Source organism: Rhipicephalus microplus, chromosome 3, assembly GCF_043290135.1.
Source record: "Rhipicephalus microplus isolate Deutch F79 chromosome 3, USDA_Rmic, whole genome shotgun sequence".
Taxonomy (NCBI): Eukaryota; Metazoa; Arthropoda; class Arachnida; order Ixodida; family Ixodidae; genus Rhipicephalus; species Rhipicephalus microplus.
Genome location: NC_134702.1, coordinates 44,985,026 through 45,400,416, shown reverse-complemented (window position 1 = coordinate 45,400,416; position 415,391 = coordinate 44,985,026). Strand labels below are relative to the sequence as shown.

The 415,391-nt window shown below is 46.9% G+C and overlaps 8 protein-coding genes and 2 non-coding genes across 18 annotated transcripts; 5 read left to right on the top strand and 5 right to left on the bottom strand.

Annotated features, from left to right (window-relative positions):
* Positions 1–894: 894 nt before the first annotated feature.
* Positions 895–8,000, top strand: LOC142802790 (uncharacterized). Its single transcript, XM_075887833.1, has 3 exons — positions 895–1,433; positions 1,533–2,622; positions 7,961–8,000. Exons 1-3 carry the CDS (start codon positions 1,235–1,237, stop codon positions 7,998–8,000), a joined length of 1,329 nt encoding a protein of 442 aa, XP_075743948.1. The 5' UTR covers positions 895–1,234.
* Positions 8,001–19,441: 11,441 nt separating this feature from the next.
* LOC142802965 (membrane metallo-endopeptidase-like 1) lies at positions 19,442–24,501 on the top strand. Its single transcript, XM_075888050.1, has 2 exons — positions 19,442–19,718; positions 21,893–24,501. The coding sequence occupies exons 1-2, from the start codon at positions 19,473–19,475 to the stop codon at positions 23,978–23,980; spliced, it is 2,334 nt and encodes a 777-aa protein (XP_075744165.1). The 5' UTR covers positions 19,442–19,472; the 3' UTR covers positions 23,981–24,501.
* Positions 24,502–64,430: 39,929 nt separating this feature from the next.
* Positions 64,431–68,549, top strand: LOC142802963 (uncharacterized). Of its 3 annotated transcripts, none has more exons than XM_075888047.1 (4): positions 64,431–64,792; positions 65,162–65,627; positions 66,300–67,464; positions 68,231–68,549. In XM_075888047.1, the coding sequence occupies exons 1-3, from the start codon at positions 64,767–64,769 to the stop codon at positions 66,357–66,359; spliced, it is 552 nt and encodes a 183-aa protein (XP_075744162.1). In that variant the 5' UTR covers positions 64,431–64,766; the 3' UTR covers positions 66,360–67,464; positions 68,231–68,549. The 3 variants fall into 3 exon arrangements, with proteins under 3 accessions (XP_075744162.1, XP_075744161.1, XP_075744163.1); XM_075888046.1 differs by having other exon boundaries at positions 64,431–64,822; XM_075888048.1 differs by lacking the exon at positions 66,300–67,464 and having other exon boundaries at positions 64,431–64,822.
* A 6,721-nt stretch (positions 68,550–75,270) lies between these two features.
* Positions 75,271–138,124, bottom strand: Pgd (phosphogluconate dehydrogenase). 2 transcript variants are annotated; one of them, XM_075889399.1, is made up of 12 exons: positions 137,982–138,124; positions 94,180–94,255; positions 93,253–93,397; positions 92,078–92,297; positions 91,058–91,124; positions 90,134–90,268; positions 85,557–85,682; positions 84,909–84,972; positions 82,944–83,071; positions 81,236–81,369; positions 76,871–77,093; positions 75,271–75,547 (listed from the first exon to the last, which is right to left on the bottom strand). In XM_075889399.1, exons 1-12 carry the CDS (start codon positions 137,999–138,001, stop codon positions 75,428–75,430), a joined length of 1,458 nt encoding a protein of 485 aa, XP_075745514.1. In that variant the 5' UTR covers positions 138,002–138,124; the 3' UTR covers positions 75,271–75,427. The 2 variants fall into 2 exon arrangements, with proteins under 2 accessions (XP_075745514.1, XP_037282406.2); XM_037426509.2 differs by lacking the exon at positions 137,982–138,124 and adding an exon at positions 114,316–114,928.
* A 2,381-nt stretch (positions 138,125–140,505) lies between these two features.
* Mi-2 (chromodomain-helicase-DNA-binding protein Mi-2 homolog) lies at positions 140,506–222,090 on the bottom strand. Of its 5 annotated transcripts, none has more exons than XM_075889394.1 (33): positions 221,894–222,090; positions 216,870–217,480; positions 213,705–213,873; positions 208,926–209,026; positions 205,507–205,707; positions 204,779–204,922; positions 200,280–200,456; positions 190,447–190,725; positions 189,445–189,860; positions 188,571–188,865; positions 180,224–180,424; positions 179,632–179,769; positions 178,822–178,943; positions 177,683–177,800; positions 175,157–175,212; positions 173,928–174,069; positions 173,577–173,708; positions 171,060–171,177; positions 170,318–170,442; positions 169,143–169,377; positions 165,784–166,164; positions 164,527–164,568; positions 163,162–163,262; positions 161,707–161,798; positions 160,315–160,501; positions 159,504–159,686; positions 155,769–155,976; positions 154,761–155,379; positions 151,303–151,397; positions 150,336–150,680; positions 145,897–145,971; positions 143,766–143,860; positions 140,506–140,764 (listed from the first exon to the last, which is right to left on the bottom strand). In XM_075889394.1, the coding sequence occupies exons 1-32, from the start codon at positions 221,967–221,969 to the stop codon at positions 143,790–143,792; spliced, it is 6,255 nt and encodes a 2,084-aa protein (XP_075745509.1). In that variant the 5' UTR covers positions 221,970–222,090; the 3' UTR covers positions 140,506–140,764; positions 143,766–143,789. The 5 variants fall into 5 exon arrangements, with proteins under 5 accessions (XP_075745509.1, XP_075745510.1, XP_075745511.1 ...); XM_075889395.1 differs by having other exon boundaries at positions 164,527–164,559; XM_075889396.1 differs by having other exon boundaries at positions 164,527–164,556.
* Positions 222,091–229,856: 7,766 nt separating this feature from the next.
* On the top strand, positions 229,857–229,928 carry TRNAE-CUC (transfer RNA glutamic acid (anticodon CUC)). The gene has a single exon. It is a non-coding gene; the product is annotated as a tRNA-Glu (tRNA).
* Positions 229,929–239,527: 9,599 nt separating this feature from the next.
* TRNAE-CUC (transfer RNA glutamic acid (anticodon CUC)) lies at positions 239,528–239,599 on the bottom strand. Its single transcript has one exon. It is a non-coding gene; the product is annotated as a tRNA-Glu (tRNA).
* Positions 239,600–241,129: 1,530 nt separating this feature from the next.
* LOC119175632 (calmodulin) lies at positions 241,130–351,531 on the top strand. Its single transcript, XM_037426543.2, has 5 exons — positions 241,130–241,463; positions 337,202–337,235; positions 347,903–348,046; positions 350,265–350,507; positions 351,252–351,531. The coding sequence occupies exons 1-5, from the start codon at positions 241,461–241,463 to the stop codon at positions 351,281–351,283; spliced, it is 456 nt and encodes a 151-aa protein (XP_037282440.1). The 5' UTR covers positions 241,130–241,460; the 3' UTR covers positions 351,284–351,531.
* A 9,639-nt stretch (positions 351,532–361,170) lies between these two features.
* On the bottom strand, positions 361,171–364,113 carry LOC119175624 (SUZ RNA-binding domain-containing-like). 2 transcript variants are annotated; one of them, XM_037426532.2, is made up of 4 exons: positions 363,964–364,113; positions 363,567–363,619; positions 362,796–363,086; positions 361,171–361,601 (listed from the first exon to the last, which is right to left on the bottom strand). In XM_037426532.2, the coding sequence occupies exons 1-4, from the start codon at positions 364,021–364,023 to the stop codon at positions 361,487–361,489; spliced, it is 519 nt and encodes a 172-aa protein (XP_037282429.2). In that variant the 5' UTR covers positions 364,024–364,113; the 3' UTR covers positions 361,171–361,486. The 2 variants fall into 2 exon arrangements, with proteins under 2 accessions (XP_037282429.2, XP_075745508.1); XM_075889393.1 differs by lacking the exon at positions 363,964–364,113 and adding an exon at positions 363,839–363,954.
* Positions 364,114–367,483: 3,370 nt separating this feature from the next.
* Positions 367,484–413,763, bottom strand: Dp1 (satellite-binding protein 1 Dp1). The gene is made up of 16 exons (XM_037426554.2): positions 413,630–413,763; positions 413,415–413,489; positions 404,326–405,034; positions 403,485–403,721; positions 400,353–400,821; positions 398,676–398,920; positions 397,620–397,793; positions 393,215–393,592; positions 391,624–391,710; positions 390,903–391,037; positions 386,513–386,806; positions 376,667–376,894; positions 372,226–372,441; positions 370,877–371,089; positions 370,133–370,351; positions 367,484–367,946 (listed from the first exon to the last, which is right to left on the bottom strand). Exons 3-16 carry the CDS (start codon positions 404,995–404,997, stop codon positions 367,689–367,691), a joined length of 3,825 nt encoding a protein of 1,274 aa, XP_037282451.1. The 5' UTR covers positions 404,998–405,034; positions 413,415–413,489; positions 413,630–413,763; the 3' UTR covers positions 367,484–367,688.
* Positions 413,764–415,391: the final 1,628 nt, after the last annotated feature.

Sequence of the window (415,391 nt, the reverse complement as noted above, 5' to 3'; positions counted from 1 at the left end):
CCTCTTGCAGTGGCATCTGAAATGCTGTTATTCTATTATTTATAACATTATCAGACTTACTCGCGAGTATGCATGCATCATTTGATTGATTGATATGTGGGGTTTAACATCCCAAAACCACCATATGATTATGAGAGACGCCGTAGTGAAGGGCTCCGGAAATTTAGACCACCTGGGGTTCTTTAACGTGCACCCAAATCTGAGCATACGGGCTGTTATGCCAGCGAGTCTTCGTCAAACGTCCGTGCCTCTGAAAAAGGCAATCTGGGTCAAGGCCAGCCCGCAGTCTGCCTGACGCGAACATCTCAACGGCGTGAACACGCGCGGCGCCTCTCTCGCCCACGTGCATTGAGTCAGCGGCGCACGTGACAGCGAGCTGGCGTTCTCGTGTCTGGTGGTCTGACGCATGGCGCGGCAACCCCATTGGAAGAATCTGCGCTGACGACCAGCGGCGCTTCTGATTGGACATTTTGGTTGGACCCGGTGTAAATAAAAGAAGCCCTGCGGCGCGTCGCGATCGGCGGTCCTACGAGAAGGGAGTCCCCTTGTCGGAGAGCCGACATGTGTGTGAGTCAGCGGTCTTAGGCGAAAGGCTGATCTATGTGTTAGAGAGGGGAGCTCGGCTCTTCGAGTCTCTGTCGGCCGCAGTGCCGAAATTGTAACGCCTCTGTAAATATGCTGTACATAAACCTTGTTTAACTCACCGTCGTCTCGTCCGCTCGTCTTATCAGCTCTGCGCAGAAGCAGTCGCGAGCTGATAAACATACGCTACCAAACGGCTGGTGACCTTCCCGGCGGAGTTGAAAGCAGTGGCGCCTTCGAGGCCGTGTTGGCGTCCCCGTCTTTCGCAACAGTGGTGGCTTCGGTGGGATCGGTCCGTCGTTCGCAACAGTGGAGGTCAGCGGCGGGATAGGTCCGCCTACGCAACAGTGGTTGGCAGCTGCGGGATCGGCCGGCGTCAGCGACATCGATGCGGTGAGTGCCTGATGTTTTCCCCTCAGTTCACTAGACTACTCTAGCTCAGGTTGTAGTAGTTTAGAGAAGGGCTGTGTGAAGCATTAGAGTGAGCTTTGATCGTTTCAAGCCAAGTCGAAGCGCTTTGAAACCAAAGTTAATGCGGAGGGGGTAAACACGGGAGTGTGAAAAATTGCTTGCGCGTCTAGCTAGTAGGCTTGTAGTGGGTACGGCAAGTAAATTCTTAACAGGGGCAAACAGCAAGAGGCTAGTGTGAACGATGGAGAACCTTAAAGTGAAGGAACTCATCGAAATTTGTGAGGAACTCGGCATTACTTTGGGCCGTGCGAAACGAAAGCAAGCGATCCTTGCGATCATGAAGGATGAGGGAGTGTCGGCTGAGGAAGTCGATGAGGCCTGGGTGGATATTAAAGCACGCCGTGAGGAGGCTGAAAGGCGAGAAGTAGAAGCTCGCGAACGTGAGGAGGCTGAAAGGCGCGAAGCTCGCGAAGAAGCTGAAAGGCGCGAAGCTCGCGAACGTGAAGAAGCTGAAAGGCGCGAAGCTCACGAACGTGAAGAAGCTGAAAGGCGCGAACGTCGCGAGGAGGCCGAGAGACAGGAGCGTCTCGAGTTGAAACGACTAGAATTGGCAACCCTACAGTGTTCGCAGGCGCCTAGCGTAGCTTCTTCAACAGTTCAGGTCAGCGGTTTTAGAATTCGGGACCAACTGCCACCGTTCGTAGTAGGCGAGGACATGGCGAAGTATCTCGTCAAGTTTGAACACGTCTGTGAGCGAAACGCTTTGGAGCGGTCTCTTTGGGCGCAGAACCTGTTAGCTCTTCTTCCCGGCGAAGTGTCCGACGCATTAACTTGCTTGTCTAGGGAAGCGTTTGAGAGCTATGACGAGGTTAAGGAAGTGCTCTTGAGACGTTATAAGTTGTCACCCGAGGCTTTCAGGCAAAGGTTCCGGTATGCTAAAAAGGGGACTGAGTCACACGTTGACTTCACGTTTCGTCTTAAAGCCGATTTGATTGAATGGCTCAAGGGCGAAGGTGTTTATGACGACCGCGATAAAGTGGTGGAATGCGTTGCATTGGAGCAATTCTACCGCTGCATCCAGGAGGATGTCAAACTGTGGCTGCAGGACAAACTTGGTGAAGTACAGCTAAACAAGGCAGCAGAGTTAGCTGAGGAGTATTATACTCGCCGAAAGTTGCATAGCAGGGCAGTGCGCGTTGAAAAGGATGAAAGAAAAGAGGGCTTTTCAAAGAAACCTGATCAACGGAAACCCGCTCCGCACCGTAATTTCAAAAAGGACCCGTCTCTTACGAAGGACACTGTAGAGGAAGGGAAAACAGAAGCGGAAAAATCGAGTGAGGTTTCTAAACAACGCACTGATACCCCACGGGCGTTTGAATCACGGAAGCCACTAATCTGCTACAACTGCAAAAAGGAAGGGCACATCGCTAGAAACTGTCAGGAAAAATTTGCCTTCGCAACAATCCGAGAATCAGGAAAAAACATGCGGTTGTTGGAGCCGTATCTCCAAGAAATTAGGGTCAATGAGAAAACGTGCCGAGCACTTAGAGACTCAGCGGCAACCATGGACGTTGTCCATCCTTCATTGGTGTCTCCGGACGACTTCACAGGAGAATGCGCGTGGATCAGGCAAGTCGCCGAGGTGCAGAGCGTTCTCTTACCAATCGCCACGGTGGTTATTGAAGGCCCGTTCGGTAAGCTTCGCACCGAAGCAGCTGTGTCTGCCGCGCTAAATGATCGTTTTCCATATCTTTTCTCCAACAACTCAGAGCAGCTTCTCAAAGAGCAGGGCAAATCGTTCTTCCCCAACTTAGCGTGCATGGCCCTCACGCGATCGCAAGCGCGAAAGCTTTCGCAGGAGCTTGATCTGGTTCAATGCGGTGAACGCTCAGGTGACCTTGTCGGCGGGTCGACGGAACCTCAGAGAGGAAATTTTTCCGCGTGAGTCATGTGAGCAGTCACGCGAGCGGCCCGTCGCGGAAGCGGCCGTATGCGTTGGGGGAGACGACATGGCGCCATTGAATCAGAGCGAGAGGGCTGCAACGCTCTCGCCTGTAGCGGAAAGTTGGAGCGAGCTGCCGAGAGTTGATCGAGAGACGCTCATTCGAGAGCAGAGTGAGGATCTCTCGATTGAAGGGCTAGTGGAAAGCCAAATTGAAGCGCTAGTGGAAAGCCAGATTGAAGCGCTAGTGGAAAGCCAAATTGAAGCGCTAGTGGAAAGCCAAATTGAAGCGCTAGTGGAAAGCCAAATTGAAGCGCGAGTGGAAAGCCAGGAAAACGCGGCAAAAGTGCTGTCGAAGGAGCACTACGAGAAATCGGGGAAGAAGCGCGCTTTTGAAGTTGATAATCAGGTAATGCGGCTGCAGCCATCCAAAAGGAACAAGCTTGAGGTTGATTGGGAAGGGCCCGCCAAAGTATTATCGAAGCCTTGCGATACAAATTATGAGGTGCAAGTAGGAAGGCGGCAGAACAAAATTTACAACTTGATGAAACCCAATGTTCAACATCAAGCGGTCGTAAATCAGCTGTTGAAGGTTTCAGAGGAAGAGGAAGCAGAAAATTTGAGTTCTAGTGAGGTGATCGAAGGGGGATCGAAAGTAATCCGGGAGCAGATAAACCTAGAGCCTAGCTTAAGTGAAGGAGGACCTGAGAAAGAGGACCTGAGAAAGATTGGTCCCGAGTTTGAAGACGTGTTTTCGGACTGCCCCGGAAACATGAGGGTGATCGAACACGATATCGAGCTAAGCGGTGAGGAGTCAATCCGTAGCAAGCCGTATCGTTGTTCCCCTGTGCAACGTCGCAAGTGTGAGCCGCTCTTGGTGCCGCATAGGTATCGTCGCCTAAAAGTGGCCGGTTACTGGAGTGGAGCATGTTGCTCCACAGCGCAACTTTGACGTTCGCTAAAGAAAAAAAGGAAAGGTATACGCTAATGCAGGTGCATTGAGCAGTGCGTCCCAGCTAGTAACTTCTCAACCTTTCGGTTTCTCGCTGGCGATTCGGGGCAAAATTTTGACCTCATCACGACCGGGGCTGAGCGCTCTCGTTCAGAGTGATCTCAAGGGGTCACCTTTGTGGTATTCTAATTCGTTACGTTGTTGTACGTGGGAAAAAAATTGAGTTGTCATTTTAAGAGTCTTTTGTCCCACATGTGCCTCTTGATGTAGAGGGAACAAAATTCCGATTAACACGTAGATAGGTATATGTTGTACTATACTTTGTCTGGTGTTCTGTCGGGTGACCGAGGGCACTTGCTTGTGTCGTGTGTTGTCTGTTGTCGAACCGTTCTTAGCAAGTTGCAGAACCATCGACAAGTGCTGAAACCGAAGATGGTCAGAAGAGACGAGCGAAGTTGGCCAGCAAGTTGTGGCGACAAGCCAGTGGAGCTAGGATCCGTCGTCAAAAATGGGATGTGTTCCCGGAACAGTCTGGAGCTGTATTCTCCCCATGGCCCTGGAGGCGAACCTGGAGGGACCTGGCGAACGAGCGCACCTGACATCCGAGCCCCGTGGAAGCAGCTCGTCTTTCCGGTGCATTGTCTGGCGGCGGGGGTGCTGTTATGCCAGCGAGTCTTCGTCAAACGTCCGTGCCTCTGAAAAAGGCAATCTGGGTCAAGGCCAGCCCGCAGTCTGCCTGACGCGAACATCTCAACGGCGTGAACACGCGCGGCGCCTCTCTCGCCCACGTGCATTGAGTCAGCGGCGCACGTGACAGCGAGCCGGCGTTCTCGTGTCTGGTGGTCTGACGCATGACGCGGCAACCCCATTGGAAGAATCTGCGCTGACGACCAGCGGCGCTTCTGATTGGACATTTTGGTTGGACCCGGTGTAAATAAAAGAAGCCCTGCGGCGCGTCGCGATCGGCGGTCCTACGAGAAGGGAGTCCCCTTGTCGGAGAGCCGACATGTGTGTGAGTCAGCGGTCTTAGGCGAAAGGCTGATCTATGTGTTAGAGAGGGGAGCTCGGCTCTTCGAGTCTCTGTCGGCCGCAGTGCCGAAATTGTAACGCCTCTGTAAATATGCTGTACATAAACCTTGTTTAACTCACCGTCGTCTCGTCCGCTCGTCTTATCAGCTCTGCGCAGAAGCAGTCGCGAGCTGATAAACATACGCTACCAAACGGCTGGTGACCTTCCCGGCGGAGTTGAAAGCAGTGGCGCCTTCGAGGCCGTGTTGGCGTCCCCGTCTTTCGCAACAGTGGTGGCTTCGGTGGGATCGGTCCGTCGTTCGCAACAGTGGAGGTCAGCGGCGGGATAGGCCCGTCCTACGCAACAGGGCCTACAACATTTCCGCCTCCATAAGAAATGCAGCCGCCGCAGTCGGGATTCGATCCCGCGACCTGCGGGTTATCAGCTGATTACCTTAGCCACTAGACCACCGCGGCGGGGCATGCATCATTTGAGACCTATGCGTTAAAAAAGTATTTATAACACACAAATGATTCAACGTAAATACATTCACTTCACCTTCTCTAAGTACGGCATAACACACTACCCAACAGCTACCATGCAAGAAAATGATATGCAGGAACTACAGATACGTCGCCTTATTCTGATAATAAACTTCCTTTTTTTATTATAAACAAATATCTTGAAGATGGGTATCCATTGGGGCTTATTGGTTACGAGTTAAGAAGTATTTATCACTGGAATATTATCCATTCATCCAACTTCTGATGTCTCGGCTGACTGTATAAATTGACATGCTGAATCGTTAACACCGTTTCAAGCACGTACCAACACAGCTAATTAATTCTGCTCAAACGATTACACACTGCGACGCTCCGCCGGTTGAGCCACTACATGGTCACTACAAAACATTGACTTACTCAACTGAATCATGATAAAGAAAATTTTTCCTTTTCGGTGTCTAATTAGAGCCATCTTTTTAACATTTTTTATGCCAGCGACTTGCACTCATCGGTTAGCGTAAATATGCGCTTATTGATGTGTCATGTAGTATATGTGTGCATGCAGGTATAAGTGTAGACAGTTATATACTTCATAGACTTCATATGCCTATTTTGATCATGAATTGTTATATGTATGTGCATATTGTTATGCCAGCGAGTCCTCGTCAAACGACCGTGCCTCTGAAGAAGGCAATCTGGGTCAAGGCCAGCCCGCAGTCGGCCTGGCGCGATCACCTCGACGGCGTGAACACGCGCGGCGCCCCTCTGGCCCACGTGCAGTGAGTCAGCTGCGCGCGTGACAGCGAGCCGGCGTCCGCGTGTCTGGTGGTCTGACGCATGGCGCGGCGACCCCCATTGGCGGAATCTGCCCTGACGACCAGCGGCGCTTCTGATTGGACATTTTGGTTGGACCCGGTGTAAATAAAAGAAGCCCTGCGGCGCGTCGCGATCGGAGGTCCTAGGAGAGGAGTCCCCGTGTCGGAGAGCCGACATGTGTGTGAGTCAGCGGTCTTAGGCGAAAGGCTGACCTATGTGTTAGAGAAGAGAGCTCGGCTCTTCGAGTCTCTGTCGGCCCCAGTGCCGAAATTGTAACGCCTCTGTAAATATGCTGCACATAAACCTTGTTCAACTCACCGTCGTCTCGTCCGCTCGTCTTATCAGCTCTGCGCAGAAGCAGTCGCGAGCTGATAAACATACGCTACCAAACGGCTGGTGACCTTCCCGGCGGAGTTGGAAGCAGTGGCGCCATCGGGACCGTGTTGGCGTCGCCGTCTTTCTCAACAGAGGTGGCTTCGGCGGGATCGGTCCGTCGTTCGCAACAATATGTATCATCGTAGTATATATGTGTGCGTATGTGTGCGTAGCCTCTGTTTATGTCAGTGATCGTTAAAAAGACACTAAAGAGCACAACGAATACCTAAAACACCACTTCTACCTCGACACGATCCTTGGTAAGCAAGAAAACGAGGGAAAACAAAATACGAGTGGAGATGCCACCTCCAAATTCACGCAACAAACACCCCGTGACGTCACAAATTTTGAAGATGTAACCTGGCTTCTACGTGGCTTATAATCGATAATACTGGAGTACGTGGTCATCTTTGGCTAACACAGACCTAGCATACAATGCTTCAGAAAATTTCATCGAGCCAATGTTGCAAAAACACCACAAATTATTTTGTGGTGTTTTCGTGACGTTCTGGCACGAAAACACCACAAAATTTCGTGACGTTCCGGCACAAAATTTAACCTGGTTTTGTCAGCTAATAAGGAACTTATGGCCACGAAACTTATGGCATTAGAGTTCTTAGAGTGCCTTTTTTTTTTAATCTCAACATGTGATTCTTCCTCTTTAGTGTCCATTTAAAGAACGCCAGATGGTGAAAATTTCCGCAGCCCTTCAGTGTGGCATCTCACATAATCAAGCCAAGTTCCTTGAAGATGTGGCCATGGCGTGGTTTCAGCAAGTGAAACCCTATTTTTTCTTCTCCTTCTTCTTTTCCTTCTTTTTGTTGTTGTTGTTGTTGTTGTTGTTGTTGTTGTTGTTGTTGTTGTTGTTGTTGTTGTTGTTGTCGTCGTCGTTGTCGTCGTCGTCGTCGTCATCATTTTATGATGACGATGATAAGGATGGTGATTAATAGGAGTTAAGATCATGATCGTTATTGCCTATATTGATTATGAATTTCTATGTTTCTGTTTGTACAAGGGCTTGCGCTTAAAAGTGTGGCAGCTTGGGCTAGTTGGTATGGCATGACGATAGTTATAGCACGAGAACAAAACGATGACACAGAGACAAGAAGGACACGAAGGACACGAGCGCTAACTCCCAACTGAGTTTATTGCGCAGAGCGCGAACATATATAGAGGAGAGTGACCATGTGAAAAAAAACCATATGCCATGAAGAGCAGAACATGGGTAAGAAAAAAAAACAAAACAAAAAACAAAAGCACAGAAAAAAGGCAAAGAAAAATCTATAAGGAAACAAGACAGAAAAGTAAATATAGTATAACTACTTGCGCGCACCGAAACCTTCGAGGAACCTTAGTTCCTTCTCGGACAGGGACACGGAGGACGAGCAGGAGGAGGAGGAGGAGGATTGAAAGAGGAAGAACGGGGAGGTTAGCTAGTTCTCAGACCAGCTGGCTACCCAGCCAGGGAAACGGAGGGCTTGCTAATGCAAGGCACCTGTTCGCGTGCCATCTGCGCAGCCTCGACAATGACTCGGGTGCGCTCATCTTTGTGCTTCTACAGCGTCGCTGTGTCCTTGAAAAGGGGCGCACAATTGCACTCAGTGCAGTGCTGAGCAAGAAAACCATCTTTCCAGTTTCTAACATTGTTAGCGTGTTCTCTCAGCCGATCGTTCAGACACCTTCCGGTCGTTCCGACATAACAAGCACCGCATGAAAGGGGGGTCCTAAGACAACTTCCCGAGAGCATGCCGCATACCTGTTTCTATGTTGAACTCTGCATTCGGTTGATGACTGCATTTTCAGGGGGTTTGTAGATTTGGTGAGGGTGATTAATTTGAACGGTGCTGAGAACAGGACACGAACTCCAACTCGTTTTCCGATTTTCTTGAGCCTGTGTGATATCTGGTGTTTGTATGGAATCACGGCTATCATTTCACGCTCTGTATCCGCGTTGCTCGGATTTGGTCGCTGCCTCTGCTCTGCCTTATTAGTCCGCAGGATAGTCCCAGCAACGGAAGCGATAAAACGCCTCGGGGAAACCCGAAGCCTTAAGCCGGGAAACTTGAGCTTTGAAGCTCGCAGAGATATTGTGGGCGCACGATCTATTTAAGGCATTCTCAAGACAGGTTCGTGCTATGCATTGCTTAACTAACTTGCTGTGAGCGGAAGAAAAGGGAAGTAGAGGTTTCTGCACTTTAATCTGCAGGGTTTCAATTTTAATACAAACCTCTTATTTTACCGTCTAAGGATCTGGCCACTTGTTTTTTCAAAATTTTAACTTCTTTTACGTCTTATTTATCTTCGAAATTTCTAGTTTCTCAAACCTTTACAGATCATCACATCATGCCACCTATTTGGTAATTGGAACAACTACTATTGTGGATTAATGCGATCGGAAAAATCATCATCATCTTAACAATTTTGCATGCACTTGCCACTTTTCATTGATTAACATCATCATCAGAATGGCAAAACGGATACAAAGAGGAAGAAGAAGAGGCGGGGAATTGCGAGAAGACGCATCAGAATAGTGCGCAGCCGGAATTCTCCCAATGTCCACTGACCAGAACAAGCCTTCCGATTCCAAGTGAGTCTGCTACACAGTAATGTGCCATTCGACACGAGGCGCCATAGATGTCTCCATCAAGCACCCGCATTTCCTGAATTATGGGTACGTCGTATGTTCCGATGGCAGTAATGAACGTCTATGTACGGTCATGAACTCTAATGAGAAGGAACACTGCGATCGTGGTTAACCAACGATCACCTGGAATGTACTGATATGCAAGTTGGTTGACAAAACTTTATTGTTAGTCTTGAGAGACGCCACCAGCACGCAGTGGTCTCGACCCACCTTAGGACAGGCAAACTAAACCTTAATGCCTCATCGTGGGCTCTCTGGACGGCCCGTAGCTGATGCCCGTTGTTGGGGCTTCCGCTGGCGGAGAATCACTTGACTTGGCTGGCGTGATCGATGCCCAGTAACGAGGGACATCGCCAGAACATGCGATCTAAATTAGCCACCCCCCCCCCGCCATGGGAGCACGAGCTTCTCGTACTGGTGTCCGAATAAATTTTGTGCTAATAAGGTCAAATATGGGTATGACGGAACAGTTCAGTGTAATGGTCATAAAGCTTTAGTCACTTCGTATAATCAAAATTAAGACGTCTTATGTGGTCTCCACTTCGAGGTCGACCAAGCGGATGAGTAGATGATCTACTTAAAAAGCTGGAAGAATTTAGGTTATGACAATCTTTTTTATAGATTCAGCCTTGCACATGTTATAAGCTGACCCAATTATTTTACATGCAAAGAAGCTGCTGCATAGCGTCCCCCGCATGAAACGCGTGACAGTCACTCCGGTGCCATCTCAGTCGCGAGTTCGACTGGGGCCTTCTGAGAATGAACGAGTTGGTATCTGAGTTCACGCGTCAATCAGTTTGATTGACAGACGACCGTGGCGAAGATCGCGTACACCCATCACGTTTACTCTTGCCGAGGAGTAGTATATACTCACGTCGAGCGGCACGATTAATCAATCTATCAGCTTTATCGCGCAGACTATGCACACATGCACGCAGAATTAAAAGTGATGTCACGTGACTACGATGTCTCGCGTTCAATTTCTCCACGCCCACAACGTGTTCACTCACAGCCGCGTGGCCGCCAGGATGGGAGCTCCCTTGGTGAACACCTCTCTTTTTATTTACCTACAATATTTGATAGAAGCGACACGAGCAGCACGGAAGCAGCAAGGGTGCTGCGTGTGCACTCTTGCTGCCTTCGAGAGTGGATATTTCTATGCTACAAGTGTAACGGAAGCACCTGTCCGAAATAGGACGAACTCCCACGAACACGCCTACGGGAGGCGCGTGTTGAGTCGGCAAGAAGATAGCGCGACAATCCCGCTGACGTCGCTGCGGCACTGTTCTAATGTTGACTGAGGGTGACGCGTTCGCACGAGGTGTTTCTTTAATAACCGCCGCAAATGTCCCACATGTATTTCTAACGCCACGCGCGTTCTTGTGGCCATTTTTATGAACGCTGCTATCACGCACTCCGCACTGTTTCCTGCCATGGCCACCCTGGAGCGAGCTCGGAGCAAACTCGTCTGCTCGAGAAGCTCGGATCATCCTGCATAGCACGCCTGATGTCCGTCTATAGAAATATCAACTATCGAAATATTCGGTATGCCTATAATAGCTTCTTTTTTCCTAAACATACTTCGTAATACTTCGTTGGCGCTATCAGTTGTTGCTATACGCTAATGACGCTCTAGTCTATGCACTCGTAATAGGCGGTCCACCTGAAAATTTCTTTTTACTTTTGGACTTGCTCATTTATTATTATATGTGTTAGCCCAGTCATATAAGTACGATAACGGTGGTAAATCGGTTTGATTCGCGTTTATCTCCTTGCATTTGGCCTTCGTACCATTTGATTATGCCAAACCGTCCCCCTTTAGAGGGCCGCTAAGAAACCTTTACAAATCCGAAGAACACACGTAACCCCCCCACGGTGGTCTAGCGGCTAAGATACTCGGCTGCTGACTCGCAGGTCGTGGGATCAAATTCTGGCTGCTGCGGCTGCATTTTCGATGGGGACGAAAATGCTGTAGGCCCGTGTGCTCAGATTCGGGTGCCCGTTAAAGAACCCCAGGTGGTATAAATTTCCGGAGCCCTCCACTATACGGCGTCTCACATAATCATATCATGGTTTTGAAACGTTAAATCTCACATATCAATCAAAAACGAATGCGTTATACTCTCCCGGCATTGTCCGTCTTTTGTGGGCACAATTCATGGCGCAGCAGTCTGTTGGAGTCGCATCACGAGGAAACGAACTCTCGATTGGTCTATAGGCGAGAAATATCAGTTGTGAATTGTCTCCTATATATACCTTGCTCTGACATGCCGTCACACGCCCTTTCTGCCTTATTCCGCATAGCTATCATGTGCGATCATTCGTACTCGGCTGCTGACCCGCAGGTCACGGGATCAAATCCCGGCGGTGGCGGCTGCATTTCTGATGAAGGTGGAAATGTTGTAGGCCCGTGTGTTCAGATTTTGGCGCACGTTAAAGAACCCTAGGTGGTCGAATTTCCCGGAGCCCTCCACTACGGCGTCTTTCATAATCATATTGGTTTTGGGACGTTAAACCCCACATGTCAATGTCAATGTGCGAACATTTGATTTCAGCTTGTCTTGTGCGTTTTAGACTCCGCAACTAAGATACTCGCGCGCGCAGCCGAAAAGCCTGGAATCCTTTTACTCTCAACGCATAGTGCCATGGCATTGTTTGAGGAAGATATAGGTGAAGGAAGTGGCGCTTGTGGGAATTGTAGCCAAGGCTAGAGAAAAGAACCATTCTCTCGTATTCGAAGACGGAGTTGTTTAGATGCCCTTCAGCAGGGAGATTCCTTATTGTGATGTAGTTGCGCTGAGCATAATGCCCGAACGAGTCACTAAACAAAAGGACCGGGCAAGTTATGCGCAAACTTTCCACACTTTGCCCAGCGCAACTACAAATTGCGATTCCGTACCAACTAGACCGAATTGAAGGTTTGCTAAGGAATATAACTCTGTAGAAAATTTTTGGCTAGTTGATTTTGCATGATGAAGTACGAACGGCACGCTATTCTACACGGCGACCCAAAAGAAGAGACTCAGACAAGCGCTGACTAGAAACTGAATCTTTATTTCACATGAAAAGAAAATATATATGAAAAAACATTGAGAAAAAAAATAAAGCATGACAAGACTTTTTTCAAGGTATGATTACACGCGCATTTCCTAAAAAAGATAATTATTTCGTCAATTAACAGACAGATACCATGCTGATGCTTAATAAACCTTCTTGCGCAATATGGGCGGCTTCGATGATTTTGCCAGTGCACTGGTCGTGACGTCTGCCGATGGTTGGGGTCTCTTCAAACAGGGAGGTGCATCCGCAGGAACGGCAATGAATGACCCTAAAATCTTCTTTAGCATTGCGTACATTATTGTTGTGCTCACGAAGGTGGTCATTTAGACACCTTCCTGTTTGGTCTACACAGAATCCCCTGCTTGAAAGTGGAATCTGATAGGCGACATTGTTGGTGCATTCTACGTATCGTACGGTTTGCGATGCTTTATAGTTAAGTTTGTTAAAACTTCCGTATGCTTTCACCTACAAGGCCATTTTCTTCTTTTATACTAATCGACGTATCGATCCTGCCCCACCTCCATTCAAAAGTTTTCTAGACGTAACGTGGTTTCGTACTGTCACCGGGATTGGAAGCTTTGCGAGGTTTCTGCAGTTTATGTGGTCTTGCGCTGCCTGCACGATCGGCCCACCATTGATCAATAGACGACGGCATGTGATGACGTCATCATTTGACGTCGCTTTGTGAGACGTCATGACGACGTTACAATGACATCATTATGTAACACATTTATTTGTGACGTCATCATGGCATGACACAGGGACGTCACCCCGTGATTATTTTTTGCATCACTCGTGTTGACGCTGGTGACGCCAACGGTCAATGTGTGCGTTTGATGATGCATGTGAGGCTTCTTCCCAAAAATGCAAAGACACTTTGTAAGTTACAAAGTGTGTTCTGCGAAAGTCCGTTCAACTGGCTATACCGTATCCTTTTTTTTTTTCATGAGATTGCAAAGAGGGTGTGATGGGGCATGGACAGACAGACGGTTTGACGCCTCCGCCACTGTACCATCACGTAATTGGTGAGATCATATAAGGGGTAGAGGCCACAGCTGTGGTGGCGCAACTGTTAGTGTGCCCTGCTGTGGCATCGCGTGATTTCTTATAGAGAGAAAGAGAGTGATGAGGAGATGCCACAGCGAGCACCATTCCAAAGCACGGATAGATAGGCGGTCGGATGCCGCGGGTATTATGAGTCATTAAGGGCTTTCGCTTTAATAACTGCGCGCTTGTTCGCAGCAATGACACGACGGCCATGACGCGACAAAAAGAACCGAAGAGCGAGAGCCAGGAGAAGCAGAAGAAGCGCAAGAAACGGAAGAAGTCCTCACGGCACCGCAGTACCGACGAAAAGTCTGACGTCAGCGCGCTGACGCACGATTCGACGACATCGCGAACGTCGGCCACGTTGACGCCCACGAGTACCTTCGTGACACCGTCCGCCACTTCGACGTCGTGGAGGGCATCATCTGTCTCGACTTTGCCCGTCTTCGAAAGTAGCGCTGTGCCGATACACAGCTCTGAAGCCCCGGTGTTTCCTTTACGCAAGGATAGCATTGTCTGCGGTGGCAAACTACCCCAGGGAGCAGGGACAACCACCCCCGGCAGCGAAGGACCGCGACAACTCTCAGAGGCTCTGACGAGGACGACGTTGGGTGAGCCACTGCCGTCAGATGGCTCTGGCGTTCCGACGTCTTCAGAAGCTATTCTTCCGGGAAAGTGAGTGGGTTACGTCTTCTTACAAAATCTAGCATTCAGCGAACATAGGCCGTATAACGGAATGCGGAATACAACTTATTCCAGGTTGGTTCTCTCTAACTTGTTGTCAATTACGAATGTCAGTCAACAAAGCGAGCGCCCATGCAGGCACTACCACACTGCGGGTGCTTTTCGCTGTCTTTTTCCAAATACTTCGGTACTTCGCACATGGGCGGCGTCCATCATGACACTTGAGAACGAATAAGTATTACATATACCGTTGTGCGCTATAGGCGCCTAAAACCGGTTGCCCGTGACTTCATGTTGTCGTCATTCGTTAACCATTACCGAAAACAACTCCACCGTAGTGCCACAGCTTCGTAGCTACAAATTCAGGTGCCATGTTTAGACGACGTCTTATGTTGACGTCATCTTTTCGCATCACTGACGCCGGGAGACGCCGACGCTGCCGGTGGTCAATTTTCGTGTTTGCTGTGGCATATAACGCTTCGGCCTTAACAGTGAGTGCTGTGAAATCGACGTTCTTCAATGCCGCAGGCAATCGTCGTCTCGCCAATGGGGCGGCAGCCTGTTCGACCTGTCCCCGAGCACCAGAATCGACGACACAACGACGGCGGTCGCGGGTTTGCGCCCCAAGAGCGTGTTCCAGCTGTTCGGACAGTGGGCGCAGCCGGTATTGCCACAGCGCACAGGCGTTGCCTCCAACGCGGCGATTCCGCAAAACCAGTGCGACCACGGGCTCGCGCCGCCGAATTCAGGGGGTAGCGGTGCACCTACACCGGCCGTTGCAGGTATGCATCTTCTTGCGCGGATTCAAACGGAATATCCTCCTTACTCAGGTGGCAGAACGACCTCTCCCGAAAGGCGTTAAAGGGGTGGTGGCACCATATTTGCGGCTAGCGTGTTCTTTGCCGAAAGCGTTTCTTACAGTTCCAAGGAGCATGATGCAGGCAGTGAAGGTAATCGCTGCGCAATCGATCGGGCGAACGCAAGAAAAGGACAGAGTAAACGGAAAGAGCACAAACTCGCGACTGATTTTATTCATTTGGTCGCCATTTGTACATGCACTATTTTTATACGTCCCAAATTAATCGAAAGAAGAAAAGGGGGAAGGAGGAGGAAACACGTGTCAAGATCACCTCACGTCAACTAAATCCACTCAAAAAATTGATTTTTTTGTTATACAGAGCAACAGAAGTGTCACGCATGGTTGTCGGCTATTTCCGTACTATAAAATGCTTATAGTCTCTCTTTGCTTTCGTCTAAAATTCTCGAATATAGGCTCGTACTCTATGCATGAGCTGATGCACGGGCATGTTCGCCCCTCCTCTTTGGGAATTGATGTGGCATGCTCACCAACTCGTTAATTAATGCAGCACGCCCTGTTTGTCCCACGGTACGTACGACTGCACGGGAGCGGTATTTGGTACGCAACCCCTGTGGCACCTTCATGCTTTTTACCGCAGTCGCTTCACTGTTGTCAGTTCCTACACACCCTTAGGAAAAAACCGCCGAGTTTTTTCGGTGCCGGAAAAAACACTTGGACATGCCTTTCTGCCACTTTCTTCGAGTTATGCTTGACTATATGGCACAACTCTGACATTATTCCTGCGCAGTCGCACTGTCACTGCCACGATTTTCTTTCTTTTGACTTCTTTCAGAAGTTTCTCAGCCACAGGCGTGATGATTGCGGGTGGGAAGCCCGCTGAAAGCAGCCTATTGATTTGATTCTGGGAACTATATCATGCATGGCGTGTGGGCATGACTTGATACGAGCCGATTCCAGTAAAGAGCTTACAGTTACCCTCTTAACTATTTTCGGATGCACACACTCAAAAGGCAAGAGCTCTTGCTGTGCTTTTGGGGCGTATCATGTGGTGCTGAGTAACATTCAACTTAATATCTAAAAACTGTGCACTCAGATTTGGGTGCACGTTAAAGAACCCCAGATGGTCAAAATTTCTGGAGCCCTCCACTACGGCGTCTCTCATAATCAAATAGTGGTGTTGAGACGTTAAACCCCACAAATCAATCAATATCCAAAAACTGCAGTGAGTCTTTGCCGCATTGTCTGAAGCTGGTTAAAATTCTACTCATTTAATTATGGGGTGGGGGGGGGGGGGGTTTAGTTAGTTGTTTGAACAAAACAATTAAAAAGTCGTCTACATACTGGAAGGCCTTGAGAACGCTAGCTCCCGACTCGGAGAGCGGTCCACTGTGGCTAAAAATATATTACGTAGGACCAGGACTACACATGATCCAATACATATGCCCTGCCGTTGAATGTAGAAGTCATCGCTAAAGGAGATAAATGTGGCATGTAAATAAATATCTAGAAGGAACGCAAAACTGTCGACTGTCACTATGGTAGAATTTCGAAAGCTGATCTCGCCATTTTCCTGAATGCACTCCCTCACCGTCAAGAACAAATCATCATGAGCCGCTGAATAAAACAACTCCTCTATATCCACAGAAAAGGCATAGCCTGCATGGGCACCTGCCTTGCATAAACTAACAACATCCCAAGAGTTTTTTTGTGTTTTTTTTGTGACAGAAGGGTCTTCAACATGTAGGGCACTGTAATGTTTTTTGCAGAAATCGGCTGATCAGGGGCTCACCCAACAAGAAGGTATTCTAAAATGATACACGCACTAAAATTCATTTTTTTTTCTTACTAAGTAAGTTTATATCGCATTTTTTTTCCTGTAGACAATTTAGGTTTCGGTTTATGGGTGCCGATTCGGGCTTTGACGTGGCAGTGTAGGGTGGCTTGGTCACGTGATCACACAAGGACGTGACGCACATCGTGTTGATTATCGTCTGCTTTCGCACACACGTGCCACACAAGCACCTGCAAAACAAACGTGCAGCAGCTGCGATGCTTCGCGGGTACGTACGTTGGGCGTCTCTTGAGGTCATTCGCCTCACTACAATAGGTGGGCGCACAGCAAGGGAGTAAAAGGGCGCCCACTTCTGTAGTCACCTGCGAAGGGGGGGTGCAAACACAGCCCCACGCATCAACATAATCGGGAGGGGCGCGCTGAATTAGAGGGGGGCAAAGTCAGCCCCATATATTGACAGAACAGGGAGCAGGAGTGCTGCGATAACCCCCACCCCACCCCTGAATGGGAAACCTGCGCACGCCTAGGCTTACTACAGATTTCGGCGTGATGCCGCTACAACTTTCGTTGCCCTTGCTACAGAGCTACGACTGTACTGGACGGGCTTCGGATGGACTTTGGTCAAAAAAGTGAGCACCTACGTACAGCTTGAAAACGAAATAAAGTATAGTCTCTACGTTTTCCGCGTCCGACCATTCGTGCAGGGTGTCCTAGCATGCAGAAGAAACCCACGAGAGGCTTGTTTTTGCCTCGAAATGTGATGGCACCCCCCCCCCCCCTTTAACCCAAGGCTCCATCCTAACCAAATGTTCTAACTCTGTCTTTTTTAACAGTCACCTATCTAAACCCCTATCAATTAACTCGGACGTCCCATTAGGGCTTGTCCTTGGTCATCTCATTCCTAAGATAGATAGCCACCCGTATTTTATTTTGGTAAATTCGGCTTTTATCCGCAAAGACCGTAAGCAACACTCGGCGCTGATCTAGCAGCAGTGGTTGAAAAGCATTGCGATAACTTGAGATCATTCTGCTAAGACTTCGCATATGGTTCCCAGCTTACGCAACCTCGAGAGATAACGCTGGAATTTTCAAAACCGCATAAAAACCGAAGACGCCCTTCACTGGTTGTCAGATTATTGACGGCCAACTCGCACTGTTCGCTACTATCTGTATTGCTTGTGGTTATGATTTGTGGGGTTTAACGTCCCAAAACCACCATATGATTATGAGAGACGCCGTAGTGGAGGGCTCCGGAAATTTCGACCACCTGGGGTTCTTTAACGTGCGCCCAAATCTCAGCACACGGGCCTACAACATTTCCGCCTCCATCGGAAATGCAGCCGCCGCAGCCGGGAATCGAACCCGCGACCTGCGGGTCAGCAGCCGAGTACCTTAGCCACTAGACCACCGCGGCGGGGCTTGCTTGTGGTTAGAATTTCCGTTTCTCGGGGGGACTTGCCCATTTTGGAAGTTTCGTCTCAAACCACCCGACTGAGGTCGTCGTCGACGTTACGACTACGTAATGACATTAACGACTCACTCTTGCATGTTTAATGTAGCACAGGAATGTCTACTGATTATTTTGTATTACAGACAACTGACGAAAGCGACTCGCAGTTATGCCAGAAAACCACAGGGGACATTTGTGGTTTCTTAACCGTACGGTAATGATTGTCACCTAAATTGACACAAGTTAAAGCGGACGAAAGCTCACTCTTCCCATCCGTGTAGTCCTATCACGAACCTTTCCAAATTACGCCTTCTATTCCCTGCCACTTGATCTGCAACGGAGGGCCACACTCGCTGCCTGGGCTAGAAGTGGTGATGTCTAACATCCCCAGGTATCAAGCACACATAAATACCACGTAAAGAAAGTGAACGAGGCAGCGCTTTTTGCTGTAGCTCAAATGGCAGAGCATCAAGCACCTAATTTGGAGGTTGTGGGCTCGAATCCCACCTACGGAATGGGTTGTTCTATGCCCCCATTGATGGCATGCACTTTAAGGGAGGAGCATTACAGTATACACTTCAGACACCACAAATAAATGCCCACTACGCTTTACTGGCTCTCTTGTCAGCGGGATTCATTATCTGCGTATATTACAGAAAGACGACGCCCTCGAAGACATCCCCGCTTTTGTACTAATGATTGTGTAGTCTGCTGACCAATTACTCATTCTCGTAATCAACGCATCCTTCAGATGCGTACAAAATTGGTGTCATGTTTGGCTGATTTTGCTCAATCCAACTCACTCAATGTAAACGCGTCTTTCTCTCACCTTCCCAGCGGCCTCCCTTTGATCCTTAGCTTACAACAGATGAAGGGCTGGGGTAGTAAAGAGCTCTCCGAATGGAACATCAGAACCGTCCACCGCCATTATCGCCAAAAACGTGCATGGTCGTAAGCCTGAATTCCAATCAGTAACTAATTACGAAAAGGATCTCACTGAGTGAGGCTATGGGACGATCTCTGTGAACATCTTTGACGATTAGGGGGTGGGGGGTAGCGCCCCCCTATGTTTTACCCTCAATCTGGGCTCCTGCTTATTCTAACGGTATATATGTAGTGGAGCAAGTTTGATTCGTGATTCATCATAGGCACTTCATCCTGGCTTCACCGCTTTGAGCTCACGCTGCTTATTTCTCGTACTTAATTTTAGCATCAGCCGTTGGGCTGATGACGGGTACACTAATTTGCTACTTCAAACGGTCCTGCACAGCAGGTATCATTTCTTTCAAAATGACACAGCCATGACTGCAAAGCCACACGCATACATATTGCATACCACCACAGGTCAAGGTAAATCTGGGGCCTCGGGAAGCCGTTTGCCGTTGATGCCAGCCGTACGAGGGCACTCTGCTGCAGCATCGCAGCCAGATGGGCGTGGCCTGATGGACCCACTGAGGGCGCCGCAAAAGGGGCAGCCTTCGAGTGGTGTCGGCGGTGCACGCAAGTGCAGGTCTTGTAAAAGCCGCGAGATGGGCTACAGTTACTTCACGTCGGAGACGCAGTGCAATCGGGAGTCGAAGAAAGCCAGGACCACTTTCAACTGGTCCGGTCTGGAGAGCATGCAGAACTTGGTGAGTGCCCCGCCAGCACTTGATTTCGGCGAATGAGTGACTGAATGAATGAATGAGTGTTTGAATGAATGAATGAATGAATGAATGAATGAATGAATGAATGAATGAATGAATGGTTTGTCTTGATCCTGGGTGCATGTAAAAAAATTACCGCCTTATCCACAAAGGAAATGATGTTAGAGGAGCCTGCTCGGAGATGATCGGGTAACCCGCGAATCCTCCATACACATCTCCTACCATCATATATAAACGTGGCAATATTGTTATATATACATTGCATATACAATATTTATTGATTTACATTTGAATGCACCGTAAATATTTTGACGAAGTATGTACATTTTATAGACTGTGTTCTTTTGCAAAGTACAAAAAGGGCATCGCTCGATGAGCTCAGGGGTGTGTTTCTCTTGAGAGATGATTACTTTATGATGCAAGCAGTATGTACAATATATATATACAAAGGTCATAGCTCATGTGCCATAAAACCCCACTATTCATTATCATTAAGTACAAGAAGGGCATTCCTCCATGAGCTCGGGGACTTGTTTCCCTTTAGAGATATTACTTTATGATCACTAAAGTATGTTCCCAAGAGATTATCGGTTGTGGGACGCAGTGGAAAGTTCGCAAAAGCCACATCGATGCAGGTGCCCCTAAAGGGGGTGGGACGTTTGCAGTTGTACGACACCCATTGGAGAGCGTAACGTGACATCGTGTTGAACTATCCAATTACTTGGCATGATGCCAACGTTCATATCTCCGACGACTACAAAAGGACCGTCTTTGAACTCGGTCCTGTAACGATGCATTGTTTTCTCAATGTACTTGGTGACGTCATCTTCTGGCAAGTTCGGTGCCAAGTACGTGGTCATTATTATTGCTACCCCGGATGAGAGTTTTGCAGCGGCGTGCTCCCCGTTATTCCTGTGGCTGGTTATTGGCAACGCGATATCTTCAATTGCATCAGGTAGCTTCTCGTAGATCCTGACACCACCCGCAGGACGCTCCGCCTCTTTGGTGCCGGCGACTGGAACGAACATGTTAATGTGCATGTTTCCACCGTTCCATGTCATCGTGAAGCAGAGCACGTCAGCTGGTGTTAGGACGGCATCATGTTCGATGTCATGAACGTGTGCGTTGTGGGACCACACGTTCTGAGGAGCAAGTGTGAACTCGATAGAGCGGAAAATTGACGATGGATGGATGGATGGATGGATTGATGCTATGAGCGTCCCCTCTATAACGGGATGGTGACATGTGTGCCACCAGGCTCGCAAGAAAAAAAACGAAATCTTTTTTTGTATGTTGGCCTAATGCTTTATGTATTTCGAATAAATCGATCTTATCAGAAGCCCCGCCGCGGTGGTCTAGTGGCTAAGGTACTCGGCTGCTGACCCGCAGGGCGCGGGTTCGAATCCCGGCTGCGGCGGCTGCATTTCTGATGGAGGCGGAAATGTTGTAGGCCCGTGTGCTCAGATTTGGGTGCACGTTAAAGAACCCCAGGCGGTCTAAATTTCCGGAGCCCTCCACTACAGCGTCTCTCATAATCATATAGTGGTTTTGGGACGTTAAACCCCACATATCAATCAATCAATCTTATCAGAACAAAGAAAAATATAACCTTGGGTGGTGGTGCGCCATTTAGTGAGCATTGTTGAAATCACCGGAGATGATGCCATCAGCGGCGACCGGAGAATGGTACACTGGCAACACTGGTGTACACGGTGGCGGCCACCAGACAAGGCGCAAGCATAAGACGCTTGTCGAGCAATCTCCTAAAGAAAGCATGACAGGGACCCCTGCAGGGTACCTGACACATATTACACCAACATTTGCATGATTTATCGGCAGTTCGTTAGCTTACCACAGCTTGTGCCTCTCTAATATTTTCTTTATCTGTAATGTATGTTGTGGTGAGTCAACTTAAAAGCATTCGTGAGCAACCACAGGCATTGCAGTGAATCGAACAGCTTAAACTGTAGGCCGCTAGGATGCTCCAAGAAACTTCAGTTACTAGATCGCTTCGGTTTGTCGTTCTCTGTGTACATCACTGCCTTTGTTTTTCTAACGCATCCAAAAACACAACATGCTATTTCAACTATCCCCCCCCCCAAAAAAAAAAAACAGTATTTGTCAAGTATATCGCGTCATTCGCATATCTTTGCTTTCAGCAATGCCGCCTTCCAGACTCAACCGCTACATCTCCGAGGTCCAGGGCTGCGTTCTGCGAGACCACATTGATAGCCGCCGGGTTTTGTCTATTTTGGGCTGCGTTCGCCATCATCATGATCCTCATGCGAGAGCGTCGTGGTGCGTCTGACGATAATGGGAACCCTTTGTGCCAGACGTATGACTGCATTCAACATGCCATGCTTCTCGCCAACATCACGTCGGCTTCAACCGTGGACCCCTGCGACGACTTCTCCAAGTATGTCTGCTCCGTCTTGTCTCCTTCTGACAGATTTCAGAAGAGCGGGGGTCACTACGCGTCCTCCTCAGCCATGGACGCCATCATCTACGGCTGGTACGAGGGCCTCGAGGAGACCCTTAACGCCGGGGTTAGCCATGTACCCATCGGTATCAAGGCTCTGGAGATGTACGCTGCCTGCATCGCCGAGCCTTCGAGGTACCGCACGAACCCGGCCGAGTTTCTGCGTTTCTTGAAGCATATTGGACTGAGCTGGCCCGAGCCCCCTCCAGAAGACGTCGATGCCCTCTCTGTGTTCGTGTCACTCACATTCGACTTCGAAGCTCCGGCCTGGTTTTCGGTTGACATCAGTGAGTCCAGAGACCAGAAGCACTGGCGGCTCGTCATCTCCCCGGACGGTTACCTGCCCATACTACTGGTGCAGCAACGGGGCATATTGAAAAGTGGTGGGTTCACGTCCTACTGGAGAAGAATTTGGAACGCGTTGGTGCCGGACGTCGCCCCTCCCGGTGAGTACGAGCTCGAAGCCGACCGCCGCGCGATGGAGGATATCTTGGGCAAACTCCGCGGAGCAGCCTCGAGTCCTCAGAAGGAAACCACACCGTTGAGCCTCGGAGATATAGGCGGGTATACAAACCCCGTGTCGTCCTCTGGATGGCTTGATGCTCTCAACAAAACCTTACCTCTACCCGTAACGACGGCCACGGAGGTGTACATTACCGACGTAGGGTACGTGAGGACGGTCGGCAGCCTCTTCGCCAAGTACAACGACAGGCAGCTCGTCCGGCATCTCTCATGGCTATTCGTGCAGCTGTACGGCCCCGTGGCGGATCCCCACCTTCTCGTCGACCGACACGGTAGCGACGAAGTCGCGAACGCGTCCCGCGCCCTGTTCTGTGGCTCGAACGTCGAGATCTCCTACAAGCTGCTCGTCTCGATGCTGTTCTTCGTCTCGAGCATTTCCGTCCCCGACCGGACTTTGGTCGACGCCTGTTTCGAATCGTTGATCGTAACGGGGGCGGACAAGGTTGCCAACTCCAGCTGGCTGGACGTGGATAGCAAACTTCTCGCTGGAGACAAGATCAAGGCTGTCGAGGCTCGTGTCTGGCCCGATGAGATCCTCGTGAAGACTAACTTTCTGGAACGGATATACGAGGAGTTTCCGGAAGGCCGGACGTCGTTCGCCACTTACTGGGTCGAGTCTCGGCGAAACATCCGCAACCTCAAACGGAGGAAGCTGTACCGGCTATTGTCCACTCAACCTCCTAGTTTCCGAGAACCGTACCTAAGCTACGATGCCACTCTTAATCGTGTACTATTTGCTATGAGCGCCCTGGTAAGACCTCTGCTCTATAGGAACGGCACAAAAGGCATGTTGTACGGAGGCATCGGTTTCCTGATGGCGCTCGAAATCGTCAGGTCATTGGACGTCGCTGGCTTGCGATGGGACCCCAACGGCAACCTCGCCGCCGATTTCATCCTCTCGAAGTCGTCCATGGAGGAGTACGGTGAGCGCGCCACGTGCTACGGCCCCGAAAGGAACGTGAGTGCCTTTCCAGAAGTTCCAGCGTTGGAAGTTGCGTACGCTGCGTTTCAACAGGAGCTGAAAACGGATGGACGCCGGTACAGGATTGGCTACAATTTTACCGAAGAGCAAGTGTTCTTCTTGACCTTCTGCTTGACGATGTGCCTACGACGCTACGCCGTCATGAGCCCCGTCGGCACCGACTGCAACAAGGCGGTGCAGAATTTCCCCCCCTTTGCGAAGACGTTCTCTTGTCCCGAAAGTTCCAACATGAACCCGAACGTCCGGTGCAGGTTTTTTGACTGAACGTACAAAATGCAAACCTGACATGAAGAAAAATGACAAGCTCGATGGTATCTCGGTGCTCTTCTTCAGCAAGTATCAGGTTTGCACTGCGCTCTTTAAAGTGACAACGAGAAAGCGACGAGGCAAATTTCCTGCGTGCACTTTCACACGCACCTTCGTGTCATATAGCTGACTTCCGAATAGAACTGCAAGTAAGGTACGAATGCACGTGTTGTCGACCATCGATTTCATTTGCCGTTCAGTGCCCAAGCAAAGGCTGATCATTTTCACTCGGGCAACTTATTTGTGCAGAATATTTTGGTTTATTTTTCTAAGCTCTTTTTCTGAACGTATATTTCATATTTGATTGCCTTAGTCATTAAAGAACTCTTGAACTTTATAGCTTCTGGAACTCTATAACTCTATAGAAACTCTATAGGAACTTTCGAACTCTGTTATCACCCAAGACACCAAGAACTCGATAGCTCTGTCTACGCTTGGTTGAATTGTATAACTTTATGATGTAATGAAGCTCAATTGAATGCTGCTATCAGGACTAAATTTACAGTAGTCTATTTTTGCTTTCGTTGTTGATGTACGAGAAAAGCTTTCACCGTTTCGGCAATAAAACGTTAAGATTCAAAGCATGCTGAAGTGACCTCACAACAGTCTACAGGTAATGTTCACATCGCTAAAACACTTCTATATAGACCAGCATGGGTTTCAGCAACAAGCGTTAAGTGACGAACACTTGTGTCACTATACTGTCAAAAAAAGTGTAAGTTCTGGCATAAATTTACTGCGTTGGGGCAGGAAATATATGCAAAAGAAAAAAATTGTCTCGACAGCAAAAATACTTGTGTAGCAAAACTAGTTGTTTCTGATTTACTAATTTACTAACGCAACCGGCATTGTAGCCCTGGGCTTTCTCTTTTGTCTGGCTTGGTTAACCTTCCTGACTTTCCTCTCCATCTCTCTCTGTCAGTTATCTGGTGTGCAATGGGCAGTATATCATTCGGTGGCCGAGTCGCATCTATCACAGAATAGAGCTTGGCCGCAGGGATCATAAGCGGGCGCATGGTTCCCCTTCAGGGGGGCGAAGGTTCGTCGAAGCACTTCCCACCCCCTCTCAGGGGGCTGCCACTCCATCGGCCCCCTCGTGCGTATGCTTATGACAGTGATGGCTCCCAAAAAGCAAAAAAAAAATCACTGAAATATATATATATATATATTTAGAAATGTATAAGATCTTATTGATGGACGTTATGGAATACCACTGCTGAAAGTAACATGTCAAACTTTTTTTTTTAGAAATGTACGAGATCTTATTGATAGACGTAATAGAATACGACTGCTGAACGTAACATTCAACTCTTATTTTGACAAGCAATGAAATCAATTTACTGAACTAACAACATTTTTACAAATGTACGAGACGTTATTGATAGACGTTATAGAATACAACTGCTGAAAGTAACATTCCGTTCCTATTTTAGCAAGAAAAGAAATCAGTTTACTACAAAATGCTTTTTCTAAAGCTAAGTTCAAGACGATAGTTATAGCGCGAGAACAAAACGACGACACAGAGACAAGAAGGACCTCACGCTATAACTATCGTCATGCCGTACTAACTAGCCCAAGCTGCCACACTTCTAAGTTCAAGGTTTCAATATGTTACGCAGTTTTTCTGTACGTATGCTTCGTTCCCACGCTTGCGGATTTCACGCCACAAGGGAAGCGTACATTTTATAGTTTTTGTAAAGCAATTGCGAAATTATTTAGCTATTTTTCTTGAAATTACTGGACATTGGGGGTATGTACTATTGGAATACAACCGCAGAACACTGAAACATCAACGCCCCGCCGTGGTGATCTAGTGGCCAAGGTACTCGGCTGCTGACCCGCAAGTCGCGGGATCGAATCTTAGCTGCAGCGGCTGCATCTCTGATGGAGGCGGAAATGTTGTAGGCCCGGGTGCTCAGATTTGGGTGCACGTTAAAGAACCCCATGGTGGTCGAAATTTCCGGAGCCCTCCACTACGGCATCTCTCCTAATCATATGGTGGTTTTGGGACGTTAAACACCAAAAATCCAAAAAATCACTGAAACATCAACAAAGAGATTTGTTTCACACTTTAGTCTACACACGTTTCACCCGTTTAGTCTGTGAACACTGAGCTCCATTAATTGACAAGACCCCGAAAACGTCTTGTACTAAGCGACATATTTAATGACGAAAAAATACTTACGCAATCAACAGAACGAAGGTGCAAGCGCTCAGTTTAATGGCGAGCGCTTTTCGCTTCTGTCATGTAGTGCGAACACGCTATCAGAGTATTTCAACTCTACTAAACATCCTTGTCCAACGAATGCCTTTGGGCCGCATATAAGGTGATAGAGACAGCGATTTATTAAGGGATAGCTACAAGTGTTGTTCTGACTTTTGTCAGTCAAAAAACAAGCACTTGCTGCGTGGGTTCATTTTGGAACCCTGGGTACAAGAAAAGGTTCTCGCGAACTCGGGAAAGTTCTTCAAGGCCTTGTTGCAGTTGTCTCCGACGTGGTGAATGCCAACGTGGCCACGCACACACGTCATGTAGCAGAGAGTGATGAAGAAAACTTGCTCTTCACTGAGGTTCTTGGCAATTCTGTAGCGACGACCGTCTTTTCTGAGAGCCGCTTTCAGAGCGGCGTAGGCGACTTCTACAGCCGGAATTTCCGGAAAAGCAGTCATCTGCCGTCCCCGACCGGGACACAAGTCCAACATGACGAACTCTTCTAGAGACGCCTGCGACAGGAACGAGTCGACGAAGTTGCCGTTGGGGTCCCATCGCAGGCCCTCTCGGTCTATGGACTTGATGATGTGGAGTGCCATGAGAAACCCGATGCCCCCGTACATAGCGCCTTTAGTGGCGTTCTGGTAGTACAATGGAGGGACTAGGGCGCCCAAGGCCACATGTACGCTATTTGCGATGGCGTCGTACATCAGGTATGGTTCTTGCGAATTTATCGGTCCCGTCGAGAGGCGACGGTAAAGCTGGTAGCGACTCTTGGACCGACGGATTGCCCTCCGAGAGTCGACCCAGTAGAGGGAGAATGACGTCTTATTTTCCGGAAACCCCTCGTACATGGACTCAAGGAGCCTAGTCTTCAAGAGCGCTTCGTCAGGCCAGATGCTTGCATTGACAGCCTTCACCTTGGCGTCGGTCAGGTACTTGCCATCGGCGTCTAGCCAACTACAGTTTGATACCTTTTCGACAGCTGTGGCAACCAAGTTGTCGAAAGCGGCGTTTATGGATGCCCTGTCGTAGTCGGAGACTCTAGCGACATAGTACAACGTCGAAAGAAGCAGCTTGTATGGAATTTCGACGTTGAGGCCGCAAAACAAAGGGCGGTAGACCAATGTGATGTTGGCATCCTCCAGTTGATCTGAGAATAGTTGAGGATTCACGACTGGTCCATACACCTGCACGAAAGTCCAGGACAGATGGCGTACCAGCTTTTGGTCATCGTACGCGGCGAACAGGTCACCAATGGTTCTTACGTAGGCTATGTTAGTTAGGAAGACCTCGGTGGCGAGCGTAGGGCGCAGCGGCAGGCACCCCGCCAGCGCCCTGAACCAGCTCGCAGGTGTAATTGAGGTCGTGTAGTTCGCCATGTCTGCGATTGATGATAGCGCCGTCCTTTTCAGCGGCTTCGTGAGCGCTGCGTACAGCTTGGACAGAATGTCGTCATTCATCTTGGCCGTCTCCTCTATCGCTTTTTCGTCGACGGAAGTGCTAGAGTCACTAACGAGCGATCGTTGCATAGCCTTCCAAAACGAGACGTATTCCTCAGAGCGCATCGTGTTCTCATGACGCACCCACAGCGAGGACGTGTAACGGTCGGGAGAGATGACCAGTCGCCATTCCTGAGAAGCCGACGATGACTCGGCGATTGCCACCGAGAACCAAGCCGGCGCTTCGTAGAGAAACGCGAGCGAAACAAAGACGCAGATGGCGTCAACACCTTTCGGAGGGTCCTCGGGCCAGCTGAGCCCGACCTCTTTCAAGAGCCGCAAGAACTCGGTCGGGTCGGTGCCATAGCCACGCGAGCCGTCGACTCCCATGCACGAATCGTACATCTCCAAGGGCTTGCGACCGGTGCGGAGTGTCACGCTGCCATCGCGAAGTGTTTCTCCCAAACCGTCCAACCAGGTGGGAATGGCGGTGTCCATGGCAGAGGGCACCACACTGTTGCCTTTGGGGTGGGCCTCGCCTATATATGACGACACGGCTGAGCATACGTACGCACCGAAGTCCTCACAGGGGTCCACGCCCGTGGCGCTGGTGATGTTGGCGATTAGCTCGGCGAGTCTGACACAGTCGTCCGTCGTGCACATTGGATCTTCCCGGTCTTCCCGCGTCTGCTGCCCCCACATGAGCAGTAGAATGCCCAGCGTCGTTAACCAGAACGTGCAGCAGAGAGAGCCGGCAACCATTATCTGTCCACTATCCACTCGGCCGACTCGTGTACCCCTGACGGTGGCATGTGGAGCTTGAGCCTGAAAAGATAGCCAAATGACAGGTAGAGCATTGTGGCCGATCATCGCAAAAAAGAGGGGGTAAAAGACTGACTCCGTGTGAATGTGGTTTGCGAGCATTATACTGGCGGGTGTCAAGAGGTGCAATTACGATAGTGATCCAGCTCGATCAAGATCAGATCTTTCGTTCACGATTTGTTAATCTGCGCAAGCAACGAAACAAGAAAGTCAATTATTGTTGCCGGAAAATTTGACCTGGATCAAGCTCGATGCTCGATCAAGATTAAATCTCTCGTTCACGATTTGTTAATCTCAGCAAGCAACGACAGAAGAGGGTCAATTGTTGCAGAAAAATTTGACCTGGATCGAGCTCAATCAAGATCAAAAGTGGCCGTGTCGCATTGCTGCAGGGTTGTCAGCAAACTTATTGCAGCTGGAGATGTACGGCAGTCACAAGGCTAGAGAGTTTCATGATGAGCGGTGTTATAGCTGAGCCTGTTTACCTTGCGGTGAGCACGCAAGTACCACACTGTCGCGGTCGGCACGTAGCTTTTTCGATGGCCAAGACGGGGCCATGCTATTTCAGACCTGCATCAGCCACTTTGACACGTTTTACCGTATGCCGTGAGCAACTCGCGTGGCTATAAAACTTTAACGAAATCTATTTCCTTACTATATGGTAAGCCAGCACGGAAAAATACTTGAGTATACCACGTAGCAAGCCTCCACTATTTTTCAAACTTTGTGTGAGAGTCATGAACGCTGGCGAAAGCTCTTCAACGTGAAAACATGGTGCGCGTGCGTCTCTGTGGGCACGTGTGCGTGCGTGGGAGAGAGTTAGAGACAGTGAGAAACGGGTGCTGCATGAGCTATGAGCCACTCCCACTGGTTACGAGATGGCTGAGGACAGACTAAGCGATTTCTTGCAGGGCGTTCTTCGTAAATTATAATGCACAAAGGAACACGGGACAGAAAGAAATCAGAAGTGTCCCTTGTTTCTTTGTTAGCTCTGTTTTATGAAGAACAATGAATAACCAACACGCCTAACCTTCTTTCTTTTGTTGACAGCGTCCTGGTTGAGAAATTAGTTATGTTTCCAGGCTACGTTATAAATCTCGGTATCGCCACTAGGTCGAAGCACTGAATGTTGTTGCAATTTGAATGTAACACGAAGCAAGGCTAGCAGCTCACTTCATCAGCAAACGCGGCCGCTTCATCGGGCGAAGCCACCTTCTTGCTGTCTATGTCTTCAACGCAGACTTTGCGATGAAAGCACAACACCTACAAAGCTATGATCCATCTACTGATCATCTCTAAAACTACCGGACACGGCGTGCTCGACCACGCGTGACCACGCCGCACAGCCGTCCCTCTTTCGGCCGCAATCTTCGCGCACCTTTCGCGCGACGGAGACAGCCGGCTCGTTTCATCTCTGCTGAAGCCAACGTTCGTTCTAATAAAAGCGTTGGCTTGAGCTTCGTTCGTTCGCAGCGTTACCGCACTAACAGTCACACGCTTAGCATGCGATGCGCGGAGTGATGTTATCGATTTATAAGTAATACAGAACATGACGGCGCCAGCGATGACGACGCCAAAACTGCGCCTGTAGTGCCCATGGCAATAAATGTGTATCGAGCACGCGTATAGAATCACTTTTAAGAGAAATGAGATCATTCATACGATACGCTAGATGCCATACCTCAGACTCACTCCGAGAGATTTTCGCCGACTGTCCTGATACTGCCGTTCCCGAAGTGCCAACCATGGAGAGCCTATCCGGCGTTCGCACGTAACCGGACGACCAGTGCACAACGGAAGGTCGTCTTTGTCCTTCGAAAGGTCGTAACTGCGCATCCTTAGATGTAGCGGCATGTTGGAGCGACCTTTCTGTCATGCTTCCCGGCGGTAGACTTGACCCATCAAGTCCCACGGCAACTTGACATTCCGGCGACGTCTTGTCCGGGCACCAGCGCCCAAAGACCTCGGGCATGCTGGCGCGTGATCCGAGAACCAGCGTCGTTTCGTCGAACTTGGTGCTGGGCGACATGTCGAACAGGCTGCCGCCCCAGTGACGAGACGATGCCCGCCTGCTTGGAACAAGCGTGCCCGGAGACGCAGCGACGAGCGAGGCTTCTGACAACTGCCGCTGCCGGCCAGCTAGTGTGCTTGGTTCTGGTACTTCCTCGGCGGGGCTTTGTGTCGACTGCTGCGGTAACCTAGCAGACGATTCTCGTTCGATTACGGACGTCTGCGGCGGTTGGTGAGGAACAGGCGCCTTTCCCTCGGAGATGGTCTGCTGCGGCCCGCTGTCGCCTTTAGGTCGTAGCCATCCTATCTCAGGGGCCGCTGCACTTCCAGCCGATTGGTCTTCCGGTTCCGGGACTAACTTTGGAGCTTCGCTACTACTCCGGAAGGGCAAGGCGTCGCTGGACTCCGGCTCATCCACGGTCGCAAGAGTAGTGCTGCTCCAGGCCGCCGACGCTTGCGAAAGGTTCGCCGACGCCAGCAAAGTAGAGCCTTCGTTCGACTTCCTAGAGCTTTTCTGGTGACGTTTCTTCCTTTTCTTCCGCTTCTTCCTGCCGCCATCTTGTTGCTTTCGCGGCTCTGGTATTGCCTCGGGGTTTCTGCGCATGGAATGTCAGCTTAGGTTTAGCTTAAACGGACTTTAACATTGGTAAACTGCTCACTCTAAAAAAAGAGCGAGTAAAAAGGGTGTCTTTTTGTCCCACAACAATAATCGTCATCTATATTGCGTTCCATCCTTGCGCTATCGCCCCGCGCCCGGTACATTCCAGTCACGATCGACATGCCCATTATCCGGGTTACATTGCATTCTCGGTAGGAAAGTGGCCAGCGCCGACTTTTCAAGAAAGGAAGCGCACGCAAGCCTGACGACGATTATTGTTGGGGGACAAAAAGACACCCTTTTTACTCGATATTTTTTTAGAGTGCTCTTTCACAAGTCCGAATTCTCCCCCTTTCCGCGATAAAATTTTTTGTAAGCCAGCAAACGCGTAAAAAGAAAATGTGAGGGGCGATGCCGCTTTGAAATTTCCGCGCCATGACGTCATGACGTCATAAATTTTGACGGCATCTATGGGATCCTACGTGGTTCCTATTCGCTAAAGAAGTAAGTTGTCTTATGAGGAAACTGTAGACCTAAGATACCATGTTGCAGAAAGTTTCGTTGAAACAACCTCGCCGAAATTAAAATATCACGCTATGATCCCCATGACGTCACTTGCGGCAATTTCGGTGCGATACTTCATTATTAAACCTCAATTTTCTCATCTATTAGTACATCCATTGTACAAAGATTAATGACTTTCGCATTTTCTTGGTGCAGTAATCAATCTAAACCAATTCGTTGTTTTGTTTTATTCTCCACTTAACATTAATCAAGCTTACTTTTCTTATTGGAATTAAAAACCAAATTCTCAAACATCGCGAATTCGCTTTGCCAGGGGTCAGCTGACTTCTCTAATGAGTATGTCCCGCATTGTTCTTGGCTGAAATATTCTCATACAGAAATTGCAAGTGGAATACGCTTATGTTAACACGAGTGCTGAAGCATGCTCTGCGGTCCCACTTCTGGCCAATTCTAGTTGTCGAATCCACGCCCTGCTCCAAATATTCGTCAAGTCGACTTTAAAAGCTACACAACTCAACTGGCAACAGTAACCAATTTGTATAAATCAAGTAGTCTTACTCTAAATCGGGCAGCCCGGTGTTCCGCGTGGCCATGACGAGATTTCTTCTTCTTCTTCTTCTGGCCTCTCGGTGTCAAACCGGCTCGTGGCGCACGCAGCACTGCACTTTTTCGTTCTCAATTCAATTTATTTAATAATAATTGTCATAAAAGTTATTATTATTATTATTATTATTATTATTATTATTATTATTATTATTATTATTATTATTATTAATATTATTATTATTATTATTATTATTATTATTATTATTATTATTATTATTATTATTATTATTATTATTATTATTATTATTATTATTATTATTATTATTATTATTATTATTATTATTATTATTATTATTATTATTATATCTGAAGTTTTACGTTTCCACGCATCAGTATTACGAGTGACACTGTAGTGGAGGGCTCCGGAAAATTTGACCATTTGGTGTTATTATTTAACGATACCAGGCGGGTGCTCCAGAAAACAAGACACAGCCAAACTCCAATATTGGGTGAATATACATAAAATATATCATGACCAGCACATCACAACGCAAACCAGAACGTTTATTGCTGAGCCTACGAAGCATCCTAAGTGCCCGTGCTGTTTTAGCTGCCATCTTTTCTGTATGTGTACTCCAATTTAAGTTTTCAGTATAATTCAGTCCTAAGTGTTTAATTGATTTCACCTGCGGGATAAAGTCCTATCTGTAAAGTACGGAAGTCTGCACTGGAACGCTTATTGGAAAAACTACGATTGCACATTTCATGATGTTTAATGATAGATTAATGTCGTCTAACCGTGTGTCCAGAGCGTTCATAAGAAACTGTAACATCTGATATAGTGTACGTATATCTGCAGCTGTATTAAATATTCGATTTCGTCAGCGTATACATACACCTGTGCATCATGTTGTCCTGAAATTGCGCGCAATAAAACATTAAATAATAATGGTGACCATACCAAACCTTGGGGGAGATCTCTAGTTTATTTTTACTTTGAAGACGACACACCAGCTTGAGAACAACAGAATTTTCCATCTTTTAGAAAGGAGTAAACCCATGCCACGAAGTAATTTGGTAAACCGACGTGCATTAGTGAATTTATTAGTTTAATGTGTTCCACACTGTCATAAGCTTTTGCAATAGTAAAGTTACTAAAGCACTAACCTGTTTCTTAGAACGAGCTAGTTCTATCCTGCTTTTCAAATCGACACGGGCACACCAAATGGAGCAGCCACGCCTTAATCCGATTTGGCATGGGCGTAAAATTGTGTTTTCATCCAACCAGTTGTCTATCCTGTTGTGTAGAATTCTTTCGGTTAGCTTTACCAGATTAGATGTGAGTGAACTAGACCTAATGTTATCCAAAGTGAACCCAGCTTCATGTTTCTTTGATAAAGAAATTATTTTCGCGATTCTCCACTCAGGCGGAATCCACGAATGTCTAATGGAGTGGTTAACTATTGCAAGTAAATCTTGAGGTGATACTTTATGGATTATTTTTATTACCAATGCAGTTATTTCATCAGGACCTAGAGCAGAATTGGGCAACATTTTCACTACTTGTGCTATTTCCGATGCTGTAACCCTTTCGAAGTCATCGCTGTTAACAGGGCACGGAGAGTGGTAAAAGCAAGCAGCCGTGAAGCGGCTTTCAAGCCCTTGAGCAATATTTTCTAGAAAAGTAGGCAACTCACTTGGTGTTCAGCCTATCGATTCGAGGTTTGTTGGTGGTGGGATTACTTTTTTTGCTTCATAGATTGATTGATTGATTGATTGACTGACTGACTGACTGATTAATTGATTGATTGATTGATTGATTGATTGATTGATTGATTGATTGATTGATTGATTGATTGATTGATTGATTGATTGATTGAAACATTATTTTGGTCCTGAGAAGACGCAGGGGAGACCCCGCGCCACCCAGCTAATCCCACGTAGGGACCGTCAAGCCGAGCTCGGCGGCCCGTTCACGGGCACTGTGGGCGGCCAGGGTTTGATCCTCAAGTTCGGGGCTGCGTAAGAGCGCAGCCCACCTGTCCTCGCTTAGGGTGGGGCCGATGGCTTCACATTCCCGGAACACATGGTAGGGAAGTTGCAAAATAATTTCCTGGGGCCTTGCGTTTAAACGAACTCAGAACGTTGGCTATCATAGTTATCCTTCGCAGCGGCAACTGTTGGCAACTGTTCATTTAAAAACTGCAGCTGCGTATTTATAATCACTCCACTTTCTACTGCATTGATTATTGAGCATGAAGTTTTCGCCACACCGCTTTTCTTAGCCTGTAATGACGTGAACAATCAGAGTTCCACCAATGATTCAAACGACGTTGTTTAGAGACCTGAACTGTGAATTTAGCTTTATTTAAAGATTGTTTTAGAACATCATTGAAGTTGATAACATTCCGCTCTTCATTTTCCTCGGTTAGTTTTGACAAAGCCACATGTAGTGTCTGTTCAAATGTATTGAATTTGATGTGAGAAGTGGGCTGCCTGATTACTGAAGTCACGGGGCATACATGCTCAAATAATATGGGAAAATGGTCGCTATTTGTACTCGAGTTCAAAGTAGACCATGTAGAAATACAGAGGCTAGGACTACAGAAAGTGAGATCAATCGCAGCATGAAACTTATTGCACACAAACGTGGGGGTTTGCTGGTTAATGCATGTTAAATTATTTTTAGCAACAAACTCGCACACACGCTTGTATACTCATATCTGTTCTGAATCCCCACGAAGTGTTAAGAATTGAAGTCTCCTACCACTAATATGTCTTTTCTGCAAGACGAAATTGCGGTATCTAAAACACTAGAATTTTGAACACCTGGCAGAAAACGAGCGTTTACTAACGAAAAGGGAAGGTGTCCCTGAAGAGAGATACCTAATGTTAAAATTTAACTTTCTAAATCATTACTTGACCTGTAACTTTTACCCGCTGCACAATTTTCTAAAAGATTAACACTGCTAAACCACCACCTTGAGAGCGGCGGTTTAAGCGAAATGTTCGGTGGTTTTTAAGATGAAAGATTTTATCTTTAGAGAGCCAAGTTTCTTGCAACACTATAACATCTGGGGAATGCTGATTAAGCAGGTAAAACAAATCAGTAGTTGCGGAAAAAAATTGACCGACAATTTTACTGCATAATTGTTAATCTACCTATTTTGAGGATATAAAAAATCTTCTTTTGATGCTATTTCTTTCTGATATTTTTTTTTTACTTTTTCCTTTAGGACTCACTCGAGATCCATGTTCTCGTGGCGACGCCCGCCGTTTAAGTTTTTTTTTTTTCAAATTCAATTTGTGAGTCCTGCGAACCTGAATCAGAGTTCCAATCTAAATGTTCAACGGGAATTATTTTATGGCCACAGTCCGACGGACCAGCTCTCGATGAATATAACTCTTCAACAGGTGTTGCTATTCTGTGGCTGGATTTAGAAGGCCCTGTTTATAGAGATCATGTATTCACCTCTTTAGCTGAAGAAAGCATAGAAGCTGCATCTGGATGATTAACATTCTTGAGGTCTTGAGCGATTTGTGCATTATTTGAGCAAATGACAACGTCAGCGTCACGAAAAGGTTCTCCAATAGCTTTGTCATTGTTTTCCCAACGGTCGAGGCTATCACTTCTGAGAGTGACGAGTCCGTGACATGGTTATTACGGATCGCAGCAACAACGTACCGAGAGCGCTCTGCGATGGCGATTCGAGTTTCGCGTCTCGAACAGCGTTTTTGCTCAAATATTTCCATAAACTGAATCTACTGAGCTCTCGCAGGGCATGTGCCATCATTAAATGGATGAAGGCCACCGCAGAGACAGCAATACATTTCCTGAGCTGTGCATTCTTTAGAGTTGTGTCGTCCTGCACACATTTGACACTGCTCTAGTGATCGACAAGCCTTTATTCTATGCCCAAAACGTCAGCATTTATAGCCCTGCCGTGGACGAGGAGATAGCGTTTCGACCCGATATATCAGTGGCCACGCCTTGATCTCTGTTGGACTAGTAGTTCCAGCAAAGGTAACTATCACCGACTCTGCTGGGGTCTTATTTCTGTCAGCGCTACGTGAAAAGCGAAAGACTGCCACCAAGCCTGCTGCAGAAAACATCTCTAGAATTTCAAGCGGAGACAGGCTCAAGTTCACTCTACGAAGCCTTTCACACGGGCCAAGTGAGAAGGAACAAAAAAGTTCACTGGGCGAAAGGCAAACGATGTGCATTTTAGCAGATCTGATACGCAGGCCTGATCTGGAGAACATCCCAGAATACCTCCACAACCAAACTGTCGCACCTCGGTGATGAGTTAGAAGTGTTCGGTCACCTTCCATAGCTCCTCCTGGATGCTTTTTGGGTTTTTCGTGTGAATAGAAGCCCCATTTGTTGGGACCAGACCCACCGGAACGCTGCTGAGACCACTGCACAAGAAAAGATCAATGGGTAAATTATGATTAGCGAGGGATGCCGACCAGGCGGAGCTTTACCTGGCCGGGAGACGCGACAGACATCAGTCAGCTGAGCTCAAGTCAGCTGAGCTCAAGTCAGCATCTCCCGCAATGGCCGCACACCCCAGGAGGATGCCCCCAGATGCCGAAGACAGCCACACAGGAACTCGAAGAGGCACCCAGGCCAGGCAAGCAAGGTCCGTCAGACAAGAAAACGTGAAGAGCAGCTGCCTCCGTTGTTGTTGTTCGCCTGTAGTCAGCTTGAAAAAAAAATTTTACTGAGCCCAAGTATGAGCAAGCCCTCAGGCCAAATATATTTTATGTGCTAGAATGAATGAGCTCCACATTTTTTTGCAGACCATATTACAGATTTATTTTTCTGCGTCAGTGAGTACCACAGGGATATTTCATCATTTCTGGGTACGCGATTCAAATCATTTCATTTATTTCTTCGTTCAAGAATTATCTTTCTTAACTACAATCTCGAGTCGTGGGGTTGAAACATTTTGAGAAGCCAGCAACAACGACAACATAAAAAAAAATTGGCAGATCCCACGTACAGTGGGAGTCAATTATATGCGAGGCCTGAATGAGGAAGGTTGATTTGTCACTTAATAATCAGCGCAATGTTACGAGGTGGAGGCAAATGATGCCATACATGACTTACGTGTTATTATTATCATGTTTGGATGTGTCGTTTACCTTCGTCATCTATTTACATCACGTGATACCAAATTTAGTATATGTAGAGCTAGCGAAGAGGCCGCGAGCACGCTATGAACGTGGTATGTTGTCACTTTCTTAAAGGCACGCTTGTCAGCATTATCATGTTTGCACCAGCCATACTTCTGTCGTCCATTGACGTCACGTAACGCCAAATTTGCTATATGTGGAGTTAGCAAAACAGCTGCGAGCGTATGACGAGGGGCCCAATATATTCCGATTTAGCTTTGACGCGCGTACACTGGGCACAGCGACACCACGTTAGCAAAACGTGAGCACTCTATAGTCTGGAGCGCTCGATGGTGACGGACGCACTCCACATCGCCTCCGTAGATTTTCTGCTATTTCTGCGGACATCCACCTTGGTACCCCTGAAACTTGGATTTATCGTCACCGCCAAGTTCTCCGCTTCGCCTAGACAACACCTTCGTCCAGGTGGGTCCAGTTTTGACAACTTGAGGGACGTCCTTCACTCCCGGCTACAACGCCGCCTCGCTAAGGGCTCTCAGCCCGGCGATGGCGGCCGCTAACGTGGTTACGGGCTATGATCCTACCTCAAGCCAAATGCTGTCCATGGAGATTTCATCCTCCGAAAACACTATGCCATCAGAAGATGAATACCTCGACGACATGGTGAAACTGTGGCAACGCAAGCAAGCGAAATCGAAGTCTGCGTCTCAACAACAACGAGACGCCACGGCGGGCCACCATTCCCCAGCCTTGCAAGGAACGCCGGCGCGCCATCCCTCCGGCGGTGTGCCTACCTCTGCTCCGTCCTCGCAGCCAGCGAAGCAACGCAAGTGGCGTCCGCGTCAAACTCCTCGCCTCTCTCGCGACGACTACATCGTAGTGCTGAAACCTCGCGTTCCCTGCGAGCTACGCACATTTGTCCCGGCCGATCGCGCGGGCGACGCCATCCGCAGCTACCTCGGCGACCGGACTACCACGCAAATTCAAGTGTGGCCAATCTGGGAACAGAACATCTTGGTCTGTAGCACCACCATTTTGCCTATGGCACAGCGACTCCTCGGGGACTTCCAGCTGCAAGTGGGGGATCAGCAGCTGCCCGTTCGAGGCCACGCCAAGGCACCAGGGGATACATGCAAGGGCGTCATCAATGTAAACCCTGCTGAAAGCCCGGAAAAGATAAAGTCTGAACTGTATTGGCCTCAAGGTACTATCCTTGCGGTCCGCAAACTCGGAGATTCCGCGGCGGCGGTGGTGACTTTCGAGGGCACGAAGTTACCCCGCTTCCTCTTCTACCACTGCGTGGCGACGTATATCCGCGCCTATAAGAAAACGGTCCCTGTATGCACCAAGTGCGGTACCATCGGTCATCGACCACCTCAGTGCCCTCACGCCGCTCCAACCCAGTGTGCCAAATGTGGAACCCCCGCACCTGCAGGTCTCAATGCCCACGACTGCCACCCCAAGTGCCTCCTCTGCCACGGCGCCCATGAGACTGGGACCAGTGGCTGCACGGCAAAATACCGAAAATATCGGAAACGCAAGCAGCCCTCAACATCTCCTCGAGGGACCACCTCATGTTCGTCACAGCCAGACAGCAGCACAAACCTGCATCATTCGGCTCCACCACTCCACGCCGACTCTCAAGCATTCCCACCGCTCGAAGCACCAGCGGCGGTACCTCAGGTGAGCAGTTGGGCAGGGAAAGCTGCTTCTAAGCCTCTCTCACCCCCTTCTGTCGATCCTCCTTCTCCCGAACTTGCGGCCCTTCGCCAGCAAGTTGCGGCACTTCAAAAGCAAAATTCTCTTTTAACTAAACAACTCGAACTCTTAAATAAGCGACTTCAACCCCAACAACAGTGTACTGCAAGGCCATCCGGTATTGCCTCCTCTGTCCAGGCGGCTACGCCAGCTATGTCCAAGCTTAGTCCTCGCGCTAAGTCCACTCCCATTAAACCGCCGGTTCAAGCAGCCATGTGTACTCCAGCACTCGGAACCGGTGCTACATCTACTCCAGAAGCTCTTGAGGCTCCTGGGGCACCTCAGGTTCTCTTGCCCGCTAACGAAACTCTCCCTAGCGAAGAGTACACCCCGCGCGTAGAGGAACGCCTCACGCGCGTCGAAGCTTCGATTAATCACCTCCTCACCAGCTTCTCGGTCCAACGCATAGTAGTAGAGGTTACCCAGGCTATTCAAGCTTGGGCAATCACCCAGTTTCAACCCAAGGCATCGCGTTCCCGCTCCTGCTCGGTGAGCAGTGAGGGTACAGCTCCACGGCGTCGTCGTAAGGTGGCTACCACCACCCCGCCGTCGGACAATCCGGCCTCCGTGCCCCTCCCTGCCTCTGAGGATTCCGAGCGGGACATGGAGGACCAAATATAAAACCTAGGACAGTCACGATGGCTACCAATCGTACGTCCCGTTCAAACATTGCGTCTAAATTCGAGATCATACAGTGGAATCCTGGAGGCTTCGGGAACAGGCGAAAGCGTTCACATCTTTCCCTTTTCCTCAGCTCACTTGGCTCTCAGCCGGCCGTCTTGGCGCTCCAAGAATCTGGCCCTGCTCCATCCCTTTCTGGATACTGCTCCTATGTAGGCGGCACCACCACATGCCTCCTCGTGCATAAAGCTTACACGGCGATACAGATCGACCTCGATCTGGATCTTCCTTACGACTACTGCATGATATCAGTGCTGTCTCAGCGGAGGGGCCAACCATCAATACATATCTTAAACGTGTACTGTCCCCCTCGCCTTGCGAGGGCTTCGTTTGCGCATCTCTTCCATCGGGCACTGCGTATAGCGGCCCGACAACCACTGGTGATTGTCGGGGACTTTAATGCCCCCAGCCCTCACTGGGGTTACCACTACGAGAAGGCCCGGGGCAGAGAGCTCAAGGAGCTCATTTCCTCGCTGAGCCTGACGCTTCTTACCGATCCGGCACAACCCACACGTTCCGGCAACTCGGTCACGCGAGACACATGCCCCGACCTCTCCCTCACCCGTCACATCCGCGATGCTACATGGGAAAATTTAGGCGAAAACCTAGGCAGCGATCACTTTTTACTCCGCATTTCGTTCACACCGCGGCATAAAATGCGCCAACACTGGGGCCAAGCCCGTCTCACCGATTGGACTCAGTTCAGAATGCAACCATTCCCCGCCGGCCTCTCCTCGACCGAATATGCAGCGTGGGCATCATACGCTCTTCATATGAAACAAGCGAACACTCGCACCCTTGCAACCTCTAATTTGACTCCTGCAATCGATCCACACCTCCTACATCTTGGCACGCTCGCCGCGGGCTCATAAGGCGCTGGAAACGCAACAAACTTAATCGGAAACTTCGCGCTCGCATTGAGGCGCTCACTGCAGAGGCGGCCGCATACTCCGCACAACTTTCCGATGCTAACTGGGCAGACACCTGTTCGAAGGCTGCAAAACAGATGAGCTCTAAGAGTGCGTGGCGACTCTTTAGAAGCCTTCTCGATCCCTCCACCACCAGGGGAGAAACGCAACGCCAGCTCCACCGTGTTCTGCATGCATTTCAGGGCACTACGGATGAACTCGCGCGAGAACTTTGTGACCGCTACATCTGCCGCACAATTGATCCCGCAGGCCCAGCATATACGTATTCCGGCGCCCCTAACACCGACCTTGACGCCCCATACACGCTTTCTGATTTACGATTTGCACTCACGAAAATGCGACGGGGCACGGCCCCTGGACGCGACGGAATCACAGTATCGCTCCTGGCAAATCTTCCCGACCAAGCACACCTCTCGCTACTCCAGCTTATAAATTCGATATGGGACGGTTCTCCGCTTCCAACGGAATGGACCACATCGGTCGTGACATTCATTCCCAAATCGGCAAAGTCCGTTAGTATTGAGGCACTGAGACCCATCTCACTTACGTCTTGCGCAGGCAAACTCATGGAAACCATGGTTCGCGAACGCCTTTCAGCCTACTTGGAGGCCAGGAGCACCTTTGCCGACACGATGTTTGGCTTTCGCCCGCATCTGTCGGCGCAGGACGTCCTGCTCCAGCTTCAACACGATATCATAGAGCCGACTACTATGCGCCATAACGATAAAGCCGTGCTCGCTCTCGATCTCCGCGGGGCGTTCGACAACTTCAAACACAGCACTATACTCACTAACCTGTCTACCACAAACTGCGGGCAGAAGACTTTCAACTACATTCGCGCCTTTCTATCACATCGCACCGCCTTCATTCGCCTTAATTCTACCGAACACGGCCCGTACTTATTAGGCACGCGGGGTACACCTCAAGGGGCAGTTCTGTCTCCTCTGCTTTTTAACCTGGCGATGATGAACATCCCCTCTCTTCTAAGCGAGGTCGAGGGAATACAACACGCATTATATGCGGACGATATCACAATCTGGACCAACACCGGCTCCTTAGCGCAAATCGAAGAACGCCTGCAAAAGGCTGCCCTTCTGGTGGACACCTACGCAGGTTCATGCGGCCTGGAGTGCTCTCCAGCTAAATCGGCTCTTCTTTCAGTCTCTCCGCTACCGCCGCCTCAAATTTTTCTTCCGTCCGGGCCCGTCCCGTCAGTGCAAAATATTCGGGTTCTTGGCCTTCACCTCACATCGTCCTTGGATCCAAAGGGCACAATAGCAGGCCTCAGACGCACTAGCGAACAGGTGAGCCGCATGATACGGCGAGTTTCTACCAAGCGCGGCGGCCTCCGCGGGTCTCAGTCCCTCCGATTGGCCCACGCGTTTGTCACCAGTCGCGTCCTCTACGCCTTGCCTTACCTTCGCCTGCGTCGTCGACACGAGCACCAGCTGGACGTCCTTCTTCGTTCAGTATACAAACGCGCTCTGGACCTACCTATTGCAACTTCCAACAGCCGATTCACGGCTCTGGGGGTACACAACACCTTTGCAGAGATGCGCGAAGCTCATCGCGTTAACCAAATCAATCGACTGTCGCAGACGCCTTCAGGGCGCCGTCTTCTACACAGACTTGGCCTTAACCCGATATCTGACCAAGACCCTCTGCAGCCGGTACCAGAGCTCTGGCGTCAAAAGCTATGGGTGGAACCTCTACCCCGTAATATGAACCCTGACCTCCATCCTGGCCGTAGACTAGCACGCGCCGCGGCCCTTCATACGCGACACTCCGATCGTCCTGGTGTTTTCTACGTGGACGTCTCGGGTCCCTCCCCCTCGGGTCACTTCACGGCTGCCGTGATTACAGAGGGCAAACACGTAGATGGCCTCTCCTTTCGAGCAGACACAGTAACGCACGCTGAAGAGGTTGCCATAGCTTTGGCCGCCTCTCACCCTGCCTCACGCACCATCCTGACGGACTCGCGCTCGGCCTGTTCTCAGTACCTTCAGGGTTCCATTGCTCCGCTGGCGGCTAGCCTACTACAGGCAGCCTCTTGGCGCTTTAACCCTCATCCCATTCGTATAGTGTGGACCCCAACAACGAGGCGGCAAATGCCGCTGCCCGCGCTTCTCCTATCCGGGCCGTTGCCCCTCCATGTCCCGAGACGGAATCTGGCAATACCAACCTGACGCGCTTTCGCGAAATTTTGGCTTATTACCGGGCTTCGCGCCGCCTCTACCCGGACCCCGCACGCGGTTTGGAGAAAGCGGACGAACGACTGCTACGCCGCCTGCAGACGAACACCTTTATAAGTCCGGCGGTCGCCAGGCACTTTTTGCCGGAAATCAATGGCACCTGCTCGACCTGTCATGTGCTCGCCGACACATATCACGTCGTAGCATCGTGCCCAGTTAATCCCGTCCCTTTCTCATCCCCTTTTCCTATCCCAACTAGAGAGGCTTGGGAGGAGCACCTGCTCGGCTGCTCTACCTTGGCTGCACAACGCTCCTTGGTGGAGCGCGCACGGGCAGCTTCCAGCTCCACTGGCGTCCCGGAATAGGGTCTTGCCACTCTAGCACGCCGATGGGCCACGTCGGCACTCTCTAGTAAACTTTTTCTGAAATAAATGTTTTTACCACCACCACCACCATCTATAGTCTGACGCTAGGTGCAACCGGCACGACCAGCGTCCGTCGGCGCGGCCCGACGGCAACCAGCGCGAAATGCGACATGCTGCGTTTAGCGCCAATGCCTTAACCAGAACACACTGCGTCTCCCTCTTTTCGTGACGGAGGGACGCCGGACGCGCTGAAACGCGCATGCGTCACAGCAACGCAGCGTGAACCGGTGCCTAGCATGGCAACGCCGGCATGACGCGACTGAATGAACGCCAGCGAGCACGCGCACCGCGTCACGTCGAAGTTTATTGGAGCCTTGACTGTGGTATGTAGTCATGTTCTGACATCACACGCATCTGATAACTATCATGTTTGCACCAGTCAGATACCTTCGTCATCTATTGACGCCACGTAGAACAAAGCTTGGCATATGTGAAGCTCGCGAAATGGCCGCGAGCGCATCATGAGTGTGGCATGTAGTCATGTTGCTACATGACACGTAGATAGATAGATAGATAGATAGATAGATAGATAGATAGATAGATAGATAGATAGATAGATAGATAGATAGATAGATAGATAGATAGATAGATAGATAGATAGATAGATAGATAGATAGATAGATAGATAGATAGATAGATAGATAGATAGATAGATAGATAGATAGATAGATAGATAGATAGATAGATAGATAGATAGATAGATAGATAGATAGATAGATAGATAGATAGATAGATAGATGAAATACCAGAAAACTCGGTTACTTATATTTAAAAGCACTTAAACAACCTTAGGGTGCAAAAAAATTAATCCAAAGTCCCCTATTGAGTTGAGAGATGTGTTTTAATATCATTATGATTTTGGCACATGGAGCCACTCAACTTATAATATTAGACATTTTCTTCCTTGTTCCTTTGAGCCCCACCTTCTGCCTACATCCCCCCCTACCTATTCCGCCCTTGTCCTTGTTAATACAATAATAAACTGTGAACGTCTCGCCCGAATTGCTACTCAGAGTTCTGATGTTAACTAATACAAAGCCTGAGCGAGACAAAGTTTTACAGCTGTTTTGCGAATAACCGCTCTTCAAACATTCTGTTTACCATTTAACGCTACCCGTCTCTTTCTTGGCCTACGTTAGTACCTTTCCTAAACAAATTCAATTTTTCTTCCTTGCTTAGTACGCTCCGAACTGCAAGCTAGTAACGAGAAGAATGTGGCGTCCTCCTTGAGTATACGGGACAGACCGGCAGCGTGCGTTTACCGCTCTCAGTTCTCTCGACTCCAAATCTAACTCGACCCTCCAGATTTCTTAGTCGGAATTGTAAATTTAGTTGTCCCTTTTCTCTAGCTTAGTTCATTCCACAACTTCGTTTTGGGGGGAGAACCTCCCTATGCCGTGGATCATGCGTCCACGATGTATGTAGTAGTAGTAGCAGCAGGTATCCATACCTTCACGGCCGGTCTGTAGAGGAGCGGCACGCGCGTACCCTTTTCAATTGAGGAGAAAACCCGCGCACGTTAATCATAAATAAAAAGATAGTTGTTTCTGATTAAATAACTTACGGAGACGAGTATTGCTGACTTAACCTCCAATAAGATTTCCCTTGCATTTGATGCTTACAAAAAAAATAGTATCAGAAGGACGCACTTAGAGCACTACCTGACCAGAAAGAGTTGCCACGTTAAACTAGCTGGGCACAACCTCTTTGGTTTTAGCAAGGTTTAACGACGCTTGGGCCTAAGCACCATCAATACAGTGAACTAGTATATAGCCGTGAACTAGAGGCGGTGAAAGGTGGGAAGTAGACTCAAAGCGCTGGCCGTAATAAAGTGCGCGAGTGTTCCACCTCTCGTTTAGTCCTTGGAATGTCCGCTGGATGGCGGTACATGCTGAATAAATGATGAAAAGATGCTAGGTGGTGGTACTTGGAGTGTTCACTAGACGGACGGTTGGATGGACGGACGGATGGACAGACAGATGCACGGACGGACACATGAATGGATGGACTAATAGATTGGCGCATGGAAAGACGGACGCACAGACTGACGCACGGACGGAATGAACGCATGGGCGTATGGACGGACAAATGGATGCACAGACGGATGCACGAACGAACGGAAGCAAGAACGAATGGACGAACAGACTCTTCGCCCCAATCATGATCATGAACTCCGTGGATATGCTGTGATTTTTTTTATGTTGTAACGATGGAATAAATTTATTTACAAGATGAAAAGTGAGAGATTCGTTCCGCATCGCAAGGAACAGGATGGTCAGCCGCACAAGGGCTCACTGCTCACGCACGCTTCTTCCGCCTTTTCTTCACTTCAGTGGACTCCTGTCACGTGAAAATATTTTTATATGCCAATTCACTCTGGCGAAGAAAGGGACTTTTGGAGAGACAAGAGAGAAAGAGATAATAAAATGAGGGAAAGGTCGGGAGGTTAGCCACAAAATGGAGCATCCGGTTTGCTACCCTGCACTAAGGGAAGGGGGAATGGGGAAGAATGATGAGAAAGAAAGTGAAGATGGAAATAGACGCGTGCCAAAATAGGGGGGGGGGGGGGCTGGGGTGCTATAGTCTATACAATAGGCCACTGCCACGCAAAAAGTTCAGTAAGGTCTTCAGTGTTTTCTGTGAGCACACAAATCATGTCGCCTTTCAAGCAATGATTGTTCAGACAAAGGTCTGTCGTCTAGGCGAGCTAACGCAGCAGCTAGTTGCCGTCTTTGCACGCTGTAACGAGAGCAGTGACAGAGAACGTGCTCTATAGTTTCATCGCTGCCGCAATGACCACAAGCAGCACTGTCTTCCATGCCGATTCGGAAGGCGAAAGCTTTGGTGAAGACGACACCAAGCCATAGTCGGCAAAGCACCGTTGTCTCTAGTCGAGAGAATCCAGGCGGAGGCCGGAGTCGACGAGGCGTGTCCAGTCTATGCAGTCACGTGTGCCGTAAGCACTCGGCGTTCGACAGGGATTTTAATTCGGCATTAGCCATTTTCCGGATTGTCATTGCAGCATCAGTCCTTGAAAATGGTATAGATTCTTCTTCACCATCTTCGTGTGCTGATCGAGCAGCTGCATTGGCATGTTCGTTGCCCAATATGCCGCAGTGACTTGGAAGCCACTGAAACATGATTCTGTGTCCTTCGTCGAAGAGGTGGTGAAGCAGCTCTCTAATTTCCAGCACTAGTTGTTCGTGAGGTCCCCGGCGTAAGGCGAATATCAAACACATTAGTGCTGCCTTAGAGTACGTGAACACGCTCCATTTCTTGGCTTCTTGGTGTTTAATGATTTTAACTGCGCTACGTAGAGCAGCAAGTTCCGCAGCTGTCGATGATGTCTGGTGGGATAACCGAAACTTCACCGTTGTCACTGTTGCAGGAAAGATCACCGACCCTGCAGACCCATCCACTTTAGTTGAAGCGTCAGTTTATAGATGAGTATGCTCACTGTACATCTTATATAACAAGAGAAGGGAAAGCTGCTTTAGCGCTGAAGACGAGAGCCGGGATTTTGACCCTACGCCTTGAACCGTGAGTTCAGCATGTGCATAAGTCATGTATACTCCATGGGGGAGTGGAAATTCTGAATGGAGTTGTATATCCCGTAAGAATGCGTGTGCGATATGACAAGACTGTCTGGCAAAATGAGGCATGAGGTCGGTCTTCTGGCAGTGAAGCTAGATGATGGGCAGGGGCGCGAGTAAGATGCCTCACATGTGCTCTGAGCACTTCCATTATGATATGCGTCTTGAGCGGGTAGTCATTAGCGATCTCGATTGTCTCAGCTGTTGATGAACATCGCGGTAGCCCCAGACAAACTAGCAGAGCCATAGCCTGGATGCTTTCGAGAGTCCGAATGCTGGTTCTACAGGTATTGGTCAACACAGGCAAACTGTAGCGCAAATAGCCAAGAAAAAGCGTCTTGTACAATTGCATCATTGCATGTACTGAAGTCCCCCAGGTTTTTCCTCCAAGATACTTGAATAAGTTAGCAATTTCTGTCAGCCTCTTCTTCAAGTGGGCCACATGTGGGCCCCAGCAGAGGTCTCTATCAATGAATACGCCTAGAAATCTGTGCGTCCTGACATATGGTATGACTTGGCCGTCGATAGATATAGCGTATGGTCTCATTGGCTTTCGACTAAAAGCAATCAATGCGAATTTCGCTGGCGAGATTTTCAGACCCTGTTCCTTGAGGTACACTGATACCAACGTCACAGCTTTCTAGTCTTGCGCGTACCTGAGGTCTTGTCACGCCAGATGCCCAGACGCAGATGTCGTCAGCGTACATGGATAACTTTACCACACTTGGTAGTCGTTCTACAAGACCAATGAGAACGAGGTTGAAGAGGGTTGGACTCAAGACGCCACCTTGCGGAACTCCACGATGCGTTGGGTGTTGGGAGGTTGAACCATCTGCAGTGTTCTCAAATAAGGTCCGCCCTTGTAAATAACTGCGTGTCCAACAATACAGTTGTCCGCCTAGGCCCACTGACTCAATGGCTTCGAGGACGGCGTCATGAAGAACGTTGTCGTATGCTCCCTTTACGCCAAGGAACATGGCATCAGATAGTGGTTTACATGCCTTTTGATGCTGGACATATGTGGCGAGATCTATAACATTGTCGATCGAACATCGGTGACGGCTAAAAACAGCCATGGCGTTCGGGTATATCTCATAGTATTCCAGGTACCATTCAATCCTGGTCAAGATCATTCTCTCCATTACCTTTCCTACGCAACTTGAAAGTTAGATCGTTCGGTAAGAGGTAATGTCCAGGGGAGATTTGCCAGGCTTAAGAATCGGTACCAAGCGGCTAATCTTCCAATCTTGCGGAACGACGCCAGCTTGCCAGGAATCGTTGAAGATGTTAAGGAGTGCTTCTCGTGCCCGTTTACCAAGGTTGCACAGCATCCTGTATGAAATGTCATCCGGGCCAGTCGACGACGACTTATTACATAAGACGAGAGACAAAATTGTCAACGCAATATCGGACTCGTTTGAACTAGTTGGTTAGTCTGGGTTGCCTAATGGGAGCAAACAGAGGTCTACCATATGCTTACAAGGAGCAAACGATTCACAAATGCTAACTCCTTCATTACAAGGAAGTAACAGCAGCAGCAACGGCCCCCCCCCCTTTTGTAACTAAAGAAAATAAACCCATATTTAACTGTAATAAATAGGTCACTGCGTTAAACGAGTTGCTCAGATGTGAATAAATAACCCCGTTACGGCGTTGAAGCATAACCTAACGCCACTTATGCGCCATGAGATGAACGTCCTGATCGACGAGAAAAATTTGTGAGCACCCAGAGACAGTAGGATTCGAACCCAGTACCTTCCGCATTTACAGCTGACGTTCCGCCGGTTCTCCAGTTCAGCGGTTACGGCTCTAAATCTGTCCCGCTGCTTTGCGTTCTGGAAAGGGAAAAGAAAAAAAGTGAGGAAGAGGGAGTTGAGATTTTTTAACACCAAAATACACAGCAAGTACAAATGTTACCTTCATAAATTTCTAAGCAAGAAGTTTACGGGATCGAATTCATATTACCACGCCTCCTGCATGGTGACGCAATGAGAAAGATAGCACAGTTTCCGCGGCATGGGCCTAGAGGGAAGAACCCACGATCTAGATCAATGTGGCGCTAAGCAAGAGCCCTCATTTCGTTGCTTCATCCAGGCGCGGCCAGCGACCTGCGGCGGTGTCGACATTCGACCGCCGTCGGGCCACTCTCTCTGCTTTTCGGTGGTTTCGACAACTTAACTCGCTAAGAATAGAGAAGTCAGGCTCTCAACAAAGGAACCAGCCTCTCAACGAAAATATTTCCTCTACAGAAGGCGCTTTCTTTTTCTTCCGCCGTTATTTTATTTTCCTTGAGCAAATACTGCCTAAGATTTCATCATTCCCTCATCACTGTCACTCTTTTTTTCTCTTCTGAAAGCGAAAAACGAGCCGTCTTGAGTACTTTCCTTTGTTACAGCATCGGTGAAGTGGTACAAAGCGTTCGCCCCCGACGCATGGGGTACTGTGTTTTGTTTCTATTGCATCACCCGTTTATTCGCCCACTTTTCTAATGGATTAGATAGTTATCCGAAATGGCATTCGGTAATGTAAGGGTACTCGTCTGGTAGGGCTTTCGTTGGTTCGTAAAAGCTTTCATTCAGTGTTCAGCTGCCTGACGACCCGGGCTTAGGTCCCCCACGTCGCCACGTCCGGTTTTCGCTTCATCACCGCTTTGTGGGCCCGCTTCAAGGGTATGGCCTGTTGTGAATCACTACGGTTATCGCCCACTGCGGGACCACCAGCTAGCGAGAAGAGTAGTCTTGTTTCTAGTGCGACATTGCGAACAATACGATTGTATCACCTGAAAGAAGATATTAAGTTCAACTTTTTATAGACGATAGTCTTTTTTTTTGTATACTAGAATGCAAAAGTCGTGTCTGTCAGTCTGTCTGTCTGTCTGTCTGTCTGTCTGTCTCTCTGTCTGTGTGTCCGTCTGTCCGTCTGTCCGTCTGTCTGTCCGTCTGTCTGTCTGTCTGTCCGTCCGTCTGTCCGTCTGTCTGTCCGTCCGTCTGTCCGTCTGTCTGTCTGTCTGTCTGTCTGTCTGTCTGTACATTTGTCTGTCCGCTCTTAACAATGCCTCAAACGGCACAAAACGGCTGACACCATCCGCAGCGCCCACCAAGATTCCTCAAGATTTAGCATTCATAGTTATGCGATTGTCAATTAAAAAGCAATTATTGCGCATATCTGAAGCGCAATAACATCACGTCGATGTTTCTCTTCCTTTCTTTCTCAATCTGTCTCTGTACTCATTCTCTCGCTTATCAGAGGTATTGTTTCCCACTGCAGAATAATGAGCGCACGTCTTCCGGGATTGAAGCATAAAATACGATAATGGAGAAGAGAGCACGTTCCGGTACATGATATTGGAAGGAAACACTTTATTGAATTATTCATAATGAAGTTTAGCACGTTGCAGGCCGCTCCCACGACTGATCTCAAAGATCAAGTCCCTCTGCTGTGTCGCGGGGTCGTTGTACTACTCTTGTTCGAGTCCACAGTCTGGCACTATAGTTGATTTAATTATGCTAGCTGTCTGTCTGGAACACTACGTACACGGGTTCGAATCCCAAGCGCTCCGTAATTATCCTTCCAGTTCTACTTCACAAAAGTCTTTGGTGCTGTGATATAGCGGTGGCTTCTATTAGCTCATCTAAAGTGTTGAAGACGCCCAGCCCTAGAAGTTAAACCGTAGAGGTGTTCGGGGGAAGCCCTAGTGCAGTTATGATGTCTTTCCTTATAATGGATTCAATGTTATCTTTCTCTGCTCTACCCAATTTAAGATAAGGGGCAACGTATAGTACACGAATTATTACGAAAGCCTGAACCAACCTTAAAAGATTGGCTTCCTTCATCCCCGCACTCTTGTTAGAAATGCGCATAAGCAGGCGGCATGTCTGGTTCGCACAAGTTTCGAGTCTCCGAAAAGTCGCAGTGCTTTTTTTTTTATTTGATTGTATGCGCATTCCTAGAATTCGAATACTGTCTACGGTTGGAATAGCGTTGCCACTCACTCTTAAAGCGATGTCACAACCCCTTCCGGGGGGATTATTTGTTTTCTTTTTTGTTACCGTAGAAAAAGAGCATCTGATTCTACGAATCGAGCGCTTTTGCGGTTATAGCTTTGGCTCTGGTCTGCTATTTCACTTAGTGCCAGTGGAAAAGAATGAAACGAAAGAAAAGGGGAGAGAGGGGGAGAGGAGAGTTGAGCTTCGTTGACGTCGAAGAACCCAACGTGGAGGCTAGGTGCAAAAGATGACCCCAATGAGTTTCCAAAGCAAGCTGTGCCAGAGCCAAATGAGGTTAACAGCCGGCCCGAGTGGTGACATAAAAAAAAATTCAAAGTAAAACAGTTTCCGTGGCATGTGCTCAGAGTGAGGAAGGCGCGAGATCAATGCTGTGCTAAGCGAGAGCACACACTTCGTTGCTTCACCCAGGCGCGGCCACCGACCTGCGACGGTGTCGACTTTCACCCGCCATCAAGCTGCGCCCCCTGCCTCCAGGCGGGTCCCGCGACTTAAGACGCCGAGAACAGAGCAGTCGAATTCCCTATGGAACCAGGGTCTCAAACAAAGGTAGTTCAGCTGCAAAAGACTTTCCTCTTTTCCTTCGATGTTTACGTTTTGTCTTTTTCTTTTAGCTATGCTGTCTGCGACGGCAGCATTCTTATATTCTTGTCTCTCTATCTCTTTCTACTTAAGGCTGTAAAGAGCCGTCTTCCCATCTTTCCTTTGCAGCGGAGGTGATGAAGAGTTATGTAGCGTCCACCTACATAGCGGGAGGCACTGGGTTTGATTACTAGCATCGTCCGGGCACTCATAGGCTTTTCTAGAAAATTAGATAGCTATCACTAACTGACACTCAGCAATTCGTATCGAAAGGCATTCTAATATTTGCAATGGGCCTTTCTGATATGTCTTGAAAGTTTCTATTACTGCGTAACCTATCGTGAATCACTGTAACTGTCACTACTGTGAGATTAGGAGCTAGTCGGAAGAGTAGTCTTTTTTTTTCACTTTATTTTATAGTCTCAAACAATACGGTTATATTACCTGTATGAATAAAGTTCAACTTCCCTTACTCTTTTCTCTCCAATTTATAATGGCATATGCTGTCCACGGAACTCCAGTGTTCCAGTACTGCTACACAATGCCCCGACAATCATAGGACACCATGACAGGCGTGTTTTTTACATTACAAAGCCACCTTTTGAAACGTCTGGCACCGGCGTCAAATGGAAGCTTCTTTCAATTGTTCATCTGTGTAAGGTTGTCCCAGGTCCCGTTAATTATGGAGGTGATCGCCGGGCTAATTCTAAGGGCCGAAGTATCGGCCTCCCCGAACCGCACCACGAAAGCGTGGACAATTTAGAAGTGGTCCTATTTGGCGCGCCAGCGGACGCCGGCTGTGGCCCAAAGAACAAGTCAGAGCCGAGAGTTGATAAACAAAACAAAATTATATTCTCAACTATGGCCGATCAAAACGATACACAAGTATGCACACTCGACAATAGTTGAATACACTATGTCACCATTCAAACAACGTATACACCACGCAGTACAATCAGCCACACTCGAAACAACGGACACAGACAACAATACGCACTACAATGCAGTCGCATGCATCGAACAACCAAGACACTTAAAGACTAAAGAGTTAGAAAACTTATTCAGTCCAAAGTTCTTGGAACAAAAGTCTGAATGATGCTCTTCCGAGAATCACTCACTCAAAGTCCAGCGTTGTTGTCGTTCTGCTGCCCCCGAAGTTTCTCTTCCAGGAAATCTCGCGTCTTCAATTGGCCGCTCTCCAGGCTCCAAACTTCTTCGCCGGAAACACGTCGGCTTCACACACGCAGCTATTGCCACGCGTCTTCGCTCGATAGCGGTAGACACACACTCTTGCCTGTAGCTCGAGTCTTCACCCCTCAGGTGGAAATCCTCTTCTTCTCTTTTTTCTTCTCCTCCTTTGTCACGGAAGACAAAAGGCTTCGCCCACAAGGCGGAACTCCCTACGCACTCTGGCGCATACTTTCTTCTTCTCCTGCTTGTCACTAAGGACAAAACCTTCGCCGACAGACACGGCGGAATACCCTACGCACTCTGGCGCTAACTTGCTTCTTCTCCTGATCTCCCATCTCTTCTGCTCGGTTAAATACCTTCCGCGCGAGATTCCCGAAAATTCTCATCATTTCGTCGGCGCGATGCGCAGCGAAGGCTGGGGGAAAGGGCGAGACGGTACGAGGGCCGTCCGCGACGGATGACGCAACCCTGCATCACCACGCCCCTTTCCATTGAGAACGTTCTAGGGCTTGCTCCTACACCACCTAGAGGAACTTCTGTCTCGGTGGTGTTGCTTGCTCGGCCGCCGATGCGAGGAGGTTCGACGGCGAACCTACGCTTCCGAGCGGAGAGGGACGCGCGCCCGGGGAGTCTTTGGATGCTTGTTTTCTTTCTTTTTTTATCGTTGACCTCGAGGCGCTTCGTCACGAGAATTTGGCGGCGCGCTCTTTTTTGAGCGCTCGTTTTGTGACAAAGGTGCCATTACACTCGGGTGCCCTTGGTATGTTCCCAAACGCTTCGTGAAAGGGATGCTTTCGATGTGACTGAAGTACGCTCGCAGTTGTATCTAAGTTTTGGAAACTGAAGCCCTTTTTATCGTTTATTAGAACCCACACTGCGAAAACCGGCGTGATCTGGCAAGCCACTGGTGTGAGTGGCCATAAATCTGCGTTCCTTGAAATGCGCGCAAGCCTATACTATTACTCCCTCAACAACGGCCCTAGCTGCACATTACACAGCCCATACCCAATATATACTGCCGGTACTGAGTACAGCTTCATACCAAGACCTACGATACCTCCCATTTCTTCACCACGTTTGGGAATGCTGCATGCATGTGCCGTATTGAGGTCCCGGATTGCTGATTAGTCAATACCTTTCCTGCAATAAATGGTTCTCGTTTTCTCTTCTCAGTAGCCAGTTCGCGCATGTCCATTTCACCGTACCATGAATAGGTTTCTGCGCTGACAATAGCATGGGGAGTCATAATATATTTTCGGACCAGGTTGCTTCTTCGAACTTATTGGTGCGTGGGCTCAGGGGCGTTGTAACGGGCACATGTAGTACGCTTGCCTCCTGGAATGCTCATCAGCGCGCGTCAATACCATATATGGTCATCGGTAAGAATCGGTGCTCGACCCGGGGAGTGACAAGCACGCGCCTATCGCAAGTGCTATCTGTGAAACAAGAGATATCGGCTTCATTAGCCCCGTCGTGAACATATATGAAGGGCACTGCAGAAGCGCTGTTAGCTGGGCCAGTTGGTTCATGCCGAGATTAGAGAGGCACAAGTGGAAAAAAACTTCGCGCATGCGCACAGTTCAGATGGTCGACTGCAGAAGCTGAAACGTGTGGCCCCGGTGCTTTTCTCGGGCTTGATTCCGATGGTCCTTTTAAGCCTTTTCAATTATCGGTGGTATCGGTTCAGAAATGATAATTGGTGTTCAATGCCCGTGTGCTACCTTCTTCATTTTCGTCGAATCTGTGATGAGTAGTTCGATATGCCCAATTTTTGTAGCACAAACTTCTTTTTTGCTCGCGGACTACTTCTTAATTCTTAGCGGACCATGTCCTAAGCTGTGGGCCTGATTTGTGTGGTGCTGTTGTGGCACATACGCACTACACTATAAAGAAAAAAAATGGTTATCTGACTTTTTCTTTAGTTCTAAGATGCCACTTTTAAAGAAAGCTCTTTTAGGATAGCTCTTTAAAGAAACACTTAACGCGCTTTGAAAGTTATTGTGCTCTCTTCTGAGAGTCGTGCGACCCACAAGAGAGTTAAAGTTCCCCTTTAGAGAGCCTGCATAACTCGGAACTCTAACAAATAAAAAAGTCAGGTGACTACTTTTTGTTTTCCTGCTGAGCGTACGAGTTATTGCGCTCATACGGCGGCTGCATTTTGGTTTCGCCTAACCATACACACCTTAGCCTAGCCACACACTTTTTCGCCTAGCTATGCACACATTCAGTGTACACATAGACGACAGCACGAAGAAAAGACGTTTACTCCTTAATTGTTTTCTTTCTTCGTGCTTTAGTCTAATTTTTCGCAAAAAAAAATCAACAATATACACAGCACTTATTCACTGCGTTAAATCTAACTTCACCAAGTTCCTACCACCTTTATATCGTCTCTGTCTTTTTGGTTGTTTGTTCCAAACTTTTTATTGGCTCTTTATTTTCTTTCTTGCGTCCCATTTAGCCATGCCCTTCGTTATGCATCTTTCATATCCGGCCTAGAAACAATTTTCTGCTGCTGACAACGTGCCCGCCAAGCTTCACGGGCTGTACACGTGTGAAATTCGTTTCGATCCGCGGAGTTAGCAGTCGAGTCCTTGATCTTTTGCTCTCCACTTCATTCTCCTTTTTTTTCACGTCTCTGTTCACCGGCACTGCAAGAACTCGCTTTACTGTCTCTGTCGTTCACGCTTGGTGGTGTTCCAAACCGACATTTTAAGTGGAGTAACTCTGCGCAGCAATTTTTTATGTCGGTTGTGCCAAAATAAGAACCTATGGAGCCACTTTAATTTGCTTCTTTAAGTCAACGGCGTTCACTTTGTGTATACCGTCGACGTCTCCGTGTCTCCGCGCAACGGGATCGAACCAGTCTCTCAACGGATGAGTTATTCTACAGCAGGGCCGGATGGCAGATGAGTGTCCACGTCACTATCCGGTAAGCAAGTGGATACACCGGTAGATGGAAGAGCTCCATGGCTCAGTCGCGAGACGGAGTGCTGGATAAAGGTATAGAAAATGAACGATTGAGGGAAGTGTATCGAATAGGCACAGCGAAACGAAAAGATAAATATTATTCTCTCAAACCTCATTATAACGAAGTTGCATTGTACACAAAAATGAGTTTGCTATATCCAAAAGTTATAAAGGTGCATTCCTAAAACTATATTGCAAAGCTATTGTTCACTTCGTTATAAGCAATATTTCTTTATATCCGGATTTGTCATATCAACGTTGAAGTTGTGGGAAGCATGCACACCGGCTGTTAAGAGATAGCGCCACGAGTTGTGCAGTAGCGGTGCGCGCGAACCACTCGCAATCTTCGAAAGGGCCAGCCTGCGCGTTGCCCGGGGTAGAAGTGCCGAGCGAAGAATGGATGCTATCAGCCAAGCTGGCTGATTGCAGCTAGCCGATGATCATGGTCACCACGCCACTGTCTCGTCCCTGGGCCAATCCTGCCGTATATGTTGCATTTAAATAATTATTTTTTTGTTAACGGGGTTGCTTGGGCGTTGGTATGACATGATTCAGATAAAAAACAGAGCCAATAACGAGGGACAACAAAAGAAGGAGACAGACAGTGGCACTGACTTACAAGATTTATTTGCTAGAACCGCACAATGTATACTTGGGCATTATCTGACAAAAAAGAGAAAAATACAAAACAAAGAAAACAGAATTCACCTAACTACTGCGTAATCATCGTCATAACGCACCATGAACAACACGCGTGCTAACGTTCTGAAGAAAATCTATTTCTTTTTGTGATAGCGCACAAAAAAAATTATTGTTACTTTTATTTTTACGTGGAGCCTCCGTTGTCCTTGCTTTAACTACGAACTAAATGCAGCAAGCCGATACCCACAGTTGGCGCCCAACGTGGTTTTCGCTCCCACCCGTAGGAATGGCACGGCGGACGTAGGTCCGGACTTTGGTTTTGGTTAGCGAGCTTTCGTTGGCGGGAACTTCTTTTTGTACGTGTGTTCTTGTTGCGTGGTATTTGTTTTCTCCCCATTGCGCAGGCAGGCGGAAAGCAGTTCTACCCCGGGACCATCTTGCCTACCAGCGACAAAGAGGACTCGTCTCCCCAACCAGCGGAACAGCTGCTGGTACAGCAGCTGGACACGTTTTAGTGCGTCACTTAGATGTGAAACACGGTCACGTACCGTGTTGCAGTATGGCCAAGGAGTCGTATAAGGTAAGTGAGCCACAGCTCCGGCCGCAGGTCGAGCTACCCGCAATACGGGCTACGACGACACGAAATCGGTAGCTGACTTCCTAGACGAAGTAGACACCTATTCCAAAGCTATTGGCACCTCGGAAGCGTACGCGATAGCCCGAATCTTGCCGTTGGCTTTACGGGATGCCGCAGGACGATGGTGGAGTCTACCATCGCCTCTCACCACATGGGCAGATTATGATAAGCGTTTCCGAGAGAAATGTCTGCCCACTGGGTACAAGCAGCGAGTCCAGCGTGAGCTCGTACTGAGAACCAAGCATCCGGACGAATGTTAGCTCGAGGACGTCCGGACTATGTAGGAATTGCATCGCCGAGCAGCACCGACTGCCTTGGAAAGGAACAAAGTCGCTCGGGTCATTCGACAGAGTCATCCCAGATTCAGGCCACTTGTTCATGGGCGCACATCCGAAACCATCGAGCATCTCGCGCAGGACGCCCGCGGTGCACAAGACGCCCTGTTAGTTTAGAACACTTAACGTACCACCGCCATCGCCTCTGTCTGATCTTGAGCCGTCACCGCAGATTGACGTGCCCCCGTTGTCAGTCCCTCATGCGACCAGACCAGCACAGGCGCAGTCACGACTGTCTCCCTCTGGTTACGTATTCGGCGGCCTGACGACAGCAGGCCCAGGAACCGGACGACTCAAGCAGTGCCAGGAAGACAAATCCCGCTTTATTCAGTTGGCGACGCATTTTTAAGTGCTACGCGTCCAATCTGACGTTGACAGGAAAGGAAAGAAAACAAGATAGCACATCAAGGGGGGCAATCTTATCGAAAAGCCCCAACATAGAAAGGACAACGAGCACTGTGTATGTTACAACTCGGCCAAAGCTACCCGTAACGGATGGCGTTCACGAGGATAACGCTTCATGAACGACTGGAGGTGGTAACAGGAAGCCAACGTGTGGGCTGGGTAATCTAAGCAGAGCACCGATACGTTTGCACGGTCACATTGTCCATCGTCGCACGGTCACAGTTGCTTCACAAGCACGAATACGTCAAGGTGCATGGAGGTGCAGCCGTTGAGGGAGACAGTGCAGGACGAAACGGAGATGGCATGGTGCTTCGTCTGGAGCACGCCCGCGAAATTGAGCTGGAAAGGCCAGGAGGAGGTGAAGTTCCGAACGGGCACCACACGCCGAGTGCCGGTTTACTGCTTGGCACAATAGGTTGCAGCGGACGCCTGGAGCAGGGTTGATCTTGCCAGCTGGCACGACAGCAACTGAAATGGCTCTGTGAACGAGCGGCAGAAACGCAGTAACTGCGTCAGAAGCAACATGGGGCCCAAATTCAGAAAACCCGACAGTTGAATTCACTGGGAGCAGACAAGGTGAAAGCCGAACACGAAATGAACAAAAAAAAATACTTGCGCCAAGGTACATGTACACAAGCGATAGAAACAATGACCATTTGTTAGCAGGTACGGCTAAGGCAATCAGCATTGGCATGATTATTGCCTTTCTTGTGCCGTACTGAGAAATCAAATTTCTGAAGTGCTAAGCTTCAACGTATCATGCAGCCGTTTTCGTGAGAAGCTTTTTTAATCTCAGCAGAGGCATTTTTACGCGGCTTATTCCAATACGCAATGCTTGGCTCTGTCTTGCGCTAAGCATCCGTGAGAGGACTAGCAATATTAGCAAAGTTTGGAATGTAGCTGCTGCAGTAGTCAACTAAACCTAGAAAGGAACGTAAGTTAGTCTTTGCGGCAAAGGAAAGTAGTTAGTGATTGCCTCAACTTTTAGTTCGGAAGGGCGTCGCTGCCCTTGGCCAACAACATGCCCCAACATTTGACGAGTTTGAGAGTCAAGCCTGCCTCGCGTATTCGAAGAAATACATAGTGTAGATGTTCCAAATGCTGCTGACAAGTGCTCGAAGAAACAACTATATCGTCAAGTTATGAAACAGAGAATGACAGATCCTTCGAGCACTTCATGCATTAGCTTTGAAAAGACGAAGGGTGCATTTTTTGAGGCCAAAAGTGAGCACAAGAGGGTGATATGTGCCTGTTGGGGTCATAAACGTGGCGAGCTTACTAGCGTTTTTTTTTTTTTGCGAGACCAGATCTAACGTAGAAACGTACTGTATCGCGGACACTTTCTCCATCAAGGCCTCAACGTTTGGAATGGGAAACATGCTCGTTTTTGTTATCGCATCCAATTGTCTATAGTCGATGCACGGTCGTGGTTCCTTGCCAGGTCTACGATAAACATGGGTGACACGTACTCGCTTTCCCTGGCATGATTAGACCCAGTGTCAACATGTTTTGAACGCATTCATTCAAGACGTTCACGTGACAGGGCGAAAATCTTCGCATCCTTGTTCGTAAAGGTTGGTTGGATGTCAACTCAATGTCGTGCTGCACAAGATCGGTCTTCCCGGGATACGGACTAAACAAATCGCTGAAGTTGCGTACAAGTAGTTCCAGCTCTTTTGATTTTTAGTTAGAGAAGCTTGTTTAGTGACAGATTCAAGTATATATATTGTTGATGGCAAAGAACAGTGGGTTGGTACGTGGGAAACAGGAACGTTTATCTCTTCTGCTTTGGTCAGCACAATGCTCAACGTCTCTGAGCGCTCGATAAACGGCTTCATCAAATTGCAATGATGTATTGTCACGCTCGTCGCGCTTGAGCGAGTATTTGTTTCACGACGCTGTTACTGGTAAAGGCCCTACAATGCCTACTACTAATCGTCGAAAAGGTTCGCCAAGCAAAGGTATTGTATCAGAGGTGCTTTCATTTTTTAGGTGGGCTGTCCATTTCTTTGGCAAACGTTGCAGGAACATACCCAGTGCTAAGACACTTTGAAGCACATTGGCCAGTAGTTGTTATTCAGTGATTTGCTTTTGGTCTTGTTGATGCCTAAATGGCCAGCCCAGCTATCCCTGTGAACCAAACCCAAAAGTGCAACTCGATACTTTTTGGGAACTACAAGCTCTTCAAAGCAGTGGCCTTTCTTTTTTTTTAATGTCCTGTACAAAATACCTGCTTTCACTACGAATGACACTTGTTTTTTGCTTCAGTTTTGATTTTTCCCAGCACGTCTGCAGTGACTCGTCGTTTGCTTGCTTCATTTTTAGAGTGCCTTTCTCTACATTAGCAAGAAGTTGAAAATTTTCACTAACTGGGCTTATCGCTTCGCCTCGGAGCGCATTACCAGTGGGAGAACTGTTATCGACGGTTGGTGTGATAGGCACAGTTTCGTTCGCTACGACAGCTTGCAATGGTTAACGTTGGTCTTGTAGTGCCATCATCACCATCATCATTTTTTCCATCACCGCGCCGCGTCTCTCGCGCAGCTGGCACGAGCTCGAGCTGCGCGAGAATTAGAACGAGCTGACACGCCTGGCGTGGCGGACGCTGGTAGCCGACGTGGCTCCGCTTCAGGCCTGCAATAAAGTCGCGAGATCGGCACGGCCCCATCGGCCGCCTTCGACGTCATCTCACGTCTCCTCTTCTCTCGCCGCTACATTGGCGACCCGGAGAACACGCCCTTCGCCGAACGGCCCGCGGCCATGTTCCCGCAACTCTGCCCACCAGTGCCGCCGTTCCAATCGACCTACCCCAAGGTATGGTTCATGCAGCTCGATGCCGTTCTGGCGCTGAATGGCGTCACGGACCAGCTGCAGATGCATGCCATTCTTCTCGACGCCCTCCCGGTAGAGTTGCGCCATCTCGCTGCCACTTCAAGCACCAGCCCGCAGCCTTACGATGCCCTCTGCACTGCGGTGCTCGCCCGCAGCGGCAACACATACCGTCCGCTTCCGTTTACCCGCACCAGGCAGGTTTCCCCGGCGTCGCAGAGCAAGGTACGAACTGGTCCGCAGCCCTCCATTGACCGCTACCTCGGTACCCCGGCTTCGACTTCTACACCTGATCCGGTCGCAGAAACATCCACTCCTGCACCTGATCACGACCGCGAGGTAGAAGACTCCCCCACTGCGACTGACCTTCCCTCCGAGAGGTACATTCCCTCAGAGCCCCCGTGCAGAGCTTCATCTCACGTACCTGCTACCTGCACGTTTTCCAAGAAAGCGATGGCACGCGACACCGTGGCCCTCGCCGTTTCCGCGACCACCAGCTCAGACGTCTCGGCCTCCTCCTCGCCGCAGCTGCTGGTCAGCTCCTCGACGGTGCCCCCTGCCGCTCCGCCACCTGCCACTGGTGCCAGCAATGGTCTGCCGGGTGCCTCGCCACATTCCACTCGCACCTACCCGGCCAGCAGCCGACCACACTCGGCGTCCCCGCTCCCCGCCCCTGTCCCTGTCTCTGTTTCGTGGTCTACGACGGGCCCCAGCGCCGTGCCTTCGCGGAGCCAGAGCCTGCCCTCAATGCTCGCCCGCAATGGCCTCACGTACCAACCGCTTCCAGGGGCCCGCGACTTTGGGGTTGTCACTGCGTCGCAACGTGTGCTACCAACCGTGGCCCCACCAGACTCCATGACGGCCACCTTGCCGCCCGCCTCGGAGCCTGGCACAGGTGACCTTTCACCCGTTATTGACCTCCCGACTTCCTCTCGTCTGGCCACTAGCGACGCGTGTCCCGCGTACAAACTGCCTACACCATCTGTCGAGCCAACTGAACTGTCTCCGACCCCTGTCGAGCCAGCTGAAGTGCCTACGACATCTGTGGAGCCAACTCAACTGCCTACGACATCTGTTGAGCCAACTGAGCTGCCTACGACGTCTGACCAGCCAACTGAACTGTCTATGACGTCTGACCAGCCAACTGAACTGTCTATGACGTCTGTCAAGTCAACCGACCTAACTACAACCACTGTGGAGCCAACTGAAAGCATGGGAACAAGCACTGCCACCAGTCCACCAGCGTCGAATACCTCGACAGTGACTGAGGCGACAACTGAACCCGTCTTTCCTGCACAGCCTCCCATGACGCCATTTCCCGTGGTCCGCGTATTCGGCACGGCGACGAACGAGTCACAGCCGCTGCCTGCGGACGGCGTGTGTGACTACACCTTCTACGACGGCCTATACGACACGGGCCCGTTTGACACGCCTTACAGCCCGCACTTTAGTGCACCAGTTGAGCACGTTCTCAGTCACGCGTCGCTTCACAGCGTCACTGAGTACGGCCTCTCTTTCGCCTACAGAAACGCATCACAAGTGGCGCGAGACCTCGAAATTCCAGAGGTGCTTTCCACGATTGAAGACCTCTGGGACCGAGCCATCCGCCATTACGGATTTCTTTCCATCGAGCGCTTACTTCTTCGTCCACTGCGCAACTCTCAGTGTCGCCCACCAGAGACCCACTGGTTCCCGATGGTCACTACACGTTGACAAACTGGACTTGCCAAAGGAACACTTTATGGACTGCCGTTCATGTACATAGCATTTGTCGCCCTCTTTCTTTTTTTCATATGCGTTCAAATGGCGCAAAGCGCTAGGGGGGGAGCCCTGTAGTGCCATCATCACCATCATCATTTTTTCCATCACCGCGCCGCGTCTCTCGCGCAGCTGGCGCGAGCTCGAGCTGCGCGAGAATTAGAACGAGCTGACACGCCTGGCGTGGCGGACGCTGGTAGCCGACGTGGCTCCGCTTCAGGCCTGCAATAAAGTGGCGAGATCGGCACGGCCCCATCGGCCGCCTTCGACGTCATCTCACGTCTCCTCTTCTCTCGCCGCTACAGTCTAAAACATTAGCGCCACAAGTAGCGTTGGTAGCTTGCGCTCTTAAGTGGGACCTCGTGAAGACCATGAAGTTCCATTCCTGCATTTTGCAAGTCCCTTATTGATCTGGTAAAAAAATGTAAGGAATCTTTCGAGGTAGCTTATTGGAAACCGCAGCGTCAGTTTTAAATTTACCGAAGGCACCCGTCATTTCGTCTCTGGCTACACCGGCAAGCACTTCATGTCTGGCTTCAGTGCCTGACGCACCCATACACATGAACCTGTGAAGTGCTCGGGCTTAACAAATGAAGGGTGGACAATATCAAATGTTCCTCCTGTGTCACGCAGAACCTTGCAACTGATGTCGTTAACCTTCATGTCATATGTATAAGGTATAAGTAAGTCACTCTGTGGTTAGAAAATTGACAGACACTGTTGGCTCTCGAAAACCGCGGCTGCGATATGGCCTGGTTGTTGGCATTTATAGCAGACCAAGGGTTGTTTTGCTTCGAATTTGGAACTTCCAGGTTCACTTGCGTTAATTACATGCCCATGGGAGTAAGCATCTGGTTTTCCTTGGTAGGTGTATCGCGTTCCATTCTGAAACTTCTTAAATGCTCCCGCTGGCTTCTTTCTCTGTTCATCCTAACTTTCCACTCTACTGGAACGTTACTCGCCTGCCAAGCTAGCTGCCATTTGCAAAGTCTCGACGTTTGGCTTGTTCTGAATCTACATGCGCATTTGGTCCGAAATGTAGGCATAAAACTGCTCAGGCACAGACAGTTCAACAAGACGTTGTTTGTCCGCGTATGCGTTGGCGCTCTTAAGCCCTTCCTTTAACAAGCTCATGGACCTGTAGGTGAATTCGGAGAATGACTCCCCTTGGACACGCTTCGTGTTACAAAACTTCACCCTCAGGGCTTTTGCTGACAAGTTCGCCTCAACTGAAGCTTAACTTTATCGTAATCACGAGCAGCTTCGTCTGGCATTCTCGCGATTACATTGGCTGCCTCATTTGGGAGCAAATTCAAGAGGCGTTGCGACCAAGTCCCTTTTATAAGTGCTGCTCTTGTACACGTCCTCTTGAAGTTGACTAGATATAAAGTGATGTCACTCCCGGCCTTGAAAGGTTGAATGTATCCACGCATGTCGAAACTATCATTTCGTTCAAAGTTATGCAACTGCATCTCTTTTAACTTCAGTTATACTTCTCGATCTTTAAATTTTTTCGGAGACTGCTTTCCAACACTCCTCAACTTCGTCGGCGTTTGCTTCGCATTTGGATATCGCTTCAATAATTTCAGGCTTCCACATCAACTTCTGCACAAGGATACCGAGCTCTTCAAAAAACAACACTATAGGTTGGGTTTCGTTAACGACGTGAGGATCACTCATGCTGTTAACAAGTGTCACTTAGCTATGTACTACTATTTAGCAAATTCAACAACTACAAAGAACCTCGACTACCAAGTGAATGCTGCAATGCTCTCAATGAAGTCAAGTAAGCCGAGCTCTCGCCAAACCGGACACTAAGGTCGCCTCCGACGCACGCTCCATATCGCCGCCACCAGCTGTTACGTATTCGGCGGCCGGACCACAGCAGGCCCAGGAACCGGATGACTCAAGCAGTGCCAGGAAGACAAATCGCGCCTTATTCAGTTTATAAGCTCTACGCGTTTATAAGCGCTACGCGGCCAATCAGGCTTTGGCAAGAAAGAAAACAAGATAGCACTTCAAGCGGGGCAATCCTACCGGAAAGCCCTACCATAGAAAAGAGGGCGAGCACTGAATATATTTTACACCCCGCGCCCTGGACCACTTCGCATATGAGCAAGGGCGGTGCGGTGCCCCATTCGATACCGTATATCTCGGGTCAGCTCTTTCTGGGAGCAAGTGTCCGCGAAGCAGTGTCATAGTGCAGAGCGCTCGCTCGTTACTCGAGCTAAAAAGCGTAGTCGGCAGCTGTGCCAGTCTCGATATAGCAGGTTCACCTGTCCTGCCCGATCCGCCTACGACAGGCTCTTCTGCAATGGGTACTCCAGGGGCCACTCCGCTGAAAGGCGTGACTAACTGGCGAACGCAGACATGCGGAAGTCGTATGCTACCAGTGTGGTCAAACTTGTCACGTGATGTGGCACTGTTTGGCATGCCGTAGCGCAAATACAGGTCATTCGGCAAAGTTATGTGGCCGTCGAAACTAAACACTGGCAGTGTGTCGCAACCCTCGGCCATCAATGCCATGGGCGGGGAACGCCATCCGGTACGTATACAGACGAGGAACAACCAGCTGGTGAGTCAGTCATAGTCCCCTCTGTTTGCCACATAGCACAGGCACAGTCGCCACAAACTATAATGAACGTGAAAGCACTAGGACGTATCGAACCAACCCTTTTTGATACTGGCTCGGGAATCTCTTTGAAAGGTGACGCGTAGCTGGAACAGTGTAACGCTTAAAAGCTGAAGCTTCGTAACGCAAATATTTATTGGAGAATGGAATCGAACCATGTGTTAAACGCTGAAGCTTGTGTTCATTTGCGGATAAGCTTTAATCGAAAAACGAAGCGCCAGCAATTTCTTTGTCTGTCTTGTCTATCAGTGCGAATGCTTATTGGCTGAGATTTTATTGCAGGCGAGGGGTTCACGCTCGACATTCCGGCAAGAGGCAACCGCCTGCACGGACAGTTCGAGACAACGCCCTTCGCGGGGAACACAGGCTCCGTGCCAGTGCCAGGAAACACGGAAGGCTTAGAAGCCATGCAAACCACCTGTCGGACTGCTTCACGGTCACGGAACACCAGGGGAAGCAGTTGGACGCCACGCTCACGCCGTTTTCGGGAATGTTCACAGAACGGCCCAGGATGACCGACGTGTTAGTGCATCGCATCAACGCTGGGGACGCCCAGCCTTGGCGTTGTAACCCGAGACCACTGAGCCAGCACAAGCGATCTCTTCTCGATAAAGCGCTTGACGAGATGTTCGACACTAGAGCTGCGCGACTCTCGGAAAGTCCGTGGGCATTCCCAGTGGTACTGGCACCAAAGAAAGACAGTACGGCATGCCTTTATGTGGATTACCGCAAGATCGACGCGGTCACGGTGAGATTCTTATCCTATACTCCAGCAATATCGAGCATAACCTACGCGCTTGGAAATGCGAAGTTCTTCACCACTAATAATTGTTCTCGTGGGCACCTGCAAATCCAAATTCACCCTGACGATATCCCGAAAACGGCATTCTCATGCCATAGAGGCATGTTTGAGTTTGTGCGTATGCCTTTTGATCTTTCTAACATGCAGTCCGAGTTCCTATCAGCGCATGATGGATATGGCTGTGGGTGATGCAAAGTACAATTGCGCACTTTGTTATCTTGATGACGGTACGGTGTCTTTAACCCTTGCATACTGCATCTTTAACACTTGCATACGGTTCTACGGCGCATGTCCGCAGCCGGTCTAACAGTTAATCCCAGAAAATTGCAGCTTGCTACTAACAAAATCAACCTGCTTGGGCGTGTTGTTGACAATGGTGAACTAAAGCCAAACCAAGATAAGCTTCGCGCAATTGCAGATTTTCCGCGGCCCCGAAACACTAAGATATTGCCAAGGTTTCTGGGAATGAATGTTTTTTTTTTTCGCGATTTCATTGCACAGTGCGCAGAAAGACGCTAAATGCGGCCCTAGAGAAATGAGCAACAAGCTGCTTTCGGCACGCATTTGAGAGCAATGCGTTCCTTCAGAGTCCAGATCTGAACAAACTTTTTTTTGCAGGCCCATGCAAGTGATTTTGGCCTTGGCGCAGTCCTTTACAGAAATGCGCCAGCGCTCTGAGGTCCGTTGCTTTCGCAAGCCACACTTTAAGCGGTGTGGCGCGCAACTACTCGGTAACGAAGAAGAAGACATGCCTGGCCATCGTTGTTGCATTAAAGAAGTTTGACATGTTTTTAGATGGGACTAAGCTTCTTATTCAGACTGATCATCAAGCATTTTGTTGGCTGAAACAGCTACCAAACCCCTTCGGACGTTTGGCCCGATGGGCGCTTACGTTGCAGCGATGCGATTGCGTCATTGAGTACAAGGGTAGCACTAACACAGTTGCTGACGCACTTTCACGTGCGCCGTTATCTGTGGAACCCCAGATAGAGCCGGAAGCAGTGTGTGTAGTCACGACGCCACCCGAAAGTGTGCATTCCCGTTGGGGTACTTTGGTGACAAAACGGGAGCTTCTTGCAGTGCAGCAGAGTGATGGATTCTGTCGTAAAGTGTCAGAAAAGCTTGCGGATCGTGATCCAGCTGACACAGGGAGCAACTAGGAGACACTCCTACCTACTTCGGGATGGAGGCATCTTGTTCCGGTATTTTCTCCAGGTGGACAATAGTAATGCAGAGTCACCATTTTGTGTTGCTATTCCTCGCAAACTTCGCAAGATCTTCGTAGCGTAGTACCACGACGGTGCCTTAGCTGGTCACTCTTCAGGGCAGAAAACTTCCGAGAAGCTGTGACGTATAGTAACTTGGCCAGGCATAAAACAGGATGTGTTTCGCAACGCGCGTTCTTGTTCAGTTTGTCTAAAGGCGAAACCACGAGATGGTTTACCGCTATAGGACCGATGCAATCAGTTGAGAGTACATCGCCTTGGCAAACAGTAGCATGTGACGCAATGGGTCCATTCCCACGAGTCCGCAACAAAACCTGCTTGTTGTGACTGACCGTTTCATCAATTGGGTCGAATTGTTTCCTTTACGTAAGCTGACTTCGCACAAAGTATGCGACTGCCTTCAGCGAACCTTCACCAGGTTTGGATTCCCTGCCCAGCTGATCACGGACAACGCAACGCACTTCACCAGCAAGGCGTCCACGGATTCCTGTGACGCCCTAGTAATTCGTCACAATCGCACATCTGTGTATCACCCGCAAGCTGACATCACTCAAAGGGTAAATCAAAATAATAAATCTATGCTTGTCACGCATGCCACTCGTCACAAGAACTGGGATCTGAAGCTGGCAAAGATATCATTTGCGGCTAGAACGACAGTGAATCGGTCCGCAGGTTACACTTCTGCGCACAATGCTCCGACGCGTGCATCGACTACTCGGAAACCTTATGCAAAGTTTGCAGATGACCTGAGACACCTGCTGACTGGTGCAGTACAACAAGCTAGATAGCACCTCGATGTATCCCGCATAGAAAAAGTCGGACAATATGATAAGCGTTGGAAAAACATTAATTTTGAGCTTGGTGACTTGATGTTGACACGCACACACCCGCTAAATGATGCTTCGAAACATTTTTCAGCTTCCCTAGCAAACAGGTGGGACGGGCCTTATAAAATAACTCGAAAAGCCAAGTTTCCGTACATGCTAACAGGTTTCACGACTAATGAAGTGTATGGCCCTATTCATGTCTTAAACCTCAGTGTTGTTTTTTTGCACACCATTCAGCTGCTGGGTATCCATACATTTCACATCGGAGCCTGGCCGCCCAGTCACTAACACCACCGAGCAAGGGGTACAAATTTGCGTCCGCGGTAGCGTAGCAAAGAGGGATTTTAGAAGATGGCGTATTTCCTTCCTTGGTTCTTGCTTTTTTTCCCCTCCCTGGGCTGTTATGTCCGCCTCGTTGTTTGGCGCAATACTCAAATACTGACTTTGGTAGCAAGATAGAAATATTTATTGGTTTTTTCATTATTCCTCACCACAGGGTCCCTGCAGTCGGACATAACCTGCAGACCTCCGGTCCCCAGCCAGCCTTTTCGAGGGGGGATGCGTGGGAAACACGCGTACCGGCTATCAAGAGATGGCGCCACGTGTTGCGGCGCGCGTGGTCCACTTGCGCCCTTCAGCAAGACTAGCCTGCACGCTGCGCGGCGGACAAGTGCCTGCGCTGCAAAAAAATGGATGCTGTCAGCCAAGCTGGCTTACTGCTGCTGCTCGAGGATCATTATCACCGTGCCGCTGACTCGTACCTGGGCGAACCCTGCCGTATGCCGCCTTTAGATAATTAAATTTGTTGTAGCAAACCGGACACGCGTCTGGTTGACCTCCCTGCCTTTCATTTCTTCCCTCCCTCCTCCTCCTAAATTTGTGGAGCCTCCGTTGTCCTTTCTTTAACAGTGAACGGGACGCAGCAAGCCCAATAACTACACGGTGTAGCTCTATATCATAATATTACTCGTCACCTTACAGTCTCCAGATCACATGCATAGCCGTGAGACATGTGGATTCTGAAGCAAAATCGGCACGGGGAAGCTTCACTGAATGTACAACTTATGTGCGCGAGATATATCTAACGTTGAATGAACATTTACATTGTATGTGTAATGAATTGGTGACAATGAAGTGTTTTTTATACCTCCACAATGCTCGAGTAAACCAAAGTGATTTTTATGAATATCTATTTCTTTATTTCTGAACAAAAAAAGGTTATAAAAATTTCGCTGATGGTGACTAGATACAGTATCAGCATTCAATGACGAAGAGGCGGACATCTAGACGAAGATGTCACCCTACATTGTGACGATCTCGTCAAAAGCGAAACTCCCAATGCCACCAGCTACACGTCAGCTTTTTTTTTTTTCCGAATAGAGAGAATACTATGCAGGGCATGTTTATATAACGATCAATACAAGACTCACTGTTGGACAACTGGTAGAACGTCACCTTCGAAAGTTGGAGGTGTGGGTTCAACTACCAATACCACCGGCTATGCCTCGGCATTTCTTTTTTTTTTTTTTTCAGGTGCGGAGGGTAGTAGGCAGTGGATGATTATATGAGAACCTAAACGCGATTAACTCGAAGTATTGTTGAAGGTCACCGTCCACAAGGGGTTCATCTTGTAGGCACCGAAGCTTGCCACATTGGGCAGCAGGCGTATCATGGTCAGCGCATCCCGAACATTTTCGACCCGACTCAGACATCTTCGTCTAAAATGACGCTATTATTAACAATTAAGATTTCATTTTAACAACTGAAGCAATATAAACTGTTATTTAACGCAATCCGTGACTATGTTTCAGCGGCTCATAGTGTCTGCTGCCAACACTCCACCGGAGCCCATGATCCTGCGATCCGACCACTTCGACGGCTGAATGCAGCTTGGCCGTCGGCGGATAACGCTCAACTTTCGTGTGACGTCCCACCTTGTAACGATCAGACTTCAACGTGTATATGTCATTTACGAGCTGGTACATTTGCTTCATTGAAATAGATACCAAAAACCGGGGGAAAAAGTTGAGGCCCTTGTCATCTATGATAAGGCTCCACTTTTTTCTGACGTCACACCTTGTCACAAACAAACTGTTACGCGAAAAAACCTTGACACGCGTGAAAAAGTAAAGTACCTTGAATTAAACCCCTTTTGGCACGAAAAGGGACCATTTAGAGAAACGAGTAGCGCCGATTTCACGCAGCACCAAACAGAGCAACTGCCACTGCCAACGCGGTGCTAGTGACGTCATGCGGACGTCTAAGTGCCCGCCTTTCAGGGCCGAAAAGTAGCTGCGGGCCTTATTTCAAACTAAAGGTTCCCCTGATGCGTTTCCTTCTCCGCACTAAACGTCGAGAAGCAGACGGAAAAGTTGAAGCACTTATCACCCATGATAAGGCCCAACTTTCGTCTGACGTCACACCTCGCAACGAACGTCTACCACACGTATGATAGCCTTATACCGAGCTAAAGGTTTTCCTGGTGCGTTTGCTTCTCCGCACTACAAGTCGAAAACCGTCTAAAAAGTTGAGGGCCTTATCACCTATGATAAGGCCCAAGTTTTGTCTGACATCACACCTTGCAACGAACTGTATGCCAAGCGTGTAAGAGCCTTATTTCGAGCTGAAGGTGCCCCTGGGGCGTTTGCTTCTCCGCATTACATGTCGAAAAGCAGTAGAAAAAGTTGAGGCTCTTATCATACATGATAAGGCCCAACTTTTGTCTGACGTCAAACCTCGCAACGAACGATCTGCCACGCGTGTAAGATCCTTATTTCGAGCTAAGGGTTCCCCTGACTGGCTTGCTTCTCCGCACTACATGTCAAAAAGCAGTCGAAAAAGTTGAGGCCCTTATCACCCATGATAAGGCCCAGCTTCCGTCTACATCGAAACGAACGTCTACCACGCGTATGAGAGCCTTATTCCGAGCTAAACATTACCCTGATGCGTTTGCTTCTCCACACTACATGTCGAAAACCATTGAAAAAATTGAGGCTCTTATCACCTTGATAAGGCCCAACTTTGGTCTGACGTCATACCTGGCATGAATAACCTTATTTCGAGCTAAAAGTTTCCTGATGCATCTGTTTCTCCGCACTACATGTCGAAAAGCAGTTGAAAAAGTTGAGGCCCTTATCACCTATGATAAGGCCCAACTTTTGTCTGACGTCACAACTCGCAGCGAACGATCTAGGAGCCTTATTTCGAGCTGAAGGTTCCCCTAGTGCGTTTGCTTCTACGCACTACATATCTAATACAGTCGAAAAAGTGTAGGCCCTTATCACACATGATAAGACCCAAGTTTTGTCTGACTTCACAACTCGCAAAGAATGATCTGCCACGCGTGTAAGATCCTTATTTCTAGCTAAGGGTTCCCCTGATTGGCTTGCTTCTCCGCGCGACATGCCGAAAAGCAGTCGAAAAAAGTTGAAGCACTTATCGCCCATGATAAGGCCCAAGTTTTCTCTGACGTCACACCTCGCAGCGAACGATCTAGGAGCCTTATTTCGAGCTGAAGGTTCCCCTAGTGCGTTTGCTTCTACGCACTACATATTTAATACAGTCGAAAAAGTGTAGGCCCTTATCACCCATAATAAGACCCAAGTTTTGTCTGACGTCACAACTCGCAAAGAACGATCTGCCATGCGTGTAAGATCCTTATTTCTAGCTAAGGGTTCCCCTGATTGGCTTGCTTCTCCGCACGACATGCCGAAAAGCAGTCGAAAAAAGTTGAAGCACTTATCGCCCATGATAAGGCCCAAGTTTACTCTGACGTCACAACTCGCAGCGAACGATCTAGGAGCCTTATTTCGAGCTGAAGGTTCCCCTAGTGCGTTTGCTTCTACGCACTACATATCTAATACAGTCGAAAAAGTGTAGGCCCTTATCACCCATGATAAGACCCAAGTTTTGTCTGACGTCACAACTCGCAAAGAACGATCTGCCACGCGTGTAAGATCCTTATTTCTAGCTAAGGGTTCCCCTGATTGGCTTGCTTCTCCGCACGACATGCCGAAAAGCAGTCGAAAAAAGTTGAAGCACTTATCGCCCATGATAAGGCCCAAGTTTTCTCTGACGTCACACCTCGCAACGAACGTCTTCCGCGCGTATGAAAGCCTTATTCCTAGCCTATAATGTTCCCCTGATGCGTTTGCTTCTCCGCACTGCATGTGAAAAAGCAGCCGAAAAAGTTGAGGCCCTTATCACCCATGATAAGGCCCAAGTTCTGTCTGAATGCAATGAACTGTCTGCCAAGCGTGTAAAAACCTTATTTCGAGCGAAACTTTCCCCTGATGCGTTTGCTTTTCCGCAATACATGTCGGAAAGCAGTTGAAAACGGTGACGCTCTTATCACCCATGATAAGGCCCAACATTTGTCTGACGTCACACCACGCAACGAACGATCTGCCACGCGTGTGAGATCCTTATTTCGAGGTAAGGGTTTCCCTGATGGGTTTGCTTCTCCGCACTACATGACGAAAAGTAGTGGGAAAAGTTGAGGCCCTTATCACCCATGATAAGGTCGAACTTTTGTCTGACGTCACATTTAGCATGAAGAGCCGTATTCTGAGCTAAAAGTTCCTCTGATGCGTTTGCTTATCCGCACTACGAGTAAAAAAAAAACGTCGAAAAAGTTGAGGTCCTTATCACCCATGATAAGTCCAACTATTGTCTGACGTCACAACTCGAAGCGAACGTCTACCACGCGTGAAAGAGCGTTTTTTGGAGCTTAAGGCAAGGTATATGTAAACTGGTAGCGTGACTTCCATAGAAGCTCATGCGGCCAGTAGTTGGTGGCTCGTTGCTACCGTCGCCGTCTACGTATGGAGGGAACAACTAACAGCAAACAAAAAGTAAAAATTTAACGTCACAACCGGAAGCGGTAGTGACATCGTGCGTTTCTTTCACATGGCGCGAAATTGAAAACTTTCCAAGTGCTCACCTTTTACGTGTCGTTATAAATACGTGATATTATTGAACCTTATGGCTCGCTAATTGCTTGTTCGAGAGAAAAGAAATACCAAGAAGAACTATTAAGGAAGCAAAGTTGTTTTATTAGCCGCATGGTGCACTTGCAATTGCACCGATAACTTTAGAGATGAAAATGTGACCGTAGAGTATTTTGTTGGTGGTAGTGGTGGTTCGAGGAAGAATGAGACGCCCAATTTCTGCAGCCCATTAGGGAGCACGGCGCAGCGTCTTGGGGAGGAGGAAGTGAGAGAAAAGTGATAGCAGTGAAGGTGTTATAGGTTTAGTGGCCAGGCGAACATCAGCACGGGCGGCAAGCCGGCAGCAAGGGCAGAGGTGGCAGCGGTCCCGGTCTCTCGTCGAGGACATCACCAGGCTCCGCAATCCTGGCAGATGGACGGGACGGAAATATGAAGTGCTCCAGTGTGGAGGCAGGAAGACCCTGTCTCCGATAGGCTGTGGTGAGTCTCGAACCTTCCTGTGCCAAGGCAGGGCAGGCACAGCGGAGGTGTTCGAGGGTCTCGGGGTCGTCGCAGCGGCCGCAGGCCGCGATCCACGTGCAGCCAATCCGCAGTCTCAGCAGGGCGGCTCGTTCCCTCCTGGCTAGGCTCTTTTTTGGCAGGAGGTTCGGTACCCGTCCGCTGGCCATTCGCTGGCCATTCGCTGGTCTGTGTGGACTGTGACGAGCAGCTTCCTCAGACAAGCCTGCGAAAAGTCCCTGCGAGGGAGGGCGTCCCACCCACTTGACTAAGCAGCAACCCTTGCATACCGTGAGCATACCCGAGCCATATGAATGCTTCGTACAAGTGCTACCAGAATTTGAACAGAGAACACTCTCTATCACGGTATTGGTTGAATATTTTGCGATGGTGAAATAAAAGCCCTTTGTGGGCACAACGGGTCATGCCTACGTGCAGTTTTTTTACACATAAAGCATATTCTACTCTTCAAAGTTGCTTCAATTTCACTTCGAACACAAAAAAAGAGATATTCGCACGAGCTTACTTCCATTTCTTAAAACAAATGTGCAAGTTATTTCGGGCGCATTTAAACCGCCGCATATGTTTTATAACCAGTTAACAGTTGCATAACAATGCCAACAGCCACATGGATATTAGCAACACTAGAAACGGTAAGCTTATATGAAGCGTTGGTGCTCGCGAGGATTTATGTAGCCCTGCACCTTGCTACATAAATCAATTTTAACGAATGACGCGGATTGACGCCTAACTACAATTGACGTTAACCAGAAGTGACGGCTGCATCATAGGAGTGCGCATGTAATGTTTATAAAATTTTATAGCCAGAACTGCAACTGCAATTTACGTTTCACAAATTCTCTACTTGAAAAGTAGTTCCGAGACCTGTCGTGGCTCCGTGGTTGTCACAAGCGAGCGCTCCGAAAAAGCGCGCGCTGCCGAATTATAGCGACAGTAACGATACCAAGCGCAGAGAGGCGCCTCAAGGTCAACGATAAAGAAGGAAACAAACATCCAAAGACTCCCTGGGCGCGCCGTTTCTCCTCCCCTCGGGAGCGTACTTCGCCGACCGACCTCCTCACATCGGCGGCCGAGCAAGCCCTGGAAGGTTCTCGAGGGAAAGGGGCGTGGTGATGCAGAGTTGCGTCATGTGTCGCGGACGGCCCTCGAAACGTCTCGCACTTTCCCCTGCCTCGGTGCAAATGTCCTCGAAAAACTAGTCTTCTGCCAGCCGTACAATCCAGGTGTTATCCTCGGCCACCCGTGGTGCTCTCCTCGTACCATTTCCGTCCTCGCATGATAAATGCAATGCAGGCTTGTTTGAACAGGTTTCATTTTAAGACATCACTGCTGGCATGCCATATGTTCGTACCTTCACGATATGTCAGCATTGTTTTGGTCGTGTGTGGTACTGTGTAGCAACATAGTTTGCAAAGAAAAACCATTAGATAGACATTAATGTATTTCATTGCGTAGGAGGGTCAGTGGTTGTGCGCATGTACTACTGGTGTGCCAAAGTAAACCCCCGTCAAAGTAGGCAGCACCATATTGTCAGCAGAGCGCTTTTTCTTGCGTAGCATCGCACTTTCAGTGCAGCCCAAGAAATACTAGGGTGTTTAGAATTAGATATCTATGTATTTTCTAATGTTTACCTATTGATATTGCACCTCAAGTATGCCTAGTCTTTAATTTTTGATTGACAATGTTCACAAGTATAAATGCAGCCACCAGATCAAGATGACTGGGCGTTCAGCAAGCGCTTCAACTTGGGCCGGGTGAGCAAAATGTGTGACAGACAGACAAACAAAAAGAATGACCTAAATTTTTCTATCCATGTATTTCAAGAGACTATCATCGTTGAAACAATTCGAATTATTTTCCAAAACACACGACGGAGGATTTAGAATTGCAACACGTCGCGCCGCAGCACATGGCGTCAAACGACCTGGCCACAAAGCATACATCCTTTAGCTAACTAACGGTGAGCAACCTATATACACCATTTGCTGTTAATGGTACACAGAGCTCATCACTTTTCGAATAGTGTCTTTCAGCTCACCTTGAACAAAAAAAAAAGAGCAGCCACAAATCATATGTTAAAAAAATTCTTTATTTTAACCACAAGATAAAGACTATATACTTCAAAACTGGTGTCAAAAAGTGACAAGCCTTCTGGGTAAGGAGGGGACCACGTTTGTAAGGGGCATTTAGGGAGGGGAAGGAGATTTTAGCCCGGGCGGCAGAGATCACGCGTTGTAGGACGACGACGAGACATCGCCGCCGTGGCCGGTCCAGTTCGTGTGGACGAATTTGCCTGGCTCGGAGAGACGCTCGTACGTGTGTGCCCCAAAGTAGTCACGCTGAGCCTGCAATGAATAGACATTAATGGGTTTTGAACACTTTTCCGAATTATAATTGAGTAGTCTTGTGATTATTGCACGACTTTTCAAAAATCACGTCACAAAATGTTTTGTACCTGTCAAGCAGAAGCAGTGTTAAGAGATTTGTCGAACAATTTAAGCACTTTTTCTTGTTTTACAAGCAGTTTACTTTCAGTGTGATGGCGAGAACATGCGCTAGCACGGCGGCCACGATAAATATGTAGCTGAATATGTTCAAATCGGCCAAGGGCAGTTGACTTGGGTATATGGTGCTGTAATTTCAGTACATTGCATCATTTGTAGAGTAAAGAGGGAGAGATTTCTAGGCGACTGAAAAATCAAATCCAGGGCACGTGCTGCTCACTATAACATTGGTCTCTCGTGTTCTCAGGAGCCCCAACTACTGTTAATCAGTGTTTTTTGACCACACGCCCATACAGTGCTACAGGGCCCCTTTAAGCAGAGTAAGGTTCAGTTCTGGTCGAACAGCGACAAGGTTATCGGGTAGTATGTCGAGAATGGTGCATGAAGTGAGGCTGCATTGTGTTTGTAAAGCGGGCCTTAAATGAGCCGATTGATTTGATTGGTACATGGGATTTAATGACCCAATACGAACCACTATATGATGAGAGAAGCCATAGTGGAGGGCTTCGAAAATTTAAACCGCATCGGGTTCTTTAACGTGCACTCAAATATGAGCACACGGGCCTACAGCATTTTCGCCTCCATCGAAAATGGAGCTGCCGCAGCTGGGATTTGATTTTGCGGCCCGCGGGTCAGCAGCCGAGTACCTTAGCCACTTAACACCGCAACTGAGGGCCTTAAAAAAGCTGATACTATTTATGTGCATAAACTTTATATGGAATACTAGCAAGAAGTAGCAAGGTATATAAAATATATTGCCGAGTGATTATGAGCTATATATCTAAAAAGCCATCAATTTATTACAACACGAACACGAAATCTGAAAGCAGCTGTTTAGAGGCACTTTCATTTTGCTGTATATGAGGCACGGAATTCAGGGCAGTGTTAGAAATGACCTTCTGCTTCAACAACGCGAATGGCGGGATCCCCTTGCAGGCACAGCGCACCTGCGCATTTTGGTGTTCATGTCAACGAGCCTCTGCTTTGTAATACAGTGTTGATAATTTCAGAAAACTATCTGAACTATTAGGTGCCCATTTGCAATAGTCCTGCAGCATTAGTTTATATACCCAACCTACACACATAATGACAGAAAATAGCTTGAAATGAAAAAAGCTATTTAGCTGGCCTTAGACTACCATTTGTCACACTCGTAAAGTGTACCTGAATAAGGTTGGCCGGCAGGGTGTCCGAGCGGAATCCATCATAGAAGGCAAGCGCAGTGCTGAACGCCGGTGTGGGGATGCCTAGCTGCGCGGCAGTGGCGACCACGTGGCGCCAGGAAGTCTGGCAATCGCGGATGGCATCCACGAAGAAAGTGTCGAGCAGAAGGCAGCTCAGCGAGGGGTTCTTGTCAAAGGCAGCCTTGATGTTGCCCAAGAAGGCGCTGAGGGCAAACGAGAATAACACAAATTACACGTGTGCTACCTCAACAATGACGTCTCTGTCAAACTTTTAATATATTACTGGCAAGTCACTACTGAAAGTGATGAGAGCACTTGAGCCACTTGCTTTCAAGACTGCAATAATGTGAAGTTGTCTTCAAGCCGCTCGCTCAAATAAATAAAGCAAAGTACCAATCAGTCATTCATCATCATCATCATCATCATCACCATCACCATCACCATCATCAGCCTGACTACATCCACTGCAGGACAAAGGCCTCTCCCATGTTCCGCCAGTTAACCCGGTCCTGTGCTTGCTGCTGCCAATTTATACCCGCAAACCTCTTAATCTCATCTGCCCACCTAACCTTCTGTCTCTCCCTAACCCGCTTGCCTTCTCTGGGAATCCAGTCAGTTACTCTTAATGACCAGCGGTTATCCTGTCTACGCGTTACATGCCCAGCCCATATCCATTTCCTCTTATTGATTTCAACTATGATATCCTTAACCCTCGTTTGTTCCCTAATCCACTCTGCTCTCTTCTTGTCTCTTAAGGTTACACCTACCATTTTTCTTTCCATTGCTCGCTGCGTCGTCCTCAATTTAAGCTGAACCCTCTGTAAGTCTCCAAGTTTCTGCTCCGTAGGTAGCTAAGTACCAGCATTATACAGCTGTTATATACCTTCCTCTTGAGGGATAGTGGCAATCTACCTGTCATAAATTGAGAGTGCTTGCCGAATGTGCTCCACCCCATTCTTATTCTTCTAGTTACGTTATGCTTGTGGTTGGGCTCCGCGGTTATTACCTGCCCTAAGTAGACAGTCTTTTACAACTTGAAGTGCACTATTACCTATCTCGAAGCGCTGTTCTTTTTCGAGATTGTTGTACATTACTTTCGTTTTCTGCAGATTAATTTTAAGACCCACCTTTCTGCTCTCCTTGTCTAATTCCGTAATCATGAGTTGCAATTCGTCCCCCGAGTTACTCAGCAATGCAATGTCATCGGCAAAGCGCAGGTTACTACGTTACTCTCCATTAACTCTTATTCCTAACTGTTCCCATTCTAGGCTTCTGAAAATCTCCTGTAAGCACGCGCTAAATACCATAGGGGAGATTGTGTCCCCCTGCTTTACACCCTTCTTGATTGGTATTCTGTTGCTTTCTTTATGAAGCACTATGGTAGCAGTTGATCCCCTGTAGATTTCTTACAAGATGTTTATAGTATATACTTCGTCTACGCCCTGATTCCGCAGTGTCTGCATGACGGCTGATATTTCTATTGAATCAAATGCCTTCTCGTAATCTATGAAGGCTATGTATAGTGGTTGGTTAAATTCTGAGCCTTTCTCTATTACCTGACTGATAGTATGAATGTGGTCGATTGTTGAGAAGTCTGTTCGAAATCCTGCTTGTTCCTTTGGTTGATTGAACTTTAATGTTTTCTTTACTCTGTTAGCAATTACCTTTGTAAATAGCTTGTATACTACAGAGAGCAAGCTGATCGGCCTGTAATTCTTCAAGTCCTTGTCATCTCCTTTTTTATGTAATAAGATGATGTTAGCATTTTTCCAAGAATCTGGTACTCTTCCCGTCAGGAGACACCTCGTAAACAGGGTGGCTAGTTTAACACTATCTGTCCTCCATCTTTCAGCATATCTGAAGCTACCTGATCCTCACCAGCAGCTTTGCCTCTTTGCATGCTCTCAAAAGCTTTTCTGACCTCTATCATTACTGGTGGGGTATCATCTGGGTTGCTGCTAGTTCTTATAGTATTAAGGTTGTGGTTGTCCCGGATACTGTACAGACCTCTGTAAAACTCCTCCGCTATTTTAACTATCCTATTCATATTAGTAGTTATTTCGCCTTCTTTTTCCCTTAGTGCATACATCAGATTTTTGCCAAGTTTCCTCTTCACTGCTTTGACGCTTCCTCCATTTTTCAGAGCGTGTTCAATTCTCTCCATGTTATACCCTCTTACATCGCATACCTTACGCCTATTAATCAACTTCGAAAGCTCTGCCAGTTCTATTTTGTCTGTTGTACTTGAGACTTTCATGATTTGACGCTTCTTAATGAGATTCTTCGTTTCCTGAGAAAGCTTGCCCGTGTCCTGTCTAACTACCCTGCCTCCAACTTCCACTGCACACTCCGTAATGATACTCGTCAGATTATCATTCATTGCATCTACGCTAAGGTTGGTTTCCTCACTAAGAGCAGAGTACCTGTTCTGAAGTGAGAATGAATTCCTGTACTTTCCCTCTCAGTGCTAGCTCATTGATTGGCTTCTTGCATATCAGTTTCTGTCGTTCCTTCTTCAAGTCTAGGCGAATTCGAGACCGTACCATTCTATGGTCACTGCATCGTACCCTGCCAACCACTTCCACATCCTGCACGATGCCTGGGTGTGCACTCATTATAAAGTATTTCGTTCTTATTTTTGCCATTAGGGCTCCTCCACGTCCACTTGCGGTTTCCTCGTTTTCAGTAGAAGGTATTCAAAATCCGTAAATTATTGCGTTCTGCGAATTCTACTAGTAGCTCTCCTCTGGCGTTTCTAGTACCGATGCCATAATTTCCTACTGCCTGGTCTCCAGCCTGCTTCTTCCCTACCTTTGCATTAAAGTCTCCCATCAGTATAGTATACTGTGTTGTTACTTTATTCATTGCTGATTACGCATCTTCACAGAAGCTTTCAACTGAAGCGTCATCATGGCTGGATGTAGGCGCGTAAGCCTGTACCACCTTCATCTTGTATCTTTTATTCAGTTTAATTACGATACCTGCCACCCTTTCATTAATGCTATAGTATTCCTCTATGTTGCCAGCTATGTTTCTGTGAATTAGGAACCCCACTCCCAGTTCTCTTCTGTCTGCTAAGCCCCGATAGCAAAGGACGTGCCCATTCTGTAGCACCGTATAGACCTCATCTGTCCTCCTAACCTCACTGAGCCCTATTATATCCCATTTAACACTTTCTAGCTCCTCGAATAGTACAGCTAGACTTCCCTCACTAGATAACGTTTTAGCGTTAAGCGTTGCCAAGTTCAGGTTCCAATAGCAGCCTGTCCGGATCCAGAGATTCTTGGCACCCTCTGCTGCGTTGCAGATCTGACCGCCACCGTGGTCAGTTGCTTCGCAGCTGCTGGGGACTGAGGGCCGCGAGTTATTTGACGTATGCATGTGGGAGGTAGTGGCCAAATCGTGGATTGGCCATCCACAGATTGGGTGGCTAATCCTTCTCTGGTGAGGGAGTGCATTCCCAGCGGTGGTTACCGGTGAGTCCGCACCCCAGGCCTCTTAATGCAGTTCCATCACCACGCGGATTTTTTTTTATCCGGTTGGAAACTGTGCGGCACCGGGAATAAGTCATTATCTTTATTTAATTAAATGTGTTATGCAACGTTTCCTAAAACTACAACCAGAAAGTTAATTGCAACTCTGACTCAACTGTGTCATTTTGCTTGTGTTCAGTCCTAGTAAAAACATGATTGAACATGAATCCCTGCCTTTGCTGGCTGACTTTTAAAACCATCATCGAAATGCAGACGCTACAGCAGAGATGGAAACATATGGCCTTCAATTCTGCAGTGCAATACTTCTTACTATAATCCATCACAGTGTGTGTGCTGTTGCAAATGTAGGTGCTTGTTTTGCACACTGAATTTTGCAACACAGTGTGCAAGTACCTGCTCACCAAGGACAGCAAAGCACCCATGCTACCACGGAGAGTCGAAGATAAACTATCCTCGTTACACTGTCTCCAGAACTGGGCCATTTCGCTTATCAAGAACACCAGGGAAGTAAAGAATAGTAAACTTCACTTTCACGAGGAGGGAGTAATGTATTCGAAGATGTACGTTTCTCATTGTAGAGAGTGTTAAGTGCTCCTCGTTTTATTGTGCAGTTCTGTAAAGAAAACAGTGACCAACCGAACTGTAGGGGTATTACCAGATGTCCATATCAGCAGATTCAGAAACACGTGCTGCCTCCCGTTCTACTCGGCAGGTCAGCGGCAGGCGCTAAGCAAGTGCGGGGACAAATACTGGATTTGCTTTCGCACTTAAAGAATCGCAAGCGACAAAGGTGTACCACTTTCCAGGTGACGACCATCCAGCAATTACACATCAAGGTATCCAGAACTGACCTCCGAATGATGCAACCACCACGCCACATCAGAGCAATGGCGCCATAGTTGAGGTTCCACTTGTAGTCATGAGCTGCACTTCGCAGCAGCATGAAGCCTTGGGCATAGGAGACAATTTTGGAAGCATACAGTGCCTGAAAGAGAACGAGACGAAGGATTTGACTGAACTGTTCATTGACACATTATTAAAGAAGGGGAATCATTCAAGAGGATCGTTTCTTTGTTAGACAACTTATGAAACTTAGACAATGAAGCCAAGGAGGCCATAAAAGATTACTTATTGCTGGTTTTTTATTGAACAACGATGATAGGCACTCGCTGAACCACTTTCCAGGGTATTTATGTGTGTAATTTCTGCAAGTGTTAACGATGGCCACTGGTAGCCAGGAGAGGCAGTGTGGCTCACTTTTTGCCAAAAGACGTCATGTGATGCACGAGATGGTAGCTCACCAATAGACTCGCACTCTACCTAAAAGCCAAGCCTGCAAGTACTTCGCTATGACGCTTTCGCCATGAAGGTATGAAAAAAAGGGAACTGTTCAAGGCGCTCGTCTCTGTTAAACATAACTAATGAAATTGGTGTACCACAAATGACTCGTTAGTTAACTGGCCAACTCTTCGGACTTGATGCAATGCAGCCATCAGTGGTACTCAGCAGGAACAGAAGGCTTATTACACATGGACATTTTTGCAATCTGCTGACCACAGGTGGGAATGAATCTTGCCTACCCAAGCAAAACAATGCAAAACAATACAACTGCTAACTGTAATAAGTACAATACAAAAGCTCCCTACAACAAAAGCCCTGTGCAACAAGTGTCTACGTAACAAAAAGAGTCGAAATAATTCATGTTCTTTTAGTAATAACATGTGTGATGAAAGAATAGCCCTTAAAGAAATTAGGAACTGCCAATCTTTTTTATTGCAATAAACACTTGGATTTCAAGCATAGATTCGTGAGACAACTGCAACTTTGAGGTACAGCAAACAAAAGGCTAGATAAAAAAGTGGGGCAGGTACGCTTAGAAGAGTCTTGAACCATATATATATGCCTTAGACTTTGCGAGAAAACCCATTCTGAAGATAACAGACACTGCTATGAACATCACAGCTAAATCTAGCACTTGTATGTAGCTATAAGAGTTTACGATTGGAGCACAAAGTTGCCCTTGTCTCAGCCGCCTCCTTTGTGTGGAGGCCTGGGCTCACTCTCCCGAGAGCTGCTGGCCATTGCCGTTTCATGTTTAGCAGCAGATAGCAAGCACGTAGATTAATGGCTTACGTAAATCGCGAGCGATGTTTGGATCAGGCGAGTTTCTTGCCACGTGGTGCAGCCATCTGTCGGCACAGCCCTCCATAGCTAGCCTAACACAGTGAGCAACACTTGCTCACCGGAATCGCAACAGGAGAGAGCAATCCTGTTTCATCACTCGTGCTAAAAGTCGTAACAAATATTGATGTAACTTCTTTTCCCTATGCCACTCCTCCCTGTGTAGCTTTTACAGTGCGATTCTCGGGACGGACGACGAAGAAAGCATTTTTAAAGCACGCAATGAATCCCTTTAAATCTGCTTGTTCTAAACAAATTTGAGAAATTCATGCGGCAATCGATCGGCGAAGCTATAGACTGACAGCGAGGCCACTCGATGAGTACTTAAAAAAGTGGTTCATGGAACCTTTAAAAGTAGGAGGACTGTGTTAGACTCACCTTGCGAATGTGCTCAACAAACTCTGTGGGGTCCCCAGTGAGCTTTCCGGTCGGGCCAGACAGGATCTTGCTCGCCTCAACCCTTTGGTCCTTAAGTGAAGACAGGCAACGGGCAAATACTGCTTCGCCTGAGATAAACGGTACAAAAGAGTCATAGCTTTACACAGCCAGCATAAAGATTTATTTGCAGACCTTTAAATGTGCAGCTGACTCCATAAACTATAAGAGCCCCGTTTTGTTCATCCTACACCCAAATCTTTCTTTTTCAACCCAATCAACCAAACAAAATTATGCCAATGAAAGATCAGAGAACATTGACAGCCGTGTTGAACCTTTGCTATAATTGTGACGTAAATTGAAATGCTCAAACATTGAAGTTCGAAAAAAATTCACACTTTTCGTTGGTGGGATCTTACCCACAACCTCCTTTGAATGTAGTGGGTCAGGATGCCACCAATGACTAACGAGATTTTTATCCATTTTAGCACAATTTAATGCAAGTGAATTACCCCACTACAACTAAATAATAATGTCCCCAATGCTTTTCTTGGCTTCAATGCCTGCGAGATTTATCTGGTACATTTAACAAAAGAAACAAGCTTCTCAAGAAAAAGTTTGCCTTCTTCCATGCATTTTTTGAAAGGGCCCTTAAAAAAGCTTCAATATTTTTTTCAAACATTTCAAGTAAGTACTCATCCTGAGCTGAATGCAGTCACAATCAACCATGCCACACGTGGCAGTGTTACGAGCTGCGTGCGTGCCACAAATTGCAAAAAACAATCCCTCCTCCTCTCCAGGCCTTTTGGGCCTCCATCTGACGTCACGAAGTTGACTGCGACCAATCATGACTTGGGCTGTGCATCAAACAAAGATACTATGAATAGTCTGAAAGTAGCTGCCCACGCTCTTGTTCACTGTGGCAGCTCCCCAACTTGCACGGAGGAGCTCTGGCACGGCGTGTCACCGTGTTAATCCACCACGTTGGCTATCCTTGAAAGCACACGTGCAACACAGGGTCCACGCCAGCACGATTCGTAGGAGCATGGGCTGAGACAGCAACGGCGGTTAGCTAACAAACACAGAGTTGACAGAGTTGCGGCAAATAGAAGTAGACTGTTTTGAATGGAGCATCAGCAATGACATATGCCCCAAGAGATCTGGAAGGAAATTCGGCAGCGAGAGCAAAGAGGCTTTGGAAGAGGAGCAGCAGAGGGTAACTAAGGAAAGAGCGAAAGGGGCACTCGCCATATGTTTCGATCGTCAAATGCATCTAGCTCTGCTATTATGATTCACACTATTTCGAAAAATTTTTACGACTACCTGTTCATAGTAGCCTATAAAAATTGTTGGAGTTTAACAACCCAAGACCACAACATGAATATGAGACACAGCAGTGGAGGGCTCCGAAAATTTTGACCACTTGGGGTTTTTTTAACGTGCACCTAAATTTAAGCACACGGGTCTCAAGCATTTTCGCCTCCACATAAAATGTGGCCACCGCGGCCAGGATTCGATACAGTGTCCTGCTGGTCAGCAGCCGAGTACCTTGGCCACTAGACCATTGTGGCGGGTCTGTTCATCGTAGACCTGTGCACAACTTCTCCACCACAACTATATTTAGACCTCTGGGTGGTTTGGGGCTTTTTAACAATGTCAGATTGCATAAAAATTACTTTAGTTCAAATAATGAATCTAAAGTGCTGAATTTCACAAGCAAAAAAAGTGACCCCACAATGGCATGGGCCGAGTAAAGAAGTGTCCATTTAATCGTAGCGATAGCGTGAGCATCATAATAAACTACCCTTTTAGCGTTACGGTCTGTATGATGAAGCATTCGAAAGGTGCCACGAACTTTGACAACAGTGTTCGGCTGTATGGTCCAGTTTGTGGCTATTCTACATCATGCCTTTGTGCCGTTTGCGAAACAACCACTATGACTGTGTAATCGAAGTGAATTGAACTCACCAATTAAGGTAACTGGAATGCCGTGCTGAAGAGCAGCTATTGCCGTCCACTTGCCTGTTCCTTTCTGCAAAGACACCAAAGAGCAACAACAGGGTAATATTTTACATTAATAGAAGCACAGATCTGTGAATAAGAGCTTTTATGATTCTTCGAAAACTAAAGTGAATTCTAAAATTTCTAAGGCAACATATTTTCTATAAGCAGTATTAAAAGCGGGCACAAGTAGCTTCTTTGCAAAATTGCTTTTTCTGTATCACTGGCTTGCACATAAGTCACAGCCAAGGCATTAACCAGGGTCTATAATTCAGTGCTGTAAACATTTTCTTGGAAATCTCTCTGGGTGCCTCTAATATCCTCTTGGCTGTGATAAATAGGCATGACCACTCGAAAATGCGCTGCCAAGGCACTGATTCCCTCTGTACTCCCATAACACAGTTCACAAGGAGGTGTTTTTCCTCTCCTGTCAAGATGTCTAGAGATGTCCAACTCTTGAGATCAGATGAAAATCCTTTACAAAGTAGGGCCTCTGCACCTCTAAGTACCAAAGTCAACTAAAGATAACAGTAGAACATTAATTGAATGAGGTAAGTAAAACTAAATGTGACAAAAGCAAAGGCATACAAGTAGTTTGAAACAGTATGGTCTTACCTGCCCAGCTGAGTCCCGAATCTTTGTCACAAGAGGCTCCTTGTCAGTGTCCTTGAACTTGAGAATGTTGCTTGTGATTTCAATCAGAAACGAGTCCAAGACGCCCTTGTTCCAGTTGGCAAAAACCTATGAGAAAGACAAGATTTCATTGCTGAGCTAGGTTCCTGGTTCCATACAAATAATACTTATACACACACAGGGCAAGTTATGCGCAGAAAAATAAAAGCCTAGCAAACTGCACTTGCACATGAAGCCACTGCCTATGACAAAAAGCAAAGTGCAACAATAGACTTGTTCGACACTTTGTGCAAAAACCTGCAGTCTTCAGGAGCACAATAAAAACTGCTGCTACCTTTAGCATATCAGGGGGGGTCCTGACCATCTGTGTTCAGGGTGGGAAAGACACCCTTGCAAGTGCCCGCCTCCCCCCCTCCTCCCCCGAGACTTACCTTTAGAACATCATACGTTTGAATTTCTTAACGGTTCAGTATAGCACATTCAAGGTTTTCATAGACAGATTTTATTTTAGTGTGTACCTGTGTTCAATACCCCTCAGCAGACTAAAAATAATATAATATGCTTGATCATTTCAAAGAATACTTTAGTAAAACAAGGCGATTGCTGAAGCTGGGACCCCATGTTCCTTTTACAAGTTTTATTTCAAAGCATAGCTTATTTCTAATGTAAATAAAAAAACAACTCATATTGTAGGGAACTATGCGAACGACGACGAAGCAGCTTGAAACGGCAAGCCACAGCGTTGGTGCACGCGCTCGACCCGAGCTTGCGTTTGTTTTGTATTTTCGGCCTGTTGGCGTTCCTCGCTCTTCTGGCGTTCCTCGGCCTTCCAGTAGGTCTGTACTTAAATAAACTGCGTGACATCTGGTGGAGGTGGGTGGACTCCCGTACAAACCTGGAACTTCGCTCCCGTACGCTTCCTCTTCTACGTGACACGAACATGGCCACCGAGACGCCTCTTCAGGTGGGACCTTCGACCGTCCATGTCACTTGCGGTGCCGTGTATCCTCAACGAGACCCTCCTATCTTCACGGGCTCCACTGAGTCGGACGTCGAAGATTGGTTGGCAAGGTACGACAAAGTCGGCGCAAGTAACAAATGGGACGACCCAAGTAAGCTGGGCTACGTCACATTCTACCTTGCGGACACGGCGCAACTGTGGTTTAATAACCACGCAGCTGACATTACTACGTGGTCTGCATTCAAGACGGCTATCACGGACGTCTTTGGACGACCTGCGGCACGCAAGCTTCAAGCCGAGCACCGTTTACGTCACCGTGCGCAGCAACCAGGTGAGACCTACACGGGCTACATTGAAGATGTGCTGCATCTATGCAACCGCATCAACTCTACCATGCCTGAGGAAGAAAAAATCCGGCACATATTGAAAGGCATTGACGACGGCGCCTTTTCAGATGTTGCTCGCGAGAAATCCCCCCACAATTGCTGTCCTCGTTTCCCTGTCAAAGCTTCGATGAATTGCGTAGGCAGCGCGCAATTGCTCGTCAAGCCCTCACGACGCCAGACACGCTCGCAAGCTTGCACCAAGCTGCCCATCCTACCGATCAGCAGCCGCTGCTTTCGACAATCAAGGACTTCGTCCGCGAAGAGGTAGCACGCCAGCTGTCACTGCTGCCACTGACACATGAGCCCATGCAAGCTTTGGCACCGGACCTCCAACACGTCATTCGGACCTAAGCCGCTGAAGCCCTTCCGCCGGTGCATCAGCAACCACCAGTGACTACGCCTCTCACGTACGCCGCCGTCGCTGCTCGTCCTACGCAACAGCGTATGCCATACGCTCAACCTGCCACGCCACCCTATGTCGTGCCTACAACCCCAATCGCTGCGCCGTATCCCTACGCGAGATCTTCAGCTCCATTTTACCGTCGCTCAGACGCTTGGAGGACGCCGGATAATAGGCCCATCTGTTTCGCCTGTGGTATCGCTGGACACGTCGCCCACCACTGTCGCCGAGATCCCCCTCCAGTCGACACTGTGGGTAGGCCAATGGCGTCGTCGTCTAGGACGCCATCAAGGTACACCACTGACGGTCCTCGACCCTACGCAAACCATCGGTCACCATCGCCCCGATTACGCTCCCTGTCACCTATGCGTCGCCGACCTGCTACGGAAGAGGGAAACTGATCGCTGCAGCTCCGGAGGCAACAGCTGCATACAATTCAAACTGCTTAAGGCCTCCATCTTTCTCGTCACAAAACGTTATTGACGTCAATGTTGAGGGGACCGCCGCACAAACGCTAATCGACACAGGGGCCGCCGTTTTCATAATCTGCGAGACCTTATGCCGCAAGTTGAAAAAGGTGACGACGCCTCTTTCGGGCCTGATGCTCCACACGGCCAACTCGCAGTGCATAGAACCTACAGCTGTGTGCACTGCACGTGTCATTATCCAAGGTGAACTTTATGCCATTGAATTTTTTGTGTTGGCATCATGCTCCCACGAAGTCATTCTTGGATGGGACTTTCTTTCGCGTCATTGGGCCATCATAGATTGCTCACGTGCAGAAGTTGCCCTTACACCGCTGCCAACCTCTTGTTTGGTGGATTCTCTTCCTGAACCTTACAAACTTGTCGTTGTTGCAGACACGGAAATAGCACCGAGAACATCCACCCTTGTAGCCCTGACCTGTACGGCCGCTCCTGCCGGAACTGTTTTGTTCACCCCGTCTGACGTATTTTCCCGCCGCCGTAGCCTACACCTGCCCTTTGCCGTACTCACCATGGAATCCGGTGCTACCGCCATGCTCGTCGCGAACTCGCTATCGTCGTCAGTTACCCTACTTCGCGGAGAATGTTTGGGTAACATACAAGACGTTGACCTCTTGCGCCCTCTAGAGTTCGCCGAACACGCACCTCACCTCCAGCTCAATGCTATGACGCCACCTGTGGCCACACTGCCCGCGCCAGACTCATTCCAGCCCTCTGTTGCCGCTGAGCTATCGCCGACACAAAGAAGGGAACTCTTGTCCCTTCTTCGAGAGTTCCGTTCTGCCTTCGATTGCGCTCAACCATCTTTGGGTCGCACAGTGAACATCACGCACCACATTGACACTGGTACTCATGCTCCCTTACGCCAACGACCATATCGAGTTTCAGCGGAAGAGCGCCGTATTATCAACGAACAAGTCGACAAAATGCTCAAGCGTGGTGTCATCCAGCCATCGCAGAGCCCTTGGTCGTCCCCTGTTGTACTTGTGCGCAAAAAGGATGGGTCTATCCGATTCTGTGTCGACTACCGCCGGCTCAATAAGATAACTCGGAAAGATGTGTACCCGTTGCCACGCATCGACGACGCTCTCGATTGCTTGCAAGGGGCAGAATATTTCTCCTCTTTAGATTTACGCTCAGGATATTGGCAAGTTCCAATGGCTGATCCTGACCGATCGAAGACTGCATTTGTAACACCTGATGGGCTGTACGAGTTTAACGTCATGCCGTTTGGACTCTGCAACGCCCCAGCTACCTTCGAACGGATGATGGACACCATCCTTCACGGCTACAAGTGGAACACGTGCCTTTGCTACCTAGACGACATCGTCGTTTTTTCTCGCGACTTTTCAACTCGCCTTGTTAGTCTTCGTGCTATTCTCACGTGTCTCACCTCTGCTGGTCTTCAACTTAACAAACATCAAGAAGTGCCATTTTGCCGCACGTCAGCTCACTATACTGGGTCACGTCGTCTGCAAAGAGGGTGTTCTCCCGGATCCGGCGAAACTCCGCGCCGTGGCCGACTATCCGAAGCCCAATTCCATCAAGACGCTTCGAAATTTTATCGGCCTGTGCTCATACTTTCGTCGATTTGTGCGCAACTTCTCTTCCATCATCGCGCCTCTTACCAACCTGTTGACAACTTCCAAAGGCATTTCTGCTTGGTCAAAAGAGTGCGACGAATCCTTCACCGCGCTTCGGCGGTTATTACTATCACCTCCAATGCTACGTCATTTTGACCCTCATGCGCCTACGGAGGTCCACACCGACGCCAGTGGTGTCGGTCTTGGTGCTGTATTGGCTCAACGAAAACCAGGGTACTAAAAATACGTTGTCGCTTACGCGAGTCGACCCCTCAAGAAAGCCGAGTGTAATTATTCCGTCACGGAAAAAGAGTGCCTCGCAATTGTCTGGGCTTTGACGAAGTTCCGCCCATACCTTTATGGCCGCCCTTTCGAAGTCGTCACGGACCACCACGCTCTATGCTGGCTATCATCGCTCAAAGACCCGTCGGGGCGCCTTGGTCGTTGGGCGCTTCGCCTACAGGAATACGACATTCGTGTTGTATACCGATCTGGCTGCAAGCATTCCGATGCTGATGCACTATCCCGCTCGCCGCTACCGGCGAGCGGGATACATATTGTCATATGTATAACAAGATGGCCGCCATGGTCGGATGCGAGTTCCCCTTTGAGATTTTCCACGATTTACACCACTGGCTATTGTTACTACTGCTGTTGCAGCTAATTAAAGTTATGCACAGATTCCCTGCATGTACTATCAACAAGCTAAACCGCTACAATCAAACAATTGTCTTTGTAACAGACCTCGCTCATCTGGTCGTGATTTAGACCGGCTGCATTTTTCATGAGGTGGTAGGCTTCACAGATGAGCTGCATGTCGCCGTATTCGATGCCGTTGTGCACCATCTTGACGAAGTGACCCGAGCCACCGTCACCGACCTGTATGAAAACGAATTACACCTTAGCCATGCGAGGTGCATGCAATTAACATAGGAACACACTAATGACAATAGAACTATTTGCTGTATATATTAATTCATATGATGACAATACAACAAAATTTTTCTCCTACATAATTTTCTGCAGATAGAATGCACCTATACACCTGCTAGGTTTATTCACTCTGTATGGCTACAACTTCCAGTAAAGATCAACAAATAGAAACACTGCTGTTTCAATTCAGCACTTACATAGTGAAGAACAGCAAGATTGCTAAAGGAACTCATTTGACCACTTGCACTTCCAACTAGAAAAAAAAAGTTTTGTATTTGAAAACTTCGCAAGCAATTGTCATGAAATTTAATGCCAAATAAAAACTTGTGCTCCTATGTTGCAGGACACGGTGCAATTAACAGATGAAAGGTGTATTATTATCTGGTGTTTTACATCATAAAACCACATTTTGACTATGAGAGATGGCATAGTGGAGGGTTCTGGAAATTTCAACCGGTTCTTTAAAGTGCACCGACATTGGACAGTACACATGTCGCAACTGGGATTGACCCGCGACCTTCGGTTTCACAGCCAAACACTATAATCGCTGCATCGCCGCGGAGAACAAATGAAAGGTGTAAAAGATCTACTAGTACATCTCTTCATGAATAACCATGCCGACTAGCACATTTTTGTGCTAGTCGGCATGGCGAAGTTGCAGTGCTACTAGCACTGCAACTTCGCTAATTCTTCGTTGCTTTTTTTTTTTCAAGATGCAAGTAAATTATTACTAACCCAATCGCAGCATGGCTCTCCATCTACCTTGGCAGAAATGCTCTGGAAGATCTCCTTGATGTGAGGCCTGCAAGAAATGTGGTGTAGCAGTAATTCAAAAACAAATCAGCTTCAACTCGGCATGAAAGTATCTCAGCTTCACAATGCTCACTGATTTATCTGCGCTTTCCCCTACACTTTTTGCAGCATTACGGCGAATATTAATACTAGCATGGGTTTGGATGTAAAAGCGCACCGTACGGCCCACCCCCTTAGGCAGCTTGCTATGACAGAGGGCATGTTTACCGTACTTGCAGTTGTGGCCACTGTGGTGCCACGTGGCGGGGGCAAGGGAATAGACGCCGGTGGCTGCTTTGGGGCTGCAGCCACTCAAAATTAGTTTGTGGTTCCTCTTGTAATAGAAGTACACCTAATTTATTCAAACAGTGATTCTGCCAATGAGCATCCCTGGAGAGTGCAGACAAGGCAAGCTCTTTGCCATACACAATCTGTGTTTATTCGGGTTGACGTCACCTAGTTAGTGCATATGGCAGATGGCGTAGCCACATTGTCATTTTAGAAGAGACTTTTCTCTAACCCCTTGATACAGTCGCAATTTTTTTCAAATAAAGCTGTTTTTGAGTTCAGTGAGAGTGTTATAATTATCTTTACTATATCTGCATGCCTTCTCTGCTCATGTAAAGCTCCTGAACCAACTCTTGGTCAGAAAAAATCTGCATGATCGTTTGTAGCCCACTGTACCCAAAGTAATATGACACCCGCCTACATTGTGTACACTGCAAACAACTGCTGTTATGATTGCTCTGTTATAAAGAAAAGGAGATGGACAAAGAAAGCACTCCAAGTTTCAATGAAGGTTTCAACAATGGGGAGTTGCCTTACAAAGATGGCAGGTCCGCAACAAGGTCAAATCTCGTCAAAATGTGGCTTGAAAGCAGAAAATGCCGTTGTTTGGTCTTTTTACCGGTTGACTTTGATGAACTGACTAAGAATCTCAGCCAACAGCTAGATGGGACCTACCATGCCTCGGGGTTGCCACCAGGCATGAGCGAGGGACCATAGCGTGCACCTTCCTCGCCGCCACTGACACCAGAGCCCACGAATAAGATGCCCTTGCTTTTGAGGGCCTCGCAACGGCGCTCACTGTCCTGGTACTCGGAGTTGCCACCGTCGATGATGATGTCCCCTTTGTCCAGCAGAGGGACCAGCTTGTTAATGAAGCCGTCAACTGCATCTCCAGCTGCACAAAAATTGCACAAGCAGTCTTTGAAAGAGTGCAAGGGTAAACTGAACGAACTTCCTTAACAGTGCAAAGATCCAAAGGCAAAGATCCCTGTGCAGCCTCAATGGTCAGAGAACAAAATCCTAAAGCCTCTCGTTTTTTTTGTTTTTTTTAAATTAAGAGTGTAGGGACCTTGCATGACAGTCATCAGAGTGAACAAAACGAGTACTGATGTAAATAATGGCAAGTAACCTGTAAAAATATGCGAGTGCAGTAGATCGAGAAAGTCATTATTTGCGACAGCAAATGCATCTATTGCAGAAAAAGAAGAGCTGGCTCAGCTTAACACTTCACAAAAATAGCACTTAAAAGCATTTCGTTGCACATGTTGAACACTGCCTTGTTTCACTTTCACCCCCCCAACTACTACTGAACCTTGTTAATCCTCCTGCCCTGCCGCGGTGTTCTTGTGGCTAAGATACTCGGCTGCTGACCCGCAGGTCGCGGGATCGAATCCCGGCAGCGGCGGCTGCATTTCTGATGAAGGCGGAAATGTTGTAGGCCCGTGTGCTCAGATTTGGGTGCACGTTAAAGAACCCCAGGTGGTCGAAATTTCCACAGCCCTTCACTACGGTGTCTCTCATAATCATACGGTGGTTTTGGGACGTTAAACCCTACATATCAATCAATCAATTAATCCTCCCATTTGCCAAGACAGCATATGCAGTTAGCTCACCCGTGCTCTGGTGTGCAATTGATTCAAGCATCAGCATCCTGAACTGAAGTAAAAGGCCCAAGTTTTTCTAGAAAGACTCCTTTTTATTCTGTTATAGTTAACTTTCCTTAACTCACATTTTTTTTTTTTTACAGGTAAATTTGTACCAAGCCAAGTTTGCAATAATTTCAAGCTGAAAAGTTTTTGGGCATATGTGCACAAGTACAGAATTGAAGCATCGCAAAATATTAGCCAGACCTTTGACAAGCAGCACGATACGGCGCGGAGTCTTGAGCTTCGAGACAAATTCCTCGAGGGAGTGGGCGCCGATGACCTTGGTTCCCTTTGCCTCTTTCTTGAGAAACTCGTCCACCTTCTCAACAGTTCTATTGAAGGCGCACACCTAGGAGACAACCAAAGGCAATTTCAAATCATTAGAAATCAGACCATCAGATCCGACAAAAAGTACTGTGCAGGTCTCCTTTTTGCTATAATGGAATTAAGTAAACATAATATAATTAAGTGAATGTAATGTAACCAAGCATACTTTGAAATGACCCAGTATACTGCGTCATGACTTTGGGAGAAGAGGGAAGTAACAAAACTTGCATTAAAGACGTGTATACTAGTCTTGAAATATTTGTCTAGGCAAGACAGTTTCTTTCAAAATGCACGATCAGCCATTTACCAATATGTGTCGCAGCTTCGCAACGTAAACCGAGCCAAGCCAAAATGCACACGAACGTGGTCACAGATGCAATTGAGTCTGGAAAGAGCAACTAAACAAACTATTTAAATGCATAGATTACAAGATGTCACTATACATAGCCAGACATTGTTATGACAATTTTTACGTACATATTTTGATGTCCTTTTGATATGAGTGCATCATGACGCCTTTGATATAGAAACAGTATTTTGTCACTTTCTCCATTTGTCATAAGCACATGTTGATTACATGCAGACATCAGTGATACTAAATAGCTTAGTTTCATTGACTGTAAGCCAAAATTTATCATATGAATGGTGACCTCTTTAAGAGTATGGCCACTGCTTTGTATGCAACAGCTTCAAAATTGCTGAAATAAGAATTGCATTAGGCGCATTCTCATGCTGTTTTATCAGTGTTATGGGCATGGCCAGAGAGAAGATTATGCACATTAAAGAGGGTTTTTGAATGCTCACCACAAAGCCATGGTCATTCATGTTTAGGATCAGGTTCTGGCCCATGACCGCCAGGCCAATGAGGCCTACATCTGCCCTGCACAAAGAAAGACATACTTGAAAGCATGCAGTGGAATGGCACCTTCCTCTCATATCTGAAATGTTCAAACTTGAACACTGTAAAGTATGTTGAACATGATCGAACATGCAAGTGCTTGTCGACAAACACCTAGGCGGATCAAGACGGCTGTTCCAGTGTTGCGCCAATGCATTGACGAGAGGAGCATCCCTCAGATGTCAGTGCTGCAACTGTGCTTGTCACATTATTCCATTCTTAAGACACATAGCCAAGAATGCTTTTATCGAGTGCATCAGTTTGTGCCAAACAATGGTAATATCCGTGCATGTACACCCATTGTAAATACAAAAATTGAGTGATACATTCTTAAAGCACGCGAAGAAGCAAAATATTCTATTACGCATGTATCGAAAACGTTCACCGCCACAAGCTATAAGCTATATTGAACGGTGCATAATGTGCCCCTTTGAAAGAGAGCTTCCCCTAAACGTCTGCAATCGTGTCACGTGAAACATTGAAGCTAGGCTTTTTTTTTTTTTTAATAATCTGTCTCTCAAAGGTGCTGAATAGATGCAACATCGCAAGAATAAACAAGGTGCATCTTTCAAGAAGTACGTGCTACTTAAAGTAACACGTGGTAGTAATTGCTACTATAAGTATCTACTAACGCCATATTAAGTAGCAGATGAAAGGTTCGTGCAATCAAAAAAAAATTTTTTAACCAAATTTCAATTAGTAAACTTCACTGCACCACAACAATTTAGTACGGTGAAGCACACTAAATGCATGAGGATTTGCTTGCTATTATATTAAGTGAGGCGTGCAACTTAGGGTTTACAGTCTATTTTCCCTTTCCTCTCACCAAGGTATGATAGCATAACAAAAACTCCTGTACTTCCTCTTTTCCCTGTATCTCTCTCACTACAGCTTTCAAACCAACCAACACTTCTGAGGATGTAGCCAGAAATTTTTTCGGAGTGATCTGATTGATTGATTGATTGATTATTAATATGTGGGGTTTAACATCCCAAAACCAACATGATTATGAGAGACGCCGTACTAGAGGGCTCCGGAAATTTCGACCACCTGGGGGCTCTTTAAGGTGCACCCAAATTTGAGCACAAGGGCCTACAACATTTCCGCCTCCATCGGAAGTGCAGCCGCCGCAGCCGGGATTCGATCCTGCGACCTGTTCGGAGTGGTCTGACGTTCATGCGTGAGCTTGCATGTTTAAGCGTGTACCCATACACACGAACAAAATAAACATTTTGGAGAGGGTACTAACTTCACATTCTATTCTAATAGTTACACCACTGTTGACTAATCCTTTTAAGAAAAAAAAAACTTCGTCAGGAAGGCCCATGAGAGAGCGGAGAGGCTCGGCCTACCCGTCCCGACATGTGGGTTTAGTCAGGAGTTGAATGTATATGCATCTCATCCTCTTCCTTCCAGACCAAATAAATTTCTTTTCTGTCTCTCACTCGCAATTGCAGTTCCTGTCACGTTACAGAAAGAACACTTCGTCTATGCAATAACAATTATCGGGTATTATGCGATACTCAGTATTGGAGGTGTCCGAAAAGTTCGACCCCCAGAAGCTGAGTCTAAGTACACGGGCCTCAAGCATTTTCAACCCTATCGAAAATGCGGACGCCGCAGCCGGGATTCGAACGCGCGACCATCGGGTCGTCAGTGTAGTACCTTAACCACAAGACCCCCGCGGAGGGTGTGATACTACAACGCAATCATGATTTGCTAGCGGGACACGTCTCCTAGAGGTAATGAAACCAATTGACAATTAAGCCAAACGTTGGCATTATTTATTGGAAGAGGGAGCACCCTCCCTCGTAGCTTAATTGGTACAGCAGTGGTTCTCGGCCTGTGATGTCTCGGGGACTTTTTCCGAGTTGGCGGAAGTGACAATAAAGGACCCCTTGCAGAGAAAGCAAAAAAAGGGGGGGGGGGGGGGATCATGCCACAACATGCAACGTGAAAAATAGGGGCGGCGTCAGGGGGGTTGGAGCGCCCTAAAATTTTAAAATTCTCGCCTGTCCCTCCTTTGCCTCCCCTCCCTCCCGAAAAAAAAAACCAGTACAAACACAATGAAAACTTCCCCGCTTATGCACCCCCCTGACAAAACTCGCTTGTCTTTCTGTGCCCCCCCCCCCCAAGCAATAAAATCCTGGCGCCACCCCTGGTGAAAAAAAAATGACAGTGACTTAGCTCAGCTATGCCAGGATATACGTAGGTTAGCAAATGTTCAGATGATTATTCTTAGCTTTCCAGATATCATGCTTACAGCTGTTCCAATGACACACACACACGGTATACGTATTATTTGGCACATGTATATTTATTTTGCCGGGCGACTACTTCGGGATCCGATGAGTTAAGCTTCTCCGCTCTACTGCACCGTTGAGCAGCATTTGCACTCTCCTTCTCCATCTGCACTCTCCTTCTCCATCTCCACTCTCCTTCTCTCCTCTGACTGGCGTTTGCCACCCCAGTGGCAAACGCCAGTCAGAGGCGCTATCAAGCGTCTCCAGCGCAGTGTCAGATGGCGACTGCACAGGGAAGGCGCGCGCGTCGGCATCCATATGTCTACCAAGGCTATGACGGCACTCCTCTGGAAAGCGCACACCGGCGGCGGCGAGTCGCGCGCGGCCGCGGCCGTGTGCGAAGGAGGTGCAGGCTCCGGTGCGTGACACCACTGATCGTCTGCGCAGCGCATCGAATTGCGCGCACACCGGCGGCGAGCCGCGCGCGGCGGCGGCGGAGTATCATTGCGCATGCGCACACCAGTGCCACGCGAAATTGGCTCAGCGAGGCCAGTGTAGCTAACGCTACAAAAGCCACATTTTACTGCTACCTGGCGAAGAATGGCCCACTAAAGAGTCACGTTAATTCAGTCATAGCAACCTGTCACCAAGTTGCGCTACCTGACTACATTCAACCTTTTTACAGCTACATTTTCTCTTCAAGTATCTGTATGCTCGCGTGCGGATGTCATAAGACTACAACAAAAATTCGCCAAGAAGGGGGAAAATAAGTTCAGCTACGCCGCAATTCAACAATGTTCTGCGGTGAAGCACCTTAAAATTAATATGGTTGCTGTTGCGGGACATGATGTGCGTGCCTAAAGTTTTTTTTTTTTTAGGACGTATTCATTTCATTTCATTTATTGATACTGTCAGCCCTTTGCGGGCTATTACAGGAGTATTTCGCGGGCCCCGATCTGATAACCACAGTGATGGAGTTTCGAAGACTGGGTTCAGACTCCACCGACAAAAAGGGCGAGTTTTCGTTTACTTTCATTCATTTCAATTTATATAGGTAAGTATCACAACACCAATTATTAAAAAATAAAAAATAATGTTCTCTATGCTTTCTCTTGGCTTGCCGTTTTCATTAGTTGCGTCTAATAAATGGCTACATTGAAACGCACGTTGATTTGACCTTAAGCCCAGCAATTGGGACGTTAAAGGTGGCGCGATACAATTGCAGCTTACGAGCATTAATGCGGCACCGCATGGCGTTCACAGGAAAACTATACACATATCGCATGCGCGATAAGCAATGTCGTACTCGGGAGGCTAGCGTACTTGCTCGTCCACTTGTTGAGCTTCATCGCCGCTGACGCCGGCACGGCTCAACTGGTAGCGCTGCGACGGTAGCGGCGACAGCGCCAACAACCGGTACACCATTTGTTTTCTTTGCTTTTTCGTTCAAAGACAATGGCACATACCCACTCAAGGGGGATTGGCCAATAATGAGCAGACAAAAATTTGAAAGGTCATTCGAAAATGTTGGGAGATCAAAAGAACAAGAACTATATTGAAATGGTAATGATACGTTACAATAGATTAAGACTACGAGTAATATACTTTTCATCTCGTACTTCGGACTGCCGTAAAACTATCAGAACAATTTAGAAGAGATGAATTATGTTTTACCGCACTTTAGTAACAAGTTTTTGAACGCAACAGTAAAAAGGTACTCGAGTAATAGTTTGAAATCACACAGGGCATCAAAGGCATTCCTGGGACACTATGTCATACCCGAGGTGCTTAATACAGCTTATTCAGTTAAGGATAAGACTATTTTTGAAAGAGTACTGATAAGGGTACTAACATTACGGCAGACTTCGTCATCTGTGCCCGCTTGGCCGAAAGCAACCATTGCAACTTCTGCTATGACTCATACCCACTCTGGGGGAATCGGCGAACAATTGACTGTATGTATATTGCGGAGCAGAATACTGATAACCAAAACAGGAAAAAAACTCACGTAAGAAAGATGGAAAACAATTGTTTGTTCAAGCATGCAGATCAGGCACTTTAACTCCTGAATAAAAAAAAACTTTTTAAAAATTACTTCATTACTATTGTAACGATACTTATACAGTAGGAATTCTAAGTCATATTCATTTTGTTTCGTGGTACAGCAGCAACTTCATCGACGACGATTCTGCTTTGGTCACAGCAACGATGATCCTAAACAATGGCACACCCATAACGGGGAAATTGCAGTAGGTGCCAAGAATCAGGGGGCGAGGGGGAGAAGGAAAATGCTAAGGTGGCAGTCTCTCGCTGAAACGCTGCCAGAGGTTCTATTAAAGGCCAACTCCGGCGATTTTTCGACCATGTCAAGCTAATGGTGTTTATGTTCCTGATACACTCTTGTCACCAGCCCAAATAGCTGAAATCCTCAAGAAATCTGAAAATATTTTAATAAGCAAAAAAAGTGAAATACCGAAAACCGAAACCAATCCGGGTGCCCTGTCTGCTTATGACGTACTATTTGGCAAGAACCGGACTCCTGCCGGCGCGGAGTATGAAAACTGTGGAAGCCAGACTAGCGAAGCGCCGGCCAAAGAGCACAGAGGACGGAAGAAAGCTTTTCTGTGCTATACACGTGCCAAACACTACCGCCGTTGCCTTGTGGCCGCACTATAAACGCTGTAGCGGCCACAGAAGCGATGCCATCGGCTGCGTCACTTCCGTCGACAGGCCAAACATGACGTCACACATACAGTGTTGCCAATATTTCTGGCAAGCGAGGTGAGCTTTTCGAGGAAATCTTTAAAAATCATTTGCGAACAATCAGTGCATTTCTCAAAACTGTATTTTGGCATCAATGACGGAAATGTGCAAAGGAACGTACCCAGAGAATTTCATTGAGATCCATTGACCTCGAAAAATCGCCGGAGTCGGCCTTTAAAGTACCGCGCACAACGCAGTCGGCGATCGCGATTCTGCTTTCCAAATCCAGAGGGCGTGAGAAACAAATAGTAAAAAGGAAGCACGTAAGAGACAGTATAGGTGGCAGAAAAGTAGATATCGAACAGAAATAGTGGGGAAATGAGGTCATTCTGCCTGAAAAGGCAGAGAGATGGAACACACATTTATATTTTTTCCTTGCAACAATTCAATTTCATCGAAGTAATTATAAGGCCAACATAAAAAGAAAGATTTCATTTTCTTTTCTTGAGAGCCATGAGACACACATGTCACCACCCCGTTATAAAGGGGACGCTCATAGCATCCATCCATCCATCCGGTGCGCAGACACGAGAGAGATCAAGGCGCAAAACGCAGTTACTTCATTTCTTCTCTCACATCCGCCTCTGCGTTTTTACACTCTTCTGTTTTAACCAAGTAAGAACTACCACAACTGTCTTTCCAGGGGGGCGACAAATTGAATCACGGAATTTCTATCGTCATAGCTGTATTGCAATGACCTCTAGAAAGGTAAGCGGTTATTGTCAGGCCCAGTTCTGTAGTTCGGAATGAGAGTAAAAAAAGAGAGACTGAAGATGAAACAACGTATACGGAGCGGGCATCAGCTCGCCAAGCGATGCCCGGTCAAGCGATGTTCATTACAGGGTACCTCGATGCTAATTAACTACCGCAGCGGCGGGGCAGGCGAAGCGTCGCTCGAGACACTATAGAATTCCTAGAATTCCCTAGAATTCCTGTATATCCGCATGGTACATTATATGGTTAATTCGGCAACGCAACGCCAGAGGAGGCGCACAAACACAGCACTGTCTCGCGCCTTTGGCCATGCATCAGCAGGGCCGGCCCGCTCTCGACGTGCGGGACTTGCACGTTCGCTTTTTTTTTTTTTTTTTGAGCAAATCAAGGCGACAAAAGTATGCCTGATGAGCCAATAAACGCGTTGCTTCTGCACTGGAGGCGCTTGCCAATCTCGCTGCAAGCAATAATAATAATAATAATAATAATAATAATAATAATAATAATAATAATAATAATAATAATAATAATAATAATAATAATAATCTCACAGTACACGGGCCTCTGTCGTTTCGTCTCCATCGAAATGAGACCGCCGCGGCCAGGATCGGCACCGAAACCCATCTATACAATAAGCAAAACGCAAACTTCTCGAAAGGAAGTCGCGCCTTAGTCGCCTCCAAGCCCCCCTCAGGTTACGCTAATGTGCCTCCCTCTACAGCCTCACACGGATGCCTGGATCCATGGTAAGCTTTGGTAATTAACACGAAAGTTATGACAGCGCGAGAGAGAGAGACAAAGGAAGTCCTTGGCCACGTTGCCGAGACTAAACGCAAACCTCTCGCGCGTGCCCTGTCGTTAGGAAAGCTGCGCCTACGCAAGCAGGCAAGCAAGCAAGCTAGCGTTCCGAGACAAGACTACCTCTCAAGAAACAGCAGTTATGAAAGGCGCACATTCGTACGTGGTCCTAACGGTCTTTTTCACTCCTATAATATATACAAGTATGCCAAAGGGGTAAAACTTGCATCTCCAGGAAACGGTGCACCTAAGAGACGCTGCAACAAACCGAGCATTCTTGTTCTCTTCTACACTAGTAGGACTCAACTTTGGAAGTCTGCGGCATTTCCTCCTTAAAGGCGGGTGCACACAAGCCTGCACCAATGGTGTGAGTCATAAGCCGCCCGCAGCGGGACTAATATATATATATATATATATATATATATATATATATATATATATATATATATATATATATATATATATATATATATATATATATATATATATATATATATATTAATTCGCGGAGACGATCGGCTGTTCTACGATCATGTGAGCGAGGCCTCTCCAGACTTCTAGACCACAAGGATGTACAAGTTGCACCCCCTGGAAAGGGTGTATATAAAAGACCAACACAGCGGTATCCGACCATAACCTGGAGAGATGTAAAAGTTACGCTCTCCGGGAAGGGTGTGTGTAGGAGACCAGCGAACAGTTCTGTATAAGAAGGACAACGGTGTAGAAGTTACAGTCCTGATGAGTAGCTTGGAGAGCGTGTATTATAACTTGTACACCTTTGGAAAAAGCTTTCGAATACCCTTCCCGACGCTCTCGAGGACAGGAGGAGGCTCAAAAAGCCGCGGATACGAAACCTTTTCTCTCTCGAGCGCCATAGAAACGTGTATACGCTCCACCTCGAGTCCTTGAGCCAAATGAGGTCATCCTCGCACTTTCCGGTCCACTCAAACCGGCAAATCACCTTTACGGAAGATGCTGATCTTGCGTTAAAAAAAAGGCGTCAACGACAAGGCGCGCACCTGCTTTGCAGCTCATTCATGACGAGCGCGCTTGAAAAGACGCGGTGCCATTAGGAGCCGCTTACGGGGAGTTCAGAGAAGGCGAAACAAGTACGAGACAACGACGACAGCGGAGATAGCCGCGCATGCCCACACAACGACCGAGCAAATCAACCAACCGCGCAAGCGCCCTTCCTTTCTCGGACACTTTCTGGACAGGACGGAGTGCAGTGCGCCTCTCAACAGTTCTGCAGTTCACTCGAGATGGAGGCCAGAGATGCGATCTGGACAATCTGAGTGAGCCTATTGTGCTCATATTGGGCCGGCCGGCTTGCGCAACGGGAATGGCAAAGGCAGTGGGAGCGACCTCCCGGCTCGGCCCTTACTTGAAAACGTGTGCACGGCGTTTTGGCCACAAGGGCTTCCATGGGTGCGAGTATAGGTACAATGTAGTGTAGTGAAAAGTAAGCTTTCAACCTCCCGATGGTATGGATTGATCGCATCTCCGTGCAAAGTGACTTCGTCTGCGGCGCAAAAGTGTGACCCCCCCCCCCCCCCTCCCTTGCATGAGTAAGGCACCGATCCTCTCGCTGGCGCGGGGCCCCGGGAGTTGTCGCGTCTATTCGGCGCGGCGCGCCGAGTGGACGCGGCACCCTTGTCTGGAGAGAACCGTTCGAGCAAAACAAAAAATTACACTCTATGACCCAGAACGGGAACTTTACTTATGTGGTTATAAAAGGGAAAAGAAGGGAAAAGTGGGCCGTACCTGTCTGCATCTGGTGCGACACCTCAACAGTAGCTCGCAAGGGATGGGGGTAAGGAGGGATTAAAACGATAGGATTATAGGTATATGTTGTTACGCCTGGGAATCCACACCGAACGTCAATGCCTCTGCAAAGGCAATCTGTGTCAAGGCCAGTGCTCGAGCCCGCCTGACGCGATCAGCTCAACGACGTCATCAAGCGGCGGCGCCGGTCTGTCATGCAACGCACAGCGAGCTCCCTCAGCCCACGAGCCCGATGAAGCAATCGGCACCTTCCAGTCTGGCGAGTCTTACGCAATGCGTGGCAACATCCCCCGTCCTTGGGTTCAACCACGCGGAGCGGCGGGTCCCCATTGGAGGATTCTGACATCACGGCCAGCGGCACTTCTGGTTGGACGTTTGGTGCCTCAAAGGATCCACTCAGTGCCTATAAAAAAAGCCGTGCGGCGCGTCGCCAGCAGTAGACCTATATGTCAGAGGAGCCTCTCGCTGTTTCGAGCCCTTTCGCTGTCGGCGCGGCCGGTGTCATTGTAAGCAGCGAGTTTCGCGGCGCCCTTCGTAACAGAGAGAGAAGCCGACGGATGCGTGCGAGAGAAGACATCTCGGCTCTTCGAGTCCCTAAGCTGTCGGCCCCAGTGCCGAGTTTGTAACGCCTCTATTTCTATGCTGTACATAAACCTTGCCTTAACTCACCGTCGTCTCTTCCGCTCGTCTATCAGCTCTGCGCAGAAGCAGTCGCGAGCTCAGTAACACACGCTACCAAACGGCTGGAGACCTTGGCGGCGGAGTTCGGAGCAGTGGCGCCTTCGGGACCGTGTTGGCGTCTCGCCTTCGCAACAATATATATATATATATATATATATATATATATATATATATATATATATATATATATATATATATATATATATATATATATATATATATATATATATATATATACATATATATAGAGAGAGAGAGAGAGAGAGAGAGAGAGAGAGAGAGAGAGATGTGCGACGACGGAAGTAAAGAGAAGATAGGAAAGATGAAACACGGTCGCAGGAGTCCGAGGACGGGGCACCACCGGCGAGAGCTCTTGTCGACAACAGGAGATGGCGTATAGGGCTAATCCAGTCGGCTATAGAGCTACGCTGTCGACGTCGTCGGGGACCGGCGTCAGGAGGTGGCGTAGGACCAAGCCAGTCGGCCAAAGCTGCACTGTCGTCGGATATCGCGAGGGCACAACCGGTCGGCACGGAATCCAGCGGGCGAGGGGCGGGAACCCTACCGGGACGGACGTCTTTGAATGATGAAGGGTTGTTGGGTGTTTCAACCTCAGTGACACGGCACTCTCGGGTGCCAGCTTCCCTTTCTTTCTTACATCGACAAGCAAGAGCGGGGGAGGAAGGTTACTGCTGTGAAAGATTGCCCCCCTCCACCCCACACAACTGATATATACCTATATATTTGGGCTCATACAAAAAGCCTAATTGGGCTCGGAGCTTGCTCGCAACGTCGCTAAACAGTGCTTGAGGCACGCCAGTTTTAGAAGTAAAGCGTTAACTAAAGAACAGAAATAAAAGAAGATACGCTTGCCATTCGCAGCTCGTGATTACGAGAAGAAATAAGCGTATACATGTTGCCTAAGCGCGCCATATAACAAGGCGCGGGGACTGGAAGTATATAAGCTGTCGACACGTTCGATCGCTCGAAAATTTTCCGTGTAGTGTGGAAGAAGCTCCGGCTCAATAAATGACACTGCGTGCGTGCGTATATCCCCCCTCTCGTTGTTCGTGCATACCCAAGATCTTAGTAACATACATGGACGTTTACCAAGCGGACAGGGAGGAGGTTCTTCCTCCCCCAACCTTCAGCCCGCAAAATTCTTCCACGTTGTATGTATATACACAAGCATACCGACCCTGAAGTGTTGAACGGTGCAAACAGAACAATACCTAAAGGAAGAGACGACGGCACAAAGAGCGTGCACAATGCGCTCTGCGTGATCGTTGTCTCTTACTTTAGTCGTTGCGCTGTTTGCGCAATTCAACACTTCTGATCGTGAACCAATATGCCGAATTGTCAGCCATACCAACACAAGCACGAACGTACGTCAAAGGCTAACTGCCACCCCCCACCCCCCCTCTCACGAAAAAAAAAAGTTTCTAGCTATGCCTTTGTAAATGGAATAAAAGCCCAACACGAATCAAGCTAGAGAATGTATATACGCGAGCGAAAGGTTAGCGTAAAAGATCTATACAGTACCGACAAAGACCTTGGTTTGATTAATCAAGCGTTTAACGATTATAAATGAAAGCAGCTAGTGCTACTGCTATCCGATATCGTATATAGTGTGCAGCGTACACGTGAACACATCAACAAGCGTGGTACACTCCACTACGGTAAAAGAAGAGGCGACGCCACTTCCGCAACGAATATCCTCGTCGGGAAGAAACCGACCGGGTCTCGAAACGCCGAGTATACCGTGGCTGGAACGATTTCAGCAGGTATAGAAATTTTCACCCAAGGTAACCTTTGATCCGGAATGTTAACCGACGTCTGCAGAATACATTTTGGCCATCGTCCGCTTTTCGTTTGCTCAGGTATATATAAGCAAAGCCGCAGACGACAAGGTTGCCAAAGCTGACCGCTATAGGAAACCAATCCCGCACTGCAGTGGTTCGATTACATAGGCACGCGGTGTGCAAATCTATCGCAATGCAGCACCAGCGGGTATACTTCCCCGCCACCCTTGCGAACAAGCACGCCAACACACACACGCGCGCGATCACCGATGCACAGAAAACGCGCGCTGGGTGCGCTCGATACGTAACGCCGATTACGGGCGCGCGTTTGCAGCTTGCCGCTAATCGCACCGCAAGCCGTCTGCGCGGAATAGTAAGGCCGCACTCGAGTGCGCGCATGCAGGGACGGTTACGCCAGACGGCCAAGCCAAGGAACAAACAAGCCAAAGACCGCCTGTAGCGTGCGTCGAACTCCCCACAAAGCCTTGCCGTCTTGTTGAGAGGTAGACCATGCAGCAACTGCAAGCGCGGCCTTGTGCTAGAAAGGAAAACGGGCGTCCCTCAATTATTGCCGAGGGCCGTTAACGGCGGGCGTTTTCAGCTTCGCGCTAAACACTGGGATCTCTTATAGCTTTCTTGTTTTTTTGTTTTTTCTTGGCGTCTTTTTCCGGGTCGTTATACGTCTCTTGGCAGGCACTGCCCAGGTAAAAAAACTACACAGAGACGGCCGGAATCGAGACACAAGTATAGGCATCACCATATTACGCGAATCAAATGTACTATTGCTGCGCCGTCTTAATACTTTATGACTTGAACAAGCGGCCGTAACAGCAATGTCACACACCGCGAAAGAAGACAAGACTGGACTATGAGTGTGCGCGAGTGTGCTGCCGAATGTGCTGTGTTTATCTCTCTTCCCTCTCTGCTCTCTATCTTTCATCTCCCCCATCCCCCTCCCATGCGCAGGGTAGCAAACCGGCTGCCTATAGGCTGGTTAACCTCCTTGCCGTTCTTGTCCTCCTACTTTCCTTATAACTTAATGTGGCCTCCGAACTTTCGAGGCATGCTAAAAAGAGAGAAAGCGTGATGGGTCACGCTTCCAGCATGTCTGAACTGCTCGCGTGAACCTTATCGCGTTAAAGATCTCGTTTCGCAGAAATCCCGGTTTCAACGTCTTTGGTTGCGAGCGAAAAATCTGCGCAGTTGGTGAAATAGACAATATAACATAATCCGGCGGATTCGAACCTGCGACCCCCTCGCTCCGTGGGGCGATGCGTTTAGCTGCGTGGCCACCACGCATGGCTATATCATGGCTAGCAGGCTGGCACCATCTGGCTTTACGGCAACTGTCCGTACAACGAAAATGATCATCGTACAGTCAACCAAGCCAAGTTTTTTTTTTTCTTTTATATCGACCAAATGCATTAAACACACGCTCAAGTTACATTCCATAGTTATCTGCGGGCAGAAAGCACTTCTAGAAAAGTGAAGAAAAAAAATCTAAGATTCCTGCCGGGAGATAGGAGGGTATACACGTAAAGCCTGCCCCATACACGGACATATATAATGGGGGGAGAGTGGAGAGACCTTCACCCCTCCCCCGCTTCGCCCTCTGAAGATGTGAATCCTGCGCACGACTGTGGGCAGGAGGCAGTGATAGCAATGGCGTAGACCGGGGCTGGGGGAAGGGAGGGGTGTCAGGCCTTTCTACATACATATATATTTTAATTTTGCATGCGCATACGTATATATGCACGCGCACATACAAACGCACGAATGAACATTAAGATGTACGGTAACCCCTCCCGCAAAAAAAAAAAAAAATTCTGACAAGGCTGCTGGTGCGAAGGTTCTAAAAAGGTACAGATGTATTTGCGGTAAGTATCGCGAATGTGCCGTCACACGATAGAGAATGAGCGAGAGAACAACGAGCATATGTGGGATTTAGCGTCCCAAAACCACCATATGAGAGACGCCGTAGTGGCTCCGGGAGTTTCGATCACGCGCACAGGGTTCTTTACGTGCACCCAAATCTAAGCACACGGGCCTACAGCATTTCCACCTCCATCGAACAACGAGTATGCCCTGAAGCTTTACGTGGAACAGGCTAGACCACCATGGAAAACGCTACTTCCAAAATTAGCACGTAACTCAATCACTACATCGTTACTAAGCGAAGGCATCAATGCTGCTGCTATAACGACGCATATGTAACGATGGCCATCGTTTAGTGTGAGAGCGGGCGCGGAAAGGCGGGAGTGTGTGCAAGCGTTCAACACCCCCTCCCCTCCCCCCTTCCGAAAGATGTTCTGGCTAAGCAGCAAGTCAGTCGATAAAGAAGGCCCAAGGACGACAGCTGTTCAAAAGTGATTACAACATATTGACAGGTCAGGTCGTTCACACAATTACGATATGCACGAGACGTTAATTAAAATGAGCACTGATAATTACAAAAAAAAGCTGGGAATAGATTGGCAGATAATTGTAGTTACAGGCGCACACGTGGATACCAGTATACGTTGTAAATGCAGATGCCTGTACGAAGAGAGAGAGAGAGAGAAAGGAAGAGAAGGGGGACTACATAGCCGGAGTCGTAGAACGAAATAAAGCCTGATTAGAATGAAAAAGGCATAGTACATATAGTGCGTGTATCGGCCCGTTTCAAGCGGGATGCATAAATTAGCATCGTCGCAGCTACAACTTGTCCTTCAAAGGTGCCGATTTATGGCATTAATCAACCAAGTAGTCAAGCTGCCTAGGGTAGATTTATCTCACTTGCATGAAGGTTTGCCCACACTTCGTATACTCTCTTCTGTGATGATGAAAACAACTATCAAGCATACGCATGGGTGGGGCTTTTGGCAGGCATGTCTACAAATACACACTCACATAGCATATATACACACCACTTTTTTTTCTTTAATGTTACGAGACCAGAGACAACGCCTTCACACACGATCTATTTAGTTGCACTTCGAGAAGGAGCGGAATTTCACTTCTGACACAACCAGCGTACGCCTATTTTGTTGCTTTAAAATCGCAGAAAAAAAAATACAGTGCGATTATATCACGCTTGTAACGAGGCATGCATGCGAAGACTGACAAAATCAATAAAAACAAAAGCGTCACGGCACCCTGCGCATCTATATCGGAAAACGGAACAAAAAAAAAGCGCAGGTCACAGAATTCGATCAAGCCGAATATCACCGCATGCAAATTGGTTCGCGAGCAGCCGCGTTTAGCCAGAGCGAGTATCCATAGCTATCTCAACTAACTGCCAATAAAAGGCTACAAAATCCGGAATGGACTTAGCTTGCTGCGCGCGAGCGACAGCGAAGGAAGGTCGGAACTGCGAAAACGGAGAGTAGCAACACCCACACGCAAACACGCACACACTCACGCACACACTCACGCACACACAACTTCGACAGGTTGAACGAAAAGGACGTGCGAGAGTTGACAAACGTGTTTATACGGCTCAGTGAGCAAAAGCTAAACTAATAGAAAACGTCCAGCCGCCGCTCCAATTTACACAGCACTGCGGCCGCGAAACGAAAAAAGTTGCCTGCGGCCGTCGCGGTGCAACGGGCTTTACACACGCCAGTTCACTGTACACACGCCTCTCACGTGCGTGCCCTGGTGGGATAATCGGGGTGAACAGTGGAAGTGCCTCGGACAGGCTGGCCGACGTTTAGATAGGAGGACCTATCTTTGTCAAAGACACCTTGTCATCCTTGGCGTCGACGACAAGGCGCCTTTGACAAAGGTAGGTCATCCTATCGAAACGTCGGTCAGCCTGTCGGAGGCACTACTAACCCCCTTAAAACTAACGCGCCAAGGATGACAAGGCGCCTTTGGCAAAGATAGGTCCTCCTATCGAAACGTCGGGTGAGGTACTTCCACTGTTCACCGTGATTATACCACTAAGTGTTTCTATCTGTCGGCTCCCATCTTGATTTTGGATTTCCATGCGTGCCCTGGACAACGCAACAAAAATTAAAGAACTCAGACGACAGCAGCGAAGTCAACTCGGATGAAAACATCACGTGTTTTGTTTCATCCACCACTAAATATTTCATACACCTTTATGAGAGTTCAAGGGGTGTTGCGGTTGGCCTATAATTGAAAGGGTAAGAGCAAAGTAAATTATCATTCCAAGTAGAAATGACGTATGCCAACAGATAAGTGAAGCAGTTTTACTTCCCAATAATGATAAGTGATGGGATTTTGCGTCCCGAAACAACGATATCAAAATGAGGGACGCTGTCGCGGAAGGTTCCGGAAGTATCGACCACCTGGGGCTCTTTAACGTGCAGTGACATCGAAAAGTACAGACAGATATCGTGCAGTACGTGGAAGGACAGCTCAGGTGATCACGAACTAAAGGAAGGAACATACACAGACGAAAGCAGTCTGGCAAAATATGATATTATTATTATTATTATTATTATTATTATTATTATTATTATTATTATTATTATTATTATTATTATTATTATTATTATTATTATTATTATTATATACATCCCTGCATATATACATCAATTTGGGGGGGGGGGGGGGTCACATGTCAATTTCAGCGCACTGACAAAGTGAAGAACAGCATTTCTTTTTCTGATAACACTATCGACGGTGTGCTTACACATTCCGCCACGTCGACGATTACGGTCTTTGCTTCGATGATCGGCCAAGTGCACTCACCTTTGTGGCGACTGATTACGATACATCTTGAATACATAGGTGAACAACAGTAGTAATTACGAAGTGTGGACACTTTCGCCACCATCGAACCCACGACTTTCGATCGGGTCAGCAGCCGAATAACCACCGCGCCACCGAGGCTGACAGTATACGACGCGAACACGGTTTTCACACCGATCATCATCATCATCATCATCAGCAGCAGCAGCAGCAGCAGCCTGACTACGTCCACTGCAGGACAAAGGCCTCTCCCATGTTCCACCAGTTAACCCGTTCCTGTGCTTGCTGCCAATTTACTACCCGCAAACTTCTTAATCTCATCTGCCCACCTAACCAACCTTCTGTCTCCCCCTAACCCGCTTGCCTTCTCAGGGAATCCAGTTAATAAATGATTATGCGCATTTAAAAGCGATACCTTTTCTGAGCCGTTTTCGGCACTCGTATCAGGCGGCATAATTCCCTCCCATACTCAGCCTCTTTCTTTTGTCGGCCGGCCGAAAGCGTAATGTGGTCGTCAAGAAGAAGAAGAAGAAGAAGAAGAAAAAAAGGAGGTCTTCCCGTCATTTCCGCGCTGATGTTCACCCGGAAGCCAAGAAGAAGGGACCGGACACACGAGGAGGAGGAACGCACGGCCATGCACTCCACACTGACGACCTCAATCTCGCGGGCGCTAATGACGCGCCGCAGCTGCCGAAAACTGACCGAGCCTCATTTTCAAACTTGTCCCCTTCTTTCTGTTCGAAGCGAGCGTCGAGCAGCGCATAACGCGCACAGAGTGCCGGACTAAGTCGTAGAATCTATTTGGAGGTCAAGGATATATATATAGGTGTAAAAAATGAACTCGATAGTCAATTGCAACGTAAAAAAAAAATCTGTAAATATTACGGTGCCTCTGGCTGACGTCACGGAAAGGACGGGCTTTCTTTCGCCAGTAAGCTTACGATAGTTTGTGGTTTTACGCATCCGAAACAACCCGCCACGGTGGTCTAGTGGCTAAGGTACTCGGCTGCTGACCCGCAGGGCGCGGGTTCGAATCCCGACTGCATTTCCGATGAAGGCAGAAATGTAGGTCCGTGTGCTCTGATTTGGGTGCACGTTAAAGAACACCAGGTGGTCTAAATTTCCGGAGCCCTCCACTACGGCGTCTCCCATAATCATATGGTGGTTTTGGGACGTTAAACCCCACATATCAATCAATCAACGCATCCGAAATTAGCAAGCCGCAGTGGAGGGCTCGAGAAATTTCGACCACCTGTGGTTTTTGTTTTTACCGCGCGCCCAAATCGAAGCACACACACGCCTCTATAACATTTCGATTCTAATAAAATGCGACCTCCATGGCTGGAATCGAACCCGCGCCTTTCAAGTTAGCAGCACAGCCCCGTCTACCCATTCAGCCAGGCACCGATGCGACTTCCGTGCTCTTCGTTAAATTAACCTGACACCCTCAGTCGGTTGAATTGGAACTTGCCAGCGCATGATCTCGTTCAGTCACCCTCGACATCCCTGCTTTTATACGTGCTCAGACTTAACCGCCTCAATTTAAATGACCTCACGAGCTCACCATCCCTTCTAATCACTTCGCATAACATTATTACCTAAAGTATAGGTTTTGTTTGTGCGATTGATATTTTTACTTTGCGTGTAACAAGGCACTTGCTTAGAAAAAAAAAAAACTACCCAGAGTCAACGGCGGTTGTATGCCAATTCTGTTAGGGTGCACAAACGATAACTACGGGAGGAGTTTTAACAAACTAAACAGTCAAATGACGCCTTTTCGATCAGGTTTAATAGTTTCCCACCAGAATCGTGTCGAATGCATATCAACGTGGGTCCGACAGATCGCTCTCGACTAATGACGAACACAAAGTGACGAGTATCCATTCTACCAGCGGGTGGGCGCGGAACAAAGTTTGGAACGTGCAGCTGTTCACGGAATGGCGGCGCTACAATCGGTATAGGTGTTTGTTTTGTTTTTTCAGGTAAAGACTTCATGTGCCATGCGGCCGAAGCGAAATTCCAGTTGAAGCCTAGCGATCATCCTGTGTTACATTGTTCGTCCCTGCTCGCTGGTAAAATGTATTCAAATCAAAACCAGCCAGCCCAACAAAAGTCACGAACTATAAACCTACAACACCGGCGATGCCCGTGAAGTATGTTATCTAAATTGCTCTCACGCAGAGAAAAGCAAACTGCCAGTGCCAAGGTGAGCGACACGTGGACGGCCACATTCGTTCGGAGCGCTCGACAGGTGGGACCTCGGAGTCGAGCAAACAATGTTCCAGCCTGGCTACGCTGTACCTTTTATCGATGGAAGGCTCGGGACCGGCCAGTCGCGTATATTGAAACGCGAGCCGCGCGCGCCCTTACGCGAACGTCGAACCGGGCAGCTGCTGTTTGTGTGTATGTACGTTCAACGCAGCTCGCCAACAGGTACAAAGGGCGTTCCACACTAGCCGCGATGGCAACAGGCGGCGGCGCTGACTGACGCTCCCAAGTAGGGTGTCTCGATGCGCGCGCCCCCGCTCATCGAGGCACTCTACTCCCAAGTTTAAATGCACATACAGACCTTGGCTGTGTTCCAATTCTTAGACAGCACGTAGACAGTCTACGAAGACTGCTTAGAAGACAGCATGGAGCCCATGCTGTCCGAGAAATGTAACACATTTAGACGGCTTTTACGCGACAATGCGCCACCTCACGTCGAGAAGAAAAAGCTAAAATAAACAAACGTAACAGTTGTATTTTCTGGCTTATTTCGTGTTGAAATCAAAAACAAATAAACGTTACTCACATTGAGCGTCTGCTTCTGCGCAGACGACCATTCAGGCGAGATATGATCTATCAGCGATTCGCTGAGCAGCCATCTTGTTTAGAAAGCAAAGTATACCCTGCATCGTATTTGTCTACGATGCGGTCTTCTCGGAGTTGTCTACTTTGCCGGCTACGTGAGAATTGGAATGGGACCTAAGATGGCCGCCGTCCATTTAGCTGTCTATTTAGCTGTCTACGGTGAGTATTGGAACAGAGCCATTATATAGTGGACGCGAATGGGGGATGACCTCCGCCGCAGCTCAGTGGTATACAGAGCATTTAACGGGTTATTCGAAGGTCGCAGGCTCAGATCCTGCCAGTGGCAAGTTATTTTTTTTTTGGTCCACTTGTCTTTCTTCACATTTGCGTTACAATTATTTATTACAACATCTCCTATACTTCTCTTGGCAGCACTGCTAGTTCTCATTAATGTTGTGTCTCGCAGAGATAACGAACCCTTAAGTTTGCACATATTTCCTACGTTAGGCTGTCAGACGTAACTTGCACCAAAACGAAGAATCCACAGAACCCGGATAACTGACAATGCGATGTTGTTTGTCAATCTTCCATCAACTCAAAATATTTTTTTGTGTACTTCACCTAGTTGCATAATATAGCTGCAATTATTTTAACCAACGTGTTATATATTACAGTTAAAAAAACATCCGGCCTGGTATTATGTTGATCTGTGTACGCGTAGGTGTGTGTGAACAGTAAAGACCCCCTCCCTCCTTTCACCCATAAATAATCTGAAGAATGCCCCAAGTCTACCCCACACCGCCTGTCACGTCGTTCAAAGTGCGATCGTGGCTACAGATGTTGCATTACAAAAGTTCTCTACCTGCTATCTTTACCAATGGAAAGCTGGGTATACGAAAGACAGGTTGCTGGAAAAGGTAAGTCATTGCTTTTTTTTTTTATTGTCATCCACAGCGAGGCTTACTTTGTTTCGAACTCAACCAACGGAAGAGAGGAGGGGCAGCGGAACAAGCCTGCCCGAGACTGCGTCGAAGGCCGTCCCCTGCCAAACCTCACCGCAACTTGATCGACGCGCAAGACCAAAATAAAACCTGACAAGGCCACCGATAAGGAGACAACGGCAATCATTACCCGCTGCTTGGTGAACTGGTTCCTTTTTTTTTTTTCATAAACGTCGACCTGACACGAACCTTTTGAAGAAATAACCAAAATTTGCGCGCGTTATTGATACGACAAACGTGAACTGCAGGCTGTACGTCACTCGTAAATCGACGAGGCGGAATATGAGGAATGTCGTGAAGGTATCCGGATTACCTTTACATGCCTGTTGTTCCTTCACGCGCGCGGCACAGAACGCCAACTTATCGTTTCCCAATTCCGCCCCCTCCGAAAAGCGCCTACCATGTCAACAGAAATCGAATGCTTTACTTCGAGCTCAACTCAGTCACACAGCGGCGATTAAAAACACACCTTTGCGTGATCTCAGAGAAATGTAGCTGCACCGACCAAAAAAAAAAAAATAATCATCCTCTGAAGAGCAATACACAACAACTGTCGTCCTTAAACGGTATTCGGTACAATAACGTCACACGCGACCAACAAATTAAACGATTCGACCCAGTGGGAGTGCGAACGAACGCGTACTTGCAAAGTAAAAAAAAAAAAACCGGAAGCACCATGCATGAAAACAACTGTCCTTAAACGGTGTTAAACCGCAATGAAATCATTCGAAGGAGTAGGGAAAGTGCCGACGAACACTTACTCTTTTCCAGGTTGCCATTTGGCCGAACGGCTGCAGAGACCGGCACCCATGTCTGACCACCGGAGATGTGAACGCGTAAAAACGGAGACAAGTTGACGACGAGGTCAGTCGTCCGTTGGGCTGTGCGGTGACTAACCCGGCGGCGGCTCAACAGCGGAAACTGCGTGCAGCAGACGCGCACCACGCCGTACGAGATCCGGCACGAGAAGCCTTTTTTTTTTCTTTTCTTCTTGAAGTCTGCAGACGCGACGGTCAGTCCACTGAAAAACGTTGACTCGTTTCTTGGGAAGGATGCCAGGCCACTACTTCAACACCGATTGACGTCAGACCGCACACAGCAACCGAAAGAGCCGCTCAAGAGCTTCCGACGAACCTCGGGCAGTCTGGAGGAAGTGTGCTCGATGAATTGACCACTGGCTACTACCGCTTGGGAAGTTCCAAAAAGACCCGTTTCGTGTATTCCGGCCACTAAAGAACTCGCAACACCCTCTGAACGAATACACAACGGACTGCACCGTTGCTCGCAGAGGGTAGGCGGTAGGAGCAGCTCGATTCGGGGGTTTACCGGGCTTAAAGACTGAAAGGACAATGCGAGCCTTCGAACTGGTCCAATCGCTGCCGAACTTCGCAGATGTGGCACCACTGTCGTTAAACCGAGAAGGAGGTAGATGGGCGTACCTTGGTATTCGTTGATTTAAAATCAAAAACTTATCAAAGTGACAGATAAGTTTGTAGTGACAACGTCACGAAGCGAGCTCGGTGGCAATGTCCCTGTCGGTCACCGGAGCCACGGAACGCAAAAGAAACCCGCGCGCGTGCGCACTGACCAAAACTCTCCACTGAAGATTGGGCCACGCTGATAGGAGTAAGGGGAGAGAGGAGGTTAGGTTGTGAAGCGGCGATGACGGTTACGTAGGCAACCACGCTTGCAAAAGCACATACGCGCGCACTGCACTTGCCGTGCACGTTAGTGATGAAGAGCGAGCGACACAACAGCCGCGCGCAAGTATAAGCACCGTAGTTGTGTCGTCTGTCGAAAGGACGACGTTGTAGCAGACGACGCGTCGACCGACCGGATAGAGAGCGACTAGCGGAGTCGACTCCAGGCGACGTAATAACGCGCGGAACAGCGGTCCGCAAAGCAAAATTAAACGCGGCGCGCCGGCCGCAAAAAGCAAGCCACCACTGGCCGCGCTGCACGACGCAAACAGCGGCAAAAATACGAGTCAAAAGAAAAAGGGAAAAAAAAAACGCGGAACCAGTTTCTGTAGGGTGTCAAAGCGCGCGCGCGTGCGCTAACGCTGCGCGGAAGTGTTGTGTCCTTCCCCCCACCCTCCCTCTTTCTCGGCCCCTTCTTTCTCAACCTCCTCAAAACTACCGGACCTTTGCAAAGCGCGGCCCGATTTTGCAATGTGTGAGAGAAGAGGGGGAGCGGTAGCGGAGATTAATAAAAGTGAAAGTTTAAAGGGGAACGCGAGCCGTCGACAGAGAGACACGCAAACCTGCTACAGGAGGTCCCGAGATGCTGCCCCGCTCAAGTCTAACGGGTTAAAAAGAGAAGAGAACATCACAGTAACAGAATCGGCTACGCAGTTACCGGAGGAGAGAGGCGACAACACACTTTTGATACGAGGAGGCGTGACGAATCAATTGTGGCCGCAGTAACTGCTGCTGTGGCAGCAGCAGCAGCTTCCCGCCTCTCCTCTTGATGTACTTTCTTTTATTTCCCCTGGCGGAAATAAAGCCGCGCAAAACGAAACAACTCTCTCGCGGTAGTCACGCGAGAGAGTGACGCGCGTGCCGCGGACGAAGGATGCATTCATCCCACACTACGCGAACGCGCTGCAGCGCGCCCCGCTAAAGCTACCGGTGTCAGTGCGTGAGCTGCCGGGAAAAGAAGCCCGAAACGTCGTGAAAGCGGAGGAGTCGAGAACTACAAAAACAAAATGGGAGGACGTACTTTATTTCCCTTGTTTTCTTGTTGTTCTGTTATGCTCTAACTTTCTGCATCACGATCCATTCGGCACAAAAGCGAAAAAAAAAAAAAGAGGTGCCAGCAGAAGCGGCACGTGTATAGCGTCCGCATTGTGTGAGCCTGCAAGCGTGTAATTCGGCGTTTACACCTGGTGAAGAGAGAGTCCTCAAGGAGGGAGAATTCTCGGTGGAGTTATGTAGTGCAGCCCGGCCATTTTGGCGGAAAACGAAACTTCGGGGTGATCGCGTCGATTTGAAGGTGATCGTGTTGTAATTTTTTTTATTCAGGGACACGTCATGAAAGAACTCTAAATACATGTACAAATGTTGCACGCACAGGCACGTGTTAAATATTTGCAGATGTTTATATAAAGTTGCTAGCACTTGCGCAACATTACTAACAGTAGCGCGAGCATTAGCAACACCAGAAGCGATAAGCTTAAATGAAGCGCTGGTGCCCACTATGGTGGTAGCCCTTCAGACTGCTACATAAATCAACTTCAGCGCACGACACCTATAACTACAATTGACGTTAACCCGACGTGACGGCTGTGTCATAAGAGCGCATATTTATTGCTTATAAAATTGGATAGCCAGAACTGCAACCACGATTGGCATTTCACGTACATTAGGTTTTACTTAAAAAGTAGTTCCGAGACCTGGCGTGGCTCTGTGGTAGAATGTTTGATTGCCACACTGAGTACTTGGGCTCGATTCGTACAGAGACCCTGACATTCATTATTTACAATCATAGGGTCAACGCTTCCGATGTCAGGTTTGCGCTAACGCTCACGCGTTAAAATTGCCCATGTGTTTCATTGTCGTTTCTGGACAGATACTAATTGTCAATCACCTGTGGCCCATACCCGCCTTCAGTTATGTGCCACTGTCTGGCGGAACGTGTTTGACGACGTACGCGACGGGATTGTGACGTTATGTCTTGACCAGCGCGTCATACTCGTCAAACCATCTTTACCCTCCCATACTAATTTTGGTTCACGTCAATTTAAGGGGGTGATATCGAAAGCACCCAGATGTGAGCGGCTAAATACATACGCAGATAGACGCCAAAAGTGCTTGCAGTACGGAAATTATAAAATTGCTAGGCCTGCGCGGAACACGCTGCACAATCACAGTGAAAGCTGAAAGAACCACCTTTCTAGAGCCAGTTGTGAAGTCGCATGAAGCGACTAATGACCACTCAGGTAGTAGTGGCTATTGGGTGTATTTGGAGCACCCACTACTACAACTACCATTTTTTAGCATCCTTTTCCCTTAACTGTAGCCAGTGAGACCATTGATTGAGACTGGCCTGTCAGCTTTTCTCTCATAGTAAATTTCTCTCTCTCTTTCTAGGATTAGGCACGTAGGATGCCTTAGAGAGCCAAGAATGTCCCTGTGAACGCATTATGGTGTGATAGCGTTTGTACTATTGATCCATTATCAATGTTTGTTGATAAATGATCAATATCGCCCATCGCCATCACGTTGTATACCGTGCACGACTGATGTGCAATTCTGTGCAAACCTCAGGGCAGGTTGTCGATTTCCTAAGGTACTGTACGCCCCATCGTTCCAAGAATCTCGCACAGCATTCGTTATACCAGGACTCTGTGTGGCAATGCTCAGTGCCCGATCTGACACTTTTCTTTTTCTTTCTTCTGTTAATGCGAGAACCTTATATGGCCCACCAAATTCTGAAATCGACTGTCGGCGTCCCGCGGAGTCGAGGACGAGTTATTTAAAAAAAAATACCACGTGGTGACGTAAACGATGACATCATATGACAGATTTTTCGACGATCCGTGACGTAACACCCTATTATGACGTTGTCATTACGTGACATCATATATCGGTGAAATGTGGACTCATCACGGAGGCAGCGCAAAACCACTCCAGGTGCAGAAAGCAGAGTAGATATCTAGTGGATCGACTGGATATCTAGTAGATCGATAGCAAGTGGATCAACTAAGTAGATGAAGACAAAGATGGCATGTGCGTCTTAGTAATCTTAAGCAAATAAATACGGTATCATGAAAGCTTTGTGGTAACCTCACTATAGTGACCGTAACGAAAGATCACCGCGGGTTCAGGCTTGCCACAGGGCCGTGTCTCCGTCGCCTGCTCACGTGTAGCGCACCGTTCCGCACACACTGAACTAGCAAAGCGTTTAGCGTGCCTTAGCGCGGCAAAACAGAAGGTCCGTTCGATTCGCCTGCACCACATGAAGCAGTTCACGAGGTGCTGAACCTTGCCATTCGTTTCAGTGGTGCAGCATTGACGACCTATGAACCTTACCATTGGTTCCAAAGTTGCAGAGCTGGTTCACGGTTTTCCTGCACATCCTATATGCGCTGGCGGTGCCGGCTTGGTGCAGCCGCCCGTGCAGCTGAGCAGACGATGCAGCACTTTGGCATCCGTTCGATTCACCTGCACCAATCGGAACCGGTTCACAGCTGTGCACGCGAAGCTCACAAATTGTGCAGCACGAATTCAGTGGTCCAGGCGCAGTGCGACACCCGAAACGAATGACGATGTGCTGAAAAGGTGCTGGGCTTATTTCTGTTCGCTTAGAATGCATCGTTCAGCTAACACTGACCGATGGAAAACCGCACATGCGTACTGTTTATGAGGCGCAAGCATCTTGGCAAAACGCGTTAGTGGAGGCGGGTACGGCGCTGACACCAAAGTGCTTTGTCGTCTGTCCAGCTGCACGCATGGCTGCACCAAGCCGGTACCGTCAGCGTAGGAGGTGCAGGAAAATCGTGAACCTGCACTGCACCTTTCGAAACGAATGGTAGGGTTAAGAGGTCGTCAATGCTGCACCACTGAAACGAATGGCAAGGTGCAGCACCTCGTGAACTGGTTCATGTGGTGCAGGCGAATCGAACGGACCTGTAGGCGCCGTACCCACCTCCACTAATTACCACGACGTGGTTTGCCAAGATGTCAGCGCCTTATAAACTATACTCATGTGCGGTTGGCCATCGGTCAGTGTTAGCTGAACGGTGTAGACTAAGCGAACAGAAATAAGGCCCGCACCTCGACGGCACATCGTCATTCGTTTCGGGTGTCGCACTGTGCCTGCACTCCGGAACTCGCGCTGCACAATTTCTGGAGTTCGCATGCACAGCCGTGAACCGGTTCAGATTGGTGCAGGTGAATCTAACGGACCAAGACAGTGTTCGAACAACACACTTCATTGCCTTTGGCGGCACCCAGAATAGAGCACAGACTCCCGCACGCGGACGAAGGAAAACACGTGCTTACTGAGCGCCGGCCAAACGTTGACGCAGCCGGAGACCACAGAACACCTACCTGCGGAGACCCTTCCCGGCGCTCACGTGACTCGGTCTCGCACTCTCGAAGCACGCGCGGCACCAAAAACACGCGCCACGCTAAGGCTACGCCCGCACGTGGCGCCATCTATCGCCACGTGCCGTCACCAGAGAGCGGAAGAAGGACAAGGAGCAGCAGTGCGGCGAAAATGCCCGCGCAGTGATCGCGGGCGCTGCTCAGATTCCCACAACTTCAAGTGCGTGGTTAACGTACTGAGAGAGACCCGACAGGTTGTGGAAATCTTTAAACAACAGGTTACACTGAATGGCTGCACTATAGAAACAAAACATCCACTCTCCTTTCATTCTATCTCATTAGGGTTGGAGAAGAAAGTACGAAGCATGAACACGCTCTTACAAAAGCGCATATAGAGACCTATATAAAATTCAGAAATATGGCTACATCAGGAATCGTACATATCAGGCCATTTATGAAGGTTCGCCCTATGTGTGACTTATATAGCATTATATTCCTATTGAATTCCTGATACACGTGCCCCTTGTGAGCGCAGTCATCGACTCTTCTTTATCGATTGGACGTGTCATCGTCATTTGTATAATTTCCTCATCTGTAGATACCACCATCAGTGTGTGCCAGCTCGAGCTCGTCTCTAATGAAGCTCCACCTCATACCCTATATAAATGATGCCTATATATAGCCATATATAGATGGTTGCTGCATATGAATTCGGCTTATATGTCCAGCATAAATTATAGCTTCACAAATCATTCCACAACCTACGAAAATTGCTCACTGATAATTAATGATGCCGGCGCCCCCAAACGCTCCGCAGTCCCTGTCGTGTCCAACATAAGAGTTGTATCTGCACAACGTTACCGCTCAAAATTACTCCCAGACGTTACTGTTAAAAACGCGCTAAACTCTATGCCAAAGACAACCCCCTTGAAAGCTCCCAAGGTTGTTCTTAATTATTACAAATCCCAGGAGCTTATTCTTGAAGATCCCCGCAACTTGCGGCTTGGATCTCTAAGGCAGTAAATCGCCAGCTGAGGCCTTCGAAAATTCAATACCGCGATTCGAAACGCTGACTCCGGCGACAGCCAGTGTCTCAAGGATTTTCCATCGCTTCAAAATCTCACCATCCCTCGAAACCTTATTTTTTAACGCGATGGCGTTAAAGAGGAGCTCCTTTCACAGGATTTCCAGCGTCGGTGTCGACGTCGTTGGTTGTGAGCGAAAAATCATTATCTCATGCGAGACCGAAAGATTGAGAACGATGCAAATGAAATAAATTTAAAAATCCCGGGTCAGAAGGTGGACAGAACCAGGGTCGTTTGTGTCCGAGTGGGGATCGAACCCGGGTCCTTTGCGTGGCAAGTGGATGCTCAACCACACGGCCACGCGTCCACTTACGATTAAAGTGCAGTGATGGAAGTGACTTTTTACTTTTTGGAGCATACTTTGGAGCAAGGAAAGTGCTGATTTGGAGCAGAAAAAAATGCTTGTTTAGAGCATCTATTGGTATTTTCGAAGCAAATATTAAATTTGCCATACATAAATTCAAGTTCAGAGCGTTGTCGAAGCATCTCTTAATCATTAGTCATCATCATTATCAGCCTGACTACGTCCACTGCAAGACAAAGGCATCTCCCATGTTCCGCCAGTTAACCCGGTCCTGTGTTTGCTATATACTGCCAATTTATACCAGCAAACTTCTTAATCTCATCTGCTCACCTAACCTTCTGTCTCCCCCTAACCCGTTTGCCTTCTCTGGGAATTCAGTTAGTTACATTTAATGACCAGCGGTTATCCTGTCTAGGCGCTACATTCCCGGCCCATGTCCATTTCCTCTTCTTGATTTCAACTATAATATCCTTAACCCCCGTTTGTTCCCTAATCAACTCTGCTCTCTTATTGTCTCTTAAGGTTACACCTACCATTTTTCTTTCCATTGCTCGCTGCGTCGTCCTCAATTTAAGCTGAACCCTCTTTGTAAGTCTCCAGGTTTCTGCTCCGTAGCTAAGTGCCGGCAAGATAGAGCTGTTATATACCTTCCTCTTGAGAGATAGTGGCAATCTACCTGTCATAATTTGAGAGTGCTTGCCGAATGTGCTCCACCCCATTCTTATTCTTCTAGTTACTTCAATCTCGTGGTTCGATTCCACGGTTATTACCTGCCCTAAGTAGACATAATCTTTTACAACTTGAAGTGCACTATTACTTATCTCGAAGCGCTGCTCTTTTCCGAGGTTGTTGTAAACATTAGTATTTCCTATTAAATATATTTAACACGCACCAATCAATGTAAATTTCATGTAACAAACAATGGCAGCTGGGCTGCCAGAAATATGCTGCGAAATAAGCTACAAATTAAAATACCTGTATTTGTGGCAAAAATCAATTGCGGCCGGAAAATCTGAGCGCCACATTTTAGAAGTAACCACCGTCCCATATAACTGTTCCCAAACAGGCAGTAGATAATCGGTATGAGATAAAAGCGATCCTGCTCATTTCCACATTTCAACACACAAGCCTGCATGCCCGTCTGAAGAAAAAAAACGGCCAAATGAGCCATATGCTCAAAGTGACACTAAAGGCAAATACCAAATTATGTCAGAGTTTCTGAAAGCTCATTGTATGAGAATGTCTAAAACATCAATAATATCAACAACAGTGTCATAATTACTAAACTATTTTTAAGCTAAATGTATGATACGAAGTGCGCCGTGAGTGGGCCATTCTCGCGTCCTCCGGTATAGCCGCGATCGCATAGTGGTTAGTACCTTGCGTTGTGGCCATAATCATTTCCCCATACACGAAATGATGCCAATGACGTGAGTGTCCGCCTACAATTAATCAATAGTAACAAGCTGCGATAAAAAAGAACTTTCCGTACATCAAGAGATATAAAAAAATTGTGCTTGTCTGTTTCTGCTTGATTTATAGAAAAAAGAACCCCCTGACGTTACTAAGGGGAATGGCGCGAGTGATTAGAAAAAAATTCCGCCATATCCACGAAGTGAATGATGATGAGTGGGCGAAGCTCCGGAGGTAAACCTGGTAAACCATGAATTCTCTGTACATTTTGCCCACTCGATTATATTACATCGCTCCCCCTAGCGTACGTCGCCGCACTAAATCGAACGATTGCCTTCAACCAATGACAAGCGCCATATGTGACATCATTCCTATTTTATAAGATCTCGCGTCTTTCATCAACTACAAGTACCGCTTTCTAGTTTATAACATCTTGCATCTTTTCATCATCAGCTACAAGTACCACCATCTAGTAAACACTACAAGAACTAAACGAGAGGTGGCTACATACAGGAGACGGTACCGCCATCTAGTGAACACTGCAAGAACTAAACTAGAGGTGGCTACATACAGGGGACGGTACCGCCATCTAGTGAACACTGCAAGAACTAAACTAGAGGTGGCTACATACAGGCTACAGGGGACGCACAGCCCACGCCCTAAGGAGCTTCGCCCCTAAAATTGGGGGACCCTAATATGGGGACCTTTGAGAGCTGAACTCGATCGCGATATTATGTTCCTAGTGCGTACTTCAAACCCCTAGTGTAAGAAATCTTTTTCAACTTCTTTTGAACCCACTACGTGGCCTTAAGGGTGCAGTAGCGTGTGTGCCTTTTGTAGTGGGATTAGGATAATCGCAAGTTCTGATGCCCGGTGACAATGTAGTTTGTACCACGAATTAGTGTACCATTGTGAAGCATTGTGAAGCATGTATACAGGACGCGTGTGTTTGTGAAGCATGAAAGTTACTTTCACTGCCTTTCCAAGCACTTCAGTTTTTGGCTGGTTAGGCTGACAGGTGGTGCAATCTAGCGGGGCCCAGTTGAATCAAGCAAGCAGAATCATGGCCTCCCAAGAATGCAGAAAATAGTTCAATGGCCGATGTTGTTACTGCGGCTCCCGCTACTTTTGCTCTACTGCTGCTGGTGTCGGCGGCCGCATAGTTAAAGGCAACGTTTGGCACGGTAACAGTGACATCTAAAAGACTACTTTCAAGCGCAAATGATTTTACGTGCGCCAACACGATGCGGGCGCACGTAGAATCGGGCGATTTTATTTCAAAATAACCATTTCCTTGGCACAAATCTAGCACTACGGGGTTTCTGGAGCACTATTTCAGAAATCAACGTCAACTTAATATAGAAATCAACGTCGACTTAATATTTACCTTTAAAATCCTTTTATATACCCGTTCTTCTCGCACAAATGAGATCAGAGTCGATAATGCTGCACACTGGGATGGATAGTAGAGAGATTATTTGCAGTTTCCTTAAGACTTACATGAGTCTGTCAAAGAGTAGAAGTTTGCCATTTTCATTCTCTCAGTGCCATTTCGGAGCAGCTTTGGAGCGATTACTGAGAAAAATTACAGTTTGGAGCAGCATACGGAGCAGTATTTTTCTTTTGGAGTAGGTTGGAGCAATTCCATCACTGAAAGTGAAAATACCTTAATCTACTTGGAAATAACAGTGAAAGTAGCTTCCATGCTTTAGAGACACACGCGTCCTGTATACCTGCTTCCCAACTCAACATTAAATATTGCAGTAACAATGCGTGGTACAAGCCCTCATTGCCGGCGGGCGTCGGAACATCTGATTTATCCTAATGGCTTCGTGGTTTAAAGCCAGTCACCCACTACAAAAGGTAAACACGCTACTGCGCCTCTTCTTTTAAGGCCAAGTAGTAAGTGCACAGCAAGTTCGAGACGGTTTCATGAACTAAGTGTTTGAAGTAGGGACTAGGAATAGGATATCGCTATCTCGTTCAACTTCTAAAGGCGAAGCTTTATAGGGTCCCCTCTTTTTTATTCACTATGTATAGTTTCGTTCTCCCTGGCTACTTATTCTATTTCAGTAATTACGCTCATTATTATATTGAGAGGAGACTATTTTGCTGCATTACATGCTCTAATTTTTCGTCGCCCCCTTTTAAGGAACGCCCACTTGTTCAGGCGAAATCAGAGCCATTTCCATATAACAAAAAAGAGTGCAGTGCATACAAGACGGGACCAAACGAGAAAAACACACACATCGCCAACCTTCAACTATTTGCATCACCAACAATATTTGCATCACCAACAACGTGCAACATGAGGAGTATTTGCGTGACCAGTTCCTTTCAACAAAACTTGATAGTCGTAACCATATCGCCACTCCTTCATACGTTCATAACGTAATTTTAGCTTTCGTGTTTCATCTATACGCTATACTGCGCTAGTGCTTGTCTTTCTCCGTTGAAGTGTCTACGCATATAGCATTCACTGTATCTCACCCGCCACCTCACGCAATACCCCATGAGGCCTCTGTACGGCATTTGTAAATAAAAAGTAATTAAAGTCGCACGGTCACTTACACATATATTTGCGTTTTAGCATCTGCGCGAGACTATACTAGAAGGACAAAGCCACCATTTTTCTTCCCAGACGACAGTAATTATACCTGGTTCTTGTGAGATCATCGTGACATCACATGATACCACAATTTTTGGCAACCTCTGACGTCATCACAATATGATGTTTTGCATCACTATATAGCGTTGACGACGGCGACCGTCACTACTCGCGTTTGATGAGGCATCTAAGGATTTCAGGATTTCTACTTATTAAATAAATCACTAATGAATGCGCGCTCATCATTTCCAGAGTAGTTGAGTGGAAGGAGGAGGCCTCGATTTTAAAGAGTATGAATACCATATTATTTGTATAGCACTCATGTATGCATGAATGTATACAGTCGTCATCAGCAATATTAACTTGAAAGCTCCACAGCGTAACCTGGAATGGTTTGACCGATGCCAGCTGTTGTTGAAATGCGTCGATATGTTTAGCTAAATTTAGATAAATGTCACATCTGTGGGCGTGCGAACTGCAAAAGCCGACGACCTTGAAATGCTGTCAGCCGACCGTCAAACGCGCATAGGCATGCTTTTGGAAACGTTTACTATGCGCGGCGCGGCCAGCATCGGCCCCTCGATTGCACGCTGTGTTTTTCCTTGCGAGATCGCGTGGAGGCACGAGCCCACAATCACATAGCATTACATACCTGTACAGTTGCAAAAGAGCACGCGAACGTCCACGCCTCTATAAGTGCGCGGGCGGCGTCGCAACTATATGCGGCAGAATAGATACCGAGCAAGTGCTCCCGACGTCGAAAATACATCCGTTCTGTACATTTACGTTTTAGTTGCTACACAAAGCGCCTATAATACACTCAGAACGAAAGTGTAACTGCACACCGCGGATATATACACCCTTAAAAAGGGGCATTTTCACCCCTCAAGAAACAACTATATGCATGCCATGCGCATATAGATAATAAGTGCCTATACCAAATTGAAAAGTTGTTATGTGGGGTTTAACGACCTAAAACCACCATATGATAATGAGAGCTGCCGTAGTGAAGGGCTCCAGAAATTTCGACCGCGTGGAGTTGTTTAACGTGCGCCCAAATCTTAGCACACGGGCCTACAGTAGTTAATTTCGAAGTTGAACACGTATCTTTTAGAAATCATGGCATTGTAACAGTCAGGCTAGAGACTCAATATAAAAAAAGGTCAGCTAAAAACATTTAAAACATAACATGAACAATTTTAGGCCAGTGCGCCGTGTGGGTATTAAACATACCTGAGAAGGAAAATCGCCATCATGCACGCGCACTTCGTGTTTCACGTGCACTCAGACTCAATGAGCTCATGCACCTTCGGAACCTAAGGTCGAGCCTCTGACATCAATGATTCACAGTGGCCCCGTACCATTTCCCGGATGTTCTGCCAGATAGAGTATAATTTTCCGCCAAGCATAGTACTTCCCCAAGACGGTCTCCTGAGCCCGACAACCTTTCCTGGTGGACAAGGCTGCTCAGAACTCGCAGGCAAGACGTCAGTCTGCTCGCGACCTGCTTGTCGAATGGACCATCGTAGAGCAGGCCTCATGACGAGAGGGTATACCAGCAACAAACAGTCTGGCCCGTCATTCTTCGTATACTTTTGAGAAGCGGAACCATCTCCCGGTCTTCGATTGTCCCGCACGCCTCTTTTCCCGCGTGCCAAAAACTGGTTCCAGTCCTCGCGACGAAAGGTCCGCGGGCCGACACACTAGCACCAGCTGATGCACTAGGCGTGGGAAGTGGGCGAAGAGCGCCCTCTGCATCTGGACAGACGAAGCAGCGCACTGAAGACCGTCCCAGGGACGGGTGGTCGACGTTGACGAAGCACAAAGCGGCCCCGACGAGTTCTCAGAAGAACGAAGGAAGCACTAACTACCGACGTCATCGCGACGACGACGACGACCAAGGACGCGTCGAAGACGCCGGGTATGTCGACTCCCACTACGACCGCAGATTCCAAGATCTGCACCGCTACGCAACGTTACCGCCAACGCTCGAGAGAAGGTGGTCGACTCATGTCATCGACGATATTCCGAAGATAGCGCCGTGCGTCGGCAAGCCGGGCGACTCGCTCGAAAGCAACAATCGGCATGGCCTCAAGCGCGACGTCTCGCGTATTCAACGCTGCGGCAGAGGCCGTTCGCCCAGCAAGCGCATCGAAAAGTACCGATATACCACACGTCTCCGTCAACGCGCGCACGCGGCAACACCTTCATCGTGTGCGACGACCGTAACTACGGTATATCTCGAGAAGCGAGGCAGGACACGACGTTCACTGCCTAACGAGCAAGACAGCATAGCGTCCGTCCAGAACCACTTGTCGTCGTGCCGCCTTCTCAAAGACGCGCGTGCCAACGGCTTTGGAAGGACATGGCGCCTGTCTCAGGTCTAACGACATGTGCAGTGGGCGAGCAGGTTGACGTCTACGATAAGCGAACCATCGCCCTACGGAGGGGCAGGAGACACGTATAGAAGTCACCGTGACGCTGCCAGAGCCTGTCATGTCCGTGAAAGTCGCCCAACGACGAGTAGTGCGACCGGCTAGAAAAAGGGTCCACAGAGACCACAGCCTCGGATAGGCTTCTAGGGCGCGGCGGCGAAGGCCAAGTGATGACAACGCCACGCGAGCAGAACGAAGACGTGCCGGAAGCGGCGAAAAGCTCGGACGCTCGACGGACGTAGTACTGAGGTTGCGTCGTTACTGCGATTTTACTCTCTTTGCGAGCAGCAATTGGAAATGAACAGTATTTTGATTTGTGCACACGATTTGCGCGACGTAGGACGATGCAAAGGCCTATGCGTATACCATGAAGCCGGCTTTGAGAACACCAAAGCCACGCGAGATACGCGATTATGGTGCGGTACATCTGCGAGCTCGAACGTTTCAATAAACAGCGTACTAAATGCCATATTTTGTCTTGTCCATCGTCAACTTGAAACATCAGTTTCATGCGCAGCGACATGTGTCTGAGTGAGAGATTTGTCGCTGCATCTAATCACACCTTCGTGTGGCAAATCGCGGGTACCAGCTTGCCCGAACCACTTTCAACCGCGAAATTCCCTGCTCTAATGCTGTTGAGAAAATCGAGAGATATATAAAAAAATTGGCAAATCAATGTTTGCGAAGTATGCGGATGGAAAATGACTGTTTTGTAGTTTTTTTTATTGAGCAAGACATTACGAAGTGGCGCTAAAGATATGTACAGATGCATGCACAGACATATGTTAAACAGCCGCATATGTTTTATATGACTAGTTGTTTACAGTTGTGCAACGATGCCAACACAATTGATATAGAAACACCAGAAGCGGTAAGCGTCTATTAACGTTTATTTGATGATTATATGTGGGGTTTAACGTCCCAAAACCACCATATGATTCGAGAGACGCCGTAGTGGAGGGCTCCAGAAATTTCGACCACCTGCAGGGGGTTCCTTAACATGCACCCAAATCTGAGCACACGGGCCTACAACATTTCCACTTCCACCAGAAATTCAGCCGCCGCAGCCGGGATTCGATCCCGCGACCTGCGGGTCAGCAGCCGAGTACCTTCACCACTAGACCACCGTGGCGGGGCTACTAACGTCTATTTGAAAAGTAACTCCGAGACTTGTCGGAGCTCTGCAGTGTGGTAGGATTCTTGATTGGCACGCACAATGCTGAGGTTCAATTCCTGCATGTCGGCACCCTGACATTTATTATTCGCATTCGTCGGGTCAAGGCTGCGGATATCAGCTGCTCACTCACGAGTTAAATTTACCCATGCCTGTTCTCACCATTTCTGGGCATATATAAATTACCAGTCACATGTGGCACATACGCGCATACCAGTGGCACATACGGGTGATATGTGCCACATGTCTCGTGGAAAGTGTTTGACGACGTACGCGAGGGGATTGTGACATTATTCATGTATTTACCGGCGAGTCACATTCGTCAAACCATCTTACCCTCCCATAATAATTTTGGCCTACCCCAAGTTAAGTGGGTATAGACCTAAATTGGGTGGAGACCTAGGTGGAGGTAGGACCTGTACGTATGTGGAGATTAGATAGATAGATAGATAGATAGATAGATAGATAGATAGATAGATAGATAGATAGATAGATAGATAGATAGATAGATAGATAGATAGATAGATAGATAGATAGATAGATAGATAGATAGATAGATAGATAGATAGATAGATAGATAGATAGATAGATAGATAGATAGATAGATAGATAGATAGATAGATAGATAGATAGATAGATAGATAGATAGATAGATAGATAGATAGATAGATAGATAGATAGATATATAGATATACAGATAGACAGACAGACAGAGACAGAGAGACAGACAGACAGACAGACAGACAGACAGACAGACAGACAGACAGACAGACAGACAGAGACAGAGACAGAGACAGACAGATAGATAGATAGATAGATAGATAGATAGATAGATAGATAGATAGATAGATAGATAGATAGATAGATAGATAGATAGATAGATAGATAGATAGATAGATAGATAGATAGATAGATAGATAGATACCAAAAGTGCCTGCAGTATGTGCCTGGCCCTTGACTTAGGGTGAACCAAAATTAGTGTGAAAGGGTAAGATGGTTTTACAAATATGACCAGCTAGTCGTGGCATGAATAATGGTACAATCCTGTCACGCACGTCGTCAAACACTTTCCGCCAGACAGTGGCACATACCCGTGGGCGTATGTGCCACTGATATGTAAGTATGTGCCACAGTTGATTAACACTACGCAGGAACGACGAGAACACATGGGTAATTTTAAGGCGTAGGCGTTAAGTAAAACCTGACATCGGTAGCGTTGACTTGACAAAATTCAAAGAATAAATGTCAGGCTCCCAGCAGGAATCAAACCCCAGCATACTGCATGACAATCAAGCATTCTACCACAAAGCCACACCAGGTCTCGGAAATACTTTTCACATATAGCCTTATTATGATCTTGAAACGTCAATTGTGGCTGCAGTGCTGACTATAGAATTTTATAAACATTACATTTGTACTCCTGTCATACAGCGGTCACATCGGGTCAACGTCAGCTGTAGTTAAGTGCCATCCACCGAAGATCATTTATGTAGCAGTGTCCAGCGCTACCATCGTCGTGAGTACAAGCCTTACATATCAGCTTACCACTTCTCGTGTTTCTAATACTCATTTGGCTGCTGACATTGTTGCGCAAGTGTGAACAACTGGTTATATAACACATATATATGCGACTGTTATGTGTATGTGCATACACATTTTTTTACATATATTTGGCGTCATTTCATAACGTATTGCTCAATAACAAAGTTTGCGATACGGTCATCTTCCCTCCGCGTGCTTCGCATAACATCGATTCCAAAGGTGCGTGGGATCCGCCCAATTTTCTTTTTTTTTTCCAGTCACTCGTTTTCAAATATGATCGTGTTTGCGGTGCATTTCATGCTCTACTAACTTCAATGATAAAGATAGAGAGAGAGAACCTCGCAAGACGCGATACACAGGAATCGAAACTGACGCAGCAATGAGTCGCGAATTCGAAGCCACATGTGGCACGCTCCTAGTTCTGGCAAGCTGTGACACGCGCAAGCGCTCGTCAAAGCTGGCTTCTCCACAGTAAGAGCCTTCGTTCGGGAAAGCATACTTCACCCAATTTTTTTCTTTCTCTATAATACAAGCATAGAATAGTAGAGCATCAAACGCGTAATCTGAAGACAATTGGTACGGTCCCTATCTGAGGAAAGTTTTTTTTATTGACTTGAATTTCTTTCCGTTTATGTCATAATTACAGCAAAAGATCATTAATTCAAACTCGGTTAATTCGAACTGACGTCCTGGTCCCGGCACAGCCTTGTGTATTTCTATGTGGGGGAAAACTCCCGATAGTTCGAACACGTTGGTATGCCTGCAAACGTCAATTTGAATTGGGAGTCCCTGGTTTTCATTCCTCCTCGCAGAACTCGACCCACAGTGATCAAAATATCAAAATGTGTTGCTACACCAAGTCGAACCGTATTTATGCAAAACAACGAAACAGCAACATTTCTCAGCATATGAGAATGCTGACGGGGCCGCGACAGAGGAAGCGCAAGCAAATGCAAATCACCGATTACTTTTAATTTTGATTGCGTTAAAGTGGCACTGAACGCAACCAATAAGTCGACGTTGATTGTATAAATAGCGGTCCACAAACCTCGCAGTGTTACTTTAGTGCCAAATAAGAGCTTATTAGGAAATAAAATCACGTTTCAGAGGTCCGCATCGGGTTATCGCACTTCAAATTAGCCGCCTCAAACAGAACATCTCACGTCACTGTTGGCTTGCACAACGTTGTTCGGCTTTACTGCACAGCCGCCGACACTAGTAGCAGCGGAACGAAAGTAGCGGTAGCCACAGCAACAACAACGGCTACTGTACAGTTCCCTGCTGTGGCCTCCAAGATGGCAGACGAGCTTGGTTCAACTGGGCCGCGCTAGAGGGCACGACCTGTCCAGTTTAACCAGGCGAAAATTTAGCTTTTGAACTACTCGCGCCATTTCCTATAGTTACATCCAGCGGTTCTTTTTTCCATGAATCAAACAGAAACGAACAAGCAGCATTTTATTACATCTCTTGATGCACGGAAGGTTCTTTACTTAGTGCAGCTAGTTAGATTGCCAGTGATTAATCTTAGGCGGTAACTGTGACGTAATCGGGATCACTTCGAGAATTTCCTACGCGTAGCGCATGTGTTCTCGTGCATTACCTTAATTTCTCAGTAATTAGGGGACTGCTGTTGATAATATTGTCATCTTAGACGTTGTCATACATTGAGCTTTCACTCTGGCGTAAATTGTTATTTGACTGTTGTGTTCCTTTGACTCTGACACGCGAATAAGAGTGCTTTGGAGCATAATTAGCGTAATATATTTCGACATTATGGCTCACTACGTATATAAACGAATTCATTCATTCACAAAACTTTATTTGTGTCCTGAAGCCCGGTCTTTTCAGACCGAGGCGGGCCGCGTCCACGTCGGTACCGTCAGGCCGAGCCTTGTGACGTCATCGTGGACCTTCTAGACTGTCCGTAGTTGGTCTCTATAAGACGCGCTTCGCACCATCATCTGCCAATGCCATTGTTTGTTTTTGGCGTATCAATGACTGACCAATTAATTCTGATCGCTGCCAGAACTCTGCCGACAACTGACGTTGATTGATTGATTGATTTGTGGGGTTTAACGTCCCAAAACCACTATATGATTATGAGAGACGCCGTAGTGGAGGGCTCCGGAAATTTAGACCACCTGGGGTTCTTCAGCGTGCACCCAAATCTGAGCACACGGGCCTCGAGACAACTGACGTTGCAGGGGACGGGGGAGGGGGTGGGTAAACTGCATCTAACTCCGTAATTTTTCAATTTTGACTGTTCTTTCAATACATACGCGCACACATAGAAATGCACGCACAAACCATACATCAACTATGATTAAACACCACCCCCTCCCCTTCCCTGAAAAAAAAAATCGCTACACAAGTGATACAGTGCATAGGCCTGGGGTGTGTTTCAAAACACGGCGCTGAAATAGTTGCCGCGAATATAACCAATACATGAATCATTATTACAAGGTAGTTAATTGGGAGCAGTATAAAAATTACCGGACGTATTTTCGCACACTTGCAGCTTGAATGTCTAACGAGACAAAATGTACAACAGTAGACATTCATGCGCTGAATCATTTTCGCAATGCTGCTAACGACAGGCATCTTGGTTTTCATAGCGTAGGAAGCCATGCCTCGAGCCTTCTGATAACAAGCGCGATACAGTTCCAAGTGTCACGGTCGTCCTCGAGAGCATTTCACGCGTCATTCAAAGGTTGTAAGTTCGGTTCCTATCGCTGGCAAATTGTCTCTTAGTACACCTTGATTATTTTACATTTATATTACATTTACTACGCTACAGTTAAACATAATTGTTGGGGTTTTACATCTCAAAATCACGATATAATCATTACAGACGCCGTAGTGGAGGGGTTCGAAAATTTCGACGACCTCGGTTTCCTTAATGTGCACCCATTATATAGGCACACGGTCCTATTTACCTCCATAGGAATCCGGCCAACAAGGCTGAGATTCGATCCCGCGACCTTCGGGTGCGTAGTCGAGCACATTAACAACTAGGCCACCACGGCGAATATACTACAGTTGAAAGATTCCACTTCGCCTCCCATGGCTTTATTCGTTGTTGCTTTCATCAGCAATCGTCACGCAAGAAAGGCTCAAGACAGGGAACAGTGTGCAGATGAAAACGACACCGTATAAATGGTACAATCGTTTCTAGAGTGCAAAAGGAAACAAGGCGAAAATACGTGCAACGAAAAAAAAAATTGTCCCGTGCTGGCACCCACGTCTCCCCCTCTTTGTTTTAGGAACAACGCGCTAAGTCGCTAAGTTCACTCTCAAACGGAAAGGAGGAGCGTTTCGCGATTAGCGAGTATACAAGAACAATGGAACGATTCGCTCGTGCGTCCAGAACAAAACTGCCGCCCTCCATGAATGCATTGCTTGTTCTCTCTCTTTCGTACACATCGCTCATTCTATCTTAAGGGAAAATGGCCGACAAGCCGCGTCCCCTCTTTCTTTCCAGTTGCTCAAGGTTAGGCTTAGAGGAGAAGGAGCGAAGCGGGAAAGTCCACCGCGGTCGACGCGACAGAATATTTCGACGCCAATGCCGCGGCGCGCCTCGCTCCGCTTCACAGACACGAACGCACACACACGGAAGCTTCTTTTTAACGTCCTGTACACGGCGAGACGTCCCGGACCCCAAGGCAGGAGGGCGAAGAGGGTTTATTGTTCTTCACCAGACAACTTTAGCGGCATCTGCGATCCCGCAGGCCGGACGAACGACGGTTGCGGAGGCCGCGCTCCTGACATCGCACGCTATCGACTCGGTGCGATAGTTTGCAGATACTTTAGCTTTTATAATCTAGTTAACCTCCTCAGTCTCAAGAACGCACTATTGTAAAAATTTTTTTGAAACTGCAATAGCTGACTCGCTGCCCTTCAAAACAAACGCGGAAAAATTATGAAATAAAAAAAATCGAACGGTTGTCTCAAAATCTGATGGTGCCCATTTGCGTACTCCTGATCTCTAAGATTGAATAGAACAAAATATTAGAAATACCTTTAAACATGATCTACAAGGCATCCGCAGTTAAAGGAATGCACTACATACGTTGTCATTCACGCAACAACTAAAAAAAAAAGCTTTCACTTATCACGAGGACGCAGCGAAGAGCTCGTGCAGAATACGCATTCGGGCGCTTCTGCATTACTCGGTGATGTTCGTTCGTTCGTGATGCTATTATGACTAGGAACACGGCGCCACTTCTCAGATCTTCGTTAAAGCAACTCATCCTTACTGTGTCGAGATAAAGTTAGGCCCGCATATATTGAATCGTGATGATCTGTAGCCATTGAAACAACGGTGCCCAATCGGGTACTTAGGGACCGAGGAGGTTAAGTTACCTTTCGAAGAGATTTCACCCTAATGAAAGCGTTGTGGCGCAAACAAAGCGAGAAGAAAGAAGGAGGAGGGGGGAACGAGAGAAGACAGGATGGGGGGTGTAGTACTCTCCACAAGTTTCGAAACCACGTACAGTTCAGTACATCCCTAGAGGGAACACCTAAAGCAGTGAAGCCGTCTCGTGTTAAGATGCCTTCAAATGTTCGGGGTTTACTTCATAATTCGTTATATCGTGACAGATGTCAGCCTGCGGGGATGACCTATACGCGCAATAAAAAGCTTCAAATTAGCGCATTCACCTTCACCCGTAACAAAGTGATATTCGTGGGCACTACACTGTGTCTTGCATGTAATTTCACGAAGTTGGTAAAAAAAAGTAAATTAGGGTGTCTACATTTCAAAACCACGAGATGATAGGCACGCCGTATTACGAGGTGGTGGGTACTTCGGATTATTATTGATCGCACAGAGAAATCTTACGTGCATCTAAATCCAAGTACGCGTTTTCTTGTTGACCGAGAATCCAACCCGCGCCCTCGAGCTTACACACACAGTGCAACACGTCCTCACACACGCTAAACCACCAATGCGGATTATCAGCACATGCCAGGGTTATATGTTAAGTACGGTGGAGTTGTGTTGAGATTGGCGCCTGCTGTGCTGCGTTTCTCGAGATATGTGAATGTTTATTTTGGGGATTTAATGTTCACAAAAGCATGTATTCGATCTCGCCCAATGCCGAGTTGAGATGAACGCGGGTGCTTTCCTATAAAATATATACAGCAAACTGAAATCCCTGCCAGTTATGCTCCACCGGATACCCCTCCTCGGAGGACGGTGTTCAGGCGACGTATCTCAGCCTGATGTGTGGACATTCTTAAGCTTCTATGAACGCTTATGCTTCTCTTTGGTGCCAAAGAGAAGCATAAGCGTTCATCATCTAAACCTAAACGCTAAACGTCGCGCCTCAGAATTATTCCATCGCTTCTGTGAGCGGCGCTGGAAATTGAAACAATGAATCAGTTTAGATTGACACACTGTACTATGATGATTGTGATGTCGTTGGTATCCCTATCATAAACTTCAGGGTCAAAGTCTCATATTTAAATTTCGTGCCGAATACCTCCACGCGAGACGTCACGCATTTCAAAGTTTTGGTGACATGGGCTCGAAAAGATTCTTCGAACTCGGAATGTTAAATCTACAGCCTTCTCAGAGGGCAATGAAGTGGGTCCTAGAACACGTCAAAATCTGTGACGTCACGGCATTCAGTGCGACAATCTCAAGGTGGCGTCGCCACAAGCGCTTTCGCGCTTAACAAGTTTCTCCTCGCTTAGAAATCGTGGTGAATCTGGAACTTACGAAGGGGTGATTAAAAATACGGGGAAAATCATTTTTTTTTCGGTAGCGCCCCATTTAAGATAAAAATTTAGACAGGTTGGTAAAAGACTGCGAAAGAAAAAAAAACTACGCTGAAGAATAAAGCGATATTTCCCGAACGCTTTGCGTCACTGGAAAACCATTAAGAGGAAGAAAGTACATACAACGCAAACAAACAAAAATAAAACTATTTCCGACATACACAGCTGTGGCTTACGTCATGAAAAAGCGTGACGTAGGCGCACTAGGGATTTTTGTGGCAAATGAGAGCCACACGTTCGCAGCCGCAAGTTTTGCAAGGAAGCAAGTTTTCAAGGCAAAGCACGCGGGTATTTCAAGGACGTGCCATTGAACCGAAGCAGAGGACGTCGTTAATTATGGTAGCAAAGTTTCCCGTTTTCAACAACACTGGATACGTTTTGTTCACGCTTATCGCGTGCTCTTTGTGGAACTCGAAACGACGCCCGAGAAATTGAACATATTTTAACACAGTGCACGAATGCGCCGACACAAAAAGGAACAAACCACAGGGCCAAGTGGCCCAGCTTTCAGTCCTCCTACTCACGAAATACCAGTGCAAATTTTGCCCACCTTTGGTGCTCGCTTGGTATCGGGATAAGCGCGACAGCCAAACCGCGGTACACATCATGAAGTCAGCAATACAAATAGCTGTGGTCGCTACCGAAGCCTGGGTCTGATCCAGTAAGCATGTTGGCATGTAAAGGTACGTTGCGTGCTGCCGGTGCCGACACGACAGGTATTTAAAGTGCGCAAATGACTCTGATACAGGAATAGGACGATTAATAACTGTTAGGTTAGTTGCTGCAAATGCTGAATAGCTCCACAGACGAAACACATGTTAGACTGTTTATTTGTGCTAAATTAAAAAAAAAAGGTTAGTTGACCTTTGATTGTTCAGAGAAAGACAAAGAGAGAGATCGTTTCTATCAGCAGTCAAAGTGTGCTGTTCTAACTCAATAAAACAAAAAAAACGAGATATAGTGACTATTAAACAAGACAGTGGTTTAGCATGAAACTTCAGTAACGCAAACAAATCGGGAGCACTGTGAAACGTCAACGCGTAGAATATACCAGAACAGTTTAATTGTCGGAATCCCAAAACCACGATAAAATTACGAGGGCTCAAGATATTTCGACTAACTGGGGTTCCTTACGTGAAAAATTCATACCATCTTCCCAAAGGGGACCCTGATGGAATGCGAAGCAGCAGCGTGCACCTAATCGGGGCCTCAAGTGTTTCCGTCTTTATCGCTAATGCGGCTGCCGCGGCCGGGATTCGATCTCGCAACCTTCTGGTACCTCGCCAGTTTCGGTTCTAAATCGCACGTATCGCAAGCGATAGAACATCACGAAGGAGGCGTGCCTTCGTCGGTATATTTTCGGCTGCTTATAGAGCGATCGCTGAAGAGACATCATCGATTAACTAGTGTCCAGCATCGCGAAACGCTGGCACCAAATACTGTCGCGAGTCATTAAAAAAAACAAAAAAAAAACAGCGGTACTCGTGTATGTGTGTGTGACACGCGCCGGACGTAAACGACCGGCGTGCGATCGAACACAGCAGCGGCTGTGGAGCAACGCCTTGGTGCAGTACCGCCAGCGACTGCAGGAAATCTGCGGCGTCCGTTGCCGACACCTGATCGGAGCTTCCTTTCTCGACGCGCCTCAGCATAGTCTATCACTGCAGAAACAGGCTCGACGTTACCGGTCGAGTTTCGCATTACGGTCTACGTGCGTAGGTGGCGAGATGCGCCGGTACCCTGCCCGCGGCGGCGCCGGTTAACTTCCATGAACGAGAAACGAGCGTTGGACAAGGCAAGCATACTGCGAGCTGTGAACGACGAATTCGGTTATGTGTCCGTAAACTTTAATCCCGCAGCGTTACTTATAATTTGATCGCTTGATCGACAACACACGCGACAAGCAGGTTAATCACGCCACCGCTAAAATCTCGCGCTCCACACACACGCGCGTACCGAAATACGGGTGCACTGCTTGTAGCGTAGCCAGCGATCGCGAAGTCCTTCGGGCAGAGAACAAAATTCGCGCACTTACGTTGCTTTTCGGCCACTCATTTTTTTGGGGGGTCGCCGGAGGAAAGGGTTGGTTGCGATGTGCTGACTCGGTGAAGGGGGAAAACACACGATCCACTGGCCGCTGCTCTTTTCACCCTATCGCGACAGGAAGTTTTCGTTTTATAATTTGCCGACAGGACGTGACGTAAACGAGAAATTACGAGAAGGTGCGCATGCGCGTTTGGTTTTCTCAAACCGAAACTGAAACTGGCTTGTCTATAGTGCATTTACGCTCCGTTGCTAATAGTTTGTTAACCTTTTTAACCTTTTCTGCATCAACTTTCTGCTCACGCACGGCACCTGCACTGAAATGATTAGGTTTGTGGGGTTTAACGTCCCAAAACCACCATATGATTATGAGAGACGCCGTAGTGGAGAGCTCCGGAAATTTTGACCACCTGGGGTTCTTTAACGTGCACCCAAATCTGAGTACACGGGCCTACAACATTTCCACCTCCATCGGAAATGCAGCCGCCACAGCCGGGATTTGAACCCGCGACCTGCGGGTCAGCAGCCGAGTACCTTAGCCACTAGACCACCGCGGCGGGGCCTGCACTGAAATGAACGCATTTGACTTTTTTTTTTTTCCGTGATATAGCGTTTTCTTTCAGTGTTGCTCTTTGTGAAAAAGTCGGCCAACTGAATTGTACTTATTCCTTTTTTTTCGACAGATGAAAATAAAAATTGTACACAAAAGTAAAATCGGGTAGCGTTTTACGACTAAGAGCATTTAGTGCGGAACGTCAGGCGTACAAAACAAGAGAAAACGATTGCTACACCTGCACTTGCATCAACTTGTTAACCCTTACCACCACCAATCTATTCACAAGTTGAAACTATGGATGGTACTAGAGTACTGGTAAGCTTTGTTATAAACCCGTGTTGATCTCGCGTCGTGGACGAGGTCAGTCTACGCTACCAGCTAAATCTCAGGTTGCTAATCGCACACAAATGCGAAAACCGGGAAACCAGAGCAGACAAAATAAATTTCAAAGAAATCCCTTTCCGAGACCGAAACGAATACAGCTAACAGTCACATAACAGAGATTACGTCGCTGACCATGCCTACACCACCATCTTAAATGCTACTGGGGAAAATATATTCACCACCTTCTATGAATGTTACTAATTATAGAGCACCATTTAATGTGAAACTCATTACACCCACTTTAAAGTATTTATCAAGCAAAAAAATAGGGCAAGCTCGTACGGCTTAGACTTTTTCTGCTCCTGATTCCATCGCGTTCATGCACTCTTCTAAAACTAAAGCATTACTGATGGCAAGCTACGCACAAACCATGCCGAAATTGGCCTGTAAACACTCATTTGAAACAGGTTTGCCACCCACAACGGTTTCAGACAAGTAGAGAACAACAACGCAGTTCATAGAAATGATTTTTATTTTTGACAACTATACACGACAGAATGGCCACTACAGGTACCAAACCAAAAATTTTTTTGCACAAGAAACACCTGCACACCTATGGGAGGCTCATATCTAAGCTGGCACAATAAAGAAAGTTGCAATGAAATCATGATCAAAATTTTGATAGAACCAGTATGGTGAAATAAAATCTGGGCATTTTTACAAGCCTATGAGAGAATACTTTCATTGCAAACTTTTATTGGCAACGTTGCTCGAAATCTCAGCAGTAGCAACGTCGCCTGAAAGAGATAAAAATGCTCAAAATCTTTCAGTGGCCTACGTTGAGCTGTTTTAAAAGCAAATTAACTTAAGCCCCTAATTTTTATTGATCATTCTCTCCTAATGTGCACTCGCAAGACGGGAGATATGAACAAATGGCATGACCAATAAACCGTACAGTACATTTCAACGATTGGGCAAGTTTTCTTTAGGCAGTCTACATGCCTGCTGGTCGCTATAACAATTGAAGATGATCACTGCGACTGCCTTAAAAATTGTATTCATCATTACAAAAGTAGACCATACCCTTTTTGAACATGACAGTGTCTTTTCTTATGTTACAAAAATACATAAAAGAACGAAAACAGCTGGTCACGCCCGACGACTTTCCATAGGAAACAGGGCACAGAAAAATGTGAAGGAGAGAAAGGGGGAAAAATATGGTAATACCGGTGTGCTTTCACGGCAGCCAACAAGACGCAAAATAAAGATAGAAGGACTTGCACGAGGAAAAATGACTGGCAAGCGAGGACAACGAGAAGCATTTCTTTGCATCGTAAATGAGGCAATGAATAGACAACCCCCGAATCCATCCCCTCCCTTCCCGGCGATATAAAAATACTCCTCGTCGATCTTTGACACGACCGCAGTTTGCGTCCGTGCCTATGTCGCGATACCTCCCCCCCCCCCCCCCCAGACCCGCACACCCCACACCACGGCAGACCTTTTTTTTTTTGCTTATTAAAAGAGAGAGAGAGAAAAGCAACCGACAGGACCACGAGCAGCAGTAGTAGCAATAGAAAACCATTTTGAAACAAAAAAACTAATGAATCACAATGACATGATTCATAACTCCTCCTTCCCAAAAAATGACACTTTTATAAAGATGCAACATCGTTTGTTACAGTTCTTCCATTTTCTTGTGGGAGAGAAGAAAGAAATGGGAAGGGGGCGCTGTGCAAGAGAGCAAAAATAAAACAACAACAATGAGAGGCAACCAATGTAAAGATGCACCAAATGCTGGAAAGTTGAAGAGAAGCTCTCAGTCGTCAAAGGAGGCTCGCTTTAATTCCTGTTGTCCAAACTGTACAAGGCCCTTTCGCTTGTTGCTCACTTCTCTGCAACACAGAAGACAGAGGAAAGAAACAACGCAACGTTAGACTCGCCAGAGACCCAATTACACAATTTCGTTTTTTGAATAACGGCATTCTCTTCTTTAACCCTTTAGCAACCGAAAGAAGACAAAGAAAAGCTATAAAAAATGACTGAAATTTTTTTTTGTCACTCCCTTTGAAGAGCCTCTTTTTCTAGATAACACTGTACCATTATTTCAACGCAACGCTATTTCTTTATTTTTCTGATTGTGTGCAAGGATACTGCATGAGAGGTAGCGGAGGTGGCACAGAAAGGCGCGACAGGAAATAGAGGAAAAATAAACTGTACTAGAAAAACATGGACAAGTGGCACCATCTTGCATAAAAAAAAAAAACACAACGGCCGATACAGTCATCACCGATTCTGTGTGGGACCAATTTTTTTTTGCCAGCAAGTACAGTCATTGGTACTACAGTCGGACCCCTCTAAAACAAAACTGACGGGGCCTGAAAAATATTTCATTGAAGCGAAAATTTCATTGCAGTGAAATAAAAAAATATATAGCAGACTTGAGCTAGCAAAAGAAAGGAACTTTTATTCTCAAAATTCAGAAAGTGTCAGCTGCTTCCTTTTCTTTCCCAGCAGCGTCACGAGATTTTCACCCATGCATGGCGACACCCCAGAGAAGTACACTGAAACAATAGCCATAACGGGTTTCGTGAACGAACCTAAAAGTCGCTCTAACACAGTAAAACCCGCAGCTGTCCACCGTGAATGCGCAGCCGACAATGCCAACATAGAGGGATGGTATCGTGGAGCGGCTGTTTTTGCCTTATTCCGTGCTATTCTTACCATCCACCACTCGCACCTGGCAGATTTTTTTGATAATGCAGACAAACAGCTGATTAGTGACCCCATTGGCCAACCGCAAAAAGAACCAAAAGCATTACATCAGAAAAGGCATCGTTCCGTGATTGCACTGAGCAGCCATGCGAAGGAAACCATGAACCGAGCTTCAGCTTCAGATTGTCTACGGCTCAAAAGCACATTAGCGGCAAAAGCTGGGCAGTCTCATTGCTATCGCTATCGAGCAGCCCCCATGCTTGGTAAACTGCGGCAGTTCCTGGTGGTGCAGTTCTTGGTGGTGCCAATGCACATTTTAAACTTTGTCGACATATTTTCATGTTCTGAAGATGCATTAAAGTGTTCAAGATTGTGTTTTCTGCATGGCATTAAATACCTGAACTTGGAATTGCATCTTCAAATTTAGTTGAAGCGGAACAGCTTAAGAAAAAGTGCTTGTTGTGGTGGGAATATTCATGCATTGACTGCAATGGGGTGCTGACCAGGAAACGAGAATTTTTCGTCGGAGCGGAAATTTTGTCGTAGTGATGTTCGACTGTATGTTGTTAAAGGACGTCATGACTACTATACACATCAACGGTTGGTAAAGGGTTAACTTAACTGCAACAAAACATAAAACCTGGCCTGCTTTTCAAATCTAACCAACCTCAGAAAAAAGAAAGTAAATCAGAACAGAACGATTGTCCTCATTTTGTTAGCCTTGATAAGTGCAATGGGACAAAACTTGCCATTACTAATATACGAAGCAGACAGAAAATGAAGCAAAAGAAAGCACAGAAGAAATTAACCAATCATTTGAAATGAAATGCAAGCACGTTGCCATCAACTTTGGCAGCTATGATGATGCCATGTTGATGCCATAATTATACCATGATGTTTATACCATACCAGCATTTATCGGCCATTTGCACTATGCTGGCTCAGGCTGCAAGGCCTCGCCTGGCATACACATTGCAAAATGTCCGACAAAGCCGAGTGGGTGACAGTTGCCGTCATGGCTCAATTAGGTATGGCATCACATATGCAATGTAACGTAAGAGACTCAGGTACGGCTCCCAACTACCCCAAGCTGTCCTTTATTCAGTTATTTTCCTTTCCTCATTGCTTCTGCAATTTCAACTGCCATATTTACTCGCTTGATCCTCGCACAATTCTCGCACCCTCCACATCACCCAACAAAAATACGACTTCTTTTTTTCCTCGAGTAATTATCAGACTCCCAAAAACTGCCACAATAGTGTCGTCTGCTTGTTTCAGCCACTGATGATAATAGCGCGCGTCATCTGGCGCCATCTCTAAAGCATCAATCGTGCTATTACTCCACGGAGATTCAATCCAATCCAAGCCAAACCAAAGTGGCAAGTGCGCGTTGCGGCGTGTTTTGTATGTTGTGTTGGTAATCTTGTCACGTTATGGGGCGATACTGAAGCTACACGGCTGCTTTCAAGTTAAAAGTGACAGATCATGCACTAAACAAAGACAACAGGGCCGCCGGTAGGCCCTTCGAGTTTTGTGTTCGCTACTGGTGACGGCAGCTGAAAGCCACCAAGCCGCGTTGGGCCTGCCGTGTGCCTAAAACTGGGATTGATCGTAAACTTTATTTCTTCAGAAGGAAACTGCGGACGATTCTATTAAATAGCCATCAGCCCAATACTGACGTCCTACGCTTACCTTTAGAGGGCTCCTGTTGCGCGACGAATGCTACCGCTATGCCTGCAACACTCACAAGCTTTGCGTATGGTATTCTAATTCTCGACTATTTGCTTGCACTATTAGTGACCCAAATAAATCTTGCCTTGTGATGAACCAGTGCTTTTATTGTTGAGTTAAGTTTTAATTAGTACTTCTCAAACCTTGCTTTTTTTGCGGTCACTTCGTTTTCTTTTTTGCACTGTACATTTTCGTGAAAAGTTTTCCCTGTGTAATTCTCGCGCCCCCAACTTTGCATCGGTTTTCTGCCAAAAAAAAAAAAGTGCGAGGAATATGCAAGTAAATACAGTAAAACTATTGCTCAAATGAATTTGTGCTTACTCCAGCTTCATTGTGCGTTTTCTTCGCATGGATGTATGTAGAGGGCGGGGGCTTGCTTAGAATTCTACGATAATAAAAACTAGCCAATGTGCTTGCAGGACAAGAGGAAGAAGCAAAGCGTTCTCTTACATTCTTGATTAGCCGTGGACACGACTAGTATTGACCCCTGAACGGGTGAGGGAAATTTCCTGCCATCAACGATGCAGCTGCCCCACTAGGAAATCCTGCGGAAAGAGAAAAAAAGCCTGCATTAGTGGACACTGAAAACATCCGCAAGGTCAAACTCAGACACTCAGACACTAATTTTTGACATTCCGAAACAAAAAGTTTCTGCCGCGCAGTGAGGCTCCCTTCACGATGAATGCAAAGTTTGCGTGCGAGGGCACTTTCAAAGCATGTTCATCTTCGTAAAATGCATTGTTTCCATCTAAACATGCTTACCCGTTTGAAAGACTGCACCGCTGGTTTCAACTAAAAATCAACGCATCAGTCACCAACTGCTACTACTTGCACTCTAAAATACTTGCTACTACTTGCACTCTAAAAGACTAACTGAAGAATAGCATCTAAAGGCAACAAACCAGGAAACATGTGCACTGCTCAATCGAGGCAAAAACTTGTTTTCGAGTGCCGAATCGACTTCGGATTACGCTTCAGCACATCGCACCTCACACCTTGACCCATAGACAGCAACAGGCTCTCGATTCACTAAGCACCTAAATCTTTCCCGAATTGGCCTTCTTCGCAATTAAGCTTGTGGGAGATGTGTAACTGTAAGCTATAGCCAATGCTTGCATCATGATGCAAGAAGGTCTGAAGATTTCGGTTGTAAATGCTGTCATCGGCCTTAAATTATGCATTGTGAAGCACTATGTACTTATTACGAAGGTTCAACGGCACTTTTCTGTCAAACGAAAGTTCGTAGGTTTGATTCCCTTGAGCAGTGTTCTCATTATGATGCGGAGCAATATGCACTGCAAAATACCCGTGCACAAGATTCCGCGCACATTACGAACACCCAGGCGGTCAAAATTTATCCGAGGCTCTGATGGCCCCCCTCGTCACTGCGCTCTTGCATTAAACTTCACAATAAAGTCAAGCAGGTTCTTGAATGATATTCTGAATGCAGCCACTGCAGCAGCCAAGGATCAAACCTACAAAGCTCTGAACACAGCATGAAAATGCGGTAGACAGGGAGGAAAGAGAAAGAACTTAGAAGAGAGCACAACAAAAGGCAGTCAGAATTCACAATGTTAGCCTCCTTTAGTAGTGTTTACTCCTTGCTTTTTGCTTGTCAGAATATCCACACCATGTACCTAATCTTGAAAAGTGCATGCTTTATCAGCTTATGGCAGGTTTAAAGGGACACTAAAGTAAAACAATGGATTTGTGAAGATTCATAAGGTGTACTCTGAGGACTGTAACGTTCATTTCACCACCAGTTTACTAACCGAGGAGAAAATCGAGGTCAAAGTTCCCCTTTTAAATTGAAAGCTGAAATCACACACGAAATGACAGATTTCGAAGCGTATTCATAATGTTCTGGCAAAATGGACTCCATTTACGTTAAGTCTATGAACACCACTCGGAGGTCAGTTTTTATCAGCAGTAACTAGGTATGCTCAAGCAGACGCCATCAAAATCTATACTGTCGTTTGATGCGGAAGCTCCAAGCACCGGCGAGGTGTTTGGAAATGCGAGTGGTGTCACCACCCTCATTTCCATTCTGTGCATTTTATTGCTCACCAATGCCTTTTCCTTCATTAATTATAAAGGTGCGATGTATCCAATAATAGATAAATTATTTTTCTCTTTACTGTCCTTTTAAACCAATGTCATCTTGAGTAGTCTTAGTTTTTAACAGTAGGTACCACTTGAATTCTCCTCACTGTATTTTTTTAGTTTCCAGCTTCAATGCCTGCATATCATTGCTGTTCCTCGAAAAGTGTACGCAAAGTGCCAGACTTGCACTTTCCCCAAAGTGGCACAGTGTAGGCAACAAATTGCAGCGAGCGAAGGTGCCAAGCTTGCTATCATTTGCTTGGGTGCTTTCACCCTCTCAGAATCTTCAGCAGTTTTCGAAACTAGCTTTCATACTGTCATAAGGTGCTCCCTTATCAGCTTTCATTTTCTTCCACAATCATCGCCTCAACCGAGCCAATGGATGGACAAAGACAGTCGCTTCATTTCTTCAGATCCAGAGTGCATCGTGAAGGGAGCCCCACGGTACACGCCCATACTGAAACGTCCGGAACAATACCTCGCAGCAGTTGAGAGATTCTGTTGGAGTCATCACACCTCTCCTGCTGCACTCCCTCCAACATGTATCTGATGCCTTTGAAAGAATGCATCAAGTTCCGGTTTCAGCATCGCGAGCAACACAAACAAAAACCAATGCACGCAAAATGGACTATGCTCTATACACCAGCAATAATGAGCACTTCTTGTGAAGAACATTCAGCACAAGGAAAACCTGTACAACTCTCACATGTGGCTATCAACTGCTTTTCCTAAAGCCTAACTGCAGCTGAATTTTAGACAACACTCAATTTCAACCACAGAAAAAAATGTCGGAACAACATACATAGGCTACCAACCGCTTTTCTTAAAGCCTAACTGCAACTGAATTTTAGACTACACTCAATTTCAACCACAGAAAAAAATGTCGGCATGACATAGATAAATGCAGCGTTGGCCCGCTTTTCACCTGCCGAAGTCGGTCGTGCTAGTTGGTTTCCACTCAAACTTCAAGTGCTTCCCTCTCTGCTAATGTAATACTGCGCATATTAGGGGGTGAAGGTTCGTCGTTGCTACCTAAAATATTAGGTTTGGCTGAACAGCGATATGAGAATTCCCGAAGAAATTCACATCATGTTTCTCGTCTGAAACCGGCGACGCTACATTTGTAGGAGAAAGTCGGACCTTTTGAAACACTCGAGCAATGCTTCATAATGTCACAGACGGAAACGGGTAGGCACTACCACATGGAGCTTTTATTAAAGTTCTCCATGGAAGGAACCCAGCGATGTCTGTGGGAGGAGCCAACACTTTGTCCAAGCTGTAAGCGAGTATAGTTTCCTGGAGGACACACTATTTTCACAGGATGAAAAAATGGCTAGCTACGTAGAGAGTAGAAAGAGAGGAACCCCTGTGCAAAGTTCAACAAAGAACACGAGCAAGAAGAGGCATAAAAAGCTAAAAAGAAAAACAAATGTCTCCAGGATAAGGGGAGCTCATTTCCCTTCTGAAATACTACATGAATGTTTGCGCAGTGGAGGTCACCACTTCTGACCTCAATCCTGGTCTTCACTGCTTCGCACAATACTGACCAGTCTATGGCAACGTTGAACAGCACACCCCAAGGCCAACCGCCTCATATACAAGTGCAAGCTACCGCATACCGCAATTTTAAATTAACGATTTTTTTCATAAAACGGGCATCCAAAATTTGGGGTTCAACGTATAATCGGTGTCAACCTATTTGCGTAATCGTAAAATCAACTTCGAATCACAAAGTAGACTTAGCTGAGGGGTCCGACAAACGGTGGTCGTCCTCGAGTTCACTGCTATTCGATAAAAAGCAACAATCATGGTGCGCATGTTTTGCAATCCTCATAAAAATGCTCATAAATTCGTAGCAGAGCTTCTAACACAGGTGCCGGCAAATTATAAAGAAGCCTCGAAGTCTGTTCCCCATTTTTTTCCAGGTTCCACATGTTAACAGTACCAATAATCTGGACAGTTAGAATGGCATTACAAAAAAATTACCATTTGCAGAGAGATAGAAAAATACTGTATTTACCCGCGTAATGAAGCGCTCGCATAATAAACGCACCCCCAGCTTCAGTCATCAAAATTTGAATCCCCCCCCCTCCCCCTGTGGCATAATAAACGCACCCGCTACATTCATCTGCTACAGTCACATTAAGGACACCTGGCGTCTTCTCAACCTCACCCATTGGATCTCTTCCATTTCTTATTACTTTGCCGACCCTCATCAACCACCCAAGCTCACTCCCTCCCTCCCCCCTTTTGCCCTTTGCCAGCCTGCTTATTGCTTTTTTTTCTAGCTGTGCCTGGGTGTGCAGCACTTCCCCCTTCTTATCTGTGCCCCACAGGGGGGTTCAAGAGCAGTGCAAGTGTAAAGACATGGCAGCTGATAAGCACATAGGGAAGGTCACCAACCTGCCTGGGCCAACTTTCTGCCCTTCTTATTTTAGCCTACTTTCTTTTTTTTTTTTTCTTCACTCTAACTATCCCTTGTTCCCCTGTGAGTGCACTCTTTTGGGCAGCCCTCCAGATCACAAGCAGATACCACTGTTGCTGTTAAACCATAGGGAGAAAAGATAAAAAGATAGTCGCAAAGCCTTTTTGTGGCTTCGGAGGAGTGTATGCCTTTGTAAATTGCGAAATGCTAAGCGACCTTACTTTTTTTTTTAATTACCACAATTTTTCCTTCTCTTAAAAAAGTTTTTATAAAATTTACCTCACCTAATAAACGCACCGCCCAACAATGCTCAGATTTTTCAAGAAAAAAAGTGCGTTCATTACGCGAGTAAATACGGTACTTGCAGAAACCAAATATGTCAAATTTAAAAAATGAATTTTTTTTGTCACTTTTTGGTCCCAAAGACCAGTCTGCCCCCTTAAAACCGTGAATCAGACATTAAAATTAACAATTCCAGTTCAATATTTATTCCCTTTACCAAAAAGAAAATCAAAACAACAAAATATAAAAATATCAATGATATGCAATGAAGTGAGTGCATCTGAAAAATCGGTCTCTTGGGTATCGGATGCATCAATCCCACTACGCAAGGTCAGTGGAGGGCCAGAGTTACCCTCTTTGTCATAACCCTAACAGTCCCAACAAACAAGCAATTTTCAGGAAAGAGGAACACTATTTGTCATTCCACACAAAGGTTCACGAAGGACAGCAGTATGAGAAAAAGAAGGTGAACTAAAGATGCTTGGTCCACATGTGCAGGTGCGAACCCCCACAACTCGCATGTTTCCCCCAGTGACATGCAAAGATACCAGTGACCAATGTAGGGAGGCAAGAATGTCAATTGGCAGCGCCAGCTAAAGAAAGTGCCAATTTCCAGGGCAAGCTAAACAAAGTCAGTCAAAGCAGCACAATGAAAAAAGTGCAATCACCGGTGCATGCGTGCACCACTTCACATGCTGAAACACGAGCACAGGAAGCATAAGGAGGATATTACTGTGATCAGACAAAAATGACCCCACAAGCAAGTGTTGGGTGTCGTCACGCGCTTCAATGTCGCATTTGGGGCTGACTGAGCAAGCCACAGCCAACGCGAGAGTCATAAAGACATGATCCAACCAACACCGAGCAAGCACACTTCACAAAACACTCAAGTTTCAAAACAAAGTGCTCGTCTTGGCTCAACCAGGCAGGACAGAATGTCGCACCTGATCAAGCCCAAGGCAGTTTTCAACTGGTCAATCTTATGGCTTGTCCGGCTGCGCTACAAGTTTTGTTTAACCCCTTGTTTTGCAAAGCTGTGAAACACCTTCATCTGACACCATTACGGCTTCGGTGTCTTGTAATGAAATTGGGACAATGGCGACGCTCACGAGATCAGCGTAGAAAGCCTGCACTTTTCTTTTATGCACGCTGATTCATGCCAAAGGGCGATTTCTTCAGCGTGCGACTGATGAGGAGGAATCAACAAGAAATTGCAATTTTGTGAGAAATGAGTGACTTTCTGTAGCAACTGCGTAAATTGGGCCTTCATAAGCAATATCACAGTGCTAAACCAATGAGCAGGCTATGAAGGCTATAAACGAGATTAAGAACTACACCCATTCTTCTAACTATTATCCAATTCAGTATTTCACTACCAATCCATTACTGCAGTATGCATTCACTGCAACATTCCCAACAACAGCACCACCAAGATTGCTGTAAATTGACCAATCGAAAACGTTGCGTGTCACTCTCATGTGGAAGCCACGAGGTGGCTTGTAGCAAGGTGGCTCAGCCTAGTGGCAACAGCAGACCGGCAGGCATAATGTTACTTCTTGCAAGTGTCATTTAAAGACAGGATAGAAACATGATAGATAAAGGTGCAGGCACTGAACAAAAAGCCCGAGTCAGCTGCGAAGAAGTAAAAAATCCAAAGAATTCCACAGGCTATGCAAGTTCTTGCGATGTGCTTGGGCATGTGTAAATCATTACAAAATCTCCATAGAAGAATACAGAAGGCAGGCATGCAAGCAACCCATTTCAGGAAGCACAAAAGTAGCAGGGGTGCGGGGGGGGGGGGGGGGCAGTAAAACCAAACATACGACACACTTCACAAAAAGTGTGAAGGAGTCTGGGTTAGTTCCATAGTTCGACGGTTAGCGCGGTAATAGACAGGGCAGCAGAAATGAGGGAGCGCTCAGTCATTGTAAGTAGGGAAGATTTTCAGGCCAAGATTGCGAGTACAGAAAGTGCAAATGGTTATCGTGACTGACATTGAGGAAACAAGGCACGGGCCATGGGGGTCACTACTGAGAAGCACACTCATGACTGCTCAGTGATGAGAAAAGCAGCAGGTGGTGTTTGCAGCAGACTGACAAAGAGGAAGCGGGCAGACAGGCACAGTCACTGCCTGGCAGATGAAGGCGAGGACGAGGAAGAGGGGGAGTACGGGCTGCTGTTGCCGCCAGTGACAGGCGAGGCAGTCTGACCTGAGGCCTGGGCGAGGGCCGACTGGCTCGAGTAAGCGGCCGCGGCCGCCACTGCGGCGGCCGCAGCCGCGGCGGCGGAGGAGGGTCCGGCAGCTCCTGGTGGTGGTGGTGGGGGCGCGCCAGCTGCAGCGGCGGCGGCCTGTTGGGGCATCACGGTGGTGTGGGGTCCCATGGCGACTGCCAGGGGCGCCGTCTGCCCTGACGGCTGGCCCGCCAGCCGCGACAAGATGCTTCGCTCGGACATCTGCAGCCGCTGGGCTACCGGCGGTATGCGGGCCAGCGTGGCGGGCAGCCGGCTCACATCCGACTTCATGTCGCTCAGCAGCTCCTCCAGCTGGTTCAGCACTGGTAATGGAAAACGAAAATGTTTATCAATTGTATTTTTCTTGGCACCGTGGCAAAATACATGAGACACCAGACACATGGTACAAATTGAATATGGTATGTGAAATGTGTACATTGCATAATTGTAGTAAGGCCAGAACTCGGCCATTCCATGATTGCCTAAAGTATAGTATATGCAATACACTTATACAAAGTTGCATTTTACATGAAAATACCTTCATTATATCTGAAAACTCGTTATAAAGGTATATTCTTAACACTACAGCTACCGCAAGACTATCCTAATTTCACTTCGTTATATCCAAGTTCTTTATATGAAGTTTGAGGTAGAAAAGTAAAATTGGCAAATCTATTGCATAATGTACATTTCAATGTTTCACAAGCTGGGAACAGCTCTTCTCACAAGCTGGGAACACAAGCTGCGAACACATCTAGTTGCTGGCATGGTCGTTCGTAAATATTGCTCTAAATTGATCATTTCAGTCAATTTTCTGCCAAAGCACAAGGCTGTGTCAACTAATTATGGTACCGAGCTTTCACTTGGGCTTTTATGAAAAATCTCGATGGCACAAGCTCTATTCAGTAAAAACAAAGAAAAGCAGAAACAGGTTTGGTGTCTCACCCTTATGGAGGACAGCATTTGCCGGCTTGTTCCCTGCAAGGGACTCTTTCGACAAGTGCTGGTGCGATTCCGCAAGGCACTCGAGCTCCGCAAACCTGGGCACAAAAGCAACATGCTCAAAAGCAGGCCACAGCGAAACAAAACAAGGTTAAAGCTCGTTAGTTCTACACCCGTTAATTCGGAAATTCGGATAATTTGGACAGCTCTATTGGTCCCGGCCAAAGTGCATGTTAATCTATGGGACCAAACCTTCGTTATTTCGTCGGAATTCGGCTCCGCCCCGCTTAATTCGGACAAATGCTGACGGCTGCTGCTACACAAAAGTGTGATAAAGCAGCGCTGGCACCACTGGAGTGAAACCGAAACCTGAGTGGCATCGCCATCATCATCAACTAGTAGGGGCGATCGCAGCGTCACCGAACGTCGGAGTCTTTTTTCTTCTCCACTCAGCGCCTCCGACGCCATTTTCCCTTGTGTTGTCGCGTCGGAACCATCTCTTCTTGCGGAGTTCTCTTTTTCTTCCATTGTGACCGTATTTGCATGCCACCACCATAGTGCGCTACAGTGATGGCAACGACGAAAAAGCGGCAGAACTACGACACGAAGAACTTGGCGACTAAAGCGGAAATTTTGGAAGCACTGAAAAATGGCGAATCGCGACAGCAGGTTATGACCAAGTACAATGTGAAGCTGAGCACGTTGGGAACGTACGTGAAAAATGAACAACAGATTCGACAAGCCTTTGAAAGCGAGAAGTTTCATGCCTCTAGAAAGCGGTTGCGAACCGCAGCTCATCCCCAGCTCGAAGAAGCTTTGCTCCGGAGGATTACTGACTGTCGCAACGCGCATCTGCCTTTGAGCGGACCTCTCATCATGGCGCAAGGTGAGAAGTAGGCTGCAATGATGAACATTGAATCGTTGAAAGCGTCATAAGGGTGGTTTGCGATGTTTCGAGAGAGACACGAACTTGTCTTCAGGAGTGTGTGCGGCGAAAAGGCCAGTGTTGACGAAAGCGTGACCACAGAGTGGAGAAATGTGAAGCTGCTGGAGCACATCGCCGCATATGAACCACGTGACGTGTTCAATGCAGACGAAACTGCTCTATTTTTCAGAGCTCTGCCCTACAAGACAGCGACTTTCAAAAGGGACGCGTGCATTGGTGGCAAGAAGTGCAAGCAAAGGATAACTGTGCTTCTTGCCGCCAATATAACTGGCACTGAGCACTTGCCACTACTTGTCGTCGGGAAGGCGCTTAAGCCACGTTGTTTTAAGAACGTCAAAAGCCTTCCTGTCGAGTACCCAGCGAACAGGAAGGTATGGATGACATCGGACATTTTTCGCGGCTGGCTGCAGCAGTTGGACCGGCACTTCACGTCGAAGGACCGCAAGATAATTATGGTTGTTGACAACTGCAGTGCCCATAACTGTACAGTCGAACTGAAGAACATCAAAGTAGTATTTTTGCCGCCCAACACTACGTCTGCTCTTCAGCCGATGGACCAGGGTATCATTCACTACGTGAAGTCAAAGTACCGCAAGCACCTGCTAGAGCGAATGATCCAATGCTCAGAAGCTGGAAAGTTGTATCAAGGGGACTTACTCGGCGCAGTGCACATCATCGCCCACGTGTGGAAAAACACTCCGCTGCAAGTCATCGCCAACTGTTTTCGGCACAGCGGTTTTGTGAGGCCCGAGCATGCAGCAGTAGCTCACGATGGCATCGAGGAGGTGTCAGCCGAGCCCACAGCCGATGACTGCCCGACTTTCGATGCTGCCCTTCCCACAGATGTGACCTTTCAGGTCTACATCGCAATTGAGCATGGTGTCGCCACGAGTGGTCTCCTGACCGATCAAGAGATTATTAATGATGTCAGGGGCGCCCATGAAGACCAAGATTCCGACGAAGAATCATGCGAGGAGATAAAGCCGCGACCTCATCGCACCTCACGGGAAGTCTCGGAGGCGCTCGTAATATTAGAGGACGCTTGCCTGAACAGTCCCGACAGCTTGCGTGCTGTTGACCATTTGGAACAGTTAAGAAAAATTGTGATGTCAGCCGGAATCTGCGCGAAAACGCAGACAATTACAAAATACTTCAACAAATAAAGATATGCTTCTGCAGCTTGATTTTAAATGTTGTTTTCCCTGTTCATTCGTTAATTTGGCATTCGGTTAATTCGGACAGTTTTTCCGGTCCCGTGAAATCCGAATTAACGAGCTTTTACTGTAATATATATAGAGTCAAGCATGCTTCAAGACATGTGCTTATTATTGGATTGGTTAATTAGGTATACTCAAACCTCTATATAACGAATCCAGATATGAAATATTGGTTATAACAAAGTAAATGAATAATATTTTTACAATTTAGCGTTAGAAATATGCCTTCATAAAGAATTTTTAGATATACCAACTCACTTTCGTGTGAGATGCAATTGCGTTACAATGAGGTTTAAATGTACATCGAAGTCCCACCTCAGCAAACTTGGGGTCCAGGTGACCCATTTCACCAGCAAGATGATGCTTATAGTAACCTTTCCTACTTTACCACAATCATTATAATTATCTCTATGTCCACAACAAGGTGAAGTGAGCGACAATTATGGTATATTCTTGCAACAGCTGCCAATCGATTATTGCAGAGTCTAAGCTAAAAGCAACCTTGAGAGGAACACAGAGGCCATCTCAATAGTTCTTCATGATAAAACAAGTTACGCTTGCAAAAATGAATGCAAGAGAAGAAGTGATCTAAGCAACACACATGCGAAACGTGTTGTCTTGATCTCTGGAGTCCATGATTGCACGCCTACCTTCTTTTGCAGTGAACCCCAACCAACTAGCTACACTTTCAGATGTGAGCAATCATTTCTTACCTCAATGAAAGAATGTGAACTGGAGGGTTGTTTCAACACAGATTTCTGGACCTTCATTTCATATATGTTTCCAATAAACCATCATGTTTTGCTTTCTTGCATTGTGCTTTCTTTCGACCTTGACTTTCACCCATACATGAGTGGTTGCTGTTTCAACGACGAACCACCCGTGGCTAATGAATTTTTGCTGAACGCCAAACTAGTTTACCACCATCGGCTCTCATAATAATATTTGCTGGGGCTTTATGCAAAGCAACACAACATGTTTATAAGAAATTTCTCAGTGGAGGGCTCAAAAAAGTTTTCACCACCTGTGGTTCTTCAACAAGCACCTAAATCTGAAGCATGCAAGTGTGCAGCACCTCTCCTCCATCGAAGCATCGCAATCATGGCCAAGATTCCATTTCGTAACAGACCTTCAGTTAAACGGTTGAGCACCATAACACCTACTAGACTACCATGGCGGGTGTTTCAACCATAACTAAAAACCTTACGCCAGTAGGTTTTCCGTTTCAACCATTAACCACTCACGACTAATTTTCCTTGAACACTGAGCCAAGTCTACAACCATCATCTCCACCTCACCTGGTATTGAGCGCCATGGCCGGATGGTTGGGGTCCTGCGTCAGGTTGAGGTAGGCCGCACGGCGCAGCTGCTCCTCAATCACCAGGGCCTGCTCCAGCAGCTTGAACCTCCTGGCCAGGAACTTGTTCTTTATCTCGAGAAAGTTTCCCTTGCCCACGTCCATCTTGAAGGGCTCGTTGATGATGCTGAAGGCCACGTCATTCTGGATGTCCTGCCAGCGGCCATAGCCGTGCTTCACGATGCCCGCCAGCAGCCAGTAGTCGTGCCGCCGGTGCCAGATCTCATACTCGCGGCCCGGCACGGCCGCTCGTTCCTCATTCTGCCACAGCGTATGCAGCTCCGTGAAGCCGCCGTCGGCAATGTTGAACATGAACTTGCGCTTGGTCAGCGGCACAATGGGCTTCGGTGTCACTGCCGCGCTCGTAGCAGGCGTCGCAGCCCCACTGCGCTCGCCGCCACTGCTACTGCCGTCCGCGGACTTTTTGTCGTCGGCGGCAGCGGGCTTCTTCTCGTCTTCAGCCGGCTTGGAAGCCTGCTTCCCACTCTCGCTTTCCTCCGCTTTGGACGTGCTGGCGACGGCCTCTGGCACGCTCTCTTCCACGGGCTCCTTCTTTACCGCTGTGCAGAAACAATTCGCCCCGACCATTATTTTACTCATTACCTTACCACTGGTCTGGCACTAATCCCGTGCAATATCTGAAAACCAAGCCGATTCAAAATGCCTGCAATCACTAACATACTCCCAGGGCCACCCAAAACAGCATCCAACATTTGCTCTCCTACTTAGTGGGAAAACTATTCTTTGCATGTAGTTTCTCGCTGCTTAAATCGGCAATATATCCTTCCCAATTTCTAGGCCTCCTAGAAACAGAAAGGTACACAAGACCATTCAGTGTCTGCTAAGCCCAAGAATTTCACACTACACCAAGTACTGAAAGGAACGCTGGTGATGGGATCCTGTTAGGCTACCAGCACCAGAACACCAAGCTGCAAAACCCGTAACTCACCGACTTCCTTGTCATCCTTGGCTGACGATGGTGCCGCTTCCTCTTCTTTCTTGGCCTCGCCTTCTACCTTGCTGTCTTGCGACTTGGACTCTGACGACCCTGAGACCTCAGAATCTGGCTTTGCATCGCTCGAAGAGGATGGCAGCTCCTTGCTGGCAGCTTCCTTGGCCTTGTCGCCATCCTCGGTTGACGCCGTGGGTGTTGAAGCCTGTAAGGTAGACAAGCAACCTTGAAACTTTTACAGACTCAGTCTAAACGAAGAAATCTCTCATATTTCCATCATTCAATAACTCAAGCGACAACATTGTGTAAAATGTGGAAGCCTTTCATGAAGATAATTTATTATTTCCCAGAAGCCAATCATAGTCAAGCTGATCTCTCTGACTGAATGTTTGTACAAATGTTGTGAAATTTACATGTACACCTTCTGGAAGTGTTAAACTAAATTATGGTCTATTTTACAGTAATTATTCGGACTGCAATGAAAATAACTATCTAATTATTGTACAGTAGCCATGTTATATTTTTGCGCAAACTGAATTCAATGACGCACCCAAATTAAGCGTGATAGTTATCTTCTGGCAGCAAGCATTCCTACATATTACGCCATCTTTCCGAAAGGGACCATGGTGTGATGCGGGGCATCACGGTTGTGCAGCGCGAGCAGTTTTTCAATCGAGGAACTTGCTAGCAGATGCTGCCTGTGTTAGCTCTGCGAGATGCCACGGGGAGGAATGCTTAGAGGAGAGTGGGGAGGGAGCGTAGGTTAATAGACCTTGTCCCAGTCTGCGTCAGCGTTGCGAGGCAAAATAGGGGGAGCGTAGGAGAGGAGAGAGAGGGAAGGGGGCGCCCATGCACAATGGGGCAGCGAGCGCAAGCAGGTGGTAGGACAGAAGTGGAAAGAGTAATGCACATCTGTTGGAGAGAGGGAAGGAGGAGAGTCGCGCATGCGTACTGTGAGTGCGGACAATAGACGCGCGACATACCCGTGAGCAAGAGATTCTCCGCATCTAAAAGATGAAAGAAATATACTGAAATCACTGTCGAAACGACCTATGTCTAGCTCGACACGGTGCTGCCTTCACAGAAGCGGCCATGTGTAGCAAAATGTTTCAACCAGAAGTGATAAAACAGAACTTTAGACAACAAGAATGCCTAATTTATCATTAGCTCGGTGTTAGCGGTCTCTTCTTTGCCAGTAGCGCACGGAAAGTGCTAAAGCAAGTCACGTCTTCAAGCGTGAATGCCATGTCACCAAGGTTATACAAGCCGGACTGTTAACGAGCATTCAAACAGGGTTCATTGTCTTTGTAAAAGCAAGCACGTTTTGCAAGTAAGCTACTTTAGTCAAACACAAGCCCGGAGAAATCTAGTATTTCATTCTCCTTGTACAAAAGGAAAAAAGAAAAAGCACGAAGTTCGTGCTTTGGCAAGAGGACACATTACAGTCGAGCCCACATATAACGGCCCCACTTAAAACGAACTTCCGCTTAAAACGAACAATATCCGCGTGACCGTCAAAATATACATTGGTTCAATGACACAAAATCGCTCTTACAACGAATGTCTCCGAGCGCTGCTGATCAATTACAGCTAGTGGAGTCAGCGGTCTGCCGACTTCCCGGGAAACCAATTTCGACCACCGATCAGGCATCGACGAGCTGCCCATACATTCTTATTGTTAAACGCCGACCCTGCCTTCGCGCCTCTCTAGTTGCCGCTATCCCAAACCGCTTTTTCTTATGCACCCCTCCGTCCTTTGTTCCCCCCCCCCCCCCCTTCCCGCTACCCTGGGTACCCCGCATCACCAGACAAGGCCCGTGTTTTCACACTGCCACCGATCTTTCGAATACCGGTCGGCTATCTACCCTGTTTTTGATCGCTGGTACTGTCGTTGTTGGCGTCGCCGGCCTGGAGTGACCAGACCATTTGCCAACATCGTCGGCCACCGACTGTATCCGATAGTCTGCATCTAGTGGACATGTGTACGCTACCCTACCGACTCTGATAATTTGCGATTAGTTGCGTTTTAGGACTTGTTTTCACTCACTTCGAACTCGACTGAGCATGCCTTCCACGCGTGTGCGGAACCGCGAGAACGGCTGTTAATTTGCGGGGAACGAATCGCTAAATGTCGAAGTTCGTGAGGCCACGCAAACCCGCCGGCGCAACGAAACGATTTTTTGACAACGGCCGCCGATTCTTCGAACACCGCCACGCGCACCAATTCAGGAGGCCATGCACTCGTTCCAAGTTTTTCTGCGTGCGAGTTTCGCAGACCTTTCAAGCAAGCTACCCAACCTACCTCCTTCCAGTGTGTTTTGGTTTTCAAGGTCGCCATCCCGCTGCATCCTCCCCTCTCTTTATTGCAACTCCTTGCCCTTCTCTCAAGTCTGCTCACCTCTCTTGTTCACAACCCCTTTGCCCGTCTCCGCCGCTCCGCGACGCCCGCCACGCTGGCTCGAATTAGTTTAGTTTTCTGACTGGAAACGGGCCTAGAGCTGTTCCACGCACTCTGGCATGTGTGTTGCGTGTGCGCGTCTTGCTCGCTCTTGGTGTGCGTGTGTGGCCATGATGGCCGACGGGAGGACTAGCACGTTTTTTCGTGCCGCTCAACAAAACATCGCTTGGCTTGAGCATCATCAGAGCGTTGCGGAGCCCTTGCTTATAGCTGTTGACCACCTGGCAGCCAACTTGCCGCTTCGGGAATCCCTGTATTCAGCTGTGGAGATGGTGAATATTTCGTGGGCGGCGGTGATGACTACATGCGCGCGAAACTGTTTTCGCGAGGCATACTTCGTCGATGTCGGGCCTGATGCCGAGCCTGAAGCTTCCGAACTGCGGCGGCGATCTGTGGCCACGCATCGTAGACTCAAACCTGGGAGAGCAGGTGGGACATCTGTTCCGATGGTTTAATTACGAATTACGGCCGATGATGATGCCGACACTGCGAAACCGTGCACAGATTGGGGCATTGTGAATTAAGTACATGGCAAGAGCGATTTGGAGGAATCTGGTTGCGAGAACGGCGAAACTTTGGAGCCAGTGCCTCGTGCAGCTTATGCCGTGGGCCTCGACGAACGAGCACCCTGCCGTTTTAAATGAACTCGAGACCGCCCTTATCGCTTCTGCTCTTCGAAACATGTCCATCACGGACTTTTTGGGGCAGAAAAAGTTTGTGTTTTCACTCGCAACTTTTTTTTAAAAGCTGTGTTTCATTTACTACGAACTTTGGGATACAGCGAACGGATGCGGCGTCACGCTCAGGTTCGTTATAAGCGGGCTGGACTGTAGAAGAGAATATTTGTACTTTTCATACTCTATTCATAGAATCTTTTGTGTGTGCACCTCTACACCAATTGATTGATATGTGGGGTTTAACGTCACAAAACCACCATATGATAATGAGAGACGCCGTAGTGGAGGGCTCCGAAAATTTCGAACACCTGGGGTTCTTTAACCGTGCACCCAAATCTGAGCACACAGGCCTACAGCATTTTTGCCTACCTCTGCCCTAAAGCAACTACAAGCACTCGCACCAAAATTTTTCAGGTCAGGTAACTGCAGATGCTCAGATGCAGGAATACGCCAAACAAAAGACGCAGCTGCCAACAGGCACGTTCCTAAACACTAAATTCTTTTGAAGGAGGCTGGGCTACACAAAAGCAAACTAGCATGCATTGCTCCGAGTTTGACTCGATTTACGATGAACCTTCTGCAGACAGAAGGGCATACCTCAGAGCTATCCTTGTCCTTGGCTGCCCCGTCCTTGTCCTTGTTTTCATCTGTGGACGGTTTCTTGTCCTTGTCCTCGGAAGCGGCCGCTCCATCGGCAGTCGCCTCAGTGTTCTTCTTGTCCAAGCCAAGTTCCTCGGGCAAGATGCTGTAGCTACCATTGATGTGCTCGAACTCTTGTACCTAAGCGTGGTGAAGACACAAGTTTCACAGCATCGATAAAAGCATCAGCAAGTTTTCAAATGAGAGCAATGAAGAAGCAGAGAGGTGCAAAATAGGACTCATCCCAGATAAAAAGGACGCCAATGTAAGATCTGAACGAGATGATAAGAACTCGACTGAAATTATAACAAATAGGTGGAGACATACAAACACAGTTGCCTTATTTGAAGATGACAAGCATCGCTTACTGTAGTAGATTACTGATCAGACTAATGAAACATTTAAAATGACCTCCTGAACAATGCAATGCAAGTGCAATTAAAATTCTCCGGAAGTTTCGACCACCTAGGGTTTTTTAACGTGCACCCAAATCTGAGCACACGGGCGTACAGCATTTTAACCTCCACCAAAAATGCAGCCACTGAAGCCGGGATTCAATACTGCGACCTGCTGGTTAGCAGCTGAGAGCGTTAGTCACCATACCACAGGGTTAAGGGGTAATACAAAGCAAGAGAAAGCTGTCACATTCATCTGCGCTATGGCGCGAGCAAGTAATATTTCTGTCCTTGTTAGGTGCATCGTTTTTTTGCTTGGCAGCTCTTTTACTCCTACAAGCAAATACAAACATAATGACGTGAAGGTTACACACCTTTTTGCGGATAAGGCTCATGACTCCAATTCGTGTCAGCACATGCTGCCTGCTCAGCCCTTCCCGGGGGACGCCGTCAGCAAACGTCTCGGCGTTGTCGACGCCTGGTTCACATAAATGCCGCATGAACAGCGACACGTACGCCTTGAAGTTCTTCTCCGACTTGCCACGCAGGTCTCGCACCAGCCTGGGCAGGCAATAGATAGATAGATATGTGGGGTTTAACAGTCGAAAACCACCATATGATTATGAGAGATGTCATAGTGGAGGAATCCGGAAATTTTGACCACCTGGGGTTCTTTAACGTGCACCCAAACCTAAGCACACGGGCCTACAGCATTTCTGCCTCCATCGAAAATGCAGCCGCTGCAGCCAAGATTCGATCCCGCGACTGGGCAGGCAATGAGAGAGAGGCCATGTCCCCACTGATCAATCATGCACGAAGAGGTAAGGCTAGGTAGCTTATCAGAATTCACAAAGCAGCACAAGACCCGTGAAGCTGGCTTTCTCGCAGCAGACGAATTTCAGTCAGACTTTCTGCTGGTAGAGTGAGTGACGCGGCTCTGAGGGCACTTGCACAATGCATAAAGAAAAATTGCCAAAACTTGCTTCAGTGATGTTTCCCACACTTCCTCATATTATTTGTCACATACCATATAACAAAAACCAATAACGGAAATTCTTTCAGTGTCAGATAAGACTTAGTTTTGATTAAATCCAACTGTATTCATAAAACGAACTGCAGTTTTCTGTGAGAAACATACTAAATTGTCTAATTCTTAAAAAGTTTTATGCCTTGTAACAAGATTCATTAAATCGTTATTTATGTTTGCAGAGTCCTACGTGTGCATGTTCAAAAAATAGAAGTTACGGTGATAATGATAATAGCACATTCTGATGCCCAATCGCAATGTATTCTTGTACCACTTATTATTACTGCAATGTTGCATTGTAAAGCATGTATCGAGGACTCGTGTTTGTAAAGTACGCAAGTTACTTTCACAGCATTTACAAGCAGAGAAAGTTATTTTCACTGCATTTCCAAGTAGACGGCGGGGCGGCTCTGTGGTAGAACACCCACATGCCACGCAAACGACCTGGGTGCCAACTTCGCTCGTACCTAGAATTTATTTATTTCACTTGCTTCTCTCTAGATTTTTCGGTCACGCACAAAATGATTTTTGCTCACAGCCAACGATGATGCCACAGCAGACACCAGAATTTGTGAGAAACGAGCTCTTTAACGCTATCGCATTATAGTTCAGTGTCAACAACAAAATGTTACTTAGCAAGCCATATGAAGCACGTACAAATAGACCTATATAATTGAGATTGGAGAGCCCCAGAGGCTAGCAGATGGCAACTGTGGTTTATTAAATTGTAAAAGCTCACCATTGAGAGTTAAAAGCATCCTGGGGAGGCATGCCATATCTCATAATAGCGTTCAAGAATGCCTTCCTCTGTCGGGCATTGAACCCAAGGACCTGCAACAGAGGATTAGTTCAAACCATGGGCATAGGTAAGTCCTGAAGGTTTGTGACACTAAGAATATAGGAACTTTAGTAGTGGCACGTGAAAATGTGGAACAAACATATTTAGGGAAATTTGCTTACACCATTTAAAAAAGTTTTGTTTAGCCTGAGATGCGCCTTGGCCAACGACTGTTGATTTTTTAGGCAGTTTCATCCTTTTACATCCTTTTACAGGCTTTTTACATCAAACGGCTTCACAAGCAAAGCTGAATGGAGACTATGACGTCAATAAACAGCATGGCCGACGAATGCGATTTAGGGTAGAGGCATCAGACATTCGTAAATTTCATCACAGGATGCAGAGAAACAGCTCATGCATGTACCAGACCCCCTTTAGGACCACTGGGTATAACTTAGCCCGGATCCCCATAATAGCCTGGATTGACCTGCCTTGCACAAAATGCAAAGCAGCCACGATGGTTCGTTTATGTCGTCCACACGTCAACGAATGGCAGTGTCCTTGAACTTTCGGAACAATGCCAGTCATTTCAGCATACTAACTGTGGGAGTGTGGACATGTCGGATGAGTAAGGAGTCATCATTTGCCTTCGTGCAAGAATGTGAAACGAGAAATGTGAACACAGACTTATCTAACCATGCCAAAGTACTGAACTAGACACTCAAGCAGCGTGAGCTTGGCCATACTTTGGTCTACATTCGTTTGTCTGTGCTCCCCGACGCTCGTTTTCACTACCACTGTAGTCCTACAACGCGGTTTGAGACTACATTTGACGTCTTGTTTGAGCATGTCTTCCACTAATGTGAGCGAACGAACCCAAGTGAAAACTAAAGATAACGATTTTCGCTGCATTCATATGATGCTTACACATAAGGATAAAAACAACTTTCATTACGTTATACATATTTGGCAGGCGAAATAAATACACAAAAAGGGCACGTAGCAACATCGCTTGCAAAATTTACACAACTTGATGCGATTTCATATATTTTGATGGCTCCTGCTAGAACCTACATTACTCTTCATCATTAAAAATATAAACGTCGTCTTCCAATGAAAAATTCATTAACGGGGGTTGTGTCAAGTTAACGTTTCGATAAGCAGACTTGTCTTCCTCAAGGCTAGAGCAGTTCCAAATCCAGAACAAACCGTTCTAGCCTTGAGGAAGTCAAGTCCACTAGATGAAATGCCGACTATACACAACCGCCCCTTACAAATTTTTCACCGCAGCCTTCTATCTTCCCCTTCCTATCGTTCTTTTTTTATTTTCTTCTAAGGCATACAAAGACGATGTCAAGTTGCAGAAAATTTTAGTTCAGGCAAAGCGATCAAAAGAGGATGAAGAGTGATGCTTACCTCAATATTCCCTCCCACGCGGGCCAGCAGTGGGGGCAGAGGCCTGTCCTTCTCACTGCCGCCCCGGCTCTTTCGGTTGCGTGACTTCTCTCCCGCGCCGCCTACTCCCCCACGCAACAAGCAGAGGCAAAAAAACAAAAAAGGGCAGAAGCCGTCAGCCCATGCAGCACGAAATGGGACTCGGGCATTCAAACATGTCAAGAACTTCTTTGGGATGCAACAAGAGACAAATAAAGGAGATAAACATGCAAAGACACAAGCCACGAAGGGGAGGCAGTCAACTACTAGATGCAACATACTACTTCACACAGCCTGGCAAGTTCACCAATAGTTGAGCCTTTCTATAAGAGACGTTAATGTAAGAGTCAAATGGGTATAAGGGACACCAGTGCACCTACACTGCAATACATGATAAGGAAATGAATTCATGGTATCCTGCTTATAAGGAATACATCACATAATACACGAGAATCGATCCCTGGTGCCTGTCTTTCATAAAGGGGTTTAACTGTATTTGCGGTGGAAATGATGCAAACTTGCAAATAACACCGCATAAGTCCTTTCTATGCATGAAAAAGCATACTGGGCTGTATTTTGATCGTACGCTTGACATGTCTATGAAAACACTGCCTGCTTGTGGTAGGGTTTGAAAAAAAACGAACAGGCCGCTGTTTTTTTCGAAAGACAAATGAGCAAGAGCTCGCAGACACAGTTTGGCGCACTTGGCCTCGCACCGTAATTCCTCTACACGTAAAACAAGTTTTGCCAATGTCTGCATGCATAAAAAACAGCAGGAATTGTTTAACAATGTAACATAGATTCGTTACGCCAGAAACAAAATATCTGCGACAAAATTTGTATTAGGTGTGGTAGCTACTTTCTCACTGTTTACCCTGAAGTAAGTACGCCCTATGTTTTGGCAAAGTATATCCTCTAAGTGCGAACATATGAAAAAACCTCTTTACATACCCGTCTAATGTATTCATAAGAACATAAATTGGGATACTTTCAGGAAAATGTTTACCGAGATGCCAATGTGTTTTATTATGTTATGTTCAGGTGATATCTGAAGGCAACTTAATTATATAGACCATGATTAGCGACTCCTATTTTGCAATTTGTCATGCAGGCGATGACCAGATAATCCATCTGAAGCAATCCTAACTTCAGCTCAGCATTGTGTCCCTCAAGTTCAAAACTTTTTCAATCAAGCAAAAAAAGCAGAAGAGACATCTATGCCCTAACAACAAGATGCACAAACGAGGAATGACCAAAGCGTTCCAACTTTATTGCAAGCCCATTTGCCATGCAAAATGCACTCTTCAAACCCCCCCCATGCAGCGAAATGAGAAAATCGCCACTCACCGTCGTTCTTCTCCTCAAAGTCGTCATCGTCTTCTTTGTCATCTATGAAAAGTAAGAATCAGGGTTCAACAGAACGAGCTTAAGCACACCACCAGGAGAAGTTGGCAGGCGCAGGATGCCGAAACGACAGAGGGGCACAGAGGTCCACGTCACCACCACATCTTCTTGACGGCTTGCGAACCTCCCACTTTGGGCTTCATCAATGGTGAAAAGAAAAAAACAGGGGCTAGGTTCAAAGGACACTACGGTGCCGAGCTGATCATGTTTCAAACGAAGAGACTGATCGATCTGTTAACTTTTCGGTGTAACTGCATTTTTTGCCCAATGACATGGATCCTCTGTGCCCTCTCCCGGCTCCACTGCGGGTGCCACCAGCTGCTTGCGTGTGCGTGCTGCTCCTTGAATTGCCCCTAGCAGCACTTGTGCTGAGGAGACTCGGGGGGAGAGAAACACATGGTAATGAAAACAAGTCAGTTCAAATTTGTGTAGCAAATGTTTCGCTTATACCGATGTGAGTAAGCTGCAGAGTGGAACGGCAGTTAAGCTGTGTCATTGCGTGAATACAGCCTGCAGTGCCTTCATAAAAAAATATTTCTAAGGCCAAGAAAATTTAGGAACAATACTGCTACGAAAATTCCAAGAAAGATTGCAAGAATCTTAATTATTTGCTGCAAAGAGCAAAGAACTGATTATTTTAGTCTCGATTCATGCTTGTGAAGCACTTATGCGAGATTCGCTTGAAACAGTAGGTGTTAGCCAATTGCATCAATGAACGTAGTAATATTGAAGGCAGCAAGACAATTGAAAAATTGCTTTTGCAAACTTGGGCTCTGCTGTTTTTGCCCAAACTGCTATGCCCCTTTGACAATGGAATGCGAAACTGTCCATAAAAAGCCCAACTGAAACATGAAAAGGTATAAAGGTAGGGCAGTGCCAAACACTGTCGGACCTGGTTTTTGATCAACCAAAGAGCTCTCACAAGTGAAAGGCTTAGCACATTGAAGCAAAACTACTAGCCAGCCTTGTCGGATCAAATTCATGGAATTACTTCGCGCGGAACAAACGGGGATGAAGAAAGGAGACACACGGACAAGCACACTGACAAGCGCTTGTCCGTGTTCATGTTCCATGCAAAGTACTTCAAGAATTAGCAAGCTCATTCCTGCTTTTCTTGCACAAACCGTGCTCTTCCACTTATGAAACATTCAACTCTGGTTGTAATCAAAACCCCCGAGACGAGGAAAATGTGACACGCACCGGATGGCACGGAGAAGTCCGAGTTGTAATCAGACAGGTTGTCCTGCCACGTGGCATCGTCCTGAGCACCCATGGCGTCCGTGTAGTTGACCTGCTTGCGGACGCGCTTGCCCTTGCCAAGCGAGCGCGCCATGTCCTCCTGCTGCTGCTCGTAGTGGTGGCGCAGCAGCTTCTCCCAGTAGGCGGGGTCGGCCGACTCGGCCTCCTGCTTGAGCACCTCGGTCTCAGGCTCTTCCTGCTCGGCCTCCTTGGTGACGTAGGCGGCCACCTTGAACGAGCCCAGGTACTCGTTGGCCCACAGCTCCTTCTGCTCGATCCCTTCCTTGGTGCGGTCCAGCAGTTCCGCCACCGCCTTGTCGTCGTAGTGGATTGTGTCCTCGGCTGAGAAGCGACGACGGAAAAAAAGTTTTAGGCCTGTCTAAGGTGGAGGATTCAACCAAGGAGGATTTCAAGAAATTGCTGGAAAGCTCCCGCAATGCCTTGACAGCAAAAATGAAGCCAGCTTTTACCCACCAAATACCTCGAAAACATGTTCTTTTCTTGTAGCACCCACTTAGGGAAGAAGTGACTTTGATCTGTTAATGTAAGTGCTTCGTCAATTATAAATTAAAAGATAGTTGTTGCTGACAGAATAACACAAAGACGAGTATCTGTGACAATCTCCAATAAACTTTGCCTACAATTAGAGGCTTACTAAGGAAAACTAGTAACACTAAGACGCACTCGAAGCACTCTCTGACCCGAAAAAGTTGCCACACTAAAAAGTCGTTAAGCATGAGAGGAAAACGCTCAGTTCCATTTGTAATTGCCGAACGCTGTCAGTTTATCATGCCCCTAGTAAGATAACGGCCGCAACCACCATCTTTTGGTGAATACGGCTTCACTCTTCGGTAATAATTTACATTTCAGCAATTCTTGAAATACCTCCCTGGTTGACACAACTACAGAAGAAAACAAGTGTGCCTTCTCCTGGTACCTTGAGAATGAGCACTATACTTCCTACCCTTAAGCTTACTTCTCAGTTTCCGTGAGAGCATGACAACTATATTATCTGGCACTTAACAAGCCAGAACCATGTTATGATTATGAGGTAAGCCATAGTGAAGGACTCCATATCAATACTGACTACCTGGAGTTCTTCAAGATGCACCTGAACTTCAATGCATGGTTGTATTTGTACTTTCCCATAAAATATGGCCACCATGGCCACATATGAAACCCATAGCAATAAAAAAAATGCAATGCGAATCAGATGACAAGTAACATGAACAAAGGCTTCTCTGTCAACGCCCCTGTAATATTCTGCATAGTAGGACCTCGATGATACGCTTGCATTTCTGGCTACTACTGTGTAATCTTAATACAACAAGACCTCGATGATACGCTTGCATTTCTGGCTACTACTGTGTAATCTTAATACAACAAATCTCAAGGTATCGCTAAAAATAATTTGTTATTTTGAAAAGTCACTGCAGTGAAAGTATTAAAAATTTGCGCGAAAATCATAAACGCAAACACGTCAGTCGCCTACCTGTGCTGTGTATGCATTCACGACCGCATTATGCTCGAATGAAATGGAAGAAAACGAACAAACACGAAATATCACGAAATCAGTGCACATTTATTTGAGAAAGAGCGCTATCTACCCTGTTGGGGCCAACTCGATTGCTGAAAGACGAACTTTTAAGTGTGCGCATCCTTTTTACGTGCTACGAAGACTCTGCATTAAATACTGATTCTTCACGTTCGTTCGCACGCGCTGTTTCAACGTCATCTTCCCTCTCGTCGCCACTTCCTTATCACGACAAATGGTAAGGATCTCATCCGCCGTCAGCTAAGTTCACATGCATGCCTCATCGTTACACTGTGCATAGTGTTCGAGCGCTAGTGAAAGAGATTACGTCAGAGTGAAAGCTCATCTAAAGCGACATTATCAAAAGTAAGGTAAATGCATAATACATGCGCCGCAGTAGGACATCCTCAAAATGATCCCGATGACATCAGGCAAACTGCCTCAAATTAATCCCTAGTAATCGATCTGGCTGCACTAAATAAAGAGCCTTCTGTGCATTAAGAGAGGCAATAAAATTCTGCTTGTTCATTTCTGTTTGATTTAACAAAAAAAAAAAATAACCACCGGACGTTGCTATGGGGAATGGCACGAGTGGTTAAAAAATTCACGTGGTTCAAATTTTCACGTGGTTAAACTGAACAGGAAGTGCCATCTAGCGAGGCCCAGTTGAACCAAAACAGGTCTGCCATCTCGGAGCCATTGGCAGGAAATCGATCAATGGCCATTGTTGCTGCTGTGGCTCCCGCTGCTTTCGTTCTGCTGCTACCAGTGTAGGCGACCATGCAGTAAAACCGGGCAAGTTTGTGCACGGCAACAGTGACGAGAGATGGTCTGTTTCTTGAGGCAGGTAAACCGAAGTGCGCTAACCCAATGAGGACCACTGAAACGTGATTTCGTTTCAAAACAAGCCTTTCCTTGGCACAAAAGTAACACCACCAGGTTTCTAGACCGCTATTTCAACAATCAACGTCGACTTAATAGTTGCCTTTAGTGTCCCTTGAAGCAGGCACGGCTAATCATCGGTGAATTCGCCACATAGGTCACTCGCAACACATTTTTCACTGTCTTAGCGTTCCCTTCATGCTGATTTTTGAACGTTCAACCGCCAACCAATATGCTAGAAAACAGCCATGGAACAAACGTGCAGGTCAAACCCTCTGATGAAAACAAAAAAGCGACGGGGCGAAGCCTGACGGGAAAAAGCACGTACCAGGCAATGGTGATGGTGATAGTGCTAATGCACATTTGAATAGCGCTGCAAATAACGAAATACACTGGTGTTATGATGATGATGATGATAGTGGCCCTTACAGAGCTAGGCATTATTTTCACAGCTGCTATAAACTTTTTAAAATCGCTATGTGTTATCTTGAAGTGACGTGGAGCTATAAGGTGGACAAAATTCAATGCGATATTCTGATACATTCGGTATTCTGAAATTGGTAGTAGTGAAATATTTTGGCATTAAACCAATGAACATTTGGAGGGAGATGTTTGAAAATTTTGGTAATCTGAAAAAATTGTTATACTGAGGTTTGTTTTAACAAGAGTCGACTGTACTACTCTACGGCAAGTTTGCAATAAAATGTGCAAAGACGCCCGGCTTCAGTTTCTACAGACCTGTAAAAAATGAACCAACGGGATTTTACAAACGAAACAACTAAACAGCGCTTCACCAGTCACAGCCTGCACTAAAGCAGTTGAATAAAAAAAAAAACGAAGTTATTATGCGGGCACTGCTCAAACAAAAAAAGAGAAGAAAGCAATGCCAAAGAGCGAAACTCACCTTTGCCCTCATCGTCCTTGAAGAGCTCCTCGGTGCCGAAACGCAGAATGTCATCCAGTTCCTGCTTAGACATGGTGTTTGAGCGACTGCCCATGCCCGGTCGCACAACCAGGTGAGTCAACATCATCTTTTTCTTCGCGACTTGCGTGATGCGTTCCTCCACTGAGGCACGCGTCACGAACCGGTAGATCATTACTTTGTTGGCCTGGCCTATTCGGTGAGCACGGCTGAACGCCTGCATTCGCACCGACACCACAAGTGGAGGTCAGAGCACTGAGCCGTTTTTTTCAAAACAATTCAGCGCAGACATAGCTCTTGTTTGTGTTCAACAACGAAGAATCTGTTTCAACAACACCCAATGCTACAAGGTATGCATGCATTTCTCATTGTAATTTTTTAGCGATTTGGGCTACAATCTCCAAAACTGACAAATGTATGATCAATGTTCATAATGCCACGTTTTATGCGATCTGTACTTTCAGGGTACGTAACAAGGAATCGATCGGGACAGTAAGTTTTCAAAGCGCTGAAAAGATGGTCGTATCAGCTTGGCTATTGACCTGCCAGAACAGGCCTACCTGTCTCAAGAAAAATAAACGATGAAAGGCTTACATTGCCTAAATGTTCATCACCAATTTTGTCTAAAAGAAGAAGAATTATTGTGATGTTTAAAGTACTAACAACCAATTTAGTGCAAAGGGCGTCCTCGATCTTAGTACCATGCTAGACATTAAAAATTGCATTTAAAGTTTAGCTTCACAAAAGAAAAAAAAAGAGCTTTTCTGATACATGATGCCAGGTTCTCACATTTATACCGTGATAACCCTCAACATAGTGCTTAAACACAGGTGGAAATATCAGACGAGAGACAGATGAGGCACTAGCCTTCAGCTACTGTACACATGGTGTGAAGATAACTAAGGAGCATACAGGCTCGTCTTTAACTCTGGCGACATGACAATCGTGACTGGCAGTGTACGCAGTGTCAACATTGGCAGCAAATTTCAAACATAAGACAGCAATGAGACCCAAAACAACTCCTCACTGCCCGGCACAAACTGTATGCAAATTTTTCTCCACACACTAAACACACACACACAACAATACATGCCTGTCATTCTAAGAAAATCTGAAATGACGTGAATAACAAGTGAATGCAAACAAGCCTGCCATACCTGAATGTCGTTATGTGGGTTCCAGTCAGAATCGTAAATGATGACAGTGTCTGCAGTAGCCAAGTTGATGCCTAGGCCACCCGCCCTCGTAGACAGCAGGAAGCAGAATTGGGGCGCACCGGGAGCTACACAGGAAATTTCATTTTGTACGACGAGATTTTTTCTATGACAAGATTTCAGTGCAGTAAACAATCTAATCAATGCACCGACGTGCCATTACAACTTCAAAAACATGCCATCACACTCGGCTGGACAAGGCATGTGTGAATATTCAAGCACTTCAAATATTTGAAGTAATATTAGTTTTCAAATTGGCTGACACGAGTGTAAATTATTCGAAAGAAACGGATAGGCGGGTACAACCCCATAGTAAATTCATTCCCAGTAAGGGTGGTTTCATTGAAGGTTGGAATCGCTACGCCAAGAAAACACCTATCCATGCACTGCCACAAGGTGCCGCTATACTGTAAATGAATAAGGTACCCTCACATCAATTATTCATTTTTTTAGAGTTTAAAAGCTTGTTATAAAAGCTTATACGCTATACATAGTATATATTTAATATCATGCGATACATACCATTTGAACTATTCTGTTCAAAATTATTTGACAATATCAGTATTCGTACCTCAGTATTGTGCAACTATTCAGCTCTATGGGTGTAATATCAAAGGGCTTAAGCAACGGGTGCACGGACAATTGGACCACTGTTTCACATTCCCAAAGCATAATGCAGCCATACCATTGAACCGATCAATGGCCTCCTGTCGTTGGCTGCCAGTGATGCCTCCATCGATGCGTTCATACTTGTACCCCTCAGCTTCCAAGAAGTCCTCCATGATGTCCAACATCTTGGTCATCTGTGTACAGCAAGCGAGTCATGCGTGCACCAAGCAAAACAATAAACTGCACTAAAGGTTTAATGACCTTCTCTAGACCTTGTCTTCCTAGACTGATCGTGTCAAGAAGACACCGACCGTCTGGAAGAACTTGTTCCAGAAGGTAACTAAAGTACTTTCCATCTGTTGTGGAAGAAGTCACTTGTGCTGTACAGTCAATAAGAAGGCTAAGGACACTGCCAGAAGCCTGTTGCTAGTTTAGTGTCTCGGCAATGCAAGATGAGACTCGGCCATTCAACCCATCTCAAACTGCAGTTAGCTGAGGATGTTCAGGACAGCATCTGCAAACCAGCCAAAAAGTCAGCCATGGCAACCCAAGACGTTCAACAGGCACTGATCACAGGCTCTAGTTGGGGTAATCGCCTATCCACAGCTGTAACAAAACTATGCGATGATTGTCTGCAGCAATGCAGATATTTTTTGCCTTACACGGGGACGCGGCTTTGGGATCGCGAAAAAAGGCAAAAAATTTTTTTGAAAATAAAGTTCAGTTTCTGGGACCTTTTTCCTATCAGATTCCAAAATATCTACCCCAAAGACAGGGCAGAAGTGCTTCAAATAATTTATTTTGCCCTTCTAGATGGCGTAAATTCTGGAAATCGTGAGAAGCACCGATTTAAAAAAAAGTTATAGTTTCAAAAAAGTTGTACTTGCACGCCCTAACTGCAGCCGTGGTTTAACGGTTAGGGCGTCCGACTCGGCTGCGGGAGGTAGCACGTTCGAAACCCACCGCCGGTTAAATTGGGCACAAGCGTACCCCAGCCAGGCGCCTGGCTTTTTTTTTTTTTTTTCAGGGTGTTGCGCTTGGGAGAAGCCTCGCAAACCCCGCTAAGCCCTTCAGAGCGAAACCCAGTTTCGAACGCAAGCTGGCCTGCAAAGGTGGTTCTTGACGTAGTCTCCACGTGGACGACTTTCGAGTCAGTTCAAACCAAGAATACATGCGTTCGCACCCGTGCGATAATGTCAAACACAGAGAGAGCCGATTCTCACACTCCCGAAAGCTTACAAAACGTTCGCGATGGTGCAACCGGAAGCTGGCTTCTTGGTTTCATCAAAAAGAGCATTTTTTCGTGTTCAAATTCGCCGCTTCAGCTGGCTTTCTGATTCGGAAAGAAACGCGCAAAAAGCAAATACTTGGGGGACATTGCGAGGCCTCCGATTGGCCGCATTCGTCATGCTGCCGCAGCTCACCTCGCCGTTAGCCCAATGCTCGCTCTGGGACATTGTTATCTGCTACTTGTGCGTCGCAAGCACACGGCTGTCGAAAAATGCTATTTCTTGATGCGTTAATGGTTCGACGATCACTTAGCCTATAATTATGCCTTAGTTAGAAGCTATAAGCGGATTCTTGATCGGATTACTATGGTTGCACTTGTAGACCGTGTGCCACACCCTCGGAGTCGTCCTTAAGCCTAACTCCACTAACGGTGAGACAAACCTTGAACTTTGCGAGCAATAACAACGCGCTAGCGCACTTGAGGCAACGTGCTCCTTCGCAAGAAGCATGGCCATTTTACGCCCTTCTAGGTGATGCGGATGGGCATTTTATGCATTGGCAGCTGAACAATATCTTGGCAATCCCTACAGAAATTTTCATTCCGTTTTTTGTAACGCTCCTTCAACTGTTCTTTGGGAACTTGCGATATTACTGTTTCGTATTACTCCTTTAAAAATTTTTTCGTAGGGCTTCTTGTTTGTGGTGCAAGTGTTCTTACTGCAGTGAAACTGGAGAAAACATCAACTACATGTTCTAGCGTTGCGAAAAAAATTATTTTGAAAACGCAACCCTTTTGAGCGTACATTTGGCTGTGCGTACAGAAATTGCCAACTATTTACGCTATTCGATAAATCCTCCAGCCCCTCCACAAGGTTCAATTGAAAATTCGTCTCTCATCATGTTTATGTGGTTTGATAAGACAGATGCTTGGGCTAGTTGGCGATTAGGAATCAACAGCGTTTTCTGTCCTAGCCTGTTCTTCTGTAGTTAGGTCGTAACTACTCGTAGTCTTGCGCTGTGCAAATATGTTGGTTTATGTGGTATCGCCTTGAAATTTTTATGGAAGCACTTGAGGCCATTTTTAGTGTCTGTGGCAATATTTATCAAGATCCAACCAGAAACAAAGTCTGTTCTCAAAGGCACGTCCCCTCCTCAAACACATACTCCTCCTTAGGAGTTCGTTGAATGCTTGAGCATAAGAGCCAAACGTTCTTTCAAATCTTGGCAATTATGTTAGCTAGTTAGGCAACGAAACATATCCTACAGTTGAAGCTGGATGTTCTTCAGTGTGGCGATATAATCTCCCTGAATGGCCTCGCTTTAATAAACAGGCTTTCATATCGGGCAGAGGTCAGTGGCATACCTGAGAGAAGATGAGAACACGGTGGCCAGTTTCCTTCAGATGGCGCAGCATCTTGTGCAGCAGGATGAGCTTGCCGCAAGCCTTCGTGAGAGCCGTGCCTTCGTATGCGCCGTTGGGCATGCGCGGTGCCTCCTACAAATCGAGCACAACAAACAAGGCGAGCTACAACGTGGCTACCAACAGCAGATCGCTTTGCAGAGGAATCCCAGCAACATGCTATACACTATGACCACCACATCATCACCATACAGCGCTTCAGAAGACAAGCTCACAACAGCATAGAAGCTACCTTATAAATATACTGCGATAGCATGAACGCATGTTAAAAAAAGAAAAAAAGGAAGAACATACCTGAGAGGCAGCAGGAAACAGATAGGGGTGATTGCAGCATTTCTTCAGGTCCATCATGATGTTCAGCAAGGACACGGAATGACTGCCTCCCTTGGCGTTGAGTGCCTCGTAGTTACGAGTGAGTATGTACTTGTAATACTTCCTGCAAGTCCACAGTTCGAGAGCAATAAGTAAAGCATGGCAACGAGAAGAAGTCCTATAACACGTAAAAGCACGCAGCCCAAACGAGCCCATTAATTCATCCTACTCCGATTGTGGTTTGCACATTGTCTGCGACACTTCCCTCAGCGACAGGCTTATTGGTCTCCATTTCCTCTTTGTGAAGCAGACCTCACAAGACTCCTCGCAGCTAACAAATCTGTACCCCACTTTCGAGACAATAACTCACTCAAGAAATACACAAAATCCAGGGTCAAGTCAAGGTGCCATTAATATGTGAACTGCCATGTGCAAGGAGGCATCACGACAGTACCTCACAGCAATGCAAGCGAAGTATCATCACATCAATACATAGAGTTCTTTTTTTTTTGCGCATTTTTTTTTTTTGCAAGTGGTAGTTGAGGAAGCAGATTATATATAGAGGCGGGTTATATCCTAGGAAATATGCTTGTAACACAGCATGCCACGATGACCAGAAAGAGGGCCAAACGAAGAGGCCTTTAGCTGGCTTTGGCAAACCACTAAACAAAAGTTCTCGTTATTCACTTTAACTCAAAAACATTGCCTGCAGTGCATACAAGAATTTAAATGAATGCGTAGTGGTCCCCTTCATGTAAACATTGAACTGGGAAGAGCTTTACATAAATAAAAACCGCCATAAGCAGGGAGTGATGTCTCAACACTAAGCCTTCATCTTGACAGCACACTGCTAAAAATTGAAAAGCAATTTCTTCTATGAATGCTGCAATATATTTTTTTTCACTGGTCCATGACGGATGAATTGCCAGCCACTGGACTTTTTTAACGAGCACCTGCATTTAAATCTGACACACATTTCAATTTCGATTCATGATGGGAATAAAAATACTACAGATGTGGCTCCGAGATTTTGTGCATCGCCGTCATTTTGCACACTTGTCTTCCGCAGATGCAGTGGCATATAACTATGGCAAAGTCCATAAAGTGTTTTAAGGGTCTCGTCCCAGTCTAAGGGACCCTTGCCAATTATCTCGTGCATTGCAATTAACACGTTATATATAACAATAAAGTCGAGAGGTCAACTGACTCACTTTTGGAGAGGGGTAAGGTCAACGCGAATGATGAATTCGCTCTTAGAGGGCATTCCCTGCATGATAAAAAAAGAAAAGAGAAACATCAGCACGTATATCAGCAGTATCGGCAAACACCGAAAAAGAGTACAATGGAGGGAAAAAAAAATTGAATTTGCTGAGAGAAGAGAGCAATTTTTAGCCGGCTGAGAAGTTGTGAAATTCAGGCCATGTGCTGCGCTATAATACTTGGCTCACGTGTTCTCGGGAGCCTCGACTACCGATCGGCGGCGTTTTCTGATCATGCTCAACAAGTGTTGCTGGGCCCCTTTAAATTTGAAGGGGAGCTTCGCGACAAAGCGGATTTCTCCAGAATAGGTGCTTTCGCGGCTTAGCACTCCTACACTGCAGTGAAGTCACCTTTACAAGCGGTTACATGCGTATATTATTATGTAAAAACCAAAACATAAATCCTTTTTTTTTTTTAAAAAAACCACTATGAAAAGTAGATTTTTGTCTTAAATACCGCTCATTCACAGAAAAAAATTTGCAAGTCTCGACACTATGGGCAGCTGAAGTTGAAAGCCTCTATTGCCGTCGTGAGCATCAGCAGCGGCGCCATAGGGCAAGGTTGGGCAAGGCGTACATTGTTCAAGCAACGCCATTTTTGCCTCGGTTATCTGCTGCCAGTCTGCTGTTTTCTTTTTTTCATTTCCTTCATAAATTAGCCGTAGTCGACGGCAGTTTACAATAGGCCTGTAAGAAAAAAGTTACTGAGTGTGCCGAAGCGCACACCAATCTGGCGGCACAACGGAACTTCAGTGCATCGGAGAAAAGCGTCCGATACTGGAGGAGGCAAAAGCAGCGCATCACATCCTGCAGCAACAAAAAAAAAAAAGAATTGCTTCGTGGACGAATTGCAATGCACCCCAAACTGGAAACACTACTCGCTGAATTCGTCCGAGAGCAACGTGCAAGGTCGCTACCTGCAACAGCAGAGTACATCCGCATGAAAGCTCTCAAGATAGCATGAGACTCTGGGGTCACAAGGGTGCACCGATATATGAAGTGAAAGGGCATTGCGTTGAGGGCAGCGTACTTCCGTTTTTCCACAAATGCTGCATCAGTAACACATTGCATAGAACGGAGGACGATACGCTCTGGGACCCTACTAGTGAAAAACAGACGTCGTCGGACTCAAGTTCAGAGGAGTCTCAGTGACAGCACTTTGTGGATTTTTGGCATTTTACTACATAATATTAGTATCCAAATAAAAAAGAAATTGGTTGTAAATTGGTTGGTTGCATTTACCAAGGTAAAGGTGTGTCACGATATTTTGCGATATTTAAAAATTTCTTTTTCAGAGATTTCAAGTTTGGGGAGTTGATCGATATTCCAGTTTGGCCTATATTCAGTTTTTTTTTTTGTTATTGTACCACAATTAGTTCTCAGATTATCTGAAAATAAGTGATGTCTAATTATGCCATTCCTTAGAAATGATTAGAGCACTTTCTCTCAATATTTTTTAGTTAAGTTTAAAGCGCAGCTGTAGCCAAAGATCCGCCAAATGGAGCTATGCTAATTATATTGATGCTGATATACACCATCCCATAAAAATTTTCAATTGTTTTGATGCTCCATAATTCTGAAGGGTAGTATGCTCAAATTATCCTTCACAAAAAATTGTATGTTAAACTTAGCGATAAAAAAATAGCATAGCTCCGCAGTTTGATTCCTTACAAGTTGAACGGTATGACATTTATTAAAATTAGCTCACGAAAATGCAACGAAAAGTTCCCTAAGGCTTGTCGGGCTGTCAAAAAATGTGAAGCTGAGGAAATGGCATTTCAAGTTTTGACACTTGCTGCAAAAATTTCTCAAAAGCTCAAGATGGCAACACTCGGCCTGCTACACTGCTCATGGCGCACGCGCGATATTCCAACGAATATTGTTCTTTTGGGGGCATTTTACTGCTGCTGGACTGCTTTGAAGGCCCACTTTATTGCATTTCCTGACCGAATTTAGCGTTAGTAATTTGAGAGTAGGTGCTCAGACGTGAAAAAGCTCCGAAAATAACTTTTGCCAAAAATTAACCTTTTGGCCATTTCTTATCGTATTAACTTAGCAAATTTATAGAGCCTTCACTGCGCGAGAAAGTCTTGAAAGATCAAATGCAGATAATCTCAAACATGCACTATCCTACTGAACTTCAAGTTTCGGAACAAAATTATTTTTTTTACTAAATTATTCGGTCTGTTGCTATAAAATGTAACAAAAGGGGGAACCGGGAAATTACACTTGCTCAGGTCAGATTTTTTTTTTTTTGTCAAGTGTTTACTGTACTTTCAATTTCGTGGTGGCCATGAAATATCACATAAGTCACAGCTGCAATTTGTGCAAGCCATTCAGTCCTGTGTTTTTCTGGTCTTGCGCTGTAAATAAGTTCACGATGGATCCTAACCAACTGGCCTAACTTATCGTCTTACCACACCTCAGTACTGTTCACCACACGCGTAAACCCAGACGGGTTATCTCCGCAGTACGTACCTTGAGCACATCTGCTTTGAGCCTCCGCAAGAGGTGGCATCCCAGCAGATCGTGAAGCTTCTTCACCTGCTCCTCTTTGGCCAGGTCAGCAAACTCATTCAGGAATCCCTGCAGGTCACTGCGAGTGCAACACAGCCAACAATCAGTCAAAAGTTTGTTTCCCTTTCCACCACAGGAGCCGTGGCGAATGTTGCTTATATGGCTAAAAGAAATGCTCGAATTTGACGTCTAGTATTACACGCTCAAGTCAACAACATAACGAGATGGCTCTAAATTTCCGGTCAAACGCAAACACGCGCTCCTTGTAATCAAGCAGAACATCAACAGATTTCCCGGACCCTCAAGAAACTGTGCTGAATACAGCATTTTTGGTTTCAAGGAGGCGGTGGCCGCGGCGCAGTGGGTTCGAGGGTCCGAAAATAACCAAAATGGCGGCGACGATAGAGTCTGTGGTTAGCGGTAGAGTCCGCAAAATAAAAAGGCAAAAGCTATAGACGTCCTGAATTTCAGACTTTTCAATACATTGGCTCTATGGGGAACTTGACGGTGCCACAGATGAATCCAGGAAATCAGGCATGTCCGGAATTTCAGGCTTCCAAGAAATCGGAAGTCGACTGAACTTATGAAAGGAGGAAAGCGCAAAACTGACCAAGAAGACCAAAGGCATTGAGGCCACACAAACTCTGGTTCAATTTACAACTGGCAGAATCAATTGCTTACACATAGACCACCACGTCAAAGTGGAACATGCAAAGTGAAACTAGCCCTTCTCTGGTCCTCTTAGTGAACAACAGAACTCATATTTTTACGGCTGCTTATGTTCAGTGCAACTCATATTTTTACTGCTGCTTATGTTCAGTGCCATGCACAATCACGCATCTTGCGATGAATACACTCAGCAACCGTCACCATGCTTTATTAGGTTGACAGAATTGCAAAATAGATGAGTATTATATAGAAGTGCATCTTATACCAAAGTGTCACTTACAGGCTGAAAAGTACCGTAATTAAGCAGTGGAACATTTGTGAAAATCTTCAGGACAGTTGACGACTAAGAGGAGAGTATGATTGTACACATCAGATAATCACAATCTCACCAAGTCGTCTTCGCCTGAAAAGCCAGCGCTGGTCAGACTTACTTGAAGTTTTGCGGACTCAGGAAGTTGAGGAGATGGAAGAGCTCCTCCAGATTGTTCTGGAGGGGTGTACCAGTCAGAAGAAGCTTGTAGTTGATCTTGTAGTTGTTCAGCACCTTGAAGAACTGCATGTGACCACGCACACACACAAAGGACGGGAAAAGTTAATTAATGAAAGACAAAACTTCTCAATTTAGTGTAACGATAAAAGGCAAAACAGACAAGATGTTTCAACAACGGCCTGCTTGCCACTTCACAGACTTCATAAGTAATGTTTCCATAACATGCACATTTATGTAGATTCAATGACCAGCATGCTTCACAATTGACTTGTAAAAGGTATAATGTTTCCAGAACATTCACATCACATGTGTTTATGAAAATGTAGTCACCTCTCAATAATGTTCATTTTCAAAAATGTTAAGCAGGCTGAGGAGCAAATTATTCCCATACAAATGTACATGCCTAGCAGTCCTTACGTGGCTTTGCTGAAATATTTTGATAATCTAAGAGGTACACAAGTTAAACGTTTTGGCCACTGCGTAAGACACAAGAGTGACTGATGCAGAGCCCTGCTCCTCCCATCATCTAATAACCTCATTATAACAAACTTGCATCTTACATGAAAATAAGTTTGTTATATCCAGAAGTTCGTTATAAAGGTTTATTTTAACACTATTGCAACACTATTTTTATTTATTTCGTTATAACTGATATTTCGTTACATCCGGTTTCATTATAACGAGGTTTGAGCGCAATGCCATAAAACACTGACATTCAAGAACAGAAAGAAAAGCTTTCAGGCACCCCCACCTTAGACTGGTTGTTTTTCAGTCGATGAGCTTCGTCCACGACTAGCACTTGCCAATCCACAGAGCCAAGAATGGTGGCGTCAATGCACACCAATTCGTAAGAAGTCAACAACACGTGAAACTTCACGGCTGAATCTTTCTGCAGTGAGGAGAAGCGACACATACGAACATTGCGAAAATCAGAAAGGTGATGGAAATTGTTTACTGACAATGACACCAGAAGTAAGTTGCACAGGATAGGTCAAACTTATCGAACTAAATTCGATTATGCAAGCGGAGATTTCTGGGCAAACAATCAAACCCAGGAAGGTCCCAGGATAACTTCTCCCATTTGCCAAATTACAAGTAAAGTATTGACAAGACATTTTCTATGCGTGTTATTTTTACTTCACTTCACTTCACTTCACTTTTATTTCCTTAAAGACCCCCTGTAGGGGTATTACATAAGGGGTTTATATCCAACCATAGCAAATACCACGAAGTGTCGAACAGCACCAGCATAAAACCGCACCAAAAGGTTGAAAACCAAATGTTCAGAGGACCCTTCAGAAATTGCACCAACGCCACAGCAAAAACTAAAAGCAAGCACTAACCTTCATGCGGCAGGCCTTGTTGGGGTTGCGAACCGCCTTCTCGTCGAAAGAAAACTCGTGCTCTCGAATGACAGCTCGGCTGTCTTTGTCCCCAATATAGGTCACCACGTAGAAATCCGGTGCCCACACCTCAAACTCGCGCTCCCAGTTGATGATGGTCGATAGTGGGGCGCTCACGAGGAAGGGACCGCGGCAGTGGCCCTGAAGCAAGAGTGAGCATGCAGGCAGCAAATTAGAACACACGCTGGTTTTTCAATCACAATAGCATTGACGACCACACGTACCACCACTAATGCATGGGTTTAGCTGATAATGTGGAGCCATTCAATGTTGCACTATGGCCCCATTAATGTGCAGTACTCGTGGATTGAAACACAAATCCAAAATATTTAGTAAAACACCTGGTGTGTGCAATAGCTCAATATAACTACGTCTAGTCACCACAAATCTGGCCTCTGAAGATAATGTTAGGTGTCATCTACCCATTCTACCGTATTTACTCGCGTAATCCTCGCACTCGCATAATTCTCGCACCCCCCACATCCCCGAAGAAAAAATACGATTTTTTTTTTTTTCCTAGAGTAACTATCGCACCCCCGAAAACTGCCGCAATAATCTCGTCTGCTCTTTCCAGCCATTGATGATGATAGCGCGCACCATCTGGCGGCATCTCTTAAGCATCAAGCGTACTATTGCACAGAGATCCAATCCAATCCAAGCCAAGCCGAACTGGCCAGTGTGCGTTGCGGCGTTATGGTGGCTAGAGGGGGGAAGTGTGACGGGCAAGAGCGGAGGGCTGTACGAATTCCCGATGAAAGATGGCGGCCACACCAGGTGGCGCTACCTGCGCCGTAGGTGCTTGCGGCGGTATTTGCCTGCTTTGCGTATGGCTGCTAGACGTTAGTTTCACTTCTTTCTAATAATCGCTTATACACCGCGCCCGTGCTGTTAAAGGCACTACGTGTTTGTTTCGCTAAGAAGCATGTGTTGTAAGTTCTGAGCGGTGCTAAGCAATAGAAAAAAAAAAAAACAAGAATGCTTTTAAATCAGACGGAGGTTATCATATTTAAATGTTTCCTAATATCGGTTTCCTTTGACATGTTTAATCTGCAACAGCGTGCAAAACTAGGCTAGTTGGTTGATCTTCAAGGTAAAAGCAGCGCAAAAGTACGGCGAGAAGGAGAACGACAGAGGACAGGCGCTAAATTTTCAGCGCCCGTCCTATGTCGTTCTTATTATTGTGTTCTTGTTGAGCTGATTTTACCATGTTTATAGTCTAGTTCAGTTGAAATAAACGACTTGCCGACTTTACATTTCACAAAGAGGGAAAAACACTAAACTGTTTCCATCATTCATAGCGAGTATATTGGCTGCAGTGCAGTGCGTTTTTTTTAATTTTCTCTCAGTCCGTTCCCCCCCCCCCCTTCATTTCCTCTTAATTGTAGGGGCTTCCCTTCGGCGTGAAATCTTCGACGCATTTACGTTTTCCGGCTCCTTTTCCTTGAGAAACTTGAAGTGGAGATTGGAATGCTGCAGCTGGAGGCTCTTTGATATTGAACATTTTGTTTGAATATTTTAGCGATAGTTCTATCTATGCAAGATCCAATGATTTCTGTTAACTTACGGCTTTAGATGCATACTAAATACACGCAAGGGAAATGTTAAAACATGTTTATTTATCACACATTTGTCATAACATACTTCCATATCACGTTAAGAGGTCAAATTACTTGACCCTCCTCAACTTCAAGTGTTTCTGGCGCTCCCTTTGGACACTCCTGTCTTTGTTCAAAGATTTCGTCGGGTAAACGGAGGTTGCCGCACACCCTTTGAACTTCGGCGTCGGCGTGAACTGCATCAGATGTCTCCACCTCGGGAAGAACATTGGGATCCTCGTGCTCCTGCTGCTGCACGTGTGCTTCGGGCTCTTGCCTGCTGACAGAGTTCGGCTTTTGCCGTTTTTTAGCAGGTCCGCGCTGCTCACATATATTTCTGTCCTTTCTTTTCACGGGCGCTTTTTTGGTAAAGTACTTCGGTGCGTCTGGGAACAGCGTAGGCACCGCATCTTCTGATAAACGCGGACAATCGCGGGGTATCTCGACAACCTCACCGTTTATAATGTGGCGGTATGTCCTTTCGATGAAACTGGCGTCGAAATGCCGCTCGCAAACGACACTGTCTCTCGTCAGCTCTTTGTCAGCCCGCTTAATATTTCGAGCCCATTGCTCTCGCCTAGAGAGATCCTTCGGGGCTTTAAAGACGGAAAGCTTCTCCGAGCACGATCTATACCCGCCTTTACAGCCAGGGACGAAGCATGTACTTGCACGACTTGACGGCATGGTTCGCAGAACACATGGGTAAACAAACGACAGCGAGCGCGTAGCATCCGAACAAGGTGACGGCACAGCACAGAGAGAACGAGCGTGCCAAAGCAAGCGTGGCGAGCACCTACTACTACACCAGCGCCCCTTTGCGGCGGCCAGAACTTTCATTGCGTTCCGCGCATCCCTCTCCCATGGCGGGGATACAGCGCCCGTCACACTTCCCCCCTCTAGCCACCATAGCGGCGTGTTTTGTGTGTTGTGTCGGTAATAATTTATTGGGCGATACTGAAGCCACACGGCTGCTTCAAGTTGCAAGTGATAGATCATGTGCTGTTATGCCAGCGAGTCCTCGTCAAACGTCCGTGCCTCTGAAAAAGGCAATCTGGGTCAAGGCCAGCCCGCAGTCTGCCTGGCGCGATCGACTCGACGGCGTGAACACGCGCGGCGCCCTCTGGCCCACGTGCATTGAGTCAGCTGTGCACGTGACAGCGAGCCGGCGTCCTCGTGTCTGGTGGTCTGACGCCTGGCGCGGCGACCCCATTGGCGGAACCTGCCCTGACGACCAGCGGCGCTTCTGTTTGGACTTTTTGGTTGGACCCGGTGTAAATAAAAGAAGCCCTGCGGCGCGTCGCGATCGGCCGTCCTATGGAGAGGAGTCCCTGTGTCGGAGAGCCGACATGTGTGTGAGTCGGCGGTTTTAGGCGAAAAGCTGACCCATGTGTTAGAGAGGAGAGCTCGGCTCTTCGAGTCTCTGTCGGCCCCAGTGCCGAAATTGTAACGCTTCTGTATATATGCTGTACATAAACCTTGTTTAACTCACCGTCGTCTCGTCCGCTCGTCTTATCAGCTCTGCGCAGAAGCAGTCACGAGCTGAGAAACATACGCTACCAAACGGCTGGTGACCTTCCCGGCGGAGTTGAAAGCAGTGGCGCCTGTGGGACCGGGTTGGCGTCGCCGTCGTTCGCAACAGTGGAGGTCAGCGGTGGGATCGGCCCGTCGTTCGCAACAGTGGTGGCTTCGGCGGGATCGGCCCGTCGTTCGCAACAGTGGTTGCAGCGGTGAGATTTCGAGGCGCCCTTCGTAAGGTCGTCGGAGGTGCGTTTCTCAACAGTGGTTGGCAGCTGCGGGATCGGCCGGCGTCAGCGACATCGATGCGGTGAGTGCCTGATGTTTTCCCCTCAGTTCACCAGACTACTCTAACTCAGGTTGTAGTAGTTTAGAGAAGGGCTGTGTGAAGCATTGTAGTGAGCTTTGATCGTTTCAAGCAAAGTCGAAGTGCTTTGAAACCAAAGTTAATGCGGAGGGGGTAAACGCGGGAGTGTGAAAAATTGCTTGCGCGTCTTGCTAGTAGGCTTATAGTGGGTACGGCAAGTAAATTGTTAACAGGGGCAAACAGCAAGAGGCTAGTGTGAACGATGGAGAACCTTAAAGTGAAGGAACTCATCGAAATTTGTGAGGAACTCGGCATAACTTTGGGCCGTGCGAAACGAAAGCAAGCGATCCTTGAGATCATGAAGGATGAGGGAGTGTCGGCTGAGGAAGTCGATGAGGCCTGGGAGGATATCAAAGCACGCCGCGAAGAAGCTGAAAAGCGCGAAGCTCGTGAACGCGAGGAGGCTGAAAGGCGAGAAGCTCGCGAACGTGAGGAGGCTGAAAGGCGCGAACGTCGCGAGGAGGCCGAGAGACAGGAACGCCTCGAGATGAAACGAATAGAATTGGCAATCCTACAGTGTTCGCAAGCGCGGAAGCTATCGCGGCAGCTTGATCTGGTTCAATGCGGTGAACTCTCAAGTGACCTTGTCGGCGGGTCGACGGAACCCCAGAAAGGAAATTTTCCGCATGAGTCATGTGAGCAGTCACGCGAACGGCCCGTCGCGGAAACGGCCAGCGCGGTATGCGTGGGAGGAGACGACATGGCGCCATTGAGTCAGAGCGAGAGGGTTGCAACGCTCTCGCCTGTAGCGGAAAGTTGGAGCGAGCTGCCGAGAGTTGATCGAGAGACGCTCATTCGAGAGCAGCGTGAGGATCTCTCGATTGAGGCGCTAGTGGAAAGCCAAATTGAAGCGCTAGTGGAAAGCCAAATTGAAGCGCTAGTGGAAAGCCAAATTGAAGCGCTAGTGGAAAGCCAAATTGAAGCGCTAGTGGAAAGCCAGAAAAACGCGGCAAAAGTGCTGTCGAAGGAGCACTACGAGAAATCGGGGAAGAAGCGCGCTTTTGAAGTTGATAATCAGGTGATGCTGCTGCAGCCGTACAAAAGGAACAAGCTTGAGGTTGATTGGGAAGGGCCCGCAAAAGTAGTATCGAAGCTTTCTGATACCAATGGTGAATTTAAATTAGGAAGGCGGCCGAACAAAGTTTATCACAGTAACTTGAAAGCAGTCGTAAATTTACTTTTAAGTGCTTCGGAGGAAGAGGAAGCAGAAATTTTTAGTTCTAGTGAGATAATCGAAAGGAAATCGGAAGTAATCTGGAAACAGTTGAACCTGGAGCCTAGCTTAAGTGAAGGAGGACTTGAGAAAGAGGACCTGAGAAAGATTGGTTCCGAGTTTGGAGAGGTGTTTTCGGACCGCCCCGGAAACACGAGGGTGATCGAACACGATATCGAGCTAAGCGGTGAGTAGTCAATCCGTAGCAAGCCGTATCGTTGTTCCCCTGTGCAACGTCGAAAGTGTGAGCCGCTCTTGGTGCCGCATAGGTATCGTCGCCTAAAAGTGGCTGGTTACTGAGGTGGAGCACGTTGCTCCACCGCGCAACTTTGACGTTCGCTAAAAAAAAAAAAAGGAAAGCTAAACGCTAATGGAGGTGCATTGAGCAGTGCGTTCTAGCTAGTACCTTCTCAACCTTTCGGTTTCTGGCTGGCGATTCGGGGCAAAATTTTGACCTCATCACGACCTGGGCTGAGCGCTCTCGTTCAGAGTGATCTCAAGGAGCCAACTTTATGTTGAATTCTAATTCGTTACGTTGTACGTGGGAAAAAAAATTTGAGTTGTCATTTTAAGGGTCTTTTGTCCCACATGTGCCTCTTGATGTAGAGGGAACAAAATTCCGATAGACACGTAGATGGGTATATGTTGTACTATACTTTGTCTGGTGTTCTGTCGGGTGACCGAGGGCACTTGCGTGTGTCGTGTGTTGTCTGTTGTCGATCCGTTCTTGGCAAGTTGCAGAACCATCGACAGGTGCTGAAACCGAAAATGGTCAGAAGAGACGAGCGAAGTTGGCCAGCAAGTTGTGGCGGCAAGCCAGTGGAGCTGGGATCCGTCGTCAAAAATGGGATGTGTTTCCGGAACAGTCTGGAGCTGTATTCTCCCCATGGCCCTGGAGGCGAACCTGGAGGGACCTGGCGAACGAGCGCACCTGACATCCGAGCCCCGTGGAAGCAGCTCGTCTTTCCGGTGCATTGTCTGGCGGCGGGGGTGCTGTTATGCCAGCGAGTCCTCGTCAAACGTCCGTGCCTCTGAAAAAGGCAATCTGGGTCAAGGCCAGCCCGCAGTCTGCCTGGCGCGATCGACTCGACGGCGTGAACACGCGCGGCGCCCTCTGGCCCACGTGCATTGAGTCAGCTGTGCACGTGACAGCGAGCCGGCGTCCTCGTGTCTGGTGGTCTGACGCCTGGCGCGGCGACCCCATTGGCGGAACCTGCCCTGACGACCAGCGGCGCTTCTGATTGGACTTTTTGGTTGGACCCGGTGTAAATAAAAGAAGCCCTGCGGCGCGTCGCGATCGGCCGTCCTATGGAGAGGAGTCCCCGTGTCGGAGAGCCGACATGTGTGTGAGTCGGCGGTTTTAGGCGAAAAGCTGACCCATGTGTTAGAGAGGAGAGCTCGGCTCTTCGAGTCTCTGTCGGCCCCAGTGCCGAAATTGTAACGCTTCTGTATATATGCTGTACATAAACCTTGTTTAACTCACCGTCGTCTCGTCCGCTCGTCTTATCAGCTCTGCGCAGAAGCAGTCGCGAGCTGAGAAACATACGCTACCAAACGGCTGGTGACCTTCCCGGCGGAGTTGAAAGCAGTGGCGCCTGTGGGACCGGGTTGGCGTCGCCGTCGTTCGCAACAGTGGAGGTCAGCGGTGGGATCGGCCCGTCGTTCGCAACAGTGGTGGCTTCGGCGGGATCGGCCCGTCGTTCGCAACAGTGGTTGCAGCGGTGAGATTTCGAGGCGCCCTTCGTAAGGTCGTCGGAGGTGCGTTTCTCAACAGTGCTAAACAACGGCAACAGGACCGCCGGTAGGCCCTTCGGAGCCTACGAGTTTTGTGTTCACTACTGGTGACGGCAGCTGAAATCCACCAAGACGCGTTGGGCTCGGCAAGGTTCCTTTTGGCGTTGCATAAGTTTGTTGCCAGACTTTGGGGTGGCTGTTGCCAGACTGCCGCTAAATTTGGCTGAAAAGCTTTTTCCTGTAGTTGTGGCTTCTTCGTAAGAGTTTGGTGCTATCCGCGGTGCATTTCTTGGCTGAAAATTTTTCTCCTGTAGTTGTGGCTTCTCCGCAAGAGTTTGGTGCTATCCGCGGTGCATTTCATGGCTGAAAATTTTTCTCCTGTAGTTGTGGCATCGCTCTCTTCGTTTTCGTAGAAAGTTTTCCCCACGTAATTCTCGCACCCCCCAACTTTGCATCGATTTTCTGGCAAAAAAAGTGCGAGGATTATGCGAGTAAATACGGTAGTCTAAATGACGTCAATACAAATTGAACTGAAGACTACAAACGAAAGTATGTGCGTTACTTCCCCTTAAGCTGTCCCATTTTATTGCACGAGTACTACACAGTCCTCATGAACTGAAATGTGACAATTATCGCACGAACGATAACGGCATATCTTCTACTCATAACGTGTACACCAGAGCTTCCCTCATCTTTAAAGGCCAGTTTTGTAACAGCACCACGCAGTGATCCCGAACAATCAAGCATATCAGTCACTGTACTGAAAATTTTGATATGTTACATCTGTGAGGACCGCACAACTAAACATCTAATCAGATAGACCTCGAGGGTACTGCCATGTTTGCCGTGCATTTTCACAGGCAACCAGGAGAATTTTGTTCAAAGTGAAGCTGTAGGCACTGATCCTCAGAAAAAGGCTAATCTCATAAACATCGGGAAATCAGAAAAGGTGTTTCTCACTACACTGACAGTAGAGTTTTTGCCGGAGAGGCAAACAAAATATCCATATTGTGGGAATCCGAGGCGCGCCCGCGACCATTTCGGAGGCATTCCGCCGTATGGCCACTCCCTTTCCTTTTCCGTGCTCTGGTAACGGCGCGCGGCGATAGATAGCGCCACGTGTTCTCAAGGGCTGCGAGAATCTGGAGGCCAAGTCACGTGCGCGCCAAAAAGAGTATCTCCTTCATTGGTTGGCGCCTGGTAAGCACGTGTTTCCTTCGTGCTCGTCCCCTTTGGGAATCGCCGGACTGTAGCCTGCCTGGGGGCCTTGACATCCCGGCAGGCGTGTTTACTGGAGCGCTAGCTTCAATACTGTAAGCTAAGCCAACAGCGATGCCTGGTGCTTGAAGTGGTGGTACCAAACCAAGCCGCACTTGCCATAGGCGTACGCATACATGGTTTGCCTTAACTCTCGCGACCAGGCCCAGTGACGATCGTGAGAGTGCGCAGCATAGCCAGGAGGGACCTTTTCCCTACCGGCGTGTCAAAGCTCGCCATTGCCAGCTGCGACGTGCTCGCGGTTTCCCCTTATTGTGTACGTCCGCCTGCAGGAGCCTTTGCTCTCCGCGTCCCGGAGGCAACCGTTGTACTGTTGTTCGGGGTGCCGCCAAAGGCAACAAAGTGTTTGTGTATTTCTGTTATTCGAACACATAGTCTGTTTTGCAGCGCCGCGCTAAATGCTTTGTTAGTTGAGCGCACATGGCACGGTGCGCTACACGCGAGTAGGTGATGGAGTCGCGGACCGGTGGCACGCTAAGTGTGAACCCGCGGTGATCATCCGCTACGGTGACTAGCGAGGTCACCTTAATATTCAATCGACTGCAACAATGCTCATGCAACAAGGAGGAGGAAGAAAGCACCGACCTCCTTGAAGAGCGAGTAGAGGAAGACAATGGTCTGGATGGTCTTGCCCAGACCCATCTCGTCTGCAAGGATTGTGTCCGTGTGGTTGGCCCAAGAGAAGCGGAGCCAGTTCACCCCTTCCAGCTGATACGGGTGCAGCTCGTTGTCGTTCTCAAGGACAAACGGGGGCTGTGACTCGTACTTCCGCTTCGGGTCCACCGGGGCGCGGTCCTGGTTGGTCGGGGTGCCCCTGCCGCCCCGGGAGTCGTCGTCCCGGAGATCCCTAGACTTCTTGCTTTTGGACTTACTCTTCCCGCTGAAGGAAAGAAGGAAGAGGGTGAGCAAGGACAACACCTAAACAGCACAATGATGAAGAATACATGTTAGTGCAAACAAAAACCAATTAAAGAAAGAGGCCTCAAAGTGTGCCAGACTTTTTTGCCTCCTCCTCTTTCTTTCAAATCCTTGTTTCTTTGTTTAGGCTATTGTGTATCCCTACAGTGTCAACCAACTCGTTCGGCAATAACTGATACTCAAGGATGGCAAAACAGAAGCACCTAGTTATGTATGTTCCTGGCTTTATTTTTATCTTAGTCTATAAGAAATGATGTGAAAAACAACAGCAAGTTGAGCTATTTGGTAGACATCCACAAGGAAGGTAAGAATACGGAGAGCAACATGACAGAAAAGGTCAAGAAATGGTGTTCGTGTTGTCTCCCATGTCGGCACGCACCATATTCTATCATAAGAGCCCTATTAATCACTAGAGCTGCTACTACATCAAAGCACAGTGACACAGCGCTCACAGGACATTAGCGTTCACCCCCTGGTCACATGACCTGTGTAATGACTGCTGCTACGGATGCAGAGAAACAAGACAAAAAGCGAGGAATACCCTGAGGACTTCTTGCTCGTGGCAGGTGCTTGATCGGCGTTCTCGACTGAGGCCCTCAGGTCCCAGTAGTCCTGAATGGCCTTCTGGAGATCAGGGATCTCGAACTCCCCGGGCTCCTCAGCCTCCCATGAGGACTGGTCGTAGGGCAGTTCTCGCCACTTGACCAGGTACAGGTTCGAGCCGTCGCGCAGCGTCCGGTGGTTGATGATGCGGTGCACCTGTAGCCATTCGGGCCGGATGCCGTAGCGATAGTACTTCTCCTCCAGGTTCTGGTAGTTCTTGTCTCGCGCATGCTTCTCCTCCCGGCTGCTCTTGTTGTCGCTGGTCCCGTTGGAGCCGTCGTCTGGCAGCGGGGGATCGTCCATGTCGTTCTTGCGACAGTAGTTGCGATACAACCCCGGATGGTAGACATCCAACTAGAAAAGGTAGAACGGAGCCACAGCGTTAGCATTGTCGCAGCTGCCGTGAAATCTTGTTCATTTGGATCTTGAGTAGCCTTTCCTTAGCACGAGTGAAAGACTGGAGAAAAGAAGACACACAGTAACATGTACAGCGCTATGTGTCTTTTCCCTTGAACAGTCTTTTACTCGTACTAAGGAAAACATATTCGAGATGCAACACCAACAAACCTACATTGTAACTCTCACGATAAGATTCCGTGGTACCGCAAAAAAAAAATCAAACGGATGTACAGTTACCGAAGACACAAAAGTTTTTAAAACAAGAACAAATTTCTGGCACAGCACAACACTTTTTTTTTTTTTTTACAGAATGAATCCGTAAGGTCTGCAGTTATATTGCACTAAAGTGGCATGAAAGCTGCAATTTTTATCATCTCACGACTTCCTTCACAAGGCAGTTGCAGTAGAAGACCCACGTCTTCATCGCAACTACACTCACGCGAACAGTAACAAAGGGTTCTAAAGAGTTGTCTCGCTAAAGCTCACTCCGAAAGCAAAACGCATGCAACATGAAAGGAGCAAGATGCAAATGCTGCAGCACCTGGTTTTCAGAGATCCAGGAGCAGTGCCAGTAGGACATGTCGTGCCACTTGACAAAAAACTCCCTGAGAGGCTTCGGCTGTGGTTTCTTGCTCGTGGACGGCTGCGGTGGGGGCGCCGTCGACGTCGATGGCACTGCGGCCACCTGGCCATTGCTGCTGCTCAAGCTATCCTCGGCCTTGCCGCCTTCCTCCTTCTTGGCGTCGCCGCTTGCGTCTCCTTTCACCTCGGCCCAGCGCCAGAACAGGATTCTTTGAACCTTTCCCTTGAGCGGCTCCACCTGGTATCGGCAGCGCAAGCACCAGAAGAAGAGCGTTGGAATGAAAGAAGAGCATGCAGGACATGGAAGATGGCGGAATGGAAAAGAAAAAAGAAAGACAAATAGAGAAAGACAGTTATTTCACTTCGTTTCTCCGACATTATCCTTTTCTTTCACTTTACGAATCCTGCTATGCACACTGTTTCAGATTATTAGTGAAGTTGAACCCGTTTATAAAAGACATGCACTGCGGAGAAGTTCTTGGCCCTTATATGAAGTGTCTCAAATACGCAGGGATGTATGGTGTCATTTTCTGATCAAGCTCTGTTTTAATGTCAACACACTGGTGTCTCTTATACTAACCTAGTGGTCTGTTACATCAGTGACTCTTAGAGAAGGGTTCCGTTGTACCCACAGAAAGATCTGGCACTACAGTCGAACTCCACTACAACGAACGCCGCTTCAACGAAACTTCCGCTACAACGAAAAATTCACTATTCCCCGTCAGCAGTCTATAGGAGTCAATGCATAAATATTGTCGCCACAACGAACACTTTTTCTTCGATCGTCTCGCTTCAACGAAATTTTACGATGCAATTCCAGGCTCATATACTTATTGCTATGCCGTAAATCTAATCTTTAACATTTCAATGCATTTTCAGAGCCTGAAAATGTGTCAACGAAGCATAAAATACACGTGTTGGCACCACCAGAAACCACCACTATACTGCCGCTGTTCAACAAGCATGGGCGCCGCCATTGCTAGATAGCGATGGCAATGAGACTGCCCTGCTTTTGCCACTGGCTTATTTTGAGCCACAGACGATCCAAAGCTGAAGGTCAGTCCATAGTTTCTTTCACGCAGCTGCTGGGTGCAATTGCGGAACAATGCCTTTTCAGATTCCGATGCTTATCATAATGTTTGTGCTTGGCCAGTGTGGTAACTAATCAGAGCAGCTGTTCATCTGCATTATCAACAAAATCAGCTTGCCACTACTGAATGATAACAATGGCATAGAATAATGCAAAAGTCGCCGCTCCACGATACCCTGCCTCCATCTCGGCGTTGTCGAATACTTTTGACGGCAGACAGCTGCTGGTGTTAACGTGTTAATGCAACTGTGTGGCTCGTTCACAAAGGCGGTTTTAGGCGTGTTTTAGCGCGCTTTTCACCATAGTCACGCTATGCATGGGTGAGAATGACGTCGTGACGCTGCTGGGAAAAAATATGAAGCAGTGAACATTTTTAAATTTTGAGAATAAACGTTCCTTTGTTTTGCTAGCCAAGATCAACTATATTTTTTTCGATTTCACTACAACAAAACTATCGCTAAAACGAAATTTTTTCCACACCCCGTCAGTTTCATTGTAGCGGGGTTCGACTGTAGTGTTTATGGGAGCATCAACACATGGAATTTCGTGCAGCATTGGAATGACAGGTAGTACATGAATTTCTGTAAGCTTCGTTCTGTCGGCTCCACATGGCAGCCACTTTGTCGCAAGAAAAATTTTGGCAAAAGCTCAGCTGTCCCAATTTATCATTTTGGCCCTTTTAGGCTGCACAATTCTAACAAGTTTGTGAGGTTTGTCACAAATCATTCTTTTAGCACAATAGCATTAATTCAGCTCGTTTCACAGAAATGTCGGTGTCGGAGTCTGTGGTTGCGAGCGAAAAAGCAGCGTTGGCCGCGAGAGAAAATCCGGGGTAAATGCTAACAAAAATAGGAACCAAAGGGCGTGTGCAGTTTTTCTTTTTTTTTTGCGGCAAAGTTTAAGTCTCCACTGAGAAGCGAAGGCAGGCTAGCAATTGGACAGGTAATAGTACGTGTGTGCGCGTGGATATCACTACGACATCAAGGGTGAAGCTCAGGGGTGCCCCAACTTTCTTCTGAAACGAACGCCAATGCACAGGAATAAAAGAAAGCCACAATTGCATTCCAAGCCAAAAGAACGAAGCTTCAGACAAATCCGTGTACTACTCATCCTTCCCATAGTGGCTGAACAATACAGAGAGCCATAGTTCTCTTAGTAATTACTGCAGGAAACTCTATGCTGTCGTGTACGGTGCTCGGCAATGAAATGTGATAATCAACCCTCGCAGCATACTATAATTTTAGGAGCAGCTGGTGGGCGGCAGATTATTGTTGAGGAACAAAATACAGCCATAATACGAGGCAAAGGCCCTTGCTTTAAGTCGTACATCCCAGTGCGTCCAGTGCGCGAGAGCTCACTCGTGGAACAAAATGTGCAGGTCGCCACAAGGGTGGTGTCAGTGCCACATTTCAACTGCCGAGCAATGTACAGCCCCCAAATCTTTGAAACTATCGTTCGCGAGCGGCAATCTTTTCTGTGTGTCTTTGCCATACGACTGTTCCAAAAAGGGGGTGATCGCAAGTGCATGCCCGCATACCACATGCCCACAAAACAATTTTTTTTAACATTGTTTCCGTCATGTGGCGCCGACACAGAAAAGTCACCGCTGCGCACGATGGTTACAAGATTCGGGCAACTGTACGAATATACACAACAGAGGACGTATGTAGAATAGACAATATTATAGAAAAATGTAGCATTTGCTTGAAATCGCACTGAAATGTTTTAATTGAGGAGAGATCCTGATTTGGAAGTGTAATTCTTTTTTTAGTGCATTTCTATAAAACTGTCACAGTTTATGCTTATTCGTGTGCCTATTTCAAATATTCGGTTACCCTTCTGGTAGAACATGCTGTTCTTAAGGTACTATCAATTGTTGCATGTTCCTTCTAAGGGGAAGGATATTGCTTCTGAACTGTGAGAGTTAGAAAGCAAATAAGCACATCACAATAATATTGAATGAAAAATGCATCCAGTAAACAACAATGAATACTAAGGCATGCTGAACTCTGGTGATCGAAATCTTAGGTGAACAATGACTCACTCGCACATGTTCAACAAATCACAACTATTGTTTGAATGAGATCCATTCTTATTTCACTGCACTCAGTGCTCATTCAAAATCATTGAGATATCTTGATTTGCTTTGAAATTCTAGCAGTTTAAAAAAAAAATCCTGCTCTAAACAATGCAGGTGGCATTTCATATTTTAAATGCTATCTATTGCATTAGAAAATTTTTTGCATGGGTATTTGTATTTGCAAGTAAAGATACACGGGTTGTGAAAGTCTCAGAAAAACATGCTCAGGAACAAAAAAATTTTTTTTTCGAAAGATGGACCCACATGTCGCAGTTTCTGGCACGACTGAAGATTGCACATCATTCTGAAGCACACCACTGCGAAATCCTTCCACTGTGTATGTGTGTGCATTTCTGTGTGTCTGTGTGCATCTTTCTTTTTATGCTAGAGCCTTTACATTGTCCTGCCCTCTACACATCAAGGCACAACTTTTTCTCGGCGGAGCCAGAGCTCACATTTCACAAAAACGTGTTCGTAGGCAAGCAGTGGCCACTCAGCATCAAAAAGTCTATGGTCACAGTTTCACACACAATATTGTTGCTTAAAATGAAACTTTGTAAGCACGCTTTAGTCTCGTTACACAGAAATTATTTTTTGCAGTGCTCTGGATTTTTAAGATTATATACGTTTTTCTTGCAGAAATGCAGACAATTCATGCTGTTGGGAGTTATGCTGTCTGGCAATCCAGATGATGCAGCGCTAAAGCGCCACTGCATTTTTCTCGCACAAGTACTCTTGCATCAGTGCCCACGCAGATGTAAACCGCGTAATGTTTTTCACGCGTGAAAAGCGCACCATGCGGTTGGTTCCATCTTCAAAGCAGGGTCTCCTGTTAAGCTTGTGCCGCAAGCTTACAGAGAGAGCCACAACATAAAATTTTTTCCAGATACTTTCCTGAACTTTCAATTTGTCTTTCTCCCACGATTCATGATCAAGAACTTCACAAATGATTAAATAAATAGAACTTTCAACTCATATTATGTTCACTATTACCAATTTTGTCAGTTCAACAGAGGTAGCATTCAAAGCCCAAAAAAGTGTTGATATTTTGGGACTACACTGTAACAGGAGTTTAGATGGCTTTGATATTCTTCAAACAGCTACCACCATCTACCTTACACACCTTTCTTCCCTGTATTACCGCATGCCTGTTGCACCCAGACAATCATTGACATGTTCATTATCACAGCCGTTTTCTCAAAACAGTAGCAAGCACAGAGTTTGAAGAAAGAAAAACAGATCTTAATTCATATTTACAAATAATATATAAGGCCGCAGTTATGCCTATTTACACAGGTACTATAGGCAGAAAATTTAAAATATACTAGTAGTAGCTTCGTTATTTTTGACAATGGGTGCAAACTACCAGGACGCTCCCACCAAAAGTAACATCCTAAAGTCAGCTCTGTCTGCTCCATCCAAGCAAATTATCTTCCTCCTTTCTACATGAAAAATGACAACAGAGTTCATGAGCAGCTCAAACTGTGGTTCACATGCATTCTCGTCTGGCTTTTTTTTTCGCCCAATCGCCCACACTTCACTCTGCTGGCCATCTATCCTTTTGTCGCTGCATACCTGATGCACTTCCATAACTTGTAAAACCAAAAGATTAAAACTAAGTCATTTCCATTGCATAAATACACACAAACCAAGGAACAACACTCTACTGTTGGCTGGCCGCTCAATGTGCAAGCTTCAATACCCATCAATAAAATCTAGGAGAAATATCCAATTTTCGGCTGCCATGTGTGCCCAATACAAAACCTGTATTGTCTCAATGACATTACATACATCTCCCAAGTATACTATAAAAAAAAAGAGAAGAAATAAAGCCACTGAAATTGATACCAACATGTGTGAAACAGCATTTCACATTTTTGAAAGCTAGCAAAAAAAAAGAAAAAGAAAAAAGTTACCGTCAAGGCATACGGCAAGGAGATACTCTATCACTTCTAGCTTTAACGCTGAAAGCAACCTTCGAGAGCACAACGCTTCAATTTCATTAGATCGTTTCTAGCATGCTGGCCTGTTCATCTCTCTCATTTCACAACCTCAACATTCCCAGAAGATGCAAGGAGAAGGAACCGGAAACATAAAAGTGAGCCACCTCAAAACAATTAGAACATTAACTACCATAAACACAAGACCAGAATTTAAGGAACTGTCTTAGGACGCGTTTGTGCATACACAAAAGCGCCATTTACACCAAATTTGCCATGTACAGGACAAAAATTTTATCGCCTTTAATAAAGTGCAGCAACAATAGGCAATATAACCAAACAAAAAAAACCAAAGCTCTGTGCACGCAACTAGGAGGTTGAAAAACAAAAAAAAAGTATGATTGAACTTCCAACAAACACGGAGGAAATGTGGGGACAAGGGAAAATGAGTGAACAAGGGGGAAACTGATAGTTATTTTCACGTTACCTTTTTAAAGTATGGAGTCGTTTGGACCGGCGAAAGCAGTGGAAGAACGACGGACAGATGGAACAAAATTAAATTGTAACCACACAGAAGAAGAGGCAGGATGGCAGGCAAACCAGAGAAAGCGACATGCAAGAAAGAAAAATAATGAGCCGGTGCTAGCAATTAATAAAAAAAAAGCTACATCGGCAACACCATGCAAGAACCCGGCCAGTTTAAGCAGGTTATTGTGAGCACCATCAACTACACTTGCAAACTCCAAACATGACAAACAAAGAACTATACTAGCAGACCTGTTGGCACTAACGGCAGCACGATATCCCTACGCAAACGGTTGAAGTTTGGCCTGTAAGGTTTAAATCTAGATGTGTGTAGTACCATACCTAACCATTACGGATGCAACCACAACAAAGGATATACCCCACCCCATCAGTCCTTATTAAGGCCCAGTACTATCAACCTCCCTGTCCTCCCTCATTCATTCCTCCTCCTCCTCCAGTACTATCAATCGCTGCACACACTAAGATCAAACCATGATAACACCAGCATTGTTCTGATAAAACAGGAAAGTAAACGTTCTCAAACTTTAAACCTTCCAAAGCTCTGCAAGGGCAGTCCTTACACGTGATACATATACGCACCATAAAAAACGGAATATAGGTCTTTTTTTACTTTTTTCAGAAAACAGCCATAGAAAGTAGACCCCCGTTTTATATACCGGTCAATGGCAGAAAACTTTGCAAGTCTGACCATTACGGGTCATTGAATTCGACCACCTACATCGCGATCATCGGCATTGCTTTGTTTACTACCAGCCTTGTGCCCTAGACGGCCTCATTGCATTTTTGTTGCCTTGGATATCTATATTGTTTCAGAGACGCACCTTTTTTTTTTTCATGCTCTCAACCAGTGGCCAACGACGGTTCATCATAGCGTTAAAAACACAGCAATCGAGTTCGCAAAGGCTAGAAGATATGTGATCTGAAGGGTGTGAAAGAAGTGATGATAGCATATGTGAACGCGAGTGGTAGTCGCGGGTCATAAACTACAACTGACAGTTCAAGAGCCGAGTGTGGAAATGGTGAATAATTAGTGGGCGGCGGTGATGACTACATCCGCGCGAAACTGTTTTCGCAGGGCATACTTCGTCGACGTCAGCCCGATGCCGAGCCTGAAGCTTCCGAACTGCGGCGGGGATTTGTGGCAGCGCGTCGTCGACTCCGACATGGGAGAGTGGGTGGGACATCTGTTGCGATGGTTTAATTACGGCCGATGATGATGCCGACACTGCGGAACCGTGCACGGATTGGGGCATTGTGAATTAAATACGTGGCGAGAACGATTTGAAGAAATGGGATTGCGACAACCACGAAACTTCGGAGCCAGTGCTTCATGCAGCTTATGCCATGAGCCTCGGCGAATAAGCACCCTGCCGTTTTAAATGAACTCAAGACCGCTCTTGTCGCTTCTGCTCTTCGAAAGACGTGCATCACAGACTTTTTGGGGCAAGATAAGTTTGTGTTTTCACTCGCGACTTTTTTTTAAAAGCCGTGTGTCATTTACTACGAGCTTCGGGATACAGCAAACGGATGCCGCGTCACGCTACGGCACGTTATAAGCGGGCTCGACTGTATACGTAATTTTATCGCCGCAGAGTTTTTTAAATGTGTCAATGTGCGACAATGTGACGTTATGAACAAAAAAGCAGGTGTTTCCTACACTTCGCTAAAACAACAAGGTGCTGCCGCCCACCGGTAGCTCATCGTACTAAAAAACCTTAGTTCCTTCACATTATTGCCAGATGGCGCCATATTTGACCCAGCACTCACTGATCCTGCGCAGAATGTCAAATAAATGTTTTATTCTCTCTTTCCAGACAGAAGACTATCGTCTTTCGATGTCCTTCACAGGGAGGCAGCACGCAGATATGCCGCAAATTTTATTATTGGTGGACACTAATCGCATGACAATACGCAGTGATTAGAAGAAAGCCTTGTTCTGGTGGCAGACCGCAGCGAATCTAAAGCTGGTAAAGACAGAGCTTTTAGAGTTTATCCGGAAGCCACACTCTCGTGTCGCTATTACGACTGATGACCTCAAAACGCATCCAAATGAAGGCTGCCAAGACAGTTGAGACGTTTTATGAAGATAACGCTCGAACCCACCTTTAAGCTTTCTGCCATCTGAAGCTTACTTCTATACACAGATTTGAATGAATGGTGTTTCGACTATCGACCATTTGAAACTGTTTTACGTTTAATTAAAGCACCTTCTGTTACTCCGGCCCTGCTATGTACCTTTTTTTCTTTTTCCAATTTTTTGTAGCTGAAGTTGGGGGGAGGGCTCTACTTATATTTCTCTTTTCCGGTTTTCACGGTATATGTATATTTAAAATCTCTGTGCGTGCAATTACTAAATTTCAAGCTCTGTGAATTCCATGAGTCTAATGCAGCAAAAGACGTTTTCTGCTACGTGATTGAATCATTGATACGTGGGGGTTTAACGTCCATTAACCACTATAGAGTTATGAAAGATGCCATAGTAAAGGGCTCCGGAAATTTCCACCACCTGGAGTTTAACATGCAAACAAATCTGAGCACACGAGCCTACAGCATTTTCGCTTCCATTGAGAATGCAGCCCTCGCAGCCGGGATTCGATCCCGTGACCTGCGGGTCAGCAGCCGAGTACCCTAACCATAAGATCACCGTGGCGGGTCCCTGCATTGTGATTTTTGTGATTTATAGAGTACACCTAAACCTCAGTATAACAAAGTTACATCTTACACGAAAATAAGTTCATTATATCCGAAAATTTCTTATAAAGGTATATTCCTAACACTATATTGCATAACTATTTTTCATTCATTTTGTTGTAACCAACATTTCATTACATACGGGTTCGTTATATTGAGGTTTGAGTGTAGTCAAAAAAGTTTGACGAAAGTTTGTCTGGTCTGGTATCATGAAGAGAATGTAGATCCAGTCACTGACCAAGTCATCAAGTTGAAGAAACACTTTGACACCTATATAAGTACCTTGTGTGTGGACAAGGAACCCGTATGGGTCCCGAAACGTCTCCGCTTTTTTCACCCTCACTTGGTCAGTGACCGCATTTACAGCCCTATGATCTATAAAAATCTGAAGGAATGTAAGCTGTGCAGAGCGTGGCGCAAGTGCAGGAAAACCAATGCCTCAGAACCAAAGTCCTGAAAAACCCAAAAAGCCAGGTGCTAAGATTTCAAGTAAAACACTTAAAAGTAATACAAGGCAAAGCCTGTTTAAATGTAGCCAGGCTCATAGACAGGAGCTGTCAGAATAAGGCCTTGGTTGCAGCAATAGTCTGTGAAACAATACAAAACAACTGCTTTGCTCATTGGCGAAGTGTCAGTTTAGCCAATTTTGCAATGAATGTAATAGCAAGTCAGCACAAAATACTTCAACAAACACCAAATGGCTCATCCCTATTTGTTTAGTGTTATTAACTCAGAATTCTGCATTAAGAAAGTGAGAATGTCATGATACCCCGAAAAACCTATCTATCTACTGCTATTTTACAGTTTAGAGAAACTACTAGAATGCTAACTGTACACTACGCAACACAATTCCAGCTAGATGAAAACTGATTTTTTCCAACAGAAGCAATCGTTACATGGCGTGCCTGTGAGTATTTAACATACAACCAACTAAGCTAACGTTCAGTTTCAAATTTTGAAAGACTAGTAACTCCGTCTTCAGAATTCTGAACACTAAGTTCATTGCATAACAAAAAACAGGGTGCATTTTGATGCTCTTGCTTCAATAAAACCTCATTAGGCAGGTTAGATTGGCAAGATGCAATAGGCTAATCCTGCAACGAAGGCACGCACAGCTCTAGGTAAATAAAGCACATTAGAGGCGTTAGTCACACCAGACATGAAAAAATAAAACAAGATGTCTGGAATGTTAATCGGTGAGATGCGCATTCATTGCATCCTCGTTTCCTCTCAAAGCAGAAATGTCGAGGAGGCACAAATGGAACATTATTTTTTTTTCTCGAGGCAATCTGTTAGAGCTTGCAGCGCAAACTCTAATCGCATCGCAATGAGCAAAAAAAAAAAAAAACTATCGCAAGGTGAGAGCAGAGCGGTCCCCAAGAGACGAGCGTGCGAAGAGACAGAGCGAAAAAATGAAATGTAGAGAAGAGGAGGTGATCACTTGCCGAGCAGCGCGGACAGTTCCACTTTCCGGTGGGGACGTTTTTCAGAGGGGGGTTCAGACAAAAGGTGTGGAAGGCCGCAGGACAACTGTCACAACACAACAATTCGCCACCGTCTTTACACACCCGGCAGAACTCCATGTGTTCATCTTCTTCTTGTTCCTGTATACCTTCGCCCTCCTGCGCAAGCGACGGGAGAAAGAGCGAACAATTAGGCACGAGCACCGCCCACAACGACAACACACTATGTACAAAGAGTGCATCATCGTAATCATCCTAAACCTCGGCCTATTTTATGTCTTACCGGAATACTCAAGCCCCATAACCTCCAGGACGTTAAGACGCTGGACTAATATAGACGCCACCTTCTGTTGTGGTTGCAAGTCTTGTATATAAGCGTGTACCAACTAGCCCAGCAACATAAGGATACAATTCAGTGTCCACGGCAGGACAAAAGCATCTCCCAACAATCTCCCATTTGGCCTAGTCTTATGTCTGCAAACCTCTTTAGACCCCCCTTACGATAACTTTGCTGTTCTAGGCTAGATTTTTCATCTCATAGAATCCTTTCTGCTACTTTGGCTAATCCACAGTTCTCTTCCCTACAGATTAAGTGGCCAGCCCAAGTCCATTTCTTTTTCGCTTGTCTCCAGATCGTTAAGAGAAACCTGTAGTTCTCCAAACCACTCCGCTGTTTCCCAATCTCTCAACTTTCTGCATAAAACATCTCTTTTTGGTTCCATTGCACGCTGCACAGTCCCCAACTTTTTGTCTCGTTTGACCTTCAAATCAGGAGAATCTTGGAGCAATTTTGCACATTGCAGATTGTACACTGGTCAGACACACCGACATCAAAAAAGTTTTCAACAGCAATGGGGAGTCAGATGCTAAAAGCGTGACCTGATTTGGTGAGGAGCATTACATGACAAATTCAACGAGGACTGCATTTAGTTCCTGTTCAAATGCAGCCAAACATTACGTAAAAGATAGGCTACATACTGTCAGGAAAAAAGGAGAACTGCGAGCAACTATGACAGGTTACAGTCAGCAAAAAAAAAATACCAACTTGTACCGTAATTACTCGAATCTAACGTGCACCTTTTTTCCGGTTAAGAGAGTTCATAAATCGCATGCGCATTAGAAATGAGTACGAAAAAAAAAATGAATACCGTCATTCTATAGCCATCAGCATTTCCAAAATGGCCGCCTCCTACGTGCGTCGGCATAGCGCGTTGGCCATTTCTGCTTATGTGTTTCCCATGTGCGGCACTTCGTACGTGTTCCGAGTAGTTTGTCATCTTGCAGTGTATTCGCATCGACGCCATGGAAGGACCGACTCCAAAAACTTGACGAGTGCACCACGATGTCGCTTTTAAAAGAAAAGTCATCGCGTGTGCAGAAACGGACGGAAATCGGGCCGCATCGCGGTCGTTCGGAGTTCCCGAAATGTGCATGCGGGACTGGCGGAAATAAAAGCATAAGATTGTCGACAGCAAAGATAAAGGCTTCAGTGGACCGTAGCAGGATCGGTTTCCGCAAATTCAAGAGCTGCTCGGCGAGTATATGATTGAGTATTGAGCGGCACAGCGGCCCGTGACGACAGAACTTCTCCAAGTGCAGGCTATGCTGTAAACCTTAGAAAAATGGCTAATGCAGAGCCAGTTTAAAGTGAGCAGGTGCTGGATAACTAACTTTATGAAGAGGAAAGGCTTTTCCCTCCGAAGGGGAACATGCATATGCGAAAAGTTTTGGGGAGGAGTACGATGAAAAGCTTCACGATTTTCAGAGGTTCATCCTAAACTTGCGGCGCAACAATGGCTACCTGCTTGGGCAAATCGGGAATGCCGATCACACACCCCTTTACTTCGGCATACCTGGCACCACAACCGTCTAGAAGAAGAGGCGAAGCAAGTTCGCGTGCTGACATCAGGCCACGGTAAAACTAGAGTGACAGCAATGCTCCGTTGCACGTCAGATAGGCATAAGCTTCCCCCGTACCTCATATTTAAAAGGAAGACGCTCCCGAAAAAAGTCGTTTTCCCGAGTGGTGTGATCGTGCGGGCCAACTAGAAAAATGGTGTGCGTTGCAATCGATGTCTTACTTTTTTTTTTTTTCGTCGTGGAAACTGAGTGCGCGTTACAATCGAGTAAATACGGTACTTCGCCCATAACTGGCACCAAGAAAAACTCGGTGATGCAAACCAAGTGCTACTTACCAGAGCAATGATCGAGGACTTGCAGCTGCCAAACTAAAAAAGTGCCACTTACCAGAGCAATAATCGAGGACTTGCAGCTGCCAAACTAAAACGTAGTTATAAGATCGTCGACTCGAGAGCACAGAACGAGTACAAGTACACCACTAAGTAAAGCAATTTTCGACAACTGTGACCTCCCAGTGCTCAGCTCAGACGGCAAGCCATGCTCTTCCGGAGCAATGATCAGACCAATGGCGAGGCGTGTTAGAGTAACGTGGCGGACACAGTCAATCAGAGATCTCGAAATGAACTTTAACCATTTGCTTTTTGTACGCTTCCCGAATGAACGACCTAGCTGAAACGGGAAATTTGAAGAGTGATAAATGTAGGAGGAAGCGTCTCGTGAAAATTTTGAAGCCTAGCCATAAAAGGTGAAACAGGAGCAAGCTGGAAATTGAGCCCAGTGTATGAAGAACAAGCGGAGTGGAAGGGGGGCAGCTTCAGAGGAGGTTGGCTTGTGGACGCTCGGCGTGCGCACTTGCAAGTTTTCGTTTTTGTTCACGAGCCCACCCAAAAAGCAATTGAAACAGGAGCATCATAGGAAATGAGCACAAACGCGCGGAGCAAGAGGCTTCAGAGGAGGTTGCCTGTGGACTCTAGGTGGGCTTTTTCTTTTCTTCATGCCCTTTTCGACGAGCCCAGAATGGCGGCACCCGGTTATGCCGTCGTGGAGCTATCATTTTTCTAGTATAGACAGTCGAACCCTGCAACAACAAACGCTGCTTCAACGAAATTTTTGGTGCAATGAAAAACTTTCATTTCCTTATCAGCAGCAATGCACAAAGACGCTCGCCACAACAAACGCTTTTCCTTCTGCCCTTTTGCCTAAACGAAATTTGACGACGAAATTCCTGACCCAAATATTTAATGCCATGCAGCCAACACAATCTCAAACATTCCAGCGCATTTTAGAACATAAAAACGTCCACAATGCCCAGATTGCGTACTGCCACCACCAGAAACCGCCGCTGTTAACAGAGCACGGCGGCCACCATTGCTTGATAGTGACGGCGATGAGACAGTCCTGCTTTTGCCACTGGCTTGAGTTGCTTCTTAGTCGCAAACCATACCAAAGAAGCTCAGCACTCCATTGATCAGTTCTCCATGCTGGAACCTGGGCACCTGGGGTGCAATCACGGAACAATGCCTTTTCCGATGCCAGGGCTTTTCCCGATGCCAGGGCTTTTCCCGATTTTTACGCTTGGCCAGTGCGGCCAATGGTTAGAGCAACGGTTCATCCATGTTATCAACAGGATCAGCCAGCCGCAACTAATGGATGATAGAATAACATAGAACAAGGCATAAGTCGTCGCTCCACGATAACATGTCTGCATCTCGGCGCCGTGGATTACCTTGTCGACGGATAGCTAGTGTTGGCACGTGAGTGTAACTCCGGAGTTCATGCTTCACGCCTGTGCCTCTGTTTGGTTAGTTCAGAGAAGCCATCAGCATGTTTTTGAACATGACGTCCCTATGCATGTATGAGAATCGCGATTCGACGCTTCTGGGTAAGGAAAGGAAACAGCTGACAGTTTTCAAACTTTGCAAATAGAAGTTTCTTTGTTCTGCTAGCTGAGATCAGCTATATCTTTTTTTAGATTTCACATCGTAATTTTCACTTCAAAATTTTTTACACGCACGATCTTCTTCGTTGTACAGGGGTCGGCTAGTTTACAATATGCTTGAGAATTTTCTCTTCGCGTTCCTCAACGGACGACTAACTAAATTCACTAGTTGAGGTCAGTGATGTTTCAAACACCTCCTGTTACACCAGCACACGTGCCTATTTGGTTTTTACCCTTTCTACAAGCCCATCATAGTTTTTTTTTTTCTGTGACTTCATACAGAAGTATTCGAAGAATATTTGAGAAATATTCTATTCAATGTGTACTCAAACTATATCATTTAAATTTGCTTTGCACCCAGACTTCTGCAAATTGCGCAGCTTTATTTTAAACCCTTTCCTGCCCAGAACAACCCCAAGGCACAGAAACCTGCTTATGTATGTTAATCACCAGCTATATGGCCTTGTCAGCTGTTTCACCACACGACCTCACGTCTATGCAGTCAGTCTACTCCTCTCTGTAACACCCAATGCAACAGTGAGAGTAAAGAATGAATTACATTAATTAGCCAAAATACTGCTGAAAACCCACAGGAGAGTACGGCAAGGGCAGGACAATAATACCCCGGCTGCCGAGTCACATACATGACAAGTGAAGTGAAATGTCAGGTGCGGCAACTCACGCAATGTGGGCAGCTCCATTTGCCCTCGGGTGGTTCTTCGAGTTCGGGCTCCAAGCAGACCAAGTGGTAGGCACGTGGACACGTGTCGCACAATATGATTTCACCCCCTTGCTGGCACACCTCGCAATAGTCTTGGTGATCCGTCTGCACGTGGCAGAGTTCGTTGCACAAAAGCACATCAGCACCAGAAAGCGGTAAACCGTGACAAAGAGGCTATACACATAGACAAAGCTAATTACAAATACATGTCACCTTGACACAAAACATGCAAACTAGTCTACACTAATTTGTTCCAAACAGCACAGGAAATGCTTCGGTACTAAAAGCACTTGAGGCAAAAACCACAGTACATGAATGACAGTGCGATATCGTGAATTTGTTTATACTAATACATTTCAGCCACAGTGGCTACACAAAATTTCCAAATACTCACCATGTACCACCTCTGGCCATCTGATGACACAATGTAGTTCATCTTAAACAGTAAATCATTGTAAAAAGCCCTAAAAGATGCCCCAAGAATTTGTAATAGTATCACTTCCGAGTTGGTGCCCAAGTTTTAGGGTGGCACTACTACCTGCATTTTCCGGCTTACCAAACAACATCTCATGACAAAAGTGGAGCTAAAAGTCACCAAGTGGCATGTCTCGTACTAGCATGTTGCCTTTCCACAATATAGGAAACACGAGTTGGGAACGAACTTTCTTGTCCCTTTTGAGCAAACACACCTCGTAGCCATCATTCTCTGCATCCGAGTTGGGGAAGCTCGCAGTCGTCTTGGTCTTCTTTTTCTTCTTGGCCTTCTTGGCTTTGCCCTTCTTGGAAGAACCCTTGTCGCTCTTAGCCGGGGGAGGAGTCATATTCTGCGCTTCTTCCAACGCAGCCTCAAAATCCGCATCGCTCTGATCGCTCACACTGTTCTCGTCTTCCTGCAAAGCGCAGAGTGGGCATTGATGAAAAAGCATGGCACGCAGCTGTCCACAACAAGAAACGAAAATAGACAATACAGAGGTGTGTGCAGTCAAACGATAACACCACTGCCACGACCCATCACCCTGACTTATGTATATATCACATCTGCCCAATGCTAACACACTTTTTTTTTCTTTCTTCTTTTTTTTCCCACCTAGGACCATAGGTCCCAGGCCCTCACACTATGCTTGGGATGCCAAACCAAAACTCCAGTTCAGGCCACTGACAACACTTACCACCACAACCACTGTCACACCAAATCTAGCATAACCAGATGCCAACAAGTTCTCACACAGTCGAGAGACACTGTGCCTCATTTGTTACATAAGTTTGTTAAGTTGTTTTACATGCCAAATGAGCAACAAGTGAGCTGCATTGTGCATTTATGGCATTCCTGAGGTTAGAACACATCCTATATTGACACTGAAACCAAAAGCTAGCTTTGCATGTAGCTAAATAAAACAAATAATAACACTAAAAAATCCCGGCACCACTGACATTTACAGCACGCACTGTAGGTCAGAGGCTATCTTAGTCCCGTTTTAAATAGAATGATTACAAGTTAAGGTTGAGTTACGAGCTGGTTAAGCTAAGCAACAAATGTAACCAAACGAATCTCTCAGTCAGCAATCGAGATAGTTAAGTCAGATGTGATGTGCTGCTTGCATTTTCATTCAGTTGCTGTTCAGAACTAAAAAATTAAAATATGTGATCATGCACTATGTATGATGCATTAGAGTCACATTTACATTGCTGATTTGTATTATGTTACACATGCGTGTCCTGCTTGGGCCACATGAGAAGCCAGCAGTACGCGCATATAGCACATATAGAAACATATAGCACGAAGCTTAGTCCGTTAATGAGAGAAAACGCCTGCATTGCACAAAATTATCGTACCAAGACACCTTGCTTTTTGTGCTTAGCTGTTTCCAACTTCGCAAGAAAGGAAGATCAGGACGGCGTGGCTTCAGGTTGTGTTTCGTTTGCACCACACACCTGGCTAGTACTCTATAGAAAATTGTTCATGGTACAGTAAAAGCTCGTTAATTCGACACCCGTTAATTCGGAAATTCCGATAATTCGGACGGCTCTATTGGTCCCGGCCAAAGTGCATTTTAATCTATGGGACCAAACCTTCGTTATTTCGTCGGAATTCGGCTCCGCACCGCTTAATTCGAACTAATGCTGACGGCTGCTGCTACACAAAAGTGTGACAAAGCAGCGCTGGCACCACTGGAGTGAAACCGAAACCTGAGTGGCATTGCCATCATCATCAACTAGTGGGGGCGTCTTCTTTCTTCTCCACTCAGCGCCTCCGACGCCATTTTCCCTTGTGTTGTCGTGTTGGAACCATCTCTTCTTGCGGAGTTCTCTTTTTCTTCCATTGTGACCGTATTTGCATGCCACCACCATCGTGCGCTACAGTGATGGCAACGCCGAAAAAGCGGCAGAACTACGACGCGAAGAACTTGGCGACTAAAGTGGAAATTTTGGAAGCACTGAAGAACGCCGAATCGCGACAGCAGGTTATGACCAAGTACAACGTGAAGCGGAGCACGTTGGGAACGTACGTGAAAAATGAACAACAGATTCGACAAGCCTTCAGAAGCGAGAAGTTTAATGCCTCTAGAAAGCGGTTGTGAACCGCAGCTCATCCCCAGCTCGAAGAAGCTTTGCTCCGGTGGATTACTGACTGTCGCAACGCGCATCTGCCTTTGAGCGGACTTCTCATCATGGCACAAGGTGAGAAGTACGCTGCAATGATGAACATTGAATCGTTCAAAGCGTCGGAAGGGTGGTTTGCGAGGTTTGGAGAGAGACACGAACTTGTCTTCAGGAGTGTGTGCGGCGAAAAGGCCAGTGTTGACGAAAGCGTGACCACCGAGTGGAGAAATGTGAAGCTGCTGGAGCACATCGCCGCATATGAATTACGTGACGTGTTCAATGCAGATGAAACTGCTCTATTTTTCAGAGCTCTGCCCGACAAGACGGTGACTTTCAAAGGGGACGCGTGCATTGGTGGCAAGAAGTGCAAGCAAAGGATAACTGTGCTTCTTGCCGCCAATATGACTGGCACGGAGCGCTTGCCACTACTTGTCGTCGGGAAGGCGCTTAAGCCACGTTGTTTTAAGAACGTCAAAAACCTTCCTGTCGAGTACACAGCGAACAGGAAGGCATGGATGACATCGGACATTTTTCACGGCTGGCTGCAGCAGTTGGACCGGCACTTCACGTCGAAGGACCGCAAGATAATTATGGTTGTTGACAACTGCATTGCCCATAACTGTACAGTCGAACTGAAGAGCATCAAAGTAATTTTTTTGCCGCCCAACACTATGTCTGCTCTTCAGCCGATGGACCAGGGTATCATTCACTACGTGAAGTCGAAGTACCGCAAGCACCTGCTGAAGCGAATGATCCTATGCTCAGAAGCTGGAAAGTTGTATCAAGTGGACTTACTCGGCGCAGTGCACATCATCGCCCACGTGTGGAAAAACACTCCGCCGCAAGTCATCGCCAACTGTTTTCGGCACAGCGGTTTTATGAGGCCCGAGCATGCAGCAGTAGCTGAGGATAGCATCGAGGAGGTGTCAGCCGAGTCCACCAAAGATGACTGCCAGACTTTCGATGCTGTCCTTCCCACAGATGTGACCTTTCAGCACTACATCGCGATTGATCATGGTGTCGCCACGAGTGGTCTCCTGACCGATCAAGAGATTATTAATGATGTCACGGGCGCCCATGAAGACCACGATTCCGACGAAGAATCATGCGAGGAGATACAGCCGCGACCTCATCGCAGCTCACGGGAAGTCTCGGAGGCGCTGTTAATATTAGAGGACGCTTGCCTGAACACTCCCGACAGCTTGCGTGCTGTTGGCCATTTCGAACAGTTAAGAAAAATTGTGATGTCAGCCGGAATCTGCGCGAAAACGCAGACGACAATTACAAAATACTTCAACAAATAAAGGTATGCTTCTGCAGCTTGATTTTAAATGTTGTTTTCCCTGTTCTTTCGTTAGTTCGGCATTTAGTTAATTCGGACAGTTTTTCCGGTCTTGTGAAATCCGAATTAATCAGCTTTTACTGTATAACAGTTTCACATCACACATAAATGCTAAACCAGGCAAAAAAAAGAAAACATCATAAGCCATAGCAATCAAACACTTACAGAGCTCTGCTTTTTGCGTTTGCCGATGCCACCCAATTTGATTTTCAGTAAAGGCACAGACTTCTTCTTTTTCGTTTTGCTTCGGCTTGACCGCTCCCCATCTGCATTCACGTGAAGGAAACAAAGGCAGGAATGTTAGCGCTGCATATTGACATTTTCAAGTTTCAGAATAAGAAACGAAATTTAAGCATACTACAATCAAACCTTGATATAACGAACCAGAATATAACGAAATATTGCCTGTAATGAAGTAAAAAAAAAATATTCTCGTATAAGATAGTGTTAGAAAAACTTTTATAACAAACTTTTGGATAAAATGAACTTATTTTTGTGTTTTGTTATTTACACACTTTCGACCGCGAGTTTAGGAAGGGGACAACATTTTAGATAAGCAGACTGGCTAATACTTTAGCGAATTTGACATCATACACAGTGCAAGCCAATTTGACCGAATATGGAGCACAGGATTAGAGCACTGCACGGGCCCGGGCCGGCCTGCGGGTCGGGCCGAGTGAGACATCGTTAAATTGGGCCCGGGCCGCGCTCAATCCAAATATGTGCTGTTTGGTGCGTCGGTTTCGGTTTCGCCAGCTATATTAGCCCGATTTCATTGCTCAGCAGTTATTACCACTTGCCGCCTTTCCAAAATTTCAAAATGGCTATAGACTATTCGTAGGAATAACTCTAATTCGCCCGTGTGACTCGACCAGCTTTCTCGACTGGTTAAAAGTTAATTGTTTTAATTTATATATTTACTGCCGTAATTATTGTTTTTACACATCTGACATGCATTCTGCCAAAGTAAAGGGAATACCGCAGGTAAAACACAGATGCCCCCTTTTTGTGGCTTTCAAATAATATTGGACCCATTTCTTGAACCATTCTGTATATCGATATTGTGGCATATCTATGCTGTTTGGCTTTGTTGTTTTGTGGGGTATAACATACCAAAGCGGCCGAGGTTACTTGGGATGCTGTAGCTGAGGGCTTCGGCTAATTTAGATCAGCTGGAGTGCATTATCATGCATTGAAATCGGAAAATACACAGCGTCTGCATTTGGCTCTGTCGGTATGCTACACGTTTTTTTAAAAAACACGTAATATATGTTTCGACTATTATTTGAACACCGTAGAAAAATGTCTGCCAGGTGGTACTGCTGCAACATCAACGGCACACTACTAATGTTATAATAGTGTATATAATACGTGCACGCTGCCAACTAGGAAAACCATTCGAGTGTGCAGATACACTCGCAAGCTCGCCAAGCCTTTTTCTACCTGTGTACTTTGTAGACTCTTCAACACGACTCATAAATAACTCGGGAGCTCTAGTTGGTGCACTGAACTACGAGATGTAAAGTGACTCCTATGATAGGCGCACCAATCGATGGCAATGTTGCAAATTTTTTGTGCTAGCAAGGAAGTTGCAAATATTTAGCACTTAGTAATTACACAAAAATGTTAAGGATCTAATTGGAATGCCCATCATTAAAACAAATTTTTGCTTATTTTTACGGACACCGTGTTTTTCATATTTCGACACCAATTATTAAGCGCCCTCGTATGTAGAAGCGCACGGCACTCAAAAATGTGCAAGAACTCCCACAGCGAAGTAAGAGTTCTATATAAGGAAGTTCGTGATTATGATTTGCTGCTGTACACCTTGAAATGGATGGGGGGGGGGAGTATAAGTACGGGTGCGTTGGCACCTTTTACCAGATAAATGTGCGACAGCTCCTGCAGCACCCAGAGTTTAGGAATTTTACATCCCTTCAGCTTCTCCCCCCATTTCTGCCATCTTTTGGATATTAAGGGATAAGTAAGAGACATCAAAACTGGAAACATGAACCCTTACTCCTGTGAAAAATTTAATGTATGCACGTTGCACGCACTAAGTTTATCTTTCCTTGGTTGTCTGCAGAGGACCAACCTGCTTGCGTCGCACAGTTTCACAAGCTGCATAGTTGCAAGAAAACTATGTGCCATCATAACAAACGTGAACTAAGTCAAATGCGATTGTTGATACGTAGTTTTCTCATTGGTTCGGGTATTCTGGTTTCAACGTTTGCTCATTACGTCCGTATGTCAGTTGTAAATTAAAGCTGCTTTTATGGAAGGTTGGTTCAAACTGGCTACTAGCACCGGTCGCGCGACCATCTGCGACTGATGTTAATACTGGCAGAGGCTGCATGCAGGCGACCAGAAGTCGCACAACGGAAGAGTCACGTCCGGATCTTGTTGTCAGTGAGAACTCTGAAGAGCGGCGCCGATCAGCTGATCGCCGCCAGCCGAGTGAGTAGAGCAAACCGAGCCCGCCGCATTTATTGTTTTCGTCCATCCTCGGACAGCGTTCCCAGTAGCGCCAAGGAGTTCAAGCGAAGAATAAGGGAGTTTCATGGTGCTGTTGCGCTATGCCTCGGTGTCAGCGCTGGTAGCACAGAACCCTCCAAAGAAAGAAAAGCCGTTGAATGGTGTGACCATCCCTTCGCTCACGGTAGTTGTCCGGCAATGCAAGCCGCCTACCTCTCGAGCCGAGCCGACGAGGAGTATTTTCAAGAGTGGTACGTATTCAGAAATGCTCCTTGAATTTTACTTGAACTGCCACAGCCTCCAATGCAGCACAAACGCATCTCGAACGCGGTGTTTTTAGGCGGTGCCAAGGCATGAAGCACAAGCGCGTTCCAAACGCGCAGCATTGAAGGTGGTGGCAAGTCAAGCCAAATTATTCTAAATACGGGGGAAGATAATGCACAATCCATTTTTTCCTTTACTTTCGCGGTGTTTAGCTGCTTGCCAATGCCGCCACGTAAATTTGACACTTTGCTCGAGCTGCTGCGCTCCGCCATCTCCAGGTCAAGTACTCCGTGGTGGCCATGGTGTCACAGGTACAGAGGACCGCACTCGTTTGTATCTGGCGACAGGAGGCCAGCGCAATGAAAAAGCAAAAAATAAAAAAACGAGCCTGCATATAAAAAAATGCTGGTGTCACTTTTGGGCAACGCTGATTGGTTCAAGCAATTTTGCGACTGCAGTCACGCGACTGAAAATCAACCAAGAACAACTAGCCAAAGCATTCGCTTTGTGACAATTTGAGACTGAGATCAGTCGTAAATGGTCGCATAGCCGCTGTTAGTTGCCGGTGTGAACCAACCAAAGTGTGCGTTCTTTTATACAAATGTGAAATAAAAAAGTTCATTTTATTTGTGCCGATCAAGTATCGTCTTACTGAGAACTAGTCAGCTTAACTTTCTGCTCTTCAGGAAACACGAAGTTTTTTTTTTAAATATTAACAAAATTTTATGGCCACATTGGCCAAGCGACCAGTGGTCCTGAAGAAAGGCATGAGCACATTGTGCATCCATGCTAAGTGGGAAGGGCTTCCACGACAATCCTCCTCCTCTCACTTTTTCATCTTTTCCCTTTTTTGGGGAACTCACCAGTCCCGTTATAAAAGAAATTTCCTGTTCATGATTTATTTCTAGTAGGATGCTCGGCAACCGCCAGTGGTAAAAGCGGCTCTGCCGCTGCCGAGAGCGAATACATGGGAAGTGTAGGGAGTTCCCGCCCCCTAGTAGTCCTCTAAGAATTATCTAAAGCGTGTTTTCTTTTTAATTGCATGGCGTAATCAATGACGCTTGTAGGAGACTTGTGCTTGCATGCAATTTATGTAGACTCTGACTATAAATATGAGTGTTCATTCATAAATGTGAGTGTTCATTCATTCTTCGAAATGAAAAAAACTAAATTTTGTGGATAGCACTGCATACATGGTACAACCCAATTATACTTTAATTACTTTGCAATTATTTTCCCGAAGTGTTAAGGGCGTAATTACCCAAAGTACACAGAATATACCAGTTGAATTCATGACACTCAAAGAAGTTCTCAAGACAGTCTAGAAAATATCTTGTTTGTGGCAAGTATCGTCACAGTTACTGGCGGGCGGGAGCATGAAGTTTTCAGGCTTGGCTGGGCTCTGCCTGAAAACACAGGATTTCCACACACACAGGATTTCCATGGCACCGCTGGACACCTAACAATGTTATGAAATTTTAGCTTGCATATAATAAATAACCAAGCAAAAACAAAGTTATGGTCAAGAGAAATGCTATATTGAGGGAACCTGGGTTGGTTTTGGCTGGTGCCAGGGATTCTTCAGCATGCACCTATCTCAAAGTACACAATTTGTTTTTTTTTATTTCTCGATTTCTAGACATATATGCTATCAATATTCCATAAACGGTGCATGAGTGTCCTCAGAAATCCATCTCAATTTATTTCGCATCAAAAATTTTGCTTCAGTAATCTTTTAAACCGAGGTTCCACATGCTCTATCTCAAACACGCGGCCTACGCTCGACTGTCTTTATCCCTTTTCTTTCTCAAGTATGTTCATGAGCTACACGCATATGACTGGTCTAGAGCATTTATTTTTGTGAGGCACCTCATACATTATCAAGAGTTTAAATATGACGTGAAAGTCTTCCTTTCAGTATCAACGCCCATATTTTATTTATTCTGGAGGTCAGCATCGACATGTTGCTCGATTTCTGAAGTCCAATAACCTTCAGAAATTATCCGTACATGAGAAGAAGGCAAGGCCGCCTTTCAGATGACATCAGCAGACACTTAGTACAAACTACGCCCCGCTGCTACTGCCTCCCTCACTGCCCCGGCCTTTGCGGAACTAAATTTCCTGACTGGCCCGATAGCCGAGACGAGTTTGGGACCCACCCCTATTCTATAGCAATGCACGAAACATTGAGCTGTTCCATCTTACCGTTGTCCTTGGTGGAACCAGTGGGTGTGGATGCTGCTGGCCTGGACTGCCGCACTGGCTTGTCGTCTTCGTCGAGGGCGTCGTCGGCGTTGGGGTTGTCCCTCAGGAACTCGTGCCACTTGGCCGAGATGAGCATCACTATCTTGGCCATTGCGATCTTGGGGTTTGCCTGCATCCAAAGGCGCGAGGTTTGGGTGCGGGTGAGAGGGGACTTTTGTTCCTTTTGCCTCACATGCACTTTGTAAACCCTCCCCTACAAGGTCATGTTTGAAACACGGCAGAAGTTCAGGACGAAACGGAGGCTTGAGGTAGTGAAAAATCATTGAGCAGGGAATGTTGCTGGAGCCAAAGTCTGCACAAGTGGTCTTTACCAGCACAGCAACTATGACTAAGACGAGTCTACTTGTTGAAACGACTTCAAAAACGATTTCTCAACAAGTTTTCATCTACTTTAGAATCGCAATAATTCAATTACTTCTCTCTGTTGTCACAGCCAAATAATTACACGAAAACAATTTATGAGGCTCAACACATCAGAACATCGAAGGTGCTACGAGAGACATCCAGCGAGGCGAGGCTGCCAGACTCGTTTACGCTTTCTCAGGTTGGCTAATGCACAAGAAGGACCAAGTACACAGAGCATGTTTCAATTTTTAAACTCGTGTGGCCCCCTACGGCTGGACGTCAAATCTATGACTGTCAGTGCCAGCAGCATGATACCACAGTGACTCAACCATCACGACTTCTCATTATTCCAAATCTGCAACTACTGGCCTTTTGACCTGTCTAATTAGAAACAACAAAAGCCCAGCAACATTCAACTTCATTGCATGACACTGCACAGTGTAGAAACATAAAAATGAAGACCAGTTTTACAATAGTCATTTCTTTTTGCGACTGAATAGTAACATCCATCTATCTCTCAACAATGCACCGGTTACCTTCCAAACTCTAGAAAAACGTCATTTCTGTGCATAAAAAAAAAATGAATGGCGCATTAACACTTGGTAGAAAAAACATGCATGAGTCTGATGCATTGGTTACAAGTCTGCAATAACCTCCACTCAAGAGAGGCTTGGAATACAATGAAAAGTGTGTACAACAGTGTTATATGTTCCTCCTAATTGCCCTATTCCCATTTATCAGAGCCTTTTTCTGCTTGACAGGAGAGGTTATCAACTTCAATCCACAATGGATGCATTACTGAATAACCCTAAGTGGGTTGAGTTACAAGTGAAAATCTTGCATTTATGAAGCACATTTTGTGGCTTTGCAATCCCCATCTAAGCTATTTGGCTATCATTCATTAGTAAGTCATTCACAAGCATTTATTACGTCACTATGCCTAGAACTAAAGCAGCTGTTCATTTAAAGTTGTGCACTAAATGGTGTTGAAGTAAAGCTTTTAACCACTTAAGCTTATCAGATGCAAGAGAATGAGCTGCTGCAGAGACTAGCACAAAAGTTTTCAAGATAGAATGTAAAGATAGAATGTATGCTTAATTAAAAGAAGACACAAGCATGAAAATAAGTTGAACACAGCCAGCTAAGCTTAAGCACTTGAAATTTGCACGACACATACCGTGGTTATGCATAGCAACTGGTTCCAGAAACAATGGGCACTATATATGACATTCGATGCTGCACCATTATGTACATAGGCCTCTGCTACTTCATAAAAAAAAAGGTTACCCTAAAATGTGCAGTCATGTATTGAAATAAAACTGAAACTTGAGTCATTTATGAGAAATTGCACGTTTTGCCAAAAGAACAGATAAATTTAAAAAGATTGAAAAATAAATGTTTCCACCCTAAATCTCTTTTGGATTTGGGGTGGAAACATTTATTTTTGGAAAGGCGCTTTTGTACGTGTATATAAAATGTGTGAACACATTTCACAATTCGCATCTGTTGAGTTGTCCCTTTCCGCACGTCCTCAATGCCTGTACAGTGGTTCATGTATTTCCTGAAACTATTTCCGATTCAAGATCCTCATTTCTTGCCTCTTTCTTTTTTTTTTTATCCCCCCTTTTTTTTCCTTTTGTATTTTCTTTAGACTGCACACTTCAGCCTACTAAACATGAAGTATTGTCACTTCATGGCAGTGAAGTTACATGAGAAAAAGATCGGCAATAAAATGTGATCAAATTTTCACATACCCTTAGTCATGCACGTAAGACAAAACATGCAGCATACAAAGTTGTAGAAGATTATTTCCCAAATGCTTATCTTGCAATTCTTATTTTGCGCTCTCGATCCCCATGCAGAACAACAAACATACCGTAGCTTTAATTTTACCATTGCAATGTCCCCTCTGAATTTGGAATCTAATAGCCACTGATCAGGCTGCAATTCAATTAATCGAGCATAGATCAGTTCTGGAAGCACACTGCTGTTACCTGCAACTCGGCACAAAAAAAAATCGGCTGTTTGCCAACTTTACATTTATTTCAATATAACTTGGCAAAAACATTGCGCCTTTGTCAAGAGATTAAAGTAACAATGTACAAAAAACTACTGGCCCTACATTTTCACTTCCTATGTAGCACAATGGGCAAGATTCTTCGACCTAAATAAGCCATGTTGCACATTTTTCTTTTCACAACTTGTCGTTGCCAGAAAGTTTTTGAAAGTTTAAACCCCCACTATAGGTATTGCTCATCTCTTTTATGAGAAATCTACGAGTATTTCCAGAAACAAGGTATATGCATCGCATAAATAATTTTGAACCTGCAGCATAATATTCTCATTAGTGAATGTTCACATCAGAAGAGTTACAATTACAAAAGTTTAACTTATGGTACAAACTAGCTTCTCCTGTGCCATGTCATTCAGGTAATTTAAATACCTGCCACAAGGCAAGATGCGAGAAACAGCACTGATACAGAGGAACACATCAACACTACCATTAAACCTGGTAACGTCTCTTAAAACTACTATTACTCTGCTGCCTACTGTGTATAAATATGGCTTACAATTCTGCATTTCATTAGCAGAGGTTTGCATTTACATTACATTTTACCTTCCAAGACACTCATCCTGTCTCTAGTCAAGAGCCACCTAAAAAAAAAAAAGTACCACTCCTCCCAGAGGCACACAATATTCGGAAGCTTGTTCACAGTTGGCAGAAGGATATACCATCGCAGCAGATTTCACCTCACGCACCTTAGTGATTAGGGGCCGTACGTGCTGTGAAAAGAGCTTGTAGCTCGTCAGGTTCTGGTAGTCTGCGTCAGTGTACACCATAGGCACGTCCGTGAGACCCAGCTCCTCGCACACTTCTAAAGAGCTTTTTTGCTGCTCTGGCTCGCCTGCACCAGCGGCCGCCTGGACCGCATGGGCGGCAGCGACCGCCGCCGCCGCCGCCACCGTGGCGTCGGCAGACTTGTCCAGCCGGGGCTTCTTAGCGCTTTTGCGGTCCACCACATAGTCACTGTCATTGTCCGAGTGGCCACCCAGCAGCTGGCTGTCACTGTCGTCCTCATCTTCCGAGGCGGCACGCTTCTTCTTCTTCTTCTTGCCCTTCTTGCGTTCGCCGTCACCGCCTTTGCCCTTGCGCTTTTTCGCCTTGGTTTTCTTCGGCTTGGGCGGCGTCTCAGGGGGCTCTTCTTCCTCCTCTTCCCCAGGGGGCTCGTCCTCAGTGCCACCCCCACCGACGCTGGGGGTCGGGGGAGCGCGTGTTGATGCCCCCTCGTCTGACTCCTGGCTACCCCCATCGCCGGCGCCTCCCCTGTTACTGCCCGCTTCTTCTTCCTCCTCCTCCGCCGCCTCCGACCCTGTGCACACACAAGAACAAGGTGGGTAAACAGGGTGACTTCACTACTGACACACAGATTCAATGGAATGTTAGTAGCTAAACAAGTGCACACACAAGAACAAGGTGGGTAAACAGGGTGACTTCACTACTGACACACAGATTCAATGGAATGTTAGTAGCTAAACAAGTGCACCTATCTGAGCTGGTTAGTACATTATTGCAACAAGAGCAAACGGTGCTATACATGGAATGATGAAAACCTTTGATGAAAAATTTATGAACACAGAATGTTGCTGAAGCCAACATTTCGAAAAAGAGGCTCGTCTTCTTCAATGCCGCACTTGCCTTGAAGAAAACTGCGATTGTCGCAATAGTGATTTCAACGACAGCTTATGTTTCCGTATATTTTTTTAATTTTTTCATCCTCTTCCAACTTCCACCTTCCCTTGAACTCTGCCTTTCTAATATACATGCAATGGTGAAAGGATGACAGACAAGGCACTGATGCAGTTCCATCACTATCCCATGTCTAGCAATGTTTGTTCACATCCAAGCTAAAGCTTTGTTCAATTCAAAAAAAGTGCAAGTGCAGCTTGTGGCGCACTGGGCTGTGCCTGGCCTTTGTAAGCTTAAGAATGCACAACACCAACTTTGTTTGCACAATGAACAATTAAGGACGAGTATACAGCGTGCGCCACACCACCATAGCTCAGGAAAAAAATGAGGGCTTAGGTACAGCACACTGTGAATAAGTGCAGAAGGTAGAGAGAAACTTCACCGAATCAAAGGGATAGTAAATGACACAACACTTGTCCGAGTTAATGAGATAGTGTGAACAATGGGCGAGGTAACGGCCATGAAGGCGAACACTATGCTTGTCGATGGACTAGCGTTGAATGCAATGGCAAACCAAACAAATTTATGGCTTCTACATGCCTCGAGTTGCAGTGAAATCCGACACACCTATTCCAGGAGACTGAACTAAATTGCAGTCGACATTCCCATAGGCTGAAGTTTTTATTCGACAAGACGACAGAAGCATGCACCAAAATGGACATAAGAATCGAAGAAAGTGTTGCTTTAAAATATTATTAAGATGATAAACTAGACACCATCCGGCATTCTTGGAAAACATCCCTGTCTGAACTACTGACCGCAATTTACACTCGACTTGCTGGCTGGTTGTCTGCAAGCTACAACGTAACTGCCAATGATATGTCAACATTTTGTTGTGTTCTTAATTACACTATTTTGTACAAAATATTCACACGCATAGAACATGCAGTTGAGCAGAAACTTTATGTATGCATCAAGATTGCCACGATATCTCGCCGCAATTCCTGGCCACCTACAATGATTTGCAAAAGTGTCTTTAGCCAACCATTATAAGTATGTTTACCACTCTGCTGAATAAGAACAGCCCAAGTGAACAAAATAAATCAAAGGAAATAAGGAATAATTACATGCACACAAAATTTTGCAAGAGGTAAGCGGTCACTCATATTACTCAGTTATGGGAGTATCACCATCAATGAAATATGCAATGGTTAGAAGGAATACGAATGATTGTAAACCTTTTCCAACTAGCCTGCTAGTCGTGTCGTGACACTTCACATTAAGTTAGCCGACACTGCAACAAAGAGTATCAAGACATCAAGGTTAAATTTACCATTTGTTCTATCTTTTAGTGACAGAACGTCGTGCATACAGGCAGCCTTCTTTTCATTCCAACAAGCCAGTTATTGAACAACTAAATGTTGTACTATCAAAATTATGAACTAAATTATGATGGGATATCGACAAAACAGCAGGTCTGTCATTCAAAAACACTGCTAACAAAGCCCCTTGAAACATTGTTTTCTTAATGAATGATTCCAGCAGACTGGACTGATTATCTTCAAAGCTTAATGGCTGGATATAAAGGTGCCAAGCTGAGCCTAGTGCCCATATGCCTGTTATTCAATTCATGCAGAAAGAACCGAAGTATAGAATCAAACAAAGCTTAGTTAGATGCTAGGAATGGTAAGCAAGGGCATGAGTACAGCATGGACACATGAGAGAAGTCGGGCGCTGGTGATGTCCCAACTTCTCTCACGAATGTATTGCACGCCTACCATCTTTAATCATGAAACGAAAGTTATATGGTGTGTGTAATTGATCTGATACGAGGGGTTCAATGTTCTGAAACCACCATGTGATTATGAGAGGCGCCGCAGTGGAGAGCTTCAAAAATTTCGACCACATGGGGTTCTTGAACATGCACCCAAATCTGGGCACACGGGCCTACAGCATTTTCGCCTCCATCGAATATGCAGCCGCCACAGCCGGGATGTGATCCCGCAACAAGCGGGTCAGCAGCAGTGTTCCTTAGCCACTAGAACACCACGGGGGGGGGGGGGGGGGGAATGGTGTGTGTAAGAGTTTGTACTGGCATCATTTGAAGATGCAGATTTGCAGTAGTAAGTATTGTAGCATCAATATTTCATCTTTCTTTATGGACAGTCACTCCAAGTATGCTTGAGGCTGAGAAATAGCTTTGTATGGATGTACGAAAGCTACACGGCCAGAACATTGGCCATTCAAGGACTGAAGGATGCCCTCACAAATGTGGTTGCGGTACATGAAACAATCTTGCAGAATATGGAGTCATTACAAATGTAAAGCCAATCCATAAAGTACCTTTCCAAAAGTATTGCATGAAAATTCAAGAGGCAGTGCATCACTGAATGCACTGCACCTCCAGTGAGGTTTGTCAATGTAGTTAATGCACTGTTAGCCAACTCGATGCAAAAGCAATGTCCAAAAGGATGAGAGGCTGCTAATCCTAACTGTGCTGCAATCGACAGCTTTTCAGGCAGTGGAATCTGTGTAGAAGACAAGACGACACCTTAATCAAGTAAATATTTCCGCTTCCATGTTGAAAGCATGCGAAAATGTAGCGTGTTACCACAGAACACCCGCTTTTGGCAACTTGAAGCGCCTGCCAGGCAATGGGCTTAATATTTAAATATACTGAGCAAGCATGCACGACGTTTTGGCACGACATCAAAGATTACGATGTGTTTAATGGACTATCACTTTGAAATCGTTCGATTAATCACATCGGTGAAAATATAGAAAAGGAGGTATGTACGCAACCGCCCTTCGCAAAAAAGTGTTTTGGCATCAGCAGAAATCACGACACTGAAACGATCACGAACGACGGCGTTCGGTGTGAACGGCGCACATGCAATCACACCTTGCATCGTGGTCAAAATGCATTTAATGTGGCGCGTCACAACTGAAGCAGTGCGAAGCATTAGCGAGAAAAGCACATCCCGATAACTGCCGCACAGCGAAACGACACGGCAGTGCAGTCAGTTACAAATGTCGCAATATGCTGACACCCGTGAATTTGCATGTCTAGACAAGCAGGAACTCTGGTTAGCTCTTCGACACCGTGGCGTCGTTTCATGATTTTTTTTCTTTCCTTCTTTTTTATTTCGTCATCGCCGTATAGCGTTTCATTCAAAGTGGCGAGCACCCGAACGCGATGTAATCGCCATTCAAGGCGAAAAGTTGAGGTCCGGGACTGGACTGAGGTGCCAACAGCGTAACTCTCTAAGCACCGAAATGCGAAAGAAAATGCAAAAATAAGGAACCGGTCCTTAGGTGGCGGTGGCCACCCAAACGCGTGCAAACGCGCAGTAGCGTTCGGGGCGCCACGTTAGGACCATCCATAAAGCTCCCCCCCCCCCCACCTACAAACGGAAGAAACAAAAAAAGCAAAACGACGAATCCAAACAAAATTTCATTCTGACAGTTTTATTTCGCCGATGGAAAAACGTAACAAAAACAGCCATTTTGGAAAAAACGCTCCAGCTTAGCCTCGTTCCGAGGTTCAGATCAATATGATAATGAGATATACATATCCGGATAGTTATCCCGCCGTCTTCCTCCATTGGCGACATGCACCGAAAAGCAAAGAAAAAAAAAATCGGGGGCCCGGGTCTCGTTGAGCTTCAAAGACCACTCCAACGTGCACTTCGAAGAAACACCGGCGTGACACCCGTCAACAGACATCGGATTGCGCGCACACCAAAACAGACCCATGTGCTCGGCCGAAAGACGCCGGGTCGGGAAAGAAGAAAAGGCAAGCAGGGGAGCGCTTCGCGTCCGCTGCCGTACGGCTTACTAAGCCTAGCGCGATCAGGGGGATAACGGGGCGCGAAAGTTCGGCGTTTCCGAATTCGCTTCGACGGCACCGACTGCGCTCGCTGACGCTCGCGGCGTGCTCGACGCATGTCTGGCGACAACGCGGGCGGTGAAGGGACGCCGGGTGAAGTGCATATCGAGCAGCCGGCTAGCTATCAAGCGAGCGACCGGCAAGCACGATGGGGGGGTCCACGACAGGTAGCACACACAAAAAAGCGCCCATCGCATCATTGCTTACCGGCTAAAGAATCGTCTTCCGCTTCTTCGGTAGCCATCTCCTGGTCTTCTGACTGTTCTCCGGAAGGCGCGGGCATAGCAGTTTGCACAACGCCGAAACGTGTCCCCGAATACTTTTTTCACAGGGGGCCGGAGAGCGCGCAAGTTGGCCGGGGGGGGCACCACACAGAAGACTATCGGCGTAAAGATGTCTACGTTATTTTCTCACACCCTCCCTTCTCGCTCCTGCAACAAAGTAGAGGAGGAAAATGCTATGAAGGCAAAAGGGGGGGGACGCACGGCAGAGCGCGCGCTCAGTGTGCGTTTGCGCATGCGCTTGGTGACGTCATCAGATATCCCACAAATATTAGCAAGCAGGCAACCCTACTGGTGGCTGAGAGAGGAGAAAAGCGAGAGAGTTGCAAAAGAAAACAAGCGCCAAAAATGATACCACGTGATCGCAGTTGGCAATAATGGCCTACGGCGATGCCGGCGCGTTTTCGGAGACGACGCGACGCTACTCGGACCTCGCTAAAACCTATGTCCGCTCTGTCAGGAGTCGAATCGATGGCTGTCTTGTTACGTAACACAGTCATTACGCATATCTTTAAAAGTGCGACTTGTCATGCGTTTTGACAAAGATGCCGCGATCGGCAAGTGTCATTCGCCTATTTTAACCCCATCCTCCACACCGCATAGCAACTGTCAGCTAATTGCGTCTTAGTGTCTTCACGCGCGCCTTCCAAATAACTTGTTGCTTGTGAGAGTAATGGTACAAGCATCACACCCCAAACTTGCCCAAAGTTCTGCGAACGAAATTTTCATTCATTTCGCACAGCAAATGAATGAGATTTCGCACAACTCGGTCGCTTTATAAGTCACTGGAGCGTCAACAGAAGTGCACTCGATTCTCAAAAGCAGTAAAAGAGGACAGCTCGGCTACAGTGTCTATTCCTACATCAACTAAAATCTAAAGGTCTATTCAAACGCCCGCAGAAGTTCATACCGTTTAGAGAAACTCTTTATAAAAACACGAGAATAACCGATTTTGCGCCATAAACTTAAACTCGCTAAAAATTCAGCGAGGAAATTCATCATTCGTAAAGACCCTCTTCAAGTTCGAACGTGCCACCGTGTCCGCCATTGCTCACATTCGTGAGGACCTCATCTTTCACTTCTTTTCTTCATATCCCTTTATTCGACATGGCGTGCGGACGCCTTTTCTTTCTGTCTACTTTATTTCGTTCCATCATCCGCCGTTCATTCTTTCTTTTTCCTCTTTCATTTCGACAACTGTGCGTCGTCGTCTCACCGACGGAAAATTTTCGTTTTTTGTCTTTCTTTCCCTCCTCGCTTCATCTCTCTATCCATGCCACTCTGTATATCTCTTTCCGACGGCGCCTTTATTTCCTCCTTTCTTTCCATCTCTTTCTCGAACGCTGCCGAAGGAGGGAGGGGTGCCAGATATATAGAGACGGATAGCTGCAACGCCGGGATTCGGAAGGAAAGAGAGTGAAGGGCGAAGCGAAAGAGTGGCGGGGGGTAGAAGAGAAGGAAAGGGACGCCTGGGGGGGACCGTATACTCAACTGAGTTATACATAGCCGGACACTTATCCCATGCAAGGCGCAACGTGCAAGCAAACACGTACAAAATGAGAACCGCCGAACGAAAAGAAGTGCAAGACACGCACACACAAAAAGGGTCGGCCTACACGTATGCAAGCGAGCTTCTTTTTTTTTCTATTATTTTATTTCGGTTAGCGTTAGAGTTACGCAAAACGTGGCGGATTTCGGTTCGTCGTGCATCTGCTCCTGATTTTTTTTTTTTTTCGCTCTGAACGAGCGCGCAAAATATGCAAAAGTTCTCGCGTTGTATGTAACATCCGCGGCTGCGTTCATCGCGCGTTGGGGCGCTGAAAACACGGCGGTTTGCTTGCCACGGTCTTGTTTCGCGGTTGTCCAGTAGCCAAAAGGAGATCGAGTTGTCGTGCGAACAAAGAGCAGTTGGCCGGCCTTCGAAAAAGAAAATAATAGTAACGTGCTGGCGCCGGATGCAACGAGCTTCACACATTTCGCGGTTCGTCCAAGGCGTATGGATTATGCGCAATTTAATGCCTTGATTGTCCTCTCATTTGTGTTTTCGGTTGCTTGGACAATTTCTTTACGTTAAAAAGGCTTCAAAAGTCTGATTCAGCACGATCATTCAATTTAGCGTTGTGCAAAACTTCATGTTTCTGCTTTAAGCAAATATACCGGGCAATTTCACAGCATTAAAAAGGAAGAACTGAAATCATGTGAATATGTACATGGAGCGCCGGAATGTACGGACTGTCCAGAACTGCAGTGAAAATTTTCCATCAGTGAACTCTCATTGCTTTATCTATCTATCTATCTATCTATCTATCTATCTATCTATCTATCTATCTATCTATCTATCTATCTATCTATCTATCTATCTATCTATCTATCTATCTATCTATCTATCTATCTAGAACTGCAGTACAAATTTTCCATCAGTGAATTCTCATGGCTTTATCTATCTATCTATCTATCTATCTATCTATCTATCTATCTATCTATCTATCTATCTATCTATCTATCTAGAACTGCAGTGAAAATTTTCCATCAGTGAATTCTCATGGCTTTATCTATCTATCTATCTATCTATCTATCTATCTATCTATCTATCTATCTATCTATCTATCTAGAACTGCAGTGAAAATTTTCCATCAGTGAATTCTCATGGCTTTATCTATCTATCTATCTATCTATCTATCTATCTAATCTATCTATCTTATCTATCTTTCGTTAAAGAAAGGGACTGCAATGACAGATTTTTTCGTCGAAGCGCTCACACAGATTGCGATTTCCTTTTTCTGCGAATCCTACATTACGTGTGCAACTTGACTCGCTATCAAATCATATTACTCGCTATCAAATCATAATTAGTTCGCACAAGATGGGGCAAAGGGAACATCACCTAGAGATAGAATGGACGTCTTTATTTAACAAGAGAGTTCATGCAGGTGGCGGGTCCTGAGTCCAGGCAACGCCTCCTGTCGCACGACCAGCCTTATCCATGCATGGTGTACTATAAATGCTAATGTAATACACACAAGCTCATCGGCGAGGTCGAAACTGACCGAGGCCGGACATTTGTCCCGCAGTGGACACTAAAAATGATCGGCCAAAGATTGTGATTATCGTGATCTCGTTTCTTTTAAATCTTCTGTTACAAATACAGTAAACAGTCGAACAAGGAAAATACCTAGAATACGGAGATCTGACTTGGCAACAATGCTTGGGCAGGAATGTCATGGATTTCACCTTTGTCAAAACTGATGAAGATAAGTCAGTCTATCGCATAGATATCGGCTACGAGCCTATGAGTATCTTACCATATTGAACCCTGTGATGTTACGAGTAATTTTCTAGTGCGTACTTTCGGTAATGCGAAGAAGCTGTCCGTGGCACCTTATAGGATTTTTTTTTTTTTTACACGTGGCATGCCACTTCCATGTCCATCGGAAGCCGCGGCCGAACTAGCCTAACGTGTCAACCAACAAGCACGGGAACACTGCGCAGAATTCAGCTGATGCTTTTTACGTCTTTCTTGTTATCCTTCTTCTGTGTTGTTGCCAGTACCGTCAACTATGTTAATGCCAGTGCTAAAGTGCGGAGTTGCGCCTTTATCCGGCTCGTGAACAAGCAGCTCGCGAATCCGAGGCTTTATTTAAAGGTGCGCTAAAGAAGAGAACGACTCTTTCCGTATTAGTCGATTACTCTTTTACTACAGCAGAGTCACCACGCTTGCCGCGTAGCGTAAAGACGCTATATTGTAAGAACCCCACCCCACACCTGACACTGTATACACGCATACATACAAAGTGCGAGTATAGCGAAGCGACCTATATAGACGCTCACACACCAGTCGCCAATACGCCATAGATTTGACGACGGGCCTGCGTATAGTTCCCATTCGGTAAAAACAAAACGCGTTGTCTTATGAGGCAGCCAGAGGCTTAACATGCCGTGTTACAGGGAATTTCGTTGAACCAATTTGTTCGAAAGCACAAAAACACCTTGAAATACCCGACATCACTATCGAAGATTTTAGCTGGAAATTTGACAGTCGACCCTGATTTTTCTTACCAATAGTCCTGTAGAGGTACAATAGATGACATTAAATTTTATTTTATCAATATGAACTAGCTTAACGTTTCATTTTAGCTTCGCTTTAAAGCAATGGAAGCTTTGCAGCGGAATGGCACTGTAAGGGGCGTGCCTTCACATTCCCAAACTGCGGCCGCTACATGTGGCGACCATGGTATCCATACGAATGGGGAAACCACAGTGTGTCAAGGTATCCGCTGAAAGGTGAAGTGTTGTTCTTCTCTCTCCCTCTCTCTTTCATGCGAGGTGGAGCGCGGAGGCAGGCCTTTAAGCTAAAATATAACATGGGCTTTCTCGCCTGATTTAATACATCAATACTGTGGTGAGAGGGCTTGGAATCACAAAAAATAGTTCATGCACGAAGAGGCGGCTATCTCTACAGGAATCACATGGTATCCTACTTAGCAAGCTCAAAGGTTGCAGTGACATTCGAACACTGTCAGGGCACCACAAGACAAGGAAACACGTTTTCTTTTTTTTTCTCACGTTTCCAGGGCACACGCGAAAGATTCACGGTGGACGACTTCATCGATTGCACGCCACATCGACAAAAGACCACAATCAGATTAGCTTATCTTGGGTGACAAGGTCGGCGAAAGCCGCTGGATTTGATATGTCTATATCCTCATCTTGTCACTGTGACTCACTGCCTAGCTCGCCCGTCCCTTTCACCCACTTTAGAGTAGTATACCACAGCACCCTATAGTGATTTTATATGCCTATATCCTCATCTTGTCATTGTGACTCACTGCCTAGCTCGCCCGTCCCTTTCACCCACTTTAGAGTAGTATACCACAGCACCCTATAGTGATTTGATATGCCTATATCCTCATCTTGTCATTGTGACTCACTGCCTAGCTCGCCCGTCCCTTTCACCCACTTTAGAGTAGTAGACCAGATCACCCTACTGATTTGATATGCCTATATCCTCATCTTGTCATTGTGACTCACTGCCTAGATCACCCGTCCCTCTCACTCACTTTAGAGTAGTAGACCAGATCACCCTACTGATTTGATATGCCTATATCCTCATCTTGTCATTGTGACTCACTGCCTAGCTCGCCCGTCCCTCTCACCCACTTTAGAGTAGTAGACCAGAGCACCCTATAGTTCAGGTTGACCTGGCAAACAATTATCGCTCTCTCTCGTCCTCGTACTTTGCTATCTATCTATCTGCCCGTCTATTCATCTGCCCGTCTATCTATCCGCCCGTCTATCTATCCGCCCGTCTATCTATCCGCCCGTCTATCTATCTATCTATCTATCTATCTATCTATCTATCTATCTATCTATCTATCTATCTATCTATCTATCTATCTATCTATCTATCTATCTGTCTGTCTGTCTGTCTGTCTGTCTATCTGTCTGTCTGTCTGTCTGTCTGTCTGTCTGCCTGTCTGTCTGTCTGCCTGTCTGTGTGTCTGCCTGTCTGTCTGTCTGTCTGTCTGTCTGTCTGTCTGTCTGTCTGTCTGTCTGTCTGTCTGTCTGTCTGTCTGTCTGTCTGTCTGTCTGTCTGTCTGTCTGTCTGTCTGTCTGTTTGTCTGTCTGTCTGTTTTGAGACTAAGGCTTCCGTTAAGCAACCGCAGTAGCTGCACGTATTTAGAAAAAAAAATGATTCAGACAATTTAGAACATTATGTGAGCTTTATTATCCCATGAGGCATATACTGGCAAACCTGCCCTTAAATCATTTTACTCTCTCTCTCTCCCTGTAACCCAAATAGCTGTGCCTGCTTACTTGTACAAACACTTATACACATGCACCCACCGGACGTGAATCCTTCATACATCTGTAATTGGAAGCAATACTTAGTTTCTGCATATCTACACAAAACTAAAGAATTAAAAGCGAGGATACACCGACATGTATGACATAGATACCGGAAGCTATCCATAATTACCACACTCATTGCAAAATCTTAAGAGTACGCTGAACCATACTTTTGAAGTCGTGCACGGGGAGATTCTAAGAAACCGCTCAGACTTCAACAATACCGACATGCTGTGCAAGAATACTCGTATAATTAGGTAGGTTTAGACGGTTATGATACATCCACCGCACGAAGTTTCAATGCTTAGCCCTCGATATGAGGAAGCAGTCATACATACGATAACACCATGCTATCTACAATATGAGCTTATCAGCTTCCTATTTATCAGCTTGGACAGCTCAACCATATCTTTGAGTGTCTGACAAGCTGCAAGAAAATAAGGGACTGTCGAAATTATTGGAATGAGGGATGATGAGTACACTATAGAGCCGACATTGAAATGTTGCGGAACGTTCTTTGTAGGGGACTAGAAAATTGTTTGAATTAAACGGTGTTCAAAATAGAGGTCCGGTGCTATATAGAATTAACGGACATGACACCCCACTGCACCGGCATAACCTAAAGAAGCAACCTTTCAAGGCCTACAATGGCAAGACCCAGAATGCGCGCATATGCTATGCATCACCCCCGGGATAAGGGAAATGCTAAAGAGCTGCAGATGTGGCGTGGCTTGGTATGTGTCGTAGTACCAACTACGAGACTGTACGTAGTCTCCTTCGTTTACAAGCTGCTCAGAAGGACCATTACACACTCCTGCATCTTTGCAAAGATTGCTTCAGTCTCGTATACCCCTTGCTCATGCTGCAGCCAAGGTGGAATTCGGTCGCAGTTGGCCGTTCATTGCTTTTACCGGGTTCACAAACCGGTAACGTACAAGATAATGTCGCGTTACAATCAACTTGTCCAAATGTACAGTATAAGCTCGTTAGTTTTTACTGAAAGGGGATAATAAAGTCGTTCGAATTAAGAGCAGTTCGAATTAGCGGGCGAGTGTGCTATAGAGTGAACAAAAATCGCACCACAACGCGTGACCGCAAACCAAAGAAGTCACCTCTAAACTCGTTATCGCGAACTATATAAGCGAGTACACTTTTGGAGCAGGCGAATTTGTGAATTAAATTTACCGAACGCTAACAGCAAGCACAATTAATTGATCAGCCAGTCAAATGCCAGAAACGAGCACCGACATGCATTCATAACGCTATCTATGCTTCAAAACACGTTCATTTTACATGGCAGATTTAGCGCAATGAAAAGTAAAAGTATAGTAAGTAATTTTCATTTACTGGCGTTTCTTCTGTCGCAACTCGTTTGAAACTTGCCCAAGAGCTTCAGCACGGCGTCCCCATTCTCGTCTGCTGAGTAGCGCTGTCGCTTCGCTGTTTTGCACCTTTAGTAAACTTCATTTGTTTTTGCACCACATTGTCATACCTATGTGGGCACTTCTGAGAGGAGCAATCAGAACCTGAGGCTCCTATAGTTAGAATTAACCATTGTGCTCCTACAGTTAGAATTAACCGGTGTGGATACCGACGCATCCAAATTTTGCGGATTTTCTTCCCCATAGAAATGCACAAGGATGTGCAAAGTGTACCTAAATGAGCATTTAGTTACACTTTGCAGCTGAATTTAAATACATTCTAAACGTTTAGCGTACCCGACCGTTCGTGTGGGGTGTCCTAGAGCATACAGAGAAAAACCGCAAGAAGCTTGTTTTAGCCTCAAAATTTGGTGGCGCCAACACTTTAAGCTTAATTTTCTTCCCAAATACCACCACTCCCACCCTGTAACATCCCTTTGCTGAATTATTCAGGAGTGTAGGTGCTAGCGACGCATTTTTTTTTTCGCTCATTCGGTTTATCTTAACTGATAAGTGCAAGATAATACAGTATCTCTTCTAATAAAAAAGTAAAATAAAAAGCGCTAGATAAACATACTATAGCCAATCTGAGAAACTATATTAAAAACACACGTTGGCACCTCCGGCATGGTCTAGTGGTTAGGATACCTGGCTCTCACCCAGGAGGCCCGGGTTCGATTCCCGGTGTCGGTACTGCTTTTTTTATGTTTTCATTAACTTCTATCAGCGCTCAAAATTTGTGTGTCGCACCGGCCATCGCTGCCCGGTCAGCTTTCGACCGCCAACATGTATATTACTTCGTAATTATGTTATCAATTTTTTATATACTGTTCTGTTCTCATGCATTTCGTTCCTTCCGAGGTGATCAAGCAACCCTAATTTGTTTACATGTACCAATTCAGCTGGTTATAGATCGCGTGCCATGCCGCACTTTGAGAAGTATAAATTTTTCTGAAGATGGATGGTGGGTTTGCGAAAACGAACACAAGTCAAGAGAACACACACGCCGACTGAACTGGGACATTGACCAGTGGCGGCGAAGAACGCAGTCACATATAGCTTATGTGTGCATAATAATAATAATAATAATAATAATAATAATAATAATAATAATAATAATAATAATAATAATAATAATAATAATAATAATAATAATAATAATAATAATAATAATAATAATAATTATGATGATGATGATGATGATGATGATGATGATGATGATGATGATGATGATGGCTCCACCTTTAGAGCCGGTTGGACAACTCTACTCTGGACGATGCAGTGTACACCCACCATTGCAACAATGTGCTGTTCTTACTACTACGTTAGTGTCACTAAAATAGGACATCACTGTTGTCTGAAGACTCCGCAACAGCAAATATCCCCATACACACATGTCCGTGAGCGCACACATACGACCGCCAGTCACGTAACAACAGAGGGCGTCTTTCCCCTGTTTTGTTGCAAATAGAACGAGATAGAAATAACAAAGAAAATGCGGGAAGTTTGGCACAGCGAAGCTGATTGAACAAGGGTATCAAAGCAGGCTACTTGGTATGTTATTTCAAAATGTGGTTGTTGCACCAAGTATACGAAAAGGTGAAGAAAGGAACTGACGGGAAAGAATCTCAAGTTTACCGAGCGTGACTTCCCCAACCTTTAGATTACCTTCTTTCCGGCGTCCCTCTGAGCAGGACGCCGGAAAAAGATACGAACGTCTTTTCTGTCCATTTAGTTTTCCTCATTTGCGTACTACAAGATGCTCTCTTCAACATTCGCCCACAAAAAAAAAAAGGAGAAAAAAGCTCCGGGATCTTTTGCCCTACAGACAAGCAAAGCCGTGTGCGTTTTTCTACATGACATTCAGTACCACCTTTATTTATTTATTTATCTTTTTCTCTTTTTTTCTTTCTTTGTGTTATTTCATTTGTCCTTATTTCTCTCTTCCATCTTTCTTTGTTCCTTTCTTTCATTCTTTTTTTCTCTATATCTCCCTGTCTTTCTTTCTTTCCTTCTTCGAATTCTTTCTTTCGCATCGCACAGGTCGACGCTGTCAAGGCGTTGAACGCGGTGCGGAACAGCGCGATGGTGCGGGAAAGCTCGGTGGAGCTTTCAGGCGAGCCGCATGAGGAGACAGGGAACACGTCGGAAGATATGGAGTACTCTTTGATTGGCGCACTCACTGCCATGGCACCACTGGCCGAGGGAGCTTGGACAGATCCCCTGATCGGCTGGGGTGCCGTTGGAGTGCTGAGTGAGGCACTGTCGCATAGGGAAGCGCGAACAGCATTGCTGGGCAATAGTAGGCCATGCACAGTCTTGGTGGGATTGCGGTGAGCACTCCCATGAGCTATTGAGAAGGCCTGGACGCCATGCTCGAACGGTGGCACAGGTGCTCCCAGCTGTAAGAGTGCCGTCGGCACTATGACCACGGTGCCGTGAGCGGCGTTCGCTAAAATGCAAGCCCACGGAAGCGATTACCCACGCGGACGCACTTTTGTAAGCCATAGACTGTGCCATTGTAGCAGAACCATGCAGACTAAGAGACCGCACCCATTCCTGTGCAGGCTGCTCAATTATGATGATGATGATGATGATGATGATGAGGAGGAGGATGATGATGGCCTAAAAGCATGGCTCACACCCACTCTGGGGGATTGGCCAAGAAACTAGTAATATAGATATGGGGGATCACATATTACATTTATTAAGCCTAATGAATTAGAAAATGGTTAAAAGAAATCAATTTTACTAATTGAGAGATTTGCTATCAAAACCGCCTTGATTCGATTAAGAATCTTTCTACAGCAGAACAGATATACCATTGACATTGACCTAATGAGGAGGATGTTCTATTTTCTGACCTTGTCGTTTTCTTCTCTCTCGTTCAGTTAATGCTCGAGCCCTTGTACTGCTCTTTGTCATTACAAAGTATACTTGTATATTTGTACCTTACACGCAGAATATTTTGGTGAAATGAATGCGAGACAAGAGACAAGAAGAGATCAGAGTGGATCAGGGAACAAACCGGGAATAGGGATATCATAGTTGAAATCAATTAAGAAGAAGAAATGGACATGGACCGTGCATGTAGCGCGTAGACAGAATAACGACTGATCATTAAGGGTAGCTAACTGGATTCCCAGAGAAGGCGAGTGGGTAAAGGGGAGACAGAAGGTTAGGTGGGCAGATGAGATTAAGAAGTTTGCGGGTATAAATTGGCAGCACAGGACCGAGCTGACTGGCGGAACATGGGAGATGCCTTTGTCCTGCAGTGGACGTAGTCAGGCTGATGATGATGCTGCATGCATGCATGCATGAGAGACTTAGTCATACTAGACGCAGCACGCAAGACCTCGATATACGACTGTTTACATTCAGCACTTTCATCAGCTTTGACCTCGTTTATGCCACAATACAAGCATTTCAAATAGTAATTCATTTAGCTTACTTGTCTTCTTTTTAATTTGAATGCTAGCTACTTTTGCAAAATATGGAAACAACATTTCCTTGGTCTTGAAGGACCATCAGTCGGCCTAATTGCGCCTTTTGCAGTTTGCAGTGATCATTGTAAGTGTAATATGGTTATTAATAAATATCAGTCTTTATAGAGGGTTAAATGATGTAACTAATTTCTGGATTTGTTTGAAATATTTTGCTATCTCCTCCAAAAACAAGGCTACTCCAAAGCACCACATTTCCTGTTTCAGAATCTGTGCTCCAAAGGTCAAAATGTCTCTTCCATCACTGCAGCAGGTCCACAGACTTGACATACGAAGTTTCAGGTAATTTCTTTGAGCTAGTGCTATACTAAACTACAAAAAAGTGCACTATAAAATATGCGACATCCTACATGGAGATTTTTATATTTTCGCATGAAATATAGTAAAAAATGAGGTCAAAGTTTTACTTTGAAACTTGATTGATTGTTTCACTTTGGTGTCCCTTTAATGGTACCAAATTTAAAATAGTCTGTGGCAAACGGAATAGCCCACACATGCTTTAAGAACTCTCGCTGCATGAGCACAAAGGGGTAAAGATGGCTACTAGTGTTTTTAACCTGCTCATGAGCTCTCGCGAATGAAGTGAATGTTCATATTGCTGCGCGCGAAACTCGACAGGGCTTCCTTTCGTGAAGTATAGACTCTTTTGATATTCTTGGGGCGTTGGGAAAATTTTCAAGGCATTACACACCTCTAAACTAATTGAAAAATAGCAGTTTCGCACATTCATTTCGCTCTCGCATGGCACAGAAAGTTCAAATTCTACCATCACACTTGCAAGGTACAGTATTACAGCCGCAGATTGGGCTAGTTGGCGTTTTATTATACATGGTGAAATAGCGCGAAAGTACAACATAGGACAAGAGGATGCAGTGAAGCGCGTCACTGTCGCCCAAGCCTTTTGTTGCAATTTCAAGATATCAAGCTACGCTATAGATATTAATAAGTCATGTTCGGTTGTTCCATACTTAAGGTGAAAAAAAAAGGTTTCCGCTGCCACTTTATTCCTCGACTATTCGTACCTATAAAGAAATCTTTATTGTATCATTCAGAGGCCGAGAAAGAGTCACTCGAGTTCTGCATACGTAGAAGTGTGGCAGCTTCAGCTAGTTGGTATGACATGAAGATAGTTGTAGCGCAAGAACGGAACGACGACAAAGAGACAAGAAGGACATTCGTGTCTTTCGCGTCCTCCTCGTCTCTTTGTCGTCGTTCTGTGCTCGCGCTATAACTATCGTCTTCGTTCTTCATACGGTTGGAACACTATGACAACAACGAGTAACAGTTCCAATAAATCTTGGTCGAAGGCTTCTGGAAAGCGGTGGCATTTCTCAAGAAACTCACAGCTTGGCCTTTTGACGAGATCCCGGAATACTTCGAGGGCTGATGCCCCCAGTCCGACCAGCAACGAAAGATGGCTGATTCGGCACAAAAGTTTGTTCAGCTTTTTTTTTTTTTTCTGGCACTCTGAATAAAGCAGCCGCAGCAGTCCCTTCTTCGTTCTCGGACTTGCTTGAATAGCAGCGTTTCGGCACTAACGTGCCCATTCTCCCCGTCGGACGGTTTACACTGTGAAATTATACACGCCGCAATACTTGGAACGAAAATTGTCAAACCTATTGCCGCAGGCATCAACGCCCAAGGGTTATTGAAGAGTGACTAGGTGAGCAGCGGACATATAACGAAATCTAAAGACGCACAATTTTTTTTCAATTAGTCGTAAGTTTATATATCTCAAAACTAATTTGAGATATATTTTCAGTAGTGCCCCAAATTGGGGGGGGGGGGAAGGGAGGGGGGGGGGGTATCCTGGCTTTGCCCTATCAGAGCTTGTGTTTATTTCAGCGCATTGCCGAGGCATCACTCACTTTTGAGTGGTGGTTTCGTGCTTACTTTTCATTGTTTATTTCTCTGTCTATATGCTGTTTACTGGCGTGACCTTTCAGAGCAGAACTAGCTCACAGAATGCGTGGACAGCCGCTCCTGTCACAGCTCCTGTGACAGCCGCTCCTGTGACCACCAAAGTCGTGGGCACACCCACCGTGCTGGCGCACGGTGAGTGTGCCCCCGAATTTGGTGGTGGTGAATGCGACACGCTAAGCAACGAGACACTGTACTCTACGGTTGCCAAAGCAATTGATTGATATGTGGGGTTTAACGTCCCAAAACCACCCAGGATCATTATGAGAGGCGCCGTAGTGGAGGGCTCCGGAAATTTCGACCCCCTGGGGCAACGCAATATTCTGAAGGATGCTGTGTGGCTGCAGTGGCTTTCCACGATTAGGCAAAGTGAGTTTTTGAACTATTATGCTATTGCGTTAGTGAACAGTTGTGTCACAATTTCATCTGCCAAGTTTTACATTTTAGCTAATAAAAGAACTTTGCTTTTTCAATCTTTCTCGTTTCTTGTTGGCTTTTCTTTTATCTCTCACTCACGCTATTAGCGAGCCGTAAGGCGCTATATATTCGCGTATTTAAAATGGTATGTAAAAGGTCAGCAATGAAGAAAAAAAATTCAGTTTAACGCCACGTAGGGCAAATGCACAACGGCGCTACTGCTTCCAGTTGTGACGTCATATTTCTTTTTTTTTTGTTATTTGTTAGTTGTCCCCTTCACACGTGAATGGCAACGGTGGCAACAAGCCAATTAAGCCACCAACTACTGGATACTTGAGTAGGCTGCCTAGAAGTGGAAGGTGAGCAGAGCGCTATAGTGCCTAGAATACACTCTCTCTAGGCACTATAAGAGCGCCACGCGTTTCCCTTGCCAAAGGCGCCCCTAGCGCCGATGCCGATAGGGGCGCCTTTGGCGAGGGAAACAATTTTTATAGAAGTAGTGGTATAATATTGAACGTGTATAAATTTGAACAACTGCATCGACACAACCTTAACACACCTCCCCCCCCCCCCCCGCCTCATTCATTTTGTTTAACGAAACCAAATGAATTACAGAGAACCGCCATGAGACGGAAACAAAACGTATATGCACGCAGTGCAGTGTTGCGAAATGTGTGCCTTCATTCCGCTCCGATTCCATTCCGGGGAATTACAGCTTGCCGTAAACCTATTTCTTTCGATTCCTCTGAATGAAAAAAAAACTTAGCCCATTCCCTCGCCGGGAATGGCCGGGCAGGTCAATTTCACTCCTACTATTCTTCAACGTAGGAAATGCATACAGGGGTGCAACTGCAGCGTCAATTTGACACGATTCCCCATTTTCGCATCGAGCTGCGCCAAAAACATGAAATTTGAGGAAAGTGCGACCCACTGCACCAAGATGCCCGGCCAGTGTCAATTCTTTTTTTTTCAGTTGCGCTAATTAAAGCGAGAAATCTAGGCCACATAGGCTTGCTATAGTGTGCATCATCAATCAATCCTGGGATCCAGGCACGCAGACTTTAACCCTAAAGTCATTAGGACAGCAAACTCGTGAAACGTGATCGACCAGATGAAGTAACGACACCACGCATCCATCGGTCCACTGGCCACAACAACGGATATGTGTTGGCGGGACGACGCAACGTCAAGACAAAAATGCGTTGCCACAGCCAGCCACACTTCGCGGGAAATGTGAATTTTCTAGTCAGCAAACGTGTCTATGGCATGTTAGCAACTAAAGTTGGAAGCGTAGGCCGATATTACTGCACGCGAACACCGGCCTTGGCAGCGGCCACGTTGCCATAGCAACGGAACATGCGATAGATATCCGGTGCGCTCACCAGGCCGACGGGCGCGTGCCTTTGTTACATAATCTAGTCAAACGTGCCTTGCAAGTTAGCCAAGTTGTGCCATAGACGTAACTCCATCGTAAAAAAAAAGGGAGGATGGTGTAGCGGAAGGAAGAATATTTGTCGGGATTTAACGTCCCAAAACCGCTGCTCCGACCACCTGGGTTCTTGGTTGATTGATTTGTGGGGTTTAACGTTCCAAAACCACCATGTGATTATGAGAGACGCCGTAGCGGAGGGCTCCGGAAATTACGACCACCTGGGATTCTTTAACGTGCACCCAAATCTGAGTACACGGGCCTACAACATTTCTGCCTCCATCGGAAATGCAGCCGCCACAGCCGGGATTTGATCCCGCGACCTGCGGGTCAGCAGCCGAGTACCTTAGCCACAAGACCACCGTGGCGGGGGCACCACTTGGGTTCTTTGACGTGCGCCTAATTCTAAGCAGACGGGCCTCAATCATTTTAGTTCTATTAAAAAAGCGGTCGCCATGGCTGAGATTTCCTCCCGCGATCTGCGGATCAGCAGCCAAGTTCCCTAGCCACTAGACCATTGTGGTGGGGGTGGGCAGCGGTTCGAAAAAGAGTTTTGGCCTTGTACTACACACTCGTGCAGAACGCCACTTAAGCCACCTTGGCCGCAGTACAAAACTGTACTGCAAAAAAGCGTTTTAGGATTTGGAAGGGGCTGTTATCTCTAGTCATGGGGCACATCACAGTTTGCTCGATTACTCATGCGTGTATATGCCGCACAATTACGGGCTGTAATATGATTTCCGATGAGTGAATAAGTTATTGGCAATCTTTTGGAGCACAGTATGACATTTCTGCAGCCCTAAAAAATCGAACAAACTGTGTGCCATTTTTTTTTTTTTTTGCCAGCCCGGCTTCTCAGTTTTACTTATCTCCTGAATCTCAAAGTGGCCAGCTTGGTAGATCCGCATTTGAATCCTCAGGGTCATTCAAAAGATTCTACGGGAGCGGTAAATGTGAACTTTACCACTGATTGGGGTAGTTAAAAATACTACATACAATTCTTTTGAAATAGCAGTGCGCCCATTCCCTCTGCATAATTTAGAGGACAGTAAATGTTGATATATATAAATAAATATATATATATATATGTGTGTGTTTGTGTGTGTGTGTGTGTGTGTGTGTGTGTGTGTGTGTGTGTGTGTGTGTGTGTGTGTGTGTGTGTGTGTGTGTGTGTGTGTGTGTATGTGTGTGTGTCCTGCTCAAAATGTAACGTTTTGCAGCTCCAAAATTTATCGAAATTCCGTTTCAGCGGTTGGATTCCTGTTAGTTTTCTCAAGCTATTAATGAACGCCCCATAAGGCTGATATCACGAGATGCATGTAGATTTGCAAAAGACGTTACAGCGGTCCAGGGAAAGTAGCTTGATGACATGCCTCGTACAGTACAACCACACTAATAATTCCCATCAGAGCCGTTATCCCGCTACGTACAGTATTTGCATGGTAAGCCCACTATTAGAGAAAAAAAATGTTGGCAACACATGTATTTACTTGTTTCGAGCGCATTTCACTAGCTTCACGGCATCTATAACCAGCAGCTAGCAAAGCCTGAAACTTTTGCTGTTTCTAACCAGGGAAGCTTTCTTAGTCTGTTAAGCTTGGTAACTACTAAGCCGCATACGTTGCCAGATCTCTCGTTAACACCACCGTATATCTTGCTGAAATCATCACAATCTTTCGATAGACGAAGCGTAATTTCGTTGACTACTTTGGAATGAAATTTTCGTGCTATGCGATGACACACATATGTGCAAATAGAAGGGCAGACGATGATGTGTACCAAACGTCCATTACCTTTTTTTAACTTTTATGGCTGGTAAACAGTACACAGTGTGCTACTCCAAAGGAAGAGCATAAGTAGTCTTCATTCAGCTGCTACAGCAGATACTAGCTACGTCTTCATATTCTGTCTGCACGTATGCCTGTATGATCTCGCCTGTGATTCGTCCATGCCTCTATGTTTGTTGCTGTAATGCTTACTTGCCTTGTTAGTTACATGAAGTAATTAGTTACCACTGATTAATCTACGTGTACAATAGTACATCGCCTATTATCCTGTACATACTTTTTAATAAATCGTCGTGATATGGAACATATAATATCAATATGCTTAATGCATGCACGTAGCAATATGTATGGCACCTGCACATATAAACGCGCATAAACTAAAAAAATTATTATTGTATTGATCATTCGAGCCAGTACTACTGATTAACTACTTCGCAAACTGGAAGTTTCACTAACCTGCATTTTACTTCTTTACCTTCATGGGAGGTTAGTGCTTTTTGGGACAAGTAAGCCATAAGTATATAGTTGGTGAATATGCCGACCTTTTATATGTTTAGGGGAGCATGTTTGAACAAATGGTGATGTTTTATTATTGTTTAGGCTTGAATGCGTTAATGCTACAATGTCTACATAGTGAATCGTCGTGTAGGAATTCGGGGAGACGCGTCGATATGTGCATTGTGTTTGAAATGTTTTCAAATGTGCGTCACGAACGGAACGTTTTGTTTCACCTTCCGCATTGTTATTGTGCAGCAAAACAACCTTTACAGGCAATAAGTTGGAGTGGTGGAGCACTGCTTACAACGAACAGTGGTCGAAGTCCGAAGCTAAAGGCGCGACATTCACAATGCCATGGCATGTACATATCCTAACAGTGCCCTATGGTAAAATAGTTCTATAAGGTTGCAATGGTTTCAAGATAGATTATACTTTGTTTGTAACATACGCAAAGTGTAACTATTCTAAACTATTTGAGAATAGAAATATCTTGTAGTCGCAGCTTTTGACACTTGAAGTGAGTTAAAACAACAAATTTGTCTTGTCTTTGAGGTTTATACGTATTTAATGGCTCCATCGGCACCATACATAAAACGGGTAGGTAGATAAATTAATATACAATACTTAACAAACGATGCAAACCACAACATTCATAATCTTGAAGGATCGGCGATTGTGGGTGGCACGGAGACCCCGTATAATGCGCAAGTTAAAAAAAAAAACGGAACATAAAAAAATTTCCGACACCGGGAATCGAACCCGGGCCTCCTGGGTGAGAGCCAGGTATCCTAACCACTAGACCATGCCGGAGATGCCAGGAAGATTTGTTTATCTTAATGCACAGACTTATAAAGTGTACTTTTCAAAACAATAGTGATTTCGCCAGTGCGCAGCAAAACGATAACTAGTACCTCTATTGTCCAAAATGCACTAGTATTCTAACTGTACTAATTATGTAGTCTATTTGTTGTTGTTTTTTTTGCGTTCTCCTTTAGGTCATATGTTTCATTTGATAAGACACTCTTTGGATAAACAATAATTGGTATTCCGTAAAAAAATATTTGTTGGTAAATTATGTGCCTACAAATGAATCGGCCTATCAAATACCGATAGATGAATGACGTGAACTTTTTTTGCTTTGTTTTCTGCAATAACACTGATCAAATAAGTAACCTATGAATACTCTTATAACGTGTTATAGCGTGCGTGCGTTGTCTGAAAACACCTTTAAATTTAAATCATATTGTCGGAAACTTTTGTTCGCAAGCCATCGCCATTCTTCCTGCAGATGAGTACGTAAGTGGTGGTTTACATTTGAGACATAACCTGTATAAGCAGCAATAACTTGAACTCATATATTAATCACTCATAGCCCTCGAAATTACAGGCTTTTTTTCTTTCTCTTTTTGCTAATATGGTAAGTGCAAACTACCGTGGCATAGCTTGGAGTGTACCATGTGCTAATATATTAGGTTACGGCAACGTATAAATATTTTTAGTGCTCTGTGTCTGTCGTAGATGACAGATGAATTGCGTTTTTGAATTTACAAGCTGCGTATATTAGGTGTAATAGAAATCATGCGCCGAGCAGTTATATTTATCAACTCTTATTTTCATGAAATCACTCCGGAAAATCGAGAGAGAATGATTTCGCAAGGCCTGTGGCCTACCGCGTCGCCCTGCCGGGTAATTAGCGTGTACCTACACTGCGATATAGTGAATTGCAGTGTTGCTCGCGCATAAGACGTTATGTTCTTGTCAGTACAACGTCGAAACACCGCTTCATCGACAGCAGCTTTGCCGCACGCCGGGAAGCGCTCTCCATCACCATCCGCCTCATCCACCCCATTTCACTTAGTAGCGTGAATCCTTACGAGAGGGCGCAGTGGTCGCGTATTCAAGCGGTGAAAACGAAAGCGTCGCTGCCGCCTGCCACCGTGGCGCTGCGCGCGTCGTCGGCGGCAACTTTTTTGTTAGCGCTTCGTAATTGGATACGAAAATAGAACTTACTTTGAAAGCCCGCCCGCTAGCCGGGGTGTCAGCCAGGGAGAGCGGGGCCGCGCGTGAGGAACTGTTCCGTCCCGGACGAAGAGAGAAACAAACAGGCCAGCGCGAAAAAAAAAAAAGAAAGAAAAAGAACTACCACCATCACCCCCAAGAGCAGCTCGTGTGCACGCGTGTGGTGTGTTGTGGGTGTTTCGACATAATGCTCGTTTCCGTCGACCGGGTATGACCACTGCGGGACGCTGACTTCGTGCGGTGAGCCAGGCTAGCGCTCTTCTGTCGTCTGCTGCCGAAGTGAACCAGACTATCCGGGCGATGCGTCGTCGTTCACTGTCTTGACCGTGGTCCCGCGCGCAACGACGAAATCTCTGCCGCGGTTGACTTCTTTTCCGGTGCTCTCTCTTCCTTTTTTTTCCTTTTTCTGATTAGCTTGGCATCGTCTCCTTTGAGAAACGCTGCTAACGCGTAGCGTGTTGGCCCCCGGAGTGAGCCTGTGTAAAAAATCGCACCCCCTAAAGACGCGTCCACGAGGAGCTTGACTGTGTTTCTTTTCGTCTGCTGCATCATTGTCGTCTGCACCGTTTGCCGTCTGCGGGCAGGATTACTACGTCCTTGAAGCATCGTCTGCTGCAGAAGCCTGAAGTCAAGACAGACGACAGCACTCAAAATGGTGAGTGCAAATTGTTTCGTTATTGTACATACGTGACCTTCAACCTTAGAGATTAGCGTTTTGTTCCCTACGGATTTACGTAAACGATTCCTTCCTTGACAACACGTGGTTCAAAATCTTTATTCTTTTTTTCGCTGTCGAAGTCGACTTCTACCAGCGATGCGACAGAGATTGTATCAAATTGACCACGTTCAGCAAAAAAAAAAAAAAAAAAAACCTGCGTTGCTTTACGCAGCGCGTGAGAAATGCTACCCTGTATAGTTATTACAAGTTATATAAAGTGCATAAAGCCGATGTACTCACTAGTCGGGATAAGTTTGTTCGAGACTGTACGGTAAGACAGGTCGAAGCGCTAATCTCCGTGCTAACGAGATAAACCAGTCGGCGATAATCTCATTTACCGTCGTCACAAGCGTTGTGGTGGTCTATTCGGGCTTCGCACTTTCGAAACGCGATTCAATTCCACGTACGTTAAAATCCGCACAGCCTAGAAACTGCCGGGCCTGTGGTTAGCCTGTTGCACTCTGGACGACGCAAATGGCACAGCACGGTGAAATCGGCTGAGTGTTTTCCATGGTGTATTATAGGGTAATAGGCGTTTTATACACAAAGTAATATGCATTTACCGACTTTCTACTCTCTGCAGCTTCATTCAGTATATAAAACTAAAAATCCGGTTCACAAAGGGTGATACCGCATTGTATGCGTATTCTCGTTTCGATGTCCTTCAATAAATAATTTATGTTCAATAAAAAAAAAACTTGTTTACTGCGCAGATGGTGGTAAACAAGCAAAATACCTTACAGAAATATTGTGTTGCTGAAATTCTGGCTCTAAAGTTAGTGGTTGCAACTCTATTTCGTTGTACAACATGATGTGTTTAAAAATAATTACTGAGTATTTTTTTTTGCAGATTATCTATGGTGCATATAAAGCACTGATAATGCATAAAAAGATTTTTTTGATGAAAATTCCAGTGCTTGCACGAGAAAACATAATGCCGAATGTGTAATCGACCAATTAGGTAAACTTTACAAGACATTTTCTTAACGATGTCGTCGCACTCACAGGGCATAGGGAAATTTTAGCGCTATAACCGAAGAGCTTTGCACTGAGGACCGCACCCCGCAGTTCTTAGATTTTATTTCACTACCAGCCGCACACGATTTGATTTAATTTTTTTCATGACGTAAAAGATATTGAAATTTCAAAAAAAAACACAAAAAATGGTCCTCGTTTACTTGTAAAGGCTCGGGGAGCTTTGAGAACAATTATTTTGGAAATCCGGAGAGCGAAAAAAAAAAAACGTAAGGTAAGCCTTGTCACCGTTTTCTCAGTGTTGCGGTTTTGCTTGACTCAATGTAGAAGCAGTGAAGCACTGAAGCTATTAGCATACTATATACTAGAATTTCCCTTCCATCGAAATGTGACCGAAATGGGAATCGAACACGCGACCTTTAAGTCAGCAGCCTATGCGGTTCTGCGACATTGCTGCTACACTCGCAGGAGAGAAAAAAAATTATTCGTTCCAGGAAACTTCGAAAAAGAAACATATCCTTCTATGGTTTCTTTTTAACAGCAAAAATTGTTATGAGATCAAAACTCGGGTCACGCGAGGCGCCGTAGTTGTCCGCCGCCGCCGCTGGTGTCCGTAACCAATATCACGAAATATGAGAAGAAAAAAATTACCTGAGCGCCAAGGACAGTGGGGCTCGAGCTTGGATCTACTACGTGCCAGCCCAGTATTATACCACTAAGTTACGCCGGTGCTTGGGACTTGATCGCAAACTTGCCTTGGGCAGGCTTCATGTCGGGAAAGGAATCGCGCTAATAGGAGTAATAAAGCATGCGTTGTTCTGAGTGAGTTTCAGTCATTATTTGTAATTAGTATACGCAACTAAATATCTACTTTTTGTGCAGTCTACTTTTTGTGCCCAATGACATGAAAAAACAGAACGAAATCATGGGCTCCAAATGTGTGCGCAAGTAGTTTTTTTTTTGTTGTTGTATACTCATTTTCGGGGGGAAAAAAACCTAACACTTTTGACTTTGGTCCTAAAACGCGGCACGTCGACCGACCGATCGAACATCTCAGTGTCTTCACCGTAGTGATCGATTCTATAAAGTCATACGCTGCATACTTAAATCGCCCCGCCGCGGTGGTCTAGTGGCTAAGGTACTCGGCTGCTGACCCGCAGGTCGCGGGTTCGATTCCCGGCTGCGGCGGCTGCATTTCCGATGGAGGCGGAAATGTTGTAGGCCCGTGTACTCAGATTTGGGTGCACGTTAAAGAACCCCAGGTGGTCAAAATTTCCGGAGCCCTCCACTACGGCGTCTCTCATAATCAAATGGTGGTTTTGGGACGTTAAACCCATCAAATCAATCATCATGCATACTTAAATCAAGGCATTTTGATTACCGAGAAGGTTCAGTTTATTTATAGAGCAATTTATTTCTGTCTCATTTCACCGCAAGTTAACTAGCACGAAGAAGTTGCGTACACCAACGCAGCCACCACTACTGAACGGATTTTATTAGTTTTTTTTTTTTTTCCAGATCGGGTAACAACACTTTAGGTCCGCAGTTTCGGTTTCGCGATATAGTTGACCTTAATTTTTTTCGTGCGCAACGAAGAACCTTTGGGTGTTCATAAAAAAACATTCACCCGCAAAACCCTTGTATAAAAGAAAAGAGACCGCGAACGAGGAACAACGGCAGAGGAACCACATCTTGGAACATCTCCTGGAACGACTCCAAGAAGCGCAGCTGCTGGAGCACTTTTAAACTTTGCCGCCCACATGCCTCGAGTCACGTGCCCCTATAGCTTTCATCCGGGGATGATATACGATTACCCATACGAGAACGAACGAATGAAAAAAAAAATTCAGGCAGCTTTGCACTAGTGGTGCGAAACCTAAAAAAAGGGAGTGGGGGGGGGGGCGGAGCTGGGCATCCTTTTTTTTTTGTTTCTCTGCGGTTTTTTCTCTTTCCTTTTCTCTTCGTGCGTTTATTTTTCTGCTTTTCCTTCCTTATTTAATTATATTCATTTCTTCTTCTCTCTTTATTTCTTCCTCTTTGCCGTTATTTTTACTTTTCTTACATTTTCTCATTTCTTTTCCTTCTAAATCTATTTCTTGCTCGTTTCCTCTATTTTTTTCTATTGTCATACGTGGCTTCGCCTGCGTTACGCCGAACGATGACATCGTACGATGACAGCACACGACAGCCCGAATCCCTTAAGCGCTCCGTCCTTTAAAAAAATCATTATTAACAAGCTTTTCGACGCATGCGCCGAATGGTATATATAGTGGCCCCATCTTCATTAGAATCCACACGCTTCTGCGACGAGCCTCAGCATGGTCCTGCAGGGCTAGGGCTGGACGGCAAGATCAATCACCGCCATCTAAAGGGTGGGATAGGGTGACAAAAGAGGGCTGATGGGTGTTTCTTGTTCAACTCACACTTCCCCATTACGTGTCGTAGCGTTAATTCCTGGTTATTGGTACACGGGGTATTCCTGCCCGTGTAGGCTCGGGTGCATTCCGCCAAAGGGTTGCTGACACCATTTTTTCGAATACGACTCTGAGCAAGTACACAGCTCAGTGAATGCTAGGATGTTTTATTTTGATTTTAACGGCGCACCTACTGACATCGGCACTATATCTTGACGTCGGAGTAAAGTACTAATTACGGTGACTTTACGCAGTGGTCTGTCTAGCTGATATAACGTCGGGCATAAAAACTTCCGAAATGGCCGCCTTTGCGTCACCAAAACATTCGATGAGGCCGATTCTGCATCACCAATGCAGCTACAGTGTATGACGTCCGTGGAAACGTTCCAATATTTTGCGTGAGCATGTGGCGAGAACCCCGTACCATGTTGCGACGTTGGGGCACAGCGAAATTCGAAACTAGCCTTTAAAAACATATTTTAATTACTTTTTTTTTCAGCGTTCACTCGCGCTTAGCAGTACATTTTCAAGGCTATCAAGGGCTTCGCTTGTTACTCGACGCAAGAGAATGTCAAATGTAAAATTTTCGGGCTTGCGAAAAGTGTTTCTGCCCATGTTGTTATCTGTTGCTCACTCGCCGACTTGTGATGCATTGTCACTCTTTGCGGTGAAATTGCACGACGTATTTGTGCTTGGCAAACGGACACGGCTCTTTTCCTTCCCGGCCATCCCCACGGCCCACAAGTGTAACCCGGTGTAACGGTACTCGGGCCTGTAGCCGGGAAAGTCATGCCGGTCTCATTTACTACAGCTGTGACAAGGGATCCTGATAACCATGGCCAAGTCTAATGAGAAATATCGTTAGAGATAGTACACCTCCCACAGCTATCAGCAGTTACACGCTTTCGTATCAGATGCCAATTACAACGAACTATCGCCGCACTATGTACTGCTACTACTACTACTACTACTACTACTACTACTACTACTACTAATAATAATAATAATAATAATAATAATAATAATAATAATAATAATAATAATAATAATAATAATAATAATAATAATAATAATAATCGAAGAAGAAGAACAAGAAGAAAGTTCAGGTATTCATGTAATCAATTCTTGGCCAATCCCACTGAGGGTATGAGCCATGACAGAGGCATCATCATGACTTGCTCTATAATCCCAAGATGTTTAGCAATTTATAAACAAATTCATACATCAAGGCACCACCCGTTTCATGGCCGATTTTCCATGGTGAGTTGCGCCAGTTTAGCAATGGTCAATCAACCAACCAACCTTGTCTTATGGGTACGATAGGCTTGGGGTGTGACGTACACTTTCTTCCTTTTTTTTTTCTTTCTATCGAAATGCGCAATATCATTAACAGCATGATACTTCAGACGCTATACATGCAACAGTGATGGTCATGCGCTCACATCCAGGCAACAATGCCATGCGGCAACACCAAATGACATGCGACCTCGATAACTTCAATAAACGATCGAATAACCCTACGAGAAACAACCGATAGCCGACAAGCGCACGATCGAAAGATCATCAGTTATTGAGAAACGGCGCACGTGACCAGCGCACCTTATTTTTAATTGGACTTTATTGTTCTGCTCATTGCGATACAGACTTACGCATGAGTCATTTCTGTGAGCGTATTAAATGTGTGCTGCAAGGCCAGTGTTGTGTATGATCCGAAGCATCGTCTTGTGGGAAGTGGTATCATATTTACTAGGTCGTGTCACTGTACCGAAGGCCAGCCTGCAGCAGCGGACGGGAACGTTCCAAACGTAGCTTTTGACACGTCCATTCTAGATTGCATGCATCTGCTCGCGTCACTGGAACGGAACAGAATAAACACGCAGCATCGTCATCCTCATCAGACTGACTACGTCCACCGCCAGGTGGCAAAGCGTCTCTCGTGTTGCGCAAATCATCCCGATCCTGTGCTTGCTGCTGCCACGTTATACCGCTAAACTCAATCTCATCGGCCCATCTAACTTTCTGTCTCCACCTTGCGCGTTCGGCTTCTATTGCAGTTCAGTCGGTTACCCTTAATGACCAGCTGTTATTGCGCCCACGCGCTGCATGCCCTGCCCATGCACATTTCTTCTTCTTGATTTCGATCGACTAAGATGTCCTTAACACCCATTCGTTCCTCGACCCAGCCTGATCTCTTTTTGTCCCTTAAGGTCACACCTACCATTTTTCTTTCAATTGCTCGCTGCACCGTCTGCTGTCTGAACCCTCTCTGTAAGACTCCAGGTTTCGGCTCCGTAGGTAAGTTCCGGTGAGATGCGGTTGCACAAGTTTTTAAAGTTTTTTTTTTCTTCCGGTTGTTGATGGCTTTGGCCCGGGCGCTCTCGTCTGGCAGCGCCATCACGTCCTGAGTAGCGCGAACTCATTGTTTTGATTCAATGGCGCGTATACGGCAGGGACCGGCGCAGCTGCACCGCAAGTATGCGCAAGAAGATGCATCCCGTAGTTATTTCTAAGTTTTTTTCTTTTGTCGTGCCGTCTCGCTCCGAAACGCTGCGGTTATTTGCATGCGGGTATTAATATGCACACAATATATGACGAACTATATGTTATTCGCCACATGCATTATGGATTATTATGCGTTGCATTATACGATATATTTTTCTTATGTTCACAATGGTGCGTCGGCAGTCAATCTTGGTTTACCCACTGATCGACCGTATTTGGTTGGAACCCGCGCATATGTAAAATAAAGTGTGTGCATGCGATCACCTTGCCGCTACAGCTACAGTTGCAATCGAACCCACTATATTACAGTATCGTGAAGTTAAAATGCACGCCGTAATAATGTGCTCCTATCGTTAGAGGCCGAATGAGTGAACGAGTCACTCGGTCAATTAGTAAGAGGCCATTGGTCTGGGGGTGGTAGCTTGAAGCTGTCTTGCGTGTTATTCCAGAGGCGCGCAATACTTCATTTAGCACTTCTGACAGGAACACCCTTCCACGGTCACTCAGCAATACACGAGGGGCACCGTGGCGCAGAATGAAGGTGTGCAGAACGAAGTCGGCAACTTCCGAAGCAGAGGCAGTTCATACAGACGTTGACGATATATCGTCCATTACAACCTACATAAGGGGGAAAATGGGTGCATATCAATGAAGTGAATGCTTATGATGGAGCGAAGCTATAGGTCGTAATGTACATTACGTCTAAATTGAAGTCATCGATTAGTATAAAGGATGGACGGACGGATGGACGGAGAATGATACGTTTTTATTTAAACCACACGCGCGCCATGTAAGCTCTGTATAGAAGGCATCACGCTCATGTGTTCCGCCACTAAGCTTCGACTTTAGGAACGAGGGTGAGCCTCGACAAAGGTTGTGAAGCCCTAAGGCGCTTCGCTCTGAGAACATAACATTGCAGCTCCGATTCGCGCACACCGATAGAACCGCGAAGCTGGTGGCCTTGCGTTCATCAGTCTATCGTATTTCTATGTTTTCCAAGTCTTTCTGATACGTTTTCCTATTGTTGCTCTTTATTAAACACTCTTTGTTGAGCTTTGAGGTGGTAGTATAGCCACCACATTCTATAATCACAAAGTATCACGTGATAGTGGTGCGACTCTGCTAAAGCCCACACGCACTTGTTGGAATAACTGTCACCTTGTTCCTTTTTCTAGTGGAAGTTGTGTGTAGCGGGATATATAAGTATCTAATTTCTGGGAAAGGGGGCGGGGGGGGTTCTAGTGCTTTTTAACTAAGAAAAAAAATGGCAGCATATCCATGGTGTGAATGATGGAAAGTGGGGCGAAGCATCCGTCCGTCCACTCGTTCTTGCTTCCGTCCATCCATGCGTGCGTCTGTGTGGCCGCCAGTGCGCCCATCCGCCCGCCCGTGCGTGCGTCTGTTCGTGCGTCCGTCCATGCGTCCATCCGTCCGTGCAGCCATCCATGCGTCCGTCCATGCATCTGTCTGTGTGTCCGTTCGTCCATCTATTCAACACTCCAAGTACCACCATCTCGCATCTTTTCATCATATACTCCTCATATAGAAGCACCGCCATCCAGCGGATATTCCAAGTACTAAACGAAAGGAGACACATGCACACTTTATTACGGCTTGCGCTTCGTGTCTACTTCCCACCTTTAACCACCTCGAGTGCATGGTTCACTCTTTTTTTTTTTATTGACATGATATGTAAAGAGATGTTTGTGCACCAATATGGCGCCGGCTACTTCTTAGCCGTTGAGTGAAACTTGAACACGTATCTTGAAGCAACACATACAAAGCAGTGCATGGAAAATAGAAAACTCGGGCAGAGATATGCAAAGACACACTTATACGCACATATCACAACATAATGGTAAGGAAATGTTCAAAAGTCAATGAATGAAGTCTCTCATAATGTCCCTCGTTACTATTCGGCCACCAGCACAAAACAGCAAAGCACACGTCTGGTCCTTATAGGATGCATTCGCTCGTATGTACATAATAGTCGACACATCATTCATTTCACAACACACACGTGATGGGTGTCACATGATACTGTACATAATAAGTACATGTGTTACAAATGAAAGTTTGTTCTTTGTTAATACTTATCAGCAATCCCGCTGTCTTGTAAAAAACGTGTTAATGCTTTTAAAGCGTGTGACTGTAAAACTCCAGTAGGCCACAGGCCCAGAAGTTTCTTCATGTTAAACGGCCTGCGGTCTAATGCCAACAGTTCGGACTTAAGACGGCGTCTCGGCGTGTCATGATGTGGACAGTCTATGAGAAGGTGACATACGTCTTCATCTATAAATCCACATTCGCATTCGGGAGTTTCAGCTCTGCCGATTCTGTGCAAAAAATGTTTTGTGTATGCGATGCCTAGCCTCAATCGGTGAATTAGAATTTCCATACGTGTATTTAATGCCAGCGTAATTTTGAAGTCAACAAATGGATCGATGTGATATAAATCGCAGCTCTTTCTATTTGGTCAAACCAAGCAGTTTTGCTCATTCTGAAAGTTGTATTCTTTATAATACTACGCAATTCATTTTTCGAAAATGGTAAAGAAACAGCAACGTCTTTACGAAGTGCTTGTCGTGCTGCTTCATCGGAGCTGTGTTTCCAGGAATGTTGCAATGGCCAGGTATCCACTGGAATTCGATCTCATGTTGCGCCTTGCTTGCTTTAATGAGCTCTTTCAGCGTTTCGTATGTCATACTATCACTTATTATTGTCGTGTTGGTACTGGAGAGTGATCTTAATGCGACCTGTGAGTCACTGAAAAGTACCTATTTTCTAGCGTCTGCTACCGAGTTTATATACTTTAGAGCATACAGAATAGCGAAGAGCTCAGATGTAGTAGATGACGTCATGCGACATAGTTTAAACGATTCCTGAATATTGAGCTGTAGTATGATAAATGCCGATGTTGAAGACGTTGTAGTATTTGAGCCATCTGTGTAAATGTGTATGTACCATGGATACTGCATGTGTATCTGATAAAGCGCTAGTTGTTGAGCAGCTTGAATGAACATGTCTCTCTCTCTGATAATGCCATTCACTGAGAATTCAATGCTTGGTATTACAAGCATCCATGGAGGATAGTCCATTTCAGAGCTCCAAAATTCATTTCTGGGTAATATATGTACATTACTCTGTACATCGTTATGAGCATTGCTTTTATCTCTTAGTAAAATCTCCAGTGCCAATGCGGGGTCCTTGTGTTGCGTCTGTAAGCGAAAAAAATGGTGGCATGTTTCAATTGTTCTCATGACTGGAAAGGGTGGTTGTCGAGTCTCTGCTATAACAAGGCTGCTGGATGTCGCTCGTGGAACACCTATGCAGAAGCGCAGTCCCCTAGCTAATAGTCTTTGAAGTCGCTCCTCTGAAGTGCGGGAAAGGCCGTGTAAGACTGCTGCAGAATACGCAACTTTTTGTCGTATTAAAGCATTGTGAACCGCGAGCATGGATGATACAGCTCCGCCCCATGATGTCCCATCAATTCTGCGGAGTATATTCACTAGCGTATTCACCTGGTTTTCGAGTTTTTTTTTTTTTTATGTGAAGTGCCCATGATAGCGTTCTATCAAGTATTACTCCGAGAAACCGATGCTGTGTTACAATCATTAGTGGTTCTCTTTCTAAATTGAGATTGAAGTTATTTAACTTCTTACGGGTGAAGGGCAATACAGCTGTCTTTGCGTGCGATAGAATCATTCCTCTTTCTTTTAAAAAGTTGTTGATAATATTTATTCCGTCTTGCAATGCAATCTGAATTAACCGTATGTCCGTGCCAGACGCCCAAATGCACACGTCATCTGCATATAAGGAGTATTTCAACCTGGAAGGCAGTCTTTTCGCTAAATCAGCCATAACACAGTTGAAAAGAAAAGGGCCGAGTACGCTTCCTTGTGGCGCTCCCTGTCTGACGTCATGCTCTGCACTATTTCCTTCGCTCGTCTGAATGAATATTTTGCGACCTGATACAAATTTAGATACCCACCGCAAAGACCTGCCGAACAGTCCGAGTTCCAGCATACTGAGCAGAACATGAGTGTAACTGACTGTGTCAAATGCCCTTGTGATGTCCAAGAACACTGCGACCGTCAAACTACCACAGGCGCGTTCATGCTCCACATACGTTACTAAGTCCAGTATTGCATTCATTGTGCATCTCTGTTTCCTAAAACCTGTTAATTAGTTGGAGAATACACCAGTTCTGTTGCACCACCATTGAAGTCGCGCATCAATCATTTTTTTTCCATTACCTTACATAGACAGCTTGTCAGACTGATTGGACGGAAGGATTCAAGGTTCAAGGGCGTCTTAGCCGGTTTTAAGATCGGAATGATGCGAGCAGACTTCCAAGACTCGGGTACAATTTCTTGCATCTATAGATAGGCATCTATAAATATCTAAGAGAATTGTTGTGCCTGTGGGCCCAAGGTTCTTTAGCATATTGTACGTTATGCCATCCGGTCCAGAGGCTGATATTTGACGACATGATGCTATAGCACAATGCAGCTCCCTTAACGTTAATACAGGGTCTAGTTGAGGATGCTGGGCCCAAAAGCAAGCATTAATTTTCTGGCTGGCTAACGCGACAGAATTATCAAATAAGGCACATTGTGATGCGGCGGGCCTACTGATAAGTTGACAAAATTCATCTGCTACCACAGTTTCCGGTTTTTCCAAGGCTACAGCAAGAGCACGAAATGGGAAGCTCTGTGATACAGGGCCACTAAATGCTCGAATTACAAGCCAAATTCTTGGAATAGGTGTGTGGGGAGAGAGCGTGCCACAAAAATCACGCCAGCGTCGTTTACATAAATTTTCTAGTCGTCTGCGCATTACACTGTGGATTTTCTGTGCATTCTTGTATGCTTATAAACTTCCGCTGCGTCGATATGCCCTTTCTGATCGTCGTCTGATGGCTCTTAGATGTTCATACTCTCCATCGACTGCAGCATAGTCTTTTGGAATCGGGACTTTCTTTGTACATTTATTCGCATTATCTTGCAGAAACTCAGTAAAGTAACTGTCGTGAGTTCACTATTTTGTTTTGTTAGGCGGTACCGAAAAGCTTTCCAGTTCGTCAGTTTGCTGTAGCGTCTGACGTCGTCATTTCGAAAGTAGGGGTGATTTATTAGAATGGGAAAATGGTCACTCCAACGTGTTTCTACATCAGTTGTCCATGCCACACCATTCTCTAGATCTTGGGAACACATGGTTACATCAATGCAACTCGAGTAATTATGCCCTCGGAGAAAAGTTGGGGAGCCGTCATTTAAAATTGTCAAATTGAATTTGTCTGCAGCACACTCAACAATGTTCCCACGTGCATCACATCGATCACTACCCCAGATTATGTTGTGCGCATTAAAGTCTCCACATATAAACGTACATGAATTAGAAATATTGAAGATATTCGTTAGCTCTTCCACCGAAATGTGGCTTGAAGGTTGTAGGTGAAAATTGGTCACTGTTATGCACTGCTCACCAAAGGATACCTTGCAAGCGACGAATTCCGGGAAGTCCGAATCACTTGAGTGAACTTGGTGAGATGGTAGGTCCTTTCTGAAGCACAAATGCACTCTCCTAGGACCACTTCGACGAAATAACTTATACATCACGTAGTTGGAGAGGCGGAAATCATCATTCATTCCTGCCTCTTGGATGCAAAGTATTGGAAAGTTATACTGCAAAAAGATTTTACGGAAGTCAGCACACTTCCTTCGAAGACAATTGGCATTCCACTGGTATATGGAGACATCTTTGTAGCGCTTATTCATATGTTACTTGTCGCAGGTTTGACCCGGATTATTGACACAATAGTGCTTGCAGAGGCAGCGGGGCTTTCACTTCTGGCAGGTTGTTTACTTCCGGTAAAGCAGACAGGATTGCCTTAAGTGCTGCGAAAAGCATTGGTAGAATCAATTGCATGACTGATGCAGAAGCGTGGTCTCCATTGAATGGTTCATTTTCAGAGGCATGTTGAGAACGACGTGACGTTTCGATGTTGTAGTTGGGGCGAACACTGGCACTGTCGGTTCTGCTACTTTTCGGCTGAGGTTGCGTGGGCGTTCGCAGCTTTGACGCGTAGGTTGGGTTACTTGAAGGTACTTCTCATGAGTGGTCTCTCGGATGTGCTCTTGGCGGCTCTTTTGGCGGTTCTCTTGGCGTGTTTGTCGGCTGTTGTTGCGGTGGCCGTTGAGGTTGATCACGTAGAGGATGAACAATCTCAAGGTTTGGAGATGGCTCATTGGGGTGCGGTTTTTTTCCATGGATGAGCTCATGCCGACGCATTTTTGCAGCAGCTTTACTTTGCGGGCAGCCTGAATATGAGGCAGCGTGATTACCTGCACAGTTTGCACACTTAAGCTGAATAACTGACTTGCACTCCTTATGATGGTGTTCTTCTGAGCAGATCTTACACCGGCGCGTGTTACGGAAGCTTTTAGCCATGTGTCCGAATCGCTGGCAGTTATAACACCGTAGTGCGGGACCAAGATATTCTTCCACTGGGTGACTGGTGAATCCTAAGTAGATTCTTCCTGGAATCGGGCGGTCATATCGAAAAGTCAGAATCACTGAGTGAAGTGGACGCGACGTTACTCCTCCATCTTCCTGGTGGTAGTATTTTATTTGCCATCGCGCCGATATAACCCCTGCATCTCTCAAGTACTCTAGGAGGGTTTCATCTGAATACTGCAGAGGAACATGTTTTACTTTCCCAACGTTCCGAGTGTATGACTCTGGGATGAAAGGCTTAACTTCCAGGCCACCTACATTCGAAAGCATCAGAAGACGCTTGGCTGAAGCTAAGGAAGCAACGCTGACACCGAAGCTTCCGTCTCTGGTCGTTCTGAATGACTGCACTTTTTCTTCAGCAGCGGAAACTACTTTGGCTGACACTCGATTGGGGTTCACTTTCCAGAAGCTAGCACCTTCAGCTGTTGGACGAAAGACGACTGGGAGGCCCTCTGCTCGTTTCTTCTAATAAGTAATCAACGTAAATGGTTCATCTTCGCCCATATCTTCTTCATCACTTAGGTAATAGGTTGACGTTTCATCGTCGAAAGGATTCTCTTCTAAGCGAAGCTTCTTGCTCTCAGCTTCATCGTCTTCCATTGCTGCTGTGCTCACTGGAGCCATTTCGCGATTGTGAATGAGCAAACGGGCCGGCTTTATGATGCTTTGGCGCACCCGTAAGTTCCCAGGCTTTTCATTGTGTCCTGCAGTATCACTCATGTGGTTTAATGCACTTGGACGAGCATAAGCGTCGAGGCGATGGCTACCAACCACCATAGTGGTCGCGTACTAGCCAAGTCTTTGATAAAGGAAGTTCGTACCTGTAGGGCGCCGAGCCCTCGAAGTCTTCACCAGACGTGTCGTTGGCACACCGCGGAGAAATGGATGCCAGCGTAATAATAAAAGAAAAGAGCAGAAATTGAACACTGCACAAAAACAGTGACCGAACAGATCCACTTCTTCTTCTTCTTTTCTAGTTCACTCTATTCATGGCACTGCGGCCAAACGCTCGCTAAACCTTTCTAAAACCAAGGAGGTTACGCCCAGCGATTATAACGTAGCAACCCTTTATTTCAGATAGTGCTCAATGTACATGCCAATGGCTGCTAAGGGGGAATGAGAGACAGAAAAATTCGGCTTTTACTTAACGCGCACGCTGCGAATTTTTTATTGTTCAACAACGCACACAAGAAATCTGCCACCGGCACCATCTTGCAGGTCAAAGCGTAAGACATGTTACTCACTACTACGAGGGACGACCGAGTGCCGCTTTGAAGAGCTTCGCGCCTCTAATGAAAAGTGAGCCTTGCAACTATCTGCATCAACAATGCCGTTCAACATTGCCATGATTGGACTGTCAAAGAAATTATCGAGCATTGAAGGATTGAAGCACAGCATCTACGCAGATGACATTACCATCTGGTGCACAGGTGGAAGCGAGGGGCAGATTGAGAGCGCTCTGCAAGAGGTGATTTACACCGCAGAAGAGTACCTTCGTCCTTCCGGACTCAAGTGCTTCTCGAGTAAGTCAGAACATTTAGCGTATCGGACTGCACGCCGGAGACCGAAGCCCAGGGGATGGAAGCCGTTAAACCAGATAGACATCCACCTCCGTACAAATCAAGGGGATGCCATCCAGAGGGTCGACTCCATCAAAGTTCCGGGCATGCTGATAGAGTCTACCAGCGCCAACAGCAAATCTATAGCCAAGTTAACTTGAAAAACAGATAGTGCGGTGCACCTCATACGCAGAGTGGCCAACAAAAGAAATGGGATCAAGGAAGACAACCTCATCAGGTTGATGCATGCGTTTGTTCTAAGCCACTTCACGTACGAGGCAGCAATGCACAACTGGTCAAGAGCAGAGTCCGAGACACTGAATGTACTCCTCAGCAAAGTTATTAAGAAGATCCTGGGCCTACCCATACATACCAGCACCGAGCGTCTGCTTGAGCTTGGCATTCACAACACGCTCGAAGAAATAGCAGAAGCCCAAGAGAGAGCACAGTTTGCAAGGTTATCCACAACAAAGTCGGGGAGAATGATCCTGCAGGGGCTGGGCCAACACCCAATGGCAATCAGACGTAATTACAATTATATCCCCGACAACATCAGGGACAATATCATGGCATCTCCTATACTTAGAAACATGCATCCAGAACACAACGTCGGAAGAAGAGTAGCGAGGGCCAGGACTATACTTCGTCAAGTCTCAAACGAGGAACGAAGGGTCGTATTTGTTGACGCGGCTTCCTACGCCGATGGGAAAGCGTTTGTGGCAGTGGTGGTCGATGGGGCTGGCCATGTCGTCAACTCAGCGACGGTCACGACGAAAAACCCAAATCATTGCGGAACAGGGGGCCATCGCCTTTGCACTCAAGATGGATAACATTGAAGTCGTCTACAGTGATTCCATGGCAGCACTACGGGCGTTCGTCAAGGGGACGGTCTCTGAACAAACGCTGAGAATACTGCAAGGCAAGAACATAACGCATCATCTTCTGAGTTGGTTCCCAGCTCACCTTGAACAAATGAGCGATTCCCCTCCCAGCAGCACACGAGGTGGCGCCGTACCTCTCCAACCGCGCCTCCCCGGGGATGCGTTCTACCGGTGAAGGGAATAACCGGGAAATTCTTACAACATATAACGAGCTCACTAAACATTTCTACCTGTCTAGAAGGATTTTCCTTCCACCTCACAAAAATCTAACTCGGCCCCAAGCTCTTATATTAAGGCTTTTGCAAACGTGGATGTACCTTACTTTGAAAATGTTACACATTATGTACACTGACCTATACCAAAGTAATATTTGTCCACATTGTGAGGAAATAGCTTCATTAGAACACATGCTCTGGCAGTGCACCAAATTCGCTCATATATCGAACATCACCTCTGCCAGATGGGAGGCGGCAATCCGCAGCTCATCCTTGGCAGATCAGCTCTGGGCTGTCCACCAAGCCCGCGAGGTGGCTGAGGAGCTTGGAATCTCAGTCCCCACGTGGGAGCTGCCCGCATCACAGTGATGTATGTTTTGGAGGACCAAATAAAAGTTTATCCAATCCAATCTGCATCAAAGTGCGACACCTCAGCCATTCTCGCAAGGGAAGGAATAAAGATGGATTAAAAGAGATAGAAAGGCGGACAGAAAAGTGAAAACGGTTAGAGAAGTCTGTGGACGGAGCCATATCGGCGAGCGGTCGTCGAAAAGAGAACATCAAGGACGGGACAACCATCACCCACTAAACCCGCCGAGCCACGGAACACGTATCAGTCGGCCGAGCGTCTTCCTAAATTCTGTGGCACGTAACACGTTCATGATCTCCACTAGCGTCTGTACGGATCCAAGACATGAAAGACTACAAAGAACAGATTCCCAGTTAGAAAGAAAGAAAAGAAAAACAAAAACGGAAGTCCCGTTCACACGACCGCGGCGCGCCTGCGTGCCCTCCGCCTGTGAAAGACAGCCGGGATAGTTTCCACCTCGACCGTAAAAACAGTTTTTCTCGACTACAATAGACACTACGCATATTATGAGTTAAAAGTACGCCGTGACTGCATGCAGTATTACGTTGAGCCGAAGAAAAATGCTAGAATTACTATTTTGAATTTACAACGACGTTAAGATGTCTTATTTTGTACCAGTGCCACGAATAGGGGTCTGCATGGTTGAGTCAATTATCGAAATTGCTACACGTGCTACTTCAACTTTTGTAGCGATCGGTTTGGCGCTTGGTACCTATATGTAGCGTTTGGACATGTGTGTCTTTCATACTTGGGGCGGCTTTAAGCTCTCCCGTAGTAGAGTACCTGGTACTCTAAATCGTTACCCACTTTTTCTAACCCCCCCCCCCCCCCCCCGTTCTTGAGCTGCTGTATGTAGCTCGTATTTCTAATGAAGCCTGCGGGACGCCTATGTGCTCTCCCATAGTAGAGTACCAAGTGTTCTGAATTGTTAAACCACTAAATCTAAACCCGCCGGCCCGATCCACTAGGCTAAAGGCTCCGACATGAACGGGATGGCTTTATGCTCTCCCATAGTGGAGTATACCTAGTACTCTAAATCGTCGAACATTTCCTCTAACACACATATCCATTGTATTGGTAAGAGGCCCACGGGACGGCTTCATGCTCTCCCATAGTAGAGTACCTAATACTCTAAAGCGTTACCCAGTTTTCTGAACACAAATGTGTGTTTTAGGGGCGAAGCTCCTTAAAGCGGCACCCGTTCGTCCCTAGTAGTAGTCGTAGTCGCAGTGTGTAACCAGTCTTACGTTTTGACCTGCAAGGTGGTGCCGGTGGTAGATTTCTCCTGTGCGTTGTTGAACCATAACAAAAATTTGGCAGATCCCAAGTACAGTGGGAATCGATGATATGCAAAGCACGAATGACGAAGGTTGATATGTCACTTTAAAATCAATAGAACGTTACGAGGCAGAGGTAAATTATGCCATACATGACTTCCATGTCATGATTATCACATTTCGATATGTCATTTACCTCCGTCATCTATACACATCACCCCATACCAAATTAGGTATACGATGAGCAAGCGAAACGGCCGCGAGCGTGCTACGAGCGTAGCATTAGTCATGTTGACCATGACACACGTACCATGATTATCATGTTTGGACCTGTCACTTACATACGCCGTCCATTCACGTCACGTAATACCAAATTTGGTATATGAGGAGGTATAGCCAAACGGCCATGAGCACGTCATGAGCGTGGTATGTTGTCAGATTCTTACATGGTACAAGTATCATGATTATCATGTTTGCCCCAATCATAAGCTTTCGTCATCTGCTCACGGCACGCAACACCAAATTTGGTATATGTAGAATTATCGAAATAGCCGCGAGCGCATCATGAACGGCCCAGTATACTCCGACGTAACTTTGACGCGCGCGCACGCTGGGCGCAGCGACGCTACGCAAGCAACAGGCGCGACCGGCGCGACCAGCGTCCGTCGACTCAACCCGGCGGCAACCGGCGCGAAATGCAACATGCTACATTGTGCGCCGATGACGTTACCCAGCTCCATAGAGTTTCCTACAATACTTACTAGAGGGAACTCTGACGCTAGTGTCTATGGGAGCTGCAACGCACGGCGCTTCAGCGAGCATGGGAATGATGGGTATAGTACACACACTTGTCTAATATTCGTACTTCTGGCCTGCTTTTGGCTCCGTGTGTGTTCGTGTGACTTGGAGCTGTTTTTTTATGAAACAAGCATTAGCAAATGTTCAGCGGTTCCACTTCACCATTTTATTTTATTTAGACTTACTTTCCAAATTGGCCCACGAAGTTCAAGAGGGTTCAATCTTCCGCCCGCAAGTACGAAGACTAGGCAAATGTGTGTATACTACCCATCATTCCCATGGTCGTTGAATGATCTCAGCGCCAGAGTGCCCTCTAGTTATTTTTGAGATGCTCTATGCCCAGCTCTACCCAGACAGCACTGCGTCACAGAAAACCTGACTTCGTTTGCCTCGCTTCGGGATGGAGGGACACCGGGCGCGCCCAAACGCGCATGCGTCAAAGCAACGCAGGCGGCGCGCGCCTGCGAGTATATCATAAAGTAACATAGCTTACTATGTTACTCTATGAGTATATGTCAGGCAGATAAGTGCCTGGCGTCGCATCCCCAGCGTGACGCGACGAGACGAACGCCGGTGCGCACGCGCGCCGGGTCACGTCGAAGTGTATTGGCGCCTTGAGTGTGGCATGTAGTCATGTTCTCACATGACACGCATCTCATGATTATCATATTTCCACCTACCACATACCTAAACATCTATTCACGTGACGTAATAGCAAATTTTGCATATGTGAAGCTAGTGAGACAGCCGTGAGCGCATCATGAGTGGGGCATGTCGTCATGTTCTTACACGACACCCATGTCGTGATTACCATGTCTAAACGTGTCAGTTACCTATGTCGACCGTTCGCGTCACGTAATTCCGAATTCGGTACACGTGCATCTATAGCGAAACGGCCGCGAATGCACGATGAACGTAGCATGTAGTCTTGTCGTTACATGACACGTTACATGTCATGATTATCATGTTTGCACCAATCACACACATTCGTTATGCATTCACGTCTCGTAATACAAACTTGGTATATATGAAGCTATCGAAACGGCTGCGAGGGCATCATGAGCGCGACATGTAGTCATGTTTTTACATGACACGCATCACATGATTATCATATTTGCACCAGTCACATGCCTTCGTCATCCATTCACGTCCCATAATACCAAATTTGGTATATGTGACGCTAGCGAAATGACCGTGAGCATATCATGAGCGTGGCATATAGTCATGTTGTTACATGACACGCATGTCATGATTTTATTGTTAGAGCCTGTCGCTTGTTAACACCATGCAGTCATGTCATACCATACGTGTTTTGCAACATGCCATGTGAACGAAACTACCTCAAAATCAGCAAGACCATGAAATGTAAATCATAATATTCATGACATGCAAGTCTTGATTTTCATGTTATGACTAGTCACTTATGCTCGTCATAGAGTCATGTTATGGCATACCAAGTTTGGTATTGATGTCATTATCGAAACGGCCAGGAGAGCTAAAAGTCGTAAGCGGCAAGATAGACAAATACGCTCAAAGTCGCCGAAGTTCGCTAAGAAATGCTTCGCAATTAAAATTCGCAGCGTGCGCGTTAACTAAAAGCCGAATTCTCCTGTCTTTCATTCCCCATTAGCAGCCATTGGCATGTACATTAAGCACTATCTGACAAGAAAGGGTTGCTACGTTATACTCACTGGGCGTGACCTCCTTGGTTTTAGAAAGGTTTAGCGAGCGTTAGGCCGCAGTGCCATGAATACAGTGAACTAGTATATACCATGAGCTCGAGGTGGTCAAAGGTGGGAAGTAGACACGAAACGCAAGCCGTAAGAAAGTGTGCGTGTGCCAACTCTCGTTTAGTCCTTGGAATGTCCGCTGGGTGGCGCTGCTTCTATATGAGAAATATGTGATGAAAAGATGCGAGATGGTGGTACTTGGAGTGTTCAATAGGTGGACGAACGGACACACAAACAGATGCATGCATGGACGCATCGATGGCTGCACGGACGGGTGGACGCATGGACGGATGCAGGGACGGACGCACAGATGGACGTGTGGATGCACGAACAGACGCACGAACGGATGGGCGGATGGACGCATGGATGGTCACACAGACGGACGAATGGACGGATGGAAGGAAGAACGAATGGACGGACGGATGCTTCGCCCCACTTTCCATCATTCACTCCGTGGATATGCTGCCATTTTTTAAAATGCGCAGCATTTCCTAGCGAACTTCGGCGACTTTGAGAGTATCTATCTATCTATCTATCTATCTATCTATCTATCTATCTATCTATCTATCTATCTATCTATCTATCTATCTATCTATCTATCTATCTATCTATCTATCTATCTAGGCTCCTACGACTTTTAGCTCTCCTGGCCGATTCGATAATGATATCGATACCAAACTTGGTATGGCGTAACATCACTGTATGAAGAACATGTTTGACTAGTCATGACATGAAAATCATTACATGTATGCCATGAATGTCATGATTTACGTTTTATGGTCCTGCAGCTCTTACGGTGGTTTCGGTCACATGGCGTGTTGGAAAACTGGTATGGTATGACATGATTGCATGGCAAACACAAGTGACAGACCCTAACATGAAAATCATCACATGCGTGTCATGTAACAACATGACTACATGCTTCGCTCATGATGCGCTTGCGGCCATTTCGCTTGCTTCACATGTACATACTCGGTACTACGCGACGTGAATGGACGACATAGGTAAATGACACATCCAAACATGATAATCACGACATGCGTGTCATGTAACAACATGACTACATGCCACACTCATGCGCTCGCGGCCGTTTCGCTAGCTTCACCTATGCCAAATTCGGTATTACGTGACGTCAATGGATGACGAAGGTATGTGAATGGCGCAAACACGATAATCATGAGATGCCTGTCATGTTCGAACATGACTACATGCCACAGTCAAGGCGCCGATACATTTCGACGTGAGGCGGTGCGCGTGCTCGCTGGCGTTCATTTTGTCGCGTCACGCTGGCGTTGCGACGCCAGGCGCCGGTTTTGCCATACACTCGCGAGCTTGCGCCGAGCTGCGTTGCTTTGACGCATGCGCGTTTCAGCGCGTCCGGTGTCCTTCCATCATGAAAAGAGGGAGACGCAGTGCTGTCTGGGTAACGCATCGGCGCGAACTTCACGCTGGTTGCCGTCGGGCCGCGCCGACGGACGCTGGTCGCACCTGGCGTCAGACTATAGAGTACTAGCGTTTTGCTAACGTAGCGTTACTGTGACCAGCGTCCGCGCGCATCGACGCTACATTGGAGCATATTGGGCCCTCCAAGATGCGCTCGCGGCCGTTTTTCTAGCTCCACATATAACAAATTTGGTGTTACGTGACGTCGATGGACGACGAAATATATGACTGGTGCAAACATGATAATCCTGACACGCGTGTCATGTAAGAACATGACAACATAGTACGCTAATAGCGTGCTCGCGGTAGTTTCGCTAGATCTACATATACTGAAGTTGGTATCACGTGACGTGAATTTATGACGAAGGTAAACGACACATCCAAACAAGATAATCATGACACGGAAGTCATACACGGCATCATTTACCTCCACCTCCTAACGTTGTGCTGATTCTTAAGTGACATATCGATATTCCGTTGGAGGAAGACGAAGACGAAGTGTTGCAGTAGCTGAGTGTTTGCCGTTCATCTTCAGACTTTGCACTTATTTTCGCAGTTATACGGGGTTCCCTTTTCGGCGGCGATGGAAGTGGACTCATCTGCACGCCCACCCGAGTTGCCGGCGACAGCGCCGGCAGCCTCAAGGAAGCGAAACTGCCTTTCCAGTGACAGCGAGGCTACCCTCATTGACACTGCCGAGAGCGTCGACAGCTCCGACGACGAATACGTGACGTCATGAGCCAGAAAGCAAAGCGGAGGATGCTCAGGGCATCCTTGGACGCATCTTCTGGGAGGGCCTCGCAAAGCCCGCCGAGGTACACCGTCCTATTCTTGCCTACGCAACCATCCATCAACATGAGACCACTGAACAGGCAAGCTGTATCTTCAGAGCTCGAGGCACTGGTGCCGAACAGTATTAAGGATATCAGAGTGAATCCCCGGAAAAATGTTGTAGCAGTGGACGTCGCTCAAGCGTCTGCGTTAGATTCACTGAGCAAAGTTACCGTCCTTGGCGGCATGAATGTTCACACTATCATTCCGCTAGGAAATCAGGCAACTACAGGCGTCATATATGACATCGATGTGACCATCTCGAACGAAGATGTGCCGATTCTTATTAAGCCTGCTAATGATGGGCCCCAAATACTACAGGTGTGCCGTCTAGGAAAGTCGAGATGTGTGAAGATAGACTTTAAGAGTGATTGCCTGCCGACACATGTTAAGGTGGGTCATTTCCGACATGCTGTGCGGGCATTTGTCCCTAAGCCGCTTCAGTGCCGAAAATGTCAGAAATTTGGTCATGTGAGCGCCGTCTGTGGAAATCCTACAACATGTCCTCGTTCTGGTGCACCACACTCTGCCGACAACTGTAAGGCTAATTCCTATAAATGCCCAAATTGCCAAGGGCCCCACGACGCCACATCAAAAGAGTGTCCGAAAATAAGGCAGGAGATTTCGGTTTTGAAGAAAATGGTGAGGGACCGTTCGACTCACCGAGAAGCGGTTGCTGTCGTCAGGCGACATCGTTCTCGTCGCTGACGCTCATCTAGAAAGCCTGCCCACAGTATCAAGTCTTCTGTAAAGCCTTCTTTCGTTGAATCAGCTTCACCACCACCGCTGGACAGAAGGAACAATTGCACTGAGAATGCTGCCCCTGAAAAGGAGGCTCTAGAAGAAGCATGGCCATCACTTCCAAGGATAACCCCTGCAGAAAAACTGGAACGTGCACCGGTAGCACCACTTTCTGCATCTCGCCAAGATTAGGCGACAGAGCGTGACCGAGAAATTTTGACGATGATCAAGTCTCTCATCAATGCCATTCGCTCACTTATAGGCAACACGAACACGCCCACAGCACGATGCGCAGTGCAAGTATTGGATGCCCTGAGTCCAGTGCGTGCCAACTTCGCATAGACGAAATGGCTCTTTCACTGCCTTCATTCCGAGACGAAGTACGTAGTGCGACAGTTTTACAGTGGAATGCCAGAGGACTTAAATCGCGGATCTCATGTTTTCGACATTACGTTTTCCGGAACAGATTTCCTATATTAGTAATATGTGAACCAAATATGTCAAAAGCGATAAAGCTTTCTGGCTACGAAGCCTTCACTTCATCGACTTGTGGTGAGCCCAGCAAAGTAATTATATATATCCGCACAGATTTAACCTACATTCCACATTTGGTGCAACCCCATAACGGAAATCAATACGTATGCCTCCGCGTTGCAAAGAAGAAGGTAGCCTTCACACTTATCGGCGCATACATCTCACCATCTGGTCAGTTCGATGGTGAAAGACTACATGACATCTTGACCGCTACACCTGGACCTTGGATTGTTATTGGTGATTTCAATGCTCATCACTTGCTTTAGGGAAGCACTAAGATTGATTCCAGAGGCCGGAAACTTGCTGAATTCGCCTCACGCCACGAACTTACCGTTATGAATGACGGCAGTCCAACGTATTTGCGTGGTCCGAGATATAGCAGTTGCTCGGATCTTGCATTGGTGTCACGGCAATTCACCCAACAAGTGCGATGGTTCACTGATATTGAGACTCACGGCAGTGAGCATATTCCAACGTATCTGAAGGTCACAGGTTTTGCAACTTCCTCCTCATCAACTAACAGAAGAGTTAATTGGGCAATGTACAAAGCAAAGGTGGAAGAGGCATGCGATGATATCGCGTGCGGCCTCGAGGAGGTAATGTAAAATGTGATGGAAGAGGTTACGTGCGCCTTTAAATACACATAAAAGCGTACAGAATTTGATATAGAACTTGAACGACTACGAACGATTCGTAGGCGGGCGGAGAGGAGGTACAGGCACACTAATTCGATTCATGACCTCAGAGACGTTCGACGTCTACAAAAGAAAATCCAACGTCGAATGGACAAGCTGGAGGACCAACGGTGGAAGAAATTTTGTGAATCACTCGATCCTCGCAAGCCTATGTCCCATATATGGAGGACGGTGCGTGGCTTTGGCTCGACTCCACAACAACGTCCATTCAACACATTGGCTCTCCATCAAGGCCGCCTGCAGGTTGACGTTGCTGAAGATTTCTGCGTAAGGATTGCGGGCAATGTGGTTACCATGAGTGACGAAGTTCTCGGGGATGTTCCTGTAGCACGAGTTTCTGAGCTGAATATGCTTTTCTCACTCGAGGAACTGGATGCAGCTCTAGCCACCTGCAGACGTTCATCATCACCTGGGCCGGATGGTATTACTTACGCTGCTTTATGCCATCTTGGAAGACGCGGCCGAGACCAGCTACTAAAATGCTACAACCAGTCATGGAACGATGGCGTCGTTTCAGAAAGGTGGAAATCCAGCCGCTTGGTACCAATCCTCAAACCTGGAAAGTTGCCGCTTGATCTGGCATCATATCGACCCATTGCGCTACCCAGCTGCGTAGGGAAAATAATGGAAAGAATGGTTCTGACTCGCCTCGAGTGGCACCTTGAACGCTATAATATATACCAAGAGGCCATGGCTGGTTTTCGAAGAGGCCGCTCTTCTATTGATAATGTCATCGACCTCGTAACCTCTGTGCAACAACAGAAATACCTCAAGCGCATCTCGGTTGCAATGTTCCTCGATGTGAAAGGTGCATACGACAACGTAACGCACAATGCCATCCTAGATGCCTTGGCGAACATTGGAATCGGTGGAGAAATGTTTCGATGGATTCGGAGCTACCTGCAGAGGAGATCCTTCTTCGTGCTCACTGCGGAAGGCCGCACCGTTGATCATTACACCACTCGTGGCGTTCCACAAGGCGGGGTTCTCAGCCCTACGTTGTTTAACCTCACAATCATTGGCCTTGTACAAAGCCTACCTCGATCAGTCAATATCTCTACATACGCTAATGATATATGTATCTGGGCTACAGCAGTGACACGACTCCAGGTACGCGCACGGCTCCAAAAAGCAACGAGAATAACGTCGACGTACCTCCATGCTCGAGGCCTCACAATTTCCACCGAGAAGTGCGCCTTAGTCCCTTTTACCCGCAAGCCCATGATCTGTTATCCTGTTTCTATCGACAACGTGAACCTTTCGTATATGAGACGTCATCGATTCCTGGGTGTCATTATCGACAGAAATCTCTCGTGGAGTGCTCACATCTCGCACTTGAAGAAGAGGCTCAGCTCTATCACACACGTGATGAGATTTCTCGCTGGTAAAACGTGGGACACATCAGTGTCATCTATGCTTCAGCTGTACAGAGCCGCTCTTCTTGGGATATTTGCGGTATAGCACGCCCGTGCTTTCCAACGCCGGAAAAACTAACATCAGTGTCCTGCAAAGCATTCAAGTCCAAGTCCTCCGCACATGCTTGGGGCTACCTCGGTGCGCTAATGCGTTAGCAACAATTGGTATTGCTAAAGACCATCTGATCACGACATATATAACTGTTGACACACTCCGGACACATATGCGTCACATATCCAGAGTGCCTAACCACCACCTTGCTAGCTTGCCACTAGAAAGACCAAAGACAGCGTTTTCCAAAGTTGTTGCGGCTAACCAGAATTCTATCTCGTGGAGATTCTCGCCCGCAACCATACCACTATCTCCAGAGTGGTGCATGAAAAGACCGACTCTGCACCTTGAAGTGCCGGGGATATCTAAAAAGGCAAGCCTGTCATCTGCAGCCCTCAAGCAGGTCTCACTGGACCTTTTGCATTTGTCATATGCTAACCGAATTCATGTTTACACGGACGGTTCGGTCTCGGGAAGTTCGACAGGTGCCTTTGTCATACCATCTCGATCAATCACCGTCAAATTCAAGACATCACACTTCACGACATCTACGGGATCCGAGCTCGCTGCTCTTCGAGCCGCTGTGGAGTTTGTTACGCAAGAATCCCCTAGTAGATGGGCCATTTTCTGTGACTCCAAGGCAGCCCTTCAATGCGTGCGAAGTCTACGACGTGGAAACTACCACCAGATGGTGTATCGTATTAATGAAATTTGTCATCGCGCTGCTGATCGAGGACACGACATTGTTTTACAATGGTTGACGGGCCACTGTGGCATCAGTGGTAACCACCTCGCCGACGACGCTGCCCGATGTGCCCACGATGGAGCACCCACACTGTTAATACCCTTGTCAAGAGTAGACGCAGCTAGAGAACTTCGTCACATCGCGCATAATGCCACGCTTGCGCACTGGAATTCTCCACCTAACTCCAATCAACGCCCTAAGAATCTGAAGTCATTACTTCAGAAACAACTGCCATCCAAGATTTCTCGACGTGACGCTACAATGCTGTGCCGGCTGTGGACTGCGGTAGCGTTTACTAAGTCATTCAGCCATCGCATTGGCATGGCGGATTCATCCATGTGTGAAAGCTGCAACTGTATAGAGACTATTGAACATCTCTTGTGCCGCTGTGCCCAATTTGATGAAGATCGCCGGACTCTCCAGTGTGCCTTGAATAGACTTGATGACTGGCCATTTAATGAAGCAAAGATCTTAGGAGCCTGGTCGCGCAGCACATCAGCACAGAAAACCACACGAGCCCTCCTGAGATACTTGTCAACAACTTCATTGAGGGACCGCCTGTGAAACTTGGCATTGTGTGTGTGATGTGACATGTGTCTATCCTTCTCTCTCTCTTTTACTCCCCTCTTCCCCTCCCCATGTTAGGGTAGCAAACTGGACGCATAGTCTAGTTAACCTCCCTACCTTTCCTACATTCCTTCTCTCTCTCTCTCTCTCTCTCTCTCTCTCTAAGTGACATATCAACCTTTTTTATTCATGCTTCGACGCGGGTTCGAATCCCGGCTGTGGCGCCTGCATTTCCGATGGAGGCGGAAATGGTGCAGGCCCGTGTGCCCAGATTTGGGTGCACGTTAAAAAAAAACAGCAGGTGGTCGAAATTCCCGGAGTCCTCCACTACGGTGTCTCTCATAATCATATGGTGGTTTTGGGACGTTAAACCCCACATATCATCATCATCATCATCATCATCATCATCATCATCATCATTATTCGTGTTTCGCATATCATCGATTTCCACCGTACTTGGGATCTTCCCTTTTTTTTTTGGTGAATTATTGTTTTTGAGCACGAGAACAAATTGTTCTCATACGTGGATGCAAAAACATCACCTTACATTGTGAAGACACCTTTGTTTGTAGACATAGCTTTAATGTTTTATATAATTTTCATCATCTCAAAGGTCATGAATGTCCCGTGCTTGTTGTACAACTTTTTCATTGTACATATGAACATCACTGTCGCAAATAATTTATTTTCGCTGTACATAACAGCTTGCACTGTACATACGCATGATCATCATTGCATACCTTTTGTGTACACATAAGTTATGTAAGATACATCTGGAAATGAAATTATCTTAATCGTGAGGCCCTGAATCCTTGTGTTTCTGGGTATTAGGGACGGCTTAATGCTCTCCCCTAGTAGAGTACAAAGTACTCTTAATCGTTACACGTTTTCTTTAACATCAATTGTGAGGCCCACGGGACGGCTTTTAGTTCTCCCCATAGTAGAGTATACCTGGTACTATAAATCGTTACGCGCTTTTTCTAAGCACGGTGCTTCCAGACACTGGGGCAGCTTATTGCTCTCCTGCTCTCACCTAGCTGAGTACCTTCATACTCTGAATCGTCGAACATTCGTTCTAAACACACATTGTTGAATCGTGCTGAACGTTTGAGCTACGTTGAGCGCTTCAGCAGAGCTTGACGTCACAAAAATGAGAAAGTGTGAATGGTTGGAGCCTTCATTCAAATTCTCTTTAGAAGAGAAGTCAATGGCAGTGGGAGGAACCGACGTCTTATATTGTGTTCTAGCGGGTTATAGTACAGTTTAGTGAGTATATACATTTACTCGTTTTGAATCAACCGACGTTCTCAGACGACTGCATTTCGTTCATAGGGTGACATCTCTTTTTTTCACTATACCTAAGGGCAAGATAATTAAGTCTCATGAGTTCTATATAAAAACGACATGGAAAATGACCTACAATCAGACAGCCCCAGTTAGCTACCCTGCATGGTGAAAAGAAAAAAGAGGGGGCGACAAGACGACTGTATATAGCTAAAGGGGCTGTCAAGTTTTTGGCCATTTTGTTTTAATCTACAGAAGAGCAACAACAAAAAAAAAACGATTACAATTGTACTGAATTGAAATATTCGTGTTTTAATTCAAGGTGTTAAGTAAAGTCATTTACACCGTGACAATCTAATAGCTGCGTCATTCAGTGAAATAGATGTCAAGTGAACAAGCGCCATGTCTGTGTCTTTACCTCATTCAGTTCTTTTGCTCATCTACTATGCAACTACAGGGCTAAGTCAAGCGCAGTGAAATGCTTGGCTCCTCCTGTTATCGAATCACTGCATGCTTTTGTCGTCGTCGTCGTCGTCGTCGTCGTCGTCGTCGTTGTTGTTGTTGTTGTTGTTGTTGTTGTTGTTGTTGTTGTTGTTGTTGTTGTTGTTGATGTTGATGTTGATGTTGATGTTGATGTTGTTTAGAGGGGAATATTTCACAGTACCCTACAGCGAACTTCCTATCAGCCACGCGTGTAGGACGCAGAAGTGCCGTTGATGACAGTGGAACAAACATTCAGAAGCGGAAACGACGAGCCGGACGTCACGCGAAACTCGGGGAAAGCCCAGAGCATATCTCATATCCCAGTCGCCAGTTTAAAGTATCTCACTTCATTTTCAGGTCGTCTTAGAATAATGCGATCAGACGTGAAAGTCGAGAAGCTTGCATTACACTCTCAGTGCTAGTGGCTCTCTGTAGAAAAAAAAACGTTACATAAATACAATCATATTAAAAATATAGTGCTGCTGCCGTTTATAAACGAACGCTTGTGTGTAGGTCATATAGTCGGTGCCCAGTCAAATATTCGAAAAGGCCTTTATCACGTCGCTGTCGAGTGACACTCAACAACGAAGCTGATTTGGCGGATCAACTTCGATACATTCTCGTAACTTTCACGGACGACTGAATGCGTGCACGTGCCGAAGTATGAGTGTAAATGTATTACACTATCAGTGTAAATGTATTATATGTACAGTTGCACCTGATATGTTAGAGTGCAGGCGTTGACTCTTCGATTATTGCACATTGGTACGTATCACAGCCCGGATTTATTACATAAGCTTTATCCCAACTGCTGTCCCAGTAGCTCTTGCAGGCCCTGCAAGGAATTCGCCAGCCTAGATCATATGCGGCCCGCTGCGCGTCGATGCGTGCAACTGAGAACTTTCAATAAAGTTTTGCGCCCATCCATCAATCCATCCATAGCACGCAGTTAGCAGTAATTTCTTCTTAGGCGATGCGGCTTTGTTCTGTTGAGATACTTTTGACTGTGCGCCGGGAAACGAAAAGTTCGACTGAGACGGTCAGGTTTCCCGCAAGCTGCCAACTGCAGCTTTCGTAAGTCTGACGCAACGTTGCTGCTTGCGAATAAATCCAATTCATACCATTTCGACGTCCAGGACACAATACTCATGATTCCCGTTCTTTAGTTCATTTCATAGCGAGCACCTAGTCCAGACAGATCCGGTAATGTATTTAGGTTGCACGCAGAGGTTTTTTGATCGATTGGCAGCTCGTAGAGGTCACGTGTTGTATTACACCTGCAGCGTGCATAGAATGTTCCACAGTCACCGCAATGGGACGATGAACTCCTCTTTTTTTTTTTTTTCGTTCGTTCACGCGGGGCCTGTGTTTCGAGGAGTATCGAAACGACGAGACGCTCGAGTACATAAGATTTAGGTACACATTAAATAACCCCAGATGGTAAAGAACGGAAAATGCGATTTACTTATCGACTCATGAGTTCTGGGAATTCGGTGCTTGCCAAGAAAGTTGCCGCATTGACGGTGATGATTATTTTGATGATGACGTGTAGATACGTGTCCTTTTACAAATCTGAAGTGACTACAAGCCAGCTCTCTTTTCTTTCTGTTAAATACACGGTCTCCATTCCCCTAGATTTTTCGTCGATAACTCTTGGAACAGCGCCTATTTAAACGTTTAACTACAGCCGCCATATATACTTGGTCGTCAACTGTCGTGTTTCTGAATACATTGTACTTTTTTTTTTCACCTACAAGTGTTTCTACATTATCACCATTCATTTGCTTTCGTAAGTATTTCAAAGGATTTTTTTTTCCAACACTGATTTCAGTCTGCACTCCTCTCGCTTCAAACAGAGCCGTATACAATACAACTCAACTACAACCCGAATCTTCGCGCGCCGCTTACCGGACAATACATAACACGTGATGGTTAGATACTACATTGGCATAGCGACCTATACGCCATGCACACGCGCTCGTTTGATCAATAGCGACCGGCTCGTTAGTTTGTATCTCGCCAATGTTCGTCTACGTACGCGCCACAAAAGGCACGGGTCCACTGCTGTTCCTCCCCTTTATACAATGCCTTGTGGACAAAAACGCCCGATGGCATTTCGTGCTTTTTGGCGCTTCTTTACTTCTTTCTGTGTAGGCGGGTGTCGTGACGTGCAGTTGACCCGGATAGCGACCGTTTGCCACGCAAAAAAAAAAAAAAACGCAACTTCTTCGATCAACACTCGGACGTTGCAGTTCGCATGCCATCTATGTATCTCCCAATCAATAGCCAGCACCAGTGTCTCTAACTCCTCTCTTAGCCTCGGCATACTCCATTATCCCTTTTCAATCACCCTCTCCTTCAACACACACACACGCGCGAACACTTTCAAACGACTTCCTTCTCTCTCGTCCCGCTGACGACGGCCGTGTTTCCAGGTCGGCCTCTGAAATCTCGAGAACGGCTGCGCCCTCGGACAACACACTCAGCGGCCGGCGTTCGATAATTGATTTTTTTCTTCATCTTGTTTTCTATCTCCGCTTAGTCTTTTCGTTATCGCGTTAGCCAACGACATATTTATACTGTACGAATGGTGTGCGCCGAAGAAGCGCATTTAACGGTGACGTCACTCGCTTCTGCGTTGCTACGAGCTCTTTTACAACTCTTGCTATTTTATTTTATTTGCACGCACGAATACACAAGAACACAGAGGAGAGAGAGAGAGAGAGAGAGCAAGCTGGCAACTGCCACCTGGAGGGGCACAGCGCCTGCTCACTCTTTCGGGAGGAGGGAAGAAACAGGGAAAAGGGAGATAGGAGTGGAGAAATAGGAAAGAAGAGAGGGAAGTGCAGAAAAAAATGACGAAGACCTAGACAAGTATGAGTGAAAAAAAAACGTCCATAGGTTAATTCACTCGCGATTAATTCACTTCAGCTGCTGCGAGCACATTCAAGTCACATCGAACAAAAACAGAAATGATGTTGTTCTGTTTTTCTTCTTCCAAACTCGTTTCGGGTGGTCTCGGTGTTCACAGAAAAAAAAAGAAGAAGAAAGCACGTTACGTCTAGAAATTGTATTAATCTTAACGATGGGATAATAGGAACAGAAAAAAAGAAGATCGTGAAGTACTTATATTTTAAACTACAACACACTTTAGCTACAATAGCTGGCACAGTACAGAAATGAAGTAATCTAATTTAGATGACCACTGGTCACATGGTAGCAGCTTATCCAAAAGGCTGTGCCAATTCGTACACAGGCAAGACTATTTCACCTAAGCGATGTGGGTGCCGTCATCTTGGGCATTTAAGATCATTGATTGATTGATATGTGGAGTTTAACGTCCCAAAACCACGCCATGATTATGAGAGACGTCATAGTGGAGGGCTCCGGAAATTTCGACCACCTGAGGTTCTTTATTGTGCACCCAAATCTGAGCACACGGGCCTACAACATTTCCGCCTCCATCGGAAATGCAGCCGCCGCAGCCAGGATTCGAGCCCGCAACTTGCGGGTCAGCAGCTGAGTACCTTAGCCACTAGACCACCGCGGCGGGGCAGGCATTTAAGTCAACGTTTTCTTGTTTTGGTACATTGCGACGTGAAATAATTAGGTCAGGAAACACTGTATGCCCCAACTCAACCGCTTTCGTGTGCACGCGTCTACCGCGACGCGGTTCCTCTAGTTGTTAAATGTGGGAGACACAAAGGTTAGCAGCCCAACATGGCGACACTCAAATCCCTCTGTAATACACTCTATGAACAATCACCTCTTGAAGGCAAGTCTTCATCGTAGAAAAAAAAATGAACACCAGTTCCACCCCAAGCGAGACCTGTGTGAACTGCATGGCACTGGGTCGCTTGCGTTTCCCGCATTCTTATCTCCTGTTTATCAGCTATTTTCCGTTCTTTTCGCGTGTGGTATCTTCCATCCTTTGTCAGTTCTTTTCTCGTGTTTATTGAATTTTTTTTCGGCGATTATCTATTTCCCTACTATATGGTCTCCCATTTTCCCCGCTGTTTGCTGCGCCGAGCACGCTGCGTCAGCATCCCGGCGCTGGAGTTTCCCTGGCCTCGGACACACGAATTAGCCGTTCGTCGACACTGGCGTTCACGACCAAGCACACGCTGGCTTTTTCAACGTAATATTGGTGAAAATTATGATTATGATCAAACTTGGTAGTTGCTTGACGCCAACGCGAGACGCGAGACGATGACAGGGTGGTATTTTAAAGGGCCAGTAAACAACCTTGAGGTCCAAAAAGTTGTTATGATAAAAAAAATATGTGCACTTTTGCTTTGTGAACATGCTGCCGCAAGAATTTTGCGAATACGACCTATATTAAGGAAGTTACGGGATTTGGAATATCGGTTTCAGCTAGTTTAAAAATTGCGCGCGGCCTCGCCACTCTTCTCTTTCACAGGGAGGGGACGGCGTAGCTCGTCGTCGTGACTGGTTTAGACCAATCTACAAGATGCGTGCGACGTCTAGTCACCGATAGGCGACCTTGCGTCACTGCGAATGAAAGGAGCATTGGTCAGGCGTAGGAAAGGATCGCGGGATTTTGTTTGTTTAGAAAAAATTTATTGCCACAAACGTCAATAACACTCAACAGAACATTTCCGTCTTAGACATACTCTAACGATGATGACAAGACAGACGTCATTTACATGAACATGGATATGAGATTTTGTTTTTAGGGGCGAAGCTCCTTAAAACGGCACCCGTTCGTCACCCGTAGCCGTAGTAGTGTGTAACAAGTATAACATTTTGACCTCCAAGGTGGTGCCGGTGAGAAATTTCTTCTGTGCGTTGTTGAACGATAAAAGATAGTGCTCAATGTACATGCTAATGGTTGCTAAGAGGGAATGAGAGACAGGAGAATTTGGCTTTTAGTTAACGCGCACGCTGTGAATTTTTTATTATTCAACAACGCACAGAAGACAAGAAAGGGTTGTTACGTTATACTCGCTGGGCGTAACCTCCTATGTTTTATAAAGGCTTAGCGAGCGTTGGGCCGCAGTGCCATGAATACAGTGAACTAGTATATACCATTAACGCGAGGTGGTTAAAGGCTGAAAGTAGACACGAAGCGCAAGCCGTAAGAAAGTGTGCGTGTGCCTCCTCTCGTTCAGTCCATAGAATGTCCGCTGGATGGCGGTGCTTCTATATGAGGAATATATGATGAAAAGATGCGAGATGGTGGTACTTGGAGTGTTCAATAGGTGGACGAACGGACACACAGACAGATGCATGGACGGGCGCACGGTTGGCTGCACGGATGGACGCATGGACGGACGCAGGAGCGGATGCATGGACGAAAACAGGGACGGACGCACAGATGAACGTGCGGACGCGCGATTAGACGCACGCACGGACGGGCGGATGGACGCACGGGCGGCCACACAGACGCACGCATGGATGGACGGAAGCAAGAACGAATGGACGGACGGATGCTTCGCCCCACTATCCATCATTCACTCCGTGGATATGCTGCCATTTCCTATTTCGAAATGGAGGCTCTGAGCGGGGCGCAGAGCTGTAATATTCGGTAAACGTGATCGCCGCGGTGTACTCTACGAATTGCCGAGCTTCTTTTGGAGGGTGTAATAAATAAGAGCCTATTCACTTGCCCTTTGAACAGCATCGCAGATTTAAAAAAAAAAGGGGGGGGGGGGCATTTTGTAGATTCGAAAGTGTTCGCCGAAGGCCTGTGGAAACTCGACACCCTACGCCATGTCTTTTTCTGTTAAATAAATGAACTTCGTTAAAATACCGGGGTCCCCACGCAGCGTGTTGCGAGTATCCAGGCAGAGTAAGCTCCACCACTGGGGCAACGCGTCACAGCCCCTCGAGGCCCGCCTGTGCCCTGTTTAACCGGTGGGTGGCTGGCCGGCACTGGGGATCGAACCCCGCACCTCCCGTAGCTGAAGCGGACGCGTACGTGCAATGCCACAGCTACGGTAACTTCGTAGTAAAATAAATGAAGTTTATTTATTATACTGTGTTTTACTTTTTTATTTTTTGAAAGTGTAAGAGAAAGAGGCCACTGCTAGCAATGTTATGGGGCGCGGATGGACGGACACAAGTATGGGCCACTAAATGCTTTCGCCTTAAGATATGTAGGCTAGGTTAGCTACATTGCAAACCAAGATAAAAAGGCAAAACGCTCTATCAAGTGCTTATCTCCCACGCACGGGTCCCCCTAGCGTCATTGAAGCGAAATGATCGCGTGAATGAACCAAGTTGTGGAGACGTTGTGAGTATTTTTCAACACATTCCGGCTATAACACGTCAGTTGTGTGTTTTGTTTTCAACCATATGTTTTATAGAGAGATGTCAGTGGTTATACTTAGCGCCGACTACTCCTATTCGCGGATACAATTTATGAAAAAAAAAACAGCAATAAGAAAACAAAAGTTGCATGAGAGGACCTCCAAGATTTCACGTATATCCGTCGAGTCACATAAATTATCCTACACTGTATTCGCAAAGTCCACCTACGCAGCGACAAAATTACGCTCTGTTTATATCACAGGGTTGTTCACGTAAAATGTGTTCACACGAACACATTTTACATGTACAGATATCGTCGAATCACGTAACAACACTAAAATAAATACAACGAAACTGAACACCTACAGGCACAAAGACTCAAAATAAATTTACGTAAGAAGCGACACAAAGCGCAACACGTCAAGTCAGGTCTCTTTTCGTGCCTGAACAGCCCAGTAGGTTTTCCCAATAATTTTCTAGTATACCACGCGCTTTTACAAACTTGCTTATTACTAACAAGTCTTACTCATTTAATGTTAATAGTGCCTGTGTTTGCAAGGCATGTGTTGGCTATGGATCTATAGTAGTCTACAACTTAAAGATAAATACAGGCTTCATCCTGAAACTGCTCTGCGTCCCCCGTTAAAAGAAAGTTGTGCTTTGTGACTTCCGTATCAACAATAAGTTCCTTTATGCTCCTAATGTAAACACTACGCATCTTGTGAACTAAAAGATCGTCGTTCCTACCGTAATGAATAAATGGGTCTGAATCTATCCCTAAATTAGCCAGGAAGTTCTAGTTTTTGAACGAAAAACAAGCAAGTCGAATATGTGCCTGCATGTGACATTCATTTACTTGATATAAGCAAGACCTGTTTGTGGCTATAATATATTCCAATTTATTAGCCATATCGCTGAGACGGATGTGTGTATGATACGGTACGGCTTTATGCTCTCCCCTAGTAGAGTTTTTCTGAACACGAAGTACTCAACTTTGTTAACCACTTTGTAGTGGCTCAGCTCCTTATGGCGTGGCTCGTGCGTCCCTCGTAGTACGTAACCATCAGTGGCACATACCCGAAATAGGTATAACATTTGACCTCCAACGTGGTGCCGGTGAGAGATTTCTTCTGTGCGTTGTTTACCATAAAAAAAAAGTGCTCAATGTACATGCCAATAGCTGCCGATGGGGAATGAGAGACAGGAGCATTCGGCTTTTAGTCAACGCGCACGCTGCGATCCCCATTAGCAGCCATTGGCATGTACATTGAGCACTATCGGACAAGAAAGGGTTGCTACATTATTCTAGCTGGGTGTAACCTCCTTAGATTTAGAAAGGTTTAGTGAGTGTTGAGCCACAGGGCCATGAATACAATGAACTAGTATATACCATGAATGAATTCGAGGTGGATAAAGGGGGGAAGCAGATACGAAGCGCAAGCCGTAAGAAATTAAAAGCTGAATCGTCCTGTCTCTCATTTCACATTAGCAGCCACTGGCATGTACATTGAGCACTATCTGACAGGAAAAGGTTGCTACGTTATACTCGCTGGGTGTAACCTCCTTAGCTTTAGCGGCCGTTGAGCCGCAGTGCCATGAATACAATGAACTAGTATATACCATGAACTCGAGGTGGTTAAAGGTGGGAAGTAGATACGAAGCGCAAGCCATAAGAAAGTAAAACCCGAATCCTCCTGTCTCTCATTAGTAGTAGCCATTGACATGTACATTGAGCACTATCTGACAGAAAAAGGTTGCTACGTTATACTCGCTGGGCGTAACCTCCTTGGTTTTAGAAAGGTTTAGCGAGCGTTGGGCCGCAGTGCCATGAATACAGTGAACTAGTATATACCATGAATTCGAGGTGGTTAAAGGTGGGAAGTAGACCCGAAGCGCAAGCCGTAAGAAAGTGTGCGTGTGCCACCTCTCGTTTAGTCCTTGGAATGTCCGCTGGATGGCGGTGCTTCTATATGGGGAATATATGATGAAAAGATGCGAGATGGTGGTACTTGGAGTGTTCAATAGATGGACGAATGGACACACAGACAGATGCATGGATGGACGCATGAACGGACGCAGGGGCGGACGCACGAACAGACGCACGAACAGACGCACGCACGGACGGCCGAATGGACGCATGGACGGTCACACAGACGGACGCATGGACGGACGGAAGCAAGAACGAATGGACGGACGAATGCTTCGCCCCTCTCCATCATTCACTCCGTGGATATGCTGCAAATTTTTTTTCTAAACACACAATATGATGAAGCCTTTGTGCTCTGAACATACTGTAAATAAATTTTTCCTACACACATAAGTTTAAGCCTCTCAATATTCATGAATGGCCCGTCCTTGTGCAATTTTCGCATTGTACATCATTGCAAATAAGTTATTTTCGCTGTTCATAACAGCTTGCACTGTACATACGCATGATCATCATTGTTGTCTAACTTTCTGTGTGCACATAAGTTACGTAAGATATATCTGGAAATAAAATTCTCTTAAACCAGTAACCGTTTTATCAAGGTTGGGCGTAACCTTGTTGGTGTTAGCAAAGTTTTAGCGGGACGGCTCAGTGCTCTGCCATAGTTGAGTACGAAGTACTCGAAAGCGTTAAACATTTTTTTTTCTAAACAGCTTCATGCTCTCCCATAATAGAGTACCAAGTACTCGAAATTGTTAAACGCTTTTTCTAACCCCACTTACCCCCCCCCCCCCCCCCGCGGTGTACAATTATGAAAATGGGAATGTCCCTGGGCACTGATTTACCACGTATATTTTATGCTCTACATAGCGTAAATATTTTTTTTGTCTAAACGGTGGGTTTAGACAAAAAAGAGACACGATGATTGGCGGAGCTTGAATCAATGCTAAAGTTGTCACCGACCATTTAGAGACTACTCGTGACATCATGGACGCACAACATGGCGGTTTAGATGACGTCAATGGAGTCCAATCACGAGGTGATCAATCTGCTTCAGTGTGATATCGACGTCTCTGGTATAGGCCATGTGGTTTCATTGCATGATTAGTTAAGAAACAAGCATGCAATATACTGATAATAATAACGGAACATGTCATATTTCGCGTCCCACCATGTCGGTGCTCCAACGCGTACGTTTCATTGACGTCAATGCAAGCCATTTATATACAGGACTCGTTACATAGACCAAAATGTCGTACAAGAAGGATAACATTCGTGCATTGAGAAAAAAAAATGAGTCGCGCGCGTACATCTGCAAATACTTGAAGTGGATGTTCTTTCATGTCTCGTCTACGGGAACGACGAGGCATTCGACGTCATTCGTCGGGCGGCAGTTCCGTTCGTTTTGGTCCCCAAGCGTACGCTGCATCTTATTCGATGCGCGCTGGACAGGTTCAGCTAACGCCCCTGCAGTGGCGTTCGTGACTGAACAAGCAATCCCCGAACACAGGTTTGCCCTATATAGTTTCATCTTATTACCATTTCGCTTCATGCATCTGGAAGTCCTGCTTCCTCCGAAGCATTAGAAGAAAAAAAAAATCGCAGGGACTGGAAAATTATGGATGTTATTCCGGGCTGTGAACAAGCCAGTGGATCGAACTCTACGAAAAATGCAGCGTGGCACAAAATGACACTCCAGGATGGAGATCGGAAGAACACTGAACGCTGGTGTCATATTGCTCTAATAAACGAAAACTAGACTAAAGTCTTCTTTTTTGTGTTTGTGCCATGTTGGCCTGTCCCCGCTATAAGCCACCATAAGTCTTTATATTAATCTGAACTAAGATACACAGATGTATTTATGCCTTACATGATTTTTTAATAGAATTTTCTTCACGTATTTCCCGTATACTTGTGAAGATAGGGTGGCACGACGTGTGTTTGTCGTCATTGGTGCGTGCATGAAAAAACACCGAAACTCGCTTCCCGAGCAGTGATTCGCCAAATAAAGCACCGAAGCTCGTGCACGATGGCAAGTGCATGACGCCGCTGCCTCACACGCTCAAAACATTTCCCGGAAAACGATCGCGCGATTCAAAACAACACCAAGCAGGGTATTTCCCAAAAGCAGCGTTTGATGGTGTCTCATTGGGAGCTTGTATGCGTACAGCAAAGATACATTGTTTCCGAAGCTCCGAAACATAAAAACTAGTTATATGCCTCGGAGAGGCCGCATGCTATAGCTAGACGCGACGCATGTATTTGGTTCACATCGAACGGTGTTTCACTGAACTGCGACAGAGACGAGCTCGCATTCGAGATTAGCCCGGTGCTTATACGCAAATGCAGGGAATGACCCAGCACAACCAAGTGCGGACAGCCAAACTCTACACACGCGAGTGCTACAACGGAGTGTGTTCATTTGCATGTGTGTGTGAGAGGTTTGCAATGCGTGTGTTAATACGACTTCGTGTGCGCCCGTGCGTGTGCGCCCGTGCGCGCGCGCGCGTGTGTGTGTGTGTGTGTGTGTGTGTGTGTGTGTGTGTGTGTGTGTGTGTGTGTGTGTGTGTGTGTGTGTGTGTGTGTGTGTGTGTGTGTGTGTGTGTGTGTGTGTGTGTGTGTGCGCGCATTTGTATTCATGTTTACGTTCGAATTCTTGCGCATCATGTGTTTGAGGAGCACGAAGGCTACAGAAAGAAATGAGTTCATGCGTACCTGTCAGAGCTAGTTTGTGTGTGTACGTGCACGCGCACTCACCTGTATGTCCCTCCTTCCCACTCTTTCCATTCATTACCTGTGTTTGCGTACAGCCAGCCACGCAGACTAGCAATCCTGTTCACAACAACGAGTGTTGGCCTATACATCCCAAGATAGGTCGCCGCAGGGCTTTCCTTTTTCATTTCTTGCTTTCGTCATTCTTGCCGACAGAGCTTGTTTTCGAGCGTGCTTTTGTCTTAGCTCCGCTCGGATGGTGCTCTGTAATTATTTCCCCGGCGAGCAGCAGGGCGCACACTGCTACCGGTGTGCATATAGTGGACGTGTAGAGAGCTACAGTGTAGACAGCTACACTGCGAAGGCTGTGAAGAACTGTGACGTCATACGTCAAGTAGCTTTTGTTCGTTGTTGTCGTGGTGGCTTGCCTGTCGTCGTGGTCAATACAGAATCTGAAGGACCTGGCCCATGGTACGAGGACAATGAGTACGACAAGAGATGCTCCCGTGCTTTGATAAGATCCGTCTGTCCGTCCGTCCGTCTGTCTGTCCGTCCGTCTGTCCGTCCGTCCGTCCGTCCGTCCGTCCGTCCGTCCGTCCGTCCGTTCGTCCGTCTGTCATAGGCATGCGCACGGGGGGGTGGGGAATGAGGGGGGCAAAGTTTGCCCATTACAGTGACTTACTGGGGGGGGGGGGCACTACGATGGAAATAATGCACCCCCCCCCCCCATTGAAGGCGAAGCCTGTGGACGTTTATGGGGGCATGTCATAAAGTGAGGAGCTCCAAAGAAATTTTGACCAACAGGGACTCTTTAACGTCTTTGTGTGTTTAGCTAAGTGTTTAGCTTTGTCTTTACAGGAACATGGTAGCTTCCGTTGACAGCGCGGGGTATATAACCGCAAGCTCACCCTGTCTACCTCCCCACTTTCTTCTGCATCTTTCTATCGGTCACGTTTGCCGAGATGCTGTCGCCTGGCCGGGAATTGAACCCACGTCCTCGAACTTAGGAACGGGACAAGTTTGAGCCGCCAAGCAAACCATGACGGAGATTGATTTTTCAATGTAAAGGACTAAAAAAAAAAGAGGCAATCTTACATTGACTTACCATCGACCTCTCGACAACCGAAAACAGTAACGATAAAAGCTTACTCTTCTCTACGCTCGTGTCCGCGTTTCTGTTTTTCATTTCTTGCCGCAGCAAGGCATGTTATGAGCTGTAATGCATTCCGCTTGCCCAAGCTTTCCTCTCAAGAGCACACTCGCTCAACACGGCACGCCTGCATCGACCATCGCCCACGGCTGTCGATCGTGTGTCTCTCGAAAACACCCAGCCGTCGCACGCAGTGTAGTCCTCCAATGCTTATACTCTGCATGATGGCTACGCTTTCCCCCTCTCTTGGACCCGTACGGAAACATCCAGGAGGACACGCGCAAACGCCGCAACAGTACACTCAAAGACGCGCAAATTCACCCAGGCATACGTGCCAAGAATAATTGAAGAAGCGAAAGCACATACATACATACATACATACATACATACATACATACATACATACATACATACATACATACATACATACATACATACATACATACATACATACATACATACATACATACATACATACATACATACATACATACATACATACATACATACATACATACATACATACATACATACATACATACATGCATACATACATACATACATACATACATACATACATACATACATACATACAAGCGCACAAACTCACAAGCACAGACCAATATTCGAATGTCAGGGCTGTTTAAACACACACACACTTAGGGTCCTGCAGGCTCATTGCGTGACGGCCATGTTGACACACGGACTATATACCGACGATGACGTGCCAGCGGCCAACTCATCCTTGGCTGTCACGTCATCGCGCGGGCTGTCGTACAGCGCTTGCGACAGATTTCGCGCAAAAAGGATATATCGATCTGGCACCACTAACTCTCCCGTCATCAACTCCTGATTTGGAACACGCACGCAGCCTGCAGCAACGACCACCGCAGCCCCTTTTCGGGAAGGACCACACGGCTGTATAGATACGGATGTCGTATACGTGCCACAGGTGTATCTACTGTATACGTTGTTCTTCGTGCAGCGCGGTCTCTAAATGGAGGCCTACCATTCGAGAGCTACCTGATGAACGTTCGGCCTGTATTCTTGTGCGTGCATGTAGTACGAGTCAACACGTACTGTCATAACAAACATGCATGAAGTAGAAACATCAAAAGCACCCGCCGCAGCGGTCAGTGCTTCCGGCGCTTGAATGGCGACTGGAAGGTCGCGGGATCAAATCCCGGCAGCGTTGTCCTCATTTCGATGCTTGCGAAGTGCTAGAGGCCCGTGGGCTTAGATTTAGGTGACGTGATTTACGTACACAGAATTTTTGACCTGGCGGTCGAAATTTCAGGACCCCCTCGACTACATCGTCTCTCGTAATCATATCGCGGGTTCGTGGACCCAAAACCGTAACGTATGCGATTAATAAAGCAACAGGACCTGCTTTTTGCGAAGCGTTTCAAGCGAGCTGGAGCTGCGCGCTTAAACTCGGGGAACGTGAAGCGGACGAGGCCATTGAGTAACAGCGACGAAGAGAAATGGCTGAAGCTATACAGCAGGATGCAAAGTGAACCAAAGTCAGAGAGTGAACAGCACGTGGCGGCTGCCTATCATTTCCAAAAAAAAAATTAATTTCTCCAGAATTCTTTGGGAGGTGCCTCATAACGAAGCTGTACAACACCAACGCGCCACTTGTCAACTTACAGTCCGGTTGGCCAATTACTTGACTAGAGCAACGACTCCCGGGGCGCCTTGTTTCACGTTGACTGCTGCAACGTTCTCACCCAGAAGAGCTCTATCGTGCTTCTAGGTTGCGTTATCACAAGCTTTCCCATTTCTCATTTATGATCGCTGTGCGTACAATACGCATTGTCAAGTCATGAACGACAACTTAGTACTTCACTATTTAACGCAGAAGTACGCACGCAGAATAACGAGACTACTTGTTAAGTCGGCTAGGACCACACAGTAATCAACGCCATGAATTAATGACGTTACCCGCAAGAGACTGGAATGAAAGAGAGTGGTTGAGAAACAATAAAGGGGTAGTCAATTTTCGGTAGTTAAAGTGCCAAAATCAATGCAGTGGCATCTCACGCGATGCGGAGAAGTACGCGATTCGGCTGCCCTGCAGCGACTCTGGCGTTCCCTGGCGAGCAAGTGCTGGCGCTCCAAATGGGCAGTCTACTCGTCATCCAGGGCGGGAAAGAAAACCTTCATGTGGTGATGCGATGACGCTCTTTCTTTCCTCCTTTCTCTTCTTATCCTCACATTACTCTTCTCACTTTCCTCTCTCACCCCTTGCTATACTATAATATGTGTATTGCCTTGTTATAATATGTCTATTCTCTTGCTATACTATAATATGTCTATAACATGTCTTTTCTGTACCATCCACCTCCTGTCTTCTCTCATCCTCATCATGACTTCCGTTTTCCGCACCCTCACCATGCTATAATACATGGTATACGCTATACTGCACATGACTATGCCATGCTTTACCTTGTCCCCTCCTCTTCTCCCTACTCCTCATCCTGACTTCACTCGTCTGTATATGCCCTCACATCTATCTCTCGCCCCTGCCTCCAACTCTTTCATTCCCTAATCCTTATTTTTCTGTCTCCTCTTTCCCCAGTGCGGGGCAGCCGACCAGATACTTGCTTTCCGGTTAACCTCCCTGCTTTTCTTCACATCTCTCTCTCTCTCTCTCTCTCTCTCGCGCGCGCGCTTTACATGATATGTCAATCAATCAAAAGAACTTCATTTTTTATGAAAAGAATAAAAATGTTAAGTGGCTAGTGACCGGTTGAATACGATGTCCGTAGAGAATGTACATGCCAGCTTTGGAGAAACGGAAACGATGGTATAAACACAGGAAATACACGTATACATTTTCTCTTGCGAACATTCGAATTCTTGATAGGTTGCAACTATCTTACTGTACACGGCACTATTTAGAAAAAAATAACGCAATGAAAATGAAATCAAACAGATGTATACGCAAGCTTACGTATCTTGTCTCGTTAAAAAAAAAGACTTGCATGCTAGCCCAAAATTACGTGCAATTTTAATTTTGAGGGTAATCGTGTGCTATATTTTGATTCCAATGAATTCTATCAGTCCTTCTCCATAAAAAAATACACGAGTACGCTGAAAATGACTATTCTATACACGGTTCTGACTGCGTAACGTCACGCAATGCAAATTTCCCCTTTCTCTTCCTCATTTCCTTTATCTTCACCCTCACATTAGTCCTCACCCTAGGTCCGCTTTCCGCCTCATCGAAGTGTGGGCCCCCAAATTTACCTGCACTTAGACCTGGGCAGAAACCTCCTGTAAGCACGCGGTAAATCGCATTGGGAAGACGACGTATACTCTTCTCTTACGACCTTCTTTATTGGCATTCTGTCACTTTCTTTATGTAGCACTATGGTAACAGTTGATACTCTGTAGATTCCTTCCAGGATGTTTATATATGTTTCGTCGACACCCTGATTACACAGTGTCTGCATGACTGCTGATATATCTACGGAGTTAAACGCCTTCTCGTAACCTTTTTGCATATACGAAGACATATACACCACTCTTCCAGACAATTGACTCCCTTCGGCTCTGCAGTGTGATGAACGCTGCAGAGATGGTTGAATGATATGTTGTGAACCCGACTTGCCAAGGACAAAAAATGCCGCCATATCCACGGAGTGAATGATGATGAGTGGGCGAAGCTCCGGAGGTAAACCTGGTAAACCATGAATCCTCCGTACATTTTGCCCACTCGATTTTATTGCAACGCGCCCCCTAGCGTACGTCGCCGCACTATATCGAACGATGACACGCGCCATATGTGGCATCATTCCTATTTTATAACACCTCGCATCTTTCATAATCAACTACACGTACTGCCGTCTAGTTTATAACATCCTGCATCTTTTGGACGGGCGGGCGGACGGGCGGGCGGACGGACGGACGGATGGACGGACGGACGGACGGACGGACGAACGGACGGACGGATGGATGGATGGACGGACGGACGGATGGACGGACGGACGGACGGATGGACGGATGGACGGATGGATATGGCTGTACCCTTTAGATCGGGCGGTGGCTAGCGTAATACTTAGAACTGAACGAGAGGTGGCTACATACAGGGGACGCACAGCCCACGCCTTAAGGAGCTTCGCTCCTAAAAGATTTAAGTTAACTCTAAGAGACCCAAGGCGTCCCAGAAATATGCAAAGAATATCACAAAGGTATATTGCTTCAATGCAGATTGGAATAGGCAAGAAAGTGTAGAAGCAACTTCAAAGCAGATTGAAGCAAGCAAACGACAACAGAAGGCAATCAAGGGCAAAACGAAATGGGCAAAAAAAAGTATAGAAGCCAGCGTTATCACTTAAATGCAGATCGAAGTTGCCGAAGGAGATCAAAGCGAGCAAAGAAGAATACAATAACCTTCAATGCTAGTCAAAATAGTCAAGGAAGGATTTCGCTTTGAAGCCCTCGGGAATGAACGAAGGACTTGGCAAACTCTATTCTTTGCACTGTCAACGGTATAGTTCCCAATGTGGAGGTGTTCTGTGAATTAGAACACCATATTTACACTATAGCGGGAGTGTGCGGCAAGCCATGAAGTATAAATGACCGAGATAAGGTTATTTGTTTATTGTAGAGATGCCCCGTACAAGGCTTGCAACATTTGTTCGACGATTTAGGGCCGTGGGTATTCTGCTCTGGGAGAATGATAAGCTGTGCGTTTAGAACGAAGTTTTTAACGATTTCGAGTACCGGTGGTTTTTAGGGCGTGAATACTGGCAGCAATATATATTTTTTTTTCGTTTTTGGTGATCCGACCAAGAGGCTTGGAAAGAATGCATCAGTTGACTCAACCAGCGTGACCTGCGCCACATCTGCCATTCAGTTCGAAAAAAAAAAAAGAAAGACGAAAGAACTGCAGGGCTATTCAGACAGCTCATTTTGCCGGCTGGCTGTCAAAGGAAGTGACGACACTGTAAAGTTGCGAAATACACCGAATCTCTAGCCGCGCTCGCATAGCTAGAGGCGTCTCTCTTGAAACTGCCGCTACATATAGCAGCCAGCCCCATAGTCGCCCGGCAACACACAAAGCTTCAATGGCATGGGCGTCTACTTTATTACGTCAACTACCCCCTTCTTTTTTGTTGTTGTTTACTGCCACGGGATACACCACAGGGGCGCTCGTTTTCTGCGGCAAGGCGCAACAATGGGCGCTCCGTGCTTACGTCATGTTCGGAAACGCCACTCGTCGCGCGCGATGTGTCGCGGATGACACATGAGCGAACTTTGCGAAACGGGAAGGCTCGCACTTGTAACTCGAAATATCTATACTTACGCCGTTTCCTGCGCCGCATTTGCCTCGGCGGAGAGCCGATGTAAATGCCGCGTACGGACACCGACTAAAGCTGTTACGCTAACCGGTTTACGCTCGAGTAAAGTGTCATCGAATAAGACTACCCCAATTTGTTGTATAATGCGCAGTTTGGTGTGCGTTTATGCTGTGACTGCTAACCAACATTTAATACTCAGCTCGCGAGAACGTCAAGCGCACTCTGGCTTTTTTTACGCCGCGCTGGTATGGTGGTTGCCAACCCGCGAGTCACGGGGTCGATCCCGGCGGCGGTGGTCGCATTTCATACATAAAGTTTAGCTAGACCTGACCCCCCACCCACAAACAAATTTCTGGCTTCGCCACTGTCCAAAATAGCACCCATTAAAAAGAAGAAGCTGAAAAAGAAAACAGCGTGGCTACTTCGCGCCTGTCCAAGCACCCGTATAAACCGATTTTTGTTTTATTGGCGCAAGGACTATGTTTGGCCAAACCTGTATAAATGGAGCCCATAAGCCGTAGCACTACGTTCGATGTGGGGCGGAAGACAGACCATTTTGTGTGCAAAAGATTCTGGCACCTTGGGCGTCTGACTCAATTGCGTAGAGATCAACTAAAGCACTCCTACTTTACTTGAAGACAACAAACCTGAGCGACCACCTGTAGACTGTGTGTGCTCCCCCGAGTGTGCTCGTGATTGTGTGTACATTCTTATCTCTCTGCAACCTCTTTTCTCCCCTTCATCCCTTCCCCAGTGTAAGGTAGCAAACCAGATGTGCGTCTGGTTAACCTCCCTGCCTTTCCTTGCATCTCTCTCTCTCTCTCTCTCTTTCTCTCTCTCTCTCTCTCTCTCGATGTGGGGCGCTATTTCTAGCACAGATGAAATATAGATGAAACCGAGCTCGCGCGAAATCACTCGACCTCGCCACGCGGTGATGCCGTAACCCTTCAGCAGACGCCACCGTTTCGAGACGCCGGCGCTCCGGTTGAATAGTCACCGATTCGTGCGAATCATTTCGCCACCGCTGCCTCCGGTGTTCATTCGCGCGGAGCTGAGCCCTCGTCGTGCCTCCTTGGAGCGCAGGCATGAATATTCATCTCATCTGGCATGCCGTAATCTGTCAACCCTTACCCTGGCGTCATCGTCGACGATGCGGAAGGTCGGACGTGAACCGGAACCGGCGTCGAAGAAGACGTCGCACATGCTTGTTAGAAGCAACACATAGAGAAAGCGTTTTTTCTATTTTGTTTGTAAACACATGACACGAACGACCGGGTTAGGGAACCAGTTTACGACACACCTTTCGCCTGTAAAGCTGAGTTTTTTCTGAGCAGTAGTGTTACGTAACGAAGCCGAACGTCAAAGCGAGTTGCCGTCGTGGTGTTAATGGAGAGGCAATTGGCTGTCTCCGAGTGAGTGGTGCAGGAGAGGAAGAAACGACATTAATAAGATGAAAGCCTTTAAATTCTTCATCGAACACTAGGTGTGACTATTGCAAGCTCGTAGCCAAAAGGGTGCCCTAGGGCCCCCTCTCCCCAGAAATTCGGCTGAAGGGTGATTTTTACCGAGGACAAATAATGAAAATGGGCTTTTTTCGAGGCTTTCAACAAATTCTCCCTGAGAAAAATTTCTCAATATGGGCCTAGACCGTTGGAATTGTCCGTGAAGGCAACGGGGTGCACTCATTGACACTGGAACGCACTCATTCATTCGAATAATCTTATTTAAAGGTCCTGCGAGTTTTGGGAACGAAACGATGGTCCCGCCTACGTACGTTAGGGCCAAGAGTTCCTGAGTCCCGGCAGTTTCCTCGGTCCACTGGACAGCTCAAAGTTGACCTTCAAGGGCAGAGCTCAGCAACAGTGTCCCAGCGCACGCAGAGACGATCTCTACAGGCTGCATAACCAGTACTATGCGTTATTCTTTCAACCTTCCCCTAATTTCAGTGTGATTTTAGAACCACAGTTTGGAAGCCAGGATGTTTTTCGTGGTGGATAAACCCCTGTTTTGATATGTTCGTGCGTGTGTTTGTATGTGAGCATGTATATTTACTCACGAAGGAATTTTAAAAAAATGGGCCCTGCCCCGTGTCTGCATGTAATCTGCAAATGTCGTCGAAAGACGATAGTCTTGCGTGTGGAAAGAGTGAACAAGACATTTATTTGATGTTCTGTGCAAGAAAATTGGTGAATAGTATTCTGGAGGCGCTGCATTAGAGTGCCTCGAGCATGCAGCGGAGGCGAACGAGCGCATCAAGTCAGGTCACACGTGAGACATAAGCGCCATCTGGCAGTTGTCTTAAAAAACAAAACGCGTGGCTCTGAGACGGGTGTGCGCGCTTATCTCAGAGGCGATAAGCTGTAGAACTTAAGGCGACGGGTAGGTGCCACCACCGTTTAGTTTTAGCAAAGCGTTGCAAACACTCGCCTTTCCGTGCAAGCGTTGCTTGGTCAGCGCAGCGGGATAAGTGCTACGGTCCTTAAAATTACCTTTTCTAGTGAGAGACGCACATGCAGAATATATACGTGTTTTTATGGTGCCCCAGACATGTGCAATAATTGCTTTTTACTTGACAATTGCACAAGCATGAACGCTCAACCTTGAGCAACATAGGTGGGCGCTGCGGATGGGGTCGGCCGTTTCAAGTACCCGATGCCGTTAAAAGTGGACAGACAAATCTACAGACAGACACAGACAGACAGACAGACAGACAGACAGACAGACAGACAGACAGACAGACAGACAGACAGACAGACAGACAGACAGACAGACAGACAGACAGACAGACAGACAGACAGACAGACAGGCAGACCAAAATTTTTGCGTCGAAGGTCCCCAAGGAAGACTGTCATCTTCAAAATTAGTGGAAGGGGGAGGAGGAGGGGTTGTTTGAACACCACAACGCCACTGGACACGCTAGTGATTGACACCATCCTATGACACTGTCAGGACAACTTAGGCCACCCGAATTCGTGACATGGTCGTGTCGTCACGTCATGATGCCATCACACGGCATTGTCAAAGGTGGGCTAATCTCGGAGGCTCTGTGAAACCGAGTTACAGTGTACTGGGAAAGGGCAGTGGACTTACTCGACCACTCCTCTGACGCAGCTAGCGTTGCATAGGATAGGCGGTGCCACAAGCGACTTCTGTAGAAGCTTCACTTGCAGAAGCTGCTCACCGCTGGCCTCACGCACTCTGCGATGCGCAATTCTTTGATATTTAAAATAATCTTGCTCGTATTGCCAGCCATCTGACTATATTAAGACCATATACGTTAGTCTCGATTCAGGAGGTCACCTCGATACACATCGTCGAGGCGACCACTTTTTCTAAACACACAGGGCCTCGTGAACCGTGAGGCCCATGGGACTGCTTCAAGCTCTCTCATAGTAGAGCACCAAGTACTCTAAATCGTTAACCACTTGCCCCGCCGCGGTGGTCTAGTGGCTAAGGTACTCGGCTGCTGACCCGCAGGTCGCGGGTTTGATTCCCGGCTGCGGTGGCTGCATTTCCGATGGAGGCGGAAATGTTGTAGGCCCGTGTACTCAGATTTGGGTGCACGTTAAAGAACCCCAGGTGGTCAAAATTTCCGGAGTCCTCCACTACGGCGTCTCTCATAATCAAATGGTGGTTTTGGGACGTTAAACCCCACATATCAATCAATCAATCAAATCGTTAACCACTTTTTCTAAACACACAGTGCCCTCCAGTAGTAGAGTATAGTGCTCTAAATCATCAACCATCTTTACAAACACAGCCATTTGCGTGCGAAGAAATCTCTTAGCATCGCGGAACAGATTCCCGCTCTCCCACGGTCGAGTTCATCGTACTCCAAACAGTCAAACATTTGTTCTGGAAGAATCATGCCAACGGGAAGTCATGACAGTACGATTGAGAGTATCATATACTCTGTGGCAGTACTTTCAATCGTTTAGTTTTGTTCCTTGACACAAGTTTGCTAATGCAGATAACAAGTACATTAAAGAACACGTTTGCGGTATGGACCTAAAAAACACGTCTGAAACTGTTCTACATTCGCCGTCATGGCTACGAGTGGTGCGTACAAACACTCCAAACTTTGCGTGCACATAAGCATGCCTGATGAAGGGGTCGAGACGACCCCCGCAAGCGAAGCTTGATTGGTAGAATTTCGGGGTTCGTTATCAGTAAATTGTAGGTTCGGTCGTGGCCTGCGGCAAGTTGTCGTTTTTTCTTGCTTTACTTTTTTAGCATATGCATCGCAATTACTACGATGCACTGAAAGCAGCACCGTTAACATCCACTATATCCTCATTTGCTTCGTTATCTGTCGGTTTTCATTAAGGTTCTGTCAAGCAAACGCCGAGTCCCCAAAGTTCGCTGCTTTCGTTTGTTTACAGTAATTGACATACAGTGAACTTAAAGCCGAGAGATTGATTAATTTGATTGATTGGTGGGGTTTAACGTCCCAAAACCACCATATGATTATGAAAGACGCCGTAGTGGATGGCTCCTGAAATTTCGACCACCTGGGGTTCTTTAACGTGCATTCAAATCTGAGCACGCAGGCCTACAACATTTCCGCCTCCATCGGAAGTGCAGCTGCCACTGCCAGTATTTGATCCCGCGACCTGGGGGTCAGCAGTCGAGTACCTTAGCCACTAGACCACCGTGGTGGGGCTGCAAGCTGAGAGAGCTCTGTGAAGTTTTACAAGACGGTGTGCAACTTTAAGCAGAAATTAACAAAAAAAGCAGAAGAAAACGCATTTGAAGAACTAGTACCTCTCGATGTAAGCTACTTGCTAACAGAAGAAGCTTTGGAATAGAGAGTAAAAGAAGAAACGGACTCCAGCCGATGAAGTGGAATAAAACAAAATGCCCAAAGTGGCACGTGAGTGTTAAGAAGGGTAGTTTTACTTGTACTATCGGCGTCACATGAAACATGAACAGCCGCAAGCTTTCGCGATTATATATATATATATATATATATATATATATATATATATAGTGCGTGCCGTCCAGTTATCACCGTTGACAAGCGCGCGCATTCTGTTCGGCATATCTGCGCATAAGTGTGTGCCTGTGCGTGGTAATAAGTGGACGCCACGCATTATATTATCACGAAAACTTACCACTGTTCGGGTTTCATTTGGCGCCGATAGTACCTGCTACATATACAAACAATACAACGAAAACAAGCAAACACAGTGTATACATCTTAAAGAGGAGCACTAAAACACCATTTTTTTATCTCTGTGTATCCGAAAGTTACAAGTCATTACTGGTGCGTTTGGAAAAAGTGAATAACGATTTGACAAGATAACGATGACGATGACGTCAGCAATAACGATTACGCGAGTTACCGACGCGCCCACACTTGGCCAAGTGGCTGGACACACCGTGTGAGGCTTTAAATACCTCCTTGGGTATACCAATGACAGCCGTGCGTATTGTAGGCATTGCAAGGCAACTAGGCAGGCCTCAATGAAAGTTCCTGTCGGGATAGTTGTATTCTGTGCACTGTCTTCTTCTCTTTTCGGCTAGTTCTTTCTAAATTACTACAGGGAAAATAGGCAGCTCTATTCACGTCCTCATAGCAAGCTCAGCGCTACGGAGGCAACAGCGCTAAGAAGAATACAGACTAACACTTACATAAATATGGCCACTCTTCACCTGATCCACCACAAGCGTACAGAGATACTGCTGACCCGAAGGTCGCGGGATCGAATCCCGGCTGCGGCGGCTGCATTTCCGATCAAGGCGGAAATGTTGTAGGCCCGTGTGCTCAGATTTTGGTGCACGTTAAAGAACCCCAGGTGGTCGAAATTTCCGGAGCCCTCCACTACGGCGTCTCTCATAATCATATGGTGGTTTTAGGACGTTAAACCCCACATATCAATCAATCAGGCGTACAGAGATATATGCCCGTGGTGTGGAGCTACCCCAACACTCTTTCACATCACGTGGGAGTGTGCAGAGCATGACGAAGAACACGACACCAATAGCACATGGGAGGAATGGGAAGCGCTGCTGTCTATAGCCCAGCCCAGGTGGGTCAGCTGCGACTGATCCACAGAGCTGAACGGATGGCTCGCGCCAGTGGGGCCCTGGAATAGGGGCACCACCCTGCCGGACAGGCTTTGCTCTTCACCCTGTATATTCCTCGGGGCATTGGAGTTTTAGCCTGTCGGTATTATGTACATAATAAAGTTTTCTACTACTACTACTACTACTACTACTACTACTACTACTACTACTACTACTACTACTACTACTACTGCTACTACTACTACTACTTTTTTTTTCAGTTTTGCGCTAGAAAAGATGCAACTGGGACAGACATGCCTTGTTTGATTCTGTTACTAAGGGAGTATGTATCTTGTTTGGCGCTCCGTTGAAGTAAGAGCTACATTGAGGTCGCAAAGGAGCAACGGCATGTCCGCCGAATTGGTGCTTGGGCGTCACAATGTACGAGATCTGGAGACGCCGACGGGAGACAGCAGATTAGCAGCACGCTGACGCAGCGAGCAGCGCTCCCTTCTTTGCATAGAGTGCCGAATTGTATTTCAATTAGCAGTTGAAGAACTAGAAGATAATGATGTCGACGCCTTTTTAAGACCATCACACTCGTTTTTTGCTTTTTCGTATATAGTATGGAAATATTGCTATTGCTACAAGTGCAGTAACGTCATAAACGAGTTGTCCGCCTTCCCCTACCTCAATTTATTTCCACATCCATGATGTATGATGCTCTAGTTAGCATGCTCGGTTTTGTATAACTAGTTATTAATAATAATCTATCTTTTTCAAGATGCCACGTCGCGTTCGCCCTTTGCCTAGCGGAGAATTCGTTAAATGTCTCTTTTATCTCGGAGGCTTTGCTTGTGGCAATACCGGCTCTCCCGACCCCTACCAAAGCCCTCCCAAAACGGCAGATGGCTGCACAGGAAGAGGTGGATTGTCGGCAATTTACGTCTCAAAATCACGATATTATCATGAGAGACGTCGTAGAGGAGGGCTCCGGAAATTTCGATCATCTAGCGTTATTTGAGACATGCAGTCAAGCATAAGGACACGGGCCACAAGCGTTTCGCTTCCATCGTAATGTGGACGCCGCCGTCGGGATTCGATCCCGCGACCTTCAGGTCAACAGTGTGAGCATCATAACCACTAGACACAGCGTGGCGGGTTGGTTGTATTGTTGCCTTGCAGTGTAGAGGGCATCATTGCAGTTAGTGTAACCTAGCGTCTAGTTTTTTATTCTTTTTTTATATTTACATGTGTATTAACACCACATGCAGTACACATGTCGAAGCCGTGTGCGAGCGCTCGCGTAAACACCGCATCTCAATGAGCTTCGTCCCAGCTACTCCCAGCAGCATATACGAATGACTAAAAAAAAATACACACAGAGGAAGGGCGAGTGTCGCGGCCACTTTGACGCTTCGCCCCTTCAAGAAGAGCCCCGAGGTTCGTCGACGAATGCGACGCAGTCACGGTCGCTGCCAAATGCGCCGCATTGCAGGCAAGGAGAGAGAGAGAAGGACGAGACTGAGAGTAGGGAAGATAAGGAGAACGGACTGTTGCAAGCCGTGGCGAGCGCGGTGCCCTGCTCTAACTCGTTGCACGCAAGAGAGGGAGAGAGACGTACAAATGCGGAACCCGAGTGCGCACTCCGAGAAGCTGGCTAATTTTCTCGGGCAACTTTTTTTCGTCGTCTTCATTCGTCCTCGTGGTTCCCGCCTTTGTTTTTGTTCACCTTACCACTCCCTTCTCGCCGAGTGTCCTTTTGTGCACGGCTGAAGGAGGAGCGCTGATAAGAGAGGGAGAGAGAGAGAGAGCAGCAGAAAGGATAGTCGTTAAGAAAGTAGGTACGGAAACCTTTGAGGGTCGGTTAGGACTGTGCAGTACGTCAAGTCGAAAGCCTTATTACAAGCCTCATCAAACGCGAAGCTTGACCGTCGGTGGCGTCAACACCATTGATGCTAAAAATCAACCTAACATGATTACGTCCCCGTATGAAGTCATCGCAACGTCTCAGATAGTCAAAACGTGTGGCGACATTATGACGTCACTATGACTACGCGACGTGACGTCACATGATGACGTCATCAAACGATGTTGTCACTTGGTGAAATGGGGCCCGATCACGGAGGCAGAGCCAAACCATTCGACGTGCAGAAAAAATGCCTCCGGTCCCAAACTACGTTAGGTAGATAAAGTTATCGGGCGTGGGCGGCCCAGCAAGCATACATTGAGTAAGGCGTATTTGCCTAAGACTTCTGGAAGTTGAGACGGTTGGAGTAAAAGTACGAAGCGTCCGCATATTCGCGCTATGGCAGGCACAGTTCTGTCCTAGAAAAAGACAAGTCCGATTGTCGAAATAGACACCCCGTGTTCGAAGGCTATCTCATCTTTCCCAACTTCCGTCTCCTGCCTTATTTTTAAACAGTAACGAATTCGCGACGCTGTTGCAACGCACGAGGGATATACTTTGTATCCGTGCCACTTTGTTCGGACCGAGTGCGACGCCAAAGTGGCCCTCCGCATACATCCACAATACATAAACCGGTGGGTTCCCCAGCGGCATTATGAAATTGAACGCCTCCGGGCGTTCGCTCTATTTGCTTGACCAGTGTATGGTCAGCAGAAAACTGCTCCTAAAGGGGTGGTGCAATCAAATTTCGAGGCTAAAACAAGCCTCTTGTGGGTTTTCTGTGTATGATGGGGCACTCCACTCGAACGGTCGGGCACCACGAATGTATATAATGTATTTTTATTCACCACCAAAGTGTATCTGAATGCCCGTTCTCCCCGTCGAAGCCAATCGCAAACACTTCCAGAATTGTCGTAGCTCTCTAGGAAGGCCAATGATAGTTGCAGTGACGTCACACTAAATCTGTAGTGAGCATAGGCGTGCGCAGGTTTCCCCTCCAGGGGGAACAAAGGTTCAACGCAGCGCACCTTTTCCCTATTAGTTATGTCAATGTATGGGTCTGACATAGCACTCTGGTGTTTTGGTGCTCTTCAACTTACATCGCACAATGTACGGGCCTCTACCGATTCGTCTCCACAGAAATGCGACTGCCGTGGCCGGGATTGAACACGCGGCCTTCGGGTCAGCAGCTGATCCCCTTAGCCACTAATCCACCGAGGCGGACATATTTTGTGTAAAGTAGGCGTGAAATAATAAAGCCGGTTGAGGCTTTACGAACAGCACAGAAGATCCATATTAAAGCTCGACGGTCGACTGTAGCACAGTCCCCGTTCAATAGTCTTCACGCCCTCAGTGCATAAGGTGTCGCGTTGACCTGTGCCGAGTTGGAGGATTAGGGTTCGATTCCCCGCCACGGCTCCTACGTTTGAGAGGAGCGAAGTAATATAGTAACCGGGTGGTTAGATTTAGGTGCACGTTTGGTAATCCCAGGGTTTCGAAATTTACGGTGGGTCTCCTCACTACGGCGTGTCCCACAAGCGTGCCTTGACTTTTGCAAGCAAAAGCAGATAGGTCAATTAAGTTCAATTACGTAATTCGCATCACCATCTTCAAGTTTTTTTAGCGTCATGCCTATTATTTCTGCGGCATTTAGACAACCCTCGCACTCGTAGGTCGCAACATCCGGTATTTCGCTGTATCCGAACACAGCCAGGATCAATCACTACAGTTACCGAAGCAAATTCCTTAATTTTTTTTTTCTCACCAATATCCTCTTGTAAGCTTGTAAAGCTTGTAACGTATATCGGTTATAACGAAGGTGTTTCGACTTTCTATTGTGCGCGGGCTATACATACATCCGACGATGAAATCTGGGCGTGTTAATTTTCCAGCAACAATGCATGCAATTAGCGAGACGAAGTACAGTATATATGTGCTTGCGTGGCTGAGAGATAGGATGGACGACTGCATGGCTGCGCCAAAACGACAGAGGGGTAGAAGAGAGAGGAGGAAGGAAAGCTTCCCTTAGGGGAGGGGCGAAGGAAGGGGTTGCGCCTCTTTGCATGGTGGGTGTGCTGTGCTGCTACCACACACCTAGCCAGCCGTCTGCACACAGCCAGCATAGCACAGATGCTGCTCACTTGGACCCTCGAAAAACACGACACCAAGTCCTCTCTCTCTCTTTTCCCCCTCTCTCTTTCTGGCAGGGTCCTCACTCTGAGCTCTGTATAACGCTCTGAGAACCAACTGCTTTCCTCCTCTATTCCCTTTCCATCCTCACTCGCCTTGAACGCCTTATTATTCTCGTCTATTCTCTCTTGCATGCTGCTCTGCCTGCCTCGGCGTCTCATTCTCTTTCTCGTGGTTCAGAGCTCACTTGTGTGTTTTTCTTTTTCTTTTTTTGCATTTCTCTCCGCCTTCTTTCCTCTGGCTGGAGAGAGGTGCCGTGCGGCGCGACGTCCTTTGTCCCCCTCAGCAGCAGCTCGACAGGATATCCCTGGCCCCCGCCGGCGGGAGTCCCTGAAGGTTGACACACTGGCATTGTGCTTGGGCGTTGCCGTAAATAACTGCCGCCTTCGCCACAGCTAGCGTCCCTCCACAGCACGCGTGAAAGAGCTCGGTTTCTGCAGCTGTAACAGTCGCATGGCAGAGTGAATACTTCTACCTTGTTTTTCTCGGACGTTCAGCCTTCTCCCTTACACCGCTCTACCAACAACGTATAGGCCCAACTGAACTCTTTTTCCTTCTTTTTTGTGTGTGTGTGTGTGTGTGTTTCTGAGTCAACCTAAAGTTTACTAGTGAGCGTCGCTAGAATAGCTGCAGGCGTGTATGAAACCGAGAGTGTGCTCAAGAACATAAGTACTCCTTCCGCCTACCACTTGTGTCGCCAGTCCAAACATCGTGAATTTCGCACATTTACAAAAATGATCCCCCATGAACTCGCTCAAGCTTCTACTCTAATACGCAAGCGAATTGTACAGAAAAAAAAAAGTGCGACCAGTTGCACTTGGTGGTAGTAATCAGGTGAAGAATAAGACGCCTATTTGGCGAACAGTGCCGGAACGGCGAAGTTGATGCCGTCATTCATCATGCCTACCCTCACCTATCTTGACGCAGCGCAGCCCTTTCTCTCCGGAACTTCGGATAAACAGCGCTACAAAGAGACCAAGAATGAAGGCAGAGGATCAAGCGCTGTCTGATAACGACTAGTTTTCTCGTACCGAGTGCCTTTTTCACCACGACGCAAGGCCCTGTGACCAGCGCTACGCCAACGGACGGGGAAGACTCGACAAAGCAACACCTTGCTCTTGAAAAAAAAAAAAGTGCTTTGGCTGAATTATTGTAAAGCTACTTATGACGAGTGAAAGGCTTGTTTGGATTGGCTTTTCAAAGTTCATGAGAACGGCTTTTCATTAAAGTTAGGCTTCTTCTCCTCGTCGTTGTTTGCGACGCAATGATGATGGCGGCCGCAGTAGCTTCGATCTTGACACGCTTCTGCACTTAGTACGTTTTTCGATAACGGGCTACTCTGACCTCCTTTTGCTCCAGTGCTTCAATGGGTCAAAATGCCTTTGCTTGAGATTTCTCAGGTATTTCTTCGAGAAGATCGAATGCAGCTTGCGCTGAGAGAGATGGAGAGGGAATAATGATAAAAGACAGACAGGAAGGTTAACCTGGGCTGAGCCCGATAGGTTACCCAGCACTGGGGAAAGGGGAATAGGGAAGGAAAGTTATAGAGAGGAGAAAAAAGCTGGCGCTGAATTGCTTTCACAGTTAGTACAGCTGGCGCACTGTCCGTGATATTGGTCGCTCATCGGCACTTGAACGACCAAGTGCCAGTGGATTCGAACCTACACCAATACCTCTTCAATAACGACATTCGCGCACGATTTTTTCTTCGTCTTCTCAGTCGATTTTATTGATCGCCACCATTCCTTCCCCACATCTGCACGTCCACAATTTGTCCGGTAGACGACATCATTAGATTAAGCCGTCACATCTCACGTTTCACATTCAGACCATTTGTGACGACGTCCCATCTTGTACGGCACATCTCGTAATTTTCTACCGACGTCGCGTGATTCTTTGTACCATTCATGTTGTCGAAGCCTACGGTGACATTTGCCGTTTGATAAAACATTAAGGCTCTAGCCTTATATGTTTAGAAAAATGTTTGACGATTCAGACACGATGCACTTTACTATGGGAGAGCATTAAGCTCTCCCGGTTCAGGTGAACTTTGGACAAGTAGTGTCGAGAAGAAATGTTAAACGATTTAGAGTAAGATATACTCTGCTACGGGAGAACATCAGGCTGTTCAAGTGAAAAAAATTCAATACGCTGTGTTTAAAAAAATTGTTTAGCGATTTAAAGCATTACTACTCTACTAAGGAAGAGCAGAAGGGCGTCCCAGTCGTACAGTCATGATCTGAGCTGTGTGTTTAGAGAAAGTCTTTTACGATTCAAATGACTAGGTGCTCCACTGTGGCAAAGCAAAACAACGCAGCATATCCAGGGTGTGAATTATGATGAGTGGGGCGAAGCTTTGAAGGGTTTTCCGTCCGTTTGTCTGTCTGTCTGTCTGTCTGTCTACCTGCCTGTCTGCCCATACGTCAATCTGTCCGTCCATTTGTCTGTTCGTCTGTCTGCCTGTGTGTCTGTCTGTCCGTCTGTCTGTCTGTATCTATGTATGTATATCCGTCCATCCGTTTGTCTGTCTGTCCGTCTACCTGTCTGTCCATACGTCCGTCCGTCTTTCCATCCGTCCTTCACTTTGTCCGTCCATTTGTCTGTTCGTCTGTCTGCCTGTGTGTCTGTCTGTTCGTCTGTCTGTCTGTATCTATGTATGTATATCCGTCCATACGTTTGTCTGTCTGTCCGTCTGTCCGTCTACCTGTCTGTCCATACGTCCGTCCGTCTTTCCATCCGTCCTTCACTTTGTCCGTCCGTCGGTCCGTCCATTTGTCTGTTCGTCTGTTTGCCTGTGTGTCTGTTTATTCGTCTGTTTGCCTGTGTGTCTGTTTATTCGTCTGTCTGCCTGTGTGTCTGTCATTCCGTCTGTATCTATGTATGTATATCCGTCCATCCGTTCGTCTGTCTGTATATCCATCCATCCGTTCATCCGTTCGTCTGTCTGTCTGCATATCCGCCCATCCGTCCATCCGTTCGTCTGTCTGTCTGCATATCCGTCCATCTGTCCATCCATTCGTCTGTCTGTCTGTCTGTCTGTCCGTCTGTATCTATGTATGTATATCCGTCCATCCGTTTGTCTGTCTGTCCGTCTGTCCATCTACCTGTCTGTCCATACGTCCGTCCGTCTTTCCATCCGTCCTTCAGTTTGTCCGTCCGTCTGTTCGTCCATTTGTCTGTTCGTCTGTTTGCCTGTGTGTCTGTTTATTCGTCTGTCTGCCTGTGTGTCTGTCTGTCCGTCTGTATCTATGTATGTATATCCGTCCATCCGTTCGTCTGTATATCCGTCCATCCGTTCATCTGTCTGTCTGCATATCTGTCCATCCGTCCATCCGCCCATCCGTCCATCCGTTCGTCTGTCTGTCTGCATATCTGTCCATCCGCCCATCCGTTCGTCTGTCTGTCTGCGTATCCGTCCATCCGCCCATCCGTCCATTCATTCGTCTGTCTGTCTGTCTGTCTGTCTGTCTGTCTGTCTGTCTGTCTGTCTGTCTGTCTGTCTGTCTGTCTGTCTGTCTGTCTGTCTGTCTGTCTGTCTGTCTGTCTGTCTGTCTGTCTGTCTGTCTGTCTGTCCATGCGGTTCGTCCATCTAGTGAACACTCTAAGGACCGTCATCTCGCATCTTTTCATCATATATTCATTATGTAAGAGTACCGCCGTCCAGCGGATATTTCAAGGACTAAAATGAGAGGTGGCTGTTACATTCAGGAGACGCACGACTCACGTCTTAAGGAGCTTCGCCCCTAAAAAGCCCTCCCGAACGTAGCCACAATAACGCCAGTTGTTGTCGCAACATCAGTGGTGTGTTTAGGAAAAGTGGGTAACGATTTAAAATTTCAGGTACTCTACTATAGGAGATCTCAAAACCGTCCCGTTGGCTTCACACTAGATACGACCGGTTAAGGTTAAAAAAAGTGGTTAACGATTGAGATCACTTAGTACTCTACTATGGGAGAGCATGTGGCCGTCCCGCGGGCCTGTCAGGCGCACTGCATTCTAAGAGTTTAGAAAAAGTATTTAACGATTTAAAGCATTAGGTACTCTACTATGGGAGAGCTGTGTGCCGTCCCTTGTTAAAACCAAGGAGGTTACGCCTAACTACTAAAAGCGAGTGGACCATATAGAAGCGCTTAGTGCACTAAACATGCAATCAACAGATCAACTGGCTCTCTACCGTAATTACGAAGCTGAGGACCTTGTATTCTCGTATTAATCTTGAAGAGCTTCAATGGCTGCTGAAGTTGTGCTCAATTTTTGGACAGAATATTTTTATTAACGTAGCTTTAGGCAAGCGCAAGAGATTCCAGATGTGCAAATTTTGTTTCTTTTCCTTTAAAATTGTTAATCAAGCTTAGGCGAAAATAGCAAATGTATCGTGATATAGTAACGCTTGGGCTAAACATAATCCTCCTAAAGCAGTGTGCACACCAAATAATGCCACACATACAAGTCATTCACGTGCACATGACGTAGTATTAGTTCTGAAGAGAACCGCGTGCTGGCCGTGTCTGGAGTTCGCCCTCTCACCGGAACACATTCACGCAGATTTGCGGCAGGTAAGTTCCTTCTTTCAAGTAGCTGTGGCGTCGGCAGTGGCACCGTCCACACCTTTACTGTGCATGATCGCGTCTCTCTCGTCTCGTGCCGGCCCATGCAGGAAGACACCCGCAAGACTGTCGCTTCTGTCCCCCTCTCTCATCTCGCAAGGCCGACGCAGGCAGCGTCTGCTAGTAAAAGAAAAAAAAAAACACAGCATATCCACGGCATGAATGATAACGAGTGGGGCGAAGCATCCACCCGTCCGTCCGTCTGTCCAGTATAGTCCTGACGCAGGACAAGGTCAGGCTAAAGGCTGTTTCACATGCTGTGATTGCAGCGGGAAAAAAAACGTTTTGTTCGCTCCAATCGATCTGTTCGCAACCGTTTCGTTTCAGACAGACCGCGAACGGTGCGCGATTTTCGCTCTGCGACTGGAGTGGCAAGTTCTTGCCACTGCTCTTTGTGACAGACACGAATGTATTGTAATAGTTTGTGCATTGTGATATTATGAAGTTTCCGTGAACGGTAACGAATGGCGCGCTTGTTTCGTCATTTAAGAACACTTTCCCGTCTAAATTCATTCTAAAATGAACAGCATCGGCCATTACCAAAACAAACACGTCAAATGTATTTCGATGGTTTGGCCGGACCAGCCCTATTTCGATGGGTCCCGACCAAAAATCGCTCCCGCCGCTGCGATCAGAGCGAAAATCTCCAACATGTTTGAAGCTCGCCGCGGACCGCTGCGGTGGAAGCGAACCGCCCTTTTTTTCGCTGCGAGCGAATTCGCAGCCTGAAAGTCACTAATTTTTGTGTCATGTTCGCCCCTAAAATACTATTTACTGGTATGGGAGGTTTAACGTCCCATAACCACCATATGATTATGAGAGACCATGTAGTGGAGGGCTCCGGAAACTTCGACCACCTGGGGGCTCTTTAAGGTGCACCCAAATCTGAGCACATGGGCCTACCGCATTTTCGCCTCTGTCGAAAATGCATCCGCCGCAGCCGGAATTCGATCCCGCAATCAGCGTATCAGCAGCCGAGTACCTTAGCCACTAAACCACCACAGCAGAGCACTCGCTAGAGCTGCAAAAAAAAAATGACAGGTCCCACGTATCTGGGAATCAACGTTGTGCGAAGAATGTGCAGGGCAGGTGACCATGTTTCAATATTTTTTATTGAGCGACATGTCATGCAATGATGCTAAATATATGTACAAATGCTGCGCGCACAGATATATGTTGAAGAGTTGCAGATGTTTATATAATCAGTTTGCACTTGCCCAATGATGCCAACTGTAATATGCGTATTAGCAACACCAGAAGCTGATATGAAGCGCTGATGTTCGCGAGGATGCTGTCCCTGGACACTGCTACATAAATAAACTTCAGCGCATGGCACCTAACCACAATTGGCGTTAACACAACGTGGCGACTGTATAGACAAAGTACATATGTGATGTTTAGAGAATTGGATAGCCGAGCACTGCAACCATTAATGACGTTTCACGAAGAATGGCGTCTATTTGAACAGTAGTTCCGAGACCAGGCGTAGCTCTGTGGTAGAATATGGTTGACTGCCACGCGGAATGCTTGGGTTCGATTCCTGCTGGGACCCTGAAATTTATTATTTGCGTTCCCGGGGTGGACTCCCTCCTGGTTCTATAGGTATGGCCATCCAGTCGAACGGCTCCAATAACCTGACGGTCACGAGTGTCGCCAGAAGAACTGATAATGCCATCAGACTAATAAAGAAGGGTTGTCAACAGGGACTTGGAAAAGATAATCTCCGGTAAGGTTGGTGCACGCCTTTCTAATGTGCCATTTCACCTGCGTTGCAGCCATGCACAACTGGCAGAGGTCGGAGCGTGATAAGCTCAACACGTCAACCAGAAAGACCATCAAGAGAGCTCTTGGGCTTCCCATCTACACAAGCACGGATAGACTGTTCCGTATCGGCTTGCACAACACGCTGGAAGAAATTTCAGAGGCACAGGAGAGGGCGCAATTCGCCAGGCTGTCCACCACGTGTTCCAGTATAAACATCCTGCAGGGAGCTGGGGATTCCACCGATGGAAATCAAGTCTCACTTCTGCAGCATTCCTCGTCAACAACGAGAACAAATCACCGTTGTCCCCATCCCGCGAAATGTCCACCCCGAGCATAACGAGGGTAGAAGGTGGGCCAGGGCAAAGGCTGTACTACAAAGGGCTCAAGAACATGCCCGGGACTGCTTCTTCGTCGATGCGGCCCGACATCCCGAAGGGAAGGCGTATGCGGCAGTGAGCATCAACCACGAGCTTGGTATCACCAACTCGACAACGGTCCGGACGACGGTGGCTGAAATAGCAGAGCAAGTGGCGATTGCGTTGGCCTTGCTGGATAAGAGGAGGTGCACAATTTACAGCGACTCGAGATCAGCGGTCCAAGCATTTGCCAAGCGAACAATATCGGAACTAGCTTTGCGAATTCTTCGGGACAAAGACATCGATCCAAAAATATTTTATCTCCGCTGATATAAACAAGAGTAGCAGGGAAACATAGAAGTTTGTCGCTTCTAACTGAAGTAATCTACTTGAACAAGTATTGATGGCTATCAATTTTATATAATTTGTTTGGACGTTCATGTTTTCTGTCTGAAGCCAGTGATACAAACATGTCCCTGTACGCTGAAATTTTGCTGTCTGCACAAGCCTGCATGGGTAGCAGGTTATTAGAAAGCCCAGTCGAAAAATTCTTCCGGTGGCTGTGCTCTGATTGTGATTAGTGATTGCGTATATTAATGTAGATATTTAGTGTATGTAGTCATTAGTAACGTGGGTTAGGGACACCCTACGGACTTGGACACTTTTGTTTAAATGTGTCATGCGTGTTGTGCTTTGTCATTTTGTTATTGCGCTTGTTGTATAGACATTGGTTCCATAGGTTTGTTGCGTCCCACGATAGAACAAACTTTTAGATGCGGAGCATCTAATACTCGAGGCTTGTAGTGCGGCGCCGTCCGCAAGCTTCCTCCTCCTTCTTCCACCATCTGTGCATCCCTTCCTCCTCTACACACCGCGCGCGCTTCACTCCTCCACCATCTGTGCACCCTTCCTCCTCTACACACCGCGTGCGCTTCTCCTCTTCACGAACATTCGCTAGCTGTATAATGTAGCGCGCATGCGCCGTCACGCTTCGAGAACATCGGCAGCTGACGCGCGCGCATGCGCCGTCGCGCTTCGAGAACATCGGTAGCTGACGCGCGCGCATGCGCCGTTGCGCTTCTCCCCCTTCTCGAACATTCGACAGCTGACAGTGCATGCGGCGTCGCGCTGTATATATACTTAAGGTCGGCGCTCGCTCGCTCAGTTGCCGCTCGTCGGTTGGTTTGTACGGCGCGTCGACGTCCAAGGTCGCGGTGAAATGAATTCCAACGAATCCACAAACACAATGATCGACGTCCCTTCGACCAGCGCCGCCCTTTCGCATACGTGTGTACGTGTTCACTCATTTAACACCCCCTCCTACAACCACGTTAACCAATTTAGCCATCGACCCAAATAAGTCGCAATTTAACACCCCATTTCACAACCACGTTAACCAATTTAGCCATCGACCCAAGTAAGTCGCACTTTAACACCCCGTTAACCAATTATTATATGCTCCGCATCCTCCTCAGTGTTCCCCCGAGGGAAGCTGCGGGCAATTTTTTTTTTCTAAACGCACAGGTGGCTGTGAGGCTTACAGGACGGCTTTTCGCTCTCCTATAGTAGAGTGCCAAGTCCTCTAAATCGTCACCACCTTTTTCAAAAAACTTATGCGAGGCCCACGGGACGGTGTTATGCTTTCCCCTCGTGGAGTACCGAGTGCTCAAAATCTTCAACCACTTTTTCTAAACACAGAGGGGCATTACTTCCCCCAGAGTGAAGTACTCCTTCTAGCCTGTTTACCTGTGGCTCACTGATCCCGCATAGTTGAGTACGAAGTATTCGAAATCGTTAAACACTTTTTTTGTAATGCGGAGCCTTTCTTGTCGCACGATGTCACGCGTCGTGCGTCCGCGGCGATGTCCACTCCCCCACTGCGCATGCAAGCGCCTCGCATATCGTGCCGCAAGCGTGCGTCGCGTGCAAACTGGATGCTCCCCCCTCTCTCGGACCTCGCAACGGTGCCAGTGAAAACCGACTGCTCAAGCTGCTCAACCGTTCACTGACCACCCCGTATATGCAGGCACTCGATCGCAGAACAGCATCCCACCACCCGTTGAAGGCAACGCTTCTCCTTCGTTCAATAAGTATGAATAATAAATACGAAATAACAATTGAAACATTTCTGAACCATACCATATTACGCAACATTCACGCAATACCCCCCCACCACTCTACAACAAATTTACTCGAGTTCCCCCCGTGGAAAATTGTGGGAGGCACTTTATTTTTTCAAACACATTGTATCATGATATCCCATTCAGTTGTGTTGTAGATGCATGGCACGAGCATCTATCATGAATATAAGAGTGATCGCGTGTTCACTACAGCATCATAGTCGTGGCACATGATTGTGCCTATATGTGTGCGCCGCTTATTGCCGGAACGTCATGGTTCTTTTGTGTATTATCATCATCAGCCTGACTACATCCACTTCAGGACAAGGGCCTCTCCCATGTTCCGCCAGTCAGCTCCGTCCTGTGCTTGCTGCTGCCATTTTATACCCACAAGCTTCTTAATCTCATATGCCCACCAACTTTCTGTCTCCCCCTAACCCGCATGCCTTCTCTGGGAATCCAGTTAGTTACCCTTATTGACCAGCGGTATATAGTGTAAATAAACTTTTTCTAAACTGAAACTTTGCACTAGCATGCGGAAACTAGCGTGCGTGTGAACGTTGCTAATCATGTTTTTTTTTTCGCGCTCGTATTGCGGGAGCTCGGCTGAGCTCCCTCGTGTGTGGAGGGAGTGTAGCAAAGGATGGTGCAGTGCTTCGCCGCTCCTTTTCTCGCCATTCACTCTCTTTCCTCCATTCGCTGCACTCTCCCGCCCGCTCACTGGTTCGTACGAGCGCGCGCAGGGAGGAGAGAGAGCAAATGGCGAGAGAAGGAGCGGCGAAGCACTGCAACTATCCTCCCCTACGTTTTATGCCCACACGTGGAAGCTCCGCCAAGCTCCCGCAATGCGAGCGCGCTCACACGCAGGAGCACGCTCCTCCTCTCCACTCGCTCTCCTCTACTCCGCCCACACCACCTGCTCCGGTTGCTCGGGGTGAGGATAAGCACGCGCACCCGCAGCTGTTGCTATGGGAGAGGGAGTGAGAGCGGAGAGATATCACCTGCCGGCACGCGGACACCGACAGACGCCTGACGTGCCTCGACTGAGAAATGCATTCGCATTTAAACAGGCCACTTCGTTCTCTTCTTTCGTCCCCTCGACCGCTTCACCGTAACAATATCAATTACCGCCAATCACTAGGATTATATGTACCTCTTGATTTTCTTCTAAACGCATAGCACCAGCGTCGATTCTTTTCGCATGGCATGGGGATGATGGTAGGCGAAGCTTGTGCGTATTCTCATGCCTGCGACTGACTGCAAAGACGTAGCCTGACTCGGTGTTTTCGAGTAAACAGAGACCAATTGACTTGACACGACTTGTTTACTCCAGTCACTCGCGCTACTTTTGGAACGACTTTTCCAAACGCTAAGGTTTCGGCGTTGGAAACGAGGAAAAAAATACTTTGTTTCCCCCTACATCAGTCTTTTAGCACGAGTGCCCCGGCCTTTCTCGAACAATTGCCCAAGCAGCGGCTTTCATCTTGGCTTGAACTTCGCTTGGCATGCTGCTACTTCAGCCCTGGACTCCGTGTCGGATGAGAGAGGGAGCTCAGAAAGGGATAAAAAGAGAAAAAGAAGGAAAGATAATTCGTTTGTGTGTGTGTGTGTGTGTGTGTGTGTGTGTGTGTGTGTGTGTGTGTGTGTGTGTGTGTGTGTGTGTGTGTGTGTGTGTGTGTGTGTGTGTGAGAGAGAGAGAGAGAAAGGAGGAGGAAGGTGGGAGCTCTGATTTACCGCGATACTTATTTCTGTGCGCTGCAAGTCCGCGAGAGGGCGAAGACTTTCTTTCTACAGGGCAAGGTCTTTTCGTTATACTTGTGCCTCCCTCCCACTCCCAATCATTACAGAATGCTCCTAACGTTCACTGGTTAACACTTTATTAGATTGTCTATCATACTAAGCCTCACTAATCTATCTATCTATCTATCTATCTATCTATCTATCTATCTATCTATCTATCTATTTGTCTGTCTGTCTGTCTGTCTGTCTGTCTGTCTGTCTGTCTGTCTGTCTGTCTGTCTGTCTGTCTGTCTGTCTGTCTGTCTGTCTGTCTGTCTGTCTGTTTATCTTGCAGTGAAAAATTATTTCCCGACCTTGAAATCAAAGTTAATCCAGGGCCGTATCAACAAAGTCCATACGCGTCACGCGAACACTTTAGCCGATACTGCGGAACAGCTCATGTCAGCTAAAACTAGTGCACACCAAGAAGAGAAGGAGAGAGAAATCAACAACACTGAGATTGTTTTTCTTTCTTTATCATGCCGTATCGTGTACGTCCAAGGTTGGGAAAACGAGTAAATCTGAGAAGAAAAAAAATCGGCACGTGTGAACAGTCGCATTAAAGACGAATAAGCAGAACGCCGCAAAAGAAGAGTGAAAAGCTGGAAAACTATTGAAAAAAATGAGGATACGACAGAGTGGCAAAGAGTTCGGGTGGGTCGCTACCAGCTCGCATTTTAAACGAATCTGGGAGAAGCGTGAACCACGACGAAGAGGCTTTCATCCCATTATCGGAGGGTCAGCCTAGGCCGCCACTTAGAATTGAAAGAAAGAAAGAAAAAAAGAAAGAAGAGTACAATGCGTGGAAACAGTCTGAGATCGAGACTGTGAGCACACGAGAGATATGATTGACTAGCGAGATCACGTGAATAAGCGTCATCGTCATATCAACCATTATCATCATGATCGTTCAAAATAGCAGTTGTTGCTGCATTTAGTTTTATTCATCAACTCTATTCAGTCGATTTTTGGCCACGTGATCTGCGTGATGATGATTACTGATTACTACAGCTGCAGCTACTACAACAACTACTACAACTACTACTGCGACGACAGCACAGGGTAGACAAGACGGGTTCGCTGTAAAAGAAAGATGTAGAAAAGAAGAGAGAAAAAAGCGGTGTTTCTATCTCAAGAAAGATAGAAACACGGCTTCAAATCGATCAAGCACCTCAAGGGGGAGGGGGGTGTATTTTGGGATCACGTCGTGCGTTTCTTTTGAAGTTTCCGTCCGACGAACCCTCGCGAATAAGTCATCATGGTCGCTTGAGAAGTGGACTCCATCGCTTCGTACTATTTGAACGTCTTAGTCGAGCCTTTCTTTCTGTTGCAGATTAAACGATATATATATATATATATATATATATATATATATATATATATATATATATATATATATATATATATATATATATATATATATATATATATATATATATATATATATATATTGTAACGGAGAAAAAAGAGACAACACCCGATTCTGGGCCAGCTGTTCTTATTCTGTCTTCTTCTTCCTCTACCTTCCCTTAGCTGCTCACGCGCCCGAGCCCCAGCGTCTTTCTTCGTCTTGACACTCGGCCATGACTGCGCGCGCGCGGAGCTGGCGGCAAAGTTTCTGCTGGGTGGGCTTGGCTGCATCGTAATGGTCGTCCAGAACCACAATGCAACATGGAGTGACGGTCTGGGGAAAGCGTCTCTAGTGGACGACACTGGCTGCCACGAGCCGGTCGGTCAACGCCACGGTGCGCCTCTGCTTGAAGATCTGTCAGTGTGTACTCAGGTGGGCGGAAATGGCTTTTTCGCTGCGGTTGAACTCGTCCATGGTACAACGTTTCCTGACAACTCGTGGAATACCGCTCAGGCAGACGGCCCTGACTGTTCCGGCAAGGTCGCAGAGTAACCTGGAAATGCTGGTGTTTGTCCCACCGCCGTTGGTGGACTGAAGAACTGCAGTGGGACGCTCTGTGAGGCAGCCGTGTGGACGTTTGTGCTATTTCTCGAAATAATTTGCGACGCAGCTCATGGTTAGGCATCAATACCACAGCAGGAATCTCTGAAGTTGTCCAGCTAGTGGCTTCTGGCGAACTGTCGCATGCAGACTTGGTATACTGGGAGGGAACAGCACGAGGGCTGGTCCTCGAGAAGTTCTCAATGACAGTGGCCTCAGCCTGGCTAGGTGTCTGGATTTTCTCAAAGGAAACATCCCTTGGGAGCCAAGTTTCTTCGCGGCTGAGCGTATGTGCGTCTTCGAAAATGAATGTATGAGTCGTCTGCAAACATGGCTGTGTCAGGTTACGGCTGATCTTGTTTGCATCCTTGGAAAGGCGTGCTTTGTGAAGCGGTAAGGAGTGCATCTGGTTTTGACGATCATGGTCTGGTGGGGTTCAGTTGTGTCTGGTACGATAGATGTGAGCGCCTCCATGTCCTCAAACGACAACGAGCGCAAGGATATCTCCTGTGGAAGGTCTGGTAGTGGTATTCCCGGGTCTAATACCGATGCAGAGTTCACGACTTGCAGAGGAGGACTGTGGTCACTTTGATCAGGGTCAGCAGCAGGAAACTTCTCGATATACTTCATTTCTCGAGAGGCGTCTTTTTGCAAGGCGAAAATGCTCTCATGTTCAGTTACTGAATCATGTAAAGCCTGCAGACCCGCTTCCGTCTGGTCAAGGATGAGCATGGTAAAATCCACAGGCACGTGCGTTTGATGACGTGGTAGAATGTCCAGTAAGATGTAGGCTGGCGCCTCAGCGTGTACCGAATAGTCTGACGACTCTGGATGGCGTTTGTTCGGGCCTGTCGCAGGGCGTTTTGCAAAACTTGCCGTGAGAGACCTACCGTACACAGGTGCACCATCGGGCCGCTGCTCCATGACAGCAGAAGTGCCTGTGCAAGGCAGAGTTACACGATCGTGATTGTTCCCTACATCTTGGTCACTGAGAGACGACAGGATGACAGGGGCTCAAATTGCATCCTCTAGGTCGGGCTTTTCCCGAGTTCCGTCTTGAGAGAAGGTCGAGTTGCATGGACAGGTGGCACAGGGAATCAGACCGAAAGCAGCTGTGAGCTTTAAGCTCCACTCCTCCCATGACTGCTGCTTCCAACCTTCATAACGCTGCCACGCCGCTGCACCTTCCCGAAGACGGTCTATAGCCACATACCATTTCTGATTTTCTGTGCAGGCCGCGCGCATTGCTAGCGCGTTGACGGTTGCCACCTAGCTGTCGGCGTCGTTCCGGACCCCGTGGAATTCCGGTAGTTCGCAGACGGCTGGTGATTGTGAGGTGGCAGGTGGCAACGCAGAGATCACCGACGCGAAGCAGACGAGCTGGTGTGAGAGCTCGATCAGAGAAGACCAAAGCTCCCTGCGCTGCTCCGGTGTGCTTGCCTCAAGTTCGTATGAGGCAGCTACATCCAACACTGCGTTAATGTCACACAATGATGGCAACATTGTAGGAGCTCGCTCGGCTATCAACGCTACCAGTTTCTTAGTCTCGGCGCGGAGCAGTGCGATGGTACGCCGCAACTCCACGGCACTGTCGCACGAGGCTTCTGAACCGCTTTGGTTCGCATCCGTGAAGTACGTGGTTCTAGTAGTACTCACGGTGGTTACACGCACGTCCAAGGAAGCATGAACAGCGTTTCTTGGCGGCTTATGTGTTGGAAGAGTACCGGACAGGGAATGCAGGCCGTGGGAAGCTTGAACAGCATTCCCAAAGGACAGGAGCCCGTGCGTATTACGGCCGCGAAGTGGTAGCATAGTGTCCATTGGGTGATGCCCTGGTACCACAGAGGAGGCATGGACACCGTCCACTGATGGTTCGATGGGCAGCTGAAGCGGCGGCCGGGTTGTTGACTCCATCACCAAAGAAGCGTGAACGGCGTTCCTGGATGGAGGAGCCCGGACTGCCGACGAACCACGAAGACACGTACCGGTGGCTTCCCGCAGAGGGTTCACTTGTCGGCTTGCGCTGACGGCAGAATCCATAGCCAAGGACGCGTGGACGGCGTCCCTTGTGAAAAGGTACCGGTAACGTGTACTGCAGCCGCCGAGGAGGCCTTGACGCCGTCCCCGAACGGTGGTGGCAGTGGCGGCAGATGAACAGCTGCCGAGGAGGCCTTGACGCCGTCCTCAAGCGGCGCTTATCGCGGCTGTCCTGGATGACGAAACCGCGACGTAAGACTTCTTCTTCGTCGGCTGCGCCATTGTAACGGAGAGAAAAGAGACAACACTCGATTCTGGGCCAGCTGTTCTTATTCTGTCTTCTTCTTCCTCTACCTTCCCTTAGCTGCTCACGTGCCCGAGCCCCAGCGTCTTTCTTCGTCTTGACAATATATATATATATATATATATATATATATATATATATATGTGTGTGTGTGTGTGTGTGTGTGTGTGTGTGTGTGTGTCTGTGTCTGTGTCTGTGTGTGTCTGTCTGTGTGTGTGTGTGTGTGTGTGTGTGCGCGCGCGTGTGTGCATGTGTGCGTGTGTGTGTGTGTGTGTGTGTGTGTGTGTGTGTGTGTGTGTGTGTGTGTGTGTGTGTGTGTGTGTGTGTGTGTGTGTGTGTGTGTGTGTGTGTGTGTGTGTGTGTGTGTGTGTGTGTGTGTGTGTGTGTGTTTTGCCTTTCAGTGTTCACCTTTGATATGTGTGAGAAATGCGCGGGGGGTGGAGGGGTGTAGCGGTTTCCATCTCATGGCAGCCGTGGAGCCTCGCAAGATCGCAGACGCTCAGAATGACTGCCCCGAGGGCAGTCACCGTGGCAGTTTTATTACGCGCCTCATAAGCATGCTCAATCGGAAACTAAAACATTACTCCCTATTTTTCGCATCCATCGATCTCGCCAGTTCTTAGGGAAAAAGTGAGAGAGAAAATCAACATAAAAGAGGGACTATATTCATAAGCTTCCACGCGAAAATAGGATTTGCCCGTGGCACGCTAGGCATATACGATGCGTTTGCCAACGAGGATTGATGAATTTTAACTGCGGTGAATTGCCTTGGCCGGTACAGGCGCGCGCACGGTGGAACGGGAAGTAGGGAAGGGTGTGGATAATGTTGCGAACTCTTGACTTCTCACCGCTATTGTGGCCGGATGATTTTTGGTTCCAGCCCACCATTTTTTGCCCCGGCCCACCACCTCGCTTCACTTCCAGAAGACCCACCCAGTGTTTCCTTCTGTAAAAGAATATTGAGCTAACTGGAGTGCCTTCTAGCAGGCCACACGCGCTCCGGAACGTTTCCTGATACCCCATTGGCACATGGACCGTCCAAACCTATGCTTGACAGTGCCGATCATTCGTAAGAAAGTGGAAGTTTCGACACCAGCTTTGAAGCAGCTGACTCTACTTATGCTACATGAATGATGCAAACACCACGTTAAACTTTATACGGATGGCTCGACAAACGTTGGGGGATCAGCAGGAGCTGTGATCTTCCAAGCAAAAGCCGAAACCATCCAGTTTCGAACGTCTCACAAAACAATATCGACAGCCGCAGAGCTCGCTGCAGTCTGATGCGCACTCCACAGCATTGATCGAGAAGCACCTCTAAAATGGTGCGTTTTCACTGATTCTAAACCAGTTCTGCAATGTCTTAGAACTGCGCTACGTCATCGACCTCAAGACCAACTGGTGCTGGAAACACAACTGCATCAACAAGTAATATAGAAATGACTTGATGCAACTTTCCAATAGTTACCAAGCTACTGCGGCATCATAGATAACTAGCATGCCCATGGTGCAGCAAATAACGCTCACGAAAATGGCATGATGGACCCTATAACACCATCCAGAAGCGACGCAGCAGCAAGCATTAACAGGCTAGCACAGAATGTCGCAAGGTCTCTGTGGAACGCGCCCACTTTTCTTCACACCCATCTTCACCGCCTGGATCCGTGCCCACGACTTACCATTATATCTGGTTTATCCCAATCTGAGACAACCATTCTCTGCCGCATGAGGCTTGGGGTGTCTTATAAGAACGCCTTTGCTTGCCGCGTAGGATTGGCAGAGAGTTCTGCGAGTGACCATTATGGCCCCGAGTACAGCTGAGTACAGCGGCCCTGAGTACAACCCTCAGTATGAAGCTGTCAGAGGCAGTCCCTGTCAGCAGCGTTTGCACGCCTCGAAGACCAGCCACATTCCGAAAAATCAGTTTTGGAATGCCGGAAAGATCGGGCTTCACGCCGAAAAGCGACGAAGGCGCTCTTGAAGTTCCTGTGAGTGAGCCCGCCTCGTCGAACGATTGTGACATTCTGTGTATGTGTTTTCGCTTCCCTCCCTCTCTCTCATTCCATCTTCCTTACTTTTGTTTCTCCCCTTTTACAGTGCAAGGGAGCAAACCAGAAACTTGCTTTCCGGTTAACCTCCCTGCCTTTCCATGTTTTCACCCGTTGTGAAAGATGTCCTTTGGACTCGCAAAACGGAGAAGGGAGGGAAAGCTGCTGGGGCACTTTCATAACTGGAACTGGGATCGGTATTCTAGGTGTATCAGCCTTTTTTATTATTGAAAAAAATCGTAAGTAGTAATTTTCAACCATCGACCAATGCAAAAAAAAGAATCTAGTTTTTGTTGCATACTCACACTTTTAGTTCCACGTCTGTAAAGCACCTTTTTTTCTAAATTGCAATGCTGTTCGAATAGCATATCCTAATGAAAAACTACAGTTGTAAAAAATTAAACATACAAAATTAAAGAACACTAAACGCTGTCTGAAAGTAATTCGGTGGCCTGCGTGCATCTTTAGGAATACTTCGAAAATTGTATAGCCATAGCTCTAGTTACCACTGCGGCGCGACCAAATTTTGGCAAGCACTTTCAATGATCACGTTATGAAGCGCACTTCAATGATTCTTTTAAAACACTTGCACGAAAGCGGTGTTACGTTTGGCCCGGCAATTCGTCTGGGCAGACGCCATTGTGCGTACGCCGGTCTACTAGGCAGGCTTTCAACCCCATCGGCGCCCAGTCTGCAAGACGCTGTCCTGTAGACGTTCCAGGAAGCAGTCGGGTCTCAACTAAAGCTTCGCGAGACAGGCCTTTTGTTGATCGGGCTCAAACAGCGGGGGAACGGCGCCACTGTGGCGAGTCAACCTCTTGACTCGGCTTTTGTCATCTACGCGAGGCCATCTCAACGCACCGACAGCCCGGAAGCGTGGGAACGCGTCGAAGAAGCCGTTCACCGGGATCGAGCGTTTGGACTGCCGGAAGCTGAAAGCAGCATGGACCGCTGCTGACGGTCGGTTTAGCGGCCACCTCCCCGGAGGAGCTGAATTTTCCCTCTCCGGACTCTACCTACTCGCCTAGCGGTGTCTTCAAGGCGTGGGCCGGGTGCGTCTTTGTGTGGTGCGTTCCTGTTACCATTAGACCGTTTCGCCCAGCCGAGTGGTGCAATATCTGCACCCTTTCTGGTGGGTGGACCACAAAGACTTCGTCCCCTGCTTTGTGGCAAGAGTGATCACCGCCTCCTTCGGACGGCGGTGACGGCGGGCTATAAAAGCCGAAGCATTTTTGTAAATAGGGCTGAATCTTGAGCTGAATCATGAGCTGAATCTTGTGTGGTATTATGAACTGAATCTCTGTTGTACATAATGCGGGATGTTCTGGATTCCTGTACAGTTTCTTTCTTGCTCCTATAATGTAAATAAACCTTCGTTCTACCTCTTTTAACGCATCTCCTCACTGGCGAAGATCAGCGATGCGGACGACGGCGGGAAGCCCGCTACCCTGAAGAGAACCCGTCGTACCTGCCATCGAGACCTTCCTATTCTTAACAACTGGTGGCAGCGGTGGGATGCCGCCATCAACTTCCTTACCATTACAGCGGAAACAAGCCGCAGCGTTTCCGTTCGAAACGCAAGTATTCGTATCCCGTCTGAAAACCTCGTTTCCTCGAGCACGCGTTGGTTAATTATTTGTACAAGCTTTTATGGCGCCAAGTGGCCGTTTCAGTTTCAAAGAGTGCCGAGTCAGGTGTGGCCCAGAATGGTTTTCATGTAAACACAGCCGGCTATACGAGAGCACATGAAACCACGTTCACGTGAGCATTGGTCTGACAACTCTTTTCAGCCAGAGCTTTCGGGATGTTGCTGTAGAATCCCATCTTGGATGTTGTAAATATGCATGGATCCCCAAAAATGCACTGGAGAGGCAAGTATGTGAACGTTTGCCCTTCCGCGGGCAGTTCATAAAGGAAGGACACCCACCTTCTGCCGAAAAGGTCAGCAATCAGAGAGCGCTCTCAAGGAGCATGGCAGCCAATCTAGTGATGCAGATCGCTGTCTTGTTTGCGTCAGGGAGACCCTGCTACACTTTTTGACCATGGCCAGAAACGTTGCCTATCGGTATTTCAGGCTCCTGAGAACACGCGAGCCAAATATTATAGCGCAGAACGAGGGCCAGCAATCTACAACCTGTCTCTCCCTTTTTCCTTTGCTTCCCTCTGCAATTTTGGCACAGTTTCCGTAGGGGCCTGGACAACCATTTCCAGACGAAAATTCGCCAAGACACAGAGATCTTTCGCGACTTTCCCGCAAGGGAAAAAGCTCATGAGCCGTGGCATCGTCAAAAAAGCGGATTGATTCTCTAAGTCACCTATAAAGCGTATCCCTCTTCTCTCGACAAATGATGCCATAAACTCAAATGACCGCGCCATAAACCAAAAGCCTACGACCATTGGCCGTTTTGAGCATCGTGAGCACCATAGTTGCTTGTAGCACCGCTATATGCCGCCACGTGCCCACGTGTACCATCAAATGGGAAGCAAGCCGTGCGTTTGAAGTAGAACAAAAAAAATGCTCATGGTCACGACGTGAACTGACGAAGGAACGCATTTTCTTGCCCTCCTCATTCCTCTTACTGCGTAGCTTGCTAATACACGAAATTCACTGCAACTCTGTAGTACTGTATAGTACTGTGCGTATAGTACTGTGCGATTCTTTGTGGTGCACGAAACTTCGCTGTGATTCCGCTCTTAATTGACGTATTCTACATATTCTTTCGGCAGTCAGTTTTTAAGGCGATAAGCTCTTTTAGTGAAGTCATTTGACCATTACTTTAAAAAGTGTTGCAGGCCACTTCAACAAGTTGACGCCATTTGCTTGAGATGGAGTGTATCGCCTTGGGCTGCACACGCTTTCAAAGTGATTTTAAGTATGTTCTAGGCTATATTATTCGTTTATATTTCGTAGATAATGCATGTTCTTCCACACAAATACATCATCCCACGAGGTATTCCACCTAAAAAATTTTGTGTCAATACTTTTTTTCAAAAAAAAAACTGCTTGGCACATGAGGTTTAACTCTCGTGTACTCTGCTCGGCATCACAAATTACGTGCGCATCTGCGTGAAACGCAGCAAACACACCATAACAAGCATTAGAAGAAAATGAAACGGAAATAGTTTCGCTATTTTCATGGGAAAACATATATCTTCAAGTCGCACACCATTTGATGAAGACAGTTGTTTTCCTGTGGAAATAACTAAATGCATATAAAACATTGCATATAAAACAGTGTATTCAAAACAAGGCTACCCCGTGCCGCAGAGGAAAAAAAGAACTTCCACCCAACTTCATTTTTCGACAATTGCCGGCTCATACTGTTACAGCAGCTGGCCAGCTGCGCAGATCCCATGTAATAACATCGCCCGAAGCACACGCACCGGTAAATAACCTGCAGCGAGAAACGGCCCCACAAGTTGAGAGAGTGCTTATTCATTTTAGCAACAAGGACGCAGGCTGGGCAACGCTTATATGCGTGCAAATATAAAACGACGCAGCGTCTCGGGCGCTATAGCTGTTTATAAACGTTTAAAGTTTCTTTTTTTATCCGTAATTCATCACGCTCGTGGTGGCCGGCCGTTTGGAATTGCGTCAGTCGTGTTTGGTTCGGTTTGTTGTTGTTTCCGCCGCCGGCTCATCCGTCTCGCCGCGAGGTAATAGCACCCCGACGGTGAAGCACGACAGTGTAAACAGTATATATAGAGTCGGAGAAAACTGCCGCGCCGCCACACACTTCGGAGAAGATGGCCACCCCGAAAACAGCACCACGCGGTCGCCGGGCCGACCCGCCATTGGCGTCATTTCCGGAATTGGCAATAGAGACGCCTGCGTCAATCAATTGGCAGCGAGCTTGTGTTTCTGTTTGAATCGGGCACTTTTGTTTCTCTTTCTTTTTCTGTACACCCTATGTAGGTATAGCAACGTAAAAGTTCAGACTTGTTTGCGCACTGGCCATACGATTGCCTGTAGGCTTGCTCGTATTGACTTAGGATACGCATCATTTGCAAGTCGATGCGTTAACATCGACATTTTTGATATGACGATGGTATATTGGTCATAGACGAAGCTCTTCGTGGAGCCCCGTAGACCTTATGCGCATGCTGCAAGCACTGTCCGGTGCAAGTAATAGAATATACCATATATTTTCAATGACCATCCGTAGGGAGAATAAGAACGCGAAATGTGGATGAGAGCGAAAATTAAAGGCCACTTTCGCGATACATGCACCAATGCACTAGTGAACGTCGGGTTCTGGTACTGCTCTATACCGTCAGAAATATCAGCGGCCAGGCGACGGAATAGGAACCTCTGGCATTGGAATGTGGGCGCTCTGGAACACCATTGCCGATCACTCCAAACCGAAACCGACGTACAAGCGACGTCTTCACGTCGATGAAGTCCGGAAGGAAGGTTGTAGAGTACGCATATCCCGAAGGATTACGGCCACTAGCATGGGTCCGGAAGTTAGCGAGCCGCAGGGCATGCGTTAACCATCACCGTGGCGAGAACACGGTACTGCGCAACGTCGCAACACTTTATTGTTTGCGGCAACACCAAAACGCAGTACAGAATCCGTTACAAAGGCGCAGCTTCTCTGGTACTCGCTTTCTGGATTTCGTGCCGACCGGTTGTGCCCCCGCGATCTTCGACGACAGCTCAGCTCTGGCCGACCGGCTCGCCCTACGCCATCTCCTGAAGCCGACAAGAGTTCTCGCTGAGTGGTGCCCCGTACTCGGACTCTTGCGATCGTGTCCATGTTTCCTATCTTCTCATTACTTCCGTATGTGGCTGTCCCTGCCCCTCTCTCCATCTCTATAACTTTAATTCCCTATCCTTTTTAATCCTTTCTTACCCCCATTCCCTGCGCAGAACTGTGGAGGTGCCCTCCATTGAGAGAGGCAGTAACGGAACTGCGCTTATTTCTTTTTTTCCCCTTTCAAAAGTCACTTATAAAAAGGCGTGGCGGGAAAGCTAATAGGCTTATCCACGCCCCGGGCGAGAAGTACTACTCAGGGTGCCGCGAGCACGTCTCCATGGGTAAAAGTGATTCACGATGACACCGGGACAAATGGCCCCGTCGCTCGAGCGAGGGCAAAACTCCGGTTGCATTGGCTCCTGAGAGGTACGGGACGGTGTAGTATGACCACGCACTAGGACACCGCACCGCTCTTCGGCCTAGTGTTCGGAAAGGGGGAGTGGGCGACAAAAGGTAAGCGTTCGCCACGGGCTCAAGGCGCCGTTGGCGATTTCCGAACAAGCCCCAATCAAAAGGAGCCAACGCACGGGGGAAAAAAATGTGTGCTTACCCCGTGTCATCCCGAAGCGGTCTGACCACAGAAGCACGGCCGCTGGATGAAAAAGCACACATACGTCCGCGTTTTCTTCCAGCGGCCGTGACAGAACACTTATAATACCATCTGACTCCCTCCCGACGCGCGCACGCGAAACGTCCTGAGGTACACCACGCGCGGCACCACATTCTACATCCGCTATGGGTGAGAGGGGTTAAACGTCACTCCTCGCTCCCCCAGCGCTGCAGACCGTGGAGGCTGGGGGCTAGCCTCAAATTCCACAAGGTGCAGCGAATAAAACGCACAGGGTTCCTTACGCGTTCACTGAAAGGAATGCTGATGTCCAGACGTGACTGCTCTTCATAATTTTTCCCCTTTTTCGTAAGGCACCTCATGCGATCCCATTCTGTTAAAGCACAAGCGCCGTTTTTTGGTCATCGTGGACAACGGCATTGATATGTTTCCGGAATCTTGGCGCCTGATCCCCTTCAGGCATGACCCATATATGACTCCCCACACCTGATTTCCGCTTCACAACGCTAAACCTTTGCAGGACTAAATTTAGTGACTGCAGCCCAGCAGCTCATGCGAAGTTGGGACCTGTCGCAGATGGGAACCACTGCGCTCGTCTTTACGTGGTACCTCAGTATCATTGTCTGCGTATTTGTTCACTTAGTGTCAAGAAACGTGGAGGTGGAAAAAAGGAGGCGATGCAACGGCAGTGAAGTTGGTGAACGTATACCGGCTGGCTACCCTGCCCTGTGAAAGGGTGTGTAAAAATTTGGGAAGGGGTAGAGCATGTATGGGGGGAGTGTTTCCGCTTCGCTAACGTCGTCGGAAAACTGCGTTTCAGTGCAGCTTGCCCTAAGATGGCGCTTCTTTTTCCTTGCATGTAGAGTAACTGTATATGGTTCAGCCATGTACAGTTACTCCACTTGCATGCCCTGTTTCAGTTCCCACGGAATTTAGAGGAGGCTATTCTAGCTCCATTGACGCCGTCGGCCATTTGTTGGTATAATTGTTGCCTACATTTTTAGTTGGACCGGTGGCTATAGTAATGGGATTTGCCCAAATTTTATGGTACATACTCATTTATGGTGGAACCGTGACTGCATGACACACCGTTACGACATTAGACGCCGACAAGCCCAGATCCCGAGGTGCTTCGAACCTAAAACGTGACAGAGGCATGACAGGATGTAAGTACTGAAAAATAAAACGTTAAAACTATAGGAGCATTGCATCTTTTGTAGTCTGTCGCAAAACCACCCACTAGTCCCTAAATATCACAGCAAAGCCGTAAGATATGCCCCGAGCAAATATAGGGGGCTCCCAGAACGGTATGCCTTCCGCCTAAGGGTGATTCCGCAGTTGATGGAGTATAGTTAAAGGCGTTTTTTTTTTTTAATTCCACTGTAACGCCGAGTCACCTCGAGTAAGCGTGTCCGACTGTCTTCTCACAAGCAAAGTCTTCGCAAGCAGTGACAGTACCACTGTTCCTGATTTACAGCCAGTTTAACAGCCAGAAAGAGGGAGATTCCGAGAAGTTAGTTAAAATTCTTGATTTGTACTACGTACCGAAGCAACGACACGACGGCGAAGCAAGACGTTGTGAGAGAACTGAGGGTATATTTTGACCTAGTTTTGAGGGGCCAAGCACGTTATAGAATATATAGTCTTGGCTCGAATGGGTTTCGTGTCGTCATTGGCTCGGTTTGTCGGCGTCTCACCTTGTCGCCGCGGTCCACCATTGGACGAGCATGCGCCACAAAAATGTCACTACTTGCGACCATCCATACTATGCATATTGTGAGATAAAGGTTTCGTCGCTACTGCCTAAAACACTGTGGGGTCTCGATGTGGAGAGCACGCCACGCTCTTAGAGTGGACGGACACAGTAGACACGGTCGGAAGGAACCAAACAGCACATATTTATTTAACTACTTTTCGAACAACGATATCGCCTGCTAAATTAATATACATCAATTGTGATCAACACGTTGAGACGACCTTACACAATATTGTCATACACTCAACAACATACACAATAACACACACTAGGCGGCTTCGCCAATGCTTGGCTCACCACGTGGGCCCACTGCAGAAGACCCGCGTTGCCGCCCACGGCAGACCCACCGCTAGAAACAACCGGTCACGCCCGCCCGCCAAAGACGACCGCTTCTCTCTCCCGCGCCGCCACCGCCACCAAGGCTTGTCGCCAGGCGTCGCTGCCGGCGCTACCGTTTTGACAATGATGATGATAGTAACGGTGGTGGTAATAAACGCTCGCGAGCACAACGCCACCTACCGATCGGTAGTTGCGAACCTGAAATGCGGCCTCTGCGCGAGACACATGTGCGACGAGGCGCAAACAACTGTACAGGGGGTTTTAGCACCCCTCCCCCCAAACGTAATGTCTGTTTTAGCAGCCTAATGTGTTCTGTCTATTTCTACTCTCTCTCTATCTTTCATCTCCCCCATCCCCCTCCCATGCGCAGGGTAGCAAACCGGCTGCCTATAGGCTGGTTAACCTACCTGCCGTTCTTTCCCTACTATTTTCCTTCCTTCCTTCCTTAGCAGCGGTGTCAGAATCCCATATGAAATTTACGAAGGCTGAAACCAGACACCAACGTGCATCTCTGCCGTAAAGTTTGAAAGACCACTCATTGAAACATATCTGCAAAGTGATAGCGCTTTAGTGGACCGGTGGCGAGTGAAGCTGTAAAGAGGGAACATTTTGCTGTGGGAAACGCCGGAACACGTTGCATACTTCACCCCTCCTCATGTTTCATGAAACAAAGTTTCCTACAAGCCCACCCCCGCCCCCTTTTCTTTTTTTTGCCTGCATTCAAGTCTACGAGCACGAATGCTTTAGCATGTCGCCCACACCAGAATGTGGCCGCCATGGCCGCAAATAAAACCCCGCGTCCCGAGCTGGAGAGCACAAGCAATGTGTCAACTGCTCGGCTATAGTGTGCCGATTGCCCTGTTGCGTGCACATATTTATTGCAGTATAACGAGATGGAGTCTAAGTTAGTTCATGTATTTACTTGTATAGTTTGGTGATAGTTGACTACATTACGATGACGGCTATAGTATAAGAGAGGAGGGGCAGCCAGAGCAACGCCACACCATTAGAAAGCACCCGAGTGTACGTGATTGGCGACAACAGCAGCGTCACCGTAATCATTGGTTCGACCATCGTGATCGTTTAGATTGCTTTATTTCTTTATTCACTGAGCGCACTGTTCACGTGGGTGGGTGCCCACGGGCTCACCTTTGCACTTGACTCTCCACGGACGGCACTGCTAATCCAACCAATGGCAGGACGCAACGACAAACAAGCAGCACTGCCACAGTCGCGTCGTAATGACCCCCATCTCCGCACCAGCAGCTCTAAGGGCCAACGCGCACGCTTGGCACAGGCTCAAGGGGTTACACCCGCGCTCGCGACCTACGCAACGCCACGCGTATAATCCAGGGCACACACAGCCGGCGAGGCAGGCCGACGGGAGCTTCGGTATCTGCGCACGGCTATGCATCCACAGCCGCGGTGTGTGTGACGCCCACGCGCGCTTTTCGACATTGCCAGCCGCACAGAGTTTCGTTTCGGTGCGCAGGCGGCAAGAATTCGCTACGTTTGTCAGAGCAGCGCAGACGCGTTCAAAAGGGCATGGTTGCTAATTAGGGGTGCAGCGCGAAGCCCAAAGAAACGTAGTAACGTGGCACAGGAAAATGGACGGACTGACTTGCCTTTGGACCACTTACATTTCAGTTCGATAATATCTATCTATCTATCTATCTATCTATCTATCTATCTATCTATCTATCTATCTATCTATCTATCTATCTATCTATCTATCTATCTATCTATCTATCTATCTATCTGTCTGTCTGTCTGTCTGTCTGTCTGTCTGTCTGTCTGTCTGTCTGTCTGTCTGTCTGTCTGTCTGTCTGTCTGTCTGTCTGTCTGTCTGTCTGTCTGTCTGTCTGTCTGTCTTCGCACCTCTAATCCTACCACTCTCCTTTCCCTCAATGCAGAGTAGCATACCTTATTTTTCCTTCTGGTTAACTTCCCTGCCCTTTGCCTTTTCTTTGTTCTAACCTATTTCGGTTGTTCAATAAGGCGTTTCTAAAAACTCCTTTCTGTACTTCATTCTATACATTGTACATCGGTCTTTCCTTTTTTTCTTCTTCCCATTTCTTTTCTTCTTTCATGGCTTGCTTGTGTTCTATTTTTCTCCCGCGGTGTCGTCACTCTCGCTAAGTTCGAGAACTCGTCCCTCCCCCCCCCCCACTCTTCCTCTCGCTGAGCTATTATTTATTCATTCCATTTTCAAGCCTCGCTTGTAGCCTTGAGGTCAATCTCCTCAACAGATTTCACATTATAAACCATTGACTTTATGACGTTGTTTTTATTTTAGCTTTCTTTTTTCTCGCTGCATGCGTGCACTTACAGCGCAGAGTAAACCGTAGTCGTTCATAAATCCTGGGACGAACCCCAATCAAAGAGATTTCTCTCTGGTACGCTGGTATGGTACATGCGTATTTGGTGGTAGTGGTTAAAAGAGGAAGAGGGCACCTAACTTCTACAGCCCGGTTGGGAGCACGGTGCAGTGCCTGCGTATTTGAGCTGTACGAATGTTGTCGTCGTGTACGCCTGTAGATCCGTGTGCGTTACTGGCACACCACGCGAGGAGAGAGAGAGAGAAAAAAAAGGCAGTGGAAAGGCAGAGGGGTTAATCGGGTGGCACGTGGTTTCCTGCCTTACGTGTCAGACGGGAAAGGGAGAGAAAAAGAAATCGAGTAAACTTCGAACTAGTGGCGTCAAGTATGAAGTGTGCGTGGAGCTGGGAAGCCTTCTCCGTTTTTCTTGCACTTTCTCTTCCCCCCTCTCTTTCTTTCTTTCCTGTTTTTAATTTCGACCATCTGGCGCTTTTCAATTCGTGCACTGACACAGCGAAGTGACTCTTGAAAAGGGAAAAGAAGAGAAAAGTGAGCCCCGTTATTGTCTGCTTCAGTGAGCGACACCGCCACAGTAGCTCACGAGGGATGGGGGTGAGGAGGGATAAAAAAGGATAGGAGTAAAGATGTAGGAAAGCCGAAGAAGGAGAAGAGAGGAAGAGACGTGAGGCGGTGAGCCAGAGCGAGCGACGACAAGATGAGGGGATAGAAGAGATAGGAAAGATGAAGCACGGCCACTGGAGTCCGAGGACGGGGCGCACCTGCGAGAGCTCCTTTCGGCGTCGGTGGATGGCGTAGAGCAAGTCCAGTAAGTCAGAGCTGCACTGTCGTCGGAGGTGGAAGGTCGTCGGCGGCAGGAGGTGACGTAGGGCGAGCCCAGTCGGCCAGAGCCACGATGACGCCGGAGGTCGCAAGCGCGCGACCGGTCAGCCCGAAATCCACCAAGCGAGTCAGCACAGTATAAACGGGCCTCTAGCGTTACGCCTCCATCGAAATGCGACCCCCGCTGCCGGGAGCGAACTCGGGACCTTTCCGTAAGAAGCCGGGAAACCATTATCTCTACACCACAGCGGCTGACAAGAAAACGAAAAGAAATAAGAGTGTGAAGAGGTAACAGAGAACAAGCGACACGCGCAGCCAGATGTCAGCGCCAACCGCCCACACCCAGTCACTCACAACAAAGAAATATTGAAGTACGGTTTTTCTACGGTTGTGAGGTAGACTAGAATCCAAGATGTCAAAAAAAAAAAATCACAGCATATTCATGGAGTGAATGATAAGGAGTAGGACGAAGCGCTGGACGGTTTCATCGCTAAACTGTGAACCATCCGCGAATATCGCTCACTACATCATCAAAGGCGTCAGAAATACTGAATATATCTATAAAATAATTATTATTATTCGTAAGTGGTAGCTACACGTCGCTTCCGTTCCCCCTTCATTATAATGGCTTTATGGGCGCTGAAGTGGTGGATCGGTAATGGGGCGTAGTGGGACGTTTGCAGGGACGAAATATTGGGCAGTTTGCAAAGGTAGAAATATAGGCGGTCACGTACAAACAAGGGATGGACACAAAAGGACAGTCTATGCTTCTTTAAGCGCACCTGGATACAAGTACACGACCACCTTGCATTTCGTATCGGCTACTTCTCAACAGTATTTGCTTTATGGTCGGTGAAGGGGTGGATCGGTCATGGGGCCTAGCGGGATTTCAGCTAGCCTGCATAGACACCCTTGTTCAGTGCAATGGGATGCTTGCAAGGACAAAGTAGTGGACAGTTGGCAAAGGTGCAACTATAGGTAGTCACGTACATACATACAAAGTATGGACAGACCCACGCCTTTAGAAGCTTCGCCCCTAAAAAAAAGGCTTGCAAATTGCAAGTACCGGCTCTAAGGAATCCAGAACTACCAATGCCCACTGATCCGATGTATCTCAAGAGAGTGTGCATCGCGCTTACGAATGATTTCAACACAGCGATGACTTGTGCATCTACGTCGTGAAATCATATTTTTTATTATTTTTTTATTTAATAATAATGTCAACTCTCGCTTGAGGGTCATAACAGGGAGGGAGTACAATATGAGTACGAACAGAACACTTAAAAAAACCACTAAGCAATAAACACGGGAAAACAGATTGGGCAGTACTTCAACCATTACCTAAATAAGCATCAATTTCTCTGTCAAAAGTTTGAACATCGGTGCTATTAATAACATGTAAACAGTAGTCTGTCATGCGGACGATGACTTGCATTGCGGCTCATTTTGAACCGGCTCATCCCGAGTGCTCAATGCTGGCAATAAAGATTACGTGCATTTTTTTTATCCCTACGTTTCATACAATTTCAGACACCTACATTGGCGTGTCTACATTGGCATGACAACGCATTCGCATTGTTATGCCAATATTGGTTTGGCTATACGCTGGCGTGACAATAAGAAAACGGGCGAAATCGCAGCAGCCTTGCCACCCGTATACCCAGTTCGAGACGCCATTCAGGGTTGCAGCCCCTTCGACCCAAACTGACATGTTCCACAAGTTAAGAAAAAAATAAATAGTGGGACAAGATGGCGTGCAAGAAGCGAGACGAGGTCCTCTCGGCAACGGTATTGTGCAAGAACAGTCGCGGCCGCCAAGTCGTGTTCTTGAGAAACGTACCTATGTACTATAACCACGTAAAACGCAATAATATATATATATATATATATTTATATATATATATATAGATATATATATATATATATATATATATATATATATATATATATATATATATATATATATATATATATATATATATATATATATATATATATATATATCGTCTTGGCGCTCAACTCAAAGACGAGGCCTATGCGTACAAGTCCAACTAGAACGTAACACTCGCTGTTTGGGCTAATTTATTTGGGCGAAAGCTCCCGACAGCTCAGAAGACGTGTCGCTAGCGAAAAGCTGGAGAGTGGTGCGAAAAAACGGGTGAACTCTCAAGCGTGCACAGTAAACCAGTTTGTCTATAACTAAGGGCACTTTCCGCGGCCACAAAAAGCACCCCCAAGAGTGTTTTCCGTGTCTATAACCACTATGCCAACTAAAGGTGATTTCCGTGGCCACAGAAACTAGTTTACTGTGGGATCAAGCGGGGCGAGTTGAGTGCTCACTTTGAATCGGAAGTGCTCGCGTGACTGAAAAAAAAAAACAAAACAAAAAAGACTGTGTCTGCTTGATCAAGAGAAAGAGAAAAGAGTAAGTATCACCTGACCACGCCACCTCGCTCATTCCCTGTCTTATTGACATTCGTGTGACTAAAAAAAAAAAACAGAAAGCAAAGCGGCTTTCGCGTCATTCACTGTCATCATCTTTCTCTCTTTTCTTTTCTTTCTTTTTTTTTTTTGCTTCAGAGATGACTCAGTGATAAACTATTGCGCACCGCGAGACAACTGATGAGTCGAGAGCGGAGGAGCCTGAAAGGAACAGTTGACACAGTTACGTAGAGCCATACTCTCTCAATCCAAAAACTGCTTATGTTATCCCCGCTGATGCGGTTAGAAACCACAGGCGCGCAATCTGCGCTACTACGAGCGAGTTGCAACTGTTTTACTTTAAAGGTCGACGGCATGAGTGACATTTCTCTCTCCCTCTCTCTCCCTAACTTTTATTCCCCCTACCCTCTCCCCTGTGTAAGGTAGCCTACCAGGCTCAGCCATGGTTAACATCCTTGCCTTTTTTCATCCTTATTATCTCTCTCTCTCTATCTTTCTGTTTGATTTTTTGTGGTTTACAGGATTTAGTTAACCTAACTAGGATGTCTCGTATTCGAGCATGAGCCCTGCTTACGAAATCACCACCACCGGCTCCACGTTTCCAGTAGTTCGCCAGATGTCAGTTTAAATATATCGGGGAAGCAACGTCACTTGACTTCACAAACGTCGCGCTTGCTTCTTCCCGTTTTTTCTGTCCGGATGTCCTGGCTTGCCTAATGCGTCTAACGCAGCTAACTTGTCTACGATACATCTATATGCCCAACTCCAACAGCGGTGCTTACTGTGTACTAATTCACTTAATTTGTCTGTTGCCTACGCTTTACGACACCAATAAAAATGCCACGTGTGTCCCTTCACTGACTTAAAGCTTTACACTGACTCGGTTGTCAGCGACATCTATACGGCCGTCCCCATAGCAACGCCACTCTCGCTTTCTTCTTCTTCTTCTTTTTTTTTTTTTTTTTGCAAGCGCGCGTGTTTGCTCGTGAGAAGCCCACCTATTACGCCACTCTTAACGTAACATATATAGGTTTAAAAAAACAAAATCGACGAGTTTTCGCAACACCATCGAACGAAGACCAGACCTTCGGAGCAAACCTACGAGAACAGCCAGCCGTGCCATGGTGGATCTCTTTCGCGTGGCGTCAGACCCGGAGCGTTGCGTCAGAAGCCTGGGACAGCTTAGAGCGGGGGGGATTCTCGCATTGATCTGAAACCCCGGCGCGATCCTCATGCCGCAGTGTAATCAGAAACGCACGCACAGGCACGAACAGCGTATAAGGTCTACCTATAGGCACACGCTCGAACGAAAGTGAACGCACAGAAAGCGAGAGGTGTCTGAAGCAACGTCCCATCTGCATAACGCATAAGTAAAGATATATTCTCCGCGGCCGCAAGGTGCGAAACGTTGGCCAGGGCAGCGTATACGTGTAGGCAAAGGGCTCCGCATCTGGACCCCCCGCCCACATCGCTTTACCAGCCTCGCCGTGTGCATGCGTTTACGTTGAGATTAGCTCGCCGTGCTTCCTCCCTCTGCCTGTGCCAGCCGGTATACAGGGCATTCGATCAGGCGTCAAGACCTCGTTAGCTAGCCCGGCAGATGCGCGGTGAAGCAGGCCCTCTAAGTGCACGTGTGTGTGCGTGCATCAGCTGCTGCACAATGCGTATAGCCGTTCGCGCACAACTCCCGGACGGCGTTTGTAAGAGAGATAAAATAGTGCCGCGGTGAGAAGAGGCACGGCATTTGATTCGGTGGACTTTCGAAGGGCAACGTTTAGGGCCAGTTAGCATTGTATTATATTCGACTAAAAAGAAAATGGTGCATGCAGTACATGTATACGAGTCTGTTCACAGACCAGGCATACAGGATGGCCGCTATACTGTCAGTGTGCGTTGCGAAAAGAAAAAAAAAGTGCATCAGCCACAAGATAAAGTGCTAAGTAGCGAAAGTAACGTTAAATGAACGCCAATGTGAAACAATAAACTTGCTTAAATTGAAGAATTGTACTCTGAAAACTTGAAGATCCTTGATATCACCATTATAGGTTTATTAGTAGAGCAGAAAAAAAGAGAGGTCAAAGTTTAATTTTTAAATTTCGTGCCAAAGGTACCTTGCGTGACGTCGCGAATTTTAAATGGTATTCCTCTGATATAGTCGACATCGGCTCAACGAAATTTCTTGAAACATTGTACGTTAAGTTTCTGGCCCAGAGGACAATGTACTTATCATTTACCGATTAGGATTTATACAAGGCGTTAATGGATGCCGTCGAAATCTGCGACGTCACGGTGGTCAGCGCGGCAGTTGCAAGGTGGCGTCGCCGCCCGCATCTTATTTTTGCGCATTTTATCTTCTACCGAGTGCCTCCTCGTAACAAGCGTGACGATCGTTTGGAATTGTGAAAAAGGCAATTAACTGGTACACGAGAAATTGTCTTTCTTTCTAGTGGACCTTCAAGACGGAGAAGAGAGCGACGGTGGTATTGACACACATTAGATACAGAAATGAAACCCTAGGAGCTTCCCGGCTGGATTGTATCATGATAGAACATTTTATCGTGATAGAACTGTTCGCAAGAGCAGTGCGGGTACGTTGTAACATTAAATAATGTGCGTCAAGTTGACACATCGCTACAAGTGACGTTCGACGAACGAGAGGCAGGCGGCTGTCACGAACAAAAAGAAAACGTCATTTCAGCTTCAGATGGGGTTTTTCTTTTTTTTCGCATACACCGCGAACTAATTGCTATAGAAGCGTCGCGATGGCTTGTTCATTCAAGCTGTAAGTAACACATGCATAGTAATGTGTTGGCTCTATACCAACTCGCTAAGCTATAGCTGCCTGTTTTCAAATACTCGTCATACCGAGTAGGTCGACTTTTCCAGGACGTGGAGATCTATGATGACGGGTAGAGAAGCAACATTGGTCAACCACGTGCGTAGTGTAGACTGAGTGAGTGGTCAGCAAGGCAGTTCGTATCAAGCACGATAGCGAAGTCCATTTGGAAAATTCACACGCTCGCGGCGCACCTGTCAAGACACAGCGCTGCGTTTTCTCCGAGCGCACCGACATCGGGAGTGCAAGCACATTCCGCATTCCAAAAGCGGGGGTGCTGGCAAAAATCACTCCGACAGGCAGCTCTTTCAGGGCAACTGCGATATAGATACGGTCACACGCAACTTCAGCCAAAGAAGAAAAGAAAAAAAAACGGATATTGAATGCTTATGGCCACATCTGCCGATAAGCAATGAACAAGCATTTATTTAAGATGAGGGCCTCTTGGATGGGCCTACGGCAAGACGGGTTGCTTATCGCCGGTCTGCCGGCTACCCCTGCTTTTGGAAATGGAATGTGCTTGGCCATCTCACTATCGGCTTGCAAGGAAACAACAGCACCGCGTGTCGCCATTTTGCGGCTCCAGCCACACAGTTCACTTGTGCTAATCTTCAGGCTGTAGTACCTGCCGTTCCGTACGTAGTGAAAGAAACGACCTCACAGCTTTTAATAAGAATTAGTTCGCGCTGTTTTGCGCGTCGAAGACCACCACGAGGCTCGAGAAAAGTCGACCAACGGGGGATTGCTCAACGTGCTTCTAAATATAAGCATACGAGCCTCTCGGTTTTCTGCCTCTATCGAAAATGCAACCATCGCGACCGGGATCGAATCCTCACTGGTTCGGGTCAGCAACAGAACACCGTATATAACACTGTCCAGCGGCCGCGACGCTGTACACCGCGTGGCGGCTGCCCAGCATTTGCCACCTGTTGTCATCCACGAGGCCATCTTCATCGGTATGGCCGACATTCCGACGTACGCCTTGCCGCGGTGGTCTAGTGGCTAAGGTACTCGGCTGCTGACCCGCAGGTTGCGGGATCGAATCCCGGCTGCAGCGGCTGCATTTTCGGTGGAGACGGGAATGTTGCAGGCCCGTGTGCTCAGATTTGGGTGCACGTTAAAGAACCCCAGGTGGTCGAAATTTCCGGAGCCCTCCACTACGGCGTCTCATAATCATGCGGTGATTTCAGGACGTTAAACCCCACATGTCAATCAATCGATCATTCCAACGTGTGACGCATGCAGCTGCGACGAAACACTTATCTGTCCCTCCTTTGTGTATAACGCTACAAATGTATGCGGGAATATGTCAAGTTATACAAACTCACCCGATTTTCCGTGTCGATCCTGGGCACTCATGCCTGCTCGTGGTGTATGCTGCCGAGGGCCAAATGACAAACTGGGCAGACAGTAAAAATCCTTCTCCATCACAACGAGCACGTCTGGCCCGGTGTTCTCAAGGGAATGATGCGTCCGAGGAGTAACTTTATTAAAGTGGCGAGTTGGGCTCGTTGGTTAATAATTCGGGCACACGACAGTGCAAAAAAATACACACAATGTACGGAACACAAGTGTCGCCGTTTGTGTTCCGTCGGTTGTGTATTTTCTGAGCTGTAATGTGCGCCGAACAGTGACTAAGCAAAGCTGCCTCTTTCCAATCTGCCTGATTTTTTTTTGTTTTTTTGTCATTCATAAATTCTAGCGTTGTGACGTAGATGCGGGGTACGCGCAGGTCATGCATGCGTATCGGACACGTACTACATCCTTGCGTCTTTTTGTTCTATGATATCATGCGAGTGTCGGCTCCAAAGTGCGGTAGCTTGTAATATGGGCGAGAAGCAACGAGATGAGCGCCAAGACGATCAGCTTCACACCGATTTCGCTGAACACACGACCGTGCTGATGACGCTAACATGATGTGTGCTTCTTTAAGTACGCAGATGGCGCTCGAACATTACTGGGAAATGCGAGCTTGCGTATCATGAAGCGGGCCTCCTCAAACCGCCCAATATCTGCGAAAAGTTTTGATTGATTGATTTGTGGGGTTTAACGTCCCAAAACCACCATATGATTATGAGAGACGCCGTAGTGGAGGGCTCCGGAAATTTAGACCACCTGGGGTTCTTTAACGTGCGCCCAAATCTGAGCACACGGGCCTACAACATTTCCGCCTCCATCGGAAATGCAGCCGCCGCAGCCGGGAATCGAACCCGCGACCTGCGGGTCAGCAGCCGAGTACCTTAGCCACTAGACCACCGTGGCGATCTGCGAAAAGTAATGTACAGTGCAGTGTAATTACTTGAAGCACGATAAAAATTTTTGCACTTGTTCCAACCGACTTTTAAACACCATTGTTTGAAATAAGAGCGCGAAAACGTAGAAGCGCACAGGATAGACAGGGACAAGAGCTTGCCCCTGTCTATCCTGCCTATCCTATTTTTGTGCTCTAATTTCAAACAATCATGAATCACTAGCCCAATCAACCATTTTGACAAGTTAAGCATCACCTCGGTTCTGTTCAGCATACTTGAAAACTTCGCGTAACTTTGTTTCGGCACAAGCTATACGTGGAACATCCCCAGTGGTGGTTGCTACGTGCGCTCGGATGGCGAACCGAACGTCGCGCTGCAGTTTCATTTTGGCATCATCAACGAAGCTATCGTTTTTTGAACCCAAAATAAAGGAGGGGGAAGTGTGGAAGAAAGGTGTTTTCGCCGGTATAGAGCGGAACAAAAACGAAGGTTTAATGACTCAGACAAGCGAGAAACGCGTCCATCACCGGCAATCCTTCGTTCGGCACACAACAAGAGAGCCCTCCTCTCGTGCCCACAGTTCGTTCTCTTCTTTCTTATCCTAAATATCCAACATTATGTAACAGGGAGCTGTGATTAATCTTTGCTCCCCTTCATACCTATAATTACAAATGACGTGCAACACCTATATACCGGTGTTTTCGCGTATCCGGTGCGAAATTCTAGATACCTAACGTTTCACCTGCACATTCTCTTCCATGGTGAGGAACGTCTGATGGGGTGAATTAACGACAGTTAACGACAATAACCCATGTCGGGTTTTTACGGCCCACAACCACGATACGATTATAACAAAGACCACAGTAGTATAGAGCTCCGGAAATTGCCACCCCCCGAAGTTCTCTAACGCATTTCCAGTAAGTTTCCTCGCAGCAGACAGGAAAAATATGTGCCCACACAGACGCACAGAAGGTCGCGCCATGTTTGCCTACGCATGTCCCGCCTTTCATTTGCGCCGAGGGAAAACTTACTGAAGACGTATTACCGGAAAGCTCACATCGCATCTCTCTTGGTCTTTAAACGCAAATCCAAGTACGCGCGTCCTTCTATAGCATATCGTCTCGATCGAACTGCGTCCGCAACGACCAAATCTACCGATAGTTCTTGAATAACCATTCATCAAGCATAAGCCGAGTGAGTGCTTTATTTTAGTAAGCCGTTAACGATTTCTCTTATAAGTGCGTCATCATCTTATCGACCTGTCGCTGTGGAGCATACCTGTGAGTGCATAGCACTCCCGTTCTGCCTATAAAGCAAGTTACGCTCGTGGCAGCGGTTCAATCGACTGGTGCGCGCGGTGTCACGAAGAGCACCGCCCATCTGCCGACACCGTTTCTGTTTTTACCTTCTCCCGATTCGCCACGTTCCAAATGCCGGTCACGCCATGTGGGTTGCATGTCGCGAAGAAGGAAAGACGAAACGCTGGCAATTAACGAATGGGGCGGGCACAAACACGCCTCTCTCTCTTTCTTTCTCCGAAATGCATGGCGACTGAATCAAGAGTGAATCAACGTACAGTCAGCGTCGAGAATTTAGATACCACTGGCTCTGAGAAAATGTTGACTTTCCCTGTAGTTTGTAAGTATATTCGCTCTGACTGCACAGAACATGGTTGTGTGTGGAGTGGCTGACAAGCCACTCGAACAAGAGCCCGTGGGCTAGACCTATCGGAAACTCCCTTGTCAAGCTCTTCCCTATTTGACCCTACACGCTACCCTTGACCTAACCTAGAGGGCGCCGATTTCAGGATCACGAGTCGCGTTGGTTGCTGGATTTATGGTGTGTAACGTCCCAAAGCGACTCGGGTTATGGAGCCGTCCTAATGGAGGCCTCCATATAATTTATACCACTTCGTGTTCACTGGCATATCCACGGAAAGGGATGGGCGGGGGGTCCTACTACTCTCGCCCCATCACAAAATTTCCGAATTTACAAGCGTATGTAGACACAACACGCGCACGGAAATACATACAGCACGGTCGTTCGCCCCCCCCCCCCCCCCCTCTCCGGAGAGAATTCCTAGCTGCGCTCCTGGTGGGGATCTTTAGCGAGAACAGTGCACGGACCATTTCGCCTCCATCGAAATGAGACAGACGCGGACGGGTTTGAGCACCGTCACCTGTGAAACTTCTCGAGAGAGGCTAAGATTATCAATTGACGGAAAGTCGGCTGCCCGACGCGATGGCTCCATACCGGCACCCCCGTGGGTGGCGCCGCCGGTGTTTTCACTTTTGACCGCCATTTTCGCCACGGCGCTCGTGTACGTGCCGGTGACCTGGCTCACCAGAAGGAGGTGGTGGGCCGTCGACAGCCCTGGCTCGCGCGCGACGACTCGAGTTTAAGCGCCGCGAAGGCGTGTGAGGAGGGTGGGGGGAGAAGAGCGAGGACAAATGGAACGAATTGAAGACAAAGCGAGGAAGGGGACGAGGCTGCTGCTCGGGTGAGGACCCCGCGCTGATGATGGATAAAGAAGACAACCCGAAAGGGAAGAGCGAAACTAAGGACTTCTCGGAGTCGCTAGAGGGATGCCGCAAAGCATGCGATCCGGATGAGACAGAAAGAAAGAAAGAAAGAAAGAAAGAAAAAAAGAAAGAAAGAAAGAAAGCAAAGAAAGAAAGAAAGAAAGAAAGAAAGAAAGAAAGAAAGAAAGAAAGAAAGAAAGAAAGAAAGAAAGAAAAGACTGGCCTAGAAAGAGAAATAGAGAGATAACTTTAAAGGGGAAAGAGAGATGATAAAAGAAATAGGAGAGGAACGGAGGAAAGTTTACTTAATATTAAAGTAAGCAGCAGTGACTACCATGACAGCATTTGGGATAAACAGTGCAGGGTAAAAGAATAATAAATACGGGAATGATAAAGCTCGCAATGAGCAGCGCAAGGAGGCAAAACAGATGGAAATCCGCGGCGTTGAAGACTCAGCTTCAAAGGGAAAAAACGAAATCAGAGGAAAAAAATACGAAATGCTGCGGTAAAAGGTTGAGAGGGTGAGAGAGAGAGGTGTAAACTCTGGAAAGTGGAAGACAAAGACAAGAAAACAGGTAACAAAACAAAGTGCTGAGAAACGATGAGGAGCCGGAGAATGCAGACACAGCTGGAGACCCCACCATGCCGCCACATTTATGAAACGAGAGCTGAGATAAAAACTTGCCAGGAATAAACAACCAGGAACCACCTGAAAAAAAAAACGAAAAGGAAAACCTCAAGCTAGAAACAAGAGATTCACAGGCTCCAAAACGAGGAGGAAGGTGGGGGGGGGGAGTAGATAGGTGCGAAGACGGTGCCACGTGGGTAAATAGAAAGAACGAAAGAGAACAACAAAATGAATGAAGAGAGAGAGAAGTGGGTAAAAGGGGACGCGTTCCGTGTTTAGCAACCTACCGCAGCCGCCGTCGCCGCCATGGCCGAAGGGGTTTTGAGCCACGGCCGACCGACGCAAACGCAGCAGCCAGGGACGAGGTCTTGTAGAGTCTGCCGCTGTAGCCCGAGAAACGCTGCCGTCATCTCCTTGTTGCATGCACGAATAAGAGGGAATGAAAAATTCGCCCTCTCCACTGACCTGAACTTTCCCTGTCCCATCGCTATTCATCCTTGCGTAATAGAACAGCCCGACCTAGTCGAGTAATCCAATAGAAATACGACATTTATTGTAAGCGAAACTGAAATTTCAAGTTGTTTAAGGTGTTTCAAATGTTGTGAAGAGGGCAGAGGTTTCCTGAGATGAGTGATCCTCCCAGCTTCACTAACTGGCAACTTTTCAAATAAGAATGTTCTCTCTAGTTTCTCTGAGGCAAATGTACAATATCACTCGTGTAGTTATTCATTAGGTTGTATTAAAAGAGCATAGCCAACTTTTTCCAACACCAAACTGATGAAGTTGACGCGTGTACCATTTTTAAGGCAAAAGTCTTGTATGTCACATGACTGGATAATTCACTGGTATCTACACAAACGGTACAGAAGGTAACGTGATACTCAAGTGAATGAAAGAAGCTGATTACGTCGTATCAAAGTTACTTTAAGTGAATTCGTAGTCTGTTAAAGTAGACTACGAATTAACTTAAAGTAAAAATACTTTATATATCTTATTTAGCACCACCAGTGAATCGAGCGATGAGAAGTTCGCCTTGAAAGTTACGACACGATGTCGCCGTTGAGGACATGGCAGTGATAAGGGCGCTACGTACAGACGTGACTGTCAAACAAAGTTACGAGTATGTTTTATCGCCCCGCAGTAAAACCGGACGATAAGACTCATCCACAGTTCCTACAGCCATGCCACGCTCCATTCTAATCCTTCCGTGAAAACAATGCTACTGCTGAGATGAGTCACGATCGAATGTAGCAGCGAGTCTATCACATCCTAGAAAAGTGCTATGTGGTCGACTTCGAATCGAATTCGTTTAATTTGTTTCCGCAGCATGGTAGCACCCATAAACTGCTCTACGATTATACGTATATGCTTTATCTATATATGAAAAAAATACAATGAAGGTAGGCTACATTAGAGCCGGCCATCCCAACATCATGGTAGCAATATCGTCATGGGCAGCAATATACTCAGAAGTTATATAGTCATATAACTTCTGTTAGCGCAAGTTGTTTAAAAGGAGTGTGCACTGATGTTTTCTCGTGCGCTTAAAACAGACATGTTCTTTAAGTGAAAATTTCAAGTAACTCTAAACACGTACCTCGCAAGAGGCACGTCCTGCCTGGTTACCTTACCGACATCACATCACCTCAACCGGCTTCGATTCTAAGCTTTTTCTAGATACACACACATACAAAAAAAAAGCTAGAAAGAAGAAAAAATGGTGAAATACAAGCATGAATGTCCTTCATCTGCCAAAGGCGTGCCATGGGAAGGTCTTCGGAAAGGTACAAAGAAGCTCTACAACATTTCAAAGTAAGCTACAGGGGTGGTCAAAAGTTAGCCTGCCATCTCACGTAATCCTAAGGCAGCGCGACCTTGAAACTTACCACCACCCCTTTTAAACACACAGAGGCATGTAATATGTCACGTCATAGTTGTGAATTCGTCGGACTTATGCGCGCAACTAATCGCTGTTTTCTGCATTGTTTTGTCTTTGCAGACGGAATACGGCCTGACAGAGGAGCAAGTCGCAGGTAAATCACGAGTTTTCTTGTGCTTGAGAACTTGTCCCTATCGCTGAGTGAGTTAGTGAGTGAGTGAGGCACTTTGCAAAGATCTTTGTACTAGTCACTTTATACCTGATTACCGAGTTAGTTATGAAGATCCAAGTTGGGAGGTGTCTCTCTGACAGAGCACAATGCAAAGGTTACCGCGTAAATGACTCATATTCAGGGAGAAACTGCTGTCATAAAATTTTTCTCAATTAGTGGGGGAAATCTTTTCGAAAAAACAGAAGAAATGTTGATCATCGCTTATCTAACAACCAAAAAGTGAAGTAAGATATGTGTTGAAGTACTCCAGAAAAAAAAGGAATCATTACTGCGTGAAATGTTTACTAATGTAGCATCTGATGTTTCACTAACGCTACTAACTCGTAGCGCGACCCAACTAAACGTTGTGTGTCACGCTACGACACACAACGTTTGAACTGAATTCAGAAGCACTTTATTTTTAGGTGTAAAGCAGCTCTTCGACTCACATATGTACCACCGCACGTACGTGCGTCCGTACGAACACACCGCAACGCGTTCCCCTCGCCACAGGTGTTGGAGCGGTGCCAAGTAGGCCACGCCGCAGCTGTGCGTTGACGTCACGCTCTCCTCGCAGGTGCACGCCACTCTCTCCATCACCCACAGTACGGTCGCCTAGCACCCGCAGCTACTGGCTAGTCCACCCGCTCGCAAGACACTGCTCGTTCGCTTCACACTTTCCACCGCCCGTTAATGCTCGACTGCGCGTCGAGTGGAAACACTCTTTCGGCTCGTTTATCGGCGATGAAACTTACACGAAACCCAACCGGCCTCCCGTGTCTTTGCGTTTCAAACAAACGCAAAGTAAACGCTACACTGAGTTTCGCTTCAAACCATTCTTCGAGCACGCGCGTCGACTCCCGTTTCAACCGGGTCAACGCCGTGCGCACCGCTGCTGCTTCGCATCTCATCAGGGTCCCCTTCGGAATGATGGTCCATAATTTTTCACCTCTTCGTCTTTCGGCTTGATTCACTCGGCCATCAAACCAAGAAAATAAAAATAAGTGAAACTTCGAGCGTTGAGAGCGCTTAGCGCGAACTGTAAATGGAGCATGCAATTGCGTAGCAACTGGGACATAAATTTTACATCGAGAAAGTTATCGCTGTAGACGTACAGGGCGGAAGTCTTTTTCGAGTGCAGCCAGTTCACGAATTCTCGTAAAAGCTGTGCCCACTGCAGATGAAACACAGCGTAAGAATCCCATATTTTCTTTTTTTCTTTTTTTTTTGCCGGAAGAAACAGGATTTAGGAGCTTGTTTTCGTGTCGAACTAAGACTCAGAGCGCGCGGCCGCAGTTTGTTCTGCAGACTGACGTCTCAATCACAGAGAAAGTTGATGCGTTGTTTTCAAAAATGACGCGCACGCGCGTGTGTATGTGCCAGTGTGTGTGTGTGTGTGTTAGAAAGAGAGAGAGACAAAAAAGAGAGCAAATAGTTTTTCTCTTTTTTTGCGGGTTCACGAAGCAATAAGAGGGGTATTCACTGCGCCGCCTTCCAAGAACGGGCGTGTATTATGGATGAGGCCGCCGCATGGCTGCTGCAACGCTTTGCTCGTACACAACGTCTGCAGAGCGAGCGATAAAGCGAACGAGATACTAAAGATACATGAACGCGCCTACAGCCAGAACGTCGCGACCCACATAACCAAAGCGAGGTCATCACTTTGAATCATTCAACCGGGTGAAGAGATGGGGACGCGCAAAAGTCGCTCGATTTGTCTGCTTAACTTTGCTTATCTCCTCTGGTATGCCCCCCCCCCCCTTCTCTCTCTCTCTCTCTCTCTCTCTCTCGGTTGCCTTGTTTGACCACTCGGTACATTAATCTAAAACGGCCCAGCTGGCTCCGTAATGCATTGTTGAAGGAAGCCACGAAAAAAAAAACACAGCATATCTATACGGAGTAAATGATGATGAGTGGGGCGGAGGGTCCATCCATCCATCCGTCTGCCGACGAGCTGCCTATGTCGATGCCGCAGCGACCGTCAACTGGTGGAAACCAAAGTTTCTATCACGCGTAGTGGCACGACCACCGATTGACATTCTTGTTTCTCTTCCTAGAACTTCTGGTCGAAAGCTTCCTTTCGGTTTTCCTAATATCCAGAAAAACTGTTTCGGAAAATAGAACTGCTACGTAAACGATTGTTGCAGTTCAAGTTAAGAGTTATATTGGATGCATGTGATATCGAAGCAAAAATTTTTCGAGGGGAGGGCCAAATAATAGAGATGATACTTAATGAAAGTAATTGAACGAGTCCAGTGAAACAGCAGACGTTTTGTGTGTGCGTGTGCGTGTGTGTGTGTGTGTGTGCGCGTGTGCGTGTGCGTGTGTGTGTGTGCGTGTGCGTGTGTGTGTGTGTGTGTGTGTGTGCGTGTGTGTGTGCGTGTGTGTGTGTGTGTGTGTGTTAGACCGGTAGCCTGCTCGATACCCGCTCCGCCGCGGACGCGTGATCGTGTTGCGACGCCTGGCGAGACAGATCCGAACCACGCGCTTCTCTCTACGCGACCTTTGAGATTCGCTTCGGCAGCGTGAATAAACACAAGCTTAACTCGAGGGATACACCGATACGCACGAAGGGCGAGGTGCGAATGCCGCTATACCCAAGTCCACGCCTCCTCTATTTTATCAATGCCAGGCAGTTGCACTCGGTCCAACCATTCAGCACCCTCTCATCCAGCTTTTTTCTGCTCTCGCCCATCGCCTAGCCTTCGCGTGTGCTTTGCGGTCATGGCGGAGAGAACACCTCGAGCATCGCTTGACGGAAGTCATATGAAGTAATGTTCTGTTCAGTTGTGTACAGATCCACGGAACAGCATCTTGCATTCCCCGTGCTCACGATATTAACAGGTCACGCTATAGCTATGTTGAAGATACGGTGTTTTGAGATCTGAGCGTGTCGCCATTCGTGGCACTATGTGGACAGCGAATGGGGAAGCGCCACTGCAACGCTATTGCATGCGCTGTGCTGTGAGACGACGGCGGCATTGCTTCGAGCCACAAAAAGAAAGGAGCCATGGAAGGAACAAGTCTGACAGACGAATGATATTGGATTGGGAAACATTTCTGTCGCATCTCCGGGAGAAAGCGCTCGGAAGCACGTGTGACGCAAGCAGAGCTACCCATCATGCAGCGTCGCATCACGATCACTACCGTTGAGAAGGGCGCGTTTGCACGGGCATTGAAAGAAATAGAAGGAGCTTTGATTGATATGTGGGGTTTAACGTCCCAAAACCACCTTATGATAATGAGAGACGCCGTAGTTGAGGGCTCCGGAAATTTCGACCCCCTGGGGTTCTTTAACGTGCACCCAAATCTGAGTACGTGGGCCTACAACATTTCCGCCTCCATCGGAAATGCAGCCGCCGCAGCCGGGATTCGATACCGCGACCTGCGGGTTAGCAGCCGAGTACCTTAGCCACTATAGACCACCACAGCGGGGCTAAAAGCGGCTTTGCCTAAGTCAAAAGTTGGAACCACCTCCACATTTTTTTTTTTCAGGTTTCGCGCTGTTGACTTCTATTTACCGGACTAGACGAAGACTCAAATGAATATGACAATAAAACGTGCAAATGATACAAATACGTGAGAAGCATCTAAAACCTTGAAAAAAATGTTACGCTAAAAATGCTCGTTAGCGAAAATTTAAGCCTGTCTCTTGGTTGAGCATGCTTTAGTGAAGCAGGCAAGCCACTGATAGCGCCTAGGAAATAGAAGTTCTGTGAACAAGACCCCCGAATTCGCATAGGCGGAATAGCGGTGAAACGATGGCCGTTTAGTTCACTGCGGAACGAAGAGTAACATGTTCGGGCTACTAGAGACGTTGAGGAAGGAAGAATCTAGAACGTGACTAGCACGAAAAGCGAACGTGAGTAGCACGTGATTGCGATAGCCTCGACAGGCCAACCTCATTTGACGCCGCCACTTTCGACCAGTGCGTGGTGACTGCTGGGCAGAATGAGGCCCAAGCAACAGTCGCAACCAAAGCGAGCCGACCAATAAAAGCGCTTGCTGGTCACATGACCGGAACTTTTTTTTTCTTTGCGGATTTTGGTGACTATAGGCTTCAAGACTGTCACATGACGCTCCATTCCTGGTTGTTTTTGTTTTTTTTTTCTCCTTCCTCCGTGCCTGGTGGCCACAGGGGCCTTCGTGACAGTGACGACAACTATAGTGGTGTGTTCTAACAGCAACGTCTTCCTCTCCGTGACTTAATGGTACGACGGAAGAAGTCACGTGGAAAGCTGGTGTTGTACCATAGCCTCCTATGTTTTTCTTGCCTGCCGGATGAGCGCGAAACGCCCGTCATCTATGGCGGCGCCACCTACGGTTAAGGGTCTTTGTACTTGGCCTTTGAGATCAGCAACTTTGGCGTTTGTTAATTTCAAAGGCTATGGCTTGCATTGAAGGGGTTGCCTGCTGAAAGAGCGCGAAACGCCCGTCATCTATGGTGGCTTCACTTACGTAGGGTTAATTATGAATATTTAAAATTACGTTTACGCCTTTTTGAAACTTTTTAACGTTATTTTTGTTGCATATAAGCTCCAAAAACGTAAAAACATATTTGAAGACAATCCTACTTAAGTGGCGCCGCCACTGCAGTTCCGACGTTTTCCAAGCGACCGCCGATAATCCTACAGGCAAGGGAAATCTAGGAGGCCGCGGTCTTACCCACCGAGATCAGGGTGTGATTACGAGGCACACCATAGCGAGAGGCACGGGAATAATTTGCCGCCACGGCCGGGAATCGAACCTTCGACATCGAGCTTAGTAACGCAACACACTGCCTGCTAATTACCACGGCGGGTCACCAGCGCGACAAAGCAGGGCGCTCACTCAAAGCGTCCTGCTTGTCACACAAGAATGCGAGACACGTTTCTCGTTTCACAGTCCCGTAATAACCGACATCGTAATGCGACACAAACGCGTTAGCATTAGCTTTCAATGTCTCTAATGATATTCGGTTACGTTGATGCCCAAAAGTTGAAAAATAGAGTCCTTGTCTCTGTGTCGTCGTTTTGTTCTCGCGCTATAACTATCGTCTTGAAAAATAGCCAACGTTACCAGTAGCTAAAACGGTTGCATGGGTGAGTTGGTACGACGTTATTCACATGAAAACAGCGCCGAAAACAGAGTACGAGAAACAGAAGGGGACAGACAGATGGCACAGCCTTCCAACAAGATTTATTTGCTGGAAACGCGCATCATATACTTGAGCAGCATCTCACAAACATTAGAGGAACGACAAAACAGGGACGCGCCTTTCACGATGATTGTGTGGTCTTAGGTTAATTATGTTTTTTTTTATTTTGTCTTTCCTCATATATTTGTCAGATACTGCTCAAGTATATATCGCGTGGTTCCAGCAAATAAATGTTGTTGTAAATCAGTCAGCTGTCAGTCTCCGTTTTTTTTTTTTCGCGCTGTATTTATGTGAAGGTCAACCAGTAGTTGGTTGAGATTGGCCATCAGGAACGCTAACAATAAACGAGTAAACATGTTTGGATTCACAGAAGACTAGATTTTCTTTCCTCGGATTGTCCCTCGTAATGCAAACGCATTCAGAATTGATTGCCCACAAACGATCCCCTAGTCAGACAACATGCCGTCATTGAGAACTTGGTAACGACCTGTTCGCGATGACATGGCACGGGCTTCGAGTCTATACGCACGCTCGCCTTTGAAACAAACCTCACCCCGTGCACGTGACGAAACACATCTTTGAAAAAGCAACAAGTTCAACGTTCACGCCTTCGGACCTGCTCCGAAACCGCTTTTACAGACGTGTAAATCAGTCTCGGATGTTGCACAGCACTATAGCCTTCACTCGTTCCTCAACATTCCCATTCGTACGCGACCAGCGCGCTGTCAAGAGAGTTCATTGTAGCAGCGACCGGCGCCATTTTCAGCACGTCACATTACTCGTCATCAGATCTGCGTTTCGCTTCTCCGCATCTTCACCTTCTCGCTATTCGCATTTCTTTGAATCGTCGCGGGTAGCCTCTCCATGACGTAGCGGTTGCTCAAAATGCAACAGCTGCACCGAAGCATGCGGCTAATCACTCTTTGCTCTATCTTATCATATTTTGGTTTGCTCCTTTAATTCACGTCCCAACACCAACCCTTCAGAGGCCGAGTGCCAGCGTGACGTAAAAGCAGCGTCACGTTTATTACCGCGGCTCCGTTTATACGTGTTGTTTTACGAGCCCTGTTTTTTTTTCTTTTGATAAAAGAGCTAACTTCCTCCTTCCGCATCAACCTCGCTGCAATCTCTCGAGGAGATCTTTCTGGCTTAGAACTCCTCCGGAACGGGTGCATGCTGGGGCTTGCCGCTTTTGCTTGGAACGAATTCAAGTTTCCCCCATCTTCCTCGCCTTCTTTCTTACATACTCACCCTCCCTTCTCTGCCCACTTCACTTTACGTCATCAATCTATGTCATGCGATGTGACATCTTTCGATGCGATAGAAGCTAAATTCGATTAAAGCGGGCACTGTCAGATTGTTCGACAACACTCGACGGTAGCGTTTTTTCTCGCATTGCTTTGCTGTCGAAGGCAAAGCTAGATTTACAGGCGAAGGTTCGGGTTCTCGTGGAGTCTCGGCGTTAGCCTGGATGTTAGGCCCGTCCATTCCGTTTGGCTTCTTTTATTCTTCAACGAGGAATACTTCACCTAAAAAGCCACTCTTTCAAAACTCCCCGAAACGATAGGAAGAAGCGTCAGGGCGGGATGTCTTATCGTATTACGGAAGCAGACAAGCTTGATGCGAGGTAACCGAAACGTCTTCACTTTGCCTAATGGACAGCGCTGAGAAACAATAAGCTGGGCAGACAGTCTACTCTCTATTCTGCGTGAAACTGTATATGAGTCACATTTGTAGCGCCTGGTGAGATTGTAAGTCCAATCCAAAAGTATCACTAACGTGAAAACAAAACTTGTGCGCTGATGCTTTGCCGAATTCCCAGTAGTGCTACCTAATTTATCCATCTTTCCATCCTCCCCCCTCCTCTCTCTTTCTGCAGTTAAGGACGCGACATTGTAATGTCGGACGTGACATTAAACCTTAGCACACGCATAACAGTAGCATGAGGTAGGTAGGAGGAGGTAAGTTTATTTACAGAAAGGCAGAGAGGTCGGCCTGAGCGATAGCTTGCTCTAGCCTAGCTGCTACTCTACACTGGGGGAAGGGAAAGGGGAAAAGAAATATTAATGGTTGACGATGGTGAGATAGAGAGGTGAGTGTGTAGTGTTCTTTCTAGCTGAGACACATTTTATAGCCGCGCACATAGTCCAGTTGTTTCTAAAAAGGTAATAACTGCTCTTGTGACCGCAGTTGCACTGTTGGTGTCTGGCCAAGGGCCCAACATGGTCTCATCAGTTAATGACCTACTGCGATATAGCTCAGTAGAAGAAATCAGTGTTTGTCGTTCACGAGAATGAAGTATATGTAAGAAACAAGCAAGCCATGGTGCATACGGGCCACCGAAAACGCAATAGCGCAATAGACAAACAAGAATTAGAAGACCGATTCCAACAGCTCTTCGGCTCTGTCATTTCATATATTCGTTTCTTATTCGCTCCAGTGTTGTACACGTCAACATATCTCCGATACTGTCCGCCGCGGTGGTGCAGCAGTTTTGGCGCTCGTCCGCCGACCCTAAGGTCGCGGGTGCGATCCCGCCCGCGGCGGTCGCATTTCGACGGAGGTGAAATGGTAGAGCCCCGTGTGCTGTGCCGCATTAGTGCCCGTAAAAGAACACTGGATGGTCGAAATTTCCAGAGCCCTCCACTACGGCATCCCTCATAATCATACTGTGGTTTCGGGACGTTAAACCCCACATATTATTCTTCTGATACTCAAAAAAAAACTAATTATACATGAAAACGCTAACAATTTTATTTTAACAGTGAATCTCTTCTTAGTCGATCTTTCGTCGTTCGCTGGCTTAACGCGGGCACGTCATGCAGATTAGCAGCGCTTGTTACGTTGCTTGAAGTCCAGCGAAGCCGCGATATTAAGAATGAATAACACTTCGTAAATTCCAAAGTGTGTTCGGCGGAAACCTGCGCGCACTGAGACGGGGTCGGTCAGAATCATAGTTTCCCACAATACTTACTAGAGGGAACTCTGGCGCTAGTGTCTATGAGAGTTGAAACACACGGTGCTTCAGTGAGCATGGGAATGATGGGTAGTACACACATTTGTCTAATTTTCATACTTCTGGCCTGCTGATGGCTCCGTATGTGTTCGTGTGGCTTGGAGCTGCTTTTTCGCGAAAACATAAATTAGCAAATGTTCACCGTTCGCGCTTCACAACCTTATTCTTTTAAGCTTACTATTTCGAATCAAGTCCCTAAGTTCAAAAGGGTTTTTTTTTTCAAAACAAAAACGTAACCAGTAATAAACGAAGCCGCAAGTACGATTCGCCGCCCGCAAGTACGAAGACTAGGCAAATGTGTGTACTACCCATCATTCCCATGGTTGCTGAACGGTTGCAGCGCCAGAGTGCCCTCTAGTCAATTTTGGGAAACTCTATGGTCAGAATAGAACACGATTCGCGCGTCTCCTTTCTTCCACGAGGGGGCGCGTTGTGACCGGGCTACGGGAGAGACGCACTGTGCCGTCACACAATTTCTGAGAGGGTGCGAGGGGGAGAGGCTACAGCTGGCACCGTTCCAGGGCACGGACCCTGGAACATGAGCTATCAAAGGATAATGTAACAGTATGGAAAGTTGGGCTAGTTGGTTTGAGGACATTCTTGGAAACCTTTGGGCGCGCACACAATGAAAAAAACGAAAGGTGAGAAGGCCCGTTGGTATTCTCGCCTTGTTTTTTTTTTTTGCCTATTGTGTGCGTGACGAAATGTTTCCAAGAATTCAGCTATCGAAGGCTTTCGCCTTGATATGAGTTTACGGTGAGCGGCTCGGTGAAATGGGCTACGGCTACCCTGGAACGCTACCGTGCAGCGCTTCAGCGCGGCCGTGAATCATCAAGCGAGGTTCACATGGCTTAACCCGAACAAGAAAAAAATCACTGAAAAACTCTTGGTGAAATCTGCTGAAACTTAGGAGAAAAACGTAATGCCTGATAAAGGAGCGACAGCTTCGTTGTCTGGGAAATTTCACGGCTTAGAACTGGCTAGATTTTTTTTTTTTTTTTTTTTTGTAGAGCACTGCTTTATGGCGCTCGTTTCTGTGTTGCAAAATGGCTCTCTAGCCCCCATTTTTGTAATATTGGCACAGTCACATAATTTGATACAACGATTAGAACCAGCCGGTATATTGTAAGAATAATTTTTAAGATTGGGTTATATAGACCCGCATTATACTATGCTAGAACCTGTCTGTATATTGTAGAAAAAGCTGGCGCACTCTGTACAGGATATGAAAAAAAAAAGTGGTTCTATGGTCGTCATAAAATCTATAACACTCCGGCGCAGGCACTAGAGTGCAATTCTTGAAAGAATCAGAAGTTTAAAAAAATGTAAATCGCACAATAATTATAATAGTTCTTAATTTGCGGGACCTGTACACTGCCACCGTACACCGTCCAGTTTCGGCGAGGCGTCTACGTTACCCAATCAAAACTCAGACCAAGTTCTCTATAGCTCTCATAGGCGTCGCTGCCTGCGTGCCCGTTGACCTTTACGAGGCTATGCCCTATAAGATCGAGCTTGAGGGTTCTTTATGAACGTCTAAAAGAATCACGGCCCGCGGTGCGCGTGGGCGCACCGAACACGAATGTCACGCGTACGCGCCACCGGTTTCAAATAGCGTAGGCGTGCTCGGAAGCGTCGCGGCGGTCAGCGACGAAACTGGAGCGAGCGAGCAAGCAAGCGAGCACTGCCGCACGCAAGACCGATTTAGCTCGCACGAGGAGCTAGCTAGCTGCATTACGCACCGCCGCCGCCGACGCCGCTTTGAGAGGTCGACGACGGCGCTGTGCAGGCCTCGACATTTGCCCGCCGTCCGAGCCGGCCGGGAGCTGTCATCTCGCGACACCGTTTGCACGGGACAAAGGATCGCACGGGTCTTAAACGCGAATGAGCTCGGAGTTCTGCCTCCGCATTCATCGTGCCCTGCGAGCCACATGCTCGGCCTTGTGGAGTGATTGTGTAAGAAATGCAAGACCGGTTGGCGTCGTTGTTGCTGCGTAGCTGGTGGTATAGCAGCAGCGGCAGCAGCAGCAGTATAGTGGTGATAGTCGTGCCCAGAGTCCCCTTCCCCGGGATAGGGGGGGGGGGGGGAATCATTTTTCACAGCGTCGCCCTTCCCTATTAAGTCATTGTGTGGAGCAGACTGCACGCCCCCTCTTAGGTGACTAGGTGGTGCCCCCGTGCCCCCCTCGGGCGCACACAGTAAAAGTAGTAGCAGCAAAATCAATAGTAGTAGCAAGTAGTATAGTAGCGTTCGTCATAGATGTCTTGGTAGTGATAACAACGACGATTAGTTACGGCTATTGTACAAGAAAACAAGTGGCATTACAATTACGAAATGTCAAAGCCGATTGCAGTCACTTGCTCATTTACACTGCAGAACTACAGCAAACTTTCGTCGCGCTTGGTTTGTCACTTGGACGGTCACCTGAAAACGTTCCTGTCTGTGTGACCTCGCAGAATTCAAGGAGGCCTTCATGCTGTTCGACAAGGACTCTGACGGCCGCATTACGTCGTCAGAGCTGGGAATCGTCATGCGTTCTCTGGGACAGAGACCGACCGAGACAGAACTGCGGAACATGGTCACACTCGTAGATACAGACGGTGAGCCTGTGTTTCAAGTAAATATAAATATAATTTTTTTCAAGTCTTCTTGGCCCTGGGAACGGTGCACCTCAGCGGAAACGGAAAACTACCCGCGAAATCTCACTTTTTACATCTCATGAAGTATTAAGAAATAAAAAACAACTAAGGACGTTTCGTACTTGTGGCGCCACGCCTGAAAGAACAGCTGAGCTGGGCGGCCTTCCCTAATTCTCTTTATTTTTTTCTATCTTTCTATTTTTTTGTCTTTTTCTTGTCTGCATTTATTGCGATTTATTTCCCTCTTTCTTGTTTTTTTTCGCTCTTTCTGGCCGTCTTTCTTCCCTTTCTTCCTCTCAGTATTTCTCGCTTCATTTTATATGCGAATGCATTTCTTAGTCAGGCTATGACTCTCCCGTCCGCTTGCTCCTCACTCCCAACCGTTCGCTGGCTGGGCGCCTCTCAAGGTGATGGCAAACGTCGGTGAAGGCGAATGTCTGAAAACAATGGTACCCTCTCTCAGTGCAAGAACTACATTCGCATTTCCTCACAATTCCCTTCGGTGAGGCGGGGGGGGGGGGGTATTTTTAATTTCTTTTCCTCTCTCCTTCTGACTGGCTCTCTTTTTTGTGTTCTTTTCTATCTCTTTGTTACTCTGTCTATTTCTCTTTTTCCGCCTTGCCACCATTTTTTTTTCTCTCTTTAAAGGGACACTAAAGAGCAAAACGATTTTTCGCGTATTAGTAAAGTACAGTTTTACAATACCCATACACCACTCTTACCGCCGCACGACGTTCGGTAAACGAGAAAACGCGCGAAAAAAAAAATGCGAGTGGAGACGCAAGTTCGAGATTACCGCACCAAACGCTGTGACGTCATCAATTTTTGAAGGCGTCGACTGGGTCACACGTAGCTTCCTATCGATAAAAATGAAGTACATCGCCATCTGTAGGTGTCGTTGACCTATAGCCAACGAAGTTTCGGAAAACTTTCGTCGAGCCAATGTCATGAAAATACGAAAAAAAAATGCGTTTTGAAGTTTTTGACGTAATAAGCGGAAATATCGGCGCAAAATTTAAACATGACACTTCAACCTTCATTTTTCCCCCACTACTAATGAACTTGTGATTACGAAACACGGGGAATTAGAATTCTCAGAGTGCAATTTGTCAATTAAAAGCAAATCATTGTTTCTCCTTAGTGTCCCTTTGAACTCGTTCTTTCGGCCATTCGAGTTATTGCATCCCATGCCGGACCAATCGGAGCACGTATTCTGAGAGGGAAGCAGGAGATGAGGAAGAGGACAAAGAGAGCTCGTGCCAGCCGAGTTGTTGCGTTGGTATGATAGTTAGAGACCTCGAAAAAATTAACTGGTCCCACGGCACTCCATGATGGGTTGTGAGGTTGGCGGAGTTAAGCTAAAGCTAAACGCGTATACAGTCCAGCGGCGCAACAAAGAACACGGTAGTGCTAATGATGAAGACTTGACGGCTGTTCATCTTGAACAATCAGGAACAGAGCCAACGCTCGCGAGGAACAGAGAATTCGAGCTGGAACACAAGGGTCCTCTCAGTGTCTCTGCCCCGGCTTTTGTTATTTGCGTGCTCTCAAACTGGCGCCGCTCCAGATTCTTCAAGACGAGATGCACACACATTCGCTGGCGACTGACGTCTCTTCGCGCGTCTGCCCTGCACGCACGTGCACCAGGGCAGTCCAGTTAAGGTTGCAAATATCGTTGACGTGACATGTTCTTGCAGCAAAAACTCAAGGTGACGGTATACGATCATATGGAGGCGTGACGAACACATGCCCTCGACCCAAGCCACATCCCCCCTCCCCCACCTCTCCCAATCCGTGATGCAGCTTGGTTTTGCACCGGCAGAATTTTTGTCCAGACAGATCTTGCCCATGCTGATAAAGTAAGGTAAAGTAAATAAATCTAACATTCTCTTCTTATGACGAAATTTTGGGTGCTTTTCATTCCAGCCTTATACTACTTTCTGGAACAAAATGCAGCCCAAATTAGGGCTGTTAAGGTGTGTGGCCCGAGAGGCGACACCTCGCCGCAAACAACGCGAGGAAGGAAACTAGCTCTGAAAGGGAGGAGAGGGGGCGGAGGTGGAAGACACCACTTACCCCGCCGCGACTGACGTTCCTAGTCTTCCTTGTTTACATATTTACCGTTTTATCGAAACAGAACGGCCGAAGATGTTCACTGACGTAAACGATGACGTCGCAGGGAACGGGACGATCGAGTTCAACGAGTTCCTGTTCATGATGTCCAAGAAGATGAAGGAGACGGACAGCGAGGAGGAGCTGCGCGAGGCGTTCCGCGTGTTCGACAAGAACGGCGACGGCTTCATCTCGGCCTCCGAGCTGCGGCACGTGATGACCAACCTGGGCGAAAAGCTCACCGACGAGGAGGTCGAGGACATGATCCGAGAAGCGGACCTCGACGGAGACGGACTCGTTAACTACGACGGTACGCTGATGATATTACGTATCATCCATAAGCCCCCTTGTTTCATTGTGATAACTATTATAAGGACACTGCGGTAAAACATTTGCCGTCGCCGTGATGTTCCGGAAAAGGACGAGCGTGATGAGGTATATCACCGCGTTCCATTCAAGCTACGCTGTGGAATCGACGGAAATTGTGCGCGAGGTCACGCCATCCTCACGCGGCGGGGGTAGAGGTCAGTCTCTACCCACGCCTCAACATGAATTTAACTAGTCAGTGAATGCTCATTTCAATACATAAGGCAGATAAAGTTGAAAACCTTTCTACATGTTAGGTGCATTGCTATCGCTTTCAGCGGCTTCGCCTATCGAGTGAAGCTATGACGTTTTTATCCTCACTGTCTATTTGAATACATCACTTTTTTTTTTTTGATAGACCCACTGCGCTGTCAATAATACAGTCGCAGACCTCATGTCCCTACCCCCGTAGTTGCGCCGACAGAAAAGCAAACCACGGCGGTCCTCATTGCTGAATGCTTTCATCGCAGCAAATAAGTTAACGGTTGAGGGAGGTCGCTGAGAGAGAGAGAGAGGAGTTGAGGAAAGGAGAATACGCAACTTCTGCAGCCCTAGTTGCTCAACTGGGGCTGCAGAAGTTGCGTCTTTTTCTTTCCTCAACCCCTCTCTCTATCTCTGTCTCTCAGCGACTTCGCTCAACCCTGAAAATCTGCCATCTGTGTCTTTTTCTCTCCCTCTCCGTTCGCAGAGTTCGTTACAATCCTGACGGCTCCCAAGTGAGAGCCCGGGGCGCCCAGCCGCGCATCCCCTTCAGTGAGACGAAGAACATCGACGCCCCAGCGCGCGCATCTTCCAGTTTGGCAATACACCACCGCGCCCTGCGGGACCGGTCGAACCATCGAAGCAGTGAACAATGCACTCCTTCCTCGCCCCGAATACGCTACAGGCGCTGCCCCGGTGCGGATCAACCGCGCACACCTCGACACCCTCCTTTGAACCTATATATATATATCCACCCACCACCACCATGTCTGTGCGATATCTTGGAGTTCACTTTTCATTTATTTATTGATTTGTTGCTGTTCATATTCTTTTGCCCTCCCTGAAAGGTGTAACGTTGCTCCCATGCTAGCATGCAGTACCCTCGTTATCTAAGAGCCAGTCGAATTCTTGAGACAGCAAGGCGATAAATTATACATGTTTTGCTAAATCGAAACTTTCGTTGTATTGAAAGGGCTTATTAAGTAGGAACATTAAGGAAAGCGAGAGTTCCGCGACGAAATGTTTCATCAGCTACAGCGCCGTCTACTCGGCCCGCGAAGTCTCGCTGAATCGAAACTATTGTTACATCGAAATTCGTTAATCGGCAGGCTTGAAAAACAGGTTTCTTCGCGACAAATGGACAGATGTTCTGCATCTTTAGTAACCGTTGAGTTGTGAAAATAGTCATTCGGCCACTACCTTATTATGATTGTGCTTGTGCTCAATCGTCTGAACCTCTACTGGCTTCACTCAAACAGTTCTAAATTGCAATTGTTCACAATTATTGTAAAGTAGTGAGCTTTGCGCTATGACTACAGAGAGAGCTATCACCGAAGCTCAGGCAGGAGTAATAGAAATGGAGGGGGTAAACGATTTAAATGGAATCGCTGACACGACAGACTGGCGTTATAAACGTTGCTAAGGGACAAATGTAAGCGCTTCGGAGTTTGCAGTTTTTGTAATGAGCAGTGTGTCGCTCGTGCTTTTTCAGACTGCACATGATACGCGTTGTATGACGAAACTTTCTACACACTTTCTCAACTTATTTCCATCATTTCATTCACACTCATCACTAATGTTTTCAAATCCAAGTATTCTAGGGGCAAAAGAACAAATTACAGTGAAATCGACCTTGTCCCTGCCAACAAAGGACTTTTTAAACTACAAGTTTTAGCACGTGGCCAAATCTTACACTGTATTTGTCAGGTGTTACAGTGATGAGCTATTGTAGGATGTGCAACTTGCAATAGTTGCAAAATTTCATTTTTTTTTGTTTGACTGCGTGTTTGTTTCGTAATTTGCAACCTGCACACATCTGGAAGGGTGTCATCGATGTTCCTGTCGATTAGTGTGCTCATTTTGTAAGGTGCAAAACGTTAACTCGCAAAAAAATTACTTATTTAAGTTTCCTTGTTGAATACTTCGTTAAAATAAAACAATCAATGAAAAAAATTAGTCATGCTCATACACGCTGTAACAGTAACAATATTTCTTAAAAAATGACATGGAAGTTTGGTAATACATATTCCGTGGGCACTAGTTCCAGACCTGTTCTCTGTTACACTGAAACTATATGAAACAGATGCACAGTAACAGGAGGTGCATGGACAGAACACTTCTATCGCAAAGCACAGAAGCCTGTGCTTGCATACGCTATTAATGTGCAGCACATTTACCATACATGGCGCCACCCGAAAACAGAACACACGCACACACCTCACCTTAGCATATCGAGGCATGTGTACATTGGCTCCGTCACTTAAGGCTTACTTTGTTCAGCATGCATCGATTAACTGATTGCCCACAAAAGCATTTGTACAATCTATAAGCATACGACAATGCCTGTAGGAAGTTGACCATTGCATATGCTCATATGCCTGATAGCAAGGATATTAAGAAAAACAATGTGAAGCACTAATGACTTTTTCTGTAAGCTAGAGGTTAGATACGCGTGGCCTTTTTTGCAGTATAGTTCATATCGCTGACCACCGTCCAGAACGACTGTTGCGCTAACAGGTTAGCACGATAATCAGTGGCGTATCGACATGTAATGCGCGTAAGCATGCATGTTGTGCGCATTCAGTCTAGCCAGTTGTTGCGATGCGACATTCGATGGGCATGAGAGCTTCAATGTCTCTTGCACATATTGCAGTATAAAGTAGAATGCTGTTTGCATCAAGCAAAGTGCTCCAAAATCTCACGCAAATTGGAGGTTTTACACAAGGACATGAGGCATTACAAACGATTTTAAAGCGAACGGTGTGCTGTGGATGCTACATTGCATTGCAGTGGCGGATGCTATCGCTTGTTATGATAATGCTGTCATATTCTTTTTTGAAGGTTAATATAAGCAGTTAAATGAAATTTCCACAGTGGCTGCACTCGTTGCTTTTCACAAATGTATCTTTTACTCACTCTCTTTTCTTTTTGATCACCCAATTGATTCCTTGTATATTTCTGCTCAGTGAAGTTCTTTGATGCATTCAAGACCCAAAGTCAGCCGTTCACCCTGTTGGCTGTTTGCTAGACCAGTAATGTACCTGCAGCTTGCGATACATTACTTACCTGGCAGTAGAGTGGAGTAACTCTCCATACATCTAACCATATTCACAATTATGTGCCTATTTAAAAAAAGAAATTTCAGTACAGTTCAGAAACCATAGCACACAGGCCATAATGAGGTTCCAAACAAAAAAAGTGACCAGCTTTTGCTAAAGCACAACGAACAAACTTTGAACACAAAGTTTTGTTTTCTTTCCACAACTCAATAACCACCCAATCAGCCATTAGCACACACATTGTTACAGACATCCCTTATGTAGACCTCTGGTGAAAATGTTTTTCACATTCTGCGTGAAATTTGTGAACCATCAGCTTCAATGTACCCAGCATGCACTCAACTTGCAGTGCTGCATGTTTTTTTGTTTTTTTTTGTGTGTGTGTATGTCAGAGAAACAGCTAAGGCCTTGGATTGTTGGACTCGATTCAATACCTCCCAAGCAAGAGGTGCAAACACCTCTTGAGCACATGTACAAACATTTTCCTCCTCTGTTAATGACTTGAAGGCACTTCCGCCAATAAATGCCGAAAATGAAAGTGTGGTTTTATTTTTGACAATGAGTAGACACGTGAAATTGCGCTGTAGACACTCTAACCCTTTCGGACACCTCCAATGAGTAACTGTCTGTAAATGTGTCGAAACGATGTGTTAATTCAAGACACTTAATATTTGATTGCAACAAAAACAATGTCATAACTAAATGTTTTGTAATAATTAACCATAATTAAACTAATTAAATATCCTTCATATTTTCACCATGGCTCGTGATGAATGAATCGTGGCGCATTCAGCGAAGTGATCGTATTCAACAGAAGACTGCGAAATGAAGTTTGTCGATAACAAACTTATTTTGTGTGAGGTTCAATACATCGAAAGTTTGTGTACCCTGCTCTTTCTTAGCCAATAGCAGATACAATTCGCAAAAATCTAGTGGTATACACAATTTTGTACATAGCATCTCCAAGTTGAGGCTTAATGCATGCCCCATGTTCTGCTGGACATATACGGTAACACCTGATTTCGCAAGTACAGAGCCAATGTAAAAAAAATTAATCTCACTCCTGACAATTATGATTCCGTTATTCAATCCACATCAAAGTCTAAGCTGGTGCTGGGACATACTTTAATAGGCTACAACTTATTATTCCGACCTTTAAATTTTTCAACATCGGACCATTTGAAATTGACTGGTCAGTACCCTCACGCAGGCTTAGCTGAAAAAGTGTAACAACTGGTATCCAAGTGGCAGCATCATCTTCCTTGGTGGTGCTGCTTAAGAACGAATGCGCCCAAGCATCCTCATTAAAAAAATTTTCTGCCTTCCCCTCGGGAGTGATAAAGGCGTTTTGAGACTTTTGAAACATCTATTTTTCATTTGTGCAGCTCGCGAAGACCGATGGCTGGAGATAATTTTAGCATAGGTCTAAGCTGCAATAGTAGCAAAAGTTGGGCTAGTTGGTGGTTCATACTTGGGAATTAAAAACAGTGTAAAAATATAGACAAGCAGAGATCAGTATATATTGATCAATACATCTATAGATCAGTATATATAGGTCAGTATATATAGACAAGGACAAATCAGCGCGGTGTCGTCTCTTCCTCTGTACTTGTCTATATTTTTGCGCTGTTTTTACTTCCCAAGTAGGTCTATGCACCACTAGCAAATTGCTTAGTATTTCGATTTCAATCCCACAATCAAGTAACTACAAGACAGCAGACTGTATCAGCACGTGGTGGCCCTTGCTAGAACTGCTGCATGCGGAAATGGTGGACCTTCGTACGAAAGACTTCTCTTCCGTTCTATACATTTGCATACTTTCTTGTTCTGCACATGCGGTATGCTGCATGCGGAAATGATGGACCTTCGTACGAAAGGCTTCTCTTCCGTTCTATACATTTGCATACTTTCTTGTTCTGCACGTGCGGTACACTCTATCTAAATTGTCGTTGAAGCAGTGCAAGTAACCCCCTTCCTTAAAAATTGATGTCGCTGCACCCTTGTAGCGCTTCGGGTCGCTTACCAAACAAGTCTCAAAACAACTCTTCACGGTCTTAGTATGCTAGACCAGAAGGGGCAATCGTGCTTCACCACCCTTGTCATTACAGGTTCACTTTTCAGAATGAGAGTAGTGTGCCACATGGAATGTCATTTTTTAGGAACAGCTGGCACAGTCTCGCTTCGAGGCAGTTCAAGTGAGGTGCCGAGCCCTGCATTTGTTGCTATGACAACACCATCAACAATACAGGTGGACAGGACAAGCAACAATGGTGTGCGAGCTTCCCATTTGCCGTAGCTTTCAACTCATTCCATTGACTGCACTTTGCACTGTCAGTGGCGAGTGAAATGTGGTTATGCGAGTTGTGACCCCCAAAAAATGGAATTGATAACAGGCATTTTAACGCAATAGCGTCAAAGAGCTCTGAGAGCTCATTTCGCAGAAATTCCAGTGTCGGTTGTTATGAGCAAAAACTCATGTTGTTCATTACTGAAAAAATCTATAAATAAGCAAATAAAATAGCTAATAGTAGCAGCCAGAGTGAGAATCGAATTTAGGACGCCTGCCTGGCAAGCAGGAATTATACGAAAGACACATGCTATTGCTCTAAACTGATTCAGAAAACTGCGCGAATGCCATGTAGCGGTAGGAGTCTCCATAACAAACGTAACATTGTGCGGCACAAGCATAGAATTGCACAAGGCATTGAAGCATGTGAAAACACACACACATATGTTCGCATGTAGCCTTACGAACGCATAGCGAGCCCTTTGCCAATTCACAAAAGGAACACTATTGGGTAAGTAGGCACTTGACTGTACTTGCAGTAGACATTCTAGGATAGTTTCAAGCAGCCAATGTTATGTCCACAGTTGTCCGTTTTCTTACGGCAAAGTTGACGCATGCCCCGAGAACCAAAGTTAGGCTAGCAATTGAGAAGGCGATGTGCACGGGGTCCGAATACGCCACCACATTCTTCCCTTGAAAGCAAAGCTCAGGTGTATATTAAATTTTCTAGGCTGAATGACTTCATGCCTCTATGGCTGTTGTTCTTGCTGCTTCATTCTTTCTACCCTTCACTCTACGCAACGCATGAGTAAAAAAACGGGGCTTGAGTAATGTTGGAGGGCCCCTTTGAAATAACATAGCAATTCACAATGCTATCAGTGTTTACCGATTGCAACACTATTCTTGCAGCTGCAGGTCACTATGCTGAACTGCACCAACGTTTTCCAAATAATCTATTTCGACTAGTCATACCTGGATGACACTGGGAGTGCTGTTGAAGGAAATCTGTCTCATAAACCAAAAGTTGGCCCCCAAAAAATGGAGTTGATAACAGGTATTTTAACGCAATAGCATCGAAGAAGATCGTCGAGGTTTTATGTACGAAAACCGTGATACAATTATAAGGGGCGTTTATAGTGGGGGAAGGTTCCCGAAATTTTGACCACCCGGGGTTCTTCAACGCGCCCCAAAACTCAAATACGCATGCCTCGGGCATTTTTGCCTGTAGAGAAAACGTGGCCACCACTGCTGGGATTCAATCCCCCCAAACCTTCGCATAAGTAGTTGAGCACCTTAACCGTCCGACTACCGCGGCGGGTTCACACAAGATTTAGAAATCAGGGTGACGGTGGCATTGTCCAGCAAAGCAAGGTGAGAGCAGAGCTCCAGAGATCGAGTTGCTACGCGACAATTTTGGTCACCAATAGAAGAGTCATGCTTATTAGGATGTAGTGTAGAGAAATCCGACAATGTACAAAAGCACATGAAAAAAAAAAAAAGATTTCGAACCGAGGACAAAAAACGCGTGAATGTGAGCAAAAAAGGCCTTTATACAAATGTCACACAAGTGCACATCCTCCATAACAAACACCTTGCACATAAACAGCTCTTTGATCTTCTCACTGTACACAACACAAGATGTAATAGAAGAGAAGCAGTTTTTATAAACTTACAGCAGCCATTCCTCTCCAATCGTGATGCAACAACAATGCAGAGCCGAGCGAGAAGTTGACTTAACACAATAGCACATTAACGGGACCCTGCACACTGTTCACCAAGCAAAACTTCACCTTAATCAATTAAAAACAATATTGCAGTGCACAAAACAAGAATGGAACTGGAATCTTAACACTTCAAGCACATTTTTTAGTGTATGCAAGGCCCCCGATCTGCTCGCACCAATTTTGTGACCGTTTGGCTACGCAGTTCATTCAATGGCTCGGAGGTTCTACGCTAGCAGCGGCTCGGTCGCTGCAGTATATGCTAACAACGCAACTTTTACTAAAGCGGTAGCTATAAAAACGAAACCTTGAAAAAAAAAAAAGCTGTCTCGCACTAACACATGCTTTTTTGTAAGTAGAATTTCCTACCACAACAAAGCTTTTCTTTCTTGTTCATCTAAGGAACAAAAAAAAAAAACGAGGAGAGTAATTCTAAAATACAACGTCCACAAAGAAAACTTTCTAAAAGGTTACGGAGACTGGGTCAACTATGTGCACCAGGTACACTCACAAAGAAATGCAAACACGCGATGCATACAGTGGACTATCCTTCGCACGCCACCGCTCAGAATAACCGATACAGTATGTACACTCACCTATGGATATGTACACATACATATACTTTACGCAATGCAAGGGCAGGCAGCTCAAAACAATATTCATATTTGTATATATGTACATATACATGTAAACATAGATATATGTATATTATATATAGTATGTGTATAATATATATATTTTCTGTGTAGTATGTTGTACAATCTGTAGGTTCCCCAATCCCCGAGTAAATTCATCTATATGCAAGGTTTTAAACAAAGGCTCGAATTATCGTTAACACATGCACATAGAAAAAATAACTTTCTTTTTTCTTTTGCTACGAACACTGACCTGGTCAAAAAGAACCGGCCAACATTTTTGAAGCGGCTCCATGGTAATTAAGAAAGCCATACGAGATGCAAAATGTGAATTCATTATTTTTAAATTTGTTTGGGTCCATGATTTCATTTCCAACATTTCTATATTTTGTTGAAACATGTGATTTTCACACAGCCAGCATACTGCCAGAGCTAACAGCTTCTAATGCGCATGCTTTGTAAATACTGCAGTCAGTCCTTCAGTGTCATGTAAATACCTTTCTCAACAACTGCCCGTCGAGGCAACATGAATTCGCACACGTACAAGCGTGACGGTGGCAAGTTTTTACAGACATGAAAAGCTAAACCACCAGAACGAACCAGCAAAATCACAAGACAATGCAAACTCTCAACAGTTGCCAAAGCCACAAACATTCTGCTGGACACATTGTATATCATAAATGCCAATTTCATCTTAACCACACATGTAGTCATTGCCATCGAGTGATTCCTACCCAAACTTCATAAACCGTGTTTTGCCATAGAAACAACTTGATTGGCATTGAAACTTGATTGATTCCATTAGGGGTGCATTCACGGAAATCGCCATAATGCGAAACATGCATTCTTGCTACAAATGCTTTTGTCAAACCACCAGCTTGGAAAAACTGCTGGAAATAAAAAGTCGGCATTTTATCGGCAGTGCGTGACAAGTGTTCATAAGAACAAGAAAGAACCAACGCTTCCAGGAGAAAAGACATTGCTTGAAAGAGAAGAAAACTTTTGCATTTGAACAGCATACACTTTTTTTTTTCAGAAGGAAAGAACTCCGAAATTATTTGCATCATGGAATACACATATTGCTCATGATGTTAATAAAGCACTTGTGCCACTAGTTTTGAAATAATGGCACTGAATTTAACATTCCTGGTGTGGCAGCAGTTTGACCCAATGCGATCTCAAAAACTGTGCACATTGTATGATGTTACTACCATGCAACAATTGTCATCAATCTTGCAAGCTGTTTCTCATGAATGGTGCAAAGCATGCGCAATGGCAACGGAATGAAATAATGTAAATTTAGGCATCACTAACCTACATGAATGTGTCCTTTTCCACCGCCTGCAGTTTACAGTACAGCGGCCCAATTTTGACTCGCACACTGTAGTCATCAAAGTTCACATCACGTGTTGTTGCACGATTAGTCGGATGAAGCATGTTGCATAAAATAAACGAAGAGCATTTTATAAAGTGGAGGCATGCATACTGATGTATCGTTTCATGCCAACATTATCCCTTAGAGAATTTTTCGGTGCAAACTACATAAGCGAAAAACAAAAATTTAGTGCCACACCACAGCTTTCTTTCCATTTCCAGCGCTCCATGTGCTGCTTCAATACAAGGTTGACTGTCGACAAATAGCCCGCACTTATGGTATGTATTACACTGACAGAGGCAGTTTCGTGCAACACGCTTTTCATACCCGCTAAATAAACCAGGAGGGGAAAAAAAGGCAAACCAAACGATAAGCTTCGAGCAAGAGTAATACAATGAAGCATTACAAACAGAGTTTACACCGGTAAAAAAATTTAAAACATGAGAAAAGAATATGACAGGTAGCAAAAGAATCCCAAGACGTGATCAGTTCTTGCTCCAAAGCTTTTTTTTTTTTAATCCATTGACAACAACATGGATGCCAATTTGTCCGTGCCTGCTGAACTATGAAGAAAAACGAACACAAGAACTGCACATTTTCTCGTTAAATAACACTCAGTGCCAGGAAATCGATTAGAAAAATATGCGCGTGAGAACTTTCGGTAGGCCGGTGCATATTCCTGGCTTCATGCGCATGTGCAAAGCCCCTCAGCTGGAAACCACACCAGCACACGTCGACAGCCAAGAACCACCTGTGAATGGCGGACACCGACTAAAACTCCAGCTGGCTGCATGGAAGACATTCAGCATCTATAGGTGCCACTGGGAAGCCCCAGCAAGGACTGCCCTACGCAGCTAATTCGCAGCATTTCTTTACTAGGGCAACACTTAGTGCATGAGAGAAGCCAGGAGAAAAGGAACCAAACAGTCATTGTGTGCCGTGCTCAAGCCGTTCTATTCATACCGTTTCCACAGAGCATTAAGGAGTTGCTGCGAATCACGCATGTGCCCAAACGTATCCTCTTTCACTTCTTTAATAGATGTAGACCTCTTCAAAGGTGGCTTTCCAGACTGGACTGCTCAAAATGCATGCAACCACCCAAAAATGCACTGCCTCTGTAGTCCCATGCATTGACCAAAAACTGGACATTCCCTCTCTGCGATAAAATGGCCTCAAGGCAGCACTGTTTGAGTGCCCTGCTCTTTGCCATTAAGCCTCTCCAAGAGTTGGGAAGGTCTGACAACCACATCCTGAAGCAGCTTATCATAGCAACAGCACCAAGTTGCTTGCGTCCGCTTTCTAGACCAAGTTGCTTTGTGGACTGCACCACTTTGCTAAAACCTTACGCTGCTTCATTGCGCTCGAGAACATGAAATCTGCCGGGCACACTTCAAGAAAAGCAACAACGAAAGAGTGAAAAGGTTACCGATATCAAAACACACGAAGAGAAGTGGATCCACGTCAACTTTTTTTCTTTTGCTTCATTTCCCCGGGTTCGCGCACTTCTGACACAGGAGGTCCACAGGCAGCAGCAGCAGTTAGCTAGTGTGAAGCACACACGATGTCGGCGAGTCGGTGATAGGAGGGTGGGGAGCAAGGGTCACACGCGGTGTAGAATCTAAAGCAGCAGCGTCCAAGGCCGGGGCTACCTCCGTGGCTGCTGGAAGCCATTGGATCCCTGATCGGGGCCACGAGGTTGCCGAATAGGGACTTGCTGTTGGTCGGTCACCACGTGGTTTAAGACACTTACACCGGATGACCTGCAATAGACAATCACGACCATAAAATTAGACAATAGCACACAGCTGTACTATGGCATGGGAAGTCCAAACACAATCTGCTTCTTGTTTTGCCATCACTGTAAAGGCAGCATAGACGTGCAACGATGGCATACAGGCCCGTGTAAGCTCTTATAATGTACAGTTTTCTTGTGCCTAATTGTACAAGCAACACACCGAGACTCTAATGCGTGCTCAAAACATTGTGTACTAAAAGCTTTATCAACCTTTCCTCATTAATGTAGGAGTCTATAGTTTGTAGTAAATGTCTGACATTAAGAAAAAGAATCAACAAAACTGTCAGCCACGCTAATTTCCCAGAGTTTTACATACAGCGAAATCTCACCAAACTGAAGAGAACTATTTGATAAAACAAGCAAACTACAGGTTCTGAATATAGAATATTTTCCCATTTCTTAACTTTGATTAAGACTAGCACACAGTCCACTTCGAATAAGAAGAAATAATTGTTAGGTTTCTACATTCCGAAACCACGATATGAGAATGAAAATTGATGTAGTGGAGGGCTCCGGAAACCAAAGAAAGTTGCCACCAAAGAAAGTTGCCACCAAAGATAAATTCATGACATTTGGAGACTGCTAGGAGTCTCTTGTTCACATACAAGCAAACCAAGTTGGGCCATGCCTTTATATGTGTAGGAGATGCTGCAATGACCTAGTGTAAGTATGAAGTAGATTTCAACGTGTTAAGTGTTTGTGGCACCGACTGGATTAATAATTGTTCCAAGAGAAGGCGGGACGACAGTGATTTTTCAGTGTAAATGACTGTCATCAACATTGTCGTACTACCTTCTTTCGAACAAATTAATCCACTTGACGCCACATTCACTTCATCCGACATCTGGAAATCCATCGGACAGTTACACCAAATCGTTGTGCTATGTACTAATTATGTAAAAGCACGACCCAACTTGGTTCCCTTGTTTGATCAACATGAAATCTGTAGTACTAGTATTCATAAATGCAATAATTCATTTTTCGTTGAAACTTTGACGGGCGTCTGTTCCTTCGCAAGAGAGCAGGGCAGGCCGTCATAAAAGGGCCACGAACAATAACATAGAAAGCGCACAGCTTATTAAGGGCCCATTAATTATTAAATATTAGGGACATTAAAATATTAAGGACACAACGTCAGAGCACACAAAGCGTCGCTCACTTGTCCTTCTGGCCGTCGTCTTCGCTGCGAGCCGAGCCCAGTATCCGCAGCCTCGCCTCGGCGTACTCGGCTTCCCGCTGCTGTAAGCTCTTGACGGGTTGCCGGATGGGCGACTTCTCGGGACCCGTGCCGTTCACGCTGCCACCAGACCGGCTCGCGTCCGGGGGTCGCTTCAGAATCTTCACGGCTGGCGTGTACTGCGTCCGAACACTGTCTTCGAGCAGTACACGCGGCATCACCGTCACTTCACCGCCAGCGCCGCCTCCACTTGAAGGAGCATTCGCGTTGTTACTGTGAAGACAGAGGGACAAGAGAAATGAGATCGACACGCGACGCAGCCAACTAGGGCTGTCTGCCGATCCAAGCATGCAACTGACACGGGCGTCGTGAGAAGGCCACATGAGCCTTGCGAGTTCGAAGCCGTGCGACCACTACGTCACGTTCGGTGACGACCGCGAATTGACGTAACGAAATCGGTGTTGAGGTACACGTTAACTGGATGGGCATAGGTACAAGTGCAGCAGTGAAACACACTGCAGTGAGATTTACAGGTCAGACCCCGCAGAAGCGAGCTCAGTAGATTGGTTAGTCTACTGTAAGCACCAGAAAAGAAAAAAGGAAAAGAAAACGTAAACCAGGCGCCTATGCAAGCTGTTACTTCCAAAAATAAGATCTTCAGCAATCTAGAGTTACAATAAAGGGGTCCTAGAGAAACGCTCTCGGGATCGAGTGCTAGCGCGATAGGGGAAGAGAAACGTCAAGTAAACTGACCTGTTTGCGGAGTTTGTTTTCACCTTTAACCTTTCCAACTTCTTCTCCAGCACCTGATTGGACATGACAGCGCACGTTAGAGCCCGCAAAGACACAACAAGGCACACGCGCGCGCACCAAACGCACACGCAAAATGAAATTCGTTTATCAGTCGCAAGCAGAGAGAGAAGAAAAGGAGGGGACCCAGCTAAAATGAATCAAAACATGGAAAAGAGATCGGCTCAGTGGAGAAACATAGGCCTAACGTTAGGCCTACTGCCTTTCTCACGTACCGAAAGCATCGCGCTCGCTTCGATGGCACGCGTCGTTAACGACGAGCACGGCAACTAGCGAAGGAAGCGTTCGACCGAGACGCATACAAGCTGGGCACACCAACGATCTGGCGAAGAAAACTTACGCCATTTTCAACCATATCCTCCCAGTCGTCGCATATATCCTCCGAGATGTCGTCTGCCATAACCGCGTAACAAAATGAAAATAAAGCGACCGACGCGACGTCTATGGCCCTTTTGCGACAGCACGGACCCCACCGCGCGCCTCGCAAGTAGTTTCGTTCGCGTGCTCGTTCGAGGTCGGTGGTTGTAAAAATAGCAACCAGCCGCTTGCACCAGTTTGGCCAGAGCTAGCAGATCAATCCAGCCGTTGTGGGCAACAGGAAAACAAGTCCGCTAATTCCATGTGGCTTCACTTTCGGGGTTGCCATATTTGGATTTGCGGGCTGCCGCAGATTGCCCAATGATAAAACAGAAGGAACCTAGATGAGATTTCGCGCACAACTTCGACAACGCTACTCCCTCAAGTTTTACACCCAGAGTTTATGGTGGAGAAAGAAGTAGCTCCTACACAAGGTATCTTGCAGGCGACAGGACAAGGTACACAACCGTAGTAGTAGGAGAAACTCGCACTCCTCTGCTCACGAAAGTTGTGTCCAGTGTTTAGAACTTTCCTCACACAAGCCAGAAACAAGTTTACGTTCTGTACACCTGAAGTCTCTAGCTAAGCTGCAACCATATTCCTTCTAGAATATTTTATCAAACTTGCTGAACCGCAGGAAAAGCTGCTTGGTTAATGCAAGTGGAGCTCCTAGTCCAGGAGCGGCACTTACCATTGCAGCTTGCCAGGCCACAATCGCTGCAGGAAGTCTATGTAAGACTCAAGGGATAGTGCACTTCCAGTGTGTCAAGTACTGAAATAGAAGCCAGTACTAACTGCACAGAAACAAGTGCGGAGAATCTAGTGCTACTCATTTGAACTTAACGTCATTTGTTAGGACTGCAACATTAGTGGTTTTGTCTCGTGTTGAGTGTTCACATCTGACCTAATAAGTTATAGAGTGAATAGCACGGAGCAATTCACAAAGGAAGCTTTCCAGGCGAAGTTGCTTCGTGTGAAGAAGTCTGCATGTGGTGCACACCACTGCTGCAATCGCAGTAGTGGAAAAGAATGGACAACTTTTGTAACATGTTTTTTATTCCCCTTTTATAGATCAATATACCTCTTTTAGAATATACAACGACTGGCACAAAAGACTGCATAGAAACTTGCCCCCAACTAGGACCCTCAACCCAAGCCACCACACATTGGGGGGCGCAAGGGACGTTCCACAACTTTCTTGCTTTCGCCACCATTCACACAGCGACATTGTGGTTCTCTGCCCCCGAGAGAGTTTTCTGACAGCCGCACTTAATCTCACTTTTCGTTTTTTTTTTTTTTTTCTGCTAAAATGCTTGCAAAGGTTTGCCGAAGAGTTTTAAAAGAATGGGACAGGTGGGAATGAGGGGGCAGAACAAATATGTGCCATGTCTAGCACAGCTTGTTACAGACTTGATCAGAGTTGCAAACATTGCACACAACTTGGGAGCTAGTAAAAAAAAAAATTAAGTGGCGAGTACTCGAACACACTCATGTGAACAAGCAAAAAATTTTGCTGTACCAACCAACAACGTTGACAAGGTGAGGGCTCCTTACAGAATGCACATAGCAAAAAAAAGTTCTATCAGGCTTTTTCTTGTGTACAGCGGTAAAACAAAGACTGCACAAAAAATACAGGGTTTTTAGGGAGCGTCGGAGTTTAGGTTCTCTCATTTGCACCCAGAAAAACTTGAGCATTGCCGTACACAACTTGTGCTTTGTTTGCCAAGGACACTCACACCATACAAAAAAAAAAAAAAAAGAAGTGACTCAATTCAAGAAGTGTCTACTACAGATTTTAGTGGTACGCAAGTACCTGTACCTGTGGAAGGCTTAGACAACTTTTGCTGAAAGCAGCTTTTTTTGTACACGCCGATTTCCAGCATACAGCACAAAGCAACACTTAAACCATCTAACTGTAGTTATACACTCTACTAAGAGTGAAAAAAAAAAAACACCCTTGTGAAATTCATTGAACAGCAGCTGCATCACAAAAAAAAAGACAACACATTTGACAAAAATAATTGTGGGGCAGAAGGAGCGGAGGGACAGATACTTTAGACCAAACTTTTTTTGTCACATTTTCTGAAAATTGCAAACACCTACACAACAAACTTTGCAGCAGTCAAGAAAGTAGATCTAGATTTTTTTTTCATGAAGTTGAACTTGGAGTGCTACCAGTTGAATTCCAACTGATGTGTGCAAGATGTAGCACAATTTTTTAATACAGATGGCAGGGAAACAATACAAAAAAGTAGCTCTATGTGAGAAGGCCAGTTAAAACAGAAGCACAGAAGTACTTCTTCATAAGCATACATTTACTGAAGATAAATTCCATCCCCCCACCACACCTCAGTGCCCCAGAAACGTTGATCTTTTGTTTTGTCCGGCGACTTGAAAAAGCACCTGTACAGAGATGCAATTTCTTGAGGAAAAGAAAGTGTCAGTACCGGAAGCACAAACATGGTTTGTCAGTTTCTCAAGAAAGAAAAACTTCACATTGGTTAAGTGTAGACAAGCAACACAAGAAGACTGCTCCTGTCGCACTTGCAACCATTCGTGTAGACAACATGTGAACGGCACACTCTTTTGCAACAAAAGAAAGGACTTGTCGGCCTGCAGTGATAAGACTTAACAGTTCCATAACAGCAGCAAACTAACAGCTGTAGCAGCCGTTCAGGTTTAATCAACAACCTCACCCTCCCCAAAAACAGTCTCAAAAGCACAAAAATGCATAATAGTGTCCGAGTTGAAGTCAACAATAAAAGAACCGAGAACAATGAGTTAGCGTGACGAAGCCGTTTCCTTTAAGCAGAAGTTCCAGCAAAGACATACTGGCGGCATATGACAAAAGGGTGGCTTGCGAACCAATGACGTACTAAGAAAGCAAATTTTTTAAAGGCTGACTTGGCAAGTACATTTTTATAAAAAGAGGGAAAGGGGGGGGGGGCAAGGTCAGGCAAAATATAAGCTACCTGCCATTTCATTCATCGCTGCAAACTTTGCCATGTAGTAGCTACCTTTTCACCACGAGTGCGTAGGAGAGAAAAAAAAAATTAAAAAGCCTGTCATGCACACAATCACAGTTCAGGCACACATTACATTACATTGCAACACACACACACAAAAAAAACAAAGAGAGGAAAGACTTCATGAAAGCTACGAGAGAACTGCTTTCAGTCCATGCAGTATGACCGCTGTTTGGAAGGGCAGATTGTAGGCACTCACTGCAATGCAGCCAACAGATGAGAAAAAAGAAAGAGGGAGGGAGAGAAAGAGGACCTGGATACAATGGTAAGTGGATAGGAATGACTTCACAACGAAAAAAAAAAAAAAATGAGGGAGGACAAAATTTCATTGGAAAGACAGTTCTTTCACACACTTCTGGTCCGGTGCAGCTCTCGCGGCGCACCGTGTGTGCAGGTTTTTTTTTTTTTCAACGGCAGAACCATATTGCGGAAACGGAAGACCCAAATTCTTTTGTTTTTGCTATGTCCCCTTCAGTGGTGAATGGAAACAAGTGTTGCAAGGAAAAAAAAAAGCAATGGAGTTGATAAAGGGGCCAGTGTCGTGGAAACGAGAAAAGGGAGAACGAGGGGAAGGAAGTCGAGCGGAGGAGTTTCACTCCCAATAGAGGGGGGGGGGGGGATGCCACGAACAGGGGGGGGGGGGGGGAGAAAGCTCATGGAGCACAAGAGGCTCTGCCAGAGCCTAGCGGCGCGAGGGCCCCCAAGGCACAGGCTTGGCCGGTACAGAGTCGATGGGCGGTCCACCGCCGAACGAGGGGAACTCCTGCGTGCTCGTGGTGTCGGGCGCTCGCTGCTCCCACGGCCCACCGCGCACAACGAATCCCTCGCTCGAAGGGGACTGCTCGGTCCATCCCTGAGCGTTGTTCCCGCTGCCACCGCCGCTGTTCTGACCTTGGCGGGACGCAGGTTGGTAGCTCTCTTGGTCCATGATGTCTTCCAGCTGGGGAGACAATTGAAAAAGACTCAGAAGCAGCAACAACAGCAAAACTTGAACGCAAAGCCATAAACTTTCATAGCCTCAGAAGCCTCGGTATGAACATAAGGTTCATCAAGCTGTCTCATCGTTGATGCACACTGCTGCACCAGTTATCACGATCAATTGGTAACACGCACTCATGATGAAGCCTTACGCAGAGCACTGCCGGATTTCGGTTTTGTATTCGGTAGAAGCAGTTGCTTCACAGCGATCCCTGCAGTATGATGTGAAGCCCACAGGAATACTGTGCGAAAGGACACCACAGTGGTCCTAGGGTAGCTGTCAAAGTACAACTTCAAACTGCATAGGACCATATTCTCAATCATTACAATGCCAAAGCTAATTCAAGCCAAAAGCTTATGCGAGTCAAACCATGCCAGCCTCTCGGGTTTCATATTCTCAATCATTACAATGCCAAAGCTAATTCAAGCCAAAAGCTTATGCGAGTCAAACCATGCCAGCCTCTCAAGTTTCACCTGAAGTCCCTAGATTTTTGTCCTGCTCTTTATCAAATACCGGCAACCATTGAGCCAGCATAGACGAATCACAGGCAAAAGCTCATCTTCGGCAGCCATGTTTTTCCCAACGCTTTGCCAGCACCTGATGGAAGGAGTCGCTTGCTCACTAACAACGGGGCGGAAACAGGCTCGTCGCGTCCACTGAAAGATGCGTGGCTAATGTACTTAGACATACAGTAGATGTCTGATTTCTTGAATGCCCGAAATACCGGACATGCCCGATTTCCCGCACTCATCTGTGGCCCCGTCAAGTTCCCCGTAACGTCAATGTATTAAAAGTCCGAAATTCCGGATGCTTATAGCGTTCTGCATCTGATTTCCCGCACTTTTTACTGTTAACCGCTGACCCAATGTCACCACCTATGCCGCCATTTCGGTTGTTTTCATATCCTCGCACCGCCAACCACCACACCGCGCCGCGACTGCCGTAACCTCGAAACTGCACGTGTCAATCCGTTGCCAGCCGTAGCTTAGCCAAGCCAATCTTCCCTGTGTTCGTTCACGTGTTGTTTTGTCAGCTCTGCGGTTGCATTTGCCGTTGATCGTTTGCTGCTGCACGTTATCTTCAGTGATCACGTTTCCTGACCTTCAGCATCCATCGAATTCCTAGCTGTTTCGTGCTGCGCTTTTCGTCGAGCGAATTCGCCATTTAAAGCGATGGCACCGATGCTCCTTCGTCTTCGTCCACACCTTCAAAGCACACAAAGCCCGCTCGTAGGCTCAGGATGGGTAAAGCTATGCTGTTGACCTCAGGTCTGCCGTCGGCATGTTAGCGGAATCGTGGAAGGTGGATACGCAAGATACTGTGCGGAACTGTTCTCACTACGTGGGCTTCACACTCGGGGCCAAGACGGCAGTTTCGCCGTAAGTGAACAGCGTGTGTGACGAACTGTTATCTGCAGATGTTGCCTTTGACGATCTGCGCGCTGTCGGCGTGTTGATTCCAGCGCATAACCTTTGAGGGCTTCGCCGACACTTTTTAAGACCTTGAGCTACCTCGAGCTATGTGCGGACTTGATCGATGACGAAATCATTCGTCAAGTTACGGAGGATTCCGACGACCCCGAGAATGAAAAGCCATCTCCTACACAGCCAACGCGAGCACTGATGACAATGTCATCTGTGCACAGCGGCAACATGACCTTGACTGAAATTGAGGCAGACATGATTGCGGGCAAGCGCAACGCCGTGCAAAAGAAAATAGGTGACTTCATTGCGCCAAAGTGCTGACCTATGAGATAGCGCCGGCCACGTCGATTTTTTTTTTAATGAACAGCTTTTTTCAGAGCCACCTAAATGATGCATTGGCTAAATTGCAATGGGAATCTTGTACGCCGGCAATTACCCTCTTTGTCAGCGAAAAATACTTGCAAAAAAAGGTGCGCTTTCACGTCCATTCGTTTTTACGGACTGCCCGATTTTCCGGATGTTTTCGCGGTCCCTTGAGTGTCTGGGAAATGGGACGTCGACTGTACGTGGCTTCGTAAATCTTCCAAGTTAGGAAGAAAAAAGAAACGGCTGCAGACGCCGGCTGCGCTTAAGAGAGAGCCGCGAGAGGTGGCAGTTGCCGGTACTCAGCTAAAAGGAGAAAATCTAGGGTCTTTAGTTTTACCAAGAGAGGAATGTACTCACGTGTTCATCCTCGAACTGCTTCAAGTAGTCGAGGGCATCCTCAACGTCTTCCTCTGCACCAGTGACCTGCACCAGGTCTTTGTTGGGGTCCTCGGGACGCGGAAACTTTATCTCCACCTTGTGCTGCTCCATCAGGCGCCGGATGTTGCGCCCCTTGGCCCCAATCAGCCGGGAGTGCACCCGGTGATCAATCTCTATCTCCTTTGTCACCATGTCCTCCTGCATAAGGAATGCATATGTATCTAAGAGACTAATGATCTGTGCTTCAGGCGAACAACACAGTCGTGTCTTTCTAAATAGCAAGACTGTTTCTGTGAACGAAGCACTGGTACACTCTGCAAGATGTACGGTCGATCCCGGATATATCGACTTCGAAGGGGATATGGAGGTGCAGGAGTCATTAATGACTCATAAATACAGAAGTTTAGCAGCCGAGAAAGTGAATCCGAAAAGGGCTACATTCTACACATTGTCACAATACAAAACAAACTTCACAACTTACTGTAATACTTACTAAATATTTTAAGCCAGCATGAGGAACTACAAAAAGAAATTAAAAAAGCAAAGCTGTCACTGTCCTAGGCTACAAAAGAAAATTTTCTTTCGTGCACCATCTCCCCTCGAGGACAATGTAGTCGTCACAGAGTTCTTACCAACCACCACAAGTACCCCCCCCCCCCCCCCCCGTTTATTCACAAACGCAACCACATCCATGCTGCAGTCGACATGGCCACACACACTCACCCATTCCTTGACAATGCGCAGGATCTCATCACGCGCACTGCAAGCGTTCTTCTCATAGCCGATGATGGTGATCATGTTTTCGCCCTTCTCAGGAAACTGCACTTGTACATTGTGGTCCTTGCGAATCTTGGTCACGACGGCGCCCCGCCAGCCAATGATCTTCGGGTGGTACTTGGAATCCACCTCAACGTCCAGGTGGAAGCTGCGTGCCTTCTGCACGATTGAAGCAAGGCAAATCGCATTGTTACAACTCGCCAAGAAAAAAAAACATGGAAAGATCGACACTAAGGCGGCAACAGCGAGTTCCGACTGCATAGCCACCTGATAAGTGGCAGGCTTACAGAGCTGCCTCAAATGTGGTAGTGGAAATTTTACCACTCGACGATGCAAAAAGAAAAAGGGCATGCATTCGTTTTTTGTGGACTGTCTTCCGACAGATTTCTCAAAATAAGATGTTCACTGTAACAAGTAACACTTATTTTATTTTAAAAAGTTGTCACCTACTCATTTGCTTAACGAAATTACAAAAATGAAGAATTTGTCCCGGTGCAGAACTTGAAACTATACGACTTTATCTGCAGGGGGGTGTTGCTTACTTTAAAGGAAAGCTTGCCACTATGGCCCCATTAAAACAGCAGATCATATGAAGCACAGAAATTTGGGGGAGTTAGTACTGATCCATAGCAGTATGAAGAGAGCGCTTGTCTGACAAACAAACAAGAGTGCTCGTTTGTGTAATTCTGTCTCTTGGCATCTTGTCTGCTTATGCGCTCTATTACCCCATCCTATGAACCAATGCATTTTAAGTTGGACACAACTAAATGAATCCAACATACGAACAGGCCAAGGAAGGCATAGGGGTCATCAAGTGTCAAACTGTAGTGTAATTATTAAATTAGTTTTTTTATGGCGCAAAAGCAGTCGAGGCTAGCCTGGAGCAGGCACATGTAGTGAAGTAATTATTTTGTAATTTATTTGAGTTAAAGTGGACAAAAGAACCTACTTTTGCCTTGTTGCCTGTTCAATTGATATTGTTGTGTGTATTAGAGAATTGCTCCTCCCGTAAAAATTCCCCTTCTTTCATTCACTCTCTAGGTTGTCACACAATCTAACCTGGCATACAGCTGAACACCTGTATAACAAAGGATTACTTGAGTCCTGAGTACACTGCGAGCACTACGGTGCATGCAGTTATCTCAACAGAACAGTACCTTGGAGGTCCCAAGAAGCTTATAAAAAAATTCGACTAAACACCAGCCCAAACAAAAATTGCGCACATTGGAATATAGCCCTAATGCTACAGGCGTTCAAAGTTTCTCTGGGCTAAAACCAAAGCAGCTGCATCTCACCCTGTCTTCTTCCTCTTCGAGGATCTGGCTGACGCGCTCGAGCAGGGCCTCCTTGGCCGAGGCCACGTTGTCGGCCAGGCCAGAGATCACCAGGGTGTCGCTCTCGTCGGCCTGTGGGGGCACCGTGATGTTCACGTCGTGGTCCTCCATGAGCCGTCGCACCCCGGCCCCCTTCTGGCCAATGATGAAGCGGTGAAGCTTGAACGGAACCTCCACCTGCGTGCACACCCAATGAGACACTGGTGGTGAGCCATCTTGAGGGAAACCAAATGCACCGTGAAACAAGACGCTGAAAGGTGTAACTCAGTAGGTACACAGTTTCATATCTGCTCATTCAAAGGGACGAAATCTTATGTGAGTGTTGAACAAAGCTAAAAATTCAGCGAGATGGTGAATAGTTAACGGGAGTTTTCGAGCGCAAGAACAAAACATGCACAAGAACAGGACAACAGGATGGGCACATGTGTCTCAATTGACGGGAATTTTTCCACGCAAAAAGCAACATCACAAAGAACAAGACAACCACCCGTCCTGCGGGTTCGATCTTGTGGTGTAGCTTTTTGCTCTAAAAGATTCCCATCACTTAAGACACACAATGGTCCCTTCAAACAATATTTCTCATTCCTATTGAACTACCTCACGGGAAAATGTCTCAGTCACGTTGCCTTTCACACAGTGTTCCTGAAACCTCAAGATAATGCTACTACCACCTACACCCAGCGTGCATGGAGACCGGGAAGTTAGTCCAGAACAACAATGAAGGTTGGGCATCAAAAAGAGCGTGCTGAAGAACAGACTCAAGCGCAGCGCGCATGATACAGATTGGGTTCGCAGACAGATCAATGGCGACAAAAGCTTGCCAACCTTGTGCAAGTCTGTGCCCTGGCAGAAAATGTGGAAGTTTGCGTCGTAAAGCTTTTAGATTTGTGGACGAGGTAGCAAATGTGATATCTGTAACAAGCACGTTTGAAAAGCACACCCGCTTGTGATGACTGCAAGGAGCGAGCCGTAGGGGCCGATTTATTTGTGATTGGTGTGCGGGGCCGATTTAGCATTTCAGGTGCGCGGGAATTACCACGATGGTGATAGCGGTGAAATGATGAAGCTCGCCTATGCGCGTGCTCGTGCGCGTACCTCGTGAAAAGCTCCCGAGCCACGGGGACAGCTCGGCTAACCTCAGAGAGAAGAGCGAAAAGACAAGTTCGGGCCACGCCCCGACTGCTCGTTCTGACCCTCTGTGTCCGGGCCTCGTCTCAGCGTTGAAGTCTTCGGGTGCGTTCTGGACTGGGCATCGCCCCCCCTTACCCCCGGGGTTCTCTGAAGCAACGTTCTTCATGGCCAGCCGCTGTTCTGGTCTCAGATCGAACGTACGCAGCCGGCTTCGATGGTTGTCGGGGCTTTCGACCCCGTGTCCTGGGCGCTCGCTTCAGTCGAGCATGACCTGGACGCCAGCAAGATGGCAGGGTGCAAACGTCGACGTAAGCTCGAGCCAGCGAGCTACACGAGAAGGTGTGTTCCCACCGTGGTTGCTGCCGCGACAGACTCAATGCCATGTTGCCCGGTGCTACGGTCACCCCAACGACGGTGGGTGTCGTCTTGAAAACTTGGTGGCGTAGAAGTGAAGTGCGTTGAGTGTTAAGATGTAGACTTGCATCTCGCGTGGACAGGAACTTGCCAGTAGACTTTCTTTAACCTCGTATCGTCCTCATGTTCTTTGCGAGATTTTTTCGTGTGTGTTCTTGTCCTCGTTCAATATAACGAACGTCTTCGTGTTATCAGGTTGTCTTGAGTGCGTTCGATGACCTGAGCCCATTGAGTAAAACCCCTTTACTCACCACACCGCTACACGTTTGTCAGAAAAGTTTACTCGCAACCACATTATAACTATCTTGGGCATCTGCTTAATAAGCGGTATGCATATACATGGGGTTTTAAGGAAGAGTAAACAGAAGTCCAAGAAGACCGCACTAAGCTGTTGCTTACAAGTAGTCTGCACTATATTAACACATAGCTCTATCGGGTTACCGATCTCGGCAACCGATCGCAAAATGAGTGTTCTCGCGAGTCAGCGCGGCACCGAAAGTTCGTCGGCCCCGACGTATACCATGGGTGACCTCGACATGGTGAACAGTTTACTAAACAAACATTCTGCTTCCCAAGTGTGCCATGGTCGGTAGACCATTGAACGCGACGTGCGTGAGTACGGCGTAGCCGTTAAGCTGGAGCTTCACTGCAGCAACTGCGGAGAAGTTTGTTCGAAATGGAGCTCGCAACGGGCTGGTGGCAGCAGTAACTGCAACCCGTTCGAAATCAACATTCGCACGGTGCGTGCGGTTCAGAGCACTGGAAATGATCAGACAGCTCTGAATGACATCTTTGCCGCTATCGGTGTTTCACAACGAGCCCTTCACACGAAAACGTATCAGTACTTGAAAATGAAGCTTCAGCCAGCAGCAACGAGAGCTTGTGCCAGACATTTGACTAAGTGTGCCACAGTGGTAAAGTGCCTCTACAAGGACCTCGATTTCGGCAACCCCGAAAATATTGCAGTCTTTTGATGGAAGCTGGCACACAAGAGGACACATCTCTCGCATTGGAATAGCCACTGTGATAGAAGTTTTTTCAGGTTATGTGCTAGACTATGTTGTGCTTTCTAATTTTTGCCTCGGCTGTGAATGTGGTCCAAAACCCGAGAGCCCAGAATACTCTGAATGGAAAGCCAAATATTCATGCCAGAAAAATACTTCATGCAAGGCTGGCCAAATGAGAGTAGAGGCAGTAATGATTTTATTTCAGCGCTCCCTTTCGCTTCATGGCCTCAGGTACACCACAATGCTTTGTGATGGTGACAGCCGGTCGTACAGTGCTGTCAAAGAAGCTAAGGTGCACGGCTTCATAAATATTGAAAAAGAAGACTGCTCGAACCATGTGCAGAAGCACAAAGGGGACAGCAGCGAGCGCATCAGTGGCAAGGGCCACCTCACGGGTGACATCACAAAATTGACGAGTTTTTACGGCCCTGCATTTGGTCATTTGGAGCCTCTCACCGAAGGACAAGAACGCGGCGTTTGCCGTTGAGACTGCCATGGCAGATGCTGTTATGCGTTTCAACTTAGGAAACAAGAAATCTAGTTCGCTTATTTTGCGAAAACTGCAGCTAAATCAAACATGCACAGGTAGCCAGCGGGTGGTTGAGAAAAACTATTGCCGTGCGGTCGGCTTGGAGAGGAAACGTGAATCTTCAGCGGCGTTCCAGGCAGCCGCAAAGAAGCCCAAGCAAAAGCCTGCTTCAGACTACTCCCCAGAGGCTTTCCGAGTGATTGTGAATACAAGTGCTGTGGCTTTCATGCATGAAATTTTCATTTTCACAACTTCTTCAGTTTTACAGAAACAATTTTTGCAGATTTTTGCAGAAATACAGATTTTTGCATTTTTTTAATTTTGGGATGAGCACTGTTTCGCTACTACTGATTCAATTTCCTGATCTTTTCTTTTTGTTTGAATGACAGGGTGTAGAAGTGTGCAAGAAAACCTTGACAAAATGTTTAAGGACATTGTAAAATTTTGAAATTTTCCAGAAATCACCAATGAAAATTCAGAGCTAAGCGACTGCGACATAAAAACTTCACAACTTTGATAAAATTTAGATACTAGCATTAAATTGCATATTTGCACTATTTGAATATTCAGCAATATACAGGTTCAAATATAGCTATTTTGATGCAGTACTTTTTATGTAAGTCACATCCCAAATTCTCAAATAAAGTGAGAATAGTTGTAACTTTTGTTAGAATTGATGTGAAGAAAATAATTACATATTTTCAATCGGTGTACAAAGCTGAACATTCCCTGAAAAAAATAATGTCTCTAGGTCTAATACTAATATATTTCACTATCGGGTCCCATGTCCCCCCATAAAAGGAGGGCTTCGCGGCAATGCGAATTTCCCCTTGAGAGGTGCTTTCAAAGCTTACCATTCCTACACTGTAGTGAAACCACCTTTACAGGCAATGACATGCGGATTAATATACATCTATTCGTTCAATGCGAATAACTATTCCTACGAATATTCGAAGCATCCGAACATTCACACAAGCCTATATTTTAAACCTCTATGTAAAAAAGTAAGACCAGGAGACATCCTTGATATAACAAATTTTCCCCGCAGACAGTCTAGGAATTTAGCCCCGGATTTTATCATTTTGGCTTGTTACGAAACATGGCGGCGACAGCAAAAACCCACCGAGAGCACCCATATAATTGCTAGTGCGATAACAAATGTGTTAAGGGTTAGCTCTGCCTTCAGTTTTCCTTTAATTAGTACATTCATTTTTATTGCATTAAACAGCAAGAAAAACCTAGAACAAGCAACGTACAAGAAAAAAAAAACTAAGGTTTTGTAAAGCCAACTACATTCTGCGTGAGAACAGAGATCGCACACCTCTAGCGAAACCGGCACCAGAGCCAGCAGGGCTTCGCGCGCCTTCTCACAGTCCTCCTGCTTGCCCGTGATGAAGATCAAGTCCTCCTTGCGCGGCTTGCTCGGCTCTTCCTCGGTGGCCACATCGCCATTCACCGCCACATCTCCGTTCTCAAGCGTCTCCCTCTCACGGAAGTCGCGTTCGGGAAACTTGATGTGCACATTGAACTCCTGGTTGATGCGCTGTACCTACAACAGTGAGGAGGGAAGTTGCTACTGGAAACGTGCATGAAATCTAGAAGTACACACTTTTGCACACCAATTGATAACAAATCCGTGCTGCTTTAGCACAAAATGAACTGTTGTGATTAACATAACACTGCTAGCCAGATGAGTATTTTTCGCATCAAGAGGTTTTAAAGAATAGCAATACGTTACCGTATTTACTCGATTCTACTGCACCCTCGATTGTAACACGCACCCGATTTCCACGACGAAAAAAACCAAGAAAACGTAAGACATCGATTGCAACGCGCACCCATTTTCCTCGCTAGCCCACACGATCACACCACTCGAAAAAACGACTCCTTTCGGGAGAGTCTTCCATTTAAATATGAGGTACGGGCGAAGCTTGTGCCCATCTGACGTGTAACAGAGCATTGTCGTCACTGTAGTTTTACCGTGGACCGATGTCAGCACGCGAACTTGCTTCGCTTCCTTCTTCTCGACGGTTGTGGTGCCAGGCATGTCGAAGTAAAGAGGCGTCTGATCGGCATTCCCGATTAGCCCAAGCAAGTAGCCGTTGTTGTGCCGCAAGTTTAGGACGAACGTCTGAAAACTGTGAAGCTTTTCATCGTACTCGTTTGCAAAACTTTTCGCATATGCATGTTCCCCTTCGGAGGGAAAAGCCTTTCCTCTTCATAAAGTTAGTTAGCCAGCACCTGCTCGCTTTAAACTGGTTCCTCATTAGACCTTTTTCTAAGGCTAATTGCATAGCCCGCACTTGGAGCAGTTCTGTCGTCACGAGCCGCTGTGCCGCTCGCTGCTCAAGCACATACTCGCTGAGCAGCTCTTTAAGGGGGGACGCGGCACTTCGGGACCGAAAATCAGCCAAAAAATCGAGTTTTCGCGGACCTTCTTTTCGCGTTCCCGACATCATTGCGCACCTATTTACAAAATTTCATAGCCGAATACCATCAACTTTTATCGTTATTCAACTTTAAAAAACCGAAAACGGGCGTCCTGCCCTTTAAATTGAGGGCGAATAGCGCAGGTTTCGGCTCTACGATACGCGGGAACTACGCGCTCGATCGGCGCCATTTTGGTCTTGTTTGAAAGAACGCGTTTTCAGCTGTTTTTTATTCAGTAAGCAACATTGAGCGTTTCCCCGGCTCGAAAAACGGGGCCTCAAAGACGAAGAGCCGCGCTCACTGCCATTGGCTAAACGGCGCACGTGACTGAAATGGCGCTTTTCGGTTGGCTGGAAGCTCGCGGCTTGCGCCTGCATACGCGACCCGACGCCATTTTGAAAGGGTTACCGCTGTGACGCCTCGAAATCGGCAGAGCACTCTGAAGCTTCTGATCGTATCGCCATGCCTGGAAACACAAAAAAGTATCGGACCGTGCACGCATTTGGTCGCAGGAAACGCAAAGGTCGTGGGAGAAAGTCTACAAAGTCATCAGAGCCCTTGGTTGACTCCGACGAACGATGTGTCGACGCTCCGCGGCCGTTCAGCGATGGTGCGACCGAGCGCGTTGCCTCCGACGACGATGACGGTGAAGCGAACTCCGGACGACTACGAATCGACGCCAAGGTGGTGACAAACGCCGAAGTTGAAGAAAATCATGCCCGGGAGAAAGCGACGCTCGACCGGCTTTCATCGGCGCCAGCAACTGCACGGAAAATTGACTTTTTCACCGCGAGTTGTAGCGAGGCAACCGCACAGGACTCTGACCACGCTGCTCCTTATCTGCTTATGCATCTAGATATCCTAAACGCGATAATGGGTGCCTTGTGTTGCAAAGCCTGCCACGGACCGGCTACGATCGTCAGAGGGGATCGGGACTACGGACTTGCCGTGAAAGTGCTAGTGCAGTGTGAAAGGTGCGGCGAGATCGCGAATGAATGGACTTCGCCCCGCGCGAACGGCACGAAAACGTGCAATCCGTTTGAAGTAAATCTTCTCGCTTCGAGGGCGATGGTGGCTACCGGCAACGGCCAAACGAAAATGAACGATATTTTCGCAACAATGGGCATCTCACACCGCGGTATGCACCACAAGACGTTTCAGCGGCATTTGAAGAACACGCTGGCACCCGCTGCAACGCGAGCGGCTGAGTCCGCTATGAGCGAATGTGCGGAAAAGGTTAGAACAATTTATGATGACTTGTGCTTCGGCCACCGGGGCAATATTGCCGTTAGCTACGACGGCACGTGGAAGACGCGAGGCCATTCTTCCCACATCGGCGTGGGCACAGTTATCGAATTATTTAGTGGCTACGTGTTGGACTACGTCGTTCTTTCCAACTTTTGCCTAGGCTGCGAGGTGGGCCCAAAGCCTAGTAGTGAGGGCTATCAAGAATGGAAGGCTAACCACAAATGCCAAAAAAATACGAACAGCAAAGCGGGGCAAATGGAAGTGGAGGCGGCTCTAATTCTATTTCAGAGGTCGCTTGAACGCCATGGCCTGCGCTACACAACTATGCTGTCTGATGGAGACTCTAGGACATTTTGCGCCATACAAGACGCCAAGGTGTATGGTTACATTGACGTGCAGAAGGAAGACTGTATTAATCATGTACAGAAACGGATGGGCACCGCATTGAGAAACCTGGTGCAGAAACAAAAGTGCGATGGGAAAAGAGGCCTTGGTGGGAAAGGCAGGCTCACAGGTGAGCTGATCACCAGGCTGAGCACATATTATGGCCGGGCTCTGAAATCGCATGAAGGTGACGTGGGCGAGATGCAAAAGGCTGTGATGGCCACATACCGCCACGTCACCTCCACTGATGAATGCTCGGACCACAGTCTGTGCCCAGCTGGTGAAACTTCATGGTGTCGGCACAATGCCGCAAAAGCAAAGGGTGAGCCCGACCCCAGGCATGCCTACAATCTACCGAAAGACGTGGCAGAGGCGTTACTACCGGTTTATACCCGGCTTTCGGAAAGAGCCCTGCTTCAGAGGTGCGAACGCGGCAAAACGCAGAACTCCAACGAGAGCCTACATTCGGTAATCTGGAGTTTGGCCCCCAAGGAGCACCATGCGTCCCTGTTCGCTGTTGAAGCAGCTGTTGCAGAAGCAGTGCTGCGCTTCAACACGGGCAATTTGAATTCTGCAACGGCAATCTTAGGTGAAATGGACATGAATGCGACAAGTACTGGTGCCAGGAGAGCGAGAGAAAAAGACCACCGTCGCAGCATTGTCTCCAACAAGAAAAGAACAGCCTCATCGGAACTCCGGAAGCTAGTGAAGAGGAGGCATGAGCACAGAATGCATTCAGACTATGCTTCTGGTGCGTCTTGAGGTTGTCTTGTTGCATCTTCTGCAATAAAAATGTCTGCCCACGTTTTTTCTCGATTTCTCAAAACGACAATTTTCATGTGCGTCCCATTATGCCGGAGCAATATCTCTTGTTCTATCTGGGTTATCATTACGATTTCTTTTTTGTTTCGAAGATAAATGCAGGGGATGTTTCGTAAAGTAAGTTTTATTGTAATAATTTTTGGAGAAAATTCTCTAAATGGATCTTTTGTTTCAAGTGTAGATGGGGAAATTTTTCATGTCATATTCAACATCTTACAACTTTGCTTCGAAATAGCCCAGAACAATGATTTATACTTTATTGCACACTGTGAACATACCGAATTGGTTCTATAGGTTGCACATCAATATCCAAGTTACAGTTAATTAGCTAGTTAGGCCTTAATTGAAAAAGTCGCAGTTCATTATATCTTTAAAACTAATTGTCACAGCAAAAAAATGAATTAGATTTTTGAAATCAGCAGTAAAATCTACACAGGCTCTCCAAATTTGACTGAGGTACTCGCAAATATAAAAGAGTTTTTGGAAGGTGTAGCATCCCCCCTTAATTTGCGGAAACCGACCCTGCTGTGGCCCACTGAAGCCTTTGCGTGAAGCTTTGCTGTCGACAATCTTCTGCTTTTGTTTCCGCCAGTCCCGCAAGCACGTTTCAAGAACTCCGAACGACCGCGATGCGGCCCGATTTCTGTCCGTTTCTGCATACACGACCTTTCTTTTAAAAGCGGCATCGCGGTGCACTAGAGTTTTTGGAGTCGATCCTTCCATGCCTTCGATGCTAATGCACTACAAGATGACAAACTCCTCAGCACACGTACGAAGTGCGGCAGATGGGAAACACATAGGCAGATATGGTCGACGCGCCATGCCGACGCACATAGGTGCGGCCATTTTAGAAATGCCGATGGCAATAGATTGACCGTATTCATTTTTTTTTCGTACTCGATTCTAACGCGCATGCGATTTATGAACTCGCTTAACCGTAAAAAAGGTGCGCGTTCGATTCGAGTAATTGCGGTAAATGCAACATATCTCAGATTTTTTACAAGTGCAGGAGCTTCCAGCAACATAGCAGGAGCTTCCAGCAACATAGCAAAATCGCGAAAAGGTCGGCTTTTGAAAAACCATATTTTAAGTTGTATTACCTACTTTGTAATTATAAGCATGTATTTCAACCCCCCAAGTGAAAAAAGATGCATAATATCGAGGCTGCAGAGGCATAATGCGCAAAAAAAAATAAAGTCAAACCAAACTTCGCAGGCGTGCCATTCCCAGACCATGTGGTCGTCCCGTGCCACATTGCTGTTGGTTTGAGCGTGAATTCTTTCTCCCTCGTTTGCAGCCTTGCGAAATGGCGTCAGCGGCACGGTTGAGACTCTATTGAGGTTTTCCCGAAAGCAATACGAAGTGCTGATTGGCTAGAGCAGCGCATTCATATCTCGCGGTAGAAAGCACACCCACCATTTGCTGCTGGGCCGCAGTGGGGGCTTCCTTCGATGGCATGCGCTCTCCCCGTTGTTGCTCTTTGCTCCATTCGCCGTGACCGACATCTACAGAGCCGCTGTTTGCCTTTCACTATCCTTTCAATCATTTTCCCCAATTTATTTTGCAACTAGTGCCGGTAACAAAGCCAATAACGAAGCCAAGGACGGTGCAGAGCTCCTGTGCACAAAAGCGTACTATGCGGTTTGTACGAGCACCAAGATTCCGCTGTTTTTGCTGAGAATGCCAACTCGGTCGACGCTTGCGGCAGCCGAACTGTGCTGTCAGCTGTCGCCAGTCGAGAATGCGACACCGAGTATGGCACCGAGTGTTTCCGAGATCGTCGGACTCCGTACATGCCCCTAATCAGTGCTATCGAGTGTGACGCCAAGTGTATCCGATTGCTGGACCCGGCACTTCAATGCTTTACGCCTAAAAATGAATTGCGAACCACACCAAAAGAAGATGAAGACGGTGTGGGAATTGAGGCTGGCCCGCTGCCTTTGCGCGGGCTTTCCCGTCTTTTCTGCCATTCTCATGTCCCGACATGTCTGCCCTCCTTTGCCGTCAGCCGCGCTGGGAAGGGCGGAGTGACGTTTAACTCCCTCACCCGGTAGCGGATGTTGACTGTGGCGCCGCGCGCGGGGGACCCCCGAGAAACCTCTGCGTCGGAAGCGGGGAGTACAGTCCGGGACTTCAAACGGTGAGCCACGCATTCTTTTCCGTCTGTCGAGTCCCGTCGCTCGGGGCTCGTCGGACTTCGCTGACGGCGCCTCGCGCCCGATGCGAACGCTCACCTTTTGTTGCCCCGCTGCGTACTCACGGCCGAAGGGCAGTACGGTGTCCTAGTGCGTGGCCTAGCTACGCCGACCCGTCTCCCTTCGAAGCCAACGCGAGCGCCTTTGCCCTCGCTCGAGCAACCGGGCCCCTTTGTCCCGGTGTCTCCATGGATTACCTTTACCGCGGAGACGTGCTCGTGGCACCCTGTGTAGTACTTTGTGCCCGTGGCGTGGATAAGCCTACTTGCTTTCCCGCCGCGCCCTTTTTGCAACGGGCTGTACTGCGTTTGGTGTTGCCACAATAAAGTGTTGCGACTTGAGCAGTATCGTGTTTCCCGCCACGGCGACGGTTAACGCGTGCCCTGCGGCTCGCTAAGACCGGACCCACGCTGGTGGCCGTACTCCTTCGGGATACGTGTACACCACACTGGCGCCCAACGCGGTATCAAAAGCTCTAGCTTTTGATTGCTCTTAGCGAGTCAGTTCGCCTGCGTGATTCGGGCTCGTCGCAACATGGCTGCTTCGCGGGACTTTTGTCCGCTGTCCCTTTTAGCGGATGCCGCGTTGCACACGGAGGCCATTGCCTCTATGGACGGGAACCCTTCTGCACCTGTCCGTGTCGGCACCCCCTATTGCGGTGACGACACGAGGCGCCTAGCCGCTCCCTTTGGAGATGGCGCGTCGCTTCGGAATGGGCCTCTTGCCCTACCCGAACGTTATGTCTGCTTCGTGGCATGCCGCGTTGCACCAAGAGGCCACCGCCTCTATCGACGGGCGCGCTTCGGCGCTCGCCTGTGTCGTCACCCCTTTTTGTGGTGAATACACCGCTACGTGGTAGCTGACGCGCTATCCCGTGCCCCCTGTTGTCTGCCGAGAACCTGGATTTCGGTGCGACGGCCGCTCGCGGTGCCTTAGCACATGCAAGCGTCGGGGGCGAAACAGCAGCTTCGCCGCCATTCGGCGAGAAGGGCGAGTCCCCATGCGGACAAACCTTGGCTGCTAACCAGGTAAGCGGCGCACCGCGAAGCGGCCGAGCGGGGGAGCTTTCCGAAGGCCACGAGGCCGAGAGCGAACCCGTAACGCCGACTCACGCGGCAGTTGCTGCGGTCCTGAGTGGGCGCGATACCAGACTCCCCCATTTGGGAGAATGGGAATTGCTTTCGGCAGCGAAGAGCTACTGAAGGCTCAGCAGAGTGATCCGTTTCGAGTCTCGGAGGGACGGAGCGCCGTATACGCTGCTTGCTTTGCGGCGGGCGCCGTTAAACCGTCTTGACGAGGCGCGGAGCGCCGTTACGCTGCTTGTTCTGCGGCGGGCGCGATTAGGGGGCTGAAACAGCGTGTGTCGCAGAGTCCCCGGCGGATTCATTTTGCTGGACCATGACGGGCTCCTGCTGAAATATATAGCCACTGACGACGAGTCCATAGACCCGTTTAAGGTGGTTATGCCCAAAAGTCTGAGAGCCGCACTGTTGCGATCCTCTCACGACGAACCCATGGCCGGTCACCTGAGTGGCTCGAAAGTTTTTGCAAACTGAGCAATGTTGTGACCTGGCCCGGCACGAAGCGTGGCTTTTATCGCTATTCCGTGCCTGCCACGTCTGACAAACGGTTGAGCCAAGGGTTGGAAAGCCGCCCGGTCTTATGAACCGATTGTCAGTGAGCGTCCGTGGCGCGTACTAGCTGAAAGATCCCCTTTGGAAAAACTCAGCCGTGCCCACATCGCAGACCTGAAGCCCTTTGTCATGGTCTGACGAGCTTGCGCCAGTGCCCTGCGGCACTTCGCGCAAGCAACGGGCACACCCGGAGCGGCGGACCGCATTCGGACCCCGCACCGGTATAAGCTGAGGAAGCGGTCACCTTTGTGATTTCGCGCCGGACGGCGGACTTCTCCGCAACCGAAGGCCCTCAGTTTACTGTCTAGCCTCAGTATAGGTTAGCTTCTTTACGGCCTTTTCTCGTAAAGAAGTTGACCCCGCCCTGTCTGCTGCCAGTGTATTTTTTTTTTTTTTGAAGTGTTCATGTGTATTTTGTTTCTTTTGTCTAATATTAAGTGATATTTGTATTTTATGTTTTTTGTCAGATGTTGAGTGTCGTTTTGCTCTGTTTTTACTTTTTTTTCCGTGTTCGTTTCGTCTATCGCGAAGGGAGCTGTGTGTGACCTTGTGTGTCGGTGCTTGCCGGGGGAGAGAGAGACGAAGGACTCTTTGCGCCTACGCTCGCGCAGCTGTCGGCGGTGTGTGTGTGTGCTTCTGTGCGTGTGTGGGTGCGTGACGCTTCGATGCGAGCCCGCGAAGAGTGCGTCATGGCTTCCCCCCATCGATGCGGACGCTGGAGGTACTGGGGGGTCATTGACCCACCGACGTCAGACCGTCTGGCTGTGCTCCGCTCTCGGCCGTCGCCGAAGAAGCCGTGCTGCCTTTCCCACCATGGCTCCTGCGCGAGGCCAGCTGAAAGCAGCTATATGCTGCCGGCCAACGCCAGGGCGCCTTGCAGCCAATTTTGGTTCGGCCTCCCTGACACCGGAGAGGCCCGGCTTCCCGCAACGTCCAGCTCCATCATCGAGCCAGAAATGCGGGGCCTCTGAACAACCGAAGCGGCTTTCGTCGGACTCGCGGCTTATCAAGAGCAGCAACAAGCCATCAGTGAGCCCCCTCCCGTATCTCTGACCTCGCACTCGGGCATCGCACCCAGCGGACACTGTCACGCCCTTTTCCGCCCCTCCGCGCAGTGGACGCTATCCCCCTTAAGCACCACGAACACCAGTGCCACGTTTCTGTCCTCCCTTCCGCAGTTATTTGTATAGTGTCATGTGTTTACTTTGTTATTTGTGTTTTGTTTCTCATTTGTGATCTTTCTTTAGCAGCAGTAACAGGGCTGGACTGAGGTTAGCTGTAGCTCATAGCAGTGTCATTTTAACTGCATGGGTGACGTCCGGCTGCCTTTTGCAGACCGGTAAAGGGCAAATTTAGGAGGGGGGGATGTGGGAATTGAGGCTGGCCCGCTGCCTTTGCGCGGGCTTTCCCGCCTTTTCTGCCATTCTCATGTCCCGACATGTCTGCCCTCCTTTGCCGTCAGCCGCGCTGGGAAGGGCGGAGTGACGTTTAACTCCCTCACCCGGTAGCGGATGTTGACTGTGGCGCCGCGCGCGGGGGACCCCCGAGAAACCTCTGCGTCGGGAGCGGGGAGTACAGTCCGGGACTTCAAACGGTGAGCCACGCATTCTTTTCCGTCCGTCGAGTCCCGTCGCTCGGGGCTCGTCGGACTTCGCTGACGGCGCCTCGCGCCCGATGCGAACGCTCACCTTTTGTTGCCCCGCTGCGTACTCACGGCCGAAGGGCAGTACGGTGTCCTAGTGCGTGGCCTAGCTACGCCGACCCGTCTCCCTTCGAAGCCAACGCGAGCGCCTTTGCCCTCGCTCGAGCAACCGGGCCCCTTTGTCCCGGTGTCTCCGTGGATTACCTTTACCGCGGAGACGTGCTCGTGGCACCCTGTGTAGTACTTTGTGCCCGTGGCGTGGATAAGCCTACTTGCTTTCCCGCCGCGCCCTTTTTGCAACGGGCTGTACTGCGTTTGGTGTTGCCACAATAAAGTGTTGCGACTTGAGCAGTATCGTGTTTCCCGCCACGGCGACGGTTAACGCGTGCCCTGCGGCTCGCTAAGACCGGACCCACGCTGGTGGCCGTACTCCTTCGGGATACGTGTACACCACAACGGCAACAGGCTCCTTTTTTTTTTCGAACTTTGTATTGTTAATTTATAATAAACAATCAGGTTTTGATGAATTTGGTAACTACTAAGTACATCAAATTCAAAGTTGTGTGAACATTTTTTGGAGGGAAAACTAAAAAAAACTGCTTTGTAGCCCCCTGAGATATCTATTAAGGAATGACCACAATGAATTTCAGTTTTCTATGTCCTGCGATTTCTGAGGACTTCCCTAGGCACCCACATGAAAAATCCAGTTCAACCCAGTTAAATCTGAATTTCAAGCTCTTGAAGGAGCAAGTTCCAACCAATATGAAACCCTGTGGCTCTCGCAGTTATGATCAGACCAGATGGGTACTGACCTTGTGGCCTTTGGCGCCCATGATGGTGCGGTGGTGCTGCTGCGGTATGACGCACTCAATGGTGACACGGGCCTCCAGGTCCTGAACTATCTCGAGGATGCGCTTGCGGGCCCCCTCGACGCACTCCTTGGCCCCCTTGAGAGTGACCACGTCACTGTGGTCGCCGCTGCGCGGGAAGCTCACCTGCACCCCGCCAAACTCGTTGGCAATGTGCTGCAGCTCCTCGCCACGCCGCGCCACGAAGTGGCGGTGGTACTTGGGGTCGATGCGCATCTCTTCCTCCACAACTTTCTCCTGTTTCGAGAAAACAGTTCCATTTGGTATAAGCAAGACTGCCTAAACAAAGCTAATACAGTAGAAGGGCGGTAGCCACATGTCATTTGAGAAGTCTCTTCATAAAGCACTCATTGTCCGTTGAGCCTTCCCCTCATGACTGAGGATGTTCCCATATTCTATCCGCTATAATCTGGCGTGCATGCACAGGAATTTGTCGAGCGTCAAATTTAGATATACACCATATTTATTCGTGCAATTTGTACACCCCTAATATTTAGCCAGCCATAATAAAAAAATAATATTTACTCGCATCTTTTACATATTTACTCGCATATTTACTCGGATGCTTTGAACGGGCATGCCTCCCACCGAGCAGGAGTGCGTAGTCGTACATAATACGGGCTGCGAGTGCGATGTCTCTTATCCTGACAACTTCCCCCGAACTGCAGTCCCTAGAATTCTGTACCAGAACACACAACCTGATGAAAGGTTGTCCGAACTGCTGGAGTGTTGGTCATGCTCTATCTCCCCGCGTCTTTCACCGTGAAAATGCGCGCTCGCGACATGGCACGGACTATTTTCTGCATCAAAGGTGTGCAAGGGCCTGGCGCACCAACTGTTTCCTTCACTTTCTTCGCTTGCCCCTGTCCGCGCTGCAATGCACGCTTGGTTGATTTCGGAAGTTTGGGTTCTCCCATCTGTCCATCGCGTTTTTTCTGTTCCCATGCGACGGGCTACAATAATTAAATATACAGTGCAATTCAAGCTCACAAAAAACGGAAACCATGTCACCGCCATGCACTTCAGCGTGAAGTTCTTCAACGGGCGACTCTCAGTATGGAAGAAAGCAGAAGAGTACACTCTTGCTAATATAAGTTTCCTGACATTGAAGGCCTTTTCAATTATGTGCAAAAGCTTAGGACTTACTGTACCGCCGTGTCGCGGGACGTGGTTCCCCCAGCATTGTTGAAAAAAGCTTTAAAAAAAATGGGGCACTTGAACGCGCTCAAGGGAACCGAGGACGATGCGTTTTGGGAAGGCTTTAACAGAGGCTGCGACAATGATTTCCAATAAAACCACTCGGCCACCAATTTTGACTAGACCCAGCATGGTCGGATCTAGCTCGTCAAGGTATGTGATATTTCTATTAAGGGGGTATGCGACACTTGGAAGTCTGCGGCAACAGCAGGGAGGGGACGTGGCACTTTCTTGTCTGTGGCAACACCATGACACAGCACAGAGCCCGTTGCAATGAGGCGACGGGAAAGCAAATGAGCTTATCCATGCCACGGGCGAGAAGTACTACACAGGGGTGCGGCGAGCACGTCTCCGTGGTAAAAGTGATCCACGGAGACATTGAGACAAAGGCCCGGTTCCTCAAGCGAGGGCAAAGGCGCTCGCATTGGCTTCAGAGAGATACGATCGGTGCAGTTTGACCACACACTAGAACACCTCACCGCTCTTCGGCCTAGCGTTCGCAAGGGGCAACAAAAGGTGAGCTTTCACCGTTGCAAGTCCAACGAGCCCCAAACAATGGAAGTGGACGGACGGAAAAGAGAATGCGTGCTCACCGTCAGCTGTCCCGAAGAAATCTGACTCGCTCCCCGACGCACGACCGCAAGACATCCCGAGAGACTTTGCGCACGGCGCCACAGTCTACATTCGCTACCGGGTGAGAGGGGTTAAATGTCACTTCTCTCTTCCCCCAGCGCGGCAGACAGCGAAGGAGGGGAGTCATGTCGTGACATGAGAATGGCAGAAATAGGCAGCAGAACTCGTGCAAAGGCTACAGGCTAGCCTCAATTCTCATAACACACGTGACCAAAATGGCGCTTCCCAATTGGATAGGAAAACTTGCTGGCAGTGCCTGCCGCCATTTTGAAAGAGTATCGCCCTTGCGAAGGTGTCGCGACTCATATCCTTAACGTGCTTGTGCTTCTCTTTACGACCGGCGGTGCGAAAAAGTTCAGATCGCAACATCACATTGGCCATTCACGGAAGAAAGGCAGCAGCAGAAAGCCCAATGGTGCTGCGACTGTGTCGCGGGAGCAAGTGCAGACGTTTTTTGATAACACCGTCGCAACTGAAGACGGTTCTTCATGCGTATGCGGCGTGGATGCTGGCCGCCCGTGTACTGAAGATATTGTGGGAGACTGCTTCCCGGATAGCGGACACCGTGGATTATGACCGCGCCGATGCTATCGCCAACGGTGAAGTGTGCGTAGACACGGGCCTCCCTGACAGCGCGCACAATGTCGCCTCCAACTGTGTATTGGTAGATGCTGATGTGATCCGTGCCAGTGAAATTCGCGACGCGCACACCCGCGAGACAACCACGGCGCTTCGAGTCGTAGTTGTCGGCAACAGCGAGGCAAAATGCCAGCAAGGCAAGACTGAATTCACATGAAAGCCTCCAATCCATGATTTGGAGTATGGTATCAAAGGAGCAGCACGTTTCTCTTTTTGCTATGCAAGCTGCTGTTGCAGAAGCTGTACCGTGCTTCAACACGAGCAATGTCAATGCATTTTCCGAGATTCTAGAGCAGCTGGAAATCACGATATTCAGCAGCCCATCCTTGAGGGCTAGGGAGAAGGATTGTCGTCGAAGTGCAACCTCAAATAAATAGAGATAAGCGTCCCAAAGTCTGAGAAAGCTGGTCAACAAGAAAGATAAAAATGGGATGCATCCAAATTATGCCCATGATGCATTTTCATAAGATTTTATTAGTATTTTTTTCAATAAAGGTGTTTTGAAATGTTTTTCTTCATTTTCTCAAAACAGCAATTTTGGCTCATTGTCCAAGTTGAAGGGAAAATAACTTCTGTTCTATTAGAGCTATCAGCATAATTCTTTTTTAAATGCATGCAGTATGCAATATAGCTATTTTGAAGGCAATATACACATCAAATTTTCTTTTAATTGGGTCACTTGCTTGACAAGTGAAGGTGGCTTTTTTTTTCTGTGAATGTTGATGTCCTCTACATCTTGTTGAAACTGGCCCAGCAAATTGATTAATAGCCTATTGCACTCCTTAAACATTCTATGTTCTTTCTACACTGTCCCCAATGTTTTGGTGCTTCCTGCTTAGATGCTAGTTAAGCTCCAAACAAAAAACCCAGGTTATACATTGATTGGAGTATCTTGGTAACTGCTTGACCTATCGAAAAAGTAATTAAATTTTTAGAATTTGAACATTTAAATATACAAACTGTGAAAATTTCATTCAGATCTACACATAAAAAAATTGCCCATCAAGTGTAGCCTCTCCCCTTAATGAACAAGAACTGTCGGCGGCGAAAGTTTGCGGGATCTGCTGCGCACTACAAAGCGACGAAAAATTAGCCACCGGATAAAAACTACATTGCTGCGTCGCACTTGCTGTCACCTGTTGCGGAAATCGGCCCCGGCCTCCACGAATAGATTAGGCAGGGGCGAGTTGTCTAAGCATGTGGTTGCTGATCGCCGAAGCTGCAGCCGACAGCCCCAACATCTAACATGTCACAGTAGAAAACGCAGCAACGCAGTTTATCACCGCTCTGCCACACGCTGCAAATCCAACTTTCACTGTATATACTGCACGCGTTTGGACCATATGCGTTATTTGAGATATTGCAAAATCTCCATGTAATGCGGTATTTTCTGTTCAAGCAATGAAGCTTTCAGTTGCGAGTAAGCACTCATGGTGTTCACTTTCTTGTTTTCGTGTTTTGCTAGGCTACTTTACGCGACTATGAACTGTTGTCACAGACAAGCTATTCGGTGTCGAATTTTTCAGTGTCTCACAAGAGGCCTGTGTTTCTGAAGTACATCCATTTCAGCGTTTATAAACCAGTCGAGCATCGAGTCGAGGCCCGTGTTTCTGAAGTCCATCCATTTCAGCGTTTATAAACCAGTCAAGCAATAGTGCATCAAGAATTTCACAATTTGCATACGCACTACATGTGCCACAGGTGGTCAGCAACTTCTCAACACGACCAATGATGCACTGCACTGGTTGCAACGTCGCGCAATTGAGCTGTCAATCTAGAATACAAGCTTTCAGCATAACACTTTCTCACACACATGACAAACGGGGACAAAAGCAACTTCACAGAAGCCACGCCGCCGACTGACCAGGCTTTCTATCATTTCTTCCAGCTGCTTCTTGGCATCCAGCACAGCCTCCTTCTTGCCAATGATGACTATGGTGTCCTGGTTCTCGTCGCGATCTGTTGGGAAGATGATCCTTGCACCCGTCTTCTCCCTCACCTGCGCCAATATTTAACAATATCACAGTAAGCCAACAAACATTGAAGGGCTACCGACATATTCAATAGACTCAGATTTCGTTATAACATAACGAGATGTAACGAAATAATAGATTTAACGAAGTAAATGAAATTCCCCTTGAAAGCTCCATTGAGAACCATGCATTTTGAACCTCATTGTAACGAAGTAAAATTGACCGGTAAATTATAACGAACTAAATTAGTCTATAAAAAACCTACTGTAGTGTGTTAAGTATATCATTTTCTGGGGAGTGTTATGCTCTTACGGCATATTCCTGTGCAGTTTTATCAAGATCACTGAAGAAATAAACAAAATGATGTCCAAGACCAGACTGCCCCCTTAATGAGGGTCTACTATATAAGCATTTACTCGGCTTTCAAAGTGGCCGCAACCATCTTTGTGTACAGATCTGCATGAAAGAAAATTAGTGCCGTTACCCCTTTAAACAAGCTCAGGCATTTGCTCAACACTTGTACTTTTGTAGTATAGTAAACAATGCAGGCACACTATTTTTGTCATCCCAAAATAAAATCGCACGACTGCAGACACCAAAGAACGAACATACCTTACGAATGTTGGAGCCATTTTTGCCAATCAAGAAACGATGGTGTTTAGGCTGCGCACGGACTTCCTCTGTGTAACTGGACAATTGCTGAAACAAAATACAAAAGATACAGTTTGTGCAAGTAACCCAAGCCTCAACTGTACCATCAACCGTCCAAAACAATGCATAAAAATTTGCTCATTGCAGGGTCTTAAAAATTTTGTTTATTACTTTACAGAGTGATGTAGAACATGGCAAGTTTATTTGCATGCAGATTTTAAATAAACAATTATTTATCTCGTAGTTGAGTAGTTTCTCAAAAACAACATTACACTTTTTTTTTTTTTTGAAGCAACAGAGTGCCCAGATGGGTTCTAATGTAAATAAGCATGTCAGAACGATCTCAGGCGTGCCCGCAACCATTTCGCGGGCATTCCGCCGCACGGCCACACCCTTTAGCTTTTTCTGCTCTGATAACGGCGCGTGGCGATAGATGACGCCACGTGCGGGCGCGCGGAAGGAGGGCTCTCTCCTCCGTGGTCGGCGCCGGGTAAGCACGTGTTTCCTTCGTCCACGTCCCCTTTGGGAATCGCAGGACTGTAGCCTGTCTGGGGTGGCCTTTGGCACCTCGGCAGGCGTGTTTACTAGAGTGCTAGCTTCGGTAGCGTACGCTAAGCCCACAGCGGTGCCTAGTGCTTCAAGTGGTCGTACCACACCGAGCCCACTTGCCGTAGGCCTACGCGTACGAGGTTTGCCCTAACACTCGCGACCAGGCCCAGTGACCATCGTGAGTGTGCGCAGCATAGCCGCGAGGAACCTTTTCTTGACCAGCGTGTCAAAGCTCGCCATTGCCAGCTGCGACGTGCTCGCGGTTTCCCCTCATTGTGAAAGACCGCGTGCGGGTGCCTTTGCTCTCCGCGCCCCAGGAGCGGACATTGTACTGTTGTTCGAGGTGCCGCCAATGGCAATAAAGTGTGTGTTTTATATTGGAAAACTGTCGGTTTGCCGCGCCGCGCTAAACGCCTTATTAGTTGAGCGCGCGCGGAGCGGTACGCTACACGCGAGTAAGTGACGGAGTCGCAGCCCTGTGGCTCGCTAAGCGTGAACCCACAGTGATCATCCGCTGCAGTTAGTAGCGGGGTCACCATAAAACTGCATGCAAGAAAACAAAAATGAGTGTTATCCATCCATTTCAACAAATGTTATGGTATGTTGAACATCCATGACTGAAATCCCAGCTTGACACTTGTGTTCAAATGAGTTCCGAACATCCCTCACTGTTTTCTTGCATACAGTTCTTGTTGCCGATTTTTAATTACTTTATAACACTCAAATCAAGGCAAGGTGTAGCCCCCCCCCCCCCCTAAAAAAAATGGCACACGAAACGTACGACATTCAAAAAACTGCACATGGCACTAAAAACTGTAATTGCATATTTGCAATGCACACGCAATGCATATTTGCACACACAATGCATATTTGCAATGCACACATGGTCTCTCTTGGAGTCTTGCTGGGGAAGGTGATCTGAACAAGACCGCAGTCATACAGGCACGATATTTTTTTTCATTATTTCAAGCACAGTGTCCCTTTTAGCTGCAAAAGCACACACCTTTTCGTTGGACAGGTTGAGCAGCTGCTTCTTAGCCTTGTCGACGTCCTCCTTGGGTCCGCTGAGGGTGACACGGTCGCTCTTGGAGTCCTGCTGGGGGAAGGTAATCTGGACGCGACCACAGTCCTCCATGATGGAGTGAATGAGGCGCCCCTTGGCTCCGATAATGGCATTGTGCAGGTTGCAGGGGATCATCAGGTGCACCTCGACGACGTCGGCCTGCTCGCGCTGGGCCTCCAGCAGCTTATCCTTGGCAGCGGCCACGTTCTCCTTCTTGCCGGTGATCATGACAACGTCCGAGTTGCTGGACTCGAGCGGCAGGTCGATCCGTGCCTCGGTCTCCTGCTGGATGCGCCGGACCAGAGACCGGCCCTTGCCCTAACACAACGGCAAATGGGTACGGGGAGAGAATTTAATCTTCTGGACTGCCATGGCCTAGTAAGGAATGTACCTCTACTCTGAGCAGCGTCAATAATTTATCCCATTTACCGTACTTACCGTAAAAACCGGACTATAGGTCGGACCGCAATATAGGACGACCCCCCAAAACTTCGAATCGTAAAAAAAGAAATTTAAAAAAATCGCAAAGTATCGCGGCACACCCTTACCTTGATAAAAACGCAACGCAACTAGCTGCACTGTGGTAACATTCATTTTTATTTAGACACTGTTCAATGCTAGGAGGTCACGAAGTTACTCGGACTCATCCGAACTCGAGTCGGATGATGTTTGTTTTTCACTAGCGATGTCCCAGAGTGCATCGTCCTCTGTGCCGTCTAACGCGTTGCTGATGCAGCATTTGCGGAAGGATTTGCGAACCATCTCTTCCGGGAGGGATTTCCAGGCTGACGACACCCAGCCACAAACGGTTGCGAGCGGTGGACGCCGTAGGCGGCCAGCGGGGGTCTTGGGATTGTCTCCCAGCATCCACTCACTGTAGAGCTCGCGCACGCGACCTTTAAACGGCTTGTTCAGCACAACGTCCAGTGGCTGGAGTATAGATGTCAGTCCCCCGGGGATGACAACAAGATCCGTCTTGCCATCGGACAGCGATCGCTTCACATCGGCCGTGAGGTGACCGCGATAAGAGTCGAGCACCAGCATGCTCGGTCGTTGAAAAAGGGCACCGGGTCGCCGGTTCCACACGAGCCGGATCCATTCAAGCATGAGGGATTCGTTCATGAACCCCTTCTCGCTTGCCCTCACGATCACATCCCGAGGGAAGTCCTCCTTCGGTAGCGTTTTCCTTTTAAAAATAATATAAGGAGGCAGCTTCTTTCCGTCTGCTGTACACGCGAGCATCACGGTAAACCGCGAATGCTCGTTGCCCGTTGTCAATAGCTTCACTTGCTTCGCTGCTTTCTCGGTCACAGTCGTGTTCGATGGCATATCGAACCAGACCGGAGTTTCGTCAGCGTTGCCCATGTGGCCCATCATGTAGCAACGCTGTCGACGAAGCTCGATGACGAAGCGCTGATACTCCACAAGCTTGTGCTCGAACTCTGCGGGTAGTTTTTGGCACACTGAAGTACGCCGCCGCAGAACAAGGCCCTTCCGCTTCATGAATCGGCGCACCCACGATGGCGAGCCCTTGAATTGCGCCCTCGTGAGCCCCGAGTCGCGCGCAATCTCGAGCGCTTTCACGCGGATGCACTCCGTTGTCACGGGTAGCGACCTTGCGCGCAGCTCCCGTACGAACTCGACGAGTGCCGTTTCCAGTTCGGGGTGAACTGCAGTCCGTCCACGAAACGACGTTTTCTTCTGGTTGCTGCAACTTATGATGCGCTGTTTCTGGCTCCTCCAGTATCGGATGCTCTTCTCCGTCGGGCCGAATTCTCGTTGTGCCGCCAGGTTGCCGTGGGCTTCCGCATATTCGATGACTTTTTTCTTGAAGCACATCGTGAACTGACGTCGGCTGCCACTCATATTGAAGGAGATAGCCTCAGATGGGGATAATGAAACAGCGCAAAACCACCGCAGCCACCCTTGCTTCGCAATCGGGACAAACAAAACGCAAAATGGGCGTCGCGGCCGCCCAACGATGCTGTTGCTGATGCTCACGATGGCAATGGAGCCTACCGACTTTTGTCAACCCATTGTTGCAAGACTTCCATAAGTTTTCTGCCAATGACCGGTATATAAGACGGGGGTCGACTTTTCATCGCGTCTCTTTGAAAAAAAATTCGACCTATATTCCGGTTTTTACGGTACTCGCGTAATGAACCCATCTTTTTCAGAAAAGTTGACGCCAATTTAGGGGGAGGGTTCATTACGTGGGAGAAAAAAGTCACGGGAGCTATAACAGCGAAAATTCCGGGTGACGACATTGCTCATTTCTACCCGTGAAATGGGCGACAAATTTTTTTTGTAGCCCGAAGCTCTTTTTGTTTCGTCCCATAATGAAAGTGCATGAATCGACGCCGAAGTGCCGTCCAGCCACTCGGTTCCAATGCTCCAGCGCATGCCGTTAGTAACCAGCCATGTAGCTAGCCTACCAGCCGAACGCGCCCTGCGCAGCAGTTGTCCCAACTAAGCTCACAACGACAAACCCAACAACGAAAACGCAGCGTCGGATGGCGGCGCACAAACGTTGTATTAGATGTTGCGGGTGCACAACGCACCGTCGGCGCGGTTGCGCATTGCATAGGTCCGAGAGGGCGAGCGCGCGGCGTGTTCCATAACAGAGCGCGAGCACCATTTGGGACGCCACGTGCTTTTTGTGTCGCTGTGTTTGCGTGGCGCTATCAGCAAAGAAGTTTCTCCTGAATTCGACAGATGGCCCTTTGTCATACGAGGCGAGACTTTCAAATTTTAATTTACGTCGTCCGCACTCGCACTGCTCGCTACTGTTTAGCATGATTGCATAACTATCTTTGGCTTTCAATGCATTATTTTGTCATATAATGGCTTCATTTAATATTGTTTCGATCATTATTGGCACATTAATGGCATATTAATGGCACTGGCTATCATACCAAACTAAAATGAACAGATACATTTAACATTTTTTTTAACGTTTTTTTCAAGGATCAAGGTGGGTTCATTATGCGAGTGGGTTCATTACGCGAGTAAACACGGTATACTGCATTGTGCGTACAGTAAGCCCTCACAAGCTGTGGTACCTATAAATGTCAGCATTACTTAAACATCTTTCAGCTACTTTGTCAACTAAATTTCTGCCCCTCGCTCACAGAGCTTTAGTGCAAGAAGACTCCAGATACATCAAGATATGAACGGTTAAAAAAACACCTTGGATTGGCGAATTTAGGGCAAGTAAACTGCGCTTTTCAATACTTGAGTACGCTTTACTACTTCACACCACACCTTATGCCAGGAATAAAGGGTAGCTATAAAAATAATGCAACTAATTAGTACACTCGTGACTTGCACGCACAAAAACTAGACAACGGATGAATACAACAAAAGTCCGGAGAGGCCCCACTCAGATCAACCAAAGCACAAACAGCCGATCACCTCCACGACTGAACAGTCCCACTTATGCACTTGGCAATGTTCTCCGAAAGTGTGGTCACCTCTCTTACGAATTATGGCGTTAGTTTGCACTGTATCTCCACTGGTGCAGGCTTATGTGCGCCTCTTCTTTTGAGAAGGAAATGCCGCAGACATGTAAAGTAGCATTCGCATATAAGTTAATCTACAATAGATTCTTAACAAAAACCAAGGAACATGAAATACCATATCTTCTCTCATATAACTCGCACCTGCATATAACTGCATCCCCAACCCTCCAAAAACAAAGCCAAAAAAAAAAAAACGCGTATAATCCATGCCCATAACCTGCACCCTCACTATCCAAGCCCAATTTATTTGTTTTTTGTTGAGAGTTATACGCAAGAAATTGCTGTATGTTCCGTTTAAAAGGAGTTCCAGTGTTCCATATACTGCAAGAGCAACAGGGGTGCAGAATTCCAAGTGTGAAACCAATCATATTGATTTATTTGTGGGGTTTAACGTACCAAAACTACCATATGATTATGAGAGACGCCGTAGTGGAGGGCTCCGGAAATTTCGACCACCTGGGGTTCTTTAATGTGCACCCAAATCTGAGCCCACGGGCCTACAACATTTCCGCCTCCATCGGAAATGCAGCCGCCATTTGATCCCACGACCTGAGGGTCAGCAGCCGAGTACCTTAACCACTAGACCACCGCGACAGGACGTGAGACCAATCATATTAGAAGCAGCTGTTCCATAGGAGCCACGTTTTCATTTACAAAGAGTCTACTGAATATAACTTTAGAGTAATCCCATTACAACCTTCATTACGAACTCAATTTATCGCACACTAATCTGCTGTCTGTGCTCAGTGCCTGCTTGTGAAACGGTCCAACCAAGATTCAGCTACCGAGTTTATTCGCCCCAAGTAAGCCCTACGCCGGCATACCTGAAGATGCTTGAGGAACTGCTTGAAGAGCACCAGGTCCACACGATGACTGGAAGCCTGCAGCTCCTGGCAGATCTGGCTCATATGCCGGTAGCATGCATCCACGTCCTCCTTTGGACCCCGGATGAGGACCTTGTCATTGCGCGATCCAGGCTCCGGAAACGTAACGTTCACCTGTAGAGAAGCACTGTTTTTTTTGTTTGCCTAACTTGCCGAGATGTGGGACTGATGTGGACTTGCCTTGGAAACATTCAGCAAAGCTGCAACTAAAGTTTCAGCCTGGCATACTTATTTACCTGCCAACGAACAATTTTGCATTCTAAGCCCACATAGGTTGTGAGATACAAGCATACTTTATAAATGGCGATTCGCCTTTGCCTTAACGTATACCAACCCAGAAAGTTACAGATTGAAAAGCACCACTACTCTCATTTTAGATCACAATGCCCTTTTCATTTCACGGATCTTGCAGACCTTACAAGCTTGAGCAGCTTATCTGAACAAACTTGCTTGAAGCAAACATTTCAGGAGCCCTTCCCCTGTCGGGTAAATAGGGGGCAAACAAAACTTGGTGTATGCATGCATGACCTACTACCTTTATCTTGTTTTCCAATATGAGCCTTTTTCATCCCTGGAGGAAGTGAGACAGCTCTGATTGGTGGTTGGTGTGGCTGAAGGGCATGTCTACGAAGCTGTCATGATGCCTAATAACTCGCACTCATATCCAGGCAACAACGACATTTGGCAACGTGAAATGACAAGTGACCCCAATAAACGATCAGATTGCCATATTGGAAAAGTCTGATGACCAACAAGCACATGATCGAAAAAGTATGCATTATTGAAAAACAGCGCATACGAATACCCAAGTTACCAGCACATCTTTAAGGGTTGCACAGATTCATTCATTCCAAGCGCATGATTTTTTTCCCCTACGACACAGCCTCCACCCAAAAACTCTTATGCTTTGCTTGAACACTACTATATTTTGATCATTGGACCACTTTTTCAAGGGTATCCCCATACCTCTTTGCACACCTAAAGTGGCCACTCTACCTGGTTGAAACGCCTGCGAACATCCTGGATCGCCTCTCCCTTGGCTCCGATGAGCGTCCGATGGAAGCGCTGCTCCACGCACAGTTCACGCGTCACCTCGTTTTGAAGCTTGTGAGCCATCTCGAGCAGCTCAGTCTTCGCCTGGGCCACCCCTTCGGGTGGGCCCTCCAACCTCACAACTGGTGACCTCTCCTCATCTGCCGGCACATGCACAGTCACGCCGAGATCTTGCTTCAACCTGTTCACTGCACAAATCAAATAAGAAACATGACACATAAGAGGCTCATCTCCTTCAAGTGAGAATTACGATGCACTGCTTGTTAATGTGTTCATATATACACAGCGTTATTCCAAGCCATCCAATATTTCATTGCAAGAAAGAGAATATGGTAATATGACCAACCCAGGCCAGTTGTATTATTTTCATGATTGGAACAGCGCACCCACACAATCAAAAAATAGAAGGACCACAAAACCATGCATCTGGTGCAGGGCCGAGTGTCCAGGCTTGCACAGCGTTTTTGTCGTCCTTCACATTGTCTGCAGGTGGGTGCACTGCCGTTCAATCATGAAAGCTGCTTCATGAATTTTTCAGTAATTCATAATCAGAGTGTGATTAAAAATCAAATTACTTTCCCAGTCAATAAGAATATTTATATGTAAGGCTCGCAACATTTGGGTGATTTGTCATCAGTTATATCCACTCTGAGCAAACTTATCTTGGTATGGCTCCCAAAATCCAGTATGTTGAACAACTCATCACTCAGGCTGTGATCCTTTCCAGCAATATGGGAATGTGTGTATAAATCAAAGAAATATTCAAGCATGCTGAGAACAGGCTTGAAATCAAGCGCATTTGCTTCCCGTCCAATGTCCCCTTGGGGAATCTCCCACTGCAGCCTGCCTGGGTGCTTCGGCAACCTCGGTGGGCATGTAGATTCTTGTGCTAGCTCCCGTTCCCCACGATAAGCCAAATAGCCGTGCCTAGTGCTCCTGCGTGGTCGTACTACACTGAGCCACATTTGGTGGAGGCCCTCACGAACGGCGATTTGCCCTCTCTATCACAACCAAGCCTGGCGATCATCGCGAGAGTGCACAGCATAGCCACGAAGACATTCTCCCAAGCGGCATGTCAAAGCTTGCCATTGCCAGTTGCGACATGATCACGATTCCCCCTTTTGGTGTTCACTTCATGCGTGGGTGCCCTTTGCTCCACGCGTGTCGGCAGCGGATGTTGTGCTGTTCTGGATGCCACTCTTGCGAGTATAGGGGTAAGACTTATTTACCAAGACATACCAAACCGGGTATCCGCATCTCGCCTGTCGGTCACCACTTAGGTTTAATGTTTGCTGTTACCACACACTCACCACAAAAGGCAAATAAAGCACTATTCGGTGTGTTGTTGATTTCACTTGTGTTTTGCCACGTAGCATTCGGCGCCTTCGTTAGCTGAGCGTGCACGGAGCTATATGTGATCAGGGACGGTGGACGTGGCCCCACGACTCGCAAAGCCCGAACACGTGGTGATCCTGACTACGGCAAGTATTGAGGCTACCATGCACCACATATCACGTTCTCACAAACCCAGTACAAGACAAGCCAATAGAAAGGGGCTTGCCATACAAGCAGATTTGCTTACGGAAAAGATGCTGAATGCTTCAATGCTCGAGAGCTCACCATTCGAGCCAGCCTTTCCAATGATGTGCCTGTGGTACTGCGGATCAACCTTTATCTCGACAGAGTCCATGGTGGACTGGATCTCTCGCACCTTCTCCTCCAGTGCCGTCTTGACAGCCTCAAGCTCCTCCTTGGGGCCCTCGATGCGTATCATGTTCTCATCCTCGCAGAAGTCCACGTGAGTCTTGTGGTAGTCGGCCGTGATGCGCTTGATGTTCTCACCCTTCTTGCCAATTATGTACTTGTGCATCCAGCTCTTGGCAGGCACCTCGGCCGTCAGCACGCTGTTGGCCTTCTCGTAGACGAGCGAGAGGGCGTGACCCAGGTCCTGGGGGTTGCCCCGCAGGGTGATGGTCTCCACATCGCTCTCCATGGGCGGCACCTCCACCCACACACCCGTCTGCTCAAAAAGCTCCTGCAGAGTCTGGCCCCTGTAGCCGTGGACGTACTTGTGCTGCGACTTTTTGACCTGCACGGCACAATAAAAAGAGCTCGTGCTGTTACATGTTTCAATATGCATAAAACCCTTATCAAGCAAGCTCGAGGTGAAAAGAAAATTCGGCTTGGAAGTGATGCGCAGTGGTTACACGAAATGTAACTGGACTTGTAGGTAACTAGCCTTGAGTGTTGGGCGAATCTGTAAGGGATCATTTAGCAGGACAGGACGCAAGGAAAGAAGCGACAGACGAACATTTGCCTGTCTCTTCATTCCTTGTGTTTTGTCCTGGAGCATAGTTTGTGACAAGGTGTAACCGGAGTGCTGATGAAGGGTTCTGACAAGAATGACAAGTCCTCTCGTCAGCCCCAGCAGCAGCTCCTGTACAGCAAATGCTCCAGCTGAAATATCCCATACAGTTTAAAGCACTCACAGTTATTGCATTTTATCGCATTCCTCCCCATTGGAATGCAGCTGACGCAGCTGGAAACAGAATTTGAAACTTCACGATGTGGGATCAGAGTTGACCCATGCTCATGGAACGAACGAACACAGCCATGCCATCAAACAACAAAACACATGCATTAACCTGCTTTTATATCACTACAAGCTTGCCAGCGAAATCTATTGCATCACCAGTGGCACGCTAGATAGCCTTCTACAATGTGTCAATACGACACACAAAGAACGGAATGCATATACAAGGTACTGTGAATGCGGTGTCACCAATGTTCCCACGAGAAGCCTACAGGTAACAACTCACAGTATGATTCCGCATAAACACACACCACAGGAGTTGTCCGTCCATGCTCCCTGTCAAACTGTCTCCTGTGCGCCTGCCTAACGCTTCCCGCCAGGTGGCACTGCTAGTGCCACCACACTAACTCAGCTGCTGGAGTGCCTCGATGCCAGCTTCTCCGCTCAGAGTGAAGACATCTGCGGCAGCCACCATCATAACACCCACTGCATACAGGTTTCGCTCTGGCACGTAGTAACCCACTAGCTTAAAGGGGGAGCTTATCAAATACCAACTTTCTTGTTATTGAGATATCTCAATGAGATATTCAGGATAGATGCAAATCTAAAACAACCCTGCAGCACTCTCTTCGTCGCCTTTCCGTCGTCTCAAAGGATTTCTTCTTAGCCTTTTTTTAAGTGCAGTGAATCTTTTTTGACTGCCCGTTGAATAACCAGGGCGCGCTTTATTGCCTGGAATTTCCGCTCAGTCACTGGCATAGTGCCGAGTTCTCTTTGAACAGCAGCGCGTTGTTGATCCGCCGCCTCTTTCTCTTCGTACACCAGAAAACGCGAGTGCACAGCTGACAATGCGATTGCACTCGTGGAGGCTGATGAAAGAGAGGATGTGGAAGCCCCTGTCGGTGAACGCAAGACACCAGGCGCACTTGCAACATCGAACTTTTGCACCGGTGGAGCAGGAGTCCCGTGTCTAGGCGCGCTGATGCAACCACACTCTTGCGTAGATGAAGAAGCTGCTCCACATGTACTGCCGGCGTGATCATCAGCGCACGTGCGAGCGGAGAGCCTTGCCATGCAAGCAACCTTCATAGATCACTTCCTTCCATCAAACACTTGTTGCGTCTTTCTTTTCATTGGAAGCATTGTGAGCGAATAAAACAAGTCTTGTGAAGACAGTTCAAAATCGTCTGGTAAAGATTTTCGAAAATCGTTTCGTAAGAACAGTTGAAACGCAGAGGGTACAAGAACGGTTGCAATGATAGACGATAGCAAGTGGAACACTCCTGGGACGGAGCGGCAGACGACGGAGAGCCGCATTATGTGCAAAAGTACTACGTCATCGCGCGCAGCAGCCAATCACAGTCGCTGAGTCCCTCTCGTCCTAGAGGAACGCGCGCATCGCCCCATCCCGGCAGCACAACTCTGCCGTGGGAAGCTTCGGAGCTCTCGCGAGCCCTCTACTCATGAGCAGCTTGCTCCTCTCTTGTGCTGCTGTCGTCGCCGTGGGGGGCAGGAAAAGAAGGTGCAAGAATTCACAAACAAAACAACACCAAAATGGCGGAGCTCCGTCAAACGGTCGAGAAACTGCGATCGCACAAAGTCGGACTATTTTGAGCACTCCCGTGTCACTTGAGGGCTGCGGCGGCGTGTTGTAAACTTTATTTCAAACAGTTTCGTGATGAGTTGGACGTTCATATTTACAGAAAAGGTAGTTTATGACACATACTGCCTGAATATGTGGTTTCCCAAAAATTGACTTTTTGCGATTTTTCCATTTTCAAAGGCCGCGTCCCCCCTTAATTGGAATGGTTGTGGCCCTAAGGAACTCAACATCCAGACAAAATATGCTGAAGAAAGACAGCACGTGAGCTCTATTGCTTGGTGAAGACTGCAGGCACTACGATAATGAAGGGAGCAGTACAAAAGGTGGCAGCACCCTAAGCAGGGTGGCGCTGTGCGTGAGCACAGTGCCACCTCTCGCTCAGCAGCTATTACATCTAACTGTGGCTTATGCGTGAGATAGTGTGCTGTGAAGTGCAAACGACGTGATAGGGGGTGATTACATCCCCTATAGCCAGTCCTTATTTAGCACTATCCCACAGAGCAAGAGAAGTAAAAGAAAAAGTCCCCACCGAAGCATTCCCATACGGATTGTTAATTAATTAAGCATCATTATGCATACCAACCAGAGCACCGAAATGTGTGAAAGAAGAGCGTACCTCAACACCAACACTCTGGCAGTGCAGCTTTCGGTCCTCGTAGGTGGCCATGAGCGCATCCTTGGCCTTGGCCACATTCTCCTTGTCACCCGTGATGGTCACCTTGTCCTCCTCCCGATCGAGACGGATGCGAGTGCCAGTTTCCTGCTCCAGAGCTTTCACGCTGTTGTTGTATGGACCAGCAATGAATGGGTGGTACATGCGGGGGATCTTCAGCTCCTCCACACCGTGTTTTGACTGCAATATTTCAAAAAGAAGAACAAGAAATTGCATGAACACTGGAAGTATGCTGTACGCCTGACGTTGCCAAACATCCCAACATTTAATGCCAAGAATCTACTTTGCAAAAAGTTGAATGCAAGTCCATGCAATGTTTAGGTCATGACAAGACCTATGTTGCACAGAAACTTCTAAATGCAATCATGATCATATTATCATGGTAAATAGCTTTTTGCTATTCATTTTTATGATTAAGTGTTTCCTAAGTGCTAACTAGCTACTGACTAAAGTCTCAGTGCTCACTATCTGATGGTCATCTATATTATAAAGTTCTGCATACAAGAGCAGTCACTTGAAGAATTTATGTTTCAATATTATGTGTCCTCAAGATGAAAACTGAATGTAACAAAGCTACATGTTAGATACGAGCTTAACTAAAATGAGAGTACAAAGCATTGCAGTTAATTTTTGTCTTAACTGATGTCGGTTGATGAAACATTTTACTGTGCCGATTGATCATCCATTTTCAATGCTTGTAACTCGCATTTATCTGCTTTATGCCTCGATTTCCATTTCATGTCTGTTGCTATGAGTGCTAACAAAATCATGGTATGTGGTGTACCTTTTCCTCAGAGATCTTCTGTATGTGATCGCGTGCCCGGTCGATGGCTTCCTTGGTGCCACTGATCGTGATGACGTCGGAGTTGTCATCCGTCCTCGGTACGGTGATCTTGGTGGCGGTGTTCTGTTCCAATTCAGCCAACTTCTTGCCGTTTTTGCCAAGGATGAAGCGGTGATGTTCCTTGGGAATCTGGATGGTGCCCTGGGCTTGCGTCTGGAGGGCGCGGAGCACATGTGCTCGCGCAAGGGCCACGTTGCGCTCCCGTCCCGTCACCAGCACGGTGAGCGAGTGGTCGCGGGAGGAGCTCACTTCGATGGTGGTCTGGGTGTCGCGCATGATGTCCGCACAGATCTTGGCCTGTTCCCCCAGCTCTCCAAACCGCTGCGAGCTAGTCTCCCGAAAACGGCGCTCCTCGCTCGGCACATGGAAGATCTGGGTGATGACGGAAGACTTGACGTGCATCTTGTGGTTCCACTGGCCCAGGGCGCCACCTCCGCCGCCACCCCCAACGCTCCCGGTTGCGCTGCCTGCCTCCACGGGCGCCTCCTTCTCTGGTAGCGCGGGGAACACCTCGTCATAGCTGAAGCCGACCGATGCGGCCGGCGGCGCCGTTGACGAGGGGGGTCCTGCCACCGCCCCTTCGGCAGGCTGCTGCTGCAAGTCCGCGTTCATCCTATGGCAGGGACTTGTCCAAAGTCAGACAGTACAGCTGCAAGAACGCGTTATCATAGCAATAATTTAATATGGTAACTAGTTACTAGTAATGAATAACTGCCACTCATTACTTTTCTGTGTAACTGCAATGTGTTACACTTTCATTAGACTAATTTGCAATCATACAGTTACTTATTAAACCACAGCAGTAATGCTTTTTCTCTGTTACAGTAGCTAAAATGCACACGGCTGTCCATAACAATGATGTTTTAGTGACAAAAGAAAAAGCAAAAGTGGGCCGGATACCACTGATGTCACATGCTAAGTCGCAACTGTAACAAACCATTTTGCTGAAGCTTGCAACAAAAAATAGCGTGGTTACCCTCATGCTCCAGGTAACAGACTTTTGATTGGCAACATAACTAATGATACATTTGCCAACAATAAGCGATTTTGCTGAAGGTCGTGAACTGTTAGTTACTTTTGTGCTCCTTGTACCAGGAATTCTTTTTGTTGCTAACATGGCCTGAGACAGATAAAATGATACATCGACCAGACTCAGTTTTCCTAAGCGACACTGGACCCTTTAGAAATGCATGTTGTGGTCGTCCAACTATCCTTAATTTACCACTCTAACAGAGCAGATGAGCCAATACGGCAATACAAAATTTCTCAGTATGCATTTCAACTAAAATTTCAATTCAAAATTGCTGCCTCCAAGCTTAAACATTGTTGAACGACGTCAACTATGATTCTGACAAAAAATTTTTAGACATGAATTCAAGGGGCACATCCACTGCTACGTCATTTGCTATAAAACAGTCCAGGCCTACATAAGCATGCCATTCCAAAAGCTCTTCACCTTCCAGTGTTTCACAAGCAATGGCAAAGCAGGGCCATCATTATGGCATTGTAACAGCCAATCGTAACATCACATTGCAAGGGAAAGTGCTAGTGGAGGCTGGATGGTGCACTCGCATTCAAGTTTCAAAACAAACAAGTTCAACGTTTGTCAGAAAACATTGCTGCCTGCCTTACAAATGTCATGATGCCACGTCTAAACGCTTAAAGGGATACTAAAGCAGGATATTAAGTTGATGATTGGTGGAATAGCGGTCCAGAAACCTGGTATGCTACACTTGTACCAAAAAGTGCTTATTTTGAAATAAAATCGCGTTTTAGTGGTCCGCATCGCGTTAGCGCACTTCAAATCCCATGCCTGAAGGTGGCTTTCTCACGTCACTGTTGCCGCACACCATGTTGCCCGGCTTTACAGCGCAGCCACTGACACTAGTAGCAGCAGAGCAAAAGTAGTGGGAGCCACAGCAGTAACAACGGTCTTTGAACACTTATCTGCCATGACCGTCGAGATCGCAAGCGTGCTTGGTTCAAGTGGGTCCCACTAAATGGCAGGACCTGTCCAGTTTAATGGGTACAAGCCTACATGAGGCTTTGGGTTTCAGGAACAAATATGGAAAGCTGAACATGTCCGCGATAGAAACAAGTAAGGGACAGAGTATCGGTGACAGAAAAGTAAAGCTAAAGGACAGAAATAGCGGAAAAATGAGCTCAGTCTGCCTGCAGAGGCGGAGAGATGAAACACAAATTTATGTATCTTTCTTTTTTATAATAAGATCGATTTAATCTAAATAGATAAGGCACTAGGCCAACATAAAAAGATTTAGTTTTTTTTTTTTTTTTTTTTTTTGCAAGCCTGGCACGCATGTCACCGCCCCATTATAAAGGGAAAGGGGACGCTCATAGCATCATCTATACAGTGAGGCGAAAATTGAACTTTTGAACCACTCGTGCCGTTCCCCATAGTAACGTCTGGCGGTTCTTTATTCTATGAATCAAACAGAAACGAACAAGGCAGCATTTTATCATGTTTCATGGTGCATGAAAGGTTCTTTAGTGCAGCTAGTTTGATTACCAGTGATTACTTTTAGTTGGTAACTGTGACATTATTGGGATCATTTCGCAAATGTCCAAGTTGTGGCATATGGGTTCTCATGCATTTACCTTATGGCGAATTCCACTCTTCGAGCGGGAGCAAGTTTTCTTGCTCCAAAGCTGACAATTTACGTTTCGCTGGTAGATTCGGAGCAAGTTCGCATTTTCCACTGGTAGATTCAGAGCAATCCACTGCGCGAAGGAGAGTTCCGCACGCTCCGTCTTACAGAGACGGATTTTGCCGGAACTCCGAGAATGCGTTGTCATTTCCAATACAGTCGGGCAGCTGGGTTGCCCCCAGCGCTTTTTGAGACGGTCTGGTAACCCTGTGCTCTTGTTTACATTCCTAAAATTGGAAAGCGGTAGCCGTGCTTTCCGCGAGACTGCTTGGTCTAAATGCGTGCTTTGCAGTGGTGACACAGTTTTCATTGAAACGTCGAGAGCAGAAAAGAAAATCGTTTCCGGTACCGGTTTAGTGACGTGTGCGTAAAAAATTTCCAGAGAGACCTCACGCAGAGCATTCACGTGTTCGACTCGCAGATCTCATTTGGCACACTCGGAGTGCTCATTCCAAGATTTCGGCGGCCACTCCGGATCTACCAGTGGAATGCACTATTAATTTCGTGGTAAGTAGGGCACTGCTCTTGATAATATTGTTTTGTTAGATGTCATACATAGAGCTTTCACTATAACATAAATTGCGATTTGACTTTAGTGTCCCTTTAAAACAACGTAGTATCACATTACATGTACAAGTGTTTCCAAATCTCCCCATCCGCCAAGTGAAGTACTCTTATGAGCTTGAGCTGGAAGTACGTGGTAGGGTTTGTATAACTTCAAAAATATGGGCCAGTACACCTTTCAGAAATACCCTAGAGTATTATATATTTTGCTGCCACGCTAAGCAACATGCTAAGGTTAACAAACAAGTATATCTATGTGCCTGAAGTTTGAATAAGCCATAACTACTGCAGATTCAGACTATAAAAAAGAATGAAAGAGTGTCAAAGAACTAAATTGAGTGCAGACGCAAGCGGCACGGTGTAATGCTGGCAGTGGTTGACCGAGCAAAAAAAAAAGGCACTGAAACCTCGCTTGTCCCACCCTGAAGTGCCATTTATCTGCCCAGGTGGGCGGGACAAAGGCCTCTGCCGAGAAAAAAGGTTGCTATAGGCGTAAAAAAATAATTTTTTGTGCATTTAAAGAATCCTACACACTTGCTGAGCAAGCAAGATAGAAGTTCTCACTTGAATAAGTGATTATGCTACAGACTTGAGGAAAGAATGTGTCTCACAACCACCTACAGCTACTGCACCAGCGCTTACGATCCTTCCCGAGACACGCAACACAGTCTCGCCATTAGCCACACAAATGAAACCCTCGAATAACGAAAAGACAGCTTTGCCGAGTATGGCATAAGCGTGGTTCAGGAAATGTAGGTGGTGCTCCTTCAGGTGATAAATCTTTAATCCTTAGGGCCACGTCAGGAAAGTCGACCAGCTAGTGGAATGGTGAATAGCGACGAAAGCACATCTCAAACTGAGAGCCATACTTGAAAACTGTCAATGCAGCAACGATTGACCCTGCACAACACAGGAAACTGACCTCACTAAAAGAAAGACGATGACATTTCTTGTTTGTGTTACTTCATTTCTTTTCATTTGCAATGAAGCATTGATAAAGGCAGCTTTTTTTTTTTTTTTAGTATAGAGGTCGGTTCAAACTGTGGTATGGTGACTGATTATAATTATGATTACACAATCACAACTAATATTAACCTTTTCAGCTCTGATGTCTTATAGGACAAAAAAATTTTGCTGCCAATTGTGATAAAATTGAGTTGGAGTTTGAAAGAGGTGTCCGAGGTATCCTCAATACTCCCGCAACCGTATATTCGATAATGTCTTGTGCACTAACTATTATATCGGTAGCTGTCAGTTCTTTATAACTGTTTCAAAAATGTTTAATTTTCTATTTGCAAAGCGGGTGTTCTCCAACACGTCGCCCACAGCAATGAACAACCTTCATGTCCTAAATACAAGACACCAGGGCTCAGTGGTTGTCACAGCTCTGAATGCATTCATGCAAATCCGTTGCTGTAGCTTTTGTGACTGCTCCAAATTTCCTGTTATTCTAGTCGACAAACCTGCCCAGATTTCTTAGTTAATATGAAGTTTTCGAATAGGAGCCCCCCAAAAAATAGTGTCAAGGCCACTGCGCATGCCCGAAACCGCGTTTGTGTTTTAGGCTGGAGAGGCTATTTTTCGAATATAGTGGGAGCACCAAAAACTTTGCGTCAGACAAAACCTGATGGCACCCACTGAGGTGACTTGACCGAGCATTGGGCGAGTATCCAAAGCGCCGCAGACCCTATCCCGAAACTCCCTAATAAGTAAGGGGTCTCAAATAACGAGATAGTACGTCATGAATTTGAATTACTTCCTTGCACTATTGAGCGGTGCGTAAGAGCGCTAGAAGATGACAAGTACAGTTATATCAGCTTGCCCTTGCAGGCATGGGTGGAAAGAACTTTGGCACTTTGAAGCAGAATTTGGCAATCCTTTACGATGTTGTATCTTGAAAGTGTCCAATAACTACACTATGGCCATGTGCAATGAGTAGCAGTTTATCATCAGTGCAAAAAGCTGGCACTGCAACTAATAAGTGGCAGCTACATGCTAGTTTCACACCGATTACACGTGCTAATATGGTAAAAATAAATAAAAGTACTTAAACTCCCCTCATTACACTCTACAACTACTAAGCCCTGGTGTCCTAGATAGGACATGTCGATATTTTTCTTGTATACCGATAGGGTGCAGTTCTAACGCAATAGCGTTAAAGAGCTCGTTGTGCAGGAATTCTAGTGTCATTGGTTATGAGCGATGCAAATAAAATAAACGAGAGAAATAATCCTGGCTCAGAGTGGGGACAAAACCAGGGTTGTTTGGGTACAAGTGGAGATCGAACCCGGGTCGTTTGTGTGGCAAGCAGATGTTCTACCACACGGCCATGCGTCTGCTTGTGAATACAGTGAAAATAACTTCCTCTGCTTGAAAATGCTGTGAAAGTAGCCTTCATGCTTTACAAACACACACATCTTGTATACATGCTTAATAATTCAACATTAAATATTGCAGTAATAATGCGTGGCACAAGTGCCAATTCCCAACGGGTGTCAAAACATGCGATTACCAGAGTGGCTTCATGGTTTAAAGCCGGTCACCCACTACAAAAGGCACACATGCTACTGCACCTATTCCCTTAAAGGCCAAATAATGGGTGCATCGCAAGTTCGAAAAGGTTTCTTGCGCTAAGTGTTTAAAGAAGGTAATAGGAAAAGGCTATGGCGTTCCACATTTGAAGGCAAAGCTTTAGGGTCACCTCATATTTTTCATCTTTTTGCTCGCTTAAAATTACTTTCAAATTTGCTGACCATTTCTAACATTAAAAATGTGGCAGGGGCCCCTCAGGAACACTGAACTGCCATTACATTGACGTGGTCAGAAAATCTGGCCATAGTTGGCCTTTAACGTTTTATCTTGAAAAAGCATGCAAGTAGACAAACTGTGAAAGTCCGCATGAAGGCAAGAGCTGTAGATTACCATTTTTGAAACGAGAGTGCAATAAGCAGCCAGAATTTTGTCACAGTTGGCCTTGAACACCATACTGCTGTACTACAACGTTTCAGTGAACATTCGTAGAACTCGTTTTTATAGCTTCTGTGCATTTTTCTCTGGGTATTCACACCTATAATACCCCCTCTCCACCCATTCAGCTGTCGCTCTTGGAAGCATTCAAACCTTCGGAAACATGCAGTGTGAAGGCCGTTTCAGCCGAAAATTGCACTGTGAGATATGTCTGCAGGCGTGTAACTTCAACGACAGGGCATCATTTCTTGCTCTGGACAATGGAAGATTGTTGTACCATGCATTCCCACTCGGCCCGTCTAACATGCGCCTGTACAAGGTACAACCACTTCTATGCACCTGTCCTTAGGCACGGGCCTCCTATTGTTACGACACTACAAATTCTGAACAAACAATACCACGATCGCTCAAATCTGCACAATGCAAGAAATCGGATAATCTTACAATCTGGTTTAGCCACTTGAAATTGCCTGCACACGTTTCCGCAGAAAATACCAACTGCACAGCCTCGTCCTAACTGATAATACAATTAGCAGGCTAACAGGCAGCAGTAAACCAACGTATAAAGCATAATATCACAAACAGACAGTCAGCCTAAACATACAAACTGATGTACCATATTGGTACGATATGGCTTTACTTTGTTAAACAGCAACCACTAAATTTGTTTTCTTCAATGATCCCGGAATGAATGACACTGACGGACGTTAGCAGGTATCCAGAAAAGCATTGCCAATGTTTGACTAATGAAAGATTTTCACGGTGTTATAAATGTGCACGTCATTTTTGGTGTGGTTCATGTTACATCTCATGCCTGTATCACACAGCTCTTTCAGAATATGTGCTGCGAGCAAAAAACTCGCTAAGGCATAGCTCGTAAAGACTAAAGAAGTTGACATGTATACCCAGTGCTACGTTCAGTTCTGTGTCAATTTCTTTTGCCATCCCAGTCCAGTTGTGAGTAATAAACCACAATGAAATATCTCGCCAACATGTTTCTTTTTGCCAGCCAGACTGCATTGGTGTTTGGTCTGATAGCATGCAAGGAAGAGGGTTTCACCGTCACAGCACTCTGCCACCAAGAATAAGTAGGCACTCGTTGACACAAGGATTCAGCAAACCATGCAGTAAGTGCAACACTGTTTAATCACACATAGATGCTTGACAAGGAAGCACATTTCTAACCTATGTAGAAGTGTTGCTGTGACCATATTCCCAAAACTGGAAGCTGATAAGACAGCCTACAAAATAACCTCAAAGCTACAGCTACACTTCAGCATGCTAGATGCTAATCCTGGTCGAGACAAAATGAAACCCTGAACAGATTAAGCAGAAACATGACCATGGCATGAGCACTGAATGACTGCAGTCCTGTGAAATGTTCAATTTAGGAACCGCATTAGATCCTGTTGTATACTGATCAACTTCAATGGAAAGACAACTATAGCAATAAGCACCGTGCGAGCAGTAATGGATACCACCAAGCACAAACAATACGCTACGACAGCCTTCAGGCACGTTTTAATTGCTAAGCAAGGCCGGTGTGACAATGTCCCAGCTTTTTCAAGTTCCTTCCGCAGGTTAACATAGAATTTTTTTTTCTCGGACATGCAAATGGAACGGCCTCAATACACCTGGACCGTACGTTCATTCCGGTATAGTTTGGCGGTCAATTGCGGTCAACGCGAGAAGTCTGACCGCTCCAAAATGCACAACGTGCGAGGCTTTACGGGACAGTCGCAGTCGCGTCCGGCCGCCACTACGCAGGAGCACATCGTCATCTACAAGGCTGCTCCAGCTTTCTGTCAAAAGCAGCTTTAGGCCAAATATATACGAACGCGACTGGCCAGCACGAACGTGTTCTACGCCGTGATGGAAGCTCACGGAAATGACACACACATATGTGACAACGTGGACTCTGGCCTGCTGCACTGATAACGGATCTGCGCCTCCAATGTCGACTTTCCAACACCCTACAGATGGTGTGCTCATATGCTGAGTTCTAATTAACGCAAGATACCGCAGCGGATGGAGGAGGGTACGCGAGTACTTGTTTAGAAAAGATTTGTCCGGCACTCAGACGAGCGATCGCAACAGATAAGACGAGCTAATCGCCACACATCGAGCCGCCGTTACTACAGGCGTGGACCGTCCCAAGCCACAGGCGAGATGCTGGCATGCTTTGCTCCCCCCGCACCAGAAGGGGGCGGTCGGTCAACCGGCAGGCCGTCTCGGGCTGGCACGGTCAAAACACGCCACCGCTGCGTGCAGCGCGAGGCGAATGCTAGCGGGCGCACGTAGTGCACAAACACCACGCGTTCTCGCTGAATTCTTTTCGTCGTCCTTTATCCTCATCAAGAAAAGAACGCGAACAGTCAACGAGGGACCACCCCGTGCAAAAAAACAAAAATAGAGGAGAGATGCTGAAATTGACCGGATCTACAACATGCCTACGAGCTAGAGAGGGACAAGCGGTGCCAACGTGGCCACGCTACTGCAAGCAGGTCCCAAGGACTTCAGCAGAACCGCACTCGGCACGGCTTATCCTGCGCCCTCACGCAGGTCACAGGCGCCGGTGTGGCCGTGTAATCGGAAAGAATTAACGCGATGCAACCCGGTTCTAAGCCTATTCGCCAATATTCGTCGACGTGTCATCGACTCGCCGGAGGTGCGGAGGGGGGGGGGGATAAACCCCCTCCGGGAAAAACGACAACATGACACCACGCGAGGGCTTGCGCTGATAAAAGAAGGTCGCGGATCTACGGCACTCGCAATATAAACTGTACTTGTCTCGAGAGGCGTGAGGTAGAGAGAACGTCTTCGTTTCCTTACCGTACTGTATCCGTGAAGGGCCGTCCTGTGAAGAAAGTGTTACGCTAGCCGCTCCAGCCTGTCTTGTCCGATTGGCTGCGAAAATCGAGACCGCGAGCGAGGAAAACAAGGCGAAAATTAACGCTTGCTCTTCACAAGAACGTAGTTAAGAGCTACTAGTGAAAGCGCCAGCGAGCGTTCAAGCTCACCATGGGCGAGAAAAATTTTGTACGTACCCGGGCCAAGGAGACAAAATCTACGGGATGCAGACTTCGTCGGCGGCTATGCCTGTGCCTGCCTCGCGAGCTGCGAGAACGTGTGCAGCGAGAATCGACCACTGCGATTGGTTGTCGGCGCTTCCATGTGGCCGCTGCCAGCCAATCGCGTGTCAGAATCTCAATGCGTCTTTTTTTGCTGTTTTTTGTCTGACCACTTTTTTTTCTTTTATCGCGCACGAGACCGACGCCCGATAGAGCGGCGCATTTTCGTTCTACGTGGTGCTTTCGATGTTCCCTTTTGGTTTGGGTCAGCAAAACCGAGGAGAAAAATAGAGAGATGCTTGAAAACGGAGGAAAAGCTCCCGGCGTGCAGAGCACTTGCCGCCGCGGCAAGTGCAGTCGGATTGGCACCGACACGATTTCAAAGCGCATGGCAGCTTGTTTACCACCAACACGCTCGCTACCCAAATCAATACTTCGGTACGCTGCGAAAGAAATTAGCCAGAGGCCACATTCAAACAATCAAAGCTTAGCTCACTTTATTCACAGTTGTCTTTTTTTTTCTATGTTGTGTTCTTATTTTGTACAATCACAGGACGTTTGTACAAAAACAAAGAAAAAAGCTTGAGCTGTACTCAACTCTCTCGGAATACATCTAACTCGTGTGTATTGTGTGATGAGTGCACATTATGTACAAAATATACAGTCGGGGTCGCGAGAAAAGGCTTTTCCACGGCACACCCGCACGCGCAATTGTAATGCCGGGAGGTGGGGTACACATCAAATAAAAATCGTACACGTAACATTGCTTTCGAGAGGTCAATCACGGCAGCATATAACACGAAGAAAAGCACTTTCAACAAAGCAAAGGAAAAAAAAAACTCAACAATTGATGAGGTGGCTGTACCTATACTGTCAAACGCCACCACCCCCCACCCCCCTCAGAAAGAAAAAAAAAAGGATGCTATTCCTTTAGAATACACTTTAAGAATAACTTAAGTGTGACTTAGGTTATGTGGTGGCGACACCAGGTCAATAAAAGAATCGACAGAATGTGCCACTACGCTGACAACAATGCTATCCGCTCACTTGCGTATTGGTAAACTAAAAGTAATGTCGTGCTGGCCAAAGCAACCTCTGGTTGCCGGTGAAATGATGCGATAGAACCTCGCGTGACGTAGAGTACGAAATAGTTCAGTCAATAAGAGCTCCAGCGCTGAATGACATGACAATGAGAATAATGTGAGCTGGAAAAAAAAAGAGCCATATAAGCCACATCCAAGTTATTCTGTTTAGGCCAGCTAATGAACAAATGAATTGGTCTAAACGGCCTATATGAGCTAAATCACTACCTTCCGTGTTGCCGCAGCACAAAGTCTTTGAACTCTGACAACCCTGTGCCCCATCTAGAGTGCAGAAAGGTTGCTTCACACAAGACTTTGGCTCCAGCCACCATTCATGCATTCAGAACATTCAAAAGAACAGAAAGTATGAAGATAATGAGAGTTTTCTTTAAACACAACACGTAGGAAACAAAAAAAAAAAGGATTGACACAGCACCAAGGCCCACACACATTTACGCTTGAGATGCACTATGTATGAAGTGACTAACTTAGAAGCAAATTTTGTCAACAAGTCTTTGAGCGGCATTCTTGATCAATCACTTTCGAGGATAAAGCCTTCCACACACCACCAGCAGCTAGAGTCACACCAGGTGTCCCATCACACAACACTGAAAGTATCCTTAAAAGTGATCAATCAAGAGTACAGTCTCTGGAGA

Bases quoted from the DNA above. Each gene is read 5' to 3' on its own strand.
- LOC142802790 (XM_075887833.1), top strand. From the start codon at position 1,235: ATGGAGAACCTTAAAGTGAAGGAACTCATCGAAATTTGTGAGGAACTC. The intron at 1,434-1,532 runs GTGAGGAGGCTG...ACGAACGTGAAG, and splicing joins AGAAGTAGAAGCTCGCGAAC to AAGCTGAAAGGCGCGAACGT. The intron at 2,623-7,960 runs GCAAGTCGCCGA...CTTCTCGGACAG, and splicing joins GGAGAATGCGCGTGGATCAG to GGACACGGAGGACGAGCAGG.
- LOC142802965 (XM_075888050.1), top strand. From the start codon at position 19,473: ATGCCAGCCGTACGAGGGCACTCTGCTGCAGCATCGCAGCCAGATGGG. The intron at 19,719-21,892 runs GTGAGTGCCCCG...CTTTGCTTTCAG, and splicing joins TGGAGAGCATGCAGAACTTG to CAATGCCGCCTTCCAGACTC.
- LOC142802963 (XM_075888046.1), top strand. From the start codon at position 64,767: ATGCCATGGGCGGGGAACGCCATCCGGTACGTATACAGACGAGGAACA. The intron at 64,823-65,161 runs GTGAGTCAGTCA...ATTTTATTGCAG, and splicing joins AGACGAGGAACAACCAGCTG to GCGAGGGGTTCACGCTCGAC. The intron at 65,628-66,299 runs GTGAGATTCTTA...TTTTTTTTGCAG, and splicing joins GCAAGATCGACGCGGTCACG to GCCCATGCAAGTGATTTTGG.
- Pgd (XM_037426509.2), bottom strand. From the start codon at position 114,365: ATGGGTGCCGGTCTCTGCAGCCGTTCGGCCAAATGGCAACCTGGAAAA. The intron at 93,398-94,179 runs GTGAGCATTCAA...GTTGTCTCCTAG, and splicing joins TGAATGACCATGGCTTTGTG to GTGTGCGCCTTCAATAGAAC. The intron at 77,094-81,235 runs GTCAGTTCTGGA...GTTTGCCCTCAG, and splicing joins GGTGGTTGCATCATTCGGAG to CGCCTTCTTGGGCAACATCA.
- Mi-2 (XM_075889394.1), bottom strand. From the start codon at position 221,969: ATGCCCGCGCCTTCCGGAGAACAGTCAGAAGACCAGGAGATGGCTACC. The intron at 164,569-165,783 runs GTGCGTGTCACA...TACTTTTCATAG, and splicing joins GGACTTCTCCGTGCCATCCG to ATGACAAAGAAGACGATGAC. The intron at 161,799-163,161 runs GTAAGCATCACT...CCTCTGTTGCAG, and splicing joins GCGTGGGAGGGAATATTGAG to GTCCTTGGGTTCAATGCCCG.
- LOC119175632 (XM_037426543.2), top strand. The intron at 337,236-347,902 runs GTAAATCACGAG...GTGACCTCGCAG, and splicing joins GACAGAGGAGCAAGTCGCAG to AATTCAAGGAGGCCTTCATG. The intron at 350,508-351,251 runs GTACGCTGATGA...CTCCGTTCGCAG, and splicing joins CGGACTCGTTAACTACGACG to AGTTCGTTACAATCCTGACG.
- LOC119175624 (XM_037426532.2), bottom strand. From the start codon at position 364,023: ATGGCAGACGACATCTCGGAGGATATATGCGACGACTGGGAGGATATG. The intron at 363,087-363,566 runs GTCAGTTTACTT...CTGTCTTCACAG, and splicing joins AAAACAAACTCCGCAAACAG to TAACAACGCGAATGCTCCTT. The intron at 361,602-362,795 runs GTGAGCGACGCT...TGTCTATTGCAG, and splicing joins GACGACGGCCAGAAGGACAA to GTCATCCGGTGTAAGTGTCT.
- Dp1 (XM_037426554.2), bottom strand. From the start codon at position 404,997: ATGAACGCGGACTTGCAGCAGCAGCCTGCCGAAGGGGCGGTGGCAGGA. The intron at 398,921-400,352 runs GTGAGCTCTCGA...TGATTTGTGCAG, and splicing joins TGGAAAGGCTGGCTCGAATG to TGAACAGGTTGAAGCAAGAT. The intron at 367,947-370,132 runs GTGAGTACATTC...TTGTCTCCCCAG, and splicing joins AGCAGTTCGAGGATGAACAC to CTGGAAGACATCATGGACCA.